Below are 475,000 nucleotides of genomic sequence, written 5' to 3' on the forward strand. Positions count from 1 at the left end.
AATGTTCAAACTGTAAAAGCAGGTTAAGCACCTGTATATGAGGACACTGTACTCAAACTTTAAACAGACACTTACAGCCAACAAATGCGAGAAACATCCATTTCTTTCTGGATTACCAATTTTGCTGTTGAGAAAATAGGCCTAGACTTAGCAATGTAAATTCAAACAAGATAGCACCCTCTCAGATCTCAACACTCACAGTCATAGAGTTCTGTTTTCACAGGTTGGAGTATAATAGCATCAAGTACAATACACCAAATCTTCTTTGGTACCTTTTCCTTCCATAAAACTGCTTGTAATAGATGCGCACAGAATTCATTTTATACACATTTAAATGTTTCTAAGTTCAAGAGGCCAGTTCCAGCACTTCGACTTGCATCTTCTTCATCATCACAACAGAACAAAATAAAGACCCACTCTTTCTAAGTCACGTTTTCAATTGTTAGTGACAAGGTGAAGTGCGAGAACTGCTCACTCGATGTTAAAATCACTTAACTATGTACCTATATATTTCAATCCTGTGAAATATGTGGAATGAATTCGAGAAAAGGATTAATTTTTTTGCTCTGGGAGAGAGCTGGTACAGATAAAATAGGTTGAATGGCCTTCTCCCATGCTAAAAATGTCCATAACTGTTCTTGGCGCTGCTAAATTAAAGTGGGCATCCTTTCATTATGACTGTGAGGCGCAGCATGTTATGATAGATGGCATAATGGAGAAATCCTTTGTTATTAATAAACTTTTCAGCACGAGGCATCCTTCCGAAGTCAAATGTTCGACCTATGCCTGTTGCACTGACTTGGTTCCAAACACTTATAATGTGGAGGTGCTGGTGTTGGACTAGGATGGACAAAGTCAGAAGCCACATGGCATCAGGTTATAATCTGACAGGTTTATTTGAAATCACACAAGCTTTTGAAGTGCAGTCCCTTCATCACGTGCGGTCAGAGAGGAAAACACACAGGCACACAATTTATAAGCAGACAGATCAAAAGATCATACAACTGGTGTGAGTGGAGTGTCAGATAATAAGTCTTCATCCAGGATGTTTGTTTAGTTGCAGATATTTTGTTGAAGAAACACACAGCTTGTAGTCACAGTCAGTGTGGTGTGTTATAAATTCCTGGTTTTGAAATAAAGGTTAAAACTCTAAGACAGATTCTGAACACAAGCCTCTAAACTACAAGTCAGAGTCTGACCCGAGATGTCACCTTGTACATTCCAGTTGCGCTGCCTGAGTATCATGACAGCACAGCACTGACATTGACTTTATAAACACTTTACTTGCTTATACAGGCTACCAAGAGTGTTAGAGAGTTATTATCTGACACTCCACTCAGGCCAATTCTATGATCTTTTGATCTCTCTGCTTATAAATTGTTTGTCTGTGTGGTCACCTCACCAACTGCACCTGATGAAGGGGCTGCACTCCAAAAGCTTGTGTGACTTGAAATGAGCCTGTTGGACAATAAGCTGGTGTCATGTGACTTCAAACAGTCATAGACTGTGTTTTCAGTCCTACCGTGACTTGACAAGAAGCCAACTTCTTAAAATTTAGAAAATGAGAAGTATGTCGAGCCTTGAGCCTTTAAAAAAGGAAATATTACAACCATAGTACAGTCAGACAGTAAAGACAGAAGGAATGATTTAATCAACTGTGTCTGACACCACACAATTAATCCCCCTGATGGAAGAAAGGTTGGCTGTGTTCTCTTTCTTCAGGAACATTCAGCTAATACCACCTTACTACTGCTTGTTTTATTCATCTGGTGTTCCATCTAATTCCTTTCAGTCTTGGTCAAACCTTCATGTAATTTATTTAAATTTTCAAGAAAATAAATTTAACTTTATATTCCACAATTTTAACATTTCCTTTGAAGGTTTGAATGGTTCACTTAGTACACTTCACATGTGGTGTTCATAATTGGAGAAGATGGTGGAAAAATCAAGATATATTAACAAGTAAACAAATGGCTAACTTCTGTTTTCTTGTCAGTAATGCCTTTTGAACAGAACATAAAGTTGCGGAACTATGTAGAGATAACAATTTAAAACTGGGAAGACCACTGTTTGTGGTCCCCACACCAACCTCTATTCACTGCCTACTGACTGCATTACTCCGCCTTGGCAACAATGTAATGTTACGCTTGTCTCAGCACAACCTTGGCATCTTGTTTATCCCACGATGAACGTCCGACCACACATTCATGCAATCCCTGAAGCTGTCTCTTTCCATCTTTTCAATCCTGCCTACCTGTCTCTTGTCTTGGCTCATTAGCAGTGAAACCTTCATCTGGAACTACTTCACTCTGGGCCTGACAATACCAATGCATTCCCTGCTGGAGTCCCACTTTTGCCCATTGAACACTTGAGGTCATCTAAAACTCCAGTGCATGAGTCTCATCTTGAACCAAGTCCTATTCTCTGTACTTTCCACCTAACTGATACTATTAACAGTAATTTTATTGAATTCTCATTTTTGTTCCTTGGCTATGCCTATCGCTACTTTGGTAATCCCCACCAATCCAACCATACTTGAGGATATCGGCACTCGTCTAATTACGTCCTCTTGCCCACTCTTGATTTCAAACGGCCCACTACTGGTTGCCAAACATTTAATTGTGTAGGCTTCAAACCCAAGAAGAGACTTCCTCCACCTTCAGCGAGCAAACTCGCATCCAGAACCTCAACCTGAGCACAAATCTTTCAAAACTCACTAACTTCCTACACCTCTTAGCCTCTGTACATTTCCTCTTTTAAGGCACTTTTTCAAACAATCCTCTTTGATCAAGCTCTTGATCATCTGAACTAACAACTTAATAAGGCTCAGTTGTATTCTGGGATCGTTAATACTCCTTTCAGATGTCTTCAAAGTATCCCTCCATTAAAGAGATTTTATAAGTGGTTGAAGTCATTGCCAAGCAGAGGGGGACGAATTGGGGAGTTATTTCAAAGAGCTATGATATGCCAAATGACCTCCTTCCACACTGGCCAACTCTGATTGCACAAAAACAAAAATGATTTTCAGACTTGGGAAGATCCTTCAAAAATGTCACAAGTAACCAGCTTTTGGGCAGAGTCAAGCTGCTGAGATGATAGACCAGGATTTAGGGGTACCAGGAGTGATAATATGCTGAACACAATCAAATTTTGAGGTTGTACAAGGATGTGGTCTTCAGCATTTTTGACACTTGGACCATCTTCCTTCCTTTCCACTGAACAAGTCAAATAGCGGCAGCACAATGTTGCATGGCCGCTCAAGCTTGCTCCACCATTGATGATGATTGTGGCTGGTCTTCCACATCAATTAAACTTTTGCTCATATCTCATCCGCTTTTCAAAACATCGATCTATTCAGTAGTATCCCTCTCGTGTAGTATCCCTCTCGCTAACTTCATGAGAATTCTATTCAAATTCCGTGGGCTGAACAGTTGGTTTGTGATGCAGAGTGATGCCCTGCAGAGAGGGCTCAATTGCCACACCAGTGACCTTACCACAAAGGATCTTCGCCTCAACCCCTTTACTTGCCCGAGGCATGGTGATCTTCAGGTTAAATCATAACCAGTTGTGTCTCTCTAAGGAGTGGCCAAATGGCGTGGTCAGACTTCACCTTTAGTCCTGATAACATGGCAACAAGCAGATAACTCACTTGATGTCACTGACCAATAAAATCCTCAATTATACTCATATTACCAATGTGATATCATCAGAAGGCATGCTCAACTAAGTTTTAATTTACAAATTAAGTTAACAACCATTCAATCAATATTACTTCACTACTCATATTACTGATCGTCTCGATACAACATTGCGGTTACATCTGTTCATAAGTGAAGTGTAAAGTAATTGCACTTACTGTGGTTTTATCCATGTGATCCTGCAATGCGTCAATAAACAGGTCATTCACAGGTTGCCAATCAATGTGGACCCCCTCAGGTGTTATCACATGAGACTCAAGATCATCCAGAGCTTTCTGCAGTTCTTGAAGTTTCTCTAACGCCTTTTCCACCTTGTTCTGCCAGTTGCTCGCATGGGTTTTCAATTGCTCCCAATTTTCCTTCACGTCAATTGACTGCTTGCAGACAGCTTTGGCAATTCTCTGGGCTCTCTCTTCCGGGGTAGATTCTGGAAATATGAAGTGCAAATAATTTATCAACTATTCATGACTTGGATCTATAGAACTTAAGTGTTCTTTCTAAACCCCTTTCCTTTAAAAGGTCTCTGGACTTTCTCCTGAAATTGGGAATACATAGTATAAGACTAAAGATTTTATGACAGGCACATCAATGATAAATTCTGTAATTAGCTAGCAGGTCACGGAGCCATTAACGGGGAATCACGGAGAACCAATACAAAGCCGAATAAAATTCGGCCGATATTTGAAATTTATGACTACCAAGCAAACTTTAAAAAAGGAAAAGGATTAGAGTGACTAAACGGGTAAAATTCTCAACAAAAGATATGAAAAATCCTTTCAGGATATCTTTCATAGCTATGAAACAAACATCCAAAATAAACCAACTTTCATCTTTCAGGACAGGCAAGTTAGAATGACAAACCCTAAGTCTCCCCTGCATAGTTCTCTCCAGAACTCACTTAATGAGGTTGTTAAGACACATCGAGATCACAAAGTGTGCAGCTGGACGAACACAGCAGGCCAAGCAGCATCTCAGGAGCACAAAAGCTTAGATGTTGGGCTGAGACCTTTCATCAGAAAAGGGGAAGGGGGAGAGGGTTCTGAAATAAATAGGGAGAGAGGGGGAGGCGGATTGAAGATGGATAGAGGAGAAGATAGGTGGAAAGGAGACAGACAAGTTAAAGAGGTGTGGATGGAGCCAGTAGAGATGAGTGTAGGTGAGGAGGTAGAGAGCGGATAGGTCAGTCCGGGGAGGACGAACAAGTCAAGGAGACGGGACGAGGTTAGTCGGTACGAAATGGAGGTGCGGCTTGAGGTGGGAGGAGGGGATAGGTGAGAGGAAGAACAGGTTAGGGAGGTGGGACAAGCTGGGCTGGTTTTGGGATGCAGTTGGGCTCGTTTTGGGATGCAGTGGGGGAAGGGGAGACTTTGAAGCTTGTGAAGTTCACATTGATACCATTGGGCTGCAGGGTTCCCAAGCGGAATATGAGTTGCTGCTCCTGCCCCCTTCAGGTGGCATCATTGTGGCACTGCAGGAGGCCCATGATGGACATGCCGTCTAAGGAATGGGAGGGGGAGTTAAAGGAGTTAAAATGGTTGGCGACTGGAAGGTGCTGTTGTTGATTGCGAACCGAGCGGAGGTGTTCTGCAAAGCAAACATGAGATTTTTGTCTTCAACCTTGCACTCACTGGAGCACTGCAGCAAGCCTGAGACAGAGATTTTGGCCAGGGATCATGATGGGGTGCTCAAGTGACAGGCAATTGGAAACCTGGGGCCATTTTTATGGACAGAATATAGGTGTTCAGCCAAGTGGTTGGTCAGTCTGTGTTTCGTCTCCCCGATGCAGAGCGAGACAATATTGAGAGCAGTGAATACAGTAGACTAGATTGAGTGAAGTGTGGGTAAATCGCTGCTTCCCCTGGAAGCCTTGGATAGTGAAGCGGGAGGAAGTAAATGGGCAGATGTTATGCCTTCTGTGGTGGCATGCAAAGTGCTGTCGGGTTATGGGGAGGTGTTGTGAACGGATCAGGAGTGGACCGAGGTGTCCTGATGGAATGGTCCCTGCGGAAGGCTGACAAGGGAGGGGAGGGGAATATATGCCTGGTGGTGGGATCTTGTTAGAAATCGTGGCTGATGTTCTTCTCGATGTGGATATTGATGGGTTGGTCATTGAGGACCAGGGTACCTCATCAGGGGTGAGGCCAAAGTGTAGGACATGGGTTGGACATGGCCGAGAGCTCTGTCAACCACGAACGCAAGGAATGCTCAGTTGAGGAAGAATGCAGACATTTCGGAAGCCCTCCAACAGAAGACGATATCATGAGAACAAGTGGATCTGTCTGGACAGTCCTGTTTGAAGATTTTAGGAAGTAAGACTCTGTTGTTTGTCATAAAGGATATGGTTAAGTGATCATATTCAAACTGAAGAGACCAAGAATGTGAGCCTGCAGAATGGGTGGAGAACCATGCCTCTAGGAATTCCTCTGCGTGTCTACACTTGGCTTGGGCTACTATGGTTACCTTGTCCCAGTTTCATATGAGTGGCGTGATTCTCCACCCATAATGCAACCAACAAACAGATACAATTGGACCGCACATACAAACCCATACAGATCAAAACCCGAAATGACAGTACTCATGGTAACAGACCGGACAGTATAAATTCCAGACAGAGTAAAGTAACATTGTTTCGTTGGAGGCTCTACTGGTGATGTCACCAATCATGGTGACGAAACGTCTCAATGAAAACAAGCCAGCTCGGCGAGCAAGTCAACAACCTCAATTTGAGCTACCTTGTTCAAGTGTTTCATTTTTGATCTTGAATGTTAAATCTCGCTCCAACACAGGGACGGAGGATTACTGTTAACAGCTGCATTCTAACTAATTCAAATCGAATCATTGTTTTGACCAGTCCAGAGATGTGCAGGTTAGGTGGATTGGGAATGCTGAATTACCCACATTGCCCACATACGTGTAGGTTAGGTATATTAGCCATGGGAAATGCAGGCTGACAGGGATAGAGTAGGGAATGGGGATGGGTCTGGGTGGGATGCTCTTTGTAGGGTTGCTGTGGACTTCTTGAACTGAATGGCCTGATTCCACACTGGGGATTCTATAAAACTAGGTTTTACTGAATTAGTGAGAAAGTGAGTTTATCAATTGCTAAACGCAAGAAGTCATAAGGCACCACAAATACACACAAGTTAGAAACAAGAAATTAGCTCAAAAAACATAACCGTTAAGAGGGATACGGATAGTTCAGCCTTTGGATTGTTTGTGAGGAATAGAAAGTGGGATGTTGTGGCCACTACATTGGGCGATCCCCGGAATGCTTATGTGAATTCAGCAGTTAATTTTGAGATTCTTGTTGAAACTTTTGACCTTGGTTCCTTTTTGACATTGCCCTGGTTTGCAGAGCTCAGAGCAAGAGATTTTCTTTTCTTCTTACCTGCAGCAGAGGCCTATGAAATGGCTGTCCTAGAACTGTGACCTCCACAACTCCGTAGACCACACGAGCATAGTCGCCCAGGAATACACACACACTGACATTAAAGAACTATTGGGATAACAATACTCAGCATGGGACTGGAAAAGACTGCATGTAGAAACAGAAAACAGCTGTAAATAGTGTCAAGAGGTGAAATAAAGTTATAAATCAAAATTAATGACTCTTTGCTTGCGTGCTCATTGTATTCAGAACAAAATCAACAAATTCGTAGCACACATACAGGTTGACGGGCATGATTTGAGAGCTATTACAAAGACATGGTTATAAGGCGATCAACACTGGAGGTAAATGTGACATTCCAAAAAGACAGGCAAGAGGGAAACTGACTAAGCGATGAAATTACTGTGAGAACAAGAAACGATCTTCAATCGGAAGACATAGAATCCAATTTTATTTATTTGCTAATGGGAGGACAACATCACTAGCTCGGCAGTGTTTATTGTCCATCCCGAATTGCCCAGGGGACAGTTCAGAGTCAATCATCTGGCTGTGGGTCTGCAGTCACATGTAGGCCAGACCATGTAAGGATGGCAGTTTCCTTTCCGAAAGGACATCAGTGAAGCAGGTGGGTTTTTCTGACATTTGACAATGGATTCATGGTCATCATTAGATTCTTCATTCATGATTTTCTTTTGTATTCAATTCAAATTCCACCACCTGCTGTGCTGGGATTTGAACACAGGTCCCCAGAATGTTATCTAAGTCTCTGAATTAACAGTCCAGCAATAATACCACTCGGCTATTTCCTCCCCAACCTTGGAACAAGAAAACCTGTAGTTGACTCCCACATGGGGAAAAACACTGAACCAGGAGCTTCTTAAACGGGGTGATCGCCTCTCCTTACATTTTAAGATAGCTATGAATAATCAGGACCTTGGGGGAAGCTACGAAATTGTGGGAAGGAAAATTACATCAGTATTAGGTAGGAGCTGAGCAGTATTAATTGGGAGGAGCTTTGATTGAACAAGTCGGCATTTGATACGCGGGAGATATTTAAAGACCTACTGATCAGCGTTCAGAACTGGCCTATTCCAGGGAAGGAGGAATGACAAGGATGGCAATCTAAGGACATATGGACAGAAGAAATAAAGGAGTAGGTCATCTGTCTCTTCCAGCTCGCTCCGCCATTCAATAAGGTCATCGCTGATCTTTTTGCGGACTCAGTTCCACTTACCCTCCCATTCACCATAACACTCAATTCCTTTCCTGTTCAAAGATCTATCTGTCTTGGCCTTTAAAACATTCAACCAGGGAACCTTGACTGTTTCACTGAGCAGAGAATTCCACAGATTCACAACCCTTTGGATGAAGAAGCTCATCCTCAACTCAGTCTTCAAACTGTTCACCCTTATTTTGAGGCTGTGCTGCCTGGTTGTAATTTCACCCATCAGCGGAAACAACTTCCGTGTTTCTTTCCTATCTATTTCTTTCATCATTTCATCATTTTAAAAGGTGCTATTAGAACACCTTCGAAGTCTCAGAGAGTGCAATCCAAGTCTCCTCAATCTCTCCCCATACAGCAACATTTTCAATTGTGGAATCAATCTTGTGAAGCTCCTTTGCACCCCCTCCACTGCCAGCACATCCTTTCTCAAGTGAGGAGACTAAAACTGTACAAACTATTCGACATCAAGCCTCACCAGCACCCTATACAACTTAAGCATCCCCTCCCGATTTTTAAACTCAATTCCTTTGCTGTTCAAAGATCTGTCTGTCTTGGCCTTTAAAACATTCAACCGGGGAATAGCAGCATGCTACAATTTTTCACCATTTAACTAATACTCCATTTTGCCCTAATTGCTACCAAAATGGAGTCTCACATTTACCATCGTTGCACTCCATCTGCCATTGTCCATTCACTGACACTTTCTGCGTCCTTCTGCAGATGTTCATTATCCTTTTCACACAACACTAAAATGAGTGGTAGAGTAATCTGTGAACTGTAACTGAACATAGAAGAACACAACGCAGAACAGGCCCTTCGGCTCTCCATGTTACGCCGACCTGTGAACTAATCGAAGCCCATTCCCCTGCACTATCCTATTGTCAAACATATGCTGATCCAAGGGCTGTTTAAATGCCCCTCATGTGGCTGAGTTAACTTCATTGGCAGGCAGGGCATTCCACGCCCTTACCACTCTCTGAGTAAAGAACCTGCCTCTGACATCTGTCTTAAATCCATCACCCCTCAATGTGTAGCTGCACCCCCTTGTACAAGCTGAAGTCATCATCCTCGGAAAAAGACTCTCACTGTGCACCCTATCTAATCCACTGACCATCTTGTATATCTCTATTAAATCCCCCTGAGCCTCCTTCTCTCCAATGAGAAGGGACCCAAGTTCCTCAGCCTTTCTTCATGAGACCTTCGCTCCAGACCAGGCAACATTCTGGTAAATCTCCTCTGCACCTGTTCCAACGATTCCACATCCTTCCTGTAATGGAGCGACCACGCAATATTCGAACCGAGGCCGCACTAGCGTTTTGTAGAGTTGCAGCATGACATCACGTCTCCGCAACTCAATCCCTCTACCAATGAAACCTAAAACACCATCAGACTTCTGAACAGCACTATCAACCTGGGTGGCAATTTTCAGGAATCTATGTAGATGGACACCAAGATCCCTCTGCTCATCTACACTGCCAATAATCTTTCCGTTGACCCGGTGTTCTGCCTTCCTATTATTTCTCCCAAAGTGAATCACCTCACATTTATCCATATTAATCTCCATTTGCCAAATTTCGGGACAATTCTGCAGTTTATCCAAGTCTCCCTGCAACCTGCAACATTCTTCCACACTGTCCACCACTCCACCGACTTTAGTGTCATCTGCAAACTCACAAACCCATCCACCAATTCCTGCGTCCAAGGCATTTATACAAATGACAAACAGCAGTGGTCACAAAACAGATCCTTGAGGCACACCACGCGTAACCGGACTCCAGGCTGAATATTTTCCATCAACCACCACTTGTTGCCTTCTTACCGAAAGCCAGTTTCTAATCCAAATGGCTAAATCTCCCTCAATCCCGAGCCTCTGTATTTTCTCCGAGAGCCTACCATGGGGAAACTTATCAAAGACTTTACTGAAGTCCATGTACACCACGCCAACTGCCCGACCCTCATCCACATGTTTGGTCACCTTCTCAAAAAACTCAGTGAGGTTTGTGAGACACGACCTGCCCTTGACGAATCCATGCTGACTATCTCCAATCAAGTTGTTGCTTGTTGGATGATTATAAATCCTGTCTCTTATAATCCTTTCCAAAATTTTTCCTGCAACACACCTAAGGCTCACAGGTCTATAATTGCCTGGGTCATTCCTACTGCCCCTCTTGAACAAGGGCACAACATTTGCAATCCTCCACTCCTCTGGTACGAAACCTGTAGATAATGAGGACTCCAAGATCAAGGCCAAAGGCTCCACCACCTCCTCCCTAGCATCCCAGACAATCCTCGGAAAAATCCTATCAGGCCCAGGGGCTTTACCTACCGTCACACGTTGTGGAATTGATGACACTTCCTCCTTACTAACCTTAACCCTTTCAATTCTAGTAGCCTCTAACTCAGTCACCTCCTCTACAATATTCTCCTGTCCCTCAGTGAAAACAGATGAGAAACATTAATTTAGCACCTCTCCAATCTCCACAGCGTCCACACACAACTTCCCACTTCTGTCTTTGACTGGCCCTATGCCTACCCAAGTCATCCTCTTATTCCTCACATACCTATCGAAAGCTTTCGGGGTCTCCTTTATTTACCTGCCAGTGTCTGCTCGTGTACCCTCCTTGCTCTTCTTAACTCTCTCTTTAAATCCTTCCTAACTAATCTGTAGCTCTCCATCACCTCATGTGAACCATCTGGTCTCATCGTCACATCAGCCTCCCTCTTCTGCTGAACAAGAGATACAATTTTTTTAGTAAACCACGGTTCCCTTAGCTGATCGCTTCCTCCCTGCCTGACAGGGACGTACCTATCAAGGACACGCAATATCTGCTCCTTAAACCAGCTCCACAATTCAATTGTCCCCATTGCCCTGCATTTTGCTAACCCATTCTATGCCTCCTTAGTCTTGCCTAATCGCACTACAAGGGAGGAATGGAGAAGCCGATAGTGAAGGGGACTATCAGAGGTTACAGCAGAACATAGGTAGACTGGAGAGTTGGGCAGATAAATGGCAGATGGAGTTCAATCCGGGCAAATGCAGGGTGATGCATTTTGGAAGATCAAATTCAAGGACGAACTATACAGTAAATGGAAAAGTCTTGGGGAAAATTGATGAACAGAGAGATCTGGGTGTTCAGGTCCATTGTTCCCTGAAGGTGACAACGCAGGTCAATAGGGTGGTCTCGAAGGCATATGGCATACTTTCCTTCATTGGATGGGGTATTGAGTACAAGACTTGCCAAGGTCATGTTGCAGTTGTATCGGACTTTGGTTTGGCCACATTTGGACTACTGTGCACAGTTCCAGTCGCCACATTACCAAAAGGATGTGGATGCTTTGGAGAGGGTGCAGAGGAGGTTCACCAGGATGCTGCCTTGTATGGAGGGTGCTCGCCATGAAGAGAGGTTGAGTAGACTAGGATTATTTTCATGAGAAAGATGGAGATTGGGGGGGACCTGATTGAGGTCCACAAAATCATGAGGGTATAGACAGGGTGAACAGCAAAAAGCTTTTTACCCCCAGAGTGGAGGACTCAATTACGAGGGGTCATGAGTTCAAAGTGAGAGGAGCAAAGTTTAAGGGACATATGCATGGAAAGTTCTTTACACAGAGGTTGGTGGGCACCTGGAACGTGTTGCCAGCGGAGGTGGGAGACGCAGACACGTTAGCGTCTTTTAAGATATATTTGGACAGGCACGTGGATGGGCAGGGAGCAAATGGACACAGACCGTGAGAAAATAGGTGACAGGTGAGACAGAGGATCTTGATCGGCGCAGGCTTGGAGGGCTGAAGGACCTGTTCCTGTGCTGTAATTTTCTTAGTTGTTTTGACTGACTAGAGGGAGCGAGGGAGGGAGGAATGGATGGCTGGTGGGAGGGAGCGAGGGAGGGAGGGAGGGAGGGAGCGAGGACTGACTGGAAGAAGGAATGGATGAATGGAGGGAGCAAGAGGAAGGGGGGGCAAAGGGGCAGGAGGAGGAGGGGGGGCAAGGGGCAGGAGGAGGAGGGGGGCAAAGGGGCAGGAGGAGGAGGGGGGGCAAAGGGGCAGGAGGAGGAGGGGGGGCAAAGGGGCAGGAGGAGGAGGGGGGGCAAAGGGGCAGGAGGAGGAGGGGGGGCAAAGGGGCAGGAGGAGGAGGGGGGGCAAAGGGGCAGGAGGACGAGGGGGGCAAAGGGGCAGGAGGACGAGGGGGCGGGGGGGCAAAGGGGCAGCAGGAGGGGGGCAAAGGGGCAGGAGGAGGGGGGGAACGGAGGAAGGGAGATGAACACAGCAGACAGGCTGACATCAGCTTCCCTGGCCTCTGATGCTGCATGTCCTGCTGTTTCATGTTCATGAACACCTCGTTACCTCCCATTCTCTTTTGTTTGTGTTTTATCACTCTTCCTCCCTCACTCTGATTCTCTCCCCCTCTCTCACCTCTGCTGGCCCTAATTTCACTCCCTTGTCATGCTCCTTTATTTCCATCTTTCTGTCCCTTTTCTCTCTCCCACCACAAACTCTCTCTCTCTCACTCTGGCTTTATTCACAGGGGGAGAGAGTACAAGAGCAAAGGAAACCAAAGCACGCAGCGCCTTCGGCTGAGAGAGAAATGAAGCACTGCCGGAGATTTTCCAAACCCTGACACAGGGGTTGCCTCTCTCTCTCTCTCGACAGTCTCTGTGACTGCCCCATCAAACCCCGCACCCATTCCCTTCCCATGGTGTCTCACCACAAACCCACCTCCGGGTAGAAATGCAAACACAAGTTGCTGAAAATGCTCAGCATCTGTGAAGAAAAAGTACCGAGATAACGTTTTGGATGCGATGACCCTTTCCCTCAGAGCTCCGGCTAGAAATGCTCCAGCCTCTGAGACAGGGTCCCCTTGTAGTCGGAGAGCTGCGGGTCGATCTCGGCTGGTCGCTTGGTGCAGGGCATCAAGAGCTCCCCATAGCCCCTGGAAGGGGTCTGTTCAGCCCCTAACCTTATACTGACCCTGGTTCTGTCCTTCCCTCATCCCCAGGAGCCCCTCCTGCCTTCCCACCTTGTCGTCGGAGTGCTGTGCGATAAAGATCCTACTTCCCACAGCGGCGGGGTGAGGGAGCATCCCCTCACTCCGAAAACACCTTCTCCCATCTCATCTTGTGGCAGTAGCTGTTCAGCTGCAGAAAGCAGCTCTGCCCGTGACCCCAAACCTCCCTACAACACCCCTCTCCTAAACCGACCCTTTTGCAGTAGCTGTAAGCCATTCAGTCACTGGGCTGTACAATAGTGACTCTCACCATGTCCTCTCACTTCCAGGACGGCTATCCTCGAAACCCCACCCCATTCCAACCCCCTCCTTCCCTTTACCTTGTAGTACGAGAGCAGTAGGCTGTTCGGCTACGGAAACCCGCGCAGGGCTGTATAATAGACACCCTCCCAATGTCCCCAGCCTTCCCTCACCCGAGGAGGGCTATTCTCACCCCCAAAACATACATTCCCAACCCCTCGCCTTGTGATAGGAGCGGCGCAGGATGTGAAACAGGGACCGTGCTCATGTCCCCAGTCCTCCCTTCACCCCAAACCCCGCTCTCACCTTGCAGTAGGAGATAGTTTTCGGCTACTCAGCCCCGGAAGGCGTCGCGGACCCTAGGCCGGGTGCTCGGGGAGCGCAGGCTCGGTGCCAGGCAGCTGTTCAGGCAGGTAGCTGTGCCCAGGAGCCGGGCGAAGAGGCCTTCTCCCACCTCGGATCCCCGCTCCCGGCAAAGGCGGCGCAGGGCTGAGCCACTGAGCAGCGAGCGCTCCGGCAGCCCGGATGCCTGCTCCTAGCCCGGTGGTCATGCTGGAGGCCGCTGGAGAACAGGAGGTTGTAGGGGTCCAGGAGCGTGGTGCGATGATCCCCGCTGCCGAACCGCTGGGTCCTCAGCCCACTCCTGGGTAAAGGGATCCAGACAGCGGACTCATCGCCGAGGCAGAGTCGGGGGGTGGGAAAAGGCGTGAGTAGGACCAGGAGAGGAAGGGGATTGACTGAAAGGGAGAAAGAGACAGTGTGTGTGTGTGTGTGTGTGAGAGAGAGAGAGAGAGAGAGAGAGAGAGAGAGGGGGGGGGGGGGGATTAGAAATGCAGTCTGATTGCGGATGGGTTGGGTTCAAACAGAGATCTTTAAACTTTGTTCGAAAGAAACTCACAACGCTCCCTGCTGAGCGGGTGGAGAGGCTCGGCTAGAGAGTAAGAGAGATGGAGGAAAAGGCGGGGGGAGGGGCGGCGCAGAGTGGGTGGGGGGTCGACGGAGAGAGAGAAAGGCAGAAGCACATACAGAGGGAGGCAGAGACAGAGAGGGGCACACACACACAAAGACCAAAGAGACAGTGAAAGAGAAGGAGAGAGACAGAGAAGTGCACAGCGAGAGAGAGAGAGACACAGACAGACAGAGAGTGAGGCGCACACACACAGAGATGGAGAGACAGAGATTGTGTGTGTGGTGGGGGGTGGGTCTGGAGCAAATGAGAGAGGGGGAGGGGGAGACAAAGAGGCAGAGTCGCAGAGTTGTACAGCAGGGAAACAAACCCTTCAGGCCGACCAGATATCGTAACTGACTAGTTCCATTTGCCAGCATGTTGCCCATATCCCTCCAGACCCTTCCTATTCATGTGTCCATGCAGGTGACTTTTAAATACTGTGAGTATAATAGCCTCTGGCAGTTCATTCCATACACAAACTACACCAGGGAGGACACATTGGCTCCAAATCCATCTCCCATCCTCTGAGAGAAAGAACAGGAAATGACATCACCAACCCAAGGAAACCGAAACACTTGAAGAGAAAGCGGGACCGAACTCCAGCGCTTCACCGGAGGCTCACTGATGATTTTACCTGGAATGGTGACGAATCATCTGAAAACTAACCTTCCAGCTCATTGAGCAATCTTACATCCAGAACCTGAACCCTGAGCTACAAATCTTCTCAAAACTCGATAATGCTTTGCCACTTGATTAACAGATGCATCCTATTTTTAAAAAAAAATAAAGTTTTCTTGCTGGATGTATGACTGACTGATCAATGTTTGTTGTCCTTCCTTAACTGAGCCTTGGGAACTCTGCAGCCCAATGCTATCAATGTGGATTTCACAAGCTTCAAAATCTCCACTCCCACCACTGCATCCCAAAACTAGCCCATCTCGTCCCCACCTCCCTAATCTGTTCTTCCTCTTACCCATCCGCTCCTCCCAGCTCAAGCCAAGCCCCATTCCCTACCTATGAAGCTCCTCCCACCCCCTTGACCTGTTCGTCCTCCCCAGAGTGACCTATCCCCTCCCTCCCTCCCCACCTACACTCACCTCTAATGGCTTCATGTCCAGCCCCTTAAGACCACAAGATACAAGTCGAAGTTGGGCCATTCGGCCCATGAAGTCCACTCCGCCATTTAAATCATGGATGATGGGCATTTCAACACCACTTCCCTGCACTCTCCCCGCAGCCCTTGATTCCTTTTGAGATCAAGAATTTGTCGATCTCTGCCTTGAAGGCATCCAACAACCCGGCCTCCATGCACTCTGCGGCAATGAATTCCACAAGCCCACCACTCTCTGGCTGAAGAAATGTTGTCTCATTTCAGTTTTAAATTTACCCCCTCTAATTTTAAGTCTGTGCCCACGGGTCCTCGTCTCCCCTCCTAACGGAAACAACTTCCGAGCGTCCACCCCTTCTAAACCATTCATTATCTTGTAAGTTTCTATTAGATCTCCCCTCGACCTTCTAAACTCTAATGAGTACAATCCCAGGATCCTCAGCCGTTCATCATACGCTAAACCTACCATTCCAGGGATCATCCATGTGAATCTACGCTGGACACGCTCCAGGGCTAGAATGTCCTTCCTGAAGCATGGGGCCCAAAATTGGACACAGTATTCTAAATGGGGCCTAACGAGAGCCTTATAAAGCCTCAGAGGCACATTGCTGCTTTTATATTCCAACCCTCTTGAGATAAACGACATTACATGCGCTTTCTTAATTACTGACTCTAGGGACTATTAACGTTGTCCTACTATGAACAAACGGAGAGAGGAACAGACCAAGAAATTTATGGCCAGTCAGAATAATCTCAGCACTGGAGAAGCTATAAAGAGGCATTCTTAGGGGTAGAATGTACTTGCATGAATTAATCAGGGATAGTCAGTATGGATTTGTTAAGATGAGGTCACATTTCAGAAATTTGATCCTTTTTTGAGGAGATGTTGGAGTGTTGATGAGCTTATGCATTTGATGTGGACTTAGTAAAGCCCGCCTTGGCAGAGTGATCAAGAAAACAGCAGTCAACGGGATCAAAGGCAAAGAGGCACACTGGAGCCAAAACTGGCTGAGGCAGAGAGCACAGGGTGATTGACGGTAGAGAGATATCTATCTGACAGGATGTTTGCTTTGAGTGGGGTTGTGCAGGGCTTGCCACAAGGGCCCTTGAAATTTGTCAATGAGATTCATCATTTCAGCTTAAACACAGAGTGTATGACCGTGTCGCTAGCAAATCACTAATTCAGTGAGGAGGATATCGGTGGAATGGTCATGTAAATAACAGCCATGGGATCAAAGGCAAAGTGGCACACTGGATCTAAAATTGGTTGACAGGCAGGATGAATAAACTTCAGGAGGAGATCAACTGACTGGTCAGCTGGGCACAGCAATTGGAACTCAACCAGGAAAAATGTGGGCTAACGAACTCTGGAGGGCTAACAAGGCCTAATGGGTGGTGACCAAAACGCCACACACGACTCCAGCTGTGGCCGAAACAAACTTTTAAACAGCTCCAAAGTGACCTCCCCATTCTTAGAATCTACGCCACGACTGATAAAGGGAGATGTCCCATATGTCTTTGTAACAACCCTTACTAGCCTGTCCTGACCCCTTCAGGAATTTATGAACAAGCACCCCAGCATCCCTTTTCTCCTCTAAGCTTCCCAGTGTCCTGCTATGCATTAGATTTAGATTTAGGTTTTATTATCACATGTATTCAATACACGGTACAAGAGTACAATGTCACCTCAGATGGTGTCATCTCAGGGACAAAGTACCTTGGTACGAAATTTTAGTTGCAGAAGTAGAAAAGGTATCCATCCTTCTTTACTCAGAGTCGTAGGGGAGTGGAATGCAATGCCGGAGAGGGTAGTGAAGTCAGCCTCATTAGGGGCATTTAATTGGCTATTAGACAAGCAAATGGATGACAATATAAGGTAGGGGTGGAGGTTAGATAGACCTTAGGATGAGGGTAAAAGTTTGATACAACATCGTGGGCCGAAGGGCCTGTACTGCGCTGTACCGTTCCACGTTCTATGTTAGAAAAATAAATGAATAAGTTAAAAAGTTCAGCACGACAGTCTTCTTAGTATAACAGTAGAAAAATAAAAACAAAAGTTTAAAAAGTCAAACATTACAGTCCTTTCTTAAGCCACGAATTTGCAGACACTCTGAACGAGGCTTCCCCCGTGACGGTTTGTATTCCCCTGCGTTGGGCTAGGGCCCGCCCATCCTTGCCAGTGGACTTCACTGCTGACTGCCATTGCTGACCTCCATCGGGCACGACAGGCTTTGCCACGTTAAGTACTCTCATCTTATTCCTTCTTCAGGCTACATCAATCCGCCACTGACCTGCCCATCTGACCGATGCCAAGATTGGAGCAGACTAGGGGACATGGTGAAGGTGTTTAAGATTTTGAAGGACATGGAAAGGTTAACTGGAAGTTGCTTTTTCCATTCGTAGACATGTCAATAAACAGGGGGCACAGATTGAAGTTCACAGGTAGAAAGCTAAGAGGGGAGCTGAGGAGAACCTATTTTCCCAGTGTGGTGGGAGTCCTGAGCTCACTGACTGAAAGTGTGACTGATTCAGAAAGTGTCTGAATATTTAAGCAGTATTTAGATGTTCACTTGTGTTGCCGTAGGCTCCAGGGCTATGGGCCAAACAATCAAAACGGAAATCAATGCCATGTGAGTTCAATGTAGACAGAGCTTTGTTGAGCAGTGCAGGAACTACGGACCGCACGGCCTCCTCCTGTGCACCAAACATCCATGAGTCTATAATTACACAGCTTTTCTTTGAGGCATTTCTCCACTTGACTGATTCTTTGTAAATGCAAGGCCGACAAAATAAATCCTTTTATTAAAAGCTTCCATCTCACTGAGAAAGCTTCAGGCCAATTTGATAATCTGCTCTCAAAAATCTGCTCATATTTTGATAGTTATGACAAATTCTACTATCAGGGCTGACACAATCCACAACATTCTAAATCAATCAACAATATTCCAGAAAGATGATCATTTGCCGTTCCTACCAATTTTAACAGATGCTTTAGAAAATAGAGAAATAAATCTAGATCTGTCAAGAACTAATCAGTTCTTCCTTGGACCATACTCATATGTATCAGTTTTCAATGAAATATGCCCATTAGTTTGTGAGTTACATTGCTGACCAACAGAACAACAAATGGGCAAAAACATGACCTCACATTAAGTGTTATCACTGCTGCAAGTGAGCAGTAGAGTCATACCACACTTCTGAATATTTTTCCCAGTATTCTAATGATGAAAACATGATTGGGAACAAAAACAGCTGCTGAGGCTAGTGTCTTTGAGAAACAATAGCATCATACATATGTAGCGCATCATTTATCTTGCAGGAATGCACTGTGCACATTCTGCACAGACCAAGTTATGATTTAACACTCATCGTGGCAGTGACTAAATACAGAAATATACTAATACAGCAAACCTTTTGTTAAACAGCACCTGTGGTCCCAGGAATGTGCTGAATAATCAAAAATTCCAGTTGATCAATAGGTCCACACACACAAAAAACACACACTCGATAATAGGAACATAATGCACAGGATATACACATCACTGTTCTCCTTCATTTACAGCATAAATAACTTCAGTAATGATGCAACTTTGCGTGAACTAAAACTTACTGGCAGAGAGCCTTCTCACTTGCACCCTCACCAGACATCACAGAGATTATGAGAAGACAGTAAACATCTGGTATGTAATTTTTGTCAGTTTATTGAGTGTGCTAGTTTATTAAACAAAGTTTACCTCCAGTTAAACCTACAGTTTACAAGTGTATCAGCAATGATAGATTTAGTACTGACACTTGTATTTTTCCTCCAGTTGACGCTTGGATGGACAGATCAAGACAATTTTCAAAGAAAGCACTCTGATTCTTCGACTCCAACCCCTGGAAAAGGAAATTGCAGAATGTCACTGACTCACTTTACTGATTTGAATACAGCATAAGATACATAGAACATCGAACAGTACAGGCCCTTCAGCCCACGATGTTGTGCCGAACTTTTACCCGAAACCTCAGGTCTATCAAACCTCCACCCCTATCTTATATTACCATCCATATGCCTGTCTAATAGTCACTTAAATGCCCCTAATGAGGACGATTCCGCGACCCACTCGAGCTAAAACAAAGATCTCTTTGAATTGTCATTTGTCAGACATGTATTGAATCAAAAAACAAATTTCTCACTTCCATAGATTTCTATAGCACCTTAATATGATTTGTGAAAATTAATATTTCACCCTTTCATTTTATAAATACAACTTTAAACAAAATGCTACTATATAGAACTTCTATGTTGGTATTTGCGCATATGCCATTTCAGTTTGTGTGATCTGTTTCTATACAACGAGTGATAAATACTTCGATTAAAATGGTAGAGAGCAGTGTATGTGAGATTTAATACCATGCTTTATCGGCAGACAGTCCATGAGCGGGTAGTTATTCATGAGACTCAACTGACATCATGTCTCAGGGGGGCTTGTGGCCTCTGGGTTACGTACTGTTTGACCATTGCCTACTGGTCACTGGTTGAGAGCAAAGAGAACTACTGGCTGCTATCCATTTTCAACAAGTGATCACGATAATCTACCTGCGTTTCAACGTCCCATCAACATTCAAGAATTGTTGCTCGAAGAGGCTACTGTGTCACAAACAGGAGCAGAATCAAGATCAACCAGAGATAATGGGAACTGCAGATGCTGGAGATTCCAAGATAATAAAATGTGAGGCTGGATGAACACAGCAGGCCAAGCAGCATCTCAGGAGCACAAAAGCTGACGTTTCGGGCCTAGGCCCTTCATCAAGATCAACCATGTTCTTTTCCCTATCTGAACAAGCTGCCAACACCAGAAATATGGGACCGTCTGAATCAATCTTATACAATTAACTTTTACAGTAGACAACAGGTGCAGAAGTAGGCCATTCAGCCCTTCGAGCCAGCACCACCATTCATTATAATCATGGCTGATCATCCACAATCAGTATCCTGTTCTTGCCTTATCCCCATAACCCTTGATTCCATTATCTTTAAGAGCTCTATCCATCTCTTTCTTGAAACGATCCAGAGACTTGTGCCTCTATTGCCTTCTGGGGCTGAGCATTCCATACATCCACCGCTCTCTGGGTGAAGAAGTTTTTTTCTCAACTCTGTTCTAAATGCCCTACTCCTTATTTTTAAACTGTGTCCTCTGGTTCTGGACTCACCCGTCAGCGGAAACATGGTTCCTGCCTCCAGAGTGTCCAATCCTTTAATAATCTTATACATCTCAATCAGACCCCCTCTCATCCTTGTAAGCCAGGGCCCTGTACAGCTGCAGAAGGACCTCTTTGCTCCGATACTCAATTCCTCTTGTTATGAATGCCAGCATGCCATGAGCTTTCTTCACTGCCTGCTGTACCTGCGTGCTTGTTTTCATTGACTTCTGTACAAGAACACCTAGATCTCGTTGTACTTCCCCTTTACCTAACTTGACTCCATTTTGATAGTTATCTGCCTTCCTGTTCTTTCCACCAAGGTGGATAACCACACATTTGTCCACATTAAACTGCATCTGCCATGCATCCGTCCACTCACCTCGCCTGTCCAAGTCACCCTGTATTCTCATAACATCCTCCTCACATTTCACACTGCCGCCCAGCTTTGTGTCATTGACAAATCTGCTAATATTACTTTTAGTGCCTTCATCTATATCATTAATGTATATTGTAAACAGCTGCAGTCCCAGCACCGAACCTTGTGGTACCCCACTGGTCACCGCCTGCCATTCCCAAAGGGACCCGTTTATCACTACTCTCTGCTTCCTGTCAGACAGCCAATTTTCAATCCAACTCAGTATTTTGCCCCCAATAACATGTGCCCTAATTTTGCTCACTAATCTCCTCTGTGGAAATTTATCAAAGGCTTTCTGAAAGTCCTGGTCCACTCCATCCACTGGTTCTCGCTTGTCCATCTTCACAGTTACATCCTCAAAAAATTCCAGAAGATTAGTCAAGCGCAATTTCCCCTTCGTAAATCCATGCTGGCTCTGACCTATCCTGTTACGGCTATCCAAATGAGTTGTAATTTCATCTTTTATAATTCACTCCAGCATCGTTCCCACCACTGACGTCAGGCTAACCGGTCTATAATTTCCTGTTTTGTCTCTCCCTCCTTTCTTGAAAAGTGGGACAACATTAGCCACCCTCCAACCTGCAGGAACTGATCCTGAATCTGTAGAACATGGGAAAATGATTACCAATCCGTTCACGATTTCTAGAGCCACCTCCTTAAGTCCCCTGGGATGCAGACCATCAGGTACCGGGGACTTAGCAGCCTTCAGACCCAACACCATTTCCTGATGAATATAAATACCCTTCAGTTCATCCATTACCCTACGTCCTTCAGCCACCATTACATCTGGGAGATTGCTTGTGTCTTCCCTAGTGAAGACAGATCCAAAGTACCTATTCAACTCTTCTGCTATTTCCTTGATCCCCATAATAAATTCACTCTTTTCTGTCTTCAAGGGCCCAATTCTAGTCTTAACCATTTTTTTTTCACATACCTTTTTCTATCCTCCTTGATAATGGGAACTGCAGATGCTGAAGAATCCAAGATAACAAAGTGTGGAGCTGGATGAACACAGCAGGCCAAGCAGCATCTCAGGAGCACAAAAGCTGATGTTTCGGGCCTAGACCCTTCATCGAGGCCCGAAACATCAGCTTTTGTGCTCCTGAGATGCTGCTTGGCCTGCTGTGTTCATCCAGCTCCACACTTTGTTATCCTTACTATCCTCCTTAATATTTTTGGTCAGTTTTCCTTTGTACCTCATTTTTTTCTCTGCGTATTGCCTTTTTAGTCAACTTCTTTTGCTCTTGAAAACCTTCCCAGTCCTCCGGCTTCCCACTCATCTTTGCTATGTTATACTTCTCTTTTATCTTTATAGAGTCCTTAACTTCCCTCGTCAGCCATGGCCGTCCCTGCCTCCCCTTAGGATCTTTCTTGCTCTTTGGAATGAACTGATCCTACACCTTGTGCATTATATCCAGAAATACCTGCCATTGTTGTTCCACTGCCATCCCTGCTACGGTATTGAACCATTGAACTTTAGACAGCTCCTCCCTCATCGCTCCATAGTTCCCTTTGTTCAACTACAATACTGACACTTCCGATTCTCCCTTCTCCGTCTCAAATTGCTGATTAAAACTTATCATATTATCATCACTACCTCTAATGGCTTCCTTACTTCGAGGTCCCTGATCAAATCCAGTTCGTTGCCCAACACCAGATCCAGAATTGCCTCCTCCCTGGTAGGCTCCATACTGACTCTGCATCTCCTGATTCTATGTCTCCACTCGCAAGGGGCTGAAGATTTTATATTTCTTTACATTCATAATTTCATATTCATTTTACTATTTACTATTTCTTTATTATTTCATTTTCTTTACTTCTGACTATTTTAAATACGACATGTTTTCTTATGCTACATCAGTGACGACATTTCAAAAGTAGTTTAGCTGCCTATAAAGTACTTTTTATACCGGAGACCATAAAATATGCTACATAAATGCAGTTCTTTCTTTTATTAACTGCTGTAGTTGTGTGCTTCTTTGCCAATGGAGGATTGGCTACAATTACGCAGAGGAGCATAAGTGAAATACATTTCCCATGACAAAATTCCAAACCAAAGTTACGAAATTAGAATAATAAAATATTGCCTGTTTGCAACTGAACTGTAGATGAGCAAAGGTCACTTAGTCAGTAAAGTACAAATTAACTATGTTCCCGACATGGAGAATACAAATGAAAACTACGGTAATGCTCACAGGAACTTGGACAATGTTCTACTTTATGATCATAGCAATGCCATATCATCAACACAGGTTTTAATAGATAATAAGTCAATCTGGGATATTTATTCATTTGTTTTATATCCTCAAGATCATCTTCGCAAATCCTGTGAACAGGGACCACTGAACAGCTGACTTAGAATTTTTTTCCACCTATAATATCCATGTTTTATCCTTCTCCCCTCGAAGTTTGTCTGCAGGAAGATGAGTTTACAGGGGCCTTACAGTTTTAATTTGTACATATATGTGTCCAATCTTTGTAAATATCTGTCTGTAGTGAGAATCCATGCATTTGCAATAAATAGGCATTCTTGTTCAGAACAGAAACCTGGACCGTGGTCTTCATCAGTTTGGATCTAAAAGACAGGTAAATTAGGGAAATTTACATACTTTTTAAAATCTTCCACATTGGGATTACTCTGGAAACAGCAGGCTCGAATTGCAGCATGGTACCCTTCTGAATGTAACACCTGAAATCACGAAAGTAATAAATTCCTTGAAAACGAACACAGATTCTATACATGAAGGTTACACAAATCCACGAGCTACAACATGGGGAAAAATACAGTGGATGCTATTTTTAACGAACAGTGTGACTACATCAACTGTTCTGTCTGAGAGTGAAATCTGAGAAATGAAAAGTGAAAACTGCCGGGTTAGAAAGATCCAGTTACGTGCTTACCTGATGGAAATGCATTGATTGTGATATTAATATATATATGATTGTTAATTGAGAGTACTGATGAATTTTGCTTATTGTTTCTGTGATCATCTCAACAATCCATTTGTCAACACAATAAAGTAGATATTGTTATTGTAAAACACCCCTGTAAATCCAAAGAAAATTTCAAGAGGGGCCAAATAAGTAGTGTTGGGGAACAAAGAAATGGCAGAGGAACTGAACAAGTATTTTGCATCAGTCTTCAGGTTGGAAGGCACCAGTAGTAGAACTTTAAGGGAGTCTGAAGCAGAAGTGAGTGCGGTGGCCATCACTAAGGAGAAGGTACAGGGGAAGCTGAAGGGTCTGTGTGGAATTTGTACATTCTCCCCATGTCCGCACGGGTCTCCGCCAGGTGCTCTGATTTCCATCCACAGTCCAAAGATGTGCAGGCAAGGTGGATCAGCCATGGCAAATGTGAGCTTGCCGGGACACAGTACAGGGCTGGGTCTTGGTGGGATGTTCTTGACGGAGATGGTGCAGACCCAATGGCCTCTTTCCGCTCTGTAGGAATTCTATAATTCCGAGAAGATGGTAAATTACATGGACCAGATGGACTGCCCCCCAGAGTTCTGAAGGAGATAAGTAAGAAGACCATGCAGGTATTGATGATCTTTCAGGAATTACTGGAGTCAGGGTGGGTCCCAAAGGAGTACAAAATGGCAAATATAACACCCCTGTTTAAAATGGAGGGAGGCAAAAGACAAGAAATTAAAAGACGAGAAAAACCTGTTAGCCTGTCATTAGGTCAGATTTTAGAATCCATTATTAAGGATGAGATCGGAGAGTACTTGGAAGGACATGGTAATACTTGGAACTACATGTTAAATTGGGCTGAGAAAACACAACTTTGTCAAGGGAAGGTCTCTGTTAGATTCTTTGAGAATGTAACCAGTGAGTAAAAACAAAAGAGAGCCATTGAACTTTATCTGTTTGGATTTTCAGAAAGCCTTTGACAAGGTGCCACACAGGACGCTTCAAAATAAAAAAAATGAGCTTATGGTGTTAGGGAGTAGGTACTGGCATGGATAGAGGATCGGCTAACTGGCAGAATGCAGAGAGTGGCAATAAAAGGGTCTTTTGCAGGATGGCAGCCAGCAACTACAGGAGTTCCACAGTCATCAGAGTTCAGACTACAGCCATTCACGTTATACATTAGCAATCTGGACAAAGGAACTAATGGTATTGTTGTCCACAGGGGGTTGTTGCTAAGTTTGCAGATGACATTTCGATAGGTGGAGAGGCAAGTAGAACATAGAACATAGAACATAGAACAGTACAGCACAGAACAGGCCCTTCAGCCCACAATGTTGTGCCGACCATTGATCCTCATGTATGCACCCTCAAATTTCTGTGACCATATACATGTCCAGCAGTCTCTTAAATGACCCCAATGACCTTGCTTCCACAACTGCTGCTGGCAACGCATTCCATGCTCCCACAACTCTCTGCGTAAAGAACCTGCCTCTGACATCCCCTCTATACTTTCCTCCAAACAGCTTAAAACTATGACCCCTCGTGCTAGCCATTTCTGCCCTGGGAAATAGTCTCTGGCTATCAACTCTATCTATGCCTCTCATTATCTTGTATACCTCAATTAGGTCCCCTCTCCTCCTCCTTTTCTCCAATGAAAAGAGACCGAGCTCAGTCAACCTCTCTTCATAAGATAAGCCCTCCAGTCCAGGCAGCATCCTGGTAAACCTCCTCTGAACCCTCTCCAAAGCATCCACATCTTTCCTATAATAGGGCGCCCAGAACTGGATGCAGTATTCCAAGTGCGGTCTAACCAAAGTTTTATAGAGCTGCAACAAGATCTCACGACTCTTAAACTCAATCCCCCTGTTAATGAAAGCCAAAACACCATATGCTTTCTTAACAACCCTGTCCACTTGGGTGGCCATTTTAAGGGATCTATGTATCTGCACACCAAGATCCCTCTGTTCCTCCACGCTGCCAAGAATCCTATCCTTAATCCTGTACTCAGCTTTCAAATTCGACCTTCCAAAATGCATCACCTCGCATTTATCCAGGTTGAACTCCATCTGCCACCTCTCAGCCCATCTCTGCATCCTGTCAATGTCCCGCTGCAGCCTACAACAGCCCTCTACACTGTCAACGACACCGCCGACCTTTGTGTCGTCTGCAAACTTGCTGACCCATCCTTCAATCCCCTCGTCCAAGTCATTAATAAAAATTACAAACAGTAGAGGCCCAAGGACAGAGCCCTGTGGAACTCCACTCACCACTGACTTCCAGGCAGAATATTTTCCTTCTACTACCACTCGCTGTCTTCTGTTGGCCAGCCAATTCTGTATCCAAGCAGCTAAGTTCCCCTGTATCCCATTCCTCCTGACCTTCTGAATGAGCCTACCATGGGGAACCTTATCAAATGCCTTACTGAAGTCCATATACACCACATCCACAGCTCGACCCTCATCAACTTGAGGCAAGTAGTGTTGAGGAAGTGGGGAGGTCACAGAGAGTCTGTAGAGAAGTGGCAGTACAGGCATAGGCTATTTTCGAAATGGGGAAAGACTTCAGAAATCTGAAGCACAAAGATGCCCCAGTTCAGGATTCTTTTAACATGCAGGTTCAGTTGGCAGTTGGGAAGGCAAATGCAATGTCAGCATTCATTTCCATACGGCAAAAATACAAGGGCAGAGATGTATTGCTGAGGCTGTGTAAGGCTCTGGTCATATTGCATTTGGAATATTAAGAGCAGTTTTTGGCCATCTGTCTAAGGAAGGATGTGCGGGCCTTTGTCAGGGTCTAGAGGAGGTTCTCAAACATAATCCTGGCGATGAAGGGACTGTCATGTGAGGAATGGCTGAGAACTCTGGGTCTGTACTCGATGGAGTTTAGAAGGATGAAGGGGGTCACACTGAAGGTAATTCAGGCCTGGATAGAGTGGTCATGGAGATGATGTTTCCACGAGTAGGAGAGACCAGGACCTGGGGGCACAGCCTCAGAGTCAAAGGGACTACCCTTCAGGATGGAGATGAGGAGGAATTTCTTCAGTCAGAAAGTTGTGAATCTGTGGAACTCGTTGATGCAGAAACCTGTGAAGGCCAAGTCAGAGTTGATTTCAGGCGTAGATAGATATGTTCTTGCTTAGTATGGACACAGGAGAATGGGATTGAGAATGATTGATCCCACTCAATGGGCTGAATGGTCTAATTCTGTTCTTAAATCTTCAGGTCTAAAACACTGGAATGAATCAGTTCAGTGTCATTTTTATTGCACTGCAAGGACAGTAGCTCTCCAAAAGACCGAACAGATTTTCTCACGCTGTTGTGGCAAACCTATTCAATAACTGGCAACAATGCTCCTATTGTGCCTCTCTCAGCCGATGCTAGTTAGTTCTCCTACTCATCGTAACTGGACCATCCTGGTATTACTGGCACTAGTGCCATGTTTAAAGGCTATTGTGAACCAGTAAAATGCTCAGAATCCAGAACTGCCTTGTACAGTTCATAGCATTTGTCCCAGACAGGGTAGGAAAGGGGAAATTAGCACCTTATTTTACAGTTAGGGACCTGGAAGTCCTGGTGGATGGATTGGTGCAGTGCAGAACTGTCCTCTTTCCCAAGGACAAGCACAGGAGGCCATGACACAAGACTCGGCCAGACTCATCTGAGGCTGTCCAGTGTCAATGCAGTCTCAACCACCAAAAGAACCATCCAGCATTGCTGCAAGATCAGTGACCCCTGCTCCAACAGAAGAAGAGCCTCATTGTTCTGTGCTACCTCACATTCACACTCTCTCTAATTCTGCACCACCCTTCAGCACAGCTCATGTAATACCATTCTCACCAAAGCATTCAATGTCTGTCTTCGCTTGCTCTCGTCTACTTGAGGCCCCAAGGCTATTATTCCTGTATGTTCTCTGTGCCTCTTGCTCTCACCCAGGAGACCTCACCTCCCTTCCCAAACATACATGAGCACTAACAAATGCACCAGCTCATTTCATCTCACTCAATCCCTCCCTTTGTTTCATTCCAGGAAAAACAGCCCACAGTAGGGCAGAAAGAGCCAACACAGGTAGTGAGGTGTCTAACGTTTGACTTCTCACAACCTATGAGGATAGTGTCCTGACCATGATCATTCTGAGCAGCCAACTGATTGCATCCAAGCCCCTCGAGTGATATCAGACAATGCCCTGGAGTTAGCTAGATCTGCTGCCTGAAACTGCCTCCCTTGACTGGAGACCATTCCCCTCAGAACATGAAGCATGACCATGAGGTTGGAGACAATGCAACGCATTCTGTGCTTCTGCAGCTGGCACATGCTGCAGGTGTGAGATCAACATATCACGGTGCTGAACGGCAACACATCCACTCCTTTGATTGATGACTGCTGACAAACATGACAAGCTGTCTGGCTTGGTCTCGATGCCAAAAAGTTAATCAATATACTAGCATTATGAGTCTGTGAGATGTGGCAGAGGGGGCAACCCATAAAAAGACAAGGCAAATGAAGACAAGGCAGAGGAGCTGTTAGCATTCATGCGGGGACAAAATGAGAGTGGAGAGCTCAAGCAAGGTGTCCTGATGTGTAACGTGGCCCAATACACGAATGGGTGCCTGTTCCTGCATATAAAAGTGCCCTGGCAGCAGCACTGCAATGAGGGGGGCTGCTGCAATCCAAAATGCAGCAATGAAGTACAGAAGAGTACTGAAAGCAGATCTGAGATGTGCCATGATGTGCTGAGGCTGGAACATGCCACATGTCAAAACTGTGGACATGGGGTGCTACTGATGGGTGTGGCTGGAGATGCTGGTGACTAGTGTCCAAGTTGGGGATCCAGAGGAGCATTGAGCAATGTGGAAGCACCACACACCCACTCTGAATTTCATTTCGGTAATTCTCAGCATCTAGTTCCTGTCTGGCAGGTAGAAAAAGGGAATAATTATTAATGAGGGTGGTACTGAGAAATAATCTATGCCTTTTTGTGCTCCCTAGCGCGAATTTCTGCTCAATGTCTGCAATTTTACTGCAAAATGAAACATTTTGGTTTTGACATCCAGAAGGAACTTGAGCTGCAATCAATATGACGGGTACGCACCAAATGAAGAATGTCAAAATTGACAGTCGCAAAAATGATTTAATATTGGAACACATCTCATGCAGACAAAGCTCAACTTTATACAAATGAAAAATTGGAGGTCATGTCGGGTGCAGAGAAGGACACCGAAAGATTAACCCCGGACTTTCATCTCCAAGTCCGAGAATTATATCCAGCTTGGACTGAAGGAAAATAAAATTCTCTCCGCTTGCAAGGATTCCCCAATATACTGTCACAGTCTTAATACATTTCCAAGTGAAGTGCATAACATTATTCCGGAATGGAGTTTACTAAACAATCTGACTGAGATAAGCTGAAGGACAATTAGCCTGGAAAATACCACAATGGCACAGTTAATGCTCTTCAAGATACTGGCTAGGTTAAAAAGTCTCAGTTATGAGATAGACTGGTATGCTGGGTTTGTTTTCCTTGGAGCAGAGGAGGCGGAGGTGTGGGTGGGGATCTGATTGAGGCATAGAAAATTATGACAGGCACGGGCAGAATACATGGTGAGAATCCATTCCCCATGGCACATGTGTCTAAGACCAGATGGCACAAGTTTAAGGTGAGGATTAAATGCTTTGGAGGAAGTCTGAGGAAAAGCTTTTTCATCTAAAAAGTGGCAGACATATGGAGCACACTGCCTGAGAGGGTTTTTGATGCAGGTATTCTCAACATTTAAAAAGCATCTGGGATGAGCATTTAAAATGCTAGGTCAAAGTAGGCTCTGGACCAAGTGTTGACAAATGAGATTAGTGCAGCTTGGTGTTTGTTGGTAGGCATAGATATGGTGTTTCTATGCTGTATGACTCTATGAGATTGAGGGTCATATGAAAATTTATTCTACATCTGGCCGTTTATTCCTTGACATTAACTGGATGATGTTCATATTGTGTATTTTATACACGTCATTCTCTAGCACTAACATTTGTCACCGTGAAGAGCATTACAATCAGAATGTCAAGATGTCTACATGATCCTGGGCAGATCTGACCAAATGGAATCAAAAGTATATCAGTTTCAATTTTATTGATTTAAAACAAAAGTCGCTAAAACTGTCAACTACTTTATCTGTTGAACTGAAATGAAACTAGAACATACTGAAACCTTATGTCAACAATACTCGGATTGATTTTAATCAGTCGACAATCTTCACATTTACTTAACTGATCCTGTACATATCAAAATCCAATATGTCGCATGCAGTTTAGTGCACCTTAGGACAATCTAAACTTACTACATTAAAGTGTAAATCATACATAGGTATCAAAGACGTTCAGCAGCTAGTTCAGACACATTTCGACACAGAGTGGCACGTTGACCAAGTCCTTGTGATTTTGTTCCAAACCATCATAAATGGTCATTAAACGGTTGATTACTTCAGTCACATTTAGAAGTTGCTCATTTTGTGTCAATTTGTGTTGAGCCAAGACGCGTTGTGCTGTGTGCAACTCCAACAGATACACGACAAAGGAGGAAGAAAACTAACTTCGATTACAGTTTTAACTTATTGGAGCTATTAAATAAAATTAATTCCTGTATTTGGCCCAGAAATAAATACAAGGATTCACAAAAGTACTCTGGAATGATGGAAACAGGCCATTTCCTTCTCAAATGCAACATGTCAAATCCAACGAGGGAACCGTCAGTGATGCTGGTCATATACTGTTGTTTGGTTCAGTAATTCCTGCAGAACAATGGTGGAGGAACAGTAGCTTTGTATGTCATGAAGCCCTCCTTTGTATTTATGAAGCAGGACTCAGAACAATTTAACCTGAAACATCCATCTTTTTCAAGCGATGTTCATTCTCACTACATCCAAATCCAAAGTACAATCTAATTGGCTCTTTCTCCGTTTCAAATAGTGGATCTTACAACCCTTATTTCACTTCTGGTCATCAGCATTCTTTTAAATCACACTATGCCACAGCTATTAAGTGTGTTAATTATATGTTCTTGTTAATTTTAAAAAGGTGCTCTGTTACCTCGGTTTTGAACTAGATTTCTCTTGTAATTTTGCTATTTTGTCATACATATGGTATGTTCTACAGCGTCTACCAAAAATAATTAGTAGTTAAGCAAGTATCAATTCAATGTTAGTTCACATGATGCCAACAAAATCTGGCAAACTTTGTCAAAACATCGAATGCCAGTCAAACCACTCTAAATATAACAGAACCTCCATAAATAAAATCTAATGGCAATATGAGGAACGAAGCTCCCAGAGATATGCATTCATGTGACTGAAATCATTTATTTTCTCGGCTTCTAACCCTTCCACAGGCAGCAAGATCCTGGCCCATGAACCTTCACTGCTTGAAAAAAATTCCTCCTAACATCCCCCTACATCTTTTCCCCAAAACATCAATGTATTCCATTCTCCTTGTAACATCATCCATCAGCCATGGGAACACAGACTTTCCACGTTTATCTTATCCCAACCAATCATAATCCTTTATGTCTCCATTCACTACTTATTAATCCCCTGTACTCCAATGAAAATAGCATTAGTTAAATTTGTTGATAAAATGTCACATTCTTAAAACAAGTTGGGTAAATTTCATCATTATTACTCAATATTACCAAAATTATTACTCTTTAAGTTTAGTCACCAGATTTGGGTGTATCATTCCAGTCCTATTTCAAGGTTCAGGATAACTTCTTTGTTTTAGCACTGCATGAGCTACATTATAAAGCCCCATCCCACAGATACGAAAGTGGGAAGAAACACATAAAATCTGGAGGGCACTGTGTGTACATGTGTGGAAGTTCTGGGGAACTGTCAAGCAGCCTGCCTATCCTTTGACCTCCTGAGACTAATTGATGGCAATTTAAGGGATCCCCTCTATTGCGTAAGGAGATAGATGTCAATCAGGAAGGCAGTCAGCTTTACATGCACAATCCAGCCTCGAAAAACTGAGTTGGTAGGGGATCCTCATCCACAGGCCCCTTGGCCTGATCCAAGGCACTTCACGCCCTTAAACTCTCATCCAACGTTTCAACAACCCCGAACAACCCTCGACCACTCCGCACCTCTAGTCCGGGACCTGCCATCCAGCCATCAGCAACTTCAGACTCTTCTGGGCTCTAAGTGGCCAGGAGTTCTACAAGGTAGAACTTCCATCCAAGAGGGCGCCCCATGTCCTGCCTCCAGCCATTTAATGCTGCAGGGCAGCTGTGAAGAGCATGGGCAGGGTCCCATTTGGCATTTCAACTGGGAGACACCTGAGCAGGAGTGGGGGCAACAGCACCATGTCGAGTACTATTCACCAGACCAAAACTTCCATATCCTCAGCATTCTCTCCAATGTTCTGCCAATTCAACAGTCAGTGCCCAAGGTTAGTGGGAAACCAGAAATAAGGAAAGATTTCAAAGCCGAGAAATAGAAAAGAAACCGACAATAAGAGCTTATTTAAACAAATGAAAAGGAAGGAAGAGGTCAAAGAGAACGCAGATCCCTTAAAGAATGGAGGCTGCAAAAATAATAATGGGGAATCAGGAAATGGCAAATGAGACAAATAATTACTTCATATGAGTCTCCATAGCAAAAGAAACAAATACAATCTCAAAATTACTTACTTAACAAGGTACAAAAAGCAGACAGGAAATATCACCAGAGAAAAGGTGCTCGGGAAACTAATGGGGCTAAAGGTCAATAGGTATCCTGGACCTGATGTACCCTGCACTAGGATATTAAAAGATGTAGCTCCAGAGATACTGGATGCACTAGCAGTAATCTTCCAAATATCCCGGGAATCTGGAACATTTCAAGCAGTAGATTGGAATACTGCCAATGTAACAACTTCATATGAAAAGGAAGGATGACAAAAAATAGGCAACCTCTCATTAGGAAAATATTGCAGTCTGTTATAAAAGATGCAACAGCAGGTCATGTGGTCTGGCAATACTATGGCTTTAAGAGGTGTATTTTGTCCTGGCTTGTGTTCTTCTCTAAACCAATAAACAGCTCGAGAGGCCTTGGGGATGGGTAACTTCCGAAGAAGGGTCTCGACCCAAAACATCAGCTTTCCTGCTCCTCTGATGCTGCTTGGCCTGTTGTGTTCATGCAGCTCTACACCTTGTTATCCAAGATTCTCCAGCATCGGCAGTTCTTACTATCTCAGTATGAATGGGTCATGTCAGGCTCCCACAGAACCAAGGTTTTAGTTTAGATTTCGACAGTTGTTGAGGTTTGAAGTTGGCCGTGGAAGCTGTTATCTCTCTCCGTATCTCCCCATCTCTCTCTGCGTTAAAGCTAAAAGCAGGGGTTCTCTTTCTGTGACCAGAATCATGTGAGACAATCTGTTTTACTGACTTTGTCTTTGCCAAGGTGTGTTTATGGGATATTATTATATTGGAACAGTTGTTGTTTGGTAGTTAAGTAATATATTATTCAATTAAGTTTTCCAGTAGAGTTAAACTAATCTCAATTCTTCTTTCTTTTGTTTGCATTTTAACTAGGGGGAAAGTGGTTTTGCTTAAATCTGAGTGGTGTGCCTAATCGATTTACATCTAGAACAGAGCACCCGAGACTTGTCTTTAAATAAAAGTTGGAGTCTAGGTTATCTCCTTGATACATATGTGTTGGGGACTTGGTCTAGTCCATAACTGTGGAAGTAGATAATATAATCAAGCAAAGTCAGCATGGCTTCATGGTGGGGAAATTGTGCCTGACAATTTTTTAAAAATTCTTTGAGTAAGTAACAGACAGGATGGATAAAACAGAACCAGTAGAAGTATTGTGTTTGGATTTTAAAATGGCACTTGAAAAAATATCGCCCTAAGTTTACCTAATATAAGAAAAAAAACACTTAATTTTGGGATAGTATATTAGCATGTTTTCAGAATTGGTCAAAGAATAGAAAATAGGCAGTTGGGCTGAAGGGAGAGATAATGGGAACTGCAGATGCTGGAGAATCCAAGATAACAAAGTGTGAAGCTGGATGAACACAACAGGCCAAGTAGCAGTGACAATGGGAACTGCAGATGCTGGAGAATCCAAGATAATAAACTCTGATGAAGGGTCTAGGCCCGAAACGTCAGCTTTTGTGCTCCTGAGACGCTGCTGGGCCTGCTGTGTTCATCCAGCCTCATATTTTATTGTCTAGGCCAAGTAGCATCTTAGGAGCACAAAAGCTGAAGTTTTGGGCCGACACTGTTCATCAGAGATGGGGATGGGGAGAGGGTTCTGAAATAAATAGGGAGAGAGGGGGAGGCGGACCGAAGATGGATAGAGGAGAAGATAGGTGGAGAGGAGAGTGTAGGTGGGGAGGTGGAGAGGGGATAGGTCAGTCCAGGGAGGACAGACAGATCAAGGAGGCGGGATGAGGTTAGTAAGTGGTAAATGGAGGTGTGGCTTGAGGTGGGAGGAGGGGTTAGGTGAGAGGAAGAACAGGTTAGGTAGGCGGGGATGAGCTGGGCTGGTTTTGGGATGCAGTGGGGGGAGGGGATGAGCTGGGCTGGTTTTGGGGTGCAGTGGGGGAGGGGGAGATTTTAAAACTTATGCAGCCCACATTCATACCATTGGGCTGTAGGGTTCCCAAGCGGAATATGAGTGGCTGTTCCTGCAACCTTCGGGTGGCATCATTATGGCACTGCAGGACGCCCATGATGGACATGTCGTCTAAGGAATGGGAGGGGGAGTTAAAATGGTTCGCAACTGGGGGGTGTACGTGTTTATAGAACAGAGAACATTACAGCACAGTACAGGCCGTTCGGCCCTTGATGTTGTGCCGACCTGTCATACTGATCTGAAGCCCATCTAACCTACACTATTCCATGTATGTCCATATGCTTATCCAATGACGACTTAAATGTACCTAAAGTTGGTGAATCTACTACTGTTGCAGGCAAAGCGTTCCATTCCCTTACTACTCTCTGAGTAAAGAAACCACCACTGACATCTGTCCGGTATCTTTCACCCCTCAATTTAAAGCTATGCCCCCTCGTGCTTGCCGGATAAAGGATAAAGGCTCTAACTCTCTGATTATTTTATATGTTTCAATGAAGTCACCTCTCAAACTTTTTCTCTCTCACGAAATTGCGAACCGAGTGGAGGTGTTCTGCAAAGCGCTTCCCAAGCCTCCGCTTGGTTTCCCCAATGTAGAGGAAGCTACACCGGGTACAGTGGATACAGTATACTACATTGGCAGATGTGCAGGTGAGCATCTGCTTAATATGGAAAGTCATCTTGGGGCCTTGGATGGGGGTGAGGGAGGAGGTGTGGGAGCAAGTGTAGCACTTCCTGCGTTTGCACGGGAACGTGCTGGGTGTGGTGGGATTGGAGGGGAGTGTGCAGTGGACAAGGGAGTCACTCGGGAAGGCAGACAAGGGTGGGGATGGAAAAATGTCTTGGGTGCTGGGGTCGGATCGTAGATGGCGGAAGTGTTAGTTGGGCTGAAGGGAGGTGTAACTAATGGAGTACCACAGGGATCAGTGCTGGATCCATACTTATTGTCAAAATATTACTGACTTATATACTTGAAGCAAACATACTATTGCCAGGTTTGCAGATGACATAAAAATAAGTGGGAAGGCTATTCAGTTCCAAGAACGACCAGGAGGCTGAAATGTTCAAAAGCAGAAGCTTGATTATGAAACAAAAAAACTCAACAGGCCTGGCAGCATCAGTGAAGAGAAAACAAAGCCAATGCTTTGAGTCCAACAATCCAAAGTTAGAACATAGAACAGACAACAGTACAGCACAGAACAGGCCCTTCAGCCCACGATGTTGTGCCGGCCATTGATCCTCATGTATGCACCCTCAAATTTCTGTGACCATATGCATGTCCAGCAGTCTCTTACATGTCCCCAATGACCTTGCTTCCACAACTGCTGCTGGCAACGCATTCCATGCTCTCACAACTCTCTGTGTAAAGAACCCTCCTCTGACATCCCCTCTTTACTTTCCTCCAACCAACTTAAAACTATGACCCCTCGTGTTAGCCATTTCTGCCCTGGGAAATAGTCTCTGGCTATCAACTCTATCTATGCCTCTCATTATCTTGTATACCTCAATTAGGTCCCCTTTCCTCCTCCTCCTTTTCTCCAATGAACAAAGTCCGAACTCAGTCAAACTCTCTTCGTCAGATAAGCCCTCCAGTCCAAGCAGCATCCTGGTAAACCTCCCCTGAACCCACTCCAAAGCATCCATATCTTTCCTACAATAGGGTGACCAGAACTGGATGCAGTATTCCAAGTGCGGTCCAACCAAAGTTTTATAGAGCTGCAACAAGATCTCACAACTGTTAAACTCAATCCCCCTGCTAATCAAAGCCAAAACACCATATGCTTTCTTAACAACCCTGTCCACTTGGGTGGCCATTTTCAGGGATCTATGTATCTGCACACCAAGATCCCTCTGTTCCTCCACACTGCCAAGAATCCTATCCTTAATCCTGTACTCAGCTTTCAAATTTGACCTTCCAAAATGCATCACCTCGCATTTATCCAGGTTGAACTCCATCTGCCACCTCTCAGCCCATCTCTGCATCCTGTCAATGTCCCGCTGCAGCCTACAACAGCCCTCTATACTGTCAACAACACCTCCGACCTTCGTGTCGTCTGCAAACTTGCTGACCCATCCTTCAATCCCCTCATCCAAGTCCTGTATCCAGACAGGTACGTTCCCCTGTATCCCATTCCTCCTGACCTTCTGAATGAGCCTACCATGGGGAACCTTATCAAATGCCTTGCTGAAGTCCATATACACCACATCCACAGCTCGACCCTCATCAACTTTTCTAGTCACATCCTCAAAGAACTCGATAAGGTTTGTGAGGCATGACCTGCCCCTCACAAAGCTGTGTTGACTGCATTTAATCAAGACATGCTCTTCCAGATGGTCTTAAATCCTATCCCTCAGAATCCTTTCTAACACCTTGCAGACGACAGACATGAGACTTACTGGTCTGTAATTGCCGGGGATTTCCCTATTTCCTTTCTTGAAGAGAGGAATTACATTTGCCTCTCTCTAGTCCTCAGGTACGACTCCAGTGGAGAGCGAGGATGCAAAGATCTTCGCAAGTGGCGAAGCAATTGCATTTCTCGTTTCCCAAAGCAGCCGGGGACAAATCTGGTCCAGGCCTGGCGGCTTGTCAATCTTAATGTTTGACAAAATTTTCAGCACATCAGCTTCCTCTATCTCTCTCCATTCCAGCAAGCACACCTGCTCTTCAAAGGTTTCATTCACTACAAAGTTCGTTTCTTTCGTAAAGAGAGAAGCAAAAAACTCATTTAGGGCTTCCCCTACCTCCTCAGACTCCACACACACAAGTTCCCTATGCTATCCCTGATCGGCCCGACTCTTTCTTTGACCATTCTCTTATTCCTCACCTAAGTGTAAAATGCCTTTGTGTTCTCCCTAATCCGTTCTGCCAAGCCTTTCTCGTGCCCCCTCCTGGCTCTCCTCAGACCATTTTTGAGCTCTTTCCTCGCCTGCCTGTAATCCTCTAGAGCTGAGCTTGCCCCTAGCTTCCTCCACCTAATGTAAGCTACCTCCTTCCTTTTCACTAGAAGCTCCACCGCTCTCGTCATCCAAGGTTCCTTTATCTTACCCCTTCTTGCCTGTCTCAGAGGGAAATATTTATTCTTCACTCGCAACAACTGTTCCTTAAACCATCTCCACATGTCTATAGGGCCTTTACCATGCAACAACTGCTCCCAGTCCATGCTTCCTAACTCATGTCCAATCGCATCATAGTTTCCTCTTCCCCAATTAAATATCCTCCCATTTTGCCTAATCCTCTCCGTCTCCATAGCTCTGTAGAATGTGAGGCAGTTATGGTCACTATCACCAAAATGCTCTCCACCACAAGATCTGATACCTGCCCCGGCTCATTTCCGAGCACCAAGTCTAGAATGGCCTCTCCCCTCATCGGCCTGTCAACGTACTGAGTTAGGAAACCCTCCTGAACACACCTTACAAAAACAGCTCCATTCAAATCTTCTGCTCGAAGGAAGTTCCAATCAATATTGGGAAAGTTAAAGTCACCCATGACAACAACATGACTACGTCCGCACTTGTCCAAAATCTGCCGACCTCTGCTTTCTTCAATCTCCCTGCTGCTATTGGGGGGCCTGTAGTAAACCCCTAACGAGGTGACTACTCCCTTGCTGTTCCCAATTTCCACCCATACTGACTCAGTAGGCAGATCTTCTTCGACAATGGAAGCTTCTGTAGCTGTGATACCATCTCTGATTAGTAGTGCTACACTCCCTCCTCTTTCTCCCCCCTCCCTATTCTTTTTAAATGTTCTAAACCCTGGAACATCCAGCAACCATTCCTGCCCCTGAGAAACCCATGTCTCTGTTATGGCCACAACAACATAGCACCAGGTACTGATTCATGCTCTAAGTTCATCACTTTTATTCCTGATACTCCTTGCATTAAAGCAAACACACTTGAACTGATCCCTTGGTTCCTTCCCAGGAAAATCCTTCCCACTAGCTGGTCTACCTCTTGCTACTGCCTCACCTGCATCAACTCTCCCCTCTGGTATACAGCTCAGGTTCCCAACCCCCTGCCATACTAGTTTAAACCGTCTCGAACTACTCGAGCAAACCTTCCACCCAGGACATTGGTCCCCTTCCAGTTCAGATGCAACCCGTCCGTCTTGTACACGTCCCACCTTCCCCAGAAGGCATCCCAATTGTCTACATAACTGAAGCCCTCCCTCCTACACCAGCTGCGCTGCCACGTGTTAAGCTGCGCCCGCTCCCTGTTCCTCGCCTCGCTATCTCGTGGCACCGGTAGTAAACGAGAGAACACTACTCTGTTCGTCCTGCTTTGCAGCTTCCATCTTAACTCCCTGAAATCACTTTTTATATCCTCAATCCTTTTTCTGGCTTTATCATTAGTGCCAATACGTAACACGATTTCTGGCTGTTCGCCCTCCCCTTTTAGAACCTTATACACCTGATCGGAGACGTCCCGGACCCTGGCACCAGGGAGGCAACGTACCTTCCGGGAATCCCGATCCTGACCTTTAAACATGCGTTTCCTTAGCTGTGATGGAGTGATGACCCTCATTCCCCACAGGAGACCTCCTCCTTGTATAGATAGTTCTAGCTTCCACGTGACAAATGGTTTCAGTTCCGGTTGCTCCCTTTGCAGTACCACACCCACCACTCACGTAGTCGTGGGTCATTTTGACTGTCTCTCTTAATTTGTCCTACCGTTGCCAGAGTGTTCCCTACTTGCTCGAAGTAGAAAATGTCTACATAGGGACTGTTCGTTGTCAACTCATTTGGCAAAGGTAATCTAAAATCCTTCAGCAATCTCTCAGTTTCTGATTTACAGCATCCCACAGTGAACTTCAGTTTTTACTTTTGAAGGGGGCTTGTATAATCCCACGGCATCAATGATATGGCCTTAGTATTGTATGGAAATTATTTTTTAAAATCATAGTCATTTTTCCTCACTTCTTCAAATCTAACTTGTGAGGGTGCTCTTTTTTAGGTTCTCCCTGTGAGTAAAATATTGTCTTGGCAACACTAGACTCCTTTCAATCCACTTCAAATCTGATCCATGGCATGTTAGAATAATCCAAGCAAGGATGGATTTCAAATGGAAATCTCTAGTTATTGAATACTACTTTACGTGTTACAATAATCAAGTATTTCCGTGACTCAGGAACTCTATTAATCTGGAGATAGATTTGACTAAGTTCAATCTTACTGAAAAGCAGACCTCTAGCTGGTCCAACAAGTAGGTCATCGATTACAAGCAAAGCATACTGCTCAGCACATAGTGCTGGATTAGTAGCGAACTTGTAAGCAGCGCAGATGTATACTCCATCTATCAGTGGAATGATAGGTGTGGGCCAATCATTTTTGGATTCAAGGATTCCCATCTTGACCAGTGTCACTCAATTATGGTCATAGTGTCATAGAGACGTACAGCATGGAAACAGAACACTTTGGTCCAACTCATCTACGTGAACAGAATATCCTTATTTTTCTAATCCCATTTACCAGTATTTGGCCCATATCCTCTAAACCCTTCCTATTCATGTACCCATCCAAGTGCTTTTTAAATATTCTAATTGTACCTGCTTCCGCCAGTTCCTCCAGCAGCTCATTCCTTACACACACCATCCTCGGCTTGGAAAACGTTGCCCCTTACGTTCATTTTAAATCTTTACCCCTCACCTTAAAGCTATGCCCTCTAGTTTTTGACTCCCCTACTCGAAGGAAAAGACCTTGGCTATTCATCCTCTCCATGCCCCTCATGATTTCATAAACCTCCAAGTTCACCCCTCAGCCTCCAAAACTGCAGGGAAAGTAGTCTATTCAGCCTCCCCATAGCTCAAATCCTCCACCCTGGCAACATCATTGGAAATCCTTTCTGAGCCCTGTCAAGTAGGTTTAATTCTGCCTCAAGCTTTAGTCTGATTGCACGAGGCACTGATCTTGCCTTGCAACATTTTGCTGGACTCTCACACTTGATTTTCAATTCGACAGATGTCTTCTCCATGTCTCCCAGATCCCGATGAAAATAATTGCACGCTTCTTTAGAATTTTGCAATGAATCAGTTTCAGAATCTGACAAGCAACTTAGTTCAACCCAACTGAGTTTGATTTTTTTTCCAGCCATGGTCCTCCCAGTGAAACTAGCAGATTATCCATGCTGTCATTGTTACATGTAGATTTTTTTCCAACTCTTCACTTTCAGTACTTTTGCTGTACACTGTTCATATTTCTTTCTCAAACACACCCATTCAATGGGCCCTTTATTGCCGCAGTTTCTGCATACGACTAATTTATACCAGCAATTTGCTGTTGATTGAAGTGCTCTTTCACACCAATGGCAGTTGTGAGTCTGTGTTGGTGCTCATCTCTCAGCTGCCACTATTCCTACCATTTCTTCATAAGTTTTGAAACCCGGTTTCTCTAGCGGTACCAGGCTCCTCAGGCAACGAAGGACATTCCCACACCCTGCCATAATACCAGGAACAATGGATTCTCTGGGTGGAGGAATTTCAGGTCTCTTTACTATAAAATATTTAACAGCTGAACTGTGGCAAGATCAAACAGGGACAGCATGGATTTATGAAAGGGATAGAGGGAAATCATACTTGACAATCTTTTGGGATTCTTTGTGGATGTAACTCATTCAGTTGATGAGGGGGGAACCACTAGATGTGGCTTCTTTGGGCTTTCAGAAGGCTTTTAACAAAATCCCACACAAGAGATTAGTGCTTTAAATTAAAGCCCATGGGATTGTCGCAATATACTGAGATGGAAATAAAACTGGTCAGCAAGTATCAAAGGATAGGAATAAATGGTCTTTTTCCAAAGGCAGAGACAGGTGGTGTGTCGCAAGGATCTGTGCTCAGACTCCGGCTACCCACCTATTCAAACGAAGGAATCAAATGCACTATCTCCACATCTGCAGATGACACAAAGCTGGATGAGAGGGTGAGCTGTAAGGAGGATGCAGAGATGCTTCAGTGTCATTGGGACAAGCTGAATGACTGGGCAAATGTGAGACAGATACAGTATTACACGGATATATGTGAGATTATTCACTTTGGGAGCAAAAACGGAAAGGTAGATCATTACCTGAATGGATATAAATTAAGACATGGGTATGTAGAATAAGATCTGGGCAAACCTGTACTTAAGTCATTGAAGGTAAGCATGCAGGTGCAGCAAGCAGTAAAGATGGCAAATAGCAGAAGGGCCTTCATAGTGAGAGAATTTGCATTCAGGAGTGGGGATGTCTTGCTGCAATTACATACCAAGAATATTACGTGCAGTTTCGGCCTCTTTATCTGAGGAAGCACACTCTTGTTCTAGGGACAGTGCAGCAAAGGTTTAGCAGACTGATTCCTGGAAGGCAGACTGGCATATTAGGAGAGGTTGCGTCAGATAAGATTATACCACTGGCATTCAGAAGAATGAAGGGGCTTCTCATCGAAGCTTAAAATTCTTACAGGACTAAACAAGTCAAATGGAGGGCAGATGTTCTTGATGGCAGGGATGTACAGAACAAAGGAGTCACAGTCATTCTTCATACCCTTAAACTAAGATGAGGAGATATTTCTTCACCCAGAGACTGATGAGCCTACAGAATTCACTACCACAGAAATCAATCAATGCTAAAACATTGCACAGTTTCAAAAAGGAGTTTGGGTTTAGCACTTGGAACTAAGTGGATCACAGGATATAAGGTTAAAGGAGGAACAGGCTACTGTGTTGGATGATTGGATATATTCATAATGAATGATAAAGCAAGCCTGAAGGGCCAAATGGCCCATTTCTCATTCTACTTCTTATGTTTCCGTGGAAAGTGAATGGCCACAAACTTGGCGGATAGAATATAATGTGGAAAATGTCAGGTTGTGCACTTTGGCAAGAAGAATAAAAGAGCTATATGTTATTAAAATGGAAAAAAGATTGCAGAAAGCTGCAGTGCAGGAGGAATTTGAAGCTCCTTGTGCATGAATCATAAGAAGTTAGCAACCATGCTCAGCAACTAAGAAGGAGGTGTCCTGTTGGCCTTTAAAAGGAATGGAATAAAAGAAGAGGGAAGTATTGCTGAAACAATACAAAGTACGAGACAGACCACATATCAAACACAGCAAATAGTTTTGGCCCTTCATCAAAGGAAAGAAATCTCAACATTGGAGGCAGTCCAGAGAAGGTTAACTAAGTTGATTCTAGGTACAGAAGGATCTTCTTTCTAAGGAGGTCAAATAGGTTGGACTTGTACTCTTTCGAATTTAGAAGAGTAAAAGGTTACCTTATTAAAACGTACAGGATTCTTAGGGGGCTTGTTAGTGTCGATGCAGAAAGTTTGGTTCCTCTTGGAGGAGAATCTACGACCAAAAGGGCATCATCTCAGAATAAGGTGTGACATATTTAAGACAGGGATGAAAATGAATTTATTTCCTCTGATGGCTTGATTTTGTGGCATTGTTTACTCCAGAGGCCTGTTGAAGCTGGGTTACTAAGAATATTCAAAACAGAGATAGCCATGATCTGATCGAATGGTGAAGCAAATTCAATGGGCTAAAAAGCCTACTTCCATTCCTTCATTTTATGGCTTTATGACCCCTACATTCCTGGGTTTTTCAGTCCTCACACACTCTTTGGAACAATGTCTTTCGAGTATTTATTGTTTGCCACTATCCCTTTAGTTAAACTGCTTCACCTCATGCATCGTTTTGTTTTGCTTTTGACATTTCACATTTTATATGGGGTAACACAATGCAAGTTGATCAACAACAAAAAGAACAAGAGCAAAGTTGCTGGAAAAATCCCAGTAGGTCTGGCAGCATCCGTGAAGGGAAAAATAGAGTTAACGTTTCGGGTCTAGTGACCGAACTCAGAACAGTGAGCAAAGATCACCACTCTTTGCAATTATCATCTTTTGATTTCGTAGATATATCTGCCACTAACCTAACCCGTCGATCCAGGCTGAGGATTCATTACCACACAAGTTTGCTTTCCTGCACTGAATACTGGGTCCTTCTGTCTCGGAGTGAGAATCACACCAACATTTCTGACTCAGGAGGAGGGCCACTGCTGACTAAACCACACTGTATCCCAGATCCCCTCACGTTTTGCTGTATTGAACTCTATCTGCCGTGTCATTTCCCATTCTGGTGGCCTATTGCAGCTGATCAGAATCATCCTCATTGTTTGGGCTCCTGCAAGCTTGGCAATCGTGGTAAATTTTGGAACTTCACGCTCTATTACTCATGTTGAGGTGTGCAATAATAAGATGGTAACTATACCAGGGGATTTCAACTTCCTCAACATTGTTTGAGATAGTCATAATCAGTGAATCATACAATATATGAGGCCCTTCAACCCACTGAGTCTGCACTATCAAGGACATACTACGAAATACACTAGACCCACTGTCAACACACTAGGTCATAGCCTTGAACGTAATGACACGTCAAGTGCTTTTTAAAGATTCTGAGATTTCCCGTCTCAACTATAATCCCAGAGAGTGCATTTTAGACCCCTCTGGGTGAAAAAGGTTTTCCCCTCATCCCCTTTAAACCTACTGCCTTTCATTTTAAAATAATGTCCACCTTGTTATCGAGTGTAAAGAGGAGTTGGATTTCTAAATACGCGTTCAGCAGAGTTTATTGTGTCAACATATAGAAGGTCCATCAAGGGACAGTCCAGTCCCAGATCTAATTCTTGGGAACAAAGTTGCCAAGTTGTTTAAGGTGGTAGTGGGCAGAATTTATTGATAACAACCACTGTTATGAAAAAGAAAATGGTAGTTTGCAAAAAAAATAATTTTGGATTGGAGGAAGGCAGATGCTATTAAAATAAAGCAGGATCTGACCAAAGTAGACCAGGTTCAGCTACGTCTGGCAAATTCTACAGTAGAAAGTGAAGGTGTGATTGAGAAGAAAATGGGGAAAGCACAGGCCCAACATGTTTCCTTTGGGATGAAATTTGGAAATAACAAGACAAAGAACCCTGGATGTGTAGGAATATTCAGAATTGGTTAAGAACAAAAAAAAGGCTTTCAGTAGGTGCAAAGGGAGCAAATGATGGAGGCCCCAGTGGAGTATAGAAAGCTCAGAGGGAACTTAAAGCAGTTCGGAGGAAACAGGCGCATGAAAAAACATGAAGATAAAATTTGACAGATCCCAAGATATTTCACAAGTACATTTAGGGGAAGAAGATAACCAGAGAAAGAATGGGGCCCATTAGGGTCCGGGGGCAAACTTTATACCGTACAGAAGGACACTGGTAGAATGTTTCACTTTAGTCTACATTCAAGAGGAGGAAGATGGAGGTAGAGAACTTGGGGACAGGGACTGAGGTACTTGAGCAGACTGACGGAGGGAGTGAGGCTTTGCCAGGCCTAAAAGTAAATAATTCTCTCGGTCTGAAGGGGTTGTATCGTATGCTGCAATGAGAGATGAGAGGAAATTACAGGGGCTCTGACCCAAACTTTCAATTCTTCTCTGGCTACAGGGGAATTGGTAGAGGACAACTAATGTGGTACCATTTTTCAAGGAGCGAGAGAGAGATATATCAGGAATTACAGACCAATGAATCTCACGTCAGTGGGAGGGAAACAACTGGGGAAATTCTGGAGGAGAGAATTCATCTCCACTTGGAAATGCAAGGTTTGATCAGCATGGCTTCATCAAAGTGAGGTCACACTTCACAATTCTGATACAATTTTGCAAGGTATGTAGGTGCCCAGATTTTCACAAGGGTTTTGATAAGCTATAACACATTAGGCTACTTAATAAGATAATAGTCCATGATGTTGCTGTCGTATATTATCATGAACAGAGGACTAGCTCACTCATAGAAGACAGAATTGGGACAAGGGAGGCATTTGCAGACTGGCAACCTGCAGCTAGCAGAGCGCCGCACAGATTAGTGCTGGGGACACAATTATTTATGAAATACATTAATGCCTTGAATGACGAAAGAGAATATACTGTAGCTGATGACACAAAACCATGTGGGAAGGCAATTAGTAAGGATTAATCAAAAAGTCTGCAGAGAGATATTGACAGGCTAAGCAAATGGGCAAAAACTTAGCAGATGGAATATAATGTAGGGAAATCTGAGCTAATGTATTTTGGCAGGAAGAATAGAAAAGCTGGCTATTATTTAATGGAGAATGACTGCAGAAAGCTACAGAACAGAGGGATTTAAATATTCTCGTCTACGAATCACAAAAAGCAAGTATCCAAGTTCATTGGGTAATGAGGAAGGCAAATGGAATGGAATATAAAAGTACAGAGGTTTTGTTAAAATTGTACGAGGCAATTGTCAGATCTCAGCTGTAACACCGGAACAGTTTTGGGACACATATCTAAGGATGTGGAGGAAGTTCAAATAAGTTCCAGGAGGTTAAGAAGATTGAGTCTGTTCTCGTTGTAATACAGAAGAATGAGACGCCACCTGATTGAAACTTACAAGATTCTTGACAGGTTAGATGCAGAGAGTTTGTTTTCCCTTGTGGGAGAATCTAGGACCAGAGGGCATAATCTCAGAATAAGGGGTCACACATTTAAGACAGAGATTGGGAGGAATTTCTTCCCTCTGAGGGTTGAAAATCTGTGGAATTCTTTGCCACAAAAGACTATTGAGGCTGGTCATGAAGTAAATTTAAGGTTGAGATAGACAGCGGATATTGGGAAAAGGCAGGAAAGTAGACTTGAGAATTAACTGTTCTGAGATAATAAAATGTGAGGCTGGACGAACACAGCAGGCCAAGCAGCATCTCAGGAGCACAAAAGCTGACGTTTCGGGCCTAGACCCTTCATCAGAGAGGGGGATGGGGACAGGGAACTGGAATAAATAGGGAGAGAGGGGGAGGAGGACCGAAGATGGAGAGTAAAGAAGATAGGTGGAGAGAGTGTAGGTGGGGAGGTAGGGAGGGGATAGGTCAGTCCAGGGAAGACGGACAGGTCAAGGAGGTGGGATGAGGTTAGTCGGTAGCGGGGGGTGCGGCTTGGGGTGGGAGGAAGGGATGGGTGAGAGGAAGAACAGGTTAGGGAGGCAGAGACAGGTTGGACTGGTTTTGGGATGCAGTGGGTGGGGGGGAAGAGCTGGGCTGCTTGTGTGGTGCAGTGGGGGGAGGGGACGAACTGGGCTGGTTGAGGGATGCAGTAGGGGAAGGGGAGATTTTGAAACTGGTGAAGTCCACATTGATACCATATGGCTGCAGGGTTCCCAGGCGGAATATGAGTTGCTGTTCCTGCAACCTTCGGGTGGCATCATTGTGGCAGTGCAGGAGGCCCATGATGGACATGTCATCAAGAGAATGGGAGGGGGAGTGGAAATGGTTTGCGACTGGGAGGTGCAGTTGTTTTTTGCGAACTGAGCGGAGGTGTTCTGCAAAGCGGTCCCCAAGCCTCCACTTGGTTTCCCCAATGTAGAGGAGGCCGCACTGGGTACAGTGGATGCAGTATACCACATTGGCAGATGTGCAGGTGAACCTCTGCTTGATGTGGAATGTCATCTTGGGGCCTGGGATGGGGGTGAGGGAGGAGGTGTGGGGACAAGTGTAGCATTTCCTGCGGTTGCAGGGGAAGGTGCCGGGTGTGGTGGGGGGTTGGAGGGCAGTGTGGAGCGAACAAGGGAGTCACGGAGAGAGTGGTCTCTCCGGAAAGCAGACAGGGGAGGGGATGGAAAAATGTCTTGGGTGGTGGGGTCGGATTGTAAATGGCGAAAGTGTCGGAGGATAATGCGTTGCATCCGGAGGTTGGTAGGGTGGTGTGTGAGAACCGCAGGAAATGCTACACTTGTCCCCACACCTCCTCCCTCACCCCCATCCCAGGCCCCAAGATGACATTCCACATCAAGCAGAGGTTCACCTGCACATCTGCCAATGTGGTATACTGCATCCACTGTACCCGGTGCGGCTTCCTCTACATTGGGGAAACCAAGCGGAGGCTTGGGGACCGCTTTGCAGAACACCTCCGCTCAGTTCGCAAAAAACAACTGCACCTCCCAGTCGCAAACCATTTCCACTCCCCCTCCCATTCTCTTGATGACATGTCCATCATGGGCCTCCTGCACTGCCACAATGATGCCACCCGAAGGTTGCAGGAACAGCAACTCATATTCCGCCTGGGAACCCTGCAGCCATATGGTATCAATGTGGACTTCACCAGTTTCAAAATCTCCCCTTCCCCTACTGCATCCCTCAACCAGCCCAGTTCGTCCCCTCCCCCCACTGCACCACACAAGCAGCCCAGCTCTTCCCCCCCACCCACTGCATCCCAAAACCAGTCCAACCTGTCTCTGCCTCCCTAACCGGTTCTTCCTCTCACCCATCCCTTCCTCCCACCCCAAGCCGCACCCCCCGCTACCTACTAACCTCATCCCACCTCCTTGACCTGTCCGTCTTCCCTGGACTGACCTATCCCCTCCCTACCTCCCCACCTACACTCTCTCCACCTATCTTCTTTACTCTCCATCTTCGGTCCTCCTCCCCCTCTCTCCCTATTTATTCCAGTTCCCTGTCCCCATCCCCCTCTCTGATGAAGGGTCTAGGCCCGAAACGTCAGCTTTTGTGCTCCTGAGATGCTGCTTGGCCTGCTGTGTTCGTCCAGCCTCACATTTTATTATCTTGGAATCTCCAGCATCTGCAGTTCCCATTATCTCTGATACAATTAACTGTTCTGCCATGGTCTCTTTGAATTGCAGGGCAGATTCAAAGGGCTCAATGGCCTATTTCTGCTTCTGTGCTCTATGCTTACATTGCAGCTGATGTAGTTTGTATGGATTTCAAAAACGCCTTTGACAAGGTCCCACATGTGAGACTGATAATAAAGGTAAACACATCTGGCACCACTGGCTGTTGCGATAAGGTAGTTCTAAAATGGCATAGTGGTACGAGACAGAGCACAGAGGTAGAAGGCTGTTTGTGCGACTGAAAGCTTGTGTCAAATGGCGTACTGCAATGTTCCATATTGGGTCCCTCACTGTTCGTGATATATATAGCATAATGAGATATAGATGGGTTGGTCAGATGAGCAGATCAGTGGCAGACAGAATTTAATCCTGAAACATATCAGGTGATGCACATCGGAAGAAGTCACAAGACAAGGAGGTACTCAATGAATGGCAAGACACTAGGATGCTTAGGGGACACAGACGGATCATGGGGTGCTTGTCCACAGAACCTTGAAGGTGGCAGGACAGGTTAACAGGATTATTAAGAATGCGTGCTGAGAACTTGCCTTTATCAGTCATGGCACAGATGGTTTCAGCTGGAAGGTTACGTTGGAATTGTATAGAACTGTGGTTTCGCCAAAGTTGGAAAACTGTATGCAGTTCTCATCACCATGCTGTTGGAAGGATGTGATTGAATTGGAGGGGGTGCAGAGATTATTCACTAGGATATTGCCTGGGGCAGAGCACTTCAGCTATGAAGACTGGCTGGATAAGCTCAGGTTGTCGTCTTTAGAGCAGAGAAGGCTGAGGAGGGACGTGACTGAGGTGCAGAAGATTAGGAGGGGCAAGGTTAGCAAGCAGCTGTATCCTTAGTTGAAGGGTCAATAACAAGGAGACACAATTATGAGGTGAAGGGCAGGAGATGTAGAGGGGATTTGAGGAAAAATATTTTTACCCAGAGGGTGGTGGTAATCTGGAATGCACTACCCAGAAGGGTCATTGAGACAAGAGAGCTCACAACTTTTAACAAAGTGCTGGGATGAGCACATGAAATTAAAGGTTATTCTCCAAGTGCTGCAAAGTGGGATTAGTGCAGTTAGGTTTGCATAGACTTGATTGGCTGAAGGGCCTTCTGTATGCCATATTCCCAAATTCAAATCATGTATCTATCTCCAAAAATCAGTGTCCTAATACTTGGGAAACTGCTAATAGCGATCTTCTCATCTATTTATCATAACTTGCTGCTTCTGTCCTTCAGCCATCTTTTTTAACCAAATTTGATAGTGACCTATATATTCCATGAATCTCAATTTTATAAATCAGTCTTTTATGTGCACCTTCCCCTCATCCTTATCTAGGAAAGATTGCACTGCTTCATGAAGGCAGGCTAAAGTAATTCAGCATTACAGCCATACTCTGGTAGTATAATGACAGCGTCAGTGACAGTACAATAAGTGCCTTATATCAATTGTTTCAAAACTGGGTTCTACAGTAGAGAGGTAATTGGAGATCTACAAACCAAATCATCTGTCATAACTTCAGATTAAATATATTGGAAAAAAGCATACTAACTAACGCGAGCTTCAATGGTGATAAATTAAATGTAACTAATTGGAACAGTAATATTCCTCTTCCAACCTTGCTAAGCAATGCCTCCCTGCACTGATAGGCGGGAAAGCTGCAGTCAAGAAAAGATATTCACTATTTATCATCAAGTCGAAACAATTCTGGAATGCTTTTATTTGTCATGAATTTTTACTTATTGCAATTTGAAACTCGCAACTATATAGTGATGTGAAAAATATACAAAAGGATCCAGACCTTTTCTTGATTTATCAGGCTAACAATAGAAGAGCATTTGGATCAAGTGGATATACATTGTGAGTGCCCGTATCAAACACCAGTCCAGGGACTGACAGATATCACAGTTAGAAGCAAATACACACATCGGGGCAGCACAGTGGCTCAGCGGGTTAGCACTGCAGCCTCACAGCACCAAGTACCCGGGTTCGATTCCAGCCTCAGGTAACTGTGTGGAGTTTGCACATTCTCCCCGTGTCTGCGTGGGTTTCCTCCGGGTGCTCCGGTTTCCTCCCACAGTCCAAAGATGTGCTGACTCAGTGGATTGGCCATGCTAAATTGCCCATAGTGTTCAGGGGTGTGTGTGGGTTATAGGGGGATGGGCTGAAGTGCCTGTTTCCACACTGCAGGGAATCTAATCTCATCTCCATGATAACCGTCAGGAAGTAGCTTTTTAAAAAGATGATCAGAACACTTCTTTACATGTAGCCCTTTGTATTATGAATGTGCAATTAATAATAGATAGGTTAGTGATTGCTATTAATATGTAGGCATTCAATCAAAAAGGTTCGAGAACGATTGCCTACCTTAAAGGTTAAACACTGGAAGGAGCTCACATTTAGAAGGTAGAAGGAACTATGCAAAATCCATCAGATACTTGGAGAATCACCAAGCGATACAAAATATACACTGCTCCTCAAATGGATTCAAAGAGGAAATTGGTTAATATGTTAAAGCATGTACAATCATAGCAACAAGGAGCAGGAATAGCAAGGACAGGATTTGCTGCCCATCCATAGTTCCTCCAAATTGTTTGACTATTTCAGAGTGCAGTTAAGTGTCAACCACGTTATTGTGGACCTGGAGTCATATGGAGGTGAGATCAAATAAGAATGGCAGAGCTCCTTTCTTAAAGAACATAAGTGAATGAGTCAAGTTTTTATAACGGTGAATAGTGTAACAGTGACGGTGTAACCATCACTGAGACCAGCTTTGTTTATGATTATATCAATTTGAGCATGTGTTGGATAACTGGCCCCCTCAAGCCTGCTTCACCATTCAATAAGGTCGTGGCTGACTTGACTGCAATGTCGGCTCCACATTCCTACCTACCCCCAAAATTATATTGAACTGAATTCAAATTCCATCAGCTGTTACAGTGGAATTTACGCCTATACTCTACAGCATTGTCCCAGGCCTCCAGATTACTAATCCTGTGACATTAATAGTGCTTCACTGACTACCCCAGCATGTCAATCCCCGTTCTGAGCATACTTCTTGGCTGAGGCGCCACATTTTCTGGAGTACAGAATTACAAAGTTCACCTCTCTGTGAGTGAAGAGGTTCCTCATCTATCGCTGTTGTTACATTTTATTCTGAGATTGATCTCAGGTTCTACAGCCTGATCTCTTAATTCAAATTACAATAACTTGGCTTTTCAAATGCCCTGTCACATTATCCTTGCCAAGAGATTCAATGTTCATGGTTTATGTACAGCAGAAGAAATGTCCATGTTGATTTTTCTTCATTTAAGTGCCGTCACCAATCTTATAGACACGACAAGTGCATTTTGTCATGGGAGAGGTTGAATGAGCAAAATCGGACCTTCATTTCTTCCCCACCCCAGCCTCAAAAAGTTTTGTCTTCATTTCAAATTTTTCACATCCAATGGATAATTCTGTACCTTTCTGGTCGCTTCAAGAAGTGCATCCGACCCAAATTATCCCGCGTGTCTAATCTTAAAAATGAGAATATCTTCTGATATCCTCACTGTCGAACAAATCCATTATATACTTAACATAGGATTCAGGTCAAGTTTGTTTTTTTCCCCACTGTTTGTTAAACTTCCTGGCCAATGCCCCACGATTTTTCAGGAAACTATTAGTCGCTCTCTCTGTATCAGAACATTCTTCAAAAAACTAATACTTTCTCCAAATCTTGATATAACAACTGGCCAGTTTCGGTGCGAGATGAGTTCCACAGCGCAAACTCATACTTGAACCTTTTAGCCATATAAATCATTTGACAAGCAGATTCTAGGGAGTCAATCTGCAGGATCAAGTGACATCTGAAATGCTGTACATTTACTGCAAACAGTCAAGTTCAGTTTTTCTGGCATCCACAAATCTTTGACAGCATGGCTGTGGGTGTGAATCACCTAGGTCTGGCCAAATCAGTAAAATCCCACTCCTTTTCTCATCTGAACACTGCCCCAGAGCAATATCATGTGAAAGCACTGCACTTTCCACATACATGGTGGCAATGCCTAGGTCTATCTCACCACCCCCTCATTCATTTCTTCCACTGTCTCTACATAACCGGACAGTTTCCATCTATTAAATCTCGTGCAGAACGAAGCCATTATCTTTGGTCCTTGAAAGGAGGTCTGCTTGCTAGCTACCAGTTTTCATTGTACCAGTTGTTATTTTGACCCAGAGTTTAAATTCTGGCCACATAGGCCTGATGTCACAAAGTCTACTTATTTTCACATCCACAACATTTGGCCCTAGGTAAGTCCGTTAGTTTTGAAACCCGACCGCATTGATTAACTCTGAACATGACCATTCTTATGAATATCAAGTTGGCCTCCCAAGTTCTCCTTTTCTTTAACATGGCATCATTTAAAAGTCCGTTGACTCTGTCTTAACACGCACCAAGTTCCATTCACCCATCTTTCTCTGCGCACTCTGATCTACAATGGCTCACAGTTAAGCAGTGCCTTGGTTTTCACATTGCTGTCCTGGCTTTCAAATCCCTCCCTGACCTGGCAACACTCATGCACATCCCCTGATAATGTCCTACTCGTAGCCCCTCTAGGAACATGAGCTCCTTTAATTCCAGCCTTTCAACACAATTTGTGCTGTTCCATCATCGACAGCCTGACATTCAACTTCCTCGGGCCTAAACTTTAGAATTACCTTGCTGAACTTCTGCATCATTGTTTCCTCCTTCAAAACAGTCCTTAAAATCTACCTCTTTGGTGAGGTTTCAATCATCTACCTTCGGATCTCTTTCAGTACTCAGTATCAATTTTTACTCTATAAAGCTCCTATGACATGCCTTCGGATGTTTTATAAAGTCATGTCACAGAAGCTGTTGTGGCAATTGCTCAGAATATGGTTATATTCTGGGCTGAAATTCTCCATGACACTCATCATTAAAGTATTTTTCTGTTATAAAATGGGTAAATAGTACAGTGACTTCAGGCCAAGGGATGATGTGGTTAAACGCCAAAGTTGCACTCCGTGCTATATCATGAAGACAGTGTCTCCCTTTCATTTGAAGAAATCTTCTGTATTTTCTCAAATACTTTCTTCATTGTACTTTTGTTGTTGATGGTTTCCAATGAACATAAACCATTACTTGCCTTTTCAATTTCAACCTTCCTTACGTTCTCTTAATTTCTTTTGCTGTACCTGATTTGAAACAAACCATTCCTCTTTTAATTCACTGTCCTCCTCAGTCCTTCATGTAGTTATTTCCCAATCATTAAGAAGACATCCTGTTGCTTTCCTCACTCACTCTAGTCTAAGATGCCTGTCTGCCCTTATCAGATTGCATTTTCAGCAACTTTATAGACAAACGTCCTTTGAGTGGAAGGTTGTAAGGTCATGCCGAACTGATGTCTCAACAACTGCAAAACCAAGCTAATTGTAATCAATGACTTCTGACAACAGGCAAGCAAGGAAGCTCACAACAAAACACAGCACGAGATTACAAATTCTGGAATGTGTGGATGTACTTACAACAGAGCGCTTTCTGGAGTCGGCGGATCTTCATTGCTGGCCGATATGCAGAAAAACGCACGGTGTTTAAATCACCTGCATTCAAAAAAATCTTTAGATACATTTTTCCTAACTGTTAGTACAAACGATTTCAATTGGAACACATGCTCAACTACTCTGCAATGAATACAGGGGGATAAATATCTGCCGAAGAATACAAGGCGCAGTAAAAGGAAATGATAACTACTAGGTTCAATTTATTTCCACATATTTTCAGGGATGGGAACATCACTGACAGGACCAGCATTTGTTACCCATTCCTCATGTAGGTGGTCAAAAGCTACATGAAATTCTTGTCATAACTGGCAAACAGCATCTGGTGGAACTCACGGAAGTCTCACTGTCAGCTTTATAGTAGGAGGGAAACGATTCAGATAATCACGCTTGGTGTAAAGCCTGCATTCTTGCCGCCTGGTTTTTCAGGGCCACAAAGGGTTTTGAGATCTGAAATTGTATATTTGACTCATGAGCACACATCAAACGCAAGTTGCCATGGATGCTATTCTGACAATTCTACGTTGCATGCAGCAAATACCTGATGAAATGATGTAGAGGAGGCAAGATATTGCCAATACTGGGATATCAGAGCTCAACGCTTAAAGTCCTTCAATGACACATTGCTGAAAGTATGATCACCAGGAACATGAATAACCCCTCTGCCAGAGTTATTTAAAGACACTGTCAGCTACTTGCAGATTAATTACTTACGGATTCATAGAGCATACAAACATAGAACAGTACAGCACAGGACAGGCCCTTCAGCACACAGTGTTGTGCTGAGCTTTTACCCTCAACCTAACGTCGAGTTAACCTCCACCCTTACCTTATACTATCATCCATATGCCTGTCTAATAGCTGCTTAAATGCTCCTAATGAAGCTGACTCCACTCCCCTCTCTGGCAATGCATTCCACGCTCCTGCCACTCTCTGAGTAAAGAACCTACTTCTCACATCTTCCCTATATCTACCTCCACTTACTTTTAAACTATGCCTCCTCATAAGAACTACCTTCACCCTCGGAAAAAGTCTCTGGCTATCCACTCTCTATCGATATTCATACCAGTCATTGCCAAAATGTATGTGTGTTGATATTTTTTAGACTTCTTTAAAGTTGCCAAGGTCCACATCTAAGTTCTGAAGGACTCTGTGAAAACTTCAAGGCTGCTGCACAAATCATTCACAGACATGGATGCAGCAATAGACATCTGCAAAAAACCATGTAGGTCAATGCTTCATATCCTGGCAAATGTTATCATGCTTTCAAGTTGCAAGTCTGCTTTGCCAGCCACTTTTGGCCATCAAAAAATTAAGGGGTAGCTACTGAGCTAAAGAGCCAAGCAACTAACAACTGGGCTTCTGACTCTTACACACAACATAGAACATAGAAAAGTATAGCACAGTGCAGGCCCTTCGGCCTACGATGTTGTGCCGTGGAATAATCCCAATCCAAAAATAACCGAACCTAACTTACATTCCCCTCAATTCACTGCGTCCATGTGCATGTCCAGCAGTTGCTTAAATGTCACTAATGGCTCTGCTTCCACCACTACCACTGGCAAAGTATTCCATGCACTCACAACTCTCTGGGTGAAGAACCTCCCTCTGACATCTCCTCTATACCTTCCTCCTAACACCTTAAAACTATGCCTCGTGGCAGTCAATCCTGCCCTGGGGAAAGGTCTCTGCCTATCAACTATATCCATGCCTCTCATTACCTTGTACACCTCGATCAGGTCACCTCTCTTCCTCCTTCTCTCCAGAGAGAAAAGTCCGAGCTCAGTCAACCTCCTCAACCTGGTAAACCTCCTTTGCACCCTCTCCAAAGCCTCCACATCTTTCCTATAATAGGGCAACCGGAACTGGAGACAATATTCCAGTGTGGTCTCACCAGGGTTTTGTACAGCTGCAGCATAACCTCGCGGCTCTTAAACTCGATCCCCCTGTTAATGAAAGCCAAAACACCATCTGATTTCTTAACACCCTTATCCACTTGTGTGGCAACTTTGAGGGAGCTATGCACTTGAACACCAAGATCCTGCTATTCCTAAACACTGCAAAGAATCTGCCTTTCATCCTATATTCAGCATTTAAGTTCGACCTTCCAAAATGCATCACCTCGCATTTATCCAGGTTGAACTCCATCTGCCATTTCTCAGCCCACCTCTGCATACTGTCAATGTCTCGCTGAAGCCTGAAATAACCCGATACTATCAATGGCACCTCCAACCTTTGTGTCAGCAGCAAACATACTAACCCACCCCTCAACCTCCACATCCAAGTCATTTCTAAAAACTACAAACAGCAGAGGCCCAAGAACAGAACCCTGCGGGTCACCACTCAGCACTGACCTCCAAGCAGAATATTTACCATCTACAACCACTCTCTACATCCTGTCAGCCAACCAATTCTGAATCCAGGCAGCCAAGTCACCCTGATTTCCATACCTCCTGACTTCATCAAAGTGCCTGCCGTGGGGAACCTTATCAAATGCTTTGCTGATGTCCATGTACACCACATCCACTGCTCGCCCCTCATCAACCTGTCTCATGACCTCCTCAAAGAACTCAGTCAGATTTGTAGGGTATGACTCGTCCCTCAGAAAGCCATGCTGACTCCCTTTAATCACGCTCTGTGCGTGTGCAACAGCACATCCACATGAAATTTGACAGGGCAGGTCCTCGTCTTCCTGAAACAAATTTTCTGCTGTCTGGATAACGCTGGGGAGGCTTCCAGCGCTTGGCAGGGGCAGCAATTGACATAGTTGCATGATTGGGACTACAGTAGGTGAAAATAAAGGCATCACCTACTCACTAACACTCAGTTGGGTTTCGACCAGGGCCACCCAGCTCCTGGCCTCATTGATGCCCTGGTTCAAACATGGACAAAAGAGGTGAGGGAGTGAGGGCGACAGTGATTGTTCTTGACATCAAGGCCACATTTGACCAAATGTGGCATCCAGGGAACCGAGCAAAACTGGTTTTAACGGGAATGGGGGGAAAGCTCCCTGCTCGTAGGAGTCAGAATGAGCGCAAAGAAGATGGATATGTTTGTCTGGAGTTAGAATCTTGGTGGCACACTGCACGGAAATAAGCCTTTCTGCCCAACACATTTTGCATCCAGAGATTATCTATTAATATATGAGATTCAATGGCAAGCCATTCAGAACTGAAATCAGGAAGCACTTGTATCTTAATACAAACAACAGTCAAGATCTCAAATACTCTCTCGTAAAAGAATGTGGGTGCTGGATCAATAAGAATGTGTGTGACTGAAATTATTTTTGATAGCTAAGGGTACGAAAGGATATAGAAGAAAGGGAGGTAAACAGACTGACGACAAAAAATGCCGGAGACCACAGTAGGTCAGGCATCAGCCATGGAGAGAAAGCAAACTAATGTTTTGAGTCGACATGACTTTTCAGCAGGCAAATAGAGTTGAAGTTGAGACTAGCCGTGGTTTAACTGAATGGTTTATGCACATAACAGCAAAACCTGTCTGCTTCTGCACCCATTCAGAATGGTTCCTTCCATTTGATGTACTGTTTTTCCAACCAAACTGAACCACTTCACAATTTTCTGTATTACATTTAATCTACTACATCAACTGGTGCCTCTCCTCACCTTGACCTCAAACTCGCAGCCTCACTACACTCCCAAACCTCTGGGTTGTGCCCTCTCCTGATTCTCAATCTCCAAGTAAGAGCCTCTTTTTCCTTCCCTCCGTGACCTCAAGGTTGCAGTCTCTGCCTCCTCACCTCCTGCTGCTGTTCAACAATAAATAGAACACAGAACATAACAGCACAGTACAGGCCCTTCGGCCCTCGATGTTGTGCCGACCTGCCATACCGATCTCAAGCCCATCTAACCAACACTATTCCATGTACGTCCAAATGCTTATCCAATGACAACTTCAATGTACCTAAAGCTGTCGAATCTACTACCGTTGCAGGCAAAGCGTTCCATTCCCTTCCTGCTCTCTGAGTAAAGAAACTACCTCTGACATCTGTCCTGTATTTTTCACCCCTCAATTTAAAGCTATGCCCCCTCGTGCTCACCGTCACTATCCCAGGAAAAGGCTTTCCCGATCCACCCTATCTACTCCTCTGATTATTTTAGATGTTTCAATTAAGTCACCTCTCAACCTTCTTCTCTCTAATGAAAACAGCCTCAAGTCCCTCAGCCTTTCCTCGTAAGACCTTCGCTCCATACCAGGCAACATCCTAGTAAATCTCCTCTGCACACTTTCCAAAGCTTCCACATCCTTCTTATAATGCGGTGACCAGAACTGGACGCAATACTCCAAATGCGGCTGCAGCAGAGCTTTTACAGCTACACCATAACCTCTTGGTTCCAGAATTCGATCCCTCTATTAATAAAAGCTAAAACACTGTATGCCTTCTTAACAGCCCTCTCAACCTGGTTGGTAACTTGCAAGGATCTGTGTACATGGTACAATTTTATTACATTTCATTCATCTAATATTTGATGTTATAGCAGCACCAAGTAGATCTTAAGACTAAAAATGGTAGGAGATCCCAGACCCGTGTTATGCTGCTCTTGCTCAATGTGGGAGCTCAGGGACGTGTCTGATGTCCGTGACTCCTTCACGGGCAGGAAGCGTGTCCAGCTGCAGCTCTCGTTGGACCGCATGATGGCTCTGGAGCTGTGGATGGACTCACTTTGGAGCATCCGCAATAGTACATTCAGCAAATTGGTCATATCGCTAATGAGGATAGCTGAGGGAGAAAGGGAATGGGTGACCAAAAGGCAGAAAAAGAAGCAGGAAGGCAGTGGTGTCCCCTGTGGTCATATCCCTCCAAAACAGGAAGGGCAAGAAAAAGAGTGGAAGGGCTATAGCCACAGGGATTCTATTGTAAGGGGAGGAGATAGGCGGTTCTATGGTCAAAAACATGCTATGTTGCCTCCCAGGTCCACCGGTCAGAGATGTGTCAGATTGACTGTAGGACATTCCGAAGGGGGAGGGTGAACAACCAGCTGTCATGGTGCATATAGGCATCAATGATATGGGTTAAAAAAACACACAATGAGGTGCTACATGCAGAATTTAGGGAGTTCGGAGCCAAGTTAAAAAGTAGGACCTCAGAGGTAGTAATCTCAGGATTGCTACCAGTGCCACATGCTTGTCAGAGTAGAAATGAAGAAATAGGCAGGATAAATGAGTGGCTTGAGAGATGGTGCAGGAGGGAGGGGTTCAGATTTTTGGGACATTGGGACCGGTTCTGGGGGAGGTGGGACTATTACAAATTGGACCGTCTACACCTGGAGCCAATGTCCTCGGGGCTGCTTTTGCTAATGCTGTTGGGGAGGATTTAAACTAGTGTGTCAGGGGGATGGGAGCCAAATGCACAGGTTAGTGGGCAGTAACAAGATAATAACTACAGCCTGTAAGGAACTAGATAATGAAGTCAGTGTGACTAAGAGGAAGAATAGACACAGAGCAGATGATGAATGCAGACGGACAGGTGATCTGAGGTGCATTTGTTTCAATGCAACAAGTGTGTCGTGAGCTATCAACGCAAGGTAGCTCAACTGTGGGGTCCTTACAAAAGTTATCTCAAAACTGAACAAGTTGAACTGCTGGGACAGGACAGATTTAGCAAATATCATGTGTGGTACAGCACAATTTTTGACAAAACAAATCTGAATTCTCAGATAAAGATGCATGAAAACTGATGCTATCATAAATCATGAACTATATTCAGAATTTTCATAAAGCTCAATGATAAACTGTATTCATCAAGAACGACTGTAATATTTATATTTTATTATCTACAATCTGATTTAAGTATTTCACAAACAATGAAAGTGCATATTTTTACACATTTTTCATATCAGTGGTTCAGCCAATTATTTTCTAACCACCATCTTTATCAGGCCAGAAAGCCATAACTGGTGGAGTGCCACAGGGATCAGTCCTAGAACTACAATTATTTACTATCTACATTCATAACTTAGAGGAAGGGACAAGGCATAAATCCATCCAAATTTGCTGATGCTACAAAAATAGAGTAAGGGAATGTTGTCATGAGGACATAAAGAATCTGCAAGGGGATAGACAGGTCGAGCAAGTCAGAAAAAAGTTGGCAGATCGAGTTTAATGTAGGAAAGTACACTTTGGTAGGAAGAATCAAAAGATAGACTCTTCCTTAAATAGAGGAGGACTCTTAAAAAAATGCACGGTAGGGGACTTGGATGCTGTAGTCCATGAAACACATACTAGCATGCAGGTGACTGATTGCTTTTTTGCTGTCACATGTACTGAAATACTGTGAAAAGTGTTGATTTGCATGCTGTATAGGCAAATCACACCGTACAACGTGCAGAATAGTGTTACAGCCACAGAGAAGATGCTGAGAGAGAGAGAGAAGGATCAGAATTAACATTTGAGAGGTCCGTTCAAAAGTCACAACAGGTAAGAGGCTGTTCTTAAATCTATTTGTACGCTTATTCAAACTGATATCCATTGCTGCAGACAGAAGCTTCCTGAAATCAATGACCAGCTCCTTCATTTTGCTTATGTTGATGGACAGATTGTTATTTTTCCATCATGCCAGCAAGCACTCAATTTCTTTTCCTGTAATCTGACTTATTGTTGTTTGAGGTCCGACCTACAATGGAAGCGTCATCAGCACAATTGTGAATGGAGTTGGGGGCAACAAGTCATGACTGCATAAAGAGTCTAGAGTAGGGGCCTGAGTACGCAGCTTTGCTGGGCACCGGTGTTGAGGCTTACGGTGGAGGAAGTGTTGTCACCTATCCTTACTGTTTGCGGTCTCTGGGTGAGGAAGTCAAGAATCCTGTTACAGAGAGGGATGCTGAGGCCTAGGTCTCCGATTCAGAGGAGATTGTTTGGAATTAGTGTGGAGGGTGGAGCTCCGATCAATAAGCCTGATGTAGGTATCCTTGTTATCCAGACATTCCAGGGATGACTGTCAGGTCAGGGAGACGGTACCAACTGGAGACCTGTTGCAGTGGGAGGTGAATTGCAAAGGATCAAAGCACTTTTGTAGGTTGGATTTGAGGTGAGCCATGACGATGGTAATTCAAGTAATTAAGAAGGCAAATGGAATTTTGGCCTTTATTGGAAGGAGGTTTTAGTTCAAAAATGGGGAAGCTTTTTTGCAACTGATCAGGCTATTGAGGAGGTCACACTTGGAGAAATACAAGAAAGGATACACAGCCATGGGAAGCAGTTCCAAAGAGACTCACTGGGCTGATTCATCGGATCATGATTTATCAAGAATGGTTGCACAGAAGGTCTTTATTCATTCAAGTTTAGAAGAATGAGGGGTGATCTTACTGAAACACAAAATTTTGAGGGGGCTTGACAGGCTAGATGTGAAGACAATGTTTCCATTAGTGTGGAAATCTCAAACTCAGCAACATAGTTACAGAAGAAGGGAATATTTATTGAAACCGGAGATGCAAAGGAATTTCTTCTCTCAGCAGGTAGCGATTGTTTAGAATACAAGAGAATTGTGAAAGGTAGATCACTGAAAGTATTTAAACAAGGTGGTCGATAAGATTTTTGAAATAGAGAAGTTGAGCGCTCTGAGAAGTTGGGATGGAAGAGGAGTTGAGTCCTGGGCAGGTCAGCCATGTTCTTATCGGACGGTGAGGCAGGGTCGAGAGGAAGAACATCCAGATCCTGGTGCTATTTCTTATGTTTTTGTCTGCTTTCTAGAACCGATAAGGAGTTTTACTGTGCTACATGGCCAAGCGAGTTACTGCCACAGAACGAGACTGAAATAATTTGCTCAGTAAAACATTTCATGAGACTTTTGGGATAAAGGAAATTTTCATGTACTACTTTGCTGACATCAATGAAAATCTGCTCAATTGGAAGAAATACATGTAGTTCATACAATTTTGTGTCATTCTTCCCTTCAATGCATCAAGTATATCTTTGTTGTAATTCATTCAAGTTTGTCTTCCTCAGGGACTTAAAATATATGAAACAATACATAATACTGAAGTGTACCGCAGTTATCACAATGGTCCAATTCCAAATTCTTTTAGATGGATTGGGAAAAATATCTGCTACCTGCAGCTTCATCATGAATATATTCAAATTGTTCCAGTCCTGAACCATTTCAGACTGTGGTTTGGATGCTCACATCTCTCACTATTTGGATTTTGTTTTGCGACTCCATTCTAAAGTGCAGACTACAGACCAGAACATTGTATTTTTGAAAAAGAAATATTATAAAATTGAATAACTTCATAAACCATGATAATAAAATATTAATTGCTTGCTTCAATTGAAAGGGTTCTTTATCTTGCTCATATGTTTGAAGCCAAATTATTTGTACACGCTTTCATTTGTACATTCTACAACAGATTGGCTGGCTTTGAAAATGTTTTCATTGTTACCTGTATGAATTTCCACCTCATATTTAGGTCATCAAGTTGGTGAGAAATCTTTGGAGATAAAGAGACATAAGTGGAGATAACTGACTGGCCAGATCATTTAATATTTTGACTTCTTGTTTGACTGGGGCAATTTCTTCTTTAAAAGCCTCATGGAGAGGAAGTATACAAAATCTGAGAAACATCCTGAAATTAATGATGAAATGTTAATAAGAAATTAAGTTAAAACTAAAATCCTAATATTAAATATAAAATACAAAAGCATCTGCTGGAAATGACATTTAATTAATAAAGATCTCGAGTTAAAAGTAACAGTGACGATGAAACTATCATAGATTCTTGTAACAGAAAACTGAATTCACTAATGTATTCTTTAGGGAAGAGAATCTGCTTTCCTTAGCAATTCTGGTATATGACTTCAAATTCACAGGAATATGGCTGACTCTCTACTGACTTCCAAAATGGCCCACCAAGCCATTCCTGGACGGGAAACAAATGTTAGCCTTGCCAGCAGTGCCCTCATCCTGTGAAAGAATGCTTTAAAAAAAGTGGATTTAATAAATGTAGAAGTAACAAAACAGGACAAATCAACTCAACAAGGCTTTGAAGGATAATTCTACTTAGTCCTGTTCTTCTTTCTTACGTTATGCTATCTGTATGCAGAACTGTATGTGAAATTACAATTTGACACCTGCCTGATGCACAGCATATATAAAGACATCCTGAGGCATCCCAAAACTCATTCTGTTAAGCAGTTCCAATTCAAGCCATTAGGAAAACAACTGTCCGCCTCCCCCTCTCTCCCTATTTATTCCAGTTCCCTCCCCCCATCCCCCTCTCTGATGAAGGGTCTAGGCCCGAAACGTCAGCTTTTGTGCTCCTGAGATGCTGCTTGGCCTGCTGTGTTCATCCAGCCTCACATTTTATTATCTTGGAATCTCCAGCATCTGCAGTTCCCATTATCTCTGAATGTCGGGTATGGGTTGCCTGAACAAGCATAAACTCTTCCCTTTTTATACATACCACCAAGCAAATAGCAGACAATTAGGTTTAATGTGAAAAGGGTTTTAGGTTTTGGTGGGCAAATCAGGGCAGAACTTATACACTTAAAGGTAAGGTCCTCAGCAGTGTCGCCAAACAAACTTGGGGTGCAGTTTCAGAGTTCCTTCAAAGTGGAGTTGCAGGTAGTGAAGTAGGTGTTTAATATGCTTGCTTTTGTTGGTCACAGCACTCAATATAGAAGTTAGGAAGTCACGTTGCAGCTACAAAGGACATTGGTTAGGCCATTTTTGGAATACTGCATTCGATTCAGGCTTCCTTGCTATAGGAAAGTTGTCATGAAACTTGAAAGGGTTCAGAAAAGATTTACAAGAACATTGCCAGGGTTGGAGGGTTTGACTGGAGGGAGAGGCTACTTTCCCTGAAGTACCTGCTTCAAAATCTTCCCACCCCCAGCCTTTCCTGCCCGACTGATCCAAACTGATCACAAGGTAACAATGTGTAACCTTTGAATGGCACTTCTCACAAGACATTCGAAAGAAGTCGCTCAGCCACATAATTTCGTTTTCTGGCAATAGGAGTTTTAAATGCAATAAATTACAAAGAATTAACGAAAAGAAAAGCATACTGCCGTTCGACTCTTCAGAAATATGACAAATCCCAAATTTCCAGTTAAATCTTGTTAAAAATGGAGTGATGAAAATCACCTGCACACAACAGGGTGGCCTGTTCTTGAATCCATAGTATTTATGTGGCTGATCTTGTTCAGTTTCTGGTCAATACCAACACCCGTGATGTTGATGGTAGGGGAGTCGGCGATGGTAGCAGCATTAAATGTCAAGAGATGATGGCTAAAATCTCCCTTGTTGGAGATGACCATTGCTTGGCACTTGTGTGGTGCAAATGTTACCTCGCACTGTAACAGCCTAAGCCTGGATAATATATTGGTCTTGCTGCATTTGAACATGGACTGCTTTATTATCGAGGGAGTTGGAAATGGTACTGAACATTGTGCAGTCATCAGCAAACATCCCCACTTCTGACTTTATAGAAGGATGCTGAAGCAGCATAGATGTTTGGGCACTGGACACTGCCCTGAGGAACTCCTACAGAGTTGTCCTGGAGGTGAGACGACTATGTCTAACAACCACAAACCTTTTCTTTTGTGCTTGGTATGACTCCAACTAATAGAGGCCTTTTCCCTGCCTTACCAGAATCTAAATCCACCTTAAAATATTCAATGACCCCAACTCTATCATCTTAGGAGGCAGCTAGTTCCAATGTCATACAACTATCAGAGAAAAAAATGCTCTGCTCATCTGTCCTTAAGTGGCAACGTCAAATTTTGCATAAGTGTCCCTAGTTCTGCGCTCGCCAAAGTATAGGAAAAATCCTTCTACATATTCCTTGTGAAGACCATTCAGAATCAAATATACTTCAAGGAAATCACCTCCTTCCTCTTCTCAACTTCAGCAAAAACAAGCCCAGTCCTTCTAAGATCACCAAGTGTGGAGCTGGATGAACACAGCAGGCCAAGCAGCATCTCAGGAGCACAAAAGCTGATGTTTCGGGCCTAGACTCTTCATCAGAGAGGGGGATGGGGAGAGGGAACTGGAATAAATAGGGAGAGAGGGGGAGGCCGACCGAAGATGGAGAGAAGAGACGATAGGTAGAGAGGAGGTCCTTCTCATCCTTCCCAGTCCTTCTGATCTTACTTCATAAGACAACCCATTAATTGCAAGTATTGTTCTAGTAAACCTAAATCTGAACTGCCTCCTTAAATGAGGCAACTTATATTATATGCCATAATTGAGGTATGGCTTCAATGCTATGTATAACTGTGGCACAAAATCCTTACTTGTATGTTTATTTCCTCTTGTAATAACATATAGCATCCATTAGCATCCTTAATCATTTGCACTTCATCAGAAAGCCTGGTACAAACACCAGATAACATGACAGTCCGAACAGGATGCATTTTCCAATGCTTTAAATATATAGTCATGTGTGTCTCAGTGAATAAAAATCCTCCTCGCTTTACCCCAATCAAATCTCATAATAAAGGGAGTATGTCTGAAACTAGTCTCATCCTAAGGAAAACAGACTTGCTCCAGGAAAGCTGCTAAAATATATCAAGGAAAATATATATGAAATGATTCTAGAAATTTCTGCAATACAAAGATCAAAGGAAACAATAGTTTGATGAACACACTGTTAAGTGTTGCACTTGCACATCACATTTTGGAAAACAAACAACACTGATTTTCTACTTTTTTAAAATAAGAATGTTGAAAGTCTTCATTATGCAGCACTGCAGTGAACTGAAAAGGCACAGACTTTTAACCTGCAAAGAAAGTATGTGCAGAAGTTAAAACAAACAAAAAAAAAGCCACTTCTGTACTAAAAGGACAATATTATATTACAAAAAGGCATGGAAGTTGGAGAATGCAGCATCATGCTACCTGCAGAGATCAAGTTTTGTCTGTGTCATAAAAACAAAAGAACTGTGGGCACTGTAAATCAGGAACAAAAACAGAAGTTGCTGGGAAAGCTCAGCCGGTCTGGCAGCATCAGTGAAGAGTGAGTTCTGAGGAAGGGTCAAAGGACTCGAAACGTTATCTCTGACATGGTCTACGTCATAGTGAGTTATGTCTATTGCTTCAGCAAAATCCAACCAACTTTGAATGAAAATCAATGCTTCAGAAATATCCAAAACATCCGCTGTACCCGTTGTGGCTTCCTCTACATTGGGGAAACGATGCGGAGGCTTGGGGACCGCTTTACAGAACACCTATGCTCAGTTTGCAATAAACAACTGCACCTCCCAGTATTGAACCATTTCAACTCCTCCTCCCAATCCTTAGAGGACATGCCCATCCTGGGCCTCCTGCAGTGCCATAATGATGCCACCCGAAGGTTGCAGGAACAGCAACTCATAGTCCGCTTGGGAAACTTGCAGCCCAATGGTATCAATGTGGATTTCACAAGCTTCAAAATCTCCGGTCCTCCCATTGCATCCCAAAATCAGCCCAGCTCGTCCCCGCCTCCCTAACCTATTCTTCCTCTCACCTATTCCCCTCTCCCACCTCATGCTGCACCCCCATTTCCTACCTACTAACCTCATCCCGCCCCCTTGACCTGTCCGGCCTCCCCAGACTGACCTATCCCCTCCCTACCTCCCCACCCATGCTCTCCTCTCCACCTATCTTCTCCTCCATCCATCTTCGATCCGCCTCCCCCTCTCTCCCTACTTATTTCAGAACCCTCTCTCCCTCCCCCTTTTCTGATGAAGGGTCGAGGTCCGAAACGTCAGCTTTTGTGCTCGTGAGATGCTGCTTGGCCTGCTGTGTTCATCCAGCTCCACACGTTGTTATCTCGCATTCTCCAGCATCTACAGTTACCATTATCTCCAAAATAAAAGCTGATGTCTTTCAAAACCCAATCTCAGATTTTGCAGGCAGTCCTTACCCTGAAAAAAATACCAAATATGTATAAAGAAAAAAACTGGAGGTGAAACCATTCAAAAAACTTTCATGGGCACAACAAATGTTCAAACTGTATAAGCAGGTTAAGCACCTGTATATAAGGAAACTGGACTCAAACTTTATACAGACACTTACAGCCAACAAATGCGAGAAACCAATATCCATTTCTTGCTGGATTACCAATTTTGCTGTTGGGAAAATAGGTCTAGTCTTAGCAATGTAAATTCAAACAAGATAGCACCCTCTCAGAACTCAACACTCACAGTCGTAGAGTTCTGTTTTCACAGGTTGGAGTATAATAGCATCAAGTGCAATACACCAAATCTTCTTTAGTACCTTTTCCTTCCATAAAACTGCTTTTAGTAAATGCGCACAGAATTCATTTTATAAAAACATTTAAAAGTTTCTAAGTTCCAGAGGCCAGTTCCAACACTTTGTCTTGCATCTTCTTCATCATCACAACAGAACAAAATAAAGACTCACTCTTTGTAAGTCACGTTTTCAATTTTTAGTGACAAGGTGAAGTGCGAGAACTGCTCACTTGATGTTAAAATCTCTTAACTATGTACCTATATATTTCAATCCTGTGAAATATGTGGCATGAGTTTGAGAAAAGGATTAATTTTGCTGCTCTGGGAGAGAGCTGGTACAGATAAAATAGGCTGAATGGCCTCCTCCCATGCTAAAAATGTCCATAACTGTTCTTGGCGCTGCTAAATTGAAGTGGGCATCCTTTCATTATGACTGTGAGACGCAGCATGTTACGAAAGATGGCATAATGGAGAAATCCTTTGTTATTAATGAATTTGTCGACACGAGGCATCCTTCCGAAGTCAAATGTTCGACCTATGCCTGTTGCACTGACTTGGTTCCAAACACTTATAATGTGGAGGTGCTGGTGTTGGACTAGGATGGACAAAGTCAGAAGTCACATGGCATCAGGTTATAATCTGACAGGTTTATTTGAAATCACACAAGCTTTTGGAATGCAGTCCCTTCATCACGTGCGGTCAGAGAGGAAAACACACAGACACACAATTTATAAGCAGACAGATCAAAAGATCATACAACTGGTGAGAGTGGAGTGTCAGATAATAAGTCTTCATCCAGGATGTTTGTTTATTTGCAGATATTTTGTTGAAAAAGCACACAACTTGTAGTTACAGTCAGTCAGTGTGGCATCTTGTAAATTCCTGCTTTTGAAATAAAGGTTAAAACTCTGAGACAGATTCTGAACACAAGCCTCTCAACTACAAGTCAGAGTCTGACCTGAGATGTCACCTTTTGTACATGCCTGTTGCGCTGCCAGATTATCATGACAGCACAGCACTGATATTGACTGTATAAACACTCTCCTTGCCTATAACACTCTTGGACGCCTGCATAGAGTTATTATCTGACACTCTGCAGAAGGAATCCGGGAAAACACAAAGGCATTTTACACTTACGTGAGGAATAAGAGAATGGTCAAAGAAAGAGTAGGGCCGATCAGGGATAGCATAGGGAACTTGTGTGTGGAGCCTGAGGAGGTAGGGGAAGCCCTAAATGAGTTTTTTGCTTCTGTCTTTACGAAAGAAACGACCTGTGTAGTGAATGAAACCTTTGAAGAGCAGGTGTGCATGCTGGAATGGATAGAGATAGAGGAAGCTGATGTACTGAAAATTTTGTCAAACATTAAGATTGACAAGTCGCCAGGCCCGGATCAGATTTGTCCTCGGCTGCTTTGGGAAGCGAGAAATGCAATTGCTTCGCCACTTGCGAAGATCTTTGCATCCTCGCTCTCCACTGGAGTCGTACCTGAGGACTGGAGAGAGGCAAATGTAATTCCTCTCTTCAAGAAAGGAAATAGGGAAATCCCCGGCAATTATAGACCGGTAAGTCTCACGTCTGTCGTCTGCAAGGTGTTAGAAAGGATTCTGAGGGATAAGATTTATGACCATCTGGAAGAGCATGGCTTGATCAAATACAGTCAACACGGCTTTGTGAGGGGTAGGTCATGCCTTACAAACCTTATCGAGTTTTTTGAGGATGTGACTAGTAAGGTTGATGAGGGTCAAGCTGTGGATGTGGTGTATATGGACTTCAGTAAGGCATTTGATAAGGTTCCCCATGGAAGGCTCATTCAGAAGGTCAGGAGGAATGGGATACAGGGGAACTTAGCTGCTTGGATACAGAATTGGCTGGCCAACAGAAGACAGCGAGTGGTAGTAGAAGGAAAATATTCTGCCTGGAAGTCAGTGGTGAGTGGGGTTCCACAGGGCTCTGTCCTTGGGCCTCTACTGTTTGTAATTTTTATTAATGACTTGGACGAGGGAATTGAAGGATGGGTCAGCAAGTTTGCAGACGACACAAAGGTCGGAGGTGTCGTTGACAGTGTAGAGGGCTGTTGTAGGCTGCAGCGGGACATTGACAGGATGCAGAGATGGGCTGAGAGGTGGCAGATGGAGTTCAACCTGGATAAATGCGAGGTGATGCATTTTGGAAGGTCGAATTTGAAAGCTGAGTACAGGATTAAGGATAGGATTCTTGGCAGCGTGGAGGAACAGAGGGATCTTGGTGTGCAGATACATAGATCCCTTAAAATGGCCACCCAAGTGGACAGGGTTGTTAAGAAAGCATATGGTGTTTTGGCTTTCATTAACAGGGGGATTGAGTTTAAGAGTCGTGAGATCTTGTTGCAGCTCTATAAAACTTTGGTTAGACCGCACTTGGAATACTGCGTCCAGTTCTGGGCGCCCTATTATAGGAAAGATGTGGATGCTTTGGAGAGGGTTCAGAGGAGGTTTACCAGGATGCTGCCTGGACTGGAGGGCTTATCTTATGAAGAGAGGTTGACTGAGCTCGGTCTCTTTTCATTGGAGAAAAGGAGGAGGAGAGGGGACCTAATTGAGGTATACAAGATAATGAGAGGCATAGATAGAGTCGATAGCCAGAGACTATTTCCCAGGGCAGAAATGGCTAGCACGAGGGGTCATAGTTTTAAGCTGGTTGGTGGAAAGTATAGAGGGGATGTCAGAGGCAGGTTCTTTACGCAGAGAGTTGTGAGAGCATGGAATGCGTTGCCAGCAGCAGTTGTGGAAGCAAGGTCATTGGGGTCATTTAAGAGACTGCTGGACATGCATATGGTCACAGAAATTTGAGGGTGCATCCATGAGGATCAATGGTCGGCACAACATTGTGGGCTGAAGGGCCTGTTCTGTGCTGTACTGTTCTATGTTCTATGTTCTATGTTCTACTCCACTCAGGCCAATTCTATGATCTTTTGATCTCTCTGCTTATAAGCTGTGTGTCTGTGTGGTCATCTCACTAACTGCACCTGATGGAGGGGCGCACTCCAAAAGCTTGTGAGATTTCAAATGAACCTGTTGGATGACAAGCTGGTGTCATGTGACTTCTGACTTCAAACAGTTATAGAATGTGTTTTCAATCCTACCATGACTTGATAATTAGCCAGCTTCTTAAAATTTATAAAATGAGAAGTATGTCGAACCTTGAGCCTTTAAAAAAGGAAATATTACAACCATAGTACAGTCAGACAGTAAAGACAGAAGGAATGATTTAATCGAATGTGTCTGACACCACACAATTAATCTCCCTGATGGAAGAAAGGTTGGCTGTGTTCTCTTTCTTCAGGAACATCCAGCTAATACCACCTTACTACTGCTTGTTTTATTCATCTGGTGTTCCATCTAATTCCTTTCAGTCTTGGTCAAACCTTCATGTAATTTATTTAAATTTTCAATAAAATAAATTTAACTTTCTATTCCACAATTTTAACATTTCCTTTTAAGGTTTGAATGGTTCACTTAGTACACTGCACAGGTTTTGGAAATAATTGGAGAACATGATGGAAAAATCAAGATATATTGACAAGTAAACAAATGGCTAACTTCTGCGTTCTCGTCAGTCATGCTCTTTGAACAGAACATAAAGTTGCGGAACTATGTAGAGACAACAATTTAAAACTGGGAAGACCACTGCTTGTGGTCCCCACACCAATCTCTATTCACTACCTACTGACTGCATTACTCCACCTTGGCAACAATGTAATGTTACGCTTGTCTCAGCACAACCTTGGCATCTTGTTTATCCCATGATGAACGTTCGACCACACATTCATGCAATCCCTAAAGCTGTCTCTTGTCTTGCCTCATTAGCAGTGAAACCTTCAACTAGAACTACTTCACTTCCGGACGTGACAAGTCCAATGCATTCCCTGCTAGAGTTCCACATTTGCCCATTGAACACTTGAGGTCGTCTAAAACTCCACTGCCCGAGTCTCATCTTGAACCAAATCCTATTCTCTGTACTTGCTACCTAACTGATAGTATTAACAGTAATTTTATTAAATTCTCATTTTTGTTTCCAAATTGTTCCTTGGCTCTGCCTATCGCTATTTTGGTAATCTCCACCAGTCCAACCATACTTCAGGATATCTGCACTCATCTAATTAAGCCCTCTTGCCCACTCTTGATTTTAAATGGCCCACTACTGGTTGCCAAACATTTAATTGTGTAGGCTTCAAACCCAAGAAGAGACTTCCTCCACCTCTTAGCCTCTGTACCTTTCCTCTTTTAAGGCACTTTTTAAAAGAATCCTCTTTGATCAAGCTCTTGATCATCAGAACTAACAACTTAATAAGGCTCAGTGGTATTCTGGGATCATTAATACTCATTCCGGATGCCTTCAAAAGTTCCCATCCATTAAAGAGATTAGAAAGTGGTTGAAGTCAGTGCACAACAGAGGGGGACGAATTGGGGAGTTATTTCAAAGAGCTATGAAATGCCAGGAGACCTCCTTCCACACGCCAACTCTGATTCTACAAAAAGAAAAAATGATTTTCAGACTTGGGAAGATTCTTCAAAAATTTCACAAGTAACCAGCTTTTGGGCAGAGTAGAGTTGCTGAGAATGATAGACCAGGATTTAAGGGTACCAGTAGTGATAATATGCTGAACACAATCAAATTTTGAGGTTGTAGAATGATGTGGTCTTCAGCATTTTTGAAACTTTGACCATTTTCCTTCCTCTTCACAGAACAAGTCAAATAGCGGCAGCACAATGTTGCATGGCCGCTCAAGCCTGCTCCACCGTTGATGATGATTGTGGCTGGTCTTCCACATCAATTAAAAACTTTTGCTCATATCTCATCCGCTTTTCAAAACATTGATCTATTCACGTGTAATATCTCTCTCGCTAAATTCATGAGAATTCATTCCAATCACTGAACTCCTAATGCTGACCCACCTGAGATCAAAAAATTCAGCTGAGATCAGGAACTGATCTCGCCTGTATGGCTGAGCTGGTTTTTAAAAGTTTGCCAGTGAGAAACATTCATTAAAAAAAATACAATTGCATGGATTGCTCTCCAATCCTAAACTCTATTCAAATTCAGTTGGCTGAACGGTTGGTTTGTGATGCAGAGTGATCCCCTCCAACAGAGGGCTCAATTGCCACATGGGGGGGGGGGAGGTGGGGGGGAGGGAGGGAGGGGGAGGTGGGGGGGGAGGGGGAGGTGGGGGGGGAGGGAGGGAGGGGGAGGTGGGGGGGGAGGGAGGGAGGGGGAGGGGGGGAGGGAGGGAGGGGGAGGTGGGGGGGGAGGTGGGGGGGAGGGAGGGAGGGGGAGGTGGGGGGGGGGGGAGGTGGGGGGGGAGGGGGGGAGGGAGGGGGGGAGGGGGGGAGGTGGGGGGGGAGGGAGGGGGGGAGGAAGGGGGGGGAGGGAGGGGGGGAGGGAGGGGGGGAAGGGGGGGAGGGAGGGAGGGGGAGGTGGGGGGGGAGGGAGGGAGGGGCAGGTGGGGGGGGAGGGGGAGGTGGGGGGGGGAGGGAGGGGGAGGTGGGGGGGAGGGAGGGAGGGGGAGGTGGGGGGGGGAGGGAGGGGGAGGTGGGGGGGGAGGGAGGGAGGGGGAGGTGGGGGGGGAGGGAGGGAGGGAGGGGGAGGGGGGGAGGTGGGGGGGAGGGAGGTGGGGGGGACGGGGAGGGGGGGAGGTGGGGGGGAGGGGGAGGGGGGGAGGGAGGGAGGGAGGGGGGGAGGGAGGGAAGGCGGGGGGGGGGAGGGAGGGAAGGCCGGGGGGGAGGGGGGGGAAGGGGGGAGAGGGAGGGGGGGAAGGGGGGAGAGGGAGGGGGGGAAGGGGGGGGAGGGCGGAAGGGGGGGGGAGGGAAGGGGGGGAGGAAGGGGGGGAGGGGGGGAAGGGAGGGGGGGGAGGGGGGAAGGGAGGGGGGGGAGGGGGGGAGGGAGGGGGGGGAGGGAGGGGGGAGGGGGGGAAGGGGGGAGGGAGGAGTGGGGGAGGGAGGGAGGGGGGGAGGTGGGGGGAGGTGGGGGGAGGGAGGGAGGGAGGGGGAGGTGGGGGGAGGGAGGGGGAGGTGGGGGGAGGGAGGGAGGGGGAGGTGGGGGGGGAGGGAGGGGGAGGTGGGGGGAGGGAGGGAGAGAGGGAGGGGGAGGTGGGGGGAGGGAGAGAGGGAGGGGGAGGTGGGGGGAGGGAGGGAGGGGAGGGGGGGAGGGGAGGGAGGGGGAGGGGGGGAGGGAGGGAGGGAGGGGGAGGTGGGGGGAGGGAGGGGGAGGTGGGGGGAGGGAGGGGGGGAAGGGGGGGGAGGGGGGGAAGGGGGGGGGAGGGAGGGGGGGAGGGGAGGGAGGGGGAGGGGAGGGAGGTGGAGGGAGGGGGGGAAGGGGGGGAGGGGGGGAAGGGGGGGAGGGGAGGGAGGGAGGGGGAGGTGGGGGGAGGGAGGGAGGGGGAGGTGGGGGGAGGGAGGGAGGGAGGGGGAGGGGGAGGGAGGGAGGGGGAGGTGGGGGGAGGGGGGGAGGGAGGGAGGGAGGGGGAGGTGGGGGGAGGGAGGGAGGGAGGGGGAGGGGGGGGAGGGAGGGAAGGGATAGGTTAGGTTGGGGAGGGAGGGAGGGGATAGGTTAGGTTGGGGAGGGAGGGAGGGGATAGGTTAGGTTGGGGAGGGAGGGAGGGGATAGGTTAGGTTGGGGAGGGAGGGAGGGGATAGGTCAGTCCGGGGAAGACAGACAGGTCAAGAGGTGAGGTTAGTAGGTAGGAAATGGGGGTGTGGCTTGAGGTGGGAGGAAGGGGTAGGTGAGAGGAAGAACAGGTGAGGGAGGCGGGGACGAGTTGGGCTTGTTTTGGGATGCAGTAGGGGGAGGGGAGATTTTGAAGCTTGTGAAATCCGCATTGATACCTTTGGGCTGCAGGGTTCCCAAGCAGAATATGAGTTGCTGTTCCTGCAACCTTCGGGTGGCATTGTTGTGGCACTGCAGGGGGCCCAGGATGGACATGTCGTCTAAGGAATAGGAGGGGAAGTTGAAATTGTTCACGACTCGGAGGCGCAGTTGTTTGTTGTGAACCGAGCATAGGGACTGCTTTGCAGAACACCTAAGTCTCTCCTTGGTTTCCCCGATGTTGAGGAGTCCACAATGGGTCCAGCGGATGCAGTATACCACATTGGTAGATATGCAGTTGAACATCTGCTTGATGTGGAAAGTCTTCTTGGGTCCTGGATGGGGGTGAGGGAGGAGGTGTGGGGGCACGTGTTGCACTTCCTGTGGTTGCAGGGAAAATGCCGGGCGTGGTGGGGTTGGAAGGGAGTGTGGAGCGGACAAGGGAGTCATGGAGAGAGTGGTCTCTCCAGAAAGTAGACAATGGTCGGAGGAAAAATGTCTTTGGTGGTGAGGTCAGATTGCAGATGGTGGAAATGTCAGAGGATGATACATTGTAGGCAGAGGTTGGGAGGGTGGTATGTGAGGATGAGGGGGTTCTCTTTTGGTGGTTATTGCGGGGACGGGGTGTGAGAGTTGAGTCACAGGAAATGAGAGAGACACGGTCGAGGGCGTTCTTGACCACTGCGAGGGGTTGCGGGGGTGTGGGATGGGTTGGGGGGAGTTGCGGTCCTTGAAAAATGAGGACATCCGAGGTGTACGGGAATGGAATGCCTCGTCCTGGGAGCAGATGTGGCGAAGGCAAAGGAATTGGGAATAGGGGATGTAATTTTTGCAGGAAGGTGGGTGGGAGGAGGTGTATCCTAGGTCGCTGTGGGAGTCGGTGGGCTTGAAATGGATATCAGTTTCGAGGTGGTTGCCCGAGATGGAGATAGAGGGGTCCAGGAAGGTGAGGGAGGTGTTGGAGATAGTCCAGGTGGACTTGAGGTTGGTGCCCGAGATGGAGACATATATAGCTCCATTCATATTCACAAATCTCTGTTTCAAATCTAATCTTCTGAAGCACGTATGTAATTTTTCATTGTCAAATAATGTTGGAATGTTGATTGCACAGCAAAAGTGTTTCAAGAGACTGATTGGCCTCATACTGTTTAGCCAATTGTATTTGGCAAGTTGACGTTCAGCACTTCTGTAACAAGTCCAATCCCAGTAAGTGGAGCAAATGGCATGGTCAACATAAATACAAGAGAGAAAAATTAAGACAATGGCCTGAGTATTTCGCCCGATTACAGCAGAGGCATTAACACATACTAGGTTACATTAATTTATCTCTGAATCTACCAAGAAATGAATTCTTTGACAATGTCATGACAACATTGAGACATTTGGCAAGCTCAGGGGCAAGGGGGCTGGTTCAGAACTGTACACAGAAACGTAATGAAATGCCAAAACACTGTACGGCGAGAATGGTACTAACAAGGAAATGGTACTATTTCATCTGTATCAATCCGTAGTTGGAATACACATGGTTTGAACCGGCACCAATGCAAAATTGAATAGCCATTGCATGACATAGCATGTGTTCAGAATGAGGAAGAGATGAAGCTTAGTTAGGATTCATTTCACGAAAATGAATCTCAACTAACTAATCTAATTAAACAAGGCAGTTTTACATACAGAACGCTGGTTTACCATCAAAATCTGCACTGATTGACTTCCAGATAGTAAACTGAAAGCTGTTGATCTCAAACTTTGCTTATCAACAGAACTGAAAGATGAAGTGACAATATTGGATTCAGGATTGCAAACTGACATTGGTGATTAAGCAACCGATAGAGACCATCCATGTAGTTAATCTTGAATTGGCAGCATTACAAGTGACCAGGACAATACCTGCTCTGTAAAAATAAGAAACAGAAGACAACTGAGATGCAAAAATGCGACATTCAATTAGAATTACAAAATACCTTAAGCAAACAATTTTATTTCATTCACATATCTTATCTGCAATAATATCCATTTAATATTGGTTCTTCCAAACTGTTGCAGCACTTTGACATTAAAAGAATATTCCATCACAAGTATTGCTTGCAATAAAAATCCCAGCACGTTCTGAAATCCTGAGAATAAAAGTATTTCAATCCGATGGTGCTCCTGCATTATTCATCAGTTCCCCACTCAATGGGTATGTTCTGATATGCAGGAAACTTCTATTGTTCGATATGGGGATGGGGATTAACTTGGCATTGTTCTAATGGAGGCAGCACTGACAGATTATAATTTTCTTCCTGTGGGCTCTGTAGTCCAGATTTTTCTCTCCTCCATTATATTGCATTAAAGATCAACAACATTCACCATTTCCTCAGTCTGAGAACCGACCATGTTAAAAAGTGACCAATTAAAGTGTTGCATTGCCTTCAATTTCACAAGGACTGAACTAATCTGCTGCTTACGACACTGATTGCAAAATTAAACCATGAATTGAGAACAAAAACAGCGGGATTTTGTACTTTCAGAGATAATAGGAACTGCAGATGCTGGAGAATCCAAGATAATAAAATGTGAGGCTGGATGAACACAGCAGGCCAAGCAGCATCTCAGGAGCACAAAAGCTGACGTTTCGGGCCTAGACCCTTCATCAGAGAGGGGGATGGGGGTGAGGGAACTGGAATAAATAGGGAGAGAGGGGGAGGCGGACCGAAGATGGAGAGAAAAGAAGATAGGTGGAGAGAGTATAGGTGGGGAGGTGGGGAGGGGATAGGTCAGTCCAGGGAAGATGGACAGGTCAAGGAGGTGGGATGAGGTTAGTAGGTAGATGGGGGTGCGGTTTGGGGTGGGTGGAAGGGATGGGTGAGAGGAAGAACAGGTTAGGGAGGCAGAGACAGGTTGGACTGGTTTTGGGATGCAGTGGGTGGAGCGGAAGAGCTGGGCTGGTTGTGTGGTGCAGTGGGGGGAGGGGAAGAACTGGGCTGGTTTAGGGATGCGGTGGGGGAAGGGGAGATTTTGAAGCTTGTGAAGTCCACATTGATACCATTAGGCTGCAGGGTTCCCAGGCGGAATATGAGTTGCTGTTCCTGCAACCTTCGGGTGGCATCATTGTGGCACTGCAGGAGGCCCATGATGGACACGTCATCAAGAGAATGGGAGGGGGAGTGGAAATGGTTTGCAACTGGGAGGTGCAGTTGTTCGTTGCGAACTGAGCGGACGTGTTCTGCAAAGCGGTCTCCAAGCCTCCGCTTGGTTTCCCCAATGTAGAGGTAGCCACACCGGGTACAGTGGATGCAGTATACCACATTGGCAGATGTGCAGGCGAACCTCTGTTTCATGTGGAATGTCATCATGGGGCCTGGGATAGGGGTGAGGGAGGAGGTGTGGGGGCAAGTGTAGCATTTCGTGCGGTTGCAGGGGAAGGTGCTGGGTGTGGTGGGGTTGGAGGGGAGTGTGGAGCGAACAAGGGAGTCACGGAGAGAGTGGTCTCTCCGGAAAGCAGACAGGGGTGGGGATGGAAAAATGTCTTGGGTGGTGGGGTCGGATTGTAGATGGCGGAAGTGTCGGAGGATGATGCGTTGTATCCGGAGGTTGGTGGGGTGGTGTGTGAGAACGAGGGGGATCCTCTTTGGGCGGTTGTGGCGGAGGCAGGGTGTGAGGGATGTGTTGCGGGAAATACGGGAGACGCGGTCAAGGGCGTTCTCGATCACTGTGGGGGGAAAGCTGCGGTCCTTGAAGAACTTGGACATCTAGGATGTGCAGGAGTGGAATGCCTCATCGTGGGAGCAGATGCGGTGGAGGCGGAGGAATTGGGAATAGGGGATGGAATTTTTGCAGGAGGGTGGGTGGGAGGAGGTGTATTCTAGGTAGCTGTGGGAGTCAGTGGGCTTGAAATGGACATCAGTTACAAGCTGGTTGCCTGAGATGGAGACTGAGAGATCCAGGAAGGTGAGGGATGTGCTGGAGATGGCCCAGGTGAACTGAAGGTTGGGGTGGAAGGTGTTGGTGAAGTGGATAAACTGTTCGAGCTCCTCTGGGGAGCAAGAGGCGGCGCCGATACAGTCATCAATGTACCGGAGGAAGAGGTGGGATTTGGGGCCTGTGTAGGTGCGGAAGAGGGACTGGTCCACGTAACCTACAAAGAGGCAGGCATAGCTGGGGCCCATGCGGGTGCCCATGGCCACCCCCTTAGTCTGTAGGAAGTGGGAGGAGTCAAAAGAGAAGTTGTTGAGGGTGAGGACGAGTTCGGCTAGGCCGATGAGGGTGTCGGTGGAGGGGGACTGGTCGGGCCTGCGGGACAGGAAGAAGCGGAGGGCCTGGAGGCCATCTGCATGCGGAATGCAGGTGTATAGGGACTGGACATGCATGGTGAATATGAGGTGTTGGGGGCCAGGGAATTGGAAGTCCTGGAGGAGGTGGAGGGCGTGGGTGGTGTCACGGACGTAGGTAGGGAGTTCCTGGACCAAAGGGGAGAAAATGGAGTCCAGATAGGTGGAAATGAGTTCGGTGGGGCAGGAGCAGGCTGAGACGATGGGTCGACCAGGGCAGGCAGGTTTGTGGATTTTGGGAAGGAGATAGAAACGGGCCGTGCAGGGTTGGGGAACAATGAGGTTGGAGGCTATGGGTGGGAGGTCCCCTGAGGTGATGAGGTCATGAATGGTGTTGGAGATGATGGTTTGGTGCTCGGGTGTGGGGTCATGATCGAGGGGCGGTAGGAGGTGGTGTCGGAGAGTTGGCGTCTGGCCTCGGCGATGTAGAGGTCAGTGCGCCATACTACCGTTGCGCCACCCTTGTCTGCAGGTTTGATCGTGGGGTTGGGGTTGGAGCGGAGGGCTGCCCGTTCTGCAGGGGAGAGGTTGGAGTGGGTGAGAGGGGTGGAGAGGTTGAGGCGGTTAATGTCTCGACGGCAGTTAGAGATGAAGAGGTCGAGGGAGGGTAGGAGGCCTGGGGGTGGTGTCCAGGAGGAGGACTTGTGTTGGAAGCGGGTGAAGGGGTCAGTGGAGGGAGGGTTAGGTTCCCGGTTGAACAAGTAGGCATGGAGGCGAAGACGGCGGAAAAACTGCTCTATGTCCAATCGTGACTGGTATTCGTTGATGTGTGGTTGTAGGGGGACAAAGGTGAGGCCCTTATTAAGGACTGACCATTCGTCCTCAGTCAGTGGGAGGTCTGGGGGGATGGTGAAGATGCGGCAGGGTTCAGTGTGGCTGTCTCCTCTGGGGTTGCTGGCTGTGGAGGTTGTGGGCAGAGCGATGAGGTCGTCGACCGTGGGCGGGGTTCCATCGGCGTCGGCCGTGGGCGGGGTTACGTTGGCGTCGGCCGTGGGCGGGGTTCCTTCATCAAATCCAACCTGTTTTGATGAGATACTTTTGACTGTATAATCATCCCTCCATACGAAAGCCTCTTCCTCTCCATCCATTGAATTCAATACTCTCTGACTTTGCAATGAACTGCACATTAATTGCCCTGGGCAATCTAAAAACATTTCCGAGTTGAAAACTTATGGCCAACTCCCAATGTAAATAGATTCCTAAATGGAATTAGCTGAGAAAATGGAAGCAGGTTCACTTACATGCCAATGTACAGGTCTAAACATGCACTTTAGTTTTGAAAAACTGAATGGTGGCTGGGAAAACGTCAGTTTGTATAGGTAGAAAATGGGGAGGTGGGTGGGGTCAGGAGCAATCAACAGGGTGGAGCCCAAAGAGAAAGACAGTTGGACAGATTTAGGATTTGCTAATGATCAGGCTGGGAGGGTGAATAGTTGTTAATGGGGACTGTTAGTCATCAACAATAGCGGGTGTGTCGGGGGAGGCTACGTGGTAACAAGGCCTGGTGTGTGGGGTGGGGGAGGCTGGGACATGGGAGAGTTTCGGCCCAAAAATTATTCAACTCAATATTGAGTCCGGAGGGCTGGAGGGTCCCCAAGCACAAAATGAGGTGTTGTTCCTCCAGCTTGCACTGGGCTTCACTAGGACACTGCAGCAAGCCGGAGACAGAGATGTTGGTCAGGGAGAAAGGTGGTGCATTGAAGTGGTAGACATATTTTTCAAAAATCTGATCTCAGATTTAGTCAAACCCTTCCCTCCACCAGTTTGTCACTGTTAGAAAATTTGGCCAGTTCATTAAACCCCTGAGTCCATGTTGTTGGTGGTAACTACAAATAGGCAAGATCCTAACATGATCCTCGGACGCCACAGCAAGTACTCTTACCAGTCTCAATCTTGATACCACTTCTCAACTGAAAACTCACCGCTTCAGCCAGTTTCAATCCATTCCTGTGTTTTGTTTTAATTCTCCCACAATGAGCTTCAATAGCTCTGTTACATGGAACTTTGCTGAAGTTTCTTTTTTAAAGTCTAGATATATGTCAAATCAGGTAATGATCTAAATGAATTGCGAAGCAGACTCATAGATCCAAATGACCTTCTCCTATTTCTGCATCTTGGAATTCCCACAGTCTACCTGGAACATGATTTCCTCTAAAAGTTCAAAGTGGTTCGTCAGCCAGACTGCCCCTTCCAAACCTACATGTTGGCCAATGTTAATTAGATTAGCTGTTCGACCCTCACTCCTCACTATCATTTCCAGTATTTTACTCCGACCTTAGTTAAGTGTAATGAACTTTAAGTTTTAGAATCCTTACAATGTGGAGACAGGCCCTTCGGTCCAAAATGTTCAGTTGGATCCTTGGAACATCCCACCCAGACCCATCCCCCTATAACACACCTAATCTACACATCCCTGGACACGATGGGCAATTTAGCATGGCCAGTCCACCTAACCCGCACATCTTTGGACAGTTGGAGTAAACCGAGCACCCGGAGAAAACTCACACAGACACAGGGAGAACTTGCAAACTCCACACAGACCGTCACCCAAGTCTGGAATCAAACCCGGGTCCCTGGTGCCAAGAGGCAGCGGTGCTAACCACTGCACCACCATGCCGCCCTTAAAGACATGTCCTTTGAGTCAGAAACAAACCAGCAACCAGAGGATCTTTTTGGATCTTTATTTGAAAGTTAACCTGTTTCCAATTTGTATTACCAAGATATTCCCAGAATATAATTTCCTCGTAACAATTACCAGCACATCACAAATAAAATCCCTTGGCTCCCTCAACACCTGAAATACACGCTATTAAAGCCACTTGCAAAAGTGAAGACTGCATTCTCAACAAAGCGAAATGGAAAGTATTTTATTGAAAGAACGAACTACTTTCTGCATCTCCTTCCCTTGCTCTGCACTTTTCATCTCTGAACTGATAGATTGCCACAGCACATACCAGTAGAAATCAGGAACCATAGACAAGAGTGATCTTTATCGTTACTATCCCAAGGTCCCACAGACAAACTACTCTTACGTTGAGTTGATACAATGTAGCCCCTGATTATTAATTCAACCTGGAACTATTTTGTTACAAATCGACGAGACACTTTCATCACAATGGGAGCAGATTAAATGCTGTCTCATTTCAATGTATTTCAATGCTGTCTCATTTTTGAATGTTTTTTTATTACGTCATTATTGTGTGTTACTGCTTTAGTGCATCAGCAGCCAGGTAACCAACAAATTCTCTGATGTATCACTGGCAATTATGGACTTCGGGCCAGGTTCATTAATGCTTTGATTTTTCTCTCTCCTTCTACTTTCAGGAATCCCAGTGTTTCTTGGCCTTCCAACTGACCTACCAGTGTTCAAGGATATTCTTTTCCATACAGCAAGATATTATTTTCAGAATTATATCCCCAAAACATAATCTAGCAATTTAACACAAGAAATTCAACTGGCATACGCCAGCTAGAGTTATCACATTCGTAACCCTTATGACAATTGTTTGTAGATTCTCTACATCCTCTCAGCATTGTCTGGCCAATACTTTCCTCCATGTACTGTGTTAACAGCAAAGTCACAAAGTGAAATTATATTCTATTTGTGTCAAATTTCAGAAGTACAATGGATTCAATGGTAAAGAAATACTAACTCAAATACAGCAGCTATAGGTAATCAGTTTAACCTTCCAACCAAAGCAGAACAACAACCAAATGACAGACTGCCAAACTATACAACCAAAACAACAGCAAATTCAAAATAAGAAAAGCCATGATTAAACTGCTCTCATGGGAATGCACTTGATAACTGCACTCGGATACAGGGAAAAATGCCAAGCCTGGAGGAAAAGTGCAGCACACCCCTAAGGTAAACTCAGGTTGTTGAAGGCATGCTTCACAAGAAATAAATTAAAGAAATTTTGGCTTTACTGCTGGCAAACACAGCAAATGGCTGGTGAAAACAAATGAGACGTTTCTGAAGGAAGGCTCAACTTCAAAAACATGTGCTCCAAAGAATCAACATGACAAAACAAAATAAGAAAATCAGATGACACCAAAAACAGAAGTTGCTGGACAAGCTCAGCAGGTCTGGCAGCATCTGTGAACAAAAATCAGAGTTCACGTTTTGGGTCGGGTGACCCCTCCTCAGAACACAACCGTCTTGTTTGTCCGTTTCTATGCATAATGCAAAATGTAAAACAGTTGTCTAATTGCAAAGATTTTCATCATTTTAGTATTTCAGCCAGAACATACTGCTTATTAGATGATTAAATTGGTCTTTCATGACAAGCCTGCTCATAAAGTTGTGTCTAAACTGCAGCGGGTAATCACTTGAGCAATGCTGGATGTGTCAAAATGTCAAAATGCTGCTTGGCCTTCGGTGTCCATCCAGCTCCACACTTGGTTGTCTCTGATTCTGCAGCATCTGCAGTTCCCATCATCACTGATACAATTTTGTGACTTACCCATTTACAAACCAAATATTTCAGAAGATATTCTAGACAATAGAAGAAATCTGTTAAATTACTTTATGTTTAATCTTTCAGGGTAATGCTAAGAGTATGTTTTTGCATGTTTCAGTTTTCAAATCAGATGCACAGCAACAGGACGCCTCCAAGTATTTCTAAACAAGACAGATTTGATTTTTTGTGGTGGCACAGAAGCAGAACAGTTGTTGCCAGTCTCCAAAAGTCTATTACTTTAGCATATCAGAGTCTCTGGGGTAATCTCACAGCATACTCACGACAAGATCACTCTCAAAGCCACACACAAATCAAATCTAATTCTAGACGGATTCTTCTCTTTACTTCTATTTATTTTAAAGCAAACATTTGTACGGAAAAGAATTTTACAATCAGACTGTTTGAATCAACTGCTTTAGAAAAAGGCCGACAAACAAACACACAGCACGCAGTTCTGGGCAAATTATTGAGGGTCTGTCTACCAGTCCTAACCATTTCTTCATGAGGACCATAAATCTTTTTGAATCCTTATATTTCCTTGTTGACCTTGTCAGCATTTCATGATAAAGTACATATAAATGCTTAAAACAAGTCAAAATCCTGGAATTCCCTCCCTAATGTCATTGCGAGAGTAGCTATATCACATGGCATGCAGCGGGTTAAGAAAGCAACTCACCACCACTTTCTCAAGGGCAACTCAAGACAGGCAGGGATGTCCATATCGCAAAAGTGAATAAAAATTGTATGTTGAAATAAAGATACACAAAAGTAAGTCTCACCTCAGGTGAGGAAACTACTGGAAGCAATTCTGTGGGACAGAATTAATCCACACTTGGAAAGGCAGGGCAGTCATGGTTTTATTGAGGGGAGGCCATGTCTGAATAACTTGATTGCATTTTTTGAAGAAGTAACCAGGTGTGTACAAGAGGGGATTACATTTGAAATAATCTACTTGGGCTTTAGCAAGGCTTTTGTCAATGTCCCAAATGGAAGAATAATAGTGAATAGCCCAAGGGGTCTGAGGAAATTTGGCTACTCGGATCCGGAATTGGTCGAATGGCAAAGAACAGAGGATGATGATTGCTTGGTGTTTTGGTGATTGGAATTCTGTGTTCAGTGCAGGGATCAATGTTGGACTTTTTGCTGTTTGTGTTATTTATAAACAATTTAGATATCTATACAGCAAGACAGATCAGTTAGTTTGCAGATGGTGCAAAAATTGGTGGAGTAGTCATTCATGAGGAGGTTAGCTTTAGATAACAGGGGAATATAGATAGGCTAATCAGCAGCAAATGGAATTCAATCTGGATACACGTGAGAGAATGCACTTCAGCAGGACAAATAAGGCATAGGAATATATGATGAAAGGTGGAAGCACTGAGGATCCCAGGGATTTTAATATACATGTACACCAGTCCCTTAAGGTATCAGGTCAGGTAGATAAAGTAATGAAGAAGGCATAAGGGACACTTACCTTTACTAACTAAGGCATTGAGTTTAAGAGTAGGGTGGTTATGCTGGAACTCTGCAAAACATTGTTTAGGACACAGCTAGCGTAATGGGCACAGGTCTGGAATCCACAGTGAAGGGTTGGGGGGATGTCACTGCACTGGAGAAGGTGCAGGGGAGATTTATCAGGATGCTGTCCAAGGTGAAGAGTTTTTGAAATGAAGAAAGATTGAACAGTCTAAAGTTGTTTTCCATAGAACAGAACAGATGAAGGGAGAATATGATTGAAATGTATAAAATTATGAGAGACATAAACAGAAAGAAACTTTTCGCTTTGGTGCAGGGATCAATGACTGGTCACGTAGATTTAAGGTAAGGGGCAAGAGATTCATAAGGGATGAAAGGAAAAATGTTTTTACCAAGAGGGTGCAGGGATCACTGCCAGTAAGGGTGGCTGAGGCAGAAACCCTCGTAAGATTTACGAAATAAAGGTGGATACTTGCTACGCCAAGGCATACAAGGCAAATGGTACAAATGCCGTAAAATGGGATTAGAATAGTTCGGTGGCTGTTTTTCACAGGCACAGTGCCAAAGGTTCCTTTCCTGAGCTAGAGGCCTCTATGAGACAATAACCAATTCATGAGCATAATAGGTAGTTCATAACATCAATAACTTTGGTTAAAGATATTGGCTGAGAAATTCAAATTCGATTGCCTAACATGGCCATTTCTGGGAAATAGCTCAGAATGACTCCCGAAGTGAGCAGTGAATAAAGAAAAGGATTTAATCTAATTACCATTAGATACTGTTTCAACAAATCTCCTGTGCTGTGTTAAAAACCTGCCTGCCCTGCCCAAAATCCACAAGCCTGCCTGCCTGGGTCGACCCATTGTCTCAGCCCGTTGTTGCCCCACCAAACTCATCTACACCTATCTGGACTCCATTTTCTCCCCCTTGGTCCAGGAACTCCCCACCTACGTCTATGACACCACCCACGCCCTCCACCTCCTCCAGGACTTCCAATCCCCTGGCCCCCAACACCTCATTTTCACCATGGACGTCCAGTCCCTATACACCTGTATTCCGCATGCAGATGGCCTCAAAGCCCTCCGCTTCTTCCTGTCCCGCAGGCCCGACGAGTCCCCCTCCACCGACAGCCTCATCCGCCTAGCCAAACTTGTCCTCACCCTCAACAACTTCTCTTTCGATTCCTCCCACTTCCTACAGACAAAGGAGGTGGCCATGGGTACCTGCCTGGGCCCAAGCTATGGCTGCCTCTTTGTAGGTGACATGGAACAGTCCCTCGTCCGCACCTACACAGACCCCAAACCCCACCTCTTTCTCTGTTACATTGATGACTGTATCGGCACCGCCACTTGCTCCTCAGGGCAGCTCGAACAGTTCATCCACTTCACCAACACCTTCCACCCCAACCTCAAGTTCACCTGGGCCATCTCCAACACATCCCTCACCTTCCTGGACCTCTCAGTCTCCATCTCAGGTAACCAGCTAGAAACTGATGTCCATTTCAAGCCCACCGACTCCCACAGCTACCTAGAATACACCTCCTCCCACCCACCCTCCTGCAAAAATTCCATCCCCTATTCCCAATTCCTCCGCCTCCACCGCATCTGCTCCCAGGATGAGGCATTCCACTCCCGCATACCCCAGATGTGCACGTTCCCCAAGGACCGCAACGTTCCCCCCGCAGTGGTCGAGAACGCCCTTGACCGCGTCGCCTGCGTTTTCCGCAACACATCCCTCACACCACGCCCCCACCACAACCGCCACAAGAGGATCCCCCTCGTTCTCACACACCACCCCACCAACCTCCGGATACAACGCATCATCCTCCGACACTTCCGCCATCTACAATCCAACCCCACCACCCAAGCCATTTTTCCATCCCCACCCTTGTCTGCCTTCTGGAGAGACCACTCTCTCCGTGACTCCCTTGTTCGCTCCACACTCCCCTCCAACCCCACCACACCCGGCACCTTCCTCTGCAACCGCAGGAAGAGCTACACTTGCCCCCATATCTCCTCCCTCACCCGCATCCCAGGCCCCAAGATGACCTTCCATATTAAGCAGAGGTTCACCTGCACATCTGCCGATGTGGTATACTGTATCCATTGTACCCAGTGTGGCTTCCTCTACATTGGGGAACCAACCGGAAGCTTCGGGACCGCTTTGCAGAACACCTCTGCTTGGTTCGCAATAAACAACTGCACCTCCCAGTTGCAAACCATTTCCACTCCCCCTCCCATTCTTTAGATGACATGTCCATCATGGGCCTCCTGCAGTGCCACAATGATGCCACCTGAAGGTTGCAAGAACAGCAACTCATATTCTGCTTGGGAACCCTGCAGCCCAATGGTATCAATGTGGACTTCACAAGCTTCAAAATCTCCCCTTCTCCCAATGCATCCCAAAACCAGCACAGTTCTTCCCCTCTCCACAGTGCATCCCAAAACCAGCCCAACTTGTCTCCGCTTCCCTAACCCGTTCTTCCTCTCACCTATCCCTTCCTCCCAGGTCAAGCAGCACCTCCATTTCCTACCTACTACCTCATCCCGCCTTCTCGACCTCTCCGTCTTCTCTGGACTGACCTACCCACCTACTACCTCCCCACCTATACTCTCCTCTCCACCTATCATCTTTTCTCTCCATCTTCGATCCGCCTCCCCTTCTCTCCCTATTTATTTCAGAACCCTCTCCCCATCCCCCTCTCTGATGAAGGGTCTAGGCCCGAAACGTCAGCTTTTGTGCTCCTGAGATGCTGCTTGGCCTGCTGTACTCATCCAGCTTCACACTTTGTTATCTTGAATTATCCATGTAATGGATTATAAAGTAATTTGAATGAAAGATAGAGCATAACCCAGGAATATGGGTATAAATTACATAGTTGAGATTATGTTACGAATACTGAGATTCATAAAGCTTTCCCTGGACAAAGAATTCACTAAGCATGTTGGTCACAAATCTGTAAATAGTTTTTTAAGCCACTCAACTCAGAATCACACTGTGTGCTGAACTAAATCTTGTCACATTTTTGACACACGCAATACAATTAATCAAAAGATATTGCTTTCAGCAGAAACACACACGGCTGTAAAAATTGCACAGCTCTTAATAAAAGTCAGTCAACTCACTGTATCTCCTTGAACATAATGAAAACTTGACTGAAATCAACTGCATAGAGCTAATTATAAGCCGAACTCTGGCAGCTCCCGTTCATATGACAGCACCACACAATTAATAAAACAGCTCCACAAAGTGTTCACAATCAAAAGACTGAGATAAGTACTGAATGACCTGGGTAACTGGAGGTCGAGTCTAGAATTTTAACTCATTGTACGAGTCAAGGTTGCGCTTGGTTATATAAATTAATGTTATGATTGGAATAGCGTAGTTTCTCTAACTGTGTGTGACTGAAATTAATCAGAGCTAACATTTCGGGTCCAGTGACTGTTCCTCAGAACTGGACCCGAAACTGGACAATAACCGGCTTGCTGTTGCTCATTTTGGGTTCCATCAGGGCCAACGTAGCTTCTAACTTTAATACAATCTCGGTCCAAACAGAGACAAAAGAATAGTTTTCCAAAGGTGACAGAAAAGTAACTCACCTTGACATCAAAAAGCCTTCCGAAAACTGAAGTCAATTGGGAATCAGGTGGGAAATGGCCGACTAGTTGGAGATATAGACAGCAAAAGGCAGGATTGGTTGTGGTTGCCGGAGATCCATCAGCTCAGTACCAGGTCATCGCTGCAAAGTTCCTCAGTCTGACCAGCTTCAGCTGCTTTATCAATGAACGTAACTCCTTCACAAAGTCAGAAGTGGGTATAGGCACTGATTACTGCAGTCCATGTCCATATGCAGCAAGGCCTGGGCAAAGTTTAGGCTAGGGCTGACAAGTGGTACGAATTATGCATTACAAAAAAGTGTCAGGCAATGACAATCTCCAGTAAGGGAGAATCTAAATCTCTTTACTTGACAAAAACAGAAGTTGCTGGAAAAGATCAACAGGCCTGACAGCATCTGTGAAGAGAAATTGGAATTAACATCTAAGGTCCGGTGACCCTTCCTGAGATATATATTTGAAAGTGCTGAATTTAGAGGCCTACAGAGACACAGCTGGGTAGCTCTTTCAGGAGCCAGTACAGACAGAGTGGGCCAAATGGCCACCTTCTATACTGTAAAATTCTATGATTCTTCAGTTCAGAAATATTAGAATTTGATTGTGATGCAGGATAATGGAGTCGAAGTTGATCACCAAAAAAAAATCGCTGAGCTCACATTTTTCCGCACTTCAGTTAAAGAATAATTTACCAAAAAATCTCACTCAAATTTTACTAGTTACTTGCGCAATTTTCCTGAAAGGCTGTTACCTTGCTGGAGATGTACCCAACAGTTCCTCCATACTCATCTGTTTTTCAGCTATACTCTACAACAGTGGGTGGCAGTCGCTACATTAATTCAACACAGCACATAACTCTCAACCAAAATGTCTTTGCTGAGGACTTTCTGGCCCAAAATCTTTTCAGCATACACAAATCAAACTTGTGTTAGAATGCCTACAGTGTGGAATCAGGCCTTTTTCTGATCCAAGCCCAGACATAGGTTCACTTGATCAACTGTCAAATTGAGGATCAATGTGGTGATCGGTGACACGACACCATTGTCAAAAAGCAGAGGAACTGTGAGAAAGTCACCTCATTTACCCCGCTTTTGGCTGAGAGTCTTGTTCTGCAGGGTTTGTTCTTTTTACTGATATCTCCCACCCACGATACTGCAGAATAACTGTTCATCTTGACTATCCTGCCACCTTATTGGTGACAAGTGTATGCATGTCTGCACCTGAATGTAGAATGGTTTAAGTTTACATGTTCATCATTAATAATCCACTTTGTCACTTGTTAAAGAATACATTTAAAATAATAAATGTACTTTTTCCCCCATTAATTGATGAAGCCTGGAGAAAATTTCTTTTATCCTCAATAACGGTAACAGTCAGACATTAACAATCCTTGAGGTTACACTCGTCATATTTACAATTATTTATGGAATAGTGGGGTTCAATCTCTAGTAGGCTCTTCCAATATAGATTGTGACAAATCCAAAAAAAATTTACGTCCCAAGAAAATGCTGCTCAAAACAGGCTCATAATGATAAAATCAAATATATATCAAGTGTTTTCACTGAATGTACTTAAGAACAAAATTTACCTTCATTCTCTCAGGGAATCGAGGGACTCAGGGAGCAAGCAGGAAAGCAAATTTGAAGCCCAAGATGAGCCACAATTGTAGTGAATGAGGAAGCAGGCACAGTGGGCTGCACAGTCTTCTCCTGCCCTTGGTTCTTATATTCCTTTACAGTATTATTAGATTGGATCCAAAGCCAAATTGAAACTAAGCACAGCTGGATCCTAGCTGAACCTGTTAAAACGAGTGGAAGGGATGCACTGTCTTTAAGTTTTTCACAAAGCCTTTCTTTATTGTTCACAGGAGTGCATCAAAATATTCTGGACAGCTTTTAGTGAAAGAGCATTCCAACTAATATCAAATAGGCAATCAGTATCAAACACCAACAAATCTTAAAAGAAAGGCAGTAAACCTTTAGCAGAATATTGCTGGCCTACTTTATAAAGTACATTGTTGCATACAACATGGATACAAAGTTCCAAAGTTCTTGTCTTGACTAAATCAAGCTTTGTACAGCTTCATTTACTGTTCAGGTTTCATACAAAGTTCCGCTAAATCCTTTCACCATGTATATTTCGTAATCAAACAACAAACTAAAAGGAATTTGTGATTAGTTGCAAATAATTAGTAGCGTGTTATGAAAGTAAAGAGTCAAAATTCATAGTTTCAATGTGCAAGAGTCCACAACACAAATAACCCACAACTCTACAATCTGTGAAATATCAATTGGAATGCAAGCTGATTAAAAAAGCTCAAAGGCAACAGAAATGAGAATTAATGCTATTGGTGAAACTCCAAAGGTTAACATATCACACTGTATGCACCTTTGTATACATGGGAAGGTAATAAATGAGATTTGATTTGACATATTACCGTCACATGTAGACAGACACAGTGAAAAGTATTGTTTTACATGCTAACCAAACTAGGTTGATACGGCATCAGGAAAGCCAGTGCCAGACATGAGACTGCTGAGTGAGAGAGTTTATTTCAGGGGATAATGTTTGGTGTAGGAACCAGAGGAATGTACCTGCATGAGTAACGGGCATGGTCAATGTGAGGTCAGGTCGAATGACATATAAAGATCAAGTAGATGCAACAGCCTTGAACGAGAATGTCACCAAGACTGCTGCAAACTCGCAAACAGTGCAGGGGCACAACGTGCCCAGCTCCTCGACAGCCTTTCCAATAGTTTGGGAACATGTGTGTTCGACTTCTCCATCAAGATTCTCGGAATCTGAGATGGTCACTGCCTCGACGCCTTTTCCGCTTGCAGAATAAAACTGATTTCTTGCGAAATACTCTCGGTGCAAGAGGCAGGCTACTGCACATTACACTCTGCCCGTATCCGAGACAGGATTAGAGGAACCTGACCCGACGCTAGAACATCCAGAAACCACAAAAGAAAAAGAACCAGCCTGTGTCCTTGAACTCAGAAGGGGAGGAATATATTGAATGTAATGAGGTCAGCCAGATGGACAGCACAGAGTGAGTTTCCTGAATGGGGCTTAATCTGGTCCAGTCAGGAAGCCCTGGCTGATTGATAAGAACTGGAGTGTCGGACATCCTGCTCACTCTGAAAGAGTCGGTTGAGTGTCAAGGACTCTCAGTTTGTAAATAAAAGGTGACTTGGTGACAGGATACCAGCTCTGCGGAATTATTTCAGGTCCCTCTTAAAAACAAAATTTTTGATCCCTTCCACTGCGACAAATTAAAAATTCTGAGTGAAAACCCAAGAGGACAGCGGATGCTGTAAATCAGAAATAAAAGCAGAAGTTGCTGGAAAAGCTCAGCAGGCCTGGCAGCATCTGTGAAGGAAAATCAGAGTTACCATTTCAGTGACCTTTCCTCAGTTCTGAACAAGTACATTCATCATATGAATGCTGCAAACTCGCAAACAGTGCGGAAGCATGACATGCCCAGCTTCTCGACAGACTTCCGATAATTTTGAGCATCTTGCTAAATCTCCTCTACACCCTCTCTAAAGCTTCCACATCTCTCCTATAATGAGGCGACAAAAGCTGAACATAAAAATACAAGTGTGGAGTAACCAGAGTTTCAGAGAGCTGCAGCATAACCTAATGGCTCTTAAAATCAATTCTCCTGTCAATGAAAGCCAACACACCATATGCCTTCTTAAAAACTCTCTCAACTTGGGTAGCAACTTGGTGGGAGCTTTGGATATGGACCCCAAGATCCCTCTGTTTCTCCATACTTCCATTAACCCTGTAATCTACATTGAATTTGAACTTACAAAATAAATCAGTTCACACTTTTCTGGTTTGAATTCCATCTGCCAGTTCTTTGCCCAGCTCTGCATCCTGTTGCAACCTGCAACAGCCCTCCACACTATCCACAACTCCAACAACCTTTGTGTCATTGGCAAACTTAGTAACCCACCCTCCCACTTCCTCTTCCAAATCGTTTATAAAGATCACAATCAGCAGGCGTCCCAGAACAGATCCCTGCGGAACACCACGAGTCACCGAGTTCCAAGCTGAATACTTTCCATCTACTACCAACCTGTCTTCTATTGGGCAGCCAGCTATGTATCCAGACAGGCAAATTTCCCTGAATCTCATGCCTCCTTACTTTCTGATTGAGCCTACCATGTTGAAGCTTATCAAATGTCTTGCTAAAATCCATAGACACCACATCCATGGTCTACCTTCATCGATGTATTTTGTCACATCCTCAAAGAATTCAATAAGGCTTGTGAGGCCTGACCTACCCCTCTGAAAGCCATGCTATTTCGAATCAAACTGTGCTTTTCCAAATAATCATAAATACTATACTATTCATATTGGGATATACCCATATCACATGGACTGCAGTGACTTATTCTCACCTTCTCAAAGGCAATTAGAATTGGACAATGGACACACTCCATGAATGATTTAAGGAAAAAAAAACTCCGTGTCTGTCATTTTTGTTCCACTGACACAGTCATCCTCTTCTTTCCACCCTCTACCCAGTTAGAAATTTTAGGTTGAAGCTCCAAACCAGGACTTGAGCACAAAATGATGGCAATGTTGAGGGAATGCTGCAATGCTGACGTACCTACTCTTGGCATTCTTTCCGAAGCCTGAATTCAATGGAAGTCAGCAATAAAAAAGTTAGCCAGAACGTGTCCATTAAACCATTCTCAATTGCCATTTGGTTCACTAATGCCCGACACAGAAGGAAACCTGGCCTAGGATACACGTGATTCCAGTCTTCGCATTCATAAAATCACAGAATCATATGGTACAGAACAAACCCTTCAGTCTCGGCCATGCATCATAGTTTACGCTTAACTGCCTTCTAAGCAATTTGGCATGAGCAATAAACAGTCACCTAGCCAGCAACACAAGGCCCATTTAGAAAAAGTACTGATAATATTGGCTTCCAAGAGTTACTGACGTCGACACCATCAAGAAGCTGAAATAACATAAATATAGTGATGCAAAAATTGACTCAGCGGCACCTAACTAAGCTCCTTGATAATGAGCAGAGACTCAGAACCTCCAAGCTGGTAAGCTCAATGTCATTACTAATCAAAGCAAAGGATGCAGAGGTACATGCTGTTAATCTTAGTTGTGTGTCACTGGTCAAGTTCAAAAAGGGGGCCACAATGATGATTAAGAGCGTCTAAGTTGGCGGTTGGTTGGCTGACTGTCATAAGCCAAGCTCATTATGTGCTGAGGATACAGAATGACTTGTATGAAAATAAATTAATTTTAAAAATTATATTTCCTCATTAGAAGTACAGGATAGTTTTAATAGCCCTGAAGGGAACATTATAAAGAGTCACTTTAGGCTTCATGTTTGTTTTGCTTCTGTCCTACAGGGGTTATGCGTGTAATTTTCATCAAAAATGATTAGCTGCTCTAGGCCGGCCCAGATTAAAATTCTAGCAGTTTGGTAGTGGCTTGACCACTCGACCATAAATATAGCATAAAGACCCATTCATTCCTTGGCAGTTTTATTAACTCCAATACCGTTTGTTATTAGAAAGGCTGTCAAAACATATCAAAAAGAATCCTTCAAAGGAATCAGCTGAGAATACAATACTGCAAAGATAATTTTCTCTTCAAGTTGTCAAATCATTTTATTTTTAAGGGTGGACAACTATCGTGGACAAACAAGAGACACAAAATTCTACAGGTGGGGGTGGAGTAGTGATATCATCGGACTATTAATCCAGACCCACAAGCTAATGTCCTTGGGACTTGGCTTCAAATCTCACTATGACAGACGATATAACATATTTACTCTCTCCTAATGTCCCCTTAACTCCTCAATACCTTGTACCTAAACATTGGAAATTAATTCCCTTTATACAATTACAGGAATAAAAATAATTTACATTTTCGATAGTCAAATATCAAACTTCTAGTTAGATATATGTCACAACCAACTCATACCTGACCTGATCAGAATTATAAAACTTTCAATGAATGTTTAAAACAAAACCAGTGTTATGACAGTGGATCAGAGCTTCAAAATACAAACAGGCCTCTTTTCACTTCGCATTTCAAAATTACTCACTTTTGAAAGAAAAACAGGACTGCTACAGAAAGTATAAACTGTAAATGTGAACTCACTGAAAAGATCCTACAAGAAGCCCACGTAATGCTGTAAAGAATCACAGAAATTTCAAACAGGGACAGACCTCCTAAAAAGACAGACCGAGGGGCTGACTGCACCCCTGTCAGCAAACAGCCACCTTTTTCAGGCATATCTGTGTTAGCCTCCAGAAATGTATGAAAAAGAGGTTAAAAAGTGAATGCAACAATGAGCCTGTCACTATTAGCAGAAAATGTCCTGGTATATGGCCCAGAGTGCTGAGGGACACAGCTTTGAGAATAGCGATTTTTAACAGCCCTATCCTACCAGAAAAAACATAGAATCACCCCTTCTTCCTCCACATGCTGTCAGTGAGTTCAAAAGTAATCACAAAGGAATTTTGATTACAAAATCAACATCAAAACTGTCAGCTCAACTATCAAGGTCAACGCTACTGGCCCAATCCAATCACAGCTGCTACATCTTTGCACTTGCTCCTCACAAATAATTCAGAGGCTCATCTGCATTTTGCTTTTACTTTTATCCAGTTGCACTCATCGCTTACTTTTATAAGTTTAGTAGTTTAATTATGTATTTTTTTATTTTGAAGAAACTGAAAAATGTTTGGGAGGAAACAAATGCTAGGAAAGTCAAGGAAAACTGTCTCAACTCCCCTAGTCAATTTTCATCATGGGATATCACATCCCTGGAATTATTGTAAATTGCTTCTGCTCTGCATCCAACATATTCACAACATTCCCATAGTATTGGAGGTTTTCATCTGCCATGGTGGCATAAACCTATTTAGAAGTAACCTTGCCAGAATCTTCCTGGAAAAGGTAAATCTGACGAGCAGCAATTCTAACATGTGAAGCTGTAAAGGCAACAATACACATTTTCAGCTCAGACAGCAGAAGGGAAGTTCTCCAGGGAAAGAGAAAAAAATAGCAAAGAAATAAACTGTAATAATGGCTGAGAGACAGTGGGCAAGTGGCAAATACAGTGAACTAAAAATCCAGAGACCCAGGCTGATGCTCTGGAGAATGTAGGTTCATGTTCAAACACTGCAGCTGGTCAAATTTACAATTCATTAAAAAAATACCCAGCACTAAAAGTTATTTCCAGTAACGCTATCATGAAACTATCAACAATTGTTGGTAAAAATCCATCTGATCCACTCATGTCTTTTTGGGGAGAATTTGATCATCCTTACCCCATCTGATCTACATGTGGCTGCAGAGCCACAGCAATGTAGGTAGCTCTGAACCACCCTCCCAGCCATCCACTCAGTTCAACAGCAATTTGTGAAGGACAACAAATGATACCTTCACCGGTGATAGCCACATCCCTTGCAAGAATGGAACATGTTATAATGAAATGGAAGGACTTGATCAATGTAGTGTGAAATTATCAACAGATGAATGGATAGAATTGGATACAGAATGCAGTTCATCAATATGATGAGATGGTGCAAAACAGAGGATATTGCTTTCAGGATTCCTGTCATTAAGGCAAACTCGAAGACTCAGCAAGCAGTTAGGGCACTCATTAATGTATGAGCAGAAACTAAATAGCCATGAAAACCAACATAAAAGTACAAACAGCAGGCTCTTAAAATTTTTTGGAGATGTGCAAGGCAATATTAAATTATGCCCTGAAGTGGTTAAGTTCAGTTAATCCTATTATAAATAGCACTGAAACTCACTGTCAATTACACATTAGTCCAGAATTTTCGAGGCAATAGATAAAGTGAAGCAGAATACCAGTTTCCATGAGGAACAAACATAATTTGGAAGTTAAAGGGATGAAAGGAATTACTTTTCTGAACAACGTTCTGAACAAAGACAGGCAGAGGGCAGATTGAGAATATGAAACATTGAGGAGATGGTAAGTAAAGAAACAGGTTTGGAAGCAACAGTGTGGTAGAATTGTAGAAGTTCTCTGGCCTCATGCAACATCAGGAATGAATACATTTGATCTTTATAGAACAGAATGTCAGAGAAGGGGGGGCTCTCTTCCAAAATGGTCAAGCTTACAAAATGTAGGAAAAAGGCTGCCTTCCTCTTGGTGCTTCTCACTGGATGAACACTCGAGGAAAGTTGTGCTCATTGGTTGCGGACCTGTTGGTGGTTGCTTCGTTCATATCAGGCAGATTCTCCCACAGCGGGTGAAGGTGTGGTCACAGTCTTCACTGGGGGCAACTGAATCTATTCCTCTTCTTTGTTCTTTCATGCAAGTTCTGTGTTTGGATTCCTGATTGTGGCTACAAACTCATCTATCTGTCCCTCGAACGATCAAGTCTCCGATCACTCACGTCCTGTTTACCTTACCCTTTTCCGCCGTGCCCCAGAGCCAATTACACTTTACTTTAAACAAATTTTCAGTCCAAATCACGGTAAAAGGAAGCCATTTGGTCCATCATGTTTGAACTAGCTCTCCAAATACATATCACAAATTTGTGCCTTTTCCTTACCCTGCACATTATTTTTCTTTCATTAATCAACTAATGCTCTCTTGCATCTTTTGCTGAAACTGCCTCCTCCAGGTAATGCATTCTATAGACTGTGATAAAGCTATTTCTTACAGGGCAGTTACTTCTTTTGTCAATCACTGCAAACCTCTGCATCCAATTCTCAATTCTGTCACAAGGTAGGAAAGTCTTCCCGTCGTCTGCTCTGACCAGACCTCAAATGATTTTGCAAGATTCAACATAATCTCTTCTAAGTCTTAGCATCTTCGAGGAAAGCTGTCCCAATTCCTCTAATCAATTTTCATGAGATATCACATCACTGCAATCATTATTGTAATTTGGTCCTGCTCTGTCTCCAACATTTTCACAAAGTTCCCTCAGCATGGAAGGTTTCTGCACCCATTCAGAATGGTTCCTTCCATTTTATGTACTGTTTTTCCGACCGAACTTAACCACTTCACAATTTTCTGTATTACATTTAATGTACTACATCAACTGATGCCTCTCCTCACCTTGACCTCTAACTTGCAGCCTCTCTCCACTCCCAAACCTTTGGGTTGTGCCCTCTCCTGCTTCTCAATCTGTAAGTAACAGCCTCTTTTCCTTCCCTCCGTGACCTCAGGGATGCAGTCTCTGCCTCCTCACCTCCTGCTGCGATTCAACAATAAATAGAACACAGAACAGAGAACATTACAGCACAGTACAGGCCCTTTGGCCCTCGATGTTGTGTCGACCTATCATACCGATCTCAAGCCCATCTAACCAACACTATTCCATGTACGTCCATATGCTTATCCAATGACGACTTCAATGTACCTGAAGTTGGCAAATCTACTACCGTTGCAGACAAAGCGTTCCATTCCCTTACTACTCTCTGAGTAGAGGAACTACCTCTGACATCTGGCCTGTATCTTTCACCCCTCAATTTAAAACTATGCCCCATCGTGCTTGCCGTCACCACCCTATCTAACCCTCTGATTATTTTATATGCTTCAATTAAGTCACCTCTCAGCCTTCTTCTATCTAATGAAAACAGCCTCAAGTCCCTCAGCCTTTCCTAAGATCTTCCCTCCATACCAGGCAACATCCTAGTAAATCTCCTCTGCACCCTTTCCAAAGCTTCCACGTCCTTCTGATAATGCAGTGACCAGAACTGTACACAATTCTCCAAGTGCAGCCGCACCAGAGCTTTGTACCGCTTCACCATAACCTCTTGGTTCCGGAACTCGATCCCTCTATTATTAAAAGCTAAAACACTGTATGCCTTCTTAACAGCCCTCTCAACCTGGTTGGCAACTTTCAAGGATCTGTGTACATGGTACAATTTTATTCATTTCGTTAATCTAATATTTGATATTATAGCAGCACTAAGTAGAGCTGAAGACGAAAAATGGCAGGAGATCCCAGACCTGTGTTATGCTGCTCTTGCTCAATGTGGGAGCTCAAGGACGTGGCTGATGTCCGTGACTCCTTCACGGGCAGGAAGTGTGTCTAGCTGCAGCTCTCGTTAGACCACATGATGGCTCTGGAGCTGTGGATGGACTCACTTTGGAGCATCCACGATAGCACATTCAGCAAATTGGTCATATCGCTAATGAGGATAGCTGAGGGAGAAAGGGAATGGGTGACCAAAAGGCAGAAAAAAAAGCAGGAAGGCAGTGGTGTCCCCTGTGGTCATCTCCCTCCAAAACAGGAAGGACAGGAAAAAGAGTGGAAGGGCTATAGCCACAGGGGATTCTATTGTAAGGGGAGGAGATAGGCGGTTCTATGGTCAAAAACATGCTATGTTGCCTCCCAGGTCCACCGGTCAGAGATGTGTCAGATCGACTGCAGGACATTCCAAAGGGGGAGGGTGAACAACCAGCTGTAATGGTGCATATAGGCATCAATGACATGGGTTAAAAAAAACACACAATGAGGTTCTACATGCAGAATTTAGGGAGTTAGGAGCCAAGTTAAAAGGTAGGACCTCAGGAGGTAGTAATCTCAGGATTGCTACCAGTGCCACATGCTAGTCAGAGTAGAAATGAAGAAATAGGCAGGACAAGTGAGTGGCTTGAGAGATGGTGCAGGAGGGAGGGGTTCAGATTTTTGGGACATTGGGACCGGTTCTGGGGGAGGCGGGACTATTACAAATTGGACCGTCTACACCGGGAGCCAATGTCCTCGGGGCTGCTTTTGCTAATGCTGTTGGGGAGGATTTAAACTAATGTGGCAGGGGGATGGGAGCCAAATGCACAGGTTAGTGGGCAGTAACAAGATAATAACTGCAGCCTGTAAGGAACTAGATAACGAAGTCAGTGTGACTAAGAGGAAGAGTAGACACAGAGCAGATGATGAATGCAGACGGACAGGTGGTCTGAGGTGCATTTGTTTCAATGCAAGAAGTGTGTAGTGCGCTATCAACGCAAGGTCGCTCAACTGTGGGGTCCTTACAAAAGTTATCTCAAAACTGAACAAGTTGAACTGCTGGGACCGGACAGATTTAGCAAATATCATGTGTGGCACAGCACAATTTTTGACAAAACAAATCTGAATTCTCAGAGATAATGGGAACTGCAGATGCTGGAGGGTTCCAAGATAATAAAATGTGAGGCTGGATGAACACAGCAGGCCAAGCAGCATCTCAGGAGCACAAAAGCTGACGTTTCGGGCCTAGACCCTTCAACAGAGAGGGGGATGGGGAGAGGGAACTGGAATAAATAGGGAGAGAGGGGGAGGCGGACCAAAGATGGAGAGTAAAGAAGATAGGTGGAGAGAGTATAGGTGGGGAGGTAGGGAGGGGATAGGTCAGTCCAGGGAAGACGGACAGGTCAAGGAGGTGGGATGAGGTTAGTAGGTAGATGGGGGTGCGGCTTGTCGTGGGAGGAAGGGATGGGTGAGAGGAAGAACAGGTTAGGGAGGCAGAGACAGGTTGGACTGGTTTTGGGATGCAGTGGGTGGGGGGGAAGAGCTGGGCTGGTTGTGTGGTGCAGTGGGGGGAGGGGACGAACTGGGCTGGTTTAGGGATGCAGTAGGGGAAGGGGAGATTTTGAAACTGGTGAAGTCCACATTGATACCATTAGGCTGCAGGGTTCCCAGGCGGAATATGAGTTGCTGTTCCTGCAACCTTCGGGTGGCATCAATGTGGCACTGCAGGAGGCCCATGATGGACATGTCATCTAGAGAATGGGAGGGGGAGTGGAAATGGTTTGCGACTGGGAGGTGCAGTTGTTTGTTGCGAACTGAGCGGAGGTGTTCTGCTGAATTCTCAGATAAAGATGCATGAAAACTGATGCTATCATAAATCATGAACTATATTCAGAATTTTCATAAAGCTCAATGATAAACTGAATTCATCAAGAACTACTGTAATATTTATATTTTATTATATACAATCTGATTTAAGTATTTCACAAACAATGAAAGTGCATATTTTTCACATTTTTCATTTCAGTGGTTCAGCCAGTTATTTTCTAACCATCTTTATCAGGCCGGAAAGCCATAACTAGTGGAGTGCTACAGGGATCAGTCCCAAGACGACAATTATTTACTATCTACGTTCATAACTTAGAGGAGGGGACAAGGCATAAATCCATCCAAATTTGCTGATGCTACAAAAATAGAGTAAGGGAATGTTGTCATGAGGACATAAAGAATCTGCAAGGGGATAGACAGGTCAAGCAAGTCGGAAAAAAGTTGGCAGAGAGAGTTTTCTGTAGGAAAGTACACTTTGGTAGGAAGAATCAAAAGATAGACTCTTACTTAAATAGAGGGGGACTCTAAAAAAATGCAGGGTAGGGGACTTGGATGCTCTCGTCCATGAAACACATAACAGCATGCAGGTGACTGATTGCTTTATCGCTGTCACATGTACTGAGATACTGTGAAAAGTGTTGATTTGCATGCTGGAGAGGCAAATCATACCGTACAAAGTGCAGAATACAGTGTTTACAGCCACAGAGAAGATGCTGAGAGAGAGAGATCAGAATTAACATTTGAGAGGTCCGTTCAATAGTCACAACAGGAAAGAGGCTGTTCTTAAATCTATTTGTACGCTTATTCAAACTAATATCCTCTGCCCGACAGAAGAGGATGGAAGAAAGTAAACCAGAGTGAGGGGGTATTTTGATTATGTTGGTTGCTTTCCCAAGGCAGTGGGAAGTGTAGATGGAGTCAATGGATGGAAGGCTAGTTTGCGTGATGGATTGGGCTGTGCTCATGATTCTCTTTAGCTTCTTGCAGTCTTGGGAACAGCAACTGCCATACCACACAGAGATGCATCCAGATAGGATGCATCTACAAAATTAGGTAGGGTCCTCATGGACATGCTGAATTTCCTTAGCCTCCTTGACCATCATGTTGACATGGGTAGACCAGGACACATTGTTGGTGAGCAACATTCCCAGGAGCTTCACACTATCAACCATCTCCACCTCAGCACCATTGCTGCAGACAGAAGCTTCCTGAAATCAATATCCAGCTCCTTCATTCTGCAATGTTGATGGACAGATTGTTATCTTTCCATCATGCCAGCAAGCACTCAATTGTTTTTCCTGTAATCTGACTTATTGTTGTTTGAGGTCCGACCTACAATGGAAGCATCATCAGCAAACTTGTAAACGGAGTTGGGGCCACACAGTCATGATTCCATAAGGAGTATAGAGTAGGGGCAGCTCTGCTGGGCACCGGTGTTGAGGCTTACGGTGGAGGAAGTGTTGTCATCTATCCTTACTGATTGTGGTCTCTGGGTCAGGAAGTCGAGAATCCTGTTACAGAGAGGGATGCTGAGGCGTAGGTCTCAGAGTTTAGAGAGGAGATTGTTTGGAATTACAGTGTGGAAGGTGGTGCTCTGATCAATAAGTAACAGCCTGATGTAGGTATCCTTGTTATCCAGACATTCCAGGGATGACTGTCAGGCCAGGGAGACGGTATCAGCTGGAGACCTGTTGCAGTGGTAGGTGAATTGCAAAGGATCAAAGCACTTTGGTAGGTTGGAGTTGATGTGAGCCATGACGATGGTGATGCAAGTAATTAAGAAGGCAAATGGAATTTTGGCCTTTATTGGAAGGAGGTTTTAGTTCAAAAATGGGCAAGTTTTTTTGCAACTGATCAGGCTATCGAGGAGGTCACACTTGGAGAAATACAAGAAAGGATACACAGCCATGGGAAGCAGTTCAAAAGAGATTCACTGGGCTGATTCGTCGGATCATGATTTATCAAGAATGGTTACACAGGAGGTCTTTATTCATTCAAGTTTAGAAGAATGAGGGGTGATCTTACTGAAAAACAAAATTTTGAGGGGGCTTGACAGGCTAGATGTGAAGACAATGTTTCCATTAGTGTGGAAATCTCAAACTCAGCAACATAGTTACAGAAGAAGGGAACATTTATTGAAACCGGAGATGCAAAGGAATTTCTTCTCTCAGCAGGTAGCGATTGTTTAGAATACAAGAGAATTGTGAAAGGGACATCACTGAAAGTATTTAAACAAGGTGGTCGATAAGATTTTTGAAATAGAGAAGTTGAGGGCTCTGAGAAGCTGGTATGGAGGAGGAGTTGAGTCCTGGGCAGGTCAGCCATGTTCTTATAGGATGGTGAGGCAGGGTCGAGAGGTAGAACATCCAGATCCTGGTGCTATTTCTTATGTTTTTGTCTGCTTTCTAGAACTGATAAGGAGTTTTATTGTGCTAAATGGCCAAGCAAGCTATTGACACAGAACAAGACTGAAATAATTTGCTCAATAAAACATTTCATGAGGCTTTATGGGATAAAGAATATTTTCATGTACTACTTTGCTGACATCAATCAAAATCTGCTCAGTTGAAAGAAATACATTCAGTTCACACAATTTTATGTCATTCTTTTCTTCAATGTATCAAGTATATCTTTGTTGTAATTCATTAAAGTTTGTCTTTCTCAGGGACTTAAAATATGAAACAATACATAATACTGAAGTGTACAGCAGTGAGCACAATGGTCCAATTCCAAATTCTTTTAGATGGATCGGGAAAAATATCTGCGACCTGCAGCTTCATCATGAATATATTCAAATTGTTCCAGTCCTGAACCATTTCAGACTGTAGTTCGGATGCTCACATCTCTCACTATTTGGATTTTGTTTTGCGATTACATTCTAAAGTGCAGACTACAGACCAGAACATTGTATTTTTGGAAAAGAAATATTATAAAACTAAATAACTTCATGAACCATGATAATAAAATATTAATTGCTTGCTTAAATTGAAAGGGTTCTTTATCTTGCTCATATATTTGAAGCCAAATTATTTGTACATGCTTTCTACAACAGATTGGCGAGTTTAGAAAATGTTTTCACTGTTACTTGTATAAATTTCAACCTCATATTTAAGTCATCAAGCTGGTGAGAAATCTTTGGAGAGAAAGAGACATCAAGTGGAGATAACTGACTGGCCAGATCATTTAATATTTTGACTTCTTGTTTGACTGGGGCAATTTCTTCTTTAAAAACCTAATGGAGAGGAAGCGTATAAAATCTGAGAAATATCCTGAAATTAATGATTAAATGTAAAGAAGAAATTAAATTAAAACTAACATCCTAATATTAAATACAAAATACAAAAGCATCTGCTGAAAATGACATTCAATTAATAAAGATCTCGAGTTAAAAGTAACAGTGATGATGAAACTATCATAAATTGTTGTAACAGAAAACTGAATTCACTAAACTATTCTTCAGGGAAGGGAATCTGCCTTCCTCAGCAATTCTGGTATATGACTTCAAATTCACTGGGATATGGCTGACTCTCTATTGACTTCCAAAATGGCCCACCAAGCCATTCCTGGATGGGAAATGAATGTTAGCCTTGCCAGCAGTGCTCTCATCCTGTGAAAGAATGCTTTCAAAAAAAGTGGATTTAATAAATGTAGAAGTAAGTAACAAAACTAGTGAGGGGATAGGTCAGTCCAGGGAAGACGGACAGGTCAAGGGGCCGCCTCCCCCTCTCTCCCTATTTGTTTCGGAGTCCTCTCCCCGTCCCCCTTTTCTGGTGGGGGGCCTGGGCCCGGGGCGTCGGCTTTTGTGCTCCTGGGATGCTGCTTGGCCTGCTGTGTTCATCCAGCTCCACACTTTGTTATCTTGGATTCTCCAGCATCTGCAGTTCCCATTATCTCTCGCACACGCTGTGTGATTGTTTTGTTCTCAAGCTTTCAGGCATGCTGTGAATGTTGAATTTATTGAGAGCATGTTTTTTCCCCAAGAAGGTATTGTGGTATTACTTTGAATCTGCTACAGTTTGCAGTAATGGTGAGTTTGAGGGGAATTTTGAAGTGATAATGTCTCCCTGATTGGAGAGTCCAGATCACTGCTCTAGAATACTTATTAGTGAGATAGTATTGGCACAGGTTGTTGGTGAGATGTACTGGAGAAATTTGTTGCTAAGAGGATACTGGAGCAGGTAGTTGGTAAGATGGTAATAGAGCAGGTTATTGGAGAGATTATTTGGGGCAATTTGTTGGTGAGATGTTATGAGAACAAGTTTTTGATGAGATGGTATGGGAGCAGGCTGCTAGTGAGATGGTATTGGAGTAGTTTGTCAACAAATTGTATTTGAAGCAGGTTATTGGTGAAATGATATTTGATTTGAGCAGGATATTGATGAGATGGTATTGGAGCAGCTTGTTGGTGAAGTGGGATAGTAGAGCAGGTTGTTAGTGAAATGGGATGACGGGGTGTGGAGCTGGATGGACACAGCGGGCCGGGCAGCATCGGAGGGGCGGGGAGGCTGGCGTTTCGGGCATAGACCCTTCTTCAGAAAGGGGTCAGGGGGGGGGTCCAGGCCCGGGGCGTTGGCCTTCCTGCCCCTCTGGTGCTGCTTGGCCTGCTGTGTTCGTCTAGCTCTACACCTTGTTATCTCAGATTCTTCAGCATCTGTAGTTCCTGCTGTCTCTGTTAGTGAAATGGCTTTGCTTCATAATGCTGCAGATTTCTCCCTCGGCTTCTGGTAAATCAGGACTTGATTGAATCAGATTAAATGACCATATATTATGATGGTGGTCTTCTCCAGCAGTGAAATTATCTTCAGCATTACCACAAGGTGTTTAGGATTACAAATGACAGTTAGCCTTAACCAATTAACACACCTGATTCCATTGCATGAGTTGAAATAAATTTACATTGTGAGCAGAACAATCTGTGACAACTGTCTGTTTAAATTTTTGCCTGACAAAAGCTTTGTGGCCTTGGGTGTTAACTCCTTGCATGCCAATTTTAAAAGCAGAAATATTACTGGTTAAAAATTCAATATTGACAAAAATAAATCAATTTTCTCATGTAACTAGTGCTGTAAAAGTCACTGCCTACAGCTGTTTAAATTTACAGGCTACCCCTGTATTTTGCAACTGTCAATGTCAAACTGCCATTGACTTGTCATTCCGTGCATATTCCTTTTCGGACATTAAAATTGCATGTCTCCCAGTACCAGTGGATGCTGTCAGTAGTTGTGCTCTTTACCTATCATTGGTAATGGAATGTGCAAACAAAGATATTGCTTTAATGGAATGAACTTAATAAAATACAATGGGATGGCCTAGTGGTATTATCACTAGGATATTAATCCAGGTATTGTTCTGGGGACCCGGAAATTGGTGGAATTTGAATTCAATTTTTAAAAGAAACCTGGAATTAGGAATTTAATGATGACTATGAATCCGTCATTGATTGTGGGGGAAAAACCCATTTAGTTCACTAATGTCCTTTCAGGAAGGAAACTGCCATCCATAATTGGTGACTCCAAACCCACAGCAATGTGGTTGACTCTTAACTGCCCTCTGGGCAATTAGGAATGACCAATATGCTGCCCTCATCCTGTGAATGAGTTAAAATAAATGCACAGTTTGGGGGACATTATGTGGAGAATCAGACTGTTATTGATACAGAATAGATTTAGTATCAATGCAACATCTCTCCCTTAAAATTAACAAGGCCAAAAATACAATATTTATCAGCAGTCCAATTGCAAACTCCTGGAATATGAACTACAGAATTGATTTCTTATCCAATAATCTCTGCTGTCAGTTTGGGAAGACCTGTAATGACCAGTCCCTGAGAAAGGCTTCTTAATTTAATACACTTCTAGATAAGATTCCCCAAATTATCAAGCTTCTGGATGAGGAAAGAAGTGCTGGACTTCTTTTCTTTATTCAGCTGCTCATATAGGTTGGTCACAGCAAAGTTATTAGAAAGGAACCCCTCCCTTATTGATACCTTTTGCCCTGACCCAACTTAATTTGTGCTTTAAAAGGAGCCAATTTAACCATGCTTTTTTGGTTTAATGAAAAAGTTTGCTCGTTACTAAATGCAGGAATAAATAACAATACTCCACGTATACATTAGGCTAGAAATGTGGTGTGTCCAAAAAAGATAAAAGTTAAAACTGATACATATCAGTCTCTGAGTTATTTGTGGAGAGTAGATCATTAAAAGCTCATTTTGGGATTCTTGTCCTCGCAGGTTAGTCAAAATTCTCTTGTCCATTTTCTTTGATTGGCTTGCTAACTTCCTTCCGCCACTCAGAGTGAAAACCTTTTACTTGCAACAAAAGGTGATGACTGGTTAATTCTTCGATGGTGACTTTCACAGCACATGGGTGCTTGAACCGATGCTGAAACATATGTGTACCTCAACCCACTAGCGTACACAGACCGGGGTCGAAACTTGCCTCTAACCCAATTCCCTGTGGGCTGAATCTTACTAGAAATCTGTTGCAATTTTTGGTGAGTTTCACAGACAGTCTGTGAGGCCTAGCAGGTTTTTTTTGAGTTATCATCTCAACTTGCCTCATTGAAGACAAAAGATTTGAGCCCTTCTGATATGTACCACGTCTCCATCGCATGCCACTCGTCACATTCTCCTACTCGATGTAGGTGTAAGTACTTAGCACTGTTGGGATTTCTTGGGATCCCTCGAACTGGCACCATCTTTGAATTTTAGCTGTGCACTGGTCAGTTGTTGACAGTCTTGACTTGCCCTTCATTGTGCACGCGCTGATACAGTAACCACACATGACTGCTGGCTCAGAACACAACAGCAGCATAGCTGACACTTATTTGCTCATGCAGGTTCAGGTTTGTACATCTATCGCTGTGTAAGCACCAACCTACATAACTTGCCTGTCCTAAGTCACATCCCACCTTACAAACCTGCCTGATTCAATGCTACCCTTTCCCCAAAGCCCTATGGATTCCAGCATCCTCCTACAGTTCAATGTGGGACATCCCGTACAGGAAAGCCTTCAACAGCAGCAAAAGTAAACAAAAAAAAACAAATACATGGAAACTACATTTGCCTCTAAGAACAGAAACAGACTGCATGCCTTTGAGCACCACCATATCTTATCATAAATGGGTAATCCTTGTACCCCATTCACATTTGTTGGGACTGGATTGCATTTCTTGCTGCTCTGCTGTATCATGCAGAAGGGGATGGCCTTTCTGCTCAATGTCCTTAGCTTCCTCCTTGCAAGACAACTGCCATAATCCCACATTTTAGGATCTATCACATTCCCCCTTTGCCTGCTAGGGTTGTGTAGAACACACCATGTAGGATTATGTGTTTTTTTTTGCCTGGAGACCTGTTACTTGCTTCACAGTGGATCTTCCTGATGAATGGGCTACAATGTGTCTACGCTGTGTACAAGGGGGCATAGCTACAAATTGAGGGGTGATAGATTTAAGACAGGTGTCAGAGGCAAGTTCTTTACTCAGAGAGTGGTAAGGGCATGGAACACCCTTGCTGCCAATGTAATTAACTCAGCCACAGTAGGGGCATTTAAACAGTCCTTGGATATGCATATGGATAATGATGGGATAGTGTAGGGGCAGGGGCTTAGATTAGTTCACAGGTCGGCACAGCATCGAGGGCCGAAGGGCCTGTTCTGCGCTGTATTGTTCTATGTTCTATGTTCTAAAACAGGACAAAACAACTCAAAAAGGCTTTGAAGGATAATACTACTAAGTCCTGTTCTTCTTCCTTACTTTATGCTATCTGTATGCAGAACTGCATTTGAAATTACAATTTGACACCTGCCTGATGCACATCACACATAAAGACATCCTGAGGCATCCCAAAACTCAATCTGTTAACCAGTTCCAATTCAAGCCATTAGGAAATCAACCTCTGGATGTCGGGTATGCGTTGCCTGAACAAGCATAAACTCTTCCCTTTTTATATATACCACCAAGCAAATAGCAGACAATTAGGTTTAATGCAGAAATGGTTTTAGGTTTTGGTTGGGAAAATCAGGGCAGAACTTATACACTTAATGGTGAGGTCCTCAGCAGTGTCGCCAAACAAACTTGGGGAGCAGGTTCAGAGTTCCTTGAAAGTGGAGTTGCAGGTAGAGAAGAAGGTGTTTAATATGCTTGCTTTTCTTGGTCACAGCACTAAATATAGAAGTTGGGAAGTCATGTTGCAGCTACAAAGGACATTGGTTAGGCCATTTTTGGAATACTGCATTCAATTCAGGTTTCCTTGCGATAGGAAAGTTGTCGTGAAATTTGAAAGGGTTCAGAAAAGATTTACAAGAACATTGCCAGGGTTAAAGGGTTTGACTGTAGGGAGAGGCTGCTTTCTCTCAAGTACCTGCTTCAAAATCTTCCCACCCCCAGCCTCATCTCATATCCAGCCCGACTGATCCAGACTGATCAGAAGGTAACAATGTGACCACCTCTGAATGGCACTTCTCACAAGACATTCGAAAAAAGTCGCTCAGCCACATCATTTCTTTTTCTGGCAACAGAAGTTTTAATTGCAAGAAATTACAAAGAATTAACGAAAAGAAAAGCATGCTGCTGTTCGACTCTTCAGAAATATGACAAATCCCAAATTTCCAGTTAAATCTTGGTAAAAATGGAGTGACGAAAATCATCTGCACACAGAGTGCGAGCAGCAGCGGAGGCGAGACGGACCCGGAAGACTGCAGCTAAGGTAAAGCAGTTTATTTTTAAAATTACTTACCGGTAGCGGGCAGCGGTGTTTTTCCTCTTTCAGAGAAGGAGCGGGAGCAGCAGAGGAAGTGACGAGGACCAGAGGGGCAGCCGGGAAGGAAAGCAGTGACCATATATATCAGCAAGGCGTGTTAGGGAAATGGAGCTGGAGCTGGATGAACTACGGATCATTCGGGAGGCAGAGGGGGTAATTGAGAGGAGTTACCGGGAGTTGGTCACTCCTAAGGCTCAGGACGAGGATAGATGGGTTACAGTTAGGGGGAGGAAAGGGGACAGACAGACAGTGCAGAGATCCCCTGTGGGCATTCCCCTCAGCAATAAGTATACCATTTTGGATACTGCTGGGGGGGATGACCTACCAGAGGAAAGCCATAGTAGTCAGTTCTCTGGCACTGAGCCTGACACTGTGGCAAAGAAGGGAAGGGGGCAGAATAGAAAAGTACTCGTGGTAGGGGACTCGATAGTTAGGGGAATCGACAGGAGATTTTGTGGGCAAGATCGGGATTCCCGGAAGGTATGTTGCCTCCCTGGTGCCAGGGTCCGGGACGTCTCCGATCGGGTGTATAAGGTTCTAAAACGGGAGGGTGAACAGCCAGAAATCGTGTTACATATTGGCACAAATGATATAGCCAGAAATAGGTTTGAGGATATAAAAAGTGATTTCAGGGAGTTAGGATGGAAGCTGCAGAGCAGGACGAACAGAGTAGCGTTCTCTGGTTTACTACCGGTGCCACGAGATAGCGAGGTGAGGAACAGGGAGCGGGCGCAGCTGAACACGTGGCTACGCAGCTGGTGTAGGAGGGAGGGCTTCAGATATGTTGATAATTGGGATGCCTTCTGGGGAAGGTGGGACCTGTACAAGAAGGACGGGTTGCATCTGAACTGGAAGGGGACCAATGTCCTGGGTGGAAGGTTTGCTCGAGTAGTTCGAGAGGGTTTAAACCTGAGCTGTATACCAGAGGTGAGCGTTGATGCAGGTGAGGCAGTAACAGGAGGTAGACCAGCTAGTGGGAAGGATTTTCCTGGGAAGGAACCAAGGGATCGGTTAAAGTGTGTTTGCTTTAATGCAAGGAGTATCAGGAATAAAAGTGATGAACTTAGAGCATGGATCAGTACCTGGTGCTATGATGTTGTGGCCATAACAGAGACATGGGTTTCTCATGGGCAGGAATGGTTGCTGGATCTTCCAGGGTTCAGAACATTTAAAAAGAATAGGGAGGGGGGAAAAAGAGGAGGGGGTGTAGCACTACTAATCAGAGAGGGTATCACAGCTACAGAAGCTTCCTTTGTCGAGGAAGATCTGCCTACTGAGTCAGTATGGGTGGAAATTAGGAACAGCAAGGGAGTAGTCACCTCGTTAGGGGTTTACTACAGGCCCCCCAATAGCAGCAGGGAGATTGAAGAAAGCATAGGTCGACAGATTTTGGAAAAGTGCGCACGCAGTAGGGTTGTTGTAATGGGTGACTTTAACTTTCCTAATATTGATTGGAACCTCCTTCGAGCAGAAGATTTGAATGGAGTTGTTTTTGTAAGGTGTGTTCAGGAGGGTTTCCTACCGCAGTACGTTGACAGGCCGACGAGGGGAGAGGCCATTCTAGACTTGGTGCTCGGAAACGAGCCGGGGCAGGTATCAGATCTTGTGGTGGGAGAGCATTTTGGTGATAGTGACCATAACTGCCTCACGTTCTACATAGCTATGGAGAAGGAGAGGATTAGGCAAAATGGGAGGATATTTAATTGGGGAAGAGGAAACTATGATGTGATTAGACATGAGTTAGGAAGCATGGACTGGGAGCAGTTGTTCCATGGTAAGGGAACTATAGACATGTGGAGATGGTTTAAGGAACAGTTGTTGGGAGTGATGAGTAAATATGTCCCTCTGAGACAGGCAAGAAGGGGTAAGATTAAGGAACCTTGGATGACGAGAGCGGTGGAGCTTCTAGTGAAAAGGAAGAAGGTAGCTTACATAAGGTGGAGGTCAAGTTCAGCTAGAGAGGATTACATGCAGGCAAGGAAGGAGCTCAAAAATGGTCTGAGGAGAGCCAGGAGGAGGCACGAGAAAGGCTTGGCAGAAGGAATCCGGGAAAACACAAAGGCATTTTACACTTACGTGAGGAATAAGAGAATGATCAAAGAAAGAGTAGGGCCGATCAGGGATAGCATAGGGAACTTGTGTGTGGAGCCTGAGGAGGTAGGGGAAGCCCTAAATGAGTTTTTTGCTTCTGTCTTTACGAAAGAAACGAACTTTGTAGTGAATGAAACCTTTGAAGAGCAGGTGTGCATGCTGGAATGGATAGAGATAGACGAAGCTGATGTGCTGAAAATTTTGTCAAACATTAAGATTGACAAGTCGCCAGGCCCGGATCAGATTTGTCCTCGGCTGCTTTGGGAAGCGAGAAATGCAATTGCTTCGCCACTTGCGAAGATCTTTGCATCCTCGCTCTCCACTGGAGTCGTACCTGAGGACTGGAGAGAGGCAAATGTAATTCCTCTCTTCAAGAAAGGAAATAGGGAAATCCCCGGCAATTATAGACCGGTAAGTCTCACGTCTGTCGTCTGCAAGGTGTTAGAAAGGATTCTGAGGGATAAGATTTATGACCATCTGGAAGAGCATGGCTTGATCAAATACAGTCAACACGGCTTTGTGAGGGGTAGGTCATGCCTTACAAACCTTATCGAGTTTTTTGAGGATGTGACTAGAAAGGTTGATGAGGGTCGAGCTGTGGATGTGGTGTATATGGACTTCAGTAAGGCATTTGATAAGGTTCCCCATGGTAGGCTCATTCAGAAGGTCAGGAGGAATGGGATACAGGGGAACTTAGCTGCTGGGATACAGAATTGGCTGGCCAACAGAAGACAGCGAGTGGTAGTAGAAGGAAAATATTCTGCCTGGAAGTCAGTGGTGAGTGGAGTTCCACAGGGCTCTGTCCTTGGGCCTCTACTGTTTGTAATTTTTATTAGTGACTTGGACGAGGGAATTGAAGGATGGGTCAGCAAGTTTGCAGACGACACAAAGGTCGGAGGTGTCGTTGACAGTGGAGAGGGCTGTTGTAGGCTGCAGCGGGACATTGACAGGATGCAGAGATGGGCCGAGAGGTGGCAGATGGAGTTCAACCTGGATAAATGCGAGGTGATGCATTTTGGAAGGTTGAATTTGAAAGCTGAGTACAGGATTAAGGATAGGATTCTTGGCAGCGTGGAGGAACAGAGGGATCTTGGTGTGCAGATACATAGATCCCTTAAAATGGCCACCCAAGTGGACAGGGTTGTTAAGAAAGCATATGGTGTTTTGGCTTTCATTAACAGGGGGATTGAGTTTAAGAGTCGTGAGATCTTGTTGCAGCTCTATAAAACTTTGGTTAGACCGCACTTGGAATACTGCGTCCAGTTCTGGGCGCCCTATTATAGGAAAGATGTGGATGCTTTGGAGAGGGTTCAGAGGAGGTTTACCAGGATGCTGCCTGGACTGGAGGGCTTATCTTATGAAGAGAGGTTGACTGAGCTCGGTCTCTTTTCATTGGAGAAAAGGAGGAGGAGAGGGGACCTAATTGAGGTATACAAGATAATGAGAGGCATAGATAGAGTTGATAGCCAGAGACTATTTCCCAGGGCAGAAATGGCTAGCACGAGGGGTCATAGTTTTAAGCTGGTTGGTGGAAAGTATAGAGGGGATGTCAGAGGCAGGTTCTTTACGCAGAGAGTTGTGAGAGCATGGAATGCGTTGCCAGCAGCAGTTGTGGAAGCAAGGTCATTGGGGTCATTTAAGAGACTGCTGGACATGTATATGGTCACAGAAATTTGAGGGTGCATACATGAGGATCAATGGTCGGCACAACATTGTGGGCTGAAGGGCCTGTTCTGTGCTGTACTGTTCTATGTTCTATGTTCTATGTTCTACAACGGGGTGGCCTGTTCTTGAATCCATAGTATTTATGTAGCCGATCTTGTTCAGTTTCTGGTTAATAGTAACACCTCTGATGTTGACAGTGGGGGATGCAGCGATGGTAACAGCAATAAATATCAAGAGATGATGGCTAAATTCTCCCTTGTTGGAGATGGCCATTGCTTGGCACTTGTGTGGTGCAAATATTACCGAGCACTTATCAGCCTAAGCCTGGATAATATACTGGTCTTGCTGCATTTAAACATGGACTGCTTTATTATCTAAGGAGATGGTAATGGTACTGAACATTGTGGAGTCATCAGTGAACATCCCCACTTCTGACTTTATAGAGAGAAGCTGAAGCAGCACAGATGTTTGGGCCTTGGATGCTGCCCTGACGAACGCTGAAAGAGATGTTCTGGAGGTGAAATGACTATGTCTAACAATCACAAACGTTTTCCTTTGTGCTTGGTATGACTCCAATTAACAAAGACCTTTTCCCTGCCTTACAAGAATCTAAGTCCACCTTAAAATATTCAATGACCCCAACTCTGTCATCTTATGAGGCAGCTAGTTCCAATGTCATACAACTATCAGAGAAAAAATGCTCTGCTCATCTGTCCTGAAGTGGCAAGTCCAAATTTTGCATAAGTGTCCCGAGTTCAGCGCTCGCCAAAGTATAGGAAAAATCTTTCTACATATTCCTCATGAAGACCATTCGGAATCATATATACTTCAAGGAAATCACCTCCTTACTCTTCTCAACCTCAGCAAAAACAAGCCCAGTCTATCTAAGACAACAAAGTGTGGAGCTGGATGAACACAGCAGTCCAAGCAGCATCCCTGGAGCACAAAAGCTGATGTTTCGGGTCTAGACCCTTCAGCCTCTCTGTGGTACTGTGTTCACAGTAGGGCAGCATCCAAGGCCCAAACATCTGTGCTGCTTCAGCTTCTCTCTATAAAGTACACAGCTGTGTTCATCCAGCTCGACATATTGTTATCTCGCATTCTCCAGCATCTGCAGTTACCATTATCTCTCCAAAATAAAGGCTGATGTCTTTCAAAACCCAATGTCAGATTTTGCAGACAGTCCTTACCATGGAAAAATACTAAATATGTATAAAGAAGAAAACTGGAGGTGAAACCATTCAAACAATTTTCATTGGCACAACAAATGTTCAAACTGTAAAAGCAGGTTAAGCACCTGTATATGAGGAAACTGTACTCTAACTTTGACCAGACACTTAGAGCTAACAAATGCGACAAATATCCATTTCTTTCTGGATTACCAATTTTGCTGTTGGGAAAATAGGCCTAGACTTAGCAATGTAAATTCAAACAAGATAGCAACCTCTCAGATCTCAACACTCACAGTCGTAGAGTTCTGTTTTCACAGGTTGGAGTATAATAGCATCAAGTACAATACACCAAATCTTCTTTGGTACCTTTTCCTTCCATAAAACTGTTTTTAGTCGATGCGCACAGAATTCATTTTATACACGTTGAAAAGTTCAAGAGGCCAGTTCCAGCACTTGGACTTGCATCTTCTTCATCATCACAACAGAACAAAATAAAGACCCACTCTTTCGAAGTCACGTTTTCCATTTTTAGTGACAAGGTGAAGTGCAAGAACTGCTCACTTGATGTTAAAATCTCTTAACTATGTACCTATATATTTCAATTCTGTGAAATATGTGGAATGAGTTCGAGAAAAGGATTAATTTTGTTGCTCTGGGAGAGAGCTGGTACAGATAAAATAGGTTGAATGGCCTCCTCCCATGCTAAAAATGTCCATAACTATTCTTGGCCGTGCTAAATTAAAGTGGGCATCCTTTCATTATGACTGTGAGGCGCAGCATGTTACGATAGATGGCACAATGGAGAAATCCTTTGTTATTAATGAATTTGTCGGCACTAGGCATCCTTCCGAAGTCAAATGTTTGACATGTACCTGTTGCACTGACTTGGTTCCAAACACTTATAATGTGGAGGTGCTGGTGTTGGACTAGGATAGACAAAGTCAGAAGCCACATGGCATCAGGTTATAATCTGACAGGTTTATTTGAAATCACACAAGATTTGAAGTGCAGTCCCTTCATCACATGCGGTCAGAGAGGAAAACACACAGACACACAATTTATAAGCAGAGAGATCAAAAGATCATACAACTGGTGTGAGTGGAGTGTCAGATAATAAGTCTTCATCCAGGACGTTTGTTTATTTGCAGATATTTTGTTGAAGAAGCACACAACTTGCAGTTACAGTCAGTGTGGTATCTTATAAATTCTTGCTTTTGAAATAAAGTTTAAAACTCTACGACAGATTCTGAACACAAGCCTCTAAACTACAAGTCAGAGTCTGACCTGAGATGTCACCTTGTACATTCCTGTTGCGCTGCCTGATTATCATGACAACACAGCACTGACATTGACTTTATAAACACTCTCCTTGCCTTTAACACTCTTGGTCGCCTGGAAAGAGTTATTATCTGACACTCCACTCAGGCCAATTCTATGATCTTTTGATCTCTCTGCTTATAAGCTGTGTGTCTGTGTGGTCACCTCACGAACTGCACCTGATGAAGGGGCTGAACTCCAATAGCTTGTGTGAATTGAAATGAACCTGTTGGACTATAAGCTGGTGTCATGTGACTTCTGACTTCACACAGTTGTAGGATATGTTTTCAATCCTACCATGACTTGACAATAAGCCAACTTCTTAAAATTTATAAAATGAGAAGTATGTCTAACCTTGAGCCTTTAAAAAAGGAAATATTACAACCATAGTATTCCCCATGGTAGGCTCATTCAGAAGGTCAGGAGGAATGGGATACAAGGGAACTTAGCTGCTGGGATACAGAATTGGCTGGCCAACAGAAGACAGCGAGTGGTAGTAGAAGGAAAATATTCTGCCTGGAAGTCAGTCGTGAGTGGGGTTCCACAGGGCTCTGTCCTTGGGCCTCTACTGTTTGTAATTTTTATTAATGACTTGGATGAGGGGATCGAAGGATGGGTCAGCAAGTTTGCAGACGACACAAAGGTCAGAGGTGTCGTTGACAGTATTGAGGGCTGTTGTAGGCTGCAGCGGGACATTGACAGGATGCAGAGATGGGCTGAGAGGTGGCAGATGGAGTTCAACCTGGATAAATGCGAGGTGATGCATTTTGGAAGGTTGAATTTGAAAGCTGAGTACAGGATTAAGGATAGGATTCTTGGCAGAGTGGAGGAACAGAGGGATCTTGGTGTGCAGATACAGAGATCCCTTAAAACGGCCGCCCAAGTGGACAGGGTTGTTAAGAAAGCATATGGTGTTTTGGCTTTCATTAACAGGGGGATTGAGTTTAAGAGTCGTGAGATCTTGTTGCAGCTCTGTAAAACTTTGGTTAGACCGCACTTGGAATAGTGCATCCAGTTCTGGTCGCCCTATTATAGGAAAGATGTGGATGCTTTGGAGAGGGTTCCGAGGAGGTTTACCAGGGTCCTGGCTGGACTGGAGGGCTTATCTTATGAAGAGAGGTTGACTGAGCTCGGTCTCTTTTCATTGGAGAAAAGGAGGAGGAGAGGGGACCTAATTGAGGTATACAAGATAATGAGAGGCATAGATAGAGTTGATAGCCAGAGACTATTTCCCAGGGCAGAAATGGCTAGCACGAGGGGTCATAGTTTTAAGCTGGTTGGTGGAAAGTATAGACGGGATGTCAGAGGCGGGTTCTTTACACAGAGAGTTGTGAGAGTATGGAATGCGTTGCCAGCAGCAGTTGTGGAAGCAAGGTCATTGGGGTCATTTAAGAGACTGCTGGACATGCATATGGTCACAGAAATGTGAGGGTGCATACATGAGGATCAATGGTCGGCACAACATTGTGGGCTGAAGGGCCTGTGCTGTGCTGTGCTGTACTGTTCTATGTTCTATGTTCATTGTACAGTCTGGCAGTAAAGACAGAACGAATGATTTAATCGACTGTGTTTGACACCTCACAATTAATCCCCCTGATGGAAGAAAGGTTGGCTGTGTTCTCTTTCTTCAGGAACATCCAGCTAATACCACCTTACTACTGCTTGTTTTATTCATCTGGTGTTCCATCTAATTCCTTTCAGTCTTGGTCAAACCTTCATGTAATTTATTTAAATTTTCAATAAAATAAATTTAACTTTATATTCCACAATTTTAACATTTCCTTTGAAGGTTTGAATGGTTCACTTAGTACACTGCACATGTTGTGTTCATAATTGGAGAAGATGGTGGAAAAATCAAGATATATTGACAAGTAAACAAATGGCTAACTTCTGCTTTCTTGTCAGTAAAGCCTTTTGAACAGAACATAAAGTTGCGCAACTACGTAGAGATAACAATTTAAAAGTGGGAAGACCACTGTTTGTGGTCCCCACACCAATCTCTATTCACTTCCTACGGACTGCATTACTCCTCCTTGGCAACAATGTTATGTTACACTTGTCTCAGCACAACCTTGGCATCTTGTTTATCCCACGATGAACGTCCGACCACACATTCATGCAATCCCTAAAGCTGTCTCTTTACATCTTTTTAATACTGCCTACCTGTCTCTTGTCTTGACTCATTAGCAGTGAAACCTTCATCTGGAACTACTTCACTTCTGGACCTGACAACTCCAATGCATTGCCTGTTTGAGTCCCACATTTGCCCATTGAAAGCTTGATGTCGTCTAAATCTCCACTGCCCGAGTCTCATCTTGAACCAAATCCTATTCTCTGTACTTTCTACCTGACTGATAGTATTAACAGTAATTTTATTAAATTCTCATTTTTGTTTCCAAATCGTTCCTTGGCTCTGCCAATCGCTATTTTCGTAATCTCCACCAGTCCAACCATAATTCAGGATATCTGCACTCGTCTAATTATGTCCTCTTGCCCACTCTTGATTTCAAACGGCCCACTACTGGTTGCCAAACATTTAATTGTGTAGGCTTCAAACCCAAGAAGAGACTTCCTACACCTTCAGCGAGCAAACTCACATCCAGAACCTCAACCTGAGCAACAAATCTTCGCAAAACTCACTAACTTCCGACACCTCTTAGCCTCTGTACATTTCCTCTTTTAAGGCACTTTTTAAAAGAATCCTCTTTGATCAAGCTCTTGATCATCAGAACTAACAACTTAATAAGGCTCAGTTGTATTCTGGGATCGTTAATACTCCTTTCAGATGTCTTCAAAGTTTCTCTCCAATAAAGAGATTACATAAGTGGTTGAAGTCATTGCCAAGCAGAGGGGGACGAATTGGGGAGTTATTTCAAAGAGCTATGATATGCCAGGAGACCTCCTTCCACACGCCAACTCTGATTCTACAAAAGCAAAAATGAGTTTCAGACTTGGGAAGATCCTTCAAAAATGTCACAAGTAACCAGCTTTTGGGCAGAGTCGAGCTGCTGAGATGATAGACCAGGATTTAGGGGTACCAGTAGTGATAATATGCTGAACACAATCAAATTTTGAGGTTGTAGAATGATGCGGTCTTCAGCATTTTTGACACTTTGACCATTTTCCTTCCTTTCCACAGAACAAGTCAAATAGCAGCAGCACAATGTTGCATGGCCGCTCAAGCCTGCTCCACCGTTGATGATGATTGTGGCTGGTCGTCCACATCAATTAAACTATTGCTCATATCTCATCCGCTTTTCAAAACATCGATTTATTCACGTGTAGCATCCCTCTCGCTAACTTCATGAGAATTCATTCCAATCACTGAACTCCTAACGCTGACCCACCCCAGGTCAAAAAATTCAGCTGAGATCAGGAACTGATCTCGCCTGTATGGCTGAGCTGGCTTTTAAAAAGTTTGCCAGTGAGATAGTCCCAGTGAGAAACATTCATTCAAAAAAATAGAATTGCATGGATTGCTCTCCAATCCTAAACTCTATTCAAATTCAGTTGGCTGAACGGTTGGTTTGTGATGCAGAGTGATGCCCTGCAGAGAGGGCTCAATTGCCACACCAGTGACCTTACCACAAAGGGTCTTCGCCTCAACCGCTCTACTTGCCCGAGGCATGGTGATCTTCAGGTTAAATCATAACCAGTTGTGTCTCTCTAAGGAGTGGCCAAATGGCGTGGTAAGGCTTTACCTTTAATCCTGATAACATGGCAACAAGCAGATAACTCAGCTGATGTCACTGACTAATAGAATCCTCAATTATACTAATATTACCGATGTGATATCATCAGAAGGCATGCTCAACTAAGTTTTAATTTGCAAATTAAGTTAACAACCATTCAATCAATATTACTTCACTACTCATATTACTGATCGTCTCGATACAACATTGTGGTTACATCTGTTCATAAGTGAAGTGTAATGTAATTGCACTTACTGTGGTTTTATCAATGTGATCCTGCAATGAGTCAATAAGCAGTTCACCCACAGGTTGTCAATCAGTGCGGACCCCTTCAGCTGTTATCACATGAGCCTCAAGATCATCCAGAGCTTTCTGCAGTTCTTGAAGTTTCTCCAACACCTTTTCCACCTGTTTCTGCCAGTTGCTCGCATGGGTTTTCAATTGCTCCCAAGTTTCCTTCACTTCTATTGACTGTTTGCGGACAGCTTTGGCAATTCTCTGGGCTCTCTCTTCCGGGGTAGGTTCTGGAAATATGAAGCGCAAATAATTTATCAACTATTCATGACTTTGATCTATAGAACTTAAGTGTTCTTTCTAAACCCCTTTCCTCTAAAAGGTCTCTCTGGACTTTCTCCTGAAATTGGGAATAGAAAGTATAAGACTAAAGATTTTATGACAGGCACATCAATGATAAATTCTCTAATTAGCTAGCAGGTCGCGGAGCCATTAACAGGGAATCACGGAGAGCCAATGCCAAGCCGAATAAAATTCTGCAGATATTTGAAATTTATGACTCCCAAGGAAACTTTAAAAAAGGAGAAGGATTCGAGTGACTAAATGGGTAAAATTCTCAACAAAAGATACGAACAATCCTTTCAGGATCTCTTTCGTAGCTATGAAACAAACATCCAACATAAACCAACTTTCATCTTTCAGGGCTGGCAAGTTAGAATGATAAACCCAAAGTCTACCCTGCATAGTTCTCTCTAGAACTCACTTAATGAGGTTCTTAAGAGATATAGACACAACAAAGTGTGCAGCTGGATGAACACAGCAGGCCAAGCAGCATCTTAGGTGCACAAAGGCTGACATGTTGGACCGAGACCTTTCATCAGAAAAGGGGGAGGGGAGAGGGTTCTGAAATAAATAGGGAGAGGAGGGAGGTGGATCGAAGATAGATAGAGGAGAAGATAGGTGGAGAGGAGACAGACAAGTTAAAGAGGTGGGGATGGAGCCAGCAGAGGTGAGTGTAGGTGGGGAGGTAGGGAGGGGAGAGGTCAGTCCGGGGAGGACGAACAGGTCTCCGGGGCGGGAAGAGGTTAGGAAGTAGGAGATGGGGGTGGGGCTTGAGGTGGCAGGGTGGGCTGGTTTTGGGATGCGGGAGGGGGAGGGGAGATTTCAAAGCTTGTGAAGTCGACATTGATTCCACGGAGACGCAGGGTTCCCAAGCGCAATACGAGGTGCTGCTCCTGCAACCTTCAGGTGGCATCGTTGTGGCACTGCAGGAGGCCCAGGATGGACATCCTATCTGAGGATTGGGAGAGTCAAAACAGTTCACGACTGGGAGGTGCAGTTCTTTAGTGCATTGAGCATAGGTGATTTGCAAAGCAGTCCCCAAACCTCCATTTGGTTTTCCCGATGTAGAGGGGGCCACAAAGGGATCAGCGGATACAGTATACCACATTAGCAGATGTGCAGGTAAACATCTGTTTGATGTGGAAATTCTTCCTGGGGTCTGGGATGGGGGTGAGGGGGGAGGTATTGGGACAAGTGAATTTTAAACATTATGATGACAATATTTGTGGATATATAGGGAAAAGTGCTGGGTGTAGGGGGTGCTGGAGGCGAGTGTGGAGCGGATAAGGGAGTCACCTAAGTGTGGAGGGAAAAATGTCTTTGGTGTGGGGTCGGATTGCAGATGGCAGAAGTGTCAGCGGACGATGCATGGAATCCGGAGGTTGGTGTGGTGGTAGGTGAGGGTGAGGAGGACACTGTTTTGGTAGTTATTATGGGGAGCGGGTATGAGGGATGAGTTGTGGGAAATGCGGGTGACACGGTTGAGGGCGTTTTTGACTATTGAGGAGGGGGATGTTGTGGTTCTTGAACAACCCTCAACAATTTCTCTTTCAATTCCTCCCACTTCCTACAGACAAAGCGGGTGGCCAGTGTACCCACCTGGGCCCAAGCTATGCCTGCCGCTTTGTAGGTTACATGGAACGCTCCCTCTTCCGTACCTACACTGGCCCTCAACCCCACGTCTTCCTCCGTTACATTGATGACTGTATCGGCACTGCCTCGTGCTCCCACAAGGGGCTCTAACATCCACTTCAGCAACACCTTCCTCCCGAACTTTAAGTTCACCTGGACAATCTCTGATACCTCTCTCTCCTTCCTGGACCTCTCTATTTCCAACCACCAAGAAACAAATATCCATTTCAAGTCCACCAACTCCCACCAAATTCCCGCAACAATTCATCCACTTTCCCCATTCCTTTGACTCTGCATCTGCTCCCAGGATGAGGTATTCTACTCTCGTATATCTCAGATGTCCTCATTTTTCAAGGACCACAACTTCCCCCGCTCAGTGGTTGATAACGCCCTCGACCGTGTCTCCAGCATTTCCTGCAACAAATCCATCTCACCCCACCCCACAACAACAACCAAAACAAAGTCTTCCTCGTCCTCACGTACCACCCCACCAACCTCCGAATCCAACGCATCAGTTCCTTCGAAACTTTGATATTCTCTGGGAGGCTACGGAGGAGGTGGTGGAGCCTTTGGCCTTCATCTTTGAGTCCTCATTGTCTACAGGTTTAGTACCAGAGGAATGGAAGGTTGCAAATGTTGTGCCTTTGTTCAAGAAGGGCAGTAGAGATGACCCAGGTAATTATAAACCATTGAGCATTACATCTGTTGTCGGAAATGTTTTGGAAAGGGTTATAAGAGATAGGTATTATAATCATCGAGCAAGCACCAATTTGATTGGAGATAGTCAACATGGATTTGTCAAGGGCAAGTCATGTCTCACAAACCTCACTGAGTCATTTTAGAAGCTGACGAAGCATGTGGATGAGGGTCGGGCAGTTGACGTGGTGGACATGGACTTCAGTAAAGCCTTTGATAAGGTTCTACATGGTAGGCTACTGGAGAAAACATGGAGACATGGGATTGAGGGAGATTTAGCAGGTTGGATTAGAAACTGGCTTTCAGTAAGAAGGCAACCAGTCGTGGTTGATGGAAAATATTCAGCCTGGAGTCTGATTACTAGTGGTGTGTCTCAAGGATCTGTTTTGGGACCACTGCTGTTTGTCATTTTCACAAATGACTTGGACGGAGGCATTGGTAGATGGGTTACTAAGTTTGCAGATGACACTAAAGTCGGTGGAGTGGTGGATAATGTGGAAGAATGTTGCAGGTTGCATGGAAACTTGGATGAACTGCAGAATTGGGCTGAAAGGTGGCAAATGGAGTACAATGTGGATAAATGTGAGGTGATTCACTTTGGGAGGAATAATAGGAAGGCAGAATATTGGGTCAATGGAAAGATTCTTGGTAGTGTTGCTGTGCAGAGGGATCTTGGTGTTCATGTACGTAGATCCCTGAAAATTGCCACCCAGTTTGATCGTGCTGTTAAGGCGGCTTACGATGTATTAGGTTTTATTGGTCGAGGGATTGAGTTCCAGAGCCATGATGTCATGCTGCATCTGTCCAAAAAGCTAGTGCGGTCTCACTTGGAATACTGTGTACAGTTCTGGTCACCCCATTCCAGGAAGGATGTGGAAACATTGGAAAGGTGCAGAGGAGATTTACCAGGATGTTGCCTGGTCTGGAGTGAAGGACTTCTGAAGAAAGGCTGAGGGACTTGGGTCTGTTCTCGTTGGAGAGAAGATGGTTCAGAGGGGATTGAATAGAGACATACAAGATGATCAGTGGATTAGATAGGGTGGACAGTGAGGGTCTTTATCCGAGGATGATGATGTCAGCTTGTATGAGGGGGCACAGCTAAACATTGAGGGGTGATAGATTTGAGATAGATGTCAGAGGCAGGTTCTTTACTCAGAGTGGTAAGGACGTGGAACCCCCTGCCTGCCAATGTAGTTAGCTCAGCCACATTAGGGGCATTTAAACAGTCCTTGGATATGGATGATAATGGGATCATGTAGGGGGATGGGCTTAGATTTGTTCACCGGTCCGCCCAGATCGTTGCAATGGGCAAAAAAGCACACCATTGTCTCTACTTCCCAGGAGGCTAAGGTAATTCTGTGCGTCCACAAGGACAACTTTCACTGATGTACCACAGAAAGCATCCTATCTGGATGCATATCACAGCACGGTTCCTTCAGCTAAACAATCACAAGTTATTATGGCTCCTGCCTTTCTTCTTCAAGGCAGAATTGGTTCTGCTTTGTCATAACTATATTGGGAGAAAATCCATGCTCAGTGCAAGTTAATTCTTCCAACAATTGAGATACCATGGAATACTGAGCAATGAGTTGGTGTGAGAGAGAGAGAGAGAGAGACAAAGACAGAGAGGTTGGTCGGCGGGGCCGGGGGTGGAGGGAGACAGGGACAGAGAGAGAGAGAGAGAGAGAGAGAGAGATGGGCGATGAGGGAGAGAGAGAGAGACAGTCAGACAGACAGAATGGGTGACAGAATGTGAGCGTGTGAGTGCCTGCATCAGACAGTGTGAGAGATGTTGCTGAGGTGGAGATAGTTGAGAGTGTCAATCACCAACGATCTCTCCTGGTCCACCCAGATCGTTGCAATGAGTGAAAACAGCACACCAATGTCTCTATTTCCCCAACAGCAGCTTCTTCACCGCTGCTATTGGACATCTGACAAAGGAAGTCAGGAAACATATCAAAGAAAAAGAGACAGCCTATAAAATGGCCAAGAGCACTGGGAAATCAGAAGATTGGGAAGGCCACAAAAACAGACAGAGGATAACAAAGAGAGCAATCAGGAAGCAGAAGATCATATATGAAGGTAGGCAAGCTAGTAATATTAGAAATGACAGTCAAAGCTTTTTTCAATCCGTAAGAAGCAAACGAGAGGCAAAACGAGAGGCAAACGAGGACGGACCCGGAAGACTGCAGCTAAGGTAAAGCAGTTTATTTTTAAAATTACTTACCGGTAGCGGGCAGCGGTGTTTTTTTTTTCCTCTTTCAGAGAAGGAGCGGGAGCATCAGAGGAAGTGACGAGGACCAGAGGGGCAGCCGGGAAGGAAAGCAGTGACCATATATATCAGCAAGGGGGCTTAACCCGAGACTCTACAACTGTAGTGTCTCCCACCCGCCCTCCTCCTCTAACCTAGTTAATAAGGTAAGGTTCATTCTAAACTTTCTCTATTGAACATAAGTTTGTTATTAATTTGTTATTATTACTTGAAGTGAGCTTTCTGCTTTAGTATTGAGTGGGTGTTCAGATAAGTGGGGTATGGATGCTAGGGCAGTTGCTTGCTCCTCCTGCAAAATGTGGCAGTTGGGAGATGTGGCACACGTCTCCGCTGGCTACATCTGCGGGAAGTGCACCCAGCTACAGCTCCTTGAAAACCGTGTTAGGGAAATGGAGCTGGAGCTGGATGAACTACGGATCATTCGGGAGGCAGAGGGGGTAATTGAGAGGAGTTATCGGGAGTTGGTCACTCCTAAGGCTCAGGACGAGGATAGATGGGTTACAGTTAGGGGGAGGAAAGGGGACAGACAGACAGTGCAGAGATCCCCTGTGGGCATTCCCCTCAGCAATAAGTATACCGTTTTGGATACTGCTGGGGGGGTTGACCTACCAGAGGAAAGCCATAGTAGTCAGTTCTCTGGCACTGAGCCTGACACTGTGGCAAAGAAGGGAAGGGGGCAGAATAGAAAAGTACTCGTGGTAGGGGACTCGATAGTTAGGGGAATCGACAGGAGATTTTGTGGGCAAGATCGGGATTCCCGGAAGGTATGTTGCCTCCCTGGTGCCAGGGTCCGGGACGTCTCCGATCGGGTGTATAAAGTTCTGAAAGGGGAGGGTGAACAGCCAGAAATCGTGTTACATATTGGCACAAATGATATAGCCAGAAATAGGTTTGAGGATATAAAAAGTGATTTCAGGGAGTTAGGATGGAAGCTGCAGAGCAGGACGAACAGAGTAGTGTTCTCTGGTTTACTACCGGTGCCACGAGATAGCGAGGTGAGGAACAGGGAGCGGGCGCAGCTGAACACGTGGCTACGCAGCTGGTGTAGGAGGGAGGGTTTCAGATATGTTGATAATTGGGATGCCTTCTGGGGAAGGTGGGACCTGTACAAGAAGGACGGGTTGCATCTGAACTGGAAGGGGACCAATGTCCTGGGTGGAAGGTTTGCTCGAGTAGTTCGAGAGGGTTTAAACTAGTATGGCAGGGGGGTGGGAACCTGAGCTGTATACCAGAGGTGAGCGTTGATGCAGGTGAGGCAGTAGCAAGAGGTAGACCAGCTAGTGGGAAGGATTTTCCTGGGAAGGAACCAAGGGATCGGTTAAAGTGTGTTTGCTTTAATGCAAGGAGTATCAGGAATAAAAGTGATGAACTTAGAGCATGGATCAGTACCTGGTGCTATGATGTTGTGGCCATAACAGAGACATGGGTTTCTCATGGGCTGGAATGGTTGCTGGATATTCCAGGGTTTAGAACATTTAAAAAGAATAGGGAGGGGGCAAAAAGAGGAGGGGGTGTAGCACTACTAATCAGAGAGGGTATCACAGCTACAGAAGCTTCCATTGTCGAGGAAGATCTGCCTACTGAGTCAGTATGGGTGGAAATTAGGAACAGCAAGGGAGTAGTCACCTCGTTAGGGGTTTACTACAGGCCCCCCAATAGCAGCAGGGAGATTGTAGAAAGCATAGGTCGACAGATTTTGGAAAAGTGTGGACGCAGTAGGGTTGTTGTAATGGGTGACTTTAACTTTCCTAATATTGATTGGAACCTCCTTCGAGCAGAAGATTTGAATGGAGCTGTTTTTGTAAGGTGTGTTCAGGAGGGTTTCCTAACGCAGTACGTTGACAGGCCGACGAGGGGAGAGGCCATTCTAGACTTGGTGCTCGGAAACGAGCCGGGGCAGGTATCAGATCTTGTGGTGGGAGAGCATTTTGGTGATAGTGACCATAACACTCTCGCATTCTACATAGCTATGGAGAAGGAGAGGATTAGGCAGAATGGGAGGATATTTAATTGGGGAAGAGGAAACTATGATGCGATTAGACAGGAGTTAGGAAGCATGGACTGGGAGCAGTTGTTCCATGGTAAGGGAACTATAGACATGTGGAGATGGTTTAAGGAACAGTTGTTGGGAGTGATGAGTAAATATGTCCCTCTGAGACAGGCAAGACGGGGTAAGATAAAGGAACCTTGGATGACGAGAGCGGTGGAGCTTCTAGTGAAAAGGAAGAAGGTAGCTTACATAAGGTGGAGGAAGCTAGGGTCAAGTTCAGCTAGAGAGGATTACATGCAGGCAAGGAAGGAGCTCAAAAATGGTCTGAGGAGAGCCAGGAGGGGGCACGAGAAAGGCTTGGCAGAAGGAATCCGGGAAAACACAAAGGCATTTTACACTTACGTGAGGAATAAGAGAATGGTCAAAGAAAGAGTAGGGCCGATCAGGGATAGCATAGGGAACTTGTGTGTGGAGCCTGAGGAGGTAGGGGAAGCCCTAAATGAGTTTTTTGCTTCTGTCTTTACGAAAGAAACGACCTGTGTAGTGAATGAAACCTTTGAAGAGCAGGTGTGCATGCTGGAATGGATAGAGATAGAGGAAGCTGATGTACTGAAAATTTTGTCAAACATTAAGATTGACAAGTCGCCAGGCCCGGATCAGATTTGTCCTCGGCTGCTTTGGGAAGCGAGAAATGCAATTGCTTCGCCACTTGCGAAGATCTTTGCATCCTCGCTCTCCACTGGAGTCGTACCTGAGGACTGGAGAGAGGCAAATGTAATTCCTCTCTTCAAGAAAGGAAATAGGGAAATCCCCGGCAATTATAGACCGGTAAGTCTCACGTCTGTCGTCTGCAAGGTGTTAGAAAGGATTCTGAGGGATAAGATTTATGACCATCTGGAAGAGCATGGCTTGATCAAATACAGTCAACACGGCTTTGTGAGGGGTAGGTCATGCCTTACAAACCTTATCGAGTTTTTTGAGGATGTGACTAGTAAGGTTGATGAGGGTCAAGCTGTGGATGTGGTGTATATGGACTTCAGTAAGGCATTTGATAAGGTTCCCCATGGAAGGCTCATTCAGAAGGTCAGGAGGAATGGGATACAGGGGAACTTAGCTGCTTGGATACAGAATTGGCTGGCCAACAGAAGACAGCGAGTGGTAGTAGAAGGAAAATATTCTGCCTGGAAGTCAGTGGTGAGTGGGGTTCCACAGGGCTCTGTCCTTGGGCCTCTACTGTTTGTAATTTTTATTAATGACTTGGACGAGGGAATTGAAGGATGGGTCAGCAAGTTTGCAGACGACACAAAGGTCGGAGGTGTCGTTGACAGTGTAGAGGGCTGTTGTAGGCTGCAGCGGGACATTGACAGGATGCAGAGATGGGCTGAGAGGTGGCAGATGGAGTTCAACCTGGATAAATGCGAGGTGATGCATTTTGGAAGGTCGAATTTGAAAGCTGAGTACAGGATTAAGGATAGGATTCTTGGCAGCGTGGAGGAACAGAGGGATCTTGGTGTGCAGATACATAGATCCCTTAAAATGGCCACCCAAGTGGACAGGGTTGTTAAGAAAGCATATGGTGTTTTGGCTTTCATTAACAGGGGGATTGAGTTTAAGAGTCGTGAGATCTTGTTGCAGCTCTATAAAACTTTGGTTAGACCGCACTTGGAATACTGCGTCCAGTTCTGGGCGCCCTATTATAGGAAAGATGTGGATGCTTTGGAGAGGGTTCAGAGGAGGTTTACCAGGATGCTGCCTGGACTGGAGGGCTTATCTTATGAAGAGAGGTTGACTGAGCTCGGTCTCTTTTCATTGGAGAAAAGGAGGAGGAGAGGGGACCTAATTGAGGTATACAAGATAATGAGAGGCATAGATAGAGTCGATAGCCAGAGACTATTTCCCAGGGCAGAAATGGCTAGCACGAGGGGTCATAGTTTTAAGCTGGTTGGTGGAAAGTATAGAGGGGATGTCAGAGGCAGGTTCTTTACGCAGAGAGTTGTGAGAGCATGGAATGCGTTGCCAGCAGCAGTTGTGGAAGCAAGGTCATTGGGGTCATTTAAGAGACTGCTGGACATGCATATGGTCACAGAAATTTGAGGGTGCATCCATGAGGATCAATGGTCGGCACAACATTGTGGGCTGAAGGGCCTGTTCTGTGCTGTACTGTTCTATGTTCTATGTTCTATGTTCTAAAAGATGATATTGGGCCGCTCCAGATTGATTCTGGAAGGCTATTGATGGGAGAAAAGGAAATAGCTGAAGACCTTAATAAGTACTTTGCGTCAGTCTTCACAATGGAAGACATGAGTAGTATGCCAACAATTCGGGAGAGCCGGGGGCAGAGTTGAGTACAGTAGGCATTACAAAAGAGCAAGTGCTAGAAGAGCTCAAGGGTCTAAAAACTGATAAATCTCCTGGCCCCGATGGGCTACATCCTAGAGTTCGGTGGGAGGTGGCTGAGGAAATCGCAGAGGCTTTGGTCGTGATCTTTCAAAAGTCACTGGAGTCAGGCAAAGTCCCAGATGATTGGAAAATTTCTGTTGTAACTCCCTTGTTTAAGAAAGGATCAAGGCAAAAGATGGAAAATTACAGGCCGATTAGCCTAATCTCGGTTGTTGGTAAAATTCTAGAATCCATTGTCAAGGATGAGATTTCTAAATTCCTGGAAGTGCAGGGTCAGATTAAAACAAGTCAGCATGGATTTAGTCAGGGGAGGTCATGCCTATTCGAATTCTTTGAAGAGGTGACAAGTATGTTAGACCAGGGAAACTCAGTAAATGTTGTCCATCTAGACTTCCAAAAGGCCTTTGATACAGTGCCTCACGGGAGGCTGCTGAGCAAGGTGAGGGCCCATGGTGTTCGAGGTGAGATACTGGGTTGGATTGAGGATTGGCTGTCTGACAGAAGGCAGAGAGTTGGGATAAAAGGCTCTTTTTCGGAATGGCAACCGGTGACGAGTGCTGTCCCGCAGGGTTCAGTTTTGGGGCCACAGCTGTTCGCCTTATATGTTACTGATCTGGATGAAGGGACTGGGGGCATTCTGGCGAAGTTTGCCGAAGATACGAAGATAGGTGGACAGACAGGTCCTACTGAGGAGGTGGGGAAGCTGCAGAAAGATGTAGACAGTTTAGGAGAGTGGTCCACGAAATGGCTGATGAAATTCAATGTGAGTAAATGTGAGGTTTTGCACTTTGGTAAAAAGAATACAGGCATGGACTATTTTCTAAATGGTGAGAAAATTTGCAAATCAGAAGTGCAAAGGGATCTGGGAGTGTTGGTCCAGGATTCTCTATAAGTTAACTTGAAGGTCGAGTCCGTAATGAAGAAAGCGAATGTAATGTTGGCGTTTATCTCAAGAGAGTTGGAATATAAAAGCAGCCATGTGCTTCTGAGGCTTTATAAGGCTCTAGTTAGGCCCCATTTAGAAAACTGTGTCCAATTTTGAGCCCAACACCTCAGGAAGGACATACTAGCCCTGGAGCGTGTCCAGCGGAGGTTCACACGGATGATCCCTGGAATGCTAGGTTTAATGTATGATGAACGGCTAAGGATCCTGGGATTGTCCTCATTAGAGTTCAGAAGGTTGAGGGGTGATCTAATAGAAACTTACAAGATAATGTATGGTTTAGAAGGGGTGGACGCTCGGAAGTTGTTTCCGTTAGGCGGGGAGACTAGGACACGTGGGCACAGCCTTAAAATTAGAGGGGGTAAATTTAAAACTGAAATGAGACGACATTTCTTCAGCCAGAGAGTGGTGGGCTTGTGGAATTCATTGCCGCAGAGTGCAGTGGAGGCCGGGACGTGAGATGCCTTCAAGGCAGAGATCAACAAATTCTTGATCTCAAAAGGAATCAAGGGCTATAGGGAGAGTGCAGCGAAGTGGTGTTGAAATGCCCATCAGGCATGATTTAAATGGTGGAGTGGACCGGATGGGCCGAATGGCCTTACTTCCACTCCTCTGTCTTAAGGTCTTATGGACAGGTACATGGATGGGCAGGGAGCAAATGGACACAGACCCTTAGAAAATAGGTGACAGGTTAGACAGAGGATCTCGATCGGCGCAGGCTTGGAGGGCCGAAGGGCCTGTTCCTGTGCTGTAATTTTCTTTCTTCTCTTTATTTGTACTCTTGCCTCTCTCTTACCTTTATAGCTGAAAAAAAACTCCTGCAATTTTTTTTTAATATTACCCTCATTAATATTGCCCTCATATTTCATCATCTTCCCCCTTATTGCCTTTTTAGTTGTCCTCTGCTAGTTTTCGAAAGGCTTCCCAATCCTCTGGCTTCCCACTCACCTACACCACATTTTATCCTTTTTCTTTTGCTTTCATCCTGTCCCTGACTTATCTTGTTAGTCGTGGTTGCTGATCTTTTCCTGATCTCAACTCCACTCTCCTGCCAGCTCCCCATGGCCCTTGATCCCTATTTTTCATCAGAAACATATTTATTTCTTTCCTGGATCGGTCGATTGGTGCTGCCTCCATTGCATTCAGAGGCAATGAATTCCACAGATTCACAACCCTCTCCTCATCTCCATTTTGAACATTCCATCTCTCACTCAACAGCCACAGCTTCTTGTTTGAGACTGTTCCACAATGCAGAACATGTGCTCAATGCCCATCTTTTCAATCCCCTTTACTATTTTATATACCTCAATCAGAACCACCCCCTCACTCTTTCGAACGCCAGCAAGTACAAGCGCAAGCTACTCAGCCACTTCTCATATGACAGTCCTTTCATCCCTGGAATCAATCAGTTAAACCTCCTCCGAACTGCCTCCAGTACAAACGTATCCATCCTCAGTGAGGGGATCTAAACTGGACACAACACTCTGGTCTCACCAACACCCAATGTATGAGGAAAAACACTTTGTTACTTTAATGATCCAGTCCTTTTGTGACAAATGCCAGAGTTCCATCTGCCTTTCTTATGCTATGCTATACCTGCATACCCACTTTCGGCTATTCATGCACAAAGGCAGCCAGATAACAGACTTTGAATCTTCCTTCCATTTAAATAATAATTCGCCCTTTTTTCCCCTGGGCAAAACAGGCAAGCCTTGTGCTTATCCACATAAACCACCTGCCAGATTCTGGTCCATTCTCCTCGCCTGTCAATGTTCCGCTCTGTATGTTCTATTTCACATCACAGGCTGTTGTCCCACCTATTTCAGAATCATCCATGCATTCTGTTATGTTACATTTTGTCTCTGCTTACATATCATTTGTATAGGTTACAAATAGTTGAGGTCAGAGAACTGAACCCGCAGCACCCCACTAGTGACAATTCACCATCCAGGCAAAGACTCATTTATCCTGACACTCAGCTTTCTGTCAGTTAGCCAGGCCTTTATTCAAACCAATATTCTACCCTTCATCCCCTTGGATCTAACGTTCTGGTTCACATTTTTATGCAGCAACTGGTCAAATTCTTTCTGGAAATCTCAATATGCCACATCCCTCGGATCCCTGTACAAGATCCTCAATTCTGCCACCTCATCAGTTCCTGACTTCATTACAGCTTTTGTTCAAACATGGTCGAAAGAGTTGAATTCCGGAGGTGAGCTCAGGATGGCTACATTTGACCGAGTGTGGCATCAAGGAGCGCTACCAAAACTGGAGCTGATGGGAATCCAGCAGAAACTCACCACTGGTTCGAATAATATCTGCACAGAGGACGATATTTTTTCCATTCTTTCATGGGAAAGAGGGCATTGCGGGTTAGACCAGCTTTTATTGCCCATCTCAAATTGCATAACTGATATCTGGAGTTCCATGTAGGCCACACCAGGCGACGCAGTTTCCTTTCCTAAAGAACATCAGTGAATCAGATGGGTTTTTCCAACAATTGACAATGGATTTACGGTCATCATTAGACTCTTAATTCCAGATTTTCATTGAATTCAAATTCCATTATGTGCCATCGTGGAATTTGAACCAAGTCCTCAGCACATTACCTGAGTGTTTGGATTATTAGTCCAGTCATAACACCATTAGGTCATCGCCTCTCCTAAAGGGAGGCATTTTGGTTGTTGGAGGTCACCTGCAGGAGGTCCTGAGAGTACAGTCCTAAGCCTAACCATCTTCAGCTGCCTTATCAATGACCTTCTCTCCATCATAAGCTCAGAAGTGGGGATGTTCACCAGAGATAGCAGAATATTCAGCATCATTCACCACTCCTCAGATAGTGAACCTGTCCATGTCCAAATGCAACAAGGCCAGAACGATGTCTAGGCTTGGGCTGCTAAGTGGCAAGTCGCATTTATACTTTACAAATACTAGGTAATGACCATCTCCAGTAAGAGAAAATCCATAAATTGTCCCTCGACATTCAATGGTGTAACCATCACTGAATTGTCCGCTATCAAAATCCCAGGTTTTACCAGTGAACAGAAATTCAACTGGACTTCCTATTTAAATGCAGTGGCTACAAGAGCAGGCCCAAAGTTCGGATTACTGCATCAAGTAACTCACCTCCTGATTCCCCAGGCCTGTCTACCAGCTACAGGAACAAGTCAGAAGAATGGTGGAATACTCCCCACTTGCCTAGATGGGTGCAGATGCAAAAGCACTCAACAAGTTCAACACCATCCAGGAAAAAGCAACCTACTCCCTCCAGTGCTCAAAAGCAGCAGTGTGTACCATCTATGAGATGCACTGAGAAATCTGCAAAAGATCCTGAGATAGGACTTTCCAAACCTATGACAAATTTCAGCTACAAGGGCAAGGGTAACAGATATATGAGAACAGCACCACCTACAACACCCTGTCTAAGCCACTCACCATCTCAACTTGGAAATATATTGCTGTTCTTTCACTATCACTGGGTCAAAGTCCTGGAAATTCGCCCCTGACTGACTGAGTCTACCTACAGCACATGGACTACAATGATTCAACAATGACAAGGGTAACTAAGGATGGGAAGTAAATGCTGGCCCAGTTAGTGATGCCAGTGGCCCAGAAACAAATAACAATTAAGTATCACCTATCTCTTCTTAAGTCCAGTTTCTCATGCAGCACCATTCTGATTAATCTATAAAACCTGGTCTTTCTATAGCAATGCTCAAAGCTACACACAGTACTCAGTTGTGATCAAATCATAGTCTGCACAATATTAAGAACCATCACTGGCTGATAAGTATGATTGCCCAGCTAGGAAATTCCATATCACAGGTCCTGAGCTCTGTGCGGGTTGATTAGCCTGAACTGGAGCCACATATCTGACCACACGTTTAGGAGGTCTTTCGGAGTGGTGGAAGTGGTCTCAGCCTTGAGAACATTGGCATTCCTTTCTCCAGTTCCTTTCCCACACTTCAACTTCTTGTCTGGTGTTCATGAAGAATTATGTGCCTTCATACAGGAGATTCCCCCAAGTTGGTTTCTTCTGAATGGGGATATCCATACTTTGACCTCCAAGTACTACTTCTTGAAGGAACATTTCAAGGTCTTTTAAATGCTTCCTTTGACTTCTTCTTGTTCAGATGCCTTCCTTGAGTTGGCAAAAATTTACTTTGGTAGTCATAACTTAGGCATCCCAAGTACATGGCAATCCCAATGAGGTTTGTTTCAAATCATCATGGCGTCAATGCTGATGCTGGGAGGTTTTTCCTCCTCGCTGATGTGGAGAATCCATGATAAAACTGTGCTGAACGGGTCTTGAAGTGGCAGCTCTATGTTATCCAGGTTTCACAGTCATATAGAAGAGGCTGAACGATGCATGCCTTGAACTCAAGGATCTTGCGATCAGCACAGATGTCACAATTGAGCATTCTCATCCTTAGGAGTCCAAAGGTGCCACTCGCAGATTGGACGTAATGTTAGAATCTCTGTATCGATGTCAGCCTTAAAAGAGAGAGAGCGTCCCATCTAAGGGAAATGTTCTACATTTGGGAGGATTTCTCTATTAATTTTGATGAAAAGATGGACCACAACATGACAGATTGGTAAAGGATTTGAGTCATCTTGAGGTTCGAACACAGAACATAACAGCGCAGTACAGGCCCTTTCGGCCTTGATGTTGTGAAACCAACCTGAAGCCCAACAAACCTACACTATTCCATTATCATCAATATGTTTATCCAACAACCATTTAAATGCCCTAAAAGTTGGCAAGTCTACTACTGTTGCAGGCAGGGCATTCCACGCCCTTACTACTCTCTGAGTAAAGAACCTACCTCTGACCTCTGTCCTATATCTATCACCCCTCAATTTGAAGCTATGTCCAGCCCGTGTCAAACATGGCCATCCGAGCCAAAAGATTCTCACTGTCCACCCTATCTAATGCTCTGATCATCTTGTACGGTTCCATTAAGTCGCCTCTTAATTTTCTTCTCTCTAACGAAAACAGCCTCAAGTCCCTCAGCCTTTCCTCAAAACGCCTTCCCTCCATACCAGGCAACATCATGATAAATCTCCTCTGCACCTTTTCCAATGCTTCCACATCCTTCCTGTGATGCGGTGACCAGAACTGTAGGTAATACTCCAAGTGCAGCTGCACCAGAGTTTTGTACAGCTGCAACATGCCCTCATGGCTCTGAAACTCAATCCCTCTACGAATAAAAGCTAACACACCGTATGCCTTCTTAACAACCCGATCAACCTGGGTGGCAAATTTAAGGTTGAGGCTAATTCTTCAGTATACTTCTGCAAAGGCCTTAAGGGAGATTTGAAGACTTCTGAGAGCGGAAATGACATTGTGAACCACATACTGAAGTTCCATATGCGAGGTCAGTGTCATTTTCTTCTTCGATTTCAACTGGTTGAGGTTAAAAGGTTTTCCATCAATCCTGTCCAGGCCACTGGGAAGCTTGTTCTTCACGAGATTAAGAATGGCGGTGACAAAGCTGGAGAAAAGGGTGGGCGTGATGACACATTCTTCCTTGAGCCTCAACTTGACCTCAAAGAGCTTCTGCACAATATTGCATTTCTGGTATTGAAGCCTGATTTAAGCTGTTGGCCTTTTATCATTTTAGCAAACTACTTCAACTTTGAGGGAAGATTGTATTTAAATGGTTAAATCCCTAAGTTTCCACTGATTGGAACAATTCTATCAAGTGGAATACTATATTACTCACCGGAGTGCAGTACTCCACCATGGGGCAATGTAACTTGTGTCCCTTTGATGTGCGCCCCGAAAAGAAACAGCTTTGGCAGATGTCAGAATTGAAGTGCTTGAGACTGCGGTACCTATAAAGAAAGAACAAGAAGTAAGAGAAATGTTCATTTTTGTTTAGATATTTTCAACCTTTGAAGGAATGCAAGTTAAGTAGTTAAATTACATATTTCTTTTTATTTTGAAGAAACGGTAAATTGTTTGGGGAGAAACAAATGCTAGGAAAGTCGGGGAAAACTGTCCCAACTCCCCCAGTCAATTTTCATAATGAAATATCTCATCCCTGGAATCATTCCTGTAATTTGGTCCTGCTCTGTCTCCAACATTTTCACAAAGTTCCCTTCACATGGAAGGTTTTCATCTGCCATGGTGGCATAAACCTATTCAGAAGTAACCTTGCCAGAATCTTCCCAGCAATGGAAAGGCTGGTGATCCCATGGTTCTTTGAGCAATCTGACATTTCTCCTTCAGTTTTGTACAAGATATGGCATCTTAAAGATTCTGTGAAATCCTGCCCTGTTCCTCATAGTCCATGAAAAGCTAACAGATCTTGGACTTCAGAGTTAGGCCACCATTCCTCAAGCTTCAGATGGAATTCAATTGACTCCGGGTCGCTGTTGCTCTTTACTTAGTTATGGCAGTCATAGTTTCATCCACAGTTGGGGTCTCACTTCTTAGACAGGGAGTTGTTTGGTCAGATCAATGGCAGTAACATGCACCTTTTCCAAGATGGTCAATCGTAGAAATGTAGGAGAATAGTTAACCAAAAAGGTTCAATTACCCCTTAGAAATCCTGTCCAAATATGCATTTTAATTTACTAATTATGGACAAGAAGTTTTATCGATCATTTAGCAACACCACAGCAATCACTTTCATAGGATGCACACACACTGATTACAGGACTAATAAAAAGGCCTTTCTGTAAATTCCCAATAATTGCAAATTACAGAAGCAACCGCAAGTCGAGTTACAATCCGTTCTGAGCCACAGTGTCTGTGATCAATGCAACTGTGAACAAAATACCATAAACATGCAGCATTCACCTCTCACAAAAATTAAGGTAAAGAAGTTGATACTTAATTTATCCTAATTACTTCTCTGGTCCATAAATTTGTTGGGATTTTTGACGATTTCAGTTATCATTTACTGACAGAGTTTCCAATAGAACATCTAAAGTTAAAGCTTTCTTTAAAAACTAATTCCCACTAACTTTCTGCTGGTTTGCACATCTCACCTGAAACCTACGATTGGGTACTCTTTGCAGATGTTACACTTAGCCTGATGTTTTGCAGTTTCAGCAGCTGCCACACGGTGTCGAACAGGCAGCCACACCATGGACTGAGGCTCCAATCTCATCCACTCGACAAAGCGTTCAACATCAATCTCTGGTTTGTTCTGGCCCTGGAGGGAAATAAAAGATCAGCTGCATGATTAATTATGTCAAGCTTACGTCCGCTATCCTCAGTGATATGGTATCTCATACACTATCACTGGGGTTTCTGACATTGTTTTTTGTCATTAATCTAATAAAAACATTGACTACTTATCAACATGATAGCCTTGGATTAGTGGTGGTACATGTTGGCCTCTGGAACCAATTCAAACCAAAAATGAGCACAAAAATCAGACTGGCAAGTGGACCCACTTGACCTTATGAATTGGTGCAGAGCACACTTACATGTTGGAAGCAACTGCGGATACTTGGTTCAATGTTGCAGCCTCCAAATGAAGCTACCTCACCCAGCTGCCAAGGGATCTGGACTGCATCGTAAAGCAAAAGACTCAGGCTTCGTTGGTCACATAAATCTGTGGGTTCAGCGACTTGTTTGAAGAGATCTGCCAAAGTTATCCAGAAGAAAAATATTGATATTCCTCAACTTAAGGGAGGTAGTTGAGAGTTCAATACATCCAATACATCTTCCTCAATTGCCTTGTTTTGTAAATTATGTTAAAAGATTATTTTATGATCTTGATTGGCTATTTGCAAACAACTGTGGAAACAAAAACTTCTGTTTGTTTACAACAATGGACAATGTATGTTGTATGATTCTCCAAGGAAGTCATTTTGTCAATTTCTTTCTTGATTGTAAATCTCAAAACTCTCTGATATCTCCTCATTCATTTCACAGAGGTAATCTTTGTGTGGACCTGGAAAACATGGGCACTGTCCTCAATGAATATTTTGCGTCAATCTTTACAACGGAGAAGGACACTGCAAGTATAGATATCAGGGCAGAGGACCTCGGAACATCAGAGGTTAAGACAGAGGGAGATGCAGCTGGTTTAGCAACTTTAAAAGTGGATACATCTGCAGGCCGAACTGAAACGTATACCAGTTAGCGAGGAAAGTGAGGGAGGAGATATCTGGGCCCCTGGCAGCAATTTTCAAACCCTTGTCAATCACACGTGAAGTCATGAAGGACTATTAACATTGTCCCACTATTATCAAACGGACAAAGAAACAGACCAGGAAATTAAAGACCAGTCAGAATAATCTCAGCACTGGAGAAGCTACAAAGAGGCATTCTTAGGGGTAGAATGTACTTGCATGAATTAATCAGGGATAGTCAGTATGGATTTGTTAAGATGAGGTCACATTTCAGAAATTTGATCCAAATTTGAGGAGATATTGGAAGAATGATGAACTTCTGCATTTGATGTTGACTTAGTAAAGTCCCCCTTGGCAGACTGATCAAGAAAGCAACAGTCAACGGGATCAAAGGCAAAGAGGCACACTGGAGCCAAAACTGGCTGAGGCAGAGAGCACAGGGTGATTGATGGTAGAGGGATGTCTATTTGACAGGATGTTTGCTTTCAGTGGGGCTGTGCAGGGCTTGCCACAAGGACCCTTGAAGTTTGTCATGTATATTCTTCATTTGGGCTTAAACACAATTTGTATGACCGTGTCACTAGCAAATCACTAATTCAGTGAGGAGGATATCGGTGGAATGGTCATGTAAATAACAGCCATGGAATCAAAGGCAAATTGGCAAATTGGCAAATTGGTTGACAGACAGGAAGAATAAACTTCAGGAGGAGATCAACAGACTGGTCAGCGGGACACAGCAATTGGAACTCAACCAGGAAAAGTGTGAGCTAACGAACTCGGGAGGGCTAACAAGGCAAGGGATCACACTATGAAGGGTGTGATCCTGGAGATTACTGAAAAAACCAAGATGCTGCCTGGGCTGGGGGTTCTCATGGAATCATAGAGTACAGAGGAGGTCCTACAGCCCACTAAGGCTGTACCTCTAAAAATACACTGCGACATATACTAGTCCCATTTTTACACACTAGACCATTCTCAAAAATATTATGACATTACAAGTGCTCATCCAAGTACTTTTCAAAGGTTGTACGGTTTCCTGTTTCAACTTCCCTCCCAGGCAATGCATTCCAGACCTTTACCACACTCTGGATGAAAATGATTTTCCGCAAAGCTCCTCTAAATTTCCCGTCTTTCTCTTTAAAATTGTGCCCTGTTGTTATTGATGCTTTAACTAAGGGGAACAATGGTTTCTACTCAACCTATCTATACCTCTCATAATCTTCTATGCCTCTATCAGGACCTCCACTCACCCCGCCAAACGTTCTCTGCTTCACAGAAAATAATCTGAATTTTTCCAGCCTTTCTTCACAGCTAAAATGCTCCAACACATGCAACATCCTTTTCATTCCCTCCAGTACAATCACATCCTTCCTAATGGGTGGTGACCAAAACTCCACACGTGACTCCAGCTGTGGCCTAACCAAACTTTTAAACAGCTCCAAAGTGACCTCCCCACTCTTACAATCTATGCCACGACTGATAAAGGGAGATGTCCTATATGTCTTTGTAACAACCCTTATTAGCCTGACCTGACCCCTTCAGGAATTTATGAACAAGTACCCCAGGATCCCTTTTCTCCTCTAAGCTTCCCAGTGTCCTGCTATGCATTAGATTTAGATTTAGGTTTTATTATCACATGTATTCAATACAGGGTACAAGAGTACAATGTCACCTCAGACGGTGCCATCTCAGGTACAAAGTACCTCGGTACGAAATTTTAGATGCAGATGTAGAAAATTTATCCATCCTTCTTTACTCAGAGTCGTAGGGGAGTGGAATGCAATACTGGAGAGGGTAGTGGAGTCAGCCTCATTAGGGGCATTTAATCGGCTATTAGTCAAGCACATGAATGACAGTATAAGGTAGGAGTGGAGGTTAGATAGACCTTAGGATGACGGTAAAAGTTCGGTACAACATCGTGGGCCGAAGGGCCTGTACTGTGCTGTACCGTTCCATGTTCTATGTGAGAAAAATAAATGAATAAGTTAACAAGTTCAGCACGACAGTCTTCTTAATATAACAGTAGAAAAATAAAAACAAAAGTTTAAAAAGTCAAACATTACAGTCCTTTCTGAAGCCACGAGTTTGCAGACACACTGAACGAGGGCTCCACAGTGACGGCTCGTATTCCCCTGTGCTGGGCTCAGGCCCGCCCATCCTTGCCAGTGGACTTCACTGCTGACGGCCGTTGCTGTCCTCCATCGGGCATGACAGGCTTTGCCACATGAAGTACTCTCTTATCTTATTCCTTCTTCAGGCTATATCAATTTGCCACTGACCTGCCCAACTGACCGATGCCAAGAGTGGAGCAGACAAGGGGACCTGGTAAAGGTGTTTAAGATTTTGAAGGGCAGAGAAAGGATAACTGGAAGTTGCTTTTTCCATTCGTAGACAGGGGAGGGGAGTTGAGGAGAACCTATTTACCCCAGTGTGGTGGGAGTCCTGAGCTCACTGACTGAAAGTGTGACTGATTCAGAAAGTGTCTGAATATTTAAGCAGTATTTAGATGTTCACTTGTGTTGCTGTAGGCTCCAAGGCTATGGGCCAAACAGTCAAAAAGGAAATCAATGCCATGTGAGTTCAATGTAGACAGATCTTTGTTGAGTAGTGCAGGAACTACAGACCACACGGCCTCCTCCTGTGCAACAAACATCCATGAGTCTATAATTACACAGCTTTTCTTGGAGGCATTTCTCCACTTGACTGATTCTTTGTAAAAGCAAGGCTAACAAAATAAATCCTTTTTATTAAAAGCTTCCATCTCACTGAGAAAGCTTCAGGCCAATTTGATAATCTGCTCTCAAAGATCTGCTCATATTTTGATAGTTGGGACAAATTCTACTGTCAGGGCTGACACAATCCACAACATTCTAAATCAATCAACAATATTCCAGAAAGATGATCATTTGCCTATCCGACCGATTTTAACTGATGCTTTAAAAAAATAGAGAAATAAATCTGGATCTGTCAAAAACTAATCAATTCTTCCTTTGACCATACCCATACGTACCAGCTTTCAATGAAATATGCCCATTAGTTTGTGAGATACATTGTTGACAAACAGCACAACAAATGGGCAAAAACATAACCTCACACTAAGTGTTACCACTGCTGCAACTGAGCACTTGAGTCATACCACACTTCTGAATATTTTTCCCAGTATTCTAATGATGAAAACATGATTGGGAACAAAAACAGCTGCTAAGGTTAGTGTCTTTGAGAAACAATAGCATCATACATATGTAGCGCATCATTTATCTTGCAGGAATGCACTGTGCAGATTCTGCACAGACCAAGTTATGACTTAACATTCATAGTGGTAATGACTAATTACAGAAATATACTAATACAGCAAACCTTTTGTTAAACAGCACCCGTGGTACCAGGAATGTGCTGAGTAATCAAAAATTCCAGTTGATCAATAGGTGCACACGCACAAAAAAACACACTCAATAATCGGAACATAATGCACAGGATATATGCATCACTGTTCTCCTTCATTTACAGTATAAATAACTTCAGTAATGAAGCAACTTTGCCTTAAATAAAACTTACTGGCAGGGAGCCTTCTCACTTGCACCCTCACCAGACATCACAGAGATTATGAGAATACAGTAAACATCTGGTGTATAATTTTTGTCAGTTTATTGAGTGTGCTAGTTTGTTAAACAAAGTTTACATACAGTTAAATCTACAGTTTACATGTGGATCAGCAATGATAGATTTAGTACTGACACTTGTATTTTTCCTCTAGATGATCCTTGAAGAGTCACGTCAAGCCAATTTTCAAAGAAAGCACTCTGATTCTTACACTCATACCCCTGGAAAAGGAAGTTGCAGAATGTCATGACTGACTTTACTTATTTGAATACAGCATAACATACATAGAACATCGAACAGTACAGGCCCTTCAGCCCACAATGTTCTGCCGAACTTTTACCCTAAACCTCAGGTCTATCTAACCTCCACCCCTATCTTAAACTACCATCCATATGCCTGTCTAATAGTCACTTAAATGCCCCTAATGAGGACGACTCCGCGACCCACTCGAGCTGAAACAAAGATCTCTTTGAATTGTCATTTGTCAGACATGTATTGAATCAAAAAACAAATTTCTCACTTCCATAGATTTCTACAGCATCTTAATATGATTTGTGAAGATTATACTCCACCCTTTCATTTAATAAATACAACTTTAAACAAAATGCCACTATATAGAACTTGTATGTTGGTATTTGTGCATATGCCATTTCAGTTTGTGTGATCTGTTTCGATGCAACGAGTGATAAACACTTTGATTAAAATGGTTGAGAGCAGTATATGTGAGATTTAATACCATGTTTAATCTACAGATAGTCCATCTGCAGGTAGTTATTCATGAGACTCAACTGACATCATGTCTCAGGGGAGCTTGTGATCTCTGGGTTACGTACTGTTTGACCATTGCCGACTGGTCACTAGTTGAGTGGAAAGAGAACTACTAGCTGCTATCCATTTTCAACAAGTGATCACGATAATCTACCTGTGTTTCAACGTCCCATCAACATTCAAGAATTATTGCTTGAAGAGGCTTCTGTGTAACAAATAGGAGCGGAATCAAGATCAGCCATGTTGTTTTCCCTATCTGAACAAGCTGCCAACACCATACATAAAGGGACCGTCTTAATCATTCTTATACAATTAACTTTTACAATAGACAACAGGGGCAGGATAAGGCCATTCGGCCCTTCGAGCCAGCACCACCATTCATTATAATCATGGCTGATCATCCACAATCAGTATCCTGTCCCTGCCTTATCTCCATAATACTTGATTCCACTATCTTTAAAAGCTGTACCTATCTCTTCTTGAAAGTGTCCAGAGACTTGCCCTCCACTGCCTTCTGGGGCAGAGCATTCCATATATCCACCACTCTCTGGGTGAAGAAGTTTTTCCTCAACTCTGTTCTAAATGCCCTATCCCTTATTTTTATACTGTGTCCTCTGGTTCTGGACTCAATCATCAGCAGAAACATGGTTCCTGCCTCCAGCGTGTCTAATCCTTTCATAATCTTATACGTCTCAATCAGACCCCTTCTCATCCTTCTAAGCCATGTCCCGGTACAGCTGCAGATGGACCTCTTTGCTCCGATACTCAATTCCTCTTGAAGGCCAGCATGCCATTGGCTTTCTTCACTGCCTGCTGTACCTGCATGCTTGCGTTCATTGACTGATGTACAAGAACACCTGCATCTCGTTGTACTTCCCCTTGACCTAACTTGACTCCATTTCGATAGTAATCTGCCTTCTTGTTCTTGTCACCAAAGTGGATAACCACACATTTATCCACATTAAACAGCATCTGTCATGCATCCGTCCACTCACCTAGCCTGTCGAAGTCACCCTGTATTCTCATAACATCCTCCTCATATTTCACACTGCCACCCAGCTATGTGTCATTGGCAAATTTGCGAACATTACTTTTCATGCCTTCATCTATATCATGAATGTATATTGTAAACAGCTGCTGTCCCAGCACCGAACCTTGTGGTACCCCACTGGTCACCACCTGCCATTCTGAAAGGGACCCGTTTATCACTAGTCTTTGCTTCCTGTCAGACAGCCAGTTTACAACCAAAGTCAGTATTTTGCCCACCATGTGCCCGAATTTTGCTCACTAATCTCCTAAGTGGGACTTTATCAAAGGCTTTCTGAAAGTCCAGGTAGACTACATCCACGAGTTTTCCCTCGTCCATTTTCATAGTTACGTTCCCAAAAAATTCCAGAAGATAAGTCAAGCACAATTTCCCCTTCGTAAATCCATGCTGACTCTGACCTATCCTGTTGCTGCTGTCCAAATGAATCGCAATTTAATTTTATAATTCTTTCCCACCACTGACGTCTGGCTAACCGGTCGCTAATTTCCATTTTCTCTCTCCCTCCTTTCTTGAAAAGTGAGACAACATTAGCCACCCTCCAATCCGCAGGAACTGATCCTGAATCTAGAGAACATTGGAAAATGATTACCAATGTGTTCACAATTTCTGGAGCCACCTCCTTAAGTACCCTGGGATGCAGACCATCAGGACGTATCAGCCTTCAGACCCAACAGTCTATCCAACACCATTTCTTGCCTAATATAAATATCCTTCAGTTCATCCATTACCCTAGGTCCTTCAGCCACGATTACATCTGGGAGATTGCTTGTGTCTTGCCTAGTGAAGACAGATCCAAAGTACCTATTCAACTCTTCTGCCATTTCCTTGTTCCCATTAAATAAATTCACTCGTTTCTGTCTTCAAGGGCTCAATTTTAGTCTTAACCATTTTTTTTCCACACACCTAAAAAAAACTTTGACTATCCTTCTTTATATTTTTCGCCAGTTTTCCTTCGTACCTCATTTTATTCTCTGCGTATTGCCTTTTTAGTTATCTTCTGTTGCTCTTGAAAAGCTTCCCAGTCCTCCGGCTTCCCGCTAATCTTTGCTCGGTTATACTACTTCTCTTTTATCTTTATAGAGTCCTTAACTTCTCTCGTCAGCCACGGCCATCCCTGCCTCCCCTTAGGATCTTTTTTCCTCCTTGGAATGAACTGATCCTGCATCTTTTGCATTATATCCAGAAATACCTGCCATTGTTGTTTCACTGCCATCCCGGCGAGGGTATTGAACCATTGAACTTTAGCCAGCTCCTCCCTCATAGCTCCCTAGTTCCTACAATACTGACACTTCCAATTCTCCCTTCTCCCTCTCAAATTGCAGATCAAAAATTATTGTATTATGGTCACTACCTCCTCATGGCTCCTTTACTTCGAGGTCCCTGATCAAATCCGGTTGGTTGCACAACACCAGATCCAGAATGGCCTCCTCCCTGGTACGCTCCATACTGACTCTACATCTCCTGATTCTATGACTCCACTCGCAAGGGACTGGAGATTTTATATTTCTTCACATTCATAATTTCATATTTTTTCACTATTTTTATTATTACTTCATTTCATATTTCTTTACTTCTGACTATTTTAAATACAACAGGTTTTCTTATGCTACATCAGTGACGACATTTCAAAGGTAGTTTAGCTGCCTATAAAGTACTTTTTATGCCTGAGACCATAAAATGTGCTACATAAATGCAGTTCTTTCTTTTATTAACTGCTGTAGTTGTGTGTTTCTTTGCCAATGGAGGATTGGCTACAATTACGCAGAGTAACATAAGTGAAATACATTTCCATGACAAAATTCCAAACCATGGTTTCTCAGTTAGAATAATAAAATATTGGCTGTTTGCAACCGAACACTGTAGATGAGCGAGCGTCACTTAGTCAGTAAAGTACCAAATAAATATGTTCCCGACATGGAGAATACAAATGAAAACTACGGTAATGCTCACAGGAAATTGGACAATGTTCTATTTTATGATCACAGCAATGCCATATCATCAACACATGCTTTAATAGATAATAAGTCACTCTGCGATATTTATTCATTTGTTTTTCATTCTCAAGATCATCTTGGCAAATCCTGTGAACCGGGACCACTTAGTTAGGACTTAATTCGCATTTTTTTCCACCTATAATATCCATGGTTTATCCATCTCCACTCTATGTTTGTCTGCAGGAAGATGAGTTGACAGGGGGTTTACAGTTTTAATTCATACAGATATATGTCCAATGTTTGTAAACATGTGTCTGTAGCTAGAATCTATGCTGTTGTAATAAATTCCTTTTTTTGAGTGCGAGCAGCAGCGGAGGCAAGACGGACCCGGAAGACTGCAGCTAAGGTAAAGCAGTTTATTTTTAAAATTACTTACCGGTAGTGGGCAGCGGTGTTTTTTTTTCCTCTTTCAGAGAAGGAGCGGGAGCATCAGAGGAAGTGACGAGGACCAGAGGGGCAGCCGGGAAGGAAAGCAGTGACCATATATATCAGCAAGGGGGCTTAACCCGAGACTCTACAACTGTAGAGTCTCCCACCCGCCCTCCTCCTCTAACCTAGTTAATAAGGTAAGGTTCATTCTAAACTTTCTCTATTGAACATAAGTTTGTTATTAATTTGTTATTATTACTTGAAGTGAGCTTTCTGCTTTAGTATTGAGTGGGTGTTCAGATAAGTGGGGTATGGATGCTAGGGCAGTTGCTTGCTCCTCCTGCAGAATGTGGCAGTTGGGAGATGTGGCACACGTCTCCGCTGGCTACATCTGCGGGAAGTGCACCCAGCTACAGCTCCTTGAAAACCGTGTTAGGGAAATGGAGCTGGAGCTGGATGAACTACGGATCATTCGGGAGGCAGAGGGGGTAATTGAGAGGAGTTATCGGGAGTTGGTCACTCCTAAGGCTCAGGACGAGGATAGATGGGTTACAGTTAGGGGGAGGAAAGGGGACAGACAGACAGTGCAGAGATCCCCTGTGGGCATTCCCCTCAGCAATAAGTATACCGTTTTGGATACTGCTGGGGGGGTTGACCTACCAGAGGAAAGCCATAGTAGTCAGTTCTCTGGCACTGAGCCTGACACTGTGGCAAAGAAGGGAAGGGGGCAGAATAGAAAAGTACTCGTGGTAGGGGACTCGATAGTTAGGGGAATCGACAGGAGATTTTGTGGGCAAGATCGGGATTCCCGGAAGGTATGTTGCCTCCCTGGTGCCAGGGTCCGGGACGTCTCCGATCGGGTGTATAAAGTTCTGAAAGGGGAGGGTGAACAGCCAGAAATCGTGTTACATATTGGCACAAATGATATAGCCAGAAATAGGTTTGAGGATATAAAAAGTGATTTCAGGGAGTTAGGATGGAAGCTGCAGAGCAGGACGAACAGAGTAGTGTTCTCTGGTTTACTACCGGTGCCACGAGATAGCGAGGTGAGGAACAGGGAGCGGGCGCAGCTGAACACGTGGCTACGCAGCTGGTGTAGGAGGGAGGGTTTCAGATATGTTGATAATTGGGATGCCTTCTGGGGAAGGTGGGACCTGTACAAGAAGGACGGGTTGCATCTGAACTGGAAGGGGACCAATGTCCTGGGTGGAAGGTTTGCTCGAGTAGTTCGAGAGGGTTTAAACTAGTATGGCAGGGGGGTGGGAACCTGAGCTGTATACCAGAGGTGAGCGTTGATGCAGGTGAGGCAGTAGCAAGAGGTAGACCAGCTAGTGGGAAGGATTTTCCTGGGAAGGAACCAAGGGATCGGTTAAAGTGTGTTTGCTTTAATGCAAGGAGTATCAGGAATAAAAGTGATGAACTTAGAGCATGGATCAGTACCTGGTGCTATGATGTTGTGGCCATAACAGAGACATGGGTTTCTCATGGGCTGGAATGGTTGCTGGATGTTCCAGGGTTTAGAACATTTAAAAAGAATAGGGAGGGGGCAAAAAGAGGAGGGGGTGTAGCACTACTAATCAGAGAGGGTATCACAGCTACAGAAGCTTCCATTGTCGAGGAAGATCTGCCTACTGAGTCAGTATGGGTGGAAATTAGGAACAGCAAGGGAGTAGTCACCTCGTTAGGGGTTTACTACAGGCCCCCCAATAGCAGCAGGGAGATTGTAGAAAGCATAGGTCGACAGATTTTGGAAAAGTGTGGACGCAGTAGGGTTGTTGTAATGGGTGACTTTAACTTTCCTAATATTGATTGGAACCTCCTTCGAGCAGAAGATTTGAATGGAGCTGTTTTTGTAAGGTGTGTTCAGGAGGGTTTCCTAACGCAGTACGTTGACAGGCCGACGAGGGGAGAGGCCATTCTAGACTTGGTGCTCGGAAACGAGCCGGGGCAGGTATCAGATCTTGTGGTGGGAGAGCATTTTGGTGATAGTGACCATAACACTCTCTCATTCTACATAGCTATGGAGAAGGAGAGGATTAGGCAGAATGGGAGGATATTTAATTGGGGAAGAGGAAACTATGATGCGATTAGACACGAGTTAGGAAGCATGGACTGGGAGCAGTTGTTCCATGGTAAGGGAACTATAGACATGTGGAGATGGTTTAAGGAACAGTTGTTGGGAGTGATGAGTAAATATGTCCCTCTGAGACAGGCAAGACGGGGTAAGATAAAGGAACCTTGGATGACGAGAGCGGTGGAGCTTCTAGTGAAAAGGAAGAAGGTAGCTTACATAAGGTGGAGGAAGCTAGGGTCAAGTTCAGCTAGAGAGGATTACATGCAGGCAAGGAAGGAGCTCAAAAATGGTCTGAGGAGAGCCAGGAGGGGGCACGAGAAAGGCTTGGCAGAAGGAATCCGGGAAAACACAAAGGCATTTTACACTTACGTGAGGAATAAGAGAATGGTCAAAGAAAGAGTAGGGCCGATCAGGGATAGCATAGGGAACTTGTGTGTGGAGCCTGAGGAGGTAGGGGAAGCCCTAAATGAGTTTTTTGCTTCTGTCTTTACGAAAGAAACGACCTGTGTAGTGAATGAAACCTTTGAAGAGCAGGTGTGCATGCTGGAATGGATAGAGATAGAGGAAGCTGATGTACTGAAAATTTTGTCAAACATTAAGATTGACAAGTCGCCAGGCCCGGATCAGATTTGTCCTCGGCTGCTTTGGGAAGCGAGAAATGCAATTGCTTCGCCACTTGCGAAGATCTTTGCATCCTCGCTCTCCACTGGAGTCGTACCTGAGGACTGGAGAGAGGCAAATGTAATTCCTCTCTTCAAGAAAGGAAATAGGGAAATCCCCGGCAATTACAGACCGGTAAGTCTCACGTCTGTCGTCTGCAAGGTGTTAGAAAGGATTCTGAGGGATAAGATTTATGACCATCTGGAAGAGCATGGCTTGATCAAATACAGTCAACACGGCTTTGTGAGGGGTAGGTCATGCCTTACAAACCTTATCGAGTTTTTTGAGGATGTGACTAGTAAGGTTGATGAGGGTCAAGCTGTGGATGTGGTGTATATGGACTTCAGTAAGGCATTTGATAAGGTTCCCCATGGAAGGCTCATTCAGAAGGTCAGGAGGAATGGGATACAGGGGAACTTAGCTGCTTGGATACAGAATTGGCTGGCCAACAGAAGACAGCGAGTGGTAGTAGAAGGAAAATATTCTGCCTGGAAGTCAGTGGTGAGTGGGGTTCCACAGGGCTCTGTCCTTGGGCCTCTACTGTTTGTAATTTTTATTAATGACTTGGACGAGGGAATTGAAGGATGGGTCAGCAAGTTTGCAGACGACACAAAGGTCGGAGGTGTCGTTGACAGTGTAGAGGGCTGTTGTAGGCTGCAGCGGGACATTGACAGGATGCAGAGATGGGCTGAGAGGTGGCAGATGGAGTTCAACCTGGATAAATGCGAGGTGATGCATTTTGGAAGGTCGAATTTGAAAGCTGAGTACAGGATTAACGATAGGATTCTTGGCAGCGTGGAGGAACAGAGGGATCTTGGTGTGCAGATACATAGATCCCTTAAAATGGCCACCCAAGTGGACAGGGTTGTTAAGAAAGCATATGGTGTTTTGGCTTTCATTAACAGGGGGATTGAGTTTAAGAGTCGTGAGATCTTGTTGCAGCTCTATAAAACTTTGGTTAGACCGCACTTGGAATACTGCGTCCAGTTCTGGGCGCCCTATTATAGGAAAGATGTGGATGCTTTGGAGAGGGTTCAGAGGAGGTTTACCAGGATGCTGCCTGGACTGGAGGGCTTATCTTATGAAGAGAGGTTGACTGAGCTCGGTCTCTTTTCATTGGAGAAAAGGAGGAGGAGAGGGGACCTAATTGAGGTATACAAGATAATGAGAGGCATAGATAGAGTCGATAGCCAGAGACTATTTCCCAGGGCAGAAATGGCTAGCACGAGGGGTCATAGTTTTAAGCTGGTTGGTGGAAAGTATAGAGGGGATGTCAGAGGCAGGTTCTTTACGCAGAGAGTTGTGAGAGCATGGAATGCGTTGCCAGCAGCAGTTGTGGAAGCAAGGTCATTGGGGTCATTTAAGAGACTGCTGGACATGCATATGGTCACAGAAATTTGAGGGTGCATCCATGAGGATCAATGGTCGGCACAACATTGTGGGCTGAAGGGCCTGTTCTGTGCTGTACTGTTCTATGTTCTATGTTCTATGTTCTAAATAGGTATTCTTGTTAAGAACAGAAAAGTGAAAACTGCCGGGTTAGAAAGTTCCAGCTACGCGCTTACCTGATGGAAATGCATTGACTGTGATATTAATATATATAATTGTTAAATGAGAATACTGACGAATTTTGCTTATTGTTTCTGTGATGATCTAAACAATCCATTTGTCAACACTATAAAGTAGATATTGTTATTGTAAACACCCCTGAAAATGCAAAGAAAATTTCAAGAGGGGCCAAATAAGTAGTGTTGGGGAACAAAGAAATGGCAGAGGAACTGAACAAGTATTTTGCATCAGTCTTGAGGTTGGAAGGCACCAGTAGTAGAGCTTTAAGGGAGTCTGAAGCAGAAGTGAGTGCAGTGGCCATCACTAAGGAGAAGGTACAGGGGAAGCTGAAGGGTCTGTGTGGAATTTGCACATTCTCTCCATGTCTGCATGTGTCTCCGCCAGGTGCTCTGATTTCCATCCACAGTCCAAAGATGTGCAGGCAAGGTGGATCAGCCGTGGCAAATGTGAGCTTGCCGGGAAACAGTACAGGGCTGGGTCTTGGTGGGATGTTCTTTGCGGAGGTGGTGCAGACCCAATGGCCTCTTTCCGCTCTGTAGGAATTCTATAATTCAGAGAAAATGGTAAATTACATGGACCAGATGGACTGTCCCCCAGAGTTCTGAAGGAGAGAAGTGAGAAGACCATTGGTGATCTTTCAGGAATTACTGGAGTCAGGGTGGGTCCCAAAGGAGTGCAAAATGGCAAATATAACACCCCTGTTTAAAATGGAGGGAGGCAAAAGATGAGAAATTACAGACCTGTTAGCCTGGTGCTGGTCATTGGGTCAGATTTCAGAGTCTATTATTAAGGATGAGACCGGACAATGCTTGGAAGTACATGGCAATACTTGGAAATACATGGTAAATTGGGCTGAGAAAACACAACTTTGTCAAGGGAAGGTCTCTGTTAGATTCTTTGGGAATGTAACCAGTGAGTCAAAACCAAAGAGAGCCATTGAACTTTATCTATTTGGAATTCCAGAAAGCCTTTGACAAGGTGACACACAGGAGTCTTCAAAATAAAAAATGAGCTTATGGTGTTCGGGAGTAGGTACTGGCATGGACAGAGGATCGGCTAACTGGCAGAATGCAGAGAGTGGCAATAAAAGGGTCTTTTTCAGGATGGCAGCCAGCAACTACAGGAGTTCCGCACTCATCAGAGATCAGACTACAGCCATTCACGTTATACATTAGCAATCTCGACAAAGGAACTGATGGTATTGTTGTCCACAGGGCGTTGTTGCTAAGTCTGCAGATGACATTTCGATAGGTGGAGAGGCAAGTAGTGTTGAGGAAGTGGGGAGGTCACAGAGAGTCTGTAGAGATGGGCAAGTACAGGCATAGACTATTTTCTAAATGGGGAAAGGCTTCAGAAATCTGAACCACAAAGATGCCCCAGTTCAGGATTCTTTTAACATGCAGGTTCAGTTGGCAGTTGGGAAGGCAAATGCAATATCAGCATTCATTTCAAGACGGCAAAAATATAAGAGCAGAGATGTATTGCTGAGGCTGTGTAAGGCTCTGGTTATCTTGCATTTGGAATATTAAGAGCAGTTTTTGGCCATCTATCTAAAGATGGATGTGCTGGCCTTTGTCAGGGTCTAGAGGAGGTTCTCAAACATAATCCTGGGGATGAAGGCACTGTCACGTGAGGAGTGGCTGAGAACTCTGGGTCTGTACTCGATGGAGTTGAGAAGGACGAAGGGGGTCACACTGAAGGTCAGTCAGGACTGGATAGAGTGGACATGGAGATGATGTTTCCACGAGTAGGAGAGACCAGGACCTGAGGGCACAGCCTCAGAGTCAAAGGGACCACCTTTCAGGATGGAGGTGAGGAGGAATTTCTTCAGTCAGAAAGTTGTGAATCTGTGGAACTCATTGATGCAGAAAGCTGTGGAGGCCAAGTCAGAGTTGATTTCAGGCATAGATAGATATGTTCTTGCTTAGTGAGGACACAGGAGGTTGAGAATGACAGATCCCACTCAATGGGCTGAATGGTCTAAATCTGTTCTGAAATCTGAAGGTCGAAAACACTGGAATGTTAGTTCAGTGTTATTTTTATTGCACTGCAAGGACAGTATCTCTCCAAAAGACCTAACAAATTTTCCCACTCTGTTGTTGCAAACATATTCAATAACTAGCAACAATGCTCCTGTAGTGCCTCCCTCAGCCGACGCTAGTTAGTTCTACACTCATCGTAACTGCACGTGTTTGCCACCACTGAAACATCCCGGTATTACTGGCACTAGTGCCATGTTTAAAGGCTATTGTGAACCAGTAAAATACCCAGAATCCAGAACTGCCTTGTACAGTTCATAGCAATTGTCCCAGACAGGGCAGGAAAGGGGAAATTAGCACCTTATTTACAGTTAGGGACCTGGAGGTCCTGGTGGATGGATTGGTGCAGTGGAGGACTGTCCTCTTTCCCAAGCACAAGCACAGGAGGCCACAACACAATATTCAGCCAGACTCATCTGAGGCTGTCCAGTGTCAATGCAGTCTCAACCACCAAAAGAACCATATAGCAGTGCTGCAGGATCAGTGACCTCTGCTCCAATGGAAGAGGATCCTGGTCTGTGCTACCTCACATTCACACTCTCTCTAAATCTGCACCACCCTTCAGCACAGCTCATGTAATACCATTCTCACCAAAGCATTCAATGTCTGTCTTCGCTTGCTCTCGTCTACTTGAGGCCCCAAGGCTATTATTCCTGTATGTTCTCTGTGCCTCTTGCTCTCACCCAGGAGACCTCACCTCCCTTCCCAAACATACATGAGCACTAACAAATGCACCAGCTCATTTCATCTCACTCAATTCCTCCCTTTGTTTCATTCCAGGAAAAACAGCCCACAGTAGGGCAGAAAGAGCTAACACAGGTAGTGAGGTGTCTAATGTTTGACTTCTCACAACCTATGACGACAGTGTCCTGACCATGGTCATTCTGAGCAGCCAACTGACTGCATCCAAGCCCCTCGAGTGATATCAGACAATGCCCTGGAGTTACCTAGATCTGCTGCCTGAAAGTGCCTCGCTTGACTGGAGACCATTCCCCTCGGAACCTGAAGCATGACCATGTGGTTGGAGACAATGCAATGCCTTCTGTGCTTCTGCAGCTGGCACAGACTGCAGGTGTGAGATCAACATATCACGGTGCTGAACGGCAACACATCCACTCCTTTGATTGATGACTGCTAACAAGCATGACAAGCTGTCTGGCTTGGTCTTGATGCTAAAAAGTTAATCAACATAGTAGCGTTATGAGTCTGTTAGATGTGGCGGAGGGGCAAACCTTAAGAAGACAAGGCAAATGAAGACAAGGCAGAGGAGCTGTTAGCATTCATGCAGGGACACAATGAGAGTTGAGAGCTCAAGCAAGGTGTCCTGATGTGTAACGTGGCCCAATACACGAATGGGTGCCTGTCCCTGCATCCAAAAGTGCCCTGGCAGTAGCACTGCAATGAGGGGGGCTGCTGCAATCCAGAATGCAGCAATGAAGTACAGAAGAGTACTGAAAGCAGATCTGTGATGTGCCATGATGTGCTGAGGCTGGAACATGTCACATGTCAAAACTGTGGACATGGGGTGATCCTGATGGGTGTGGCTGCAGATGCTGCGGACTAGTGCCCAAGTTGGAGGTGCAGAGGAGCATTGAGCAATGTGGAAGCACCACACACCCACTCAGAATTTCATGTCGTTAATTCGGAGCATCCAGTTTCTGTCTGGCAGGTAGAAAAAGGGAATAAGTACTAATGAGGTGGTACTGGGAAATAGTGCATGTCGTTCAGTGCTCCCTAGCGAGAATTTCAGCTCAATATCTACAATTTCCGTGGAAAAGGCAACATTTTGGTTTTGACATCCTGAAGCAGCTTGAGCTGCTATCAATATGAAGGGTACGCACCTAATGAAGAACGTCAAAATTGACAGTCGCAATAACAATTTAATATTGGAACACATCTCATGCAGACAAAGCTCAATTTTATATTAATGGTAAATTCAAGGTGATTGGGGTGGATAGGAGGACACCGAAAGTTTAACCCTGGACGTCCATTGCCAAGTCCTAGAATTGTATCCAGCCTGGACTGAAAGAAAATAAAATTCTCTCCGCTTGCAAGGATTCCCCAATATACTGTCACAGTCCTAATACATTTCCAAGTGAAGTGCATAACATTATTCCTAAATGGAGTTTACTAAACAATCTGACTGAGATAAGCTGAACGACAATTAGTCTGGAAAATACCACAATGGCACAGTTAATGCTCTTCAAGATACTGGCTAGGTTAAAAAGTCTCAGTTATGAGATAGACTGGTATGCTGGGTTTGTTTTCCTTGGAGCAGAGGAGGCTGAGGTTGGGGTTGGGATCTGATTGAGGCAAAGAAAATTATGACAGGCACGGGCAGAATACATTGTGAGAATCCTTTCTCCATGGCACATGTGTCTAAGACCAGATGGCACAAGTTTACGGTGAGAATTAAATGCTTTGGAGGAAGTCTGAGGAAAAGCTTTTTCATCTAAAAAGTGGTAGACGTATGGAGCACGCTGCCTGAGAGGGTAGTTGAGGCAGGTATTCTCAACATTTAAAAAGCATCTGGGATGAGCATTTAAAATGCTCGGTCAAGTAGGCTGTGGAACAAGTGCAGATAAACGAGATTAGTGCAGCTTGGTGTATGTTGGGAGGCATAGACACGGTGTTTCTATGCTGTATGACTCTACGAGATTGAGTGTCACATAAAAATTTATTCTACATCTGGCCGTTTATTCCTTGACATTAACTGGATGATGTTCATATTGTGTACTTTATACACGTCTTTCTCCAGCACTAACATTTGTCACCGTGAAGAGCATTACAATCAGAGTGTCGAGATGTCTACATGATCCTGTACAGATCTGACCAAATGGATTCCAAAGTATATCAGTTTCAATTTTACGATTTAAAACAAAAATCGCTAAAACTTTCAACTACTTTATCTGTTTAAGTGAAATGAAATTAGAACATACTGAAACCTTATGTCAACAATACCAGGATTGATTTTAATCAGTCGACAATCTTCATATTCACTGAACGGATCATATACATATCAAAATCCAATCCGTCGGATGCAGTTTAAATGCACCTTAGGAGAATCTAAACATACTACATTAAAGTGTAAATCATACATACGTATCAAATACGTTCAGCAGCCAGTTCAGACACATGTCGACACAGAGTGGCACATTGACCAAGTCCTTGTGGTTTTGTTCCAAAACATCATAAATGGACGTTAAACAGTTGATTACTTCAGTCACATTCAGAAGTTGCTCGGTTTGTGTCAATTTGTGTTGATCAAAGACGCGTTGCGCTGTGTGCAACTCCAACAGATCCACTACAAAGGAGGAAGAAAACTAACTTTGATTACAGTTTTAACTTATTGAGCTATCAAATAAAATTAATTCCTGTATTTGGCCTAGAAATAAATACAATGGTTCACAAAAGTACTCTGGAATGAAGGAAACAGGCCATTTCCTTCTCAAATGCACGATGTCAAATCTAACTAGGGAACCGTCAGTGATAATGTATGGTTTAGAAGGGGTGGACACTAGGAAGTTGTTTCCGTTAGGCGGGGAGACTAGGACCCGTGGGCACAGCCTTAAAATTAGAGGGGGTAAATTTAAAACTGAAATGAGACGACACGTCTTCAGCCAGAGTGGTGGGCTTGTGAATTCATTGCCGCAGATTGCAGTGGAGGCCAGGACGTTGGATGCCTTCCAGGCAGAGATCGACAAATTCTTGATCCCAAAAGGAATCAAGGGCGAGGGGGAGAGTGCAGGGAAGTGGTGTTGAAATGCCCATCAGCCATGATTTAAATGGCAGAGTGGACTTGATGGGCCGAATGGCCTCACTTCCACTCCTATGTCTTATGGTCTTATGATGCTGGTCATATTCTGTCGTTTGGTTCAGTAATTTCTGCAGAACAATGGTGGAGGAACAGTAGCTTTGTATGTTATGAAGCCCTCCTTTATATTTATGAAGCAGGACTCAGTACAATTTAAACTAAAACATCCATCTCTTTCAACCGACGTGCATTCTCACTACATCCAAATCCAAAGTACAAACTAATTGGCTCTTTACTCGTTTCAAATAGTGGATCTTACAACCCCTATTTCACTGCTGGTAATCAGCATTCATTTAAATCACACTAGGTTGCAGCTATGAAGTGTGTTAATCACACATTCTTGTTCATTTTAAAAAGGCGCTCTGTTACCTCGGTTTTGAACTAGATTTCTCTTATAATTTTGCTCTTTTGTCATACACATGGTATGTTCTACAGCGTCTACCAAAAACAATTCGTAGTTAAACAAGTATCAATTCAATTTTAGTTCACATGATGCCAACAAAATCTGGCAAACATGGTCAAAACATGGAATGCCAATCGAACCACTCCAAATACAACAGAACCTCCATAAATAAAATCTAATGGCAATATGAGGAATGAAGCTCCCAGAGATATGCATTCATCTGAGTGAAATCGTTGATTTTCTCGGCTTCTAACCCTTTCACAGGCAGAGAGATCCTGGCCCATGAACCTTCACTGCTTGAAAAAAATTCCCCTCGACATCGCCCTACATCTTTTCCCCAAAACATGAATGCATTCCCTTCTCCTTGTAACATCATCCACCAGCCATGGGAACACAGCCTCTCCACGTTTATCTTATCCCAACCAATCATAATCCTTTATGTCTCCATTAACTACTTATTAATCCCCTGTACTCCAATGAAAATAGCGTTAGCTAAATTTGTTGATAAAATGTCACAATCCTAAAACAGGTTGGGTAAATTTCATCATTATTACTCAATATTACCAAAATTATTACTCTTGAAGTTTAGTCCCAGATTTGGGTGTATCATTCCAGTCCTATTTCAAGGTTCAGGATAACTTCTTTGTTTTAGCACTGCATGAGCTACATTATAAAGCCCCATCCCACAGATACGAAGGTGGGAAGAAACACATAAAATCTGGAGGGCACTGTGTGTACATGTGTGGAAGTTCTGGGGAACTGTCAAGCAGCCTGCCTATCCTTTGACCTCCTGAGACTAATTGATGGCAATTTCAGGGATCTCCTCTATTGCGTAAGGAGATAGATGTCAATCAGGAAGGCAGTCAGCTTTACATGCACAATCCAGCCTCGAAAAACTGAGTTGGTAGGGGATCCTCATCCACAGGCCCCTTGGCCTGATCCAAGGCACTTCACGCCCTTAAACTCTCATCCAACGTTTCAACAACCCCGAACAACCCTCGACCACTCCGCACCTCTAGTCCGGGACCTGCCATCCAGCCATCAGCAACTTCAGACTCTTCTGGGCTCTAAGTGGCCAGGAGTTCTACAAGGTAGAACTTCCATCCAAGAGGGCGCCCCATGTCCTGCCTCCAGCCATTTAATGCTGCAGGGCAGCTGTGAAGAGCATGGGCAGGGTCCCATTTGGCATTTCAACTGGGAGACACCTGAGCAGGAGTGGGGGCAACAGCACCATGTCGAGTACTATTCACCAGACCAAAACTTCCATATCCTCAGCATTCTCTCCAATGTTCTGCCAATTCAACAGTCAGTGCCCAAGGTTAGTGGGAAACCAGAAATAAGGAAAGATTTCAAAGCCGAGAAATAGAAAAGAAACCGACAATAAGAGCTTATTTAAACAAATGAAAAGGAAGGAAGAGGTCAAAGTGAACGCAGATCCCTTAAAGAATGGAGGCTGCAAAAATAATAATGGGGAATCAGGAAATGGCAAATGAGACAAATAAATACTTTATGTCAGTCTTCACAGCAAAAGGCACAAATACCATCTCAAAAATATTTAGTGAACAAAGAGCAAAAAGCAGACAAGAAATATCACCAGAGAAAAGGTGCTCGGGAAACTAATGGGGTTAAAGGTCGATAGGTATCTGGGACCTGATGTACTCTGTGCTAGTATATTAAAAGATGTAGCTAGTGCGGCCTTACTTGAAATACTGCGTGCAGTTCAGGTCGCCCCATTACAGGAAGGATGTGGAAGCATTGGAAAAGGTTCAGAGGAGATTTACCAGGATGTTGCCTGGTTTGGAGTGAAGGTCTTATGAAGAAAGGCTGAGGGACTTGGGTCTGTTCTCATTGGAGAGAAGAAGGTTAAGAGGGGATTTAATAGAGACATACAAGATGATCAGTGGATTAGATCGGGTGGGCAGTGGGAGTCTTTTTCCGAGGATGATGACTTCAGCTTGTACAAAGGGGCACAGCTTCACATTCAGGGATAATAGATTTGAGACAGATGTCAGAGGCAGGTTCTTTACTCAGAGTGGTAAGGGCGTGGATCGCCCTGCCGGCCAGTGTGGTTCACTCAGCCACATTCGGGGCATTTAAACAGTCCTTGGGTAAGCAGATGAGTGCTGATGGGCTGGTGTAGCGGGGTGGGCTTATATTAGTTCACTGGTCTGTGCAACAACAAAGCCCGAAGGGCCTGTTCTGCGCTGTATCGTTCTATGTTCTAACCCCCCACCAGCACTCATCTTCACTGGTTTCATCCTCGCCGCTTCGAACTGTCTGTCTCCTCTCGAACTATCTTCTCAGCTATCCATCTTCAATCCGCCTCCCCCTCTCTCCATATTTATTTCAGAATCCCTTCCCCTGCCCCATTTCTGAAGAAGGGTCCAGATTCCAAACATCAGCTGTCCTGTTCCTCTAATGCTGCTTGGCCTGCTGCACTCATCCAGCTCTACACCTTGTTTCTTCAGATTATCCAGCATCTGCAGTTCCTACTATCTCTGAAGAGATTTTCTTTCTCTTCTCCCACAGCAGTCTTGGAAACAACTCATATGGGCGTGGGGATTTGTTCACTTTTAAACCAGCCAATAATTTCAATTTCACACTGCATCTTCCTGCTTTATAGACATCAATGCTCCTCCTTGAAGGGAGGACAGATGGGAGGTACTTGTCGACTGTATCGATGCTCTTCAGTTCTGAACACAGATTGCCCCATCACCCTTCGTACACCCCGGTTTCTAATTGGCCCTACTCTTTCCCTGGTTATTCTCCTGCTTGATATGCCTGCAGAATATCTTGATATTCTTTCCAATCTTGGCCACCACCGTTTCTTCACACTTCATTTTTATACGTCACTAGTCATCCATTCATTTGCTCCCTTTGCACTTGTCATAAACATGTCCTGAACATTCCTCAAGATCCAGGGTTCTCCAGGCTTGTTGATCATAAATTTCACCCAAAACGGAACATAGCTGGCCTTGACTCTCCCAGTTCCTTTTCTGCTGTAGATTCGCCCTCAACTAACTTCCCAAAATATTACACCCAGATCCTGCCTTGTTTCAGTCAAATATGCCTTACCCCAAACCAAAAACATTTTTTTTTAAACAGATCTCCTCTCCCACGTTGAAAAGTCTGTTGTCATGGTCACTATCACTAAAGCACTTAGCCACTGTCACCTTGAACACTGCCTTTGTGTCCCAGAAGTAGGTCCAGCATTGCACCGTCCCTTACAAGCTCGTCTACATGGTGATGTTAAATAATCTCTCAAATGTATTTAAAGAATTATTTCCCAAGTCAAACTTTTATGTTATCTCAATTAATGTTGTAAAGTTCAAATCCCCTAATATAATCTTTATATTATTATTTTCTCACCCCTCAGTGAATTACCTGCTCTTCAATTGCCCACTGCTTGGAGGCCGACAGCTTAAATTCCTCACCACATTAGCAAACCCTTGTGCAAGGATTTTGGTTCCTTTCTGCTTCAGCTGCAGACCAGCCAACTTGCAGAGGATATACCATCCCCACAAATTGTCCTTCAGATCCATGTGTCTAAATCCCTCCCCAAACACAAACACTTGAGCCAAGCATTCATCTGTTTTCTTCCCCTTTTTCTTGCCTTCTCAGCATGTGGCACCAGGAATAATCCAGAGATTGCAACTTTAGAGGTTCTGCTATTTAATCCACTGCCTAGCTCTCGGAACACTTGATGCAAGACCTAATCACTCACCTTACCAAAGTGTACATCGAGCTGCGTCTTACAGTCCTCCTCCTTCAGGATATTTTTAATGACATTGTTGATCTGGTTAACACGCCATAATGGAGTCACATCAATGACTGTGAAAAATCTGGTCTACCCAGATCGTCGCAATGGGCAAAAAAGCACACCAATGTCTCTACTTCCCAGGAGGCTAAGGCAATTCAAATATAAAGGGCAACTTTCATTGATGTACCAGAGAAAGCATCCTATCTGGATGCATATCATAGCATGGTTTGGCAACTGTTCTTCCTAAGAAAACAACAGACTCCAGAGTCATGAACACAGCACAGTGCATCATGCAAATCAGCCTTCCACTCATTCATTCCACCTATACTTCCTGCTGCCTCGGGAAAGCAACTGAAATAATCAAAGGTCTTTCTCACCCGCCAATTACACTCTCTTCTACCCTTTTCTGAAGGGAAGGTGTCAAAAACTTTGTATTCATGTGTGAACAGATCCCAGAAAAGCTTCTTCACCACTGTTATTGGACATCTGAATAGAACTCTTAAAATTTTAAATCTAATTTTGATCTTGCTCTCTGTGCATCTTCTCTGTTGCTGTCATTATGTTCCATTTCACTAATGCACCTTGTATGGTATGATCTGTCTATACTGCATGCATCACAGAACTTTTCACTGTACCTAGGCATATGTAACAATGAATACTCTAATCAAATTGACTGTGTGCAAGAGAGAGGTGAACATATGGTTGTGTTCAAGAGTGCAAAGACAGTGCACGAAAGTGTGAGTGTGCGCAGGACAGAATGTGTGCGCCAGTGACTGTGCTCAAGAGCGTGTAAACGAGAGTCAGCACAAAAGCGAGTGTAACAGCATGCATGAGGCAGTGAGAGTGTCTGTGAGAGCGAGTGAGCTTGAGAGCAAGTGAATTTGTAACCCCAAGTGTGTGAGGGAGAGTTTTGTGTGTGTGTGTCTGTGTGTAGTTGAGTGTATGAACATTGGCAAAAGATCGTGCGAACAGGGCATGCAAGTGTGCCACGGAATGTGTGCAAGACCATGCATGATTGTATGACAGTATGGAGTATGAATGAGTGAGAACGTGACTCTGTGTGTGTGTGTCTGTCCGTGTGTGTCTGCCCGCGTGTGTCTGTCCGTGGTCAGTGTGTGTGGATAGTATGTTTGTGCATGAGGGATAGGATATGCATGTGCAACATAGTGTGACTGTGAACTTCTGTTTGTGCCTGAGTGAAGTGTTGGGGGAGAATAGGGAGAGGAGAGATCGAGAGAGCGTATGTGAGAGAGATGAGATGAGGAGAGGAATAAGAAATGATAGAACATAGAACATAGAACAGTACAGCACAGAACAGGCCCTTCAGCCCACAATGTTGTGCCGACCATTGATCCTCATGTATGCACCCTCAAATTTCTGTGACCATATGCATGTCCAGCAGTCTCTTAAATGTCCCCAATGACCTTGCTTCCACAACTGCTGCTGGCAACGCATTCCATGCTCTCACAACTCTCTGCGTAAAGAACCTGCCTCTGACATCCCCTCTATACTTTCCACCAACCAGCTTAAAACTATGACCCCTCGTGCTAGCCATTTCTGCCCTGGGAAATAGTCTCTGGCTATCAACTCTATCCATGCCTCTCATTATCTTGTATACCTCAATTAGGTCACCTCTCCTCCTCCTTTTCTCCAATGAAAAGAGACCGAGCTCAGTCAACCTCTCTTCATAAGATAAGCCCTCCAGTCCAGGCAGCATCCTGGTAAACCTCCTCGGAACCCTCTCCAAAGCATCCACATCTTTCCTATAATAGGGTGCCCAGAACTGGACGCAGTATTCCAAGTGCGGTCTAACCAAAGTTTTATAGAGCTGCAACAAGATCTCACGACTCTTGAACTCAATCCCCCTGTTAATGAAAGCCAAAACACCATTGCTTTCTTAACAATATAATAAAATGTGAGGCTGGATGAACACAGCAGGCCTTTCTTAACAACCCTGTCCACTTGGGTGGCCATTTTAAGGGATCTATGTATCTGCACACCAAGATCCCTCTGTTCCTCCACGCTGCCAAGAATCCTATCCTTAATCCTGTACTCAGCTTTCAAATTCGACCTTCCAAAATGCATCACCTCGCATTTATCCAGGTTGAACTCCATCTGCCACCTCTCAGCCCATCTCTGCATCCTGTCAATGTCCCGCTGCAGCCTACAACAGCCCTCTGCACTGTCAACGACACCTCCGACCTTTGTGTCGTCTGCAAACTTGCTGACCCATCCTTCAATTCCCTCGTCCAAGTCATTAATAAAATTACAAACAGTAGAGGCCCAAGGACAGAGCCCTGTGGAACCCCACTCACCACTGACTTCCAGGCAGAATATTTTCCTTCTACTACCACTCGCTGTCTTCTGTTGGCCAGCCAATTCTGTATCCAAGCAGCTAAGTTCCCCTGTATCCCATTCCTCCTGACCTTCTGAATGAGCCTTCCATGGGGAACCTTATCAAATGCCTTACTGAAGTCCATATACACCACATCCACAGCTCGACCCTCATCAACCTTTCTAGTCACATCCTCAAAAAACTCGATAAGGTTTGTAAGGCATGACCTACCCCTCACAAAGCCGTGTTGACTGTATTTGATCAAGCCATGCTCTTCCAGATGGTCATAAATCTTATCCCTCAGAATCCTTTCTAACACCTTGCAGACGACAGACGTGAGACTTACCGGTCTATAATTGCCGGGGATTTCCCTATTTCCTTTCTTGAAGAGAGGAATTACATTTGCTTCTCTCCAGTCCTCAGGTACGACTCCAGTGGAGAGCGAGGATGCAAAGATCTTCGCAAGTGGCGAAGCAATTGCATTTCTCACTTCCCAAAGCAGCCGAGGACAAATCTGATCCGGGCCTGGCGACTTGTCAATCCTAATGTTTGACAAAATTTTCAGCACATCAGCTTCCTCTATCTCTATCCATTCCAGCATGCACACCTGCTCTTCAAAGGTTTCATTCACTACAAAGTTCGTTTCTTTCGTAAAGACAGAAGCAAAAAACTCATTTAGGGCTTCCCCTACCTCCTCAGGCTCCACACACAAGTTCCCTATGCTATCCCTGATCGGCCCTACTCTTTCTTTGACCATTCTCTTATTCCTCACGTAAGTGTAAAATGCCTTTGTGTTTTCCCGGATTCCTTCTGCCAAGCCTTTCTCGTGCCCCCTCCTGGCTCTCCTCAGACCATTTTTGAGCTCCTTCCTTGCCTGCATGTAATCCTCTCTAGCTGAACTTGACCCTAGCTTCCTCCACCTTATGTAAGCTACCTTCTTCCTTTTCACTAGAAGCTCCACCGCTCTCGTCATCCAAGGTTCCTTAATCTTACCCCTTCTTGCCTGTCTCAGAGGGACATATTTACTCATCACTCCCAACAACTGTTCCTTAAACCATCTCCACATGTCTATAGTTCCCTTACCATGGAACAACTGCTCCCAGTCCATGCTTCCTAACTCATGTCTAATCGCATCATAGTTTCCTCTTCCCCAATTAAATATCCTCCCATTCTGCCTAATCCTCTCCTTCTCCATAGCTATGTAAAATGTGAGGCAGTTATGGTCACTATCACCAAAATGCTCCCCCACCACAAGATCTGATACCTGCCCCGGCTCGTTTCCGAGCACCAAGTCTAGAATGGCCTCTCCCCTCGTCGGCCTGTCAACGTACTGCGTTAGGAAACCCTCCTGAACACACCTTACAAAAACAGCTCCATTCAAATCTTCTGCTCGAAGGAGGTTCCAATCAATATTAGGAAAGTTAAAGTCACCCATTACAACAACCCTACTGCGTCCACACTTTTCCAAAATCTGTCGACCTATGCTTTCTTCAATCTCCCTGCTGCTATTGGGGGGCCTGTAGTAAACCCCTAACGAGGTGACTACTCCCTTGCTGTTCCTAATTTCCACCCATCCTGACTCAGTAGGCAGATCTTCCTCGACAATGGAAGCTTCTGTAGCTGTGATACCCTCTCTGATTAGTAGTGCTACACCCCCTCCTCTTTTTCCCCCCTCCCTATTCTTTTTAAATGTTCTAAACCCTGGAACATCCAGCAACCATTCCTGCCCATGAGAAACCCATGTCTCTGTTATGGCCACAACATCATAGCACCAGGTACTGATCCATGCTCTAAGTTCATCACTTTTATTCCTGAGATAATGGGAACTGCAGATGCTGGAGATTCCAAGATAATAAAATGTGAGGCTGGATGAACACAGCAGGCCAAGCAGCATCTCAGGAGCACAAAAGCTGACGTTTCGGGCCTAGACCCTTCATCAGAGAGGGGGATGGGGGGAGGGAACTGGAATAAATAGGGAGAGAGGGGGAGGCGGACCGAAGATGGAGAGTAAAGAAGATAGGTGGAGAGGGTGTAGGTGGGGAGGTAGGGAGGGGATAGGTCAGTCCAGGGAAGACGGACAGGTCAAGGAGGTGGGATGAGGTTAGTAGGTAGCTGAGGGTGCGGCTTGGGGTGGGAGGAAGGGATGGGTGAGAGGAAGAACCGGTTAGGGAGGCAGAGACAGGTTGGAAACCTTTTGTGCTCCTGAGATGCTGCTTGGCCTGCTGTGTTCATCCAGCCTCACATTTTATTATCTTGGAATCTCCAGCATCTGCAGTTCCCATTATCTCTGATAGCTTGTAACTGATGTCCATTTCAAGCCCACCGACTCCCACAGCTACCTAGAATACACCTCCTCCCACCCACCCTCCTGCAAAAATTCCATCCCATATTCCCAATTCCTCCGCCTCCGCCGCATCTGCTCCCACAATAAGACATTCCACTCCCGCACATCCCAGATGTCCAAGTTCTTCAAGGAGCGCAACTTTCCCCCCACAGTGATCGAGAACGCCCGTGACCGCGTCTCCCGTATTTCCCGCAACACATCCCTCACACCCCGCCCCCGCCACAACCGCCCAAAGATGAATACCCCTCGTTCTCACACACCACCCCACCAACCTCCGGATACAACGCATCATCCTCCAACACTTGCGCCATCTACAATCCGACCCCGCCACCCAAGACATTTTTCCATCCCCACCCCTGTCTGCCTTCCGGAGAGACCACTCTCTCCATGACTCCCTTGTTCGCTCCACACTGCCCTCCAACCCCACCACACCCGGCACCTTCCCCTGCAACCGCAGGAAATGCTACACTTGCCCCCACACCACCTCCCTCACCCCTATCCCAGGCCCCAAGATGACATTCCACATTAAGCAGAGGTCCACCTGCACATCTGCCAATGTGGTAAACTGCATCCACTGTACCCGGTGTGGCTTCCTCTACATTGGGGAAACCAAGCGGAGGCTTGGGGACCACTTTGCAGAACACCTCAGCTCAGTTCGCAACAAACAACTGCACCTCCCAGTCGCAAACCATTTCCACTCCCCCTCCCATTCTTGAGATGACATGTCCATCATGGGCCTCCTGCAGTGCCACAATGATACCAGCCACCCGAAGGTTGCGGGAACAGCAACTCATATTCCGCCTGGGAACCCTGCAGCCTAATGGTATCAATGTGGACTTCACCAGTTTCAAAATCTCCCCTTCCCCCACCGCATCCCTAAACCAGCCCAGTTCTTCCCCTCCCCCCACTGCACCACACAACCAGCCCAGCTCTTCCCCTCCACCCACTGCATCCCAAAACCAGTCCAACCTGTCTCTGCCTCCCTAACCTGTTCTTCCTCTCACCCATCCCTTCCTCCCACCCCAAGCCGCACCCCCATCTATCTACTAACCTTATCCCACCTCCTTGACCTGTCCGTCTTCCCGGGACTGACCTATCCCCTCCCTACCTCCCAACCTATACTCTCTCCACCTATCTTCTTTTCTCTCCATCTTCGGTCCGCCTCCCCCTCTCTCCCTATTTATTCCAGAACCCTCACCCCGTCCCCCTCTCTGATGAAGGGTCTAGGCCCGAAACGTCAGCTTTTGTGCTCCTGAGATGCTGCTTGGTCTGCTGTGTTCATCCAGCCTCACATTTTATTATCTTGGATTCTCCAGCATCTGCAGTTCCCATCATCTCTGACATCAGCTTCCCTGAGCCTCTGATGCTGCTTGTCCTGCTGTGTTCATCCACATCAACACCTTGTTACCCCCCATTCTCCTTTGTTTGTGTTTTCTTGCTCTTCCTCCCTCCCTCTGATTCTCTCCCCCTCTCTCACCTCTGCTGGCTCGAATTTCACTCCCTTGTCATGTTCCCTTATTTCCATCTTTCTGTCCCTTCTCTCTCTCTCTCCGCCCACAAACTCACTCTGGCTTTATTCACAGGGGGAGAGAGTACAAGAGGAAAGGAAACCAAAGCACGCAGCGCCTTCGGCTGAGAGAGAAATGAAGAAATGCCGGAGATTTTCCAAACCCTGACGCAGGGGTTGCCTCTCTCTCTCTCGACAGTCTCTGTGACTGCCCCATCAAACCCCACACCCATTCCCGTCCCATGGTGTCTCTCCACAAACCCACCTCCGGGTAGAAATGCAAACACAAGTTGCTGGAAATGCTCAGCATCTGTGAAGAAAAAGTCCCGAGGTAGCGTTTTGGGTGCGATGACCCTTTCCCTCAGAGCTCCAGCTAGAAATGCTCCAGCCTCTGAGACAGGGTCCCCTTGAGGTCGGAGAGCTGCGGCTCCATCTTGGCTGTTCGCTTGGCGCAGGGCATCAGGAGCTCCCCTCAGCCCCAGGAAGGGGTATGATCACCCCCTAACCTTATACTGACAGTGGTTGTGTCCTTCCCTCATCCCCGGGAGCCCCTCCTGTCTTCTCACCTTGTCGCCGGGGTGCTATTCGACTACGGAGGGCTGTGCGATAAAGATCCTACTTCCCACAGCGGCAGGGGGAGGTGGCATCCCTTCGCTCCAAAAACACCCCCTCCCATCCAATCTTGTGGCGATGGCTGTTCGGCTGCAGAAAGCGGCGCTGCCCGTGACCCCAAACCTCCCTACAACACCCCTCTCCTAATCCGACACTTTTGCAGTAGCTGTAGGCCACTCAGTCACTGGGCTGTACAATAGTGACTCTCCCCATGTCCAATCACTTCCAGGACGGCAATCCTCCAACCCCGACCCCATCCCATCCGCCTCCTTCCCTTTACCATGTAGTACGAGAGCTGCAGGCTGGTCGGCTACGGAAACCCGCGCAAGGCTGGATAATAGACACCCTCCCAATGTCCCCAGCCTTCCCCTCACCCGGGGAGGGGAATTCTCACCCCCAAAACATCCATTCCCAACCCCTCGCTTTGGGATAGGAGCGGCGCAGGATGTGAAACAGGGACCGTGCTCATGTCCCCAATCCTCCCTTCACCCCAAACCACCACCCCCAGCTTACCTTGCAGTGGGAGATAGTTGTCGGCTGCTCAGCTACGGAAGGCGTCGCGGACCTGCGGCCGGGTGCTCGGGGAGCGCGGGCTCAGTGCCAGGCAGCTGTGCCCAGGCGCCGGGCGAAGAGGCCTTCTCCCCCCTCGGATCCCCGCTCCCGGCACAGGGCCGAGCCACTGAGCAGCGAGCGCTCCAGCAGCCCGGATGCCTGCTCCCAGCCCGGTGGTCATGCTGGAGGCCGCTGGAGAACAGGAGGTTGTAGGGGTACGGGAGCGTGGTGCGATGATCCCCGTTGCCGAACAGCTGGGTCCTCAGAACCCTCCCGGGAAAAGGGATCCAGACAGCGGACTCGTCGCCGAGGGATGGGGGGGGGGGAAGGCATGAGTCGGAACAGGAGAGGAAGGGGATTGACTGAGAGGGAGAAAGAGACAGACTCTCTGTGTGTGTGTGTGTGTGTGTGTGTGTGTGAGTGAGAGAGAGAGAGAGGGGATTAGAAATGCAGTCTGATTGCGGATGGGTTGGGTTTCAATAGAGATTTTTAAACTTCGTTCAAAAAACTCACAACGCTCCCTGCTGAGCGGGTGGAGAGGCTCGGATAGAGAGGAAGAGAGAGACAGAGGGGCGGGGGAGAGGGGACAGAGAGAGGTTCACAGGGAGAGACGGAGAGACAAGGAGACAGGGGAGAGAGAACGGCAGGAGCACACACAGACGGAGCCAGATACAAGACGAGAGATAGAGAGGGGCGCACACAGAGACCAAAGAGACAGAGTGAAAGCGGAGAGAGGAGAGAGACAGAAGTGCACAGCGAGGTGGCAGAGACAAGACGACAGAGAGAGACAGAGACATAGAGTGAGGCACACACAGAGAGATGGAGAGACAGAGATTGTGTGTGTGTGGCGGGGGGTGGGTTTGGAGAAAATGGGAGAGAGAGAGACAGAGTCGTCGAGTTGTACAGCAGGGAAACAGACTCTTCAGTCCAACTCCTCCAGGCCGACCAGATACCGTAACTGACTAGTTCTGTTTGCCAGCCTGTAGCCCATATCCCTCCAGCCCCTTCCTATTCATGTGTCCCTGCAGGTGACTTCTAAATACTGTGAGTATAACAGCCTCTGTCACTCCTCTGGCAGTTCATGCCACACACAGACTACACTCGGGAGAACACGTTGGCGCCAAATCCATCTCCCATCCTCTGAGAAAAGGAACCGGAAATGACATCACCAACCCAAGGAAACCGGAACACTTAAAGAGAAGGCGGGACCTAACTCCGGATGCTCACTGATGATTTTACCTGGAATGGTGCCGAAACGTCTGCAAACTAACCTTCCAGCTCAGTGAGCAATCTTACATCCAGAACCTCAACCCTGAGCTACAAATCTTCTCAAAACTCGATAATGCTTTGCCACTTGATTAACAGATGCATCCTATTTTTTGAAAAAAATAAACTTTTTTTGCTGGATGTATGACTGACTGACCAGTGTTTATTGTCCTTCCTTAACTGAGCCTTGGGAGCTCTGCAGACCAATGGTATCAACGTGGATTTCACAAGCTCCAAAATCTCCCCTTCCACCACTGCATCCCAAAACCAGCCCAGCTCGTCCCCTAATCTGTTCTTCCTCTTACCGATTCCCTTCCGCCCAGCTCAAGCCAAACCCCCATTCCCTACCGACTGACCTCTTCCCGCCCCCTTGACCTGTCCGTCCTCCCCAGACTGACCTATCCCCTCCCTACCTCCACACCCACACTCACCTCTACTGGCTTCATGTCCGCCCCTTTTACTTAAGACCAGAAGACATCGGAGTGGAAGTAGGGCCATTCGGCCCATCAAGTCCACTCCACCATTTAAATCATGGCTCAGGGGCATTTCAACTCCACTTCCCTGAACTCTCCCCGTTGCCCTTGATTCCTCGTGAGATCAAGAATTTGTCAATCTCTGCCTTGAAGGCATCCAACGTCCTGGCCCCGACTGCACTCCGTGGCAATGATTTCCACAAGCCCGCCACTCTCTGGCTTTACAAATGTCATCTCATTTCCATTTGAAATTTACCCCCTCTAATTTTAAGGCTGTGCCCATGGGTCCTCGTCTCCCGGCCTCACGGAAACAACTTCCTAGCGTCCACCCCTTCCAAGGCAGACATTATGTTGTAAGTTTCTATTAGATCTCCCCTCACCCTTCGAAACTCTGATGAGGACAATCCCAGGATCCTTAGCCGTTCATCGTATGTCAAACCTACCACTTCAGGGATATTCCGTGTGAATCTCCGCTGGACACGCTCCAGGGCTAGTATGTCCTTTCTGAGCTGTGGGGCTCAAAATTGGACACGGTATTCTAAATGGAGCTTAACTAGAGCTTTATAAAGCCTCAGAAGCACATCGCTGCTTTTATATTCCAACCCTCTTGCGATAAAGGACAACATTACATTCGCTTTCTTAATTACGGACTCTACCTGCAAGTTAACCTTTAGAGAATCCTGGACCAACACTTCTAGATTCCTTTGTACTTGAGCTTTACGAATTTTCTCACCATTTAGAAAATAGTCCATGCCTGTATTCTTCTTACCAAAGTGCAAAACCCCACATTTACTCACATTGAATTTCATCAGTCATTTCCTGGACCACTCTCCTAAACTGTCTAACTCTTTCTGCCGCCCCTCCACCTCCTCAGTACTACCTGCCTGTCCACCTATCTTCGTATCATCGGAAAACTTCGCCAGAATGACCCCAGTCCCTTCATCCAGATCATCAATACGTAAGGTGAACAGCTGCGGCCCCGACACCGAAACCTGCGACACCAATCGTCACTGGTTGCCATTCCGAAAAACAGCCTTTTATCCCAACTCTCTGCCTTCTATCAGACAGCCAATCCTCAATCCAAGCCAGTAGCTCATCTCAAACACCATGGGCCCTCACCTTGCTCAGCAGCCTCCTGTGAGACACTTATGAAAGGCCTTTTGGAAGTCTAGATAGACAACATTTACTGGGTTTCCCCGGTCTAACATACTTGTTACCTCTTCAAAGAATTCTAACAGGTTTGGCAGGCACGACCTCCCCTTACTAAATCCATGCTGACTTGTTCTAATCTGACCCTGCACTTCCAGGAATTTCAAAATCTCATCCTTGACAATGATTCAAGAATTTTATCAACTACCGAGGTCAGGTTAATTGGCCTGTAATTTTCCATCTTTTGCCTTGATCCTTTCTTAAACAAGGGGGTTACAACAGCAATTTTCTAATCATCTGGGACTTTTGAAAGATCACATCCAAAGCCTCTGCTATTTCCTCAGCCACCTTCCTCAGAACTCTACAATGTCGCCCATCGGGGCCAGGAGATTTAGCAATTTTTAGACTTTTTAGCTTTTCCAGCACTTGCTCTTTTGTAATGCCTACCATGCTCAACTTTGCCCCCTGACTCTCCCTAATTGTTGGCATACTACTCATGTCTTCCACTGTGAAGACTGACACAAAGTACTTATTAAGTCCTTCAGCTACTTCCTTATCTCCCATCACTAGCCTTCCAGCATCAATTTGGAGCGGCCCAGTGTCTACTTTTGCCTCATGTTTGTTTCTTATGTATTGAAAGAAGCTTTCACTGTGATTTCTAATATGACTAGCTAGCCTTCCTTCATATTTGATCCTCTCCTTCCTTATTGCTCGTCTGTCTCCTCTGCACCTATCTTCCCCTCTGTCCATCTTCAATCTGCCTTCCCCCTCTCCCTGAAAATTTATGTTCAGGGAGATCTGGGTGTTCAGGTCCATTGTTCCATGAAGTTGGCAATGCAGGTCAACAGAGTGGTTAAGAAGGCATATGGTGTGCTTTCCTTCATCGGACGGGGTATCGAGTACAAGTGTTGGCAGGTCATTTTGCAGTTGTATAAGACTTTGGTTCGGCCACACTTGGAGTACTCCGTACAGTTCTGGCCACCTCATTACCAAAAGAATGTGGATGCTTTGGAGAGGGTGCAGAGGAGGTTAACCAGGATGTTGCCTGGTATGGAGGGTGCTAGCTATGAAGAGAGGTTGAGTAGATTCGGATTATTTTCATGAGAAAGACGGAGATTGAGGGGGGAACCTGATTGAGGGCTACAAAATCATGAGGGATACAGACAAGGTGGATAGCAAGAAGCTTTTTCCCCCAGAGTTATTGACTCAATTACAAGGGGTCATGAGTTCAAACCGAGAGGAGGAAAGTTTCAAGGAGATATGCAAGGGAAGTTCCTGAGGAAGAGGGTGGTGGGTGCCTGGAATGCGTTGCCAGCAGAGCTTGAAGACGCAGACACGATAGGGTCTTTTGAGATGTACCTGGACAGGTACATGGATGGGCAGGGAGCAAAGACCCTGACAAAATAGACGACAGGTTTAGACAGAGGATCTCGATTGGCGTAGGATTCGAGGGTCGAAGGGCCTGTTCCTGGGCTGTAATTTTCTTTGTTCTTGGATCAGATAAGAAGGAAAAGGGAGGTGTATAACAGTTATCAAGGGAATAAATCAACAGAGTCCCTGTAGACACACTAATGTCAACCAGGCCAACATCCCCAGCACTGAGGCACTGACCATCCTCGATCAGCCACAATGGGCTGGACACTTCATCTGTATGACTGACACGAGACTCCCCGCATGTTCTAATCCCAGCTTCAAAACAGCAGGCGAGACCCAGATGTGCAGAGGAAGCACTCGGTGATAAACTCAAGGCCTCAACGGTGAAGTGCAACATTCCTGCAGACACCGAGAATCACCGGCCGAAGACGGTCCGACGCCTGAGGAGCACCTGGGAAGGCATCAACACCTCGAGGCTTGATTTGGAAGCAGCGGAAGCCATGCAGCTACATCAACAACCCCCTCACTCCTTCCCAAGACCGCCTTCTGCCCCAAGTGCAACAGAGCCTACGGTAGCTGCATCGGTCTGGACAGCCACCCGGAGATTCAGCCTGAGAGTGGGAGACTGTCATCCGCGAGAAACCACCATGATGATGATGTATGGTGTGCAGGGGGATCTTGTCATAGCAATTAAGAGAACAAATAGAGGGCAACAGAACGCTGGTGACCAGGATTAGGATCAGGGAGAATCTCAAAATCTTCTACAAGTGTCTCAGAGCGAAAGAGAAAATCCAGGGAAAACCAGGTCTCATGAGGGATGAAGAGGCAAATGTATGGTTTGAACTGGACAGCAATTGTCAGGTGTTAAACAAGAAATTCACATCACCTTTTACATGTGAGAAGGAGCATTTCGGCACACAATTCCTGAGCAGAATTAACAGAGACTGGGGACATGTAAGGTGATCCGGTGAATTTAAAATCAGAAGAATTACCTGGAGAACAAGTAACATAGTTCCGCTTATCAAAATGCATGACAAACATAAAGCAGAGTATTACAGTCTGGAGAGTATCACATCAGTAAATAGGAAAATATTGGAGAATATTCTGAACGGCAGGCTTAATTTCCTTGGAAAGAAGCGGGGTTTGATCAGCAACGGTCAGCATAGCTTTGTCAGAGGGAGGTCATGCCTCACAAACCTAGATGATCCTTTCAAAGAGGTGACGGAGTGTGTAGATGGGAATTGATGCAGTGAAAACAGATTTCAGCAAAGACTTGGACAGGGTCTCACATGGGAGCCTGGTAAAGAAGGTAAAAGCTCGTGGGGTCCAGGAAAATACAGCAAGTTCAATCCAAAGTTATACATTGGTCAAATGGGCAGGTCAGTGGTAGATGGAGTGTTAACACTGATAAGTGTATGGTAATGCAATTTGGAAGAACTAACATGGCAAGGAATCTTTCAATGGATGCCAGGACACCAGGAAGGTCAGAGCAATGGTGTTATCTTGGGGTGCTTGTGCACAGATTGCTGAACATGGCATGGCAGCTTAAAGGGACAGTTAGGAAAGCAAATGGCTGAAGAGCTGTGCAGGAGTTTGGTTAGGCCCCAGCTGAAGGACTGAGTGCAGTTCTGCTCTCGCTTTAAATTGAAGGGTGAAAGAATAGCTTTAAATTGAGGGGTGAAAGACATAGGACAGATGTCAGAGGTGGTTTCTTTACTCAGAGAGTAGTCAGGGAATGGAACGCTTTGCCTGCAACGGTAGTAGATTCACCAACTTTCGGTACATTTAAGTCGTCATTGGATAAGCATATGGACGTACATGGAATAGTGTAGGTCAGATGGGCTTCAGATCGGTATGACGGGTCGGCACAACATCGAGGGGCGAACGGCCTGTACTGCGCTGTAATGTTCTATGTTCTAATGGTCTCTTCATTATCGAAAAGAGGTGATTGCATTTGAGCATGTGTGGAGGACATTCATCAGGATGTTCTGAGGGGGTGAAGCATTTTAACTCGATGGAGAGTCTGGATAAGTTTGAGATAACAAGAACTGTCAATGCTGGAGTCTGAGATAACACAGCGTGGAGCTGGAGGAACACTGCAGGCCAGGCAGCATCACTGTTTTATCTGGATAAGGTTGGCTTGTTTTCTTCCGAAGAGAGAAGGTTGAAGAAGGTCCTGAAAAAATGGTCTGCATTCTGATGGGTCTAGGCGAGGGAAGCAGAACGACCATTCATGGGGTGGGAGGTCGGGGGGCCAGGGGGAAGAGATACATACATTTAAGCTAAAAGGCTCAGAAGGAATTTCAGGAAAGAAAAGACACCCAGAAGGTGCTGGGTGTTTGGAATTCATTGTCTGGGACTTTAGTTGAGGTGGTGGATAATCTTTTCACATTAAAGAAAAAGGGTTGGTACAGCACTTAAAATGAAATAACATTCAAGGCAACGGGCCTATTGCTAAAACATGAGCCGAATGTGAACTTAGTGTGGCTTCAGTGGTTACAGACACAATGGAATGAAGTGCTTGTCCAATTCACACGGATGATCCCTGGAATGGGAGGCTTAACCTGTGATGAATGGCTAAGGATCCTGGGATTGTACTCACTACAGTTTTGAAGGTTGAGGGGAGAACTAATAAAAACTTCCAAGATAATGTATGGTTTAGAAGAGGTGGACGCTAGGAGGTTGTTTCCGTTAGGAGGGGAGACGAGGACCCGTGGGCACAGACTTAAAATTCGAGGGGGTCAATTTAAAACTGAAATCAGACGACATTTCTTCAGGCAGAAAGTGGTGGGCTTGTGGAATTCATTGCCGCAGAGTGCAGTGGAGGCCGGGATGTTGGACGCCTTCAAGGCAGAGATCGACAAATTCTTGATCTCAAAAGGAATCAAGGGCTACGCGGAGAGTGCAGGGAAGTGGTGTTGAAATGCCCATCAGCCATGATTTAAATGGCGGAGTGGACTTGATGGGCCGAATGGCCTTACCTCCACTCCTATGTCTCATGGCCTGATGGTCTAATTCTGAAGTATTCTCTTATTCTATGATTCTGGAGCAGGGGACAGTGAGTGGACAGCACAGGACAGTTCACCTAACTTCTCCTTTACCAATCTTCTATCTGCCTCCCCACTTCTCCCTATTTTTTTCAGAATCCCCTTCTCCCCCAACCATATTTGAAGAAGGGTGTCGACCCGAAACGTCAGCTTTCTTGCTTCTCTGATGCTGCTTGGCCCGCTGTGTTCATCCAGTTCTACTCCTTGTTCTCTCAGATTCTCCAGAATTGGCAAGTTCCTACTATCTCTCGAGGAAACTGACTTGTTTTTGCACCCAAACTGTGGTGAGAATGTGGAACGCACCGACTGTGTGGGTGGTAGAGGCAGAAACCATGATAACACTTAACAAGTTTTTGATTGGTCATTTGCGATACCAAGGCATACAAGGCTCTGGGTCGAGTGCTGGGAAATGTGATTAGAATAGTAAGGGACTTGCATCTTGTGAAGGCACATACAATTTGCTGAAGGGTCTGTTCCATTGCCACGGCACTCTATTATGCTGTCCCTCAATGATCCTATGACAAGTAAGTGAAGGTTTGCAGAAAGAGATAGTTTTCAAGGACAATGCCTAAAGGAAAACTGATGCACAGGCAAAGTGCATGTAAGAATTTAACCAAGGATTAACACCATTGAAGAACTGGAATTTGTGCCAATGCACCAAACCTGCAGATGAAAATGCAGTGTCCAGTTTGATTGCAAACAGCAACAACCACCAGTTAGTAACATGATCAATGGAAATATCTGAATGCCTGTTGTTGTGATCTCAAGCATTTACCTGCGTCGAGTGAAATCCACCACCATAGTTCTGTTGCATTGTTAGCCACCTCACAATCGGTGTTGCATAGTCAAAATCATTCCTTGACAATGCTTGAAGCAAGGCATAAGCAGTGGTTTCCACAGTCATCGCAAAAGCCCGTGCTGCTTCAATTAGATACGGCTTCTCGTCCTCCAACAATGGAGGCTTTCCAGTTACCAACATCACAATCTGTCATTTGAGAAAGGGATTAGCTGAGAATAAAGTTTACATCATATAGATTTTTGTTTGCATTTCAACAACACAACAATGGTTTTGCTGGTCAAGATCCAGCATTATCTCACCACTGATGTCTATAACATTCTCCATACTTCCCGCTCAGTGATGGGTCCTTTTGTTTGGGAAAAATAGGCACCTTCGAATGCAAATGAATCAAGATGAGCTTTAGTTTCTCATCAGGCTACATGGAGTTACTACAAGATGTTATGAGCAAAAGGTGAAGGAGAAGATGAAACCATTCATAGCATCAGTCTGGATGATCTTCTTGCGCTCATCCTGAGGAGGCATCACAGATCTCAACTTACACGCAATTCAAATTATTTCACGCAATGACAAGACTGAATGTTCTGGATACTGTAAATGCCATGGCACCTGGCAGCATCCCACAAACTGTATTGGAACAATGTGCCCCAACGTCACCACACCAACAGTAAATGTTTTCCAGTACATTTTTAAACACTTGCAACACTCACATTTCAGAGAAAGATGACCTATCACGCAATCGGCAGACAAATTGTCCTGACCAATTATGACCTCAATGTATTCTCAATCATCAGCAAAGGAATGCAACATCTGGATGACAGTGCTGTCAAACAGTTGCACACTGAGGCTCAGTTCACTTTTCGTCATGCCACACTTCTCGCAACCTCATTCAGGATTTACCACAAATATGATCAGAGATCCTGAGCTTGAAAAGGAAGGAAACTGCAATCTGTCATTTCCACCAAGGCAACTTCTGATTGAATGTGGTGTTCAGCAGAGTTATAGGAAGTTGAGTCAGTGGCATTCACTGGAGACCTGCACTGGTTGAAGTCATGTCTTCACTTGAACCAAAGTGGAGACATGAATGTTCATTGAATATTGTCCAGGTGTCCAGCAGAATTCATGACTTTTCCAACAGTGAAGTCAACGATAAGAAAATACAGTGAGACTTGGACAATTATCAGGCTTGGCCTGACAAAGGATAAGTAACATTTGCACCATACAAGTGCTAAGCAGCAATCAGCTCCAACAAGAGAGAATATGACCATATCACAAAATTCCATGTCCTTACCATCATCCTTACATTTTTTTAAAATGTGCAAGTGTTATCCAAGCCATGCAAGGCTATGGGCCAGGTGTTGGAAATGAGGTTAGAACAATTCAGTGCTTGTCTTTGACTGTCACAGAATCCGTGAGCTTCAGAATTTATTTCTCCTGTACTGTAGACCACTGAGGTGCTTGGCTATCCACTTCATCAAGGTTAACACTGATCTAAAACCAAACTGGAACGGTTATATAATCAGCAGTAGCCAGGTCCGTTGTACAAACCGCCCTGCTGTGGGACAGGGTCAGGTAAATCCAAGTGAGTGATCGTGGTTGGAGACTCATTCGTTGGGGGCATAGTTTCTGTAGCCACATTTGAGATACCAGGGCTGTGTGTTGCCTCCCTGGTGCCAAGGTCAAGGAAATCTCTGAGTGGTTGCAACAAATTCTTAACGGGGAGGGTGAGCAGCCAGAGGCCATTCTGCACGTTGGTACCAATGACGTAGGTAGAAAGAGGGATGTGATCCTGTGGACTGTGTACAAGGAGTTAGCAAAGAGGCTGAAAGGCAGGACCTAGAGGGTAATAATTTATGGGTTGCCACGAGTGCCACATGTTAGTGAGTTAAGTCAGAGAAAGATAGGTGAGAGATGAATGCATTGGTTAAGGAGCTGGTACTGGGGGCAGGCTTTCAGGTTCATGGATAATTGCGACCGCTTCTTGGGCAAGGGGTGACCTGTCTAAGAGGGATGGGTTGCACCTAAACTGAACGGGAACAAATACCCTCACAGGGAGGTTTGCTAGTGCTACTTGGGAGGATTTAAAGACTGGCAGGCAGCTGGGAACCAGAGCAGCAGGTCAGCAAGTAGATGAATTGATGGCAGGTACATGCTAGGACCAATAAATCAGAAAAGAATGGCAGTCAGAGACAGGTACATGAACATGATGGCACGAACAAGCTGAAATATGTTTATTTCAGTGCAAGGAGTATTATAGGTAAGGCAGATGAGCTTAGAGCCTGGATCAGTACATGGGACTCTGATGTTGAGGCCATTACAGAGGCTTGGTTGAGACAGAGACAGGACTGGCTGCTCAATGTTCCAGGGTTTCATTGCTTCAGACAAGATAGAGGGGAAGATAAAAGAAGGAGGTGCACTCCTAACCTGTGGGAAATGTTACATCTGCACCTCGAAAGGACATTCTGGAGGGCTTGCCCACTGAGGCAACAGAGGTAGCATTGAAAAATAAGATAGACACAATCACTCTGATCAGATTAAACTAATAGCCTGCTCCCCTGTTGCCACTGACACACTGAGGAACAAATATGTAGGCAGCTTTTGAAACGATGCAATAACTCAGAGTTGTCACAGTCAGTGAATTTAACCTCCCCGGTATTGACTGGGACTCCCTTACAACAAGAGTTTAAATGAGGCTGAATTTGTTAAGACTATCCAAGAGAGTTTCTTGACACAGTGTGTGGATAGAAGATGGGCCATACTGGACTTTGTCCTGGTCAGGTAACTGGTGAGAAGGGTGGGAAAGCATTTTGGAAATAGTGATCACAACTCCTTCAATTTTAAGATTGCTATGAAGAAGGATAAGTCAGGACCTTGGGGGAAGAGTAAATTATATCAATTTTAGGTAGGAGCTGGGGTGTGTTAATTGGGAGGAGCTGTCACATTTGCCATATGGGAATTGTTTAAAGGCCTGCTTATGAGTTTAGGATCAGGAAGGAGGAAGGACAAGGATGGCAAGGTAAAAGACCCTTGGATCATTGGGGAGGTTGTGAGGTTCGTCAAAAGGGAAAAACAAAAATATGTCAGGTTTACGAAGCTAAAATCGAACAGGGCCGACATAAAGAAAGCAGAAAAAGAAAGGCTATGAAATGACCTTGGCAAGGAGGGTTGAAGGAAATCCCAAGGCATTCTGTGCATACATCTAAAACAAGGGGATAAATAGCAAGAAGGTACGACCATTCAGGATAAAGGAGGGAACTTGTGTTTGGAAGCAGAGGATGTGGGCAAGATCCTAAATGAGTACTGTGCATCACTATTCACTCAGGCGAAGGGTATGGAGGATAGTGGGATTTGTGTGGAGCATGCGAATATGATAACAGCATTTTGAAATCAAGAAAGAGCATTAAGGTGGATAAGTCCTCAGGACCCAGTGGTATCTACTCAAGGTTTTTGAGCGAGGTGAGAGAGGAGATTGTCGGGGCATTCAGCAAGATCTTTGTATCCTTGGTAGCCACTGGAGGGGTACTGGAGGATTAGCAAGTTGCTAAATGTTCTTCTTCTGTTCAAGAAGGGAAATAGGGTCAATCCAGGAAACTCGACTAGCGAGTTTCTCATCGTTCATTGGGAAGCTATTGGAGAGAATTCTTAGGGATTGTATTTATCTGTATTTGGAACAGCATGGCCTAATTAGGGACAGTCAGCATGGCTTTGTGCAGGGCAGGTCACGTCTTACTAACTTGACTGAATTTTTTGAGGAGGTGACGAATGTGATCAATGAAGGTAGAGCAGTGGATATTGTTTTCATGGATTTCAGCAATACTTTCAACAAGGTGCCTCATGGTCGGATCATCCAGAAAATTAAGATGCACCGAGTCCATGGTGGCTTGGATGCTTGGATTCACAACTGGCTTGCCCAGAGAAGACAGAGGCAAGTGGTGGAAAGGTGCTTTTCAGGCTGTAGATCCAGGACGATTGGTGTTCCGCAGGGATCTGTGCTGGGACCTCTGCCGTTTGTGGTCTATACAAAATGACTGAGGTGAAAATATAGATGGATGGGTTAGCAAGTTTGCAGACAATAGAATGATTGGTAGAATCGTGATGAGTGTAGACGTCATAAAAGGATACAGATCAGTTGCAGAAACGGCAAGTGGATTTTAATCCATTAAATGTGAGATGCTCCACTTTGGGAAATCAACTATAATGGAAAAATATACAGTTAATGGCACCCCTCAGTGCAGAATTGTTAAGGTGGGGATGCAGGTGCACTCAATCTGTTCATTGAGAACTGTCGATGTGATATCACCTCAATTTCTCTGTTCCCCGCACCAAACCCAACCTACGTCCTGCCCAACTGACTGCCCTCCACGCACTCATATCTCACCCTGACTTTGTTATTAAGCCTGCCGATAAGGTGCTGCTGCTGTGGTCTGGTGAGCTGAAGTCTACCTTGCAGAGGCTGAGCGCCAGCTCTCAGATACTTCCTCCAACTTCTCCTGGACCATGACCGCACCGGGCCATTGTATCTACTACAGTAACTGATCTTGGTCTATCCGGTGATCTTCCCCCTCTGTTTCCAAGCTGAAAGGCCACAGCTCCCCACAGGTTGCTCCTACGCCCCCTAAAAATCCACAAATGAGACTGTCCTGGCAGACCCATTGTTTCAGCCTGTTCCTGCCCCACAGAACTCATCTCTTCCAACCTTGACTCAATCTTCTGTCCCCTGGTCCAAGCCCTGCCCACGTACATCCAGAAATACTCTGACATCTTACGCAGGTTTAAAAACATCAGTTTGCCAGTTCCAGCTGCGTTCTCTTTACCATGAACGTGTAATTCCTTGACACATCCATTCCCCACCGGGAGGTCCTTCGGGCTGTCCTCTTCTTCCTGGAGCAAAGAGCTGAACATTCCCCTCCCACCACCACCCTCCTCCACTTGGTCAACCTCATCCTCACCCTCAACAACTTCTTTTTTAACTCCTCTCATTTTCTTCGGGTAAGAGGAGCAGCTCCGGGCACCTGCATGGGCCCGAGTTATACCTGTCTCTTCACGGGGTACGTGGAACATTCCCACCCACAACACTTTCTCCAATACATCAATGATATCATCCGACTGCTTCTCTCTCTTGTCTGAAATTGGAAAACTTCATCAACTACGCCTCCAATTTCCATCCTGCCCTCACTTTCACCTGCTCTATCTCTGACTCCACCCTTCCCTTCCTCAACATTTCTGCTTCCATTCCTGGGGGTAGGCTTCGCACTAATATCCATTACAAACTCTCTGACTCTCACAGCTACCTGGTCTATATATCCTCACACCCCACTTTCTGTAAAGACTCCAACCTCTTCTCTCACTTCCTCCATCTCCATCGAATATGTTCTCATGAGGCCAACATCAACAAGGGAGCCTCCAAAATGTCCACCTTCTTCCTCAACTGAGGATTCCCCGGCTCCGCGGTCAACAAGGCCCTCAACTGTGTCCAACCCAGCTCCCGCACTTTTGCCCTCACCTTTTCTCTTCCCTCCCAAGACAACAATAAGCTTCCACTTGACCTTACCTATCAACCCACATGCCCACATCCATACAAACATCAGGCACCATTTCCACCACCACCAGCAGGATGCCGCCACCAGACACATATTCCCCTCCTCTCCCTTATCCGCCTTTACCGGAGGACCCGGAGGAAATGCAAGCAGACACGGGGAGAACGTGCAAACTTCGCACAGACGATTGCCCGAGGCTGCAATGCGAACCACTGAGCCACCGTGCTGCCCAGAATCTTGGTGGTGTGGATGAGCAGAGAGATCTCAGTGTCCATGTGTGTAGATCCCTGAAAATTGCCACGCAGATTGATAGGCTTGTTCAAAAGGCGTACGACGTGTTAGGTTTTATTGGTACAGAGATTGAGTTTCGGAGCCATGAGGTCATGTTGCAGCTGTACAAAACACTGGTGCAGCCGCGCTTGGAGTATTGCGTACAGTTCTGATCGCCACATTATCGAAGGATTTGGAGGGGGTTTCTTAGGATCTTGTCTGGTGTGGAAGGAAGGTCTTATGAGGAAAAGCTTCGAGACTTGAGGCTGTTTTTGTCAAAAGAAGGTGAAAAGGCAATTGAACGGAGACATACAAGATAATCAGAGGATTAGATAGGGTGGACAGCGACAGCCTTTTTCCTCGATGGTGATGGCGAGCACGAGTGGAGAAAGGTTTAAATTGAGGTGAGATAGATATGGGACACATGTCAGAGGGAGTTTCTTTATTCAGAGAGTAGTATGGGTGCGGAATGCCCTGCCTGCAACAGGAGTAGATTGCCAAGTTTAAGGGCATTTAAATGAACATTGCTAAATATATGGATGGTAATGGAATAGTGTCGGTTAGATGGGCTTCAGGTTGGATTCACAGGTCGGCGCAACATCGAGGGCTGAAGGGCCTGTACTGCGCTGTAATGTTCTATGTCATAATACTTCAGTGAATTCTGGTTACCCTGCCGTAGGAAGAATGCTGTTAAACTATACAGAGTGCAAAAATAATTACAAAAGGTCATTGCCGGGACTGGAGGGTTTACGAGGAGTGGTGGATAGGCTCGGACTTTTTCCCTGGTGTATCGGAGACGAAGGGGTGACTTTCCAGAGGTGTAAAAAATCATGATGGGCATTGATAAGGGGAATAACCAAGGTCGGGGAGTCCAAAGCTAGAAGGGAGGAGGTTCAAATGTGAAAGGGGAAAGATTTAAAAGTGACCCGAGAGGCAACTTGTCCCACACAGAGGGTGGTGCGTGAATGCAATAAGCTGCCAACAGACGTGGTAGAGGCAGATAATATTACTGTATTTAAAAGACATTTGGACAGGTACACAATGAGGAAAGGTTTAGATGGATACCAAACGCAGTAAATGAGACCGGTTAAGTTTGGGACACCTGGTCAGTACAGATGATTGGGGCTGAAGGTCCTGATTCTGTGCTGTATGACTCTATGAATCTATGACTGAAGAGCTAACTAGGTGTGTGGATGAGGGCAATGCATTTGATACAGTCTACTTGGGCTTCAGCAAAGCTTTTGACAAGATCCCCCATTTGAAGACTGTTAGAACAGGAAACAGTCCATGGGATCCAAGGACACGTGCACAGGAAATCATAACTCATGTAATTTGAATGAGTTTTTTAAAGTAGTAATGAAGAGCATTGATTAAGGCAGAAACATGGACGTATATGGGCTTCAGTAAGGCGTTCAAGAAGGTTCCTCACAGAGGTCCAGTAGGGAAGTTAAATCACACGGAGCACAGGGAGAGCTAGCCATAGAACATAGAACATAGAACATTACAGCACAGTACAGGCCCTTCGGCCCTCGATCTTGTGCCGACCTGTCATGCCGAACTCAAGCCCATCTAACCTGCACTGTTCCATGTACGTCCATATGCTTGTCCAATGACCACTTAAATGTACCGAAAGTTGGTGAATCTCCTACCATTGCAGGCAAAGCGTTCCAATCCCTTACTACTCTCTGAGTAAAGAAACTACCTCTGACATCTGTCCTATATCTTTCACCCCTCAATTTAAAGCCATGACCCCTCATGCTCACTGTCACCACCCTAAGAAAAAGGCTCTTCCTATCCACCCTATCTCACCCTCTGATTATTTTATATGTTTCAATTAAGTCACCTCTCAACCTTCTTCTCTCTAATGAAAACACCCTCAAGTCCCTCAGCCTTTCCTCGTAAGACCTTCCCTCCATACCAGGCAACATCCTCGTAAATCTCCTCTGCACCCTTTCCAAAGCTTCCACATCCTTCTTATAATGCGGTGACCAGAACTGTATACAATACTCCAAGTGCGGCCGCACCAGAGTTTTGTACAGCTTCACCATAACTTCTCGGTTCCAGAACTCGATCCCTCTATTAATCAAAGCTAAAACACTGTAGGCCTTCTTAACAGCCCTGTCAACCTGGATGGCAACTTTCAAGGATCTGTGTTCATGGACACCGAGATCCCTCTGCTCATCTATACTACTAAGAATCTTACCATTAGCCCTGTACTTTGCCTTCTGGTTACTCCTGCCGAAGTGCATCACCTCACACTTGTCTGCATTAAACTCCATTTGCCACCTCTCAGCCCAGCTCTGCAGCTTATCTATGTCTCTCTGCAACCAATCCTTTGTCACTATCCACAACTCCACCTATCTTAGTGTCGTCTGCAAATTTACTAACTCATCCTTCTACGCCCTCATCCAGGTCATTTATAAAAATGACAAACAGCAGTGGACCCAACACCGACCCTTGCGGTACAACACCAGTAACTGGTCTCCAGGACGAACGTTTCCCATCAACTACCACCCTCTGTCTTCTTTCAGCAGGCCAATTTCTGATCCAAGCTGCTGTATCTCCCACAATTCCATTCCTCTGCATTTTGTACAATAGTCTGTTATGGGGAATCTTATCGAATGCCTTGCTGAAATCCATATACTCCACATCAACCAGTTTACTCTCATCTACCTGTTTGATCACCTTCTCAAAGAACTCAATAAGGTTTGTGAGGCACGACCTACCCTTCACAAAACTGTGCTGACTATCCCTAATCAAATTATTCTTTTCTAGATGATTGTAAATCCTATCCCTTAGAACCTTTTCCAACACTTTACCAACAACTGAGGTAAGGCTCACTGGCCGATAATTACCAGGGTTGTCTCTACTCCCCTTCTTGAACAGGAGAACCACAATTGCTATCCTCCAGTCATCTGGCACTATTCCTGCAGACAATGATGAGTTAAAGATCAATGCCAAAGGCTCGGCAATCTCCTCCCCGGATTCCCCGAGGATCCGAGGATAAATCCCATCCGGCCCAGGGGTCATAGCTATCTTCACCCTCTGTAGGATTTCAAATACCTCTTCCTTGTGAACCTCAATCCCACCTAGTCCAGTAGCCTGTATCTCTGCATTCTCCTCGAAAACATTGTCGTTTTCTAGAGTGAATACTGTTGAAAAATATTCATTTAGCGCTTCCCCTATCTCATCTGACTCCACACACAACTTACCACTACTATCCTTAATTGGGCCTAATCTTACTTTTGTCATTCTTGTATTCCTTAAATACCGACAGAAAAGTTTACGGTTTACCCTGATCCTGTCCGCCAACAACTTCTCATGTCTCCTCCTGGCTCTTCTGAGATCTCTCTTTCGGTCTTTCCTGGCTACCTTGTAACCTTCAACCACCCCAACTGAGCATTCACATCTTATAGTAACAGAAGCCTTCTGCTTCCTCTTGACCAGAGATTCCACTTCCTTCGTAAACCATGGCTTCCGTGCTCTACAGCTTCCTCCCTGCCTGACAGGCATATACTTATCTAGAAAGCACAGGAGCTTTTCATTGAATAAGCTCCACATTTCTACTGTGCCCATCCCCTGCAGTTTCCTTCCCCATCCTATGCTCTCTAAATCTTGCCAAATCTCATCGTAATTGCTTTTCACCCAGATATAACTCTTGCCCAGTGGTGTACACCTATCCCTTTCCATCACTAAAGTAAACATAACAGAATTCTGATCGCTATCACCAAGGTGATGACCAACTTCGAAATCTAACACCTGGCCGGGCTCATGACCCAGTATCAAATCTGATGTGGTCACTGCACTCCAACTCCATTGGTCACTGCATCCCATTTCGCTCAGTCACTGCATCCCATTTCAGTCAGTCACTGCATCCCACTTCCCTCAGTCACTGCGTCGAATTTCACTCAGTCACTGCATTACATTTACCTCAGTCACTCCATCCCATTTCCAACAGTCACTGCATCTCCTTTCCCCGAGTCACTGCACATCATTTCCCTTGGTCACTGCATCCCATTTCACTCAGTCACTGCATCCCATTTCTCACGGACGCTGCATCCAATATCCGTCAGGTACTGCATCCCATTTCCAGAGTCACTGCATCCCATTTCCCTCAGTCAGTGAATCCCATTTCCCTCAGTCAGTGAATCCCATTTCACTCAGTCACTGCATCCCATTTCACTCAGTCACTGCATCCCATTTCACTCAGTCACTGCATCCCATTTCACTCAGTCACTGCATTCAATTTCCATCAGTTACTGCATTCAATTTCCATCAGTCACTGCATCCCATTTCACTCAGTCACTGCATCCCATTTCCATCAGTCACTGCCTCCCTTTTCACTCAGTCACTGAATCCCATTTCACTCAGTCACTGCATCCCATTTCCAACAGTCACTGCATCTCCATTCCCCGAGTTACTGCATCTCCTTTCCCACAGTCACTGCATAACATTTCACACAGTCACGGCATCCCATTTCCATCAGTCACTGCATCGCATTTCACAGTCACTGCATCGCATTTCACACAGTCACTGCATCGCATTTCACTCAGACACTGCATCGCATTTCACACAGTCACTGCATCGCATTTCACTCAGACACTGCATCGCATTTCACTCAGACACTGCAACGCATTCCACTCAGTCACTGCATGGCATTACACTTAGTGATTGCATCGCATTCCAATCTGTCACTGCATCGCATTTCACTCTGTCACTGCATCCCATTTCACTCTGTCACCGCATCCCATTTCCCTCACTCACTGCATCCAATTTCACACAGTCACTGCATCCAATTTCACACAGTCACTGCATCCAATTTCCATGAGTCACTGCATCTCACTTCACTCATTCACTGCATCCCATTTCCATGACACACTGCATCGCACTTGACACAGTCACTGCAGCTCATTTCACTCTGTCACTGCATTCAATTTCCATGAGTCACTGCATCTCACTTCACTCATTCACTGCATCCCATTTCATTCAGTCACTGCATCCCATTTCCCGCAGTCACTGCATCCCATTTCACGCAGTCACTGCATCCCATTTCACGCAGTCACTGCATTCAATTTCCATCAGTTACTGCACTCAATTTCCATCAGTCACTGAATCCCATTTCACTCAATCACTGCATCCCATTTCCAACAGTCACTGCATCTCCATTCCCCAAGTTACTACATCTCCTTTCCCACAGTCACTGCACAACATTTCACACAGTCAAGGCATCCCATTTCCATCAGTCACTGCATCGGATTTCACACAGTCACTGCATCGCATTTCACACAGTCACTGCATCTCCTTTCCCTCAGTCAGTGCATTTCATTTCACTCAGTCACTGCATCCCATTTCACTCAGTCACTGCATCCTATTTCACGCAGTGACTGCAACCTATTTCACGCAGTCACGGCATCCCATTTCACGCAGTCACTACATTACATTTCACTCAGTCAGAGCATCCCATTTCACTCAGTCAGAGCATCCCATTTCACTCAGTCACTGCATCCCATTTAACTGAGACAGTGCATCCATTTCCCTTATTCACTGCACCCTATTCCCCACAGTCACCGCATACCATTTCCCTCAGTCACCGCTTCCCATGACCCTCACTCACTGCATCCCATTGCCCTCAGTCACTTCATCCCATTACCCTCAGTCACTGCATCCCATTACCCTCAGTCACTGCATCCCCTTTCTATCAGTCACTGCATCCCATTTCACTCAGTCACTGCATCCCATTTTACTCAGTCACTGCCTCCTACGTCACTCAGTCACTGCATCCCATTACACTCAGTCACTGCACCCCATTTCCCTCAGTCACTGCGTCCCAGTTCACTCAGTCAGTGCGTGCCATTACCCTCACTCACTGCATCCCATGACCCTCAGTCACTGCATTCAATTTCACTCAGTCACGGCATCCCATTTCCCTCTGTCACTGCATCCCATTTCACTCAGCCACTGCATCCCATTTCACTCAGCCACTGCATCCCATTTCATTCAGCCACGGCATCCCATTTGACTCAGTCACTACATCCTATTTAACGGAGACAGTGAATCCTATTCAGCTGACACAGTGCATCCATTCCCCTCAGTCACCGCATCCCATTTCACTCAGACACCGCATCCCATTTCCAACAGTCACCGCATCCCATGACCCTCACTCACAGCATCCAATTTCCATCAGTTACAGCTTCCCATTTCACTCAGTCACTGCATCCCATTTCACTCAGTCACTGCCTCCTACGTCACTCAGTCACTGCATCCCATTACCCTCAGTCACTGCATCAGATTACCCTCAGTCACTGCATCCCGTTTCACTCAGTCACTGCATCCCGTTCCACTCAGTCACTGCATCCCGTTCCACTCAGTCACTGCATCCCGTTCCACTCAGTCACTGACTCCCACTTCACTCAGTCACTGACTCCCACTTCACTCAGTCACTGCCTCCCATTTCAGTCAGTCACTCCCTCCCATTTCAGTCAGTCACTGCCTCCCTTTTCAGTCAGTCACTCCCTCCCATTTCAGTCACTCCCTCTCATTTCAGTTAGTCACTGCTTCCCATTTCCCTCAGTCACTGCATCCCATTTCCCACATTCACTGCATCCCATTAGCCTCAGTCACAGAAATCACATTTCACTCAGCCACTGCATCCCATTTCACTCAGCCACTGCATCCCATTTCACTCAGCCAATGCATCTCTTTTCACTCAGCCATTGCATCCCATTTCACTCAGTCACGGCATCCCATTTGACTCAGTCACAGCATCCTATTTAAAGGAGACATTGAATCCTCTTCAACTGAGACAGTGCATCCATTTCCCTCAGTCACCGCACCCTATTCCCCACAGACACCGCATTCCATTTCCTCAGTCACCGCATCCCATTTCACTCAGTCACCGCATCGCATTTCCTTCAGTCACTGCATCCCATGACCCTCACTCACTGCATCCTATGACCCTCAATCACTGCTTCCCATGACCCTCAGTCACAGCTTCCCATGACCCTCAGTCACAGCTTCCCATTTCACTCAGTCACTACATCCTATTTCACTCAGTCACTACATCCCATTTCACTCAGTCACTGCATCCCATTTCACTCAGTCACTGCATCCCATTACCCTCAATCACTGCATCACATTACCCTCAGTCACAGCATCCAATTTCCATCAGTCACAGCAGCCCATTTCTCTCAGTGACTGCATCCCATTTCACTCGGTCACTGCATCCCATTACACTCAGTCACTGCATCCCATTACACTCAGTCACAGCATCCCATTTCACTCAGTCACTGCATCCCATTTCACTCAGTCACTGCCTCCCATTTCACTCAGTCACTGCCTCCCATTTCAGTCAGTCAATGCCTCCCACTTCGTTCAGTCACTCCCTCCCATTTCAGTAAGTCACTGCATCCCATTTCCCTAAGTCACTGCATCCCATTTCCGTAAGTCACTGCATCCCATTTCCCGAAGTCACTGCATCCCATTTCCGTAAGTCACGGCATCCCATTTCCCACATTCACTGCATCTCCTTTCCCTCAGTCACTGCATCCCATTTCACTCAGTCACTGCCTCCCATTTCAGTCAGTCACTGCCTCCCATTTCAGTCAGTCACTGCCTCCCTTTTCAGTCAGTCAATGCCTCCCACTTCGTTCAGTCACTCCCTCCCATTTCAGTCAGTCACTGCATCCCATTTCCCTCAGTCACTGCATCCCATTTCCCACATTCACTGCATCCCATTAGCCTCAGTCACAGAAATCACATTTCACTCAGCCACTGCATCCCATTTCACTCAGCCACTGCATCCCATTTCACTCAGCCAATGCATCTCTTTTCACTCAGCCATTGCATCCCATTTCACTCAGTCACGGCATCCCATTTGACTCAGTCACAGCATCCTATTTAAAGGAGACATTGAATCCTCTTCAACTGAGACAGTGCATCCATTTCCCTCAGTCACCGCACCCTGTTCCCCACAGACACCGCATTCCATTTCCTCAGTCACCGCATCCCATTTCACTCAGTCACCGCATCGCATTTCCTTCAGTCACTGCATCCCATGACCCTCACTCACTGCATCCTATGACCCTCAATCACTGCTTCCCATGACCCTCAGTCACAGCTTCCCATGACCCTCAGTCACAGCTTCCCATTTCACTCAGTCACTACATCCTATTTCACTCAGTCACTACATCCCATTTCACTCAGTCACTGCATCCCATTTCACTCAGTCACTGCATCCCATTTCACTCAGTCACTGCATCCCATTACCCTCAATCACTGCATCCCATTACCCTCAATCACTGCATCACATTACCCTCAGTCACAGCATCCAATTTCCATCAGTCACAGCAGCCCATTTCTCTCAGTGACTGCATCCCATTTCACTCGGTCACTGCATCCCATTACACTCAGTCACTGCATCCCATTTCACTCAGTCACTGCATCCCATTTCACTCAGTCACTGCCTCCCATTTCACTCAGTCACTGCCTCCCATTTCAGTCAGTCAATGCCTCCCACTTCGTTCAGTCACTCCCTCCCATTTCAGTAAGTCACTGCATCCCATTTCCCTAAGTCACTGCATCCCATTTCCGTAAGTCACTGCATCCCATTTCCCTAAGTCACTGCATCCCATTTCCGTAAGTCACGGCATCCCATTTCCCACATTCACTGCATCTCCTTTCCCTCAGTCACTGCATCCCATTTCACTCAGTCACTGCCTCCCATTTCAGTCAGTCACTGCCTCCCATTTCAGTCAGTCACTGCCTCCCTTTTCAGTCAGTCAATGCCTCCCACTTCGTTCAGTCACTCCCTCCCATTTCAGTCAGTCACTGCATCCCATTTCCCACATTCACTGCATCTCCTTTCCCTCAGTCACAGCATCCCATTTCACTCAGTCACTGCATCCCATTACCCTCAGTCACTGCATCCCATTTCCCATAGTCACTGCATCTCCTTCCGCCATTAACTGCATCGCATTTAACTCAGTCACTGCCTCCCACTTCACTCAGTCACGGCCTCCCATTTCACTCAGTCACGGCCTCCCATTTCACTCAGTCACGGCCTCCCATTTCACTCAGTCACTGCCTCCCATTTCACTCAGTCACTGCCTCCCATTTCACTCATTCACTGCCTCCCATTTCACTCAGTCACTCCCATTTTAGTCAGTCACTGCATCCCATTTCCCTCAGTCACTGCATCCCATTTGCCATATTCACTGAATCTCCTTTCCTTCAGTCACTGCATCCCATTTAACCGAGACAGTGAATACGATTCAGCTGAGACAGTGCATCCGTTTCCGTCAGTCACCGCCCCCCATTCCCCACAGTCACCGCATTCCATTTCCCTCAGTCATCGCATCCCATTTCCCTCAGTCACCGTATACCATTTCCCTCAGTCACCTAATACCATTTCCTTCAGTCACTGCATCCCATTTCACTCAGTCACTGCATCCCATTACCATCAGTCACTGCATCCCATTTCACTCAGTCACTGCATCGCATTTCACTCAGTCACTGCATCACTTTTCACTCAGTCACAGCCTCCCACTTCACGCAGTCACAGCCACCCACTTCACTCAGTCACTGCCTCCCAATTCACTCAGTCACTCTGTCCCATTTCAGTCAGTCACTACCTCCAATTTCAGTCAGTCACTGCATCCTATTTTACTCGGTCACTGCATCCCATTTCAGTCAGTCACTGCATCCTATTTCCCTCAGTCACTGCGTCCCATTTCTCTCAGTCACTGCGTCCCATTTCACGCAGTCACTGCGTCCCATTTCACGCAGTCACTGCATCCCATTTGACTCAGTCACTACATCCTATTTAACTGAGACAGTGAATCCTATTCAACTGAGACAGTGCATCCATTTCCCTTAGTCACCGCACCCTATTCCCCACAGTCACTGCATACCATTTCCCTCAGTCACCGCTTCCCATGGCCCTCACTCACTGCATCACATGACCCTCAGTCACTGCTTCCCATGAACCTCAGGCACTGCATCACATTACCCTCAGTCACAGCATCCCATTTCCATCAGTCACAGCATCCCATTTCACTCAGGGACTGCATCCCATTTCACTCAGGGACTGCATCCCATTTCACCTTGTCACTTCCTCCGACTTCACTCAGTCACTCCCTCGCATTTCAGTCAGTCACTCCCTCGCATTTCAGTCAGTCACTCCCCACCATTTCAGTCAGTCACTCCCTACCATTTCAGTCAGTCACTCCCTACCATTTCAGTCAGTCACTGCATCTCATTTCCCTCAGTCACTGCATAGCATTTCCCCACTGTCACTGCATCACATTTCTGTCAGTCACTGCATCACATTTCTGTCAGTCACTGCATCCCATTACCATCCGTCACTGCATCCCATTTCACTCAGTCACTGCATCCCATTTCACACAGTGACTGCACCCATTTCACACAGTGACTGCACCCATTTCGCACAGTGACTGCACCCATTTCACACAGTCACTGCATCTCCTTTTCCTCAGACACTGCATCCTATTTCCCTCAGTATCTGCGTCACATTTCCGACAGAAACTGCATCACATTTCACTCAGTCTCAGCACCCCATTTCACTCAGTCACTGCCTCCCAATTCATGCAGTCACTCCGTCCCATTTCACTCACTCAGTGCGTACCATTTCCCTCAGTCACTGCATCCCATTTCTATCAGTCGCGACATCCCATTTCCCTCAGTCACTGCATCCCATTACCATCAGTCACTGCATCCCATTCACTCAGTCACTGCATCCCATTTCACTCAGTCACTGCATCCCATTTCACTCAGTCACTGCTTCCCATTTCACTCAGTCACTGCATCACATTACCCTGAGTCACAGCATCCCATTTCACTCAGTGACTGCATCACATTTCACTCAGTGACTGCATCCCATTTCACTCAATCACTGCCTCCCATTTCCCACAGTCACTGCAACCCATTTCCCACAGTCACTGCAACCCATTTCCCACAGTCACTGCGTCTCCTTTCCATCAGTCACAGCATCCCATTTCCCTCAGTCAGAGCATCGCATTTAACTCAGTCACTACATCCCATTTAACTGAGACAGTGAATCTCATTGAACTGAGACGGTGCATCCCATTACCCTCAGTCACAGCATTCCATTTCCCTCAGTTACTGCATCTCATTTCCATCAGTCAATGCATCCCATTTCACTCAGCCACTGCATCCCATTTCACTCAGCCACTGCATCCCATTTCACTCAGCCACTGCATCCCATTTCACACAGTCACTGCATCACATTTCACTCAGTCACTGCATCACATTGCACTCAGTGACTGCATCGCATTTCACGCAGTCACTGCATCCCAATTCCATCAGTCACTGCATCCCATGTCCGTGTGTCACTGCATCCCATGTCCGTGTGTCACTGCATCCCATGTCCCTCAGTCACTGCATCCCATGTCCCTCAGTGACTGCATCACATTTCACTCAGTCACTGCATCACATTGCACTCAGTCACTGCATCACATTGCACTCAGTCACTGCATCACATTGCACTCAGTGACTGCATCGCATTTCACTCAGTCACTGCATCCCATTTCACGCAGTCACTGCATCCCAATTCCATCAGTCATTGCATCCCATGTCCGTGTGTCACTGCATCCCATGTCCATGTGTCACTGCATCCCATGTCTCTCAGTCACTGCATCTCATGTCCCTCAGTCACTGCATCCCATGTCCCTCAGTCACTGCATCCCATGTCCCTCAGTCACTGCATCCAATTTCCCTCAGTCACTGCATCACATTTCCTTCAGACACTGCAGCTCATGTCACTCTGTCACTGCATCCAATTTCCATCAGTCACTGCATCCCATTTCACCCAGTCACTGCATCCCATTGCACTCACTGATGCATCCCATTTCACTCAGTCACTGCATCACATTGCACTCAGTGACTGCATCGCATTTCACGCAGTCACTGCATCCCAATTCCCTCAGTCACTGCATCCCATGTCCATGTGTCACTGCATCCCATGTCCGTGTGTCAGTGCATCCCATGTCCCTCAGTCACTGCATCCCATGTCCCTCAGTGACTGCATCACATTTCACTCAGTCACTGCATCACATTGCACTCAGTCACTGCATCACATTGCACTCAGTCACTGCATCACATTTCACTCAGTCACTGCATCCCATTTCACGCAGTCACTGCATCCCAATTCCATCAGTCATTGCATCCCATGTCCGTGTGTCACTGCATCCCATGCCCGTGTGTCACTGCATCCCATGTCTCTCAGTCACTGCATCTCACGTCCCTCAGTCACTGCATCCCATGTCCCTCAGTCACTGCATCCCATTTCCCTCAGTCACTGCATCACATTTCCTTCAGACACTGCAGCTCATGTCACTCTGTCACTGCATCCAATTTCCATCAGTCACTGCATCCCATTTCACCCAGTCACTGCATCCCATTGCACTCACTGATGCATTCCATTTCACTCAGTCACTGCATCGCATTTCACGCAGTCACTGCATCCCAATTCCCTCAGTCACTGCATCCCATGTCCATGTGTCACTGCATCCCATGTCCATGTGTCACTGCATCCCATGTCCCACAGTCACTGCATCCCATGTCCCTCAGTGACTGCATCACATTTCACTCAGTCACTGCATTACATTGCACTCAGTAACTGCATCGCATTTCACTCAGTCACTGCATCCCATTTCACTCAGTCACTGCATCCCAATTCCATCAGTCACTGCATCCCATGTCCGTGTGTAACTGCATCCCATGTCCGTGTGTCACTGCATCCCATGTCCCTCAGTCACTGCATGCCATGTCCCTCAGTCACTGCATGCCATGTCCCTCAGTCACTGCATCCCATGTCCCTCAGTCACTGCATCCCATGTCACTCAGTCACTGCGTCCCTTTTCGGTCAGGCACTGTATCCCATTTCCCTCAGTCACTGCACCCCATGCCCGCTCGGGCACTGATTCCCTATTAACTCAGAAACTCCTTCCCAGTACCTCTGGCACTGCAGCTCATGTCACTCTGTCACTGCATCGCATTTCCATCAGACAGTGCATCTCATTTCACTCAGTCACTGCATCCCATTTCCCTCAGACACTGCATCCCATTTCCCTCAGTCACTGCGTCCCATGTCCCTCAGTCACTGCATCCCATTTCACTCAGTCACTGCATCCCATTTCACTCAGTGACTGAATCACATTTCACTCAGTCAATGCATCCCATTTCCCTCAGTCACTGCATCCCATGTCCCTCAGTCAGTGCATCCCATTTCCCTCAGTCACTACATCCCAATTCCCTCAGTCACTGAATCCCATGTCCGTGCGTCACTGCATCCCATGTCCGTGTGTCACTGCATCCCATGTCCGTGTGTCACTGCATCTCATGTCCCTCAGTCACTGCATCCCATGTCCCTCAGTCACTGCATCCCATTTCACTCAGTCAGTGCGTCCCTTTTCGGTCAGGCACTGTATCCCATTTCCCTCAGTCACTGCACCCAAAGCCCGCTCGGGCACTGATTCCCTATTAACTCAGTCACTCCTTCCCAGTGCCTCTGTCACTGCAGCTCATGTCACTCTGTCTATGCATCGCATTTCCATCAGACAGTGCATCCCATTTCCCTCAGTCACGGCATCCCATGTCCCTCAGTCACTGCTTCCCATGTCCCTCAGTCACTGCTTCCCATGTCCCTCAGTCACCGCATCCCATTTCACTCAATCACTGCATCCCATTTCACTCAGTCACTGCATCTCCTTCACCATAGTCACTGCATCCCATTTTCATCTCTCACTGTTCCCAGTATCTCACAGACGCTGCATTCAATTTCCCACAGTCACTGCATCCCATTTCCCATCGTGGCAGCATCTCCTTTCCCTCAGTCTCTGCATCGCATTTCACTCAGTGATTGCATCCCATTTCCCTCAGTCACTGCTTCCCATGTCCCTCAGTCACTGCATCCCATTTCACTCAGTGACTGAATCACATTTCACTCAGTCAGTGCATCCCATTTCCCTCAGTCACTGCATCCCAATTCCCTCAGTCACTGAATCCCATGTCCGTGCGTCACTGCATCCCATGTCCGTGTGTCAATGCATCCCATGTCTCTCAGTCACTGCATCCCATGTCCCTCAGTCACTGCATCCCATTTCCCTCAGTCACTGCATCACATTTCCTTCAGACACTGCAGCTCATGTCACTCTGTCACTGCATCCAATTTCCATCAGTCACTGCATCCCATTTCACCCAGTCACTGCATCCCATTGCACTCACTGATGCATCCCATTTCAAGCTGTCACTGCATCACATTTCCATCAGTCACTGTTTCCCGTATCCAACAGACGATGAATTCAATTTCCCACACTCACTGCATCCCATTTCCCTCAGTCACTGCATCCCATTTCCCTCAGTCACTGCATCACATTTCCTTTAGACACTGCAGCTCATGTCACTCTGTCACTGCATCCAATTTCCATCAGTCACTGCATCCCATTTCACGTAGTCACTGCATCCCATTTCAGTCAGTCACTGCATCCCATTTCACTCAGTCACTGCATCTCCTTCACCACAGTCACTGCATCCCATTTTCATCACTCACTGTTCTCCGTATCTCACAGACGCTGCTTTCAATTTCCCACACTCACTGCATCCCATTTCCCACAGTCACAGCATCTCCTTTCCCTCAGTCTCTGCATCGCATTTCACTCAGTGATTGCATCCTACTTCCCAAAAATACTGAATCCCTTTTCCCTCAGTCACAGCATCTCATTTCACTCAGTCCCTGCATCCCATTCAACTCAGTGATGCATCACATTTCACTCAGAGACAGCAACAGATTTCACTCAGTGACTGCAGCCCATTTCTCTCAGTCACTGTATCACATTTCACTCAGTCACTGCATCCCATTTCACTCAGTCACTGCATCCCATTTCCCATTGTCACAACATCTCCTTTCCCACAGTCTCTGCATCTCATTTCAATCAGTGATTGCATCCTACTTCCCAAAAATAGTGCATCCCATTTCGCTCAGTCACTGCATCTCATTTCACTCGGGCACTGCATCCCATTTCCCTTAGTCACTGCATCCCAATTCCGTCAGGTCACTGCATCCCATGTCCGTGTGTCACTGCATCCCATGTCCCTCATTCACTGCATCCCATTTCCCTCAGTCACGGCATCCCATGTCCATCAGTCACGGCATCCCATGTCCCTCAGTCACGGCATCCCATGTCCCTCAGTCACTGCATCCCATGTCCCTCAGTCACTGCATCCCATGTCCCTCAGTCACTGCATCCCATTTCACTCAGTCACTGCATCCCATTTCACTCAGTCACTGCATCGTATTTCACTCAGTCACTGCATCTCATTTCACTCAGCCATTGCATCCCATTTCACTCAGTGACTGCATCACAGTTCACTCAGTGACTGAATCACAGTACACTCAGTGAGTGCATCATATTTCACTCAGTGACGGAATCACACTTCACTCAGTGACGGAATCACACTTCACTGAGTCACTGCGTCCCATTTCACGCAGTCACTGCATCCCATTTCACGCAGTCATTGCATCCCATTTCACTCAGTCACTGCATCACATTTCACTCAGTCACTGCATCACATTTCACTCAGTCACTGCATCCCAATTCACTCAGTCACTGCATCTCCTTCTCCACAGTCACAGCATCCCATTTCCATCAGTCACTGGTTCCCGTATCTCACAGACACTGCATTCAATTTCCGACACTCACTGTAATCCCATTTCCCAAAGACACAGCATCTCCTTTCCCACAGTCACTGCATCTCATTATAATCAGTGATTGCATCCGACTTCCCAAAAATAGTGCATCCCATTTCGCTCAGTCACTGCATCTCATTTCACTCGGTCACTGCATCCCATTTCCTCAGTCACTGCATCTCAATTCCGTCAGTTACTGCATCATACTTCCATCAAACAATGCATCTCATTTCACTCAGTCACTGCAGCTCATGTCACTCTGTCACTGCATCCAATTTCCATCAGTCAGTGCATCTCATTTCACTCATTCACTGCATCGCATTTCACTCAGTCACTGCATCCCATTTCCATCTGTCACTGCATCCCATTTCCGTCAGTCACTGCATCCCATTTCACTCAGTGATGCATCCCATTTCACTCAGTCACTGCATCCCACTGCACTCAGTCACTGCATCCCATTGCACTCAGTCAATGCATCCCATTTGAAGCAGTCACTGCATCCCATTTGCGCAGTCACTGCACCGCATTTCACGCAGTCACTGCACCGCATTTCACGCAGACACTGCATCCCATTTCACTCAGTCACTGCATCCCATTTCACTCAATCACTGCATCTCCTTCACCACAGTCACTGCATCCCATTTTCATCACTCACTGTTCCCCGTATCTCACAGACGCTGCTTTCAATTTCCCACACTCACTGCATCCCATTTCCCACAGTCACAGCATCTCCTTTCCCTCAGTCTCTGGATCGCATTTCACTCAGTGATTGTATCCTACTTCCCAAAAATTCTGAATCCCTTTTCCCTCAGTCACTGCATCTCATTTCACTCAGTCCCTGCATCCCATTCAACTCAGTGATGCATCACATTTCACTCAGAGACAGCAACAGATTTCACTCAGTGACTGCAGCCCATTTCTCTCAGTCACTGCAGCCTATTTCACTCAGTCACTGCAGCCCGTTTCACTCAGTAACTGTATCACAGTTCACTCAGTGACTGAATCACAGTACACTCAGTGAGTGCATCATATTTCACTCAGTGACGGAATCACATTTCACTCAGTGACTAAATCACATTACAGTCAGTCACTGCGTCCCATTTCACGCAGTCACTGCATCGCATTTCACGCAGTCACTGCATCGCATTTCATTCAGCCACTGCATCGCATTTCACTCAGCCACTGCATCCCATTTCCCTCAGTCACTGCATCCCATTTCCCTCAGTCACTGCATCCCATTTCCCTCAGTCACTGCATCTCATTTCCGTCAGTTACTGCATCATACTTCCATCAAACAATGCATCTCATTTCACTCAGTCACTGCATCCCATTTCACGCAGTCACTGCATCCCATTTCACGCAGTCACTGCATCCCATTTCACGCAGTCACTGCATCACATTTCACTCAGTCACTGCATCACATTTCACTCAGTCACTGCATCCCAATTAACTCCATCACTGCATCTCCTTCACCACAGTCACAGTATCCCATTTCCATCAGTCACTGGTTCCCGTATCTCACAGACGCTGCATTCAATTTCCGACACTCACTGTATCCCATTTCCCATAGACTCAGCTTCTCCTTTCCCACAGTCTCTGCATCTCATTTCAATCAGTGATTGCATCCTACTTCCCAAAAATACTGAATCCCATTTCGCTCAGTCACTGCATCTCATTTCACTCAGTCACTGCATCCCATTTCCCTTGGTCACTGCATCCCATTTCCCTCAGCACTGCATCTCATTTCCGTCAGTTACTGCATCATATTTCCATCAAACAATGCATCTCATTTCACTCAGTCACTGCAGCCCATGTCACTCTGTCACTGCATCCAATTTCCATCAGTCAGTGCATCTCATTTCACTCATTCACTGCATCGCATTTCACTCAGTCACTGCATCGCATTTCACTCAGTCACTGCATCCCATTTCACTCAGTGATGCATCCCATTTCACTCAGTCACTGCATCCCATTTCCCGCAGACACTGCATCCCATTTCACTCAGTCACTGCATCCCATTTCACTCAGTCACTGCATCCCATTTGAAGCAGTCACTGCATCCCATTTCACGCAGTCACTGCACCGCATTTCACGCAGTCACTGCACCGCATTTCACGCAGTCACTGCACCGCATTTCACGCAGACACTGCACCGCATTTCACGCAGACACTGCATCCCATTTCACTCAGTCACTGCATCCCATTTCACTCAGTCACTGCATCCCATTTCACTCAGGCACTGCATCACAGTTCACTCAGTCACTGCATCACAGTTCACTCACTGTCTGAATCACAGTTCACTCAGTGAGTGCATCACATTTCACTCAATGATGGAATCACATTTCACTCAGTGACTGAATCACATTTCACTCAGTCACTGCATCCGATTTCACGCAGTCACTGCATCCCATTTCACGCAGTCACTGCATCCCATTTCACGCAGTCACTGCATCGCATTTCACGCAGTCACTGTATCACATTTCACTCTGTCACTGCATCCTATTTCACTCAATCACTGCATCTCCTTCACCACAGTCACTGCATCCCATTTCCATCAGTCACTGGTGCCCGTATCTCACAGACGCTGCATTCAATTTCCCACACTCACTGCATCCCATTTCCCATAGACACAGCATCTCCTTTCCCTCAGTCTCTGCATCTCATTTCAATCAGTGATTGCATCCTACTTCCCACAAATACTGCATCCCATTTCCCTCAGTCAGTGCATCCGATTTCCCTCAGTCACTGCATCCCACCTCCCTCAGTCAGTGCATCCCATGTCCCTCACTCACTGCATCCCATGTCCCTCACTCACTGCATCCCATTTTACTAAGACAGTGCGTCCCATTTCTCTCAGCCACTGAATCCCATTTCCCTCAGTCACTGTACCCCAAGCCCGCTCGGGCACTGAATCCCTATTAACTCAGTCACTCCTTCCCAGGACCTCAGCCACTGCATCCCATGTCCCACAGTAACTGCATCCCATTTCCATCAGGCACTGCAGCTCATGTCACTCTGTCACTGCATTCAATTTCCATCAGTCACTGCATCTCATTTCACTCATTAACTGCATCCCATTTCACTCAGACACTGCATCCCATCTCACTCAGTCACTGCATCCCATTTCCATCAGTCACTTCATCCCATTTCTGTCAGTCACTGCATCCCATTTCCATAAGTCACTGCATCCCATTTCCCTCAGTCACGGCATTCCATTTCCCTCAGTCGCTGGATCCCATTTTTCTCAGTCACTGCATCCCGTTTCTCACTGATGCTGCATTCAATTTCCGTCAGTCACTGCATCCCATTTCCCTCATTCACTACATCTCCTTCACCACAGTCACTGAATCCCATTTCCAACAGTCACTGTTTCCCGTATCTCACAGACGATGCATTCAATTTCCAACACACACTGCATCCCATTTCCCATCGTCACAGCATCTCCTTTCCCTCAGTCTCTGCATCGCATTTCACTCAGTGATTGCATCCTACTTCCTGCAAATACTGCATCTCATTTCCCTCAGTCACTGCATCCTATTTCCTTCAGTTACTGCATCACCTTTCCAACAGTCACTGCATCTCATTTCACTCATTCACTGTATCCCATTTCACGCAGTCACTGAATCACATTTCCATCAGTCACTGCATCCCAGTTCACTCAGTCTCGGCATCTCATTTCCCTCAGTCACTGCATCCCATTTCCCTCAGTCACTGCATCCCATGTCCCTCAGTCACTGCATCCCACGTCCCTCATTCACTGCATCCCACATCCCTCAGTCACTGCATCCCATTTCACTCAGTCACTGCATCCCATTCCCCACAGTCACTGCATCCCATTCCCCACAGACACGGCATCCCATTCACTTGAGTCGCAGCATCCCATTTCAAACATACACGGCATCTCCTTTCCCTCAGTCAGTGCATCCCTATTCACACAGTCACTGCATCCCAGTTCACACAGCCACTGCACCCCATTTCACACAGCCACTGCATCCCATTTCACACAGCCACTGCATCACATTTCACACAGCCACTGCATCGCATTTCACTCAATGCTTCACTTTACACTCAGTCAGAGCATCCCATTACCATCTGTCACCGCGTCCCATTTCCTCAGACACTGCATCTCCTTTCCACAGTCACGGCAATCCCATTTCACTCAGTCACTGCATCCCATTTCACTCAGTCACTGCATCCATTTGACACAGTCACTGCATCCCATTTCCCTCAGTCACTGCATCCCATTTCCACCAATTACTGCATCCCATTTATCTCAGTCACTGAATTCCATTTCCCTCAGACACTGCATCCCATTCCCCACAGTCACTGAATCCCATTTCCCACATTCACTGCATCCCATTTCCATCAGTCACTGCATCCCATTTATCTCAGTCACTGCATCCCATTTATCTCAGTCACTGCATCCCATTCCCCACAGTCACGGCATCCCATTCACTTGAGTCGCAGCATCCCATTTCAAACATACACTGCATCTCCTTTCCCTCAGTCACTGCATCCCTATTCACACAGTCACTGCATCCCAGTTCACACAGCCACTGCACCCCATTTCACACAGCCACTGCCTCCCATTTCACACAGCCACTGCATCACATTTCACACAGCCACTGCATCGCATTTCACTCAATGCTTCACTTTACACTCAGTCAGAGCATCCCATTACCATCTGTCACCGCGTCCCATTTCCTCAGACACTGCATCTCCTTTCCACAGTCACGGCAATCCCATTTCACTCAGTCACTGCATCCCATTTCACTCAGTCACTGCAACACATTTCACTCACTGACTGCATCCCATTTCACTCAGTGACTGAATCACATTTCACTCAGTCACTGCATCCCATTTCAAACAGTCACTGCATCCCATTTCATTCAGCCTCTGCATCACATTTAACTCAGTCAGTGCATCCCATTTCACTCAGTCAGTGCTTCCCATTTCACTCAATCACTGCATCCCATTTCACTCAATCATTGCATCTCCTTCACCAGAGTCACTGCATCCCATTTCCAACAGTCACTGTTTCCCCTATCTCACAGACGCTGCATTCAATTTCCCACACTCACTGCATCCCATTTCCCACAGTCACAGCATCTCCATTCCCTCAGTCTCTGCATCGCATTTCACTCAGTCGATGCATCCCATGTCCCTCAGTCGATGCATCCCATGTCCCTCAGTCACTACATCCCATGTCCCTCAGTCAGTGCATCCCATTTCCCTCAGTCACCGCATATCATTTCCCTCAGTCACCGCATATCATTTCCCTCAGTCACTGCATCCCATTGCACTCAGTCACTGCAGCCCATTGTCCTCAGTCACTGCATCCCATTGTCCTCATTCACTGCATCCGATTCCCCTCAGTCACTGCATCCCATTTCACTCAGTCACTGCATCCCATTAACCTCAGTCACTGCATCCCATTTCACTCAGTCACTGCTTCCCATTTCACTCAGTCACTGCATCCCATTACCCTCAGTCGCAGGATCCCATTTCCAACAGACACTGCATCCCATTTCCGTCAGTCACGGCATCCCATTTCCCTCAGTCACTGCATACCATTTCCATCAGTCACTGCATCCCATTTCCCTCAGTCACTGCATCCCATTTCCTCAGTCACTGCATCTCCTTTCCACAGTCATGGCAATCCCATTTCACTCAGTCACTGCATCCCATTTCAGTCAGTCACTGCATCCCATTTCACTCAGTCACTGCATCTCCTTCACCACAGTCAATCGTCCCATTTCACTTAGTCAGTGCGTCCCATTTCACTTCGTCACTGCGTCCCATTTCCATCAATCACTGCATCCCATTTCCCAGTCACTGCATCCCATTTCCCTCAGTCACTGCATCCCATTGTCCTCAGTCACTGCATCCCATTACCCTCAGTCACTGCATCCCATTACACTCCGTCACTGCATCCCATTACACTCAGTCACTGCATCCCATTAACTTCAGTCGCAGGATCCCATTTCCAACAGACACTGCATCTCATTTCCCTCAGTCACTGCATCCCATTTCACTCAGTCACTGCATCCCATTTCACTCACTGACTGCAGCCCATTTCACTCACTGACTGCATCCCATTTCACTCAGTGACTGAATCACATTTCACTCAGTGACTGAATCACATTTCACTCAGTCACTGCATCTCCTTCACCACAGTCACTGCATCCCATTTCCAACAGTCACTGCAGCCCATTTCACTCAGTCACTGCATCACATTTCACTCAGTCACTGCGTCACATTTCACTCAGTCACTGCATCACATTTCACACAATCACTGCATCCCATGTCCCACAGTCACTGCATCCCATTTTCATCAGTCACTGTTTCCCGTATTTCTCAGACCCTGCATTAAATTTCCCACACTCACTGCATCCCATTCCCCTCAGTCACTGCATCCCATTTCCCTCAGTCACTGCATCCCATTTCACTCAGTCACTGCATCCCATTTCATTCAGTCACTGCAACACATTTCACTCACTGACTGCATCCCATTTCACTCAGTGACTGAATCACATTTCACTCAGTGACTGAATCACATTTCACTCAGTCACTGCATCTTCTTCACCACAGTCACTGCATCCCATTTCCAACAGTCACTGCAGCCCATTTCACTGTCACTGCATCACATTTCACTCAGTCACTGCGTCACATTTCACTCAGTCACTGCATCACATTTCACACAATCACTGCATCCCATGTCCCACAGTCACTGCATCCCATTTTCATCAGTCACTGTTTCCCGTATTTCTCAGACCCTGCATTAAATTTCCCACACTCACTGCATCCCATTCCCCTCAGTCACTGCATCCCATTTCCCTCAGTCACTGCCTCCCATTTCACTCAGTCACTGCATCCCATTTCACTCAGTCACTGCAACACATTTCACTCACTGACTGCATCCCATTTCACTCAGTGACTGAATCACATTTCACTCAGTCACTGCATCCCATTTCAAACAGTCACTGCATCCCATTTCATTCAGCCTCTGCATCACATTTAACTCAGTCAGTGCATCCCATTTCACTCAGTCAGTGCTTCCCATTTCACTCAATCACTGCATCCCATTTCACTCAATCATTGCATCTCCTTCACCAGAGTCACTGCATCCCATTTCCAACAGTCACTGTTTCCCCTATCTCACAGACGCTGCATTCAATTTCCCACACTCACTGCATCCCATTTCCCACAGTCACAGCATCTCCATTCCCTCAGTCTCTGCATCGCATTTCACTCAGTCGATGCATCCCATGTCCCTCAGTCGATGCATCCCATGTCCCTCAGTCACTACATCCCATGTCCCTCAGTCAGTGCATCCCATTTCCCTCAGTCACCGCATATCATTTCCCTCAGTCACTGCATCCCATTGCACTCAGTCACTGCAGCCCATTGTCCTCAGTCACTGCATCCCATTGTCCTCATTCACTGCATCCGATTCCCCTCAGTCACTGCATCCCATTTCACTCAGTCACTGCATCCCATTACCCTCAGTCACTGCATCCCATTTCACTCAGTCACTGCATCCCATTTCACTCAGTCACTGCATCCCATTTCACTCAGTCACTGCATCCCATTACCCTCAGTCACTGCATCCCATTACCCTCAGTCACTGCATCCCATTACCTTCAGTCGCAGGATCCCATTTCCAACAGACACGGCATCCCATTTCCGTCAGTCACTGCATCCCATTTCCCTCAGTCACTGCATCCCATCTCCCTCAGTCACTGCACTCCAAGTCCCTCAGTCACTGCATCCCATGTCCCTCAGTCACTGCATCCCATGTCCCTCAGTCACTGCATCCCATGTCCCTCAGTCACTGCATCCGATTGTCTCAGTCACTGCATCCCACTTCACTCAGTCACTGCATCCCATTTCACTCAGTCACTGCATCCCATTTCACTCAGTCACTGCAACACATTTCACTCACTGACTGCATCCCATTTCCGTCAGTCACTGCATCCCATTTCCCTCAGTCACTGCATCCCATTTCCATCAATCACTGCATCCCAGTTCACTCAGTCTTGGCATCTCATTTCCCTCAGTCACTGCATCCCATTTCCCTCAGTCACTGCATCGCATTTCACTCAGTCACTGCATCGCATTTCACTCAGTCACTGCATCCCCTTTCACTCAGTGACTGCAACACATTTCACTCACTGACTGCATCCCATTTCCCTCAGTCACTGCACCCCAAGCCCGCACGGGCACTGCATCCCTATTAACTCAGTCACTCCTTCCCAGTACCTCAGTCACTGCATCGCATTTCACTCAGGCACTGCATCCATTTCCATCAGTCACTGCATCCCATTACCCTCAGTCGCAGCATCCCATTTCCCACAGACACTGCATTTCCTTTCCCTAAGTCAGTGCATCTCATTTCCACCAGTCACTGCATCCCATTTCACACAGCCACTGCATCCCATTTCACTCAATGCTTCACTTTACACTCAGTCAGAGCATCCCATTTCCATCCGTCACCGGGTCCCATTTCCTCAGTCACTGCATCTCCTTTCCACAGTCACGGCAATCCCGTTTCTCTCAGTCACTGAATCCCATTTCAATCAGTCACTGCATCTCCTTTCCATCAGTCACTGCATCTCCTTTCCATCAGTCACTGCGTCCCTTTTCACTCAGTCACTGCGTCCCATTTCACTCAGTCACAGCGTCCCATTTCCCAGAGTCACTGCATCCCAATTCCCAGTCACTGCATCCCATTTCCCTCAGTCACTGCATCACATTTCCCTCAGTCACTGCATCCCATTCCCCTCAGTCACTGCATCCCATTGTCCTCAGTCACTGCATCCCATTGCCCTCAGTCACTGCATCCCATTGTCCTCAGTCACTGCATCCCATTGCCCTCAGTCACTGCATCCCATTGTCCTCAGTCACTGCATCCCATTGTCCTCATTCACTGCATCCCATTGTCCTCATTCACTGCATCCCATTTCACTCAGTCACTGCATCCCATTACCCTCAGTTACTGCATCCCATTTCACTCAGTCACTGCATCCCATTTCACTCAGTCACTGCATCCCATTACCCTCAGTCACTGCATCCCATTACCTTCAGTCGCAGGATCCCATTTCCAACAGAAACTGCATACCATTTCCTTCACTCAGTGCATCCCAGTTCACTCAGTCTCGGCATCTCATTTCCCTCAGTCACTGCATCCCATTTCCCTCAGTCACTGCATCCCATGTCCCTCAGTCACTGCATCTCACGTCCCTCATTCACTGCATCCCACGTCCCTCAGTCACTGCATCCCATTACGCTCAGTCACTGCATCCCATTTCCCTCAGTCAGTGCATCCCATGTCCCTCATTCACTGCATCCCACGTCCCTCAGTCACTGCATCCCATTTCACTCAGTCACTGCATCCCATTTCCCTCAGTCACTGCATCCCATGTCCCTTAGTCAATGCATCCCATGTCCCACAGTCACTGCATGTCATTTCACTCAGTCACTGCATCCCATTTCACTCAGTCAGTGCGTCCCTTTTCGGTCAGGCACTGTCTCCCATTTCCCTCAGTCACTGCACCCCAAGCCCGCTCGGGCACTGATTCCCTATTAACTCAGTCACTCCTTCCCAGTACCTCTGTCACTGCATCCCATGTCCCTCAGTCAGTGCATCCCATGTCCCTCAGTCAGTGCATCCCATGTCCCTCAGTCAGTGCATCCCATATCCCTCAGTCACTGCATCTCATTTCACTCAGTCACTGCATCCCATTCCACTCAGCCACTGCATCACAGTTCACTCAGTGACTGAATCATAGTTCACTCAGTGACTGAATCACAGTTCACTCAGTCACTGCATCCAATGGTCCTCAGTCACTGCATCCCATTTCCATCAGTCACTGCATCCCATTTCCCACAGTCACTGCATCTCCGTTCCTCAATCACTGCATGTCATTTCACTCAGTGTCTGCAGCCCATTTCACCTCAGTCACTGCATCCCATTACCATCAGTCACTACATCCCATTACCCTCAGTCACTGCATCCCAGTACGCTCAGTCACAGCATCCCATTTTCCTCAGACACTGCATCCCATTTCCCTCAGACAGTGCATCTGATTTCCATCAGTCACTGCATCCCATTTCCCTCAGTCATTGCATCCCATTAACCACAGTCACTGCATCGCGTTACCCTCAGTCACTGCATCACATTACCCTCAGACAGAGCATCCTATTTCCCACATTCACTGCATCTCCTTTCCCTCAGTCAATGCTTCACATTCCACTGAGTCACTGCATCCCATTCCACAGTGTCACAGCATCCCATTTCACTCAGTGACTGCAACCCATTACCCTCAGTCACTGCATCCCATTTCCATCAGTCACTGCGTCCCATTCATCTCAGTCACTGAATCCCAGTTCCCTCATTCACTGCATCCCATTTATCTCAGTCACTGAATTCCATTTCCCTCAGACACAGCATCCCATTCCCCACAGTCACTGAATCCCATTTCCCACATTCACTGCATCCCATTTCCATCAGTCACTGCATCCCATTTATCTCAATCACTGCATCCCATTCCCCACAGTCACTGCATCCCATTTCCCTCAGTCACTGCATCACATTACCCTCAGTCACTGCATCCCATTACCCTCAGTCACTGCATCCCACTTCACTCAGTCACTGCATCCCATTTCACTCAGTCACTGCATCACATTACCCTCAGTCACTGCATCCCATTGTCCTCAGTCACTGCATCCCATTACCCTCAGTCACTGCATCCCACTTCACTCAGTCACTGCATCCCATTTCACTCAGTCACTGCATCCCATTTCACTCAGTCACTGCATCCCATTAACTTCAGTCGCAGGATCCCATTTCAAACAGACACTGCATCTCATTTCCCTCAGTCACTGGATCCCATTACGCTCAGTCACAGCAGCCCATTTCACTCAGTCACTGCATCCCATTTCAAGCAGTCACTGCATCCCATTTCAAGCAGTCACTGCATCCCATTTCATTCAGCCTCTGCATCACATTTAACTCAGTCACTGCATCCCACTTCACTCAATCACTGCAGGCCATTTCACTCATTGACTGCATCCTATTTCACTCTGACACTGCGTCCCGTTTCCCTCAGTCACTGCATCCCATTACCGTCCGTCACTCCATCCAATTACTGTCAGTCACTGCATCCCATTTTGATCAGTCACTGCATCCCATTACACTCAGTCACTGCATCCATTTGACACAGTCACTGCATCCCATTTCCCTCAGTCACTGCATCCCATTTCCACCAATTACTGCATCCCATTTATCTCAGTCACTGAATTCCATTTCCCTCAGACACTGCATCCCATTCCCCACAGTCACTGAATCCCATTTCCCACATTCACTGCATCCCATTTCCATCAGTCACTGCATCCCATTTATCTCAGTCACTGCATCCCATTTATCTCAGTCACTGCATCCCATTCCCCACAGTCACGGCATCCCATTCACTTGAGTCACAGCATCCCATTTCAAACAGACACTGCATCTCCTTTCCCTCAGTCACTGCATCCCTATTCACACAGTCACTGCATCCCAGTTCACACAGCCACTGCATCCCAGTTCACACAGCCAGTGCATCCCATTTCACACAGCCACTGCATCCCGTTTCACTCAATGCTTCACTTTACACTCAGTCAGGGCATCCCATTTCCATCTGTCACTGCGTCCCATTTCCTCAGTCACTGCATCTCCTTTCCACAGTCACGGCAATCCCATTTCACTCAGTCACTGCATCCCATTGCCCTCAGTCACTGCATCCCATTGTCCTCAGTCACTGCATCCCATTGTCCTCATTCACTGCATCCGATTCCCCTCAGTCACTGCATCCCATTTCACTCAGTCACTGCATCCCATTACCCTCAGTCACTGCATCCCATTTCACTCAGTCACTGCATCCCATTACCCTCAGTCACTGCATCCCATTACCCTCAGTCACTGCATCCCATTACCTTCAGTCGCAGGATCCCATTTCCAACAGACACTGCATACCATTTCCATCAGTCACTTCATCCCAGTTCACTCAGTCTCGGCATCTCATTTCTCTCAGTCACTGCATCCCATTTCCCTCAGTCACTGCATCCCATTTCCCTCAGTCACTGCATCCCATTTCCCTCAGTCACTGCGTCCCATTTCCATCAATCACTGCATCCCATTTCCCAGTCACTGCATCCCATTTCCCTCAGTCACTGCATCCCATTTCACTCAGTCACTGCATCACATTACCCTCAGTCACTGCATCCCATTGTCCTCAGTCACTGCATCCCATTACCCACAGTCACTGCATCCCATTACCCTCAGTCAGTGCATCCCACTTCACTCAGTCACTGCATCCTATTTCACTCAGTCACTGCATCCAATTTCACTGAGTCACTGAATCACATTTGTTGTTCTCACTTGAATGCAATGGTCATGAATCTCCTCCAATGGTTGGTCATGTATTTCCAAAGCAAAATTTTACCAAGTTTTGATTTTCAATTTTGATTACATGTGTCTCCTCTATTCTATAGGATGCTGCAATAAACTCAAATTTGACGAATCATAATTCAACCACCATTACCTACAGAGTTAATTTCATCAAACAGATCCAATTAGAATTGTCACATTCCCAAATCCTGATTCACGTTTTTCTAATTATGGGCCACGTGGTTAAGAAAAAAGACACTTAGAATCACAGAGATGTACAGTCGGGAAACAGATCCTTTGGCCCAATTTGTCTATGTTGACCAGATATCCTAAATTAATTTAGTCCCATTTGCCAGCATTTGGCCCATATTCCTCTCAACCCAGCCTATTCATATACCCATCCACATGCCTTTTAAATGTACAAGCCTCCATCACTTCCTCTGGCAGCTCACTCCATACATGCACCACTATGAAAAAAATCCGGTCCATTTTAAATCTTCCCTCTCTCATTTTTAACCTATTCCCTCCAGTTTTGGCTTCCAGCAATCCGGGGAAAAGATCTTGGCTGTTCGCTCCATCCACGTCCCTCGTAATTGTATAAACTTCTATATGGTCAGCCCTGAACTCCCAAGTTCCAAGAAATAGCTGCCTGTTCAATCCCACGGTATACCTCCAACCTCCGATGCTGGTAACATCCTTTTAGAGCTTCTCTGAACCCTTTCAAGTTTACAACATACAACAATACAGCGCAGAACAGGCCCTTCGGCCCTCAATGTTGCGCCGACATCCTTCCTCTCGCAAGGAGACCAAAATCGATTGCAGTATTCCAAAAGCAGCCGAACCAACGTCCTACATGGCTGCTAAGTGATCTCCCAACTCCTATACTCAATGCACTGACCGATAAAGGCGAGCACACCAAATGTCTCCTTCATATCCTTTCTACCGGTGGCTGTACTTTGATGGAACTACGAAACTGCACTCCAGCGTGCTGCCCTGATTTGCCTTTCCAAAATGTAGCACCTCACATTTGTCTAACCTCAACACCACCTGCCATTCCTCAGTTTATTGGCCCTTGTCAATGTCCCATTGTATTCTGAGGTGACCTTCTTGGCTGGCTACTACACCTTCAATCATTGGGAAACTTACTAACCACACCTTCTATTTTCATGTCCAAATCATTGCATCACTTCAACTCCCCCTCCCACTCCCTGAATGACATGTCCATCCTGGGCCTCTTCCAGTGTCACAACCAAACCACCCAGAAACTGGAGGAGCAGCACCTCATATTCCGCCTCGGGAGCTTCCAACTCAACAGCCTCAATGTGGACTTGGCCACCCTCAAAATCTCCCCACCCGCCAACCTCATCCCAAGACTAGTTCCTCCCCTCATCCCCGCCTCCATGACCTGTCCGCCTTCTCTCCCACCTATCCACTCCTCCCACCTCACTGACCAACTCCCACCACTGCTTGGAATTATTCTTCTTTTCACACTTCATCAGCTCGATGTTATTTCTAAAATCTATTTTCCAATTGTTGGAAAAAGTGAGAAAAAGAGAAGTAAAAGAAGTTACATTCTTACCACTCGTGAAATCTCTGAATATTCTTCTGTTGAAAGGCCGCCAAGGAACGATGCAATTCTTTTGTCACAAACGCTGTGAGGGAGACATCTTTTTCGGTTCCACTAACTCCACCCTAAGGAAGACAAACCCACGTAACATACCTAGTGACTTAAAGCATACTCTATTGTTGCCCAAGGTGGAGAGCTGGATGAACACAGCAGGTCAAGCAGCATCAGAGAAGCAAGAAAGCTGATGTTTCGGGACGAGGCCCTGCTTCAGAAAATTGGCGCTGGAGAATCTGAGATAACAAGGTGTAGAGCCGAATGATACTGCTTGGCCTGCTGTGTTCATCCAGCTTTACACCTTCTTATCTCAGATTCTCCAGCATCTGCAGTTCCTACTACCTCTATTGTTGCCCTTTCACTTTACTGAACTAATATGAGCCAGTCGTTTTGTTTAGGCTCGTGTAATCTTACGGTTATTGGCCTGTACAAAATCCTGAATTAATTTTGATCGACTGACGGGAGGAGAGATGAATTTTATAGAAATTTTTGTTTTCTACCAATTTGCAGAGGGCATCGTGGGCGATTGAAGGACAGTGTTATTATCCTCCAGGTCTGTGGACTGCATCATTACCAACTTGCCCATTTGCATACACATACAATATTCATGATGTACCAATGAAACATAATAAACCAATACTGCGTACTAAAAACAACGCTCACATATCAATGGAAATTTAAATATTTATCATAGAGTTTGAAGGATTGAATTCAATGATAAAAAGCAAAAACCAGTGAAGATGAGTGCAGAGATAATGGGAACTGCAGATGCTGGAGATTCCAAGATAATAAAATGTGAGGCTGGATGAACACAGCAGGCCAAGCAGCATCTCAGGAGCACAAAAGCTGACGTTTCGGGCCTAGACCCTTCATCAGAGAGGGGGATGGGGGGAGGGAACTGGAATAAATAGGGAGAGAGGGGGAGGCGGACCGAAGATGGAGAGCAAAGAAGATAGGTGGAGAGGGTGTAGGTGGGGAGGTAGGGAGGGGATAGGTCAGTCCAGGGAAGACGGACAGGTCAAGGAGGTGGGATGAGGTTAGTAGGTAGCTGGGGGTGCGGCTGGGGGTGGGAGGAAGGGATGGGTGAGAGGAAGAACCGGTTAGGGAGGCAGAGACAGGTTGGACTGGTTTTGGGATGCAGTGGGTGGGGGGGAAGAGCTGGGCTGGTTGTGTGGTGCAGTGGGGGGAGGGGATGAACTGGGCTGGTTTAGGGATGCAGTGGGGGAAGGGGAGATTTTGAAACTGGTGAAGTCCACATTGATACCAGATGGCTGCAGGGTTCCCAGGCGGAATATGAGTTGCTGTTCCTGCAACCTTCGGGTGGCATCATTGTGGCAGTGCAGGAGGCCCATGATGGACATGTCATCAAGAGAATGGGAGGGGGAGTGGAAATGGTTTGCGACTGGGAGGTGCAGTTGTTTGTTGCGAACTGAGCGGAGGTGTTCTGCAAAGCGGTCCCCAAGCCTCCGCTTGGTTTCCCCAATGTAGAGAAAGCCGCACCGGGTACAGTGGATGCAGTATACCACATTGGCAGATGTGCAGGTGAACCTCTGCTTAATGTGGAATGTCATCTTGGGGCCTGGGATGGGGGTGAGGGAGGAGGTGTGGGGACAAGTGTAGCATTTCCTGCGGTTGCAGGGGAAGGTGCCGGGTGTGGTGGGGTTGGAGGGCAGTGTGGAGCGAACAAGGGAGTCACGGAGAGAGTGGTCTCTCCGGAAAGCAGACAGGGGTGGGGATGGAAAAATGTCTTGGGTGGTGGGGTCGGATTGTAAATGGCGGAAGTGTCGGAGGATAATGCGTTGTATCCGGAGGTTGGTAGGGTGGTGTGTGAGAACGAGGGGGATCCTCTTGGGGCGGTTGTGGCGGGGGCGGGGTGTGAGGGATGTGTCGCGGGAAATGCGGGAGACGCGGTCAAGGGCGTTCTCAATCACCGTGGGGGGGAAGTTGCGGTCCTTAAAGAACTTGGACATCTGGGATGTGCGGGAGTGGAATGTCTTATCGTGGGAGCAGATGCGGCGGAGGCGGAGGAATTGGGAATAGGGGATGGAGTTTTTGCAGGAGGGTGGGTGGGAGGAGGTGTATTCTAGGTAGCTGTGGGAGTCGGTGGGCTTGAAATGGACATCAGTTACAAGCTGGTTGCCTGAGATGGAGACTGAGAGGTCCAGGAAGGTGAGGGATGTGCTGGAGATGGCCCAGGTGAACTGAAGGTTGGGGTGGAAGGTGTTGGTGAAGTAGATGAACTGTTCGAGCTCCTCTGGGGAGCAAGAGGCGGCGCCGATACAGTCATCAATGTACCGGAGGAAGAGGTGGGGTTTGGGGCCTGTGTAGGTGCGGAAGATGGACTGTTCCACGTAACCTACAAAGAGGCAGGCATAGCTGGGGCCCATGCGGGTGCCCATGGCCACCCCCTTAGTCTGTAGGAAGTGGGAGGAGTCAAAAGAGAAGTTGTTGAGTGTGAGGACGAGTTCCGCTAGGCGGATGAGAGTGTCGGTGGAGGGGGCCTGGTCGGGCCTGCGGGACAGGAAGAAGCGGAGGGCCTTGAGGCCATCTCCATGCGGAATGCAGGTGTACAGGGACTGGACGTCCATGGTGAATATGAGGTGTTGGGGGCCAGGGAATTGGAAGTCCTGGAGGAGGTGGAGGGCGTGGGTGGTGTCACGGACGTAGGTGGGGAGTTCCTGGACCAAAGGGGAGAAAATGGAGTCCAGATAGGTGGAGATGAGTTCGGTGGGGCAGGAGCAGGCTGAGACGATGGGTCGACCAGGGCAGGCAGGTTTGTGGATTTTGGGAAGGAGATAGAAACGGGCCGTGCGGGGTTGGGGAACAATGAGGTTGGAGGCTGTGGGTGGGAGGTCCCCTGAGGTGATGAGGTCATGAATGGTGTTAGAGATGATGGTTTGGTGCTCGGGTGTGGGGTCATGATCGAGGAGGCGGTAGGAGGTGGTGTCGGAGAGTTGGCGTCTGGCCTCGGCGATGTAGAGGTCAGTACGCCATACTACCACTGCGCCACCCTTGTCTGCGGGTTTGATGGTGAGGTTGGGGTTGGAGCGGAGGGAGCGGAGGGCTGCCCGTTCTGCGGGGGAGAGGTTGGAGTGGGTGAGAGGGGTGGAGAGGTTGAGGCGGTTAATGTCTCGACGGCAGTTGGAGATGAAGAGGTCGAGGGAGGGTAGGAGGCCTGGGGGTGGTGTCCAGGAGGAGGACTTGTGTTGGAAGCGGGTGAAGGGGTCAGTGGAAGGAGGGTTGGGTTCCCGGTTGAAGAAGTAGGCATGCAGGCGAAGACGGCGGAAAAACTGCTCTATGTCCGACCGTGACTGGTATTCGTTGATGTGTGGTTGTAGGGGGACAAAGGTGAGCCCCTTGCTCAGGACTGACCGTTCGTCCTCAGTCAGTGGGAGGTCTGGGGGGATGGTGAAGATTCGGCAGGGCTCAGGGTGGCTGTCTCCTCTGGGGTTGCAGGCTGTGGAGGTTGTGGGCGGAGCGATGATGTCGTCGGCCGTGGGCGGGGTTCCGTCGGCGTCGGCCGTGGGCGGGGTTCCGTCGGCGTCGGCCGTGGGCGGGGTTCCGTCGGCGTCGGCCGTGGGCGGGGTTCCGTCGGCGTCGGCCGTGGGCGGGGTTCCGTCGGCGGTGGGAGGATCGGGGTGGGCGGCAGCAGCTGAGGTGAGGGTGGTGTGTGGGCTGTAGTACCTGGACGTGGAGGTGGTGACTGCAGCAGCGGTTCCGGAAGTTCTGTGGCCGGCGGAGGCCGATGTGACGTCATCGGTGGGGTCTCCGGCCGTGTCCTCATGGTCAATGGCGGCGGGTGCATGGTGGGGGAGGGGCAGGGACAGACTCGGGATTTGGGAGGCGCAGGAATCCTCTAGTGGGTGGCAGGGGCCCGTGAGTTGGTTGTACTTACGATTTTTGGTGTCCAGTAAAGCTGAGTGGAACTGGGTGTTCAGTCTGTGGATCCTGCGGAGGATAAAAAACAGCAGAGGTCCTTTGCAGGTCTGGGAGAGGGAGGCTCTGAGCTGGGGCAGGCTGGATTGCAGTGCCTGGAGGTGCCGGCGCATGGCTGCAAGTGTCTGTTTCAGGACTCGCAGGGAGAACCGCTTCTGAAGGGTCTGAATATTCTGGGTGTAGAGGTGGTCACGGTTGGGGCCAAATTGGGAAGGCTGAAATGTGGACTGTAGTCCCTTGGGGATGATCTGGTTCCGTAGGCAGGTGCTGAGAAAGGTGATGTGGCTGTGGTACCTGGTTTGCTTCAGGACATGGTCGAGCAGTTTCAAGGCCGAAGAGATTACAAGAGAGTTGCAATGGGAGAGAGATTCCCTGAGGTTGGTCCGGAGGGAGGAGGGTAACTTCTTCAGGTTAGGCATCCCTGGCAGAGGCTTCGCAGTGAGGTTAAAATAGTATCAGAGATAATAGTATCAGAGAAGATGAGTGCAGTTGGTCAGCACTTTTGCCACTAAGTGGAGGTTGGCAGTTTGAGGCCACCCAGGAACAAGCAAGCTCTGTCTAACTCCAAGGGCAGCACGGTGGCTCAGTGGTTAGCACTGCTGACTCACAGCGCCAGGGACCCAGGTTCGATCCCACCGTTGGACGATTTTCTATGCGGAGTTTGTACATTCTGCCCAAGCCTGCATGGGTTCCTGCTGGGTGCTCTGGTTTCCTCCCACAGTCCAAAGATGTGCAGGCTCAGTGTATGGGCCATGCCAAACTTGCCCATTGTGTTTAGGGATGTGTAGATTAGGTGTGTTAGTCATGGGAAATGTAGGGTTACTGAGGAAAGGGTTGGGGGATGAGTCAGGGTGAGATGCTCTTTGGAAGGTGGCTGTGGACCTCTTGGGTCAAAAGGGGCTTGTTTCCACACCGTAGGGATTCTATGATATGGAAGTATCTTTTGAAGTGGACATTCATGGGTATGCTGTAACAGAGACCTTGAAATACTGCACAACAAATATTTGGAACTAGACTGTCAATTCAGACATAGCATCAAAAAAGGTCATGGAAGTTGTCACCGATATAAAGCAGGATTGATGAAAATCCAGCAGGAAATGGTGTCAAAAGGCACAGTATCTTTTATTCATCTCCAGTTATTTTGTCCAAGGCACTGGATGCTGGCAGGATTGAAACATTTAAGAAATGCTTCACAAATCACATATAAGGACCTGCACATCTTTGAACAATGGGAGGAAACTGCAGCACCTGGCAGAAACCCCTCACAGACGCGGGGAGGACGTGTCAATTCCACACAGATATTTACCCAAGACTGGAATCTCAATTGGCTCCCCAGTGCATGAGCAGCTCTAACCACTGAGCAACTACCTTGCCCAGAAGGGCTTTTATAAGCGCATACATTATTTCCATTAAGACAGATCCAATCCTCTATGTCCAATCAAAATAACATATTGTAGATATCATGACAACAATCATAAATGATTTTGAACAAGTAAATCAAAAAACTTGAAATAGTTTCCAAGCCTAAACACGAGATATGGTGCAGTTAAGATGAATAGTGCAACAACAAAAAGGCCATATTTTATGTGACGATCGGTAACACTTGAAAACTTGCAACAATTCGTCGCCAGTAGTGCTCTGAAGTGGCGTGATGGTGCACTCCTTCAGACACTGGAATGAAACACCAAAGATCACAAATTCTCCTTCAATACCGTGTTGTAACAGTGACTGCATCAACCTGTGTTTATGGGCCTGACTGGAAACCCACACAACATGCATAAACAAAAAAATAATCTAAGGTGATAGGAGAAAAAAATGTATGTATGCAACGTCTTTGAAAAGCAATTATTTGTAGCGGCTGCAAGCCCATAAGAAATCTCATTTCGCAGATTATATTCATTTGTACTGCAGGTCATGCCAGTCAGAATCAGTTTTCGTTTCATGACAGATAACTAAAATGTCCATTACAATGAACTTTGGTTGATCAGAAGATTTTAAGTAAGGACTATGTCTTGTGTGAGCTGACGGCATTAGGGGATGGAGAAGGTACATGCACTGCTGGCATCTTGACACCATTGAATGAGCAAGCGTGGACGCAAAGGTTGTAACAGGTAACAATTGCACAGGCAATATCTTTTGAGCTCCTTCCGAGCAGGCCTGTAATACTTTAAAGCTGTGCCAGACCCTCACTTCCTCCACCTTACGTACGCTGCCTTTTCTTTTTGACAAGAAGCACCTCTGTACCCGTCATCCAAGGCTCCTTAATCTTACCCCTTCTTACCGGTCTCAGAGGAACAAATTTATACATCACTCGCAACAACTGCTCCTTGAACAGCCTCCACATGTCTGCTGCGCCCTTTCTGTGGAACAATTGCTCCCAATCTGTACTTCCCAACTCCTGTCTGATAGCATCATAGTTTCCTTGACCCCAGTGAAATATCTTCCCCTGGTAACTGCTCCTTTCCCTTTCCATGGCTATGGTAAATGGGAGGCTCTTGCGGTCACTGTCGCCAAAGTCTTCTCCCACCACAAGATCTGACACCTGTCCTGGCTCATCGCCGAGCACCAAATCCAAAATGGCCTCCCGCCTCGTCGGCCTGTCCACATACTGAGTCAGGAAACCCTCCTGAACACACCTGACAAAAACGGCTCCATCCAAACCATCTGCACTCAGGAAGTTTCAATCTATATTGGGAAAGTTGAAGTCACCCATAACAACAACCCTGATACGTTTGCACTTTTCAACAATCTGCCGGCCAATGAGTTCTTCGATCTCCCAACTGCTATTTGGGGTCTGTAGAAAACCCCCAGTGAAGTGACTGCTGCCTTGCTGTTCCGAACTTCCACCCACACTGACTCAGTCAACAAACCTTCCTTGGCAACCTCAGCCCATACCACCTCAGTAGATGAGTCCTCAAAGGTTCTTTCAGCCGCAGTTATGCTGTCCTTGACCAACAAAGCCACACCTCCCCCTCTTTTTCCACCTTCCCAGACCTTAATGAAAGATCTAAACCCGAGAACCTGGAACCTCCATTCCTGACCCTGCTCTATCCATGCCTCCGAAATGGCCACAACATCGAAGTCCCAGGTACCTATCCAAGCTGCAAGCTCACCTACATTATTCCGGATACTCCCGGCATTAAAGTCGTCAAACTTCAATCCAGCTTGCTGTCTGCCAGCACACTTCTGTGACAGTGAGGTCCTGACCATGTCCTCCCTACGCTCATCCTCCTGTGTACGAGGACTACACCTCAGTTTCCCATCCCCCTTCTGAGCTCGTTTAAATCCACCCGAATGGCACTAGCCAATTTCCCACCCAGGATATTCGTGCCCCTCTCATTCAAGTGGAGACCGTCCTGTTTGTACAGGTACCACCTTCCCCAGAATGAGCCCCAATTGTCCATGTACCTGAAGCCCTCCCACCTGCACCATCCCTGCAGCCACGTCTTCAGCTGAAATCTCTCCCTGTTCTTTGCCTCGTTATCATGTGGTACGGGTGACAAACCAGAGATGACCACTCTGTTTGTTCTAGCTCTCGGCTTCCACCCTAGCTCCCTCAAATCCTGCCTGACATCCCTATCCCTCTTTCTACATATGCCGTTGGTGCCTATGTGGATCACGACTTGGGGCTGGTCACCCTCTCCCCTCAGGACCCTAAACGCACGATCCGAGACATCACAGACCCTGGCACCTGGTAGGCAACACACCAATCGTGAGTCTCTTTCGTTCCCGGCAAATCTTCTATCAGTCCCTCTAACTATTGAGTCCCCAATGACTATCACTCTCTTCCTATCCCCGCTTCCCTTCTGTGCAAGAGGGACAGACTCTGTGCCAGAGACCTGCACCCTACTGTATACCCCTGGTAAGTCGTCCCCCGGAACAGTATCCAAAACGGTATAGTTGTTTTTCAGGGGAGCGACCGCAGGGGATTTCAGGGGAAGGTTAGTCAACACCGGGTAAACGTGCATTTTTGGCTGAAGAAACATGTGTTTCAATGTGAGCGAATGGAAGAAGCCATGGAGTCAAAGCTAAACATTTCGACAATAAGACAACCATTCTTCAAAGCAGCAGACAGCATGAAAAAGAAATGAGCTGCTTTAATATCCACTTAAAATTTATGTGGAATATCAGATGGAATTTTCTTATTGACTCCATTGTGCAATCATGTCGAGCTAAAAATGTTAACTGCATTAATTAATACTAACCAGAAACGGACTTTGTAGTAAATGGTTTGACGATTTTCTGTATCTGGAACATCCCTTTTCCTTCTCGAACGAAGATCGTACCAACCTATGGTACCAAACTGTGAGTCAAACGGATGGGACACGTAATCTTTAAATTTATCATCAAAACAGTCCAATCGTATGGTTCTGTGCAATAAAAGAGAAAGAATAAACATGTTTCCAACAATTTTGCTGATGTTTATGAACAGAATGCTCAAATTCAAAAAGTTTGGGCTGGCATGTCTGCTTCCTCCAGCCTGTTTAAACTGTTCCATTCAATGTGAAATTTGTGATAAGTTTTAGCACACAGGTCTATGTGATCTGCGCCACCACCTTCTATTAGTCATACATGCTTTCCCCCTCTTCCTGTAATACATTCCTTGAAGTGTTCAATGAGATTATGATTTTAAATCTTATCGTCATATTCTTTTGATTCTCAAGCATCAATGAATCTGATGTTGCCGCCATTCCATGCAGTGCACAGCACGTCAAACAGGAGTCTTACTCTTGCCATGAGCACTGAGGTAGTATGGGGTCACAACTGTCTCATAGTTCAGAATGAAATTCTACAGATAGGGCTATGAAGAGTCATGCAGTTAATTTTATTTGACATGCTATTTCTTTTCTTCACAAATATGCTGGATTTAAAGTGATCTTCACCCTCATTTAAAATGAATTCAATATCCAACCATCTGTACAACTAGCATATCCAAATTTTAATTTGAGTTCAGTGTTACACAAAGATATGACTTTTTTAAAAATTATGTTCGAGTCAACATTAACATTTCATTCCCTGACAGCGGGTGAACTTACTTTTAAACTCCAATTTTCCTTCGGTATTAATGGAGAGGTGAGCCTTTTTGCAAGCACCGAAAGGCTGCACCAGTTTATGCTAAAACTTACGGAACTGTAAGTTTCACAAATATGTTCCTATTAAACACTAATTCCTATTGAAGCAGTATGAAGCTAAATTCATTCAACTGGACAGCAAAAACGGTCAAGATTTTAAAAGCAAGCAACTATTTTGAAGTCACTCTTCAAACTAAATTCCATCTTGGTGTGTGAGAGTCCATAGGTTCCTCACTCTCAACGAACCATTCAACTGTCATGCAATTACTGAAACACACAGACAAAAAACATCAATGTTAACAGTCACTAAGATTTTGAGAGTGATTTGGAATTCATACTCAATACCCCCTGGGGAAAATCTGTTCCAATCTGGATAGTACTCACTTATCACCATCCCACCTACCTTCCCTACCACCTCCTCCCCCTCCACACTATTTGTTTCTGAGCTCCCTTCCACCCTCCATTTCTCAGGAAGGGTCCTGACCCAAAACCCCAACTTTCTTGAGCCTCTGATGCTGCCTGCCCTGCTGTGTTCCTCCAGCTCCACAATGTGTTATCTCAGACACCAACATTGGCAGTTCTTACTATCTGGATAACTCATTCTCACCTTGTCACAAGTGATTTATACTCATTATCTTTTCAGATGACGCATGTACATGTATATACATAAATATACATATTGCACTTTTGTGCCTGAACCACTAACCTAGAGGATATTTTAAAAGAGTCTCTTCATATCTGCATGAAAGAGAAATCATCAAGGTCATAACTTTCATTTTAGGAATAACTCGAACATTCAAAGTACTCACAGTCAGTGTCCCATTTCCTTGACCAGTCAATTTGATGTGAATCTTTCTTCCAAGTGGAAACTATAACAGCAATTATATTTGAGAGTCAAACACTTCATTGCATCACCAATATTTCCTTGTCTGTTTGAAGCATAACATAATCAAATAATCATGGACAGATTGGCCAACAGTGTAATTTAATGTGTGTTATGGCAACTCAAAATCACAACCATTGAAGTGAGCTTTAAAAAGCTGCTGTCATACAACAGAGCACTTTTTGAGATGCAGTGATGAACATACTTCCTGAGATGCAAATAATATATGCCAAATTAATTCCAAAGAATACCTTTACAATTAAAAAGAAGCTAAAAATCTCTTTACATTGCGAAGCTTGTCAGATTGCTATTAGTCAATGGAAATCGTTCAGAACAATTATTTATTCCCAGATGAAAAGGAAGTGTATACATTTCATGACAACAAAATGTGAGGCTGGATGAACACAGCAGGCCAAGCAGCATCTCAGGAGCACTTTTGTGCTCCTGAGATGCTGCTTGGCCTGCTGTGTTCATCCAGCCTCACATTTTGTTGTCTTGGATTCTCCAGCATCTGCAGTTCCCATTATCTCGTATACATTTCATTTTCACATCTTATCCAAGAGAGAAAAAAAAACACCTTCATGAATGCATTGTCAAACAAGAAGACTCACAAAAAAAGTCATTTGGCCCATTGAATATTCCTCCATCATTCGGTGAGATCATGGTTGATCTCATTACATGTATCATGACACAGCATTTCCACCAAACCCTGCTTATAGCTAATACATGCTGATCCAAGTAACATCCTGGTAAATCTCTGTTTCTGGGCCATGCCTTGTCTTTCTAAATATTTTTTCAGTCATCAACAAATTTCGCCACAGCACATGCACCTCTTTCCTCCAAGTCATTAATAAACAAGCACAAGAGCTGTGGTTCCTTCAGCACGACCTCATTTCTTACTGACAAGCCAACCCTGGCATCTCTGTCCATTTGTATCGGAGATAATAGGAACTGCAGATGCTTCAGAATCCAAGATAACAAAGTGTGGATCTGGGTGAACACAGCAGGATGAACACACATAAGTAGAAGGGTCTCGGCACAAAACGTCAGCTTTTACGCTCCTGAGATGCTGCTTGGCCTGCTGTGCTCATCCAGCTCCACACTTTGTTATCTCTGTCCATTTGCCTGTTCTTTCTATCGGACATGAATCATTGGCTATTTCGTTCCCAACACTTATCCCCTAACAACCACCTCTCTGTGATACCCAGAGTGATGTATCTGTCAATTTCAATCTGCACCACAAACTCATTCACTTTGTTTCATACACTCCCTGCAATTCAATACAAGATCTTCAGTCTGGCATTTACAGCCACCCTTCTTATCTGCTGCAGCTGAAGTGAGACTCCTGACCATTTCCATACTTTTTGTCCTATTACTTGCTCTGGAAACTTTGCTGAGCACTTACCAGCTTCTAACTTTTTCCACAATTTTCCATGCAACTGAGCTCACCCACTCCACACTTTTTATTTTAACGCCCTAGCCCCAGGCCGAGGTCTGTATTTTGCCAGGAGACTTATCCCAATATGATTCTCGTCGAGCCGAGAACACCAGAACAACTCCCTCCTTCCCCATACCGATGCCAATGTCCCATGAATTCAAACACATTTCTGCCATGCCACCATTTGAACAATGTACATCTATAATTATGTTCACACCGTGCCAAATTGCTCAGATAATAATCCAGAGATTATTACCATTCTGGTTCTGCTTTCTCACCTCAGCACCTCGGTGCTCATAATCCCTCAGGAGAACCTCTTTCCTCTTTCTTCCATATCAATGGTACCTGTGTGGACCATGATAGCTGGATTTCTACTCCTCCCACTTCAAGTTCCTTTGTAGCCGAGATGGAATATCCTGAGCCTGGGCACCAGGCAGGCAACACTGCTTTCGAGACTCTCGATCCTGGTCACAACGAACAGTGTTCATTCCCCTAACTATACTACCTCTGATTATAACTAGATGTCACTTTTTATTCCCGCTTCAATGTCCCCCTGTACCACAGTGCTACAGTCAGTTTACTCATCTTCCCTGTACCCTGCACTCTCATCCACACACGAAGAAAGAATCTCAAACCTGTTAGATAAGATCAAAGGCCAAGGTTCCCTCTGCACTCCGTCCTGGATCCTTCCACCTGCCCTGTTCTTTGTCATTGGCCACTGACCAAGTTTCAGCGAGTTAATCTAAGGTGTGTGACTGCCTCCTGAAGCACAGCATTCCCCAGTAACTGTCCCCCACATGATTTGTTGATTGGTAAAAACTGACATTCCAGTTCATCAACCCTAAGCTGGAGTATGGGGCCTGACCACTCGCCCGTCATGTAGGTACAAATCATCATCTGGCCTGGCATCTCCATTTCAATTACTTCGATCTTAATTTGATTTGAAAACATTCTGGTCTTTTCGTTTGTAGCCTGTAAATATTTCTCCGATTTACTTTCAATCTGAAAGCTACCGATAATAGATTCTTAAACCAGGAGCGATCACCAACCAATGAAACTGGTTCACCCTCTCGGTCCCTGATTCTGGCTTCAATTCACCCTGTCTCAAAAAAAATGCTTACCAACTATCAGGCAAAAAAAGCAAGCAAATGGCACCTCTTACCCTCTGCACTGACTTACCGCATTGCCACCAAGTTCCCCAAAATATATATTCACTTGGTGCATTTCACTCGAGATGTCATCTCTCCTTCCAGAACGTGCAAAGCATACTGATCCATAGCAATATACTACCTTCAAAACCTCAGCTCTTAGCTTATTACTTTTGAGTACATTCTCAATGCTTTCTCCAAGTCCAAACACAACACATTTACTGGTTTTCCTCTATTAATTCTCCTCCCAAAACTTCCTCCAAAAACCCAAACAAATTAGCCAGACATAATTTCTCTTTCATCAGGCTATGGTGATTCTGTTTGATTAGATTCTGATTTTCCAAATGTTCTGCTACTATTTTCTTCATAGTTGATTGCCACATATTTCCAACAATAGATGTTAGGCTGGTTCGGTTGTAGTTATCTTCTTTTTGCCTCTCTCCTTTTTAAACAGGGATGTCACATCGGCAGTTTTCCAGCCCTCAGATGCTTCTCTGGAATCTAAACCTTTTTGGGAAATTACAATCAATGCATACACCGACTCTGAAGCTCATTGTTTAGAATCTTAGAAAGTAAACCATCACGGCAAAGAGTCTAATCTGCTTTCACTCCATGAGATTGTCGACTGCTACTTCTCTCATGGTACTGATGGTGTGGTAGTGATGTGTTTAATTCCTCCCTGTTTTCTTTAGTAATAAGGGGATCCTTGAAGTATCTTCCACTGTAAAGACTACCCTTTTCTCATTATCACTGATAATGGGAACTGCAGATGCTGGAGAATCCAAGATAACAAAGTGTGAAGCTGGATGAACACAGCAGGCCAAGCAGCATCTCAGGAGCACAAAAGCTGACGTTTCAGGCCTAGACCCTTTTCTCATTATCATTGTTTCTTGATTTAAAAATTAACCTGGCCGTTACAGCCTAGCATATGATTAATGGCATTACCTCTAAAACCTTCTTGGCTAAAGCGTTCAATAAATTGCTGCAACCTGAAAGAAGTAATTCTTCCCTGAATTAATGGGCAACCAATTTGAAAATGTGGCCTCTGGTCATAAAATCTTTCACAAATGGGAGTAATCTCTACGGATATACACTATCAAGCCTCTTAAGAATCTTACATGTTGAAAAAATAAGATTGTTTTCAATCTTATGAACGCCAATGAACGTCGTCCCTGCCTGCCCAACTTTCCTAAGCATAGCAATCCCCTACGCCATTTCCGAAATCAACCCAGTCAACATGAGGTGTACGGCCTCCGCAGCATTCGCTCTGTGGCCGTACATGACTTGTCAGTTACCATCTTGCTGCTACAACTCTACTTCTATTAACGATGCAGTCCTCTGTCCATCCGAACATACTACCCTTGAACACACGGGCTCTTTTCCTTCGAGACACCTTACGAGCTGTACCTTATCAAATGCTTTGTTGAAATCTCAATGTACGACATCAACTGGTGGTCCTTCATCAGTAATGTTTGTTTCCTTCTCAAAGCACTGTAGCAAGTTTGTCAAGTATTATTTCCCCGTTATGAAAGGATGTTCACTCTGTCGGATGTTATAGCACACTCAGTACCCTGTTATTTCATCTTTCATTGCCGGCATGAACATCTACCCAGGTTGACCTAAATTGGCAATACTTGCTTACTATTTTGTCAAAGTATCTTTGTAATAATGGTGTTATGTTCACCATCTTTCAATCCTCTGAGAATTTTCCACAATCTAAGGATTCTTGGAACATTATCATCAGTGCCTCCATTGTATCTGAAGCTGCGCTGTTCAACATGAGAGGATACAACTCATCACACCCCTTGGCTATTTTCTCTACTGATTGGAGTCATGTTTGGAATTCTGTGCAGTGACATTCACTTTTAACAGTTTGCTAAATACTACCAGGAACAGAAATTGTCATCCAGCTGCAACTAAACTAAAGCTTTCAGCACAGAAGGAAGTGTTTCAATTCATTATGAACCTAATAACTCCTGAAAAGGGAAATACAATTTGCCTCAGTCCATAAATGTTCTTCCTCCAACATCCTGAGATGCATCATCTGTATTTCTTCAAATTTACCACAGATTCTGTTTCAATCATCCTTTCAGCAATACGCATGACAACAATTCGGCATTTTTAGTCCCCCTGTAGTCTCCGTTGCACATGTGCATTGTTAGATGATTATTTATTTGCGTGCCTGCTTTTTTGCTCGAATGGATAAAGGTAAATTTCTGTTCTTTTGTCATCAGAGCTATTGCCTCCTCACTCTCATCTTCCTTGTTTTATCCTGTGCTGGAATATTTAATTTGTTGACATATCTGAAATATGTTGTTGAATGGATTGGGTTTTGTAACATTGCATCCCCCATAGACCATCTACCGATGCTGTTGCTTGTTCTAACAGTTATTATCTCGCAGAGTGGAAAATGCAGTTTGAAAGCAATGGAACATTATCGATGAAGAAGTTGATGCATAAATTGCTGCGATCTTCTAAACTACAAACTCACCTTCAATTCTTTCTCGGTCAGAGCATTATGCCGGCGCAAATGAATCGTGTTCTCAATGGGACTTCCAAAACCATGGAATTGAATTTGCATGTTGATTTCTTCTTCCCTCTTCAGAAATGCAAAGTAGTATCGTGATGAAGCTTCCAAGGCGATGATTGTGTCCTTCAATGAACGGAAAAGTGACTTTTAGATTCATGGAAATATTTCACTACTTCTATAGACATGAAAGGCAAACATTCTCCCTGCATATGACCCAGTCTCATTTTATCGTATCTTTCTCATTTTACATGCCACGGGATAATCATTGCAGTGTAACAGAAATGTTGATCATGGAAATTTATCACTGTTTTCATAAATAATGGCAAATTTTCAACATCTTGCAATTGTATGAAGGCTCAGTCTCATCACACCTCGCCTGCTGCACAAAGACATTCTTACACTGCTTTCAATGTTAGGGCTGAAACAAAACACAATCATGACACAAATGCATCAACACACCACTTTCAACAGGATCTGATATCCTTGCCAGGCACTGGAGGGGTTGCGGAGACTGGTGAGTGGATAAAGTCATTCCTCTGTTCAAGCAGGAAAACAGGGACTTTCCAGGAAACTACAGACTGGTGAGTGTCTCATGTCTCAAAAGTATGGGCTAGTAAGGGACAGCCAGCATGGTATTATGCAAGGCAGGTTATGTCTTACCAAGTCAGTTGAAGTTTTCAAGGAGGTGACAAGGGTGATCAATTCGGGTAGAACAGTTGATAACATATACATGGATTTTACGAACGTTTTCAATAAGGTCCCTCATGGTATGCTCATCCAGAAGATTAAGATCCATGAGATCCGTGGTGACTTGGCCTGCCCATGTAAGGCAGATGGTAGCGGTGGAAGGCGAACAAAGAGAACACAGTATAGGGCTGGAGGAACACAGCAGGCCAGGCAGCATCAACAATGTCAGCTTTCCTGTTCCTCTGATGCTGCCTGACCTGCTGCGTTCCTCCAGCTCCACACTTGGTTAACTCTGATTCCAGCATCTGCAGTTCTTGCCGTCTCAGTGGTGGAAAGCTGTTTTTCTGGCTGTAGTTCAGTGACGAGTGGTGTTCCGCATCGATGTGATTTCTGCTGTTTGTGATATGGTTTGTGATATAGGTTCACCTGCACATCTGCCAATGTGGTATACTGCATCCACTGTACCCGGTGCGGCTTCCTCTACATTGGGGAAACCAAGCGGAGGCTTGGGGACCGCTTTGCAGAACACCTCCGCTCAGTTCGCAACAAACAACTGCACCTCCCAGTCGCAAACCATTTCCACTCCCCCTCCCATTCTCTTGATGACATGTCCATCATGGGCCTCCTGCACTGCCACAATGATGCCACCCGAAGGTTGCAGGAACAGCAACTCATATTCCGCCTGGGAACCCTGCAGCCATATGGTATCAATGTGGACTTCACCAGTTTCAAAATCTCCCCTTCCCCTACTGCATCCCTAAACCAGCCCAGTTCATCCCCTCCCCCCACTGCACCACACAACCAGCCCAACTCTTCCCCGCCACCCACTGCATCCCAAAACTAGTCCAACCTGTCTCTGCCTCCCTAACCGGTTCTTCCTCTCACCCATCCCTTCCTCCCACCCCAAGCCGCACCCCCAGCTACCTACTAACCTCATCCCACCTCCTTGACCTGTCCGTCTTCCCTGGACTGACCTGTCCCCTCCCTACCTCCCCACCTACACTCTCTCCACCTATCTTCTTTACTCTCCATCTTCGGTCCGCCTCCCCCTCTCTCCCTATTTATTCCAGTTCCCTCCCCCCATCCCCCTCTCTGATGAAGGGTCTAGGCCCGAAACGTCAGCTTTTGTGCTCCTGAGATGCTGCTTGGCCTGCTGTGTTCATCCAGCCTCTCATTTTATTATCTTAACAAAGTGTGGAGCTGGATGAACACAACAGGCCAAGCAGCATCTCAGGAGCAGAAAAGCTGACGTTTCGGGCCCAGACCCTGTATCACAGACGGGGATGGGGTGGGGGAACTGGAATAAATAGGGCGAGAGGGGGAGGCGGACCCAAGATGGAGAGAAAACAAGCTTCAAAATCTCCCCTTCCCCCACTGGATCCCAAAACCAGCTCAGCTCATCCCCTCCCCACACTGCATCCCAAAACCAGCTCAGCTCGTCCCCTCCTGCCACTGCATCTCTTCTTCCTCTCACCCATCCCTCTGTCCCACCTCAAGCCACACCTCCATTTCCTACCTCGACCTCATCCTGCCTCCTTGACCTATCCATCTTCCCTGGACTGACCTATCCTCTCCCGACCTCACCTATACTCTCCTCTCTACCCATCTTGTTTTCTCTCCTCCTTCGGTCCGCCTCTCCCTCTCTCCCTATTTATTCCAGTTCCCTCTCCCCATCCCCATCTCCGATGAAGGGTCTGGGCCCGAAACGTCAGCTTTTTGCTCCTGAGATGCTGCTTGGCCTGCTGTGTTCATCCAGCTCCACACTTTGTTCACGTGGATTGTCCAGCGTCTGCAGTTCCCCTGATCTCTCCTCCTCCTCCTCCTCCTCAACTCCTCCATTGCCACCCAGCCCACTCCTCCTCCTTCCACCCCACCCTCCTCCTACTCCGTGATAACAAAGGAGGAGCAAGAGGAGGGTTGGGGGAGAAGGAGGGTGGGGGGGGGAATGAGGAGGAGGGTAGGGGGGGGAATGAGGAGGAGGGTAGGGGGTGGAAGGAGGAGGGTGGTAGGGGGAAGGAGGAGGGTTGGGGGGAAAGGAGGAGGAGGAGGGTGGGGGGGGAATGAGGAGGGTGGTGGGGGGAAGGAGGAGGGTTGGAGGAAAGGAGGAGGAGGAGGGTGGGGAGGAGGAGGGTGGGGAGGAGGAGGAGGGTGGGGAGGAGAAGGAGGAGGGTAGGGGGTGGAAGGAGGAGGGGGGTAGGGGGTGGAAGGAGGAGGAGGGTAGGGGGTGGAAGGAGGATGAGGGTAGGGGGTGGAAGGAGGAGGAGGGTGGGGGGGAGGAGGAGGGTGGTCGGGGAAAGGGGGATTGGGGGGGAAAGGAGGGGGTTTGGGGGGAGAAAGGAGGAGGGTTGGGGGGAGAAACGAGGGGGGTTGGGGGAGGGTGGGGACAAAGGAGGTTGTGGAGGAGGGTGGTGGGGAAAGGAAGAGGAGGTTGGGGGGTGGAAGGAAGAGGAGGGCGGGGGGGTGGAAGGAGGGGGAGGATAGGGGGTGGAAGGAGAAAGAGGGTGGGGGGTGGAAGGAGGGGGAGAGTGGGGGGGTGGAAGGAGGAGGAGATTGGGGTGTAGAAGGAGGAGGAGAGTGGGGGGGTGGAAGGAGGAGAAGGGTGCGGGGGTGGAAGGAAGGGGGTGTTGGGGGGGGAAGGAAGAGGAGTGTAGGGGGGGATGGAGGAAGAGTGTCGGGGGGGAGAAGGAGGAGGGTGGGTGGGGAGGAGGAGGAGGGTGGGGTGGTAGAGAGTGGGTCAGGACTGCAGGGGCCAGTCGCTGTGACCAGGTCAGGACAGAGGAGGCAGGTCGCTGTGAGCGGGTCGAGACAGCGGGGGCAAGTCGCTGTTAGCGGGTCAGGAGTGCGGGGGCCAGTCCCTGTGAGCATCTCAGGGCTGCGGGGGCAAAGTCGCTGTGAGCACGTCAGGGCTGCAGGGGGCAAAGTCGCTGTGAGCACGTCAGGGCTGCAGGGGGCAAAGTCCCTGTGAGCACGTCAGGGCTGCGGGGGCAAAGTCGCTGGGAGCACGTCAGGGCTGCAGGGGGCAAGTCCCTGTGAACGGGAAAGGGCTGCGGGGGCCAGTCCCTGTGAGCGGGCGAGGGCTGCGGTGGCAAATAGCTGTCAGCGGGACGGGGCTGCGGGGGCCAGTCCCTGTGAGCGGGCGAGGGCTGCGGTGGCCAATAGCTGTCAGCGGGACGGGGCAGCGGGGGCCATTCCCTGTGAGAGGGTGAGGGCTGCGGTGGCAAATATCTGTCAGGGGGCCAGGGCTGCGGGGGCCAGTCCCTGTCAGCGGGACAGGGCTGCGGTGGCCAGTCCATGTCAGCGGGACAGGGCTGCAGGGGCCAGTCCCTGTGAGCGGGCGAGGGCTGCGGGGGCCTGTCCCTGTGAGCGGGCGAGGGCTGCGGTGGCAAATACCTGTCAGCGGGACGGGGCTGCGGGGGCCATTCCCTGTGAGCGGGTGAGGGCTGCGGTGGTAAATAGCTGTCAGCGGGACAGGGCTGCGGGGGACAGTCCCTGTGAGCGGGCGAGGGCTGCGGGGGCAAATAGCTGTCAGCGGGAGGGGGCTGCGGGGGCAATTCCCTGTGAGCGGGTGAGGGCTGCGGTGGCAAATAGCTGTCAGGGGGCCAGGGCCGCGGGGGCCAGTCCCTGTGAGTGGGCCAGGGCCGCGGGGGCCAGTCCCTGTGAGCGGGCCAGGGCTGCGGGGGCCAGTCCCTGTGAGCGGGCCAGGGTTGCGGGGGCCAGTCCCTGTGAGCGGGCCAGGGCTGCGGGGGCCAGTCCCTGTGAGCGGGCCAGGGCTGCGGTGGCCAGTCCATGTCAGCGGGACAAGGCTGCGGGGGCCAGTCCATGTCAGCGGGACAGGGCTGCGGGGGCCAGTCCCTGTGAGCGGGCAAGGGCTGCGGTGGCAAAGAGCTGTCAGCGGGACGGGGCTGCGGGGGCCATTCCCAGTGAGCGGGTGAGGGCTGCGGTGGCAAATAGCTGTCAGCGGGACAGGGCTGCGGGGGACAGTACCTGTGAGCGGGCGAGGGCTGCGGGGGCCAGTCCCTGTGAGCGGGCGAGGGCTGCGGGGGCCAGTCCCTGTGAGCGGGCCAGGGCTGCGGTGGCCAGTCCATGTCAGCGGGACAAGGCTGCGGGGGCCAGTCCATGTCAGCGGGACAGGGCTGCGGGGGCCAGTCCCTGTGAGCGGGCAAGGGCTGCGGTGGCAAAGAGCTGTCAGCGGGACGGGGCTGCGGGGGCCATTCCCAGTGAGCGGGTGAGGGCTGCGGTGGCAAATAGCTGTCAGCGGGACAGGGCTGCGGGGGACAGTACCTGTGAGCGGGCGAGGGCTGCGGGGGCCAGTCCCTGTGAGCGGGCGAGGGCTGCGGTGGCAAATAGCTGTCAGCGGGACGGGGCTGCGGGGGCCATTCCCTGTGAGCGGGTGAGGGCTGCGGTGGCAAATAGCTGTCAGCGGGACTGGGCAGTGGGGGAAGATACCCGTGAGCGGGTCAGGGCTGCGGGGGCCAGTCCCTGTGAGCGGGCAGGGCTGCGCGGGCCAGTCCCTGTGAGCGGGCTAGGGCTGCGGGGGCCAGTCCCTGTGGCGGGACAGGGCTGCGGGGCCCAGTCCAGGTCAGCGGGACAGGGCCGCAGGGCACAGTGCCTGTGAGCGGGTCAGGGCTGCGGGTGCCAGTCCCTGTGAGCGGGTCAGGGCTGCGGTGGCCAGGCCCTGTGAGTGGGTCAGGGCTGCGGGGGCCAGTCCCTGTGAGCGGGTCAGGGCTGCAGGGGCCAGTCCCTGTGAGCGGGTCAGGGCTGCGGGGGCCAGTCCCTGTGAGCGGGTCAGGGCTGCGGGGGCCAGTCCCTGTGAGTGGGTCAGGGCTGCGGGGGCCAGTCCCTGTGAGCGGGTCAGGGCTGCGGGGGCCAAACCCTCTGAGCGGGTGAGGGCTGCGGGGGCCAGTCCCTGTGAGCGGGTCAGGGCTGCGGGGGCCAGTCCCTGTGAGCGGGTCAGGGCTGCGGGGGCCAGTCCCTGTGAGCGGGTCAGGGCTGCGGGGGCCAGTCCCAGTGAGCGGGTCAGGGCTGCGGGGGCCAGTCCCTGTGAGCGGGTCAGGGCTGCGGGGGCCAGTCCCTGTGAGCGGGTCAGGGCTGCGGGGGCCAGTCCCTGTGAGCGGGTCAGGGCTGCGGGGGCAAGTCCCTGTGAGCGGGTCAGGGCTGCGGGGGCCAGACCCTGTGAGCGGGTCAGGGCTGCGGGGGCCAGTCCCCGTGAGCGGGTCAGGGCTGCGGGGGCCAGTCCCTGTCAGTGGGTCAGGGTTGCGGGGGCCAGTCCCTGTGAGCGGGTCAGGGCTGCGGGGGCCAGTCCCTGTGAGCGGGTCAGGGCTGCGGGGGCCAGTCCCTGAGAGCGGGTCAGGGCTGCGGGGGCCAGTCCCTGTGAGCGGGCGAGGGCTGCGGTGGCAAATAGCTGTCAGCGGGACAGGGCTGCGGGGAACAGAGCCTGTGATCGGGTCATGGCTGCGGGGGCCAGTCCCTGTGAGCGGGTGAGGGCTGGGGTGGCAAATAGCTGTGAGCGGGTCAGGGCTGCGGGGGCCAGTCCCTGTGAGCGGGTCAGGGCTGCGGGGGCCAGTCCCTGTGAGCGGGTCAGGGCTGCGGGGGCCAGTCCCTGTGAGCGGGTCAGGGCTGCGGGGGCCAGTCCCTGTGAGCGGGTCAGGGCTGAGGGGGCCAGTCCCTGTGAGCGGGTCGGGGCTGCGGGGGCCAGACCCTCTGAGCGGGTGGGGGCTGCGGGGGCCAGGCCCTGTGAGCGGGTCGGGGCTGCGGGGGCCAGTCCCTGTGAGCGGGTCAGGGCTGCGGGGGCCAGTCCCTGTGAGCGGGTCGGGGCTGCGGGGGCCAGTGTCTGTGAGCGGGTCGGGGCTGCGGGGGCCAGTCCCTGTGAGCGGGTCGGGGCTGCGGGGGCCAGTCCCTGTGAGCGGGTCAGGGCTGCGGGAGCCAATCCCTGTGAGCGGGCGAGGGCTGCGGTGGCAAATAGCTGTCAGGGGGTCAGGGCTGCGGGTGCCAGTCCCGGTGAGCGGGTCAGGGCTGCGGGGGCCAGTCCCTGTGAGCGGGTCAGGGCTGCGGGGGCCAGTCCCTGTCAGCGGGTCAGGGCTGCGGGGGCCAGTCCCTGTGAGCGGGTCAGGGCTGCGGGGGCCAGTCCCTGTGAGCGGGTCAGGGCTGCGGTGGCCAGTCCCTGTGAGCGGGCGAGGGCTGCGGTGGCAAATAGCTGTCAGGGGGTCAGGGCTGCGGGGGCCAGTCCATGTCAGCGGGACAGGGCTGCGGGGTACAGAGCCTGTGATCGGGTCATGGCTGCGGGGGCAAGTCCCTGTGAGCGGGTGAGGGCTGCGGTGGCAAATAGCTGTGAGCGGGTCAGGGCTGCGGGGGCCAGTCCCTGTGAGCGGGTCAGGGCTGCGGGGGCCAGTCCCTGTGAGCGGGTCAGGGCTGCGGGGGCCAGACCCCTCTGAGCGGGTCAGGGCTGCGGGGGCCAGGCCCTGTGAGCGGGTCAGGGCGGCGGGGGCCAGTCCCTGTGAGCGGGTCGGGGCTGCGGGGGCCAGTCCCTGTGAGCGGGTCGGGGCTGCGGGGGCCAGACCCTCTGAGCGGGTCGGGGCTGCGGGGGCCAGGCCCTGTGAGCGGGTCGGGGCTGCGGGGGCCAGTCCCTGTGAGCGGGTCAGGGCTGCGGGGGCCGGTCCCTGTGAGCGGGTCGGGGCTGCGGGGGCCAGTGTCTGTGAGCGGGTCGGGGCTGCGGGGGCCAGTCCCTGTGAGCGGGTCGGGGCTGCGGGGGCCAGTCCCTGTGAGCGGGTCAGGGCTGCGGGGGCCAGTCCCTGTGAGCGGGTCAGGGCTGCGGTGGCAATTAGCTGTCAGGGGGTCAGGGCTGCGGGTGCCAGTCCCTGTGAGCGGGTCGGGGCTGCGGGGGCCTGTCCCTGTGAGCGGGTCAGGGCTGCGGGGGCCAGTCCCTGTGAGCGGGCGAGGGCTGCGGTGGCAATTAGCTGTCAGGGGGTCAGGGCTGCGGGTGCCAGTCCCTGTGAGCGGGTCAGGGCTGCGGGGGCCAGTCCCTGTGAGCGGGTCAGGGCTGCAGGGGCCAGTCACTGAGAGCGGGTCAGGGCTGCGGGGGCCAGTCCCTGTGAGAGGGTCAGGGCTGCGGGGGCCAGTCCCTGTGAGCGGGTCAGGGCTGCGGGGGCCAGTACCTGTGAGCGGGTCAGGGCTGCGGGGGCCAGTCCCTGTGAGCGGGTCAGGGCTGCGGGGGCCAGTCCCTGTGAGCGGGTCAGGGCTGCGGGGGACAGTCCCTGTGAGCGGGTCAGGGCTGCGGGGGCCAGTCCCTGTGAGCGGGCGAGGGCTGCGGTGGCAAATAGCTGTCAGGGGGTCAGGGCTGGGGGGGCCAGTCCATGTCAGCGGGACAGGGCTGCGGGGTACAGAGCCTGTGATTGGGTCATGGCTGCGGGGGCCAGTCCCTGTGAGCGGGTGAGGGCTGCGGTGGCAAATAGCTGTGAGCGGGTCAGGGCTGCGGGGGCCAGTCCCTGTGAGCGGGTCAGGGCTGCGGGGGCCAGTCCCTGTGAGCGGGTCAGGGCTGCGGGGGCCAGTCCCTGTGAGCGGGTCAGGGCTGCGGGGGCCAGACCCTCTGAGCGGGTCAGGGCTGCGGGGGCCAGGCCCTGTGAGCGGGTCAGGGCTGCGGGGGCAAGTCCCTGTGAGCGGGTCAGGGCTGCGGGGGCCAGTCCCTGTGAGCGGGTCGGGGCTGCGGGGGCCAGAATCTCTGAGCGGGTCGGGGCTGCGGGGGCCAGGCCCTGTGAGCGGGTCGGGGCTGCGGGGGCCAGTCCCTGTGAGCGGGTCGGGGCTGCGGGGGCCAGTCCCTGTGAGCGGGTCGGGGTTGCGGGGGCCAGTGACTGTGAGCGGGTCGGGGCTGCGGGGGCCAGTCCCTGTGAGCGGGTCGGGGCTGCGGGGGCCAGTCCCTGTGAGCGGGTCAGGGCTGCGGGGGCCAGTCCCTGTGAGCGGGCGAGGGCTGCGGTGGCAAATAGCTGTCAGGGGGTCAGGGCTGCGGGTGCCAGTCCCTGTGAGCGGGTCAGGGCTGCGGGGGGCAGTCCCTGTGAGCGGGTCGGGGCTGCGGGGGCCAGTGTCTGTGAGCGGGTCGGGGCAGCGGGGGCCAGTCCCTGTGAGCGGGTCGGGGCTGCGGGGGCCAGTCCCTGTGAGCGGGTCAGGGCTGCGGGGGCCAGTCCCTGTGAGCGGGCGAGGGCTGCGGTGGCAATTAGCTGTCAGGGGGTCAGGGCTGCGGGTGCCAGTCCCTGTGAGCGGGTCAGGGCTGCGGGGGCCAGTTCCTGTGAGCGGGTCAGGGCTGCAGGGACCAGTCCATGTCAGCGGGACAGGGCTGCGGGTACAGTGCCCGTGATCGGGCCAGGGCAGCGGGGGCCAGTCCCCGTGAGCGGGCCAGGGCTGCGGGGGCCAGTCCCCGTGAGCGGGCCAGGGCTGCGGGGGCCAGTGTCCGTGAGCGGGCCAGGGCTGCGGGGGCCAGTCCCCGTGAGCGGGCCAGGGCTGCGGGGGCCAGTCCCCGTGAGCGGGCCAGGGCTGCGGGGGCCAGTCCCCGTGAGCGGGTCAGGGCTGCGGGGGCCAGTCCCCGTGAGCGGGTCAGGGCTGCGGGGGCCAGTCCCTGTGAGCGGGTCAGGGCTGCGGGGGCCAGGCCCTGTGAGCGGGTCAGGGCTGCGGGGGCCAGTCCCCGTGAGCGGGTCAGGGCTGCGGAGGGCAGTCCCTGTGAGCGGGTCAGGGCTGCGGGGGCCAGTCCCTGTGAGCGGGTCAGGGCTGCGGGGGCCAGTCCCTGTGAGCGGGTCAGGGCTGCGGGGGCCAGTCCCTGTGAGCGGGTCAGAGCTGCGGGGGCCAGTCCCTGTGAGCGGATCAGGGCTGCGGGGGCCAGTCCCTGTGAGCGGGTCAGGGCTGCGGGGGCCAGTCCCTGTGAGCGGGTCAGGGCTGCGGGGGCCAGTCCCTGTGAGCGGGTCAGGGCTGCGGGGGCCAGTCCCTGTGAGCGGGTCAGGGCTGCGGGGGCCCGTTCCTGTGAGCGGGTCAGGGCTGCGGGGGCCAGTCCCTGTGAGCGGGTCAGGGCTGCGGGGGCCAGTCCCTGTGAGCGGGACAGGGCTGCGGGGGCCAGTCCCTGTGAGCGGGTCAGGGCTGCGGGGGCCAGTCCCTGTGAGCGGGTGAGGGCTGCGGGGGCCAGTCCCTGTGAGCGGGTCAGGGCTGCGGGGGCCAGGCCCTGTGAGCGGGTCAGGGCTGCGGGGGCCAGTCCCTGAGAGAGGGCCCGGGCTGCGGAGGCCAGTCCCTGTGAGCGGGCCAGGGCTGCGGTGGCAAATAGCTGTCAGGGGGTGAGGGCTTCGGGGGCCAGTCCATGTCAGCGGGACAGGGCTGCGGGGACAGTGCCCGTGATCGGGCCAGGGCTGCGGCGGCCAGTCCCCGTGAGCGGGCCAGGGCTGCGGGGGCCAGTCCCCGTGAGCGGGCCAGGGCTGCGGGGGCCAGTCCCCGTGAGCGGGCCAGGGCTGCGGGGGCCAGTCCCCGTGAGCGGGCCAGGGCTGCGGGGGCCAGTCCCCGTGAGCGGGCCAGGGCTGCGGGGGCCAGTCCCCGTGAGCGGGTCAGGGCTGCGGGGGCCAGTCCCCGTGAGCGGGTCAGGGCTGCGGGGGCCAGTCCCCGTGAGAGGGTCAGGGCTGCGGGGGCCAGGCCCTGTGAGCGGGTCAGGGCTGCGGGGGCCAGTCCCTGTGAGCGGGTCAGGGCTGCGGAGGCCAGTCCCTGTGAGCGGGTCAGGGCTGCGGGGGCCAGGCCCTGTGAGCGGGTCAGGGCTGCGGGGGCCAGTCCCTGTGAGCGGGTCAGGGCTGCGGGGGCCAGTCCCTGTGAGCGGATCAGGGCTGCGGGGGCCAGTCCCTGTGAGCGGGTCAGGGCTGCGGGGGGCAGTCCCTGTGAGCGGGTCAGGGCTGCGGGGGCCAGTCTTTGTGAGCGGGTCAGGGCTGCGGGGGCCAGTCCCTGTGAGCGGGTCAGGGCTGCGGGGGCCCGTCCCTGTAAGCGGGTCAGGGCTGCGGGGGCCAGTCCCTGTGAGCGGGTCAGGGCTGCGGGGGCCAGTCCCTGTGAGCGGGTCAGGGCTGCGGGGGCCAGTCCCTGTGAGCGGGTCAGGGCTGCGGGGACCAGTCCCTGTGAGCGGGTGAGGGCTGCGGGGGCCAGTCCCTGTGAGCGGGTCAGGGCTGCGGGGGCCAGGCCCTGTGAGCGGGTCAGGGCTGCGGGGGCCAGTCCCTGTGAGCGGGCCCGGGCTGCGGAGGCCAGTCCCTGTGAGCGGGCCAGGGCTGCGGTGGCAAACAGCTGTCAGGGGGTCAGGGCTTCGGGGGCCAGTCCATGTCAGCGGGACAGGGCTGCGTGGACAGTGCCCATGATCGGGCCAGGGCTGCGGGGGCCAGTCCATGTGAGCGGGTCAGGGCTGCGGGGGCCAGTCCATGTGAGCGGGTGAGGGCTGCGGGGGCCAGTCACTGTGAGCGGGCCAGGGCTGCGGGGGCCAGTCCCCGTGAGCGGGTCAGGGATGGGGGGCCAGTCCATGTGAGCGGGTCAGGGCTGCGGGGGCCAGTCCCTGTGAGCGGGTCAGGGCTGCGGGGGCCTGTCCCTGTGAGCGGGACAGGGCTGCGGGGGCCTAGCCCTGTGAGCGGGTCAGGGCTGCGGGGGCCAGTCCCTGTGAGCGGGTCAGGGCTGCGGAGGACAGTCCCTGTGAGCGGGTCAGGGCTGCGGGGGCCAGTCCTGTGAGCGGGTCAGGGCTGCGGGGGCCAGTCCCTGTGAGCGGGTCAGGGCTGCGGGGGCCAGTCCCTGTGAGCGGATCAGGGCTGCGGGGGCCAGTCCATGTGAGCGGGTCAGGGCTGCGGGGGCCAGTCCCTGTGAGCGGGTCAGGGCTGCAGGGGCCAGTCCCTGTGAGCGGGTCAGGGCTGCGGGGGCCAGTCCCTGTGAGCGGGTCAGGGCTGCGGGGGCCCGTCCCTGTGAGCGGGTCAGGGCTGCGGGGGCCAGACCCTGTGAGCGGGTCAGGGCTGCGGGGGCCAGTCCCTGTGAGCGGGTCAGGGCTGCGGGGGCCAGTCCCTGTGAGCGGGTCAGGGCTGCGGGGGCCAGTCCCTGTGAGCGGGTGAGGGCTGCGGGGGCCAGTCCCTGTGAGCGGGTCAGGGCTGCGGGGGCCAGGCCCTGTGAGCGGGTCAGGGCTGCGGGGGCCAGTCCCTGTGAGCGGGTCAGGGCTGCGGGGACCAGTCCCTGTGAGCGGGTGAGGGCTGCGGGGGCCAGTCCCTGTGAGCGGGTCAGGGCTGCGGGGTCCAGGCCCTGTGAGCGGGTCAGGGCTGCGGGGGCCAGTCCCTGTGAGCGGGCCCGGGCTGCGGAGGCCAGTCACTGTGAGCGGGCCAGGGCTGCGGTGGCAAATAGCTGTCAGGGGGTCAGGGCTTCGGGGGCCAGTCCATGTCAGCGGGACAGGGCTGCGTGGACAGTGCCCGTGAGTGGGCCAGGGATGCGGGGGCCAGTCCATGTGAGCGGGTCAGGGCTGCGGGGGCCAGTCCCTGTGAGCGGGTGAGGGCTGCGGGGGCCAGTCCCTGTGAGCGGGTCAGGGCTGCGGGGGACAGTCCCTGTGAGCGGGTCAGGGCTGCGGGGGCCAGTCCCTGTGAGCGGGCGAGGGCTGCGGTGGCAAATAGCTGTCAGGGGGTCAGGGCTGGGGGGGCCAGTCCATGTCAGCGGGACAGGGCTGCGGGGTACAGAGCCTGTGATTGCGTCATGGCTGCGGGGGCCAGTCCCTGTGAGCGGGTGAGGGCTGCGGTGGCAAATAGCTGTGAGCGGGTCAGGGCTGCGGGGGCCAGTCCCTGTGAGCGGGTCAGGGCTGCGGGGGCCAGTCCCTGTGAGCGGGTCAGGGCTGCGGGGGCCAGACCCTCTGAGCGGGTCAGGGCTGCGGGGGCCAGGCCCTGTGAGCGGGTCAGGGCTGCGGGGGCAAGTCCCTGTGAGAGGGTCAGGGCTGCGGGGGCCAGTCCCTGTGAGCGGGTCGGGGCTGCGGGGGCCAGAATCTCTGAGCGGGTCGGGGCTGCGGGGGCCAGGCCCTGTGAGCGGGTCGGGGCTGCGGGGGCCAGTCCCTGTGAGCGGGTCGGGGCTGCGGGGGCCAGTCCCTGTGAGCGGGTCGGGGTTGCGGGGGCCAGTGACTGTGAGCGGGTCGGGGCTGCGGGGGCCAGTCCCTGTGAGCGGGTCGGGGCTGCGGGGGCCAGTCCCTGTGAGCGGGTCAGGGCTGCGGGGGCCAGTCCCTGTGAGCGGGTCAGGGCTGCGGGGGCCAGTCCCTGTGAGCGGGCGAGGGCTGCGGTGGCAAATAGCTGTCAGGGGGTCAGGGCTGCGGGTGCCAGTCCCTGTGAGCGGGTCAGGGCTGCGGGGGGCAGTCCCTGTGAGCGGGTCGGGGCTGCGGGGGCCAGTGTCTGTGAGCGGGTCGGGGCTGCGGGGGCCAGTCCCTGTGAGCGGGTCGGGGCTGCGGGGGCCAGTCCCTGTGAGCGGGTCAGGGCTGCGGGGGCCAGTCCCTGTGAGCGGGCGAGGGCTGCGGTGGCAATTAGCTGTCAGGGGGTCAGGGCTGCGGGTGCCAGTCCCTGTGAGCGGGTCAGGGCTGCGGGGGCCAGTTCCTGTGAGCGGGTCAGGGCTGCAGGGGCCAGTCCATGTCAGCGGGACAGGGCTGCGGGTACAGTGCCCGTGATCGGGCCAGGGCTGCGGGGGCCAGTCCCCGTGAGCGGGCCAGGGCTGCGGGGGCCAGTCCCCGTGAGCGGGCCAGGGCTGCGGGGGCCAGTGTCCGTGAGCGGGCCAGGGCTGCGGGGGCCAGTCCCCGTGAGCGGGCCAGGGCTGCGGGGGCCAGTCCCCGTGAGCGGGCCAGGGCTGCGGGGGCCAGTCCCCGTGAGCGGGTCAGGGCTGCGGGGGCCAGTCCCCGTGAGCGGGTCAGGGCTGCGGGGGCCAGTCCCTGTGAGCGGGTCAGGGCTGCGGGGGCCAGGCCCTGTGAGCGGGTCAGGGCTGCGGGGGCCAGTCCCCGTGAGCGGGTCAGGGCTGTGGAGGGCAGTCCCTGTGAGCGGGTCAGGGCTGTGGGGGCCAGTCCCTGTGAGCGGGTCAGGGCTGCGGGGGCCAGTCCCTGTGAGCGGGTCAGGGCTGCGGGGGCCAGTCCCTGTGAGCGGGTCAGGGCTGCGGGGGCCAGTCCCTGTGAGCGGATCAGGGCTGCGGGGGCCAGTCCCTGTGAGCGGGTCAGGGCTGCGGGGGCCAGTCCCTTTGAGCGGGTCAGGGCTGCGGGGGCCAGTCCCTGTGAGCGGGTCAGGGCTGCGGGGGCCAGTCCCTGTGAGCGGGTCAGGGCTGCGGGGGCCCGTTCCTGTGAGCGGGTCAGGGCTGCGGGGGCCAGTCCCTGTGAGCGGGTCAGGGCTACGGGGGCCAGTCCCTGTGAGCGGGTCAGGGCTGCGGGGGCCAGTCCCTGTGAGCGGGTGAGGGCTGCGGGGGCCAGTCCCTGTGAGCGGGTCAGGGCTGCGGGGGCCAGGCCCTGTGAGCGGGTCAGGGCTGCGGGGGCAAGTCCCTGAGAGCGGGCCCGGGCTGCGGAGGCCAGTCCCTGTGAGCGGGCCAGGGCTGCGGTGGCAAATAGCTGTCAGGGGGTGAGGGCTTCGGGGGCCAGTCCATGTCAGCGGGACAGGGCTGCGGGGACAGTGCCCGTGATCGGGCCAGGGCTGCGGCGGCCAGTCCCCGTGAGCGGGCCAGGGCTGCGGGGGCCAGTCCCCGTGAGCGGGCCAGGGCTGCGGGGGCCAGTGTCCGTGAGCGGGCCAGGGCTGCGGGGGCCAGTCCCCGTGAGCGGGCCAGGGCTGCGGGGGCCAGTCCCCGTGAGGGGGCCAGGGCTGCGGGGGCCAGTCCCCGTGAGCGGGTCAGGGCTGCGGGGGCCAGTCCCCGTGAGCGGGTCAGGGCTGCGGGGGCCAGTCCCCGTGAGAGGGTCAGGGCTGCGGGGGCCAGGCCCTGTGAGCGGGTCAGGGCTGCGGGGGCCAGTCCCTGTGAGCGGGTCAGGGCTGCGGAGGCCAGTCCCTGTGAGCGGGTCAGGGCTGCGGGGGCCAGTCCCTGTGAGCGGGTCAGGGCTGCGGGGGCCAGTCCCTGTGAGCGGGTCAGGGCTGCGGGGGCCAGTCCCTGTGAGCGGGTCAGGGCTGCGGGGGCCAGTCCCTGTGAGCGGGTCAGGGCTGCGGGGGCCAGTCCCTGTGAGCGGGTCAGGGCTGCGGGGGCCAGTCCCTGTGAGCGGGTCAGGGCTGCGGGGGCCCGTCCCTGTAAGCGGGTCAGGGCTGCTGGGGCCAGTCCCTGTGAGCGGGTCAGGGCTGCGGGGGCCAGTCCCTGTGAGCGGGTCAGGGCTGCGGGGGCCAGTCCCTGTGAGCGGGTCAGGGCTGCGGGGACCAGTCCCTGTGAGCGGGTGAGGGCTGCGGGGGCCAGACCCTGTGAGCGGGTCAGGGCTGCGGGGGCCAGGCCCTGTGAGCGGGTCAGGGCTGCGGGGGCCAGTCCCTGTGAGCGGGCCCGGGCTGCGGAGGCCAGTCCCTGTGAGCGGGCCAGGGCTGCGGTGGCAAATAGCTGTCAGGGGGTCAGGGCTTCGGGGGCCAGTCCATGTCAGCGGGACAGGGCTGCGTGGACAGTGCCCATGATCGGGCCAGGGCTGCGGGGGCCAGTCCCCGTGAGCGGGCCACGGATGCGGGGGCCAGTCCATGTGAGCGGGTCAGGGCTGCGGGGGCCAGTCCCTGTGAGCGGGTGAGGGCTGCGGGGGCCAGTCACTGTGAGCGGGCCAGGGCTGCGGGGGCCAGTCCCCGTGAGCGGGTCAGGGATGCGGGGGCCAGTCCATGTGAGCGGGTCAGGGCTGCGGGGGCCAGTCCCTGTGAGCGGGTCAGGGCTGCGGGGGCCTGTCCCTGTGAGCGGGACAGGGCTGCGGGGGCCAGGCCCTGTGAGCGGGTCAGGGCTGCGGGGTCCAGTCCCTGTGAGCGGGTCAGGGCTGCGGAGGACAGTCCCTGTGAGCGGGTCAGGGCTGCGGGGGCCAGTCCCTGTGAGCGGGTCAGGGCTGCGGGGGCCAGTCCCTGTGAGCGGGTCAGGGCTGCGGGGGCCAGTCCCTGTGAGCGGATCAGGGCTGCGGGGGCCAGTCCATGTGAGCGGGTCAGGGCTGCGGGGGCCAGTCCCTGTGAGCGGGTCAGGGCTGCGGGGGCCAGTCCCTGTGAGCGGGTCAGGGCTGCGGGGGCCCGTCCCTGTGAGCGGGTCAGGGCTGCGGGGGCCAGTCCCTGTGAGCGGGTCAGGGCTGCGGGGGCCAGTCCCTGTGAGCGGGTCAGGGCTGCGGGGGCCAGTCCCTGTGAGCGGGTCAGGGCTGCGGGGGCCAGTCCCTGTGAGCGGGTGAGGGCTGCGGGGGCCAGTCCCTGTGAGCGGGTCAGGGCTGCGGGGGCCAGGCCCTGTGAGCGGGTCAGGGCTGCGGGGGCCAGTCCCTGTGAGCGGGTCAGGGCTGCGGGGACCAGTCCCTGTGAGCGGGTGAGGGCTGCGGGGGCCAGTCCCTGTGAGCGGGTCAGGGCTGCGGGGTCCAGGCCCTGTGAGCGGGTCAGGGCTGCGGGGGCCAGTCCCTGTGAGCGGGCCCGGGCTGCGGAGGCCAGTCACTGTGAGCGGGCCAGGGCTGCGGTGGCAAATAGCTGTCAGGGGGTCAGGGCTTCGGGGGCCAGTCCATGTCAGCGGGACAGGGCTGCGTGGACAGTGCCCGTGAGTGGGCCAGGGATGCGGGGGCCAGTCCATGTGAGCGGGTCAGGGCTGCGGGGGCCAGTCCCTGTGAGCGGGTGAGGGCTGCGGGGGCCAGTCCCTCTGAGCGGGCCAGGGCTGCGGGGGCCAGTCCCCGTGAGCGGGTCAGGGATGCGGGGGCCAGTCCATGTGAGCGGGTCAGGGCTGCGGGGGCCAGTCCCTGTGAGCGGGTCAGGGCTGCGGGGGCCTGTCCCTGTGAGCGGGACAGGGCTGCGGGGGCCAGGCCCTGTGAGCGGGTCAGGGCTGCGGGGGCCAGTCCCTGTGAGCGGGTCAGGGCTGCGGAGGACAGTCCCTGTGAGCGGGTCAGGGCTGCGGGGGCCAGTCCCTGTGAGCGGGTCAGGGCTGCGGGGGCCAGTCCCTGTGAGCGGGTCAGGGCTGCGGGGGCCAGTCCCTGTGAGCGGATCAGGGCTGCGGGGGCCAGTCCATGTGATCGGGTCAGGGCTGCGGGGGCCAGTCCCTGTGAGCGGGTCAGGGCTGCGGGGGCCAGTCCCTGTGAGCGGGTCAGGGCTGCGGGGGCCAGTCCCTGTGAGCGGGTCAGGGCTGCGGGGGCCAGTCCCTGTGAGCGGGTCAGGGCTGCGGGGGCCCGTCCCTGTGAGCGGGTCAGGGCTGCGGGGGCCAGTCCCTGTGAGCGGGTCAGGGCTGCGGGGGCCAGTCCCTGTGAGCGGGTCAGGGCTGCGGGGGACAGTCCCTGTGAGCGGGTCAGGGCTGCGGGGGCCAGTCCCTGTGAGCAGGTCAGGGCTGCGGGGGCCAGTCCCTGTGAGCGGGTGAGGGCTGCGGGGGCCAGTCCCTGTGAGCGGGTCAGGGCTGCGGGGGCCAGGCCCTGTGAGCGGGTCAGGGCTGCGGGGGCCAGTCCCTGTGAGCGGGCCCGGGCTGCGGAGGCCAGTCCCTGTGAGCGGGCCAGGGCTGCGGTGGCAAATAGCTGTCAGGGGGTCAGGGCTTCGGGGGCCAGTCCATGTCAGCGGGACAGGGCTGCGGGGACAGTGCCCGTGAGCGGGCCAGGGCTGCGGGGGCCAGTCCCCGTGAGCAGGCCAGGGCTGCGGGGGCCAGTGTCCGTGAGCGGGCCAGGGCTGCGGGGTCCAGTCCCCGTGAGCGGGCCAGGGCTGCGGGGGCCAGTCCCCGTGAGCGGGCCAGGGCTGCGGCGGCCAGTCCCCGTGAGCGGGTCAGGGATGCGGGGGCCAGTCCATGTGAGCGGGTCAGGGCTGCGGGGGCCAGTCCCTGTGAGCGGGTCAGGGCTGCGGGGGCCTGTCGCTGTGAGCGGGACAGGGCTGCGGGGGCCAGGCCCTGTGAGCGGGTCAGGGCTGCGGGGGCCAGTCCCTGTGAGCGGGTCAGGGCTGCGGAGGACAGTCCCTGTGAGCGGGTCAGGGCTGCGGGGGCCAGTCCCTGTGAGCCGGTCAGGGCTGCGGGGGTCAGTCCCTGTGAGCGGGTCAGGGCTGCGGGGGCCAGTCCCTGTGAGCGGATCAGGGCTGCGGGGGCCAGTCCATGTGAGCGGGTCAGGGCTGCGGGGGCCAGTCCCTGTGAGCGGGTCAGGGCTGCGGGGGCCAGTCCCTGTGAGCGGCTCAGGGCTGCGGGGGCCAGTCCCTCTGAGCGGGTCAGGGCTGCGGGGGCCAGGCCCTGTGAGCGGGTCAGGGCTGCGGGGGCCAGTCCCTGTGAGCGGGCCCGGGCTGCGGAGGCCAGTCCCTGTGAGCGGGCCAGGGCTGCGGTGGCAAATAGCTGTCAGGGGGTCAGGGCTTCGGGGGCCAGTCCATGTCAGCGGGACAGGGCTGCGGGGACAGTGCCCGTGATCGGGCAGGGCTGCGGGGGCCAGTCCCCGTGAGCGGGCCAGGGCTGCGGGGGCCAGTCCCCGTGAGCGGGCTAGGGCTGCGGCGGCCAGTCCCCGTGAGCGGGCCAGGGCTGCGGGGTCCAGTCCCCGTGAGCGGGCCAGGGCTGCGGGGGCCAGTCCCCGTGAGCGGGCTAGGGCTGCGGCGGCCAGTCCCCGTGAGCGGGCCAGGGCTGCAGGGGCCAGTCCCCGTGAGCGGGCCAGGGCTGCGGGGGCCAGTCCCCGTGAGCGGGCCAGGGCTGCGGGGGCCAGTCCCCGTGAGCGGGCCAGGGCTGCGGGGGACAGTCCCCGTGAGCGGGTCAGCGCTGCGGGGGCCAGTCCCCGTGAGCGGGTCAGGGCTGCGGGGGCCAGTACCCGTGAGCGGGTCAGGGCTGCGGGGGCCAGTCCCTGTGAGCGGGTCAGGGCTGCGGGGGCCAGTCCCTGTGAGCGGGTCAGGGCTGCGGGGGCCAGGCCCTGTGAGCGGGTCAGGGCTGCGGGGGCCAGTCCCTCTGAGCGGGCCCGGACTGCGGAGGCCAGTCCCTGTGAGCGGGCCAGGGCTGCGGTGGCAAATAGCTGTCAGGGGGTCAGGGCTGCGGGGGCCAGTCCATGTCAGCGGGACAGGGCTGCGGGGACAGTGCCCGTGATCGGGCCAGGGCTGCGGGGGCCAGTCCCCGTGAGCGGGCCAGGGCTGCGGTGGCCAGTCCCCGTGAGCGGGCCAGGGCTGCGGGGGCCAGTCCCCGTGAGCGGGCCAGGGCTGCGGGGGCCAGTCCCCGTGAGCGGGCCAGCGCTGCGGGGGCCAGTCCCCGTGAGCGGGCCAGGGCTGCGGGGGCCAGTCCCCGTGAGCGGGCCAGGGCTGCGGGGGCCAGTCCCCGTGAGCGGGCCAGGGCTGCGGGGGCCAGTCCCCGTGAGCGGGCCAGGGCTGCGGGGGCCAGTCCCCGTGAGAGGGCTAGCGCTGCGGGGGCCAGTCCCCGTGAGCGGGTCAGGGCTGCGGGGGCCAGTACCCGTGAGCGGGTCAGGGCTGCGGGGGCCAGTCCCCGTGAGCGGGTCAGGGCTGCGGGGGCCAGTCCCTGTGAGCGGGTCTGGGCTGCGGGGGCCAGTCCCTGTGAGCGGGCGAGGGCTGCGGTGGCAAATAGCTGTCAGGGGGTCAGGGCTGCGGGGGCCAGTCCATGTCAGCGGGACAGGGCTGCGGGGTACAGAGCCTGTGATCGGGTCATGGCTGCGGGGGCCAGTCCCTGTGAGCGGGTGAGGGCTGCGGTGGGAAATAGCTGTGAGCGGGTGAGGGCTGCGGGGGCCAGTCCCAGTGAGCGGGTCAGGGCTGCGATGGCCAGTCCCTGTGAGCGGGTCAGGGCTGCGGGGGCCAGTCCCTGTGAGCGGGTCAGGGCTGCGGGGGCCAGTCCCTGTGAGCGGGTCAGGGCTGCGGGGGTCAGTCCCTGTGAGCGGGTCAGGGCTGCGGGGGCCAGTCCCTGTGAGCGGGTCAGGGCTGCGGGGGCCAGTCCCTGTGAGCGGGTCAGGGCTGCGGGGGCAAGTCCCTGTGAGCGGGTCAGGGCTGCGGGGGGTAGTCCCTGTGAGCGGGTCAGGGCTGCGGGGGCCAGTCCCTGTGAGCGGGTCAGGGCTGCGGGGGCCAGTCCCTGTGAGCGGGTCAGGGCTGCGGGGGCCAGTCCCTGTGAGCGGGTCAGGGCTGCGGGGGCCAGTCCCTGTGAGCGGGTCAGGGCTTCGGGGGCCAGTCCCTGTGAGCGGGCCAGGGCTGCGGTGGCAAATAGCTGTCAGGGGGTCAGGGCTGCGGGGGCCAGTCCATGTCAGCGGGACAGGGCTGCGGGGACAGTGCCCGTGATCGGGCCAGGGCTGCGGGGGCCAGTCCCCGTGAGCGGGCCAGGGCTGCGGGGGCCAGTCCCCGTGAGCGGGCCAGGGCTGCGGGGGCCAGTCCCCGTGAGCGGGCCAGGGCTGCGGGGGCCAGTCCCCGTGAGCGGGCCAGCGCTGCGGGGGCCAGTCCCCGTGAGCGGGCCAGGGCTGCGGGGGCCAGTCCCCGTGAGCGGGCCAGGGCTGCGGGGGCCAGTCCCCGTGAGCGGGCCAGGGCTGCGGGGGCCAGTCCCCGTGAGCGGGCCAGGGCTGCGGGGGCCAGTCCCCGTGAGAGGGCTAGCGCTGCGGGGGCCAGTCCCCGTGAGCGGGTCAGGGCTGCGGGGGCCAGTACCCGTGAGCGGGTCAGGGCTGCGGGGGCCAGTCCCCGTGAGCGGGTCAGGGCTGCGGGGGCCAGTCCCTGTGAGCGGGTCTGGGCTGCGGGGGCCAGTCCCTGTGAGCGGGCGAGGGCTGCGGTGGCAAATAGCTGTCAGGGGGTCAGGGCTGCGGGGGCCAGTCCATGTCAGCGGGACAGGGCTGCGGGGTACAGAGCCTGTGATCGGGTCATGGCTGCGGGGGCCAGTCCCTGTGAGCGGGTCAGGGCTGCGGGGGCCCGTCCCTGTGAGCAGGTCAGGGCTGCGGGGGCCAGTCCCTGTGAGCGGGTCAGGGCTGCGGGGGCCAGTCCCTGTGAGCGGGTCAGGGCTGCGGGGGCCAGTCCCTGTGAGCAGGTCAGGGCTGCGGGGGCCAGTCCCTGTGAGCGGGTGAGGGCTGCGGGGGCCAGTCCCTCTGAGCGGGTCAGGGCTGCGGGGGCCAGGCCCTGTGAGCGGGTCAGGGCTGCGGGGGCCAGTCCCTGTGAGCGGGCCCGGGCTGCGGAGGCCAGTCCCTGTGAGCGGGCCAGGGCTGCGGTGGCAAATAGCTGTCAGGGGGTCAGGGCTTCGGGGGCCAGTCCATGTCAGCGGGACAGGGCTGCGGGGACAGTGCCCGTGATCGGGCAGGGCTGCGGGGGCCAGTCCCCGTGAGCGGGCCAGGGCTGCGGGGGCCAGTCCCCGTGAGCGGGCCAGGGCTGCGGCGGCCAGTCCCCGTGAGCGGGCCAGGGCTGCGGGGTCCAGTCCCCGTGAGCGGGCCAGGGCTGCGGGGGCCAGTCCCCGTGAGCGGGCTAGGGCTGCGGCGGCCAGTCCCCGTGAGCGGGCCAGGGCTGCAGGGGCCAGTCCCCGTGAGCGGGCCAGGGCTGCGGGGGCCAGTCCCCGTGAGCGGGCCAGGGCTGCGGGGGCCAGTCCCCGTGAGCGGGCCAGGGCTGCGGGGGCCAGTCCCCGTGAGCGGGTCAGCGCTGCGGGGGCCAGTCCCCGTGAGCGGGTCAGGGCTGCGGGGGCCAGTACCCGTGAGCGGGTCAGGGCTGCGGGGGCCAGTCCCTGTGAGCGGGTCAGGGCTGCGGGGGCCAGTCCCTGTGAGCGGGTCAGGGCTGCGGGGGCCAGGCCCTGTGAGCGGGTCAGGGCTGCGGGGGCCAGTCCCTCTGAGCGGGCCCGGACTGCGGAGGCCAGTCCCTGTGAGCGGGCCAGGGCTGCGGTGGCAAATAGCTGTCAGGGGGTCAGGGCTGCGGGGGCCAGTCCATGTCAGCGGGACAGGGCTGCGGGGACAGTGCCCGTGATCGGGCCAGGGCTGCGGGGGCCAGTCCCCGTGAGCGGGCCAGGGCTGCGGTGGCCAGTCCCCGTGAGCGGGCCAGGGCTGCGGGGGCCAGTCCCCGTGAGCGGGCCAGGGCTGCGGGGGCCAGTCCCCGTGAGCGGGCCAGCGCTGCGGGGGCCAGTCCCCGTGAGCGGGCCAGGGCTGCGGGGGCCAGTCCCCGTGAGCGGGCCAGGGCTGCGGGGGCCAGTCCCCGTGAGCGGGCCAGGGCTGCGGGGGCCAGTCCCCGTGAGCGGGCCAGGGCTGCGGGGGCCAGTCCCCGTGAGAGGGCTAGCGCTGCGGGGGCCAGTCCCCGTGAGCGGGTCAGGGCTGCGGGGGCCAGTCCCTGTGAGCGGGTCAGGGCTGCGGGGGCCAGTCCCTGTGAGCGGGTCAGGGCTGCGGGGGCCAGTCCCTGTGAGCGGGTCAGGGCTGCGGGGGCCAGTCCCTGTGAGCGGGTGAGGGCTGCGGGGGCCAGTCCCTGTGAGCGGGTCAGGGCTGCGGGGGCCAGGCCCTGTGAGCGGGTCAGGGCTGCGGGGGCCAGTCCCTGTGAGCGGGTCAGGGCTGCGGGGACCAGTCCCTGTGAGCGGGTGAGGGCTGCGGGGGCCAGTCCCTGTGAGCGGGTCAGGGCTGCGGGGTCCAGGCCCTGTGAGCGGGTCAGGGCTGCGGGGGCCAGTCCCTGTGAGCGGGCCCGGGCTGCGGAGGCCAGTCACTGTGAGCGGGCCAGGGCTGCGGTGGCAAATAGCTGTCAGGGGGTCAGGGCTTCGGGGGCCAGTCCATGTCAGCGGGACAGGGCTGCGTGGACAGTGCCCGTGAGTGGGCCAGGGATGCGGGGGCCAGTCCATGTGAGCGGGTCAGGGCTGCGGGGGCCAGTCCCTGTGAGCGGGTGAGGGCTGCGGGGGCCAGTCCCTCTGAGCGGGCCAGGGCTGCGGGGGCCAGTCCCCGTGAGCGGGTCAGGGATGCGGGGGCCAGTCCATGTGAGCGGGTCAGGGCTGCGGGGGCCAGTCCCTGTGAGCGGGTCAGGGCTGCGGGGGCCTGTCCCTGTGAGCGGGACAGGGCTGCGGGGGCCAGGCCCTGTGAGCGGGTCAGGGCTGCGGGGGCCAGTCCCTGTGAGCGGGTCAGGGCTGCGGAGGACAGTCCCTGTGAGCGGGTCAGGGCTGCGGGGGCCAGTCCCTGTGAGCGGGTCAGGGCTGCGGGGGCCAGTCCCTGTGAGCGGGTCAGGGCTGCGGGGGCCAGTCCCTGTGAGCGGATCAGGGCTGCGGGGGCCAGTCCATGTGATCGGGTCAGGGCTGCGGGGGCCAGTCCCTGTGAGCGGGTCAGGGCTGCGGGGGCCAGTCCCTGTGAGCGGGTCAGGGCTGCGGGGGCCAGTCCCTGTGAGCGGGTCAGGGCTGCGGGGGCCAGTCCCTGTGAGCGGGTCAGGGCTGCGGGGGCCCGTCCCTGTGAGCGGGTCAGGGCTGCGGGGGCCAGTCCCTGTGAGCGGGTCAGGGCTGCGGGGGCCAGTCCCTGTGAGCGGGTCAGGGCTGCGGGGGACAGTCCCTGTGAGCGGGTCAGGGCTGCGGGGGCCAGTCCCTGTGAGCAGGTCAGGGCTGCGGGGGCCAGTCCCTGTGAGCGGGTGAGGGCTGCGGGGGCCAGTCCCTGTGAGCGGGTCAGGGCTGCGGGGGCCAGGCCCTGTGAGCGGGTCAGGGCTGCGGGGGCCAGTCCCTGTGAGCGGGCCCGGGCTGCGGAGGCCAGTCCCTGTGAGCGGGCCAGGGCTGCGGTGGCAAATAGCTGTCAGGGGGTCAGGGCTTCGGGGGCCAGTCCATGTCAGCGGGACAGGGCTGCGGGGACAGTGCCCGTGAGCGGGCCAGGGCTGCGGGGGCCAGTCCCCGTGAGCAGGCCAGGGCTGCGGGGGCCAGTGTCCGTGAGCGGGCCAGGGCTGCGGGGTCCAGTCCCCGTGAGCGGGCCAGGGCTGCGGGGGCCAGTCCCCGTGAGCGGGCCAGGGCTGCGGCGGCCAGTCCCCGTGAGCGGGTCAGGGATGCGGGGGCCAGTCCATGTGAGCGGGTCAGGGCTGCGGGGGCCAGTCCCTGTGAGCGGGTCAGGGCTGCGGGGGCCTGTCGCTGTGAGCGGGACAGGGCTGCGGGGGCCAGGCCCTGTGAGCGGGTCAGGGCTGCGGGGGCCAGTCCCTGTGAGCGGGTCAGGGCTGCGGAGGACAGTCCCTGTGAGCGGGTCAGGGCTGCGGGGGCCAGTCCCTGTGAGCCGGTCAGGGCTGCGGGGGTCAGTCCCTGTGAGCGGGTCAGGGCTGCGGGGGCCAGTCCCTGTGAGCGGATCAGGGCTGCGGGGGCCAGTCCATGTGAGCGGGTCAGGGCTGCGGGGGCCAGTCCCTGTGAGCGGGTCAGGGCTGCGGGGGCCAGTCCCTGTGAGCGGCTCAGGGCTGCGGGGGCCAGTCCCTCTGAGCGGGTCAGGGCTGCGGGGGCCAGGCCCTGTGAGCGGGTCAGGGCTGCGGGGGCCAGTCCCTGTGAGCGGGCCCGGGCTGCGGAGGCCAGTCCCTGTGAGCGGGCCAGGGCTGCGGTGGCAAATAGCTGTCAGGGGGTCAGGGCTTCGGGGGCCAGTCCATGTCAGCGGGACAGGGCTGCGGGGACAGTGCCCGTGATCGGGCAGGGCTGCGGGGGCTAGTCCCCGTGAGCGGGCCAGGGCTGCGGGGGCCAGTCCCCGTGAGCGGGCTAGGGCTGCGGCGGCCAGTCCCCGTGAGCGGGCCAGGGCTGCGGGGTCCAGTCCCCGTGAGCGGGCCAGGGCTGCGGGGGCCAGTCCCCGTGAGCGGGCTAGGGCTGCGGCGGCCAGTCCCCGTGAGCGGGCCAGGGCTGCAGGGGCCAGTCCCCGTGAGCGGGCCAGGGCTGCGGGGGCCAGTCCCCGTGAGCGGGCCAGGGCTGCGGGGGCCAGTCCCCGTGAGCGGGCCAGGGCTGCGGGGGCCAGTCCCCGTGAGCGGGTCAGCGCTGCGGGGGCCAGTCCCCGTGAGCGGGTCAGGGCTGCGGGGGCCAGTACCCGTGAGCGGGTCAGGGCTGCGGGGGCCAGTCCCTGTGAGCGGGTCAGGGCTGCGGGGGCCAGTCCCTGTGAGCGGGTCAGGGCTGCGGGGGCCAGGCCCTGTGAGCGGGTCAGGGCTGCGGGGGCCAGTCCCTCTGAGCGGGCCCGGACTGCGGAGGCCAGTCCCTGTGAGCGGGCCAGGGCTGCGGTGGCAAATAGCTGTCAGGGGGTCAGGGCTGCGGGGGCCAGTCCATGTCAGCGGGACAGGGCTGCGGGGACAGTGCCCGTGATCGGGCCAGGGCTGCGGGGGCCAGTCCCCGTGAGCGGGCCAGGGCTGCGGTGGCCAGTCCCCGTGAGCGGGCCAGGGCTGCGGGGGCCAGTCCCCGTGAGCGGGCCAGGGCTGCGGGGGCCAGTCCCCGTGAGCGGGCCAGCGCTGCGGGGGCCAGTCCCCGTGAGCGGGCCAGGGCTGCGGGGGCCAGTCCCCGTGAGCGGGCCAGGGCTGCGGGGGCCAGTCCCCGTGAGCGGGCCAGGGCTGCGGGGGCCAGTCCCCGTGAGCGGGCCAGGGCTGCGGGGGCCAGTCCCCGTGAGAGGGCTAGCGCTGCGGGGGCCAGTCCCCGTGAGCGGGTCAGGGCTGCGGGGGCCAGTACCCGTGAGCGGGTCAGGGCTGCGGGGGCCAGTCCCCGTGAGCGGGTCAGGGCTGCGGGGGCCAGTCCCTGTGAGCGGGTCTGGGCTGCGGGGGCCAGTCCCTGTGAGCGGGCGAGGGCTGCGGTGGCAAATAGCTGTCAGGGGGTCAGGGCTGCGGGGGCCAGTCCATGTCAGCGGGACAGGGCTGCGGGGTACAGAGCCTGTGATCGGGTCATGGCTGCGGGGGCCAGTCCCTGTGAGCGGGTGAGGGCTGCGGTGGGAAATAGCTGTGAGCGGGTGAGGGCTGCGGGGGCCAGTCCCAGTGAGCGGGTCAGGGCTGCGATGGCCAGTCCCTGTGAGCGGGTCAGGGCTGCGGGGGCCAGTCCCTGTGAGCGGGTCAGGGCTGCGGGGGCCAGTCCCTGTGAGCGGGTCAGGGCTGCGGGGGTCAGTCCCTGTGAGCGGGTCAGGGCTGCGGGGGCCAGTCCCTGTGAGCGGGTCAGGGCTGCGGGGGCCAGTCCCTGTGAGCGGGTCAGGGCTGCGGGGGCAAGTCCCTGTGAGCGGGTCAGGGCTGCGGGGGGTAGTCCCTGTGAGCGGGTCAGGGCTGCGGGGGCCAGTCCCTGTGAGCGGGTCAGGGCTGCGGGGGCCAGTCCCTGTGAGCGGGTCAGGGCTGCGGGGGCAAGTCCCTGTGAGCGGGTCAGGGCTGCGGGGGCCAGTCCCTGTGAGCGGGTCAGGGCTTCGGGGGCCAGTCCCTGTGAGCGGGCCAGGGCTGCGGTGGCAAATAGCTGTCAGGGGGTCAGGGCTGCGGGGGCCAGTCCATGTCAGCGGGACAGGGCTGCGGGGACAGTGCCCGTGATCGGGCCAGGGCTGCGGGGGCCAGTCCCCGTGAGCGGGCCAGGGCTGCGGGGGCCAGTCCCCGTGAGCGGGCCAGGGCTGCGGGGGCCAGTCCCCGTGAGCGGGCCAGGGCTGCGGGGGCCAGTCCCCGTGAGCGGGCCAGCGCTGCGGGGGCCAGTCCCCGTGAGCGGGCCAGGGCTGCGGGGGCCAGTCCCCGTGAGCGGGCCAGGGCTGCGGGGGCCAGTCCCCGTGAGCGGGCCAGGGCTGCGGGGGCCAGTCCCCGTGAGCGGGCCAGGGCTGCGGGGGCCAGTCCCCGTGAGAGGGCTAGCGCTGCGGGGGCCAGTCCCCGTGAGCGGGTCAGGGCTGCGGGGGCCAGTACCCGTGAGCGGGTCAGGGCTGCGGGGGCCAGTCCCCGTGAGCGGGTCAGGGCTGCGGGGGCCAGTCCCTGTGAGCGGGTCTGGGCTGCGGGGGCCAGTCCCTGTGAGCGGGCGAGGGCTGCGGTGGCAAATAGCTGTCAGGGGGTCAGGGCTGCGGGGGCCAGTCCATGTCAGCGGGACAGGGCTGCGGGGTACAGAGCCTGTGATCGGGTCATGGCTGCGGGGGCCAGTCCCTGTGAGCGGGTCAGGGCTGCGGGGGCCCGTCCCTGTGAGCAGGTCAGGGCTGCGGGGGCCAGTCCCTGTGAGCGGGTCAGGGCTGCGGGGGCCAGTCCCTGTGAGCGGGTCAGGGCTGCGGGGGCCAGTCCCTGTGAGCAGGTCAGGGCTGCGGGGGCCAGTCCCTGTGAGCGGGTGAGGGCTGCGGGGGCCAGTCCCTCTGAGCGGGTCAGGGCTGCGGGGGCCAGGCCCTGTGAGCGGGTCAGGGCTGCGGGGGCCAGTCCCTGTGAGCGGGCCCGGGCTGCGGAGGCCAGTCCCTGTGAGCGGGCCAGGGCTGCGGTGGCAAATAGCTGTCAGGGGGTCAGGGCTTCGGGGGCCAGTCCATGTCAGCGGGACAGGGCTGCGGGGACAGTGCCCGTGATCGGGCAGGGCTGCGGGGGCCAGTCCCCGTGAGCGGGCCAGGGCTGCGGGGGCCAGTCCCCGTGAGCGGGCTAGGGCTGCGGCGGCCAGTCCCCGTGAGCGGGCCAGGGCTGCGGGGTCCAGTCCCCGTGAGCGGGCCAGGGCTGCGGGGGCCAGTCCCCGTGAGCGGGCTAGGGCTGCGGCGGCCAGTCCCCGTGAGCGGGCCAGGGCTGCAGGGGCCAGTCCCCGTGAGCGGGCCAGGGCTGCGGGGGCCAGTCCCCGTGAGCGGGCCAGGGCTGCGGGGGCCAGTCCCCGTGAGCGGGCCAGGGCTGCGGGGGCCAGTCCCCGTGAGCGGGTCAGCGCTGCGGGGGCCAGTCCCCGTGAGCGGGTCAGGGCTGCGGGGGCCAGTACCCGTGAGCGGGTCAGGGCTGCGGGGGCCAGTCCCTGTGAGCGGGTCAGGGCTGCGGGGGCCAGTCCCTGTGAGCGGGTCAGGGCTGCGGGGGCCAGGCCCTGTGAGCGGGTCAGGGCTGCGGGGGCCAGTCCCTCTGAGCGGGCCCGGACTGCGGAGGCCAGTCCCTGTGAGCGGGCCAGGGCTGCGGTGGCAAATAGCTGTCAGGGGGTCAGGGCTGCGGGGGCCAGTCCATGTCAGCGGGACAGGGCTGCGGGGACAGTGCCCGTGATCGGGCCAGGGCTGCGGGGGCCAGTCCCCGTGAGCGGGCCAGGGCTGCGGTGGCCAGTCCCCGTGAGCGGGCCAGGGCTGCGGGGGCCAGTCCCCGTGAGCGGGCCAGGGCTGCGGGGGCCAGTCCCCGTGAGCGGGCCAGCGCTGCGGGGGCCAGTCCCCGTGAGCGGGCCAGGGCTGCGGGGGCCAGTCCCCGTGAGCGGGCCAGGGCTGCGGGGGCCAGTCCCCGTGAGCGGGCCAGGGCTGCGGGGGCCAGTCCCCGTGAGAGGGCTAGCGCTGCGGGGGCCAGTCCCCGTGAGCGGGTCAGGGCTGCGGGGGCCAGTACCCGTGAGCGGGTCAGGGCTGCGGGGGCCAGTCCCCGTGAGCGGGTCAGGGCTGCGGGGGCCAGTCCCTGTGAGCGGGTCTGGGCTGCGGGGGCCAGTCCCTGTGAGCGGGCGAGGGCTGCGGTGGCAAATAGCTGTCAGGGGGTCAGGGCTGCGGGGGCCAGTCCATGTCAGCGGGACAGGGCTGCGGGGTACAGAGCCTGTGATCGGGTCATGGCTGCGGGGGCCAGTCCCTGTGAGCGGGTGAGGGCTGCGGTGGGAAATAGCTGTGAGCGGGTGAGGGCTGCGGGGGCCAGTCCCAGTGAGCGGGTCAGGGCTGCGATGGCCAGTCCCTGTGAGCGGGTCAGGGCTGCGGGGGCCAGTCCCTGTGAGCGGGTCAGGGCTGCGGGGGCCAGTCCCTGTGAGCGGGTCAGGGCTGCGGGGGTCAGTCCCTGTGAGCGGGTCAGGGCTGCGGGGGCCAGTCCCTGTGAGCGGGTCAGGGCTGCGGGGGCCAGTCCCTGTGAGCGGGTCAGGGCTGCGGGGGCCAGTCCCTGTGAGCGGGTCAGGGCTGCGGGGGGTAGTCCCTGTGAGCGGGTCAGGGCTGCGGGGGCCAGTCCCTGTGAGCGGGTCAGGGCTGCGGGGGCCAGTCCCTGTGAGCGGGTCAGGGCTGCGGGGGCCAGTCCCTGTGAGCGGGTCAGGGCTTCGGGGGCCAGTCCCTGTGAGCGGGCCAGGGCTGCGGTGGCAAATAGCTGTCAGGGGGTCAGGGCTGCGGGGGCCAGTCCATGTCAGCGGGACAGGGCTGCGGGGACAGTGCCCGTGATCGGGCCAGGGCTGCGGGGGCCAGTCCCCGTGAGCGGGCCAGGGCTGCGGGGGCCAGTCCCCGTGAGCGGGCCAGGGCTGCGGGGGCCAGTCCCCGTGAGCGGGCCAGGGCTGCGGGGGCCAGTCCCCGTGAGCGGGCCAGCGCTGCGGGGGCCAGTCCCCGTGAGCGGGCCAGGGCTGCGGGGGCCAGTCCCCGTGAGCGGGCCAGGGCTGCGGGGGCCAGTCCCCGTGAGCGGGCCAGGGCTGCGGGGGCCAGTCCCCGTGAGCGGGCCAGGGCTGCGGGGGCCAGTCCCCGTGAGAGGGCTAGCGCTGCGGGGGCCAGTCCCCGTGAGCGGGTCAGGGCTGCGGGGGCCAGTACCCGTGAGCGGGTCAGGGCTGCGGGGGCCAGTCCCCGTGAGCGGGTCAGGGCTGCGGGGGCCAGTCCCTGTGAGCGGGTCTGGGCTGCGGGGGCCAGTCCCTGTGAGCGGGCGAGGGCTGCGGTGGCAAATAGCTGTCAGGGGGTCAGGGCTGCGGGGGCCAGTCCATGTCAGCGGGACAGGGCTGCGGGGTACAGAGCCTGTGATCGGGTCATGGCTGCGGGGGCCAGTCCCTGTGAGCGGGTGAGGGCTGCGGTGGGAAATAGCTGTGAGCGGGTGAGGGCTGCGGGGGCCAGTCCCAGTGAGCGGGTCAGGGCTGCGATGGCCAGTCCCTGTGAGCGGGACAGGGCTGCGGGGGCCAGTCCCTGTGAGCGGGTCAGGGCTGCGGGGGCCAGTCCCTGTGAGCGGGTCAGGGCTGCGGGGGTCAGTCCCTGTGAGCGGGTCAGGGCTGCGGGGGCCAGTCCCTGTGAGCGGGTCAGGGCTGCGGGGGCCAGTCCCTGTGAGCGGGTCAGGGCTGCGGGGGCCAGTCCCTGTGAGCGGGTCAGGGCTGCGGGGGGTAGTCCCTGTGAGCGGGTCAGGGCTGCGGGGGCCAGTCCCTGTGAGCGGGTCAGGGCTGCGGGGGCCAGTCCCTGTGAGCGGGTCAGGGCTGCGGGGGCCAGTCCCTGTGAGCGGGTCAGGGCTGCGGGGGCCAGTCCCTGTGAGCGGGTCAGGGCTTCGGGGGCCAGTCCCTGTGAGCGGGTCCGGGCAGCGGGGGCCAGTCCCTGTGAGCGGGTCAGGGCTGCGGGGGCCAGTCCCTGTGAGCGGGTCAGGGCTGCGGGGGCCAGTCCCTGTGAGCGGGTCAGGGCTGCGGGGGCCAGTCCCTGTGAACGGGTCAGGGCTGCGGGGGCCAGTCCGTGCGAGCGGGTCAGGGCTGCGGGGCCCAGTCCCTGTGAGCGGGTCAGGGCTGCGAGGGCCAGTCCCTGTGAGCGGGTCAGGGCTGCGGGGGCCAGTCCCTGTGAGCGGGTCAGGGCTGCGGGGGCAAGTCCCTGTGAGCGGGTCAGGGCTGCGGGGGCCAGTCCCTGTGATCGGGTCATGGCTGCGGGGGCCAGTCCCTGCGAGCGGGTGATGGCTGCGGTGGCAAATAGCTGTGAGCGGGTCAGGGCTGCGGGGGCCTGTCCCGGTGAGCGGGTCAGGGCTGCGGGGGCCAGTCGCTGTGAGCGGGTCAGGGCTGCGGGTGCCTGTCCCTGTGAGCGGGTCACGGCTGCGGGGGGCAGTCCCTGTGAGCGGGTCAGGGCTGCGGGTGCCAGTCGCTGTGAGCGGGTCAGCGCTGCGAGGGCCAGTCCCTGTGAGCGGGTCAGGGCTGCGGGGGCCAGTCCCTGTGAGCGGGTCAGGGCTGCGGGGGCCAGTCCCTGTGAGCGGGTCAGGGCTGCGGGGGCCAGTCCCTGTGAGCGGGTCAGGGCTGCGGGGGGTAGTCCCTGTGAGCGGGTCAGGGCTGCGGGGGCCAGTCCCTGTGAGCGGGTCAGGGCTGCGGGGGCCAGTCCCTGTGAGCGGGTCAGGGCTGCGGGGGCCAGTCCCTGTGAGCGGGTCAGGGCTGCGGTGGCAAATAGCTGTCAGGGGGTCAGGGCTTCGGGGGCCAGTCCATGTCAGCGGGACAGGGCTGCGTGGACAGTGCCCATGAGTGGGCCAGGGATGCGGGGGCCAGTCCATGTGAGCGGGTCAGGGCTGCGGGGGCCAGTCCCTGTGAGCGGGTGAGGGCTGCGGGGGCCAGTCCCTGTGAGCGGGCCAGGGCTGCGGGGGCCAGTCCCCGTGAGCGGGTCAGGGATGCGGGGGCCAGTCCATGTGAGCGGGTCAGGGCTGCGGGGGCCAGTCCCTGTGAGCGGGTCAGGGCTGCGGGGGCCTGTCCCTGTGAGCGGGACAGGGCTGCGGGGGCCAGGCCCTGTGAGCGGGTCAGGGCTGCGGGGGCCAGTCCCTGTGAGCGGGTCAGGGCTGCGGAGGACAGTCCCTGTGAGCGGGTCAGGGCTGCGGGGGCCAGTCCCTGTGAGCGGGTCAGGGCTGCGGGGGCCAGTCCCTGTGAGCGGGTCAGGGCTGCGGGGGCCAGTCCCTGTGAGCGGGTGAGGGCTGCGGGGGCCAGTCCCTGTGAGCGGGTCAGGGCTGCGGGGGCCAGGCCCTGTGAGCGGGTCAGGGCTGCGGGGGCCAGTCCCTGTGAGCGGGCCCGGGCTGCGGAGGCCAGTCCCTGTGAGCGGGCCAGGGCTGCGGTGGCAAATAGCTGTCAGGGGGTCAGGGCTTCGGGGGCCAGTCCATGTCAGCGGGACAGGGCTGCGGGGACAGTGCCCGTGAGCGGGCCAGGGCTGCGGGGGCCAGTCCCCGTGAGCAGGCCAGGGCTGCGGGGGCCAGTGTCCGTGAGCGGGCCTGGGCTGCGGGGTCCAGTCCCCGTGAGCGGGCCAGGGCTGCGGGGGCCAGTCCCCGTGAGCGGGCCAGGGCTGCGGCGGCCAGTCCCCGTGAGCGGGTCAGGGATGCGGGGGCCAGTCCATGTGAGCGGGTCAGGGCTGCGGGGGCCAGTCCCTGTGAGCGGGTCAGGGCTGCGGGGGCCTGTCGCTGTGAGCGGGACAGGGCTGCGGGGGCCAGGCCCTGTGAGCGGGTCAGGGCTGCGGGGGCCAGTCCCTGTGAGCGGGTCAGGGCTGCGGAGGACAGTCCCTGTGAGCGGGTCAGGGCTGCGGGGGCCAGTCCCTGTGAGCCGGTCAGGGCTGCGGGGGTCAGTCCCTGTGAGCGGGTCAGGGCTGCGGGGGCCAGTCCCTGTGAGCGGATCAGGGCTGCGGGGGCCAGTCCATGTGAGCGGGTCAGGGCTGCGGGGGCCAGTCCCTGTGAGCGGGTCAGGGCTGCGGGGGCCAGTCCCTGTGAGCGGCTCAGGGCTGCGGGGGCCAGTCCCTGTGAGCGGGTCAGGGCTGCGGGGGCCCGTCCCTGTGAGCGGGTCAGGGCTGCGGGGGCCAGTCCCTGTGAGCGGGTCAGGGCTGCGGGGGCCAGTCCCTGTGAGCGGGTCAGGGCTGCGGGGGCCAGTCCCTGTGAGCGGGTGAGGGCTGCGGGGGCCAGTCCCTCTGAGCGGGTCAGGGCTGCGGGGGCCAGGCCCTGTGAGCGGGTCAGGGCTGCGGGGGCCAGTCCCTGTGAGCGGGCCCGGGCTGCGGAGGCCAGTCCCTGTGAGCGGGCCAGGGCTGCGGTGGCAAATAGCTGTCAGGGGGTCAGGGCTTCGGGGGCCAGTCCATGTCAGCGGGACAGGGCTGCGGGGACAGTGCCCGTGATCGGGCAGGGCTGCGGGGGCCAGTCCCCGTGAGCGGGCCAGGGCTGCGGGGGCCAGTCCCCGTGAGCAGGCCAGGGCTGCGGGGGCCAGTGTCCGTGAGCGGGCCAGGGCTGCGGGGTCCAGTCCCCGTGAGCGGGCCAGGGCTGCGGGGGCCAGTCCCCGTGAGCGGGCTAGGGCTGCGGCGGCCAGTCCCCGTGAGCGGGCCAGGGCTGCAGGGGCCAGTCCCCGTGAGCGGGCCAGGGCTGCGGGGGCCAGTCCCCGTGAGCGGGCCAGGGCTGCGGGGGCCAGTCCCCGTGAGCGGGCCAGGGCTGCGGGGGCCAGTCCCCGTGAGCGGGTCAGCGCTGCGGGGGCCAGTCCCCGTGAGCGGGTCAGGGCTGCGGGGGCCAGTACCCGTGAGCGGGTCAGGGCTGCGGGGGCCAGTCCCTGTGAGCGGGTCAGGGCTGCGGGGGCCAGTCCCTGTGAGCGGGTCAGGGCTGCGGGGGCCAGTCCCTGTGAGCGGGTGAGGGCTGCGGGGGCCAGTCCCTGTGAGCGGGTCAGGGCTGCGGGGGCCAGGCCCTGTGAGCGGGTCAGGGCCGCGGGTGCCAGTCCCTGTGAGCGGGTCAGGGCCGCGGGGGCCAGTCCCTGTGAGCGGGTCAGGGCCGCGGGGGCCAGTCCCTGTGAGTGCGTCAGGGCCGCGGGGGCCAGACCCTGTGAGCGGGCCAGGGCCGCGGGGGCCGGTCCCTGTGAGCGGGCCAGGGCCGCGGGGGCCGGTCCCTGTGAGCGGATCAGGGCCGCGGGGGCCGGTACCTGTGAGCGGGTCAGGGCTGCGGGGGCCGGTCCCTGTGAGCGGGTCAGGGCTGCGGGGGCCGGTCCCTGTGAGCGGGTCAGGGCTGCGGGGGCTGGTCCCTGTCAGCGGGTCAGGGCTGCGGGGGTCGGTCCCTGTGAGCCGGTCAGGGCTGCGGGGGCCGGTCCCTGTGAGCGGGTCAGGGCTGCGGGGGCCGGTCCCTGTGAGCGGGTCAGGGCTGCGGGGGCCGGTCCCTGTGAGCGGGTCAGGGCTGCGGGGGCCGGTCCCTGTGAGCGCGTCAGGGCTGCGGGGGCCGATCCCTGTGAGCGGGTCAGGGCTGCGGGGGCCGGTCCGTGTAAGCGGGTCAGGGCTGCGGGGGCAAATAGCTGTCAGGGGGTCAGGGCTGCGGCGGCCAGTCCATGTCAGCAGGACAGGGCTGCGGGGGACAGTGCCTGTGATCGGGTCATGGCTGCGGTGGCAAATAGCTGTGAGTAGGTCAGGGCTGCGGGGGCCAGTCCCTGTGAGCGGGCCAGGGCTGCGGGGGCCGGTCCCTGTGAGCGGGCCAGGGCTGCGGGGGCCGGTCCCTGTGAGCGGGCCAGGGCTGCGGGGGCCGGTCCCTGTGTGCGGGCCAGGGCTGCGGGGGCCGGTCCCTTTGTGCGGGCCAGGGCTGCGGGGGCCGGTCCCTGTGTGCGGGCCAGGGCTGCGGGGGCCGGTCCCTGTGAGCGGGTCAGGGCTGCGGGGGCCGGTCCGTGTAAGCGGGTCAGGGCAGCCGGGGCCAGTCCCTGTGAGCGGGCGAGGACTGCGGTGGCAAATAGCTGTCAGGGGGTCAGGGCTGCGGCGGCCAGTCCATGTCGGCAGGACAGGGCTGCGGGGGACAGTGCCTGTGATCGGGTCATGGCTGCGGTGCCAAATAGCTGTGAGAAGGTCAGGGCTGCGGGGGCCAGTCCCTGTGAGCGGGCCAGGGATGCGGGGGCCGGTCCCTGTGAGCGGGCCAGGGCTGCAGGGGCCGGTCCCTGTGAGCGGGTCAGGGCTGCGGGGGCCGGTCCCTGTGAGCGGGCCAGGGCTGCGGGGGCCGGTCCCTGTGAGCGGGCCAGGGCTGCGGGGTCCGGTCCCTGTGAGCGGGCCAGGACTGCGGGGGCCGGTCCCTGTGAGCGGGCCAGGGCTGCGGGGGCCGGTCCATGTGAGCGGGTCAGGGCTGCGGGGGCCGGTCCCTGTGAGCGGGTCAGGGCTGCGGGGGCCGGTCCCTGTGAGCGGGCCAGGGCTGCGGGGGCCGGTCACTGTGAGCGGGCCAGGGCTGCGGGGGCCAGTCGCAGTGAGCTGGTCAGGGCTGCGGGGACCAGTCCCTGTGAGCGGGTCAGGGCTGCGGGGACCAGTCCCTGTGAGCGGGTCAGGGGTGCGGGGACCAGTCCCTGTGAGCGGGTCAGGGCTGCGGGGGCCAGTCGCAGTGAGCTGGTCAGGGCTGCGGGGACCAGTCCCTGTGAGTGGGTCAGGGCAGCGGGTGCCAGTACCTGTGAGCGGGACAGGGCTGCGGGGGCCGGTCCCTGTGAGCGGGCCAGGGCTGCGGGGACCAGTCCCTGTGAGCGGGATAGGGCAGCGGGGGCCAGTCCCTGAGAGCGGGCCAGGGCTGCGGGAGCCAGTCCCTGTGAGCAGGCCAGAGCTGCGGGGGCCAGGGCTGCGGGGGCCAGTCCCTGTGAGCGGGTCAGGGCTGCGGGGGCCAGTCCCTGTGAGCGGGTCAGGGCCGCGGGGGCCAGTCCCTGTGAGTGCGTCAGGGCCGCAGGGGCCAGTCCCTGTGAGCGGGCCAGGGCCGCGGGGGCCGGTCCCTGTGAGCGGGCCAGGGCCACGGGGGCCGGTCCCTGTGAGCGGGCCAGGGCCGCGGGGGCCGGTTCCTGTGAGCGGGCCAGAGCTGCGGGGGCCAGGGCTGCGGGGGCCAGTCCCTGTGAGCGGGTCAGGGCTGCGGGGGCCAGTCCCTGTGAGCGGGTCAGGGCCGCGGGGGCCAGTCCCTGTGAGTGCGTCAGGGCCGCAGGGGCCAGTCCCTGTGAGCGGGCCAGGGCCGCGGGGGCCGGTCCCTGTGAGCGGGCCAGGGCCGCGGGGGCCGGTCCCGGTGAGCGGGCCAGGGCAGCGGGGGCCGGTCCCTGTGAGCGGGCCAGGGCCGCGGGGGCCGGTCCCAGTGAGCGGGACAGGGCCGCGGGGGCCGGTCCCTGTGAGCGGGTCACGGCCGCCGGTGCCGGTCCCTGTGAGCGGGCCAGGGCCGCGGGGCCCGGTCCCTGTGAGCGGGTCAGGGCAGTGGGGGCCGGTACCTGTGAGCGGGTCAGGGCTGCGGGGGCCGGTCCCTGTGAGCGGGTCAGGGCTGCGGGGGGCCGGTCCCTGTGAGCGGGTCAGGGCTGCGGGGGCTGGTCCCTGTCAGCGGGTCAGGGCTGCGGGGGTCGGTCCCTGTGAGCGGGTCAGGGCTGCGGGGGCCGGTCCCTGTCAGCGGGTCAGGGCTGCGGGGGCCGGTCCCTGTGAGCGGGTCAGGGCTGCGGGGGCCGGTCCCTGTGAGCGGGTCAGGGCTGCGGGGGCCGGTCCCTGTGAGCGGGTCAGGGCTGCGGGGGCCGGTCCCTGTGAGCGGGTCAGGGCTGCGGGGGCCGGTCCCTGTGAGCGGGTCAGGGCAGCCGGGGCCAGTCCCTGTGAGCGGGCGAGGACTGCCGTGGCAAATAGCTGTCAGGGGGTCAGGGCTGCGGCGGCCAGTCCATGTCGGCAGGACAGGGCTGCGGGGGACAGTGCCTGTGATCGGGTCATGGCTGCGGTGGCAAATAGCTGTGAGTAGGTCAGGGCTGCGGGGGCCAGTCCCTGTGAGCGGGCCAGGGATGCGGGGGCCGGTCCCTGTGAGCGGGCCAGGGCTGCGGGGGCCGGTCCCTGTGAGCGGGCCAGGGCTGCGGGGGCCGGTCCCTGTGTGCGGGCCAGGGCTGCGGGGGCCGGTCCCTGTGTGCGGGCCAGGGCTGCGGGGGCCGGTCCCTGTGTGCGGGCCAGGGCTGCGGGGGCCGGTCCCTGTGTGCGGGCCAGGGCTGCGGGGGCCGGTCCCTGTGAGCGGGCCAGGGCTGCGGGGGCCGGTCCCTGTGAGCGGGCCAGGGCTGCGGGGGCCGGTCCCTGTGAGCGGGCCAGGGCTGCGGGGGCCGGTCCCGGAGAGTGGGACAGGGCTGCGTGGGCCAGTCCCTGGGAGCGGGTCAGGGCTGCGGGGGACAGTCCCTGTGAGCGGGTCAGGGCTGCGGGGACCAGTCCCTGTGAGCGGGTCAGGGGTGCGGGGACCAGTCCCTGTGAGCGGGTCAGGGGTGCGGGGACCAGTCCCTGTGAGCGGGTCAGGGCTGCGGGGGCCAGTCGCAGTGAGCGGGTCAGGGCTGCGGGGACCAGTCCCTGTGAGCGGGTCAGGGCTGCGGGTGCCAGTACCTGTGAGCGGGACAGGGCTGCGGGGGCCGGTCCCTGTGAGCGGGCCAGGGCTGCGGGGACCAGTCCCTGTGAGCGGGCTAGGGCTGCGGGGGCCAGTCCCTGAGAGCGGGCCAGGGCTGCGGGAGCCAGTCCCTGTGAGCGGGCCAGAGCTGCGGGGGCCAGGGCTGCGGGGGCCAGTCCCTGTGAGCGGGTCAGGGCCGCGGGGGCCAGTCCCTGTGAGCGGGTCAGGGCCGCGGGGGCCAGTCCCTGTGAGCGGGTCAGGGCCGCGGGGGCCAGTCCCTGTGAGTGCGTCAGGGCCGCGGGGGCCGGTCCCTGTGAGCGGGCCAGGGCTGCGGGGGCCGGTCCCTGTGAGCGGGCCAGGGCTGCGGGGGCCGGTCCCTGTGTGCGGGCCAGGGCTGCGGGGGCCGGTCCCTGTGTGCGGGCCAGGGCTGCGGGGGCCGGTCCCTGTGTGCGGGCCAGGGCTGCGGGGGCCGGTCCCTGTGTGCGGGCCAGGGCTGCGGGGGCCGGTCCCTGTGAGCGGGCCAGGGCTGCGGGGGCCGGTCCCTGTGAGCGGGCCAGGGCTGCGGGGGCCGGTCCCTGTGAGCGGGCCAGGGCTGCGGGGGCCGGTCCCGGAGAGTGGGACAGGGCTGCGTGGGCCAGTCCCTGGGAGCGGGTCAGGGCTGCGGGGGACAGTCCCTGTGAGCGGGTCAGGGCTGCGGGGACCAGTCCCTGTGAGCGGGTCAGGGGTGCGGGGACCAGTCCCTGTGAGCGGGTCAGGGGTGCGGGGACCAGTCCCTGTGAGCGGGTCAGGGCTGCGGGGGCCAGTCGCAGTGAGCGGGTCAGGGCTGCGGGGACCAGTCCCTGTGAGCGGGTCAGGGCTGCGGGTGCCAGTACCTGTGAGCGGGACAGGGCTGCGGGGGCCGGTCCCTGTGAGCGGGCCAGGGCTGCGGGGACCAGTCCCTGTGAGCGGGCTAGGGCTGCGGGGGCCAGTCCCTGAGAGCGGGCCAGGGCTGCGGGAGCCAGTCCCTGTGAGCGGGCCAGAGCTGCGGGGGCCAGGGCTGCGGGGGCCAGTCCCTGTGAGCGGGTCAGGGCCGCGGGGGCCAGTCCCTGTGAGCGGGTCAGGGCCGCGGGGGCCAGTCCCTGTGAGCGGGTCAGGGCCGCGGGGGCCAGTCCCTGTGAGTGCGTCAGGGCCGCGGGGGCCAGACCCTGTGAGCGGGCCAGGGCCGCGGGGGCCGGTCCCTGTGAGCGGGCCAGGGCCGCGGGGGCCGGTCCCTGTGAGCGGATCAGGGCCGCGGGGGCCGGTACCTGTGAGCGGGTCAGGGCCGCGGGGGCCGGTCCCTGTGAGCGGGTCAGGGCTGCGGGGGCCGGTCCCTGTGAGCGGGTCAGGGCTGCGGGGGCCGGTCCCTGTCAGCGGGTCAGGGCTGCGGGGGTCGGTCCCTGTGAGCCGGTCAGGGCTGCGGGGGCCGGTCCCTGTGAGCGGGTCAGGGCTGCGGGGGCCGGTCCCTGTGAGCGGGTCAGGGCTGCGGGGGCCGGTCCCTGTGAGCGGGTCAGGGCTGGGGGGCCGGTCCCTGTGAGCGCGTCAGGGCTGCGGGGGCCGATCCCTGTGAGCGGGTCAGGGCTGCGGGGGCCGGTCCGTGTAAGCGGGTCAGGGCTGCCGGGGCCAGTCCCTGTGAGCGGGCGAGGACTGCGGTGGCAAATAGCTGTCAGGGGGTCAGGGCTGCGGCGGCCAGTCCATGTCAGCAGGACAGGGCTGCGGGGGACAGTGCCTGTGATCGGGTCATGGCTGCGGTGGCAAATAGCTGTGAGTAGGTCAGGGCTGCGGGGGCCAGTCCCTGTGAGCGGGCCAGGGCTGCGGGGGCCGGTCCCTGTGAGCGGGCCAGGGCTGCGGGGGCCGGTCCCTGTGAGCGGGTCAGGGCTGCGGGGGCCGGTCCCTGTGTGCGGGCCAGGGCTGCGGGGGCCGGTCCCTTTGTGCGGGCCAGGGCTGCGGGGGCCGGTCCCTGTGTGCGGGCCAGGGCTGCGGGGGCCGGTCCCTGTGAGCGGGTCAGGGCTGCGGGGGCCGGTCCGTGTAAGCGGGTCAGGGCAGCCGGGGCCAGTCCCTGTGAGCGGGCGAGGACTGCCGTGGCAAATAGCTGTCAGGGGGTCAGGGCTGCGGCGGCCAGTCCATGTCGGCAGGACAGGGCTGCGGGGGACAGTGCCTGTGAGCGGGCCAGGGATGCGGGGGCCGGTCCCTGTGAGCGGGCCAGGGCTGCGGGGGCCGGTCCCTGTGTGCGGGCCAGTGCTGCGGGGGCCGGTCCCTGTGAGCGACCCAGGGCTACGGGGGCCGGTCCCTGTGAGCGGGCCAGGGCTGCGGGGGCCGGTCCCTGTGAGCGGGTCAGGGGTGCGGGGACCAGTCCCTGTGAGCGGGTCAGGGGTGCGGGGACCAGTCCCTGTGAGCGGGTCAGGGCTGCGGGGGCCAGTCGCAGTGAGCGGGTCAGGGCTGCGGGGACCAGTCCCTGTGAGCGGGTCAGGGCTGCGGGTGCCAGTACCTGTGAGCGGGACAGGGCTGCGGGGGCCGGTCCCTGTGAGCGGGCCAGGGCTGCGGGGACCAGTCCCTGTGAGCGGGCTAGGGCTGCGGGGGCCAGTCCCTGAGAGCGGGCCAGGGCTGCGGGAGCCAGTCCCTGTGAGCGGGCCAGAGCTGCGGGGGCCAGGGCTGCGGGGGCCAGTCCCTGTGAGCGGGTCAGGGCCGCGGGGGCCAGTCCCTGTGAGCGGGTCAGGGCCGCGGGGGCCAGTCCCTGTGAGCGGGTCAGGGCCGCGGGGGCCAGTCCCTGTGAGTGCGTCAGGGCAGCGGGGGCCAGACCCTGTGAGCGGGCCAGGGCCGCGGGGGCCGGTCCCTGTGAGCGGGCCAGGGCCGCGGGGGCCGGTCCCTGTGAGCGGATCAGGGCCGCGGGGGCCGGTACCTGTGAGCGGGTCAGGGCCGCGGGGGCCGGTCCCTGTGAGCGGGTCAGGGCTGCGGGGGCCGGTCCCTGTGAGCGGGTCAGGGCTGCGGGGGCCGGTCCCTGTCAGCGGGTCAGGGCTGCGGGGGTCGGTCCCTGTGAGCCGGTCAGGGCTGCGGGGGCCGGTCCCTGTGAGCGGGTCAGGGCTGCGGGGGCCGGTCCCTGTGAGCGGGTCAGGGCTGCGGGGGCCGGTCCCTGTGAGCGGGTCAGGGCTGGGGGGCCGGTCCCTGTGAGCGCGTCAGGGCTGCGGGGGCCGATCCCTGTGAGCGGGTCAGGGCTGCGGGGGCCGGTCCGTGTAAGCGGGTCAGGGCTGCCGGGGCCAGTCCCTGTGAGCGGGCGAGGACTGCGGTGGCAAATAGCTGTCAGGGGGTCAGGGCTGCGGCGGCCAGTCCATGTCAGCAGGACAGGGCTGCGGGGGACAGTGCCTGTGATCGGGTCATGGCTGCGGTGGCAAATAGCTGTGAGTAGGTCAGGGCTGCGGGGGCCAGTCCCTGTGAGCGGGCCAGGGCTGCGGGGGCCGGTCCCTGTGAGCGGGCCAGGGCTGCGGGGGCCGGTCCCTGTGAGCGGGTCAGGGCTGCGGGGGCCGGTCCCTGTGTGCGGGCCAGGGCTGCGGGGGCCGGTCCCTTTGTGCGGGCCAGGGCTGCGGGGGCCGGTCCCTGTGTGCGGGCCAGGGCTGCGGGGGCCGGTCCCTGTGAGCGGGTCAGGGCTGCGGGGGCCGGTCCGTGTAAGCGGGTCAGGGCAGCCGGGGCCAGTCCCTGTGAGCGGGCGAGGACTGCCGTGGCAAATAGCTGTCAGGGGGTCAGGGCTGCGGCGGCCAGTCCATGTCGGCAGGACAGGGCTGCGGGGGACAGTGCCTGTGAGCGGGCCAGGGATGCGGGGGCCGGTCCCTGTGAGCGGGCCAGGGCTGCGGGGGCCGGTCCCTGTGTGCGGGCCAGTGCTGCGGGGGCCGGTCCCTGTGAGCGACCCAGGGCTACGGGGGCCGGTCCCTGTGAGCGGGCCAGGGCTGCGGGGGCCGGTCCCTGTGAGCGGGCCAGGGCTGCGGGGGCCGGTCCCTGTGTGCGGGCCAGGGCAGCGGGGGCCGGTCCCTGTGTGCGGGCCAGGGCTGCGGGGGCCGGTCCCTGTGAGCGGGCCAGGGCAGCGTGGGCCGGTCCCTGTGAGCGGGCCAGGGCTGCGGGGGCCGGTCCCTGGGAGCGGGTCAGGGCTGCGTGGGCCGGTCCCTGGGAGCGGGTCAGGGCTGCGGGGGACAGTCCCTGTGAGCGGGTCAGGGCTGCGGGGACCAGTCCCTGTGAGCGGGTCAGGGGTGCGGGGACCAGTCCCTGTGAGCGGGTCAGGGCTGCGGGGGACAGTCGCAGTGAGCGGGTCAGGGCTGCGGAGACCAGTCCCTGTGAGCGGGTCAGGGCTGCGGGGGCCAGTCCCTGTGAGCGGGCCAGGGCTGCGGGGGCCAGTCCCTGTGAGCGGGCCAGGGCTGCGGGGACCAGTCCCTGTGAGCGGGCTAGGGCTGCGGGGACCAGTCCCTGAGAGCGGGCCAGGGCTGCGGGAGCCAGTCCCTGTGAGCGGGCCAGAGCTGCGGGGGCCAGGGCTGCGGGGGCCAGTCCCTGTGAGCGGGTCATGGCCGCGGGGGCCAGTCCCTGTGAGCGGGCCAGGGCCGCGGGGGCCGGTCCCTGTGAGCGAGCCAGGGCTGCGGGGACCGGTCCCTGTGAGCGGGCCAGGGCTGCGGGGGCCGGTCCCTGTGAACGGGCCAGGGCTGCGGGGGCCGGTCCCTGTGTGCGGGCCAGGGCTGCGGGGGCCGGTCCCTGTGTGCGGGCCAGGGCTGCGGGGGCCGGTCCCTGTGAGCGGGCCAGGGCTGCGGGGGCCGGTCCCTGTGAGCGGGCCAGGGCTGCGGGGGCCGGTCCCTGTGAGCGGGCCAGGGCTGCGTGGGCCAGTCCCTGGGAGCTGGTCAGGGCTGCGGGGGACAGTCCCTGTGAGCGGGTCAGGGCTGCGGGGACCAGTCCCTGTGAGCGGGTCATGGGTGCGGGGACCAGTCCCTGTGAGCGGGTCAGGGCTGCGGGGGCCAGTCCCTGTGAGCGGGCCAGGGCTGCGGGGGCCAGTCCCTGTGAGCGGGCCAGGGCTGCGGGGGCCAGTCCCTGTGAGCGGGCCAGGGCTGCGGGGACCAGTCCCTGAGAGCGGGCCAGGGCTGCGGGATCCAGTCCCTGTGAGCGCGCCAGAGCAGCGGGGGCCAGGGCTGCGGGGGCCAGTCCCTGTGAGCGGGTCAGGGGAGCGGGGACCAGTCCCTGTGAGCGGGTCAGGGCTGCGGGGGCCAGTCCCTGTGAGCGGGCCAGGGCTGCGGGGGCCAGTCCCTGTGAGCGGGCCAGGGCTGCGGGGACCAGTCCCTGTGAGCGGGCTAGGGCTGCGGGGACCAGTCCCTGTGAGCGGGTCAGGGGTGCGGGGACCAGTCCCTGTGAGCGGGTCAGGGCTGCGGGGGCCAGTCCCTGTGAGCAGGCCAGGGCTGCGGGGGCCAGTCCCTGTGAGCGGGCCAGGGCTGCGGGGACCAGTCCCTGTGAGCGGGCTAGGGCTGCGGGGACCAGTCCCTGTGAGCGGGCCAGAGCTGCGGGGACCAGGGCTGCGGGGGCCAGTCCCTGTGAGCGGGTCAGGGCTGCGGGGGCCAGTCCCTGTGAGCGGGTCAGGGCAGCGGGGGCCAGTCCCTGTGAGCGGGTCAGGGCTGCGGGGGCCGGTCCCTGTGAGCGGGTCAGGGCTGCGGGGGCCAGTCGCTGTGAGCGGGCGAGGACTGCGGTGGCAAATAGCTGTCAGGGGGTCAGGGCTGCGGGGGACAGTGCCTGTGATCGGGTCAGGGCTGCGGGGGCCGTTCCCTGTGAGCGGGTCAGGGCTGCGGGGGCCGGTCCGTGTAAGCGGGTCAGGGCTGCCGGGGCCAGTCCCTGTGAGCGGGCGAGGACTGCGAGGGACAGTGCCTGTGAGCGGGCCAGGGCTGCGGGGGCCGGTCCCTGTGAGCGGGCCAGGGCTGCGGGGGCCGGTCCCTGTGTGCGGGCCAGGGCTCCGGGGGCCGGTCCCTGTGTGCGGGCCAGGGATGCGGGGGCCGGCCCCTGTGAGCGGGCGAGGACTGCGGTGGCAAATAGCTGTCAGGGGGTCAGGGCTGCGGCGGCCAGTCCATCTCAGCAGGACAGGGCTGCGGGGGACAATGCCTGTGATCGGGTCATGGCTGCGGGGGCCGGTCCCTGTGAGCGGGTCAGGGCTGCGGGGGCCGGTCCCTGTGAGCGGGCCAGGGCTGCGGGGGCCGGTCCCTGTGAGCGGGTCAGGGCTGCGGGGGCCAGTCCCTGTGAGCGGGCCAGGGCTGCGGGGGCCGGTCCCTGTGAGCGGGTCAGGGCTGCGGGGGCCGGTCCCTGTGAGCGGGCCAGGGCTGCGGGGGCCGGTCCCTGTGAGCGGGTCAGGGCTGCGGGGGCCGGTACTTGTGAGCGGGTCAGGGCTGCGGGGGCCGGTCCCTGTGAGCGGGTCAGGGCTGCGGGGGCCGGTCCCTGTGAGCGGGTCAGGGGTGCGGGGGCCGGTCCCTGTGAGCGGTTCAGGGCTGCGGGGGCCAGTCCCTGTGAGCGGGCGAGGACTGCGGTGGCAAATAGCTGTCAGGGGGTCAGGGCTGCGGCGGCCAGTCCCTGTCAGCAGGACAGGGCTGCGGGGGACAGTGCCTGTGATCGGGTCATGGCTGCGGTGGCAAATAGCTGTGAGTAGGTCAGGGCTGCGGGGGCCAGTCCCTGTGAGCAGGCCAGGGCTGCGGGGGCCGGTCCCTGTGAGCGGGCCAGCGCTGCGGGGGCCTGTCCCTGTGAGCGGGCCAGGGCTGCGGGGGCCGGTCCCTGTGTGCGGGCCAGGGCTGCGGGGGCCGGTCCCTGTGTGCGGGCCAGGGCTGCGGGGGCCGGTCCCTGTGAGCGGGCCAGGGCTGCGGGGGCCGGTCCCTGTGAGCGGGCCAGGGCTGCGGGGGCCAGTCCCTGTGAGCGGGCCAGGGCTGCGGGGGCCAGTCCCTGGGAGCGGGTCAGGGCTGCGGGGGCCGGTCCCTGTGAGCGGGTCAGGGCTGCGGGGGCCGGTCCGTGTAAGCGGATCAGGGCTGCGGGGGCCAGTCCCTGTGAGCGGGCGAGGACTGCGGTGGCAAATAGCTGTCAGGGGGTCAGGGCTGCGGCGGCCAGTCCATGTCAGCAGGACAGGGCTGCGGGGGACAGTGCCTGTGATCGGGTCATGGCTGCGGTGGCAAATAGCTGTGAGCAGGTCAGGGCTGCGGGGGCCAGTCCCTGTGAGCGGGCCAGGGCTGCGGGGACCGGTCCCTGGGAGCGGGTCAGGGCTGCGGGGGCCGGTCCCTGTGAGCGGGCCAGGGCTGCGGGGGCCGGTCCCTGTGAGCGGGCCAGGGCTGCGGGGGCCGGTCCCTGTGAGCGGGCCAGGGCTGCGGGGGCCGGTCCCTGTGAGCGGGCCAGGGCTGCGGGGGCCGGTCCCTGTGAGCGGGCCAGGGCTGCGGGGGCCGGTCCCTGTGAGCGGGTCAGGGCTGCGGGGGCCAGTCCCTGTGAGCGGGCGAGGACTGCGGTGGCAAATAGCTGTCAGGGGGTCAGGGCTGCGGCGGCCAGTCCCTGTCAGCAGGACAGGGCTGCGGGGGACAGTGCCTGTGATCGGGTCATGGCTGCGGTGGCAAATAGCTGTGAGTAGGTCAGGGCTGCGGGGGCCAGTCCCTGTGAGCGGGCCAGGGCTGCGGGGGCCGGTCCCTGTGAGCGGGCCAGGGCTGCGGGGGCCGGTCCCTGGGAGCGGGTCAGGGCTGCGTGGGCCAGTCCCTGGGAGCTGGTCAGGGCTGCGGGGGACAGTCCCTGTGTGCGGGTCAGGGCTGCGGGGACCAGTCCCTGTGAGCGGGTCAGGGGTGCGGGGACCAGTCCCTCTGAGCGGGTCAGGGCTGCGGGGGACAGTCGCAGTGAGCGGGTCAGGGCTGCGGGGACCAGTCCCTGTGAGCGGGTCAGGGCTGCGGGGGCCAGTCCTTGTGAGCGGGCCAGGGCTGCGGGGGCCAGTCCCTGTGAGCGGGCCATGGCTGCGGGGACCAGTCCCTGTGAGCGGGCTAGGGCTGCGGGGACCAGTCCCTGAGAGCGGGCCAGGGCTGCGGGAGCCGGTCCCTGTGAGCGGGCCAGAGCTGCGGGGGCCAGGGCTGCGGGGGCCAGTCCCTGTGAGCGGGTCAGGGCTGCGGGGGCCAGTCCCTGTGAGCAGGTCAGGGCCGCGGGGGCCAGTCCCTGTGAGCGGGTCAGGGCTGCGGGGGCCGGTCCGTGTAAGCGGGTCACGGCTGCCGGGGCCACACCCTGTGAGCGGGCGAGGACTGCGGTGGCAAATAGCTGTCAGGGGGTCAGGGCTGCGGCGGCCAGTCCATGTCAGCAGGACAGGGCTGCGGGGGACAGTGCCTGTGAGCAGGCCAGGGCTGCGGGGGCCGGTCCCTGTGAGCGGGCCAGGGCTGCGGGGGCCGGTCCCTGTGAGCGGGCCAGGGCTGCGGGGGCCGGTCCCTGTGTGCGGGCCAGGGCTGCGGGGGCCGGTCCCTGTGTGCGGGCCAGGGCTGCGGAGGCCGGTCCCTGTGAGCGGGCCAGGGCTGCGGGGGCCGGTCCCTGTGAGCGGGCCAGGGCTGCGGGGGCCGGTCCCTGTGAGCGGGCCAGGGCTGCGGGGGCCAGTACCTGGGAGCGGGTCAGGGCTGCGGGGGCCGGTCCCTGTGAGCGGGTCAGGGCTGCGGGGGCCGGTCCGTGTAAGCGGATCAGGGCTGCGGGGACCAGTCACTGTGAGCGGGTCAGGGCTGGGGGACCAGTCACTGTGAGCGGGTCAGGGCTGCGGGGGCCAGTCCCTGTGAGCGGGCCAGGGCTGCGGGGGCCAGTCCCTGTGAGCGGGCAAGGGCTGCGGGGGCCAGTCCCTGTGAGCAGGCCAGGGCTGCGGGGGCCAGTCCCTGTGAGCGGGCCAGGGCTGCGGGGGACAGTCCCTGTGAGCGGGCCAGGGCTGCGGGGACCAGTCCCTGTGAGCGGGTCAGGGCTGCGGGGACCAGTCCCTGTCAGGGTGTCAGGGCTGCGGGGACCAGTCCCTGTCAGGTGGTCAGGGCTGCAGGGACCAGTCCCTATCAGGGGGTCAGGGCTGCGGGGACCAGTCCCTTTGAGCGGGTCAGGGCTGCGGGGGCCGGTCCCTATGAGCAGGTCAGGGCTGCGGGGGCCGGTCCCTGTGAGCGGGTCAGGGCTGCGGGGGCCGGTCCCTGTGAGCGGGTCAGGGCTGCGGGGGCCGGTCCCTGGGAGCGGGTCAGTGCTGCGTGGGCCAGACCCTGGGAGGCGGTCAGGGCTGCGGGGGCCAGTACCTGGGAGCGGGTCAGGGCTGCGGGGGCCAGTCCCTGGGAGCGGGTCAGGGCAGCGGCGGCCAGTCCCTGGGAGCGGGTCAGGGCTGCGGGGGCCAGTCCCTGAGCGGGTCAGGGCTGCGGGGGCCAGTCCCTGTGAGCGGGTCAGGGCTGCGGGGGCCAGTCCCTGGGAGTGGGTCAGGGCTGCGGGGGCCAGTCCCTGGGAGCCAGTCTGGGCTGCGGGGGCCAGAACCTGGGCGCGGGTCAGGGCTGAGGGGGCCAGTCCCTGGGAGCGGGTCAGGGCTGCGGGGGCCAGTCCCTGGGAGCGGGTCAGGGCTGCGGGGGCCAGTCCCTGTGAGCGGGTGAGGGCTGCGGTGGCAAATAGCTGTCAGGGGGTCAGGGCTGCGGGGGCCAGTCCGTGGGAGCGGGTCAGGGCTGCGGGGGCCAGTCCCTGTGAGCGGGTGAGGGCTGCGGTGGCAAATAGCTGTCAGGGTGTCAGGGCTGCGCGGGCCAGTCCCTGGGAGCGGGTCAGGGCTGCAGGGACCAGTCCCTGTGAGCGGGTCAGGGCTGCGGGGACGAGTCCCTGTGAGCGGGTCAGGGCTGCGGGGACCAGTCTCTGTCAGGGGGTCAGGGCTGCAGGGACCAGTCACTGTGAGCGGGTCAGGGCTGCGGGGGCCAGTCCCTGTGTGCGGGCCAGGGCTGCGGGGGCCAGTCCCTGTGAGCGGGTCAGGGCTGCGGGGGCCGGTCCCTGTGAGCGGGTCAGGGCTGCGGGGGCCGGTCCCTGTGAGGGGGTCAGTGCTGCGGGGGCCGGTCCCTGTGAGCGGGTGAGGGCTGCGGGGGCCGGTCCCTGTGAGCGGGTCAGGGCTGCGGGGGCCGGTCCCTGTGAGCGGGTCAGGGCTGCGGGGGCCAGTCCCTGTTAGCGGGTCAGGGCTGCGGGGGCCAGTCCCTGGGAGCGGGTCAGGGCTGCGGGGGCCAGTCACTGGGAGCCGGTCTGGGCTGCGGGGGCCAGTACCTGGGAGCGGGTCAGGGCTGCGGGGGCCAGTCCCTGGGAGCGGTTCAGGGCTGCGGGGGCCAGTCCCTGGGAGCGCGTCAGGGCTGCGGGGGCCAGTCCCTGGGAGCGGGTCAGGGCTGCGGGGGCAGTCCCTGTGAGCGGGTGAGGGCTGCGGTGGCAAATAGCTGTCAGGGGGTCAGGGCTGCGGGGGCCAGTCCCTGTGAGCGGGTCAGGGCTGCGGGGGCCAGTCCCTGTGAGCGGGCCAGGGCTGCTGGGGCCAGTCCCTGTGAGCGGGCCAGGGCTGCGGGGGCCAGTCCCTGTGAGCGGGTCAGGGCTGCGGGGGCCAGTCCCTGTGAGTGGGTCAGGGCTGCGGGGGCCAGTCCCTGTGAGCGGGTCAGGGCTGCGGTGGCAAATAGCTGTCAGAGGGTCAGGGCTGCGGGGGCCAGTCCCTGTCAGCCGCACAGGTCTGCGTAGGCCAGTCCCTGTGGCGGGACAGGGCTGCGGGGTCAAGTCCAATTCAGCGGGTCAGGGCTGCGGGGGCCAGTCCCTGTGAGCGGGTCAGGGCTGCGGGGGCCAGTCCCTTTGAGCGGGTCAGGGCTGCGGGGGCCAGTCCCTGTGGCGGGACAGGGCTGCGGGGGCCAGTCCATTTCAGCGGGTCAGGGCTGCGGGGGCCAGTCCCTGTGAGCGCATCAGGGCTGCGGGGGCCAGTCCCGGTGAGCGGGTCAGGGCTGCGGGGGCCAGTCCCTGTGAGCGGGTCAGGGCTGCGGGGGCCAGACCCTGTGAGCGGGTCAGGGCTGCGGGGGGCAGTGTCGCACTGAGCGGGTCAGGGCTGCGGGGGGGCCAGTTGCAGTGAGCAGGCCAGGGCTGCGGGGGCAAGTCCCTGTCAGCGGGACAGGACTGCGGGGGCAAGTCGCAGTGAGCGGGTCAGGGCTGCGGGGGGAGGTGTCGTAGTGAGCGGGTCAGGGCTGCGGGGGGCAGTGTCGCAGTGAGCGGGTCAGGTCTGCGGGGGCCAGTCCCTGTGAGCGGGTCAGGGCTGCGGGGGCCAGTCCCACTCAGCGGGTCAGGCCTGCGGGGGGCAAGTCGCAGTGAGCGGGTCAGGGCTGCGGGGGGCAGCGTCGCAGTGAGCGGGTCAGGGCTGCGGGGGACAAGTCCCTGTGAGCGGGTCAGGACTGCGGGGGGCAAGTCGCAGTGAGCGGGTCAGGGCTGTGGGGGCCAGTCCCTTTCACCGGGTCAGGCCTGCGGGGGAAAAGTTCCTGTGAGCGGGTCAGGACTGCGGGGTGCAAGTCGCAGTGAGCGGGTCAGGGCTGTGGGGGCCAGTTGCTGTGAGCGGGTCAGGGTGCGGGGACCAGTCCCTGTGAGCGGTTCAGGGCTGCGGGGGAAAAGTCGGTGAGCGGGTCAGGGCTCCGGGGGGCAAGTCGCAGTCAGCGGGTCAGGTCTGCGGGGGCCAGTCCCCCTGAGCGGGTCAGGGCTGCGGGGGCCAGTCCCTGTGAGCGGTTCAGGGCTGCAGGGGCCAGTCCATGTCAGCGGGACAGGACTGCGGGGGGCAAGTCGCAGTGAGCGGGTCACGTCTGCGGGGGGTAAGTCGCAGTGAGCGAGTCAGGGCTGCGAGGGGCCAGTCTCAGTGAGCAGGTCAGGGCTGCGGGGGGCTGGGCCCCCTGAGTGGGTCAGGGCTGCGGGGGGCAGTGTCGCAGTGAGCGGGTCAGGGCTGCGGGGGGCCAGTCGCAGTGAGCGGGTCAGGGCTGTGGGGGCTAGTCCCTGTGAGCTGCTCAGGGCTGCCGGGGATAGCCCCTGTCAGCGGGTCAGGGCTGCGGGGGGCCAGTCGCAGTGAGCGTGTCTTGGCTGCGGGAGCAAGTCCCTGTCAGCGGGTCAGGGGTGCGGGGGGCAAGTCGCAGTGAGCGGGTCAGGGCTGCGGGGGGCCGGTCCCCGTGAGCGGATCAGGGCTGCAGGGGGCCGGTCCCCGTGAGCGGGTCAGGGCTGCGCGGGGCCGGACCCCGAGCGGGTCAGCGCTGCGGGGGGCCAGTCGCAGTCAGTGGAACAGGGCTGCGGGGGGCAAGTCGCAGTGAGCGAGTCAGGGCTGAGGGGGGCAGTGTCGCAGAGAGCGGGTCAGGGCTGCGGGGGGCAAGTAGCAGTGAGCGGGTCAGGACTGCGAGGGGCCGGTCCCCGTGAGCGGGTCAGGGCTGCGGGGGGAAGTGTCGCAGTGATCGGGTCAGGGCTGCGGGGGGCCGGTCCCCGTGAGTGGGTCAGGGCTACGGGGGGCCGGTCCCGCTGAGCGGGTCAGGGGTGCGGGGGGCAAGTCGCAGTGAGCGGGTCAGGTCTGCGGGGGGCAAGTCCCTGTCAGCGGGACTGGGCTGCGGGGGGCAAGTCGCAGTGAGCGTGTCAGGGCTGCGGGGGGCAAGTCGCAGTGAGCGGGTCAGGTCTGCGGGGGGCAAGTCGCAGTGAGCGTGTCAGGGCTGCGGGGGGCAAGTCGCAGTGAGCGGGACAGGACTGCTGGGGGCAAGTCGCAGTGAGCGGGTCAGAGCTGCGGGGGGCAGGTCGCAGTCAGCGGGTCAGTGCTGCGGAGGCCCAGTCCCTGTGAGCGGGTCAAGGCTGTGTGGAGCCAGTCCCTGTGAGCGGGTCAGGGCTGCGGGGGCCAGTCGCTGTGAGCGGGTCAAGGCAGTGTGGGGCCAGTCCCTGTGAGCGGGTCAGGGCTGCGGGGGCCAGTCCCTGTGAGCGGGTCAGGGCAGCGGGGGCCAGTCCCTGTCAGCAGGACAGGGCTGCGGGGGGGGCAAGTCGCAGTGAGCGGGTCAGGTCTGCGGGGAGCAAGTTGCAGTCAGCGGGTCAGGGCTGCGGGGGGCAAGTCGCAGTGAGCGGGTCAGGGCTGCGGGGGGCCATACCCTGCGAACGGGTCAGGGCTGCGGGGGCCACTCCCTGTCAGAAGGAGAGGACTGCGGGGGGAGAATCGAACTGAGCGGGTCAGGTCTGCGGGGAGCAAGTCGCAGTGAGCGGGTCAGGGCTGCGGGGGGCAAGTCGCACTGAGCGGATCAGGACTGCGGGGGGCAGTGTCACAGTGAGCGGCTCAGGGCTGTGGGGGGCCAGTCCCTGTGATCGAGTCAGGGCTGCGGCTGCCAGTCCTAAGTGAGCAGGTCAGGGCTGCGGGGGGCCAGACGCAGTGAGCGGGTCAGGTCTGCGGGCGGCAAGTCGCAGTGAGCGGGTCAGGGCAGCGGGGCGCAAGTCGCAGTAAGCGGGTCAGGGCTGCGGTGGGCCAGTCCCTGTGAGCGGGTCAGGGCTGCGGGGGCCAGTCCCTCTGCGCGGTCAGGGCTGCGGGGGGCTTGTCGCAGTGAGCGGGTCAGAACTGCTGGGAGCAGGTCCCTGTGAGCGGGTCAGGACTGCAGGGGGCAAGTCGCAGTGAGCGAGTCAGGTTTGCGGGGGGCAAGTCGCAGTGAGGAGGTCAGTGCTGCGGGGGCAAGTCCCTGTCAGCGGGACAGGACTGCAGGGGGCAGGTCCCTGTGAGCGGGTCAGGACTGCAGGGGGCAAGTCGCAGTGAGCGGGTCAGGTCTGCGGGGGGCAAGTCGCAGTGAGCGGGTCAGGGCTGCTGGGGGGCCAGTCCCTGTGAGCGGGTCAGGGCTGCAGGGGCCAGTCCCTGTCAGCGGGACAGGACTGCGGGGGGCAAATCGCAGTGAGCGGGTCAGGTCTGCGGGGAGCAAGTCGCAGTGAGCGGGTCAGGGCTGCGGGGGGCAAGTCGAAGTGAGCGGGTCACGGCTGCGGGGGGCAGTGTCGCAGTGAGCGGGTCATGGCTGCGGGGGGCCAGTCCCTGTGAGCGAGTCAGGGCTGCGGGGGGCCAGACCCTGCGAGCGGGTCAGAGCTGCGGGGGCCAGTCCCTGTCAACGGGACAGGATTGCGGGGGGCAAGTCGCAGTGAGCGGGTCAGGACTGTGGGGGCCAGTCCCTGTGAGCTGGTCAGGGCTGCGGGGGGCAAGTCGCAGTGAGCGGGTCAGGGCTGTGGGGGGCCGGTCCCCGTGAGCGGGTCAGGGCTGCGGGGGGCAGGTCGCAGTGTTCGGGTGAGGTCTGCGGGTGGCAAGTCGCAGTGAGCGGGTCAGGGCAGCGGGGGGCCAGTTGCAGGGAGCGGGTCAGGACTGCGTGGGGCAAGTCGCAGTGAGCGGGTCAGGACTGCGGGGGGCAAGTCGCAGTGAGCGGGTCAGGGCTTCGGGGGGCAGGTCGGAATGAGCGGGTCAGGGCTGTGGGGGGCAGGTCGGAGTGAGCGGGTCAGGGCTGTGGGGGGCAGGTCGCAGTGCCCGGGTCAGGGCTGCGGGGGCCATTTGCAGTGAGCGGGTCAGGACTGCGGGGGGCAAGTCGCAGTGAGCGGGTCAGGTGTGTGGGGTCAAGTCGCAGTGAGCGGGTCAGGGCGGAGGGGGGACCAGTCCCTGTGAGCGGGTCCGGGCTGCAGGGGCCAGTCCCTCTCAGCGGGACAGGACTGCGGGGGCAAATCGCAGTGAGCGGGTCAGGTCTGCGGGGAGCAAGTCACAGTGAGCGGGTCAGGGCTGCGGGGGGCAAGTCGAAGTGAGCGGGTCAGGGCTGAGGGGGGCAGTGTCGCAGTGAGTGGGTCATGGCTGCGGGGGGCCAGTCACTGTGCGCGAGTCAGGGCTGCGGGGGGCCAGACCCTGTGAGCGAGTCAGGGCTGCGGCGGCCAGTCCCTGTGAGTGGGTCATGGCTGCGGGGGGCCAGTCACTGTGCGCGAGTCAGGGCTGCGGGGGGCCAGACCCTGTGAGCGAGTCAGGGCTGCGGCGGCCAGTCCCTGTGAGCGGGTCAGGGCTGCGGCGGGCCAGTCCCTGTGAGCGAGTCAGGGCGCGGGGGACAAGTCGCAGTGAGCGCGTCAGGGCTGCGGGGGGCAGTGTCGCAGTGAGTGGGTCAGGGCTGCGGGGGCCAGTCCATGTGAGCGGGTCAGGGCTGCCGGGGGGGCCCGTCCCCCTGAGCAGGTGAGGACTGCGGGGGGGATGTCGCAGTGAGCGGGTCAGGACTGCGGGGGGCAAGTCGCAGTGAGCGTGTCAGGGCTGCGGGGGGCAAGTCGCAGTGAGCGGGACAGGACTGCTGGGGGCAAGTCGCAGTGAGCGGGTCAGAGCTGCGGGGGGCAGGTCGCAGTCAGCGGGTCAGTGCTGCGGAGGCCCAGTCCCTGTGAGCGGGTCAAGGCTGTGTGGAGCCAGTCCCTGTGAGCGGGTCAGGGCTGCGGGGGCCAGTCGCTGTGAGCGGGTCAAGGCTGTGTGGGGCCAGTCCCTGTGAGCGGGTCAGGGCTGCGGGGGCCAGTCCCTGTGAGCGGGTCAGGGCAGCGGGGGCCAGTCCCTGAGGGCAGGACAGGGCTGCGGGGGGGGGCAAGTCGCAGTGAGCGGGTCAGGTCTGCGGGGAGCAAGTTGCAGTCAGCGGGTCAGGGCTGCGGGGGGCAAGTCGCAGTGAGCGGGTCAGGGCTGCGGGGGGCCAGTCACTGTGAGCGGGCCAGGGCTGCGGGGGCCATACCCTGCGAACGGGTCAGGGCTGCGGGGGCCAGTCCCTGTCAGAAGGAGAGGACTGCGGGGGGAAAATCGAACTGAGCGGGTCAGGGCTGCGGGGAGCAAGTCGCAGTGAGCGGATCAGGACTGCGGGGGGCAGTGTCACAGTGAGCGGCTCAGGGCTGTGGGGGGCCAGTCCCTGTGATCGAGTCAGGGCTGCGGCTGCCAGTCCTTGTGAGCAGGTCAGGGCTGCGGGGGGCCAGACGCAGTGAGCGGGTCACGACTGCCGGTGGCAAGTCACAGTGAGCGGGTCAGGTCTGCGGGGGCCAGTCCCCCTGAGCGGGTCAGGGCTGCAGGGGGAAAGTCGCAGTGAGCGGGACTGGGCTGCAGGGGCAAGTCCCTGACAGGGGGACAGGACTGCGGGGGGCAAGTCGCAGGGAGCGGGTCACGTTTGCGGGGGGTAAGTCGCAGTGAGCGGGTCAGGGCTGCGGGGGGCAAGTCGCAGTGAGCGGGTCAGGGCTGCGGGGGGCAAGTCGCAGTGAGCGAGTCAGGGCTGCGAGGGGCCAGTCGCAGTGAGCGGGTCAGGGCTGCGGGGGGCTGGGCCCCCTGAGTGGGTCAGGGCTGCGGGGTGCAGTGTCGCAGTGAGCGGGTCAGGGCTGTGGGGGGCCAGTCGCAGTGAGCGGGTCAGGGCTGTGGGGGCCAGTCCCTGTGAGCTGCTCAGGGCTGCCGGGGCCAGCCCCTGTCAGCAGGTCAGGGCTGCGGGGGGCCAGTCGCAGTGAGCGTGTCTTGGCTGCGGGGGCAAGTCCCTGTCAGCGGGTCAGGGGTGCGGGGGGCAAGTCGCAGTGAGCGGGTCAGGGCTGCGGGGGGCCGGTCCCCGTGAGCGGGTCAGGGCTGCAGGGGGCCGGTCCCCGTGAGCGGGTCAGGGCTGCGGGGGGCCAGTCGCAGTCAGTGGAACAGGGCTGCGTGGGGCAAATCGCAGTGAGCGGGTCAGGGCTGAGGGGGGCAGTGTCGCAGAGAGCGGGTCAGGGCTGCGGGGGGCCGGTCCCCGTGAGCTGTCAGGGCTGCGGGAGGCCGGTGCCCCTGAGCGGGTCAGGGCTGAGGGGGGCAGTGTCGCAGTGAGCGGGTCAGGGCTGCGGGGGGCAAGTAGCAGTGAGCGGGTCAGGACTGCGAGGGGCCGGTCCCCGTGAGCGGGTCAGGGCTGAGCGGGGCAGTGTCGCAGTGAGCGGGTCAGGGCTGCGGGGGGCAAGTAGCAGTGAGCGGGTCAGGACTGCGAGGGGCCGGTCCTCGTGAGCGGGTCAGGGCTGCGGGGGGAAGTGTCGCAGTGATCGGGTCAGGGCTGCGGGGGGCGGGTCCCCGTCAGTGGGTCAGGGCTACGGGGGGCCGGTCCCGCTGAGCGGGTCAGGGGTGCGTGGGGCAAGTCGCAGTGAGCGGGTCAGGTCTGCGGGGGGCAAGTCCCTGTCAGCAGGTCAGGTCTGCGGGGGGCAAGTCGCAGTGAGCGTGTCAGGGCTGCGGGGGGCAAGTCGCAGTGAGCGGGACAGGACTGCTGGGGGCAAGTCGCAGTGAGCGGGTCAGAGCTGCGGGGGGCAGGTCGCAGTCAGCGGGTCAGTGCTGCGGAGGCCCAGTCCCTGTGAGCGGGTCAAGGCTGTGTGGAGCCAGTCCCTGTGAGCGGGTCAGGGCTGCGGGGGCCAGTCGCTGTGAGCGGGTCAAGGCTGTGTGGGGCCAGTCCCTGTGAGCGGGTCAGGGCTGCGGGGGCCAGTCCCTGTGAGCGGGTCAGGGCAGCAGGGGCCAGTCGCTGTCAGCAGGACAGGGCTGCGGGGGGGGCAAGTCGCAGTGAGCGGGTCAGGTCTGCGGGGAGCAAGTTGCAGTCAGCGGGTCAGGGCTGCGGGGGGCAAGTCGCAGTGAGCGGGTCAGGGCTGCGGAGGGCCATACCCTGCGAACGGGTCAGGGCTGCGGGGGCCACTCCCTGTCAGAAGGAGAGGACTGCGGGGGGAGAATCGAACTGAGCGGGTCAGGTCTGTGGGGAGCAAGTCGCAGTGAGCGGGTCAGGGCTGCGGGGGGCAAGTAGCAGTGAGCGGGTCAGGACTGCGAGGGGCCGGTCCCCGTGAGCGGGTCAGGGCTGCGGGGGGAAGTGTCGCAGTGATCGGGTCAGGGCTGCGGGGGGCGGGTCCCCGTCAGTGGGTCAGGGCTACGGGGGGCCGGTCCCGCTGAGCGGGTCAGGGGTGCGTGGGGCAAGTCGCAGTGAGCGGGTCAGGTCTGCGGGGGGCAAGTCCCTGTCAGCAGGTCAGGTCTGCGGGGGGCAAGTCGCAGTGAGCGTGTCAGGGCTGCGGGGGGCAAGTCGCAGTGAGCGGGACAGGACTGCTGGGGGCAAGTCGCAGTGAGCGGGTCAGAGCTGCGGGGGTAGGTCGCAGTCAGCGGGTCAGTGCTGCGGAGGCCCAGTCCCTGTGAGCGGGTCAAGGCTGTGTGGAGCCAGTCCCTGTGAGCGGGTCAGGGCTGCGGGGGCCAGTCGCTGTGAGCGGGTCAAGGCTGTGTGGGGCCAGTCCCTGTGAGCGGGTCAGGGCTGCGGGGGCCAGTCCCTGTGAGCGGGTCAGGGCAGCAGGGGCCAGTCCCTGTCAGCAGGACAGGGCTGCGGGGGGGGCAAGTCGCAGTGAGCGGGTCAGGTCTGCGGGAACAAGTTGCAGTCAGCGGGTCAGGGCTGCGGGGGGCAAGTCGCAGTGAGCGGGTCAGGGCTGCGGAGGGCCATACCCTGCGAACGGGTCAGGGCTGCGGGGGCCACTCCCTGTCAGAAGGAGAGGACTGCGGGGGGAGAATCGAACTGAGCGGGTCAGGTCTGCGGGGAGCAAGTCGCAGTGAGCGGGTCAGGGCTGCGGGGGGCAAGTCGCACTGAGCGGATCAGGACTGCGGGGGGCAGTGTCACAGTGAGCGGCTCAGGGCTGTGGGGGGCCAGTCCCTGTGATCGAGTCAGGGCTGCGGCTGCCAGTCCTTGTGAGCAGGTCAGGGCTGCGGGGGGCCAGACGCAGTGAGAGGGTCAGGTCTGCGGGCGGCAAGTCACAGTGAGCGGGTCAGGGCAGCGGGGCGCAAGTCGCAGTAAGCGGGTCAGGGCTGCGGTGGGCCAGTCCCTGTGAGCGGGTCAGGGCTGCGGGGGCCAGTCCCTCTGCGCGGGTCAGGGCTGCGGGGGGCTTGTCGCAGTGAGCGGGTCAGGACTGCTGGGGGCAGGTCCCTGTGAGCGGGTCAGGACTGCAGGGGGCAAGTCGCAGTGAGCGAGTCAGGTTTGCGGGGGGCAAGTCGCAGTGAGGAGGTCAGTGCTGCGGGGGCAAGTCCCTGTCAGCGGGACAGGACTGCACGGGGCAGGTCCCTGTGAGCGGGGCAGGACTGCAGGGGGCAAGTCGCAGTGAGCGGGTCAGGTCTGCGGGGGGCAAGTCGCAGTGAGCGGGTCAGGGCTGCTGGGGGGCCAGTCCCTGTGAGCGGGTCAGGGCTGCAGGGGCCAGTCCCTGTCAGCGGGACAGGACTGCGGGGGGAAAATCGCAGTGAGCGGGTCAGGTCTGCGGGGAGCAAGTCGCAGTGAGCGGGTCAGGGCTGCGGGGGGCAAGTCGAAGTGAGCGGGTCAGGGCTGCGGGGGGCAGTGTCGCAGTGAGCGGGTCATGGCTGCGGGGGGCCAGTCCGTGTGAGCTGGTCAGGGCTGCGGGGGCCAGTCTCTGTCACCGGGTCAGGGCTGCGGGGGGCAAGTCGCAGTGAGCGGGTCAGGGCTGTGGGGGGCCGATCCCCGTGAGCGGGTCAGGGCTGCGGGGGGCTGGTCGCCCTGAGCGGGTCAGGGCTGCGGGGGGCAGGTCGCAGGGTTCGGGTGAGGTCTGCGGGTGGCAAGTCGCAGTGAGCGGGTCAGGGCAGCGGGGGGCCAGTTGCAGGGAGCGGGTCAGGACTGCGTGGGGCAAGTCGCAGTGAGCGGGTCAGGACTGCGGGGGGCAAGTCGCAGTGAGCGGGTCAGGGCTTCGGGGGGCAGGTCGGAGTGAGCGGGTCAGGGCTGTGGGGGGCAGGTCGGAGTGAGCGGGTCAGGGCTGTGGGGGGCAGGTCGCAGTGCCCGGGTCAGGGCTGCGGGGGCCATTTGCAGTGAGCGGGTCAGGACTGCGGGGGGCAAGTCGCAGTGAGCGGGTCAGGTGTGCGGGGTCAAGTCGCAGTGAGCGGGTCAGGGCGGCGGGGGGGCCAGTCCCTGTGAGCGGGTCCGGGCTGCAGGGGCCAGTCCCTATCAGCGGGACAGGACTGCGGGGGCAAATCGCAGTGAGCGGGTCAGGTCTGCGGGGAGCAAGTCACAGTGAGCGGGTCAGGGCTGCGGGGGGCAAGTCGAAGTGAGCGGGTCAGGGCTGAGGGGGGCAGTGTCGCAGTGAGTGGGTCATGGCTGCGGGGGGCCAGTCACTGTGCGCGAGTCAGGGCTGCGGGGGGCCAGACCCTGTGAGCGAGTCAGGGCTGCGGCGGCCAGTCCCTGTGAGCGAGTCAGGGCGCGGGGGGCAAGTCGCAGTGAGCGCGTCAGGGCTGCGGGGGGCAGTGTCGCAGTGAGCGGGTCAGGGCTGCGGGGGGCAAGTAGCAGTGAGCGGGTCAGGACTGCGAGGGGCCGGTCCCCGTGAGCGGGTCAGCGCTGAGGGGGGCAGTGTCGCAGTGAGCGGGTCAGGGCTGCGGGGGGCAAGTAGCAGTGAGCGGGTCAGGACTGCGAGGGGCCGGTCCCCGTGAGCGGGTCAGGGCTGCGGGGGGAAGTGTCGCAGTGATCGGGTCAGGGCTGCGGGGGGCCGGTCCCCGTCAGTGGGTCAGGGCTACGGGGGGCCGGTCCCGCTGAGCGGGTCAGGGGTGCGGGGGGCAAGTCGCAGTGAGCGGGTCAGGTCTGCGGGGGGCAAGTCCCTGTCAGCGGGTCAGGTCTGCGGGGGGCAAGTCGCAGTGAGCGTGTCAGGGCTGCGGGGGGCAAGTCGCAGTGAGCGGGTCACGGCTGCCGGTGGCAAGTCACAGTGAGCGGGTCAGGGCTGCGGGGGCAGGCCCTCTGAGCGGGTCAGGACTGCGGGGGGGCAAGTCGCAGTGAGCGGGTCAGGGCTGCGGGGTGCAGTGTCGCACTGAGCGGGTCAGGGCTGCGGGGGGCCCGTCCCCCTGAGCGGGTCAGGGCTGCGGGGGGCAGGTCGCAGTGTTCGGGTGAGGTCTGCGGGTGGCAAGTCGCAGTGAGCGGGTCAGGGCAGCGGGGGGCCAGATGCAGGGAGCGGGTCAGGGCTTCGGGGGGCAGGTCGGAGTGAGCGGGTCAGGGCTGAGGGGGGCAGTGTCGCAGTGAGCGGGTCAGGGCTGCGGGGGGCAAGTAGCAGTGAGCGGGTCAGGACTGCGAGGGGCCGGTCCCCGTGAGCGGGTCAGGGCTGCGGGGGGAAGTGTCGCAGTGATCGGGTCAGGGCTGCGGGGGGCCGGTCCCCGTCAGTGGGTCAGGGCTACGGGGGGCCGGTCCCGCTGAGCGGGTCAGGGGTGCGGGGGGCAAGTCGCAGTGAGCGGGTCAGGTCTGCGGGGGGCAAGTCCCTGTCAGCGGGTCAGGTCTGCGGGGGGCAAGTCGCAGTGAGCGTGTCAGGGCTGCGGGGGGCAAGTCGCAGTGAGCGGGTCACGGCTGCCGGTGGCAAGTCACAGTGAGCGGGTCAGGTCTGCGGTTGGCAAGTCCCTGTCAGCGGGACAGGACTGCGGGGGGCAAGTCGCAGTGAGCGGGTCAGGGCTGCGGGGTGCAGTGTCGCACTGAGCGGGTCAGGGCTGCGGGGGCAGGCCCTCTGAGCGGGTCAGGACTGCGGGGGGCAAGTCGCAGTGAGCGGGTCAGGGCTGCGGGGTGCAGTGTCGCACTGAGCGGGTCAGGGCTGCGGGGGCAGGCCCTCTGAGCGGGTCAGGACTGCGGGGCGGCAAGTCGCAGTGAGCGGGTCAGGGCTGCGGGGGGCCAGTCGCAGTCAGTGGAACAGGGCTGCGTGGGGCAAATCGCAGTGAGCGGGTCAGGGCTGAGGGGGGCAGTGTCGCAGAGAGCGGGTCAGGGCTGCGGGGGGCCGGTCCCCGTGAGCTGTCAGGGCTGCGGGAGGCCGGTGCCCCTGAGCGGGTCAGGGCTGAGGGGGGCAGTGTCGCAGTGAGCGGGTCAGGGCTGCGGGGGGCAAGTAGCAGTGAGCGGGTCAGGACTGCGAGGGGCCGGTCCCCGTGAGCGGGTCAGGGCTGAGCGGGGCAGTGTCGCAGTGAGCGGGTCAGGGCTGTGGGGGGCAAGTAGCAGTGAGCGGGTCAGGACTGCGAGGGGCCGGTCCCCGTGAGCGGGTCAGGGCTGCGGGGGGAAGTGTCGCAGTGATCGGGTCAGGGCTGCGGGGGGCGGGTCCCCGTCAGTGGGTCAGGGCTACGGGGGGCCGGTCCCGCTGAGCGGGTCAGGGGTGCGTGGGGCAAGTCGCAGTGAGCGGGTCAGGTCTGCGGGGGGCAAGTCCCTGTCAGCAGGTCAGGTCTGCGGGGGGCAAGTCGCAGTGAGCGTGTCAGGGCTGCGGGGGGCAAGTCGCAGTGAGCGGGACAGGACTGCTGGGGGCAAGTCGCAGTGAGCGGGTCAGAGCTGCGGGGGTAGGTCGCAGTCAGCGGGTCAGTGCTGCGGAGGCCCAGTCCCTGTGAGCGGGTCAAGGCTGTGTGGAGCCAGTCCCTGTGAGCGGGTCAGGGCTGCGGGGGCCAGTCGCTGTGAGCGGGTCAAGGCTGTGTGGGGCCAGTCCCTGTGAGCGGGTCAGGGCTGCGGGGGCCAGTCCCTGTGAGCGGGTCAGGGCAGCAGGGGCCAGTCCCTGTCAGCAGGACAGGGCTGCGGGGGGGGCAAGTCGCAGTGAGCGGGTCAGGTCTGTGGGGAGCAAGTTGCAGTCAGCGGGTCAGGGCTGCGGGGGGCAAGTCGCAGTGAGCGGGTCAGGGCTGCGGAGGGCCATACCCTGCGAACGGGTCAGGGCTGCGGGGGCCACTCCCTGTCAGAAGGAGAGGACTGCGGGGGGAGAATCGAACTGAGCGGGTCAGGTCTGCGGGGAGCAAGTCGCAGTGAGCGGGTCAGGGCTGCGGGGGGCAAGTCGCACTGAGCGGATCAGGACTGCGGGGGGCAGTGTCACAGTGAGCGGCTCAGGGCTGTGGGGGGCCAGTCCCTGTGATCGAGTCAGGGCTGCGGCTGCCAGTCCTTGTGAGCAGGTCAGGGCTGCGGGGGGCCAGACGCAGTGAGAGGGTCAGGTCTGCGGGCGGCAAGTCGCAGTGAGCGGGTCAGGGCAGAGGGGCGCAAGTCGCAGTAAGCGGGTCAGGGCTGCGGTGGGCCAGTCCCTGTGAGCGGGTCAGGGCTGCGGGGGCCAGTCCCTCTGCGCGGGTCAGGGCTGCGGGGGGCTTGTCGCAGTGAGCGGGTCAGGACTGCTGGGGGCAGGTCCCTGTGAGCGGGTCAGGACTGCAGGGGGCAAGTCGCAGTGAGCGAGTCAGGTTTGCGGGGGGCAAGTCGCAGTGAGGAGGTCAGTGCTGCGGGGGCAAGTCCCTGTCAGCGGGACAGGACTGCACGGGGCAGGTCCCTGTGAGCGGGGCAGGACTGCAGGGGGCAAGTCGCAGTGAGCGGGTCAGGTCTGCGGGGGGCAAGTCGCAGTGAGCGGGTCAGGGCTGCTGGGGGGCCAGTCCCTGTGAGCGGGTCAGGGCTGCAGGGGCCAGTCCCTGTCAGCGGGACAGGACTGCGGGGGGAAAATCGCAGTGAGCGGGTCAGGTCTGCGGGGAGCAAGTCGCAGTGAGCGGGTCAGGGCTGCGGGGGGCAAGTCGAAGTGAGCGGGTCAGGGCTGCGGGGGGCAGTGTCGCAGTGAGCGGGTCATGGCTGCGGGGGGCCAGTCCGTGTGAGCTGGTCAGGGCTGCGGGGGCCAGTCTCTGTCACCGGGTCAGGGCTGCGGGGGGCAAGTCGCAGTGAGCGGGTCAGGGCTGTGGGGGGCCGATCCCCGTGAGCGGGTCAGGGCTGCGGGGGGCTGGTCGCCCTGAGCGGGTCAGGGCTGCGGGGGGCAGGTCGCAGGGTTCGGGTGAGGTCTGCGGGTGGCAAGTCGCAGTGAGCGGGTCAGGGCAGCGGGGGGCCAGTTGCAGGGAGCGGGTCAGGACTGCGTGGGGCAAGTCGCAGTGAGCGGGTCAGGACTGCGGGGGGCAAGTCGCAGTGAGCGGGTCAGGGCTTCGGGGGGCAGGTCGGAGTGAGCGGGTCAGGGCTGTGGGGGGCAGGTCGGAGTGAGCGGGTCAGGGCTGTGGGGGGCAGGTCGCAGTGCCCGGGTCAGGGCTGCGGGGGCCATTTGCAGTGAGCGGGTCAGGACTGCGGGGGGCAAGTCGCAGTGAGCGGGTCAGGTGTGCGGGGTCAAGTCGCAGTGAGCGGGTCAGGGCGGCGGGGGGGCCAGTCCCTGTGAGCGGGTCTGGGCTGCAGGGGCCAGTCCCTATCAGCGGGACAGGACTGCGGGGGCAAATCGCAGTGAGCGGGTCAGGTCTGCGGGGAGCAAGTCACAGTGAGCGGGTCAGGGCTGCGGGGGGCAAGTCGAAGTGAGCGGGTCAGGGCTGAGGGGGGCAGTGTCGCAGTGAGTGGGTCATGGCTGCGGGGGGCCAGTCACTGTGCGCGAGTCAGGGCTGCGGGGGGCCAGACCCTGTGAGCGAGTCAGGGCTGCGGCGGCCAGTCCCTGTGAGCGAGTCAGGGCGCGGGGGGCAAGTCGCAGTGAGCGCGTCAGGGCTGCGGGGGGCAGTGTCGCAGTGAGCGGGTCAGGGCTGCGGGGGGCAAGTAGCAGTGAGCGGGTCAGGACTGCGAGGGGCCGGTCCCCGTGAGCGGGTCAGCGCTGAGGGGGGCCGTGTCGCAGTGAGCGGGTCAGGGCTGCGGGGGGCAAGTAGCAGTGAGCGGGTCAGGACTGCGAGGGGCCGGTCCCCGTGAGCGGGTCAGGGCTGCGGGGGGAAGTGTCGCAGTGATCGGGTCAGGGCTGCGGGGGGCCGGTCCCCGTCAGTGGGTCAGGGCTACGGGGGGCCGGTCCCGCTGAGCGGGTCAGGGGTGCGGGGGGCAAGTCGCAGTGAGCGGGTCAGGTCTGCGGGGGGCAAGTCCCTGTCAGCGGGTCAGGTCTGCGGGGGGCAAGTCGCAGTGAGCGTGTCAGGGCTGCGGGGGGCAAGTCGCAGTGAGCGGGTCACGGCTGCCGGTGGCAAGTCACAGTGAGCGGGTCAGGGCTGCGGGGGCAGGCCCTCTGAGCGGGTCAGGACTGCGGGGGGGCAAGTCGCAGTGAGCGGGTCAGGGCTGCGGGGTGCAGTGTCGCACTGAGCGGGTCAGGGCTGCGGGGGGCCCGTCCCCCTGAGCGGGTCAGGGCTGCGGGGGGCAGGTCGCAGTGTTCGGGTGAGGTCTGCGGGTGGCAAGTCGCAGTGAGCGGGTCAGGGCAGCGGGGGGCCAGATGCAGGGAGCGGGTCAGGGCTTCGGGGGGCAGGTCGGAGTGAGCGGGTCAGGACTGCGGGGGGCAAGTCGCAGTGAGCGTGTCAGGGCTGCGGGGGGCAAGTCGCAGTGAGCGGGACAGGACTGCTGGGGGCAAGTCGCAGTGAGCGGGTCAGAGCTGCGGGGGGCAGGTCGCAGTCAGCGGGTCAGTGCTGCGGAGGCCCAGTCCCTGTGAGCGGGTCAAGGCTGTGTGGAGCCAGTCCCTGTGAGCGGGTCAGGGCTGCGGGGGCCAGTCGCTGTGAGCGGGTCAAGGCTGTGTGGGGCCAGTCCCTGTGAGCGGGTCAGGGCTGCGGGGGCCAGTCCCTGTGAGCGGGTCAGGGCAGCGGGGGCCAGTCCCTGTCAGCAGGACAGGGCTGCGGGGGGGGCAAGTCGCAGTGAGCGGGTCAGGTCTGCGGGGAGCAAGTTGCAGTCAGCGGGTCAGGGCTGCGGGGGGCAAGTCGCAGTGAGCGGGTCAGGGCTGCGGGGGGCCATACCCTGCAAATGGGTCAGGGCTGCGGGGGCCAGTCCCTGTCAGAAGGAGAGGACTGCGGGGGGAGAATCGAACTGAGCGGGTCAGGTCTGCGGGGAGCAAGTCGCAGTGAGCGGGTCAGGGCTGCGGGGGGCAAGTCGCACTGAGCGGATCAGGACTGCGGGGGGCAGTGTCACAGTGAGCGGCTCAGGGCTGTGGGGGGCCAGTCCCTGTGATCGAGTCAGGGCTGCGGCTGCCAGTCCTTGTGAGCAGGTCAGGGCTGCGGGGGGCCAGACGCAGTGAGCGGGTCAGGTCTGCGGGCGGCAAGTCGCAGTGAGCGGGTCAGGGCAGCGGGGCGCAAGTCGCAGTAAGCGGGTCAGGGCTGCGGTGGGCCAGTCCCTGTGAGCGGGTCAGGGCTGCGGGGGCCAGTCCCTCTGCGCGGGTCAGGGCTGCGGGGGGCTTGTCGCAGTGAGCGGGTCAGGACTGCTGGGGGCAGGTCCCTGTGAGCGGGTCAGGACTGCAGGGGGCAAGTCGCAGTGAGCGAGTCAGGTTTGCGGGGGGCAAGTCGCAGTGAGGAGGTCAGTGCTGCGGGGGCAAGTCCCTGTCAGCGGGACAGGACTGCACGGGGCAGGTCCCTGTGAGCGGGTCAGGACTGCAGGGGGCAAGTCGCAGTGAGCGGGTCAGGTCTGCGGGGGGCAAGTCGCAGTGAGCGGGTCAGGGCTGCTGGGGGGCCAGTCCCTGTGAGCGGGTCAGGGCTGCAGGGGCCTGTCCCTGTCAGCGGGACAGGACTGCGGGGGGCTTGTCGCAGTGAGCGGGTCAGGTCTGCGGGGAGCAAGTCGCAGTGAGCGGGTCAGGGCTGCGGGGGGCAAGTCGAAGTGAGCGGGTCAGGGCTGCGGGGGGCAGTGTCGCAGTGAGCGGGTCATGGCTGCGGGGGGCCAGTCCGTGTGAGCTGGTCAGGGCTGCGGGGGCCAGACCCTGCGAGCGGGTCAGGGCTGCGGGGGGCAAGTCGCAGTGAGCGGGTCAGGGCTGTGGGGGGCCGATCCCCGTGAGCGGGTCAGGGCTGCGGGGGGCTGGTCGCCCTGAGCGGGTCAGGGCTGCGGGGGGCAGGTCGCAGGGTTCGGGTGAGGTCTGCGGGTGGCAAGTCGCAGTGAGCGGGTCAGGGCAGCGGGGGGCCAGTTGCAGGGAGCGGGTCAGGACTGCGTGGGGCAAGTCGCAGTGAGCGGGTCAGGACTGCGGGGTGCAAGTCGCAGTGAGCGGGTCAGGGCTTCGGGGGGCAGGTCGGAGTGAGCGGGTCAGGGCTGTGGGGGGCAGGTCGGAGTGAGCGGGTCAGGGCTGTGGGGGGCAGGTCGCAGTGCCCGGGTCAGGGCTGCGGGGGCCATTTGCAGTGAGCGGGTCAGGACTGCGGGGGGCAAGTCGCAGTGAGCGGGTCAGGTGTGCGGGGTCAAGTCGCAGTGAGCGGGTCAGGGCGGCGGGGGGGCCAGTCCCTGTGAGCGGGTCCGGGCTGCAGGGGCCAGTCCCTATCAGCGGGACAGGACTGCGGGGGCAAATCGCAGTGAGCGGGTCAGGTCTGCGGGGAGCAAGTCACAGTGAGCGGGTCAGGGCTGAGGGGGGCAGTGTCGCAGTGAGTGGGTCATGGCTGCGGGGGGCCAGTCACTGTGCGCGAGTCAGGGCTGCGGGGGGTCAGACCCTGTGAGCGAGTCAGGGCTGCGGCGGCCAGTCCCTGTGAGCGAGTCAGGGCGCGGGGGGCAAGTCGCAGTGAGCGCGTCAGGGCTGCGGGGGGCAGTGTCGCAGTGAGCGGGTCAGGGCTGCGGGGGGCAAGTAGCAGTGAGCGGGTCAGGACTGCGAGGGGCCGGTCCCCGTGAGCGGGTCAGGGCTGAGGGGGGCAGTGTCGCAGTGAGCGGGTCAGGGCTGCGGGGGGCAAGTAGCAGTGAGCGGGTCAGGACTGCGAGGGGCCGGTCCCCGTGAGCGGGTCAGGGCTGCGGGGGGAAGTGTCGCAGTGATCGGGTCAGGGCTGCGGGGGGCCGGTCCCCGTCAGTGGGTCAGGGCTACGGGGGGCCGGTCCCGCTGAGCGGGTCAGGGGTGCGGGGGGCAAGTCGCAGTGAGCGGGTCAGGTCTGCGGGGGGCAAGTCCCTGTCAGCGGGTCAGGTCTGCGGGGGGCAAGTCGCAGTGAGCGTGTCAGGGCTGCGGGGGGCAAGTCGCAGTGAGCGGGTCACGGCTGCCGGTGGCAAGTCACAGTGAGCGGGTCAGGTCTGCGGTTGGCAAGTCCCTGTCAGCGGGACAGGACTGCGGGGGGCAAGTCGCAGTGAGCGGGTCAGGGCTGCGGGGTGCAGTGTCGCACTGAGCGGGTCAGGGCTGCAGGGGCAGGCCCTCTGAGCGGGTCAGGACTGCGGGGGGCAAGTCGCAGTGAGCGGGTCAGGGCTGCGGGGTGCAGTGTCGCACTGAGCGGGTCAGGGCTGCGGGGGCAGGCCCTCTGAGCGGGTCAGGACTGCGGGGGGGCAAGTCGCAGTGAGCGGGTCAGGGCTGCGGGGTGCAGTGTCGCACTGAGCGGGTCAGGGCTGCGGGGGGCAGGTCGCAGTGTTCGGGTGAGGTCTGCGGGTGGCAAGTCGCAGTGAGCGGGTCAGGGCAGCGGGGGGCCAGATGCAGGGAGCGGGTCAGGGCTTCGGGGGGCAGGTCGGAGTGAGCGGGTCAGGACTGCGGGGGGCAAGTCGAAGTGAGCGGGTCAGGGCTGCGGGGGGCAGTGTCGCAGTGAGCGGGTCATGGCTGCGGGGGCCACTCCCTGTCAGAAGGAGAGGACTGCGGGGGGAGAATCGAACTGAGCGGGTCAGGTCTGCGGGGAGCAAGTCGCAGTGAGCGGGTCAGGGCTGCGGGGGGCAAGTCGCACTGAGCGGATCAGGACTGCGGGGGGCAGTGTCACAGTGAGCGGCTCAGGGCTGTGGGGGGCCAGTCCCTGTGATCGAGTCAGGGCTGCGGCTGCCAGTCCTTGTGAGCAGGTCAGGGCTGCGGGGGGCCAGACGCAGTGAGAGGGTCAGGTCTGCGGGCGGCAAGTCGCAGTGAGCGGGTCAGGGCAGCGGGGCGCAAGTCGCAGTAAGCGGGTCAGGGCTGCGGTGGGCCAGTCCCTGTGAGCGGGTCAGGGCTGCCGGGGCCAGTCCCTCTGCGCGGGTCAGGGCTGCGGGGGGCTTGTCGCAGTGAGCGGGTCAGGACTGCTGGGGGCAGGTCCCTGTGAGCGGGTCAGGACTGCAGGGGGCAAGTCGCAGTGAGCGAGTCAGGTTTGCGGGGGGCAAGTCGCAGTGAGGAGGTCAGTGCTGCGGGGGCAAGTCCCTGTCAGCGGGACAGGACTGCAGGGGGCAGGTCCCTGTGAGCGGGGCAGGACTGCAGGGGGCAAGTCGCAGTGAGCGGGTCAGGTCTGCGGGGGGCAAGTCGCAGTGAGCGGGTCAGGGCTGCTGGGGGGCCAGTCCCTGTGAGCGGGTCAGGGCTGCAGGGGCCAGTCCCTGTCAGCGGGACAGGACTGCGGGGGGAAAATCGCAGTGAGCGGGTCAGGTCTGCGGGGAGCAAGTCGCAGTGAGCGGGTCAGGGCTGCGGGGGGCAAGTCGAAGTGAGCGGGTCAGGGCTGCGGGGGGCAGTGTCGCAGTGAGCGGGTCATGGCTGCGGGGGGCCAGTCCGTGTGAGCTGGTCAGGGCTGCGGGGGCCAGTCTCTGTCACCGGGTCAGGGCTGCGGGGGGCAAGTCGCAGTGAGCGGGTCAGGGCTGTGGGGGGCCGATCCCCGTGAGCGGGTCAGGGCTGCGGGGGGCTGGTCGCCCTGAGCGGGTCAGGGCTGCGGGGGGCAGGTCGCAGGGTTCGGGTGAGGTCTGCGGGTGGCAAGTCGCAGTGAGCGGGTCAGGGCAGCGGGGGGCCAGTTGCAGGGAGCGGGTCAGGACTGCGTGGGGCAAGTCGCAGTGAGCGGGTCAGGACTGCGGGGGGCAAGTCGCAGTGAGCGGGTCAGGGCTTCGGGGGGCAGGTCGGAGTGAGCGGGTCAGGGCTGTGGGGGGCAGGTCGGAGTGAGCGGGTCAGGGCTGTGGGGGGCAGGTCGCAGTGCCCGGGTCAGGGCTGCGGGGGCCATTTGCAGTGAGCGGGTCAGGACTGCGGGGGGCAAGTCGCAGTGAGCGGGTCAGGTGTGCGGGGTCAAGTCGCAGTGAGCGGGTCAGGGCGGCGGGGGGGCCAGTCCCTGTGAGCGGGTCCGGGCTGCAGGGGCCAGTCCCTATCAGCGGGACAGGACTGCGGGGGCAAATCGCAGTGAGCGGGTCAGGTCTGCGGGGAGCAAGTCACAGTGAGCGGGTCAGGGCTGCGGGGGGCAAGTCGAAGTGAGCGGGTCAGGGCTGAGGGGGGCAGTGTCGCAGTGAGTGGGTCATGGCTGCGGGGGGCCAGTCACTGTGCGCGAGTCAGGGCTGCGGGGGGCCAGACCCTGTGAGCGAGTCAGGGCTGCGGCGGCCAGTCCCTGTGAGCGAGTCAGGGCGCGGGGGGCAAGTCGCAGTGAGCGCGTCAGGGCTGCGGGGGGCAGTGTCGCAGTGAGCGGGTCAGGGCTGCGGGGGGCAAGTAGCAGTGAGCGGGTCAGGACTGCGAGGGGCCGGTCCCCGTGAGCGGGTCAGCGCTGAGGGGGGCAGTGTCGCAGTGAGCGGGTCAGGGCTGCGGGGGGCAAGTAGCAGTGAGCGGGTCAGGACTGCGAGGGGCCGGTCCCCGTGAGCGGGTCAGGGCTGCGGGGGGAAGTGTCGCAGTGATCGGGTCAGGGCTGCGGGGGGCCGGTCCCCGTCAGTGGGTCAGGGCTACGGGGGGCCGGTCCCGCTGAGCGGGTCAGGGGTGCGGGGGGCAAGTCGCAGTGAGCGGGTCAGGTCTGCGGGGGGCAAGTCCCTGTCAGCGGGTCAGGTCTGCGGGGGGCAAGTCGCAGTGAGCGTGTCAGGGCTGCGGGGGGCAAGTCGCAGTGAGCGGGTCACGGCTGCCGGTGGCAAGTCACAGTGAGCGGGTCAGGGCTGCGGGGGCAGGCCCTCTGAGCGGGTCAGGACTGCGGGGGGGCAAGTCGCAGTGAGCGGGTCAGGGCTGCGGGGTGCAGTGTCGCACTGAGCGGGTCAGGGCTGCGGGGGGCCCGTCCCCCTGAGCGGGTCAGGGCTGCGGGGGGCAGGTCGCAGTGTTCGGGTGAGGTCTGCGGGTGGCAAGTCGCAGTGAGCGGGTCAGGGCAGCGGGGGGCCAGATGCAGGGAGCGGGTCAGGGCTTCGGGGGGCAGGTCGGAGTGAGCGGGTCAGGACTGCGGGGGGCAAGTCGCAGTGAGCGTGTCAGGGCTGCGGGGGGCAAGTCGCAGTGAGCGGGACAGGACTGCTGGGGGCAAGTCGCAGTGAGCGGGTCAGAGCTGCGGGGGGCAGGTCGCAGTCAGCGGGTCAGTGCTGCGGAGGCCCAGTCCCTGTGAGCGGGTCAAGGCTGTGTGGAGCCAGTCCCTGTGAGCGGGTCAGGGCTGCGGGGGCCAGTCGCTGTGAGCGGGTCAAGGCTGTGTGGGGCCAGTCCCTGTGAGCGGGTCAGGGCTGCGGGGGCCAGTCCCTGTGAGCGGGTCAGGGCAGCGGGGGCCAGTCCCTGTCAGCAGGACAGGGCTGCGGGGGGGGCAAGTCGCAGTGAGCGGGTCAGGTCTGCGGGGAGCAAGTTGCAGTCAGCGGGTCAGGGCTGCGGGGGGCAAGTCGCAGTGAGCGGGTCAGGGCTGCGGGGGGCCATACCCTGCGAACGGGTCAGGGCTGCGGGGGCCAGTCCCTGTCAGAAGGAGAGGACTGCGGGGGGAGAATCGAACTGAGCGGGTCAGGTCTGCGGGGAGCAAGTCGCAGTGAGCGGGTCAGGGCTGCGGGGGGCAAGTCGCACTGAGCGGATCAGGACTGCGGGGGGCAGTGTCACAGTGAGCGGCTCAGGGCTGTGGGGGGCCAGTCCCTGTGATCGAGTCAGGGCTGCGGCTGCCAGTCCTTGTGAGCAGGTCAGGGCTGCGGGGGGCCAGACGCAGTGAGCGGGTCAGGTCTGCGGGCGGCAAGTCGCAGTGAGCGGGTCAGGGCAGCGGGGCGCAAGTCGCAGTAAGCGGGTCAGGGCTGCGGTGGGCCAGTCCCTGTGAGCGGGTCAGGGCTGCGGGGGCCAGTCCCTCTGCGCGGGTCAGGGCTGCGGGGGGCTTGTCGCAGTGAGCGGGTCAGGACTGCTGGGGGCAGGTCCCTGTGAGCGGGTCAGGACTGCAGGGGGCAAGTCGCAGTGAGCGAGTCAGGTTTGCGGGGGGCAAGTCGCAGTGAGGAGGTCAGTGCTGCGGGGGCAAGTCCCTGTCAGCGGGACAGGACTGCACGGGGCAGGTCCCTGTGAGCGGGTCAGGACTGCAGGGGGCAAGTCGCAGTGAGCGGGTCAGGTCTGCGGGGGGCAAGTCGCAGTGAGCGGGTCAGGGCTGCTGGGGGGCCAGTCCCTGTGAGCGGGTCAGGGCTGCAGGGGCCTGTCCCTGTCAGCGGGACAGGACTGCGGGGGGCTTGTCGCAGTGAGCGGGTCAGGTCTGCGGGGAGCAAGTCGCAGTGAGCGGGTCAGGGCTGCGGGGGGCAAGTCGAAGTGAGCGGGTCAGGGCTGCGGGGGGCAGTGTCGCAGTGAGCGGGTCATGGCTGCGGGGGGCCAGTCCGTGTGAGCTGGTCAGGGCTGCGGGGGCCAGACCCTGCGAGCGGGTCAGGGCTGCGGGGGGCAAGTCGCAGTGAGCGGGTCAGGGCTGTGGGGGGCCGATCCCCGTGAGCGGGTCAGGGCTGCGGGGGGCTGGTCGCCCTGAGCGGGTCAGGGCTGCGGGGGGCAGGTCGCAGGGTTCGGGTGAGGTCTGCGGGTGGCAAGTCGCAGTGAGCGGGTCAGGGCAGCGGGGGGCCAGTTGCAGGGAGCGGGTCAGGACTGCGTGGGGCAAGTCGCAGTGAGCGGGTCAGGACTGCGGGGTGCAAGTCGCAGTGAGCGGGTCAGGGCTTCGGGGGGCAGGTCGGAGTGAGCGGGTCATGGCTGTGGGGGGCAGGTCGGAGTGAGCGGGTCAGGGCTGTGGGGGGCAGGTCGCAGTGCCCGGGTCAGGGCTGCGGGGGCCATTTGCAGTGAGCGGGTCAGGACTGCGGGGGGCAAGTCGCAGTGAGCGGGTCAGGTGTACGGGGTCAAGTCGCAGTGAGCGGGTCAGGGCGGCGGGGGGGCCAGTCCCTGTGAGCGGGTCCGGGCTGCAGGGGCCAGTCCCTATCAGCGGGACAGGACTGCGGGGGCAAATCGCAGTGAGCGGGTCAGGTCTGCGGGGAGCAAGTCACAGTGAGCGGGTCAGGGCTGAGGGGGGCAGTGTCGCAGTGAGTGGGTCATGGCTGCGGGGGGCCAGTCACTGTGCGCGAGTCAGGGCTGCGGGGGGCCAGACCCTGTGAGCGAGTCAGGGCTGCGGCGGCCAGTCCCTGTGAGCGAGTCAGGGCGCGGGGGGCAAGTCGCAGTGAGCGCGTCAGGGCTGCGGGGGGCAGTGTCGCAGTGAGCGGGTCAGGGCTGCGGGGGGCAAGTAGCAGTGAGCGGGTCAGGACTGCGAGGGGCCGGTCCCCGTGAGCGGGTCAGGGCTGAGGGGGGCAGTGTCGCAGTGAGCGGGTCAGGGCTGCGGGGGGCAAGTAGCAGTGAGCGGGTCAGGACTGCGAGGGGCCGGTCCCCGTGAGCGGGTCAGGGCTGCGGGGGGAAGTGTCGCAGTGATCGGGTCAGGGCTGCGGGGGGCCGGTCCCCGTCAGTGGGTCAGGGCTACGGGGGGCCGGTCCCGCTGAGCGGGTCAGGGGTGCGGGGGGCAAGTCGCAGTGAGCGGGTCAGGTCTGCGGGGGGCAAGTCCCTGTCAGCGGGTCAGGTCTGCGGGGGGCAAGTCGCAGTGAGCGTGTCAGGGCTGCGGGGGGCAAGTCGCAGTGAGCGGGTCACGGCTGCCGGTGGCAAGTCACAGTGAGCGGGTCAGGTCTGCGGTTGGCAAGTCCCTGTCAGCGGGACAGGACTGCGGGGGGCAAGTCGCAGTGAGCGGGTCAGGGCTGCGGGGTGCAGTGTCGCACTGAGCGGGTCAGGGCTGCAGGGGCAGGCCCTCTGAGCGGGTCAGGACTGCGGGGGGCAAGTCGCAGTGAGCGGGTCAGGGCTGCGGGGTGCAGTGTCGCACTGAGCGGGTCAGGGCTGCGGGGGCAGGCCCTCTGAGCGGGTCAGGACTGCGGGGGGGCAAGTCGCAGTGAGCGGGTCAGGGCTGCGGGGTGCAGTGTCGCACTGAGCGGGTCAGGGCTGCGGGGGGCCCGTCCCCCTGAGCGGGTCAGGGCTGCGGGGGGCAGGTCGCAGTGTTCGGGTGAGGTCTGCGGGTGGCAAGTCGCAGTGAGCGGGTCAGGGCAGCGGGGGGCCAGATGCAGGGAGCGGGTCAGGGCTTCGGGGGGCAGGTCGGAGTGAGCGGGTCAGGACTGCGGGGGGCAAGTCGCAGTGAGCGGGTCAGGTCTGCGGGGGGCAAGTCGCAGTGAGCGTGTCAGGGCTGCGGGGGGCAAGTCGCAGTGAGCGGGACAGGACTGCTGGGGGCAAGTCGCAGTGAGCGGGTCAGAGCTGCGGGGGGCAGGTCGCAGTCAGCGGGTCAGTGCTGCGGAGGCCCAGTCCCTGTGAGCGGGTCAAGGCTGTGTGGAGCCAGTCCCTGTGAGCGGGTCAGGGCTGCGGGGGCCAGTCGCTGTGAGCGGGTCAAGGCAGTGTGGGGCCAGTCCCTGTGAGCGGGTCAGGGCTGCGGGGGCCAGTCCCTGTGAGCGGGTCAGGGCAGCGGGGGCCAGTCCCTGTCAGCAGGACAGGGCTGCGGGGGGGGCAAGTCGCAGTGAGCGGGTCAGGTCTGCGGGGAGCAAGTTGCAGTCAGCGGGTCAGGGCTGCGGGGGGCAAGTCGCAGTGAGCGGGTCAGGGCTGCGGAGGGCCATACCCTGCGAACGGGTCAGGGCTGCGGGGGCCAGTCCCTGTCAGAAGGAGAGGACTGCGGGGGGAGAATCGAACTGAGCGGGTCAGGTCTGCGGGGAGCAAGTCGCAGTGAGCGGGTCAGGGCTGCCGGGGGCAAGTCGCACTGAGCGGATCAGGACTGCGGGGGGCAGTGTCACAGTGAGCGGCTCAGGGCTGTGGGGGGCCAGTCCCTGTGATCGAGTCAGGGCTGCGGCTGCCAGTCCTTGTGAGCAGGTCAGGGCTGCGGGGGGCCAGACGCAGTGAGCGGGTCAGGTCTGCGGGCGGCAAGTCGCAGTGAGCGGGTCAGGGCAGCGGGGCGCAAGTCGCAGTAAGCGGGTCAGGGCTGCGGTGGGCCAGTCCCTGTGAGCGGGTCAGGGCTGCGGGGGCCAGTCCCTGTGAGCGGGTCAGGGCTGCAGGGGCCAGTCCATGTCAGCGGGTTGGACTACGGGGGGCTACTCGCAGTGAGCGGGTCAGGGTTGCGGGGTGCAAGTCGCAGTGAGCGGGTCAGGGCTGCGGGGGCAAGTCCCTGTCAGCGGGTGAGGTCTGCGGGGGGCAAGTCGCAGTGAGCGGGTCAGGGCAGCAGGGGGCCAGTCGCAGGGAGCGGGTCAGGACTGCGGGGGGCAAGTCGCAGTGAGCGGGTCACGTCTGCGGGGGGTAAGTCACAGTCAGCGGGTCACGGCTGCGGGGGGCCAGTCGCTGTGAGCGGGTCAGGGCTGTGGGGGTAAGTCCCTGTCAGCGGGTCAGGGCTGCGGGTGGCAAGTCGCACTGAGCGAGTCAGGGCTGCGAGGGGCAGTGTCGCAATGAGCGGGACAGGGCTGTGGGGGGCCGGTCCCCCTGAGCGGGTCAGGGCTGCGGGGGGCCGGTCCGCCTGAGCGGGTCAGGGCTGCGGGGGGCAAGTCGCAGTGAGCGGGTCAGGGCCGCGGCAGGCAAGTCCCTGTCAGCGGCACAGGGCTGCGGGGGGCAAGTCGCAGTGAGCGGGTCAGGGCTGTGGGGGGCCGGTCCCCGTGAGCGGTTCAGGGCTGCGGGGGGCCAGTCCCCCTGAGCGGGTCAGGGCTGCGGGGAGCCAGTCCCCCTGAGCGGGTCAGGGCTGCGGGGGGCAGGTCGCAGTGTTCGGGTGAGGTCTGCGGGTGGCAAGTCGCAGTGAGCGGGTCAGGGCAGCGGGGGGCCAGTTGCAGGGAGCGGGTCAGGGCTTCGGGGGGCAGGTCGGAGTGAGCGGGTCAGGGCTGTGGGGGGCAGGTCGCAGTGCCCGGGTCAGGGCTGCGGGGGCCATTTGCAGTGAGCGGGTCAGGACTGCGGGGGGCAAGTCGCAGTGAGCGGGTCAGGTGTGCGGGGTCAAGTCGCAGTGAGCGGGTCAGGGCGGCGGGGGGGCCAGTCCCTGTGAGCGGGACAGGACTGCGGGGCTAAGTCGCAGTGAGCAGGTCAGGACTGCGGGGGGCAAATTGCAGTGAGCGGGTCAGGTCTGCGGGGAGCAAGTCGCAGTGAGCGGGTCAGGGCTGCGGGGAGCAAGTCGCAGTGAGCGGGTCAGGGCTGCGGAGGGCAAGTCAAAGTGAGCGGGTCATGGCTGCGGGGGGCCAGTCCCTGTGAGCGAGTCAGGGCTGCGGCAGGCCAGTCCCAGTGAGCGCGTCAGGGCTGTGGGGGGCAGTGTCGCAGTGAGTGGGTCAGGGCTGCGGGGGCCAGTCCATGTGAGCGGGTCAGGGCTGCGGCGGACCAGTCCCAGTGAACGCGTCAGGGCTGCGGGGGGCAGTGTCGCAGTGAGTGGGTCAGGGCTGCGGGGGCCAGTCCATGTGAGCGGGTCAGGGCTGCCGGGGGGGCCGGTCCCCCTGAGCGGGTGAGGACTGCGGGGGGGAAGTCGCAGTGAGCGGGTCAGGGCTGCGGGGGGCAGTGTCACAGTGAGCGGGTCAGGGCTGCAGGGGCAAGTCCCTGTCACGGGACAGGACTGCGGGGGTCAAGTCGCAGTGAGCGGGTCACGTCTGCGGGGGGTAAGTCACAGTCAGCGGGTCACGGATGCCGGTGGCAAGTCACAGTGAGCGGGTCAGGTCTGCGGTTGGCAAGTCCCTGTCAGCGGGACAGGACTGCGGGGGGCAAGTCGCAGTGAGCGGGTCAGGGCTGCGGGGTGCAGTGTCGCACTGAGCGGGTCAGGGCTGCGGGGGCAGGCCCTCTGAGCGGGTCAGGACTGCGGGGGGGCAAGTCGCAGTGAGCGGGTCAGGGCTGCGGGGTGCAGTGTCGCACTGAGCGGGTCAGGGCTGCGGGGGGCCCGTCCCCCTGAGCGGGTCAGGGCTGCGGGGGCCAGTCCCTGTGAGCGGGTCAGGGCAGCGGGGGCCAGTCCCTGTCAGCAGGACAGGGCTGCGGGGGGGGCAAGTCGCAGTGAGCGGGTCAGGTCTGCGGGGAGCAAGTTGCAGTCAGCGGGTCAGGGCTGCGGGGGGCAAGTCGCAGTGAGCGGGCCAGGGCTGCGGGGGCCATACCCTGCGAACGGGTCAGGGCTGCGGGGGCCAGTCCCTGTCAGAAGGAGAGGACTGCGGGGGGAAAATCGAACTGAGCGGGTCAGGTCTGCGGGGAGCAAGTCGCAGTGAGTGGGTCAGGGCTGCGGGGGGCAAGTCGCACTGAGCGGATCAGGACTGCGGGGGGCAGTGTCACAGTGAGCGGCTGAGGGCTGTGGGGGGCCAGTCCCTGTGATCGAGTCAGGGCTGCGGCTGCCAGTCCTTGTGAGCAGGTCAGGGCTGCGGGGGGCCAGACGCAGTGAGCGGGTCAGGTCTGCGGGCGGCAAGTCGCAGTGAGCGGGTCACGTCTGCGGGGGGCAAGTCCCTGTCAGCGGGTCAGGGCTGCGGTGGGCCAGTCCCTGTGAGCGGGTCAGGGCTGCGGGGGGCTTGTCGCAGTGAGCGGGTCAGAACTGCTGGGAGCAGGTCCCTGTGAGCGGGTCAGGACTGCAGGGGGCAAGTCGCAGTGAGCGAGTCAGGTTTGCGGGGGGCAAGTCGCAGTGAGGAGGTCAGTGCTGCGGGGGCAAGTCCCTGTCAGCGGGACAGGACTGCAGGGGGCAGGTCCCTGTGAGCGGGTCAGGACTGCAGGGGGCAAGTCGCAGTGAGCGGGTCAGGTCTGCGGTGGGCAAGTCGCAGTGAGCGGGTCAGGGCTGCTGGGGGGCCAGTCCCTGTGAGCGGGTCAGGGCTGCAGGGGCCAGTCCCTGTCAGCGGGACAGGACTGCGGGGGGCAAATCGCAGTGAGCGGGTCAGGTCTGCGGGGAGCAAGTCGCAGTGAGCGGGTCAGGGCTGCGGGGGGCAAGTCGAAGTGAGCGGGTCACGGCTGCGGGGGGCAGTGTCGCAGTGAGCGGGTCATGGCTGCGGGGGGCCAGTCCCTGTGAGCGAGTCAGGGCTGCGGGGGGCCAGACCCTGCGAGCGGGTCAGAGCTGCGGGGGCCAGTCCCTGTCAACGGGACAGGATTGCGGGGGGCAAGTCGCAGTGAGCGGGTCAGGACTGTGGGGGCCAGTCCCTGTGAGCTGGTCAGGGCTGCGGGGGGCAAGTCGCAGTGAGCGGGTCAGGGCTGTGGGGGGCCGGTCCCCGTGAGCGGGTCAGGGCTGCGGGGGGCAGGTCGCAGTGTTCGGGTGAGGTCTGCGGGTGGCAAGTCGCAGTGAGCGGGTCAGGGCAGCGGGGGGCCAGTTGCAGGGAGCGGGTCAGGACTGCGTGGGGCAAGTCGCAGTGAGCGGGTCAGGACTGCGGGGGGCAAGTCGCAGTGAGCGGGTCAGGGCTTCGGGGGGCAGGTCGGAATGAGCGGGTCAGGGCTGTGGGGGGCAGGTCGGAGTGAGCGGGTCAGGGCTGTGGGGGGCAGGTCGCAGTGCCCGGGTCAGGGCTGCGGGGGCCATTTGCAGTGAGCGGGTCAGGACTGCGGGGGGCAAGTCGCAGTGAGCGGGTCAGGTGTGTGGGGTCAAGTCGCAGTGAGCGGGTCAGGGCGGCGGGGGGACCAGTCCCTGTGAGCGGGTCCGGGCTGCAGGGGCCAGTCCCTATCAGCGGGACAGGACTGCGGGGGCAAATCGCAGTGAGCGGGTCAGGTCTGCGGGGAGCAAGTCACAGTGAGCGGGTCAGGGCTGCGGGGTGCAAGTCGAAGTGAGCGGGTCAGGGCTGAGGGGGGCAGTGTCGCAGTGAGTGGGTCATGGCTGCGGGGGGCCAGTCACTGTGCGCGAGTCAGGGCTGCGGGGGGCCAGACCCTGTGAGCGAGTCAGGGCTGCGGCGGCCAGTCCCTGTGAGCGGGTCAGGGCTGCGGCGGGCCAGTCCCTGTGAGCGAGTCAGGGCGCGGGGGGCAAGTCGCAGTGAGCGCGTCAGGGCTGCGGGGGGCAGTGTCGCAGTGAGTGGGTCAGGGCTGCGGGGGCCAGTCCATGTGAGCGGGTCAGGGCTGCCGGGGGGGCCGGTCCCCCTGAGCGGGTGAGGACTGCGGGGGGGAAGTCGCAGTGAGCGGGTCAGGGCTGCGGGGGCAAGTCCCTGTCACGGGACAGGACTGCGGGGGCAAAGTCCCTGTCAGCGGGACAGGACTGCGGGGGGCAAGTCGCAGTGAGCGGGACAGGACTGCGGGGGGCAAGTCGCAGTGAGCGGGTCAGGGCTGCGGGGGGCAAGTCACAGTGAGCTGGTCAGGGCTGCGGGGGGCCAGTCCCTCTGAGCGGGTCAGGGCTGCGGGGGCCTGTCCCTGTGAGCGGGTCAGGGCTGCAGGGGCCAGTCCATGTCAGCGGGTTGGACTGCGGGGGGCTAGTCGCAGTGAGCGGGTCAGGGTTGCGGGGTGCAAGTCGCAGTGAGCGGGTCAGGGCTGCGGGGGCAAGTCCCTGTCAGCGGGTGAGGTCTGCGGGGGGCAAGTCGCAGTGAGCGGGTCAGGGCAGCAGGGGGCCAGTCGCAGGGAGCGGGTCAGGACTGCGGGGGGCAAGTCGCAGTGAGCGGGTCACGTCTGCGGGGGGTAAGTCACAGTCAGCGGGTCACGGCTGCGGGGGGCCAGTCGCTGTGAGCGGGTCAGGGCTGTGGGGGTAAGTCCCTGTCAGCGGGTCAGGGCTGCGGGTGGCAAGTCGCACTGAGCGAGTCAGGGCTGCGAGGGGCAGTGTCGCAATGAGCGGGACAGGGCTGTGGGGGGCCGGTCCCCCTGAGCGGGTCAGGGCTGCGGGGGGCCGGTCCCCCTGAGCGGGTCAGGGCTGCGGGGGGCAAGTCGCAGTGAGCGGGTCAGGGCCGCGGCAGGCAAGTCCCTGTCAGCGGCACAGGGCTGCGGGGGGCAAGTCGCAGTGAGCGGGTCAGGGCTGTGGGGGGCCGGTCCCCGTGAGCGGTTCAGGGCTGCGGGGGGCCAGTCCCCCTGAGCGGGTCAGGGCTGCGGGGAGCCAGTCCCCCTGAGCGGTTCAGGGCTGCGGGGGGCAGGTCGCAGTGTTCGGGTGAGGTCTGCGGGTGGCAAGTCGCAGTGAGCGGGTCAGGGCAGCGGGGGGCCAGTTGCAGGGAGCGGGTCAGGGCTTCGGGGGGCAGGTCGGAGTGAGCGGGTCAGGGCTGTGGGGGGCAGGTCGCAGTGCCCGGGTCAGGGCTGCGGGGGCCATTTGCAGTGAGCGGGTCAGGAGTGCGGGGGGCAAGTCGCAGTGAGCGGGTCAGGTGTGCGGGGTCAAGTCGCAGTGAGCGGGTCAGGGCGGCGGGGGGGCCAGTCCCTGTGAGCGGGACAGGACTGCGGGGCTAAGTCGCAGTGAGCAGGTCAGGACTGCGGGGGGCAAATCGCAGTGAGCGGGTCAGGTCTGCGGGGAGCAAGTCGCAGTGAGCGGGTCAGGGCTGCGGGGAGCAAGTCGCAGTGAGCGGGTCAGGGCTGCGGAGGGCAAGTCAAAGTGAGCGGGTCATGGCTGCGGGGGGCCAGTCCCTGTGAGCGAGTCAGGGCTGCGGCGGGCCAGTCCCAGTGAGCGCGTCAGGGCTGTGGGGGGCAGTGTCGCAGTGAGTGGGTCAGGGCTGCGGGGGCCAGTCCATGTGAGCGGGTCAGGGCTGCCGGGGGGGCCGGTCCCCCTGAGCGGGTGAGGACTGCGGGGGGGAAGTCGCAGTGAGTGGGTCAGGGCTGCGGGGGGCAGTGTCACAGTGAGCGGGTCAGGGCTGCAGGGGCAAGTCCCTGTCACGGGACAGGACTGCGGGGGTCAAGTCGCAGTGAGCGGGTCACGTCTGCGGGGGGTAAGTCACAGTGAGCGGGTCACGGCTGCCGGTGGCAAGTCGCAGTGAGCAGGTCAGGTCTGCGGGGAGCAAGTTGCAGTCAGCGGGTCAGGGCTGCGGGGGGCAAGTCGCAGTGAGCGGGTCAGGTCTGCGGGGAGCAAGTTGCAGTCAGCGGGTCAGGGCTGCGGGGGGCAAGTCGCAGTGAGCGGGTCAGGGCTGCGGGGGGCCAGTCACTGTGAGCGGGCCAGGGCTGCGGGGGCCATACCCTGCGAACGGGTCAGGGCTGCGGGGGCCAGTCCCTGTCAGAAGGAGAGGACTGCGGGGGGAAAATCGAACTGAGCGGGTCAGGTCTGCGGGAAGCAAGTCGCAGTGAGTGGGTCAGGGCTGCGGGGGGCAAGTCGCACTGAGCGGATCAGGACTGCGGGGGGCAGTGTCACAGTGAGCGGCTCAGGGCTGTGGGGGGCTAGTCCCTGTGATCGAGTCAGGGCTGCGGCTGCCAGTCCTTGTGAGCAGGTCAGGGCTGCGGGGGGCCAGACGCAGTGAGCGGGTCAGGTCTGCGGGCGGCAAGTCGCAGTGAGCGGGTCAGGGCAGCGGGGCGCAAGTCGCAGTAAGCGGGTCACGTCTGCGGGGGGCAAGTCCCTGTCAGCGGGTCAGGGCTGCGGTGGGCCAGTCCCTGTGAGCGGGTCAGGGCTGCGGGGGCCAGTCCCTCTGCGCGGGTCAGGGCTGCGGGGGGCTTGTCGCAGTGAGCGGGTCAGGACTGCAGGGGGCAGGTCCCTGTGAGTGGGTCAGGACTGCAGGGGGCAAGTCGCAGTGAGCGAGTCAGGTCTGCGGGGGGCAAGTCGCAGTGAGGAGGTCAGTGCTGCGGGGGCAAGTCCCTGTCAGCGGGACAGGACTGCAGGGGGCAGGTCCCTGTGAGCGGGTCAGGACTGCAGGGGGCAAGTCGCAGTGAGCGAGTCAGGTCTGCGGGGGGCAAGTCGCAGTGAGGAGGTCAGTGCTGCGGGGGCAAGTCCCTGTCAGCGGGACAGGACTGCAGGGGGCAGGTCCCTGTGAGCGGGTCAGGACTGCAGGGGGCAAGTCGCAGTGAGCGGGTCAGGTCTGCGGGGGGCAAGTCGCAGTGAGCGGGTCAGGGCTGCTGGGGGGCCAGTCCCTGTGAGCGGGTCAGGGCTGCAGGGGCCAGTCCCTGTCAGCGGGACAGGACTGCGGGGGGCAAATCGCAGTGAGCGGGTCAGGTCTGTGCTGTCAGCGGGACAGGACTGCGGGGGGCAAATCGCAGTGAGCGGGTCAGGTCTGCGGGGAGCAAGTCGCAGTGAGCGGGTCAGGGCTGCGGGGGGCAAGTCGAAGTGAGTGGGTCAGGGCTGCGGGGGGCAGTGTCGCAGTGAGCGGGTCATGGCTGCGGGGGGCCAGTCCCTGTGAGCGAGTCAGGGCTGCGGGGGGCCAGACCCTGCGAGCGGGTCAGAGCTGCGGGGGCCAGTCCCTGTAAACGGGACAGGATTGCGGGGGGCAAGTCGCAGTGAGCGGGTCAGGACTGTGGGGGCCAGTCCCTGTGAGCTGGTCAGGGCTGCGGGGGCCAGTCTCTGTCACCGGGTCAGGGCTGCGGGGGGCAAGTCGCAGTGAGCGGGTCACGGCTGTGGGGGGCCGGTCCCCGTGAGCGGGTCAGGGCTGCGGGGGGCTGGTCGCCCTGAGCGGGTCAGGGCTGCGGGGGGCAGGTCGCAGTGTTCGGGTGAGGTCTGCGGGTGGCAAGTCGCAGTGAGCGGGTCAGGGCAGCGGGGGGCCAGTTGCAGGGAGCGGGTCAGGACTGCGGGGGGCAAGTCGCAGTGAGCGGGTCAGGGCTTCGGGGGGCAGGTCGGAGTGAGCGGGTCAGGGCTGTGGGGGGCAGGTCGGAGTGAGCGGGTCAGGGCTGTGGGGGGCAGGTCGCAGTGCCCGGGTCAGGGCTGCGGGGGCCATTTGCAGTGAGCGGGTCAGGACTGCGGGGGGCAAGTCGCAGTGAGCGGGTCAGGTGTGCGGGGTCAAGTCGCAGTGAGCGGGTCAGGGCGGCGGGGGGGCCATTCCCTGTGAGCGGGTCCGGGCTGCAGGGGCCAGTCCCTATCAGCGGGACAGGACTGCGGGGGCAAATCGCAGTGAGCGGGTCAGGTCTGCAGGGAGCAAGTCGAAGTGAGCGGGTCAGGGCTGCGGGGGGCAAGTCGCAGTGAGCGGGTCAGGGCTGTGGGGGGCCAGTCACTGTGAGCGGGCCAGGGCTGCGGGGGCCATACCCTGCGAACGGGTCAGGGCTGCGGGGGCCAGTCCCTGTCAGAAGGAGAGGACTGCGGGGGGAAAATCGAACTGAGCGGGTCAGGTCTGCGGGGAGCAAGTCGTAGTGAGCGGGTCAGGGCTGCGGGGGGCAAGTCGCACTGAGCGGATCAGGACTGCGGGGGGCAGTGTCACAGTGAGCGGCTCAGGGCTTTGGGGGGCCAGTCCCTGTGATCGAGTCAGGGCTGCGGCTGCCAGTCCTTGTGAGCAGGTCAGGGCTGCGGGGGGCCAGACGCAGTGAGCGGGTCAGGGCAGCGGGGCGCAAGTCGCAGTAAGCGGGTCACGTCTGCGGGGGGCAAGTCCCTGTCAGCGGGTCAGGGCTGCGGTGGGCCAGTCCCTGTGAGCGGGTCAGGGCTGCGGGGGCCAGTCCCTCTGCGCGGGTCAGGGCTGCGGGGGGCTTGTCGCAGTGAGCGGGTCAGGACTGCAGGGGGCAGGTCCCTGTGAGCGGGTCAGGACTGCAGGGGGCAAGTCGCAGTGAGCGAGTCAGGTCTGCGGGGGGCAAGTTGCAGTGAGGAGGTCAGTGCTGCGGGGGCAAGTCCCTGTCAGCGGGACAGGACTGCAGGGGGCAGGTCCCTGTGAGCGGGTCAGGACTGCAGGGGGCAAGTCGCAGTGAGCGGGTCAGGTCTGCGGGGGGCAAGTCGCAGTGAGCGGGTCAGGGCTGCTGGGGGGCCAGTCCCTGTGAGCGGGTCAGGGCTGCAGGGGCCAGTCCCTGTCAGCGGGACAGGACTGCGGGGGGCAAATCGCAGTGAGCGGGTCAGGGCTGCGGGGGGGCAGTGTCGCAGTGAGCGGGTCAGGGCTGCGGGGGCCAGTCCCACTCAGCGGGTCAGGGCTGCGGGGGGGAGTGGCGCAGTGAGCGGGTCAGGATGCGGGGGCCAGTCACTGTCAGCGGGATAGGACTGCGGGGGGCAAGTCCCTGTCAGCGGGTCAGGGCAGCGGGGGGCAAGTCGCAGTGAGCGGGTCAGGGCTGCGAGTGGCAGTGTCGCAGTGAGCGGGTCAGGGCTGCGGGGGGCAAGTCGCAGTCAGCGGGTCAGGGCTGCGGGGGGCAGTCACAGTGAGCGGGTCAGGGCTGCGGGGGGCCAGTCGCAGCGAGCGGGTCAGGGCTGCGGGGGCCAGTTGCAGTGAGCGGGTCAGGACTGCGGAGGGGAAAGTCGCAGTGAGCGGGTCAGGGCCAGTCCCTGTGAGCTGGTCAGGGCGGCGGGGGCCAGTCCCTTTCACCAGGTCAGGCCTGCGGGGGGCAAGTCGCAGTGAGCAGGTCAGGGCTGCGGGGGCCAGTCCCTGTCAGCGTGTCAGGGCTGCGGGGCCAAGTCCCTGTCAGCGGGACAGGGCTGAGGGGGGCAAGTCGCAGTGAGCGGGTCAGGGCTGCGTGGTGCAAGTTGCAGTGAGCGGGTCAGGGCTGTGGGGGGGCCAGTCGCAGTGAGCGGGTCAGGGCTGCGGGGGCAAGTCCCTGTCAGCGGGACAGGACAGCGGGGGGCAAGTCGCAGTGAGCGGGTCAGGGCTGCGGGGGGCCAGTCGCAGTGAGCGGGACAGGACTGCAGGGGGCCAGTTGCAGTGAGCGGGTCACGTCTGCGGGGGGTAAGTCGCAGTGAGCGGGACAGGACTGCGGGGGCAAGTCCCCGTGAGCGGGTCGGGGTTCGGGGGTCCGGACCCCCTGAGCGGATGAGGACTGCGGGGGGCAAGTCGCAGTGAGCGGGTCAGGGCAGCGGGGGGCCGGTCCCCGTAAGCGGGTCGGGGTTCGGGGGTCCGGACCCCCTGAGCGGGTGAGGACTGCGGGGGGCAAGTCGCAGTGAGCGGGTCAGGTCTGCGGGGGTCAAGTCGCAGTGAGCGGGTCAGGGCTGCGGGCGGCAGTGTTGCAATGAGCAGGTCAGGGCTGCGGGGGACCGGTCCCCCTGAGCGGGACAGGACTGCGGGGGGCAAGTCGCAGTGAGCGGGTCAGGGCTGTGGGGGCCAGTCCCTGTGAGCTGGTCAGGGCTGCGGGGGCCAGTCTCTGTCACCGGGTCAGGGCTGCGGGGGGCCGGTCCCCGTGAGCGGGTCAGGGCTGCGGGGGGCCAGTCCCCCTGAGCGGGTCAGGGCTGCGGGGGGCCGGTCCCCCTGAGCGGGTCAGGGCTGCGGGGGTCAAGTCGCAGTGAGCGGGTCAGCGCAGCGGGGGGCCAGTCGCAGGGAGCAGGTCAGGACTGCAGGAGGCAAGCCACAGCGAGCGGGTCAGGGCTGCGGGGGCAAGTCCCTGTCAGCAGGACAGGACTGCGGGGGGCAAGTCGCAGTGAGCGGGTCAGGGCTGCGGGGGGCAGTGTCGCAGTGAGCGGGTCAGGGCTGCGGGGGCCAGTCCCTGTGAGCGGGTCAGGGCTGCGGGGGCCAGTCCCACTCAGCGGGTCAGGCCTGCAGGGGGCAAGTCGCAGTGAGCGGGTCAGGGCTGCGGGGGGCAGCGTCGCAGTGAGCGGGTCAGGGCTGCGGGGGACAAGTCCCTGTGAGCGGGTCAGGACTGCGGGGGGCAAGTCGCAGTGAGCGGGTCAGGGCTGTGGGGGCCAGTCGCTGTGAGCTGGTCAGGGCTGCGGGGGCCAGTCCCTTTCACCGGGTCAGGCCTGCGGGGGAAAAGTTCCTGTGAGCGGGTCAGGACTGCGGGGGGCAAGTCGCAGTGAGCGGGTCAGGGCTGCGGGGGCAAGTCCCTGTCAGCGGGACAGGACTGCGGGGGGCAAGTCGCAGTGAGCGGGCCAGGGCTGCGGGGGGCAGCGTCGCAGTGAGCGGGTCAGGGCTGCGGGGGACAAGTCCCTGTGAGCGGGTCAGGGCTGCGGGGGGCAGTGTCGCAGTGAGCGGGTCAGGGCTGCGGGGGGCAGTGTCGCAGTGAGCGGGTCAGGGCTGCGGGGGCCAGTTCCTGTGAGCGGGTCAGGGTGCGGGGACCAGTCCCTGTGAGTGGGTCAGGGCTGCGGGGGAAAAGTCGGTGAGTGGGTCAGGGCTGCCGGGGGCAGTGTCGCAGTGAGCTGTTCAGGGCTGCGGGGGGCCAGTCCCCATGAGCGGATCTGGGCTGCGGGTGCTGGTCGCAGTGAGCGGTTCAGGGCTGCGGGGGGGCAGGTCGCAGTGAGCGGGTCAGGGCTGCGGGGGGGCCAGTCGCAGTGAGCGGGTCAGGGCTGCCGGGGGCCAGTCGCAGTGAGCGGGTCAGGGCTGCGGGGGCAAGTCCCTCTCAGCGGGACAGGACTGCGGGGGGCAAGTCACAGTGAGCAGGTCAGGGCTGCGGGGGGCATTGTCGCAGCGAGCAGGTCAGGGCTGCGGGGGCCAGTCGCAGTGAGCGGGTCAGGGCTGCGGGGGCCAGTCAATGTGAGCAGGACAGGACTGCGGGGGCAAGTCCCCATGAGCGGGTTAGGGCTGCTGAGTGCAAGTCGCAGTGAGCGGGTCAGGGCTGCGGGGGCAAGTCGCAGTGAGCGGGTCATGTCTGCGGGGGGTAAGTCGCAGTGAGCGGGTCAGGGCTGCAGGGGGCAGGTCACAGTGAGCGGGTCAGGGCTGCGGGCGGCAAGTCGCAGTGAGCGGGTCAGGTCTGCGGGGGGCAAGTCGCAGTGAGCGGGTCAGGGCTGCGGGCGGCAAGTCGCAGTGAGCGGGTCAGGGCTGCCGTGGGCAGTGTCGCAGTGAGCAGTTCAGGGCTGTGGGGGGCCAGTCCCTGTGAGTGGGTCAGGGCTGCGGGGGCCAGTCCCTGTGAGCGGGTCAGGGCTGCGGCGGGCCAGTCCCAGTGAGCGGGTCAGGGCTGCGGGGGCCAGTCCCTGTGAGCGGTTCAGGGTTGCAGGGGCCAGTCCCTCTGAGCGGGTCAGGGCTCCGGGGGCAGTCCCTCTGAGCGGGTCAGGACTGCGGGTGGCAAGTCGCAGTGAGCGGGTCAGGGCTGCGGGGGGCAAGTCGCAGTGAGCGGGTCAGGGCGGCGGGGGGCAAGTCGCAGTGAGCGGGTCAGGGCTGCGGGGGGCCTGTCCCTGTGAGCGGGTCTGGGCTGCGGGGACCAGTCCCTGTGAGCGGGTCAGGGCTGCGGGGGGCCAGTCCCAGTGAGCGGGTCAGGGCTGCGGGGGGCCAGTCCCTGTGAGCGGGTCAGGGCTGTGGGGGGCAAGTGACAGTGAGTGGGACAGGACTGCAAGGGGCAAGTCCCTGTCAGCGGGTCAGGACTGCGGGGGGCAAGTCGCAGTGAGCGGGTCAGGGCTGCGGGGGGCAAGTCGCAGTGAGCGGGTCAGGGCTGCGGGGGGCAGTGTCGCAGTGAGCCGGTCAGGGCTGTGGGCGGACAGCCCGCGTGAGCGGGTCAGGGCTGCGGGGGGCAGTGTTGCAGTGAGCGGGTCAGGGCTGCCGTGGGCAGTGTCGCAGTGAGCAGTTCAGGGCTGTGGGGGGCCAGTCCCTGTGAGTGGGTCAGGGCTGCGGGGGCCAGTCCCTGTGAGCGGGTCAGGGCTGCGGCGGGCCAGTCCCAGTGAGCGGGTCAGGGCTGCGGGGGCCAGTCCCTGTGAGCGGTTCAGGGTTGCAGGGGCCAGTCCCTCTGAGCGGGTCAGGGCTCCGGGGGCAGTCCCTCTGAGCGGGTCAGGACTGCGGGTGGCAAGTCGCAGTGAGCGGGTCAGGGCTGCGGGGGGCAAGTCGCAGTGAGCGGGTCAGGGCGGCGGGGGGCAAGTCGCAGTGAGCGGGTCAGGGCTGCGGGGGGCCTGTCCCTGTGAGCGGGTCTGGGCTGCGGGGACCAGTCCCTGTGAGCGGGTCAGGGCTGCGGGGGGCCAGTCCCAGTGAGCGGGTCAGGGCTGCGGGGGGCCAGTCCCTGTGAGCGGGTCAGGGCTGTGGGGGGCAAGTGACAGTGAGTGGGACAGGACTGCAAGGGGCAAGTCCCTGTCAGCGGGTCAGGACTGCGGGGGGCAAGTCGCAGTGAGCGGGTCAGGGCTGCGGGGGGCAAGTCGCAGTGAGCGGGTCAGGGCTGCGGGGGGCAGTGTCGCAGTGAGCCGGTCAGGGCTGTGGGCGGACAGCCCGCGTGAGCGGGTCAGGGCTGCGGGGGGCAGTGTTGCAGTGAGCGGGTCAGGGCTGCGGGGGCAAGTCGCTTTGAGCGGTTCAGGACTGCGGGGGGGCAAGTCGCAGTGAGCGGGTCAGGTCTGCGGGGGGCAAGTCGCAGTGAGCGGTTCAGGGCTGCGGGGGCAAGCCCCTGTCAGCGGGACAGGACTGCAAGGGGGAAGTCCCTGTCAGCGGGTCAGGTCTGCGGGGGGCAGGTCGCAGTGAGCGGGTCAGGACTGTCGGGGGCAAGTCGCAGTGAGCGGGTCAGGACTGCAGGGGGCAAGTCGCAGTGAGCGGGTCAGGGCTGCGGGGGCTCGTCCCTCTGAGCGGATCTGGCTGCGGGGGCAAGTCCCTCTGAGCGGGTCAGGGCTGCGGGGGCCACTCCCTCTGAGCGGGTCAGGGCGGTGGGCGCCAGTCCCTCTGAGCGGTTCAGGGCTGCAGGGGCCAGTCCCTCTGAGCAGGAGACAGTGACACCTGTCCAAGTCAGGCAGGGAATCCACTTCCATCAGTCACCACCCCTATTCCCCACAGTCACGGCATCACATTGCACTCAGTCACTGCATCCCATTTCCCTCAGTCAGTGCATCCCATTACATTCAGTCACTGCATCCCATTTCACTCAGTCACTGCATCCCACTTCACTCAGTCACTGCATCCCACTTCACTCAGTCACTGCATCCCACTTAGTCACTGCATCCCATTTCACTCAGTCACTACATCGGATTTCAGTCAGTCACTCCCTCCCATTTCAGTCTGTCACTCCCTCCCATTTCAGTCACTCCCTCCCATTTCAGTCAGTCTCTGCATCCCATTTCCCTCAGTCACTGCATCCCATTACAATCAGTCACTGCATCCCATTTCATGGAGACAGTGAATCCTATTCAACTGCGACAGTGAACCCATTTCCATCAGTCACCGCCCCCTATTCCCCACAGTCACGGCATCACATTACACTCAGTCACTGCATCCCATTACACTCAGTCACTGCATCCTATTTCACTCAGTCACCGCCCCTTTTCACTCAGTCACTGCGTCCCATTTCCCGCGAGCACTGCGTCCCATTTCACTCAGTCACTGCATCCCATTTCACTCAGTCACTGCACCCCATTTCACTCAGTCACTGCATCACATTTCACTCAGTCACTGCGTCCTATTTCCCTCAGTCACTGCGTCCCATTACCCTCAGTCACTGCGTCCCATTTCCCTCAGTCACTGCAACCCATTTCACTCAGTCACTGTATCCCGTTTCTCACTGACAGTTCATCAAATTTCCGTCAGATACTGCATCCCACTTGCGCAGTCACTGCACCCCATTTCACTCAGTCACTGCAGCTCATGTCACTCTCTTACTGCATGCAATTTCCATCAGTCTCTGCATCTCATGTCACTCATTCAGTGCATCCCATTTCACTCAGTCACTGCATCCCATTTCCCTCAGTCACTGCATCCCAATTCCCTCAGTCACTACATCCCATTTCAGTCAGTCACTCCCTCCCATTTCAGTCAGTCACTCCCTCCCATTTCTGTCAGTCACTCCCCCCCATTTCTGTCAGTCACTCCCTCCCATTTCAGTCAGTCACTGCATCCCATTTCCCTCAGTCAATGGATCCCATTTCACTCAGTCACTGCATCCCATTTCACTCAGTCACTGCATCCCATTTCACTCAGTCACGGCATCCCATTTCACTCAGTCACGGCATCCCATTTCAGTCAGTCACTGCATCCCATTTCACGCAGTCACTGCATCCCATATCCCATAGTCACTGCATCTCCTTTCCTCAGTCACTGCATCCCATTTCACTCAGTCACTGTGTCCCGTTTCTTACTGACACTTCATCAAATTTCCATCAGATACTGCATCCCACTTGCGCAGTCACTGCATCCCATTTCACTCAGTCACTGCAGCTGATGTCACTCTCTTACTGCATGCAATTTCCATCAGTCTCTGCATCTCATTTCTCACAATCACTGCATCCCATTTCACTCAGTGAGTTAATCACATTTCACTCAGTCACTGCATCCCATTTCCCTCAGTCACTGTATCCCGTTTCTCACTGACGCTGCATTCAATTTCCGTCAGGTACTGCAACCCATTTCCTCAGTCACTGCCTCCCATTTTCCACATTCAGTGCATCTCCTTTCCCACATTCACTGCATCTCCTTTCCCTCACTCACCGCATCGCATTTCCCTCAGTCACTGCATCCCATTTCCCTCAGTCACTGCGTCCCATTTCACTCAGCCACTGCCTCCCATTTCACTCAGTCACTGCCTGCCATTTCACTCAGTCACTGCCTGCCATTTCACTCAGTCACTCCCTCCCATTTCACTCAGTCACTGCATCCCATTTAACAGAGACAGTGAATCTTATCCAAGTGAGACAGTGAATCCATTTCCATCAGTCACCGCAGCCTATTCCCCACAGTCACGGCATCACATTTCCCTCAGTCACTGCGTCCCATTTCACTCAGTCACTGCGTCCCATTTAACTGAGACAGTGAATCTCATTGAACTGAGACGGTGCATCCCATTACCCTCAGTCACTGCATCTCTTTTCCCTCAGTCACTGCATCTCATTTTCCTCAGTCAATGCATCCCATGACCCTCGCTCACTGCTTCCCATTTCACTCAGTCACTGCGTCCGATTTCACTCAGTCACTGCGTCCCCTTACCCTCAGTCACTGCATCAAATTACCCTCAGTCACAGCATCCCATTTCACTCAGTGAGTGCATGCCATTTCACTCAGTCACTGCCTCCCATTTCACCGAGTCACTGCCTGCCACTTCACACAGTCACTGCCACCCATTTCACTCAGTCACTGCCTCCCACTTCACTCAGTCACTGCATCCCAATTAACTGCATCGCATTTCACTCAGTCACTGCATTACATTTCCCTCAGTCACAGCATCCCAATTCACTCAGTCACTCCCTCCCATTTCAGTCAGTCACTCCCTCCCATTTCAGTCAGTCACTCCCTCCCATTTCAGTCAGTCACTCCCTCCCATTTCCCTCAGTCACTGCATCCAATTTCCCACATACACTGCAGGTCCTTTCCCTCAGTCACTGCAGCCCATTTAACAAAGACAGTGAACACTATTCAGCTGAGACAGTGCATCCGTTTCCGTCAGTCACCGCACCCTATTCCCCACAGTCACCGCATTCCATTTCCCTCGGTCACTGCTTCCCATTTCACTCACTCACTGCATCCCATTACCATCCATCACTGAGTCCCATTTCACTCAGTCACTGCATCCCATTTCAGTCAGTCACAGCATCCCATTTCAGTCAGTCACTGCATCCCATTTCACTCAGTCACGGCATCCCATTTCACTCCGTCACGGCATCCCATTTCACTCAGTCAATGCATCCCATTACCATCCGACACTGCATCCCATTTCACTCAGTGACTGCATCCCATTTCACTCAGCCACTGCCTCCCATTTCACTCAGTCACTGCCTGCCATTTCACTCAGTCACTGCCTGCCATTTCACTCAGTCACTGCATCCCATTTCACTCAGTCACTGCGTCCCCTTACCCTCGGTCACTGCATCACATTACCCTCAGTCACAGTATCCCATTTCACTCAGTCACAGCATCCCATTTCACTCAGTGAGTGCATCCCACTTCACGCAGTCACTGCCTCCCACTTCACTCAGTCACTGCCTCCCATTTCCCTCAGTCACTGCAACCCATTTCCCACAGTCACTGAAAACGATTTCCCACAGTCACAGCATTCCATTTCCCACAGTCACTGCATCTCCTTTCCCTCAGTCACTGCATCTCATTTTCCTCAGTCACTGCATCTCATTTCCCTCAGTCACTGCATCTCATTTCCCTCAGTCACTGCATCTCATTTCCCTCAGTCACTGCATCCCCATTTCAGTCAGTCATTGCATCCCCATTTCACTCAGTCATTGCCTCCCATTTCACTCAGTCACTCCCATTTCAGTCAGTCACTGCATCCCATTTCCCTCAGTCACTGCATCCAATTCCCCACATTCACTGCATCTCCTGTCCCTCAGTCACTGCATCCCACTTAACAGAGACAGTGACCACTATTCAGCTGAGACAGTGCATCCGTTTCCGTCAGTCACCGCACCCTATTCCCCACAGTCACCACATTCCATTTCCCTCAGTCACTGCATCCCATTTCACTCAGTCACTTGATCCCATTTCCCTCAATCACTGCATCCCATTGCCCTCAGTCACTGCAACCCATTGCCCTCAGTCACTGCATCCCATTTCACTCAGTAACTGCATCCCATTTCACTCAGCCACTGCGTCCCATTTCCCCCAGTCACTGCGTCCCATTTCCCTCAGTCACTGCGTCCCATTTCTCTCAGTCACTGCGTCCCATTTCCCTCAGCCACCGCATCCCATTTCACTCAGTCACTGCATCCCATTTCACTCAGTCACTGCATCCCATTACACTCAGTCACTGCATCCCATTTCACTCAGTCACTGCATCCCATTTCACTCAGTCACTGCGTCCCATTTCACTCAGTCACTGCGTCCCATTTCACTCAGTCACTGCACCCCATTTCACTCAGTCACTGCATCCCATTTCACTCAGTCACTGCATCCCATTTCACGAAGTCACTGCCTCCCATTTCACGAAGTCACTGACTCCCATTTCACTCAGTCACTGACTCCCATTTCACTCAGTCACTCCATCCCATTTCACTCAGACACTCCATCCCATTTCAGTCAGTCACTGCATCCCATTTCACTCAGTCACTGCACCCCATTTCACTCAGTCACTGCATCCCATTTCCCATATTCAGTGCGTCTCCTTTCCCTCTGTCACAGCATCCCATTTCACTCAGTCATTGCAACCCATTTCCCACAGTCACTGCATCTCCATTCCCTCAGTCACTGCATCGCATTATCCTCAGTCACAGCATCCCATGTCCCTAAGTCACAGCATCCCACTTCACTCAGTCAGAGCATCCCATTTTACTCAGTCACTGCATCCCATTTAACTGAGACAGTGAATCTTATTGAACTGAGACAGTGCATCCCATTACACTCAGACACAGCATTCCATTTCCCACAGTCACTGCATCTCCTTCCCCTCAGTCACTACATCTCCTTCCCCTCAGCCACTGCATCCCATTTCCCTCAGTCACTGCATCCCATATCCCATAGTCACTGCATCTCCTTTCCTCAGTCACTGCATCCCATTTCACGCAGTCACTGCATCCCATATCCCATAGTCACTGCATCTCCTTTCCTCAGTCACTGCATCCCATTTCACTCAGTCACTGTGTCCCGTTTCTCACTGACACTTCATCAAATTTCCATCAGATACTGCATCCCACTTGCGCAGTCACTGCATCCCATTTCACTCAGTCACTGCAGCTGATGTCACTCTCTTACTGCATGCAATTTCCATCAGTCTCTGCATCTCATTTCTCACAATCACTGCATCCCATTTCACTCAGTGAGTTAATCACATTTCACTCAGTCACTGCATCCCATTTCCCTCAGTCACTGTATCCCGTTTCTCACTGACGCTGCATTCAATTTCCGTCAGGTACTGCAACCCATTTCCTCAGTCACTGCCTCCCATTTTCCACATTCAGTGCATCTCCTTTCCCACATTCACTGCATCTCCTTTCCCTCACTCACCGCATCGCATTTCCCTCAGTCACTGCATCCCATTTCCCTCAGTCACTGCGTCCCATTTCACTCAGCCACTGCCTCCCATTTCACTCAGTCACTGCCTGCCATTTCACTCAGTCACTGCCTGCCATTTCACTCAGTCACTCCCTCCCATTTCACTCAGTCACTGCATCCCATTTAACAGAGACAGTGAATCTTATCCAAGTGAGACAGTGAATCCATTTCCATCAGTCACCGCAGCCTATTCCCCACAGTCACGGCATCACATTTCCCTCAGTCACTGCGTCCCATTTCACTCAGTCACTGCGTCCCATTTAACTGAGACAGTGAATCTCATTGAACTGAGACGGTGCATCCCATTACCCTCAGTCACTGCATCTCTTTTCCCTCAGTCACTGCATCTCATTTTCCTCAGTCAATGCATCCCATGACCCTCGCTCACTGCTTCCCATTTCACTCAGTCACTGCGTCCGATTTCACTCAGTCACTGCGTCCCCTTACCCTCAGTCACTGCATCAAATTACCCTCAGTCACAGCATCCCATTTCACTCAGTGAGTGCATGCCATTTCACTCAGTCACTGCCTCCCATTTCACCGAGTCACTGCCTGCCACTTCACACAGTCACTGCCACCCATTTCACTCAGTCACTGCCTCCCACTTCACTCAGTCACTGCATCCCAATTAACTGCATCGCATTTCACTCAGTCACTGCATTACATTTCCCTCAGTCACAGCATCCCAATTCACTCAGTCACTCCCTCCCATTTCAGTCAGTCACTCCCTCCCATTTCAGTCAGTCACTCCCTCCCATTTCAGTCAGTCACTCCCTCCCATTTCCCTCAGTCACTGCATCCAATTTCCCACATACACTGCAGGTCCTTTCCCTCAGTCACTGCAGCCCATTTAACAAAGACAGTGAACACTATTCAGCTGAGACAGTGCATCCGTTTCCGTCAGTCACCGCACCCTATTCCCCACAGTCACCGCATTCCATTTCCCTCGGTCACTGCTTCCCATTTCACTCACTCACTGCATCCCATTACCATCCATCACTGAGTCCCATTTCACTCAGTCACTGCATCCCATTTCAGTCAGTCACAGCATCCCATTTCAGTCAGTCACTGCATCCCATTTCACTCAGTCACGGCATCCCATTTCACTCCGTCACGGCATCCCATTTCACTCAGTCAATGCATCCCATTACCATCCGACACTGCATCCCATTTCACTCAGTGACTGCATCCCATTTCACTCAGCCACTGCCTCCCATTTCACTCAGTCACTGCCTGCCATTTCACTCAGTCACTGCCTGCCATTTCACTCAGTCACTGCATCCCATTTCACTCAGTCACTGCGTCCCCTTACCCTCGGTCACTGCATCACATTACCCTCAGTCACAGTATCCCATTTCACTCAGTCACAGCATCCCATTTCACTCAGTGAGTGCATCCCACTTCACGCAGTCACTGCCTCCCACTTCACTCAGTCACTGCCTCCCATTTCCCTCAGTCACTGCAACCCATTTCCCACAGTCACTGAAAACGATTTCCCACAGTCACAGCATTCCATTTCCCACAGTCACTGCATCTCCTTTCCCTCAGTCACTGCATCTCATTTTCCTCAGTCACTGCATCTCATTTCCCTCAGTCACTGCATCTCATTTCCCTCAGTCACTGCATCTCATTTCCCTCAGTCACTGCATCCCCATTTCAGTCAGTCATTGCATCCCCATTTCACTCAGTCATTGCCTCCCATTTCACTCAGTCACTCCCATTTCAGTCAGTCACTGCATCCCATTTCCCTCAGTCACTGCATCCAATTCCCCACATTCACTGCATCTCCTGTCCCTCAGTCACTGCATCCCACTTAACAGAGACAGTGACCACTATTCAGCTGAGACAGTGCATCCGTTTCCGTCAGTCACCGCACCCTATTCCCCACAGTCACCACATTCCATTTCCCTCAGTCACTGCATCCCATTTCACTCAGTCACTTGATCCCATTTCCCTCAATCACTGCATCCCATTGCCCTCAGTCACTGCAACCCATTGCCCTCAGTCACTGCATCCCATTTCACTCAGTAACTGCATCCCATTTCACTCAGCCACTGCGTCCCATTTCCCCCAGTCACTGCGTCCCATTTCCCTCAGTCACTGCGTCCCATTTCTCTCAGTCACTGCGTCCCATTTCCCTCAGCCACCGCATCCCATTTCACTCAGTCACTGCATCCCATTTCACTCAGTCACTGCATCCCATTACACTCAGTCACTGCATCCCATTTCACTCAGTCACTGCATCCCATTTCACTCAGTCACTGCGTCCCATTTCACTCAGTCACTGCGTCCCATTTCACTCAGTCACTGCACCCCATTTCACTCAGTCACTGCATCCCATTTCACTCAGTCACTGCATCCCATTTCACGAAGTCACTGCCTCCCATTTCACGAAGTCACTGACTCCCATTTCACTCAGTCACTGACTCCCATTTCACTCAGTCACTCCATCCCATTTCACTCAGACACTCCATCCCATTTCAGTCAGTCACTGCATCCCATTTCACTCAGTCACTGCACCCCATTTCACTCAGTCACTGCATCCCATTTCCCATATTCAGTGCGTCTCCTTTCCCTCTGTCACAGCATCCCATTTCACTCAGTCATTGCAACCCATTTCCCACAGTCACTGCATCTCCATTCCCTCAGTCACTGCATCGCATTATCCTCAGTCACAGCATCCCATGTCCCTAAGTCACAGCATCCCACTTCACTCAGTCAGAGCATCCCATTTTACTCAGTCACTGCATCCCATTTAACTGAGACAGTGAATCTTATTGAACTGAGACAGTGCATCCCATTACACTCAGACACAGCATTCCATTTCCCACAGTCACTGCATCTCCTTCCCCTCAGTCACTACATCTCCTTCCCCTCAGCCACTGCATCCCATTCCCCTCAGTCACTGCCTCCCATTTCCATCAGCCACTGCATCCCATTCCCCTCAGTCACTGCCTCCCATTTCACTCAGTCACTGCCTCCCATTTCACTCAGTCACTGCCTCCCATTTCACTAAGTCACTGCAACCCATTTCCATCAGCCACTGCATCCCATTACCCTCAGTCACTGCATCACATTTCACACAGACACTGCATCGCATTTCCCTCAGTCACAGCATCGCATTTCCCTCAGTCACAGCATCCCATTTCACTCAGTGACTGCATCCCATTACACTCAGTCACTGCGTCCCATTTCCCTCAGTCACTGCAACCCATTTCCCACAGTCACTGCATCCCATTTCCCACAGTCACTGCATCCCATTACCCTCAGTCACAGTATCCCATTTCCATCAGTCACAGCATCCCATTTCACTCAGTGAGTGCATCCCATTTCACTCAGTCACTGCCTCCCACTTCACGCAATCACTGCATCCCATTTCACCGAGTCACTGCCTCCCACTTCACCCAGTCACTGCCACCCATTTCACTCAGTCACTGCCACCCACTTCACTAAGTCTCTGCATCCCATTTCACCGAGTCACTGCCTCCCACTTCACACAGTCACTGCCTCCCACTTCACCCAGTCACTGCCACCCATTTCACTCAGTCACTGCCACCCACTTCACTCAGTCACTGCATCTCCTTTTGGCAGTAACTGCATCGCATTTCACTCAGTCACTGCATTACATTACCCTCAGTCACAGCATCCCATTTCACTCAGTGACTGCCACCCATTTCACTCAGTCACTGTATCCTACTTCACTCAGTCACTGCCTCCCACTTCACTCAGTCACTGCCTCCCAATTCACTCAGTCACTGCCTCCCATTTCACTCAGTCACTGCCTCCCATTTCAGTCAGTCACTCCCTCCCATTTCAATCAGTCACTCCCTCCCATTTCAGACAGTCACTCCCTCCCATTTCCCTCAGTCACTGCATCCAATTTCCCACATTCACTGCATGTCCTTTCCCTCAGTCACTGCATCCCATTTAACGAAGACAGTGAACACTATTCAGCTGAGGCAGTGCATCCGTTTCCGTTAGTCACCGCACCCTATTCCCCACAGTCACCGCATTCCATTTCCCTCAGTCACCGCACCCCATTTCATTCAGTCACTACATCCCATTTCATTCAGTCACTACATCCCATTACCATCCATCACTGCATCCCATTTCACTCAGCCACTGCCTCCCATTTCACTCAGCCACTGCCTCCCATTTCACTCAGTCACTGCATCCCATTTCCCTCGGTCACTGCACCCCGTTTCACTCGGTCACTGCGTCCGTTTCACTCGGTCACTGCGTCCCATTTCACTCAGTCACTGCCTCCCATTTCACTAAGTCACTGCAACCCATTTCCATCAGCCACTGCATCCCATTACCCTCAGTCACTGCATCACATTTCACACAGACACTGCATCGCATTTCCCTCAGTCACAGCATCCCAATTCACTCAGTGAGTGCATCCCATTTCACTCAGTCACTGCCTCCCACTTCACGCAATCACTGCATCCCATTTCACCGAGTCACTGCCTCCCACTTCACCCAGTCACTGCCACCCATTTCACTCAGTCACTGCCACCCACTTCACTCAGTCTCTGCATCCCATTTCACCGAGTCACTGCCTCCCATTTCACTCAGTCACTGCCTCCCATTTCACTAAGTCACTGCAACCCATTTCCATCAGCCACTGCATCCCATTTCACTCAGCCACGGCATCCCATTTCACTCAGCCACGGCATCCCATTTCACTCAGCCACGGCATCCCATTTCACTCAGCCACGGCATCCCATTTCACTCAGTGACTGCATCCCATTTCACTGAGCCACTGCATCCCATTTCACTCAGTCACTGCGTCCCATTTTCCTCCGTCATTGTGTCCCATTTCCCACAGTCACTGCATCTCCTTTCCTCAGTCACAGCTTGCCATTTCCCACAGTCACTGAATCACCTTTCCCACAGTCACTGCATCCCATTCCACTGAGTCACAGCATCCCATTTCCCTCAGTCCCTGCATCGCATTTCACTCAGTCACTGCACCCCATTTCACTCAGCCACTGCATCCCATTTCACTCAGTCACTGCATCGCATTTCACTCAATCACTGCATCCTATTTCACTCAATCACTGCAACCCGTTTCCAAAAGTCACTGCGTCTCCTTTCCTTCAGCCACTGCATCCCAATTCCCTCAGTCACTGCATCCCATTTCACTCAGTCACTGCATCCCATTTCACTCAGCCACTGCTTCCCATTTCACTCAGCCACTGCTTCCCATTTCACTCAGGCACTGCTTCCCATTTCACTCAGCCACTGCATCCCATTTCACTCAGCGACTGCATCCCATTTCACTCCGTCCACTGCATCACATTTCACTCAGTCACTGCATCCCATTTCACTCAGTCACTGCCTCCCATTTCACTCAGTCACTGCATCCCATTTCACTCAGTCACTGCATCCCATTTCACTCAGTCACTGCCTCCCATTTCACTCAGTCACTGACTCCCATTTCACTCAGTCACTGCATCCTATTTCACTCAATCACTGCAACCCGTTTCCAAAAGTCACTGCGTCTCCTTTCCTTCAGCCACTGCATCCCAATTCCCTCAGTCACTGCATCCCATTTCACGCAGTCACTGCATCCCATTTCACTCAGCGACTGCATCCCATTTCACTCAGCGACTGCAGCCCATTTCACTCCGTCCACTGCATCACATTTCACTCAGTCACTGCATCATATTTTACTCAGTCACTGCATCCCATTTCACTCAGTCACTGCCTCCCATTTCACTCAGTCACTGCATCCCATTTCCCAAAGTCACTGCCTCCCATTTCACTCAGTCACTGCCTCCCATTTCACTCAGTCACTGCCTCCCATTTCACTCAGTCACTGCATCCCATTCCCCACATTCACTGCATCTCCTGTCCCTCAGTCACATCCCACTTAACAGAGACAGTGAGTACTATTCAGCTGAGACAGTGCATCCGTTTCCGTCAATCACCGCACCCTATTCCCCACAGTCACCACATTCCATTTCCCTCAGTCACCGCATCCCATTTCACTCAGTCACTTGATCCCATTTCCCTCAATCACTGCATCCCATTGCTCTCAGTCACTGCATCCCATTTCACTCAGTAACTGCGTCCCATTTCACTCAGCCACTGCGTCCCATTTCCCCCAGTCACTGCGTCCCATTTCCCTCAGTCACTGCATCCCATTTCACTCAGTCACTGCATCCCATTACACTCAGTCACTGCATCCCATTTCACTCAGTCACTGCATCCCATTTCACTCAGTCACTGCGTCCCATTTCACTCAGTCACTGCACCCCATTTCACTCAGTCACTGCACCCCATTTCACTCAGTCACTGCATCCCATTTCACGAAGTCACTGCTTCCCATTTCACTCAGTCACTGACTCCCATTTCACTCAGTCACTCCATCCCATTTCACTCAGACACTCCATCCCATTTCAGTCAGTCACTGCATCCCATTTCACTCAGTCACTGCACCCCATTTCACTCAGTCACTGCGCCCCATTTCCCACATTCAGTGCGTCACCTTTCCCTCTGTCACAGCATCCCATTTCACTCAGTCACTGCATCTCCATTCCCTCAGTCACTGCATCGCATTATCCTCAGTCACTGCATCCCATGTCCCTAAGTCACAGCATCCCACTTCACTTAGTCAGAGCATCCCATTTCACTCAGTCACTGCATCCCATTTAACTGAGACAGTGAATCTTATTGAACTGAGACAGTGCATCCCATTACACTCAGACACAGCATTCCATTTCCCACAGTCACTGCATCTCCTTCCCCTCAGTCACTACATCTCCTTCCCCTCAGCCACTGCATCCCATTCCCCTCAGTCACTGCCTCCCATTTCCATCAGCCACTGCATCCCATTCCCCTCAGTCACTGCCTCCCATTTCACTCAGTCACTGCCTCCCATTTCACTAAGTCACTGCAACCCATTTCCATCAGCCACTGCATCCCATTACCCTCAGTCACTGCATCACATTTCACACAGACACTGCATCACATTTCCCTCAGTCACAGCATCCCATTTCACTCAGTCACTGCTTCCCATTTCCCTCAGTCACTGCAACCCATTTCCCAAAGTCACTGCATCCCATTTCACTCAGTCACTGCCTCCCATTTCACTCAGTCACTGCCTCCCATTTCACTCAGTCACTCCATCCCATTTCATTCAGTCACTGCATCCCATTTCAGGCAGCCACTGCATCCCATTTCAGGCAGTCACTGCATACCATTTCCCATCGTCACTGCATCTCCTTTCCTCAGTAACTCCATCCCATTTCACTCAGTCACTGCATCACATTTCACTCAGTCACTGCATCACATTTCACTCAGTCACTGCATCACATTTCACTCAGTCATTGCAACCCATTTCCCACAGTCACTGCATCTCCATTCCCTCAGTCACTGCATCGCATTACCCTCAGTCACAGCATCCCATGTCCCTAAGTCACAGCATCCCTTTTCACTCAGTCACTGCATCCCATTTAACTGAGACAGTGAATCTCATTGAACTGAGACAGTGCATTCCATTTCCCACGGTCACTGCATCCCATTTCCATCAGCCACTGCATCCCATTCCCCTCAGTCACTGCCTCCCATTTCACTCAGTCACTCCATCCCATTTCAGGCAGTCACTGCATACCATTTCCCATCGTCACGGCATCTCCTTTCCTCAGTGACTCCATCCCATTTCACTCAGTCACTGCATCACATTTCACTCAGTCACTGCATCACATTTCACTCAGTCACTGCATCACATTTCACTCAGTCATTGCAATCCATTTCCCACAGTCACTGCATCTCCATTCCCTCAGTCACTGCATCGCATTACCCTAAGTCACAGCATCCCACTTCACTCAGTCAGAGCATCACATTTCACTCAGTCACTGACTCCCATTTAACTGAGACAGTGAATCTCATTGAACTGAGACAGTGCATCCCATGACACTCAGACACAGCATTCCATTTCCCACAGTCACTGCATCTCCTTCCCCTCAGTCACTGCATCTCATTTCCCTCAGTCACTGCATCCCATTCCCCTCAGTCACTGGCTCCCATTTCACTCAGTCACTGCCTCCCATTTAACTGAGACAGTGAATCTATTGAACTGAGACAGTGCATCCCATTACACTCAGACACAGCATTCCATTTCCCACAGTCACTGCATCTCCTTCCCCTCAGTCACTACATCTCCTTCCCCTCAGCCACTGCATCCCATTTCCCTCAGTCACTGCCTCCCATTTCAATCAGCCACTGCATCCCATTCCCCTCAGTCACTGCCTCCCATTTCACTCAGTCACTGCCTCCCATTTCACTCAGTCACTGCCTCCCATTTCACTCAGTCACTGCAACCCATTTCCCTCAGTCACAGCATCCCATTTCACTCAGTGACTGCGTCCCATTTCACTCAGTCAATTTGTCCCATTACACTTAGTCAATTCGTCCCATTACACTCAGTCACTGCGTCCCATTACACTCAGTCACTGCATCCCATTTCCCATATTCAGTGCGTCTCCTTTCCCTCTGTCACAGCATCCCATTTCACTCAGTCATTGCAACCCATTTCCCACAGTCACTGCATCTCCATTCCCTCAGTCACTGCATCGCATTATCCTCAGTCACAGCATCCCATGTCCCTAAGTCACAGCATCCCACTTCACTCAGTCAGAGCATCCCATTTCACTCAGTCACTGCATCCCATTTAACTGAGACAGTGAATCTTATTGAACTGAGACAGTGCATCCCATTACACTCAGACACAGCATTCCATTTCCCACAGTCACTGCATCTCCTTCCCCTCAGTCACTACATCTCCTTCCCCTCAGCCACTGCATCCCATTTCCCTCAGTCACTGCCTCCCATTTCCATCAGCCACTGCATCCCATTCCCCTCAGTCACTGCCTCCCATTTCACTCAGTCACTGCCTACCATTTCACTCAGTCACTGCCTCCCATTTCACGAAGTCACTGCAACCCATTTCCATCAGCCACTGCATCCCATTACCCTCAGTCACTGCATCACATTTCACACAGACACTGCATCACATTTCCCTCAGTCACAGCATCCCATTTCACTCAGTGACTGCGTCCCATTTCACTCAGTCAATTCGTCCCATTACACTCAGTCACTGCGTCCGATTACACTCAGTCACTGCGTCCCATTACACTCAGTCACTGCGTCCCATTTCCCTCAGTCACTGCAACCCATTTCCCACAGTCACTGCAACCCATTTCCCACAGTCACTGCATCCCATTACCCTCAGTCACAGTATCCCATTTCCATCAGTAACAGCATCCCAATTCACTCAGTAAGGGCATCCCATTTCACTCAGTCACTGCCTCCCACTTCACGAAATCACTGCATCCCATTTCACCGAGTCACTGCCTCCCACTTCACCCAGTCACTGCCACCCATTTCACTCAGTCACTGCCACCCACTTCACTCAGTCTCTGCATCCCATTTCACCGATTCACTGCCTCCCACTTCACACAGTCACTGCCTCCCTCTTCACCCAGTCACTGCCTCCCACTTCACCCAGTCACTGCCACCCATTTCACTCAGTCACTGCATCCCATTTCCCATATTCAGTGCGTCTCCTTTCCCTCTGTCACAGCATCCCATTTCACTCAGTCATTGCAACCCATTTCCCACAGTCACTGCATCTCCATTCCCTCAGTCACTGCATCGCATTATCCTCAGTCACAGCATCCCATGTCCCTAAGTCACAGCATCCCACTTCACTCAGTCAGAGCATCCCATTTTACTCAGTCACTGCATCCCATTTAACTGAGACAGTGAATCTTATTGAACTGAGACAGTGCATCCCATTACACTCAGACACAGCATTCCATTTCCCACAGTCACTGCATCTCCTTCCCCTCAGTCACTACATCTCCTTCCCCTCAGCCACTGCATCCCATTCCCCTCAGTCACTGCCTCCCATTTCCATCAGCCACTGCATCCCATTCCCCTCAGTCACTGCCTCCCATTTCACTCAGTCACTGCCTCCCATTTCACTCAGTCACTGCCTCCCATTTCACTAAGTCACTGCCTCCCATTTCACTCAGACACTACCTGCCATTTCACTCAATCACTGCCTGCCTTTTCACTCAGTCACTGCATCCCATTTCCCTCAGTCACTGCACCCCGTTTCACTCGGTCACTGCATCCCATTTCACTCAGTCACTGCCTCCCATTTCACTCGGTCAATGCGTCCCATTTCACTCAGCCACGGCGTCCCATTTCACTCAGCCACGGCGTCCCATTTCACTCAGCCACGGCATCCCATTTCACTTCGCCACGGCATCCCATTTCACTCAGCCACGGCATCCCATTTCACTCAGCCACGGCATCCCATTTCACTCAGTGACTGCATCCCATTTCACTGAGCCACTGCATCCCATTTCACTCAGTCACTGCGTCCCATTTTCCTCCGTCATTGTGTCCCATTTCCCACAGTCACTGCATCTCCTTTCCTCAGTCACAGCTTGCCATTTCCCACAGTCACTGAATCACCTTTCCCACAGTCACTGCATCCCATTCCACTGAGTCACAGCATCCCATTTCCCTCAGTCCCTGCATCGCATTTCACTCAGTCACTGCACCCCATTTCACTCAGCCACTGCATCCCATTTCACTCAGTCACTGCATCGCATTTCACTCAATCACTGCACCCTATTTCACTCAATCACTGCAACCCGTTTCCAAAAGTCATTGCGTCTCCTTTCCTTCAGCCACTGCATCCCATTTCACTCAGTCACTGCCTCCCATTTCACTCAGCGACTGCATCCCATTTCACTCAGCGACTGCATCCCATTTCACTCCGTCCACTGCATCACATTTCACTCAGTCACTGCATCCCATTTCACTCAGTCACTGCATCCCATTTCACTCAGTCACTGCCTCCCATTTCACTCAGTCACTGCCTCCCATTTCACTCAGTCACTGCCTCCCATTTCACTCTGTCACTGCCTCCCATTTCACTCAGCCACTGCCTCCCATTTCACTCAGCCACTGCCTGCCATTTCACTCAGTCACTGCCTGCCTTTTCACTCAGTCACTGCATCCCATTTCCCTCAGTCACTGCACCCCGTTTCACTCGGTCACTGCGTCCGTTTCACTCGGTCACTGCGTCCCATTTCACTCGGTCAATGCTTCCCATTTCACACAGCCACCGCGTCCCATTTCACTCAGCCACGGCGTCCCATTTCACTCAGCCACGGCATCCCATTTCACTCAGCCACGGCATCCCATTTCACTTCGCCACGGCATCCAATTCACTCAGCCACGGCATCCCATTTCACTCCGTCCACTGCATCACATTTCACTCAGTCACTGCATCCCATTTCACTCAGTCACTGCATCCCATTTCACTCAGTCACTGCCTCCCATTTCACTCAGTCACTGCATCGCATTTCACTCAATCACTGCACCCTATTTCACTCAATCACTGCAACCCGTTTCCAAAAGTCATTGCGTCTCCTTTCCTTCAGCCACTGCATCCCATTTCACTCAGTCACTGCCTCCCATTTCACTCAGCGACTGCATCCCATTTCACTCCGTCCACTGCATCACATTTCACTCAGTCACTGCATCCCATTTCACTCAGTCACTGCATCCCATTTCACTCAGTCACTGCCTCCCATTTCACTCAGTCACTGCCTCCCATTTCACTCTGTCACTGCCTCCCATTTCACTCAGCCACTGCCTCCCATTTCACTCAGCCACTGCCTGCCATTTCACTCAGTCACTGCCTGCCTTTTCACTCAGTCACTGCATCCCATTTCCCTCAGTCACTGCACCCCGTTTCACTCGGTCACTGCGTCCGTTTCACTCGGTCACTGCGTCCCATTTCACTCGGTCAATGCTTCCCATTTCACACAGCCACCGCGTCCCATTTCACTCAGCCACGGCGTCCCATTTCACTCAGCCACGGCATCCCATTTCACTCAGCCACGGCATCCCATTTCACTTCGCCACGGCATCCCATTTCACTCAGCCACGGCATCCCATTTCACTCCGTCCACTGCATCCCATTTCACTCAGTCACTGCATCCCATTTCACTCAGTCACTGCCTCCCATTTCACTCAGTCACTGCATCCCATTTCACTCAGTCACTGCCTCCCATTTCACTCAGCCACTGCATCCCATTTCACTCAGTCACTGCGTCCCATTTTCCTCCGTCATTGTGTCCCATTTCCCACAGTCACTGCATCTCCTTTCCTCAGTCACAGCTTGCCATTTCCCACAGTCACTGAATCACCTTTCCCACAGTCACTGCATCCCATTCCACTGAGTCACAGCATCCCATTTCCCTCAGTCCCTGCATCGCATTTCACTCAGTCACTGCACCCCATTTCACTCAGCCTCTGCATCCCATTTCACTCAGTCACTGCATCGCATTTCACTCAATCACTGCACCCTATTTCACTCAATCACTGCAACCCGTTTCCAAAAGTCACTGCGTCTCCTTTCCTTCAGCCACTGCATCCCATTTCACTCAGTCACTGCCTCCCATTTCACTCAGCGACTGCATCCCATTTCACTCCGTCCACTGCATCACATTTCACTCAGTCACTGCATCCCATTTCACTCAGTCACTGCATCCCATTTCACTCAGTCACTGCCTCCCATTTCACTCAGCCACTGCCTCCCATTTCACTCAGCCACTGCCTCCCATTTCACTCAGTCACTGCCTGCCATTTCACTCAGTCACTGCCTGCCTTTTCACTCAGTCACTGCATCCCATTTCCCTCAGTCACTGCACCCCGTTTCACTCGGTCACTGCGTCCGTTTCACTCAGTCACTGCCTCCCATTTCACTCAGTCACTGCATCCCATTTCACTCAGTCACTGCCTCCCATTTCACTCAGCCACGGCATCCCATTTCACTCCGTCCACTGCATCACATTTCACTCAGTCACTGCATCCCATTTCACTCAGTCACTGCATCCCATTTCACTCAGTCACTGCCTCCCATTTCACTCAGTCACTGCATCCCATTTCACTCAGTCACTGCCTCCCATTTCACTCCGTCCACTGCATCACATTTCACTCAGTCACTGCATCCCATTTCACTCAGTCACTGCATCCCATTTCACTCAGTCACTGCATCCCATTTCACTCAGCCACTGCTTCCCATTTCACTCAGCCACTGCTTCCCATTTCACTCAGGCACTGCTTCCCATTTCACTCAGCCACTGCATCCCATTTCACTCAGCGACTGCATCCCATTTCACTCCGTCCACTGCATCCCATTTCACTCAGTCACTGCATCCCATTTCACTCAGTCACTGCCTCCCATTTCACTCAGTCACTGCATCCCATTTCACTCAGTCACTGCATCCCATTTCACTCAGTCACTGCCTCCCATTTCACTCAGTCACTGACTCCCATTTCACTCAGTCACTGCATCCTATTTCACTCAATCACTGCAACCCGTTTCCAAAAGTCACTGCGTCTCCTTTCCTTCAGCCACTGCATCCCAATTCCCTCAGTCACTGCATCCCATTTCACGCAGTCACTGCATCCCATTCCACTCAGTCACTGCATCCCATTTCACTCAGCGACTGCATCCCATTTCACTCAGCGACTGCAGCCCATTTCACTCCGTCCACTGCATCACATTTCACTCAGTCACTGCATCCCATTGCCCTCAGTCACTGCATCACATTTCACTCAGTCACTGCCTCCCATTTCACTCAGTCACTGCATCCCATTTCCCAAAGTCACTGCCTCCCATTTCACTCAGTCACTGCCTCCCATTTCACTCAGTCACTGCCTCCCATTTCACTCAGTCACTCCATCCCATTTCACTCAGTCACTCCATCCCATTTCATTCAGTCACTGCATCCCATTTCAGGCAGTCACTGCATACCATTTCCCATCGTCACTGCATCTCCTTTCCTCAGTGACTCCATCCCATTTCCCTCAGTCCCTGCATCGCATTTCACTCAGTCACTGCACCCCATTTCACTCAGCCACTGCATCCCATTTCACTCAGTCACTGCATCGCATTTCACTCAATCACTGCATCCTATTTCACTCAATCACTGCAACCCGTTTCCAAAAGTCACTGCGTCTCCTTTCCTTCAGCCACCGCATCCCAATTCCCTCAGTCACTGCATCCCATTTCACTCAGTCACTGCATCCCATTTCACTCAGTCACTGCATCCCATTTCACTCAGCCACTGCTTCCCATTTCACTCAGCCACTGCTTCCCATTTCACTCAGCCACTGCATCCCATTTCACTCAGCGACTGCATCCCATTTCACTCCGTCCACTGCAACACATTTCACTCAGTCACTGCATCCCATTTCACTCAGTCACTGCCTCCCATTTCACTCAGTCACTGCCTCCCATTTCACTCAGTCACTGCATCCCATTTCACTCAGTCACTGACTCCCATTTCACTCAGTCACTGCATCCTATTTCACTCAATCACTGCAACCCATTTCCAAAAGTCACTGCGTCTCCTTTCCTTCAGCCACTGCATCCCAATTCCCTCAGTCACTGCATCCCATTTCACGCAGTCACTGCATCCCATTTCACTCAGTCACTGCATCCCATTTCACTCAGCGACTGCATCCCATTTCACTCAGCGATTGCAGCCCATTTCACTCCGTCCACTGCATCACATTTCACTCAGTCACTGCATCCCATTTCACTCAGTCACTGCATCCCATTTCACTCAGTCACTGCCTCCCATTTCACTCAGTCACTGCATCCCATTTCCCAAAGTCACTGCCTCCCATTTCACTCAGTCACTGCCTCCCATTTCACTCAGTCACTGCCTCCCATTTCACTCAGTCACTGCATCCCATTCCCCACATTCACTGCATCTCCTGTCCCTCAGTCACTGCATCCCACTTAACAGAGACAGTGAGTACTATTCAGCTGAGACAGTGCATCCGTTTCCGTCAATCACCGCACCCTATTCCCCACAGTCACCACATTCCATTTCCCTCAGTCACCGCATCCCATTTCACTCAGTCACTTGATCCCATTTCCCTCAATCACTGCATCCCATTGCCCTCAGTCACTGCATCCCATTGCCCTCAGTCACTGCATCCCATTTCACTCAGTAACTGCATCCCATTTCACTCAGCCACTGCGTCCCATTTCCCCCAGTCACTGCGTCCCATTTCCCTCAGTCACTGCGTCCCATTTCTCTCAGTCACTACATCCCATTTCCCTCAGCCACCGCATCCCATTTCACTCAGTCACTGCATCCCATTTCACTCAGTCACTGCATCCCATTACACTCAGTCACTGCATCCCATTTCACTCAGTCACTGCATCCCATTTCACTCAGTCACTGCACCCCATTTCACTCAGTCACTGCACCCCATTTCACTCAGTCACTGCATCCCATTTCACTCAGTCACTGCATCCCATTTCACTCAGTCACTGCCTCCCATTTCACTCAGTCACTGACTCCCATTTCACTCAGTCACTCCATCCCATTTCACTCAGACACTCCATCCCATTTCAGTCAGTCACTGCATCCCATTTCTCTCAGTCACTGCACCCCATTTCACTCAGTCACTGCATCCCATTTCCCACATTCAGTGCGTCTCCTTTCCCTCTGTCACAGCATCCCATTTCACTCAGTCACTGCATCTCCATTCCCTCAGTCACTGCATCGCATTATCCTCAGTCACTGCATCCCATGTCCCTAAGTCACAGCATCCCACTTCACTTAGTCAGAGCATCCCATTTCACTCAGTCACTGCATCCCATTTAACTGAGACAGTGAATCTCATTGAACTGAGACAGTGCATCCCATTACACTCAGACACAGCATTCCATTTCCCACAGTCAATGCATCTCCTTCCCCTCAGTCACTACATCTCCTTCCCCTCAGCCACTGCATCCCATTCCCCTCAGTCACTGCCTCCCATTTCCATCAGCCACTGCATCCCATTCCCCTCAGTCACTGCCTCCCATTTCACTCAGTCACTGCCTCCCATTTCACTAAGTCACTGCAACCCATTTCCATCAGCCACTGCATCCCATTACCCTCAGTCACAGCATCCCATTTCACTCAGTGACTGCGTCCCATTTCACTCAGTCAATTTGTCCCATTACACTTAGTCAATTCGTCCCATTACACTCAGTCACTGCGTCCCATTACACTCAGTCACTGCATCCCATTTCCCATATTCAGTGCGTCTCCTTTTCCTCTGTCACAGCATCCCATTTCACTCAGTCATTGCAACCCATTTCCCACAGTCACTGCATCTCCATTCCCTCAGTCACTGCATCGCATTATCCTCAGTCACAGCATCCCATGTCCCTAAGTCACAGCATCCCACTTCACTCAGTCAGAGCATCCCATTTCACTCAGTCACTGCATCCCATTTAACTGAGACAGTGAATCTTATTGAACTGAGACAGTGCATCCCATTACACTCAGACACAGCATTCCATTTCCCACAGTCACTGCATCTCCTTCCCCTCAGTCACTACATCTCCTTCCCCTCAGCCACTGCATCCCATTCCCCTCAGTCACTGCCTCCCATTTCCATCAGCCACTGCATCCCATTCCCCTCAGTCACTGCCTCCCATTTCACTCAGTCACTGCCTCCCATTTCACTAAGTCACTGCAACCCATTTCCATCAGCCACTGCATCCCATTACCCTCAGTCACTGAATCACATTTCACACAGACACTGCATCACATTTCCCTCAGTCACAGCATCCCATTTCACTCAGTGACTGCGTCCCATTTCACTCAGTCAATTCGTCCCATTACACTCAGTCACTGCGTCCCATTACACTCAGTCACTGCCTCCCATTTCCCTCAGTCACTGCAACCCATTTCCCACAGTCACTGCATCCCATTTCCCACAGTCACTGCATCCCATTACCCTCAGTCACAGTGTCCCATTTCCATCAGTAACAGCATCCCAATTCACTCAGTGAGTGCATCCCATTTCACTCAGTCACTGCATCCCACTTCACTCAGTCACTCCATCCCATTTCAGGCAGTCACTGCCTTCCACTTCACTCAGTCACTGCCTCCCAATTCACTCAGTCACTGCTTCCCATTTCACTCAGTCACTCCCTCCCATTTCAGTCAGTCACTCCCTCCCATTTCAGTCAGTCACTCCCTCCCATTTCAATCAGTCACTCCCTCCCATTTCAGTCAGTCACTGACTCCCATTTCCCTCAGTCACTGCATCCATTTTCCCACATTCACTGCATGTCACTTCCCTCAGTCACTGCATCCCATTTAACTGAGACAGTGAATCTCATTGAACTGAGACAGTGCATCCCATTACACTCAGACACAGCATTCCATTTCCCACAGTCACTGCATCTCCTTCCCCTCAGTCACTGCATCTCCTGCCCCTCAGTCACTGCATCTCATTTCCCTCAGTCACTGCATCCCATTCCCCTCAGTCACTGCCTCCCATTTCACTCAGTCACTGCCTCCCATTTCACGAAGTCACTGCAACCCATTTCCATCAGCCACTGCATCCCATTACCCTCAGTCACAGCATCCCATTTCACTCAATCAATTTGTCCCATTACACTCAGTCAATTCGTCCCATTACACTCAGTCACTGTGTCCCATTTCCCTCAGTCACTGCAACCCATTTCCCACAGTCATTGCATCCCATTTCCCACAGGCACTGCATCACGTTACCCTCAGTCACAGTATCCCATTTCACTCAGTCACTGCACCCCATTTCACTCAGTCACTGCATCCCATTTCACTCAGTCACTGCATCCCATTTCACTCAGTCACTGCCTCCCATTTCACTCAGTCACTGACTCCCATTTCACTCAGTCACTCCATCCCATTTCACTCAGACACTCCATCCCATTTCAGTCAGTCACTGCATCCCATTTCTCTCAGTCACTGCACCCCATTTCACTCAGTCACTGCATCCCATTTCCCACATTCAGTGCGTCTCCTTTCCCTCTGTCACAGCATCCCATTTCACTCAGTCACTGCATCTCCATTCCCTCAGTCACTGCATCGCATTATCCTCAGTCACTGCATCCCATGTCCCTAAGTCACAGCATCCCACTTCACTTAGTCAGAGCATCCCATTTCACTCAGTCACTGCATCCCATTTAACTGAGACAGTGAATCTCATTGAACTGAGACAGTGCATCCCATTACACTCAGACACAGCATTCCATTTCCCACAGTCAATGCATCTCCTTCCCCTCAGTCACTACATCTCCTTCCCCTCAGCCACTGCATCCCATTCCCCTCAGTCACTGCCTCCCATTTCCATCAGCCACTGCATCCCATTCCCCTCAGTCACTGCCTCCCATTTCACTCAGTCACTGCCTCCCATTTCACTAAGTCACTGCAACCCATTTCCATCAGCCACTGCATCCCATTACCCTCAGTCACAGCATCCCATTTCACTCAGTGACTGCGTCCCATTTCACTCAGTCAATTTGTCCCATTACACTTAGTCAATTCGTCCCATTACACTCAGTCACTGCGTCCCATTACACTCAGTCACTGCATCCCATTTCCCATATTCAGTGCGTCTCCTTTTCCTCTGTCACAGCATCCCATTTCACTCAGTCATTGCAACCCATTTCCCACAGTCACTGCATCTCCATTCCCTCAGTCACTGCATCGCATTATCCTCAGTCACAGCATCCCATGTCCCTAAGTCACAGCATCCCACTTCACTCAGTCAGAGCATCCCATTTCACTCAGTCACTGCATCCCATTTAACTGAGACAGTGAATCTTATTGAACTGAGACAGTGCATCCCATTACACTCAGACACAGCATTCCATTTCCCACAGTCACTGCATCTCCTTCCCCTCAGTCACTACATCTCCTTCCCCTCAGCCACTGCATCCCATTCCCCTCAGTCACTGCCTCCCATTTCCATCAGCCACTGCATCCCATTCCCCTCAGTCACTGCCTCCCATTTCACTCAGTCACTGCCTCCCATTTCACTAAGTCACTGCAACCCATTTCCATCAGCCACTGCATCCCATTACCCTCAGTCACTGAATCACATTTCACACAGACACTGCATCACATTTCCCTCAGTCACAGCATCCCATTTCACTCAGTGACTGCGTCCCATTTCACTCAGTCAATTCGTCCCATTACACTCAGTCACTGCGTCCCATTACACTCAGTCACTGCCTCCCATTTCCCTCAGTCACTGCAACCCATTTCCCACAGTCACTGCATCCCATTTCCCACAGTCACTGCATCCCATTACCCTCAGTCACAGTGTCCCATTTCCATCAGTAACAGCATCCCAATTCACTCAGTGAGTGCATCCCATTTCACTCAGTCACTGCATCCCACTTCACTCAGTCACTCCATCCCATTTCAGGCAGTCACTGCCTTCCACTTCACTCAGTCACTGCCTCCCAATTCACTCAGTCACTGCTTCCCATTTCACTCAGTCACTCCCTCCCATTTCAGTCAGTCACTCCCTCCCATTTCAGTCAGTCACTCCCTCCCATTTCAATCAGTCACTCCCTCCCATTTCAGTCAGTCACTGACTCCCATTTCCCTCAGTCACTGCATCCATTTTCCCACATTCACTGCATGTCACTTCCCTCAGTCACTGCATCCCATTTAACTGAGACAGTGAATCTCATTGAACTGAGACAGTGCATCCCATTACACTCAGACACAGCATTCCATTTCCCACAGTCACTGCATCTCCTTCCCCTCAGTCACTGCATCTCCTGCCCCTCAGTCACTGCATCTCATTTCCCTCAGTCACTGCATCCCATTCCCCTCAGTCACTGCCTCCCATTTCACTCAGTCACTGCCTCCCATTTCACGAAGTCACTGCAACCCATTTCCATCAGCCACTGCATCCCATTACCCTCAGTCACAGCATCCCATTTCACTCAATCAATTTGTCCCATTACACTCAGTCAATTCGTCCCATTACACTCAGTCACTGTGTCCCATTTCCCTCAGTCACTGCAACCCATTTCCCACAGTCATTGCATCCCATTTCCCACAGGCACTGCATCACGTTACCCTCAGTCACAGTATCCCATTTCCATCAGTCACAGCATCCCATTTCACTCAGTGAGTGCATCCCATTTCACTCAGTCTGTGCATCCCACTTCACACAGTCACTGCCTCCCACTTCACCCAGTCACTGCCTCCCATTTCACTCAGTCACTGCCACCCACTTCACTCAGTCACTGCACCTCCTTTTGCCATTAACTGCATCGCATTTCACTCAGTCACTGCATTACATTACCCTCAGTCACCGCATCCCATTTCACTCAGTGACTGCCTCCCATTTCACTCAGTGACTGCCACCCATTTCACTCAGTCACTGCCTTCCACTTCACTCAGTCACTGCCTCCCAATTCACTCAGTCACTGCTTCCCATTTCACTCAGTCACTCCCTCCCATTTCAGTCAGTCACTCCCTCCCATTTCAGTCAGTCACTCCCTCCCATTTCAATCAGTCACTCCCTCCCATTTCAGTCAGTCACTGACTCCCATTTCCCTCAGTCACTGCATCCATTTTCCCACATTCACTGCATGTCCTTTCCCTCAGTCACTGCATCCCATTTAACGAAGACAGTGAACACTATTCAGCTGAGACAGTGCATCCGTTTCCGTTAGTCACCGCACCCTATTCCCCACAGTCACCGCATTCCATTTCCCTCGGTCACTGCTTCCCATTTCACTCACTCACTACATCCCATTTCAGTCAGTCACTGCATCCCATTTCACTCAGTCACTGCATCCCATTTCACTCAGTGACTGCATCCCATTTCACTCAGCCACTGCATCACATTTCACTCAGTCACTGCATCCCATTTCACTCAGTCACTGCATCCCATTTCACTCAGTGACTGCATCCCATTTCACTCAGCCACTGCATCACATTTCACTCAGTCAGTGCATCCCATTACCCTGAGTCACTGCAGCCATTTCCCTCAGTCACTGCACCCATTCCCCTCAGTCACTGCACCCCATTTCATTCAGTCACTACATCCCATTTCATTCAGTAACTGCATCCCATTTTACTCAGTCACTGCATCCCATTACCATCCATCACTGCATCCCATTTCCCTCAGTGACTGCATCCCATTTCACTCAGCCACTGCCTCCCATTTCCCTCAGTCACTGCACCCCGTTTCACTCGGTCACTGCGTCCCATTTCACTCAGCCACGGCATCCCATTTCACTCAGCCACAGCATCCCATTTCACTCAGCCACGGCATCCCATTTCACTCAGCCACTGCATCCCATTTCACTGAGCCACTGCATCCCATTTCACTCAGTCACTGCGTCCCATTTCCCTCCGTCATTGCGTCCCATTTCCCACAGTCACTGCATCTCCTTTCCTCAGTCACAGCTTGCCATTTCCCACAGTCACTGAATCACCTTTCCCTCAGTAACTGCATCCCATTCCACTGAGTCACAGCATCCAATTTCCCTCAGTCCCTGCATCCCATTCCATTCAGTCACTGCATCCCATTACCCTCAGTCACTGCATCCCATTTCCCACAGTCACTGCATACCCATTACCCTCAGTCGCAGCATCCCGTTTCCACAGGCACTGCATCTCCTTTCCCTCACTCACTGCATCCCATTTACATCAGTCACTGCATCCCATTTATCTCAGTCACTGCATCCCATTTCACGCTGTCACTGCATCCCATTTCACGCTGTCACTGCATCCCATTTCACGCAGTCACTGCATCACATTCCCCACAGTCAGCGCATCCCGTTTCCCACAGACACGGCATCCCATTTCACTCAGCCACTGCATCCCATTTCCCACAGTCACTGCATCTCCTTTCCTCAGTCACATCTTGCCATTTCCCACAGTCACTGAATCACCTTTCCCTCAGTCACTGCACCCCATTTCACTCAGTCACAGCATCGCATTTCACTCAGTCACTGCATCCCATTTCACTCAGCCACTGCATCCCATTTCACTCAGCCACGACATCCCATTTCCATCAGCCAATGCTTTCCATTTCACTCAGTCACGGCATCGCATTTCACTCAATCACTGCATCCTATTTCACTCAATCACTGCAACCTGTTTCCCTCAGTCCCTGCATCCCATTTCCATCAGTCACTGCATCCCATTTCACTCAGTCAGTGCATTCCATTTCAATCAGTCAGTGCATTCCATTTCAATCAGTCACTGCATCCCATTTCCCTCAGTCACTGCATCCCATTAACTTCAGTCGCAGGATGCCATTTCAAACAGACACTGCATCCCAGTTCACAGTCACTGCATCCCATTTCACACAGCCACTGCATCCCATTTCACTCAGTCACTGCAGCTCATTTCACTCAGTCACTGCAGCTCATTTCACTCAGACACTGCACCCCATTTCACTGAGACACTGCATCCCATTACCATCAGTCACTGCACCCCATTTCACTGAGACACTGCATCCCATTACCATCAGTTACTGCATCCCATTACCCTTAGTCACTGCATCCCATTACCATCAGTCACTGCATCCCATTACCCTCAGTCACTGCATCCCATTTCCCTCAGTCACTGCATCCCATTTCCCTCAGTCACTGCATCCCATTTCGCTCAGTCACTGCATCCCATTTCGCTCAGTCACTGAATCCCAGTTCACTCAGTCACTACATCTCCTTTCCATCAGCCACTGCATCCCATTTCCCTCAGTCACTGCATCCCATTTCCATCGGTCACTGCCCCCATTTCCTTCAATCACTGCATCCCATTCCACTCAGTCACTGCATCCAATCTCACTCAGTCACTGCATATCCTTTCCCTCAGTCAGTGCATCTCCTTTCTCGCAGTCACTGCATCTCCTTTCCTGCAGTCACTGCATCTCATTACCCTCACTCACTGCATCCCATGACCCTCACTCACTGCATCCCATTACCCTCACTCACTGCATCTCATTACCCTCAGTCACTGCATCCCATTACCAAGAGTCACTGCATCCCATTTCCCACAGTCAGTGAATCTCCTTTCCCTCAGTCACTGCATCCCATTTCCCACAGTCACTGCATCTCCTTTTGTCATTCACGGCATCCCATTTCACTCAGTCACTGCATCCCATTTCCATCAGTCACTGCATCCCATTTCCCTCAGTCACTACAACCCATTTCCCGCAGTCACTGCAAACTATTTCACTCAGACACTGCATCCCATTTCCCTCAGTTAGTGCATCCCATTTCCATAAGTCGCTGCATCCCATTTCCACAAGCCACTGCATCCCATTACCCTCAGTCACTGCATCCCAGTTCACACAGTCACTGCATCCAATTTCACTGAGTCACTGCATCCCGTTTCACTGAGTCACTGAATCGCATTTGTTGTTCTCACTTGAATGCAATGGTCATGAATCTCCTCCAATGGCTGGTCATGTATTTCCAACGCAAAATTTTACCAAGTTTTGATTTTCAATTTTGATTACATGTGTTTCCTCTATTCTATAAGATGCTGCAATAAACTCAAATTTGATAAATCATAATTCAACCACCATTACCTACAGAGTTAATTTCATCAAACAGATCCAATTAGAATTGTCACATTCCCAAATCCTGATTCAAGGTTTTCTAATTATGGGCCACGTGGTTAAGAAAAAAGACACTTAGAATCAGAGAGATGTACAGTCGGGAAACAGATCCTTTGGCCCAATTTGTCTATGTTGACCAGATATCCTAAATTAATTTAGTCCCATTTGCCAGCATTTGGCCCATATTCCTCTCAACCCGTCTTATTCATATACCCATCCACATGCCTTTTAAACGTACAAGCCTCCACCACTTCCTCTGGCAGCTCATTCCATACATGCACCACTATGAAAAAAATCCGGTCCATTTTAAATCTTCCCTCTCTCATTTTTAACCTATTCCCTCCAGTTTTGGATTCCAGCAACCCGGGGAAAAGATCTTGGCTGTTCGCTCTATCCACGTCCCTCGTAATTGTATAAACTTCTATATGGTCAGCCCTGAACTCCAAAGTTCCAAGAAATAGCTGCCTGTTCAAGCCCACGGTATACCTCCAACCTCCGATGCTCGTAACATCCTTGTAGATCTTCTCTGAACCCTTTCAAGTTTACAACATACAACAATACAGCGCAGAACAGGCCCTTCGGCCCTCAATGTTGCGCCGACATCCTTCCTCTCGCAAGGAGACCAAAATCGATTGCAGTATTCCAAAAGCAGCCGAACCAACGTCCTATATCGCTGCGAAGTGATCTCCCAACTCCTATACTCAATGCACTGACCGATAAAGGCGAGCACACCAAATGTCTCCTTCATATCCTTTCTACCGGTGGCTGTACTTTGATGGAACTACGAAACTGCACTCCAGTGTCTCTTTATTAAGCAACCCTCCCCACAACCTTCAGTGTATACGTGCTGCCCTGATTTGCCTTTCCAAAATGTAGCACCTCACATTTATCTAACCTCAACTCAATCTGCCACTCCTCAGTTTATTGGCCCTTGTCAATGTCCCATTGTATTCTGAGGTGACCTTCTTGGCTGGCTACTACACCTTCAATCATTGGGAAACTTACTAACCACACCTTCTATTTTCATATCCAAATCATTGCATCACTTCAACTCCCCCTCCCACTCCCTGGACGACATGTCCATCCTGGGCCTCTTCCAGTGTCACAACCACACCACCCAGAAACTGGAGGAGCAGCACCTCCTATTCCGCCTCGGGAGCTTCCAACTCAATAGCCTTAATATGGACTTTGCCACCCTCAAAATCTCCCCACCCGCCAGCCTCATCCCAAGATGCAATTCTTGTGTCTCAAACGCTAGTTCCTCCCCTCATCCCCGCCTCCATGACCTGTCCGCCTTCTCTCCCACCTATCCACTCCTCCCACCTGACTGACCAACTCCCACCACTGCTTGGAATTATTCTTCTTTTCACACTTCATCAGCTCGACGTTATTTCTAAAATCTATTTTCCAATTGTTGGAAAAAGTGAGATAAAGAGAAGTAAAAGAAGTTACATTCTTACCACTCGGGAAATCTCTGAATATTCTTCTGTTGAAAGGCCGCCAAGGAACAATGCAATTCTTGTGTCACAAACGCTGTGAGGGAGACATCTTTTTCGGTTCCACCAACTCCACCCTAAGGAAGACAAACCCACGTAACATATCTAGTGACTTAAAACATACTCTATTGTTGCCCAAGGTGGAGAGCTGGATGAACACAGCAGGTCAAGCAGCATCAGAGGAGCAAGAAAGCTGATGTTTCGGGACGAGACCCTACTTCAGAAAATTGGCGCTGGAGAATCTGAGATAACAAGGTGCAGAGCCGGATGATACTGCTTGGCCTGCTGTGTTCATCCAGCTTTACACCTTCTTATCTCAGATTCTCCAGCATCTGCAGTTCCTACTACCTCTATTGTTGCCCTTTCACTTTACTGAACTAATATGAGCCAGTAGTTTTGTTTAGGCTCGTGTAATCTTACGGTTATTGGCCTGTACAAAATCCTGAATTAATTTTGATCGACTGACGGGAGGGGAGATGAATTTTATAGAAATTTTTGTTTTCTACCAATTTGCAGAGGTCATCGTGGGCGATTGAAGGACAGTGTTATTATCCTCCAGGTCTGCGGACTGCATCGTTACCAACTTGCCCATTTGCATATACATACAATATTCATTATGTACCAATGAAACATAATAAACCAATACTGCGTACTAAAAACAACCCTCACATATCAATGGAAATTTAAATATTTATCATAGAGTTTGAAGGATTGAATTCAATGATACAAAGCAAAAACCAGTGAAGATGAGTGCAGTTGGTCAGCACTTTTGCCACTAAGTGGAGGTTGGCAGTTTGAGGCCACCCAGGAACAAGCAAGCTCTAACTCCAAGGGCAGCACGGTGGCTCAGTGGTTAGCACTGCTGACTCACAGCGCCAGGGACCCAGGTTCGATCCCACCGTTGGACGATTTTCTGTGCGGAGTTTGTACATTCTGCCCATGCCTGCATGGGTTCCTGCTGGGTGCTCTGGTTTCCTCCCACAGTCCAAAGATGTGCAGGCTCAGTGTATGGGCCATGCCAAACTTGCCCATTGTGTTTAGGGATGTGTAGATTAGGTGTGTTAGTCATGGGAAATGTACGGTTACTGAGGAAAGGGTCGGGGGATGAGTCAGGGTGAGATGCTCTTTGGAGGGTGGCCGTGGACTTCTTGGGTCAAAAGGGGCTTGTTTCCACACCGTAGGGACTCTATGATATGGAAGTATCTTTTGAAGTGGGCATTCATGGGTATGCTGTAACAGAGACCTTGAAATACTGCACAACAAATATTTGGAACTAGACTGTCAATTCAGACACCATCAAAAAAGGTCATGGAAGTTGTCACCGATATAAAGCAGGATTGATGAAAATCCAGCAGGAAATGGTGTCAAAAGGCACAGTATCTTTTATTCATCTCCAGTTATTTTGTCCAAGGCACTGGATGCTGGCAGGATTGAAACATTTAAGAAATGCTTCACAAATCACATATAAGGACCTGCACATCTTTGAACAATGGGAGGAAACTGCAGCACCTGGCAGAAGCCCCTCGCAGACGCGGAGAGGACGTGTCAATTCAACACAGATAGTTACCCAAGACTGGAATCTCAATTGGCTCCCCAGTGCATGAGCAGCTCTCACCACTGAGCAACTACCTTGCCCAGAAGGAGTTTTATAAGCGCATACATTATTTCCATTAAGACAGATCCAATCCTCTATGTCCAATCAAAATAACATATTGTAGATATCATGACAACAATCATAAATGATTTTGAATAAGTAAATCAAAAAAATTGAAATAGTTTCCAAGCCTAAATACTAGATAAGGTGCAGTTAAGATGAATAGCGCAACAACAGAAAGGCCATATTTTATGTGACCATCGGTAACACTTGAAAACTTGCAACAATTTGTCGCCAGGAGTGCTCTGAAGTGGCTTGATGGTGCACTCCTTCATACACTGGAATGAAACTCCAAAGATCACAAATTCTCCTTCAATACCGTGTTGTAACAGTGACTGCATCAACCTGTGTTTATGCGTCTGACTGGAAACCCACACAACATGCATAAACAAAAAAATAATCTGAGGTGATAGGAGAAAAAAATGTATGTCTGCAACGTCTTTGAAAAGCAATTATTTGTAGCGGCTGCAAGCCCATAAGGAATCTCGTTTCACAGATTATATTCATTTGCACTGCAGGTCATGCCAGTCAGAATCAGTTTTCGTTTCATGACAGATAACTAAAATGTCCATTACAATGAACTTTGGTTGATCAGAAGATTTTAAGTAAGGACTATGTCTTGTGTGAGCTGACGGCATTAGGGGATGGAGAAGGTACATGCACTGCTGGCATCTTGACACCATTGAATGAGCAAGCGTGGACGCAAAGGTTGTAACAGGTAACAATTGTACAGGCAATATCTTTTGAGCTCCTTCCGAGCAGGCCTGGAATACTCTAAAGCTGTGCTAGACCTTCACTTCCTCCACCTTACGTACGCTGCCTTTTCTTTTTGACAAGAAGCACCTCTGTACCCGTCATCCAAGGCTCCTTAATCTTACCCCTTCTTACCTGTCTCAGAGGAACAATTTATACATCACTCGCAACAACTGCTCCTTGAACAGCCTCCACATGTCTGCTGCTCCCTTTCTGTGGAACAATTGCTCCCAATCTGTACTTCCCAACTCCTGTCTGATAGCATCATAGTTTCCTTGACCCCAGTGAAATATCTTCCCCTGGTAACTGCTCCTTTCCCTTTCCATGGCTATGGTAAATGGGAGGCTCTTGCGGTCACTGTCGCCAAAGTGTTCTCCCACCACGAGATCTGACACCTGTCCTGGCTCATCGCCGAGCACCAAATCCAAAATGGCCTCCCGCCTCGTCGGCCTGTCCACATACTGAGTCAGGAAACCCTCCTGAACACACCTGACAAAAACGGCTCCATCCAAACCATCTGCACTAAGGAGGTTTCAATCTATATTGGGAAAGTTGAAGTCACCCATAACAACAACCCTGATACGTTTGCACTTTTCAACAATCTGCCGGCCAATGGGTTCTTCGATCTCCCAACTGCTATTTGGGGTCTGTACAAAACCCCCAGTGAAGTGACTGCTGCCTTGCTGTTCCGAACTTCCACCCACACTGACTCAGTCGACAAACCTTCCTGGGCAACCTCAGCCCATACCACCGCAGTAGACGAGTCCTCAAAGGTTCTTTCAGCCGCCGTTATACTGTCCTTGACCAACAAAGCCACACCTCCCCCTCTTTTACCACCTTCCCAGACCTTAATGAAAGATCTAAACCCGAGAACCTGCAACATCTATTCCTGACCCTGCTCTATCCATGCCTCCGAAATGGCCACAACATCGAAGTCCCAGGTACCTATCCAAGCTGCAAGCTCACCTACATTATTCCGGATACTCCCGGCATTAAAGTCGTCACACTTCAATCCAGCTTGCTGTCTGCCAGCACACTTCTGTGACAGTGAGGTCCTGACCATGTCCTCCCTATGCTCATCCTCCTGTGTACTAGGGCTACACCTCAGTTTCCCATCGCCATTCTGAGCTCGTTTAAATCCAACCGAATGGCACTAGCCAATTTCCCACCCAGGATATTCGTGCCCCTCTGGTTCAAGTGGAGACCGTCCTGTTTGTACAGGTCCCACCTTCCCCAGAACGAGCCCCAATTGTCCATGTGCCTGAAGCCCTCCCACCTGCACCATCCCTGCAGCCACGTCTTCAGCTGAAATCTCTCCCTGTTCTTTGCCTCGCTATCACGTGGTACGGGTGACAAACCAGAGATGACCACTCTGTTTGTTCTCGCTCTCGGCTTCCACCCGAGCTCCCTCAAATCCTGCCTGACATCCCTATCCCTCTTTCTACACATGCCGTTGGTGCCTATCTGGATCACGACTTGGGGCTGGTCACCCTCTCCCCTCAGGACCCGAAAGAGACGATCCGAGACATCACAGACCCTGGCACCTGGTAGGCAACACACCAATCGTGGGTCTCTTTCGTTCCCGGCAAATCTTCTATCAGTCCCTCTAACTATTGAGTCCCCAATGACTATCACTCTCTTCCTATCCCCGCTTCCCTTCTGTGCAAGAGGGACAGACTCTGTGCCAGAGACCTGCACCCTACTGCGTACCCCTGCTAAGTCGTCCCCCGGAATAGTATCCAAAATGGTATCGTTGTTTTTCAGGGGAGCTACCGCAGGGGATTTCAGGGGAACGATCACAGGGGAAGGTTAGTCAAGCTACACCGGGTAAACGTGCATTTTTGGCTGAAGAAACATGTGTTTCAATGTGAGCTAATGGAAGAAGCCATGGAGTCAAAGCTAAACATTTCGACAATAAGACAACCATTCTTAAAAGCAGCAGACAGCGTGAAAAAGAAATGAGCTGCTTTAACATCCACTTAAAATTTATGTGGAATATCAGATGGAATTTTCTTATTGACTCCATTGTGCAATCATGTCGAGCTAAAAATGTCAACTGCATTAATTAATACTAACCAGAAACGGACTTTGTAGTAAATGGTTTGACGATTTTCTGGATCTGGAACATCCCTTTTCCTTCTCGAACGAAGATCGTACCAACCTGTGGTACCAAACTGTGAGTCAAACGGATGGGACACATAATCTTTAAATTCCTCATCAAAACAGTCTAATCGTATGGTTCTGTGCAATAAAAGAGAAAGAATAAACATGTTTCCCACAATTTTGCTGATGTTTACGAACAGAATGCTCAAATTCAAAAAGTTTGGGCTGGCATGTCTGCTTCCTCCAGCCTGTTTAAACTGTTCCATTCAATGTGAAATTTGTGATAAGTTTTAGCACACAGGTCTATGTGATCTGCGCCACCACCTTCTATTAGTCATACATGCTTTCCCCCTCTTCCTGTAATACATTCCTTGAAGTGTTCAATGAGATTTTGATTTTAAATCTTATCGTCATATTCTTTTGATTCTCAAGCATCAATGAATCTGATGTTGCCGCCATTCCATGCAGTGCACAGCACGTCAAACAGGAGTCTTACTCTTGCCATGAGCACTGAGGTAGTATGGGGTCACAACTGTCTCATAGTTCAGAATGAAATTCGACAGATAGGGCTATGAAGAGTCATGCAGTTAATTTTATTTGACACGCTATTTCTTTTCTTCACAAATATGCTGGATTTAAAGTGATCTTCACCCTCATTTAAAATGAATTCAATATCCAACCATCTGTAAAACTAGCATATCCAAATTTTAATTTGAGTTCAGTGTTACACAAATATATGACTTTTTTAAAAATTATGTTTGAGTCAACATTAACATTTCATTCCCTGACAGCGGGTGAACTTACTTTTAAACTCCAATTTTCCTTCGGTATTAATGGAGAGGTGAGCCTTTTTGCACCGAAAGGCTGCACCAGTTTATGCTAAAACTTACGGAACTGTAAGTTTCACAAATATGTTCCTCTTAAACACTAATTCCTATTGAAGCAGTATGAAGCTAAATTCATTCAACTGGACAGCAAAAACGGTCAAGATTTTAAAAGCAAGCAACTATTTTGAAGTCACTCTTCGAACTAAATTCCATCTTGGTGTGTGTGAGTCCATAGGTTCCTCACTCTCAACGAACCATTCAACTGTCATGCAATTACTGAAACACACAGACAAAAAACATCAATGTTAACAGTCACTAAGATTTTGAGAGTGATTTGGAATTCGTACTCAATACCCCCTGGGGAAAATCTGTTCCAATCTGGATAGTACTCACTTATTACCATCCCACCTACCTTCCCCAGCACCTCCTCCCCCACCACACTAGTTGTTTCTGAGCTCCCTTCCACCCTCCATTTCTCAGGAAGGGTCCTGACCCAAAACCCCAACTTTCTTGAGCCTCTGATGCTGCCTGCCCTGCTGTGTTCCTCCAGCTCCACAATGTGTTATCTCAGACACCAACATTGGCAGGTCTTACCATCTGGATAACTCATTCTCACCATGCAACAAGTGTTTTATAGTCATTTTCTGATCAGATTACGCATGTACATGTATATACATAAATATACATATTACACTTTTATGCCTGAACCACTAACCTAGAGGATATTTTGAAAGAGTCTCTTCATATCTGCATGAAAGAGAAATCATCAAGGTCATAACTTTCATTTTAGGAATAACTCGAACATTCAAAGTACTCACAGTCAGTGTCCCATTTCCTTGACCAGTCAATTTGATGTGAATCTTTCTTCCAAGTGGAAACTATAACAGCAATTATATTTGAGAGTCAAACACTTCATTGCATCACCAATATTTCCTTGTCTGTTTGAAGCATAAGATAATGAAATAATCATGGACAGATTGGCCAACAGTGTAATTTAATGTGTGTTATGGCAACTCAAAATCACAACCATTGAAGTGATCTTTAAAAAGCTGCTGTCATACACCAGAGCACTTTTTGAGATGCAGTGATGAACATACTTCCTGAGATGCAAATAATATATGCCAAATTAATTCCAAAGAATACCTTTACAATTAAAAAGAAGCTAAAAATCTCTTTACATTGCGAAGCTTGTCAGATTGCTATTAGTCAATGGAAATCGTTCAGAACAATTATTTATTCCCAGATGAAAAGGAAGTGTATACATTTCATGACAACAAAATGTGAGGCTGGATGAACACAGCAGGCCAAGCAGCATCTCAGGAGCACTTTTGTGCTCCTGAGATGCTGCTTGGCCTGCTGTGTTCATCCAGCCTCACATTTTGTGGTCTTGGATTCTCCAGCATCTGCAGTTCCCATTATCTCGGATACATTTCATTTTCACATCTTATCCAAGAGAGAGAAAAAAAACACCTTCATGAATGCATTGTCAAACAAGAAGGCTCACAAAAAAAGTCATTTGGCCCATTGAATATTCCTCCATCATTCGGTGAGATCATGGTTGATCTCATTACATTTATCATGACACAGCATTTCCACCAAACCCTCCTAATAGCTAATACATTCCGATCCAAGTAACATCCTGGTAAATCTCTGTTTCTGTGCCATGCCTTGTCTTTCTAAATATTTTTTCAGTCATCTACAAATTTAGCCACAGCACATGCACCTCTTTCCTCCAAGTCATTCATAAACAAGCACAAGAGCGACCTCATTTCTTACCGACAAGCCAACCCTGGCATCTCTGTCCATTTATATCGGAGATAATGGGAACTGCAGATGCTTCAGAATCCAAGATAACAAAGTGTGGAGCTGGATGAACACAGCAGGCCAAGCAGCATCTCAGGAGCACAAAAGCTGACGTTTCAGGCCGAGACCCTTTTCTCATGATCATTGTTTCTTGATTTAAAAATTAACCTGGCCGTTACAGCCTAGCATATGATTAATGGCATTACCTCTAAAATCTTCTTGGCTAAAGTGTTCAATAAATTGCTACAACCTGAAAGAAGTAATTCTTCCCTGAATTCATGGGCAACCAATTTGAAAATGTGGCCTCTGGTCGTAAAATCTTTCACAAATGAGAGTAATCTCTACGGATATACACTATCAAGCCTCTTAAGAATCTTACATGTTGAAAAAATAAGATTTTTTTCAATCTTATAAACGCCAATGAATGTAGTCCCTGCCTGCCCAACTTTCATAAGCATAGCAATCCCCTCTGCCATTTCTCAAATCAACCCAGTCAACATGAGGTGTTCGGCCTCCGCAGCATTCGCTCTGTGGCCGTACATGACTTGTAAGTTACCATCCTGCTGCTACGTCTCTACTTCTATTTACGATGCAGTCCTCTGTCCATCCGAACATACTACCCTTGAACACATGGGCTCTTTTCTTTTGAGACACCTTATGAGCTGCACCTTATCAAATGCTTTTTTGAAATCTCAATGTACGACATCAACTGGTGGTCCTTCATCAGTAATGTTTGTTTCCTTCTCAAAGCACTGTAGCAAGTTTGTCAAGTATTATTTCCCCTTTATAAAAGGATGTTAACTCTGTAGGATGTTATAGCACACTAAGTACCCTGTTATTTCATCTTTCATTGCAGGCATGAACATCTACCCAGGTTGACCTAAATTGGCAATACATGCTTACTACTTTGTCCAAGTATCTTTGTAATAATGGTGTTCTGTTCACAATCTTTCAATCCTCTGAGAATTTTCCACAATCTAAGGATTCTTGGAAGATTATCATCAGTGCCTCCATTGTATCTGTAGCTGCGCTGTTCAACATGAGAGGATACATATCCCCTTGGATATTTTCTCTACTGATTGGAGTCATATTTGGAATTCTGTGCAGTGACATTCACTTTTAACAGTTTGCTAAATACTACCACGAACAGAAATTGTGATTCAGCTGCAACTAAACTAAAGCTTTCAGCACAGAAGGAAGTCTTTCAATTCATTATGAACCTAATAACTCCTGAAAAGGGCAATACAATTTGCCTCAGTCCATAAATGTTCTTCCTCCAACATCCTGAGATGCATCATCTGTATTTCAACAAATTTACCACAGATTCTGTTTCAATCATCCTTTCAGCAATACGCATGACAACAATTCGGCATTCTTAGTCCCCCTGTAGCCTCCGTTGCACACGTGCATTCTTAGATGATTATTTCTTTGTGTGCCTGCTTTTTTGCTCGAATGGATAAAGGTAAATTTCTGTTCTTTTGTCATCAGAGCTATTGCCTCCTCATTCTCATCCTCCTTGTTTTATCCTGTGCTGGAATATTTAATTTGTTGACTTATCTGAAATATGTTGTTGAATGGATCGGGTTTTGTAACATTGCATTCCCCATAGACCATCTACCGATGCTGTTGCTTGTTCGAACAGTTATTATCTTGCAGAGAGGAAAATGCAGTTTGAAAGCAATGGAACATTATCGATGAAGAAGTTGATGCATAAATTGCTGCGATCTTCCAAACTACAAACTCACCTTCAATTCTTTCTTGGTCAGAGCATTATGCCGGCGCAAATGAATCGTGTTCTCAAAGGGACTTCCAAAACCATGGAATTGAATTTGCATGTTGATTTCTTCTTCCCTCTTCAGAAATGCAAAGTAGTATCGTGATGAAGCTTCCAAGGCGATGATTGTGTCCTTCAATGAACGGAAAAGTGACTTTTAGCTTCATGGAAATATTTCACTACTTCTATAGACATGAAAGGCAAACATTCTCCCTGCATATGACCCAGTCTCATTTTATCGTATCTTTCTGATTTTACATGCCACGGGATAATCATCGCAGTGTAACAGAAATGTTGATCATGGAAATTTATCACTGTTTTCATAAATAATGGCAAATTTTCAACATCTTGCAATTGTATGAAGGCTCAGTCTCATCACACCTCGCCTGCTGCACAAAGACATTCTTACACTGCTTTCAATGTTAGGGCTCAAACAAAACACAATCATGACACAAATGCATCAACACACCACTTTCAACAGGATCTGATATCCTTGCCAGGCACTGGAGGGGTTGCGGAGACTGGTGAGTGGACAAAGTCGTTCCTCTGTTCAAGCAGGAAAACAGGGACTTTCCAGGAAACTACAGACTGGTGAGTGTCTCATGTCTCAAAGGTATGGGCTAATAAGGGACAGCCAGCATGGCATTATGCGGGGCAGGTTATGTCTTACCAAGTCAGTTGAAGTTTTCAAGGAGGTGACAAGGGTGATCAATTCGGGTAGAACAGTTGATAGCATATACATGGATTTTACGAACGTTTTCAACAAGGTCCCTCATGGTATGCTCATCCAGAAGATTAAGATCCATGAGATCCATGGTGACTTGGCCTGCCCATATAAGGCAGACGGTCGCGGTGGAAGGCTAACAAAGATCACACAGTATAGGGCTGGAGGAACACAGCAGGCCAGGCAGCATCAACAATGTCAGCTTTCCTGTTCCTCTGATGCTGCCTGACCTGCTGCGTTCCTCCAGCTCCACACTTGGTTAACTCTGATTCCAGCATCTACAGTTCTTGCCGTCTCAGTGGTGGAAAGCTGTTTTTCTGGCTGCAGCTCAGTGACGAGTGGTGTTCCGCATCGATGTGACTTCTGCTGTTTGTGATATATGTAAATGACTTGGTGGCAAATGTAGATTGGGGATTACTAAGTTTGCAGATGATATAAGGACCAGTGGACTTGTGGACAGCATGGAAGGTTGTCAAAGGACAAAGCAAGATACAGACCAATTGCAAACACGAGCGGAGAAATGGCCGATGGAATTTAATCTGGGCAGGCATGAGGTGTTACATTTTAGGAGACCAAGTGTTAAGGAAAGGGATACACAGTTAATGGCAGAACGCCAAACAGCAGTGATGTCCAGAGGGATCTTGGGGTCCTAGACCATAACTCCCTGACAGTAGCCACACAAGTAGATAGGGTGGTCAAGAAGGCATATCGCATGCTTGCCTTTATTCATAGGGGAACTCAGTGCAAGAGTCAGGATGTCACACTGCAGCTTTACAAGACTTTGTTGAGACCACACAAAGTATTGCATCCAATTCTGGCCGCCACATTACACTTACGATGTGCAGGCTTTGGACAGGGTGCAGAAAAGATTTACCAGCATGCTGACTGGAATAGAGGGTATGAACGAGAGGGAGGAGCTGGAAAAACTCTTCGTTTTCTCTGGGGCAGTAGAAGCTGAGGGCAGGCTTGATAGAAGTCTATAAAAATAGGAGATATTTCAATACAGCTAACGGTCAGAAAACTTCTCCCCCGGAGTTGAAGTGTCCACTATTAGGGGGCATGCATTTACGCTGAGAGGGGGGAAGTTCAAAAGAGATGTGAGGGGCAAATATTTCACACTGAGCATGTTAAAAGTGTGGAATACATTGCCCGGGGTGGTAGTGGATGCAGATACGATGAAAGCATTTAAAAGGGACTTTTAGTTCCGTGCACGAATATGCAAGGAATGGAGGACTATGGATCAAGGACAGGCAGAAGGGATTTTTTCATTTGTTGTCATGTTTGGCCCAACATGGTGGGCCAAAGGGCACATTCCTGTTGCCGTCGTGTTCCAAGTTTTATGCTCACTTGTATCATGATTACAAAAAGTAGGATTGGGAATAATTTTTGAGAAGCGTTTGAGAACATTATTTCATGTTAGGACAAACGGGATAAGGATGAGGTGACACAGCACAATCAGATCTTGGAGCCCATGATGAATCATAGGGACCTCACAAGCACCAATGTTCAGAGGGATCTCAGGATCTTGATGTGTATGCCTGTTGATCCCACAATGTAATGGACCAGGTCGTTGAAGTGGTTTGGAAGGCAGATTGGATACTTGTCTTTATTAGACTTAATATTAAGTGACAGAGTTTCAGAATAGGCAGGGTATGTACAACACTGTTGGGCCGAACCAACATTAAGTCAACGATGAGAAAATACAGTGAGAATTGGACAACGATCAGGCTTGGCCTGAGAAAGGATAAGTTACATTTGCACCATACAAGTGCTAAGCAGCAATCAGCTCCAACAAGAGAGAATATGGCCAGATCAAAAAAATTCCATGTCCTTACCCTCACATCATCGTTACATTTATTTTTTTTTAAATGTGCAAGTGCAATCCAAGCCATGCAAGGCTACGGGCCAGGTGTTGGAAATGAGGTCAGAACAATTCAGTGCTTGTCCTTGACTGTCACAGAATCTGTCAGCTTAAGAATGCATTTCTCCTGTATTGTAGACTACTGAGGTGCTTGGCTATCCACTAAACCAAGGTTAACACTGATCTAAAACTAAACTGGGTCAGTTATATAATCAGCAGTAGCCAGGTCCATAGTGCAAACCACCCTGCTGTGGGACAGAGTAAGGCAAATCCAAGTGAGCGAGTGTGGTTGGAGACTCATTCGTTGGGGGCATAGATTCTGTTGCCACATTTGAGACACCAGGGCTGCGTGTTGCTTCCCTGGTGCAAGGTCAAGGACATCTCTGAGTGGTTGCAACAAATTCTAAAAGGGGAGGGTGAGCAGCCAGAGGCCACGGTGCACGTTGGTACCAATGACATCGGCAGAAAGAGGGATGACATTCTGCGGACTATGTGCAAGGAGTTAGCAAAGAGGCTGAAAGGCAGGACCGAGAGGGTAATAATTTATGGGTTGCCATGAGTGCCACATCTTAGTGAGCTAAGTCATAGAAAGATAGGTGAGATGAATGCATGGTTAAGGAGCTGGCACAGGGGGCAGGGTTTCTGGTTCATGGATAATTGGGACCGTTTCTGAGCAAGGGGTGACCTGTCTAAGAGGAATGGGAGGCAAGACGCTGTCAGCGGGTCAGGACAGAGGGGACAAGTCGTTGTGAGCGGGTTACGACGGAGGGAACAAGTGCCTGTGAGCAGGTCAGGAAGGAGGGGCAAGTCGCTGTGAGCAGGTCAGGGCTGCGGGGGCAAGTCACAGTGAGCGGGTCAGGGCTGCAGGGGCAAATCCCTGTCAGCGGGACAGGGCTGCGGGGGTCAGTCCCTGTCAGCGGGACAGGGCTGCGGGGGCCAGTCCCACTGAGCGCGACAGGACTGCAGGGGGCAATTCGCTGTGAGCGGGTCAGGGATCGGGGGCCAGTCCCTGTGAGCGGGTCAGGGCTGCGGGGGCCAGTCCCTGTGAGCGGGTCAGGGCTGCGGGGGCCAGTCCCTGTGAGCGAGTCAGGGCCGCAGGGGTCAGTCCCTGTGAGCGGGACAGCACTGCGGGGCCCAGTCCCTTTGAGCGGGACAGGGCTGTGGGGGGCAGTACGCGGTGAGCGGGACAGGACTGCGGGGGGCAAGTCGCTGTGAGCGGGTTAGGACTGCGGGGGGCAAGTCGCTGTGAGCGGGTCAGGGCGACGGGGGCCAGTCCCTGTGAGCGGGAAAGGGCTGCGGGGCCCAGTCCGCTGTGAGCGGGACATGGCTGCGGGTGGCAGTACGCGGTGAGCAGGACACGGCTGCGGGGACCAGTCCCTGTGAGCGGGTCAGGGCTGCAGAGGCCAGTCCCTGTGGGCGGGTCAGTGCAGCGGGGGCCAGTCCCGATGAGCGGGACAGGGCTGCAGGGCCCAGTCCCAGTGAGCGGGAAAGGTTTGCGGGGTGCAGTAGGCGGTGAGCGGGACTGGACTGCGGGGGGCAAGTCGCTGTGAGCAGGAGAGGACTGCGGGGGGCAAGTCGATGCGAGCGGGTCTGGGCTGCGGGGGCATGTCCCTGTGAGCGGGACACGGCTGCGGGGGCCAGTCCCTCTCAACGGGTCAGGGCTGCGGGGTCCAGTCCCTGTGAGCGGGACACGGCTGCGGGGTTCAGTCCCTGTGAGCGGGTCAGTGCTGCGGGGGCCAGTCCCTGTGAGCGGGTCAGGGCTACGGGGGCCTGTCCCTGTGAGCGGGACATGGCTGCGGGGGGCAGTACGCGGTGAGCAGGACACGGCTGCGGGGACCAGTCCCTGTGAGCGGGTCAGGGCTGCAGAGGCCAGTCCCTGTGGGCGGGTCAGTGCAGCGGGGGCCAGTCCCGATGAGCGGGACAGGGCTGCAGGGCCCAGTCCCAGTGAGCGGGAAAGGTTTGCGGGGTGCAGTAGGCGGTGAGCGGGACTGGACTGCGGGGGGCAAGTCGCTGTGAGCAGGAGAGGACTGCGGGGGGCAAGTCGATGCGAGCGGGTCTGGGCTGCGGGGGCATGTCCCTGTGAGCGGGACACGGCTGCGGGGTTCAGTCCCTGTGAGCGGGTCAGTGCTGCGGGGGCCAGTCCCTGTGAGCGGGTCAGGGCTACGGGGGCCTGTCCCTGTGAGCGGGACATGGCTGCGGGGGGCAGTACGCGGTGAGCAGGACACGGCTGCGGGTGGCAGTACGCTGTGAGCGGGATACGGCTGCGGGGGGCAGTACGCTGTGAGCAGGACACGGCTGCGGGGGGAAGTACGCTGTGAGCGGGACAGGGCTTCGGGGCCCAGTCTCAGTGAGCGGGAAAGGTTTGCGGGGTGCAGTAGGCGGTGAGCGGGACTGGACTGCGGGGGGCAAGTCGCTGTGAGCAGGAGAGGACTGCGGGGGGCATGTCGATGCGAGCGGGTCTGGGCTGCGGGGGCATGTCCCTGTGAGCGGGACACGGCTGCGGGGGCCAGTCCCTCTCAACGGGTCAGGGCTGCGGGGTCCAGTCCCTGTGAGCAGGTCAGGGCTGCAAGGGCCAGTCTGTGAGCGGGTCAGGGCTGCGGGGGCCAGTCCCTGTGAGCGGGTCAGGGCTGCGGGGAGAAGTCACTTCGGGCGGATCAGGACTGCTGGTAGAAGTCACTGTGAGCGGGACAGGACTGCCGGGGGGAAGTCACTGTGACCGTCTCAGGAATGCAGGGGCAAGTTGATCCAGTGAATTCAAATATGAAATTACACGAAAGACAGCAATGAATTTAAAGCATCAAGAGGAAAGGGATTTGGAATCGAGCATTAGTTCGTGGGGATGGAGCAGCGCTTGGAATATTGCCTTCAGTTCTGGTTGCTTCATTACAGGGAGGATGTGGAAGCTTTAGTGAGGGTGTAGAAGAGAGTTAGCAGGATGCTGCATGGAATGGATGGCAGGTCTTAGGAGAAAGGGTTCGGGGGCGAGGACTTTTTTCATTGGAGCAAAGAAGAATGAGAGGTGACTTGATTGAGGTACACAAGATGATGAGAGGCATAGCTGGAGTGGATAGTCAGAGATTTTTTCCCAGAGCAGAAATGACTATTACGAGGGGGAGAAATTTTAAGGTGACTGGAGGAAGGAGGAGGGGAGATGTCAGAGCTAAGTTCTTTACACAGAGAGTGGCGGGTGTGTGGAATGCACTGCTGGCAGTGGTAATGGAGTCAGATACATTTAGAGACTTTTAAGCGACTCTTGGATAGGCACATGAAGGACAGTAAAATGAAGGGTATGCAGGGTAGCTTGATCTTAGTGGGATAATAGGTCGGCACAACATCGTGGGCCGAAGGGCCTGTACTGTTCTTTGTTCTCTGTTCAGCCAAAGGTTCTTTTCTTTTGAGGAGCGGGGAATTGATTGTCGTTTTTAAAGACAGAACTGGAGGACAGAGAAAGATATCAAGGAAGGTTGCACGTTAGTGACAGTATCAACAAGTCCTCAGCAGATGCACTCTCTGAGTAACTACACTGTTTTGAAGGCGAGAGGACCAATGATATCATTAAGCCCCCCTTGTTTTTGTATTGTGTATGTCTGACATATGCGCAAATGGACAACCTCACTCTCCTGCTAAGCTGCAGAATGAATAATGCTGCAATATTTGTCAACTCCCAAATGGGCATTGATACATTAGTAAATCTCACATCAATAAACTTACATCTCAAGGTTCTCACCTTCTAGGACTGTTTGTACTGGGAAATAACCCAAACGAGGATGCTTGGCCAAGTATTTCTTTGATCTGAACTTATTTTTCAGCACCTTGGTGAAATCACGCACATCTTCACCTGATGTTGTCTAAAAATGTAAAATAAATCAAATTTAGTTCAGAATTAACAATGAACCAATCGACTCAACTCACTCGATAATCCATGCTCTCCCTGCTAAATGTCTTTGAAGATGTAAAATTGAAGAGTCTGCAACTCTGAGGGATAAAGTCGGCTATCTTTCTGTAAGATTATGATAAAGTTAGATATGTCTGAATGTGAGTTTCAGACTATTAAGCTTCAGTTTCATAGAGTCAGACAGCATGAAAACAGATCCTTTGGTCCAACCAGTCTATGCTGATCACAATCCCAAACTGAACTAGTTCCACCTGCCTGTGCTTGGCCCATATCTCTCCAAACATTTTTGTCATCTTTCTATCTTCTGGCTACAACATCACCTGAGAAGAATTCTCCATCTTGTGGCCAAATACTAGAACTATACAATTAAGTCATTTCAAATGATACACAGATCCAGGATTCACATTAGTGGCCTTTCTGGTTGAACTGCTAATTATTTTAACAATAGTGCATTTTTTTGTCCAATTTTGCCATGTAATCCAGTGATCCAAAATTCATCTCATTGGGTTTAATTTTTTTGGTTTTCTGTACTGTGTCAAAGATGAGATCAATACATTGGTGAGAAATTATCTTGGTTTGGAGATTCAAAGTCACTCTAGTCCCAGATGGGACCACAGGGCTGCTCTCACAGTCAAGAGAGATATCTGGAGGTGGTTTAAATTGAAGGTTACCACACCTCAGATGAGGAGACAGGTTGAGAAGGAGACTCCTTCATTGTAACTTCAGACAGTGTAGTATCCCATGCTGTTGGTATCATTCTGAATTACAAACCAGCCAACTGAGCTAACTGGCTCCCAGGCAAAATATAGAATCAGTTTGGGTAGAGATAAGGAGCAGCAAAGGAAAGAAGTCACGGCTGTGACAGTTTCAGATTCATAGATCCCCTGACAGAAGATACAGTCCAGGATAGCAGAGAGGCTATAGACCAAGAAGTAATGGGATCTTGTCAGAAAGATGTTACAATAAACTGTGAATTCAATTGGCACAGGTAGTCTGGAAGATTCTTTTTTATTCATGGGATGTGGATGTTGCTGGCTAAGCCCAATTACCCTGGAGAAGGTGGTGGTGAGCTGCCTTCTTGAATAACTGCAGTCCTTAGAGCAGTGCTGTTCAGAAAGAAGCTCCAGAATCTTAACTCAATGACTATTAATGAACAGTGATATCGTTCCGAGTCAGGATAGTGTGTGTGGCTTGGAGGGAAACTTGCATGGGGCACTAATTATGCATTAGTGATGATAGAACAGATGTTGAAGGTGGTGGGTGGGGTACCAATCCAACAGGCTGCTTTGTCCCATATGATTCAAGCTTCCTGAGTGTTGATGGAGCTGCACCAGTCCTGACCAGTGGAGATTACATTCCTGACTTGGGCTTTATAGATGGTGGACAGGCTTTGTGTAGGTAGGGGGCTCATTATTCACTGCAGAATTCTTAACCTCTGACCTGCTCTTGTCGTCACAATAATTATAAGTTTGGTCCAGTTCAGTTTCTGGAAACCTGATAAGCCTCAGCATATTGGCAGTAAAGGAGTGTAAGTCATGGGGCAATGGTTAGATTCTCCTTAATGGTGACGTTCATTGCCCGTAAGTTGCACAGCACAACTACCACTTGCTTCTCATCACTTATGTTCCGTGGACATGGACTACTTCAGCATCTGAGGAGCTATGAGTGGTGCTGAACATGGCACAATCAACTGAGAACATCCCCACGTATGGCATTCTGACGGAGGGATGGCATTTGATCAAATAGTTGAAGATGGTTGAGCTCAGGGCACAAATTTACGTAACCCCCGCAGCGATGCTTTGGAGTTGGGGCAACTGACTTCCAACAACCACAACCACTTCCTTTATGGTAAGGTTCCAGCCAGCAGAGGGTTTTTCACCTGATTCTTACTGACTGCAGCTTTGCGACGGCTCCTTGATGTCATATTTGGTTGAACGGCACCTTGATGTTAAGAGCAGTTATCTACCCCTCAGGATATATTCACAGAATGCATTTGGAGTCTTAAAACTGTACCACTGGAACCAAGCAGGGATTAAGATATTTTAGACCTGGTAGTATGTTTTGAGATACAACTCATCAACCATAACATAGTACAGGATTCTCTGGGTAAGAATGATCAGGATGTGGTAGAATTTTACATCAAGGTCGAGGTTGAGAATTCGGTCTGAAACTGTTTAATATCTTAAACTTTCATTGAAGATAATTCAGGAGTATAAAGGCAGAGTTGAACTGGGAAAATAGTTTAAAAGGTAAGACCATAGAGAAACAATGGCAGATGTTTCAGGGGATATTTCATAACTCTGAACAAAAATATTGTCAATTTAGAATGAAAGGATGTACAGCTAGAATGCACCATGGTGCCATCTGTTGCTATCTAAGAAAGTTAAAGATAGTATAAATTGAAAGAAAGATTGGAAAATTGTGGAACTGGAAATATTTCAGATGTGAACAAAAGATGACCAAAGTAATAATGAGGGAGACATTAATATAAATACAGTAAAGGCTTCCACAAGTGTATCAAAAGGAAAAGAGTAAAGACAGTGAATAATGGCTCATGAGAGGGTGAGACTGGGGAATTCATGATGGGAAATGAGGGTAATGGCACAAGCTTTGAACCAATATTTTCTATCTGATTTCACAGTAGAAAACATACAAAAAATATCAATGGGCGAAAAGTAGGGAGCGAAAGGGAGAAGGAAATCCTCAAGGAAACATTGAGGAAAACTGAGAAGATGAAGTTAACAGGTTCCCTGGGACCTAAAGACTTGGATCCCAGGTATGCAAAGAGTCCAACCCCACATCGTACCATCAGAGCTTTATTTCTTTTAATAATACTCCATAAACTTCAACCCCTAATTACTAGCTCCCATATTTATACAACCAACTCACACTCAATTCATCCTCAATTAATACAGACATAAAACCTGTTCCCTCACTTCGTTAGTTCTCAGGCATCCCTTCAGACTAAATTAGATGATAACATGGAGGATTATAAGAGTTGACTGCAGAGATGAGATTAAATTAGGTTCCCTACAGTGTGGAAACAGGTCCGACAGCCCAACAAGTCCACATCGCCCCTTGCAGCATCCCACCCCACCCCTATAACCCAAACACCACTGAACACGATGGGCAATTCAGCATGGCCGATCCACCTAGCCTGCACATCTTTGGACTGCGGGAGGAAATTGGAGCACATGGAGCAAACCCATGCAGACACAGGGAGAATGTGCAAACTCCGCACAGACAGTTACCCAAGGCTGGAGTCGAACCCGGGCCCTGGCGCTGTGAGGCTGAAGAGCTAACCACTGAGTCACCGTGCTGCCCAAATGGATGTATTGGCTGTAATCTTTTCTAGATTGTGGAAAGATCCCAGCAGAATGCAGCGAAGTACGAATTTACTTCGTCTAAAGTTTGTCATTGGGAAATTGCTAGAATTTATTATTGAGAAGGCAGCAGCAAACCATTTAGATCATATTCAGGCAGATTTGATAAGTTAAGTGAAAAGGATAAATTTAAAAATATGGTGAATCCATTTGAGTTTCTACTTCAAGGAATTCTAATTCTTCAACAAACCGGGTCGTTGAAGCGAAATTAGCAGATGTCGTTAATTTGGATTTCCAAAAGGCGTACATGAAGCACAAAAATTTAGCTTCTATGCACAGCATGTATTTTAGAAGGCACGTGAGGTGCAAATCTTTATTTCAAGGAGGGAAGGAGTGAAAATCTTTCCACACAAGACATTGGTGACGCCACTCAAGGAGCACAGTGTACAGTTTTGGTCTATTAAGCGAGGATATGCTTACAACAGCAGTTCTCAGAACGTTCATGATGTTAATTCCAGGGGTAAAAAGGGTTATTTTGTGCAGAGTGAACTGGACAATGTTCAGGCTCAGCTGGTAACATGCTGGGTCAAAATCCAAAATTCCCTCCCTAATGGCATTGTATCTACCAACAGCAAATGTACTTTCAGCAGTTCAAGAAGGAAACTAACTGCTACCTTCTCAAGGGCAACGAGGGACAGTTGTGCTTCAGACCTCAAATGCCCGTTCTCATTTAGAAAATAATCTACGCCTCCATTTTTCCTACCAAAGCACATAACCTCACAGTGTCCCACACAGCCTCTGTCTGCCACTTCTTTGCCCAGTCTCCGAGCCTATGCAAGTCCTTCTTCAACTTCCTCACTGCTATCTGTCCCTCCATCTGTCACTGTGTCGACTGTAAACTCAGCAACAATGTCTCAGTTGCTTCGTACATATCATTAAGGTATTACGTGAACTGTTGTGGTCCCAACACTGATCCCTGCAGGACTCCACTAGTCACCAGCTGCCATCCTGTAAAAGACCCCTTTATCTACACTCTCTGCCTTCTGACAGTCAGCCAATGCTCTATCTATGGCAGTACCTTGCTAAAACACTATGGGCTCTCATCTTATTTGGTACCTTCTCAACAGCGTTCTGGAAATCCAAACAAATCACATTCACTGGCTTCCTTTTGTCTAACTTGCTCACTTTCTACTCAAAGAATTCTAACAGATTTGTCAAGTATAACTTCCCCTCGATGAAGCTGTGCTGATTCAGCCCGATTTTGTCATGTACTTCCAAGGTCTCTGCAATCTCATCCTTAATAATGGACTCTAAAATCTTACCAATGATTGAGGTCAGGATAACTGGCCTATAATTTCCCTTCTTCTGCCTCTCTCTTTTCATAAACAGGGGTGTTGCTTTAGCCATTTTCCAAATCCCTGAGATCCTCCCTATCTCCAGTGATTCCTGAAAGATCACCACGAATGCCTCAACAATTTCCTCAGCTATCTCCTTCAGAACTCTGCAGTACAGTCCATCTGGTCCAGGGGTGATTGGTCCACCTTCAGACTTTTCTGCTTCCCGAGCACCTTTTCCTTAGTTATGGCTATGAAATTCACCACTGCCCCTAACTCTCAAAGTTCTAGTATGCGATGGGTGTTTTCCACCATGAAGACTGATACAAAGTACCTGTTCAGTTCCTCTTCCATTTCTTCATTCCTCATACTGATTCTTCAGCCTCCTTTTCCAGTGATCTACTGCTACTTTTTAATGTCAGTTGCAATACTGGTCGAAGACGATATCACAGCTGTACTGAAGGAGGGCCCCATGGAGGGCTCAAGCATTGAGGCAATATGGGTAGAACTCAGAAATAGGAAGGATGCAGTAACAATGCTGGGGCTGTACTACAGGCCTCCCAACAGCGAGCGTGAGATAGAGGTACAAATATGTAAACAGATAATGGAAAGGTGTAGGAGAAACAGGGTGGTGGTGATGGGAGATTTTAATTTTCCCAACATTGACTGGGATTCACTTAGTGTTAGGGGTCAAGATGGAGCAGGATTTGTAAGGTGTGTCCAGGAGGGTTTTCAAGAGCAGTGTGTATGTAGTCCAACTCGGGAAGGGGCCATACTGGACCTGGTGCTGGGGAATGAACCCAGCCAGATGGTTGAAATTACAGCAGGGAGTGACTTTGGAAATAGCGACCACAATTCCCTAAGTTTTACAATACTCATCGACAAGGATGGCAGTGGTCCTAAAGGAAGAGTTCTAAACTGGGGGAAGGCCAACTATACCAAGATTTGGCAGCATCTGGGGAATTTAGATTGGGAGAAACTGTTTGAAGGTAAATCCACATTTGATATGTGGGAGGCTTTTAAAGAGAGTTTGATTAGCGTGCAGGACATGTTCCTGTGAAAATGAGGAACAGAAAAGGCAAGATGAGGGAACCATGGGTGACAGATGAAATTGTGAGACTAGCCAAGAGGAAAAAGGAAGCATAGATTAGGTCCAGGCGACTGAAGAGAGATGAATCTTTGGAAGAACACGGGGAATTTCGAGCGCATCTGAAACGAGGGATGAAGAGGGCTAAGAGAAGACATGAGATATTGCTGGCAAACATGGTTAAGGAAAATCCCAAAGCCTTTTATTCATATATAAAGAGCAAGAGGGTAACTAGAGGAAGGATTGGCCCACTTAAGGACAAAGAAGCAACGTTATGCACTGAGTCAGAGAAAATGGGTGACATTCTTAACAGAGATAATGGGAACTGCAGATGCTGGAGAATTCCAAGATAATACAATGTGAGGCTGGATGAACATAGCAGGCCAAGCAGCATCTCAGGAGCACAAAAGCTCCTGAGATGCTGCTTGGCCTGCTGTGTTCATCCAGCCTCACATTGTATTATCTTGACATTCTTAACAAATACTTTGCATCGGTATTCATCAAGGGGAGGGACATGACAGATGGTGATGTGAGGGATAGATGTTTGCTTACTCCAGGTCAAGTTGACACAAGGAAGGATGAAGTGTTGGGTCTCCAAAAAGGCATTAAGGTGGGGATCTATACCAGGTTATTGAGGGAAGCGAGACAGGAAATAGCCGGGGCCTTAACAGATATCTTTGCAGCATCCTTAGACACGGGTGAGGTCCCGGAGGACTGGAGACTTGCTCATGTTGTCGCCTTGTTTAAGAAGGTTAGCAAGGATAACCCAGGTAATTATTGACCAGTGAGCCTGACGTCAGTGGTCGGGAAGCTACTGGAGAAGATACTGAGGGATAGGATCTGTTCCCATTTGGAAGCAAATCAGCTTGTCAGTGATAGGCAACATGGTTTTGTGCAGGGAAGGTCATGTCTAACCAACTTAATAGAATTCTTTGACGACGTGACAAAGTTGATTGAAAGGGAAAGGCTGTCGATGTCATTTACATGGACTTCAGTAAGGTGTTTGATAAGGTTCCCCATGGCAGGCTGATGGAGAAAGTGAAGTCGCATGGGGTCCAGGGTGTGCTCGCTCGATGGATAAAAAAAAAATGGGCTTGGCAACAGGAGACAGAGAGTAGCGGTAGTAAGGAGTTTCTCAAATTGGAGACCTGTGACCAGTGGTGTTCCACAAGGTTCTGTGCTGGGACCACTGTTGTTTGTGATATACGTAAATGATTTGGAGGAAGGTGTAGGTGGTCTGATCAGCAAGTTTGCAGATGACACGAAGATTGGTGGAGCAGCAGATAGTGAGGGGGACTGTCAGAGATTACAGCAGAATATAGATAGACTGCAGAGTGTGGCAGATAAATGGCAGATGGAGTTCGATCCGGGCAAATGTGAGGTGATGCATTTTGGAAGATCTAATTCAAGGGCGAACTATACAGTAAATGGTAAAGTCCTAGGGAAAATTGATGAACAGAGAGACCTGGGTGTTCAGGTCCATTGTTCCCTGGAGGTGGCAAGCCAGGTGAAGAGGGTGGTCAAGAAGGCATACGGCATGCTTTCCTTCATCGGACGGGGTACTGAGTACAAGAGTTGGCAGGTCATGTACTGTTGTATAAGACTTTGGTTCAGCCACATTTAGAGTACTGTGTACGTTACCAAAAGGACGTGGACGCTTTGGGCAGGGTGCAGCGGAGGTTCACCAGGATGTTGCCTGGTATGGAGGGTGCTAGCTATGAAGAGAGGTTGAGTAGATTAGGATTATTTTCATGAGAAAGATGGAGATTGGGGGTACCTGATTGAGGTCTACAAAATCATGAGGGGAGAGACAGGGTGGATAGCAAGAAGCTTATTCCCCAGAGTGGGGGACTCAATTACTAGGGGTCATGAGTTCAGAGTGAGAGGAGGAAAGTTTAAGGGAGATAGGCGTGGAAAGTTCTATACACAGAGGGTGGTGGGTGCCTGGAACGCGGTGCCAGCGGAGCTGGTAGACGCAGACACATTAGCGTCTTTTCAGATATATCTGGACAGATACCTGCAACAGGTATGAGATTGTTGTTCCCTGTACGGTTGAGGAAAAGGACTGTGGACAGGATGAGCCAGCTGACCATGGCACCGTGGCGCACAAGGTCATTCAAGAGGGGGGGAGCAAAAAGACAGGTAGTTGTTATCAGGGATTCTATAATTAGAGGGACAGATAGTATCCTGTGCAAGCTGCATCGGGCGTCCCTCACGGTGTGTTGCCTGCCCGGTGCCAGGGTGCGAGACATCTCCGACCGGGTTGAAAGGATATTGGAGCAGGAGGGGGAAGATCCGGTTGTTGTGGTCCACGTTGGGACTAACATCATAGGCAAAGCTCGGGTAGAGGTCCTGCTCAGGGATTATGAAACACGAGGAAAGAAATTGAAGTACAGGTCCTCAAGGGTCATAATCTCTGGATTACTGCCCGAGCCACGTGCCAATTGGCATAGGGAAAAGAAAGTTAGGGAAGTAAACATGTGGCGAAGGAATTGGTGTGGGAAAGAGGGATTCCATTTCATGGGGCATTGGCATCAGTTTTGGAACCGGGGGGGATCTGTACCATCGGGACAGTCTCCACCTGAACCGATCTGGAACCAGTGTTCTCGCAAAAAAGATGAATAGGGTGGTCAGTCAGACTTTAAACTCGTGAGTCGGGGGGAAGGGAAAGTGAAAGAGACAGGGAGTATGGAGTTAAATGGAAAGATAAGCAACAGGATAGCATGTGTACAGGAGGATTTAAGCTCGAGGCAGACTAGGAATACAGCAAAAAGGAAGGATAACTTAAGGCATCTTGGCATGTCCAACCTCTCTCATATTGATAAGAAAGCTTGCATTAAGACACTTCATCTAAATGCTCTTAGCATTCGCAACAAAGTAGATGAATTAACAGCACAAATCCTCTTGAATGATTATGATGTGGTAGGCAGCACAGAGACATGGTTGCAGGGAGCTCAGGACTGGCAGTTAAACATCCAAGGATTCACAACATATCGAAAAGAGAGGGAGGTGGGCAGAGCGGGTGGGGTTCCCTTGTTCGTTAAGAATGGAATGAGATCTACGGCACTAAATGACATAGGGTCAGAAGATGTGGAGTCTATGTGGGTGGAATTGAGGAACCACAAAGGCAAAAAAAACTATAATGGGAGTTATGTACACACCTCCTAACAGTGATCAGGATGAGGGGCGCAAGATGCACCAAGAAATAAATAGGGCACGTCAGAAAGGCAAGGTCACGGTGATCATGGGGGACTTCAACATGCAGGTGGATTGGGTGAATAATGTTGCTGGTGGATCCAAAGAAAAAGAGTTCATGGAATGTTTGCAGGATGGCTTTTTGGAACAGCTTGTGATGGAGCCCAGAAGGGAACAGGCTATTCTGGACTTGGTGCTATGCACTGAGCCAGACTTTATAAAAGATCTTAAAGTAAGGGAACACTTAGGAGGCAGTGATCATAATATGGGAGAGTTCGGTCTGCAGTTTGAAAGAGAGAAGGCAAAATCGGATGGAATGGTATTCCAGTTAAATAAAGGTAATTACAGGGGCATGAGAGGGGAATTGACGAAGATCGACTGGAAGCAGAGCCTAGCGGGGAAGACAGTAGACCAACAATGGCAGGAGTTTATACGTGTTACTGAGGACAGAGTACAGAGGTTCATGCCAAAGAAAACAAAGATTATCTGGGGTGGGATTAGACAGCCATGGCTGACAAAGGAAGTCAGGAAATATATCAAAGTAAAAGAGACAGCCTATAAAGTGGCCAAGAGCACTGGGAAATCAGAAGATTGGGAAGGCTACTAAAACAGACAGAGGATAACAAAGAGAGCAACAAGGAAGGAGAAGATCATTTTGAAGGTAGGCTAGCTAGTAATATTAGAAATGATAGTCAAAGCTTCATTCAATACACAAGAAACAAATGAGAGGCCAAAGTAGATATTGGGCCACTCCAAATTGATGCTGGAAGGCTAGTAATGGGAGATCAGGGAATAGCTGAAGAACTCAATAAGTACTTTGCGTCAGTCTTCACAGTGGAAGACATGAGTAGTATGCCAACAATTAGGGAGAGTCAGGGGGCAGAGTTGAGTACGGTAGGCATTTCAAAAGAGAAAGTGCGAGAAAACCTAAAGGGTCTAAAAATTGATAAATCTCCTGGCCCCGATGGGCTACATCCTAGAGTTCTGTGGGAGGTGGCTGAGGAAATAGCAGAGGCATTGGTCGTGATCTTTCAAAAGTCACTGGAGTCAGGGAAAGTCCCAGATGATTGGAAAATTGCTGTTGTAACTCACTTGTTTAAGAAAGGATCAAGGCAAAAGATGGAAAATTACAGGCCGATTAGCCTAACCTCAGTAGTTGGTAAAATTCTAGAATCCATTGTCAAGGATGAGATTTCTAAATTCCTGGAAGTGCAGGGTCAGATTAAAACAAGTCAGCATGGATTTAGTCAGGGGACGTCGTGCCTATTAGAATTCTTTGAAGAGGTAACAAGTATGTTAAACCAGGGAATCCCAGTAGATGTTATCTATCTAGACTTCCAAAAGGCCTTTGATACAGTGCCTCACAGGACGCTGCTGAGCAAGGTGAGGGCCCATGGTGTTCAAGGTGAGCTACTGGCTTGGATTGAGGACTGGCTGTCTGACAGAAGGCAGAGAGTTGGGATAAAAGGCTCTTTTTCAGAATGGCAACCGGTGACGAGCGGTGTCCCGCAGGGTTCAGTGTTGGGGCCACATCTGTTCACCTTATATATTAATGATCTGGATGAAGGGACTGCGGGCATTCTGGCGAAGTTTGCCGATGATACGAAGATAGGTGGACAGTCAGGTCGTACTGAGGAGGTGGGGAAGCTGCAGAAAGATGTAGACAGTTTAGGAGAGTGACCCAGGAAATGGCTGATGAAATTCAATGTGAGTAAATGTGAGGTTTTGCACTTTGGAAAAAAGAATACAGGCATGGACTATTTTCTAAATGGTGAGAAAATTCGCAAGTCAGAAGTGCCAGGGATCTGGAAGTGTTGGTCCAGGATTGTCTACAAGTTAACTTGAAGGTCGAGTCCGTAATTAAGAAAGCGAACGTAATGTTGTTGTTTATCTCAAGAGAGTTGGAATATAAAAGCAGCGATGTGCTTCTGAGGCTTTAGAAGGCTCTAGTTAGGCCCCATTTAGAATACTGTGTCCAATTTTGAACCTCAGGAAGGACATACTAGCCCTGGAGCATGTCCGGCGGAGATTCACACGGATGATCCCTGGAATGGTAGGTTTAACGTATGATGAACGGCTAAGGATCCTGGGATAGTCCTCGTTAGAGTTTGGAAGGTTGAGGGGAGATCTAATAGAAACTTGCAAGATAATGTATGGTTTAGAAGGAGTGGACGCTAGGAAGTTGTTTCCGCTAGGCGGGGAGACTTGGACACGTGGGCACAGCCTTAAAATTAGAGGGGGTAAATTTAAAACTGAAATGAGACGACATTTCTTCAGCCAGAGAGTGGTGGTCTTGTGGAATTCATTGCCGCAGAGTGCATGGAGGCCGGGACGTTGGATGCCTTCAAGGCAGACATCGACAAATTCTTGATCTCAAAAGGAATCAAGGGCTATGGGGAGAGTGCAGGCAAGTGGTGTTGAAATGCCCATCAGCCATGACTGAAATGGCGGAGTGGACTTGATGGGCCGAATGGCCTTACTTCCACTCCTATGTCTTATGGTCTTATGGACAGGTACATGGATAGGCAGGGAGCAAATGGACACAGACCCTTAGAAAATAGGTGACAGGTTAGACAGAGGATCTCGATCGGAGCAGGCTCGGAGGGCCGAAGGGCCTGTTCCTGTGCTGTAATTTTCTTTGTTCTCTTTATTTGTACTCTTGCCTTTCTCATACCTTTTCTAGCTGAAAAAAACTCATGCAATTTTTTTCCATATTACCCTCATTAATATTGCCCTCAAATTTCATCATCTTCCCCCTTATTGCCTTTTTACATGTCCGCCGCTAGTTTTCGAAAGGCTTCCCAATCCACTGGCTTCCCACTAACCACAACACATTTTATGCTTTTTCTTTTGCTTTCATCCTGTCCCTGACTTATCTTGTTAGCCGTGGTTGCTGATCCTTTCCTGATCTCAACTCCACTCTCCTGCCTGCTCCCCATGGCCCTTTCTCCCTATTTTTCATCAGAAACATATCTATTTCTTTCTTGAATCGGTCGATTGGTGCTGCCTCCATTGCATTCAGGGGCAATGAATTCCACAGATTCACAACTCTCTCCTCATCTCCATTTTGAACATTCCATCTCTCACTCGATAGCTACAGCTTCTTGTTTGAGACTGTCCCACAATGGCGAACATGTGCTCAATGCCCATCTTCTCAATCCCCTTTACTATTTTATATACCTCAATCAGAACCACCCCCTCACTCTCTCGAACACCAGCAAGTACAGGCACAAGCTACTCAGCAACTTCTCATATGACAGCCCTTTCATCCCGGGAATCAATCAGTCCAACCTCCTCTGAACTGCCTCCAGTGCAGATGTATCCATCCTCAGTAAGGGGATCAAAACTGGACACAATACTTTGGTCTCACCAACACCCAATGTGTTCGGAAAAACACTGTGTTACTTTAATGATCCAGTCCTTTGGTGATAAATGCCAGAGTTCCATCTGCCTTTCTTATGCTATGCTCTTCCTGCATACCTACTTTCAGCTACAAAGACAGCCAGACAACTCTGCACTGACACACTTTGAACCTTCCCTCCATTTAAATAAAAATTCGCCCTTTTTTTCATGGACAAAATAGGCAAGCCTTGTGCTTATGCACATTAACCACCTGCCAGATTCTGGTCCATTCTCCTCACCTGTCAATATTCAGCTGTCTCTGTTTTATTTCACATCACAGGCTGTTTTCCCATCTCTTTCAGAATCATCCACGCATTCTGTTATGTTACATTTTGTCTCTGCTTACATATCATTTGTATACGTTACAAATAGTTCAGGTCAGAGACCTGAACCCCGCAGCAACCCACCAGTAACAATTCACCATCCAGGCAAAGACTCATTTATCCTGACACTCAGCTTTCTGTCAGTTAGCCAGCCCTTTATTCAAACCAATATTCTACCCTTAATCCCCTTGGATCTAACCTTCTGGTTCACTTTTTTATGCAGCAACTGGTCAAATTCTTTCTGGAAATCTCGATATGCCACATCCCTCGGATCCCTGTAGAAGATCCTCAATTCTGCCACCTCATCAGCTCCTGACTTCATTACAGCTTTTGTTCAAACATGGTCAAAAGAGTTGAATTCCCGAGGTGAGCTAAGGATGGCTACATTTGACCGAGTGTGGCATCAAAGAGCGCTCGCATAACTGGAGCTGGTGGGAATCCAGCAGAAACTCACCACTGGTTGGAATAATATCTGTACAGAGGACGATATTTTTTCATTCTTGAATCGGAAAGAGGTAATTGCTGGTTAGACCAGCTTTTATTGCCCATCCCAAATTGCCCAACTGATATTTGGAGTTCCATGTAGGCCACAGCAGGCCACGCAGTTTCCTTCCCTAAAGAACATAAGTGAATCAGATGGGGTTTTCCGACAATTGGCAATGGATTTACGATCATCATTAGACGCTTAATTCCAGATTTTCATTGAATTTAAATTCCATTATGTGCCATGGTGGAATTTGAACCAGGTCCTCAGAACATTACCTGAGTGTTTGGATTAATAGTCTAGTCATAATACCATTAGGTCATCGCCTCTCATGATTGGCATTTTGGTTGTTAGAGGTCACCTGCAGGAGGTCCTGAGGGTACAGTCCGAAGCCTAACCATCTTCAGCTGATTTATCCCATCATCTCTCCATCATAAGCTCAGAAGTGGGGATGTTCACCAGGGATAGCAGAATATTCAGCATCATTCACCACTCCTCAGATACTGAATCTGTCCATGTCCAAATGCAACAAGGCCAGAACGATGTCTCGGCTTGGGCTGGTAATTGGCAAGTCGCATTTATACTGCACAAATACCAGGTAATGACCATCTCCAGGAAGAGAAAATCCATAAATTGTCCCTTGACATTCAAAGGTGTCACCATCACTGAATTGTCCGCTATCAAAATCCCGGGTTTTACCACTGAACAGAAATTCAACTGGACTTCCTATTTAAATGCAGTGGCTACTAGAGCAGGCCCAAAGCTCCGATTACTGCATCAAGTGACTCACCTCCTGATTCCCCAAGCCTGTCCACCAGCTACATGGAACAAGTCAGAAGAATGGTGGAATAATCCCCACTTGCCTAGATGGGTGCAGCTGCGAAAGCACTCAAGAAGTTCGACACCATCCAGGAAAAAGCAGCCTCCTCCCTGCAGTGCTCAATAGCAGCAGTGTGCACCATCTATGAGATGCACTGAGAAATCTGCAAAAGATCCTGAGACAGGACTTTCCAAACCTATGACAAATTTCATCTACAAGGGCAAGCGTAACAGATATATGGGAACAGCACCACCTACAACACCCTGTCTAAGCCACTCACCATCTCAACTTGGAAATATATTGCTGTTCTTTCACTACCACTGGGTCAAAGTCCTGGAAATTCTCCCCTGACTGACTGAGTCTACCTACAGCACATGGGCTACATTGATTCACCAATTACAAGGGTAACTAAGGATGGGAAGTAAATGCTGGCCCAGTTAGTGATGCCAATGGCCCAGAAACAAATAACAATTAAGTATCACCTATCTCCTCCTAATTCCAGTTTCTCATGCAGCACCATTCTGATTATTCTCTAAAACCTGGTCTTTCTGTGGCAATGCTCAAAGCTACACACAGTACTCATTTGTGATCAAATCACATTCTGCACAATATTAAGAGCCATCACTGGCTGATGAGTATGATTGCCCAGCTAGGAAATTCCGTATCACGGGTCATGAGCTCTGTGCGGGTTGATTAGCCTCAACTAGAGCCACATATCTGACCACATGTTTAGGAGGTCTTTCAGTGTGATGGAAGTGGTCTTGGCCTTGAGAACACCAGCATTCCTTTCTCCAGTTCCTTTCCCACACTTCAACTTCTTGTCTGGTGCTGTTGAAGAATTATGTGCCTTCATACAGGAGATTCACCAAGTTGGTTTCTTCTGAATGGGGATATCCCATACTTTGACCTCGATGTAGTATTTCTTGAAGGAACATTTCAAGGTCTTTGAAATGCTTCCTTTTACTTCTTGATCAGATGCCTTCCTTGAGTTGGCAAAAATTTACTTTGGTAGTCATAACTTAGGCATCCAAAGTACATGGCCAGCCCAATGGGGTTTGTTTCAAATCATCATGGCATCAATGCTGATGCTAGGAGGTTTTTCCTCCTAGCTGATGTGGAGAATCCATGACAAAACTGTGCTGAAAGGGTCTTGAAGTGGCAGCTCTATGTTATCCAGGTTTCACAGTCATATAGAAGAGGCTGAACGATGCATGCCTTGAACTCAAGGATCTTGCGATCAGCACAGATGTCACAATTGTGCATTCTCATCCTCTGGAGTCCAAAGGTGCCACTCGCAGATTGGACGTAATGTTAGAATCTCTGTATCGATGTCAGCCTTAAAAGAGAGAGAGCGTCCCATCTAAGGGAAATGTTCTACATTTGGGAGGATTTCTCTATTAATTTTGATGAAAAGATGGGCCACAACTTGACAGATTGGTAAAGGATTTGAGTCATCTTGAGGTTCGAACACAGAACATAACAGCGCAGTACAGGCCCTTTCGGCCTTGATGTTGTGAAACCAACCTGAAGCCCATCAAAACTACACTATTCCATTATCATGCATATGTTTATCCAACGACCATTTAAATGCCCTTCAAGTTGGCAAGTCTACTACTGTTGCAGGCAGGGCATTCCATGCCGTTACTACTCTCTGAGTAAAGAACCTACCTCTGGCTTCTGTCCTATATCTATCACCCCTCAATTTAAAGCTATGCCCCACCGTGTCAAACATGGCCATCCGAGCCAAACGACTCTCACTGTCCACCCTATCTCATGCTCTGATCATCTTGTATGGTTCTATTAAGTCGCCTCTTAATCTTCTTCTCTCGAACGAAAACAGCCTCAAGTCCCTCAGCCTTTCCTCATAACGCCTTCCCTCCATACCAGACAACATCCTGGTAAATCTCCTCTGCACCCTTTCCAACGCTTCCACATCCTTCCTATGATGCGGCGACCAGAACTGTACGTAATACTCCGAGTGCGGCTGCACCAGAGTTTTGTACAGCTGCAACATGCCCTCATGGCTCCGAAACTCAATCCCTCTACCAATGAAGCCTAACACACAGTATGCCTTCCTAACAACCCCATCAACCTGGGTGGCAAATTTAAGGTTGAGGCTAATTCTTCAGTATACTTCTGCAAAGGCCTTAAGGGAGATTTGAAGACTTCTGCGAGCGAAAATGACGTTGTGAACCACATACTGAAGCTCCATAAGCGAGGTCAGTGTCATTTTCTTCGGTGATTTTAACTGGTTGAGGTGAAAAGGTTTTCCATCCATCCTGTCCAGGCCACTGAGAAGCTTGTTCTTGATGAGATTAAGAATGGTGGTGACAAAGCTGGAGAAAAGAGTGGGCGTGAGCCTCAACTTGACCTCAAAGAGCTTCTGCACAACATTGTATTTCTGGTATTGAAGCCTGATTTAAGCTGTTGGCCTTTTATCATTTTAGCAAACTACTTCAACTTTGAGGGCAGATTGTATTTAAATGGTTAAATCCCTAAGTTTCCACAGATCGGAATAATTCTATCAAGTGGAACAATGTATTACTCACTGAAGTGCAGTACTCCACCATTGGGTAATGTAACTTGTGCCCCTTGGATGTGCGTCCCGAAAAGAAACAGCTTCGGCAGATGTCATAATTTAAGTGTTTGAGGCTGCGGCACCTATTAAGGAAGAACAAGAAGTAAGAGAAATGTTCATTTTTGTTTGGATATTTTTAACCATCCAAGGAATGCAAGTTAAGTAGTTAAATTATGTATTTTTTTTATTTTGAAGAAACGGCAAAATTGTGTGGGGAGAAGCAAATGCTAGGTCAGTCGAGGAAAACTGTCCCAACTCCCCCAGTCAATTTTCATAATGGGATATCCCATCCCTGGAATTATTTAAATTGCTTCTGCGCTGCAACGTTCCCATAGTATGGAAGGTTTTCATCTGCCACGGTGGCATAAACCTATTTAGAAGTAACCTTGCCAGAATCTTCCTGGAAAAGGTAAATCTGACGAGCAGCGATTGTAACATGTGAAGCTGTAAAGGCAACACTGAAGGAGGAGGACACACATTTTCAGCTCAGACAGCAGAAGGGAAGTACTCCAGGGAAAGAGAAGAAATAGCGAAGAAATAAACTGCAATAATGGCTGAGTCACAGTGGTATAGTGGCAATATCATTGAGCGAAATGCTCTGGAGAATGTAGGTTCATGTTCCAACACTGTAGCTGGTCAAATTTACATTTCATTAAAAAATACTCAGAACTAAAAGTTATTTCCAGCAACACTATCATGAAACTATCAACAAATGTTGGTAAAAACCCATCCGATTCACTCATGTCCTTTCGGGGAGTATTCGATCATCCTTACACCACTACATGTGGCTGCAGAGCCACAGCAATGTAGGTAGCTCTGAACCACCCTCCCAGCCATCCACTCAGTTCAACGGCAATTAGTGAAGGACAACAAATGATAACTTCACCAGTGATAGCCAAATCCCTTGCAAGAATGGAAAATGTTCTCATGAAATGGAAGGACTTGATCAATGTAGTGTGAAATTATCAACAGATGAATGGATAGAACTGCATACAGAATGTAGGTCATCAATACGATGAGATGGTGCAAAACAGAGGATATTGCCTTCAGGATTCCTGTCATGAAGCCAAACTCTGAGACTCAGCAAGCACTCAAATGTGTGAGCAGAAACTAAATAGCCATGAAAACCAACATAAAAGTACAAACAGCAGGCTCTTAAAATTTTTGGAGATATGCAAGGCAATATTAAATTATGCACTGAAGTGGTTAAGTTCAGTTAATCCTCTTGTAAATAGCACTGCTAACAGGAAACTCACTGTCAATTACAGATTAGTCCAGAATTTTCAAGGCAATAGATAAAGTGAAGCAGAATACCAGTTTCCGTGAGGAACAAACATAATTTGGAAGTTAAAGGGATGAAAGGAATTACTTTTCTGAACAACATTCGGAAGAAACACAGACAGACGGTTGATTGAGAAGATGAAACATGAGAAGATGGTAAGGAAAGAAATAGATTTGGAAGCAACAGTGTGGTAGAATTGTGGAAGTTCACTGGCCTCACGCAACATCAGGAACCAATACATTTGATCTTTAGAGAACAGAATGTCAGAGAAGGGGGGCTCTCTTCCCAAATGGTCAAGCTTACAAAATGTAGGAAAAAGGCTGCCTTCCTCTTGGTGCTTCTCACTGGATGAACACGCGAGGAAAGTTGTGCTTTTTGGTTGCGGACCTATTGGTGGTTGGTTCATTCATATCAGGCAGATTCTCCAACAGCGGATGAAGGTGTGGTCACAGTCTTCGCTCGGGGCAACTGAATCTATTCCTCTTCTTTGTTCTTCCATGCAAGTTTTGTGTTTGGATTCCTGATTGCGGCTACAAAATCTCCTATCTGTCCCTCGAACTGTCAAGTCTGCGATCACTCACGTCCTGTTTACCTCACCCTTTTCCGCCGTGTCCCAGAGCCAATTACACTTTACTTTAAAGTAATTTTAAGTCCAAATCACAGTAAAAGGAAGCCATTTGGTCCATCATGTTTGAACTAGATCTCCAAATACATATCACAAATTAGTGCCTTTTCCTTAACCTGCACATTATTTCTCTTTAATTAATCAACTAGTGCTTTCTTGCATCTTTTACTGAAACTGCCTCCTCTTGGTAATGCATTCTATAGACTGTGATAAAGCTATTTCTTACACTGCAGTTACTTCTTTAGTCAATCACTTCAAACCTCTGCATCTTATTCTCAATTCTGTCACAAGTAGCAAAGTCTTCCCCTCGTCTACTCTGACCAGACCTCAAATGATTTTGCAAGATTCAAAATAATCTCTTCTAAGTCTCAGCATCTTCGAGGAAAGCTGTCCCAATTCCTCTAATCAATTTTCATAATGAGATATCTCAACCCTGGAATCGTTATTGTAAATTGGTCCTGCTCTGTCTCTCTCCAACATTTTCACAAAGTTCCCTTCGCACGGAAGGTTTTCATTCGCCATGGTGGTATAAACCTATTCAGAAGTAACCTTGCCAGAATCTTCCCAGCAATGCAAAGGCTGGTGATCTCATGGTTCTTTGAGCAATCTGACATTTCTCCTTCAGTTTTGTACAAGATATGGCATCTTAAAGATTCTGTGAAATCCTGCCCTGTTCCTCATAGTCCATGAAAAGCTAACAGACCTTGGCCTTCAGAGTTAGGCCACCATTCCTCAAGCTTCAGATGGAATTCAATTGACTCCGGGTCGTTGTTGCTCTTGATTTGGTTACGGCAGTCATAGTTTCATCCACAGTTGGGCTCTCACTCCAGTTCTTCTCAGACAGAGAGTTGTTTGGTCAGATCAATGGCAGTAACACGCACCTTCTCCAAGATGGCCAATCTTAGAAATGTAGGAGAATAGTTAACCAAAAAGGTTCAATTTACCCCTTAGAAATCCTGTCCAAATCTGCAATTTAATTTACTAGTTGTGGACAAGAAGTTTTATCGATCATTTAGCAACAACACAGCAATCACTTTCATAGGATGCACACACACTGATTACAGGACTAATAAAAAGGCCTTTCTGTAAATTCCCAATAATTGCAAATTACAGAACCAACCGGAAGTCGAGTCACAATCCGTTCTGAGCCACAGTGTCTGTGATCAATGCAACTGCGAACAAAATACCAAAAGCATGCAGCACTCACCTCTCACAAAAAATTAAGGTAAAGAAGTTGATACTTAATTTGTCCTAATTACTTCTCTGGTCCATGAATTTGTTCGGGTTTTGTGATGATCTCAGTTGTGTTGTTGACTGATGGAGTTTCTAATAGAACATCTAAAGTAAAAGCTTTCTTTAAAAACTAACTCCCTCTAACTTTCTGCTGGTTTGCACATCTCACCTGAAACCTACGAGTGGGTACTCTTTGCAGATGTTACACTTAGCCTGATGTTTTGCAGTTTCAGCAGCTGCCACACGGTGTCGAACAGGCAGCCACACCATGGACTGAGGCTCCAATCTCATCCACTCTACAAAGTGTTTAACATCAATCTCTGGTTTGTTCTGGCCCTAGAAGAAAATAAAAGATCAGCTGCATGATTAATTATGTCAAGTTTACATCCACTATCCTCAGACATATCTAATACACTATCATTGGGGTTTCTGACATTGTTTTTATTAAATTAATGATTAAAAACATTGACTATTTATAAACATGATAGCCTTGGATTAGTGGTGGTACATGTTGGCCTCTGGAACTAATTCAAACCGAAAATGAGCACAAAATTCATACTGGCAAGTAGACCCGCTTGACCTTCTGAAGTGGCGCAGAGCACACTTACATGTTGGAAGCAACTGCGGACACTTGGTTCAATGTTGCTGCCTCCAAATGAAGGTACCTCACCCAGCTGCCGAGGGATCTGGACTGCATTGTGAAGCAAAAGGCTCAGGCTTTGTTGGTCACATAATTCTGTGGGTTCAGCTCCTTGTTTGAAGAGGTCTGCAAAAGTTATCCATAAGTAAAAGCTTGATATTCCGAAACTTAAGGGAGGTAGTTAAGAGTTCAATACATCCAATATATCTTCCTCAATTGCCTTGCTTTGTAAATTATCTTAAAACATTATTTTATGATCTTGATTGGCTATTTGCAAACAACTGTGGAAACAAAAACTTCTGTTTCTTGGCACCAATGGACAATGTATGTTGGATGATTCTCCAAGGAAGTCATTTCTTTCTTGATTGTAAATCTCAAACCTCTCTAATATCTCCTCGTTCTTTTCACAGAGATAATCTTTGTGTGGACCTGGAAACCATGGGCACCGTCCTCAATGAATACTTTGTGTCAATCTTTACAATGGAAAAGGACACTGCAAGTATTGATATCAGGGCAGAGGACCTAGGAACATCAGAAGTTTAGACATCGGAAGATGCAGCTGGTTCAGCAAATTTAAAAGTGGATACATCTACAGGCCGAACTGAAATGTATACCAGCGAGCAAGGGAAGTGAGGGAGGAGATATTTGGGCCCCTGTCAGCAATTTTCAAACCCTTGTCAATCACACGTGAAGTCATGAAGGACGATGAACATTGTCCTACGATGAACAAATGGAGAGAGGAACAGACCAGGAAATTAAAGGCCAGTCAGAATAATCTCAGCACTGGAGAAGCTATAAAGAGGCATTCTTAGGGGTAGAATGTACTTGCATGAACTAATCAGGGATAGTCAGTATGGATTTGTTAAGGTGAGGTCACGTTTCAGAAATTTGATCCTTTTTTGAGGAGATGTTGGAGTGTTGATGAGCTTATGCATTCGATGTGGACTTAGTAAAGCCCCCCTTGGCAGACTGATCAAGAAAGCAACAGTCAACGGGATCAAAGGCAAAGAGGCACGCTGGAGCCAAAACTGGCTGAGGCAGAGAGCACAGGGTGATTGATGGTAGAGGGATATCTATTTGACAGGATGTTTGCTTTGAGTGGGGTTGTGCAGGGCTTGCCACAAGGACCCTTGAAATTTGTCAACGAGATTCATCATTTTGGCTTAAACACAGTGTGTATGACCGTGTTGCTAGCGAATGACTAATTTAGTGAGGAGGATATCGACGGAATGGTCATGTAAATAACAGCCATGGGATCAAAGGCAAAGTGGGACACTGGACCCAAAATTGGTTGACAGACAGAAAGAATAAACTTCAGGAGGAGATCAGCACACTGGTCAGCTGGACACAGCAATTGGAACTCAACCAGGAAAAGTGTGAGCTGACGAACTCGGGAGGGCTAACAAGGCAAGGGATCACACTATGAAGGGTGTGATCCTGGACATTACTGAAAAAACCAAGATGCTGCCTGGGCTGGGAGTTCTCATGGAATCATAGAGTACAGAAGAGGTCCTACGGCCCACTAAGGCTGTACCTCTAAAAACACACTGCGACATATACTAGTCCCATTTTTACACACCAGACCATTCTCAAAAATATTATGCCATTACAAGTGCTCATCCAAGTACTTTTCAAAGGGTGTGAGGTTTCCTGTTTCAACTTCCCTCCCAGGCAATGCATTCCAGACCTTTGCCACACTCTGGATGAAAACGATTTTCCTCAAACCTCCGCTAAATTTCCCGTGTTTCTCTTTAACATTATGCCCTACCGTTATTGATGATTTAACTAAGGGGAACAATGCTTTCTACTCAACCTATCTTTACCTCTCATAATCTTAAATGCCTCTATCAGGACCTCCACTCAACCCCGAAAACTTCTCTGCTTCACAGAAAATAATCTGAATTTTTCCAGCCTTTCTTCACAGCTAAAATGCTCCAACATATGCAACATCCTTTTCATTCCCTCCAGTGCAATCACATCCTTCCTGATGGGTGGTGACCAAAATGCCACACACAACTCCAGCTGTGGCCTAACCAAACTTTTAAACAGCACAAAGTGACCTCCCCACTCTTACCATCTGATAAAGGGAGATGTCCCATATGTCTTTGTAACAACCCTTACTAGCCTGACCTGACCCCTTCAGGAATTTATGAACTAGCACCCTAGGATCCCTTTTCTCCTCTCAGCTTCCCAGTGTCCTGCTATGCATTAGATTTAGACTTAGGTTTTATTATCACACATATTCAATACAGGGTACAGGAGTGCAATGCCACCTCAGACGGTGCCATCTCAGGTACAAAGTACCTCAGTACGAAATTTCAGTTGCAAATGTAGAAAATTTATCCATCCTTCTTTACTCAGTCGCAGGGGAGTGGAACGCAAAGCCGGAGAGGGTAGTGGAGTCGGCCTCATTAGGGGCATTTAATCGGCCATTAGACAAGTACATGGATGACAGTATAAGGTAGTGGTGGAGGTGAGACAGACCTTGGGATGAGGGTAATAGTTCGGGACAACATCGTGGGCCGAAGGGCCTGTACTGAGCTGTACCGTTCCATGCTCTATGTTATAAAAATAATTGAATACGTTAAAAAGTTCAGCACGACAGTCTTCTTAGTATAACAGTAGAAAAATAAAAACAAAAGTTTAAAAAGTCAAACATTACAGTCCTTTCTTAAGCCACGAGTTTTCAGACACTCTGACCGAGGCTTCCCCCATGACGGTTCGTATTCCCCTGCGCTGGGCTAAGGCCCGCCCATCCTTGCCGGTGGACTTCACTGCTGACTGCCGTTGCTGACCTCCATCGGGCGCGACAGGCTTTGCCACATTAAGTACTCTCTTATCTTAATCCTTCTTCAGGCAAAATCAATCTGCCACTGACCTGCCCATCTGACCGATGCCAAGATTGAAGCAGACAAGGGGAACTGGTAAAGATGTTTAAGATTTTGAAGGGCATAGAAAGGATAACTGGAAGCTGCTTTTTCCATTCGTAGACATGTCAATACACAGGGGGCATAGATTGAAGTTCACAGGTAGAAAGCTAAGAGGGGAGTTGAGGAGAACCTATTTTCCCAGTGTGGTGGGAGTCCTGAGCTCACTGACTGAAAGTGTGGCTGATTCAGAAAGTGTCTGAATATTTAAGTATTTAGATATTCACTTGTGTTGCCGTAGGCTCCAGGGCTATGAGCCAAAGTGAGTTCGATGCAGACAGATCTTTGTTGAGCAGTGCAGGAACTACGGACCGCATGGCCTCCTCCTGTGCAAAAAACATCCATGAGACTATAATTACACAGCTTTTCTTTGAGGCATTTCTCCACTTGACTGATTCTTTGTAAATGCAAGGCCAATAAAATAAATCCTTTTCTTAAAAGCTTCCATCTCACTGAGAAAGCTTCAGGCCAATTTGATAATCTGCTCTCAAAAATCTGCTCATGTTTTGATAGTTATGACAAATTCTACTCTCAGGGCTGACACAATCCACAACATTCTAAATCAATCAATAATATTCCAGAAAGATGATCATTTGCCTATCCGACCAATTTTAACTGTTGCTTTAAAAAATAGAGAAATAAATCTGGATCTGTCAAAAACTAATCAGTTCTTCCTTGGACCATACCCGTACGTACCAGCTTTCAATGAAATATGCCCATTAGTTTGTGAGATACATTGCTGACCAACAGAACAACAAATGGGCAAAAACATTACCTCACATTCAGTGTTATCACTTCTGCAAGTGAGCAGTAGAGTCATACAGCACTTCCAAATCTTTTTCCCAGTGCGAATGATGAAAACATTATTGGTCACAAAAACAGCCGCTAAGGTTAGTGCCTTTGAGAAACAATAGCATCATACATATGTAGCGCATCATTTATCTTGCAGGAATGCACTGTGCACATTTTGCACAGACCAAGTTATGACTTAACACTCATGTGGCAGTGACTAAATACAGAAATATACTAATACAGCAAACCTTTTGTTAAACAGCACCTGCGGTACCAGGAATGAGCTGAATAATCAAAAATTCCAGTTGATCAATAGGTCCACACACGCAAAAAACACACACTCAATAATAGGAACATAACGCATGGGATATACACATTGTATCAGTGATAATGGGAACTGCAGATGCTGGAGAATCCAAGATAATAAAATCTGAGGCTGGATGAACACAGCAGGCCCAGCAGCATCTCAGGAGAACAAAAGCTGACGTTTCGGGCCTAGACCCTTCATCAGATGAAGGGTCTAGGCCCGAAACGTCAGCTTTTGTGCTCCTGAGATGCTGCTGGGCCTGCTGTGTTCATCCAGCCTCACATTTTATTATCTGGGATATACACATCACTGTTCTCCCTCATTTACAGCATAAATGACTTCAGTAATGAGGCAACTTTGCCTCAATTAAAACTTACTGGCAGAGTGCCTTTTCACTTGCATCCTCACCATACATCACAAGATGATGAGAATACAGTAAACATCTGGTGTATAATTTTTGTCAGTTTATTGAGTGTGCTAGTTTGTTGAACAAAGTTTACATACAGTTAAATCTACAGTTTACATGTGTATCAGCAATGATAGATTTAGTACTGACACTTGTATTTTTCCTCCAGATGACCCTTGTAGAGTCACGTCAAGCCAATTTTCAAAGAAAGCACTCTGATTCTTCCACTCATACTTCTGGAAAAGGAAGTTGCAGAACGTCACTGACTGACTTTACTTATTTGAATACAGCGTAAGGTACATAGAACATCGAACAGTACAGGCCCTTCAGCCCACAATGTTGTGCCGAACTTTTACCCTCAACCTCAGGTCTATCTAACTCCACCCCTATCTTGTATGACCATCCATATGCCTGTCTAATAGTCACTTAAATGCCCCGAATGAGGCCGACTCCGCAACCCACTCCAGCTGAAACAAAGATCTCTTTGAATTGTCATTTGTCACACATGTATTGAATCAAAAAACAAATTTCTCACTTCCATAGATTTCTGTAGCATCTTAATATGATTTGTGAAGATTAATACTTCACCCGATCATTTTATAAATACAACTTTAAACAAAATGCCACTATATGGAACTTGTATGTTGGTATTTGTGCAGATGCCAATTCAGTTTGTGTGATCTGTTTCGATGCAACGAGTGATAAACACTTCGAATAAAATGGTTGAGAGCAGTATATGTGAGATTTAATACCATGCTTTATCTACAGATAACTCATCTGCAGGTAGTTATTCATGAGACTCAACTGACATCATGTCTCAGGGGAGCTTGTGACCTCTGGGTTAGGTGTTGTTTGACCATTGCCTACTGGTCACTGGTTGAGAGGAAAGAGAACTACTAGCTGCTATCCATTTTCAACAAGTGATCATGATAATCTACCTGCGTTTCAACGTCCCATCAACATGCAAGAATTGTTGCTCGAAGAGGCTTCTGTGTAACAAACAGGAGCAGAATCAAGATCAACCTTGCTTTCCCTATCTGAACAAGCTGCCAACACCAGAAATATGGGACCGTCTTAATCATTCTTATACATTTAACTTTTACAATAGACAACAGGTGCAGAAGTAGGCCATTCGGCCCTTCGAGCCAGCACCACCATTCATTATAATCATGGTTGATCATCCACAATCAGTATCCTGTCCCTGCCTTATCCCCATAACCCTCGATTCCACTGTCTTTAAGAGCTCTATCCATCTCTTTCTTGAAACTATCCAGAGACTTGGCCTCCACTGCCTTCTGGGGCAGAGCATTCCATACATCCACTGCTCTCTGGGTGAACAAGTTTTCCCTCAACTCTGTTCTAAATGCCCTACCCCTTATTTTTAAACTGTGTCCTCTGGTTCTGGACTCACACATCAGCGGAAACATGCTTCCTACCTCCAGAGTATCCAATCCTTTAACAATCTTATACGTCTCAATCAGACACCCTCTCATCCTTCTAAGCCAGGTCCCTGTACAGCTGCAGAAGGACCTCTTTGCTCCGATACTCAATTCCTCTTGTTATGAAGGCCAGCATGCCATTAGCTTTCTTCACTGCCTGCTGTACCTGCATGCTCGCTTTCATTGACTTATGGACAAGAACACCTAGATCTTGTTGTACTTCCCCCTTGACCTAACCTGACTCCATTTAGATAGTAATCTGCCTTCCTGTTCTTGTCACCAAAATGGATAACCACACATTTATCCACATGAAACAGCGTCCGCCATGCATCCGTCCACTCCGCTAGCCTGTCCAAGTCACCCTGTATTCTCATAACATCCTCCTCACATTTCACACTGCCACCCAGCTTTGTGTCATTGGCAAATTTGCTAATATTACTTTTAGTGCCTTCATCTGTATCATTAATGTATATTGTAAACAGCTGCGGTCCCAGCACTGAACCTTGTGGTAGCCCACTGGTCACCGCCTGCCATTCCGAAAGGGACCCGTTTATCACTACTCTCTGCTTCCTGTCAGATAGCCGATTTTCAATCCAAGTCAGTATTTTGCCCCAAATACCATGTGCCCTAATTTTGCTCACTAATCTCCTCTGTGGGGCTTTATCAAAGGCTTTCTGAAAGTCCTGGTCCACCCCATCCACTGGCTCTCCCTTGTCCATCTTCACAGTTATATCCTCAAAAAATTCCAGAAGATCAGTCAGGCACAATTTCCCCTTCGTAATTCCTGCTGACTCTGACCTATCCTGTTACGGCTATCCAAATGAGTTGTAATTTCATCTTTTATAATTCACTCCAGCATTGTTCCCACCACTGACGTCCGGCTAACCGATCTATAATTTCCTGTTTTCTCTCTCCCTCCTTTCTTGAAAAGTGGGACAACATCAGCCACCCTCCAATCCGCAGGAACTGATCCTGAATCTAGAGAACATTGGAAAATGATTACCAATGCGTTCACGATTTCCAGAGCCACCTCCTTAAGTACCCTGGGATGCAGACCATCAGGTCCCAGGGACTTATCAGCCTCCAGACCCAACAGTCTATCCAACACCATTTCTTGCCTGACATAAATACCCTTCAATTCATCCATTACCCTAGGTCCTTCAGCCATTATTATATCTGGGGGATTGCTTGTGTCTTCCCGAGTGAAGACAGTTCCAAAGTACCTACTCAACTCTTCTGCCATTTCCTTGATCCCCATAATAAATTCACTTGTTTCTGTCTTCAAGGGCCCAATTCTAGTCTTAACCATTTTTTTTTTCAACACACCTTTTACTATCCTCCTTGATAATTGGAACTGCAGATGCTGGAGAATCCAAGATAACAAAATGTGGAGCTGGATGAACACGGCAGGCCAAGCAGCATCTCAGGAGCACAAAAGCTGACGTTTCGGGCCTAGACCCTTCACCCAGGCCTGAAACGTCAGCTTTTGTGCTCCTGAGATGCTGCTTGGCCTGCTGTGTTCATCCAGCTCCACACTTTGTTATCCTTACTATCCTCCTTCATATTTTTGGTCAGTTTTCCTTCGTACCTCATTTTTTTCTCCGCGTATTGCCTTTTTAGTGATCTTCTGTTGCTCTTTAAAAGCTTCCCAGTCCTCCGGCATCCCGCTCATCTTTGCTATGTTATACTTCTCTTTTATCTTTAGAGAGTCCTTAACTTCCCTCGTCAGCCACGGCCGCCCCTGCCTCCCCTTAGGATCTTTCTTTGGAATGAACTGATCCCGCACCTTTTGCATTATATCCAGAAATACCTGCCATTGTTGTTCCACTGCCATCCCTGCTACGGTATTGAACCATTGAACTTTGGCCAGCTCCTCCCTCATCGCTCCATAGTTCCCTTTCTTCAACTACAATGCTGACACTTCCAATTCTCCCTTCTCCCTCTCAAATTGCTGATTAAAACTTATCATATTATTGTCACTACCTCTAATGGCTTCTTTACTTCAAGGTCCCTGATCAAATCCGGTTCGTTGCACAACACCAGATCCAGAATTGCCTCCTCCCTGGTAGGCTCCATACTGACTCTGCATCTCCTGATTCTATGTCTCCACTCGCAAAGGGCTGAAGATTTTATATTTCTTTACATTCATAATTTCATATCTATTTTACTATTTCTTCTTTCTTTATTATTTCATATTTCTTTACTTCTGACTATTTTAAATACAACAGGTTTTCTTATGCTACATCAGTGACGACATTTCAAAGGTAGTTTAGCTGCCTATAAAGTACTTTTTATGCCTGAGACCATAAAATGAGCTACATAAATGCACTTCTTTCTTTTATTAACTTCTGTAGTTGTGTTTCTTTGCCAATGGAGGATTGGCTACAATTACACAGGGTAATGTAGGTGAAATACATTTCCTGTGACAAAATTCCAAACCAAAGTTACGAAATTAGAATAATAAACTATTGGCTGTTTGCAACTGAACACTGTAGATGAGCAAAGGTCACTTAATCAGTAAAGTACTAATTAAGTATGTTCCCGACATGGAGAATACAAATGAAAACTACGGTAATGCTCATAGGAAATTGGACAACGTTCTATTTTATGATCATAGCAATGCCATATCATCAACACATGTTTTAATAGATAATAAGTCACTCCGGGATATTTATTCATTTGTTTTATATCCTCAAGATCATCTTTGCAAATCCTGTGAACAGGGACCACTGAACAGCTTACTTAGCCTTTTTTTTACACCTATAATATCCATGTTTTATCCCTCTCCCCTCGATGTTTGTCTGCAGGAAGATGAGTTAACAGGGGGCTTACAGTTTTAATTTGTACAGATATGTGTCCAATGTTTGTAAATATCTGACTGTAGCTAGAATCTATGCAGTTGTAATAAATAGGCATTCTTGTTAAGAACAGAAATCTGGACCGTGGTCTTCATCAGTTTGGATCTAAAAGACAAGTAAATTAGGGAAACTTAGATACTTTTCAAAATCTTCCACATTGGGATGACTCTGGAAACTGCAGGCTCGAATTGCAGCATGGTACCCTTCTGAATGTAACACCTGAAATCACGAAAGTAATAACTTGCTTGAAAATGAACATGGACTCTATGGGTTAAGGTGACACAAGCCCACGAGCTACAACATGGGGAAAAATACAGTGGATGCTATTTTTAATGAACAGTGTGTCAACATCAACTGTTCTGTCTGAGAGTGAAATCTGAGAAATGAAAAGTGAAAACTGCCAGGTTAGAAAGTTCCAGCTATGTGCTTACCTGATGGAAATGCATTGATTGTGATATTAATATATATATATGATTGTTAATTGAGAGTACTGATGAATTTTGCTTTTTGTTTCTGTGATGATCTAAATAATCCATTTGTCAACACAATAAAGTAGATATTGTTATTGTAAAACACCCCTGAAAATCCAAAGAAAATTTCAAGAGGGGCCAAATAAGTCGTGTTGGGGAACAAAGAAATGGCAGAGGAACTGAACAAGTATTTTGCATCAGTCTTCAGGTTGGAAGGCACCAGTAGTAGAACTTTAAGGGAGTCTGAAGCAGAAGTGAGTGTGGTGGCCATCTCAAAGGAGAAGCTGAAGGGTCTGTGTGGAATTTGTACATTCTCCCCATGTCTGCACGGGTCTCCGCCAGGTGCTCTGATTTCCATCCACAGTCCAAAGATGTGCAGGCAAGGTGGATCAGCCATGGCAAATGTGAGCTTGCGGGGAAACAGTACAGGGCTGGGTCTCGGTGGGATGTTCTTTGCGGAGATGGTGCAGACCCAATGGCCTCTTTCCGCTCTGTAGGAATTCTATAATTCCGAGAAGATGGTAAATTACATGGACCAGATGGACTGCCCCCCAGAGTTCTGAAGGACATAAGTGAAAAAGCCATGCAGTTATTGGTGATCTTTCAGGAATTACTGGAGTCAGGGTGGGTCCCAAAGGAGTACAAAATGGCAAATATAACGCCCCTGTTTAAAATGGAGGGAGGCAAAAGACAAGAAATTATAGACCTGTTAGCCTGGCGCTGGTCATTAGGTCAGATTTTAGAGTCCATTATTAAGGATGAGGCCGGAGAGTACTTGGAAGTACATGGTAATACTTGGAAATACATGCTAAATTGGGCTGAGAAAACACAACTTTGTCAAGGGAAGGTCTCTGTTAGATTCTTTGAGAATGTAACCAGTGAGTTAAAACAAAAGAGAACCATTGAACTTTATCTGTTTGGATTTCCAGAAAGCCTTTGAGAAGGTCCCACACAGGAGGCTTCAAAATTTAAAAAAATGAGCTTATGGTGTTCGGGAGTAGGTACTGCCACGGACAGAGAATTGGCTAACTGGCGGAATGCACAGAGTGGCAATAAAAGGGTCTTTTTCAGGATGGCAGCCAGCAACTACAGGAGTTCCGCACTCATCAGAGATCAGACAACAGCCATTCACATTATACATTAACAATCTGGACAAAGGAACTGATGGTATTGTTGTCCATAGTGGGTTGTTGCTAAGTTTGCAGATGACATTTCGATAGGTGGAAAGGCAGGCAGTGTTGAGGGGGTTGGGAGGTCACAGAGAGTCTTTCGAGAAGTGGCATTACAGGCATAGACTATTTTCTAAATGGGGAAAGGCTTCAGAAATCTGAAGCACAAAGATGCCCCAGTTCAGAATTCTTTTAACATGCAGGTTCAGTTGGCAGTTGGGAAGGCAAATGCAATGTCAGCATTCATTTCAAGACGGCAAAAATACAAGAGCAGAGATGTATTGCTGAGGCTGTGTAAGGCTCTGGTCATATTGCATTTGGAATATTAAGAGCAGTTTTTGGCCATCTATCTAAGGAAGGATGTGCGGGCCTTTGTCAGGGTCTCGCGGAGGTTCTCAAACATAATCCTGGGGATGAAGGGACTGTCATGTGAGGAGTGGCTGAGAACTCTGGGTCTGTACTCGACGGAGTTTAGAAGGACGAAGGGGGTCACACTGAAGGTCAGTCAGGCCTGGATAGAGTGCACACGGAGATGTTGTTTCCACGAGTCGGAGAGACTTGGACCTGAGGGCACAGCCTCAGAGTCAAAGGGACCACCCTTCAGGATGGAGATGAGGAGGAATTTATTCAGTCAGAAAGTTGCGAATCTGTGGAACTCATTGATGTAGAAAGCTGTGGAGGCCAAGTCAGAGTTGATTTCAGGCATAGATAGATATGTTCTTGCTTAGTATGGACAAAGGAGAATGGGATTGAGAATGATAGATCCCACTCAATGGGCTGAATGATCTCATTCTGTTCTTAAATCTTCAGGTCTAAAACACTGGAATGAATCAGTTCAGTGTCATTTTTATTGCACTGCAAGGACAGTATCTCTCCAAAAGACCGAAGAAATTTTCTCACTCTGTTGTTGCAAACCTATTCAATAACTGGCAACAATGCTCCTGTTGTGCCTCTCTCAACCGACGCTAGTTAGTTCTCCACTCAAAGTAACTGGACCATCCCGGTATTACTGGCACTCGTGCCATGTTTGAAGGCTATTGTGGACCAGTAAATTGCTCAGAATCCAGAACTGCCTCGTACCGTTCATAGCATTTGTCCCAGACAGGGCAGGAAAGGGGAAATTAGCACCTTACTTTACAGTTAGGGACCTGGAGGTCCTGGTGGATGGATTGGTGCAGTGCAGAACTGTCCTCTTTCCCAAGGACAAGCACAGGAGGCCACGACACAAGACTCGGCCAGACTGATCCAAGGCTGTCCAGTGCCAATGCAGGCTCAACCACCAAAAGAACCATCCAGCAGTGCTGCAAGATCAGTGACCCCTGCTCCAACAGAAGAAGAGCCTCATTGTTCTGTGCTACCTCACATTCACCCTCTCTCTAATTCTGCACCACCCTTCAGCACAGCTCATGTAATACCATTCTCACCAAAGCATTCAATGTCTGTCTTCACCTGCTCTCGCCGACTTGAGGGCCCAAGGCTATTAATCCTCTATGTCTCTGTGCCTCTTGCTCTCACCCAGGAGACCTCACCTCCCTTCCCAAACATACATGAGCACTAACAAATGCACCAGCTCATTTCATCTCACTCAATCCCTCCCTTTGTTTCATCCAGGAAAAACAGCCCACAGTAGGGCAGAAAGAGCCAACACAGGTAGTGAGGTGTCTAACGTTCGACTTCTCACAACCTATGAGGACAGTGTCCTGACGATGGTCATCCTGAGCAGCCAACTGATTGCATCCAAGCCCCTCGAGTGATATCAGACAATGCCCTGGAGTTACCTCGATCTGCTGCCTGAAACTGCCTCCCTTGACTGGAGACCATTCCCCTCGGAACCTGAAGCATGACCATGAGGTTGGAGACAATGCAACGCGTTCTGTGCTTCTGCAGCTGGCACATGCTGCAGGTGTGAGATCAACATATCACGGTGCTGAACGGCAACACACCCACTCCTTTGATTGATGACTGCTGACAAACATGACAAGCTGTCTGGCTTTGTCTCGATGCCAAAAGGTTAATCAATATACTCGCATTATGAGTCTGTGAGGTGTGGCGGAGGGGGCAACCCATAAAAAGACAAGGCAAATGAAGACAAGGCAGAGGAGCTGTTAGCATTCATGCAGGGACAAAATGAGAGTGGAGAGCTCAAGCAAGGTGTCCTGATGTGTAACGTGGCCCAATACACGAATGGGTGCCTGTTCCTGCATATAAAAGTGCCCTGGCAGTAGCACTGCAATGAGGGGGGCTGCTGCAATCCAAAATGCAGCAATGAAGGACAGAAGAGTACTGAAAGCAGATGTGAGATGTGCTGAGGCTGGAACATGCCACATGTCAAAACTGTGGAGATGGGGTGCTACTGAAGGGTGTGGCTGCAGATGCTGGTGACTACTACCCAAGTTGGAGGTCCAGAGGAGCATTGAGCAATGTGCAAGCACCACACACCCACTCAGAATTTCATTTTGGTAATTCTGAGAGTCTAGTTTCTGTCTGGCAGGTAGAAAAAGTATTAATGAGGGTGGTACTGAGAAATAATCCATGCCTTTCAGTACTCCCTAGTGTGAATTTCCGCTCAATGTCTGCAATTTTACTGGAAAATGCAACATTTTGGTTTTGACATCCAGAAGGACCTTGAGCTGCAATCAATATGAAGGGTACGCACCTAATGAACAATGTCAAAATTGACAGTCACAATAATGATATAATATTGGAACACATCTCATGCAGACGAAGCTCAATTTAATATAAATGAAATATTGGAGGTGATTAGGGGTGTATAGAAGGACACTGAAAGTTTAACCCCGGACTTTCATCTCCAAGTCCTAGAATTATATCCAGCCCGGACTGAAAGAAAATAAAATTCTCTCCGCTTGCAAGGATTCCCCAATATACTGTCACAGTCCTCATACATTTCCAAGTGAAGTGCATAACATTATTCCTAAATGGAGTTTAGTAAACAATCTGACTGAGATTAGCTGAAGGACAATTAGTCTGGAAAATACCACAATGACACAGTTAGAACATAGAACATAGAACATAGAACAGTACAGCACAGAACAGGCCCTTCAGCCCACAATTTTGTGCCGACCATTGATCCTCATGTAAGCACCCTCAAATTTCTGTGACCATATGCATGTCCAGTAGTCTCTTAAATGACCCCAATGACCTTGCTTCCACAACTGCTGCTGGCAACGCATTCCATGCTCTCTCAACTCTCTGTGTAAAGAACCCGCCTCTGACATCCCCTCTATACTTTCCTCCGACCAGCTTAAAACTATGACCCCTCATGTTAGCCTTTTCTGCCCTAGGAAATAGTCTCTGGCTATCAACTCTATCTATGCCGCTTATTATCTTGTATACCTCAATTAGGTCCCCTCTCCTCCTCCTTTTCTCCAATGAAAAGAGTCCGAGCTCAGTCAACCTCTCTTCATAAGATAAGCCCTCCAATCCAGGCAGCATCCTGGTAAACCTCCTCTGAACCCTCTCCAAAGCATCCACATCTTTCCTATAATAGGGCGACCAGAACTGGGCGCATTACTCCAAGTGCGGTCTAACCAAAGTTTTACAGAGCTGCAACAAGATCTCACGACTCTTAAACTCAATCCCCCTGTTAATGAAAGCCAATACACCATATGCTTTCTTAACAACCCTGTCCACTTGGGTGGCCATTTTAAGGGATCTATGTATATGCACACCAAGATCCCTCTGTTCCTCCACACTGCCAAGAATCCTATCCTTAATCCTGTACTCAGCTTTCAAATTCGACCTTCCAAAATGCATCACCTCGCATTTATCCAGGTTGAACTCCATCTGCCACCTCTCGGCCCATCTCTGCATCCTGTCAATGTCCCGCTGCAGCCAACAACAGCCCTCTATACTGTCAACAACACCTCCTTGCTTCGTGTCATCTGCAAACTTGCTGACCCATGCTTCAATCCCCTCATCCAAGTCATTAATAAAAATTACAAACAGTAGAGGCCCAAGGACCAAGAGCCCTGTGGAACACCACTCACCACTGACTTCCAGGCAGAATATTTTCCTTCTACTACTACTCGCTGTCTTCTGTTGGCCAGCCAATTCTGTATCCAGACAGCTAAGTTCCCCTGTATCCCATTCCTCCTGACCTTCTGAATGAGCCTACCATGGGGAACCTTATCAAATGCCTTGCTGAAGTCCATATACACGACATCCACAGCTCGACCCTCATCAACTTTTCTAGTCACATCCTCAAAGAACTCGATAAGGTTTGTGAGGCATGACCTGCCCCTCACAAAGCCATTTATTCCTTGACATTAACTGGATGATGTTCATATTGTGTACTTTATACACATCTTTCTCCAGCACTATCATTTGTCACCGTGAAGAGCATTACAATCAGAGTGTCAAGACGTCTACATGATCCTGTACAGATCTGACCAAATGGAATCAAAAGTATATCACTTTCAATTTTATGATTTAAAACAAAAGTCGCTCAAACTTTCAACTACTTTCTCTGTTGAACTAAAATGAAATTAGAACATACTGAAACCTTATGTCATCAATACTCGGATTGATTTTAATCAGTCAACAATCTTCACATTTACTTAACTGATCATGTACATATCAAAATCCAATACGTCGCATGCAGTTTCATGCACCTTAGGACAATCTAAACATACTACATTAAAGTGTAAATCATAGATACGTATCAAAGACGCTCAGCAGCCAGTTCAGACACATGTCGACACAGAGTGACACATTGACCAAGTGATTTTGTTCCAAACCATCATAAATGGTCGTCAAACAGTTGATTACTTCAGTCACATTTCGACGTTGCTCGTTTTGTGTCAATTTGTGTTGATCCAAGACGCGTTGTGCTGTGTGCAACTCCAACAGATCCACTACAAAGGAGGAAGAAAACTAACTTCAATTACAGTTTTAACTTATTGGAGCTATTAAATAAAATTAATTCCTTTATTTGGCCTCGAAATAAATACAAGGATTCACAAAAGTACTCTGGAATGATGGAAACAGGCCATTTCCTTCTCAAATGCAAAATGTCAAATCTAACGAGGGAACCGTCAGTGATGCTGGTCATATTCTGTTGTTTGGTTCAGTAATTTCTGCAGAACAATGGTGGAGGAACAGTAGCTTTCTATGTCATGAAGCCCTCCTTTATATTTATGAAGCAGGACTCACAACAATTTAACCTCAAACATCCATCTCTTTCAACCGATGTTCATTCTCACGACATCCAAATCCAAAGTACAATCTAATTGGCTCTTTACCCGTTTAAAATAGTGGATCTTACAACCCATATTTCACTTCTGGTAATCAGCATTCTTTCAAATCACACTATGCCACAGCTATTAAGTGTGTTAATCACACATTCTTGTTAATTTTAAAAAGGTGCTCTGTTACCTAGGTTTTGAACTAGATTTCTCTTGTAATTTTGCTATTTTGTCATACATATGGTATGTTCTACAGTGTCTACCAAAAACAATTAGTAGTTAACCAAGTATCACTTCAATGTTAGTTCACATGATGCCAACAAAATCTGGCAAACTTCATCAAAACATCAAATGCCAGTCGAACCACTCGAAATATAACAGAACCTCCATAAATAAAATCTAATGGCAATGTGAGGAATGAAGCGCCCAGAGATATGCATTCATGTGACTGAAATCATTGATTTTCTCGGCTTTTAACCCTTCCACAGGCAGCAAGATCCTGGCCCATGAACATTGACTGCTTCAAAAAAATTCCTCTTTACAACCCCTACATCTTTTCCCCAAAACATGAATGCATTCCCTTCTCCTTGTAACATCATCCATCAGCCATGGGAACACAGCCTTTCCACGTTTATTTTACCCCAACTGATCATAATCCTTTATGTTTCATTCACTACTTATTAATCCCCTGTACTCCAATGAAAATAGCATTAGCTAAATTTGTTGATAAAATGTCACATTCCTAAAATACGTTGGGTAAATACCATCATTATTATTCAATACTACCAAAATTATTACCCTTGAAGTTTAGTCACCAGATTTGGCTGCATCATTCCAGTCCTATTTCAAGGTTCAGGATAACTTCTTTGTTTTAGCACTGCATGAGCTCGATTATACAGCCCCATCCCACAGATACGAAGGTGGGAAGAAACACATAAAATCTGGAGGGCACTGTGTGTATATGTGTGGAAGTTCTGGGGAACTGTCAAGCAGCCTGCCTATCCTTTGGCCTGCTGAGACCAGTTGATGGCAATTTAAGAGATCCCCTCTATTGCCTAAGGAGATAGATGTCAATCAGAAAGACAGTCAGCTTTAGATGCATAATCCAGCCTAGAAAACGTGAGTTGGAAGGGGAACCTCATTCGCAGGCCCCTTGGCCTGATCCTAGGCACTTCACACCCTTAAACTCTCATCCAACCTTTCAACAACCCCTAACAACCCTCGGCCACTCCGTACCTCTCGTCGGGGACCCGCCCTCCAGCCATCAGCAACTTCAGACTCTTCTGAGCTCTAAGTGGCCAGGAGTTTGACAAGGTAGAACTTCCATCCAAGAGGGTGCCTGATGTCCTGCCTCCAGCCATTTAATGCTGCAGGGCAGATGTGAAGAGCATGGGCAGGCTCCTATTTGGCATTTCAACTGGGAGAGACCTGAGCAGGAGCTGGGGCAACAGCACCATGTCGAGTACTATTTATCAGACCAAAACTTCCATATCCTCAGCATTCTCTCCAATGTTCTGCCAATTCAACAGTCAGTGCCCAAGGTTAGTGGGAAACCAGAAATAAGGAAAGATTTCAAAGCTGAGAAATAGAAAAGAAACAGACAATAAGAGCTTATTTGAACAAATGAAGGAAGAGGTCAAAGTGAACGCAGATCCCTTAAAGAATGAAGGCTGCAAAAATAATAATGGGGAATCAGGAAATGGCAAATGAGACAAATAAATACTTTATGTCAGTCTTCACAGCAAAAGGCACAAATACCATCTCAAAAATATTTAGTGAACAAAGAGCAAAAAGCAGACAGGAAATATCACCAGAGAAAAGGTGCTCGGGAAACTAATGGGGCTAAAGGTCGAGAGGTATCCTGGACCTGATGTACTCTGCACTAGGATATTAAAAGATGTAGCCACAGAGATACTGGATGCACTGGGAATCTGGAACATTTCAAGCAGTAGATGGGAATACTGCCAATGTAACAACTTGATATGAAAAGGAAGGATGACAAAAAATAGGCAACCTCTCATTGGGAAAATATTGCAGTCTGTTGTAAAAGCTGCAACAGCAGGTCATGTGGTCTGGCAATACTATGGCTTTAAGAGGTGTATTTTGTCCTGGCTTGTGTTCTTCTCGAAACCAATAAACAACTCGTGAGGCCTTGGGGTTTTATTTTTTGGAAGTTGTAACAACAAAAGCAGCATGCATGAATGGGTAATTTCCAAAGAAGGGTCTCAGCCAAGACATCAGCTTTCCTGCTCCTCTGATGCTGCATGGCCTGTTGTGTTCATCCAGCTCTACACCTTGTTATCTCAGATTCTCCAGCATCAGCAGTTCTTACTATCTCAGTATGAATGGGTCATGTCAGGCTCCCACAGAACCAAGGTTTTCGTTGAGATTTCGACAGTTGTTGAGGTTTGAAGTTGGCTGTGGAAGCTGTTATCTCTCTCTCTCTCTCTGTGTGCTAAAAGCAGGGGTTCTCTTTCTGCTACCAGAATCATGTGAGACAATCTGTTTTACTGACTTTGCCTTTGCCAAGATGTGTTTGTGGGATATTATGATATTGGAACAGTTGTTGTTTAGTAGTTAAGTAATATATTATTCAATTAAGTTTTCCAGTAGAGTTAAACTAATCTTAATTCTTCTTTCTTTTGCTTGCATTTTAACTGGGGGGAAAGTGGTTTTGCTTAAAGCTGAGTGGTGTGCCCAATCGATTTACATCTGGAACACAGCACCTTAGAATTGTCTTTAAATAAAAGTTTGAGTCTATGTTGTCTCCTTGATACCTATGTGTGGGGATTTGATCGAGTCCATAACAGTGGAAGCAGATAATATAATCAAGCAAAGTCAGCATAGCTTCATGGTGGGGAAATTGTGCCTGGCAATTTTTAAAAAATTCTTTGAGTAAGTAACAGACAGGATAGATAAAACAGAACCAGTAGATGTATTGTGTTTAGATTTTAAAATGGCACTTGAAAAAATATCGCCCGAAGTTTACCTAATATAAGAAAAAACACATAATTTTGGGATAGTATATTAGCATGTTTTCAGAATTGGTCAAAGAACAGAAAATAGGCAGTTGGGCTGAAGGGAGAGATAATGGGAACTGCAGATGCTGGAGAATCCAAGACAACAAAGTGTGAAGCTGGACGAACACAACAGGCCAAATAGCATCTCAGGAGCACAAAAGCTGAAGTTTTGGGCCGAGACCCTTCATCAGAGACGGGGATGGGGAGAGGGTTCTGAAATAAATAGGGAGAGACGGGGAGGCGGACTGAAGATGGATAGAGGAGAAGATAGGTGGAGAAGAGAGTGTAGGTGGGGAGGTGGAGAGGGGATAGGTCAGTCCGGGGAGGACAGACAGGTCATGAAGGCGGGATGAGATAGTAGGTCGGAAATGGAGGTGCGGCTTGAGGTGGGAGGAGGGGTTAGGTGAGAGGAAGAACAGGTTAGGGAGGCGGGGATGAGCTGGGCTGGATTTGGGATGCAGTTGGGGGAGGAGACGAGCTGGGCAGGTTTTGGGATGCAGTGGGGGAGGGGGAGATTTTAAAACTTATGAAGCCCACATTCATACCATTGGGCTGCAGGGTTCCAAAGCGGAATATGAGTTGCTGTTCCTGCAACCTTCGGGTGGCATCATTGTGGCACTGCAGGAAGCCCATGATGGACAGGTCGTCAAAAGAATGGGAGGGGGAGTTAAAATGGTCTGCGACTGGGAGGTGAAATTGTTTATAGAACATAGAACATAACAGCACAGTACAGGCCCTTGGCCCTCGATGTTGTGCCGACCTGTCATACTGATCTGAAGCCCATCTAACCGACACTATTCCATGTACGTCCATATGCTTATCCAATGACGACTTACATGTACCTAAAGTTGGCGAATCTACTACAGTTGCAGGTAAAGCGTTTCATTCCCTCAATACTGTCTGAGAAAACAAACTACCTCTGACATCTGTCCTCTATCTTTCACCCCTCAATTTAAAGCTATGCCCCCTCGTGCTCGCCGTCACCATCCCAGGGAAAAGGCTCTCATAGCCACCCTATCTAACCCTCTGATTATCTTATATGTCTCAATTAAGTCACCTCTCAACCTTCTTGTCTCGAAGAAAAACAGCCTCAAGTCCCTCAGCCTTTCCTCGTAAGACCTTCCCTCCATACCAGGCAACATCCTAGTAAATCTCCTCTGCACCCTTTCCAAAGCTTCCACATCCTTCCTGTAATGCAGTGACCAGAACTGTACGCAGTACTCCAAGTGCAGCCACACCAGAGTTTTGTACAGCTGCAGCATGCCATCTTGGTTCCGGAACTTGATCCCTCTATCAATAAAAGCTAAAACACTGTATGCCTTCTTAACAGCCCTGTCAACCTGGGTGGCAACTTTCAAGGATCTGTGTACATGGACACCGAGATCTCTCTGCTCATCTACACTACTAAGAATCTTACCATTAGCCCAGTACTTTGCCTTCTGGTTACTCCTACCAAAGTGCATCACCTCACACTTGTCTGCATTAAACTCCATTTGCCACCTCTCAGCTCAGCTCTGCAGCCTATCTACGTCTCTCTGCAAACTACAGCAACATTCGACACTATCCACAACTCCACCGACCTTAGTGTTGTCTGCAAATTTACGAACCCATCCTTCTACACCCTCATCCAGGTCATTTAAAAAAAATGACAAACAGCAGTGGACCCAACACCGACCCTTGTGGTACACCACTAGTAACTGGTCTTCAGGATGAACATTTCCCATCAACTCCCACCCTCTGTCTTCTTTCAGCAAGCCAATTTCCGATCCAAACTGCTATGTCTCCCACGATTCCATTCCTCCGCATTTTGTACAAGAGCCTCCTGTGGGGAACCTTATCGAATGCCTTGCTGAAATCCATATACACCACATCAACCGGTTTACTCTCATCTACCTGTTTGGTCACCTTCTCAAAGAACTCAATAAGGTTTGTGAGGCACGAACTTCCCTTCACAAAACCGTGCTGACTATCCCTAATCAGTTTAATCCTTTCCAGATTATTATAAATCCTATCCCTTATAACCTTTTCCAACACTTTACCAACAACTGAAGTAAGGCTCACTGGTCTATAATTACCAGGGTTGTCTCTACTCCCTTTCTTGAACAGGGGAACCACATTTGCAATCCTCCAATCATGTGGCACTATTCCTGTAGACAATGACGAGTTAAAGATCAATGGCAACGGCTCGGCAATCTCCTCCCTGGCTTCCCAGAGGATCCTAGGATAAATCCCATCCGGCCCAGGGGACTTATCTATCTTCACCCTCTGTAGGATTTCTAATACCTCTTCCTTGTGAACCTCAATCCCACCTACTCTAGTAGCCTGTATCTCAGTATTCTCCTCGACAACATTGTCGTTTTCTCGAGTGAATACTGTTGAAAAATATTCATTTCGTGCTTCCCCTATCTCCTCTGACACCACACACATCTTCCCACTATTATGGTTGATTGGCCCTCATCTTACTCTCGTCATTCTTTTCTCTTTTATCTTATTTATCTTCATGATGTACTTTATGAACAATACCACACTTCCCCAAATCACTTTAAACCATTGGAACCATAACAACTTGCAGGTATCTCCAATTAGCTCACTTCTTCCATTGAAGCACAGCAAGGACCAAGTCCTACAGGGTGAAAATGTTAGAAACAGCAACAAGCGCTGTCCTGCCGAGCCTTACCTAACTTCGTTACTGACCAAACTCCCAGCACCCAGCTCAAAGTTGCACAATTGCTCAAGCTTTGCATTTCAGAGAGTGGCTATTGTAAACATGGAAGATAGGAGCAGGGAGGAGGCCAATTGGCTCTCCGAGTCTGCTCCACCATTCCTTCTGATCATGACTGATCATCCAACTCAATCGCCTAATCCTGCTTTCTCTCCATAACCTTTGATCCCATTCACCCCAAGTGTTATATCTAGCCATGTCTTGAATACGTTCAATGTTTTACCATCAATTACTTCCTTTGGTAATGATTTCCACTGGCTCACCATTCCTTGGGTCAAGAAATACCTCCTCACAAGCATCCTAAATCGTCTATCCTGAATCGTCATACTGTGACCCCTGGTTCTGGACACACCCACCACTGGGAACTGCATCTATCCTGTCCAGTCCTGTTCGAATTTTATAAGTCTCTGTGTGATCCACCTCATTCATTTGAATTCCAGCGAAAACAATCCTAACCGAGTCAATTTCTGATCATACATCAGATCTGCCATCCCCCGAATCAGCCTGATAAACATTCGGTGCACTGATAAACTAAGAGAGTAACAGCATCCTTCTGCAGAAGGGGAGCACAAAACTGCACACACTATATTCTAGGTGCGGCTTCACTAAGGCGCTGTGCAACTGCAAAAACACATTCTGGCTCCTGTACTCAAAACCTCTCGGAATGAAGGCCAACATACCATTTCAGAGATGGTAGGAACTGCCATTGCTGGAGAATCTGAGATAACAAGGTGTGGAGCTGGATGAACACAGCTGGCCAAGTGGTATCAGAGGAGCAGGAAAGATGGCGTTTCAGGTTTGGGCCCTTCTTCAGAAATGGGAGAGGGGAAGGGGATTCTGAAATAAATAAAGCGAGAAGGGGAGGTGGATAGAAGATGGATAGAGTAGAAGGTAGGTGGAGAGGAAACAGACAGATCAAAGAGTCAGCGATGGAGCCAGTAAAAGTGAGTGTTGGTGAGGAGTTAAGATGGGGGTTCGTCAGTCAAGGGAAGGCAGACAGGTCAAGGAGGCAGGGATTACGCTGGTAGGTAGGAGGTGGAGTGGGGATTAGACTGAGTTTGGGTTAGGGCTAGGTTTAGGGTTAGAGTTACACCCTAACCCCCACCCCACCTCCTACCTACAAGCCTCATCCATGCCTCCTTGACCTGTCCGTCTTCCCTTGACTGGTCAACGCCCTTCCTAACATTTGTCTTTAGCAGTCGCTTTCTCTTCACGTGTCTATAGAAACTCTTTGTGTCAGTCTTTATGTTCCCTGTATGCTTACATTTGTACTGCATTTACTCCTTCTTAATCAATCCCTTGGTCCTTCTTTGCTAAATTCGAAATTGCTGCCAATCCTCAAATGTCGTTTACTTGGATCAGATTCTATCGCTAATTTCCTTTGTTAAGTCATGGATTGGCCCTCTTACCCATTTTGCTTTAATGCCAGACAGGATTAAACAGTTGTTGCAGTCCCCCGACGTGTTCCTTAAATGTTTGCCATTGCCTATCCACTGACATCTCTTTAAGCAACTCTTTCCTATCTATCAAGGCTAACTTCATGCTTCATATCTTCAGCTTTCATGATTAAGATACAGCATCCTGGTCTCAAAATCAACTCTCTCACTCTCCATCCTGATTTTAAAAATTCTATCATGTTATGGTCACTCATCTCTAAGAAATCTTGCACAGCTAGATTGGCAATGATTCCCTTCTCATTACATAGAACATAGAACATAGAACAGTACAGCACAGAACAGGCCCTTCAGCCCACAATGTTGTGCCAACCATTGATCCTCATGTAAGCACCCTCAAATTTCTGTGACCATATGCATGTCCAGCAGTCTCTTAAATGTCTCCAATCACCTTGCTTCCACAACTGCTGCTGGCAACGCATTCCATGCTCTCACAACTCGCTGTGTAAAAAACCCGCCTCTGACATCCCCTCTATACTTTCTTCCAACCAGCTTAAAATTATGACCCCTCATGTTAGCCTTTTCTGCCCTGGGAAATAGTCTCTGGCTATCAACTCTATCTATGCCGCTCATTATCTTGTATACCTCAATTAGGTCCCCTCTCCTCCTCCTTTTCTCCAATGAAAAGAGTCCGAGCTCAGTCAACCTCTCTTCATAAGATAAGCCCTCCAGTCCAGGCAGCATCCTGGTAAACCTCCTCTGAACCCTCTCCAAAGCATCCACATCTTTCCTATAATAGGGCGACCAGAACTGGGCGCATTATTCCAAGTGCGGTCTAACCAAAGTTTTACAGAGCTGCAACAAGATCTCACGACTCTTAAACTCAATCCCCCTGTTAATGAAAGCCAATACACCATATGCTTTCTTGACAACCCTGTCCACTTGGGTGGCCATTTTAAGGGATCTATGTATCTGCACACCAAGATCCCTCTGTTCCTCCACACTGCCAAGAATCCTATCCTTAATCCTGTACTCAGCTTTCAAATTCGACCTTCCAAAATGCATCACCTCGCATTTATCCAGGTTGAACTCCATCTGCCACCTCTCAGCCCATCTCTGCATCCTGTCAATGTCCCGCTGCAGCCTACAACAGCCCTCTATACTGTCAACGACACCTCCTTGCTTCGTGTCATCTGCAAACTTGCTGACCCATCCTTCAATCCCCTCATCCAAGTCATTAATAAAAATTACAAACAGTAGAGGCCCAAGGACCAAGAGCCCTGTGGAACACCACTCACCACTGACTTCCAGGCAGAATATTTTCTTTCTACTACCACTCGCTGTCTTCTGTTGGCCAACCAATTCTGTATCCAGACAGCTAAGTTCCCCTGTATCCCATTCCTCCTGACCTTCTGAATGAGCCTACTATGGGGAACCTTATCAAATGCCTTGCTGAAGTCCATATACACGACACCCACAGCTCGACCCTCATCAACTTTTCTAGTCACATCCTCAAAGAACTCGATAAGGTTTGTGAGGCATGACCTGCCCCTCACAAAGCCGTGTTGACTGCATTTAATCAAGCCATGCTCTTCCAGATGGTCAGAAATCCTATCCATCAGAATCCTTTCGAACACCTTGCAGACGACAGGCGTGAGACTTACTGGTCTGTAACTGCCGGGGATTTCCCTATTTCCTTTCTTGAAGAGAGGAATTACATTTGCCTCTCTCCAGTCCTCAGGTCAGACTCCAGTGGAGAGCGAGGATGCAAAGATCTTCGCGAGTGGCGAAGCAATTGCATTTCTCGTTTCCCAAAGCAGCCGGGGACAAATCTGGTCCAGGCCTGGCAACTTGTCAATCTTAATGTTTGACAAAACTTTCAGCACGTCAGCTTCCTCTATCTCTATCCATTCCAGCATGCACACCTGCTCTTCAAAGGTTTCATTCACTACAAAGTTTGTTTCTTTCGTAAAGACAAAAGCAAAAAACTCATTTAGGGCTTCCCCTACCACCTCAGACTCCACACACACAAGTTCCCTATGCTATCCCTGATCGGCCCGACTCTTTCTTTGACCATTCTCTTATTCCTCACCTAAGTGTAAAATGCCTTTGTGTTCTCCCTAATCCGTTCTGCCAAGCCTTTCTTGTGCCCCCTCCTGGCTCTCCTCAGACCATTTTTGAGCTCTTTCCTCGCCTGCCTGTAATCCTCTAGAACTGAGCTTGACCCTAGCTTCGTCCACCTTATGTAAGCTACATAGAACATAGAACAGTACAGCACAGAACAGGCCCTTCAGCCCACGATGTTGTGCCAACCATTGATCCTCATGTAAGCACCCTCAAATTTCTGTGACCATATGCATGTCCAGCAGTCTCTTAAATGAACCCAATGACCTTGCTTCCACAACTACTGCTGGCAACGCATTCCGTGCTCTCACAACTCTCTGTGTAAAGAACCCGCCTCTGACATCCCCTCTATACTTTCCTCCAACCAGCTTAAAACTATGACCCCTCGTGTCAGCCATTTCTGCCCTGGGAAATAGTCTCTGGCTATCAACTCTATCTATGCCTCTCATTATCTTGTAAACCTCAGTTAGGTCCCCTCTCCTCCTCCTTTTCTCCAATGAAAAGAGTCCGAGCTCAGTCAATCTCTCTTTATAAGATAAGCCCTCCAGTCCAGGCGGCATCCTGGTCAACCTCCTCTGAACCCTCTCCAAAGCATCCACCTTCTTCCTTTTGATGAGAAGCTCCACAGCTCTCGTCATCCAAGGTTCCTTTTTCTTACCCCTTCTTGCCTGTCTCAGAGGGACATATTTACTCATCACTCACAACAACTGTTCCTTAAACAGTCTCCACATGTCTATAGTGCCCTTACCATGGAACAATTGCTCCCAGTCCATGCTTCCCAACTCATGTCTAATCGCATCATAGTTTCCACTTCCCCAATTAAATATCTTCGCATTTTGTCTAATCCTCTCCTTCTCCATAGCTATGTACAATGTGAGGCAGTTATGGTCACTATCACCAAAATGCTCTCCCACCACAAGATCTGAGACCTGCCCCGGCTCGTTTCCGAGCACCAAGTCTAGAATGGCCTCTCCCCTCGTCGGCCTGTCAACGTACTGAGTTAGGAAACCCTCCTGAACACACCTTACAAAAACAGCACCATTCAAATCTCCTGCTCGAAGGAGGTTCCAATCAATATTGGGAAAGTTAAAGTCACCCATTACAACAACCCTACTACGTCCGCACTTTACCAAAATCTGCCGACCTATGCTTTCTTCAATCTCCCTGCTGCTATTGGGGGGCCTGTAGTAAACCCCTAACGAGGTGACTACTCCCTTGCTGTTCCCAATTTCCACCCACACTGACTCGGTAGGCAGATCTTCCTCGACAATGGAAGCTTCTGTAGCTGTGATACCCTCTCTGATTAGTAGTGCTACACCGCCTCCTCTTTTTCCACCCTCCCTATTCTTTTTAAATGCTCTAAACCCTGGAATATCCAGCAACCATTCCTGCCCCTGAGAAACCCATGTCTCTGTTATGGCCACAACATCATAGCACCAGGTACTGATCCATGCTCTAAGTTCATCACTTTTATTCCTGATACTCCTTGAGTTAAAGCAAACACACTTTAACCGATCCCTTGGTTTCTTCCCGGGAAAATCCTTCCCACTAGCTGGTCTACCTCTTGCTACTGCCTCACCTGCATCAACTCTCACCTCCGGTATACAGCTCAGGTTCCCACCCACCTGCCATACTAGTTTAAACCCTCTCAAACTACTCGAGCAAACCTTCCACCCAGGACATTGGTCCCCTTCCAGTTCAGATGCAACCCGTCCATCTTGTACAGGTCCCACCTTCCCCAGAAGGCATCCCAATTGTCTACATATCTGAAGCCCTCCCTCCTACACCAGCTGCGCAGCCACGTGTTAAGCTGCGCCCGCTCCCTGTTCCTCGCCTCGCTATCTCGTGGCACCGGTAGTAAACGAGAGAACACTACTCTGTTCGTCCTGCTTTGCAGCTTCCATCCTAACTCCCTGAAATCACTTTTTATATCCTCAATCCTTTTTCTGGCTATATCATTAATCCCAATATGTAACACGATTTCTCGCTGTTCGCCCTCCCCTTTTAGAACCTTATACACCCGATCGGAGACGTCCTGGACCCTGGCACCAGGGAGGCAACATACCTTCTGGGAATCCCGATCCTGACCTTTAACGTGCGTTTCCTTAGCTGTGGTGGAGTGATGACCCTCATTCCCCACAGGAGACCTCCTCCTTGTATAGATAGTTCTAGCTTCCACATGACATGTGGTTTCAGTTCCAGTTGCTCCCTTTGCAGTACCACACCCACCACTCACGTAGTCGTGGGTTATTTTGACTGTCTCTCTTAATTTGTCCTACCGTTGCCAGAGCGTTCCCTACTTGCTCAAAGTAGAAAATGTCTACATAAGGACTGTTTGTTGTCAACTCATTTGGCAAGGGTAATCTAAAATCCTTCAGCATTCTCTCCTAAGTGTCTGATTTACAGCATCCCACAGTGAACTTCAGTTTTTACTTTTGAAGGGGACTTGTATAATGCCATGGCATCAATGATATGGCCTTAGTATTGTATGGAAATCTTTTTTAAAAAATCACAGTCAGTTTTCCTCACTTCTTCAAATCTAACTTGTGAGGATGCTCTTTTTTAGGTTCTCCCTGTGAGTAAAACATTGTCTTGGTAACACTGGACTCCTTTCAATCCACTTCAAATCTGATCCATGGCATGTAAGAATAATCCAAGCACAGATGGATTTCAAATGGAAATCTCTTGTTTTTGAATACTACTTTACGTGTCACAATAATCAAGTATTCCCGTGACTTAGGATCTCTATTCATCTGGAGATAGACTTGACTAAGGTCAATCTTACTGAAAAGCAGACCTCTAGCTGGTCCAACAAGTAGGTCATCGATTACAAGCAAAGCATACTGCTCAGCACATAGTGCTGGATTAGTAGCGAACTTGTAAGCAACGCAGATGTATACTCCATCTATCAGTGGAATGATAGGTGTGGGCCAATCATTTTTGGATTCAAGGATTCCAATCTTGACCAGTGTCACTCAATTATGGTCATAGTGTCATAGAGGCATACAGCATCGAAACAGAACACTTTGGTCCAACTCATCTACGCGAACAGAATATCCTAAATTAATCTAATCCCATTTACCAGTATTTGGCCCATATCCTCTAAACCCTTCCTATTCATGTACCCATCCAAGTGCTTTTTAAATATCCTAATTGTACATGCTTCCACCACTTCCTCTGGCAGCTCATTCCTTACACACACCATCCTCTGCTTGGAAAACGTTGCCCCTTACGTTCATTTTAAATCTTTCCCCCCTCACCTTAAAGCTGTGCCGTCTAGTTTTTGACTCCACTACTTGAAGGAAAAGACCTTGGCTACTCATCCTATCCATGCCCCTCATGATTTTATAAACCTCCAAGTTCTCCCCTCAGCCTCCAAAACTGCAGGCCAAGTAGTCTAATCAGCCTCCCCATAGCTCAAATCCTCCACCCTGGCAACATCATTGGAAATCCTTTCTGAGCCCTGTCAAGTAGGTTTAATTCTGCCTCAACCTTTAGTCTGATTGCACGAGGCACTGATCCTGCCTTGCAACATTTTGCTTGACTCTCATACTTGATTTTCAATTCGACAGAGGTCTTCCCCATGTCTCCCAGATCCCGATGACAATAATGGCACACTTCTTTAGAATTTTGCAATGAATCAGTTTCAGAATCTGACAAGCAACTCAGTTCAACCCAACTGAGTTTGATTTTTTTTCCAGCCATGGTCCTCCCAGTGAAACTAGCAGATTATCCATGCTGTCATTGTTACATGTAGATTTTTTTCCTACTCTTCACTTTCAGTACTTTTGCTGTACTCTGTTCATATTTCTTTCTCAAACACACCCATTCAATGGGCCCTTTATTGCCGCAGTTTCTGCATACGACTAATTTATACCAGCAATTTGCTGTTGAGTGAAGTGCTCTTTCACACCAATGGCAGTTGTGAGTCTGTGTTGGTGCTCATCTCTCAGCTGCCACTATTCCTACTATTTCTTCATAAGTTTTGAAACCCGGCTTCTCTGGTTGTACCAGGCTCCTCAGGTGACTAAGGACATTCCCACACCCTGCCATATTACCAGGAACAATGGATTCGCTGGGTGGAGGAATTTCAGGTCTCTTTACTATAAAATATTTAACAGCTGATCTGTGGCAAGATCAAACAGGGACAGCAGGGATTTATGAAAGGGACAGAGGGAAATCACACTTGAAAATTTTTAGGGGATTCTTTGTGGATGTAACTCATTCAGTTGATGAGGGTGGAACCACTGGATGTGGTTTCTTTGGGCTTTCAGAAGGCTTTTAACAAAATCCCACATAAGAGATCAGTGCTTTAAATTAAAGCCCATGGGATTGCCGTAGTATATTGAGATGGAAATAAAACTGGTCAGCAAGTATCAAAGGATAGGAATAAATGGTCTTTTTCCAAAGGCAGACTCAGGTGGTGTGTCACAAGGATCTGTGCTCAGACTCCGGCTACCCACCTATTCAAACAAAGGAATCAAATGCAATATCTCCAAATCTGCAGGTGACACAAAGCTGGATGAGAGGGTGAGCTGTAAGGAGGATGCAGAGATGCTTCAGTGTCATTGGGACAAGCTGAATGACTGGGCAAATGTGAGACAGATACAGTATTACACGGATATATGTTAGATTATCCACTTTGGGAGCAAAAACGGAAAGGCAAAAACTGAATGGATATAAATTAAGACATGGGTATGTAGAATAAGATCTGGGCAAACCTGTACTTCAGTCATTGAAGGTAAGCATGCAGGTGCAGCAAGCAGTTAAGATGGCAAATAGCAGAAGGGCCTTCAGAGTGAGAGAATTTGCATTCAGGAGTGGGGATGTCTTGCTGCAATTACATACCAAGAATATTACGTGCAGTTTTGGCCTCTTTATCTGAGGAAGCACACTCTTGCTCTAGGGACAGTGCAGCAAAGGTTTAGCAGACTGATTCCTGGAAGGCAGACTGGCATATAAGGAGAGGTTGCGTCAGATAAGATTATACCACTGGCATTCAGAAGAATGAAGGGGCTTCTCATCGAAGCTTAAAATTCTTACAGGACCAGTCAAGTCAAATGGAGGGCAGATGTTCTTGATGGCAGGGATGTACAGATCAAAGGAGTCACAGTCATTCTTCATACCCTTAAACTAAGACGAGGAGATATTTCTTCACCCAGAGACTGATGAGCCTACAGAATTCACTACCACAGAAATCAATCAATGCTAAAACATTGCACAGTTTCAAAAAGGAGTTTGGGTTTAGCACTTGGAACTAAGTGGATCACAGGATATAAGGTTAAAGGAGGAACAGGCTACTGTGTTGGGTGATTCGATATATTCATAATGAATGATACAGCAAGCGTGAAGGGCCAAATGGCCCATTTCTCATTCTACTTCTTATGTTTCCATGCAAAGTGAATGGCCACAAACTTGGCAGATGGAATATAATGTGGAAAATGTCAGGTTATGTGCTTTGGCAAGAAGAATAAAAGAGCTATATGTTATTAAAATGGAAAAAGATTGCAGAAAGCTGCAGTACAGGAGGAATTTGGAGGTCCTTGTGCATGAATCATAAGAAGTTCGCAACCATGCTCAGCAACTAACAAGGAAGTCTCCTGTTGGCCTTTAGAAGGAATGGAATAAAAGAAGAGGGAAGTATTGCTAAAACAATACAAAGTACTAGACAGACCACATCTCAAACACAGCAAATACTTTTGGCCCTTTATCAAAGGAAAGAAACCTCAACATTGGAGGCAGTCCAGAGAAGGTTAACTAAGTTGATTCTAGGTACAGAAGGATCTTCTTTCTAAGGAGGTCAAATAGGTTGGACTTGTACTCTTTAGAATTTAGAAGAGTAAAAGGTTACCTTATTAAAACATACAGGATTCTTAGGGGAACTGTTAGTGTCGATGCAGAAAGTTTGGTTCTTCTTGGAGGAGAATCTACGGCCAAAGGGCATCATCTCAGAATAAGGCGTGACATATTTAAGACAGGGATGAAGATGAATTTATTTCCTTTGTGGGCTTGATTTTGTGGAATTGTTTACTCCAGAGGCCTGTTGAAGCTGGGTTACTAAGAATATTCAAAACAGAGATAGCCATGATCTGATCGAATGGTGAAGCAAATTCAATGGGCTAAAAAGCCTACTTCCATTCCTTCATTTTATGGCTTAATGACCCCTACATTCCTGGGTTTTTCAGTCCTCACACACTCTTTGGAACAATGTCTTTCGAGTATTTATTGTTTGCCACTATCCCTTTAGTTAAACTGCTTCACCTCATGCATCGTTTTCTTTTTCCTTGGACATTTCCCATTTTATATGGGATAACACAATGCAAGTTGATCAACAACAACAACAAGCGAAAAGTTGCTGGAAAATCCCAGTGGGTCTGGCAGCATCCGTGAAGGGAAAAATAGAGTTAACGTTTCGGGTCTAGTGACCCGAACTCAGAACAGTGAGCAAAGATCACCACTCTTTGCAATTATCATCTTTTGATTTCGTAGATATATCTGCCGCTAACCTAACCCGTCGATCCAGGCTGAGGATTCATTACCACACAAGTTTGCTTTCCTGCACTGAATACTGGGTCCTTCTGTCTTGGAGTGAGAATCACACCAACATTTCTGACTCAGGAGGAGGGCCACTGCTGACTAAACCACACTGTATCCCAGATCCCCTCACATTTTGCTGTATTGAACTCTAACTGCCATGTCATTTCCCATTCTGTTGGCCTATTGCAGCTGATCGGAATCATCCTCATTGTTTGGGCTCCTGCAAGCTTGGCAATCGTGGTAAATTTTGGAACTTCACGCTGTATTGCTCATGTTGAGGTGTGCAATAATAAGATGGTAACTATACCAGGGGATTTCAACTTCCTCAACATTGTTTGGGATAGTCATAATCAGTGAATCATACAATATATGAGGCCCTTCAACCCACTGAGTCTGCGCTATCAAGGACATACTATTATATACACTAGACCCACTGTCAACACACTAGGTCATAGCCTTGAACGTAATGACACGTCAAGTGCTTTTTAAAGATTCTGAGATTTCCCGTCTCAACTATAATCCCAGAGAGTGCATTTCAGACCCCTCTGGATGAAAAAGGTTTTCCTCTAATCCCCTCTAAACCTTTCTTTTTAAAATAATGTCCACCTTGTTATCGAGTGTAAAGTGCACAGTGTAAAGAGGAGTTGGATTTCTATATACGTGTTCAGCAGAGTTTATTGTGTCAACATATGGAAGGTCCATCAAGGGACGGTCCAGTCCCAGATCTAATTCTTGAGAACAAAGTTGCCAAGGTGTTTAAGGTGGTAGTGGGGAGAATATAGTGATAGCAACCACTGTTATGAAAAGGAAAATGGTAGATTGCAAAAAAAAAATTTTGGATCGGAGGAAGGCAGATGTTATTAAAATAAAGCAGGATCTGACCAAAGTAGACCAGGTTCAGCTACGTCTGGCAAATTCTACAGTAGAAAGTGAACGTGTGATTGGGAAGAAAATGGGGAAGGCACAGGCCCAACATGTTTCCTTTGGGATGAAATTTGGAAATAACAAGACAAAGAACCCTGGATGTGTAGGAATATTCAGAATTGGTTAAGAACAAAAAAAAAAGAGGCTTTTAGTAGGTACAAAGGGAGCAAATGATGGAGGCCTTAGTGGAGTATAGAAAGCTCAGAGGGAACTTGAAGCAGTTAGGAGGAAACAGGCGCATGAAAAAACATGAAGATAAAATTTGACAGATCCCAAGATATTTCACAAGTACATTTAGGGGAAGAAGATAACCAGAGAAAGAATGGGGCCCATTAGGGTCCGGGGGAAAACTTTATACCGTACAGAAGGACACTGGTAGAGTGTTTCACTTTAGTCTACATTCAAGAGGAGGAAGATGGAGGTAGAGAACTTGGGGACAGGGACTGAGGTACTTGAGCAGACTGACACAGGGACTGAGGCTTTGCGAGGCCTAAAAGTAGATAATTCTCTAGGTTTGAAGGGGTTGTATCATATGCCACAATAAGAGATGAGAGGAAATCACAGGGGCTCTGACCCAAACTTTGAATTCTTCTCTGGCTACAGGGGAATTGGTAGAGGACAACTAATGTGGTACCATTTTTCAAGGAGAGAGAGAGATACACCAGGAATTACAGACCAATGAATCTCATATCAGTGGGAGGGAAACAACTGGGGAAATTCTGGAGGAGAGAATTCATCTCCACTTGGAAATGCAAGGTTTGATCAGCATGGCTTCATCAAAGTGAGGTCACACTTCACAATTTTGATATAATTTTGCGAGGTATGTAGGTGCCCAGATTTTCACAAGGGTTTTGATGAGCTATAACACATTAGGCTACTTAATAAGATAATAGTCCATGATGTTGCTGTTGTATATTATCATGAACAGAGGACTGGCTCACTCATAGAAGACAGAATTGGGACAAGGGAGGCATTTTCAGACTGGCAACCTGCAGCTAGCGGAGCGCCGCACAGATTAGTGCTGGGGACACAATTATTTATGAAATACATTAATGCCTTGAATGACGAAAGAGAATATACTGTAGCTGATGACACAAAACCATGTGGGAAGGCAACTAGTAAGGATTAATCAAAAAGTCTGCAGAGAGATATTGACAGGCTAAGCAAATGGGCAAAAACTTCGCAGATGGAATATAATGCAGGGAAATCTGAGCTAATGTATTTTGGTAGGAAGAATAGAAAAGCTGGTTATTATTTAATGGAGAATGACTGCAGAAAGCTACGGAACAGAGGGATTTAAATATTCTCGTCTACGAATCACAAAAAGCAAGCATCCAAGTTCATTGGGTAATGAAGAAGGCAAATGGAATGGAATATAAAAGGTTTTGTTAAAATTGTACGAGGCAATTGTCAGATCACAGCTGTAACACTGAGAACAGTTTTGGGAGAAATATCTAAGGATGTGGAGGAAGTTCAAATAAGTTCTAGGAGGTTAAGAAGATTGAATCTGTTCTTGTTGTAATATAGAAGAATGAGATGCCACCTTATTGAAGCTTATAAGATTTTTGACAGGGTAGATGCAGAGAGTTTGTTTTCCCTTGTGGGAGAGTCTAGGACCAGAGGGCATAATCTCAGAATAAGGGGTCACACATTTAAGATAGAGATTGGGAGGAATTTCTTCCCTCTGAGGGTTGCAAATCTGTGGAATTCTTTGCCACAAAAGACTATTGAGGCTGGTCATTAAGTAAATTTAAGGTTGAGATAGACAGCAGATATTGGGAAAAGGCAGGAAAGTAGACTGGAGAATTAACTGTTCTGCCATGGTCTCTTTGAATCGCAGAGCAGATTCAAAGGGCTGAATGGCCTATTTCTGCTTCTGCGCTCTATGCTTATACTACAGCTGATGCAGTTTGTATGGATTTCAAAAACGCCTTTGACAAGGTCCCACATGTGAGACTGATATTAAAGGTAAACACATCTGGCACCACTGGCTATTACGGCAAGGTAGTTCTAAAATGGCACAGTGGTAAGAGACAGAGCACAGAGGTAGAAGGCTGTTTGTGCGACTGGAAGCTTGTGTCAAATGGCGTACTGCAACGTTCCATATTGGGTCCCTCACTGTTCGTGATATATACAACATAATGAGATATAGATGGGTTGGTCAGATGAGCAGATCAGTGGCAGACAGAATTTAATCCTGAAACATATCAGGTGATGCACATCGGAAGAAGTCACAAGACAAGGAGGTACTCAATGAATGGCAAGACACTAGGAGGCTTAGGGGACACAGACGGATCATGGGGTGCTTGTACACAGAACCTTGAAGGTGGCAGGACAGGTTAACAGGATGATTAAGAATGCGTACTGAGAACTTGCCTTTATCAGTCATGGCACAGATGGTTTCAGCTGGAAGGTTCCGTTGGAATTGTATAGAACTTTAGTTAAGCCAAAGTTGGAATACTGTATGCAGTTCTCATCACCACACTGTTGGAAGGATGTGATTGAATTGGAGGGGGTGCAGAGATTATTCACTAGGATATTGCCTGGGGCGGAGCACTTTAGCTCCGGAGACTAGCTGGATAAGGTCAGATTGTTCTCTTTAGAGCAGAGAAGGCTGAGGAGGGACGTGACTGAGGTGCAGAAGATGAGGAGGGGCAAGGTTAGGAAGCAGCCGTATCCTTAGTTGAAGGGTCAATGACAAGGAGACACAATTATGAGGTGAAGGGCAGGAGATGTAGAGGGGATTTGAGGAAAAATATTTTTACCCAGAGGGTGGTGGTAATCTGGAATGCACTACCCAGAAGGGTAGTTGAGACAAGAGAGCTCACAACTTTTAACAAGGTACTGGGATGAGCACGTGAAATTAAAGGTTATTCTCCAAGTGCTGCAAAGTGGGATTAGCGCAGACTTGATTGGCTGAAGGGCCTTCTGTATGCCATATTCCCAAATTCAAATCGTGCATCTATCTCCAAAAATCAGTGTCCTCATACTTGGCAAACTGCTAACAGCGATCTTCTCATCTATTTACCATAACTTGCTGCTTCTGTCCTTCAGCCATCTTTTTTAACCAAATTTGACAGTGACCTATATATTCCATGAATCTCAATTTTATAAATCAATCTTTTATATGCACCTTCCCCTCATCCTTATCTCGGAAAGATTGCACTGCTTCATGAAGGCAGGCTAAAGTAATTCAGCATTACAGCCATACTCTGGTAGTATAATGACAGCATCAGTGACAGTACAATAAGTGCCTCATATCAATTGTTTCAAAACTGGGTTCTACAGTAGAGAGGTAATTTGAGATCTACAAATCAAATCATCTGTCATAACTTGAGATTAAATATATTGGAAAAAAGCACACTAACTAACGCGAGCTTCAATGGTGATAAATTAAATGTAACTAATTGGAACAGTAATATTCCTCATCCAACCTTGCTAAGCAATGCCTCTCTGCACTGATAGGCTGGAAAGCTGCAGTCAAGAACAGATATTCACTATTTATCATCAAGTCGGAACAATTCTGGAATGCTTTTATCTGTCATGAATGTTTAATTACTGCAATTTGAAACGCTCAACGAAATGTAAATCATGAATATGTGATGTTAAAAATATACAAAAGGATCCAGCCCTTTTCTTGATTTATCAGGCGAACAATAGAAGAGCATTTGCATAAAGTGGATATACATTATGAGTGCCCTTATCAAACACCAGTCCAGGGACTGACAGATATCACAGTTAGAAGCAAATACACACATCGGGGCAGCACAGTGGCTCAGTGGTTAGCACTGCAGCCTCACAGCACCAAGTACCCATACCAAGTATGGTGTTTTGGCTTTCATTAACAGGGGGATTGAGTTTAAGAGTCGTGAGATCTTGTTGCAGCTCTATAAAAACTTTGGTCAGACCGCACTTGGAATACTGCGTCCAGTTCTGGGCGCCCTATTATAGGAAAGATGTGGATGCTTTGGAGAGGGTTCAGAGGAGGTTTACCAGGATGCTGCCTGGACTGGAGGGCTTATCTTATGAAGAGAGGTTGACTGAGCTCGGTCTCTTTTCATTGGAGAAAAGGAGGAGGAGAGGGGACCTAATTGAGGTATACAAGATAATGAGAGGCATAGATAGAGTCGATAGCCAGAGACTATTTCCCAGGGCAGAAATGGCTAGCACGAGGGGTCATAGTTTTAAGCTGGTTGGTGGAAAGTATAGAGGGGATGTCAGAGGCAGGTTCTTTACGCAGAGAGTTGTGAGAGCATGGAATGCGTTGCCAGCAGCAGTTGTGGAAGCAAGGTCATTGGGGTCATTTAAGAGACTGCTGGACATGCATATGGTCACAGAAATTTGAGGGTGCATCCATGAGGATCAATGGTCGGCACAACATTGTGGGCTGAAGGGCCTGTTCTGTGCTGTACTGTTCTATGTTCTATGTTCTATGTTCTACCCGGGTTCGATTCCAGCCTCAGGTAACTCTCTGTGTGGAGTTTGCACATTCTCCCCGTGTCTGCGTGGGTTTCCTCCATGTGCTCCGGTTTCCTCCCACAGTCCAAAGATGTGCTGACTAGGGGGAGTGGCCATGCTAAATTGCCCAGAGTGTTCAGGGGTGTGTGTCGGTGATAGGGGGATGGGCTGAAGTGCCTGTTTCCATACTGTAGGGAATCTAATCTCATCTCCATGATAACCGTCAGGAAGTAGCTTTTTAAAAAGATGATTAGAACACTTCTTTACATGTAGCCCTTGGTCTTATGAATATGCAATTAATAATAGATAGGTTAGTGATTGCTATTAATATGAAAGCATTCAATCAAAAAGGTTCGAGAACGATTGCCTACCTTAAAGGTTAAACACTGGAAGGAGCTCACATTTAGAAGGTAGAAGGAACTATGCAAAATCCATCAGATACTTGGAGAATCACCAAGCGATACAAAATATACACTGCTCCTCAAATGGATTCAAAGAGGAAATTGGTTAATATGTTAAAGCATGTACAGTCATAGCAACAAGGAGCAGGAGTAGCAAGGACAGTATTTGCTGCCCATCCCTAGTTCCTCCAAATTGTTTGACTATTTCAGAGTGCAGTTAAGTGTCAACCACATTATTGTGGATCTGGAGTCATATGGAGGTGAGATCAAATAAGAATGGCAGAGCTCCTTTCTTAAAGAACATCAGTGAATGAGTCAAGTTTTTATAACGGTGAATAGTGTAACAGTGACAGTGTAACCATCACTGAGACCAGCTTTGTTTATGATTATATCAATTTGAGCATGTGTTGGATAACTGGCCCCATCAAGCCTGCTTCACCATTTAAGAAGGTCGTGGCTGACTTGACTGCAATCTCGGCTCCACATTCCCACCTACCCCCAAAATTATATTGAACTGAATTCAAATTCCATCAGCTGTTACAGTGGAACTTAAGACTATACTCTACAGCATTGTCCCAGGCCTCCGGATTACTAATCCTGTTACATTAATAGTGCTTCACTGACTACCCCAGCATGTCAATCCCCATCCTGAGCATACTTCTTGGCTGAGGCTCCACATTTTCTGGAGTACAGAATTACAAAGTTCACCTCTCTGTGAGTGAAGAGGTTCCTCATCTATCGCTGTTGTTACATTTTATTCTGAGATTGATCTCAAGTTCTACAGCCTGATCTCTTAATTCAAATTACAATAACCTGGCTTTTCAAATGCCCTGTCACATTATCCTTGCCAAGAGATTGATTGTTCATGGTTATGTACAGCATGTCCATGTTGATTTTTCTTCATTTAAGTGCCGTCACCAACCTTACAGACACTACAAATGCATTTGGTCAATGGGAGAGGTTGAATGAGCAAAATTGGACCTTCATTTCTTCCCCACCCCAGCCTCAAAAGGTTTTGTCTTCATTTCAAATTTTTCACATCTTATGGATAATTCTGTACCTTTCCGGTCCCTTCAAGAAGTGCATCCTACCCAAATTATCCTGAGTGTCTCATCTTATAAATTAGAATATCTTTTGATATCCTCACTGTCGAACAAATCCATTATATACTTAACATAGGATTCAGGTCAAGTTTGTTTTATTCCCCACTGTTTGTTTAACTTCCTGGCCAATGCCCCACGATTTCTCAGGAAACTATTAGTCTATCTCTGTATCAGAACATCTTCAAAAAACTAATACTTTCTCCAGATCTTGATATAAAAACTGGCGAGTTTCGGTTCGAGATGAGTTCCACAGCACAAAATCATACTTGAACCTTTTAGCCATATAAATCATTTGACAAGCAGATTCTAGGGAGTCAATCTGCAGGATCAAGTGACATCTGAAATGCTGTACATTTACTGCAAACAGTCAAGTTCAGTTTTGCTGGCTTCCACAAATCTTTGACAGCATGGCCGTGGGTGTGAATCACTTAGGTCTGGCCAAATCAGTAAAATCCCACTCCTTTTCTCATCTGAACACTGCCCCAGAGCAATATCATGTGAAAGCACTGCACTTTCCACATACATGGTGGCAATGCCCAGATCTATCCACCCCCTCATTCATTTCTTCCACTGTCTCCACATAACCGGATAGTTTCCATCTATTAAATCTTGAACAGAACGAAGCCATTATCTTTGGTCCTTGAAAGGAGGTCTGCTTGCTAGCTACCGGTTTTCGTTGCACCCTTTGTTATTTTGACCCAGAGTTTAAATTCTGACCACATAGGCCTGATGTCACAAAGTCTACTTATTTTCACATCCACAACATTCGGCCCTAGGTAAGTCCGTTAGTTTTGAAACCCTACCGCATTGATTAACTGTGGTGTTGGGGGCCAGGGAATTGGACGTCCTGGAGGAGGTGGAGGGCGTGGGTGGTGTCACGGACGTAGGTAGGGAGTTCCTGGACCAAAGGGGAGAAAATGGAGTCCAGATAGGTGGAGATGAGTTCAGTGGGGCAGGAGCAGGCTGAGACAATGGGTCGACCAGGGCAGGCAGGTTTGTGGATTTTGGGAGGGAGATAGAAACGGGCCGTGCGGGGTTGAGAACAATGAGGTGGGAGGCTGTGGGTTGGAGGTCCCCTGAGGTGATGAGGTCATGAATGGTGTGGAGATGATGGTTTGGTGCTCGGGTGTGGGGTCATGATCGAGGGGGCGGTAGGAGGTGATGTCGGAGAGTTGGCGTTTGGCCTCGGCGATGTAGAGGTCAGTGCGCCATACTACCACTGCGCCACCCTTGTCTGCGGGTTTGATGGTGAGGTTGGGGTTGGAGCAGAGGGCCGGCCGTTCTGCGGGGGAGAGGTTGGAGTGGGTGAGAGGGGTGGAGAGATTGAGGCGGTTTAATGTCTCGACGGCAGTTAGAGATGAAGAGGTCGAGGGAAGGTAGGAGGCCTGGGGGTGGTGTCCAGGAGGAGGACTTGTGTTGGGAGCGGGTGAAGGGGTTAGTGGAGGGAGGGTTAGGTTCCCGGTTGAAGAAGTACGCGTGGAGGCGAAGGCGGCGGATAAACTGTTCTATGTCCAATCGTGACTGGTATTCGTTGATGTGTGGTTGTAGAGGGACAAAGGAGACCTCTTACTAAGGACTAACCGTTCGTCCTCAGTTAGTGGGAGGTCTGGGGGGATGGTGAACATGCGGCAGGGTTCAATGTGACTGTCTTCACTGGGGTTGCTGGCTGTGAAGGTTGTGGGCGGAGCGATGAGGGCGTCGGCCGTGGGCGGGGTTCCGTCGGCGGTTGGAGTATCGGGGTGGGCGGCAGCAGCTGCGGCGAGGGTGGTGTGTGTGGTGTTGTAACTGGAAGTGGAGGCGGTGACTGCAGCAGCGGTCCCGGAAGTGGTGTGGCCGGCGGAGGCGAATGTGACATCATCGGTTGGGGTCTCCGGCCGTGTCCTCATGGTCAATGGGGGCAGGGACAGACTCGGGATTTGGGAGGCACAGGAAAGTAGAGTTCTGTTTTCACAGGTTGGAGTATAATAGGATAAAGTACAATACACCAAATCTTCTTTGGTACCTTTTCCTTCCATAAAACTGCTTTTCGTAGATGCACACGGAATTCATTTTATACACATTTAAAAATTTCTAAGTTCAAGAGGCCAGTTCCAGCACTTGGACTTGCATCTTCTTCATCATCACAACAGAACAAAATAAAGACTCACTCTTTGTAAGTCACGTTTTCAATTTTTAGTGACAAGGTGTAGTGCGAGAACTGCTCACTTGATGTTAAAATCTCTTAACTATGTACCTATATATTTCAATCCTGTGAAATATGTGGAACGAGTTCAAGAAAAGGATTAATTTTGTTGCTCTGGGAGAGAGCTGGTACAGATAAAGTGGTTGAATGGCCTCCTCCCATGCTAAAAATATCCATAACTGTTGTTGGCGCTGCTGAATTAAAGTGGGCATCCTTTCATTATGACTGTGAGACGCAGCATGTTACAATAGATGGCATAATGGAGAAATCCTTTGTTATTAATGAATTTTTCAGCACTAGGCATCCTTCCGAAGTCAAATGTTCAACGTATACCTGTTGCACTGACTTGGTTCCAAATATTTATAATGTGGAGGTGCTGGTGTTGGACTAGGATGGACAAAGTCAGAAGTCACATGGCATCAAGTTATAATCTGACAGGTTTATTTGAAATCACAAGATAATAAAATGTGAGGCTGGATGAACACAGCAGGCCAAGCAGCATCTCAGGAGCACAAAAGCTGACGTTTCGGGCCTCGACCCTTCATCAGAGAGGGGGATGGGGGGAGGGAACTGGAATAAATAGGGAGAGAGGGGGAGGCGGACCGAAGATGGAGAGTAAAGAAGATGGGTGGAGAGAGTGTAGGTGGGGAGGTAGGGAGGGGATAGGTCAGTCCAGGGAAGACGGACAGGTCAAGGAGGTGGGATGAGGTTAGTAGGTAGCGGGGGGTGCGGCTTGGGGTGGGAGAAAGGGATGGGTGAGAGGAAGAACCGGTTAGGGAGGCAGAGACAGGTTGGACTGGTTTTGGGATGCAGTGGGTGGGGGGGAAGAGCTGGGCTGGTTGTGTGGTGCAGTGGGGGGAGGGGACGAACTGGGCTGGTTGAGGGATGCAGTAGGGGAAGGGGAGATTTTGAAACTGGTGAAGTCCACATTGATACCATATGGCTGCAGGGTTCCCAGGCGGAATATGAGTTGCTGTTCCTGCAGCCTTCGGGTGGCATCATTGTGGCAGTGCAGGAGGCCCATGATGGACATGTCATCAAGAGAATGGGAGGGGGAGTGGAAATGGTTTGCGACTGGGAGGTGCAGTTGTTTTTTGCGAACTGAGCGGAGGTGTTCTGCAAAGCGGTCCCCAAGCCTCCGCTTGGTTTCCCCAATGTAGAGGAAGCCGCACCGGGTACAGTGGATGCAGTATACCACATTGGTAGATGTGCAGGTGAACCTCTGCTTGATGTGGAATGTCATCTTGGGGCCTGGGATGGGGGTGAGGGAGGAGGTGTGGGGACAAGTGTAGCATTTCCTGCGGTTGCAGGGGAAGGTGCCGGGTGTGGTGGGGTTGGAGGGCAGTGTGGAGCGAACAAGGGAGTCGCGGAGAGAGTGGTCTCTCCGGAAAGCAGACAGGGGAGGGGATGGAAAAATGTCTTGGGTGGTGGGGTCGGATTGTAAATGGCGGAAGTGTCGGAGGATAATGCGTTGTATCCGGAGGTTGGTAGGGTGGTGTGTGAGAACGAGGGGGATCCTCTTGGGGCGGTTGTGGCGGGGGCGGGGTGTGAGGGATGTGTCGCGGGAAATGCGGGAGACGCGGTCAAGGGCGTTCTCGATCACTGTGGGGGGAAAGTTGCGGTCCTTAAAGAACTTGGACATCTGGGATGTGCGGGAGTGGAATGTCTTGTCGTGGGAGCAGATGCGGCGGAGGCGGAGGAATTGGGAATAGGGGATGGAATTTTTGCAGGAGGGTGGGTGGGAGGAGGTGTATTCTAGGTAGCTGTGGGAGTCGGTGGGCTTGAAGTGGACATCAGTTACAAGCTGGTTGCCTGAGATGGAGACTGAGAGGTCCAGGAAGGTGAGGGATGTGCTGGAGATGGCCCAGGTGAACTGAAGGTTGGGGTGGAAGGTGTTGGTGAAGTGGATGAACTGTTCGAGCTCCTCTGGGGAGCAAGAGGCGGCGCCGATACAGTCATCAATGTACCGGAGGAAGAGGTGGGGTTTGGGGCCTGTGTAGGTGCGGAAGAGGGACTGTTCCACGTAACCTACAAAGAGGCAGGCAGAGCTGGGGCCCATGCGGGTGCCCATGGCCACCCCCTTAGTCTGTAGGAAGTGGGAGGAGTCAAAAGAGAAGTTGTTGAGTGTGAGGACGAGTTCAGCTAGGCGGATGAGAGCGTCGGTGGAGGGGGACTGGTCGGGCCTGCGGGACAGGAAGAAGCGGAGGGCCTTGAGGCAAAATCCACAAACCTGCCTGCCCTGGTCGACCCATCGTCTCAGCCTGCTCCTGCCCCACCGAACTCATCTCCACCTATCTGGACTCCATTTTCTCCCCTTTGGTCCAGGAACTCCCCACCTACGTCCGTGACACCACCCACGCCCTCCACCTCCTCCAGGACTTCCAATTCCCTGGCCCCCAACACCTCATATTCACCATGGACGTCCAGTCCCTGTACACCTGCATTCCGCATGGAGATGGCCTCAAGGCCCTCCGCTTCTTCCTGTCCCGCAGGCCCGACCAGTCCCCCTCCACCGACACTCTCATCCGCCTAGCTGAACTCGTCCTCACACTCAACAACTTCTCTTTTGACTCCTCCCACTTCCTACAGACTAAGGGGGTGGCCATGGGCACCCGCATGGGCCCCAGCTATGCCTGCCTCTTTGTAGGTTACGTGGAACAGTCCCTCTTCCGCACCTACACAGGCCCCAAACCCCACCTCTTCCTCCGGTACATTGATGACTGTATCGGCGCCGCCTCTTGCTCTCCAGAGGAGCTCGAACAGTTCATCCACTTCACCAACACCTTCCACCCCAACCTTCAGTTCACCTGGGCCATCTGCAGCACATCCCTCACCTTCCTGGACCTCTCAGTCTCCATCTCAGGCAACCAGCTTGTAACTGATGTCCACTTCAAGCCCACCGACTCCCACAGCTACCTAGAATACACCTCCTCCCACCCACCCTCCTGCAAAAATTCCATCCCCTATTCCCAATTCCTCCGCCTCCGCCGCATCTGCTCCCACGACAAGACATTCCACTCCCGCACATCCCAGATGTCCAAGTTCTTTAAGGACCGCAACTTTCCCCCCACAGTGATCGAGAACGCCCTTGACCGCGTCTCCCGCATTTCCCGCGACACATCCCTCACACCCCGCCCCCGCCACAACCGCCCCAAGAGGATCCCCCTCATTCTCACACACCACCCTACCAACCTCCGGATACAACGCATTATCCTCCGACACTTCCGCCATTTACAATCCGACCCCACCACCCAAGACATTTTTCCATCCCCTCCCCTGTCTGCTTTCCGGAGAGACCACTCTCTCCGCGACTCCCTTGTTCGCTCCACACTGCCCTCCAACCCCACCACACCCGGCACCTTCCCCTGCAACCGCAGGAAATGCTACACTTGTCCCCACACCTCCTCCCTCACCCCCATCCCAGGCCCCAAGACGACATTCCACATCAAGCAGAGGTTCACCTGCACATCTACCAATGTGGTATACTGCATCCACTGTACCCGGTGTGGCTTCCTCTACATTGGGGAAACCAAGAAGAGGCTTGGGGACCGCTTTGCAGAACACCTCCGCTCAGTTCGCAAAAAACAACTGCACCTCCCAGTCGCAAACCATTTCCACTCCCCCTCCCATTCTCTTGATGACATGTCCATCATGGGCCTCCTGCACTGCCACAATGATGCCACCCGAAGGCTGCAGGAACAGCAACTCATATTCCGCCTGGGAACCCTGCAGCCATATGGTATCAATGTGGACTTCACCAGTTTCAAAATCTCCCCTTCCCCTACTGCATCCCTCAACCAGCCCAGTTCGTCCCCTCCCCCCACTGCACCACACAACCAGCCCAGCTCTTCCCCCCCACCCACTGCATCCCAAAACCAGTCCAACCTGTCTCTGCCTCCCTAACCGGTTCTTCCTCTCACCCATCCCTTCCTCCCACCCCAAGCCGCACCCCCCGCTACCTACTAACCTCATCCCACCTCCTTGACCTGTCCGTCTTCCCTGGACTGACCTATCCCCTCCCTACCTCCCCACCTACACTCTCTCCACCTATCTTCTTTACTCTCCATCTTCGGTCCGCCTCCCCCTCTCTCCCTATTTATTCCAGTTCCCTCCCCCCATCCCCCTCTCTGATGAAGGGTCTAGGCCCGAAACGTCAGCTTTTGTGCTCCTGAGATGCTGCTTGGCCTGCTGTGTTCATCCAGCCTCACATTTTATTATCTTGGAATCTCCAGCATCTGCAGTCCCCATTATCTCTGATATTATTTGAAATCACACAAGCTTTTTGAGTGCAGTCCCTTCATCAGGTACGGTCAGAGAGGAAAACACACAGGCACACAATTTATAAGCAGACAGATCAAAACAGCAGACAACTGGTGTGAGTGGAGTGTCAGATAATAAGTCTTCATCCAGGATGTTTGTTTATTTGCAGATATTTTGTTGAAGAAGCACACAACTTGTAGTTACAGTCAGTCAGTGTGGCATCTTACAAATTCTCGCTTTTGAAATAAAGGTTAAAACTCTAAGACAGATTCTGAACACAAGCCTCGAAACTACAAGTCAGAGTCTGACCTGAGATGTCACCTTTTGTACATTCCTGTTGCGCTGCCTGATTATCATGACAGCACAGCACTGACATTGACTTTATAAACACTTTGCTTGCCTCTGACACGCTTGGTCACCTGTATAGAGTTATTATCTGACACTCCACTCACGCCAATTCTATGATCTTTTGATCTCTCTGCTTATAAGCTGTGGTCACCTCACTAACTGCACCTGATGAAGGGGCTGCACTCCAAAAGCTTGTGTGATTTCAAATGAACCTGTTGGACTATAAGCTGGTGTCATGTGACTTCTGACTTCAAACACTTATAGAATGTGTTTTCAATCCTACCGTGACTTGACAATAAGCCAACTTCTTAAAATTTATAAAATGACAAGTATGTCTAACCTTGAGCCTTTAAAAAAGTAAATATTACAACCATAGTACAGTCAGGCAGTAAAGGCAGAAGGAATGATTTAATCAACTGTGTCTGACACCACACAATTAATCCCCCTTATGGAAGAAAGGTTGGCTGTGTTCTCTTTCTTCAGGAACATCCAGCTAATACCACCTTACTACTGCTTGTTTTATTCATCTGGTGTCCCATCTAATTCCTTTCAGTCTTGGTCAAACCCTCATGTAATTTATTTCAATTTTCAATAAAATAAATTTAACTTTATATTCCACAACTTTAACATTTCCTTTTAAGGTTTGAATGGTTCACTTAGTACACTGCACAGGTTTTGGAAATAATTGGAGAACATGGTGGAAAAATCAAGATATATTGACAAGTAAACAAATGGCTAACTTCTGTTTCCTTGTCAGTGAAGCCTTTTGAACAGAACATAAAGTTGCGGAACTCTGTAGAGACAACAATTTAAAACTGGGAAGACCACTGTTTGTGGTCCCCACACCAATCTCTATTCACGACCTACTGAGTGCATTACTCCTCCTTGGCAACAATGTCATGTTACGCTTGTCTCAGCACAACCTTGGCATCTTGTTTATCCCACGATGAACGTCCGACCACACATTCATGCAATCCCTAAAGCTGTCTCTTGTCTTGGCTCATTAGCAGTGAAACCTTCAACTGAAACTACTTCACTTCCGGACCTGACAATTCCAATGCATTCCCTGCTAGAGTCCCACATTTGCCCATTGAACACTTGAGGTCGTCAAAACTCCACTGCCTGAGACTCATCTTGAACCAAATCCTATTCTCTGTGCTTTCTACCTAACTGATAGTATTAACAGTAATTTTATTAAATTCTCATTTTTGTTTCCAAATTGTTCCTTGGCTATGCCTATCGTTATTTGGATAATCTCCACCAGTCCGACCATACTTCAGGGTATCTGCACTCGTCTAATTATGTCCTCTTGCCCACTCTTGATTTTAAATGGCCTATCGCTATTTGGATAATCTCCACCAGTCCGACCATACTTCAGGATATGTTTGGTTGCCAAACATTTAATTTTGTAGGCTTCAAACCCAACAAGAGACTTCCTCCACCTCTTAGCCTCTGTACCTTTCCTGTTTTAAGGCACTTTTTAAAACAATCCTCTTTGATCAAGCTCTTGATCATCAGAACTAAGAACTTAATAAGGCTCAGTTGTATTCTGGGATCGTTAATACTCATTCCGGATGCCTTCAAAAGTTTCCATCCATTAAAGAGATTATATAAGTGGTTGAAGTCATTGCACAGCAGAGGGGGACAAATTGGGGAGTTATTTCAAAGAGCTATGATATGCCAGAAGACCTCCTTCCAGACGCCAACTCTGATTCTACAAACACAAAAATGATTTTCAGACTTGGGAAGATCCTTCAAAAATGTCACAAGTAACCAGCTTTTGGGCAGAGTAGAGTTGCTGAGATGATAGACCAGGATTTAGGGGTACCAGTAGTGATAATATACTGAACACAAGCAAATTTTGAGGTTGTAGAATGATGAGGTCTTCAGCATTTTTGACACTTTGACCATTTTCCTTCCTCTTCACAGAACAAGTCAAATAGCGGCAGCTCAATGTTGCGTGGCCGCTCAAGCCTGCTCCACCGTTGATGATGATTTTGGCTGGTCTTCCACATCAGTTAAACTTTTGCTCATATCTCATCCTCTTTTCAAAACATTGATCTATTCACGTGTAGTATCCCTCTCGCTAACTTCATGTGAATTCATTCCAATCACTGAACTCCTAACGCTGACTCACCCGAGATCAAAAAATTCAGCTGAGATCAAGAACTGATCTAGCCTGTATGGCTGAGCTGGCTTTTAAAAGGTTTGCCAGTGAGAAACATTCATTAAAAAAAATACAAATGCATGGATTGCTCTCCAATCCTAAACTCTATTCAAATTCAGTTGACTGAACGGTTGGTTTGTGATGCAGAGTGATCCCCTGCAAGAGAGGGCTCAATTGCCACACCAGTGAGCTTACCACAAATGATCTTCGCCTCAAACCCTCTACTTGCCTGAGGCATGGTAATCTTCTGGTTAAATCATAACCAGTTGTCTCTCTCTAAGGAGTCGCCAAATGGCGTGGTAAGACTTTTCCTTTAATCACGATAACATGGCAACAAGTAGATAACTCAGCTGATGTCACTGACTAATAGAATCCTCAACTATACTAATATTAACGATGTGATATCATCAGAAGGCATGCTCAACTAAGTTTTAATTTGCAAATTAAGTTAACAACCATTCAATCAATATCACTGAAGTACTCATATTACTGATCGTCTCGATACAACATTGTGGTTACATCTGTTCATAAGTGAAGTGTAATGTAATTGCACTTACTGTGGTTTTATCAATGTGACCCTGCAATGAGTCAATAAGCAGGTCACCCACAGGTTGCTGATCAGTGTGGACCCCCTCAGCTGTTATCACATGAGCCTCAAGATCATCCAGAGCTTTCTGCAGTTCTTGAAGTTTCTCCAACGCCTTTTCCACCTGTTTCTGCCAGTTGCTCGCACGGGTTTTCAATTGCTCCCAATTTTCCTTCACTTCTATTGACTGTTTGCGGACAGCTTTGGCAATTCTCTGGGCTCTCTCTTCCAGGGTAGGTTCTGGAAATATGAAGTGCAAATAATTTATCAACTATTCATGACTTTGATCAATGGAACTTCAGTTTTCTTTCTAAAACCCTTTCCTTTAAAAGGTCTCTCTGGACTTTCTCCTGAAATTGGGAATATCTAGTATAAGACTAAAGATTTTATTCATTAAAAATTTATGACTACCAAGGAAACTTTAAAAAAGGAAAAGGATTAGAGTGACTAAATGGGTAAAGTTCTCAACAAAAGACATGAAAAATCCGTTCAGGATATCTTTCGTAGCTATGAAACAAGCATCCAACATAAACCAACTTTCATCTTTCAGGGCTGGCAAGTTAGAATGATAAACTCTAAGTCTACCCTGCATAGTTAACTCAAGAACTCACTTAATGAGGTTGTTAAGAGATATAGGGATAACAAAGTGAGCAGCTGAATGAACACAGCAGGCCAAGCAGCATCTTAGGAGCACAAAAGCTTCCATGTTGGGCCTCGACTCTTCATCAGAAAAGGGGGAGGGTGAGGGGGAGAGGCCTCTGAAATAAATAGGGAGAGAGGGGGAGGCGGATCGAAGATGGATAGAGGAGAAGATAGTTGGAGAGGAGACAGACAAGTTAAAGAGGTGGGATTGAGCTAGTCGAGGTGAGTGTAGGTTGGGGAGGTAGGGAGGGGATAGGTCAGTCCGGGGAGGATGGACAGGTCAAGAGGTGAGGTTGGTAGGTAGGAAATGGGGGTGTGGCTTGAGGTGGGAGGAAGGGATAAGTGAGAGGAAGAACAGGTGAGGGAGGCGGGGACGAGTTGGGCTGGTTCTGGGATGCAGTAGGGGGAGGGGAGATTTTGAAGCTTGTGAAATCCACATTGATACCTTTGGGCTGCAGGGTTCCCGAGCAGAATATGAGTTGCTGTTCCTGCAACCTTCAGGTGGCATTGTTGTGGCACTGCAGGAAGCCCAGGATGGACATGTCGTCTAAGGAATAGGAGGGGAAGTTGAAATTGTTCGCGACTGGGAGGCGCAGTTGTTTATTGTGAACCGAGCATAGGGACTGCTTTGCAGAACACCTAAGTCTCTCCTTGGTTTCCACGATGTTGAGGAGGCCACAACGGGTCCAGCGGATGCAGTATACCACATTGGTAGATGTGCAGTTGAACATCTGCTTGATGTGGAAAGTCTTCTTGGGGCCTGGATGGGGGTGAGGGAGGAGGTATGGGGGTACGTGTTGCACTTCCTGTGGTTGCAGGGAAAATGCCGGGTGTGGTGGGGTTGGAAGGGAGTGTGGAGCGGACAAGGGAGTCACGGAGAGAGTGGTCTCTCCAGAAAGTAGACAAGGGTCGGAGGAAAAATGTCTTTGGTGGTGAGGTCAGATTGCAGATGGTGGAAGTGTTGGAGGATGATGCGTTGTCTCCAGAGGTTGGTAGGGTGGTATGTGAGGATGAGGGGGTTCTCTTTTGGTGGTTATTGCAGGGGCAGGGTGTGAGGGATGAGTTGCAGGAAATGAGGGAGACACGGTCAAGGGCGTTCTTCACCACTGCGGGGGGTTGGGGGGGTGGGGAGGAGTTGCGCTCCTTGAAAAACGAGGACATCTGAGGTGTACGGGAATGGAATGCCTCATCCTGGGAGCAGATGCGGCGAAGGCAAAGGAATTGGGAATAGGGGATAGAATTTTAGCAGGAGGTGGGTGGGAGGAGGTGTATCCTAGGTCGCTGTGGGAGTCGGTGGGCTTGAAATGCATATCGGTTTCTAGGTGGTTGCCTGAGACGGAGATAGAGGGGTCCAGGAAGGTGAGGGAGGTGTTGGAGATAGTCCAGGTGGACTTGAGGTTGGTGCCCGAGATGGAGACATATATAGCTCCATTCATATTCACAAATCTCTGTTTCAAATCGAATCTTCTGAAGCACGTATGCAATTTTTCATTGTCAATTAATGTTGGAATGTTGATTGCACAGCAAAAGTGTTTCAAGAGACTGATGGGCCTCAGACTTTTTAGCCAATTGTATTTGGCAAGTTGACATTCAGCACTTCTGTAACAAGTCCAATCCCAGTAAGTGGAGCAAATGGCATGGTCAACATTTCAAAAAAATACAAGAGAGAAAAATTAAGACAATGGCCTGAGTGTTTCGCCCGATTACAGCAGAGGCATTAAAACATACTAGTTTACATTAATTTATCTCTGAATCTACCAAGGAATGAATTCTTTGACAATGTCATGACAACATTGAGACATTTGGCAAGCTCAGGGGCAAGGGGACTGGTTCAGAACTGTACACAGAAACGTAATGAAATGCTGAAACACTGTATGGTGAGAATGGTACGAACAAGGAAATGGTACTATTTCATCTGTATCAATGCGTAATTGGAATACACATGGTTTGAACCGGCACCAATGCAAAATTGAATAGCCATTGCGTGACATAGCATGTGTTCAGAATGAGGAAGAGATGAAGCTTAGTTAGGATTCATTTCACTAAAATGAATCTCAACTAACTAATCTAATTAAACAAGGCAGTTTTACATACAGAACGCTGGTTTACAAACAAAATCTGCACTGATTGACTTCCAGATAGTAAAATGAAAGCTGTTGATCTCAAACTTTGATTATAAACAGAACTGAAAGATGAAGTGACAATATTGGATTCAGGATTACAAACTGACATCGGGGATTCAGCAACTGATAGAGACCATCCATGTAGTTAATCTTGAATTGGCAGCATTACAAGTGACCAGGACAATACCTGCTCTATAAAAATAAGAAACAGAAGACAACTAAGATACAAAAATGCGACATTCAATTCCAATTACAAAATACTTTAAGCAAACAATTTTATTTCATTCACATATATTATCTGCAATAATATCCATTTAATATTGGTTCTTCCAAACTGTTGCAGCACTTTGACATTAAAAGAATATTCCATCACAAGTATTGCTTGCAATAAAAATCCCAGCATGTTCTGAAATCCTTAGAATAAAAGTATTTCAATCCGATGGTGCTCCTGCATTATTCGTCAGTTCCCCACTCAATGGGTATGTTCTGATATGCAGGAAACTTCTATTGTTCGATATGGGGACGGGTATTTACTTGGCATTGTTCTCATGGAGGCAGCACTGACAGATTATAATTTTCTTCCTGTGGGTTTTGTAGTCCAGATTTTTCTCTCCTCCATTATATTGCATTAAAGATCAACAACATTCACCATTTCCTCAGTTTGAGAACCTACCATGTTAAAAAGTGACCAATTAAATTGTTGCATTGCCTTCAATTTCACAAGGACTGAACTAATCTGCTGCTTCCGACACTGATTGCAAAATTAAACCATGAATTGAGAACAAAAACAGCGGTATTTTGTACTTTCTGTTGTGGCAAGTTTGGAAATAGAGGACATTTAATCAGGTAGAAGGATGGTACCACCTACAATTCTGCTTAGAGCCAGATTAAATCCATGGTGAGAAGACTTGTACATAACTTCCCAACTTCGTTGCGAGTTAAAGTCCCTAACTGAGCAACTGACGCACACATACATCATCCCACAACAACTGGTATTGACTCAACAGTGGGCAGGGGTGTCACCATTAAGAAATGTAACAGGCCTTCAAAGGCATTCAATGTGCAACATCAAGAAGGGGAAGCGGCGTGCTAATGGTGGTTCACTCAATCCTGGCCCGAGATCTAGCAATAATCGTAGGTTGGTTGCCATGGTAACAGAGATCATCACCTCCCAAGTGACACTGCTGCTCAGTACACCTGCTGGGTTCTGGTTAGCCAACAGCTCATGGCGAATGAAATCGCACCAGATCGGCCGCCGGTCTATTAAGTGCCAGAGGGGAGAAAGATGTAGCTGTCGACGCATGAGAGGAGCAAGGTCAGGATGACATACCCCTTGAGGGCAGCGACCTGAGGCTGGTGTTCCCCTGAAGGGAAGATGGTTGGGGCAAGCCGTTCCCTCATCAGTTCTCGAGTCAATGGCCTAGACCCTCGTCGCTTCCACAGGATTCCATCCAGAGGCTAAACAGCTGCCTATTCATCAGTGCATGCAACTTCTTCAACTCTGATTCACAGCTGGGCCTGCAGGTAAATCTGCAAAACCACTGTCCCAGAGTACAGTTTCTTTGCATAAAAGGCACATTTTCAAGCTAGGAAGTCAAGGTTAACCAATCTCTTCCAACATTTAGAACTTTTGATGTTGGAAGTCAGTCAAGTACAAAGTCGCAGCTCATCAGGAACTAAAACAAAGTTGCTGGAATAGCTCACCAAGTCTGGCAACATCTGTGATGGGGAAAAAAAAGCAGCGTTTACACTTTGGGTGCGGTTACCATTCCACCACTCATCAGGCATGTTTATTACTGGAATATTAATTGAGTAGAAACTAAACAAAATTGGATAAAAGGCAGGAGATGGAGAGTGGTGATGCAAGGAAGTTTTCCATCATGGAGACCTGTTGCCAGCAGTGTTCCACAGGGATCATTGCTGGGTCTGCTTTTGGTTGTCATTTATATAAATGATTTAGATGAGAATATAGAAGGCCTGGTTAGTAAGCTTGCAGATGATACCAAAATCGGTAGTACAGTCGACAGCGAAGAGGGGAAATGCCAGTTTTAAGGAAAGGTCACCGGACCTGAAACGTTAACTTTGTTTTTTCCTTCAAAGATGCTGCCCGACTTCCTGAGCTTTTACAGCAACTTTGTTTTTGTTCATAATTTACAGCATCTGTAGTTCTTTCGGTAGTTAGGAAGGTGTTTCATGACTCAGACCTTTGAGGAGAAGAGTTGGAATGCCATGTTGAAGTTGTACAGGATATTAGTGAGGCCTCTTCTACACTGTTGTGTCCAATTCTGGTCGGTGTTCAAGGAAGGATATTATTAAGCTGGAGAGGGTTCAGAAAAGATTGACCAGGATGTTGCCAGAAATGGATGGTTTGAGATTTAAGGTGAGAATAGACTGGGGCTTTTTTCACTGGAACATAGGAGGTTGAGGGGTCACCCGATGAATGTTTATCAAATAATGAGGGATCTAGATAAGGTGAACGCCAAATGTCTTTTCCCTACTGTGGAGGATTTCAAAACTAGGGGGCATATTTTTAAGATGAGAGGAGAAAGATTTAAAAAGGAAATGAGGGGCAATCTTTTTACACAGAGGATTGTTCTAATGAGTTTTGAGAAGCTTTGTAGCTCAGGTTGAGGTTCTGGATGTGAGTTTGCTCGCTGAGCTGGAAGATTCGTTTTCAGACGTTTCGTCACCATTCTAGGTAACATCATCAGTGAGCCTCCGACGAAGCGCTGGTGTTATGTCCCGCTTTCTATTTATCTGGTTAGGTTTCCTTGGGTTGGTGATGTCATTTCCTGTTCTTTTTCTCAGGGGATGGTAGATTGGCTCCAAATCAATGTGTTTGTTGATGGAATTCCGGTTGGAATGCCGTGCTTCTAGGAATTCCCGTGCATGTTTCTGTTTGGCTTGTCCTAGGATGGATGTGTTGTCCCAGTCAAAGTGGTGTCCTTCCTTATCTGTATGTAAGGATACGAGTGATAGTGGGCCATGTTGTTGGATTGTTCATATGTGGAATGAACTTCCAGAGGAATTGGTGAATGTGGGTACAGTTTCACTATTTAAAAGACATCCAGATAAGTACATGAATAAGAAATGTTTGGAGGGATATGGCCGAGTGCAGGAGGCAGGCAGGATTACTTTAGTTTGGGATTATGGTCAGCAAGGACTAGTTGGACTGAAAGGTCTGTTTCGTGTTGTGTCACTCTATGATTCTATAAATACAATTTTATTTAAATGCTAGCGTTATCTTCTTTAGCATTGATCAAGGGTAGGTTATGGACAAAATAGAGCTTTGTATTTAGTCTGATCTCAGCTGTTTAAGGAGACTGGTGAAGTCTTTCTTGTCAGAAAAGTGGCCTAAAAAGTCATAAACAGGAAACAAATACAAGATTGGGTTGCCTCTTGAGGTTAACCACAGATCTATGTAAATGTCTGGCTCACATTCAGGAGGACTTTGCAATGTGTGACTTACTGGTGTTTTATACCACTACAACAATTGAATACGATGGATTTGCTTTACAAGAAAAATGGTGAACAGCTATTTTGTTTCACTTTGTAATTTACTACACACTATCAAGGTCATTGATGTTTGACATTGAATGAATCAAATTCCATTTTAGTTGAGGAATCGAGTGGTAATATCAGGTTTGGCCTTTGAAATGACAAGTGTTATGATCCCAGTTGATGATGATACTGGACAATTCAGATCCCAGGGTGAGATAAATTTTCATTCTTTTTACTGTGGTATTCAATTACTGAAAGTGCTCACAAGCGGATGCCTATGTGTATTTTTAACAGAAGAACACAGAAAATTATTAGATTAAAACCCACCTCTTGTCCTTCTCACTGCACACGGTATAGGTGTACAAATCAAACTTAAAACTTGCGCAGCATTCCTCCAGTATAGAATCCAAGCTCACAAATAACATTATTATGTGAAGGCTGTTCAATATTGCTCTCCAGAGAGAGAAAAATGTTTTCACTTTCTATTAATGTTCTCTTATCATTATTTTAATTTTACTTGGATGGATTTCATTTTAACAGCATTGAAACCTTCATTTTTTTTAGTTTTATGAATCACAGAAACCCAGTAAGCAGGTACAGCAGGTATTAAGGAAGGCAAATGGAATTTTGGCATTTGTTGCTAAAGAAAGCGAGTATAAAAATACAAAAGAAGGTTGCTGCAACTATGCAAGGCATTAGTGAGACCACACCTGGAGCCCTGTGTACAGTTCTGGTCTCCTTACTTAAGGAGAGATGTCATTGTATTGGAGGCAGTCCAGTGGAGGTTCACCAGGATGATTCCAGAGACGAGAACCTGTCTTAAGACAGACAGAGTAGTTTCGGCCTACATTCTCAGGTGTTCAGAAAGATGAGAAGGGATCTAATTGAGGGATATAAAATGTTCAAGCAGATTGATAAAGTTGACATGGAAAGGATGATTCCTCATGCGGGCAATAGAACAAGAGGTCATAGGTTTAGCATAAGGGGAAGAAGGTTTAAAGAGTTGATGAAAAATTTCTATGCTGGAAGGGTCATGAATCTCTGGAATTCACTCCCTGAGAGGGCATTGGGGGGCTGTGACATTGAGCAAATTTGAAGAGGAGATAGAACGATTTTTGAGTTCATAATGGATTCAAGAATTATGGAGAGCAGGTAGGAAACTGAAGTTGCAGCAGAGATAAGATCAACCACAATCGTATCAAACAGCGGGGCTCGAGGAGCTGAATTGTCTTACTCCTCCTAGTACTTAAGTTCATTATCATTTTTGGCTTGGAGCTGTGAACTGTGAGCTGAGAGTGACCTTTGGACTGTGAGCAGCAGCTTATGTGAAAAAAGAAGAAACAATTTGATATTTGTTTCTGAGGCTAGGTCTGGAAGTTAATTGCAGGTCAATTCTTCTTCCAAGAAAACTCGATTGATGTGTCACTAACAAAGAGAAACCAATATTGAACTGTCTTTAAATCAGAAGGATTGTCCCTGCAAAAGCTACAGGACAGAGGTTTGATTGCCAACTGGTTGTCCTCCCATTATCAACTTAATCTAAGTGAAGAGGTCCTCTGTTACAAGTAATAATTAAACATCCCCCCAAAGCCTACTGAAAGGTATTTGCATAGCTCAGTGTTTTCAGAAACCAAGACAGAAGCTCAGAAATTACTGGAAACGCTCAGCAAGTCTGGCAGCATCTATGGACAGAAGTTAGAATTCACGTTTCCGATCCTGTGACACTTACTTAGAAATAAGGAATCCTGAGGAAGGGTAATCTGACCCAAAATGTTAACTCTGTTTTCTCTCCACAGATGCTGCCAGATCTGCTGGTTTTTTACAGCAACTTCTGTTTTTGTTTCTGATTTACAGCATCTGTAGATTGTTCAGATTTTAGCTTGAAGATACTATCTCATCTGACTGTGAGATTTCAGATGATGGACAAAAACAAAATTTCCGGAAAAGCTCAGCAGGTCTGGAAACGTCTGTGAAGGTAAAAAAGAGGTACGATGTTAGATCTGGTGACCCTTCCTCAGAACTGATCAGAGGAAGGGTCGCCAGATCTGAAATTTTACTTTGTTTCCTTCACAGATGCTGCTGGACCCGCTGAGCTTTTCCAGCAGCTTTGTTTTTGTTCCTGATTTACAGCATCCACAGGGCTTTCCGTTTTAAAGATCATGCAGTCTGGTTAAGTAAACTGGCCAGTTACACTTGATTTATTTTTTTCCCTTTAATATATTCCTTAATTATATCTGTTTGTCTGTCTTTCTGTCTTTGTTAGAATGGGGGCTAGAATCAAAGAAGATGATGTTTAAGTCATGGGCATTCATCAGAATACCTTTTTGCTTAACTTTCTTTTAAAAGATACATATTGTTAATAAATTGTAAAATCTTTTGTTTAAGCTATAAACCCGGTGTCTGGTATTGTTATGCACAAAGTCTGGCACTGACTTTTCAAAAAATCTGATTAGGAAACATTGGGATCAATTTTGAACGTCACCAAATACTTCATATCAATGTGTTACGAACAGAGGCAGGGAAGCTGATTTAATACGGCTGTGACTTCAGGTCATATGGTTGACTGATTGGTTGACTGAGCTCGGTCTCTTTTCATTGGAGAAAAGGAGGAGGAGAGGGGACCTAATTGAGGTATACAAGATAATGAGAGGCATAGATAGAGTCGATAGCCAGAGACTATTTCCCAGGGCAGAAATGGCTAGCACGAGGGGTCATAGTTTTAAGCTGGTTGGTGGAAAGTATAGAGGGGATGTCAGAGGCAGGTTCTTTACGCAGAGAGTTGTGAGAGCATGGAATGCGTTGCCAGCAGCAGTTGTGGAAGCAAGGTCATTGGGGTCATTTAAGAGACTGCTGGACATGCATATGGTCACAGAAATTTGAGGGTGCATCCATGAGGATCAATGGTCGGCACAACATTGTGGGCTGAAGGGCCTGTTCTGTGCTGTACTGTTCTATGTTCTATGTTCTATGTTCTATAAAATCAGTAATAACATACTTATATGAAATAAATAAAGACAGTCTATCACAATCTCTTACTAATCAAGTTCACTTTGATTATGACATTAATTTCTCACAGTATTTGTACTTCATAAAGCAACCACATTGATATTGTCTCTAATTCAGATAAGTGGGCAAGTTAAGGGCACTGTGACAGTCAGCCAGTGTTACTCAGAGCAGCGAATGAGAGCTCTGTGACGGGCAATCAGTGTTACCGGGAGGAGGGAGTGAGAGGCCTGTGACAGTCAGTCAGTGATTCTGAGAGGAGCGGGTCAGGGCCCTGAGGTAGTCAGTCAGTGTTACTGAGAGCGGCGGTTGAGGGCCCTGTGATGGGCAGTGTTACTGAGAGGAGGGGGTGAGAGCCCTGTGACAGTCAGTCACTGTTACTGAGAGGAGCGGGTAAGGTCCCTGTGATGGGCAGTGTTACTGAGAGGAACGGGTGAGGGCCCTGTGATGGGCAGTGTTACTGAGAGGAGCAGGTGAGCACCCTGTGACGGGCAGTGTTACTGAGAGGAGCAGGTGAGGGCCCTGTGACGGGCAGTGTTACTGAGAGGAGCGGGTAAGGTCCCTGTGATGGGCAGTGTTACTGAGAGGAACGGGTGAGGGCCCTGTGATGGGCAGTGTTACTGAGAGGAGCAGGTGAGCACCCTGTGACGGGCAGTGTTACTGAGAGGAGCAGGTGAGGGCCCTGTGATGGGCAGTGCTACTGAGAGGAGCAGGTGAGCGCCCTGTGACGGGCAGTGTTACTGAGAGGAGCGGGTAAGGTCCCTGTGATGGGCAGTGTTACTGAGAGGAACGGGTGAGGGCCCTGTGATGGGCAGTGTTACTGAGAGGAGCAGGTGAGCACCCTGTGACGGGCAGTGTTACTGAGAGGAGCAGGTGAGGGCCCTGTGATGGGCAGTGTTACTGAGAGGAGCGGGTAAGGTCCCTGTGATGGGCAGTGTTACTGAGAGGAACGGGTGAGGGCCCTGTGATGGGCAGTGTGACTGAGAGGAGCAGGTGAGCGCCCTGTGATGGGCAGTGTTACTGAGAGGAGCAGGTGAGCGCCCTGTGACGGGCAGTGTTACTGAGAGGAGCAGGTGAGGGCCCCGTGATGGGCAGTGTTACTGAGAGGAGCAGGTGAGCGCCCTGTGACGGGCAGTGTTACTGAGAAGAGCGGGCAAGGTCCCTGTGATGGGCAGTGTTACTGAGAGGAATGGGTGAGGGCCCTGTGACTGGCAGTGTTACTGAGAGGAGCGGGTGAGGGCACTGTGATGGGCAGTGTAATTGAGAGGAGCGGATGAGGGCACTGTGACAGTCAGTCAGTGTGACCGAGAGGAGGGCATGAGGGCCCTGTCCAGTCAGTCAATGTTACTGAAAGGAGCGGGTGAGGGCCCTGTGACAGGCAGTGTTACTGAGAGGAGGGGGTGAGAGCCCTGTGACAGTCAGTCTGTGTTACCGAGAGGAGCGGGTGAGGGCCCTGTGACAGGCAGTGTTACTGAAAGTAGGGAGTGAGGGCCCTGTCCAGTCAGTCACTGTTACTGAGAGGAGCGGGTGAGAGCACTGTGACAGTCAGTCAGTGTTACCGAGAGGAGCGGGTGAGGGCCCTGTGACAGGCAGTGTTACTGAGAGGAGAGGGTAAGAGCCCTGTGACAGTCAGTCAGTGTTACCGAGAGGAGCGGGTGAAGGCCCTGTGACAGGCAGTGTGACTGAAAGTAGGGAGTGAGGGCCCTGTCCAGTCAGTCACTGTTACTGAGAGGAGCGGGTGAGAGCCCTGTGACAGTCAGTCAGTGTTACCAAGAGGAGCGGGTGAGGTCCTTGTGACAGGCAGTGTTACTGAAAGTAGGGAGTGAGGGCCCTGTCCAGTCAGTCACTGTTACTGAGAGGAGCGGGTGAGAGCCCTGTGACAGGCAGTGTTACTGAGAGGAGGGGGTAAGAGCCCTGTGACAGTCAGTCAGTGTTACCGAGAGGAGTGGGTGAGGTCCCTGTGACAGGCAGTGTTACTGAGAGGAGCGGGTGAGAGCCCTGTGAAGGCAGTGTTACTGAAAGTAGGGAGTGAAGGCCCTGTGACAGGCAGTCAATGTTACTGAGAGGCGCGGGTGAGGGCCCTGTGACAGTCAGTCAATGCAACAGAGGAGCGGGTGAGGGCCCTGTGACAGGCAGTGTTACTGAGAGGAGGGGGTGAGAGCCCTGTGACAGTCAGTCACTGTTACTGAGAGGAGCGGGTGAGAGCCCTGTGACAGGCAGTGTTACTGAAAGAAGCGGGTGAGGGCCCTGTGACAGTCAGTCAATGCAACAGAGGAGCGGGTGAGGGCCCTGTGACAGGCAGTGCTACTGAGAGGAGAGGGTGAGGGCCCTGTGACACAGTCAGTCAGTGTTACCGAGAGGAGCGGGTGAGGGCCCTGTCACACAGTCAGTCAGTTTTACTGAGACGAGCCGGTGATGGCCCAGTGACGGTCAGAGAATGTTATTGAGAGGAGCGGGTGAGATAAGGCTCTCACTGAAAAGCATGCATACGAGCAGAGACCTGAGTGGGAACACTGGTTTGTGTTCCCTCCAATTGAGCAGGCGGATGAATAAATTAAAAGCAAAGATCAGTGTTCTGTTCAGTTAAGGTATGCCTGGAATTAAGCTCTGACCCATGATTGGTGCATCCTACACTACATGTCAAATGCTGAGTGCTCCTGCTGGTCTGCATGACCATGTGTACAGCAGGTGCCTCTTATTGGAGCAACTGGAGCCCAGGGTCTTGAGCAACAAATGGGAGCATTTCAAAGCATTGGTGAGTCTGACAGATTTGTTGATAAAAACCGAAAGAACTGCATATGCTGTAAATGACGAACAAAAACAACGTTGCTGGAAAAGCTCAGCAGGCGTGGCAGCATATGTTGGAGGAGAAAACAGAGTTTAGGTTTCCAGTCCGGTGACCCTTCCCCAGAACTGATGGTGGCTGGGAAAACATCGGTTTCTATGCAGAAAATAGGGAGGAGGGTAGTGTAGGGAGTAAACAATAGGATAGAGCCCAAAGAGAGAGAAAGACAGGTGGACAGATAAAGGAGTTGCAAACAATCAGGCTGGGAGGGTGAACAGTTGTGAATGGGGACTGTTCGTCACTAACAACAGGGAATGTGTTGTGGCAGGCTGCGTGGTAACAAAGCCTGGTGTGTGGGGTAGCGGGGGCTGGGATATGGGAGAGTTTAGGCCCTAAAATTACAGACCTCAATATTGAGTCTGGAGGGCTGTCAGGTCCTCAAGTGGAAAATGAGGTGCTGTTCTTTCTGCTTGCGCTGGGCTTCAGTGGAACACTGTAGCAAGCCGGAGACAGAGGTGTTGGCCAGGTTTGTTGACAGTATATGTTTCAGGGTGTTGTTTTGTGATTGAATGCAAGTTTTATCAGGAGAAACTGATAGGCTAAGTGCGTTTTCCATGCAGCAGAGGAGGCTGATCGACGTATACAAAATTATGAGAGGCATAGATTGATTGTGAGAACCAGTAAATGAGTTTAAGTCAGAGGGCATAGATTTCAGGTGAACTGTCAGCTATTTAGAGGGGATCTGAGGCAAGTGTTTTCACCAAAAGTGATACAAACATGTAATATGCTGCCTGGCAAGGTGGAGAAGGCAGGTACGCTTGCAATATTAAAGAAGCAACAGATGAGCATTTAAAGGGCCGGCGTATGGTCGGTAATGACTCAGTGCAGGTAAATGGGATTAGTAGTTTGATGTTTGTTAGTTGGCATTGATGTTGATTAAGTGAGCGTGTTTCTGTACTGCATGACTTTATGAAGCAGGAAAGGAGATATCAGAGGTCCTGGCAAAGATTTTCAAGTCATTTCTGGCCACAGCTAAGGTGCCAGAGGACCGCTAATACTCTCAGCAGAGAGATCTCGGTGTCCATGTACACAGATCCTTGAAAGTTGCCACTCAGGTTGACAGGGCTGTTCAGAAGGCATACAGTGTTTTAGCTTTTATTAGTAGAGGAATCGAGTTCCGGAACCAAGAGGTTATGGTGAAGCTGTACAAAACTCTGGTGCGGCCGCACTTGGAGTACTGTATACAGTTTTGGTCACCGCATTATAAGAAGAATGTGGAAGCTTTGGAAAGGGTGCAGAGGAGATTTACTAGGATGTTGCCTGGTATGGAGGGAAGGTCTTATGAGGAAAGGCTGAGGGAATTGAGGCTGCTTTCATTCGAGAGAAGAAGGTTGAGAGGTGACTTAATTGAAACATATAGGATAATCAGAGGGTTAGATAGGGTGGAAAGGGAGAGCCTTTTTCCTAGGATGGTGACGGCGAGCACGAGCGGGCATAGCTTTAAATTGAGGGGTGAAAGATATAGGACAGTTGTCAGAGGTAGTTTCTTCACTCAGAGAGTAGTAAGGGTATGGAACGCATTGCCTGCAGCGGTAGTACATTCGCCAACTTCAAGTACATTTAAGTCGTCATTGGGCAAGCATATGAACATACATGGAATAGAGTAGGTTAGATGGGCTTCAGATTGGTACGACAGGTCGGCACAACATCGAGGGCCGAAGGGCCTGTTCTGTGCGGTAATGTTCGATGTTCTATAGATGTGTTGTCTTTGGGCTTTGTATTTTGACAAAAGGTTAAGTCATAACATGAGAGCCCACAGTGTTGGAGGTAGCATATTAGCATGGATACAGATTGGTTCATAGGCAAGAAACAGCAATTGGAGATAAAGGGTTCTTTTTCATTTTGGTGACCCATGACCAGTGGGGTTCTACAGGAATCGGCGGTGGGACTACAACTGTTTACAACATATATTAGTCATTTGAAGGAAGGAGGGTGGATCCTGACAAGTAGTTCAGAGGGGATAGATTTTGAGATGAATTCTAAGTTAAAATGTTTGAGTCAGCGAGTGAGTGATTAAGTCTGGAAGGGTGAGGAACCAAATGGCATGTAAGACAGAAGTGAGTTTGATATGGTTAAATAGAATGTATTTCATTAATGTGGGCAGTGTATAGAATAAGACGGATGAGCTGAGTGTCCAGACAGGCATGTGGGAGTATTATATCATAGCTAAAACTGAGGCGTGGTTGAAAGATGGGCATGATTGGCAGCTCATCACTTGTCGTTTTCGGGTATTCAGACCAGATAGAGAGCAGAACAGACAGAAGAGTGGGCCATGTAAAGAAGGTGGGTCACAATATTGAACAAGGAATCAATGAAGAAGGATTATAACTTGGAAGGATCACAAAGCAAAGTTATATGGAAGGAGGCAACAAACATAAAAAGGGCAAGCTTACTGTTGTGTGCTCCTGAACAGTCTGAGAGATACAGGATTGAAATATAATTAAATTTCAGACAAGGGTAAGAATAATAAGGCCGTAATAGGGGACTTTAACTACCCAACCACTCACTGGAATAGTTTAAGTTTGCAAGGTAGGAAGGGAGCAAAATACTTGAGTTGCATTGCATTCGGGGGCGGGGGAGGGGGGAGGGGGGAGGGGGGGGGCGGGGTGTGCACAGTTCTGGACCTAATATTTGGTAGTGAATCCAGGCAGGTCGAAGGCATATCAGTAGGAGGTTTGTCCAAAGCCAAACTCTGTCGTCACGCGGGTGCCAGCAGTCACTTCCCCGAGAGCAGACCCTGCGATGTTGACAATTGCTGGCCAAGATAGAGGCGAGAGAAGCAGTTGCAACAGCTGGCAAATATCCACTCTGACTTTCATGTCAGTAATTGTCACTGTCTAATTCCTCACTTCAAGGTGAGGTGAGATACTCATGAGACCTAAATACTCGCACAAAGGCCTTTTGTTGCACACTAGTGAAACTCATCTCTCACCGTTGAAACCTTTGATGGAAAACTGGATTTTTTTTCTCAAAGCCAAGTCTTTCTTTCTAATCTTGTCATAGTTTTTCCAACTGATCCAGCACTGCCCACATCATCCAGAAAGGCTGGGAATATTTAGCCCACTGTTAGCTTCACTGATATTTTTACAGTAAATCCAGGCCATCATGGACGACCAGAACACATGACCAAAAAGTCCCAGCTATATCTCTCTGTTTGTGATGTTTATTAAGGGCTAAACAGGGAAACTGTCTTTGAAGGACTGGACAAAAAAATGTTGGATTCAACAAGTTAACAACATTACTGTTTTGCCTTCATGTCATATACTTGCAGTGCAATCAAATATTTCAGACAGAATCAATTAAAGATCTACTAAGGCAACCTGAACAGGCCTATCCAGTTGTTGATTCAATCAGATTTGGGACCTTTGGCCTTTGACAAACCAAACAATGACCATTATAGAATGGGTTGGTAATTCTTTATTATCTACAAGATTTAGGGACAACAAATTGTCATAGTGGCATAAACTCTATAAATGGAAAGTAGAGTTTTCATTTCTGTCGAGTTTAACAAGGTTTAAGATTGATAGCTTAATCTGTATTAGGCTGACTCTTGAATAACATTACCAAAGAAAGTTTCAACATATTTGCCCCCAAAAAAGTCAGATATTTTGTATATATAAATCCAGGAAATAGTAGAGATGTACAGCAGATTAATCAGCAAGAAAAAATATGTTGATCCTTCATTTTTTTATTCATTTGTGGGATGTGGGCGTCACTGGCTGGCCAGCATTTCTTGCCTATCCCTAGTTTCCCTTGAGAAGGGGGTGGTGAGCTATCTTCTTAAACCATTGCATTCCTCCTGCTATGGGTTGACCCACAATGCTATTTGGGAGGGAATCCCAGGTTTTTGGCCCAGCAACAGTGAAGGAACAGCCCTTTCATTAAGTTATCATCTCTTGCGTTTTCAGCATATAGAATACTGCCAAAAACAGACACAATTTGCCACAGCTTTCCACTTTGCACTCATCAGGACAAATGCAAGAATGCTAAGTTTCAAAGGATCATAATTTATAGCACAGAAGAAAAGGGCTGATCGATTGACAAGGTGACTCTAACTAGTCCAAGTGTTACCGCGCTATTGGGTAATTTTAAAAAAGTGCAGAAATTGGACAAATCACTTGGTTCAGGAGAAAGCACCTGTGAATGTAACTAGGTCGCATCTAGCTCGAACGAATAAGATACATTACAAGATTAACCAATTAAATTGTTTTTTAGTGCAGCTACTGACACACACTTCGGATTCTTTGGTAAGCAATGCCCCAATCACAGAATCACATCTAATGCCATGTGAAACAAAATGTCTGCTAACAAGTAGCTGATCAAATTAAACATGTTCTTTCAGCCATTCACAATAGGCTTGTGCTCACGCTCAATCAGCCTACGCTTGCAAGACCCAAAGGCGGCCAGAGTCAGGACAGCAATCCGAACATTGATAGCCATGTAAAACTCTATGCCGTCAGGTTACGCTCAGAGAAGAAAATAAAACAGAATGTGTGGAAAAGTGGTCACACAAGAATGGAAGCAAGAAAATCCCTACAACACTCTGAAAGGCACAGGCAGGAACCACCATGGGTGGCACTATAAAATCAAGTCAACACAAAGAGGAGACATGAGAGTCATTTGGCAGAAAATATAAAAAACAACAAGCTTTCTCCAAATATCGATCAAGAAGGGCAAACAAGACACCACCACAATTAGGAGTAAGGTGAAAAAGTGGCAGCATTATTACTTTCAGACTTCTGCATACATGCAACAAACCAAAAGAATTTGAAATAACAAGGCAGAGGTTTTGGCGAAATGGCATCAGACCCAGTTCTAGATATTGGTAGTCCTCACACTGACCGGATGAAAAGACAATATAGACATTTTCTAATCAACCTGTTACACACCTCTGGAGCAGGTGAAACTTAAACTTGTTGGTCTAAAGACAGGGACACTATCACTGCACCACAAGGGTCCTGTGAAGACACAATGTAACAAACACACACAAGTAATACCTAGGTGCTACATAATTTGTCGCAAAATGTTAAGAAACAATTAGAAAGATCAGGGAACACTGGCCTCTATTACAAGGGGAACTGAAAAAAGGTGGGAATTCTAGCTGCCCCAATATACAGCAGGGTATAGTTTTGACCTCCTTCCTTCAGGATATGTTTATAGTGGAAGCAGTTCAAAAGAACATTCTTTATGTTGATTCTTAGGGTGAGGACTTGACTACGTGGAAAGCCTGAGCAAGTTAGGCCTTAACTCATTGGCGATTAGAAGAATAAGAACTGGTCTTTTTGAAACCCAAGATTCTGAGAGGTCTTAACGGGGTAGATGCCGAAAGGATTCCAGGACTAGGCATACTGTTTAAAATTAAGGGGTCTCCTATGTAAAATAGGATGAAAAGAAAATGTTCTCAGTCATCAGTTTGGAATTCTCTGGCCCAGCTCGCAGTGGAGGCCAGGTTCCTGACTAATTCCAGGTTGCCTCACAGATTTTAGAGTTCTGGAGTTGAGGGCTACGGAAGGCAGGCAGGAAAGTGGAGTTAAGGCCCAATCAGATCAGCCATAACACTGAAAAATTCAGCAGGGTCAAGGGATAAATGGCTTACTCCTATTTCTAAGATCGATTTGGGCTTTGACTGAAGTGCCATTAAAAATCACCGATTCAATATTTGCAGTGGTGACTAGAGAAAATGTTTAAGTAAAAATGTGACTTTATATTTAAGATATTGAAGTTGCACATGGATTTGCAAGGCTATATCAAGGTTCTTAAATCTTGAGAGGAAGCAATTCACTTTGTCACTTTGGTTCCCTGCAAGCATTATCCACAATTCGCCCCACTCCATTTTCCCTTCTCTACAACTCTACACTTTATTCAGCTTTGTGTAAATAAATTCCTTAATGGAACTTGCTACAGACTGTGCTTCTAATAGTCTAACCCTGCCACCTACAGAGACTTTCGAGTCGGTGTATGAGAACTGTTGAGTATGTGTGTCTTTATTTCTGTGCAGCCATTTAAATTATAACATTTATTCTACCTTGTTTCTGTGTCAGTTCTCACGACACATGCTGAATTTCGTCTGCCACACTAGATTTTGCATCTGGTATAAAGTATTTCGTTCCTCATTCCATCTTACAGGAAAGATGTGAATTAATGGATGGATCCCAAAGCAAGAAATCAAGGTTGATTCTTACAATGAGTTTCAGAGACAGTAGGAACTGCAGATGCTGGAGAATCTGAGATGACAAGGTGTACAGCTGGATGAACACAGCAGGACAAGCAGCATCAGAGGAGCAGAAAAGCTCATGTTTCAGGCCGAAACCAATCAGAAGAATGGTCTAGGCCCAAAACATCAACCCTCCTGCTCCTCTGATGCTGCTTGGTCTGCTGTGTTCATCACCTCTACACCTTGTTATCTCTCTTTTTTCTAAGAAGTGCTGATTTGTCGGAGCAATTTCTGGTTGTGAGGCTTTAATGTCTCTGAAAAAGATTCATGAGGGACCCTTAATGGAAAATAAATATCAGAGATTTATTGGGTTGGGCAAATTCCCTCAAGAATAATGCCAACTGCATGGACACGATTCCCATTCCAACTGAGGTAGATCTGGAATCTGCCTCCTCAGTCTGTCCCTAAAAGTGAAAGGGAATAGCAAACTACTGCTGGTTAAAAATAAGATTGTCAAGAAAATTGCTCAGGATCAAGCATCTGCAGATAATGAGCTTAAAACTTGCCTTAAAGCAATCCACACATCAATGACTGGAAGAACGAAATGAAAGAAAACAGATAGAGGAGGCTCTTGGTTCCAGAATCAAACAGAAACTGATGAAAGGCTTGGAAGGAATGGCTAGCTAAAGCAACGGTCTGCTACTATCAAAAACACTGCACTTTTAAGAAGCTACTAAGCCAGAATTAGGTTATTTTTAAACACACAATTAGTCTTCAACCCTTATTTCCCAAATATTGAGTGGGCAGTGCCGTGGATAAGTGGTTAGTTGTGCTGCCTCACAGCGCCAGGGACCTGGGTTCGACTCCCCACTTCGGCAGCCGTCTGTGTGGAGTTTGCACGTTCTCCCCATGTCTGCGTGGGTTTCCTCTGAGTGCTGCGGTTTCGTCCCACAGTCCTAAGGCATGCAGGTAAGGTGGATTAGCTGTGGGATGTGCAGGATGACAGGCATAATGTAGGGGGATAAATCTGGATAGGCTGCTCTTTGGAGGTTCGGCGTGGACTCGATGGAGCAAATGGTCTGCTTCCACACTAAGGATTCTATGACTGCTGCATGAACTGAGCTCTACCTTGAACGTAATATTCAGTCATACATTTGATCTACTGCTTTGCTCTGTGCCATGGTTCGCACACTGTGAAAACTGTATGAAATGCAATGCAAATGCAACACAAATGCTTTTCACAGTGTGTTAAACTCCAGAGACATTAAATTCAAATAAACAAAATCTCTCTCTCGCTCAACAGGCATCTACATGAAGGAAACAACCCCTGCACAAGAACTCAGGCTTTAATCAGCTAATAACCATGATATGTAACACCTTACTCCTCCCCCATGTTTATGCATCAATTTGTTAATTCCATAAAAACAACATGCTTGGTTCTTGCAGACAGATACAACCCCACTTCACAGTCATTCTGCCTTTGGGTACAAATTTCACTCAAAAATTAATTCAGCATCTTTTTCGTTTATCCTGAAACTGCAATAAAAGCCAAAAACATCCTCTTTGACAATTCCCCTTTTTAACATGATAACAAGACCTTATTCTACTAATTCAAAAATTGTTGCCATAGAGAGGCCAAGGGCAGGAGGTCAGGAAATGAAATGTCAGTTCAATCAATCCAGGTACCTGACAGCAAATGGATGCTCGTATAAGCATCATCCACTCTCTGGTCCAACTTTACAATGCTGTGAATAAGGCACTCTTGTTAATCCATACTATATGGATTTCTTTCACTAAATTAGCAGTGGAAATTAGGCCACAGTAAAAGGTCAGCAAAACTAATTACAAACTCTCAGGCATATGAATAATTCATGCAGTCGATGGTCAATTGCTACTAAGTTCCAGAAAATTGAGAAAACTCCCATAAATTGTGGCCCCAATTGTTTGGCTGGAAACCATGGCCAGAACAGGTTTCTTGCATTTCTCCACAGTAAATACTACTTCAAAACAATTAGAACAATGATAAATGGAACACACATGTATTCGATCAATGTATTTAAAACTGGTGAATAACTATCCTCCTCAATTAAAAGCTGGATAGGTTTATGGGGTTTAAAGCAGAGTCTATTTAAGAATGACCACTGTATTTACTTTCAGCTGTTCGAATATATAAGAGAATCATTACATGTTTAATTTCTCAATTTAAACAAAGACATGGCACTCCACAGCAGGATATGCTCTCTGTAAATTGTGACAGGCATCTCTGGTAATTAACTAAAACACAAATCAACTATTCCACTGACTTTTCCCAACATTTGAACACACTTTGTAGTTCTCTATAAACTTAACATAAATGTACTTTGACTTTTACTGCTGTTGTATGTTCATAAAATTCCATTATGCGTGGCACTAACACAGTTTTCAACCTGCTTAGAAACGGATCAACAACACATTGAAGTATGTAAGAGAATGTGTGCTGTGGTATTAACCACTGCATCAACAGAAATTAAACGCAAAGTGAAAAACATGGAATGAAGAACTAAATATTAGGCCATTAGATAAAATCATGTTTTTCTTACTATACCTGTTCAATTTTTCTTAGCAACTCCTGCAAGCTGAAGTTCAGGCCATTCATCATTATGTCTCACCTTGACACAGCCGACATCTTTCTGCAATAGGTTGTCCCATTACTGCTGTTGTGCTGCAGTTTTACATCTTCAAGAAGATTACCTCCTGTTTTAACCTGTCCTCATGTTTCTCTTACACACTAAATCCATCAGATTGTGGTTTACATATTAGCAGTTTCACACATCCATCAATTCAAAAGAACTCGTCCAAAGATACCCAGATCCAGGGTGCTCAGTAGTCTTTTGCGGCTTTCAGCCATCTTCCATTGTGCTTTCTTCGTCCCAGGCAGTTCTCACCCTAAAGTTCAGTCAAAGACTTTGCTAGTTCTCGCTTCTTCCAACAGCCCAGCTGTTTTTCCTTTAACGTACCCAATTTTGGGGTCCGTCTGAATCAAACAGTTGGTCTAAACCGCTGGCAATTTGGAAGTCAAAAATAACTGACCGATCGTCACATAAGAAATTTTTAAAAAGGACTTTCTGCGCAAAGGTAAGAAAACCAATCCTCGAAGGGAGTCTATTGTAAACATATAACCAAACAGTGACATCAAATGGGACTTCAGTCCCCAGGGCAAGGAAGACCACAGCAAAATACCAGACCACTCCCAATGATCTGTAAATTAATGTGTTCATGTAAAAGTCCCTCAGATTTATTACCATCTTTGCTACAGGCTGAGAGTTCAGAGATCTGTGCCCATCAGTTCCACTGTGCTTCTCTACCTCATACTACAGATCACTGCACTGCCTAGTTGAGTTGATACAATGTAGCCCTGGAACTATTTTGTTACAAATCAATAAGGCACTTTCATCACAACAGGAGCAGATTCAATGCTGTCAGTTATTTCAATGCCCTCTCATTTTTGAATGGTTTTTTGTTACTTCATTATTATGTGTTACTGCTTTAGTGCATCAGCAGCCAGGTAACCAACAAATTCTCTGATGTATCACTGGCAATTATGGACTTTGGACCAGGTTCATTAATGCTTTGATTTTTCTCTCTCCTTCTACTTTCAGGAATCCCAGTGTTTCTTTGCCTTCCAACTGACCTACCAGTGTTCAAGGATATTGTTTTCCATACAGCAAGATATTATTTTCAGAATTATACCCCCAAAATATAATCTAGCAATTTAACACAAGAAATTCAACTGGCATACGCCAGCGAGAGTTATCACATTCGTAACCCTTATTACAATTGTTTGTAGATTCTCCACATCCTCTCAGCATTGTCTGGCCAATACTTTCCTCCATTTACTGTGTTAACAGCAAAGTCACAAAGTGAAATTATATTCTATTTGTGTCAAATTTCAGAAGTACAATGGATTCAATGGTAAAGAAATACTAACTCAAATACAGCAGCTATAGATAATCAGATTAACCTTCCAACCAAAGCAGAGCAACAACCAAACGACAGACTGCCAAACTATACACCCAAAACAACAGCAAATTCAAAATAAGAAAAGCCATGATTAAACTGCTCTCATGAGAATGCACTTGATAACTGCACTCGGATACAGGGAAAAATACCAAGCCTGGAGGAAAAGCGCAGCATACCCATAAGGTAAACTCAGGTTGCTGAAGGCATGCTTCACAAGAAATAAATTAAAGAAATTTTGGCTTTGCTGCTGGCAAACACAGCAAATGGCTGGTGAAAACAAATGAGACGTTTCTGAGGGAAGGCTCAACTTCAAAAACATGTGCTCTAAAGAATCAACATGACAAAACAAAATCAGAAAATCAGATGACACCAAAAACAGAACTTGCTGGCAAAGCTCAGCAGGTCTGGCAGCATCTGTGAACAAAAATCAGAGTTCACGTTTTGGGTCGGGTGACCCCTCCTCAGAACACAACCCTCTTGTTTGTCCGTTTCTATGCATAATGCAAAATGTAAAACAGTTGTCTAATTGCAAAGATTTTCATCATGTTTTAGTATTTCAGCCAGAACATACAGCTTATTAGATGATTAAATTGGTCTTTCATGACAAGCCTGCTCATAAAGTTGTGTCTAAACTGCAGTGGGTAATCACTTCGGCAATGCTGGATGTGTCAAAATGCTGCTTGGCCTTCGGTGTCCATCCAGCTCCACACTCTCGGATTCTGCAGCATCTGCAGTTCCCATTATCACTGATACAATTTTGTGACTTACCCATTTTCAAACCAAATATTTCAGAAGATATTCTAGACAATAGAAGAAATCTGTTAAATTACTTTATGTTGAATCTTTCAGGGTAATACTAAGAGTATGTTTTTGCATGTTACAGTTTTCAAATCAGATGCACAGCAACAGGATGCCTCCAAGTATTTCTAAACAAGACAGATGTGATTTTTTGTGGTGGCACAGAAGCAGAACAGTTGTTGCCAGTCTCCAAAAGTCTATTACTTTAGCATATCAGAGTCTCTGGGGTAATCTCACAGCATACTCATGACAAGATCACTCTCAAAGCCACACACAAATCAAATCTAATTCTAGACGGATTCTTCTCTTTACTTCTATTTATTTTAAAGCAAACATTTGTACAGGAAAGAATTTTACAATCAGACTGTTTGAATCAACTGCTTTAGAAAAAGGCCGACAACAAACACACAGCACGCAGTTCTGGGCAAATTATTGAGGGTCTGTCTCCCAGTCCTAACTATTTCTTCATGAGGACCATAAATCTTTTTGAATCCTTATATTTCCTTGTCGACCTTGTCAGCATTTCATGATAAAGTACATATAAATGCTTAAAACAAGTCAAAATCCTGGAATTCCCTCCCTAATGTCATCGCGAGAGTAGCTATATCACATGGCATGCAGCGGGTTAAGAAAGCAACTCACCACCACTTTCTCAAGGGCAACTCAAGACAGGCAGTGATGTCCATATCGCAAAAGTGAATAAAAATTGTATATTGAAATAAAGATACACAATAGTAAGTCTCACCTCAGGTGAGGAAACTACTGGAAGCAATTCTGTGGGACAGAATCAATCCACACTTGGAAAGGCAGGGCAGTCACGGTTTTATTGAGGGGAGGCCATGTCTGAATAACTTGATTGCATTTTTTGAAGAAGTAACCAGGTGTGTACAAGAGGGGATTACATTTGACATAATCTACTTGGACTTCAGCAAGGCTTTTGTCAATGTCCCACATGGGAGACTAATAGTGAATAGCCCAAGGGATCTGACGAAATTTGGCTACTCGGATCCAGAATTGGTCGAATGTCAAAGCACAGAGGTTGATGATTGCTTGGTGTTTTGGTGATTGGAATTCTGTGTTCAGCGCAGGGATCAATGTTGGACTTATTGCTGTTTGTGTTATTTATAAACGATTTAGATATCTACATAGCAAGGCGGATCAGTTAGTTTGCAGATGGTGCAAAAATTGGTGGAGTAGTCATTCATGAGGAGGTTAGCTTTAGATTACAGGAGAATATAGATAGGCTAATCAGCAGCAAATGGAATTCAATCTGGATACACGTGAGAGAATGCACTTCAGCAGGACAAATAAGGAATAGGAATATATGATGAAAGGTGGAAGCACTGAGGATCCCAGGGATTTTGATATACATGTACACCAGTCCCTTAAGGTATCAGGTCGGGTAGATAAAGTAATGAAGAAGGCATAAGGGACACTTACCTTTACTAACTAAGGCATTGAGTTTAAGAGTAGGGTGGTTATGCTGGAACTATGCAAAACATTGTTTAGGACACAGCTAGCGTAATGGGCACAGGTCTGGAATCCACGGTGAAGGGTTGGTGGGGATGTCACTGCACTGGAGAAGGTGCAGGGGAGATTTATCAGGTGCTGTCCAAGGTGAAGAGTTTTTGAAATGAAGGAAGAATGAACAGTCTAAAGTTGTTTTCCATACAACAGAACAGATGAAGGGAGAATATGATTGAAATGTATAAAATTATGAGAGGCATAAACAGAAAGAAACTTTTCGCTTTGGTGCAGGGATCAATGACTGGTCACGTAGATTTAAGGTAAGGGGCAAGAGATTCAGAAGGGATGAGAGGAAAAATGTTTTTACCAAGAGGGTGTAGGAATCTGGAACTCACTGCCAGTAAGGGTGGCTGAGGCAGAAACCCTCGTAAGATTTACGAAATAAAAGGGGATACTTGCTATGCCAAGGCATACAAGGCAAATGGTACAAATGCCGTAAAATGGAATTAGAATAGTAAGGTGGCTGTTTTTCACAGGCACAGTGCCAAAGGTTCCTTTCCTGAGCTAGAGGCCTCTATGAGACAATAACCAATTCATAAGCATAATAGGTAGTTCATAATATCAATAACTTTGGTTAAAGATATTGGCTGAGAAATTCAAATTCGATTGCCTAACATGACCATTTCTGGGAAATAGCTCAGAATGACTCCCAAAGTGAGCAGTGAATAAAGAAAAGGATTTAATCTAATTACCATTAGATACTGTTTCAACAAATCTCCTGTGCTGTGTTAAAAACCTGCCTGCCCTGCCCAAAATCCAGAAGCCTGCCTGCCTGGGTCGACCCATTGTCTCAGCCTGTTCCTGCCCCACCGAACTCATCTACACCTATCTGGACTCCATTTTCTCCCCCTTGGTCCAGGAACTCCCCACCTACGTCCGTGACACCACCCACGCCCTCCTCCTCCTCCAGAACTTCCAATCCCCGGCCCCCAACACCTCATTTTCACCATGGACGTCCAGTCCCTACACACCTGTATTCCGCATGCAGATGGCCTCAAAACCCTCTACTTCTTCCTGTCCCGCAGGCCTGACCAGTCCCCCTCCACCGACAGCCTCATCCGCCTAGCCAAACTCGTCCCCACCCTCAACAACTTCTCTTTCGATTCCTCCGACTTCGTACAGACAAAGGAGGTGGCCATGGGTACCCGCATGGGCTCAAGCTATGCCTGCCTCTTTGTAGGTGACATGGAACAGTCCCTCGTCCGCACCTACACAGGCCCCAAACCCCACCTCTTCCTCTGTTACATTGATGATTGTATCGGCGCCGCCACTTGCTCCCCAGAGCAGCTCGAACAGTTCATCCACTTCACCAACACCTTCCACCCCAACCTCAAGTTCACCTGGGCCATCTCCAACACATCCCTCACCTTGCTGGACCTCTCAGTCTCCATCTCAGGTAACCAGCTAGAAACTGATGTCCATTTCAAGCCCACCGACTCCCACAGCTCCCTAGAATACACCTCCTCCCACCCACCCTCCTGCAAAAATTCTATCCCCTATTCCCAATTCCTCCACCTCTGCCGCATCTGCTCCCAGGATGAGGCATTCCACTCCCGCACACCCCAGATGTGCACGTTCTTCAAGGACCGCAACGTTCCCCCCGCAGTTGTCGAGAACGCCCTTGACCGCGTCGCCTGCATTTCCTGCAACACGTCCCTCACACCCCGCCCCCGCCACAAGAGGATCCCCCTCGTTCTCACACACCACCCCACCAACCTCCGGATACAACGCAGCATCCTCCGACACTTCCGCCATCTACAATCCGACCCCAGCACCCAAGCCATTTTTCCATCCCCACCCTTGTCTGCCTTCTGGAGAGACCTCTCTCTCCGTGACTCCCTTGTCCGCTCCACAGTCCCTCCAACCCCACCACACCCGGCACCTTCCCCTGCAACCGCACGAAGTGCTACACTTGCCCCCATACCTCCTCCCTCACCCCCATCCCAGGCCCCAAGATGACCTTCCATATTTAGCAGATGTTCACCTGCACATCTGCCGATGTGGTATACTGTATCCATTGTACCCGGTGTGGCTTCCTCTACATTGGGGAACCAAGCGGAGGCTTGGGGACCGCTTTGCAGAACACCTCCGCTCGGTTCGCAATAAACAACTGCACCTCCCATTCGCAAACCATTTCCACTCCCCCTCCCATTCTTTAGATGACATGTCCATCATGGGCCTCCTGCAGTGCCACAATGATGCCACCTGAAGGTTGCAGGAACAGCAACTCATATTCCGCTTGGGAACCCTGCTGCCCAATGGTATCAATGTGGACTTCGCAAGCTTCAAAATCTCCCCTTCTCCCAATGCATCCCAAAACCAGCCCAGTTCTTCCCCTCTCCACAGTGCATCCCAAAACCAGCCCAACTTGTCTCCGCTTCCCTAACCCGTTCTTCCTCTCACCCATCCCTTCCTCCCACATCAAGCAGCACCTCCATTTCCGACCTACTCCCTCATCCCGCCTTCTCGACCTCTCCGTCTTCTCTGAACTGACCTACCCCCTCCCTACCTCCCCACCTATACTCTCCTCTCCACCTATCATCTTTTCTCTCCATCTTCAGTCCGCCTCCCCCTCTCTCCCTATTTATTTCAGAACCCTCACCCCATCCCCCTCTCTGATGAAGGGTCTGGGCCCGAAACGTCAGCTTTTGTGCTCCTGAGATGCTGCTTGGCCTGCTCTGCTCATCCAGCTTCACACTTTGTTATCTTGAATTATCCATGTAATGGATTATAAAGTAATTTGAATGAAAGATAGAGCATAACCCAGGAATATGGGTATAAATTACATAGTTGAGATTATGTTACGAATACTGAGATTTATAAAGCTTTCCCTGGACAAAGAATTCACTGAGCATGTTGGTCACAAATCTGTAAATATTTTTAAGCCACTCAACTCAGAATCACACTGTGTGCTGAACTAAATCTTTTCACATTTTTGACACACGCAATGCAATTCATCAAAAGATATTGCTTTCAGCAGAAACACACATGGCTGTAAAAATTGCACAGCTCTTCATAAAAGTCAGTCAACTCACTATATCTCCTTGAACATAATGAAAACTTGACTGAAATCATCTGTATTACACAAGAGCTAATTAGAAGCCGAACTCTGGCAGCTCCTGTTCATATGACAGCACCACACAATTAATAAAACAGCTCCACAAAGTGTTCACTGTCAAAAGACCGAGATTAGTACTGAATGGCCCGGGTAACTGGAGGTCGAGTCCAGAATTTTAACTCATTGTACGAGTCAAGTTGCGCTTGGTTATATAAATTAATGTTATGATTGGAACAGCGTAGTTTCTCTAACTGTGTGTGACTGAAATTAATCAGAGCTAACATTTCAGGTCCAGTGACTGTTCCTCAGAACTGGGCCCGAAACTGGGCAATAACCGGCTCATTGTTGCTCATTTTGGGATCCATCAGGGCCAACGTAGCTTCTAACTTTCATACAATTTTGGTCCAAACACAGACAAAAGAATGGTTTTCCAAGGCTGACAGAAAAGTAACTCACCTTGACATCAAGAAGCCTTCCGAAAACTGAAGTCCATGGGAATCAGGTGGGAAATGGTCTTGAAGATATAGACAGCAAAAGGCAGGATGGTTGTGGTTGCTGGAGATCAATCAGCTCAGTACCAGGTCATCGCTGCAAAGTTCCTCAGTCTGACCAGCTTCAGCTGCTTTATCAATGAACGTAACTCCTTCACAAAGTCAGAAGTGGGTATAGGCACTGATTACTGCAGTCCATGTCCATATGCAGCAAGGCCTGGGCAAAGTTCAGGCTAGGGCTGACAAGTGGTAAGAATTATGCATTACAAAAAAATGTCAGGCAATGACAATCTCCAGTAAGGGAGAATCTAAATCTCTTTACTTGACAAAGTTGCTAGAAAAGATCAACAGGCCTGACAGCATCTGTGAAGAGAAATTGGAATTAACATCTCAGGTCCGGTGACCCTTCCTGAGATATATATTCGAAAGTGCTGAATTTAGAGGCCAACAGAGACAAAGCAAGGTAGCTCTTTCAGGAGCCAGTACAGACAGGCTGGGACAAATGGCCACCTTCTATACTGTCAAATTCTATGATTCCTCAGTTCAGAAATATTAGAATTTGATTGTGATGCAGGATAATGGAGGCGAAGTTGATCACCAAAAAAAAATTGCTGGTGGCAATTTCATTTGCAGTTCTGAAAGATAAATACTTGCAATTCCAAGAAATAAATCACAGAAGACACGGACTTACCTACTACAATGGAATATGTCAACGTGACAACTGATAAATGTAACAGCTCTTCTCCCTCCCAGCAATTTACACCTTTTTGATGATTTCTGTAATAATCAGCAGTTTCTACATAACTTGCTCAAAGACTCCAAAATAATACTTGCTTTAATCTAAATTCTACAAGCTGGTATTTGGAGCAAAAAAATACAAATATTTATAAACAATACTGTCACGTGCTGTCGGTAGCTGCGCACTGTTAAAGGTCAGGCCATTAGGTAATTTCGTTACCATATAAACCCGCTCCTGATTTTATAGATAACACAATCTCTTCAAGGCAAGCCTGACCAAATATTATTAAATGGTCCTGCTAATATTGCAGCTTCATGATTGTTTATTTTGAAGATTACTGAACTGATACAATGGGTCAGAATAAATTTCTACTCAGGCAATTGTAAAAATTCACTTTTTCACAGGAACTGAGAATATCTTGGCAATAGGGAGAATAACATGTTCATTCTAATTTTCTCTTTCTCAGGCTCCTGGGCCTGTTTCTTTCTATTTCAGGCAATATGCAATTGGAGGGAATTCATTAAGGGATTGGTTCACGATCTCAACACCAAATGGCATCAAAGGGTGGCATTTAGAACAAGAATACAGGTAGTGTTTTGTGTTTTGCAACGATGTTGCCAATAGGATTTTAACAGAAGAGCATGCTTGGATGCCATCACAAAATATACATACATAGTTCTTACTTTAAGCAAACAATTTATACCTGAAGCTGTTTCCAAAGTTCTCACCTTCTGCTTCATATTATCGAGTTGGCAGGAATCCTAGAACTAATGAGGCACTTCAACCTGGGGACAGCTATATTGTCAATTGACACCAGAGTCATAGAATCATACAGCAACGGAGTAGAACTGTACCTGCATCTACCAATTCCTCTGGCAGTTCATTCCACAAGCGAACTACCCTCTGTGTAAAAAAGTTGCCCTTCAGGTCACGTTTAAATCTTTCTCCATTTATTTTAAAAATGTGTGCTCTAGTTTTGAACTCCCCTACCCTAGAGAAAAGACCTTTGCTATTCATCTTATCGGTACCCCTCATGATTTTATAAACCTGTATAATGTCACCCATCAACCTCCTAAAGCTCTAGTGACAAAGGTCACAGCCTATCCAGCGTATCATTACAGCTCAAATTCTCCAGTCCCAACAACATCCTGCTATGTTTCCCGAACCCTCTCCAATTTAATCACATCCTTCCTATAGCAAGGCAATCGGAACAATACTCAAAAAGTGACCACCTACCAACTCCGAGAACTCAATGGTCTGATCAATGAAGGCAAGCGTGTTAAATGCCTTCTTAACCACCTCGTCCAACTTGCAAAGGATTATGTAACATCAATCCTTTGGTCTCTCAGTTTTACAACTCCATCCACAGTTCTATTAACTGCAAAAGTCCTGCCCTTATTTGGTTTACCAAAATGCAATACCTCGCATTTATCCAAATTAAACTCCATCTGTCACCCCTCAGCCCAATGGCCAATTGTTCAAGATCCCACTATAATTTTAGACACCTCCTAAATGCTCATCCAAACTGATCATTTAATTTCAGCAACATTCAAAAAATTATGAAAGAATATTGTCATCTATCAAGTTGCCTTTTTAACAAAGTTGTGAAGTGAGGGCCTTGAGAGTAGTTGGAGGTTTGGAAGGTGCCAAGGATTTTTGGTGAATTTCTGCTGTGCATCTTTTAGACAATGCATGCTGCTGCTACTGAGCATCAATGGTTGGAGAAAGTGGGTGTTTGTGGATGTGATGCCAATCAAATGGACTTTTTTGTCCTGGATGGCATCAAGCTTCTTGAGTGTTGTTTGAGCTGCATCCATCCAGACAAGTGGGAAGCATCCCATCACACTCCTGACTTGTGCCGTGTACAAGGTGGACAGGCTTTCATAAGTTAGGTGGCGAGTTACTTGCCGCAGTATTCCTAGCCTCTGACCTGCTCTTGTAGCCACTATGTTTACGTGGCGAGTTCAGCTGCATTTCCAGTCAATGGTAACCCTAAGGATGGTGAGACAGGGGGATTCCATGACACCACTGAATGTCATGGGCTGGAGATTCGGTTGTCTCTTATTGGAGATGGTCACGGCCTGGGGTTTGTGTGGTATGAATGTTACTTGTAGCTTCTCCGGCCAAGCCATTTGTACATTTGGGATGTTAGATTCTTAGCTCGGGAGAACGGTTGTTTCATGTTTGAAATGTATACTCAGCAGTAGACGAATCTGTAGCTACCTTTGCTTCCTTGATAAATTGTTGTTTTCCAATTTGCTTTTTCCACTAGGCACTGTCTTCCAACATGATGAGAGACAACGGGAGAGAAAGCGTTCCAGCTCTTGTCATGAATGAATCTTTTTTCTCTTTTTCTGCTCTCTTCTCAATAACAGCTGTTGAAATATAGTTTAGTGGGAATTTCAGAGTTTAGCTGCACTATCTTTCCAAGCTGGCTGACTGGCAGTTGAGCTCTCCATTCAGAATGTGTAAAAGTACCATATATGTGTGAACTACAACAGGAAACGTGAGTTTCTTGATGCTGATTCAGTTGCCTGTTTCAATGACTACAGATGAAATCATGATTTAAATGCAGATTAATTTATTCATTCATTCCACATAGGTTGCCCGAAGCTTGCTGCAGTCCATAGTCAGAAGACAACAGCCATCATTTTAGGTCCATGCTTTTGTCGTTTTGAAAGAAACTTCAGTCCATGCAAGTTTCCGCTATAACAATCAGATAATGGAAATTGAAACAAAATAGTCCATACTTAGACCTATCTGACAGGTTTCCAACTCTAGATCCACACAGCTCCACGGGTCGGGAATTCCACAGGATATCAACTCACAATTTTAGTCATACATGTGGTTTCTGACAATCTGGAGACTGCAAGTTTCTTTGCATTAATTCAGCTCACAGGGCTCATTAGTTCCTCCTCAACCATTTCCCTCAAAGTCACAATGCACACTTGAAACACTTTAAAAGAGGCAGCAATAAATGTTATTTTTTTCTACATCTTTTTGCACTGTCATTCACACTTTCAGTACTGCAGCACTTCTTCCATTTGACAGTTTGTCATTACAAAGTTACTAAGGCTCTCACCCTGACTTTCAACTGACTAAAAGTTAAGACGCCTGAGAAAAGTAATACAGTGAAGTGCTTATTGCAATTATGCTAATGCAGCTCATTAAAATTATTTCTTCCAAATATGATCTGCAACAAATTGTAAGGATGAGACTCGAGGCTGGGTGTAGATGAATGCTTTTGATAGACTGCTTCAATCTTGTCACTATTATAACTCAATCTCACTATTATAACCAGAGATAATGGGAACTGCAGATGCTGGAGAATCCAAGATAACAAAGTGTGAGGCTGGATGAACACAGCAGGCCCAGCAGCGTCTCAGGAGCACAAAAGCTGATGTTTCAGGCCGAGACCCTTCATCAGAGAGAGGGACGGGGAGAGGGTTCTGAAATGAATAGGGACAGAGGCGGAGGCGGAGGCGGACCGAAGATGGATAGAGGAGAAGATAGGTGGAGAGGAGAGTAGAGGTGGGGCAGGTAGAGAGGGCATAGGTCAGTCCGGGGAGGACGGACAGATCATGGAGACGGGATGAGGTCGGTAGGTGGGAAATGGAGGAGTGGCTTGAGGTGGGAGGAGGGGATAGATGGGAGGAAGAACAGGTTAGGGAGGCGGGGACGAGCTAGGCTGGTTTTGAGATGCAGTGGGGGGAGGGGACGAACTGGGCTGGTTTTGGGATGCAGTGGGAGGACGGGAGATTAGAAGCTTGTGAAATCCACATTGATACCATTGGGCTGCAGGGTTCCCAAGCGGAATATGAGTTGCTGTTCCTGCAACCTTCGGGTGGCATCATTGTGGCACTGCAGGAGGCCCATGAGGGACATGTCATCTCAAGAATGGGAGGGGGAGTTAAAATGGTTCGCGACTGGGAGGTGCAGTTGTTTACTGAAAACCGAGCAGAGTGTTCTGCAAAGCGGTCCCCAAGCCTCCGCTTGGTTTCCCCAATTTAGAGGAAGCCACACCGTGTACAGTGGATACAGTGTACAAATTGGCAGATGTGCAGGTGAATATCTGCTTAATATGGAAAGTCATCTTGGGGCCTGGGACAGGGGTGAGGGAGGAGGTGTGGGGGCAAGTGTACCATTTCCAGCGGTTGCAGGGTAAGTTGCCGGGTGTGGTGGGGTTGAAGGGGAGAGTGTGGAGTGGACAAGGGAGTCTCGGAGAGAATGGTCTCTCCGGAAAGCAGACAGGGGTGGGGATGGAAAAATGTCTTGGGTGGTGGGGTTGGTTTGTAGATGGCGGAAGTGTCGGAGGATGATGCGTTGTATCCGAGGCTGGTGGGGTGGTATGTGAAGACGAGGGGGATTCTTTTAGGGCGGTGGTTGCAGGGGCGGGGTGTGAGGGATGTATTGTGGGAAATGCGGGAGACACGGTCAAGGGCGTTCTGGACCACTGTGGGAGGGAAGTTGCAGTCCTCGAAGAATGCGGACATCTTGGATGTGCGGGAGTGGAATGCCTTATCCTGGGAGCGATGTGGCGGAGGCGGAGGAATTGGGAATAGGGGATGGAATTTTTGCAGGAGGGTGGGTGGGAGGAGGTGTGTTCTCGGTAGCTGTGGGAGTCGGTGGGCTTGAAATGGACATCAGTTTCTTGCTGGTTGCCTGAGATGGAGACTGAGAGGTCCAGGAAGGAGAGGGATGTGTTGGAGATGGCCCAGGTGAACTTGAGGTTGGGGCGGAAGGTGTTGGTGAAGTGGATGAACTGTTCGAGCTCCTCTGGGGAGCAAGAGGCGGCGCCGATACAGTCATCCATGTAACAGAGGGCCTGTGCAGGTGCGCAAGAGGGATGTTCCATGTCACCTACAAAGAGGCAGGCATAGCTTTGGCCCATGCAGGTACCCATGGCCACCCCCTTTGTCTGTACGAAGTGGGAGGAATCGAAGGAGAAGTTGTTGAGGGTGAGGACGAGTTTAGCTAGGCGGAAGAGGGTGTCAGTGGAGGGGGACTGGTCGGGCCTGTGGGACAGGAACAAGCGGAGGGCCTTGAGGCCATCTGCATGAGGAATGCAGGTGTATAAGGACTGGACGTCCATGGCGACATCCACTATTATAACATTGTTATAAACAACATGGATACAAAGTTCCAAAGCTCTTGTCTTGACTAAATCAAGCTTTGTACAGCTTCATTTACTGTTCAGGTTTCATACACAATTCCTCTAAATCCTTTCACCATCTATATATCGTAATATATATCGTGGCAAATAATTAGTCGCGTGTTATGAAAGTAAAGAGTCAAAATTCATAGTCTCCATGTGCAAGACTCCACAACACAAATAACCCACAATTCTACAATCTGTGAAATATCAGTTGGAATGCAAGCTGATTAAAAAAGCTCAAAGGCAACAGAAATGAGAATTAATGCTATTGGTGAAACTCCAAAGGTTAACATATCACACTGCATGCATCTTTGTATACATGGGAAGGTAATAAATGAGATTTGATTTGACATATTACCGTCACATGTAGACAGACACAGTGAAAAGTATTGTTTTACATGCTAACCAAACTGGGCTGATACGGCATCAGGAAAGCCAGTGCCAGACATGAGACTGCTGAGTGAGAGGCTTTATTTCAGGGGATAACGTTTGGTGTAGGAACCAGAGGAATGGACCTGCACGAGTAACGGACATGGTCAATGTGAGGTCAGGTCGAATGACATATAACGATCAAGTAGATGCAACAGCCCTGAACGAGAATGTCACCAAGACCATACGAATGCTGCAAACTCGCAAACAGTGCAGGGGCACAACGTGCCCAGCTCCTCGACAGCCTTTCCAATCGTTCGAGAACATGTGTGTTCGACTTCTCCGTCAAGCATCGAAGATACCTCGGAATCGGAGATGGTCACTGCCTCGACGCCTTTTCCACTTGCAGAATAAAACTGATTTCTCGCGAGATACTCTCGGCGCAAGAGGCAGGCTACTGCACATTACACTCTGCCCGTATCCGAGGCAGGATTAGAGGAACCTGACCCGATGCTAGAACATCCAGAAACCACAAAAGAAAAAGAACCAGGCTGTGTCCTTGAACTCAGAAGGGGAGGAATATATTGAATGTAACGAGGTCAGCCAGATGGACAGCACAGAGTGAGTTTCCTGAATGGGGCTTAATCTAGTCCAGTCAGGAAGCCCTGGCTGATTGATAAGAACTGGAGTGTCAGGGCTCTCCATTTGTAAATAAAAGGTGACTTGGTGACAGGATACCAGCTCTGTGGAGTTATTTCAGGTCCCTCTTAAAAACAAAATTTTTGATCCCTTCCACTGAGACAAATTAAAAATTCTGAGTGAAAACCAAGAGGACTGCGGATGCTGTAAATCAGAAACAAAAGCAGAAGTTGCTGGAAAAGCTCAGCAGGCCTGGCAGCATATGTGAAGGAAAATCAGAGTTACCATTTCAGTGACCTTTCCTTAGTTCTGAACAAGTACATTTGTCAAATGAATGCTGCAAACTCGCAAACAGTGTGGAAGCATGACATGCCCAGCTCCTCGACAGCCTTTCTGATAATTTTGAGCATCTTGCTAAATCTCCTCTACACTCTCTCTAAAGCTTCCACATTTCTCCTATAATGAGGCGACAAAAGCTGAACATAAAAATACAAGTGTGGAGTAACCAGAGTTTCAGAGAGCTGCAGCATAACCTAATGGCTCTTAAAATCAATTCTCCTGTCAATGAAAGCCAACACACCATATGTCTTCTTAAAAACCCTCTCACCTTGGGTAGCAACTTGGTGGGAGCTTTGGATATGGACCCCAAGATCCCTCTGTTCCTCCATACTTCCATTAACCCTGTAATCTACATTCAATTTGAACTTACAAAATAAATCACTTCACACTTTTCTGGTTTGAATTCCATCTGCCAGTTCTTTGCCCAGCTCTGCATCCTGTTGCAACCTACAACAGCCCTCCACACTATCCACAACTCCAACAACCCTTGTGTCATTGGCAAACTTACTGACCCACCCTCCCACTTCCTCTTCCAAATCGTTTATAAAGATTACAATCAGCAGGCGTCCCAGAACAGATTCGTGCAGAACACCACGAGTCACCGAGCTCCAAGCTGAATACTTTCCATCTACTACCAACCTGTCTTCTATCGGGCAGCCAGCTATGTATCCAGACAGGCAAATTTCCCTGAATCTCATGCCTCCTTACTTTCTGAATGAGCCTACCATGTTGAAGCTTATCAAATGTCTTGCTAAACTCCATAGACATCACATCCATGGTCTACCTTCATCGATGTATTTTGTCACATCCTCAAAGAATTCGCTTGTGAGGCCTGACTTACCCCTCTGAAAGCCATGCTATTTCTAATCAAACTGTGCTTTTCCAAATAATCATAAATACAATACTATTCATATTGGGATGTACCCACATCACATGGGCTGCAGTGACTTACTCTCACCTTCTCAAAGGCAATTAGAAATGGACAATGGGCACACTCCATGAATGATTTAAAGGAAAAAAAAACTCCAACATGTCTGTCATTTTTGTTCCACTGACACAGTCATCCTCTTCTTTCCACCCTCTACCCAGTTAGAAATTTTAGGTTGAAGCTCCAAACCAGGACTTGAGCACAAAATGATGGCAATGTTGAGGGAATGCTGCAATGCTGATGTACCTACTCTTGGCATTCTTTCTGAAGCCTGAATTCAATGCAAGTCTGCAATAAAAAAGTTAGCCAGAACGTGTCCATTAAACCATTCTCAATTGCCATTTGGTTCACTAATGCCCAATACAGAAGGAAACCTGGCCTAGGATACATGTGATTCCAGTCTTCGCATTCATAAAATCACAGAATCATATGGTACAGAACAAACCCTTCAGTCTCGGCCATGCATCATAGTTTACGCTTAACTGCCTTCTAAGCAATTTGGCATGAGCAATAAACAGTCACCTAGCCAGCAACACAAGGCCCATTTAGAAAAAGTACTGATAATATTGGCTTCCAAGAGTTACTGACATCCACACCATCAAGAAGCTGAAATAACATAAATAGTGATGCAAAAATTGACTCAGCGGCACCTAACTAAGCTCCCTGACAATGAGCAGAGACTCAGAATCTCCAAGCTGGTAACCTCAATGTCATTACTGATCAAAGCAAAGGATGCAGAGGTACATGCTGTTAATCTTAGTTGTGTGTCACTGGTCAAGTTCAAAAAGGGGGCCACAATGATGATTAAGAGCGTCTAAGTTGGCGGTTGGTTGGCTGACTGTCATAAGCCAAGCTCATTATGTGCTGAAGATACAGAATAACTTGATTTAAAATAAATTAATTTTTAAAAATTGTTTTTCCTCATTATAAGTATAGAATAGTTTTAATAGCCCTGAAGGGAACATTATAAAGATTGACTTTAGGCTTTATGTTTGTTTTGCTCCTGTCCTACAGGGGTTATGCGTGTAATTTTCATCAAAAACTGCTGCTCTAGGCCGGCCCAGATTGAAATTCTAGCAGGTTGATAGTGGCTTGACCACTCGACCATAAATATAGCATAAAGACCCATTCATTCCTTGGCAGTTTTATTAACTGCAAGACTGTTTGTTATTAGAAAGGCTGTCAAAACTCATCCGAAAGAATCATTCAAAGGAAACAGCTGAGAATACAATACTGCAAAGATAATTTTCTCTTCAAGTTGTCAAATCATTTTATTTTTAAGGGTAACTGGTGGACAACTATCGTGGACGAAGAAGAGACACAAAATGCTACAGGTGGGGGTGGAGTAGTGATATCATCAGACTATTAATCCAGACCCACAAGCTAATGTCATTTGGACTTGGCTTCAAATCTCACTATGACAGATGATACAGCATATTTTCTCTCTCCTACTGTCCCCTTAACTCCTCAATACCTTGTACCTAAACATTTGAAATTAATTCCCTTTATACAATTACAGGAATAAAAATAATTTACATTATAGATATTCAAATATCAAACTTCTAATTAGATATATGTCACAACCAACTCATACCTGACCTGACCAGAATTACAAAACTTTCAATCAATGTTTAAAACAAAACCAGTACGATGACAATAGATCAGAGCTTCAAAATACAAACAGGCCTCTTTTCACTTCTCATTTCAAAATTACTTTATTTTGAAAGAAAAATAGGACTGCTACAGAAAGTATAAACTGCAAATCTCACTGAAAAAATTCTACAAGAAGCCAATGTAATGCTGTACCTGTAAAGAATCAGGGAAATTTCAAAAAGGGACAGACCTCCTAAAAAGACAGACCGAGCGGCTGACTGCATCTCTCTCAGCAGACAGCCACCTTTTTCAGGCATATCTATGTTACCCTCCAGAAATGTATGAAAGAGAGCTTAAAAATTGAATGCAACAATAAGCCTGTCACTGTCAGCAGAAAATGTCCTCGTGTCTGGCCCAGAGTGCTGAGGGACACAGCTTTGATAATAGCGATTTTTAACAGACCTATCCTACCAGAAAAAAACATAGAATCACCCCTTCTTCCTCCACATGCTGTCAGAGAGTTCAAAAGTAATCACCACAAAGGAATTTTGATCACAAAATCAATATCAAAACTGTCAGCTCAACTATCAAGGTCAACGCGACTGGCCACATCCAATCACAGCTGCTACATCTTTGTACTTGCTCTTCACAAATAATTCAGAGGCTCATCTGCATTTTGCTTTTACTTTTATCAGTTGCACTCATCGCTTACTTTTGTACCTGTGTGTTGTGTTACTACTTCTTCTTGTATCTGGAGTCATACAGTTGCACGGCACTGAAACACACTTTGGTCCAACTTGGGTCATGCCTCCGGATATCCAAAATTAATCCAGTCCCACTTGCCAGCACTTGGTCCATATCCCTCTAAACCCTTCCCGTTCATGCACCCATCCAGATGCCTTTTAAATGCAATTGTACAAGCCACGACCACTTCGTCTGGAAGTTCATTCCACACACACACCATCCTCTGATTGGAAAGGTTGCCCCCCTTAGGTCCCTTTTAAATCTTTCCCTTCTCACCCTAAACCTGTACCCTCAAGTTTTGGACTCCCTACCCAGGGAATAAAGACCTTGGCTATTCACTCTATCCTTACCCTTCACGATTTTATAAATCTCGATAAAATCATGCCTCAACCTCCGACACTGCAAGGAAATTAGTCCCGCCTATTCAGTTGTTCTGTATTGCTCAAACCCTGCAACCCTGGTAACATCTTGGTAAAGCATTTCTGTACCCTTGTAAGTTCAACAACATCCTTCCTATAGCAGGGAGATCAGAATTGCATACTGTATTCCAAAAGTGGCCGAACCAATGTTCTGTACAGCCACAACGTGACATCCCAATTCCTATACTCAATACACTGACCGATAAAGGCAGGTGCACAAAACACCTTCTTCACTACCCTGTCTACCTGTGACTCCAACTTCTAGGAACTATGAACCTGCACGCCAAGGTCTCTTTGTTCAGTAATACTCCCCAGTAATTTGATAAACTGCTCTTTATGTTAATTCAAGAAAGCCTGATTAAATTACCTCCACTTAAAACTTATATTCATTTGGCAAAAACCAAAGAGCTGCAGATGCTGAAAATCAGAAACAAAACCAGGAATTGCTGGCAAAACTCAGCAGGTCTGGCAGCATCTGTGGAGGGAAAGCAGAGTTAACACTCTGAACAAGGGTCACCAACCTGAAATATTAAGCCTGTTAGCGATCCACAGATGCTGCTAGACCTGCTGAGTTTTCCCAGCAATTTCTGATTCACGTTCATTTGGATCTGGGAGAAAGGTTTCCAAGGAAGAGATTCTTTCTGAATTAACCTTGGTGCAACCAACGGAGAGAACAGCTGAATAAACAAGGGGAATTGGTTTATTGTTCCTGACTTGGGAAATTAATGATTTGGCGAATCCCTGTCTGCAGCTGCAACAAATTAGGGAATGTCATTCAGAGGCTGTTGTAAAACTTATCACTTCTAAAGAGACGCATCATGCAATCGTCATGAACATTCTATTTAGGCAAAGTGCTTTTAAATTTATTTATAACATCATTTAGATCCCAGCTCCTGGGAAAATATATCCAACACCCAGAAATCCTCTGAACACTGAAGGAAGAATTAGGAAACAACTCTTTTCTCTGCCATGTAACCAAACAACAAATTTCATCATGAAAATCTTCCGCACTGCACTGATTTGCAACAAAAATGTATATTCTTCATGCACTATTTTTACTTCCACAAGACCATAAGACATCGGAGTGAAAGTGAGGCCATTGGGCCCACCGAGTCCACTCTGCCATTTAAGTCATGGCTGATGGGCATTTCAACTTCACTTCCCTGCACTCTCCCCGTAGCCCTTGATTCCTTATGAGATCAAGAATTTATCCATCTCTGGCTTGAAGGCATCTAATATCCCGGCCTCCACTGCACTCCGTGGCAATGCATTCCACAAGCCCACCACTCTCTGGCTGAAGAAATGTCATCTCATTTCCGTTTTAATTTTACCCCCTCTAATTTTAAGGCTGTGCCCACGAGTCCTACTCTCCCCTAACGGAAACAACTTCCCAGCGTCCACTCTTTCTAAGCCATACATTACCTTGTAAGTTTCTATTGGATCTCCCCTCAACCTTCTAAACTCTAATGAATACAATCCCAGGATCCTCAGCCATTAAACCTACCATTCCAGGGATCATCCGTGTGAATCTCCACTGGACACGCTCCAGGGTCAGTATGTCCTTCCTGAGGTGTGGGGCCCAAAATTGGACACAATATTCTAAGTGGGGCCTAACTGGAGCTTTATAAATTCTCAGAAGCACATCACTGCTTTTATATTCCAACCCTCTTGAGATGAACGACAACATCTTTCTTAATCACAGATTCTACCTGCAAGTTAACTTTTAGAGAATCCTGGACCAACACTCCCAGATCCCTTTGTACTTCGGCTTTATGAATTTTCTCACCGTTTAGAAAATAGTCCTATGCCTGTATTCTTTTTTCCAAAGTGCAAGACCTCGCATTTGCTCACGTTGAATTTCATCAGCCATTTCCTGGATCACTCTCCTAAACTGTCGAAATCTTTCTGCAGCCTCCCTGCCTGTCCACCTATCTTCGTATCATCGGCAAACTTCGCCAGAATGCCCCCAGCCCCTTCATCCAGATCATTAATACATAAGGTGAACAGATGTGGCCCCAACACTGTACCCTGCGGGACACCACTTGTCACCAGTTGCCATTCCGAAAAACAGCCTTTTATCCCAACTCTCTGCCTTCTGTCAGACAGCCAATCCCCAATCCAAGCCAGTAGCTCACCTCGAACACCATGGGCCCTCACCTCGCTCAGCGGCCTCCCGTGAAACACCTTATCAAAGGCCTTTTGGAAGTCTAGATAGATAACATCCACTGGGATTCCCTGGTCTAACATACTTGTTACCTCTTCAAAGAATTCTCACAGTTTGTCAGGTATGGCCCCCACTTCCTAAATCCATGCTGACTTGTTCTAATCTGACCCTGCACTTCCAGGAATTTAGAAATCTCGTCCTTAACAATGAATTCCATAATTTTACCAACTACTGAGGTTAGGCTAATTGGCCTGTAATTTTCCATCTTTTGCCTTGATCCTTTCTTAAACAAGGGGGTTACAACAGCAATTTTCCAATCATCTGGGACTTTCCCTGACTCCAGTGACTTTTGAAAGATCACATCCAAAGCCTCTGCTGTTTCCTCAGCCATGTCCCTCAAAACTCTAGGATGTAGCCCATCGGGGCCAGGAGATTTAGCAATTTTTAGACCCTTCAGGTTTTCTAGCACTTTCTCTTTTGAAATGCCTACCATACTCAACTTTGCCCCCTGACTCTCCCTAATTGTTGGCATACTACTCATGTCTTCCACTGTGAAGACTGACGCAAAGTACTTATTGAGTTCTTCAGCTATTCCCTTACCTCCCATTACTAGCCTTCCAGCATCAATTTGGAGTGGCCCACTGTCTACTTTTGCCTCTCGGTTGTTTCTGATGTCTTGAAAGAAACCTTTACTATCATTTCTAATATTACTAGCTAGTCGACCTTCATATTTGATCCTCTCCTTCCTTGTTGCTCTCTTTGTTATCCTCTGTTTGTTTTTGTAGCCTTCCCAATCTTCTGATTTCCCAGTGCTCTTGGCCACTTTATAGGCTGTCTCTTTTTCTTTGATACATTTCCTGGCTTCCTCTGTCAACCATGGCTGTCTAATCCCACCCCGGATAATCTTTCTTTTCTTTCTTTTCTTTGGGATGAACCTCTGTACTATGTCCTCAATTACACCCAGAAACTCCTGCCATTGTTGGTCTACTGTCTTCCCCGCTAGGCTCTCCTTCCAGTCGATTTTTGTCAATTCCTCTCTCGTGCCCCTGTAATTACCTTTATTTAACTGTAACACCATTACATCTGATTTTGCCTTCTCTCTTTCAAACTGCAGATTAAACTCTACCATATTATGATCGCTGCCTCCTAAGTGTTCTCTTACTTTCAGATCTTTTATAAAGTCTGGCTCATTACATAACACTAAGTCCAGAATAGCCTGTTCCCTTGTGGGCTCCATCACAAGTTGTTCCAAAAAATCATTCTGCAATCATTCCATGAATTCCCTTTCTTTGGATCTATCGGCAACATTATTCGTCCAGTGCACCTGCATGTTGACGTCCCCCATGATCACTGTGACCTTGCCTTTCTGACATGCCCTATCTATTTCCAGGTGCATCTTGTGCCCCTGGTCCTGATCACTGTTGGGAGGTCTGTACATAACTCCCATTATACTTTTTTTTAGCCATTGTGGTACCTCAACTCCACCCACATAGACTCCACACCTTCTGACGCTATGCCATTCAGTGCCGTAGATTTAATTTCATTCTTGACTAACAAGGTAACCCCTTCCCCTCTGCCCACCTCCCTGTCTTTTCGATAAGTTGTGAATCCTTGGATGTTGAACTGCCAGTCCTGAACTCCCTGCAACCATGTCTCTAAGATGCCTACCACATCAGAATCATTCAAGAGGATTTGTGCTGTTAATTCATCTACTTTGTTGTGAATACCAACAGCATTTAGATAAAGTGCCTTCATGCTAACTTTCTTATCATTATTAGAGATATTGGAAATCCTAAGATGTCTTAAGCTATCTTTTCTTCTTGCTTTTGCAGAATTCAATAGGTTCCGCTCTGTACTGGGAAAAGAGTTAGTGAAGTGGGAACACATTAAATTATTGAAAAATTCAGCAAGTCTGGCAGCATCTGTGGAGTGAAAGCAAAGTTAACATTTTGGGTCCAGTGACCATTCTTCAGAATTTAGGAACACATGAAACTAACAAAGTGGATATGACCTTTTATTGCATTATTTCTTTGATTCAATTCTATTTACCTGGGTTTGCTAACTCTTCTACTCTTTCCTTATGCTGCAGCTCAGGTAACCTGTGTTACTCTATTGTGGCATTTACCGTGCTGCTAGACATTAATTTATAGGTATCTGCTAGAGAAGAAAGCTGTTTCCTTGTTGATATCAAGATCAACATCAAAACACCAAAAACACAAAACTCAAGAATGGGAAAGTTTTGACAAAATGACTGTCACTAGAAGAAATGTGACCTCACCAATGCGAAGCACAGCATAGCTCAACTGGAATGCAGAGGTCAATGCAAGTTACTGTCAACACTCTGCAAAATGACACCTTATTTCTAAATCTATTTTTCTGTTCAGGTTTCTTGAGTTCTTCAGAAGCTTTCCCCACTTCAAATGAACTAAATCTTGTAGAATTATGCTCCATAACTGCTCGTTAAAGACCATCACCATCAGAAACATGTCTTTGCCTCTTCCAGGGATGCCTAACCTGAAGAAGTTACCCCCCTCCCTCCGGACCAACCTCAGGGAATCTCTCTCCCACTGCAACTCTCTTGTCCCACCTATACTCTCCTCTCCACCTATCTTCTCCTCTATTTATCTTCGGTCTGCCTCCCCATCTCTCCCTATTTATTTCAGAACCCTCTCCCCATCCCCCTCTCTGATGAAGGGTCGAGGTCTGAAACGTCAGCTTTTGTGCTCCTGAGATGCTGCTTGGCCTGCTGTGTTCATCCAGCTCCACACTTTGTTACAGTGACAAAGCATTTAGTTTTAAGGAATATTGCATGTGAGCTGCAAGGCTGTTTAGTTATCATTAAAGCTGTGAGTGGACAGAACAAACTCAACTCAGGTTTTATGAAAAGACAATATGATATCAACTCCAGAATATTCAACTTAGTGATCAACTAAGCTTTTATCACTTCTGTCAGCATGAATCTACATTCAAACGCATTTGCTAACACTAAGTTCAACCTCATATTTACTACTGGCCTTCAGACACGACAAAACACACAGCAATACTTTATACTTTTGCTATCCAATAACTACGTTCAAAGTATTTCTCCTAACGGTTTTCAATGTCACTTTGAAAATAGACTAAAATTTTTAAACGTGGCACAATGATAATTTACCATGTCACAAAATATAAATATGCTTCCAATGCTTTTAAACTGGATTCAAACCACACACATAAATGGCTTTAAATTACATTTTGCTGCCAAGGTGAATTAATTTTCTCTGAAAAGAAACAATGACATTTTAAAACCTATACTAACATAATCTACTCATTAATTTTAATATTTAATCATTGCTTGATATGATACAGAACCAGTCAGTATTCTCCTGTATTCTACGACACACACCTCTCCCAAAATATGCACAGACTTATTATCAAACTGCAGCCAGTCAGTTTGTTGCCTTGCGCTTAAGGGCAATATTGCAAAAGAGGGAGTCCTTTTAGATCGAATCTTAACATATATAATGGAAGTTACATTTTCAGTTTGGATTTGGCTTCAGAAAAAGGCAAAACTGTAGTCTACAGACAGCCAATAGCTTTCATTGAAAACTAAACAAAAGTGAACGCTTCACTAAAATTAAATGACTACTTACTTGGTTAGAATATCAATCTACTTTAAAAACAACACTAAATTTAATAGTTGAAATTAATCTAGTTATAACGCTCAATTCATGAAACCAGAATCTAATTCACGCCGTGTGGCGGTGCTCCTGAGATGCTGCTTGGCCTGCTGTGTTCATCCAGCTCCACACTTTGTTATCCTGTAATTCACGCCAGCCTGGAGAATCGCTTTACACATTTTAAACTTTAAAACATGGCAAAACTATCAGGAAATGACCATCCTGCCTGTATTAGTCAGCATCGACCCATTACCAGTTTAACTGTCAGCAAGTCCAGACATCACCAGCTGAAAAGCCGCATACCAAATAAACTAAGCATCTATAATCTATAGTGATAATGGGAACTGCAGATGCTGGGGAATCCAAGATAATAAAATGTGACAAAAGCTCTCTGATGAAGGGTCTAGGCCTGAAACATCAGCTTTTGTGCTCCTGAGATGCTGCTGGGCCTGCTGTGTTCATCCAGCCTCACATTTTATTATCTATAATCTACATATCTCTGGGTACAGCAGAATAGAGAAAATGTGTACTTAATTCAGTATTGCAAGATTGGGTACAAAGAGATCTCCACAACAGACCACACATAATTTTATCCATTGTTATATCTAGTCATTCGAAATAGCAGTGGCTGACAAGAACTCCAAATAGCTCTTTCAGCACCAGCTTTGAACAAATTATATAAAGATGCGACAGCCTCTGATAGGCTCACCTTACGCAGTTTCTGATAAGGTGGAGAGGAAATTGCCATCATTTTCAAACGCTGCAAAAACATTCCAACTTTCTGCAGAGATGTTCTCACTACAGCCATCATTGTGAGTTTGCCTGTCATATAAAAGCATCTTAAAATTTGCATTATAACTAAAGAGCAAAAATCATTTCCTTGTCGTCAATGGACTTGATTGTGTACATTGGAGCATGCTCACTCTGCATCTTCCACAGAAGCCTGAAGAAGCTGGAAGCTTAATGTGCTCAGGGTGAGGTGAAAGGTTGCCACAGAATGGAATTAGCCAGTCACATCCAGTGCATCTGCCAAACGCCACCAAAAAATAAAGACTTACTTACTGCAGCAGCACAACCTTGTGAAACAGATTGTGTGTGTGTGAGAGAGAGAGAGAGAGAGGCAGGAGAAAGACATGGGGGAAAATCCCTGGCAACTACAGACCAATCAGTCTTAAGTCTGTGGTCAGCAAGGTTTTGGAAAGAATTCTGAGGGATAGGATTGCTGACTATTTGGAAAAGCATAGCGTGATTAAAGGGAGTCAGCATGGCTTTGTGAGGGGCAGATCATGCCTTACAAATCTTATTGAGTTCTTTGAGGAAGTCACGAGGCAGGTTGACGAGGGTCGAGCAGTGGATGTGGTGTACATGGACTTCAGCAAGTCATTTGATAAGGTTCCCCACGGCAGGCTCATTCATAAAGTCAGGAGGTATGGGATACAGGGTGATTTGGCTGTCTGGATTCAGAATTGGTTGGCTGACAGGAGGCAGAATGGTTGTAGATGGTAAATATTCTGCCTGGAGGTCAGTGCTGAGTGGCATCCCACAGGGCACTGTTCTTGGGCCTCTGCTCTTTGTAGTTTTTATAAATGACTTGGACGAGGAGGTTGAGGCGTGGGTTAGTATGTTTGCTGATGACACAAAGGTTGGAGGTGTCGTTGATAGTATCGAGGGCTATTGCAGGCTTCAGCGAGACATTGACAGAATGCAGAGCTGGGCTGAGAAATGGCAGATGGAGTTCAACCCGGATAAATGCGAATTGATGCATTTTGGAAGGTTGAACTTAAATGCTGAATATAGGATTAAAGGCAGGATTCTCGGCAGTGTGGAAGAACAGCAGATCTTGGTGTTCAAGTGCGTAGCTCCTCTTAAAGTTGCCACCCAGGTGGATAAGGTTGTTAAGAAAGCATATGGTGTTTTGGCTTTCATTAACAGGGAGATCGAGTTTAAGAGCCGCGGGGTTATGCTGCAGCTCTACAAAACCCTGGTGAGACCACACTTGGAACATTGTGTCCAGTTCTGGTTGCCCGATTATAGGAAAGATGTGGAGGCTTTGGAGAGGGTGCAAAGGAGTTTTACCAGTATGCTGCCTGTACTGGAGGGCTTGTCTTAAGAGGAGAGGTTGACTGAGCTCGGACTTTTCTCTCTGGAGAGAAGGAGGAAGAGAGGTGACCTGATCGAGGTGTACAAGGTAATGAGAGGCATGGATAGAGTCGATAGCCAGAGACCTTTCCCCAGGGCAGGATTGACTGCCATGAGGGGTCATAGTTTTAAGGTGTTAGAAGGAAGGTATAGAGGAGACGTCAGAGGGAGGTTCTTCACCCAGAGAGTTGTGAGTGCATGGAATATTAATCTACAGTTCTGGATTACTAGTCCAGTGACACCAGCCTCTCCATCCACTCACTGTATGTAAAGACTACCACCGTGACTGTGCAATGTGTGTTCTGTGCACGGTGAAGAATTCAGGTAAACTTTTCTGACATCAATATTCTGGTAATGTCATGTTAAAAAGCTGGAGGGAATGAAATACACAAATTCGAACTTCATGACACATAGCACTTGATCAAATCCCGGGTTAAATTAAAATGGAAAACAAAGGGTCAGAGCTAGACAACGGTGAATTTTATTTTTAATCACCAATGTCCAAGAACTAAGTGATTTCTCATTTGGCCAAAACACAGAATCTCTGCAGTGTGGAAGCAGGCCCACTCAGTCCACATGGACGCTCCCAAGAGCATCCCACCCAGAACTTTCCCTACCCTATCCCTGTAACCCTGCATTTCCCATGGCTAACCCACCTAACCTGCAAATCCTTGGACTATGGGAGGAAACTGCAGCACCTGGAGGAAACCCATACAGACATGAGGAGAATGTGAAAACTCCACACAAACAATTGCTAAAGGGTGGAAGTGAACCCAAGTCCCTGGCACTATCAGGCAACAGTGCTAACCACTGAGCCATCCCGGCATGAACCAGTTTAATCAGTTGGCACTGTATCGAAACAAATTAGAATTTCAATGAGGCAAAGCATTTTTTAACCTGTTGGCATAACGTTGTATTCTTGAATGCGTGTCATCCTGAGTCAGTTGTGGAGAATGTGTAGAGCTGCAAATAAAATAATATTTGATTGATCTTTGCATATCTTTAACCAAAATATTGGCAATGATACTTTATTATTTTCCTGGGTTTAACAAATATAATTAATAAACTAGCGAAGTGGCATCAGTAAAATCCACTACAAAAGTACAAGTTCAGGAGGAACTTTGCTGGAACTAACTCGCCATCTCATTGTCATCGCAAACCACCATTAGTGAAGTGTTGAGGCATTTTCTTTTTATCTAGTGGGGTATATGGAAAAAATTTGCAGCATGTTCGGTGGGTACGACACTTCGTCACGTCAGCTGTAACACTGCTCCTCAGGAAGAAATGCTGGGATTTTTCTTGTGGTCATCAGATGGAATTTGGATAAACAAAAATTTATTAGACAGTGGCTCAGTGGTTAGCACTGCGGCCTCACGGCACCAGGGACCCAGGTTCGATTCCAGCCTCGGGCGACTGTCTGTGTGGAGTTTGCACGTTCTCCCCGTGTCTGCGTGGGTTTCCTCCGGATGCTCCGGTTTCCTCCCACAGTCCAAAGATGTGCAGGTTAAGTGGATTGGCCATGCTGAATTGCCCGTAGTGTTCAGGGATGTGTGGGTTATTGGGGGATGGGTCTGGGTGGGATGCTTCAAGAGGCAGTGCGGATTTGTTGGGCTGAAGGGCCTGTTTCCACACTGTATGGAATCTAATCTAGTAACCTCTGGAGCAGATTCAATTTGATCCTGGACATTCTGGTCCTGAATCAGCAGCATGACGAGTGTGCCACAAGATCTTCAAATACTGCATGCTGTTAGTACAGCAAATATTGAAGCAGTTGATTTGGATCAATTGATTAATGAATTGACTGGGCAGACAGAAAGGGGAGGAACAGGTGGGACTCATGCACAGAAGGGTAAGATGGGCCCTCTTATGGCAGAGCGGTAGTGTCCCTGTCCCTGGTCCAAAAGGCCCAGGTTCAAGTCCCACCTGCACCAGAGGTATGCAATAACATGTCTGGACAGGTTGATGAGGGAAAAATGGTTAAATTTTTTAAAAATGAGTTGTCAAGAAACACCATCCATAAAGAAATATTTCTTGACTTAAAATCCAAATGACGGGCATCATTAGTTTAGTAATTCAGAAGAGCAATGATTCACTTTTAAAATAGAGTCCGATTTTAGAACATAGAACATAGAACATAGAACAGTACAGCACAGAACAGGCCCTTCAGCCCACAATGTTGTGCCGACCATTGATCCTCATGTATGCACCCTCAAATTTCTGTGACCATATACATGTCCAGCAGTCTCTTAAATGACCCCAATGACCTTGCTTCCACAACTGCTGCCGGCAACGCATTCCATGCTCTCACAACTCTCTGCGTAAAGAACCTGCCTCTGACATCCCCTCTATACTTTCCACCAACCAGCTTAAAAATATGACCCCTCGTGCTAGCCATTTCTGCCCTGGGAAATAGTCTCTGGCTATCAACTCTATCTATGCCTCTCATTATCTTGTATACCTCAATTAGGTCCCCTCTCCTCCTCCTTTTCTCCAATGAAAAGAGACCGAGCTCAGTCAACCTCTCTTCATAAGATAAGCCCTCCAGTCCAGGCAGCATCCTGGTAAACCTCCTCTGAACCCTCTCCAAAGCATCCACATCTTTCCTATAATAGGGCGCCCAGAACTGGACGCAGTATTCCAAGTGCGGTCTAACCAAAGTTTTATAGAGCTGCAACAAGATCTCACGACTCTTAAACTCAATCCCCCTGTTAATGAAAGCCAAAACACCATATGCTTTCTTAACAACCCTGTCCACTTGGGTGGCCATTTTAAGGGATCTATGTATCTGCACACCAAGATCCCTCTGTTCCTCCACGCTGCCAAGAATCCTATCCTTAATCCTGTACTCAGCTTTCAAATTCGACCTTCCAAAATGCATCACCTCGCATTTATCCAGGTTGAACTCCATCTGCCACCTCTCGGCCCATCTCTGCATCCTGTCAATGTCCCGCTGCAGCCTACAACAGCCCTCTACACTGTCAACGACACCTCCGACCTTTGTGTCGTCTGCAAACTTGCTGACCCATCCTTCAATTCCCTCGTCCAAGTCATTAATAAAAATTACAAACAGTAGAGGCCCAAGGACAGAGCCCTGTGGAACTCCACTCACCACTGACTTCCAGGCAGAATATTTTCCTTCTACTACCACTCGCTGTCTTCTGTTGGCCAGCCAATTCTGTATCCAAGCAGCTAAGTTCCCCTGTATCCCATTCCTCCTGACCTTCTGAATGAGCCTACCATGGGGAACCTTATCAAATGCCTTACTGAAGTCCATATACACCACATCCACAGCTCGACCCTCATCAACCTTTCTAGTCACATCCTCAAAAAACTCGATCAGGTTTGTAAGGCATGACCTACCCCTCTCAAAGCCGTGTTGACTGTATTTGATCAAGCCATGCTCTTCCAGATGGTCATAAATCTTATCCCTCAGAATCCTTTCTAACACCTTGCAGACGACAGACGTGAGACTTACCGGTCTATAATTGCCGGGGATTTCCCTATTTCCTTTCTTGAAGAGAGGAATTACATTTGCCTCTCTCCAGTCCTCAGGTACGACTCCAGTGGAGAGCGAGGATGCAAAGATCTTCGCAAGTGGCGAAGCAATTGCATTTCTCGCTTCCCAAAGCAGCCGAGGACAAATCTGATCCGGGCCTGGCGACTTGTCAATCTTAATGTTTGACAAAATTTTCAGCACATCAGCTTCGTCTATCTCTATCCATTCCAGCATGCACACCTGCTCTTCAAAGGTTTCATTCACTACAAAGTTCGTTTCTTTCGTAAAGACAGAAGCTAAAAACTCATTTAGGGCTTCCCCTCCCTCCTCAGGCTCCACACACAAGTTCCCTATGCTATCCCTGATCGGCCCTACTCTTTCTTTGACCATTCTCTTATTCCTCACGTAAGTGAAGATTGCAATGTGAAGATTTGTGGGAGGGTCAGCAAGCTTTTAAAAACTAGCACAGGACAACCAGAAAAGCATGAAGCGGGGGAGAAGTTGAAATTTGAGGGCAAGTAACAGGTAGTTAATATAAAAGAAGATTGTAAGAGTTTCTTTCAGATGTAAAAAA

At 50.3% G+C, this 475,000-nt stretch overlaps 1 protein-coding gene and 1 long non-coding RNA gene across 9 annotated transcripts; both read right to left on the reverse strand.

Moving 5' to 3' along the window:
* Nucleotides 1-2,502: 2,502 nt before the first annotated feature.
* On the reverse strand, nt 2,503-445,520 carry LOC132207840 (utrophin-like). 8 transcript variants are annotated; one of them, XM_059643682.1, is made up of 7 exons: nt 444,819-445,520; nt 376,073-376,230; nt 375,634-375,800; nt 372,296-372,407; nt 355,611-355,731; nt 154,156-154,357; nt 144,340-144,519 (listed from the first exon to the last, which is right to left on the reverse strand). In XM_059643682.1, exons 1-7 carry the CDS (start codon nt 444,856-444,858, stop codon nt 144,510-144,512), a joined length of 810 nt encoding a protein of 269 aa, XP_059499665.1. In that variant the 5' UTR covers nt 444,859-445,520; the 3' UTR covers nt 144,340-144,509. The 8 variants fall into 8 exon arrangements, 2 of the variants coding, with proteins under 2 accessions (XP_059499665.1, XP_059499666.1); XM_059643683.1 differs by lacking the exons at nt 144,340-144,519; nt 154,156-154,357 and adding an exon at nt 349,305-349,431; XR_009443895.1 differs by lacking the exons at nt 144,340-144,519; nt 154,156-154,357; nt 355,611-355,731; ... (2 more) ...; nt 376,073-376,230; nt 444,819-445,520 and adding exons at nt 3,057-3,618; nt 3,857-4,125; nt 7,087-7,233; nt 14,834-15,210.
* On the reverse strand, nt 175,734-210,139 carry LOC132207841 (uncharacterized). The gene is made up of 3 exons (XR_009443899.1): nt 210,022-210,139; nt 178,608-178,677; nt 175,734-176,152 (listed from the first exon to the last, which is right to left on the reverse strand). It is a non-coding gene; the product is annotated as an uncharacterized LOC132207841 (long non-coding RNA).
* Nucleotides 445,521-475,000: the final 29,480 nt, after the last annotated feature.

This window comes from Stegostoma tigrinum, unplaced genomic scaffold, assembly GCF_030684315.1.
Source record: "Stegostoma tigrinum isolate sSteTig4 unplaced genomic scaffold, sSteTig4.hap1 scaffold_176, whole genome shotgun sequence".
NCBI classification, from domain to species: Eukaryota; Metazoa; Chordata; class Chondrichthyes; order Orectolobiformes; family Stegostomatidae; genus Stegostoma; species Stegostoma tigrinum.

What these genes read in the sequence shown, in the direction of transcription:
- LOC132207840 (XM_059643682.1), bottom strand. Translation starts at nt 444,858, where the DNA reads ATGGGACAACCTATTGCAGAAAGATGTCGGCTGTGTCAAG. An exon ending in TCCGCAGTTGCTTCCAACAT is followed by an intron (nt 375,801 to 376,072) that starts GTAAGTGTGCTC and finishes ATTTTCTTCTAG; the next exon opens with GGCCAGAACAAACCAGAGAT. An exon ending in TGGTGGAGTACTGCACTTCA is followed by an intron (nt 355,732 to 372,295) that starts GTGAGTAATACA and finishes TTACATTTTTAG; the next exon opens with ACAACATCAGGTGAAGATGT.